This window comes from Anguilla anguilla, chromosome 4 (genome assembly GCF_013347855.1).
Source record: "Anguilla anguilla isolate fAngAng1 chromosome 4, fAngAng1.pri, whole genome shotgun sequence".
In the NCBI taxonomy this organism is placed as follows: domain Eukaryota; kingdom Metazoa; phylum Chordata; class Actinopteri; order Anguilliformes; family Anguillidae; genus Anguilla; species Anguilla anguilla.
Window position 1 is genome coordinate 50,302,674 of NC_049204.1, and position 576,716 is coordinate 50,879,389.

A 576,716-nucleotide genomic window follows, 5' to 3' on the forward strand; every position below is an offset into this window, starting at 1 on the left:
AAAGCATGTGGACACCTATTTGTCTGGGGCTTTTTTTCATGGTTTGGGCTAGGCCCCTTAGTTCCAATCAAGGCAAATCTTAATGTAGTTTGGGTAAGGCCCTTTCCTCTTTCAGCAAGACAATGCCTCTGGGCACAGTGAGGTCCATAAACAAATGGTTTTGTCGAGAACGGTGTGGAAGAACTTGACTGGTCTGCACAGAGCCCTGATCTCAACCCCATCTAACATCTTTGGGATTGATTGAAAAGCCAACTGTGAGCCAGGCCTAATGGTCCAATCAGTGCCCGGCCGGCTGAGTGGACGCAAATCCCTGCAGCAATGCTCCAACATCTAGTATAAAGCCTTCCCAGAAGAGTGGAGGTTGTTACAGCAGCAAAGGGTGGACTAACTCCATATTAATGCCAATAACATTGGATGAAATGTTGGATGTCAGGTGTCACATTGGCCATGTAGTGTACATACTTGCACATTATTGTGTACTTATTGCCACTGTTTAATTTGATCCAACATAGCTGCATTTCCTAAATTATTGCTTATTTTGTAGCCATGCCCTTAAACTTGCAGTCCTTGTGACATGCACTTTGTTACCATGACATGATGACATCCTAATTTATTCTGAGTAAGTGTCTGCTGAATTAATTATTATCCATGATAGTAACAACCAGTTTGGCATTATCTCAGAGTACACACATAAATATCTTAACTGATTTTTTTTGTAGGGATGTGTTAGTGATCAGTCAGTGCTATCCCATGGGTATGTCTCATGAACATTTTTGGCAGATGTGGCCCCACCCCCAACAGCTGTGGACACCTGCCAGACTTATAATGCCAGCAAACATCCAATGATTCATCCCAATCTTTCATCATCTCGTAGGAATGCATATTCATAAATTAATTTGTATTTCCTCTGTGCATTTTTTTAATTTCATCATTCATCCAATGTATCACTCTTTGGTTATTCAATAGTTATTTGAGCATTGATTTGATTTTATTTGTTAAAATATGGTGCGATTGAACCGTCATGCCCAGTAACTGTTTTTGACGGCATGTATATGTTCTGAATATATCAAAAACATGATTCATTTGATTGTAGTTTTTGCTTACTATTCAGTCCCAAGTCAAAATGAAAAATGGCATTCTATTACAGTGGAAATAAATAACTTTCATTCCACCTGGCATCATTCTCTTTAAGTACACTGTGGTTGGGTAGGACTGTGAAGAGATAATTACATTAACCACAGCACAAACCATAATGTGAAGCAATTTCTTTATTGCAGAGAGATTGAAAAGTTTGTCAAGCATGCGGACAGCAATATTGAAGCCGTAGCAACTTCAGTTGTTTTATTAGCAAACAAGAAATGTTAACTAAAAAAAATGGAACAAAACAACTTCAATTTCTGTACAGATCAAAGTATAGTACAATATATACTTTTATAATACACTGGCTTACAATACGTATAATTAATACAGCAGTCACAAGGAACCAAACCCCAGGTTTGTTGAAAATAACCAGTGTTGTTGAGAATAGGCAAGTACACCATCTCTTTTTGCTTCTTTCCATGGACTGGCAATAATATATACTATTTTTGAGAACAGAACTATATATATACTAACACAAACCATTTATACATATTCTAACATTCCCTCTTGCTTTTGAAAGTGCTCAATTTTCACTCTGTATTTTGATTTTCAGCTAAGTTGGATAACGTCACAGCTTTAACATTTACTGTCTTGTCACTTTGGCTATGACATCAAGAGACAGGAGCTGCTGCAGTCACATGCGGCCTGAAACCGGAAAACCTGCTTCATTCCACACGGTGGCAAGGAATTCAATGGGCCACCTCAAGAACACGTTTATGCTTCTTTCACTTAGACTAAGTAAGACTCAAAAAAATAAAAGAAAATAAAAATAAGGCCAGAGACTGACATGGCAGTACTTGATGATATCACGTTAGAGAAACTCGGCGAACCAGAATGGTCCCAGATCCATTAAGTGGCTGCACAGCTTTACCTCTCTGTGGCCACTATGTTTACAGAGCTAAAGCAGTTCAAATGGAAAATAAGTTCTGCATTAGGGTCAAACATCATTTCAGTGCAGGACTCAAGGACTTGTCTTTTGGTCAGTCCAACCTGCTTAGTAAGAGTTCCTACTTTTTACCATGTGCACAGAAATTGGCACTGAAATGAGCATTCAGTGCAACAGATATAAGGTACTTCAAGAACACATTGCTCCAATCGCACTGGATGGACCACCATCGTAGATGGGATGCACCACCACTAAATGTGGTAAATTGTTACTTCTAAACTGAACGTAGGGGCAAAGCATTTTGAAGCACCTTTTTAAAAATATAACAATAGTCCAGGGACTGAATACAGTCTTGGAGTACAGTTCCTTTAAAATGCTTGCTGTTCAAGACACACGGATATGGAAGAGCTGAGCAAAGCACAAAATGGTTCTAAACATCCAAATGTTTCCTCAAAAACGTCTTTTTGTTATCTTGTTTCTTTTGTGAACTAATTCCTTCACCATTCACTATTAACATTTTCACCATAAAATCTTTTGCTAAATCTAAGTTATCATTCTTCTACCAGCTCAAAGCATAATGTGGTGCAAATTACCATCTGGTAATGAGTACATGGTAAGAAAAGGGATAAAGGGTACAATTACCATTTGTATATTGCTATAAAAATCAAAACATTTTAAGGCAATCCAAAAGAAAACAACAAGGAAAAAAAAAAAAATCCAGCAAGAAGAAAACCTATCTGACCTTTGACCCCAGACACACAACTGGCAAGAGGCTTCTGACTGGGGTCAAGGGTTATTTCTATTGGGGTTGTATGTAGACATGCATTGTGGGATATACACAACTGCAAGTGCAGAGCTGACCAAGTGCTCTCCAGCCAAGCCCGTGACTGTGACTCTGTATGTGATTCACAGAGCACTCAGCTGAAGTTTCCTTTTAGCATTCTGCAAACTTACAATTAAAAACAGACCACAAGAGGCTCTTTCCTAATTAAGTTTGATGGAGCAGGAAAAATCTACAGAGTGTGCCAGAAGGGTAAATAACTACATTACGTTGGCACCAATTTATTAATTTCCTTGTCTGGAACTGCAGCATTTATGCCATCAGGTAAGATGGCATGTGGGTATTTATCCCAAGGTTGTAAACATCAGTTCTAAAGGGATGCCACAGGTCTGAGGGGTACTGCTGACCGTCCACTAACTGAATGATCCAGACCTCCATTTTGCCAACCATCTGAGAATTTTATATCCTATTATTCAGAGACGCACACACACATCCTTTCTCCTGTAAACCTGAGTCGTTGCCTGCAAAATAACGGAATCAAATTAAAAACACTGCAACTATTCATTATGCTGAAGTGATCAAGTGTTTTTCAAATCTGTATTGTCGCATGGTAAAAATGCCAGCTTGCATTCCATTTCAAATGTACACTAAAATCCATCCATGGAAGGACAGAAATTACACACACTTCTACTTTCAGATGACACGTACATTCCCACACACAGATTTCAGAAGCCATTTTCCTCTTTTTAAATGTGTTAGCGTCACGCTGATTCAATTCAGTTGGGTTTCATTCCAAAGCAGTATTAAGTGATTTGGTTTATAATTAGTCCTTTCTCTATTGCTGCAATAATAAAAATAATTGTAATAATAAAGAAAACTCAAGATACTGCATACATCACTCAAATATTTGCATTTTTGATCAAAGCATTTCTTGCAAAAGGCTTCAGCTACTGTTTGGTAACAATGGAAATGCAATTCTTTGACACCTCTAAACAGAGATTTAAGTGCACCTATGGAATTTCTCTGAAAAAAAAAAACAATGGTTCACTGATTAACCTTACCACTATTCTTTTTATTCGTTAAAGATTACTTTTTTCCTCATTACAATCGTGTGTGTGTGTGTGTGTGTGTGTGTGTGTATATGAGTGTTAGAAATCATCACAAATTAGAAAACATAACTCAAGCACATGCCATGTACTTTCCAAGAATATACCAAGTAATTAGCCTTTGTGAGGCTGCGATGTCCAACCAAACACTTCCTCTGGGTTTATTTTTTCAGAAAAGAATCTCAGGTGCACTTTAACCTCACGGTGTACTCTGCCAGGTGCTAAATTCACGCTGTAATTCGTGCTCTATACAAACTCTCAACAACACAGCTTACTTTGGTTCATGAAATAGGTTACATAATAAATTGTCACTGCATCTATCTGGTCTGGTTTTACAGAAGTATGATGAAATAATCGCACCTTGTTTGTCCCCATTTTTATCCAGCAAACTGAGTTCAAAGTAAGAGACTAATGTCTGGTGGCATTAGACTAAGTGTTTGTTAAGCACCATTCTCTTGCCCTTCCATTACCTCGTGGTAACAAAGAACAGCAAGAAAACAACATGCAAAATAGAGAACCACTGGAAATAAAATCATTTGTTTTCCTGGACTGTTATGTTAACAAGTACCAGCAAGAAAACAACATGCAAAATGGAGAACCACTGGAAATAAAATCATTTGTTATCCTGGACTGTTATGTTAACAAGTACTGTGGGGATAAATCTTTGTCAATATAAATCCTGGTCTGATCAGACTATGTGTTCATGTTGTCACAGTTTGTATAGTGCAAAAACAACTTCTGCTGACTAGAAAATGATAGGTAATGCTTTTCCTGACTCACTTTGTCAGCTCCACTCCTTCTTTTGCTAGGTTGTAAGACTCGATACGCTTTCCTTAAAAGAATGATTTCCACATGAGGATCCACACGCACAATTGCTAAAGTGTTTTAGCCGTTTTTCTTTGCTTCACAAATTCAATAAGTCCCCAAGTAATCTCACCAAGTGATAACCCGGGCAGCAGTAAGGCAGAAACATTCATATGAACTATCAATCTTTAAATTCAATGTCATGCATTAAAGACAAAAAAGACAGCAGAAACCTTAAGCTTTGATGCAACCCAACACTACAGCGATCCCATGTAATGCTGCCTTGGGGAGGAAGATAATGAGTAGTGTGCCTTCTCTACGTGAAACACAAAGGCTTGATGCACCTCTCCCATCAGGAATGATCCATTGGTTCAGCGGCGATGGCGAGCTCGGCATCCTGGCTCTCCATTTCCTCCAGTTCCTCCGCGCTCTTTTCGGGCTGCTTGCCGCCTGCCGCGTCAGCACCGCCGGCAGACACGTCCATGCCCACGCCGGAGGGTTCGTGGTCGCTGGGCCCCAGGGTGGGTTCCGGAGCGCTCGCCTTGGCCCCGTCTGTCCTCTCGGCCGGGCCCCGGGCGTCGGGCCTGCGCGGGGCGGGCTCGGCGGGGCCCCGGTTCTGCTCCCTCAGGTGCCGGTCCATGGAGGCCTGGATGGAGGAGACCATCTCCTGCAGCCTCTTCCTCTGGGCCTCGATCATGCCGGGGTCCAGGTGGCGGCCGTCCTTCAGCGTGACGAAGCCCGGCGCCATGCGCACCAGCTCCTTGGCGGCGTCCTCGGGGATGTCCGAGAGGTCGGCCTGCCGGGACACGCTGGCGCTCAGGTCCACGCCGCTGCTGTGCTTGCGGGAGATGGGCTTGAGCTCCGGCGGGGAGCCGCCGCTGGGGGCCCCGCCCAGGGAGTGGCCCTTGCCCTGGAAGGCGGTGACGTTGTGCAGCTGCTCCTTCTTGCGCACCACGCCCCCGCTCCCCAGCCGCAGGAGGCCGTGGGAGGGGCTGCCCTCGCGGCTCCTGGCGGCAGCCTCGGCGCGCAGCTGGGCCAGCGCCTCCTTCACCAGCTCCTCCACGTCGGGCCCCACGGGGAAGTGCCCCGCCGCGTCCACGCACAGCTCCAGCCGCTCCTCCGCGGCGTTGTACACAAACGTCTTCCCGGCCAGGTGAGGCAGGGTGCAGTGCTTGCCGTCCATCAGTCCTGCAGACGGGAGACAGACGGGGAGACATCAGGCCCCCAGCTACACACATCCGCTCGTCTGATCGCTGTCAGATATCCGCGCGCTCGAACAGCCATTATCACACAGCGAGCCGTTAGCTCTTTACCTTCTGGACTCGTTTCACATAAATAACATCCTGACAACTCTAAAGCTCTCCGTATCACCTGGGATTTGGCGATAAGAATCCGGCAGTAAACAACATGATATACAAAGACTGCTAAAACATCTTTCTGCGATGTGATGTTAAGTTACAAGATGAAGAAATGCAAGTCATCTAACAAATACATACCCATATCTTTCTTCATGATGTTGTAAAAGACTCCGCCTTGTTGGAATAAGTGAGGAAGCTTCTTTGCGTATGACCAGACATCTTCCCCTACAAAAACAAAAAGACAACAGCAATTTCATTTATGTTCAGAACACTGCATAAAAATCAGCATACATCACCGATCGATAACAAAGGCTGCAGACCTCAACTGAAAACTGGAAGATTAGGATTAGACCTCAGATTCATTAATTTAAAGTTAAATTAATATAGGGTTTCGTACAGAAGAGGTTAACAGCATATGCTTCACAGTCATCAATGCCCATCTCCCTTGACGGCATGGAGCCAAACAACCAGGAGAAACAAGTAACTACTCAGAACGCCAAAAAACCAACAGCGGGTTAAGTTGAGTGCATGCATAGTTAGGACACAGTGCAGAGACGAGAGTAAGACGGCCAGATGCGAGCTTGTTGTACGAGCAGTCGTGGTCAAAGTTAATGTGACAGTTCGGCTCGGTAAACGAAATAAATCTGGCTCAAAGACAAACTCGTGCCCACACGTCCCCTGAAACTACTGTGTCACATAGCTGCAGCTGTAGCTAAGCCTTACTGCACGACTGTGCGCCTTCTGCACAGCTGGCTTACATGTGCAGGCTATGCCTTAAAAAAACATCAACACAGCAACACCCTGAAACAGATTCTCAAATGACACAATACATCAATCACTGCCTAACACACTACAGACACAGCATCAATGACTTTATGTGCACTTACTGCTACCCAAAGCAAATGCAAGGAGAGGACATGTTTATAGGCAAGGGAGACCTCGCTGTCAGATGGCTATGATCACTCTAAAAGGCTGGGGTGAAAACTAGCCATTTCTGACCTCTCATCCATCTTACTTTACTGATGCTGCAATGTTTTTTGGGGGCTTTCAAACATGACAGCCACAGTTGTACAAACAACGCTGTCGTTGTCTGACTAAAAAATAAACTTAATAAAAGTAAACTCAAGACTGCTGAACCAGGCTCCCTTGGATACACGGCCAGCTCCCAGATCTCACAAATGGAAAAACAGTGACGTCCTTTGTTTTTTTTACTGAGAGACAGCCCTCACAATTCATAAACAAATATGGCGGTGCTAGCTAAAGTGATTATGGTCTCACTCTCTTTTGCATCGCAGGAATATGCACAACGGGTAGGCTCTAACACATTACGACACTGCTCTGAGTGGGAAGTCCAAATCAGGGTTTGTAGGGCAATTGTACACAGAGGAACAGTGCCTACAGCCTGAAGAGAAGAACCTGCTTTTTTGGCGGAAAGGAGCGGGGATCCTAGAGTGGGGCTGAATTTCAGGAGCACGATCCGAATGAAGAAAGTATCATCTCAGGGAATGGGAAGTGAACTTTCCGTTTCCTCAGTTTCAGTGGACAGGTCCTTGGCATTTAACCCAACACAACACAGGAGTCTACTGCTTCACAGTCACACCAGTATCTAACATGTCAGAGTGTCTGCTCAAGCTTTGACAGTGTAACAGAGATGAGAACAGGGCCAGACAGAAAACAGACATCACTGTTCCTCCACAGATATGTGCAAGTCATTTGCTTCAGTGAGAGGAGATATTCCAAAACCTTTAGGCCTGATCTCTGGCTAAATGTATAGGCTATATGATGTTAATACAAGTAGTGCAACCAGGCAGGTTTCATGGATAGGCCTAAAGTCTGAACAATGACTCAACACAATTCTGAAAAACATAAGCCAGTGTATTTAAAATATTAATGATCATTCAAATATATGCAGAATTAAAATAGGCTACCAATGGCAAAATGAGACACATCAAATATAGCATCATGGACCATCTCACACATTGAAATTTAATGCAAAAGAGTCCTCAAGTCACATGAAATGAACCCTTTGGGAGGTTCCTAGGGAAAGGGAGGCTTCTAACCTTGGCTTTCAGTCCTACAAAATTATACTTTCAACTTAAAGTAAAACCTTAACCTTAGTGCAAACCTGCAATAGCCATTTTAGACCGAGAAGTCAAGGCCTAATTTGTAGTTTATCGAAGAAAGGAAAAGACCTTCCTTTTATTTTGTGAAGGAAAATGTGGTAATTTATCTGCAGTATATTTGATTTCTTTGCCACACAAGCAAGTCTGAAATTGTGAGTGACACTAGGTTCAAAAACAGACATTATCTTGACAGAGTCAAAACACGTCTTCCTCTTTGTTTGATAAAAACAGCAATACAGTTCTGCTGTTTTTATCTTATCTGAAGAACTTACACAATATGAGTGCATCAGGGTGGAGCTAGAACGTCAGAGAGCATTTGTTACTGAAATGAATGTGAGCAAAATTATTTTGTCACTTCCATAGCAACTGGCTCTATGACCAAGAATATGCTTCGGGAATGGGCAATGTGCTCTAAATGTCTGCTGTGTGTGAATCCAAGTTCATTAAAACAGTTACTTGAGGTTAAATACTACAGAAACATTCTGTATAGGAAAACAGAAAGTCAATAAGCTGATAATATAAGAACACCACAAAAGGTCACGGCTGTTGTTTTAGTTTCTTGACTGACTATTCTACAAAGGAATACAAGAGGATCATGTCACAATTTGGCAAATAATATGCTGCTTTACATTCATCTGCCAAAATTAATTTGCTTCACACTTAAAAACCAGCAGCTAATCTAAAAATGTAGTTCCGTGGAATAAATCACCTAGCAGGTGAAAAGACAGTTGAGTTTATCATCACCTTCTCTATTTTGCTAAAAAAATTGTTGGAGGAAGGAAAATTTTTGGTTCAATAGGTTCTTACAAAATTTGTACCTTGTCCCTCTATCATACACAATTTATCCACAAATCAGTTGTCGTACAATTATCCAGCCCCTACTTATCACTCACATCATGTACACAAATACATGCAGTTTCATGTTCCTTTAGTTCAGTAAAATGTATGGCTGATAATCACTTTCATTGTACTGTCACGTTAAGCCATTTAAAACATTACAGACTCTTCAACTGATGCCAGGGTCTAATGCACCGCTTATACACAGAACAATGCAAGCCTAGAGGAGAAAGAAGCCTGGGAATTTAATTCAAATATGCAAAACAGAAAACAAATCGATCAAAAGGGTGTCTGAAAAACCTAACTGCACAACTCTCCACATTTTATTTTTAAGTATAGCCACCACAACAAAACTACTCTTTTAATATTTTGGCCTTGGGTGTTATTTTCTGTCTATTATATTATCTGTTTACATACAAATTCACATGCATACAATAAATTTATTTTACTGGAATTAGACTATGTAAGAAAAAAAACAGCTTTCTGTATGGTATAAAGATAATTCGACTTTAAGAATTTGAAAATATTTCAAATGATGAGGTAATCATTCCCATAAGTAATCATTGAAAATGGCAGACATTTGTTACCTATTCTACAACATGGAAAAACAATTGTGGTTCATTATTTTTTAAAGGGTAAATTGACCACCACTTACACTCTGGCAAGCTAGAGCAGAGATTAGATAAATGCATGATTTTAAGCCAAAGAGAGGGACGACTGGCCATAAAAAAGGACTGGAAAATAACTCCTGTCCACTTCCTCTGTTACCGTTACACCCAGCAAGTAAAGGCAGCAGCAGCCTTTTTAAGTATCAGCTGCACATGTCATTCTTATGTAATATTTCTCTGACACTGCACATCTGCACGTCATTTCTCAATGAAGTTATGCCCAGAAAATACAGGGCAACCTCTGAGAGACCTGTGTCCCTAAATGGCACCTGCTGCCTTTAACCCCAAGCAGAGGCTCACATATAAATAGGCATACGAGTCCAGCTGGAGAACTCTCACCCATTAAGGTCGCCAGGAGGCAGAGGGAGGACATCTCAAGGTCAATGCTCTCCTGCAGCTCTCTGGAGGTCACTCTGCTGGCAGAGGCCAACTCGTCGCTCCTCACTGAGTGGAGGCCAGCGGTGGCAGCCGGGGTAGGGGTATCCTTCTCCTTGGGGTCCCGGACCACCTCCACGGTCACCCTGTCCCCGTGCTGCAGTGGCAAGGGCTCGTTCTCCTGGTCCTCCTTGGGTGGCAGGAGTTCCTTTGGGGGGAAGCCGTAGCGAATGCACTGCTGGCCAGGAGGCACGGAAAATTCTTTGGCTATGCTCCTCTGAAGCTCAGAGAAGGTGGTGTCAGCCTGGAGCGTTAACATGGCCTGCCGCCCGTCACTGGTGGTGACGCGGATCTTCTTGTCGGTGCTGGACTTGGGAGAGTAGGGGGCTTTTGTGGGAGTGGCCGGGGCAGAGGACGGCCCTTCCTGCGACCCCTGAGATGGAGTCCTTCCCTGGCCCTTCTGTTCCTGCTTAAGCCTGTCAGTCCTCTTCTTCTGGGTCACAGAGGCCTGCTCGCTGATGCTCTGCTGCAGGCTCCTCTCCGCTTTGCTCATGGTAAGCTCCTCCTTGTGCAGCGTCTTTGCTTTCTGTCCTGTTAATATTATTTTGGTTGGGGGCTGCACGTCCACGGCTGCTTGTCCCTCTTCAACGTCACCGAGCCTCTGAGCGTGGGCGCCATCGATGGCCACTGGGTTGTACTCATCCGGGTTTTTCTTGGCGGTGTGATGCAAAATGGTGTTCACTACTTTCTGGACAAGGATCTCGCTCCCAAACTCCCCTGGGAAATGCTTGGTGACCAGCTTCATGGCTACATCGTAAACATTGCTGTTCAGGGTGGTGTCAGTCTCAAACTGGAACCAGTAGACCGTCTCCCTAACCACTCTCCCGCCCCACTCGAGAGTGATGGGGAAGGCCTCTGGCAGATTCTCATACTCTTTTCCCTCCCAGAAATGTTTGAACCCACAACCACACTTTCCCCCCTGAGAGCGGGTGTTGGTTCGGTCTCCGTCTAGGTACACAACGGAACCATCGCCGCGGACATGACGCACAGATGTCCCGTGGCACCAGTTGCAGGTGTTCAAAGTGCTCAGCTTGTAATCAGGAACCAGAACATCCCGCTCTGGGTCATAAGAGCACACAACATTGTTCAGCGGGAAGCTGTAGTTTTTGTCCGGTCTGAGTTGCCCGTGAGTGGACTTGGCCAAGTTGTAGAACTTACCGCCAGGTGCTAACCACTCAGGAGGCACATGAAGCTCGGACAGCGCGCTGCAGATCAAACAGCGGTGAAGGCGGTTTTCCAGGACTGATTTTTTGGCTGCTTCGGTAACTTCTTCAGGTTGAACTCCAATGACACCTGTCCTTCTGTACACATACTGATGCACATCCGCCACCAGAGATGGGTGAATGCCATGCTTTTCCATAAAAACCTCTTCCATGGCACCGACTAGCCGCATTAGATACTTATCCTGCAAACTTCGGTCACCGCCAATGACACAGCTCCCATCTTGCTCCAGGTGAATGTACTTCTTGATGAGCTCCTGTGGTACTCCCCAGGCCTTGGGGAGTAGCCTGGCTGGCAGTTTAGGTAGAGGTGCGCTTTTTATTCCAACAAGGGGAATGTAGTGGTTGCGTCCAGAGCTGCTCCAAGCAATGCATATGGGCTTGTTGAACTGACCGTCTTTACCCTTGCACCTCTCCTCTGGCACCAGTCCTGGTAGAAATGTTGCAGAATAATCCCCAGAGCTCCTCATCCCACTCAGCGAGTCTAGTAAGATTATGGGCCGGTGCAACACGTTAGCCAACCCAAATATGTGAATGTTGCGCAGTCCTAATGGCACCCCTTCTGGTGGAATAAACAAAGGGTCACATTCATTTATGATGTCCTCCCATTCCGCTGCATCTATAAAATCTTGAAAAAGAGCCTTATAGCGATCAAGGTTTTGCTTGAAATTCTGCTTCAAATTTTCTCTTAAAGCATGCCAAAACAGCTCTCTCCCCACAAGTGCCCTAGATACAGCATGGACCAAGCAGTGTCCATCTCCATCCACATGAACAGGAATGAGACACTCTTTATTCCAGTTAGCTTTCTTCACCTCCTCCAATGTGTCGTGCAGGTAAGTAAGACTGCCTGATCGATCTTTGCCATAGCCGACAGTACATACATGTTCCTGCTCGATCAGAAAGGCTCTGTCCCCCAATAGCGAGCAATCGAAAATTTCCCCTTGATTCATCTCTCCTAATAATTTGGCTTTACCTGTCTGTTTATCCATCCCGTATCGTGTGAGAACGGGAGACAGCAGCTTGCAATGGTAGTTGGAGAGTCCCATCACTTTTACTAACTCCGTTCCTTTTTTGGGGGCTCCGGTTACACCAAGCAGAGCATTTCTCAGCAAATTGTGAAGCACAACGTCCGGATCGGTGACTTCCTCCACTTTTAAAAGATTTCTCTGCTCGTGACGCTGACCGCATTCCGTGCACTCAATACTAACCGAGCCGTAAGCAGGGAAGAACAGCCTCGCCTGGCATTTCGGATCCGGGCAGGTACCAGACAAAATGCGCTTGTCCTTTTTCTTAGATCCTTGTTGCAACGACATTTTTGCGAATACACTGTTGCTATGATTCGTTTTACAAAACCATTATAGACCACTCATCGGCGATTAGTCAATCTTATTTCACCTTACGCAGCTGTTATTCATCACAAATGCAGAACCAAAAAACAACACGGAAGCGGTTCTTTTTTCCATCGACTTTCTCACTGCCTGTCTTACGGACCGCGTCAAAATCGCAAAGCACACTGGTACTTGTAGTTTAAAAAAATAGGAATACCTTGGGTCATATAAGGCGCCGTCATTGATGGAACAACACATCCCAGAGTCAGTTGCAAAAACGTGTGCCGTTTGTGTCATTATAGGAATGTGGGAATAGTAGTTTGTTTTGACATAATAGGTCCCATGTTTTTGTTTTAAAAGACTACAAGTACCATATTTCTGAAAGTGTCACCATTGGTTTTGTTTACCTATTTTGTTGCATCAGTCATCCGGAAGATAAAAATAACAATCCCTTTACCTGCGTTCTTTCGTTTTGAATCATGGTAGATAGTCTTCTAAATCAGGAAGTATATTTTGTTATTATTGTAAGCTACCACATATTCATTTTCAACTCATTCACACGTCCCCTAGGAACGGTCACAGCTTGAAATAAATACGTGATAGACCAGTAATGAACACTGCCCAGTTAGTGAGTTAGCGAGCTAGTTGGTCAAATCCACTCTCTGGTCAAGTTCGGGCATCTAATGTAGAATGTGTTGTTGGCTGGACTTGAGGAGAATTCTGCTTTGGCTAGAGTGGCATTTCTGTTTCTGCTACAGTAGTTAATCTGGGTGAAATTAAGATACAAATTTGGGTCTCATTTCAAAATAGTTCCTGGTTAAAAAAAATAGATACCTCTGTCTGAGAAGGCAAAAGACCATTGCAATTCATATGTTAAAACATCATGAAAAAATAAATCAAAATCATTTTATCTAACTTTTTAAAAATTCTCACACAGCTCATCCCTCAAGGTGTACAGTGACGTACGTATTGGTAAATGCAGCATCATGGTAGACATGAATATGGAATCATTGTAGCACTGGAGAATTATTAGCATAATGCACATGGGCTCAAACACTGTACATATTTACTCTACAATATCAACTGCATACACAAATTTGATATTTCTACTTTCCCATACCATCTGCGAGATGTTTAAATATTCAGGCGAGGAGAACGTGCAATAGAAATATCAAAAGCCTACAGTAGACTGACACTGAACTGTGACAATACAGTATTTCGCTGCAGTTATAAAACACACGTTAGGTCATGGATCTGCCACTAGAGACTGCTGTTTCCCCTTTTCACTCCCTCTGTTTTCTTCCCACTTGAAGTTTTGTCCCGTGACTAATTTGAATGGAACTTTCAGAATAAACGTTTTAATGTTTCCTGCTTTGCCGGGCGTTTGACAGTGTTTAGCACGGGGATGGATGGTCGGAAGTTCTGCTTTAACAAATAAACGCATAACGTTAGTATTTTTTCAGAATTAAATGAATTCCCATTCCCTTTGATATCTGCAAGATAGTGAAGTATACTAATTGCGAAGAGCTAGAAAATAAGAAAAGGTAAGTTTACTTGCTACAAACTTAGCTAAGATTTGCTAGCTAGGAAAGTTACATAATGTTCCTGTGCGTGGCTTTTAGCCGACTAGCTTGCTGGATGACTACCGATTAACAGCACCACTTCCATTATTTTCCTTACAAAGTAGAATTTTGGAAGCTTGATATACTTAAATGCCCTGTTTAAACTGTTAAATTGTACATAAATGGCTAACGTAACGTTGAGGTGTCATGTTAAGCAATTGGTAATCATTTTCCAAAGTAGAAAACTATTTTTACTAGCTAGAAAGTTTCTTACTTTCTTACATTTTCGGTTTGATGTAACAACTCGCTAATTCTATTCTCGCTCATTTACCAAGGTTTGGTAACAACCAAATATTAGTTTTTCCTTCCACGTATTTTGATACCTTTCAGTTCCGTCGAAGAGATGCACTAGTCCAGGAAAGTACCTGACTTTTGATAGCGAATTGTGTATTGAGGGTTAATCGGGATTACAGTATTCACTGTCGGCGATGGAAAAAGTGGTCATTTTAAGATATACTGTAAATTAACATAATTACTTTGAGAATATCTGTTGCAAATAATGAGGTCTGTTTATGTAACACTAGCAGGTCTAGTGTCATATTAAGAATTGATGAGACTAAAACAGTTTCATAATATGATTTGTTACGATATTCTAAAAAGGAGATGTTTTAGCTACATAGCATATTTGTATCCAGTAGATAAGCGAATACGCTTGACGATTGAAGTCATGGTTTACTTGAGTCGTGATTCACTTTGGAATACTAACGAAGCAAGTTACTTGAACTGCAAAAAATACTGCACGTGTTTACGCAGAAAACGCTACAACTTCTTCCATGTTTCCTTTCCATACTACTGGAACATTGCTTGTTTGTATAAAGTGAAATGAAGACATTATCTATGTTCAGTGTATTGGTAGTAGTTTTGAGTAGTTGTCATAGAAGTGTACTATATCCAAATTTTGATTGTGAAAATGTTTTACTGTATTTTACTTGGCCAATTAAAATGTCACATATGATATACTCGTTTAGTTCTTGGTCCACTTGTGTTAAGTACTGCTGATAAAATAGCTGCAGTTGTGTTATTGCTTTTGCTGCAATGCAGAAGGTAATTTTCCTTTGCCAATAATTCATTTACTGATCTTTCCTTGTTCACAGTACATTCATTTAGATGCGTCAGATTTTCTAAATTTGAATTTGTTTAAAGAGCTTTGTGTATGTGTGTGTGTTGGGGGTGTTGTAAATTTTTTGTGATTTTTTTTTTCCAAGACTGAAGAGCCAAAATATGTAATTTCAGGTCTGCTGTTTATTTTAGGCAAGAGAATAATTACAGTAATTATGACCACTTTTCCGTGTACTCGGTGTTACGTTGACCATGCTGTTAAATAACTAACAAACTAGCAGTGATGGGAAGATATTAGAATGGTCTGAGCTCAGTGATTTAGTCTATCGCAGCTGCAGTACATTTTAATGAATCTCTGTGTGCTTCTGCACCTAATAATCCCAATCCTTGATGTGTGAATTAATGTGGCTTTAATTTTTTTAAATTAAGAGTAACTGGTAATGCAGTGTGCCACAGATTATGTTGCTTGTTGATCAAATGTAGCCTCAGTATAGTCTAAATGTTGCACTGTCTATGTTATGTGTGTCCTGAACAGATGGGACACTTAATTTTAAAGCAAGTCATGGTCAGAAATGTATTACTCCTTCTGATAAATAATTTGTATGTGGAGTGTATACATATTTGAAATGTGGAACAAGGGGGCTGCATCGCAAAATGGTTCAACAGAAGTTCTGTGTTGTCCAGTGATATGAAATGATTTCAATAAATTGCTGTGTTGCTTGGAGAAATACCTGGCTCTTTAAGTTCTAGCCTCACTCTTTGGTTTAATTTTCCATTTTAGAAATGAAACGCTGCAGGCTGTAAGGGCTTACAAGAGTTAATGTAGCTCTCCCAGCAGGCAGGCTTTCTTTTTGGCATTTGAACATGGGTCAATCTTTTCAAAAGTGGGCTGAAAAAACCTGGAATCCAGGAATCTTAATGCACGTTATGCAGGTGGCAGCATTTTTACTGAAGATCCCCCCCTTCCCTCTCCCCCCTGTACTGTAACTGAGGCCAAAGTTGCTGTGAGTGGTATGCGGCAAAGCTCATTTAGCTAATGATCCTAGCTCTTTAGTATGGCTCATACCCCTTCCCAGCTGCACTTATACTGTCCTCCCATGTTCCTCTCCTGGAGGAAGCCCAAATATCGCATTCTGAGGATGGGACAGGTAAGGAATTAGCAAAACAAACAAAAACTTATGACATCATGTAAAGTTAGGCTTTTTTTATTATCCTGCTGCTATTGTTACCTTTCATGAACATCCGCTAGTTTTTATGTGGGGCTGTATTCTCCATATGGTGTGTGTGTGTGTAGCTCCTGGGGAAAGGCCATCAGGTTCAGAGGTGACCTCATCATTTCCAGGACCAACGGCCGCTGTGCCACAGAGACACCTGTCTAGGCGTGTGACAGGCACGGGCCCGGGAAGGTTCTGGCGAGGCTGCCGGCGGTCGGCAGGGCCACACGGTTCTGGTGCGGTCTCTTCTGAACCGCTGCAGGCAGCAGGCAGCAGGCACAGAGCAGTACCCACAGGGGTTTTCACATCTCCACAGATTTATGCACGGTTCCTCACACTTCCACCTGGTTAAAGAGCAAACCACTGGAATAACAGCCTTTTAGGCCTAGGTCTGCAGAGGCTTGTTTTTTTTTTTTGAAACATGGAAAGGTTGTTGTAATCTCTCAGCTTGTCTATTTGAACATACCAAATGCTTTACCTGCATAAATATGAAATTCCTATTGATTTTAATGCAGGTCTACATACCCTAACATTCACCCTAACCCATACCCTAACATTCACTACATACCCTAACATTCACCCTAACCCATACCCTAACATTCACCCTAACCTATACCCTAACATTCACTACATACCCTAACATTCACCCTAACCCATACCCTAACATTCACTACATACCCTAACATTCACCCTAACCCATACCCTAACATTCACTACATACCCTAACATTCACCCTAACCCATACCCTAACATTCACTACATACCCTAACATTCATCCTAACCCATACCCTAACATTCACTACATACCCTAACATTCACAAAGTAATAAGCTATAGGCCTAAGTTATAAGTCTCATATCTCATATTTTCTTATACATTAGTTAGCTGTCATTAAGTTTAAACTCTGGAAACAAAGTTATTTTTCTGAACATGAGCTATTTTTTTTAGTTCAGTTTTGGATTCTGTGATACCTTTCTTGTAATTTTCTGTTTAAGTGCAGTACTACACAGGCCAGCCTGTTAAAGACTTTCAAACGTGTATCTTTATGATTTCCTGTACAATCACTGGATTCCAGGATCTTAATCTTAATCTTAATCTTAGTTCACATCCATATTTGGGCCCCCTTGGTTGAAAGAGTGAAATTCTGGAAGACTATGGATGCTCTACTTGAGGAAACGGATACAATTGCTTCTGAGTGTTTCATTGAATTTGTGTGAAAGATTTTACCAGTGTAGCTATGCACCTATTTTAAGATGAAGCAACGCCTCAGAGTGCTGAGAGACATCTGGTGGATAGCTGAAATGTTGTCTAAAGGAGTGTGTTCCTGTTGGCTCACCTCCCAAACTACCCCCTTCTCTGCTGCTGTAAATTCAGAAATTTTATTGAAATAGATCTGTTAATGTAAAGAAAATACAGCTGAGGGAGTAAAAATAATTTCTTAGAATTAAAAAAACATCATCAAAAATTTACCAGTGAGAGAGGATGGCAGTGTCAGCCCTCTCTTGCTGGTGATGGCTGTTGAAAACGTGACAAAGAAAGGCTAAAAATCTAGGCCAGCACCACACTGCGTTAACAAAACAAAGGCTACGGGTGTATGAATTTGGGAACTAAAAGTGCTCTACTTCCTTTTATTAATGAACTCGACTTTCAGATCCCCTGCAGCAGTACCGCACGCATCCGTGCAGGGTTTTTTTGTGTAGAATCTTCAGTTTGGGGAAGGAAATGGCCCTTGCATCAAGGTGGCTTTTGTGTGAGCTGATTTGAACATCAACATTTTTAACTGCTGTGAGAACCGATGGACTGCTCTGTATCAGGCTACGTCGTAACCTCTGCCCCACAGTCCTCCCAGGGCACATAGCTTGGTTGCTGGCCGGAAGAAGCCGCGAAACTGGTCTGCATTATTTACCTAAAGCACCACATGCAAATGCTCCATGGCTTGAGACGTGTACACCTTCTCTGGCCTCCATACGGAAAACCTGCCTCTTAGTGCCAACTCACAAGGCTGTGCTTCCCAGTCAGGGAAGGTAAGACTGAGTCATGCCAAAGAATCGTATGGCTGAGAGCGTATGCAGAGGAGCAAAAAGCACCTGTAAGTTATTTTATTTTATTTTTGTTAAGCCTGCTCTTATGTGTCTTGCTGCTTTGGTGTGTTCTGAGCGAGTTTTGTATAGTCTGAATGCATTTTTTTCCTCCTCGCTTGGCGTGGTGAGATTTCTCTGCATGCTTGGGCATGAATGCGCACCAGCGGGCTCTGAATGGCCCAGCAGGAGTGTTCTTTCTCCATGCCGCTAAGTATTTGTGCAAGTCAGTACTGGTCCATTCAGGCAACTGGCGATACGGTGCGGGCACACCTGACCACCTGAAAAGAGTCGTTTGCAGCAGAGAAGGCGGTAATTTGAGGTAGGACAGATCCATCTGTTGTTGAGGCAAGCTTTAATTCTGAGAAGCAGTTGCTGTGGTCACTTGGACTAAACTCCAGCTCATTCGTTTAGCAGTCCGGTCTAGACCACTGAGACTGACCATATTTTGTGGTTTATACATTATTTGTAACTTTCCAGTTGATTGCGAAAGTGACAGTTTTTCTCTGGCAGTACCTGATGAACCACAGTAGCTTCGGTATGTGAGAGAGCCTGTTATGTCGCATTCTGGTGACATACCCATTTTTCTCACATAAATGGACGTGCACCACCTTTTTTTAACGAAGATCATCTGACTGTGAGTTTCCTTTTGTAGCTCATCTCTTAATTGCAGTTTGGACGCGTTTCAGAACGGGAGTTCTATAGCTGCTGAGGAGTTTGTGCCTAATTAGGTTCACAGGTCTAAAATGCCTCCTGGCTGCCTCTTCGGCTGTGTGTACTGTTTGCCCAGAGAGCTGGGAATAGCCACGTAATGCCGGCACACAACAGTGTTGTCTGAGTCCCACGGGGGTGAAGTGGGACATCCAGAGATGAAGAAATCATGTCACGCCTTTGAAATAGACGGCCACACATTTCCCATTTGATTTGACTCGTTTTGTAATCGACCTTCGGGCCAGAGTGTTTCTCTTCCACTCCCTCCTGGCCTTTCTTCCTGTTTTAAATGACAGTTTCTCCTTAGTTTGTTTGTGCAACCCGTCACGCCATCGCTGAAATTCTGTGTGTGTTTACGTTTCTTTGTCTGAGATCCCCGGTAATCAGCCCCAGCGTTTTTAGCGGTGCAGAGTTAACGTGGCTGCAGCCGGCTCTGACTGGGGGTCCCTGCCACACAGCCACGGTGGGGTCTTCACTGTGCCTGAGAGCTGGACACTTCAAACGCTAGTAGAAGGTTATCTAAAAACGACCTGCTCTCTGAGAGAGCGCAGTGAGCGGTGTGCACGCGTCCGGGAGAGCGGGAGGATGAGAGGGGTGAGCGAGGCTGTGGAAACACCCTGTTCTGCCCTGTAGGGGGAGGGGGAAAGAGAGAGAGAGAGAGAGAGAGAGAGACAGAGACAGAGAGAGACAGAGGGAGAGCGCGAAGCTCGTTCCCCGTCAGGATGAAATCAGCATGCCGTGCACACTGAGCGTGATCACTGACCTCGTTCAGCTCCGGCCGCAGTCGCGGCAAACTTCCCCAGTTCCAGGAAGCGGCGCGCGAAAACCGGAGGGGATTGGGCTCCAGCTGCGGGAGGCGCAGACTTTTTTACTTTCTACAGTTTACCCTGTCTGTTCCCCCCCCCCCCCCTTCCAGGAGCGCAGAACCGGGATGGGATTGGGCTGCTGTTCGTGTGCTCTGTGCGCTGGCGACACCCTGTCCCGCTGCTGAAGAACAAGGCCCAGCTCTGTGACCCCGCTCCAATCCGCTCCGCCCCGCCCCGCCCGCCCGACCAGCCCCGCGACATGGAGGAGCACGCCAGCTGTCCCAACGTCAGCATCCCCTGCTACAACGAGCAGAGGGACAAGAAGAAGCGCTTCACCGTGAGTACGAGCGCGACCTCTCGGCACGGAGCTGGGCCCTTTGAGCAAGGCTAGCGCGCGGAGCCGCGGACCCCTCTGTAACACTCCCAGCTCCAGTGCGTGACGTGTCTGCCCGTCTCAAACAGAGCACAGCTACAGCAGTGGCATTTTGTCTCGAGTCGGTGCGTCACACCTGTTGAAACACAGAATTCCTTTTTTTTTTTCAGCATTCAGTTTTAATTCGTTTGTGGAAGGTTTCTGGAAACCTCACCAAAATATTTATGCCAAAATACGAACCGGGCATATTTGAAATGGAAGAATTGCCAAATGTTTGTGAATAAATGTCATCCCTGAAACAAACTCGAAAACATAAGGCATGCACCACCAGGCCAGGATGAAACACGCTGCACACAAATTCCTGAGTGTAGCAATGCTGTTACATTCCAGCACTGGTCTTCGTAAGAGCTGTGGGGTGAGAGGGAACACACTGTGCCGGCAGAGTCAACAGTCACCGTGCTCCCCACAGGGGCCCATTACTACCGTGGGAGGGATTGTAAAATAATAGAAAATCCATAAGCGTGGGCAGTTCCTCATAAGGGCCGTGATGACACATCTCAGAACGTTACAGTGCACTTTCATGTCGGCCCGTGTCGTTTGGAAAGCCCGGTCATGTCGGTCCATCCGTTCGTTTCTCTTTTTTCAGGTTTACAAAGTCATGGTCAGCGTCGGGAGGCACGAATGGTTCGTCTTCAGGAGATACGCAGAGTTCGACAAACTCTACAACACGGTGAGCCTTCGGAACTGAATCGTAGAGGAGCGAAGAACCGGCTGCATTATGTGTGCAGTGCAACAGTGGTTGTGTTGGCCTCCCCCTCAGTGCAGGAGCATCAAGGCAGCATGAAGCACACAGCTATACATGGAGTCGACCGAGACTCATTCACATTACTCATGTCGATGTTGCTGATTTTTAATCAGCCAGGAGAATTATTTGTTTCACAATGTATGTATCAAGTAGATCCGTATAAAAACAATTTTCTGTTTGCGGATTTTCCATTTCATTGTTCACCTGAGAACTATTCATCCCGCTACACCTTTTACAGAGCATTGAAGACAGGAGAACTGGCGTCTGAGGCCATGTTAAATAGGAACCCTCTCAGTCATGCTTGAGGGCGGTAAAACAAATCTTCTTTCAAAAGTTGTGCAGTAGAGGTGAGGGCCTTTGCCCCTCCTGCTCAGCCCTCGTCAAGCCCCTCACAGTGCAGAACAGGGCCAGCTTTGCATGCTAGCAGCCCCCTCACAGATCTGCTGATCTGGGGGGGGGGCGTGGTTAAATCTGACCACTTTATGGAAATAAATTTTGAATTTCATCTCGTCTTGGGCGAGACCAGTGATGTGAATAGACGTGAGCAAATATACCAAAGTCATCCGAACTTTGTGTAAGCCATTGAAAGCGATGGGAAGATTGTTTTTGTTGAGGGGGGGGGTGTTTCATTTGAATGGGTGGATTGATTAAATTTGACATACTGTAAAGCAAGACTCACCAGAGCTGTTGCAGAAGAGATGCCTTTCAATATTTTGAGGCCTTTTTTTACTCTATGGCTAATGAGTGACTATCCTGTGTTATTCAGAGCTAAGCCATGCTAAATGAGTGTGTAGGCCAGACTCACAGAGTCTGTAGGAGGTGGTGTTGTAATGTTGAGGGCAGGATCCCTGTTTCTCACTCTCCATAAGTGTGATTGGTGCAACTGAACACCACAGCCGGCTCATTCCAGATTCAAGACCTGATCTGGTCTGATCCGTGCACAGTACAGTCACGCAGATGGAAGCCAGTAAAAGGAAGGCGATGTAGGAAACAAATTGAGAAAAACATTTTAGTGTTTGGTTAGATGACCTTTCTGTGGGAAGGGACAAAAGTCAAGGATCCGCTATTTCAAATAATGGTGCCATTTGCATAGTGAAGAAGTGGTGTGGTTAGCACCTTTGAATTGTGTGGTTCCTACCAGTGATGAGATTATTTATTAATCAATAATAACATTAATTAACTTATAACACACTACACCCTGCAATGGAAGTCTGTAGAGATTCATGTGGTCTTGTTGATTCCATAATGGGTAAACTTGAAGGTTGTCATTATGATTGCACAGATTCTCAGCACGTCTTGCCCTTGCTCATATACTTGTTGTTAAACGTCTTCATGTTTTTTCCCTGTAGTTAAGAAAGCAGTTTCCTTCCATGAACCTGAAGATCCCAGCTAAGAGAATATTTGGGGACAATTTTGAGCCAGGTACACAGTAGTTACATGTTGCGTTTTTCTGGGACAATGCTGCATTTTTTAGACTCGGCCAAAATAAATTCATGTTATTTGGAGAAAATGATATCATGTGGATTCAACAAATTGGATTACTGGTAATGTGAAGACATGGAAATACAAGCAGTTCCAAATATTTGTCTACATTTGTACCGATGCATAAATATTTATTATGCTAGGAGAAATGATCTCATTGAATTATTTTCAACTTAGCATCAGGAATTGGCACCATACACCCTCGACCACAGTTTGAATGTCTCAGATAGCTACACTGATGAATACTGACTACTTTTGGAAAGGACTTGAAGAAATTTTCCTTTGGGTGTTCTTAATGTAATTTGTATTATTATTTGCTTGGAAAACTGTGACATTTTCTTTCTCTTGTGGGTCTTGGCTGATCCTGGAAAATTATACATTTTTACAGTAAAACTATGAATGCAATGTTATCCTGGTTTTGTGTTCATTGAAGTATTTTTGCAAAGTCTATATGAGGCGAAGGTATTGTATGTGTTAATTAAAGTCTTCCTCATCAGGGTTTATAAAACAAAGAAGAACTGGACTCCATGAATTCATCCAGAGGATAGTCTCCCATCCCGAACTTAGTAACCAGTAAGTACATTTGAGTGTGTTTTTCCTGTACTGTTGAATTGGCACTGAAGTTTCACCATGTATGAAGAATGATGAAGAAGGATATCACTAACACTGTTGTTTTGGGATGCACTATTGCATAATTGATTTTTAACTACATACTGAAGATTAGATTATCTTTTAAAAAAAACTTAAATTAAAGATTGAAACCTTTTGAAAACTGTTTTTCCTATTACAATTACTGTAACGATGGTATGAATGCCGTTTCACAGCAGCTCACCCCCATTTTGTTCTGTCCATACTGTCTCTAACTGTAAAATAGTAAGTACTTAAAAAAATAGCACTGGAATATTGTTTTTTTTCCTGAATGTATAAAAAGTACATTTATTAACCAGATGTGGTGTAGACACTTTTGGTAAATCTCTTGGGTCACGTGAACAAGGAAATTTATGAACTTAAACATTGTTTAATACTCAAGTTCAAGAGAAAATACTTTGTGGACTTTCTGAAACTTTATTAAAAAGAGACTGTGTGGAAAATGTCTGCCATGTGACTGCTTTTCCACTTCTGTCCCATAGTCCCGATGTCGTTGACTTTCTTCAGATGGACAAATCGAAAAACTTCTCAGATGCCTCCGAGGATGAAGATGATAAAGTAAGTGGCTTTGTCAAGACACTTGCTGTACATAGCTGTAATGCTCTACGAGGTTGTAACAAGGTTGTTGTGCAACAAAACGAATGCAGTGCAAACCCACATCATGTTAGATTAGTTAAGTTTTAGTAAGCGTAATATAATTAAGTGGTAGTTAGGATACAGCTGTCAGGGTGTTATGCAGTGTGATGTAAATGCTGTTCCATGCCTGTTATTTAGTATGTTACCCAACTGCCCAGGGAAATATAAGCTGTGGGGGAATGTGAATTAAGTAGTGACGGCTCAGGTCTGGCCCTGAAGAAGTTCAGTTCAGCAGGGCTTCCTGCTTTGTTTGAGCAGCCAGCAGTCTGCAGACAGGGCTCAAATTGAAACGGGTTCCAGTCAAGACAGCGGTTGGTTAAGTCCAGGGTTTAAGCAGCTGGTGGGAATGTTAGCTCTGTGGTTCAGTCACCCTGTGCTCAGACATACACATCTAATGCCCTTCAGATGGTTTAGCGCAGTTCCTTTGTGGGTTGTGTATTTATTGTATTTTCCATATCAACTCTGGCTCAGTATGTAAAGCTGAATGTATGGCCACTCCTGAAGACATGCACCAGGGTTCACATATCCAAGCTATTAGGCCCACACACTTAAGGTATGGTACACTTTTCTCACGAAATATGCTCATTTTAATTTTTCTTTCTTCTAGAAAAGCCCTACCTCCCGCAATATTAACCTGGGACCCTCTGGAAACCCTCTGTAAGCTTTATATTCCTCCTGTCTGTTTTTACAGTCTGAAAGCAGGGCTTCACTTGTTGATCTTATTTAATTTCAGACAAAACAAATAGTGTTTGGCAAAACATTTGTCTGGATTGAATGCTTATTTTTGCTTGCGGTTCAGACATGGTGTATGTGCCTGCCCATCGCATGCGCTTTTTACTTCTGTGGAGCGTCACACAGGTCTTATACGTACTACACTGAACATAGCTGACAGATTTCTGTGTTCCACAGCACCTGGAGAGGTTTTTTTAAATAAGATTACGTTCTCACTTTGTGGAGTGCTGTACAGCCAGATTTGATCTATACTGTGATTTTCACCTGACTGAAAAATATCACGACCCAGTACAAGGCTTGACTCTGCGAGGTGTAAAGGTCAAAACAATTCACAGTGCTTTCAAAGGCAGCGTTACATAACAGAGCCGTCACTCGAAGTGACACTGCTGCATAGCTATTCCCGCAGCATTAGTTACGTACCTGTGAGCAGTATGTTCCAGTAGCGTCCATTAAATAAATAATTGCACATAGTTATTGTGGTGAGGCCAGTTATAGCAGAGTGCAACATGCTAACACAATACAAAAAGGTATTTAAGTGAATTAGTCCCTGATGATATGTTACTGCTTATTTCAGGTTCCTCTTAATTAATAATTGAGAGAATTGTTTGGGGTGAACATTGAGCAATGATCATTTTATATTTGCTATATATTGAAAATGTTGAACATGAGTAAAATATTAAATTAACTATGCTATTGTAAATATATGTTTTATGATATAATTTGTTTTTATTGTTAAAATATAATTACAAGCTGTAATTTATAGTGTGGAAATAAATCCTTAAAAATTCAGAATCTCAGTTGAGTGTTTTTGATCATTACAGTGCAAAGCCCACAGACTTTGACTTCCTTAAAGTCATTGGGAAGGGAAGTTTTGGCAAGGTATGTGTTCAGCTGATGACTCATTAATTGCTGCAGTGTTTCTCAGATGTGGTCCTGGTGGATTTCTGGTTCTGCTTGTTTTTTTATTTTAAAATCAACAACCAACTTAGACCCAAGAAACCATATGAGGCAAGTTAACTGTATAATCAAACGCTCTCATTGATTGTTAAGTTTTGAGTAAAAATGAAATCCAGCATACCCTGTTCACCAGGACTGAGCTCTGAGGCACTGAGACTGATAAACACTACTGTAGACTATAAAATAATATTGTCTCTTAACACTCTTTATTTAAGTCTTACTTCTTGATCCTAGCACATAATTTGTTTTAAAAGCAGATGTTCAAGCGAGTTCTGTCCTGTGTATGTTTTCTTGTCATCGACAAGCATAACCAGGTTAAAGGGGAAATTACATACTCTACGGCACATAGAAAAAAAATGTTTATTTGTAGCCATAGCCATGTGGCACTTCACTTTTCTTTTGGTTCTGCATGTGCCAATTTCAGGGATATTCCTTTAGAGAAGCGAGACCATGTTCAGTTCTGGTATTTGACAGTCCCGCTGTTCATTTTTTTTTTGGGTCTGGAGGTCAATTGTGCAAACCTACTCTCTTTCCTATCTAGGTCTTTCTCGCCAAATGCAGAAGGGACGAGAAGTTCTACGCAATCAAGGTCTTGCAGAAGAGAGTCATTCTGAACAGGAGAGAGGTGACATTTGAATGTGATTCCAGTCGAGGACCATTTTGCCCATTTAGCCGTTAGCCCTCCTATTGTGCGGGTCTCTCATTTCACCCCATTCACACGCATCTTCTCCTCTACCAGCAAAAACACATCATGGCCGAACGCAATGTGCTGCTGAAGAACGTGAAGCATCCCTTCTTGGTGGGGCTGCATTATTCCTTCCAGACTGCAGACAAACTGTACTTTGTCTTGGACTTTGTCAATGGTGGAGAGGTGAGTATTTTCACACATGTGGGTGTGATGTCGGCAAGTCACATGTTGGGTAAAACCTAGATTGGCCCAAGAGAGGAAGTGCACTGTGTACTGCTCCCGGGTTTGATTTACGGTTGGAATGTCATCTGGACGCAAATGCAAATGTTCCCACTTGAATGCTTGCAGAGTTCATCTTCACACCCCACCAGTATGGAAACAAGGCAGGTTTGATGGACAGCTGGGGCATAAGCTGAATGCAGTCCCCTGCCTTCCCTTTTAAAATGCTCAAGATGGGAAGTTTGTGATTAGCAGTCTGTGGGGACTCAGCTCGTATACCAGTCCCCTCGTGTGGCCAGGGGTTCAGTTCCCTGCCGCGGCCCTTTCCATACGGGGATTCCTCCTCTATCTGTTGCCCTCTCTGCATTCTCCTTGTGTAAATAAAGTGAAAAAATACACAAGGATAGCAGTCTGTCCCTCACCATAAAAATGCTGAAGATGGTCTTTCTGTGTCATGTGAACGAGTGTCTATACAGCAAGGCCTTAACTCACCCCTGCTTACTACTGACGTCAGAGTCCTTCTTCCTGTTTTGCATCCTCTTCACAGGATAGGCTTTATTTGCTACAACCAGCAACATTTGCATAGGTGGTCCAGATTATAAAAGAATGGAATTCAAATAACATTGTTTAGGCCATGATGGTGTTAGCTTCATTTTGAACCGCATATGAACTGAACAGAAAGAGGGCTGGTAGCGAGAGATCCCCGCTCAGGTTAAAATGCGCGTGCGCCAGTTTGAGCTGCGTGAGCAAATGCTTGAAACGAGCCCATCAGTGAATGCCATTCCAGACACGCAAAGCCACTTCATGATCTCTCTGTGTCTAGGACAGTCTATTGTAGTGTGACAAACGCATTGGAGCCATTGATGATGGCATTCACTTCACACCCAAACAATGCAGAGGAATTGCATGCATGTTATTCTCTTTTTTGAAGGAGATGTCATCTAGGTCATTATCGGTCCCGGCGTCAAAATACATAGGATTAAATCTTGAGATGTTTCTTCTGACATGCACATCTTTTATTTCCATAACAAAGATCCAGTCTTTCTTATTTGTGTAGGTATGGTAGGCTTTAGCTTGTGAAAAAAACTGCTTTGACTGACAGATCAAATGCGGAACACGTAATCATAAAATGAAAACCTAATTTACCCTTATGTCATTTGTAGTTCAGGGAGAGGGTAAAACAATTAGAGTTTATTTTACAGCAGGGGCTGCCTTTACCATTTTGTTTTATTTGTTTGGTTCTAGCTTTTCTTCCACCTCCAAAGAGAACGGACCTTTCCAGAACCCAGAGCAAGGTTCTACATTGCAGAAATGGCAAGCGCGCTGGGCTATTTGCATTCCCTGAACATTGTTTACAGGTAAATAGAACACTTGTTAGAATTGATTCCTTGTCACTGTAGCCAAGCAAGGGTTAACGGCATACATGACAGGACACTCTGAGTGGACAAATTAGTCATCCATGTCAGGGCTGGTAGGTTTCCTGTAGGCCTCTTCTGCAGAGCTTTTTTTCCACTAGCCAAGTGTCTGGTGCAATGAATGTTTAACCCACGCTCGAAGGTTTTCCGCCGTTTTGCAGACAGGATTTTGCTGTTGACTGTCCTGAGATTTATACACGTCTCCCCTCCCCCCATCTTTTCTGTGAATGTACTACACGTGCTGAGATGTGGTGTGTAGCGTGACCAAGCTTTCGCTGCACATGCCTGAAATATTTCCCCATACACAAGTCTGAAATATCTGTCCTCCTTTAACATTCATTTGCTTCATATTTTTTTCAACAAAAAACAAAATGGCTACTTTTTGCAAGCAGTTATGTGCTGTATGTGTGAAGAGACTGATGATGAATGCATGGTTTGGCAGAGTATGTCCTTAACCTGTGGTGATAGTCAGAAAAAAATGTCAATGGACTAAAATAGGGTTGGGGTGTTTTACTGTTTTCTCTACATGATGAGAAGCTGATTTGTCCTGGCGATTACTCAAGTGCTCAAGTTTTATCTATCTATCTATCTATTTATTTATTTATTTATTTATTTTGGGGGGGGGGGGTGCCTAAAGACCGTTTTACAGACCCACTTAAAGGTGTCACAGAGCATTTCCCCCTGGCTTTACTTCACACATCAGGACAGGAATGAGTACCCGACAGCTATCCGTCTCCTTTCCAAAAACAACAAAATATGAGCTACAAAGCGATGAATACTCACTTCAGCAATAAATGTAAAAACAGTATTTTATTTTAGACCAAGAAAATGACAAAACCGTGTGTAAATGGTTGATTGTGGGTTTCATCTTGTGTTTTTTCTTATCAGTCATATTTATTGAAACTTAATTTTTCACTTTTAATTTATGTCTGGTTGTGTGTACAGACTCAACCTGGCAGTATTGTTAGCTAGCTTTAAGGTAGCCAGACTGAAAGGAATACAGAATATTGTTGCAATCCGCTCCTGAGGCTGCGTGACCACTCCGCTAACAGTGCATTCATTTTTAGTGCAGTGGTTAGTGCATCCTCCCCCCAGAGACCCCAGTTTGAGCCTCGCCTGATCCCTGCCACAGCTGTTACAATATAGAGCCATTCATCTAACCTATATATATATATATGTGTGTGTGTGTGTGTGTGTGTGTGTCTGTGTGTGTATTTACATGTGTGCACATGTGCTCAAGTACTACAGTAGTAAAGCTAATGTTACTTTTGATTCCAAATAATTAAATATTATGAAGTAAAAGCTTAAAGCAATAACACAATTCTCTTGCTTATGTACTTGCTGTGTTGACTGACACTATTGCTATGATGCCAGTTAAACAGACTTGATAACATACGAAAACACAATTTTATGACATTTGAGCATGATTTTAGCTAGCTTATTGATATAGCATTGAAATGGTTATGAGTGCTTGTGTAACTTTTCTCACCTGAAAATAATAAAAAATAATAAAAGTATTCAAGCCGGTGAGCTGGGCTGGGACATTGGCAGCTTTACTGAAGAACCCAGCTTCAGCTTCAGCTCCTGCCCGTTCCCTGCTGCTACCCAATAGCGTGTGAATGCTTCTGTGACAAGCCAGAGAGACACGCTAAATATAAACTATCAAGTTTAAATACGCTGTCCCACAGTCATCATTTACGCTTACATTATTTTTCTAAGCAATTTAGAATCTGCAGATGGCTATTCATTTGTTCGAGTAAACAGTCCCAACCTAGTCTAAAATGAGTGTGAATGGAGAATTGATTTGCTTTTAATGGGATTTTTCTTTTCAGGGATTTGAAACCGGAAAATATTCTACTTGACCACGAAGTAAGCAGAATAACATTTTGTATTTATTATTATGTAGTAAATGATGTAAATGATGTTCAACTGAACAAAGGCTTACACTGGTCCAGTGGTTTAATACTCTTTTTGGTTGTTTTTATATTAATTGTTGAGACTCTTGTCCATTGGTCCACTGTTTTGACCCGGTTTTGAGGATTTTAATATGGCACTGGGTAGTAAAGTAGGTAAATTAATCCTGTACTTTCTATTCTCATAATTAAATATTGCTACCACTGCAGTTTTAATCTTGGTGGTACACTGCCTTTGTGTTGGTGAAAAACGTTCCAGAAAAATGTTCTGCTTGAAAATACTGCAAAGAAAACTGCCCAAACATTTAAATGGGTGTTGTAAAAATGTAATCTTGCAAAAACATGTCTTGTCAGAAAGCATTGGTGATAAAAACAAGAGTAATAATTATGTGTTACTTCCATGCTGGAGTACCAGATCTGGCTCAAAGCTCAAACAGTGAGTAAACATAGCGAAAAATACACTGTGTATTAAATCCAATTTTCTCCACTAAAAAAGGAGAATTGGAGAATTATTTCAGTTTTATTAATGGAAGGGAACAGCTGTGATTAGATTTCAGTTTAACGCTTAAGTGTTTACTGAAGAATCCGGTGGAGAATGAGAGGAAATGCTGAGCTGGGTACACACTGGCTGGCATTCCACTGCAACAAAAGATTCTTCATATTGAGGATAATGGGCCACTTTGTCTAGAAAACGCCACTGTCTGACACGGTCTCTATCTGGCTTTTTTAAAGGGACATGTAGTTTTAACTGACTTTGGACTGTGCAAAGAGGGCATCTCCCAAGCTGATACCACAACCACATTCTGTGGGACCCCAGAGGTACAGTAACATTTTCTCTCCATACATCAGATTGGCTAGGTATTTCCAACGAATGAGTTCACTAACTGTGCCTTGTTGTGTATTTTCTGTTCTTTAAAAAAATCCCTTTCACAAAATTGGAAGTTGTTCCAAATGAGTGTGTAAATAGCTTTTTGGTAGGTTCACTGTACAATCCAGTATATGAAATACATAACATGTGAATGTTAGTTTTTCTGACGTGTAAAATTTCACATAATTGCGCAAACTTCAATTCCCAAGCGTTTGTTTCCGTTTGGGGTAATCTGGCCCACGGTAATTTGTGTGCTCATGTTCCGCATACAGTATCTAGCCCCAGAGGTCCTGAGGAAGCAACCATATGACAACACTGTGGACTGGTGGTGCCTGGGATCTGTCCTTTACGAGATGCTCTTTGGCCTGGTGAGTGACTGCTCACTGCTAATACAGTCCTGCTTCACGTGTGTGTAAAATTCTGAACAGACGCTCCGCCCTTCGGTCTGTATTGAAATCCCTGCTGGAACATGCAATGAGCAAGACAACAAGGTTCTAATAAAACATTTGGTCACGTTTGAAAGTGAAACATTCCTGCAGAACTTTCTCTTCTCCCTTTTAAACTGGATTGTTTCTCTTGTAGCCTCCGTTCTACAGCAGGGACACGCACGAGATGTATGACAACATCCTGCACAAGGCGCTGGTGATGCGGCCCGGGGCGTCTGGCAGCGCCTGGTCGATCCTGCAGGCTCTTCTGGAGAAGGACCGGACCAGGAGGCTAGGCTCCAGAGAGGACTTTGTGAGTTAAACAGTGCATTTGACCTGAATGGCTCCATCTTGTGGTACAAGACTATGCAAATGGCTCTGTGGTGGTGTACTGCATGGCTTCTCAAGCCTGCTTACCACCAGGGCCACGGGGTCTTCAAGAGATGTCTTCCAGCGGTTATTAATTTGTTAGTTGTCTTTATTTGGCCTCCCACTTTAGAGATTGTTAGAAACTTAAAGAGGCTTAAAGCCATAGCTGGGTAGCCCTGTGCTTTCACCAATAATTTTCTTATTTGTCGCAATGCAAAATGGTTATGTGCTCTGTACTTTTAATTTTAAATATTCTATGAAATATCAAAACATGTTTTATTTGCCGCAAAGACTTTGTAGTGATTTCAATTATATTTAAACTCTGGACATGTCTGTGTTTTTAATGCTTAAGTAGTAAGAGTTCTCATAATCTGCCTTTTGTTAGATATCCATTTTTTCTTGTTGTTTTTTTTTTCATGCTTGAAAACCTGAAAATTTAACTTTCTTATCCTCCTTTTTTCAGATTGAGGTCAAGAGTCACAGTTTCTTTTCCTCCGTCAACTGGGAGGACCTAGAACAGAAAAAGATTCCACCCCCATTCAATCCAAATGTGGTACGTGTACACATTTGTGACAAAATGTGTGTGTAACAGACAGCAAGCATGCACTGATATTATGTTGAAAGCAGTATTAGTCTGAATGCCAAAAATAAACATTTGGCATATTTCTATGTATTACTAAAAGCTTCAGAAGTAATTAAATGAGATGTACTGATTGGTATTTTCTGCTGTTAGATTTGTGTTGTCCTTATAAATTTTTTATTTTATTTCTCTCTCTCTTCACAGAATTCTCAGTATGACATTGCAAACTTTGATCCAGAATTCACAGATGAAACCGTTCCAAACTCTGTCTGCTATTCCACCGAACATTCCATTGTCAATGCCAGTGTAATGGAAGCTGATGATGCCTTCTTGGGCTTTTCTTATGCCCCGCCCTCAGACGATGCCTTCATGTAGAAGATCCCAATGTCTACATCTCTCTTTCTCTTCTTACTTGAGTGCTATAGATTGGTGACGAAAAAGGGAATAATTCCTTTTCTACATGAATTCCTTTCAACAGATGGCCAAAGCCTTTGTAGTCAGATAACACTTCTAAATGGTATGGACAGCTGGCTGTGTCAGGATATCATTTTTTAATCTTATGGTATTTATGTAACATATTATATTTAAAATATATATGTATATATATTTGATCAAGATATTAACATGTTCAACCAAATTTGTTTTGTAAATGACTTACTTATACCTTATAATCACGGTTTTCATTTTAATGTACTGCAATGAAAATTTATATCACCTTCCAATTTTTTTTTTTTAATTACTAAATTAAAATATGCAGGCATGAATAATGCAATTGCATAAACTAATTTTGTTTCTCCACCAAAGAGGTCACCTGTTTGCCATAATGTGCCTAACATCAAATAGTGTTTGATGCTGTATTTAAAAAGAATTTATTAGGTTTCTGTGTAAATATTTTTGTATATAGTATTTTGGTGGACAGAATTAACTGTTACATAAGTATGACCAAGCCTCAAGTAAGATTACAATTTTATGATTTAAGAAGCTAATTTTGTCTCGGAAGTCATTAGTAAGAAGCCAACTTTTGTTACAAGCATATAATTGTAATTTCCTTTTGAACATGAATATGTCTTCGTCCCCATTTGTTTATCATATTAAAAGAATTAGCCTGCTACATCCAGTGTTTCCTAGATTTATTTTCTGCATATTGCCATTTTTGTAACTAGCCTACATTTGACAACATGTTCATCAAACTGATGAAATGTAAACTGAAATGTATGCCAGTGTTTTTTTTTTTGTTTGTTTTTTTTATAGCTGTAACTACGTTCACGAGGTATGATTGAAGGCTACCCTTGAAATTTGTGTTAATCTGTATACTGGGTAACATTTGTTATAAATCACACCTAGGCTGAAATCATCACGACGTGTAGGCCTAAACCTTTTGCTGTTTTAGCTAACGATACGATAGATAGAGCCACGCGTAGTCATATTTTTAGTTTGGCAGGCAACTAGACTAGTAGTAGCTGACAGTCGCAGATACCAAAGAATGACTGATCTTCCGCGCGAAATATGGCGGAGCTCCTGGAAATGAAAGAGGCGATTGTTTCTTACTTGGACCGAAGTGGGGGCCTTCTTCAGTTTGTGGATGACTGTAAACTTTACAACGGTGAGGTGGCTGAAACCCTTGAGCTCAGTACTACGCGTTTATTGTTAGGTTAGCTTGATAGCTGGAAGGTGCCTTCTGTATCCGTTAACGTTAAGTAAGTTACAACGTTAGCTAGCAGGCTAAGTGTTTGTTGACGGCAGTATACAGCTGACTAGCTGCCAACCAAGCTGATTTATTTATTTGTTTATTTGAGGGACTTCAATATTTATCATCTCAGCCTCCTACTGGCTCGTAAATGGCTATCGGTTGAATTTATTTGTTTTGTGGTAAGAACATAAACCACCCTAGACAATTAAATTGTAAATGGACTCTAAATTTTTACTCATAACTTAACGAGCCTGAAACTTTTCGTCACAGCTCGCCTCATAGCTATAGATTAATTACATAATAATAATAGTAGCCTAGTAGTAATAAAACATTTTATTTATATCACCTAGCCTTACCATAAAACGCAAAGTACTGAACACAACATCAACTTTTTTAGGCTTTTCTTATTTCCCGCCTTCATGTACAGGAACCCATTGTCTACAGCTGCTTTAAAAAACGATTTACGATCAATTGTAGTCAGTGGAGTAGCCAGGAATTCTGGGCCCCTTAGTAGGCATATTGTAAATAATGAGACCCCCCTCCCCCTTGGGCTCCTAGAATTATTTCTCCCACTTAAAACAGCCCTGATTGCATTACAGTATTTGTACTGTTTGGGACCATCAGACCCTCTTAGAAAGGGCTTGTAGACCAAGGGGACATGCTTTCCAAATGGTTTCATAATATACTTAGGCTACATATTATCTACATAAACTGTGCAAACGCAGGATGAAAACACATCCTGAGACATTATTGTTTAACTGGATTTTCCTTTTTATGTATATTTGTGCCAGTTAAATAGATGATCTGCTACTTGGTGCTCTAATAATATGGTGAGTTTTAAAAATATATATATATTATTCTAACAGTCGCCTATTCCTACCAGACTCTGCACAGAGTGAGGCAGTGTATCGTTTCTGTATACGCGTGAATCCCACCGATCTGATTGAGTTGGATGCCAGGCTGGCCGACTGCTTATTGCATGATCCATTCAAAGCCACAGCCCTCTTTCAGTCTGTAAGTTCAGATAATGACAAATAGCTTATACATTAGTTACCATTTAATTGTGGGTCTAAGCACTCATTTTTTCTTTCAGGTGTGCTTTCTATCAATCAAGACATTATCACTCATTGAAAAGATACACACAGAAAACCAGGTAGATCAGAACTTTGACTAGAAACACCGGACAAACATTTTTGCTGTATAATGAATAGCATACTTTTGCCTTATCTGTAATGTGAGGGGAGATTATGATGATTATAATGCGACTGTATACATTAATGAATCATTGGATTTATATAGCACTTTTCTGAACGCTCTACAGTGATGTGTGGGAGCTCACCTCACCCACCACCAATGTGTAGCACCCACCTGGGTGATGCGTGGTAGCCATTTTGCACCAGATCGCTCACCACACATTAGCTAAGGTGGAGAGGGAGAGCACATTTTTTAGCCAATTAAATCAGGGGATGTTTAGGTGGCAAGTTCAAGAGAGCCAGGTTGGGAATTTAGCCAGGACCCCGGGGAACCCCCTACTCGTTGCGACAAGTGTCATGGGGTCTATAATGCCACAGTGAGTCAGGACCTCGGTTCAACATTTCATCCAAAAGACTGTTGCAGCTGTGACAACATGTAAGGAAGAACAAAGTGTAAGAATGCAATCCTTTCCTGTGAATGTTACCTTAAGAATTAGGCTCATTTGTTTCTGTTGCATTGCACTTGAAGAATGTTTAGAAAACCTGTGCTCAACCCCAGTCTTTCCCCTTCTGACTGGAGGTGAATGTCGTATTGAAGCTGACACACTTGCCGCCGTTTCCCGAGTATTTCCTGGACCTCTGCAAGTTCCCTCGTGGGTATGGCCCCATGCGGCCCGTCGCCATGGAGGGCCTGACGATCGCCATGACACGCATCACCAAGTACACTCAGGGGGCTAGGTTCCTGTGCACAGACGACAAATGCCCCTTTTCCAGAGGTACCTCCACGACAACCCCCCTCCTGTGTGATCCAGCTACTTTATTCTTTTTAAAGCCTCAAAGTGATCTACTGGGCCCCAGTGTCATCCCCTACCGGTGCCAGCAATTACTCTTATTGAACCATGTTTCTCTGCTTCAGTCCTCTCTGAACAGAAATAACACTGCTTCAGCCAGGAGACAAGGCACTGCAATGGCTTCTCAGAATTTATTAAACCCTTTTAACTTTTTTCATTCTCTTTGCCCGGTTTCCTTACCATTTCAGTATCAATATTGCACTGCATTGCTGTAGTCAGCATCTCTTTTAAGAGAAATGCTCTCTTGCATAATGTATTATATGTATCTGTTATGCCATTTGAGGTATTGGTTTGATCTGAAGGGGATAAATCCCGCCGTGATGCGCCGTATTGAAGTTATGAGGCCTGAGCGACGCTATGATGCTTCAGTGCTGAGCACTCGACAGCAGCGCTCCTGTCTCTCGCAGGGTTCCACCACATCAGAGTGCACTCCCCCGGAGCCACGGAGTCCGTCACTGTGAGGGGCGGCTTCACCTGCGCGCTCTGCTCCGCCCCCCTCAAAGAGGACGTCAAGTTCAGAGTGCTGGGGGGTGAGAGCAGCGTCCTTCCTGTCGAGGGTCACTGAGGGACACCCTGAGTGCAACACCTCACCTCCTGCTAAGTGTGTGGAGATGAGGGGGGAGTGAGAGGTTGCTCTCAAAAAACATGTCTAATACAATTCCACAGAACCTCAGTACAAGTCAAGAAAGCTCACATTACACTAATGAGTGCAGGTTACTGGGTGGCTATCTATCAGAATCCCAATACCATAGTTTTAAAACGGCAGGTTTAGCTGTATGGGTGTAACATGGATGTTATACCTGAGAAACAATCATAATCATATTGATGTGTACAGAGTACCTGGCAAACATCACACAGCAGGGTGAAGCTGTAGTTGGGGTCAAGTTTGGTGGAACACCAATGCGATGGTTTTTTAACAGACAAGCAGCTGGTGGAGATGGTCCCAGCACAAGCACTGGATGTGCTCAGTGTTCACCCTCTCTGCTCCTTCAGGTACCAATCTGTGACCTTGTTCCTCAGAGGTAAGCCTGCATTAGCACTTAGCTTTCCATATACCTTCCCCTGAAATTTAGAGTTTTTAAGACATTTTTAAAAAAAGAATGATATTTATCTGAAAGTCTGATGTTTTTGTTGAGTTTTTCTTTCTGTACAAGGTAGGTGAGTCAAACAAGGTTTTTTTAAATGTAAATTTTCTCTGCCATTTTAACCAACTCATTAAGAGGCAAAAAACTGACTGACCGAGTTCAAATAAACAGAAATCCTTAGCAGACAGCCTGCACAGTTCCCCAAATGAAATATTAATTGTCCCTGTCCCCTTCAATAACATTGTCCAGCCGTTGCTCTTGAGAGACGTTTCTCAGTGCCAGCATTAGCATATTCTGTTGACCTAGCCTCAGAAAGGAATTTGGCATATTGGCTCTAGTTACTAAGTATATATGTTATTAAATGTAAGGAACATTCATTAGAAAGTCACACAAACACTGAGACCTTTATTCTGAGAGTGTTCTGCATTGCTTTTTGCCTCAGATTAAGTGCCTTGTACGTATCTGGAACAGTCAGCTAAGAGCAGCCTATGAATGTTATGGTTTGGTTTCTGAATGCTCAGATGAACTGTGTAACTCCATGAGAATGGGCAGGCTGTACAGGGTGGTGGGGATTCCAGCACATGTACACCAGTGGCCAAATATCACCTGGAGCGTAGAGGCCAACACCGTGGAGCCTTGGACACCAGAATGTAAATCTTCTCTCAAGTTTGTAGCTTTGTGATATATGAATGTGGTAATGGTGTTATTGTAGTGTTATTCATGTACTTGCCTTGTGCCTTCACTCAGACCCCAGCTTGGTCAGCAGTAACTTCCAGGCTTTGCTAGCAGCCTCTGCCTGCTCTACCTGGAGATTCTCCGCCATCCTGGCCAATACTTTCGGGTCAGCGGTGGTTCCGCCGGGCCTGTACAGCACCCTGAAGCTGGTCCTGTTACTCAGCCTGGTCCAGACCAGTGAGGATGACCCAGATTCACTGAACTACCTGGATGTTTTTGCTCTGACCAATGACACACTCATAATAGAAAGGTGCTTATCCACAGACTTAATGAGGGTTGCTTGGTGACTAAAGCCCTAGACCTTGGTGTAGGGACACACCCCACAGTGTAAAATCCAGTCTTGGCTAAAGTATTTCTGCAGATGGAGTTTCCCTCTTCTCATCACTCAAATGTGACTCTGGTCAGTCAGCTGCTTGTGGTTTCTGCTCCTAAGTGTAGTCATCCAGCACTGTACATAACTGAGCTAGTGGACTACCGAGTGTAAATGAAGCTGTGGCTGGCATGACGTTTGTTCTCATTTCTGCTTTATTGAATGAATGGAGCACAATTCAGAGACTGGGGCTAGAAAAATGACATGCATTCCAAATTGGGGAAAAGTCAAATATGATCTAGAAACGGATTAAAAAGATTTAACTGTATTTTGGGCCCTCATTGCTCTGTCTGTCTATGTAAGGCTAATGACCTATAGCCTGGGACTGGCGAGTCGGGGGATACGTCACCAGGTGACGGGGGAGCTGTTTGTGTCCCTGTCGAGAGATGAGCACGGGACGGGCGCCGCCAACGTGCATGCAGGCTCTGCCCTGCTGGCCAGCGGGGGGGTCTGCCTGCTGGGGGACCTGGCCTCCTACAGGAAGGACAAAATGGAGGCGCTCCAGTCAGGTACAGCGCAAAGCCTTGAGCTCTCTGCCAACCCGCGCCTCCCCATGTCCCCGCTCCCACGCACCCTGCTCTCCGGTCACCCTCGCCCTCCCGCTCTCCCAGCTCTGGAGACCAGGACTGCAGCCCTGTTCATCCCAGGGAAGAAGTACGGAGAGGACGTGGACCAGCAGCTCTCCTTTCCCATCCAGTGCAACTTCTGGGCTCTCTGCGACATCACCACTGGCGCAAAGAGGTCCCTCAACAGCGACAGCACTGTTCTGGGGTCAGCCGTGAGTTCACGCACTCCTACTATCACTGCTGAGGGACTTTTTTAGAAATCACACAGATCATTTTGATATGACTCATGCTTATTGTTCAACTCGCAGGGGGTTTCCAGTGAACACGTAATTCGCTCCTGATTGCTGGGATATTAAAGCAGTGCTGCCAATATTACTGCGGGGTTACTGGGGCAGTTCATCCAAAATTAACCACCGACAATGTGTTTTTTCAGAATTTGAGATCACCCCAAAAATCAGCGGCCCCTCGGACAAATGCCTTTATTTAGTATTTGAGTATCAGGCAGGATGTGGAAGCGGCTTATTCTCCCTCCAAAGGAAGCTCCTCATTGTTTGTGCTCAGCCGCACGGGTTTCTTGCCTTTGATTGCAGCTGAAAAACAAGACAATGGCTTTGATTTCATTTCCCCTCTGGTCTATGTGAAAGGAGACTTGACGAAAAGCAGTAATCTCCTGGAATTGTGAAAGTTCCTCATAATAAGGGAAAGTGTGCTGTGCTGGAACAGAAGGCCTGGACTCTCCCCTTCTGGCTGTAGGAAATGGGACCAGTTCCTGCCCAGATTGCAGAGGCCTTTAGCCTGTTGGTCCAGTGTCGGGAGGCGGGCAGGGATCGCTCTCTGCTGCCCCTGGTGGTTCACACCCTGAGGCTGGCTGTTAGGCCTGGGGAACCCCTGTACCCCGCCTGCATGCAGTTTACCACACAGGACTACCAGGAGGTACACCACAGAGGCATTGCCTGCAAATGGCAAGCTGTGCGCTGGTCTGTCTCCATTAGGAAAATATGATTCATTTAATTATAATTATTCTCCCTACACAGTAGTCTACATGTTTGTGTGTGTTCCCAATCAGCTTTGTTTATCTACACCCTGATATCTTATGAGTCATAGTGCACCCATTTAGCATTCATTACACTTGAGCTTGCCACAGGTATTTTTTGCTTTTAAGTACAAGTAATTGTCCCACATATGCTTTTTACATTGTTTGACTGTCGAACAGTGTGTGACAGTTATGACTCCAGACTTCTAGAACAGTGTGTGACAGTTATGACACTAGACTTCTAGAACAGTATGTGACAGTTCTGACACTAGACTCCAGGTACACAGTGAGTGACAGCTGTGACATCAGACTCCCGGTTAAACAGGGTTTGTCTCTGTTCTCTCTTCCTGAGCTCTTGGCTCACGCGCGGGGCCTGCGGGTGGAGCTGAGCCCTGAGGCGGAGAAGCTGATTCACGGGTACTACATGGCCAGCCGCAGGGTACGCTCTGATTCCACACAGGGCTCCTCTCTGCCTGTGGCCTCTATCAGACACCTGTAAGTACGGCATATAGGGCATAGCACAGAAGTATCCACATGCTACAATAGAGTGGGGGATAATAGATTTGAATAATGAATGTAATTTTGCAGGGCAGTGTCACCATGGGGACAGAGTGTATGATAGCGTTCCTAAAAATTAGCCATCAGACCTGTTTTCAATTCTCAGTAGTACTGCTTTTATCCACAAGGTGGAGCACCTTCACTGTCCATACATCAGTGTTCGGTTCTGTAAATTTGACCTTTTTATAAATGTAAAGCTTAAATGCATTCTTTTTGATAGATAGAGCCAGCCAAATATTTTGAAAATCTTTTCACCATTATGTCAGCCTTCATTTGAAAACAGGGCTGTTTCTGTGACCGTAGCATACCAAAAAAAAGTAAATCACAGGGTTTAAATTTTGAGTTATGAACTCAGCAGTGTTTTTAGGAGCCCGAGCTGGTCCTAATTGAGATGAATGTTGAGCGTATTTACTTGATTGTTTTTGCAAGGATTTCCCTGGCCGAGGCCCACAGCAAGCTGAGCCTGAGGAGGGTGGTGCTGGAGGAGGACGCGGTGGTGGCGGTGCTACTGTGTGAGAACTCCGTTACCCTGAAGCACGGTGAGCGCCACTCCCGCTGCCGGTCTGAGCTGGAGCTCACCGGGCTCCGTGCTGCACGTACTCATCGTCACTGTGTCCCCATCAGCCAGTTTCACACACAGCATATGGGATTGTCTTCTCCTAATGGGTTTAACTCCAGGGAATGTTTTATAAATATGTACCAAAGATGTAGCCTAGCACTATGTACAATGTTTGTACAATGTACAATATGTGCAATATCCAAAACCATGTAAGCTTTAATAAATGCTTTATGCCACTGCTTAACAGTACTTGTTCATAGTTTTCAGTAGACAGATAATATTGCAGGACCCGTTTCATCTAAGCCACATACTACAAAAGGCTTGAGAGGACATAGGTTCATTTTTTTGCTTTGTTTTCTCGTGGTAATGGAATTATTTGTCTTATTACTCTGTGATCACAGCATAACAAGCTTGCTTTCTCAAGATCACAAAATAAATGAGTATAACAGAATTGAGGAACTAAAAGTTTGGCAATGGCTTTGGCAATTGACAGTGGCAAGCCTGTTTGTTTCTACCTGTGTTAAGCCTTGATCAAGGTAGAAACAAACAGTCTTGGATATATCAACCAGAGCCCAACTCTGCCATTGTCAATTGCCAAAGCCATTTAAAACTTTTAGTTCCTCAATCCATTTATACTCATTTATTTTCACCACGGAGACGAAAACTGGCAGGACTGTACGGAAGGCCGGAGACAATGAGTACTTTTTTCCTTTCTTTTTTTTTTTTTGCTTTGTTTTCTCGTGATCACAAAATAATTATTTCATACGGTATTGGCAAGCGTGGATGCGCTGTTTGAATGTTTGCGTTTAACCGTTCACAGATCTGTATTCTAGACGGGGGGCGGGGCTTTGCGCTACCCATGGCCTTTGGGCAGACCGTTTGTCTGGGGATTGCAGGTGCCTCAGCGCTCGTTATCCCTCCCGACGCCCTGTTTCCGTGTGACCTCCACGACCTGGACTCTCTGCGCAGGAGAGACCTGACCTTGGAGCAGCTCCACCAGCAGATCCTGCAGTTTGTGTACGCCTACGCGCCCGGGGCAGCGAGCTACATCACAGAGGAATAGACCACCGAAGAGCAGCCCGCGCAGGTAGCTAGGTCAGCCGCCGTAACGAGCAGCAGCCATAATGCAATGGCCTAGTTACTGAGGAAAACCGAAACACTTGTATTTATTTTTGCTGGAATGAGACACTAAGTATTTTCTAACAACTGCACCCTGTACGTCCAGAAAACTCATTCCTGTTAATGTTTGTATAGGTGCCTTTAGATTTTGACGATAAGCTTTAGTGAGTTTAGCCATCATTTCACTTGAAATACATCTGTATCTTTCTGGAAAGTTCACTAAAATCTGCTTTTCATTGCAGGAGTCACCAGTGCACACTTAAAGGACCTGCTCTAAAGACGTTCCTGGCATTTCTGTGGTTAATATAGGCTACACTTGTTGAACTATGTGATCTGTTTTACCCAATTGCCAACAAAATGTGAGCTAAATGACTCACTTTTAATGCAGAAATAAACTATAGAGCAGTTATTTTACTCCAGCCAAATGTTATTGTAAACGGAACTGATTTCAACCAGCATCATAAAATTGTAATTCTGAACTGAAAGGGCACCACAGGTGAACAGAGAGCAAGCACAGGCATCTCAAACAAAAGTATGCTGTAGAGGCACTTCCACCGAACAAGGATGGATGAGCTTGGGATGTGAGGCCTAAAATTCCCTCTGAACAACCCTGGCCTTTGAGTGCAGGCTTGTCATTGGAAAAAAGGCCCTAGAGACCAGTTAATCATGCATGTCAACTGAGTACTGAAGGCACCCAGGGTGTCTGGGTAGAGACTGGGACAGATGCATGTGCTTGGACACACCACTCTGTTTTGAAAAAGACCATGCCCTTGCTAGGCTCTTGGTACATACACTGCTATGGAAAAAGTATTTGCCCCCTTCCAGATTTCCTCTATTATTGCATATTTCTCTCACTGAATGGTTTCAGATCTTTTTTTGCAAATGACATTTTCCCATTAGCAGTGGTTTCCACCTTGCTGCTCTCCCCTCTGCCTAGTCTTATTGTGGAGTCATGAACACTGACCTTAGTTGAGGCTAGTGGCCTTTGGATGTTCTGGGTTCTTTTGTAACTTCCTGGATGAGTTTCCACCCCACCTTTACATAAATTTTAGCAAGCCAAAACTCACAGTTCGAAGTGTTCTCCATTTGGAGAAAATGACTCTGGTATAATGGAGCCCAAAGCAGTAGAAATGGCTTTAACTTTGCCTCATCTCTTTTTGTTGTAATTTCCTTTAATCATGGCATTGGGTGTTTGTGTAAACTTTGTGGCGACTACTTACTGATGGTAAAGTTCAATAGGAGTGAGGCTGAAATTCAACAGGGCTGCCTGAAATAAACCTTGGATGTGTTCAATCAGCTGAATCCAATTATCAATTACATTTGGTTATAATTGGTTGGTTAACTATGGGGGAAATTACTTTTACACATGGGTCATATGGGTGTTTGACAACTAATTAAATACTTTTTTTTTTTTTTTTTTTTTAATGTGTTGAGTTTACTTAGGTTTACTTTATATTACATTTTGTCTGAAGGTCTGAATCCAATATTAAAGGAAATCAGGAAGGGGCCAAATACTTTCACAACACTGTACAACTGAATATTGTTGGAAATTTATATAAAAATGAAAACTGCTCTAGGAGCCCCTTTAAGGAAGATCCTACTGTATTTGCCTAAAGGTAATAAGAGGAACCACAGCAGCAAAAACTTTTGGCAGGCAACTAGACAAAAACCAAAGACTTCAGAGCTGACACCCTTATGAAGGAACTGTAGGTGTTTTAATGCAATTCAATTAGGGGGAAAAGACCACAATTTACAATTTTTATTTTTTTAAAAACCAGAACAAAAATGTGAATTTTTTCCAAATTCCATTCTTCCTGGTGGCTGGAACTTCCATCCCCATATGCCTTCATATGCTCATCAACTCTTGTTTCTGCAAAACAAAATGCATGTACACTTAAGCGGTACATTAAAACAATGGGCTTCAACAAATCTGTTGCATTAAACAAGTATCCTAGCCTTTTACACCCTTTAGGCTAGTTCATGGAAAATGTGCTGAGAACTCAGATGGTCACAGTATCAGCACCCCAGTTTGGTCTGATGGGTAAACGGCAAAAACGTGACATCATCATAGTTCAAGTAGAATCACTGCACAAAAGCGCTGCATTAACATAAGTATGCAGAAACGGAGAAACTCACCATGTTAAGCCACTTAGACACCTCTGTACACCCTGCACCTTAGCAAGCACCCAGGTTCATCATGTCTGTAAGAAAAACAACAGTTAGACACTTGACAGATACGCCAATGAAGTTAACAGGTACTGACAGAGATGGCATTACAGCAGGAGACTCAGATGGTCACAGTATCAGCACCCCAAGTTTGGTCTGATGGGTAAACGGCAAAAACGTGACATCATCATAGTTCCAGCAGCATCACGTTGATTTTTGACACGTTAAAATGTAACACTGAGGTGAGTAAGATGTATGGAAAGCCAAGCGTAGCTTAAGTTAAGGGGCCCATTACAATCGCATGAATATAACAGAATGCATTAACATGCTCAGGAAATGTCACAGCGGTGACATATGCCTTGCTGCAATGCTAATCTATACACAATTCCTGCATTGCTATTGGCTGAGGTTCTCATAGGCACATTGAGGCAAGCAATACTACCATGTTAACACAGCAATTTTTGCTGTGTTAACAGGTCAAAAATAACCATGAGCCTTTAAAAAAAAAAAAAAATTTTTTATTTAAAAAAGACATTTTGGCATCGATGGCCTTCGATAAGACAGAGAAACTCACCATGTTAAGCCACTTATGAGACACCTCTGTACACCATACACCGCTACAAGGAACCAGATTCATCATGCCTGCAAGATAAACGATTGTTAGACACCTGACAAATAGGCCAATGCAGGTAACAAGTACTGCCAAAGATGGTGTAATAGCAGGAGACTCAGATAATCACAGTATCAACACCCCAGTTTGGTCTGATGGGTAAACGGCAAAAATGTGACATCATCATAGTTCAAGTAGCATCACTGTGCAAAACGGCTCTCATTAGCATTAGTATGCACAGACAGAGAAACTCACCATGTTAAGCCACTTATGAGACACCTCCGTACACCCGGCACCTTAGCAAGCACCCAGGTTCATCATGTCTGTAAGAAAAACAACTGTTAGGCACCTGACAGATAGTCCAATGCTGGTAACAAGTACTGCCAAAGATGGTGTAATAGCAGGAGACTCAGATAATCACAGTATCAGCACCCCAGATTGGTCTGATGGGTAAACGGCAAAAATGTGACATCATAGTTCAAGTAGAATCACTGACGAACCAGTGATTTTTAGTCTACTTTATTACCACCATATATACTTGCAGCTCAGTTGCATCGTTTGGTCTACTCACCAGAGCTGTCCATCGCCATCTGCCGCTCTCACAATCCTTGAACTCCTGAGATGGGAGACAAGATGCACCCTCTTAGAGCTTAGATGCAGAAACCACACCATTCCCTTTCATCGCACAGCTGGCCCAAGTGCCCAGCCAACAGCTGCATATATAAATGCTACAGGAGATAAATGCTACCTGAGGTCTGCCTCCATTTCCTGTGCACAAGTTTAGAAAAAAATTGAAGTGGGCGAGTTTACTCAGATAGTCACAGTGTCAGCATCCCAGTCTGGTCAGATGGGTAAACGGCAAAAACGTGACATCATCACAGTTCCAGTAGCATCGCACTGACCCAACTCCATCAAACATACTTCAGAAGCAATCTTTTGCTCTGATCTTACCATGACACGATTTTCACACTCCCCACCTCTTGGGCAGTATCACTGACCTGGCTCCATACCTGATGGGGAGAAATACCACAGCGAGTTGGCTTTGTAGATCAACATCAAGACAAAGCCAAATGCTACACAAGCAATAATGACCAGCAGACTCAAACAGTGAGTTGTTGCTGGAGACTATCAGCACCGCTTCTGCTCTGATAGGTGAATGGAAACAATAAGAAACTCTTTAAAGAGCCTCAAATTCATCATTAGTATCAAAAAAGGAAACTCACCACGACGAGCTAGAACCAAGACACTCAGGGACACCCTGAAACTCTTCAGGCACTCCTGGTTCATCATATCTACATGGAAAAACAAGTTAGATCCAATTTGAAAGGCCAAACCTGGTTAACACGAAGTGCAACAGCATTGTTCCTGGAGACTTAGATACTCAGTGTCAGCACCCGTGTGGTCTGATGGGTAAACAGCAAAAACATGACACCACAACTCCACCTGCATTAGCAACAAGTGCCTGTAATTCAACCAGTGGTAGAAAAAACTCATCCTTACAAGCCAGTGATGAACAGCCTTCTCTAAACACTGCCCCTCCTGATTCATCTTTGCATCTAGAAGAGGAAAACGTGTCCTTGCTGAACACAAACTTCAGAAATTTTCTCTCTTCTATAGCCCATGTTCATTTTAAGGAGGGGGGCGGGGAGAATCTAGGCAAAGCCATCTAAATTTAATTCCTAGTTATCATTGTTTCTACAGTCACCATCAGGAAAGAATGTATGAACCCCCCACCAAAATTTAAAAACAAAAAAAAAAAAAAAAAATTAACTAAAATGTGTATACGTGTGCTATAGTAGTTTTACAGCACTACCCAAGTGAAGGACATTGTGTCAAATACTGTCAAAATTGGGAGAGATGTCAGCTTTTTCCTGTGTAAAACCCTTTTTTTATTTATAGAACTATCAAATCATTTCACTTCAACTACCTGACACTTTAGTAGTCACATCATATTAGCAGTAGGTTGTGTACAAAATATCCATTCAAACAAATACCAGAGACAATTTGTTAGCACAAAAAAATACAACTAGATCCCAAGCGACAAAAAAGTTTGCCACCATCACTAATTGTGCATCTAGTGTGGCAGTATTGATTTTTTATCTGGCTCCCGGGAGCTGTACTGAGGGAGTAGCCAATGTGTGTCCAACTCATTTAAAAAAGATGACTGATGAACTGGGGGTCAAAGAGCACGTGTAGCACAGCTTGGAAGCAGGACTCCCCAGCCGCACTGGGGCGGACTTACCAAGGCTGGCTCAACTCAAGGTCAGGACCTTTACCAAGACTGGTGTACCTTAGAGCCCCCCGAAGTCAGTCTTGCTCCCACAAAGGCCTGGCAGGGCCGATTCCCAAACCACTGGCCACGTGGGGCATGTCAGGCCTGGCCAGGTCCAGCGCACAGTTATAACCACAGTGGCCCAAGTGGTAAAGGAGCAATTTATCATTGGAACTGGGACAAGCAGCTGCCAGCATGATTTATGACAACACTGTGGGGACATTTAAAACCCTTTTCTCAATTCATAAGTTTTTTCTTCTTTTTTTTTTTTGGGGGGGGGGTTCGTTTTGCTAACGTTGAAACTAATTACCATACAGGAAATGTCCGTTTCCAGAGATTTTTCAATTACAATTCTAATAGCATTAGAAGACTATACATTCCAAACTCAGTAGTTTGTTCCGATCACTTATACCAAGGATTGTCATTTCGCCATATTAAAACTCGGATTTTTCTAACTTATTTTTTGGAAGACACTTTTCAATAATGGCATTGCAGATAAACAGAGGACGTATTAAACTGGTGCTCAGTTAAAACGTGTCACTATTTTTCTTAAAAATTAAAGTATATTTGCGAACTGACAAACATTTAATTTCTGCTTTTGAACAGTGGGAAAACAGCCCTTGCCCTACCAGCTACACGTTAATGCGTATCCGTTTATAACAGCAAATACTAAAATGTTTGCAGTATAATAAGCCAGTACTCATTCGGAGTCTTGCTTAGCGAAATGCATCAATAATTGCAAAAGTTGGCAATAGCCCATTGGTCCGAAATTAAGTCCTGGCATGCATATCTTCCACGCATGATCTCAGCCATCTGACTTCACTAATTAGTTCTGCATCCTGGTTGAATAATTGTACTATTTAGCCAACCCAGGTATTTGGAACTAAATACTGGGGAGGACTTTTGCTTTCTGAACCTAGATTTTCCACGTGAGGAAGTGGAGATGACGATGCACAAATGACGGAGCCTATGTGGATCTAAGCAGGCCTGCGTAGAAATGGCTGGCAAACTAGTGTATACGCGTGTACAAATCTGGCTCACGTAGGCAAGTTAAAGCGGCACCTCGTGCGAAATTTATTACTTTTATTATCTCCAGTACACTTAGCCATATGAAAACAGTGTACAGCAGCCTTATTCCAAGCTATTTGAATATGATCTCCCGATTTTCTTCAGTGATAGCGAGCGATACTATATAAGGTTTTTCGGTTACCTACAAGGAAAGTGGTGATTGAGTTAACGATACGCTCAAACGAACGTTAGATAACTAACTAGTAGAAGTCCCGGGACCAAAAGTGAGCGGATCTTGAACGATCTTCACAGCACGTGGAGGGCGTTAGCGTTTGTACAAAGCAATTCAGAAGACGTAGCTAGTAATAAAACAATCACAAAACTCGTGGATCTAGCTAGCAATAACATGCGGAACAGTAACTTGATTTAATGCTAGGTAGCGTATGCTACTTCAGAGCTCTAAATAACTTCAGCCAAGGTACCTCGTTAGCTGAATTGTAACGGCACATTTAGCTAGTTAGTAACACTGCTATAGATAGCTGCATGCTCTACAATAATATCATAAAATGCATATACGCTAGATACCTAATCAAACATTTACCTGTTCATGCAAAATAGCAACCGTTTGAAATAAACGGGTTGATAGATGCCGCGCCGACCACAGTTCTGCAGCCACGTGCCATACCCAGCTCTTGCTTATGGAAAAAAAGACCACGCATCAGTTTTCGATTCAATTTGTAGCGCTTCCTCTTCCGGTTCTTTTTGGAGACATGCGCAGAGAACGTCTGATGGATCGGTCTATGGGGTGGATGGGTAACCTATTTTTATACAGTCTCTGTGGGTAGCTAGCACGGAACTGTCCTGTGATGGCCACAGGACTGGGGTGGTGACAAAAGTACACGTTCTAGTAGTTAGACCATTCAGCGGGAATGTTTGTGTGTAAGCATGTGTATTAGGAAGCCTTCCGTACAGTATGTGCACGCGCGAGACAAACTGCAGAAAACTTTAAACTACCCTGTATCTTTTATTCTAGAAGACTAACAGATCTGAAACCATGTAATTATTTTTCAGTGAAATTCACTTTGTATATGTAAACAAATTGTATTGAGGTATTCTTTAAAAAAAAAAAATCTCCATACAGCTGTCTGAACAGTATAATTGCTTATCTTTTCACACAGACACATTTTGTTCATCATCACATTAACCACTACTACATATCGGCCAGAGCATGGATGTTTATTACAGAGTCACTGCACACAGTGACAATTTTCCTTTGTTTCTATGCTGCTGTTCAGCAATCCTTAATGCACAATCCTGCACATGTGGACAGGAGTGCCTGCTAAATTAATACTTGTAAATGTATTCTGTATTATTTTTTTCAGTAATACAAGCTCTTGGAGAAAATTATACTACATTGGTAAAAAAAAAAAAAAAAGTGAAAATTTACATAGTCAACATTTCCACAGATGTTATAGTCCCACAAGTTTTTTTAAATATAAAACCCAGATAGTTTGGTTAAGCCATATGATGCTTACCAAAATTCCATAGACATATGTTTGATGTAATTTATAAAGCAGCATAAATGTCTTATTAAATAAGAATTACCACCATTTATTATTTTTTATGTATCACGTCATACCTACATAAGTAAAACTGCATTGCATGATTTTTCTACTTATTCTGAAAGGATGATTAATACAAGAAAATATTTTTTCCTAGCATATTTTCTTTGCAAAGCCTTGATTTTCAAAATGTACATGGGCTAGCAAAATCCAAAACAGTGTTTTATTTAATGTGAAAAATTCTCAGCACCAAATCAATGACATTGTTGGTTACAATAGCTGTACATGTGAGGTTATTAAGGTATTTTTTCTGATGTAAATCCATGAAAACAATATGCTGGTATTATTTCTTGCCTTTCACCGTGAAGTACAGTCTTACATAGCAGTTTTCTATATTTAAATATGATTACACATTCTATATGGTCACCAAAGAATCTATGAATTCAGAAACTACACATTCTTTGATGTATTTATTTAATGTTTTTTTCTGAGATGCCAAAGCAAATACAGTGAATGGGTTTAAAATACACATTGGTCAAGTCTTTTTACTAATTTCTTAAAATGATTGTATAGTTTAACATTTGTTCCTTTTATTTTGCAGTTCATTATCTACACATACATTGTAGTTCATTGTCTACACACACATAGTATTTACAGCTATTCACATGAAGAAATGGGAAAAATGACAAGGTTTCCACCACTATTGTTGAGATTGTGACAGACCACTTCACATGACAAATGTTAAGTTATTCACACATGCATTTAGTGCAAATGTTTTAACTGAAAGTGCATAGCCAAGAAGTCAAGCATGAAAGCTCATTAGCTCAACATGTGGAATTTTTGAAACTGTTGTTTTTATAACAAGTACAGAACTGTAGACTTTAGAGCAGAAACTAACCACCAGGTTTCAGGAAGAAAATACAGATACGTATTTTATTTATTATTACTTTTACGTTTTAACATAGTATATACAATATGGCCAAATATATTAAAGAGTTTTGTCTACTGTACACCTCGTTGCCAACATTGTTAACTCGTTTAAACAATGTTGTGACTCTCCAGGTTGATTTGTGTTTACCTTAGATAACATATTTATCTTACACATATATACATATTTAAAAAGGCCATATATCAAAGACACCCTTGAGGTTGTGAGAGGCTGTCTGGTAGGCAGCAATAAGTAACTCCAATTCAGCTCAGTTTTATAAACCTCTCTTACTGTCTTTTGGTGAATTGAATGGACTCGACCCTTAAAAGGGACTGGAAAAAGCCATGTGTTCAAGTTTATGTCTGAGTTGTAGACGATGATTCGCCTGGGTTTGAGTTCTCAGCCTGCCCGGAGTTATTCAGAAACTGTCCTGTAGCCCCGACGTACAACCTGGACCGCATTGGCCATTTCTGGAAGAAAATGAAAATGGCAATTTTAGAGTTATGTGGTCTTTAATTAAATTAAGCATGTAATAGTTTGAATGTAGCATTTTATATTGACGGTAAGAAGCGTAAGGGATACGAAATTCCTTTCTTAGCAAGTTGATGAATATTGAGCCCCCGCTGTTATTTCAAATAAATACTGTGTTGCATGAAAGACTGGATGAAGTTAACAATAAAGCTGATTTTACTAGAGGTTAAGTACTGTAAAGGGAGCACCAGTAAGTATGTTTGTTTTTCTTATTTGGTAATATGTTGTAGGCTACAACACAGTACAAAGTATGACTACCTTATGAATAAAATTGGAATCATTCCGTACAGCTTTAGGCTATATCACGCAACATTGCAAAATGCTAATTCATACTATTTAAAATAGTTTCCAGGCGTATGGTTGTGAAAAGGCCATTATCAGTGGGGGAAAAAATAGCTATGAAATATAATAAAATTGGCACAGTCACGTTTTATTCATTTATTTCTCTATTATCTCAATTGTTTATCCCGAAGCTCTGTAAATTGTAGGCTACTAACAGCATGTCTATAGCTTGGCGAATAACATCTTGCGTATAATAATCACAATAACATAATTAAATATAAGGCTTATACATTTAAGCTTACTCTCTTTGTGATGTAAGCTACAGGTGTATAGATAACGGTGGGCGATAGGTCCAATAAACCTTTAATGACACTATATAAAGATATGCTTTTAATCCAAGAAACTTTGTTAAACGGGTTTTAAAGGTCTCGTTAACTTACTTTAACTGGGTGCAGATAGCCCTCGCCTTTGAGAGAATGTAACACTTCGGTTTGTCTTGTGCTCTCTCCCTCTTCCATCCCTTCCTCTTGAAGAGTTCTCGTCAGATGGGCAATGTAAGTGGTGGCCAGTATTAAGACGTCGAGCTTGGATAATTTGGTGTCCGGTGGTACTGATGGCAGTGTTCTTTGTAGCTCCAAGAACGCATGTCGTAACGTCTGTACTCGACTCCTCTCTCTTGCTGCATTGGCTGCTGCCGGTCGTCCTCTGCCTCCAAGGCTGTTGGTCTGGACTACCCTGGAGCGAGACAAGGCCTCCGTACGCCGCCTGTCCGAGGACACCATATCAGGACTGGGGCTGGAGCTCGGGCTGGACGCAGGACTCTCATCCATTATCGTCACGGTACCATTTCCACTATCCATGTGGAACGTCTGTCTTCCAACCATAGGGAGAACTTGAAACAAACCTGCATGACAATAAAACCAAGCAATCTTTCTGGCAGTGCTTTGATAGCAAATTCATATTATAATAAAATACTTTACAACCAGTCAGTTTAAAGATCTCGTGGCTTTACTGCTTTGTTTTTCTTTTCAATTGATATTCCTGAGCCATATAGCCAAATACCAATTATTCATTACGTTCCTTATTTTTTTGAAACTGAAAACAATAAAATGATCAAATAGGCTAACTACCTTTAATCTACCTTTAATTGTAAAAGTAACTCCATGTGTAGCCTCGTATTGTTCACTGGGTCTTGCTGTATCGACTTGTTACGCAAAATGAATTTTTCAGGTTTAAATGAACATTCACGCAAATCCCATATCCGGATCTTATATTTTCTTTTACAGAGCTCGAAGTATAGGCTACTATAACTGTCCTTACATGATTATTGCAATCTAAGTCTCATCGATATATTTATCATGATACTATTACTTCGCATTCATTTCGAACATCCAAACTTAGGCAAATGGTTCCGTCTGCTTACTGTTTCCACACTCTTAGACCTGGAAACACTAGGTAGCATACTGTCTAATTCCGAATACCCAATAGACAGGCCCATTCGTTTTCTGTACGACTATACATTTCAGTTCCCGTTACGCAAACCAGTAAATCTGGATTAATCCGGTGGTGTGTTTCACTCAATATTTGCTAAAAGACCATTAAATGTTACATTGGATGTATTGTCATAAAAAAACAACACAAAGCCTACCTTTCAGTTTCCTCAAAGGGGTTCTTATGAAGTTACATTGAGGATGTGCAATTTTTCGCTAACAGAGGCTTTCGTGCAGCTTCAGGAATGCCGAGAGTACGAAAGTAATCCAGTGCCAAGTCCAGAAACCTTTATAAACCAGACACGTTGGTTCAGAAGAAGATGCGCGTTCCTTGTATACGCGTGGAGTTCTCACCTGAATGAGTGCGTCAGTCTCAGGAGCCTCTAATTTAATGGAAACACAAAGAGCTGACAGCTTTTTCGCTCCGGTGTAATTAATCACAAGTGCTTAAATCTCTCTGGCAGCGAGACAGACACCCTGCTCTTGCACTTCTTAACTTATTTCTATTGGAGAACGGGGACCCACTCAACACCAGAGGCAACGTTTTTTCTCTTTTTCCGTTTTGGAACACAGATCACAAAATTTAAAACTGGTCTATAAACCAAGCAAGCACAAACATAAATGATTGTTACAAGTACACCACCAGACTAAGGTCTGACTTTGAGGTTATCACAAAATGATACTATCGCCATCACAATAATCGGATTTATTTCCAGACAATAATTATTAGTATATAGCATATCGTTATTTCTTTAAACGATTTGTCTGGTGTGTTGATTATGCCTACTGCTATTCCCAACTCTTCACCCATATTTTAAAGAGTTGTAATATGATAAGTACTTATGTTTAATCTGGTTGTCATTGTATTTCCGTGCTAAAGGAGGCATAGACCGTTTATATTTCTGAGGAACGGCTAATAAATAAACTCCAAACACTGCAATCAACAGGCAACCATGAGGAAATTCTTTGGAGGGACATAAATTAATCACCGTTATTTCCAATGTCTGCAGATGGAGATGTCGGCAAATTAATGAATGGAATTATTCATAACATGTATATCTCAGACTGTTCTTAATAAACATTGTTTTTGTTAGGATGAAGTAACAGTATTGCTCCAGGCTACTAATTATGAAGAAAAGCAAAAAAGGTTAAGTAAGCTTCTTTCCCTAATTACTCTACATCTTTCAGGGGCTATACACTCCTGTGGTTTTAAAAGACCCCTTCAAAGGTGCGCAGGGAATTAAAGGTCTGCAATAATACAATAACCTATTTCAGTTTCACTTGTCTCTCAATGTGTATTATTTTCACATTATTTGAGCTGGTTTAGGAACTGTGCCACTCACTGTACCTACAAGATGAACAACCAAATGTACATCATACAACCATATCATGACGTATTATACATGCTCTATAACAATGAAACACAACGGCATGCAATTTTTCTCCAAATTTAGATTAATTCCGGAATTCAAAAAGCAATGTTGTTTTATAATTAAATTAGGCTACCATCGGAAATGTAATTGTCTATATTTCTTTGTTAAATTATCTTTCACTAACATTACACATTTCTAATTCATGTCACGCCAAAGTCATAATATCTGACCAGAACAAAACATTAAACATTATTTAAAACATATATCAATGAAAGAATGATTCATAAATGTTTCATAAAGCTTATGGAATGTTAGCCTTTGGGCTAATAAAACACATTTTATCATCAGAAGCTATTTCAAAAAATGGGAAATTCAGAGTTCTGCAGGTTCAAAATGCCAACAACAAAACCGGGTTACAACAAAAGGACATTTTCTTTTGATTCACATTTCAGCTGCCATGGCAAAATATATGCAACATTTAAATTAAAATAATAAATAAATAAAACCGTTTTAGAGATTTACTTATTTATTATCTTGCCACAATTGCGGATCATTATTTGACAACAGTATACACAACAGCTCAGTCCCGCACAATGAAAAACGGTATAAGCTTACATACAGGCGCATTTTCACACCCAAAAAACCTTTTGGAAAGAAATAGCAACCCGTAGTTTTTGCAATGAATGCGTGTCTGGCATGACTGCATATAACAGTATTTTAATAAAACAGATATTCAAAGCAACAACTTGAGTGTCTGGGACGTATTTCACCTTTATTGTAAATACGTTTCAACATACTTTTCTTCCACGAGAACGAAATTGAAATAACGATGTCAATGACAGGATACATATTGTCCTCAGTGATGTGTGCACCATGGACACGTGCAGGGTGTGTGTGCACGATCAGTCTGCGTGGTGAGTAGCGTGCAGGGACTGCTGACAGCTCTCACAGAGTTCAGAGGCCCAGGATTTTTGAAGACAGCCGTCTCCATTATTATCGTTGTACTCACAGAAAACTTCGCATCCCGCTATCTGTAGAGTAAAGCAGGCATCTGAATTAGTCAACAGTAAAGATTTCTCCCACTGCAAAATCCGATGTAGAATATAACGTTTTTTTTTTTCTATTTTATGTCTAGGCTACAGAACAACGAATGACGGAAATGCACGACACGATTCGTGGAAAAAGGAATTAGATTTTCTTCTGTATTAACGTGCTCGTATAATATTGCAGGACCATGCTGTCATTTGGCGAGTGTCCTTTGCAGTTTCATTGAAAGAAAAACAAAACATAAGCTGTATATTTTCACTGGACTACATCCAAGCACAATTTTGAATATGCAATTAATATCATTCAACAACCTAAAATTTCTGATGGTTTCCTATGCATTAACACTGGTCAGTTTAAAGAAATTTGCCCAGTTGCTAATAGTCTACCTTTCGAGGTCACAGTCATTGTCCTACATTGCAGGGGTCATTATGACCAGAATTTCACCAATGTAAATAAGTCGTCAAAAGACTGAAAAGCAAATTACAAATCCACACAAATTGTGCAGCGTCACATGTATTCATGTTAGCTGATTTTCTTTTCTGAAACAATAACTGAATTTTATAAACCCATACATATAATTCAATAACTATTTTAACAGAATATAGTTTTTTTTTTTAAGTCTGTAACATATTTGTACATTAAGAACTTGATGGCAGCTTAAACAGGGCCTATTTTATTTATGAACACCTTGCATAGGCAATCAATTTGTGTATTTTTTCTCTCAATGGGCTTAGTCAAGACTTTATTGCAAGTTTTCTGACACATCTTTAAAAAATGTAGTCAGTTTCTTAAGAAAATAAATAGCTGCCCAACTGTGCTGACAGTGTATGGGAAAGGACTGCCGTTTCATTACATTAGCACTGTTCAGACTGAACTGAAACTACCCAGGGATGTCCCAGTTGTTGTTTTTTTCCCAGTTATTTGGGAGAATGACCGATACTTACAGTATTACACTTGGGTTGGTGCTGTAGAATGCATCAGAGAAACCACACAGTTTTACATTAAACATATGACATCATCCCACTTTCTTCATTTAAAGGCATACAAACATTATGTACATGCAAGTCACAGACTTTCCAAAACTTATCTTCTTTATGGCATTCTTCTACGATCAATGTGCATGCTGCTGTGAGACCATGGGGTGACAGGCATTCAATCTCAGTGCTTTTATGTAATTGACAAATTTAAGATAATTATTTTTTCTGCCTTTATATAACGTACGTGTTCTTTTCAGTGCTGCCAATCTTATGATATAGTGTCAAACTATAAGAAAAATGTTTTTTGAACTCATTACATCACAACAGTGGGAGTGAATGCCTCCCCTGATGCTCTTTAGAATCATAAGACCAAACCCTGGATGTCATGTTGCTAATGTTTGCACCAGTGCTTTTTCTTAAATGGATTTCAGAGTATTAGTATGATAACAAGAAATCCCAAGATAAAGGAACAATGGGACAGAGCAAGAAATTTATACACTATACTGAACATATATTCAGTATACTCATGCTCAGAGTGTGTGTGTGTGTGTGTGTGTGTGTGTGTATAAAATGGTGAAAAAATGACTTCCGCAGAATTTCATTGAAGCACACGGATGAAAGCTTAAAGTCCTATCAGTGAAGGCTGCTACGGCAGACTCCAGGCCCACGACTGCAAGAGAAGTTGTTTATTTGTATGGGATAGAAAAAATGTTCTGAGATGAAGCATTTGACAAATAACAGGCCATTCATCAGACATGCTAAAGGGAAGGAAGCAAGCAGTTAAGTGAAACGTGTTTATGTTAAAATCACTTACACCAAATTAACTACCACTTTTCTTTTGAATTTTCAAATTGAGATATGGATTGTGCTCTCATTCTCTTCTGATTGAAAGAGATGAATCACGATTTTGGTGAAAATCCAAGAAATTTCCACACAATAAAATATTAAAAAATAGGCTAAAAGCATGTTAATCTGCAACTCATTTAAAATCTTAAATATTATTCACAGAATTAAATGCTGTTTTTCACACTATTCTCATGCATGTGGGCTGGGTCCTTGATGAACGAAACACATTCACATTGAGCACATATGAACAAATATTATTGGTGAAATATCTGATAACATGCAAGAACCTAACATGGCATCTATTTGTACCTCATCCTCTCTCCATCTGTTTGCACATGCTCTGTCCTGACTTTCACGGCTGAGCGTCAACACTGTGGGGGCCTCTTCTCAAACACAAAATTAGAGGAATTGCAGGAATTAGGGAAAAACTTACTCAAACTCTACACTGGCACAACATAGAAAGCAGAAAGTCTATAGTTCACTTTGGTGCAGCCATGACTGTGATGGTGTTAAGGATCTGAGCCAGGAGCACATGCTGGATTTTTACAATAATGTTCTGGTATGGTTGGTTCTCCATATCAGTGATATGCTTATGGACTTGGGGTCTGTCGGAACCTGAACACCGTGTTTGCGCACAGATAATGGTACAGAATTTTTCCAACTTATGCTGACCAATGATATTTCAAAAAATGTTCTCTTTTTTCATGGAAATGCAATGAAATCAAGCTATGGAAGTAAGATGCTATCAGAAAAGCACTTGTGATTTACACAGAAAGTGAGCATTAAACAGAAATTAAGCACATGATATCAATACTTTTAATGGTAGGCCTAAATTGTGCAAGCTCGAATGAATGACTCATAGACAGTGCTTTGTATGTGTGAGTAACTTTTGTACATTTAAAACAAGTTTTTTCTCATACACACAATACTGCACATTTGCTTAGCATGCTGTTGAATCTCTTTAACAGCCAGTGAGGGGAGTAACTGGGAGTGAATGCTTGGGTCTGACACTCCTATAGTACTATAATTCGGTCAGGAAGAGCAATGCTGGGCTGCTGGGTGGCTCATTCGGTTAAGGTACATGAATGAGCCCCTCGTTCTCGATATTGAATCTAGACCATGCTGCTACCAACTGTGGTCAATAGCAACATAAAGTGAAGAACAACTGGGAATTACATCGCCCAAGTATGGGAGAGTTCAGTTAGTTAGGGGTCCACATTTCATCACTATCTAGCGACCTAGGTCTACTGGGCGTCCCTGGACTTAATGCTAAAACCCCATATGAAAGGTCTTCCTCTGACTCTCCTCTATGTGAGCTTAGCTGTACTCTATAGTGTGAAAAGACACAGCTGGTGGCACCGCTCATTCCAGAAGAGAACTGCAAATGTCAACAGTCTGCCGAACTAGGAGTGGAGCTCATGCATGAACCTTGCTGTAGATGCAGATATTTGGACACTCCAAATTAGGGTGGTAATTGGATATGTACAACCCCATGTTGGGTGCTGAATTCAAAAGAAAAAGAAAGTAAAAGCAATGATGAGGTTGTAATTTGTCTTATTAAAGGTTATATTTTTACTGATGGCAATACAATGTAGTAACCAGATTTTAAAGATATGTAACTGTGAGCTATGCTCTCTAAATGAGTAAAACTGTTGTAGAAATATTACAGTAATTGGAAGTACTTTTGTAATTGCATTAGAGGTCCTATCACAAGCCCTATTTAAGGTCATGTATTTGAAACAAAAATGTTAGATACATATATATATATATTTGTATTGTAAATAGATTTGTAAAAGACCATACTGATGTATAGTTCATTCACGTAGCCAAAAAGGCTCAGCATCTCTTGCATCATTTCATGCTGTTACTTGGCCACCATGCGGCCATGTTACTGAGCATGAACACACTGGGGAAATTCATCTAGGAGTCTTTACAGTTTAAAGTTGTAATGTGCATGCACTGCCCAAGAACAGCAAAGATATGACAGCAGTTATACAAAAATAGTTTACCATGACAAAAGTCTTCGCATATAAAGGACACACACACACACACACACACACCCATACACACACACACGTACACACACACACACACACACACACACACACACACACACGTGCGTGCGCACACATTTTAGTTTTAAATACTCATATTATGTCTCCCTTCAGTTTTTACTGTTTAAATTGGCAGTTGAAATACATTCCTTATATTTCAATTATATTTTAGAGAGTATGCCATTCTACATATCATGTTTGTTCCCAAATAGCCAAACTTCACTTTTAATCATAATGAATTAAATAACACACATTTTTGCATGAAAATACATGCCTTGGATGCAAATGCTTGACTGATGTTGTGGAACTAAAAATATAAATTTTAGCTGTCCTTTAATACTAATAGAATCTCCTTCTATTCCAGCTATCTACAGCAGTTGGCCTCACTGAGTCAGACTTGGCACGCTAACACGTCTCACTGGGACATCTAAAATTCTTAGCGAACATAGACTTTAACAGATTAGCAAAGCCTCCTCCTCTTTCTCACCATCTCAAGATGCATATGCTCTTTTGAGTAACTTCTGATAGACTCTCAACTATTGGCCAAATAAACTGTGCTGAAGTTCGGGTTTGTGTGTGGAAAAGTGCTATAATAAAATCATTTATTTTATGCTTGACTTAAGTAAATATGTAAAACTGAGCTTTGTTCACAAGAAAAAGTGTAATACATTTCACAGGACCTGACAATGATAGGCCAGTTTCAGGTAACTCTACTATCAGAATAATATGCTGTGTATTACTGTAGCTCAGTCTGTGTGCTTTCATTTTCTACAGCAGTTAGTTTGGACTTTTTACTTCTGAGTTAAGTTCATTTCTTACCAGGAAATGGGTGAGTCATCTGTGCAGCCATAAGCCGTTCATCCAGAATTTTCTTTCTTGCATCTTTTGATGCTTTCCAGTTTATTAAAAACTGTCTCGATAACTCGTTAATTTCTTTTCCATCGAGGTCCACTAAAAAACAGAATACAAGCTTACCACACATATTTCATCATTAAACAAATTATTACCAATTGTATACCATTGCGAATTGAATCCAAGTTGTACAGTGAACAAATAACTTTTGTTTTCATTTCTTGATATGTTTTATTGACTAATTATGCAGTGTACATTTTAAAAGGCAAATTAGCTCATATTCATTGCACAAGGCTAAGGGCAATTCATACTGTAACTGGAAACTGGACTACAGTAAAAAAAAAAAATACATTTCATCAATCCCATATTTTTTAACCCAGGGTAAAGTACAATTTATAAAAATCTGAATTTTATTTGATAAATAGTCAAGAATGCGGACATAAATGGAACACACATTAATTTACCTTACACAACACTATTTATATGACTTTTTTCTCCCAAAGACTGGTAAATCATGAACTAACACATCCACAAGAGTTAGTCCAGTCAGAAGGAGTACAGCATTTTAATACTCATTCACTCAGCATTCACAGTAATACTAAATATTTGGCAAACTGCAATGTTCAAGGACTGACCTATACCATAGTTCATGGGTTGATTACTCTTTTTTTTAGTTTGGAAATAGTTATGGAGACAAAATGTTATTTTCAAAATGTCCATGTGCTGTAGGATTACAAGTTATTATATGATTTGCTAATGCAATTTGCTAGTGGCAAAGGTATTTCGCAAGACATGTCCAAATCCGGTACATTCACATGATCTGATACAAAGAGTGTCAAGGCAAGCAAGTTTTCCAAAGCATTTACAAAAGTTACAAAGAGTTCGATTTTGTTTTGAACCAAAGCCAATGCTATTTGATTACGCTGCACTAAGAGGAATGACTAAACATTCCATGTGAACTGAAGACTGGAGACTCCCCTGGTGACTCTAAAACATATTCGGCTGCTGTCTTACCGAGGCTCTTACACACAGTTATTAGTCTGTCCCTGTATTTGGGCTGGTGACAAGCAGGATTTCCACTCAAATCCATTCGACACAGCTGTGGCCACTGGCTGCAAACCGCCTCTAATTCCTGAAATCACAGGACAGAAACATTCCGCATCACTGTTAGACATAATATTTCAAATGTAAAAAATAGTGTGATGAACATATTGTCATGGTGCTATCTGAATTTAAAAATGCTCCACTATTTATGATCCGCTATTTAACAAATAACCGTGTCTGTAGATACACCATTTACTCATACACAGCCTTGCTAAAATTCTGATCTGCTGGGAAAGAACCTTGGCAAATTTATAGAGGATCTACTGGGTACAGATCTACAAAGCGTTCAGCTATAAAAGAAACAAACAAACATAGCAACGCTGAGAGAGAGGGAATAAACATGTAAATGAGACGTCGGCTTGTTTTAATAAACACTATCCCCCTGGTATCGTGTAACAACAGGTTCCCCAAGCGGCCGCCCTTGAGTGTGTTGCCCACAGTGTGTGTTTATCTAAAGGCACATTAATCCAGGGTGGAAATATGATTACTCTCTGGACACGCTCTGATTGTTCATTGCCTTCCTGTCTCAGGCAAAGTGCTTCCACTTTCCAGCCCGCGCGTAATCAGTTTCTGAGGGGACCCCTCTCAGCGGCCGGCTCCCAGGCTTTGATAAATGATCGTGTCAGGCCCGTCACTCACAGAGGCTCGCCCAGAACTGGCCGGCACCGAATGACGCCCCCGCGCACGCCAGGGCCGGGAGCGCCCGGCAGGCTCCGGCTGCTCGGGCTAATGATGGCCAGTTATGAACCTGTATTTGACCAGCGCTTCGATCCCCCCAACCCCCCCCCCCCCCCACCCCCGTCTGCGCGGTCTGGCCGCGCGGCGCTAACTGGCTCTGCAGATAGCCATTTGTCACCCGGCTTGACTGCCTGTCATAATCTATTTTAAAAAATCCATGTTTCCTCTGGATTCCCACCAAATTGTGCGATGGAGGGATTGATCCTTGGGGTGCTGTCTCTGTCCCAATCAATAGCGGCCAAGGGGTTGTATAAATTAAAGGAGTTATCTTCTAAACATGAAAGGCTTTTTGACACATGTATAGCAATTACCTGCAGCGGGCTGCTGAGAGGAATTATCATTTGTATTGTGTGTCAAAACGACCCAGCTCTGCGCTTTGACTGCTGCACTCCTTTCTGTGCAACATTCGGAGTCAGACAGTTCTTTTTTTCTCTCCAACTTTGGACTTCATGTCTTATAAACTCTCAAAATGGGCATAATTTGACTTATGTCTACGGAAGGTAGCTTGTAAAGGTTAGAGCTACAAGGAAAACCTAACCTATGCAAATGAATGTCCCATTAAATTGTAGTAATGTTACATAAATAATCCTGGGGAAAGGAGTGCTCTATCGCAGGAGAGAACTTGTGCTTGTTTAAGCTGTCAGCGACGGCCGTCCCCAGGGGAAGCTGTGCTGATTTGTTGAATAATTCGGACCCTGTGCAAGCACAGAGACGAGGAAATCTCCACAGGATTTGCAGGATTTGGTTTTCTAGCACCCCGCTCTCCATATCATTTCACACATCATTGGAGAATGCATCTTTATTATGCTCAAGTCCTCTGATTACACAGCTCAGTGCAACATGTTGACTTTAACTTATTGCACCATGCATGAATGCTTTAAAGCATGTTCGTGGGCAGATTGTTTTTCAAGACTCAAGATTTCAAGCAAGATTATAGCCTTGACACAAAGTTGCAGTGCTAACATATACACACATTTTTTCAGTGGGTAAAACTTCTAGCATATTCTAAAACTGTAAAGACAGAAATTGCAGTCTCCTTCCAAATCCAAATTCATGACAAATGTAGAGAACGTATATTTTACCTGTACATCTTGAAGCTGGTTATTAGCAGCTAAAAAACGTGTGAGATTCCTGAGAACTACCAGGTCCCTAATTTCATCAATATTGTTGTTGCTGATGTTTAATACATTTAATGATTCCTGAAAAGAAAAGAACGGAATGTTAAGACACAATACATAAAATATACTCAATTAAGTTCAGTAAAAGAGGATATAAACGTGAATTACTCAAAAATTGAGGGCCGTCATATATTAAATACAAGGTCATAGCCTAGTAATCATGTATTTTTCAGTTTACTATTACGAGTGTAAAATAGGACTATTATGGCTGTTCAAAAACACAAACAATAGCTAAGTTTAAACACTACTTTCCCTTGATGTGGCATGCAGGTTTAAACAGACCCCTCTTTATCTCACTGCAAACCTAACCATTACAATACGCTGAAATACACACGACACCCCTGACGTGTGCAGTAACCTTCGGGGAGGAAGCGTGCGCAAAAATAACGCGAGTCCACATCAACTCTGTAAAATGATAAATCTGCCAATATTATCAGGGGAGATTGATGAAGTGGCCGTAAGAACAGACGCCTCTGTTTCCAGCGTGAAGTGTGCCCAAATGATCCTTAACCTCTTGGCTCAACCTCGGCAAGCCAGTTTGACAGTGATTTGTCAGTCGGGCGGGGGCCGCACCGAGAGGGAGAGGAGGGTCCGGGGGTCGAAGAGCAGCTTCTCTCCGCTGGGGAGTCTCTGGCCCTCCAGGTGCAGCTCCTTCAGCTCCCTCAGCTGCTCCAGACCCTCCACCACCATGATGCTGTTGCCCCCCAGGTACCTGACACCCACAGCACAAGAGCCAACTCAAACCCAACACCTTCTGAGCCAGCAATCACACAGCATCACCATACAGACACACCAGCACTCACACAGTATCACAATACAAACACACCAGTACCCACACAGCATCACCATACAAACACACCAGCACTCACACACAGCATCACCATACAAACACATCAGCACCCACACACCATCACCATACAAACACACCACCATGCCAGAGCATCACCATACAAAACACAAACATCTCGCATCCTCACCATACAAACACACCAGCCTGCCACAGCATCACCATACAAACACACCAGCACCCACACAGGACCAGCATGCCAACACACCAGCACCCACACACCATCACCATACAAACATACCAACATCTCGCATCTTCACCATTGAAACACACCAGCATGTCACAGCTTCACCATACCAGCACACCAGCATGCCGCAGCATCACCATACAAACCCACCAGCATGTCACATCTACACCATACAAACACACAAACATTACATGTCACATCTAAAACATACAAACATCCAGCACATCCATACATTTTCAGAAAAAGGGAAGCTCTTCCGATGATAATACTTGATGCTCCCACACATGCACGGCACTGTGGTACAGTGGAAACTTTATACTCACAATTTAGAAAGTCTGCAGACAGCTCCAAGGTTCTCTATGTGAGTGATGTTGTTGTTCTGCATGTAGAGGTGCGTGAGGTTGTAGGCGAAGTTCAGGTTGCATATCCGCTTTATATGGTTGTCGTAAAGGTAAATGACGCTGAGGTTTTTGCACGCAGAAATGTCGTCCTGCAAAATACAAGAATTTCTGACAAGTTGTAGGAGCACAAGACATAAATGTGCTCTATAAATCTACAGCATACAAGTGAACAACAAAACAGATATATATATATAATGTGAATTAGCTAAATTGCAGAGAGTCACAAAATGATTATGAATAACAAAAATGCATCTGAATTATGTAAATTAATGTTTTGACTTACGATTTCTTCAATGTTCTTATTGGAAAAATTGAGATGAGTGAGTTTCTTGAGATACTGAGCAAGGGAACAGTTTCCTTTGTTTTTTGAACAAGAACTGGATTTGGCAATCAGATCCATATTCAGGTGAACCATGATGAATGGACAATAAACTATGCTTCAAAGCAATTGCTTTTGCTTCTGAAAAAGACAATTAGAGATTAATGATACAAAATTCCTGTAAAGAACAATAGACAAGGTAAGAGACATATGTTTTTAAGGGCTGAGTGTCTGTGGCTGTTGTGGTTATTTCTGTGGGGAACCCTGAAAAGTGCCAAACTCTCGGTGCTGTGTAGGTATGGGGCATGCCCCCGCCAAGGCGTAACTTGGCGGGATGGCATACCTGCCATCCCAGTACTAGAGTACAACTGGAAAGATTGTGCCTAATAAATAGTGTACATAACTAAACTAATTAAGATATGAGTCAATTCAAATTGCCAATTTTGTTTTTGTATCTGAAAGGAAAAGGTCTTGTTCATTTAAATGAAATAAAGTACAGAAGCAAAAGAACCAACTACATGTATACACTTCAGCTAAATACAGCATAGATGATAAAAAGACCATTTAGTAGTTAATCTTAAAATAAACATTGAAAAAGAGGAACAAAAGGGCAAATGTATGCATGTTAGCTTTGGGAAGTCACCAAAATTTGTGTTAAGAGGTTTAACACACTGACTATTCCCAAAGAGCCAGGGAGTAAGACCCCGATTATTCTAACACCCCAGAGAGCTATACATTAGCCTGACCCCTGGACACCTGAATCTGCATGCGCTTTTATTGTGAAAATACCTCCATGAGCACACTGCCCTCATTACCGCAACAAACAGTGACCTCTGTGCTCAGTGTGCCCACTCAACATTCAGATTCTAACTCATACTTCATACTCTTAGACAGCTTAGACAGACAGAGAGGGACAGTGAGAGAGTGAGAATTTTTGCAACAACACATTTCTTTACTAGAGCATGAGGCTGAGGACCAAGTGACAGGGTTTCTGATGAACTGAATCTCTCTGTGGGGCAGAAGCTCTGTAGAACCTATAAAACATTACAACAATTCTGCGCACTGAAAACCAAACTAGTGCTGGCCTGGTCATAAATACAATAAGTGCACACTGAGTGATAAAGTTGCTGGTCATACTAAAATGTGACTTTCTATACACGACACAACACCTATATTTAAAGCTTTTACAAAGTTGTTGATCGTTTTTCTTTTTCTGTAATTTTATCAGTTAACGAAAATCCAAGCATGCAGACCTACAGCTATAGAGGGTGGCGCGATACATTAGCAGCATGCAACACAAATTCAAAAGCCCGTTGACAACTGGCAGGTATGCCTTACTTATGCAGGTAATCTCACTTAATTTATTAGTAAATAAAACCTCCTCTCGTGTGATCCAAGCAAAACTAAACAAACTTCTGGGCGGAAAAACAATCCAAAACCTTTGTTAACATTCAGGAAAATTCTCAATGTAATTTAATGTAGATTAGCTACAGTAAATTCCATATCTGTCAACTGAAAGTAGACTCGCAAAATAGGTCAATTTTAACAAACTTAGACTAGCTAAATGCGTTATGTTAACTTAAAGCGAATATTATTTCATTCAGATGATTTGGGTAAGCTTGACAAAATGTCTTACGAGATACATGCATAAGTTACATGCATAAGCTACCTAACATGCCTTGCAAAAACTCAAGCCTAGACAATAGCAAAACTAGCTTGCTATAACGTCAGCCTTGTATACTGAGCCAGCCAACGTTACTGCAGCAGTCCGCTGTACCAGGAAGTGAATTGGCCGGCTAGCAAAACAAATTTAACATTTCCTCGGTTATAACAAACATACCTTCACTGCGATCCTACCTGTTTGTGTGGCAAAACGTTTATCTGTTTTCTTAGCCCCCTGTGTAAGAGGCATTCATTAAATTCGGAGGGCTTTGCGCAATTTATGTCTTGTGCCTAGGTGAAGACTTTGTTTTGAAAAAGTGGTTGCTATGGAGAGGGCGAGGACGCTGAGTCTGAGGGATCTCAGATGAGCACTGAACCCTCTAGGCGTGGAGTGACGTTTCGGGCATTACATTACATTACATTACAGGCATTTGGCAGACGCTCTTATCCAGAGCGACGTACAACAAAGTGTATAACCATAACCAGGGCAACCTTTTGTCAAAGTAATTTACTTCACCAACTGATTTCTCGTCAATTCTGTAGGCCTATTCCTATTTATGTGTGTGGGGTGCACAATGCATGAACTATTTTGACTTATGTTTGACTATTGCCTATCGAACAGTTAGAATGGCTAGCTAATAGCCTACTTTAACCTAACATTCTTATTTCGCCTGAAATTTGTTAATGTTTGCTCGTATTTTAAAAATCAACTGCGACACACCAGATGCTTTGTAAATTGTGTGTGTTTGGTTCAATATTTGGTAAAAACAGGAAAATCTGAGTTTTTGGTGTACCTACTGTATGTTTGCAGCTATTAATAGGCTACTATTGTCACATTCCAAGATTTAGAGCACATTTGCTTTAAGACAGGAAAAAATGATAAATTGGTACAATAGTCTCCACTCATTACTCATGGCTGGAGCTTTTTTTTTTTTTTTTTTTTTTTTACAATCCAGTGCATTTTTGTCAATGCTTTATTACACAAATCTAGAAAAATAAATATTTTTAAATATGTCAGAAATGTGAAAAATGACTGGGTAAAGGCTGTTTGTGATTAAAAAGAATGCTGTGCCCCAAAAAATTAAGGACATAAATTAATTTCCTTTCCCATATAGTAATGTCATTTCGGCTAAACACTGGCCCAAAGGTAACTGGATCTAGAGCAAATAGTGGAATTCACAAAGGAAGTGGTAGATGAATTACTGGTTTGGCAGAAATTAATTAACTAAATTCACTGCATGCACGGGGTATTGCTGGAGTCAGCATTGCTAGCAACAAAACAAAACTTATCTTACAAATTAATTTCTTTGAGTATGAAGATCCAAATTAATGCGTTGGTTTAACTAATATATCATTAATATAAGTGAAAGTATTAGAGATCTAAATCCAAACATTTAATGATTCCTAAACTTGAAAAAAACTTCATCTGATATTACATCCTTTGATATAGATATCATCACGATAATTTTTGCACTAAGCTAGTATGTTGTATTACATACCAATTAATCAATGCCAAATGGCAAATATTTTATATGTGTGTGTTCATTTCTCATAGCATTTTTCATAAGAGTATCTGGGGCTGATTAACACACTGTTAAATAGAAATAAACAGACTGGTTAAGCTCGTATTACTAGCTCAAGTTTGATTTATCGGGAGACATATCATGTTTCTTGTTTACTTGGCAATGTGGGCTTATATATCAGACTATCTGTTGTTGATGTTATAGTAGATGGTAGGCTACTGAAAAGAACAATGTTGATATGATGTGTCTGCTTCTGTAGAATTAGGTGTTGCCTGAACAGGAATTACTGTAGTGGCAAAAAACCATGGAACATGATACAAACCTGAATTCCATCATTAACCTATATGTGTGTATATATACATATGGCTAAATGTAGAAAGAAGGATTTAAATCGTGACGTCTTTGATTTGAAAAAACTTCCATTTTGCCCTAGCACCTATGGCTGTTAAGCATTAAACCATATTGTATGTATATCTTCTTACCCATTTCCTGCATGGATTCTGTACATTAAAAAAGAATATAGCTGTGAGAAAATGCAGAACAGAAATGACTACAAACCCTTTCAACGCCTTCAATAATCAAGCATACACTAAAATTATTGGTTGTGCAGCAACACACAGTAAAAATCTGGCAGAGTAGGCTTGTAGTCACTTTCTAACCCATGTCCTTTCCTGGTTTCTTGTGCAGACAAAGCCCACAGCCATCCAGATTCTGCACTCTGATACTGTATTTATCAGTTTTAATGTAGCGAGTAGAGCATTGCCTCTCTACAACTGCCTGCAGTTACTTTCAGCAGTAATGTGTGTCATTCCTTATGATAACACACTGGGTCATGGAGCTGTGGGTTTGGCGAGTCAGTGCAGTGACCCATGCATTGTTATATAATGTCAAAGCACAGACTCCCAGCGACTGTGAGTGACTTGACTCCCATATGTATGCAGAGCCTTTGGCAGGGAGGAAATGTAGCACTGATCCCTCCCCCCCTTCACCACTTCCCTCCAGGGCACCCAGCACATTTCAGCCAGTCACTACTATGCTTGTTGAGATTATTTTGAAATCCAAAGTAAACACTAATGCTACCAAATATCTTAAGCCTTCTGCTGCTCGTTTGCTCCACAGGCCTGAGGTCTAGAAGGTGCCTGGCGATAAATAGCCATTCATCATTGGTCATACTTATCGCTCTACACTCAGTGCGCCTTTTCTATTAGTATTAAAGTGCCTTTATTTATTATTTTAATACATCTCCTTTGAATTTACTTAATGAAGTGGAATTCCACAGTAATTTAAGGAGGGTTGTTGTAATGGGAAACATTCCTTATGTTTGATGTGTAAACTATGTAAATGTTCACTAGGTTATGGAAAAGACTGCATTTTATTTCATGCTTGACTGAATGTAAACCTTCTTTAATATTTCTTCTTGAATTATTGTTAAAAAATGTAGTCAAACATAATAAATAATCATCTGGTGATTATGGTAAGCCTCGAGTCTTAATCAAAAATGGACTTTGGCATTACAGTATACAGAGAAATTGTATGACATCATAATCAAAATTCAGGCACAATGGTAAAATTATTTTTTCCTCTGGTAACTCAGAACAAGATCAATTCTTATAGAGTTCAACATTCAAAATTTCATAAAATATCTATTCCTCCTTGCAAATCACTAGTATTGACAGTCCTCAGGGGTTGACCCCATAGTTAGGGCAATTGGAATTTCCTTTATAACTTCATCATGAACCAGCCTCACTTTTGAATCTTGTGATTAACCAACATTACTGACACTTCATCTGAAGCAGCTGTTTCTTCATAACCAAATGGCTTATGGCACACTAATTGCAGCGGACTTGAACCATAAAAACTTGTCATAAGCGGAAATATGAAAGAAATGCTTTACGAGGAAACAGGCTGTCATTTTCTGTTGACACTTTTATTCAACTTGATTACAATGTAACAATACGATGTGATGTAGGTGCAATGACAATGATGACATTTATTTTGCAACAATTGGTACAAAAGAGGAAAATAAAATCCAACCATATTTCAATTAAATATAGAACAGTAGTCACAGAGTACTTCACCGTGTGTTAAAGAACACTGAGAACACATAGCAAGCATGGTATCACAAGAAATAGAGACAGAAATGCAGTAAAGTGCATACAATCAGTTTTTTTGAATGCCTAAAATGTACAGGAACTACAATGAAGTTTTTTTTAATGGTTTCCAGTCACTGCAGAGTGATCACATAATTACAGCCAGTTGGTAATTTGATAATCTTATGAAAAATCAAAATAGCAAGAGGTCTGAGGACCAGATGCTTTTCATGCAAATAGAATATAACAGAATAGAGTATTTTATAATGGGCTTTGATTAAACTCATTCTATGTTTTGAAATATTTTATGCAGTCTTTAGTTCAAAAGTTTCAATTGTGTTTTATGCCCCACAGAAGATTCTTTAAATTTATTTTGTAATCCTCAGATTCCATAACGTAATCCAGTGTTGATAAACATTGTTGAAGAACATTTTTTATAACTGGCAAAATAACTTAAATCCCTTGTCCATATGAGACAAAGGCCTCGACATATCCATGCCATGTTTGTGTTAAAAACGAACAAATAGGTTTCTCCTTACTGTAAAAAGAGCCTGACAATATACATATATAGTTTTCAGCATTCTGTTGGATGTTTAAAAAAATCATTATACGATGCCAGTTTGAGCGTGTAAGAAAACGCAGGCTCGCTCGGCGACCCGCGCGATAAAGAGCAGACGGGGGAGCTGAATGGAGGCCAGTGTATGCGGCTCCCGTTTCTGTACTGCATCAGTGACACGCCGCCGCTTTACCAATCAGAATCCTGAAGGATTGTGTACCAAATAAAGACAACCTGCCCCGAGCTGTCTCCACGGAGGAGTTACGTACCCGCCAGCCTCTGTTTACCTTTGAGCCCGTGCAGTGACTGAGTTTGTTATTCTATTATGTAATGCTATGACTGGCCAAAATTTAAATGACTGGTTCGAGGATTTTTGTTGTGGGTAAATGCACCTATGGTCTTTGTTAAAGTGCTACGTTGCATTGTAGCAGTCAGTGCGGGCGAACAGCCTGACCACAACCAAATAATCAAAGGGGATTGAGAATATAAGAGTATGAGCTCACAATAATTGCCAGTGCAGAGCACATTTGAGGAGCTTCAGATATATCAATAATCAAACTGTGGGGGTGGTTCATCCATTTCAAACCATGTGGGCCAGTCTTTCCTTTCTATAATTTAGTGTTGTGTGTCAATACACATTTTTAATTGTATATTTCACCTTTAAATCAGATGAGAGGTGAGATATGAAAAAACATTCTACTTTGTACTTATTTTGACAGCTCCAATATATTTAGGAGCCACTTTGTCTGACAAAAAATTACAGCAAAGAATGTTGTATTAGAAGAAAAACCAATACTGATTGCCTTCAATTTTAAAAAAAATATTTTTATATGCTTTGAATTTGTATTACATTTATAACCAAATGGCCTATAAATAACAATTATTTTCTTTTATCTGATTACCTGATATGTAGCTTCCCCCTCTGCCAGCAAAATACAATTAAATAAAATATATACAATACAATGAAAACAAAACAGGCAGTACATATACAACAGATGTACAGTGCCCTCTCATTAGTTTACTGGTAATTCATCTGTTTAGCCAGCTCAAATGAGAACCCTTTTAGGGCAGTGCAATTCATTTTTGCATTGCGGGACAAGTTCATATTTAACACTTGCTATAGACCTCTGTGTTTGGGGTGTAACACTGCTTTGTGGCAGACACTACTTACAAGAGACTCTTCAAACAGCTCAATATATACACAGCACTGGCCGTCGAGTTTACAAATTTCATCCAACCATATAAATTTAAGCAGTCCAACACACACAAACACTGTCAGAAAGTTTTATTTCTTTATTTGTCCTAAATGGTACATATTTATTGAAATCGTGAACTGCCAAGAATCACTGAAAAGATAAACCTAAGGACATTTTATGATTAAAAACAAAACAAAACATTTTTGTCAAAAATTAACCTTATATTTCCTTACCTTATATTAGTCGAACAAAGCAATTTCAAACAAAAAGGATGACTGGTTTTTCAAATGCGGGAAAAATAAAATAAAAAGCAGACAAACTTTTTAGCTGACACAGGCGAAGAGACACCCAACAGACCCGAAGACATGCTCCTAAATAGCACGGCTGCCCTAGCTCCCAAGCCCTAGAAACCCTGGCTCCCTGGGTCATGCAACAGCCAATTATGCGCCAGCCTGTGGGACTCCTGCCCGGCCATAGTTAAGAGTACCTCAACTGCCACTCGGGAAAACTGCTGTAGACTTTCTCATCTTTTATTTAAGGCTAATTCTGCCTCATTCACGCACTGTCAAAGGATCTTATACAACTGTTCATCAAAAGAGAGTTCCTGATTTTCTTAGTATGAGGCGTCTGGGGAAGTTCCTTCCAGCAGTCACCTAACTGCTCCCATTTCAGTTCCGGAGCACAATAGATAACTTTCAATAAAGCTTTTTTTTCTCCCGTCACCAAATAAACCCATAATTAGGGGACAGCTTAATTAATACACTAAAATATTCTTCACACATACCATACATACCACGTGCATTGTAATTATCTCCAAAGCTGCAGATGAAACTCAAGGCCCTCGAAGCACAAGGCTTTGCCTTACCTGTCTTGAGTTGCCTCGGCTAATTTATCTTTAGACGTTCTGTTATAGTGTCTAAGCCAAGCATGAAGCGCCCTCCCCCCAGCTGAGCTCCTGACCGCGGCAGCGCCTCGGACAGCTCAGACACCTGTCCCAGGGTGTAGTTTGAGTAACTGGGGCCGCAGGGGAACTGCATTAATCACTTCATTTGCCTTCTTAGGGGCTAACTTTACATCCCCTTTCATTCAGAAAATTAACTCATCAATGATACTTAGAAAGTCATTTTAAACTGCCAAGTAGCAAAATCAATGACAAACCTTCAGTTGGGAAACACAATGACAAACACTTGGATAATTTGCGAAAACTGCAAAGAAATCCCCAGAATGTTTACAGAAGGTGAGGCAATGCATTCTGTGGATGAGGAGTGAGTGGTAATAATGACACAATGCAAACTGTGATTGACTGCTGTGACACTACAATAATTGACTAAGTTTTTTACCGATGAAGCAGTTTGTTCTGGATAAATAGTACATTTTTCTTCATACAAACAGAGACCACACTGTTTGCATAGTCAGGACTTTTAAAACTGGCATAGTGCAAGACTTGGTTTTCAATCACTGGGATATGTTTTATACACGGTAACTGATCCATGATGACCAAAACCAGCTTCTGTATTGCTTACTCTCAAAATATTCGTTTCTTTTGCTTAGATGCAAATGTCATGTCAAGATTTAGCTCTTTGGATTTAAAAAAACTATGATCTGAAAAGTACTTTACTAAATTGCATGTCTTTGGACAACAGCAATTATAATAACATACAGCAAAGCAGGAATGCATATTACCATTTCAATACCCTCTCAAATATGTGTCTTAATTACTTTGCAGCATTAGTAAAACATATGATAAATGCATTTAAATTGTAAGTACAAGCAGAAAACAATTTGAGATATATGGACTACAGACATCTTTGCAGCTAAAGTTAATTAGATCCAATGGAACTTTGTATCTTAAAAACCATTCTGTGCACAGTAGTATTTACTGTCAAGAAGCTGTGAGCATTCACCCCTTATTTGTTCCAGAACAGCTCAAGCAATTTGTGGGCAAGGGAGGACTTAAAATAAATCATTAATCATTAAATCAAATGTCTAATACTCCAATGACATAACAGGGATAGACAAAAATGTATCTCTACATTGGACATTCCTTACAGTTGCACTCAATAGATAAGGAAAAGCCCAACTGTCTGACAGTTTCTAATGTTTGGGGTTTTTATGCAGCAGTTTTCTACAGTTTCTCAATCGCTGAAACCTGAAATAGACACCCAGCTTCAACCATTACAACTCACAACTGATTTGTAAAATATAATCTCAATATATCTATTAGCATTATCAAACTAATATAATCTAAACAAGAAAGAATCAAAAAATCTTGAATGAAACATAACAACACTATGATATTTTGGCGAGGACGACAATTCTGAGATACTTTCAGGTATGAATTCCTTTTTGCAAACATTTTTCAAACATCGCTCAGTGTCTGACCATTATACAGTTATATTTAAAAGCTTCTGTATTCTGCAAAAGCTTCTGCATGTTTCAACATTTGCATTTTTATTGAGACTTTGGAAACAATATATGCATAATCAATTTATTACATCATCTAATTATTGAGGAGCTTTTTAACTTTTAAAAAACGTATTTACTAATATATTTTAAATGTACATACTATAAAAACAACCACGTTTTATGTTCAAATTCTAAAGGTTGTTAAAAAGTGATGCTATGAGACATGCTATCACATCGGTGAATAATCATTAACCCCTGAACTTCTGTAAGCAGTACAATGCAATTTCACTAAAAGATGTCTGAGGTTATTACAATACTTACCGTTTCCATTGCACCTCAAGTCTTCAATATTATCTGGTGGAATGGTCAGACACACTGAGGATCCCTCATCTGAGGGGGGGCTGTTCACTCTGAATAACAACTGTTAATACCATACAGAACTTTCAGTACAGATGAAAATGACAAAGTCAATTATTGCTTCAGGCAACAAAGCTAAATATTTTATGCACACCACTCATCAAGTAGCTACTGGACATGTGCTAAACGACGCTCAATTTAACAAACTTACATCGCTGTGAATGTGGCTTAGATAAGCCTTAAAATTATGTGGTATTGCTTGACGTGGACAGCCTCAGAAAATAATAAGTTCCATGTGACACTGTCAGATGCGTCAAACGGACCATAAGTCTAGGACAGCATGTGCACAATTTGTTTTCAAAAATACAATTTGGTGATTCTTACATCAGCCTGAAGAACAGAAATCTCTCTATTTCCATCCACGCTGCTGAAATTTCATACATGCTGTCATTAATTTAATATTACTATAGATAATGAAGGGATCAAATCTTATTAATAATATTATATTCTGGCAAAATATAATATGCAATGAAATAATACAGAATGATTCATAGCATATTGACATGTACATTTTTTAAAAATAATTACATACCGCCAAAAGACAAAATCTATTAAGTCAGTATTAATCCCAGTATTAAATAAATTGTGCATGTCACCTATATTTGATCCCACCATGTGATATGTTCCAAATGCTCAAAGATCTACCTTTTCGGCAGATATGGTTTGAGTTGGATATCTGTGAGAAAGAGACACAAAAGGAAAGCAATGTTTAAAGGGGAAAACGTTTTTGAAGAAAAAAAAGCCATATTGATTAATGTGAGCAAGTATTATTTTGTGTCAGATAAACAAAGAAAACCATTACACGGTTTCAAATAAAATTAAAAGTTGCATAGTTATTATAGGCCTAATAGAGCACCAAAACCAACAGAATTGTAAAAAAAAGTGTTTAGTTTTAGGGGACTAACAAAATTTATGTTCGGGAAAAGGAACGTTGAACTGGAAAACAAAGAAAAAATAAAGAAAAGAACAGGTATAGTTACCTGCGAGTGGAAAAGCTGCAATCCCTATGACACGAGATGGCTTTCAAGCTTGGTACAGCCACCACAGTGCTAATTAAAAGTTGATATTTTCTTAAGAATAAATCTGAAGTTCTAATAAGTTAATTTACCTGTCTGACATTTTCGCTATACGCTGCCATAGTCATAAGGCAGCTGCCAACGCTTCGATGCGAGTTTCCGTGCTCTCCATCGTGGTCTCGTCGTCCACATTTCCTATCATCATGACACTTAAATGATAGGATAGCGTCGGAACGTGCCTGCATCACCATCCAGGGCAGGAGTTTTGAGTTTTTAAAAAAGTGATGGGTAAAATAATACAAACAAGCGTATCATTACCTACTAGAACACTAAAGAAAAATACCAAAACAAAAAATAAATAAATAATTTTTTTAAAAAGGAAAAGGAAACCCCTCCACCAAAAAACAATTTTCCAAATTGATTAGCCAAATTAACATTGTAAATGCTTGCTAACATTATATTTAGATCACTGTACAGCTATTCTGCTTTTACATATATGTTAGCCTATATTAACTTTATTTGAGCAACTACTGCTAAATGTTGTTGCACAAATATTCAGCAAAGTAAAGATACAGACGCATCACTAAAAAGTTAGCCAGTACTTTATGTAGGCTAGCTAAATTCATGCAATTACATAGGCCTACTCACTCTTTAGACTATGGTTCCGCCGTAAAAAATCTTGCTATTGCTTTCTCTTTTTACGGGTTTCTCTAATGTTTTCAACTTCCTGCATGGTATTAAAACCCACAAGTCTTCTGATCCTTGCTATTCTGGCATTACACAGACCACTACTGTATTATGAATCTGCCACTACTCGTACTCAGCGTAGCTGAAAATAAATAAATTAATAAATAAATAAACAAATAAATAAACTTCGTCGCAATCTCCTTAACACTTCCTACTGTCGAAAGGTTTTACACCAGATTCTGCCATTAGACCTATTGCCAAAACGGAGACAACAGGTTTCTAAAAAAAATACTATCATATAGCCTATGCATATATCAGAAGATGATACTACTTTTAATAGTGAATTAAACTGAATGTTTCTCAGTGATCTCTGTTATAAAAAACTAAATATATTTGTACTGAAGTGGTTTGACGGTTTATTCCAGTCAGTAGTTGGCGTTTTGCAAAAAGGAATAGGTGCATAGATGGGGACATCTGGTGGAAGATTCTTGAATTGCGACACAATTTTATTACATTTAATGCAGTTTTTTCTGTTTCTAATTCTATACGTTTTTGTTCTTCATTATCATCACCCTGTATGTCCATGGCAGAACAAATTACATTTTAAACTGTGTCAATTCCACCCTGTTAAATGTGAATTTGTTCAGTAACAATTTACAGATTTCATCCCTCCATCTGACTCCCTGTCTATGCCCTACCTCAAAAATATTGTTACATATTGTGACATTATATTATGTGCAACCTCTCTGAGTGATAAATTCTACTAGCCTGCACTTACCAGTAAAGTTAATAAGACCTTATAACCCTCCTTGCTATTACAAAACATAACCAATATGTACAGTTTGCCCAATTAGTCTCATGGCTGCTGGAACAAAAATGTTAACTTTTTATCAGGTTTGTTTAATAGTGGTTTATGCTATTGTTAACTGGAGTTGGTTATTTCTACACAGTCAATCATATACCACACAAAACTCTTTCTTATATGTTTTATGGATCTGTGCTGCTCATATTCTGGGATGTGTAGCCTTTAACTGCTCTGAACTCTCAATATCAACCAATCCACATAATAGGCCTCATTTACAAAATGTACGTACAATCACATTTGATCATAAACTGTGTGTAAGAACATTTCCAAGAACATTTTGGCATTCATCATTTTTTCTTATCTGTATTTGGTCATGGCTGTTTCCTTATGTTAATCATATGAACAGGATTGCGCATAAAATTTACAAACAGCCAGCATTCTTTCTCTCATACACCTGGAATACACACAAAAACAAAGGTCTGCGCATGTGTCATGAATCCCAAATTGGTTTTTCGTTGGAACAAAAGTAAGAGGAATTTAAGAAAAGTTTTGTGAATGAGGCCCATTGTGTGTATCAGGGAATATGGGCAGAATTCACTGAGAAAACATCCTCAAAACAAATCTAGATCAGTGGTTTCTAAACCTGGTTGGGGCCACTTGTGTATGCTGGGTTTCATTCCAACCACAACTGCAATCTCAGGATTTGAACAAGCTGTTATTTTTCTTTAATAGGTGCTTTTCGTAGAGAGATTATTTATCCTAAATTACATTATGGCAGAAATAGCAATAGATGCCATGAATAATTAAATTTAAACAGTCCGGGGAACGCCCTTTCCTGTTTCAGCATGACAGTTGCTCTGGGCACACAGCAAGGTCCATATAGAAATAGTAGAAGAATTTGACAGGCCTACACAGAGCCCTGACCTCAACCCCATCTAACACCTTTGGGATCAATTGGAAAGCCAACTGCGAACCAGGCCTAATCACCAATCAGTGCCGGACCTCACTAATGTTCTTGTGTCTGAATGGAAGCAAATCCTTGCAGAAATGCTCCAACATCTAGTATAAAGCCTTCCCAGTAGAGTGAAGGTTGTTATAGCAGCGAAGGATGGACCAACTCCATATTAATGCCCATAGTTTTGGATGAGATGTTGCATGTCAGGTGTCCACATACTTTTTGTAGTGCGTTTCGGGCATTATGTGGCGTGGGTAAATAATCCCTCTAAACATGAGAAGCATCTAATTTAGGAAAATGAACAGCTTGTTAAAATTATGAGATTGCAACTGCAGTTGGAAAAAAACACATACACAGGACCTAGTTTAGGAACGGTTTAGATCGCAATTCTTCTCAGATGTCAGCTATACAACTTCCATTGGCTGCAAATTGGCAGGGCACCATGGCAGGGACCAGTCAATTAGATAATTCTGAAATCTGTACAGCATTAACCCCAACAACGAACACAGTGAGAATATTTAGTTATATGTTAGTTATTTAAACCTAACCTAATTCGTTAAATCAATACCAATCTGTACGGCACACCATCTCTGTCATTTAACCATCTATCCGTATTCACTGTAGTATATCCTTATCCTTCAAATTAATTTTACTGTTTTTATTTCAAACGAGATTTTGATGCAGCTGTTTGTCAATTGAATCCAGATGTGGACGTGGCATCGCGTAGCTAACAGGTATGGGCTTCGTTGTTTTAGGCTACAGACATGGGTTGTTGGAAATGTATTCATTCTAGCATAGGGGAAATTTAATAGCATAACGCTATTTATTTCAGTCTCTAAAATCAGCAAACACAATCGTAGCCTAATCTAATTGGACTAAGCTTAATTAACCTAGCTAATGTTCAGGGAAAGTTGAAGGCTATATAAGAGAACATTAATTAAGACATAGGCAATTTAAATTGCTAACAGTTAAATAAACAAATGCTGAATAAACAACCACTTAATCCCCGAAAGACCAATTTACACGGATGTCAACCCAGAGGACCAGACGCGTTAGCGATGTCATCCGCTGCAAGCTGTTTCAAGTGTGATTGGATAACATACAAAACCGGTGCTCTAACGTTGGCTACATTTACCTTCATGATTGTAGACTAAAGCCAGCTAGCTACTGTTGCTATCAACACAATACCATAGCGGCTGAATGAACGCGTCAGCATAACTGTAAGCAAGTTTTTCCATCTAGACTAGCTAGCTAACGTGTTTAATATGACATATTACTAACGTGCTAATATAGACGATACCAGTGGCTTTAGCAATGATTAAAAAAAGACGATTCACGAAAAATCCGAAATTAATATTTAAACCGAATTTCATTTAGCGAGTCTAAATGTAGCTAGATTAACTAGCCATGGAATCTTTCGAGAGATAAACTCTAACGTTACCCCAGTAGAATAACGTTGAGTTAACTAACGTTGTGGCTAGGTAAATCAGTTTGTCATCTCTCTGCATAATCGTTAGAGAATACAGTATTAATTGTAAAGAAAACGACATTATTGCAGCGAATACAATGTAAATGTAGGTGAACGTTGGTGGTTCCAGAGACAGATCTAACGTTAACTCATGGTTTTGATGCCATGCAGTTGGCATATCGTTAACTTGGCTTGCTAGTACATTAATTGGGTTTCGAGAACTAACGTTACATTTTTCAGACCGTATTGTTAATCAGTGTTACAGACACCTTTCTGAATTCAAATATATGTTTTTGGAGTATGAGGGGGGAAACCATAGGAAAACGCAAGATTGCCAGCTAACAAATACCCTAAATTGTGTACACTGCGGTTGCCTAACAACCAACCTTAAAGAGACCGTACTCTATTTCTAGGTCTTGTCTGAACCAGTCAGAGTGTCAGTCGTTATACATAATATTATTTGCCATTTCATAACTTTAATCAATAATCCATGGAGGGATTAGATATTATATTTCCTTTTGTTCTTGATGCAGAAACTCGCTGAAAATGGACGCGCTTCACAACTTTCCAGAGGACGAGAGGGTTGAAAAGGTCACTTTGGATCAGGATCCACCTTACATGGAAATAAGGGTGTGTTGTGCTGCCTCATATTTTCTGATTTATTATTCTTGTGGAATTAATTAGCCTATACTACACGTCTGATTTGGTTTCTCCATGATTTAAACATGTTAGTGTTAGAATTTACCGTATTTAATGAAACACCAGTGGATGTAATATAATTTAACCTGTAGAGGATAATATCATTCCGCTAGCAAGACTGCTATTTTCCCTGTTGCATTCACACATTTCTCTTTGTTTTTTTGTTCTTTTTTTGTGCTTCAGAAGATTTAAACTTTTCATTGCATGTACATTACAGACAATTATTCTACAGCATCCAACTCAAGGTATATTTAAATTTGCAAATTATAATGGACTACTTGAATAGATAGGAAAAATGTAAATGTATGCACAGTAAAAAGGTTGCTGTGGAATAACAAGCAGTTCATTGAATCCTAATGGATGTTGAAAGCCTGGGACAAAAGAATGTAAAAAAAAAAAAAAGAAAAAAGAAAAATTCCAAAGAATGTAGTAAAATAATTTATTAGGCCCAGGTTTTCACCTTTCATCCAGATCTTTTTCTATAATGCTGGATGTGATTTGTCATCCGGATAGACAACAGTAGACGGTCCCCCGAATGCTGGCTGGAAGGAGACTGGTCCATTGTCCAAGTGGTCCTCAGCCCAGAAAGGTACTGTACTACTGCTGCAGATGTCACTCTGCAGCAGAGGTGGGCAAGAAGGGCCGGCTACATTTGTGCTGTTCATGCCAACTTCTGGCCTTAATTACTTAGCTAGCCCTAACATTTATGCATTTTGACATTTTAGCACATTTCTTGATCAGCGCATGAATGACAGCCCAAGACTTGTTGTGGCCCTCTATGTAATGTTTTACTGTGATCTAATCTACAAGTGAGCCAACGTTGGTATGTACAGCCAATTGGCTCATTTAGCCAGAGTAATTGGTAGAAATGAAAACCTGCATGCAGACCAGCCCTCCAGGACTGTAACTGCCCACCCTTGCTCTACAGTGTGGTCTTGTGTGTAGCAGTGCATATGTGCTTACAGCATGCATACCTTTAATATGCAGTGTGATATGATGGGTTGTAGCATGCAGAGCTGCAGCCATCTGTCCTGGTGTATGCTGTTCTGTTTTCAGTGGAGCCGAGCTATGGCTTGAGCTTGCCTTTGGGAGAAGACTATGAGAAGAAGAAGCAGAGGTTGCAACAAGAGCTACGTCTGGATTACAGACGCTACATGGCTCAGGTAATCTCGGTTGCGTTAAATTGCATTGATGTGTAAAAGTCTGCAGCCAGCTGGAGCAATCAACACAAGGCTGAGATGCAGTTGCATACATTCATTGCATATTTATTACAAATTATTCAAATGGGAAAAAAAATGCCAAACAAATGCACATTAATGAAGATTAAGACTATGGAAAAGTGACATTGAGGCAAAAAGAAAACAATTGACTCTACAGTCGGTTGGTATTGGTATTGTTGTGATGAAACTACAGGAATAAATTATAATATCAATTATTAGTTTGCTGGCTAACACTGGATAGGGGTCATTGATGTTTTTATAATGCTTTAAGGACCATATTGAAGCATCATTTGTATATATTCAGAACACACGCTGTTTTATGAGATCTTAAAAACTTGCAGGAACAAAATCATGGGGGAAGAAAGGTAGGATATTTTCACAACTTGGGGAAATGGCATGCTATACATGCTAAACTTCTCAGCAGTTAAGCTGCTAAATCTGCAAGGAAATTATTAGTTTGTTTTTGGGAAAAATTGTTTTAGGCTTGATTACTCTTGGAAATAGAGCTATTAATCAATCTGAGTTGGCTGATCAAAAATTAATATTATTCAGGTGGAATTATAGGAATTGCTGTGAATGGGAAAATGGGTTTTGTTGTTCTGATCTGATGTATCTAATGGGTGCTTCCTCTGCAAATTTGCAGCATCTGAGGGACTTACTAGTGATTTAAAAAATTACATGTATGATTATGTAGCATGTGCTGGTAAACATATACAATCCATATTGTTAAAATGCAGGTTACACTGCATTTTCCATCTTCAACATTATCGGGTAATCTGACCTGGATTGTTTCTTATCTTTAGAAAAAGGACATGAAGAGTGTTGAGTCAGGCTCTCAGGCGCTGTCTCTGCCTATCGCCGAGAGGAGATCTGCGAAGGTAGACTCTGCGCTGGCACATACTGTGGGAAGTGTAAACAACAAAATAACTTGTGTGTGAATAGAGATGTGCTGTAAATCGCCCTGGCTAAGGCCATGTTCTATGTATGGTAGTATTGCAGTAAAGTACAACAGGTTGTGGGAGGAAATGGAGCAAAGTTGGGAACCCTGGGAAACCCTTGGGACAGGTAGAGCGTTTCCCACTTCAGCATGAACAGACTTGCTTATCAGAACATGAACGGTGATTTGCTGGCTGGTGTTGTTAGTGGACACTGTGGGAATATCGGTGTGTCTTAGCAACCAACTGTTCACACACCTGTACACAGGAAAGCTGGGGCTTCTGCAAAAGTGAGCAGAATTTTCTATAAAAATATTTTTTTCTTCTACTTACTGTAATGAATTAGACACAACATTTATATATTAGTATGCAGTGACAAAGAATTTTCACAAGACAACCTATGCCAAGTAAATTTTTAAATTTAAACTTTGTATATTGCACTTCATTCTAATAGGACTCTTAACTTGTCATTATCATCAACCTATGATTTTTAGGTTCTTTTATCCTTTTTCAAGAATCCTGTAAAACAGTTTTTTGTCATTTTTAAATAGTTTTATACCATACTAAGAAGTTTGTCATTGGTCTTTCCAGGACAGATTAAGAAATGAGAGAAACGAGGAGTACAATCAGTTTCTTAGAGGACAAAGGCAGGGAAGATTCACGCAAAACTCAGGTTTACAGGTAAATTCACAAGATAACCTTTTCTTTTTTTGTGCTATGTGGCCACTTATTATCTTAAATTTATATTTAACAGCGCAAATGTGTAGAAATGTAGTAGAAATGTAGTAGAAAATGCCATAATGTTTTTTACTGTCTGTTAAACATTAACTATTTTCCAATGGATTAATTATGATAATTTATTTATGTATTTGTTTTACAAAGCTAGCTGTATATAGTCACTGGCTAGGAGCAATGAAATGAAGGTTGGGCAGGAAGCAGTTGTTTTCCAGCACACTGGCTGTATCTCCCAAGCTCCTCCTAACAAGCGAGCTGTGCTGTCTCAGCAGGAGCAGCACAGGCCTGGAGAGCACCATACTATCCCCAGAGCTCGTCCAGAAGTCCCCAAACTCCCGCCTGTCCACAGCGCCCCCGCGCCCCGCGAGCGCCTCCCGTCCAGGAGAGACGCGGCCACCCTGACGGAGACCGGGATGGGGACGCAGACCCGGCAGAGGCGGGGTCGCAGGCGCTGGGGGGAGGGGCCGGACCCCCCGGGCAGGAGGGTGGATTACGACTCGCAGCAGGACTACTCTGAAGACGAGCTGGACTTTGTGGACAGAAGGCCCAGACGGGTCAGGGAGCCTGAGTACACCGAGAGGAGGGGGCACCGGCTGTACCACAGGCCTGACCGGTACTGCTGAAGAGCTCGTCTGCTACTGCTCACCTTCTGAGCGCACGGGCATTCATCCTAAATCTCTCTTCCAATTCGTTTAAGACAGAAGTGAAAATTGACCGTAAATAAGTATGTTACTTATTTTTCTAAATTCTCTTTCAGAGAAGTGCCAAGACTAAGAGAGAGAGTGGTTGATGACTCTGATGATTACCCTGAAATGGGTCATTATGTCCAAAGACCAAGGAATGACAGGTGGTGCTCTAGAAATGTGATTACAGTGGGGTGCATGTTGGGTAAACAGTATGGCTCCTGTCTTTTACTGATATTGTTTGCTTGTGGTTGCCCTTCTCTCCTCAGCTGGCTTATGCTTTATACTGAAAGTGGTGTTTAAGTAAAATCAGAAGGTTATTTGGGCCCATAAGGTTGTAAAGAGTGTGCTTATTTTTACTTGGTTGGGATAATGCAATGTAGCATAGTTACAAGTCACGGTCACGGCTAACAACCAGTCAGTCAAGTCATGGTGCTGTTGTGTTGCGCATTGTTATGGTTTAGATACTGCTAATGTGAAACTCCTGTCTCTAGGTGGACCTTTTTTGTTTAAACCCATGGCTAAATTGCTGAAGTTTGATATCTGTGTACCTCACAGAGTTCACTGGGAGAGGAGGAAGCTGGAGACCCCTCCCGTGTACGAGGATGACTATAGGGAGAAGATCCAAAGGACACTGTCAGCTGCACCCAATCCAAAGTACTGGCCTCTCCTTAAAATAATGGGGGGAGGCAGGGTGTTCAGTAGAAACGGGGAGTTTACAGTGATGACCAATAAAATAATGGATAAAGATGATAAAATGTGCATTTCTAAAGTTATCTCTTCTCCCAGTATCAGGTCATCATACTGTGAGGCACATTGTACTGCGGATAAGAATGGTGATGTATGTAAGGTTCTGGTTCATTTCAATGCCAAGGAGGCTGGATTCACAGTGCAGAAATGGGTCACTTGTACTCATCGATTCTGCCAGTGGAGTTTCATTGATATGGTCGAGTGGCGGTCCTGTTTATGTGTTTGGTGGGTGGTGTGGTGGAATATATGCCATAATGGAACATCAGGTCTTTCTGTGTATGATTAGAAGTAAAATTGGGGTGATTGTATCATTGCAGTCTTGATCAGGTCTGTGTAAAGGTGTCTAGCCCTGTCTCTGTGGATGTGTTTGTACGTCAGGCTGCAGAATCTGCAACCAGCACAGCCGAGCGAAAGAGCCAGATCGGTCAGCACCAAGGACAGAGCCGAGTTTGCCACGGGACTGATGATCGGTAGGGTGTGCGTGCATGTTTGTGCGTTTGTGTTTCAATTTGGAAGGGTATGTATTCATGCATACATCTGTCTTCAGTCTCTGTAATTGACTTGTCAGCCATTTTTTAAAATAGACTTAATGTGTGCTTTCTGTTTTCTTTGGAGGATCATTCCAATGTTCAATGGAAGAGCTTTGCTGAAAATGAAGAAGTGCATATACTGTTCCTTACTTAATTTAAGATTCACAGTCAAGAATTCTCAATTTCCTACCGCACAATATTTTATAACTGAGTGTGACACTTGCCCTCAGTAAGATACTTGATTTCATACAAATCAGGTTGCACCATTACCATATGTGTTTTTCTAGAATATTGACATTTCTTGTTATTTGAAGCAGATACCATCTTCTCGTTTCCTTGCTGCCCTCCTCCATTGCTCAGCATGTGCTGGGAAGCTGGTCATTCCCCTTATGTGGTTTAGCATGTGGCTAGTGATCTGCACAGACATAAAATCCACACACCTAGCTTGGCATACTAAAGAGTAGACTATATGATGCCAATGGAAATCGTTTGCAATCCATATTTATGTATTGAAGTGATCAAGAACGGTCTAATAATTTCCAACCTAATTTGTACATTTTTCCACAGAGAAAATTACAGGTGCAGCAATGGGTTCTGGATTTAGCTTGAGGGCTTCATAAACCAGGAAGATTTCTGAATGTCGTTGCTTTAGAAACCACACAAACCTTTTAGGTTATCTCATGATCTTAATTTTTCTTTTATTTAAAAGATTGTAAATGTTCAACCTACAAAGGTCAGGATCAGCCGTTCCTATTTCCTGAGTCCAAATGACACCCTTCAGCAGTCACGTGACACCAACCCAAACATCTAGCCCACCAGTGGCACTGTCAGACGAAACCGCGGTGGCTTTTTTTCTCTCGTTTCATTTTCGTTTGGCTTGTATTGCTAGCAGTGTGCTGTGTGGTGTTGCAGGAGCTGCGGACGCAGACCTGGCTGCGCAGGCGAGGAAGGAGAGGTACAGGCGGGAGCTGCTGGAGCAAATGGCCGAACAGCAGAAGAACAAGAGGAAGTAAGCGGTGTGCCGATGGCTGTGGGTGGGAGTGCAGCAGCTGTCACGCTGAGACCGCTCTTCTGAATGGCTGTCAGCGTTTTTTTTTTTTCACGGGACGGCGCTGTCCCGGGTGCAAGAGGTTAGACTGTTGAGCCGCACGCAATTAATTGGCCTCCCCCTGTCTCCTGTTTGCCCTTCTCTTATTTTATGCTAAGGTGCAGTTCTTTTTTTGGCTCTAGTTTGACACATTTTGGCAGATTGTTAGTTGGGAGAAAATGCGAGATTCGTCCACAGGGGATTGAGTCATCGTTTGAGACTCCTCAGCCTAGGGGCTGTCTTATGTTCTGTGTTTATCAATTAGCCGATCGAGTCAAATCAACCAGTTTAATTAATACAGTGTTTTTGAGCAGTGGTATTGTGGAATTGTCTGAGTACGTTACTGAAAAACAGTGTGATTCTAACATTTCTTTTCCATTAGGGAAAAGGAACTGGAGCTCAGAGTTGCTGCCACTGGAGCCATTGACCCAGAGAAAATGGTACTATATTCCTTCCAACAACATGTCATTTTTGAATGAAGCATAACCGAGCAAAGGGAATAGACATTGGCTAAGTTGACACGCTGTTTAAAATATAAATCTGTACTGCAATGGGGTGTCGAATGCTTTGTTTCACAAATAAGGGCTGTCCTGGAACAAAATAAAAAGCATGACGATCCACAAAGCTGATATTAGGAAATGTAGATTTTGTATGTGAAAGACTGAGTGAATTCTATGAAGACTGGTTACGTGATTTTCAGGTATCTTCTAGAAGGCAGGATGATTTTCGAAGAGTCAGAATAGAGGTAAAATAAAATGGACAGATGTGGATCCTGTGACATAGTTATGAATTGACTTACAAAACCTGAGGAAATGTGGTCATTTTCTGTGGGCAGAATTTAATAATGAAATGTGATTCTTTTTCAAGCAAAACCAGGATCAGGTAAATGTGCACTTACCTTTAACACACAGTAGGGGGCAGACTTGGGCCAAGCATGTCTTTCTCTGACTCGTCTGTACTTTCTTCTACATTCTAAACCTTAGTCTAAAATCCGCCTGACACATTTCCCTGTATTTGGACTAACATATCATCACTGCATTGCAAAATGTTTCTTGCTGACACATTATTTCATTTCTGTCAGTAACAGTCTTATCTGAAGCATGAAGCTCGGGTTGTCTTTGCCGTTTTTCTTCATTCTAAAAGCATCACCAGGCTCTGGGCATCAAAGTCACGGCTAGGCACCATGTGTGGTTGCAATATTTCCTCCTGTTAACTTCCAAGGAGATATCACCTTGAAAGAACTTCCCATGGAACAGTGTAAAATGGTATAATATAAAACAAATGCATCTCTGGGAATGGAATCATTTACTGGGATGGAGGCTTTTTCATCAGTTGCTATTCGGACCACTCATTGTCTCTAAAAATGTGCTTTTGAGTCTATTTGGGGAACTATTCTTTTAGTCATTGGTCTGTTTCACAGGAGCACGTTTCCCCATTGTTTTTAGATGGGGTGTGCGGGCAGCTCCTGTGCATCATTCTGATGTGAGGCTGCATTTCCTCTAAAGCGCTGCGATTGCTCTGGTGTCACTCACCGCGCTGCCTTGTCGCTCACAGCCAGATCGAATCAAACAATTTGGGGCGGTGACCCGCGAGTACGAAGGCAAGAGGCGGGACGTCCCGTACCGGCCGGGGCGGGGCCTGGACGCGCTGGGGTCCGAGTCGGAGAGGCGGCGGCGCGAGGAGAGGCCCCCCGCCGACGCGGAGGACGGGGGGCCCCCCGAGAAGCCGCGCGTGGCCTTCCAGGCCCCCGTGCCCAGCTACGGCAGCCTGGCGGGCAGCGGGGCCGCGGGGCAGGGCGGGGCCGCTCCTCCCAACCCAGACTTCCACAGGAGTCTGTCTGGCACACTGGGGGAGATCATCACACCCAGGTAGCGCTGCTCACACGACCGGTCTACTGCCATTGAGCTGTGTGTGTGCGTGTGCGAGTGCGTGTGCGTGCGCGTGCGCATGCGCGTGCGCGTGCGTGTGTGTGTGTGTGTGTGTGTGTGTGAACATGAATAAGGCTGCAATGGCATTTTCCCAGAAGGAGTGAAGATCTGTATTCCCTGAATGCCCTTGTCTGTTTTAGTTTCTTCTACTTTCAGTGCACGTTTTTAAATTATTTTTTGAAAAGTTGCTCATTTCAGGAAATTGTAGTGGCTCTGCCAGTTTGTATTAACAGTGCTGGGCTGTTTGGTGGTAGAATCACAGGTGTCCCGCCTCCCCCTGCACCCACGCTGGCAGACGCCTACAGAACTCCGTATGATGAGGCCTATTACTACTACGGAGCCAGAAACCCTCTGGACCCCAGCCTGGCTTACTGTAAGCCTGTTTACCTTTATACTGCACAAGCTGTTCTCATTATGATGTCTTTCATATGTCAAAATATTTTATTTGTCAAAATATTTACAGACTTCAGGTGAATTCAAGGGCAGTTCTTAAAATCGTCTACTTGTTTACACTTTGGCATTTCTGAATAATGTATTCATTATGATTTAAGGAAGCGAGTTGGTTTGTCTGTATGCTTGCAATGAGTGCTAAGTCAGCAGTCAAGGACCATTTCTATAAGCTTTATTGCTCTGGAACATGTTTTGAACCCGGTAATCCAACTGTCACAGTTCCGACAGTCATCCATGTTGTGTTGACTTCCCATGGGTGGTCAAGCTGTATCTGTGCTGTGGTATCCAAAACTCCATTGTGAACAGCAGTAGTGACAGAGGACTGGATAATGTCCCTGTAGTAAGGCCTTGGATCTGAGAGCTGAAAGTAAACTTTGGTTGGTCTTTGGGGGAGAAAAAAGTTTCTGTTTAAACACAGAACACAGTACCAAGCATTACTAAATCAGCCGTGTTGGGTCCATTGACTCGGTGCGTTTATGACACATTTGACTGAACACTACTGGGGGTTCATTTTCAAATACTTAGTGACTCTTCTCGGAAACTTCACATTAATTTCAGGCTTCAGTGAAATGCGCCGATACGTTTCCGAAGGTAATTTGCATGCTAAAACTCTCATTTCGGAGAAGGGGTCTCTTTAGGCAGACGACGCTTGCTGGGAGGCTGACTGTCGTGTCTGTGTGATCCTGCGCAGACGGGCCTGCAGCGGGGGGACTGCCTCCCGGAGCCTTCCGCAGCCAGCCGCCGGGGGCCCCGCAGTCGCAGTGAGTCTCCCAGTCCGATAAGGCGCGCGCGCTCCGGTCCGTTAGCCTGGCCGCGCACCTGCTGCCTCCTGCAGCCGCAGGGCCACCCGCGCCATCCGGCTCTTACCGCCGATGTCAGCTTATGCTGCCTGTCTGTGTGAGCTTCCGTGTACCGGGGTTAATGAGACCTGGTTGGGATGGACTGTGACATCACGCTTTGGGGCGGAGCCTGCTAGGTTATGGCTTAGTTCCAGTGCGTGGTTACTTAAGCGAGTCGTAACCCTGTTTTAGTCAACCTGTGATTAAATGCAAGGGAAAACCCAGCTCCTACCCAAGTGGGTAGGAGCGTACAGCTTCATCCAAGGTTGAGGTTCCCATAAGTGCCAGTAGGGGGGGCACTAAGCAAGCTTTGAGGCCTTCCTGATTTGAAGCTCACGGCAGCGTGAGGAGCTGGAGGTGAGCTCAGGTCAAGGTTATTTTTATGGAGGGTGGTGAGAATCAGTCTGACCACTGAGTCTGTGGATCTGCTGCTCTCTAGCAGCCCCAGGGCAGGGCCGAGGAGGAAGAACAGAGCTCACAAGAGCTGCTGGCCTGATCTGATCACAGCAATTTCAGCTTCAGAGGCCTGCAGGCTTTTATCAAATGGAAACAATGATTTTGTTCAAGCCTATTTTTTTTTCTTCCCCAAAACTATTTGAAATGATATTATTGCAAAGCAAATAATTTGTTATATACACACATACCACTTGTTCAATTTTCTCAATTTATAAATAGAAGGTGAAAGCCTTATATTTTTATTTAGATCAGACCTGGGATTAATTTAAATATTAGGTTTGTCTTGCTCAGTTGTGTAGATGCATAAATTCAAAACATTATTGCAGATCCATTGTAATCTACTCAAAATGTATTTTCGTGAAAGTTTGGAATATTGGTGAAAATGGCTGTTTCTTTGGAACTAGTCAGTAATCTGCAGAATTTGTGTAAAAGGTCAAATGACTTCATATAAAGTATAAAGACCCAGGTCTGTATGAAATGCATTCAGGTCTTGATCTGGATCTTTGAAATGTTGTAAAATGTCTCAATAAGACGGACCAGCCAGACAGGTGCTGCGCCCACTGGAGCTGGAGTCGGAGTCTTCCCGACAGAGAGGCCCAAACAGACGAAAGAAAGCATGCTCAGCTATCAGGAGGCGCTCAAAAAACAGGTACGTCCACCTAGAGAGGCCCAAACAGACGAAAGAAAGCATGCTAAGCTATCAGGAGGCGCTCAAAAAACAGGTACGCCCACCAAGAAAGGCCCAAACAGACGAAAGAGAGCATGTTGAACTATCAGGAGGTGCTCAAAAAGTAGGTACGTCCACGTAGAGAGGCCTAAACAGATGAAAGAAAGCATGCTCAGCTATCAGGAGGCGCTCAAAAAACAGGTACGCCCACCAAGCCTGCGTTTGCAAGATAGTTGTCCAAGGCAACTGCGGTCATTATAAATCTGGTCTCGGGTTGGGAGCACATTGTTTCCCACCCAGGGCATCATGGGAAGGGTGAGTGATCTCCTAACTGTTTCTTGACGGGTTGCTTTATAATTCAAAAAGCCTCCTGTGCTGTGCAATGTGCTATCAGTGATAGATATGAATTTATGGATTTAAACAAAGGTCCCAAAAGTAATCTCAAGAATACATGTAGACCCAAATACTGTGGAGAGAAGTGGGATGAGATATGATTTGATCAGAAGTGAAAGGAGTAGCAGCTTTGATGTGTGGAGATGTGAATTCCCACCCGCTGCCTGGTTTATTAGAGGTGGCCTGGACTACTTGTGCTGATAGCAGGAGCACTCCAGCCAGTGGTGTGTGATAGCAAAGCAGTGGGATAGTGATAGCATCCAGGGGTTTGGCAGGAGGAGGTCATAAACAAAAATGACTGCCCTTATAATTAGCCTAAAATGAGTATGCATTCTTAGTACAGTAGCTAAGTGTCAGAAATCTAGCTTTCTGCCACTTTCTTTGCCAGGCCAGAAAATGCCCCCTGGCATCCCTTTAGGAAAAATGTGTTGCTTGGTTTAAACTGACAAGATTAAAACCCCGGTGGCAGATGCAAGAAAGACAGGAGAGAAAAAAACAGGAGAAGGAAGAGAAGGAGCGCTTCGAGGCCCAGCTGGAGGTTGAGATGAGAGCCTACAACCCCTGGGGGAAGGGTGGAGGTGGCGCACCCCTCCGAGACAGCCGGGGGAACCTCATCAGTACGTCTGCTCTCTCTCTCTCTCTCTCTCTGTCTCTCTCACTCTCTCTCCAGAGCACCATCTTACTGATGCTCGCCGACTCCTACACCCTGAACACACATTCATTATGAATCATCTGATTTACAAGTGTGTCATTCAAAAGCACGATTCCATGTCCAAAATCCATTTCATTCACGTTATATGGATCAATTTTTTTTCAAAATAATTCAAAGCTCAGATCTGGAAAGACTGCCAAAATCTTTAAGTCTTTCATCTTTCGTTAATTTAGATTTTCGCAGCACAGCGGCCATTGTGTATTAATAATGCAGGAAGACCCTGCATAGCCCTTTTTCAGAATACCGCTGATGTGAGCTGAGCGCAGTTGTTTAAATATCAAAAGGACGTGTGCGCTCGCGGTGAGGTTGCTGACTCGACCTGTGCTGTTTGTCCAGCGGATCTGAATCAAATGCACAAGGTGAACGAGGAGGCCTACTTGAACCCCGACTCCCGAGGCAAGAAGGCGGGGTCCGTCGGCAGGAGCCTCCAGGCGCCCAGGGGGGAAGACCGAGCGCCCTCTCCCCACAGGATATCAGGTAGCTCCCCGAAAACCCTCCCTCTGTTAAAACCTTACTTCACCGCTCCGTTCTCAAACGAAAGTGTTTCGGAGTCCGGAAAGTCAGTTCTGTTGCGGTTTGTTTTGGCAGGGTTTTCCTATGCCCAGGCCCCTGCTTTTCCTCGGGGCAATGCTTCTGCGGACCTACCAACACCGCAGCAGATTCACGAACAGGACAAGTACAGGGACTACCTGAAGCAGCAGGTAGGCACTATTTCAGAGCTCGGAGCGTGTGCTCACATGTCCTCCTGGAGCACGGTGCCAGGACACCGATAAAAGCGATGGAGGCTGGTGTCTTGATCTTGGTATGCTGGTGCTGCTGGTCCTGGCCTGTCTAGCAGGGTGCCAGACTGTCATATTTTGTCAGTATAGAAGGAGCTGGCAGTGAAATCCCCAGCCTCCATCTTACCGGTGGCACGCAGGCTTATTTCCCTATAAATGGGGCGTGTTTTTGTGCTTTTGATTTTTGAAAACGACATGACCTTTAAATTGCAAGGAGTGAATGCATTATTTAGTAATTTATGCTTCCTTTTTAGCAGGAACAAAACCTGGTGATTGCTTATAAAGTGCTCAAAAAACCAAGACAGTCACGGAATAGTATTTTTTTTACCTGCACACTTTCTTTTTCTGTAATTTCTCACTTTCTGCTACTTTTTTCACTAGGCTTGACATATAAAGTGGCTGCTGTGCTCTGTAGCACTTATTGAGCCAGCAGTCAGTAAAACATGGCACAGTCACATGACATGTGTGGATATATGTTGTGAGCATATTACACAAGCACAAATGGGCTCGGTTCAGTTTAATGCTCAGTTTTTTCATTTCGTTTATCTTCACTTCACATTGCAATGTGATAAGGATGTTGCTTTCATTTCCTTCATGTACTTTAAGTGGACGGTTATCTCAGATTTGTTTATGTGTGTGTGTGTGAGTGTGACAGAGGGAGAGAGAGGGCTATCGGCATTCAAGCTATTGTGCATGTTTGAATGCACTGATGTTCAACATTTTTTTTTATTTTTAATATTTATTTCTTTTATTTATTTAATTTTTTGCAGCCCTTGGGAAATGCATGCTAGGAATTTGCCGTCTTGTTAATGTTCTCTTACTTGCTTTCCTGCATGCTGTCTAGGGGATATGAAGAAAGGAACTCTTCCGCTAATATTCCTTATCTGTGTCAGGTGTTTGACGTACTGTCACTGAGTCAGTTACTGCTCCATACAGTAAACACGGCAGCCATGTTTTACATCGCCAGGAATCCTGATGTATGATGGAAAATGTTCATTTCCATATGGGTTTAAAACCTTTACATTACAAGTTGTTTTCACCCTCACTTTCATGAAATTACAATCTCGCAAAGTGTTGTGAACACAGTCGGGCTTCCACATTTTGAGAAACATGCATGCTTTAGTTTTACACAATTTTTGAAGTTGGAAACTGTTCATTTGGCACCCTGTCCCGCAAGCAATAAAGGGAGCTCATGTTAGTTCAAGCAGACCAGATTTGCATTTAGAGTAACCAAACCTAAGGGGAAACTGATGTAATAGGATGCAGATTCTAGATTTTTTACTTCCACACACCGCCCGCCCCCCTCGCCACCACCTGAAGCCATTCGGTTTAATTAGTGTAATCAATGTGCACTGGAGAGAAAGTGCTCATTTGAACAGCCAGGTTTGGAGAGCACGCGGCCAAGCCCTCGTCTCCACAGGGGGGTTGGCGGTTGTGAAGCTACGCGCAGCGGGTGGTTCGCACGTGAGACGAGGCCCCCATCCCGTGTTTCTGCCGCAAACAGATTGAGGAGAAGCGGCAGAAGGAGGCGGAGGAGCGGGAGCGCTTCCGGCTGGAGGAGGAGAGGGAGGAGAAGAGGCTGGCGGAGCAGAGGGCTCGGATACAGAGGGAGTACGAGGAGGAGCAGGAGAGGAAGAGGTCCAAGGAGAGGGAGGTCAGTGCATTCTCTATGAGAAAGGCATGAGGCCAGTTCTCTCACTTCCCACTTCTGCAGCTGAAATATATCTGAAACGTCTTTAGTTATGATGTCATTCGAGGGTCAAGGCACTTCTTCCGAACAGCATGGTAGCAAAATGGCTGTAAGCCTACAGCAGCGTGATAACACTGGGAATAAGAAACTTTGTTGTGATGGTCTTTATGAATGATAAATGTTCCATGGTCACAGCCTGGGGAAGCTGAATGGAAGACCAGGGTAGAGCGGCGGTAGAGTGGCGTACGAGCAGTGGTAGTCCGGCGGTAGAGTGGTAGAGTAGAGCGCCGTGGGAGTGGCTTCGTTCCTCCAGTAGTATCTCAGCGCGGGCCCCATTCTGCTCGGCAGCAAAACGCCCAGAACGAGGAGCAGATCCGGCTGCTGAAGGAGCGGCGCAAGGAGGAGGAGCGGAAGAAGCGCGAGGAGGAGGAGAGGGAGAACGACCTCCTGAGGCAGCAGACCGAGAGGGAGAAGGAGAGGGTGCAGCTGGAGGAGGTGCCCCTCGCATACACACACGCGCACGCACACGCACACACACACCCACCCATGCGTGCGCTTTATAAACAATCTCTGTGGTAAGAAAAACAACCACCCAAGACTTCAGAGGAAATGATTTGAAAGCTGATCTCCTCTTGATAAAATAATGGAGGTACCGTGGCACCACGTGTAAAGTATCTCTGTAGAATGAAACTAAGATTAGACTAATGATTTAGCTGGGTGACACCAAATGAAAAGGCAGTGGTGTTTGTGCTCTATTCTAATGGATGCAAAGGAAGTGTTGTTGTGGATCAGTTTTATTTTGTGCACTCTTGCATTCCTTTGAGAAGATGCCTAGGGAGCCATCTCCACCAATCCCAGCTGTGCAGAAAAGGCTCGCCTCTCAACTCAAGTCCAGACCCCTGTCTGTGGACAGCCGGCAGTCCAGCACTACTCTGTCTGTGAGTGTCTAGTGCTCATCTAGACATCTGCACACAGTTATGCTAATCAGCTGCTTCGTTTTGAGGTGAAGAACTGTCAATCAACGGAGGCTTCCGATTGAGTCCTTATCTCCAGTAACTGTAGAGATTGGGGATACTAATGCTAAATGAATGTAATAGACACTAATACAGTATGGCCAGAACATAGCTTGACACATGGTAGGACAGTAGTAAGAAGGAACAGTTGGTTGCTACAGTATGTGACTAGTGCTGAGCTATCAGCCTCCCCCCCCACCCCCCCAAATTCTTGTGCAGGAGCGCTCCATGTCCGTTCCGCCCTCCCCACCGGTACCGGCCCGGAAAAACCAGCTGCGAGCCGCAGGTAACGCTCACCATGAGCACGAACGCACAAATCTGTCAATTTGAATGTTACTGCGGTGTCAGTGTGGTCAGGTCAGGAGCTGAACTGCAGCTTTCGGAAGTGTCAGTCTGTCTGTCTGTCCGTGTCTGTGTGTGTCTGTGTCAGTGGAGCAGCCGGGCGTGATCGGCGAGCTGTCGGCCCTGCGCAAACAGCTGCGCAGTGAGCAGAGGCGGCTGGACAGGGAGCTGCAGCAGACTGAGAGGGGCAGGGAGAGGGAGAGGGAGGGGCTGGACAGCCCTGTCAGCACCAGGTAAGCCGCTGAACAGATGCAGAATCAACATGGATTGGCTGAAACGGTTACATTTAAATGATCTAAACCTAACGTTAGAATCACAGCAGCTTGTATGCTAGAAAAAGGAATGGATTTGTGTTTTGGAACAAAGAGTGTATGTTGAGTTGAGCTCTCAAGGGATGCACTGTTCAGTCACAGGCAGATCGAGATGACTGATGGAGCAAGGGGTCTAATGCACAGTGAGATGGGGAATTGCCTGCTGCCTGAATTTCTCTCTCCCTCCCTGACTGAAACGCTGTCCCCCTCCCAGACTGAAATGCTTTCTCCATCCCTGACTGAAATGCTGTCTCCCTCCCTGACTGAAATGCTCTCTCCATCCCTGACTGAAATGCTCTCTCCATCCCTGACTGAAATGCTCTCTCCCTCCCTGACTGAAATGCTCTCTCCCTCCCTGACTGAAATGCTCTCTCCCTCCCTGACTGAAATGCTCTCTCCCTCCCTGACTGAAATGCTCTCTCCCTCCCTGACTGAAATTCTCTCTCCATCCCTGACTGAAACGCTGTCTCCCTCCCTGACTGAAATACTCTCTCCCTCCCTGACTGAATCGCTCTTTCTCTCCCTGACTGATGCTAAGGAGGAGAGATGCATGCATGTCACTGCACCAAGGCATGGAGCTCTAGCTGGCCCTAAAGCCCTAAAGGCTGATATGGTGGAGTCATCCCTATTCATAGTGATTGATATAGAGCAGTAATTAAAGTAGTTAATTCTTTAAAGGATGGGGCTGAAGCTCATGTTTTGGCTGCTCCATATTTCCTTTCAGGTGATGGGATATATCCTGAAGGTCCTGCTAGCCAGAGGATCTTCAGAGAACATAAGCGGCTTATATAGCTTATTCCATGATTAGACTCATGGTACTGAAGCTCACTAACAGTGATACTTATGAGGTGCAGTACAGCAGTGAGCCTGCTGTGTTCAGTGCATTCAGGTAGACTGCTCTGCTCTGTTTTTATTCAATGGAGGGGTTGCCACTCAAAGCCTGTAACACCTCAGAGGTGCTCTGCCCTGTGTTCAGGCTGTAGTATGTGTGTGTGGGTATGTGTGATGTGTTCAGGCTTGCCTCTCTCAGGCGGTAGCGTTGAGCGCTCCGCAGTGTCCGGTCTGTGACGCGCCCCGCTCTCGTTCCCAGGCGACGGGAGCAGGCGCAGGTGGACGTGTTCGAGATGGCGAGGCTGCGTCTGCAGGCGCCGGTCAGGAGAAACTCCAAAATGGCCGCCGGGCCCATCAACCTGCAGAACATCCGCGACTTCAACCGCCTCAAATACCGAGGCGAGTGCCCCTCTGTGCTGCCGGCCGGGCCCCAGGAATACCCCCCCAAACTGCCCCCGCTGTCTGCGGTTACAACCCCCATATCGCTCACCATTACCAAAGCCCTTTACCTGTGGCGTAGCAGGAAAGGACGTAGCTTCAATACTCACGTTGGATGCTACCATTGTACCCTTGAGCAAGGCAATCAACATGAAGAATTACAGTACAGATGGACAATGTGGATAATTTGAGCAGTGTTCTATGCGCAAAAGAAGGGCCTCTGCCAAGCAGTAGGATATTATAATGCATTAATGCAGCCTCAGTTCCAGGCTCTGGAGTTGGAGCAGTTCTGTTTGTTTTCTATTCTCCCACCAGTAGGTGCTGATGAGGCTCACTCCCCTCTGAGACCACCAGAATACCCCTGTGCCAGAGCTCCTTTACCTCTCAGGCCACAGCTCCCTGTTTAATCTGCTTAGTCTGCATTTGAACTTTCTTTGGTTTCAGCCAAGCTCATGATGTCATGTATGAATAATAAGAGCCCTCCTTATGACCATAAAATGCATCAATCACATCGGAAAGCTTGGCAGGAGACAAGGAAACAGGCGACTACCAAAATAAATGAGTTGAATGAGTTCCCAAGTAGGAATTTTGCATGAATGTGTGTGTGGGTAAAGGTACAGACTGAGGGGGTGTGGGTTCATTATCTGGGACAGGAGTGGTACTTCCTTTAATCTTTGAGTAACAGGGCTCTCTGGGACACTGGGTCCTGCACCTACCTGGCCTGGCCCCCTGCTGCCACCCCCACACTTGCCCTCTACCTGCCCCTGCTCCCCAGGGCAGCTGCTGCCAGGGAGGGTGGCAGCTCTTCCTCCTCCTCTGCACAGCTGTCTGAGTGATATTCAGTACTAGATAAAGCTCGCTGTATTAGTCTGCATTCCCAAGGTAACTGACATGGTGTCAGGCCTCCACATGAGCCTGACGCTGTAGTCTGGGAAATGAGGGTTAAATTGTGTGTGTGCGCGCGCGTGTGTGTGTGTGTGCGCGCTGCAGACAGCGAGTCCCGCGAGGAGGTGCGGCAGACCTACCCGGACCCCCCCGTGGACGACCGCAGCCTGGAGCTGCAGCAGCAGGCCCTGCTGAGGGAGCAGCAGCGCAGGATCAACCGCATGAAGAGGAGGGAGGCCGCCGGTCAGTGGCTCATCCCTCCGCCAATCACAGAGGGGGGGGGGGCGGCCGCATCTTTACCGAGCGCTTCTAACTGCTTCTCTCTTCCCCCACAGAGTACTTGGACCTGGCCCCTCAGGCATACCCGACTCGTGATGTGGTGAGCGTCGAATGCCCCTCTCTGCGCTTGTCTTATTCTGGCTGGATATGTAACGCTATAAACTCCCCATGAATACGAATGGCCCCGTGTACAGGGGTTCTGCTGGGCGACTCATGCATGTCTAAAAATGGCTGTATTCTTTCAGAGGAAGAGCTCGGCTGGGAACCTGCTGAGAGAGTCCCTGCTGGAATCGGAGAGCGCTTTTATCGGTAAGCCCAAAATCCGCCCCCCCCCCCCGAATGGTACGGAACCCGAGAAGGGTTGGCACAGGGCAGCACTGCGCCAGCCTGGCACTGGGGGGCAGGGGGAGGGGGGAGGGGGGAGCGTTAGGGTCGAGGGCTGAGGGCGGCAGCGCTGGGATGGCACGGAGGCTGCCAGCGTAAACGTGGCAGCCGGGGCGCGGCACACGGACAGCTGGTGCCAGTCTGAGAGGAGTCGGTGTGCCAGACACAGGCAGCGGGGTGAGCCAGGCAGGGAAAATAACAGCAGAGAGGGGGAGGGAGAGAGGAGGGGGGGAGAGGGGGGTAGAGAGAGAGAGAGAGCGATTGAGAGAGAGATAAAAAGAGAGAGAGGGAGAGAGAGAGTGATATATATTCACTGTTTCATCTAATTTACACATTACACCAGCTAACATATCCTATGCACACACACACACAAAGTTGTATTCTGTTCATATGTTTATTGTTTGTTGTACCTATGCTTTGGCAATATGTATATATACGTCATGCTAATAAAGCTTATTTGAATTTGAATTTGAGAGAGAGACAGAGACAGAGACAGAGACAGAGAGAGAGCTTGGGTGGGAGGTGAGGAGTGAGAAACGGCCGTCCTGTGCAGAGGGTGTATGTAGGACCGGGAAACAGCACATCTCTCAACACAGCCTTTCAATACGAGACGTACAGCTCTCCACCAAACGGCTGATGAAACAGACCTGCTCCCTGTGCCGTTTCTCCAGACTCCAGCGGGGACACCTTCCCAGCGCTTACGGACCGCCAGGCCAAGCCGGGCCCCAGAGCCAGACCCCCCTCAGCCACAGAGTGGGAGAGGGCAGCCAAGAGGCCAGACTACGAGCGTGTGAGTGTCCCACTGCCATCCCGGGTCACTGTGGAAGCACGCACACGCATACAGTCCTGTCTCATTCTTTAAAAAGAAATGAAGTGCATTAGGATGTGAGGTGTGTAGATTTACGAACGCTTACAGTGTTATTTTATACTACAGCCATGCATGAGCCTGAATAAATGCTCCAGCTGCACATATTCATTCATTCATTCATTCAGGATCACTAAATGGACTGGTAAATGGACTGCATTTATATAGCGCTTTTATCCAAAGCGCTTTACAATTGATGCCTCTCTCATTTGCCAGAGCAGTTAGGGATTAGGTGTCTTGCTCAAGGACACTTTGACACGTCCAGGGCGGGGTTTGAACCAGCAACCCTCCGACTGCCAGACAATCGGTCTTACCTCCTGAGCTACAGACAGACAGCTTTTCCAGCAGTTTGTGCTCAGAGAGACTGCACAGGACTGTGAGGTGTGCTCATTAGAAATGCTCCCACGCTGATATAGTCTGACCGCGGTCACATGACCCGTTTTTAGGAGCGCGCCCCCTCTGAGAGCCCGGCGGGGCCCGTGGGGCTGACGGACTCGCGCTCGCTGCGGTCGGCGGACAGCCTGAGCCTGGAGCAGCTGCAGCGGTCCAACCAGCGGCGCATGCAGAGGCTGGAGGAGGTGGGCAGCCGGGCCTCCACCGCAGGTGGGTGGAGCCGCCGGCCCGGGGGGGTGGGGGGGTGGGGGGGTCAGAGGGGGCGCGCTTTGGGGCGGGACGCTGACGTGCCCTCTCTCCGTGCGTCCCCAGGCGACGCGTACTCGGACGACGGGGACAGCTTCCAGCGGAGCGCCACCCCGCTGGACCCCGAGCGGCGCTGCTCGGTGCAGACCTTCGCCACGGAGCCCTGGATGAGGCCCGGCACCTCCGAGTCCCTCAAGCGCTTTATGGAAGGGAGGGGCCACAGGGAGGCCCACCGCTGGGAGGCCCCCGACTGGGAGGGCCCTTCCTCTTACCGCGGCTGAGCGTCCCCCCCCAATATACTGAGCACTCCTCTGCTATTCCCCCCTCAAAATACACTGAGCACCTCTCAGCTATTCCACCCCACCCAAATACACTGAGAACTCCTCTGCAATTCCCCCTCCCATACACTGAGCACTCCTCTACTATTCCCCCTCCCATACACTGAGCACTCCTTTGCTATTCCCCCTCCCATACACTGAGCACTCCTCTGCTATTCCCCCTCCCATACACTGAGTGCCCCTCTGTGCCATTCCACCCCCTAAACACACTGAGCACTCCTCTGCTATTCCCCCTCCCATACACTGAGCACTCCTTTGCTATTCCCCCTCCCATACACTGAGTGCCCCTCTGTGCTATTCCAGCCCCCAAACACACTGAGCACTCCTCTACTATTCCCCCCTCCCATACACTGAGCACTCCTTTGCTATTCCCCCCTCAAAATACACTGAGCACCTCTCAGCTATTCCACCCCACCCAAATACACTGAGCACTCCTCTGCTATTCCCCCTCCCATACACTGAGCACTCCTTTGCTATTCCCTCGCACATACACTGAGCACTCCTCTGCTATTCCACCCCCCAAATACACTGAGCACTCCTCTGCTATTCCCCCTCCCATACACTGAGCACTCCTTTGCTATTCCCTCGCACATACACTGAGCACTCCTCTGCTATTCCACCCCCCAAATACACTGAGCACCCCTCTGCTACCCCCCTGGGTGTGTGTGTGTGTGGGTGTGCGTGTGTGAGCATGCGAGTGTGCGGGTGTGAACATGTGTGTGTGTGCGCGTGTGAACGTATGTGTGGGTGTGCGTGTGTGAGCATGCAAGTGTGCGGGTGTGAACATGTGTGCGTGTGAACATGTGTGTGGGTGTGCGTGTGTGAGCATGCAATTGTGCGGGCGTGTGCCCTGACAGCACAGTTTTACAGCAGCAGAGCTCTGCTCTGAGGGCCTTTCCTCACTTCTGTGAGCTCTTCATTTTCAGCCTTCCTCAAATTTGTGTGTTGACTTACTAACATTACTACATTTACGCGCAACTAATACTTCTACCTCTGCCAATACTGGAGGTGCATTAAATTCAAAACCTGATTTTAAAAAAAGCATAGCCTAGCCTGCAATGAGGTTTATTGGAGTGAATGTTTTGCAACCCTGTAATCCTTTTGCCAAGACTGGGAAAACCTGAGAAATGACATCACACAGACCACACAGCGAGCCAGTGGTAGAGCTGAAAGGATCGGTGTCTGTCAGCGTGTGCTTTGTTTTAATGACAGGCAGCAGATGAACCGATGTTACATCAGAGATGCCTGAAGGGATGCATTATTGTATGGAGTACTGAGAGCACTGTGGCCTCTGCCTGGGCTTGTGTGGTCAGCTGAAGCTTTGGCACAATTAGTCTAGCAGATACCCCACTTTCTTTATCATTCTTGAAGAATACATATTGAGAGAGTAATATATATTGCAAATTGTCATTTTTAAAATGGTGTGTTTGAGTTTAATACATAAATATGAAATGTTCTGAGCACTGTATGTTTGTATGTCTGTTGCTTTTTAATAGACAAATGTAATAATAAATTATTTTAATAAAGATGTTTTTTTTGCATTCATTTGCATTGAAATTACACCATGAATGGATCCAGAATATTTAACCATAGCATTGCTAAAAGCCATTTGCTTCTAGCCATATAAAGTAGAAAGCAAGGCTGGCACATGCCACTTTTTTTAACCAAATGTATCGAGAAAGAAGGCACATTACTTAACACACCATAAGTCAAATTCACGGCCTTAATATCTGCTCGGTTGAACGTTTTGAAGTTTTTTGGACCTGTCAATGTGTCAGTACAACTCCTCTCTTTGCACCGTTCGTCCGGAGGCTAAATCTACTATACGGGTGGTGGCCTATGGATGTCTTGACAAAGGAAACAAGCACAAAAAAACATTTTCTAGTTTGTATGAATATTATTCAGTTCTGGAATGTAACTTTCAGAAATGAGGAAATATGCTTGAGGATGTAAGTTAATACTGAATATCTGTGTCTTTTGAAAACCATTCATATGATATCTGCATAATAAATCAATCACTGCAGTGTTCAATAGGGAGCCAGGAGCTGCTACTTAGTTTGCAACCTACTCACAAAATGGTCATGGCTGTCTGGGGTGGCTGGAGTTACTGTAAGATTTATAAAATGTATTTCAGCTTCACAAATGTAGGTTTGATCGGAGTAAAACAATCAGTGCAAAACCACATCCTAGGACATCCTTGAATTACAAATGAGCGATTATAGAATTTGAATTGCACTAATGAACAGAGTTCAAAAACTTTATTGACCTATGACCTGATTAAAATGTGTCGGATGATAACCAGTCATGTACAGAAAGTTGTACAGATTTTTTTTTTTCTCAACATAGAAAACTTTACATTGCTGTACCATATACATTTTGTCCATTAGTTTTCTACTGTGACCAGGAATGCTTCAGACCCATTGAGATCCATACTTCACCATCAAAATGCAAAGCAATGAATATTATTCATATTTTTAATACATCCGGTAAATCTCCGAGCAAAGGAAAAAAAAAAAGCCTAATTTTTAATATATTTAACCATTTTAAATTTTGTGCACATACAGTGAAACCTACATCAAACATGGAAACGGACGATTCAGATGCAGTTCAGATTAGTTTGCATTGTTGTCTCCAGTTTTAAGAGCATCCCAGTCACTGGCTGGTTTTCACTTTAACTTAAATAAAAGCCTCTGTACATATAAAATGGAATCATTTTACTCTCTCCTTTCAACAGCTTCTCTTGCATCAAACTGACCACAAGCCCTCACCGGACAATCCCAACGAGCAACGGTAAAGTTAAATAAAAACTCTCACAAAAAGTAAAAATCCCCAGTGCATTCTGCAAATGAAACGTGTGCAGCAGATTCAGAGAAACAAAAAAAACAACGAATTACAGAAAATAAAATCATTGCCAGAAACAATGTTTAGTGTTATGAGATTATATTACAAAGCTGCTTTTTCTGTACAACTAGTTTCATCCGAGGGTCTGTCGATGCTTAACGTTAGCAGTCGGCTGTGCAAAAGGAAAAACAAAACAAACAAACAAAAAAAATCAAGTCACAAACATTACTCTTCATTTGCACTAATTGATCATCGGGTTTGCTTGAAATAGTTTCACTTCTTCAGACAGCTTGCTGAGATAAAGTCACGGGATAGCAGGGAACACACGCTCTTTTGAAATACTAGGCTTCTGAACACTCAGAAGGTTAGAAAGTAATTAAATATTCTCATCGTTATAATCATCAGTATAATCCTGTAGAGTATGATCCTACTGTACAAGGCGTGGCCCCGAGCCTCCCGGCCCCTCCCCCCCCTTACTCCCGTACGCAGCGAGACCCCCGGAAGAGCTTCCAGTACCGTCCAGTGGGGCTCGCTGGGGTGCTGCCAGCGCCAGCTGGGGGGGCAGAAGGGGAGGGGGGGGGGGGGTTTTCAAAGTCAGTTCAAAGCATCCCTAGTGCCCTTCCGAAGGACAAGACTTCACCATACACACCAGACCTTTTTCAGGAGGACAAACAGACAGACAGACAGACAGAAAGGAGGCCTCCGGGGTGGCACCGCCCCCTGGAGGTCGGAGGTGCTGATGCGGCACGCCGGCCTGCCGCGGTGGGCGGGGTCACTGAGAAGCAGCCGCCCGCTCCTGCTGCTCCCGCTCCTGCTCCTCCTGCTGCTCCTCCTCCGGCTGCTCCTTCGGCTGCTCCTCCGGCTGCTCCTGCACCGAGCCCAGCGGCTGAGATATGTTGAAGACGGTCCCGATGCGCAGGTAGAACTTGCGCAGCGTGGCCCGCAGCTCTGGGATCAGGTCAAACTGCATGATCTCGCACAGCAGGGGGTAGTACCTGGAGGCGTGGGCCTTGAACTGCGGAGGACAGGGGGGTGGGGTGAGGGGGGGGCTCATTAAATTCACTCTCTGCCTGAGATTTCCCCAACGGTCCAGCTGGAGGAATGAGATTTCTGATTCATGCACATCTGCAAAACTGCTTCATTCGAAAATCAGCTCGAGAGCCTCTCAGGGGGGACTTAATGGCGGCGGCGTTAATGATTTAGGAGTTTTAATTACTTCAGAAAGTCAAACGGAGACTGTTCAGACGTGGAGACGTTAATCACGAGTTCAATATGGACGCCATGCCACATATGAGATATCACAGTGCGTGTGAGGAAAAATACAGCTTAAATACCGTTTAAACTGAGCTGAAAGATCACATTCCTTAGGAGCATTAAAGAAGTTTCAAATGAAATTTTCGGTCACTCTGTAAGTCTATTTCTGAAGTAAGAAACTGATGAGCAGGACAGTGGGAGGGCCTCACCCTGTCGTCACTGATCTTCAACACCTTGGTGAGGAAGAGGAGGAGGAGGTTGGTCCAGGCCTCTCGGTGGCTCTCCGATGTCAGCGTCAGGAAGTAGCCAATAGCCTCGCTGCAGACACTGAAAGTCAGGAGAGATGTGTGACTGCTTTGAACCCTCCCCCAATGATCCGCAAGAGTGGTGACCTCTGAACTCTGAATGACCACGCCCCTGTGCTCACTGCTGACCCCTCATGTAACGGCCATCTGACGGCCTGACAACCCCAATCCTACCCCCCGCCCCCCCCCCCCATGGCCACTTTCACGCACCGCTCACCCAGTGGCCTCAAAGCTTCAGAAATCTTCACAAACACAGTGGCACAACAAAGTCCGCATGTCTGAACTGGTAACTCTGATGCTATTTCAGAAGGTGTCTGGGTAAACCATACGACACTCCAGTGAATATTAATGATGGGTTGTCCAAGTAGCCTCAGCCGCAATGTGGAAAAGTTAACGCTGTTGAAGTTCTTTCAAACGATGGGCTTGTTTAAAACTGAACGCCATCTGCGACATGCAAACTCTGAGAGATGGTGAACCGCTCTGCAAATCAAGCCAAGTGCCCCGCACAAACGGAAACCGTTCCTGGCAACTCATTAGCGCTTCCTGCCAGACAAGACGAGCCGAGCCAGGGCACTGCAGTGACGGCCGTCTCCCGAATTAGCTCCGGGTCTGTGGCCTGGAGGACAAGACAAACACTCCGAGAGGCAGGGATGCAGCTTTCTGGCTTTTAAACTTCACAGTCCAGTAAACATTAAAAAAAAAAAGTTGGGGCCAAACTTCACCAGTGTTTGACACTCCGCAAACAGCAAACAAAGCAGGGGCTGTCACAGGGGAGGAAATGTGCTGCTGGTGCCTTTTGCATTTGGCTGGAATTTAATGGTGTCATTTAAAATATGGTAATAACAGTATAATTCAAAACGCAAGTCTAACCATCTGCTCCTGCTTCTACTTTTGTCCGTGCACATCACACAAAATTGCTTCTACTGGTTTTATAGTCTAAGCGTGCTTCTGTTAATTTTGGCCAGAGATGGTGGAAGAGCTGCCTGAACTGTTTCCTGCGTGTTTACTTCACACTGGAAGGTAAAATGACTCAAGTTGCACCCTGCCGCGCTCTGATTGGCTCTGCGTTTAAAGTGACTTCGCAGACGGCCTATCCAGATTTTACAGTTGGCATGGATGGCGCACAATATTGTACTCTTGGCAGATCTTCAGAGCTGACTGCTCATTCACCTTCGTTCACCTCGATGTGTCATGGCCCCTAGAGAGAGTCCAGCCAGAGGGCATTCCAGTTCACCACCAGCGTCGGTACATTTGCAATGGCAGCATCGGCCTTTTCCAGTCCCTAAAGTCACGTTTCCCTCAGACACAAGTCGATGTCTTACTCAGACATTTCCAAACTCAATTTGTTTGACTTTCCAAAGCCGTGGCTGAAATTGACAACACATCTGAAAACACGACTTTGCTATTCTTTGCCCTTATCTGTGGTTGCAAAAGACAAAAACAAAATCAAAGGTGCAATCCAATTTAACATTGTGACTGCAACAAAACGTGGCATCCAATATCAGCAATCCAATAGCATTCCGATAGTCTTTCTCCTGGCACAGTGTGACAAGCCATCTCCCCCTGGTAAAATAATTGAAGCTGCTTGCGCTGAGCAGATTGCAAAACCATATCAATTCATAGTTTATGCTTGCAGGACACTGACGCTGTATTAGCCGAATGTTGTGGCCACAAAAAAAGCTTTAGCAAGTCATTCATCTAAATGCAGACCACAGATCACCAGAGTGATTTAATACATAAAAAGATAGTTTATATGATTTCCACCCACAACTGTGGTGATGGTGTGATTAAGGATTGCTACAGAATAGAAAACCTCATTAAAGGGATAAGACAGAAAGTGGCATGGGATTTTAATGAGGTCTTGTGAAAACCTCTCAATGATATCACATTCATTTAACGGAGGGCTGAGACATAAACACCCGCATTCGGCGATTAAAACAGGTGGAGGACACAGGAGCAGGGTGGAGGAGCAGATGCATGCACAGGAAGTGGAACAGGGAGGAGCACAGAGAGGAGCACATGGAGGACAGGTGTAGTTCGAAGACAAGGGCGTAGGTTCGGGCGCTCCGTCCGCCCCTCTTACTTGAGCAGCCGTTTCTGCACCTCCTCCCAGGCGGCCTGCCGGCTCTGGTCGGTGTACATGCGGAAGAGGATGCGCAGGCCGCACGCCAGGCTGCTCGTCTCCTGCTTCAGCAGGTTGGGCTTGGACTTCCCTTTGAAGCCTGGGGAGAAGACCACAGCCACAGTCTCATATTTACACAGTACATCACCCATTGCATCTGATGGATATACACAATAGACTTGACACGTATGTAGAGGGGGTGGCACGGTGGTGCAGTTAATAGCAATGTCGCCTCACAGCAAGAAGGTTGTGGGTTCGAATTTGGGCTTGGGGCCTTTCTGTGCGGAGTTTGCATGTTCTCCCCGTGTCCATGTGGGTTTCCTCCAGGTACTCCGGTTTCCTCCCACAGTCCAAAGACATGCAGGTAGGCTAACTGGAGACTCTAAATTGGCCATAGGTATGAGTGTGTGAGTGAATGATGTGTGTGCCCTGCGATAGATTGGCAGCCTCTCCAGGGTGTATTCTTGCCTCTCGCCCAATGCATGCTGGGATAGGCTCCAGCACCCCCCCGTGACCCTGCTCAGGATAAGTGGTTATAGATAATGGATGGATGGATGGATGTATGGATGTATGTAGAGGTCAAAGAGCTAAGTGGTGCCTGTGCAACTGCAGCTCACCGGCCTTCCAGAGCACCGTCCTCTGCTCGTTGTTGGAGTTGAAGGCCTTGGCGAAGCGGTGGGACTCCAGCAGGCAGTCCAGCAGCTTGAAGAGCTGCTCGGAGGTCAGGTAGCGGTACATGCCCTGGTCCTGCGTGTCCACGTGCACGTCCACCTCCAGCGTGTCCCTCTGCACAGCCCCAGCGCACAGAGGAGAGGCATTCAGCTTTGCAGGAGAAGACATCCCAAACAACATCTCTAGTACGGTGGTCCTCAACCGCGGTCCTGAAGTACCTGGTTTCTGCTGTTGCTCAGCACTTGATTGATAAATTACAGCCGGTGTGTACACAGTGCTCACTGGGTTTCTTGGGAATTCATTGGTTGATATTAAAGATCAAATTGAACAAGGTTAATGTAAAGCTGCCCCCTGAACACCAGGCCCATCTCTGCAATGGCTTCAGACCTGACCTGTGGTGAGTTTAGCACGCTGCGCTGGGTGAGCTTTACCTGGGCAGCGGCGAAGTTCTCGGCGTCCTCCTTCTTGCTGGTGGCGGGGAAGAAGACGATGTTGTCGATGGTCTGGATGAGCTCCAGCTGGACCACACACTTGATGAGCAGGGCAGCGAAGAGCCTCTGCTCCTGCACCTCTGTGACACAAGGGAAGGGGCGGGGCCACGTGAGCACGGAGCGATAGAACAGAAATGGTTCAAAGCTCAAAGCTCTCACAATTCCACAGAGACTCACTCGTCGGGGTCCTGGCTCTGGGGCCGTCCTCGTAAGTGCCTGAGCCAACGCTGAACTGACTCTGCCGCCGGTTCTCCAAGGAGCGGTTCTCCACACTGCATATTGACTGCTGGTCCTCCGCCCGTGACTGGATGTCAAGGGACTTCTGGGAGATTGAGTCCTGGGGAACATAAATCAGGCAATTTCTGTAGGCATATTCAATACTGGACAGATGTTAACAATTAACTTCTTGCACGCATCATTGCAAAACAAAACACTTTCAGAACACCATTTCCACGCTTTGCGATCCCTCTATATAATTTCCTAAGAACAGATTTAGCTCTGAATACGAGGAGAAGGAAAGAGGACAAACAAACAGGAACATTCCCATTTACATACCAGCTGCTTATCTGACACGTCCAGCTGACTGGTGTGGTCACCGTCTGTCCCCGCTGGCCTCCATGTTAGAAGCCTGGGGAGAGTGACAGTGCAGGACAATGTTAACAAGTTCCAGCACAGCGTGACACAGGCCAGTCCTGACCTCATATTATTATTATTATACCTACAAATGACTACTGAAAAGTTTCCTCAGAACCTCCACGCACATGGGGGACGCATTTACCTTCAGCATATTCACTGGAACTGAGCTGAACGCTATTTCCCAATAAAAGTATGAAGACTCTCATAATCAGTCTGATAAAAAGCTAATATTAATACAGCACACAAGCAGAATTAAAGTCAAGCTGCATGAGATACAACTGGAAAAAGATCATCAAAGTACTTACTCGGAAAAAAACATTTTAAATCTTTGCTGGCTTGTTAGCCACAATATTTTAAACGACTCAAATTCATTTCTACTTATTCTTGGTGGAACAACACAGTCAGTGTGCACTGTGCTTGTTATCACTTCAGTGAATTCGGCATCAACAGCAAAATATCTAATATACTGCCAGAGGAAATCACACATTAAGGTTTTGGTCCATGAGTTTTTCTAATCATGCTGCCAAACTGATGTAAAATTAATTTTATACAACTAAAAAGCAAAATAGCAGGCTGCTGGATGGGATGGGCTCTACGGTCTGGTATTATGCATGTATGAGCCCTATGGTCTGGTATTGCGTATGGATGGGCCCAATGGTCTCATATCGTGCATGGATGGGCTCTATGGTCTGGTATTGCGTATGGATGGGCCCTATGGTCTGGTATTGCGTATGGATGGGCCCTATGGTCTCATATCGTGCATGGATGGGCTCTATGGTCTGGTATTGCGTATGGATGGGCCCTATGGTCTCATATCATGCATGGATGGGTTCTATGGTCTGGTATTGCATATGGATGGGGCCCTATGGTCTCATATCATGCATGGATGGGTTCTATGGTCTGGTATTGCGTATGGATGGGCCCTATGGTCTCATATCGTGCATGGATGGGCTCTATGGTCTGGTATTGCGTATGGATGGGCCCTATGGTCTCATATCGTGCATGGATGGGCTCTATGGTCTGGTATTGCGTATGGATGGGCCCTATGGTCTCATATCATGCATGGATGGGTTCTATGGTCTGGTATTGCGTATGGATGGGGCCCTATGGTCTCATATCGTGCATGGATGGGCTCTATGGCCTGGTATTGCGTATGGATGGGCCCTATGGTCTCATATCATGCATGGATGGGTTCTATGGTCTGGTATTGCATATGGATGGGGCCCTATGGTCTCATATCGTGCATGGATGGGCTCTATGGTCTGGTATTGCGTATGGATGGGCCCTATGGTCTCATACCGTGCATGGATGGGCTCTATGGTCTGGTATTGCGTATGGATGGGCCCTATGGTCTCATATTGTGCATGGATGGGCTCTATGGTCTGGTATTGCGTATGGATGGGCCCTATGGTCTCATATCGTGCATGGATGGGCTCTATGGTCTGGTATTGTGCATGTGCACCAGTGCAGTCTGTGGCCAGGCGACGCCATCCGGGGGTGGGAGGGTTACAGTCGGCTGGTGTGACAGCATCTCATTGTGCATGAGCAATGCTACACAACAGTGAAAATAAGGAAGAGCCAGCTCTGCGTCTTACATGTGTGGGATTGTGGTTTTGAAGATGTCCAGCATACAGTTGCACGTTTTGTCCCAGGTCTCAGGGGTGAACTTCTCTCCATTGAGAATGACCACATTCTCCAGGCAGTTTGTGCCTGAGCGGGCCAGCTGCTCATTGTCTACAGGGAGAGAGAGAGAGACAGAAAGAAAGAGAGAGAGAGGCAGTGTGATGGGGGGCCACAGATGTCCGGCTGAACCAGACCATTAACGCTGTCCCGGGGGCTCCACACTCACCTTGCTGCACGCACCAGTACAGCTGGGAGAGGATGTCGTCGAGCAGGACGTCGCTGAGCGACTCAAAGTACTGGGTGAAGACGTCGCAGATGGCGTAAAGTGCGTGGTTGCAGGTCGTGGTCATCCACTCTGCTTTCTGTCAAAGTCAGCAGAAGAGATGAAAGGCATGATGACTTCACCTGAACTCCTCCAGACAACAACAAGCCATAGGGCCACTACCTCTGCACCATGACTTCTGTTTAAGCCACTACTGTGCATTACAGTCACAAAGGGCAACAGATAAGACCGACCCACCCACATGTTATCAGCTGGGTCCTCCTACTGAAGGAGAGCCAGAGATGACCATCTGGCCAGTGTACAGAACAGCTGTGCTGTCCCAGCGGAGGCAGGACCAGGCCTCTCTCAGCTATGGTTTTCATTTCGGGAGGAAGTGCCCACCTCTGTCTGCTGCTCCGGCAGCTTCATGTTGTCGAAGATTCTGAACACGATCCTGAACAGGTCCTGCCACCAGTGCTTCTCATAGGTGTGACCGTATGTCTTCATGACCTCAAACATCACGGTCAAGCCCCTGGAGCGCAAAACAAGAAACGCGGCCATACTTAAGACAAAAGACAACTAACCTAAAACTAACTAAGGATGTGTTGTTTTTCAGGTGGGAATCTAATCAGATGAAGGGTGCTAATACCAGTCCTTCTAGAGACAAATAGGACCTTTTGCTGCCCAGTGTGTGATGTCATACCTGACAGACAGTGAGGAGAGGTTCATTGAAACATTTTTAAAATGTTTTTTAGTGACATAACTAGAAGTATTTAAAAATTCTACACATATTAATTTCTAGTCATCTCTAATGTACTTTATCTTGTTTTTGTTGTTGATGCACATTTTTATGTAAAGGATTGCTTAGACAATACCCATGTGTAGCCTATGTGTAGTCATGATGCCAGTAAAGGATATCAGAATTACATCTAAATGTTTGACTACAGGAGTGTTTGTGGGATGTACATATGTACACAAGAGAGAGGAGCCGCTCTGACCTTGTTCTCACGTCCAGCTTACACCTGTTGATGATGCAGGACAGCTCGAACAGGATGGGGAACCAGCCTCGCACCCATACCCGGTCCTCTGGGGCTACATTCATGTCATCGCTGGTGTAGTCTTTGAAGGCCTGCAGGGGGCGACGTCACCACTCTCCGTCAGCACTGCGCTCAGTGTAAACCGCTAACCCTGAGCTCACACTCTCTCATCACCGGAGGCTACTGTCCATCCGCGATGTCATCGCTCTGTCAACACTGCACTCAGCACAAATCCCTGACCCTGATCTCACATTCGCTCATTACTGGAAGGTGATGTCCATCTGACTATTCACACATACAGGTTTGCCTCCAAGCAGTGGGAGGTTGGTTAGACCATTCTCCTCCATCAAAGCCCTTCGTCTTCTCCCGGTTATAATTACAGGATTAATTATTCCACAGCTCAAAAGGAAGAGAAGGTAGGTCAGGACTCTGAACCAGGGATGCCCAAACCCTCTTCCTCAAGACCTACCATCCTGTAGGTTTTAACTTCAATGAGGTGTGCTTTGTTAGGGAGTGAAAGCCTACAGGATGGTAGATGTTTGGGAAGGGGTTTGGCAGCCCTGCTCTGACCTCAGCAGTAATTACATAGCTTTCGGGTTCTGTAGGTAGCTGGTAAACTGTTTTAGTCACCGTCTCCTGACTTAAATATAATAATTTTTGTACTTTTCATAGTCATGTATCTGTTAATGCTCTGAAGTAAGGAGCCCTGCAGTAGATGAGAGTATTACAGAACTGTTGCTATGAGACGGGCGGGGCGGGGCGGGGCGGGGCGAGCCGCTCACCTGGGGCCGGTCAGACACGTATTTGGCACAGTGACGGATCAGGCGGATGGCCTCCATGCTGGTGTCGGGGAAGGAGGCGTTGCAGGCGAACTCTGACAGACACTTGACTGCATCCTGGAAGGAGTCGATGGTGGCGGGGAAGTGCTTCTCAAATACATTCGCTGGGAGGGGAGGGGAGCAGAAAGAAAGAGCGGGAAGGTTTTAACGGCTGTTCGAATCCCACACGGGGGCAAATCCGCTCAGAAGGAACGGCACTGGTCACTGAGGAGCACAAAGTACAGGAGTTTTTCAAACTGCAGTATCCTTAATTCATGTGTGAGAAGTCTGTGTATCCAAAAGATGAATGAAGATTTAGCTTTCTTTAGGGACTGAGCACCAGCGAGACTACAGGCTCCCTCGCCCGCGGAATGTATGGCTTCAGGGATTATGACAGAGGAGCCCGCTAATCCGCTAGTGGGAAATGGGGCTTTAAAAGGGTTTACATAAGGCCCTGTTGCATAATGCATTCTGATATCACTTCTGCGTGGAGTTAGGAATTTGGAGCTTCTGTTGAGTTAAAAATACTCTTGGGCCATACGCCCTTTGCTGAAAGTCCCAAAGCTCTCCTATTCAAAGCCTCCCCGCTGCACTGCATCCTCAGTATTGATTGTGATTCTGCGGAGTGCTTTCAGGGAGCGCGCGTGACTCACTGACGATGTGGCCGGTGGTCTGGAAGGCCAGCTCCACGATGCTCTCGTCCTGGTCGGAGGCGGCCAGGTGGAAGACGGAGAAGATGTTCTTCCAGCCCGAGCGGATGTTCCCCGCCTGGGAGTTCACCATCTGCGCGATGCAGCGCACCACCATGTCCCGGATCGTAGGGGACCTGCGCAGAGACAAGCGGCGGGCTCCGTCAACGGCCTGTCGCCATGGAGACCCGGGGAGCGGTATGTCTCAGCGGCCTCGGTCTCCCTCCCCGAGCTGATAAGTTCTCGCAAAGGCGTTTCTTTGTTTTTGTACGCGATTGGTTCAGACAGTGGTGGATGGTGGCCATGTGAGCGGCTGGCCCAGTTTCCTGGGTTGTGATGAACGGCAGCGAGCGGACCCCCTCTCTCTCCCTCTCTCGCTCGCCCGGCCCGGTTAATGAATGCGGCCGTGTGTGAGCCGGCCCCCTCAGGGGCCCAGAGCTCGGCTCTCCCCGCCCCCTGATTCATTACTCCATTACACCCCCAGCCCTGGGCACTGGCACTTATAATCTTTACACAGCCTGCTGATGCACGGCCCAGGTGGGAAGGGCCCCCACACACACACACACACGGCAGCCTTCCTATCAGTCTCCACGCTGGGTGGGCAGATTCATCTTTCCTCACAGAGCGGGTTCGGCACTCTGGGAGCTGGAATCAATCTCCCCGCCCCGTTCCCCTGAGACTGAAACCAGCCAGCAGGAAAGGGCTGGGTCAATCCATCTCCAGGGTTACACATGCAGGGTCACCTGAGGTCAGCAGTTACAAATGGCACGATTTTCAAATTTTGCTTTCAGATGAAGTGACTCGAATAGGCCTTGATTGTGAGCAGCATTCTGTTTGTATCTGGCGCTTGGATGTGACAAATTAAAGCAGGGTGAGGATTCAAAAAAGGGCCTATCTGACCACAGGTAAATACAGACAGAACTGTCACTGCTGTGCTGTAACTCAGGCCCTGTCTGTGGCCCCGGGGCCCTGCTGTGCTGTAACTCAGGCCCAGTCTGTGGCCCCGGGGCCCCGCTGTGCTGTAACTCAGGCCCTGTCTGTGGCCCCAGGGCCCTGCTGTGCTGTAACTCAGGCCCTGTCTGTGGCCCCAGGGCCCTGCTGTGCTGTAACTCAGGCCCTGCTGTGCTGTAACTAAGGCCCTGTCTGTGGCCCCGGGGCCCTGCTGTGCTCTAACTCAGGCCCTGTCTGTAGCCCCGGGGCACTGCTGTGCTGTAACTCAGGCCCTGCCTGTGGCCCCAGGAGGGTAGTTGGGCAGAAGACAGATGGGAAGGGAAGGTAAAGACACAGCACTGGTAGCTGGGCTGTGACTCAGAGCCTCAAGTGAGAGACCAGACCAGCCCACTAATCAGCACTAACAGATCAGTTAGCTCACACTTCTATCAGGGCAACACAAGCAATTATAATCAATCGCACAATCTTAATGCAGAATGCATTTATGCAAACTTGCAAAGTAATGTTTATGTCACAGAAATTATATGATCTTGTGATTTATACAACTAAAAAAAGCTGCTCTTTGAAAAGCAGCAAATAATTATTTATTAAATATTATTTCCAGTTAACAACACACATGACTGAAGGGAACAAACAAACTTCAAACTTAAAAAGGTCCACTTAACAACAATTTTTCTTGAAAAGACTAAATTTATCATTCGGTTGCATTTCTAATTAACTGTTAAAAGAAACTATTACTGCCTGAAAAATTAGCCTACTTCATCATAAAACAGTGAATTGAAAGTTTGTTATTTTTTTAGCAACAAATATATAAAGGACTGTAAATACGCTTACCGATTCTTTTTCATGATATGTTCAAAAGGCCTCAAGAAATCCTTCTGGAATCTAAAGTTGGCAAGCTCTCCCTTCTCTAAAAACTTCATGGACAGCTGCCTGAGTGAGTCCACAGCAAAAATGGCTACATCCTCGTTGGGGTTACATCCCACCTGCAGAGAGACAGAGAGCGCATCATTTTAACTTCTCCCCGACAAAAACACAAATGTTTCTGTCGACCGCTGGCACAGACACAGCATAGCAGCTGATTGGCTCTCTTCATTAGGACCGGTCTTAGAACTGTAGAATCATAACCTACCTTGTTGAAATGATCCCCGATGACTTCCCAGATCCTTGACCACTGCAGCCTGATGCGGCCCATGTTGTAGTAGGAAATCTCCACTATCTTTTGAAGGCTAAACATGCGCGGGTGCGTCGGGGAGGCCAGTTCATCCATTGACACGGCGCACAGCCACCGCACAAAATCAACTGCAAAACAGAGGATACCAGTCTAAAGTGTGGTGATTTGGGCCAATGCCCTGTCAGTGTTGTTTATCTGCACAACCAATAAGAGAGAATCATGATTCACTACTAACCGATTGCATTTCCATCCAACCTGGTAGACCCGGTGAATATCCTAGAGCAACACAGATACGCAGACATTAAGCATATCTGTTATTAAGTAAATATGAACCAAATACTACAGTGTGTGATTACATCAGTAGCCTCCTTGTCATTCGGCCAAGCTGAATTTAGTAAAAACACTGAAACTATGTGGAATGAAACGGCTGTTTGCGATACCTGTCGACAGCGACCACCACACTCTGCGAGCTCGTCTCCCCGATCGACTCCTGTATATTCGCTATCTGCTTGCGATCGACGTTCCCACCAACTGCATGACGAACGAGAAACAGAAGTCAAATGTTTGCACAGCCCTTCCGGGTTCTGGGCACACGGGGCGGAGGCGTCCCCCCCCAGGCCAGGGCCCCCTCTCAGACGGGCGCGGCGGCTCACCCAGGCCCAGGTACTCGTCGGAGGTGTGCTCCTTGGCGCCGGTGATGAGGCCCTCCTTCCCGCGCACCGTCCCTGAGATGTAGCGCGCCTTCACGCCCGTGCCGATCAGCTGCGCCAGCTCCAGCTGGCTGATGCACTTCAGGATCTGCAGCGTTCCGACAGGGACACACGGGTTCCTCAGCCGCGCCCGCTCCCATTCGCTCACGGGGAGGTCACATGACATATCACCCGCTCTAACACTGGGCCGCTTGACCCCTGGCTCCGCAGGGTTGCTGTCGAACCCATTCCCCTTGCTGTCTTTGACTACTATTGTACAGCTCAGAGGAGCAGTTACGATCAACTGATGTAGTAATACATTAAACCAAGCGCTAAAGTGCTTGGGGGGTTGGGAACCTTGAGGAACCTTCTAGACTGTGAGACTGGTACCCCCCCTTGCCCGCCCTGCTGACCTCGTGCCAGGAGTTGCCCAGGTAGTTGCCGTCCGTGTGGGCCACCGTGATGAGCGTCTTGATGGTGTCGATGTTCTTCTGCTTCATCTCGGTGATGCCGGAGCTGGCCGTCAGCAGGGTGAACCTGGCCAGCGCCTGGACGTACGCGTCCCTCTCCAGCTGCGAGACGGAGACACCTTCACTCGCTGCCCCACCCTGCCCCGCTCCGGCCTGCCCCACCCCACCCCGCCCTCCCAGAACAACCTGACAGCTTTCATCGGCACAATGATCCATCATCATTCCTGAGATATCTCACGTTGTAAAACTGACTGGATTACGACTACACCGCCTCATAATCCTTCACAATACGCAACATCTAATTACCCTTCAAAACTGACAGGATTAACACTGGTGGATAAAAAAAAATAAGTGTTTCATAACAGAAGGGTGGTTGAGTTTTCTCACTCTGAAGGTGAGACCTTAACAGGGGGTTTGTTCTCGACGCATCTGCCTGTATGCGGGTGTCAGAGAGACTGAAAATGTTCTCCTGCACTGAGTGTTTGTTGACGGCTTCCCCGCTGTGAAGATTGTGGCTCCGCTCACCTGGATGGTGAAAATGCAGGCTATCCTAATGGCACAGCGAATTCCCTCCAGACAAAGGAAAGCCACCTCTGTGTCATCGCAGTCCTGCAAGCCAACGCTGAAGGCTGCCAGGAAGGGCGTCCAAGCAAGCTGGAGAGAGAGAAAGAGAGGTGGCGAGAGAGAGAGAGCAAGAGAGAGAAAAAGAGGGAGAGTGAGAGAGAGTGAGGTTCTGTGTGAGGAGGGACAGCTGTGACTCACACTAATGAAGAACGTGGCACGCAGACTTCCTGCTGTTCTCAGAAGGTCCTTGAAAGAAGCTATTACCGTTACTGAAATTATGGCTGGGTAAAAGAAAACCCAAATTAGCAAGTCTTTACAGTATACACAGCAAAATGGAAGAAGCTGATCATTGATGACACTAACTACTACTCTTATTTTTATATCGCACGGCATTATGTTACACTATCAAGCCAAGCTTATCGCGAACATTGAGTAGCTTGACAAGGTTCTTCCCTTTTTGTGTACTGGTCATTTACAAATGCCAAAATAACAAATCTGAAACTGAAAAACAATATGTAACATTTGCTACCATAAAAAATATATTTTTAAATTAATATACAACAGACACTTTTCCTAAAAGCAGAAAGTTTGTAAAGGGATGAATGTAAGGAAGAGGATTGATGAACATGAGGAAGAGGAGGGACGAATGTGAGGAAGATGAGCGCGCGTGTCCTGCGCTTCCTTGCCTTGAACATGGGCCTGACGTGTTCCAGGTGTGTGGCGCTGGTGAAGGGCGCCTGCACGTGGCTCACAGCCTCCATCAGGGCCTTGGCCGTCTTGGCCATCTGCTCCATCTCCACGTTGTACAGCAGCCGCCGCTGCTTCTCACTGGCCACGCCTGCAACGGGGACGGGGGTGGGGACAGGGCAGAAGGACAGGTCAGGGACAGGGACGGGAACAGGGATGGGGATGGGGCAGAAGGACAGGTGAGGAACAGGGACAGAGAGTGGGACAGAGGCAGGGCAGAAGGACAGGTGAGGGATGGGGACAGGGCATAGGGACAGGTGAGGGACAGGGGACAGGGTAGAAGGACAGGTGAGGGACAGGACTCCCCCATGAAGGCAAGCAATGCCACCCCCTCCCTCACTGGAGTGAGAAGCTGTTCTAAAAGCTGGAAGCCGGGGAAGGAGCTGAGCTTTCACCTGGAGCCATCAAACACTTTACTGAAATGTCTCCAAGCCTGCTTTTCCCCTTTAAACAAGCCAGTAAAGAAACCTGCCAAATCATATTAGACACCCACAATCGAACAGTGACCTACATATCCGACAGCATCGACAAATCTGCAGACTGTATTTCGATAATAACGGTAACATCGCTTACTTTGCTTGTTTGATTTGATGGTTAATTCTTTTGTTTCCTTCATTGAAATCTTCTTTCCTGCAATCTCGTCGTAGATGGCTGATAGGTATTCCTCAGGCAAGTCTTTGCTATCGTTGATCCCTCTGTTCATTTTTATGTATTGCTCTTTAGTCATTTTATTTTTCACCTTTAAAACCAAAGGGAGAAAGACCAGAGTCAGAAAAAGACAAAATACTACATAACAGACCACAAATAACCCAAATGGACAAATGCACTCAAAATGCCCAAACCTAGTGTGATTGTGATCCTGTGATTCTTATAGTAGCACTGTTGAGCACTGTAGTGTTCATCCTATCTGAAATCTTAAGCACACATCTACAGCTTTTTAGGCTACTGACGGCAGCATGAGGCTTCAACTCCAAAATGTGAGCAGATCTGAGGTCCTGTCCATGACTCGGTGACTGGAACCCCTGACAGTGTTTTTCATATGGAGTGCAAAGTGCTTTGCTTGGCTCAGACGCTCACACAGGAGAGCTCATTAAGGGGCCTGTGTGCCCTCACTAACCGGTGTGCACTGCCTTTATCACTTACCTGGGGGCTGTGCAGGTCTGTGGTCAGCATAATGATCGAATAAGCAAGGACATAAGCAGTGTCTGCACTCGCAAACAGAGTTTGCCTGGTGAGGAGAGAAAGAGAGAGAGGGGGAGGGGAGAGGGAAAGATAGGGAGGGAGACAGAGACGGACACACAGAGGGAGGCGGGGAGAGACGTGGGGGAGTCAGGGAGAGAGGGATGGGGGTTGGAGAGAGACAGAAAGAAAAAGACAAATGTTACACGCGCACAATCGAAGGGAAAGTTAAATGTCAGGCCGCCGCCCAGGAAATGCTAATCGGCGAAGCCGTGCGGCGAGCCGGAACGCCGGCGCTCACCCCTGGTTGCATTCCAAATATCTAGCAGCAAACTTCTCCATCAGCCGGTCGATCTTCTGGGCCTCGCCGGGGAGACGGAAGCCCTCCAGGAACATGCGCAGGGCCGACACAAAGTCCTTGCCCTGGAAGTCCATTTGGTCCACGTACGCGTACATCACCTCCTTATTGAAGCGGTCGTTGTCCCCGAGGAATTCGCCTACCTGAGTCTGAGAGCCGGAGGCAAGCACTGGGGGTTAACCGTGGAACAGCTAGCACGATGTACGCTAAAGCTCAACCCCAAACCTGGAGAGCACGGACACACTTCCAACTCCACCTAGCTTTCCTCATTATAACTTTATATTTATTATATTAATAATTATGTGATACACATTGTTATTCTATACCACATCAGTCCACAATAGACCAATACTATGACTCTCAGGTTTTGAACGACCTTAAAAACACTTCTGTAATTATGACTCTAACAAATGAGATGAGCATCACTGTCATTCGTCTCTGATGTAGGCATTGGAGAAATGGCAGGAGTCCCTTGTTTTTAAGCACATGCAGATTAGGACCGCACGGCGTGCCCCCTGGGGCCATTCTATTTATCAAGCACAGAGACGTAACATAAATATTTACGCTTTGCTGAGGATTTCAAATTATCTCCAAGAGGAAGCGGGATGCACAATACTGAGGGATCACCAGGAGGTTAAGTGTTTGTGTGTGCGTGCGAGTGTGTGCGAGTGTGTGTGTGTGTGTGTGTGTGTGTGTGTGAGAATGTTCAACAGAATGCTCCAGATGGATCTGGCCAGCTGTTGGAAGTGCAATTAAGGAGAGCGGACCAACTGCCAAAGACGGCCTTACAGAATCTAGCCTCTCCTCCTGGTGCAGGAACTGGGCGATGTCTTCCGGGGTGGTGCCCAGCATGCCTTGCTCTTGCAGGTACTGGATGCCCCTCTTTGGTTTTTTGTTGAACCTGCGCACACGGCGAGACAAGCGAAGGGGTTCAGCCGCTGGCTCTGAAACGCGTCCGCACCTAAACGGCGACCGCCTTCTCCCCCCCGCGGTGACGTCACTCACAGGTCGATGCCTTGCTCGATGATCTCCTTCTGCTGCTTGAGGACCTCGAACTGCTCGGGGTTGTCCGTCCCGGACATCTGCGTGCTGTAGCTGCCGATGCCCGAGGAGGCGGTGGAGTCCAAGGAGTTGATGCTCCCGTAGCGGTTAATGGTCTCTGGGTGTTTGGTCTCATTGGTCTCCTGCTCTGAAGGCTTCTCCTGGCCTAGAGGATAAGGCATTCAACAAAAGGCAGGTACAGCCCATAAACAACATGCGCGTTGGCCGTAGGGGTACAAAGCATGATGGATTGATCCGCTTGTGTCCTTGCGGAAGGACAGGCGCCTGAGCTGTTAAGAGCAGGGCCGAAGACCAGCGGGGTTTATGAGATAAAGGCTATGGTGTAAAAGGTACTCGTAAAATGGCTTCAGACTCAGAACACATGAAGCTCACACGATGCTAATCTCAGATTGTGTGGTCTGAGGCAATAGAAGGGGGCAGTTACAGTCAGTGCCAGGGGCAAAAGCGGACCTCTGAGTGGCCTTGGCGGGGTGTATTGTGTGGTCTGAGGCAGTAGAAGGGGGCAGTTACAATGGGTGCCAGGGGCAAAAGCGGACCTCTGAGTGGCCTGGGCGGGGTGTATTGTTTGGCCTGAGGCATTAAAAGGGGGCAGTTGTAGTCAGTTCCAGGGGCAAAAACGGACGTCTGAGTGGCCTTGGCAGGGTGTATTGTGTGGTCTGAGGCAGTAGAAGGGGGCAGTTACAGTCAGTGCCAGGGGAAAGGTGGATCTGCTGGCACGGCAGGGCCTGTCGGTGGCTGGGCGGAACAGACGCTGCAGTGAAAGGGATCTTATTGCACAAGGGAAAATCTCTGAAATATTGAGCATCATCACGGTAATGTGAGCTCACAGTCGGCTGCCTAGTTCCTCTCTCAGCTCGGCGCAGTATGACAGAGCACGGTGGGGGACGGATCTCCTCAGCTCGCCAGTTAATGAGATTGAAATTATTCTGCTTGTATTCAGAAACCTGATAGTGTGATTTTTTTCACAGCATGGCCGCAATACAACCCAAACTGCTGTGTTTCAAGCCACAACACAACCCAAACTCCTCTTTTAGGACACAGCACAACCCAAACTCCTCTTTCAGGACACAACACAACCCAAACTCCTCTTTCAGGACACAACACAACCCAAACTCCTCTTTCAGGACACAACACAACCCAAACTCCTCTTTCAGGACACAACACAACCCAAACTCCTCTTTCAGGACACAACACAACCCAAACTCCTCTTTCAGGACACAACACAACCCAAACTCATATTTCAGGACACAACACATCCCAAACTCCTCTTTCAGGACACAACACAACCCAAACTCCTCTTTCAGGACACAACACAACCCAAACTCCTCTTTCAGGACACAACACAACCCAAACTCCTCTTTCAGGACACAACACAACCCAAACTCCTCTTTCAGGACACAACACAACCCAAACTCCTCTTTCAGGACACAACACAACCCAACCTGCTGCTTCAGGCCACAATACAACCCAAACTGCTGTTTCAGGCCACAATACAACCCAACCTGCTCTGTTTCAGGCCACAACACAACCCAGACTCTTGTGTTCTAGGCCAAAATACAACCCAAAATCTTGTGTTTTAGGCCACGATACAATCCAAACTCTGTCTTTTAGGCATCCTTTTTTAAACACTGCATACCAAAAGCCTCAGAGACATCACACCGAGGACACCGAACAAAATGTGAATGAGCACAAAGTCTGCGCATCTCAGGGATAAAGACAATGACCAAAAGCAATTCCAGCCTCATCGCCAATAAAAGGATCCCTTAAGTGCCATTACTAAGCCAACCAGCCTCCAACAAATGCGCATCAACTTTCTGCGGCTACCTGCTCTTCCTCGAGCAGCCAGCCCATAAAACAAGGAACAATAGACAATGACAATCGGCAGGGCTGAGCGGAACAGCACGACTAAACAATTTCAAAAAGACCAACGGCACACAAAAAAAACATTCATTTCTCAGCAAAGGACACTGCCAGGCACCATCCGCCCGCCAGGAATCCTTCTACAGTATGTTCATCCCACAGTGGGGCAGACACTTCGTTCAGAACATCCTGGCACGCGCTGGGGAAGCCGGTACATTCAGATACAGTGCAGTCGGCATGAAAACAGCCCTGATGTTACACTTCCTGATCTTATGTGAAGGTGCAAGGACGGTTCGTACTGATAAAGCCATCATTTTTAGGTTTACTGGAAGCAGTATTCAGAAAGGCCCAAATATGTTGGACCAGTGAAGTCAGTATCGTAGGTGCTCTGATGAGAACAATATTCGAAGACCAGTTATTACTGCTATTATACTTAATGTGTAATGATACAGCCGTGATGTTTAGACTCTGTATTTCGGTCCTTAAACAGGCCTCCAGTTCAGTCCAGTAGAACCTGGCAGTGTTGGATCAGTGGTGTCGGTAGTGTGTGGGGGTTAAACCGTACTGTGCAGTACTTCCAGGTGTGTGGGTGCTTTAATGTGTGTGTTTCAAGGTGTGTGTACTTCCAGGTGTGTATACTTCCTGATGTGTATACTTCCTGTTGAGTGTACTTTATGGCATGTGTACTTGAAAACAGTATGGTCTGGGTTGAGTGTGCCAGGTGTCGGGGATGGACTCCTCCGTGCACTCAGGCCTCGTTTCCAGGACGAACAGTGAGTGCTCAGCCCAAGTCTCAGGTGACCAGGAAGATCTCCTCACAGCAAGTCCAATAGGAAGTGAGAAAGGCAGGGAGACTGCCCAGAGACCGGCTCTCCCGAACGCTGGCGTTTCATCTTCACCTGCCCAGGATTACAGGCCCCGCCTGTCTCTCCTTCCTCTCAGACTACCCATTAACCTCTGTGATAAACGCAGGCCCTTGGCAGCTTAGAGTAAGATTAAAGTTTGGGTCGTATTTGTTGCCTAACAGCCTTTGAGCTCAGAAATTCTCTCAGCAGAGACAAACACTGGCGCTTGATTGACCTTGCACCGCAAGGATTTAGTAAATATGCACCACGGGACTCTCTTATCGGGGAAAAACTACCAAGGCACTGAATATATAAATAAAAGTGCATGGCTGCTTTCTCCACCTGTCTCTGAAGACGTTTTCCCCTTTTCTTCCAAAAGGAACACATTATCAGCTCGTTGCTCAAAAGTAAGGCACTGTGTAATTCCCTCTCATTGAGTGAGACTAACTAGTGCTAAAGAGTTGGGGGGAGGTTGGGTGTGGTCTCACTGAGGCCTGTCAGAGTTGGGGGGAGGGTGGGCGGGGTCTCACCGAGGCTGGGCTGAGAGTAGGGGGGATGGGGGGCGGGGTCTCACTGAGGCCTGTCAGAGTCGGGGGAAGGTGGGTGGGGTCTCATCGAGGCTGGTCTGAGAGTTGGGGGAGGGTGGGCGGGGTCTCATCGAGGCTGGTCTGAGAGTTGGGGGAGGGTGGGCGGGGTCTCACCGAGGCTGGTCTGAGAGTTGGGGTTGACGTACTGGTCCTTGCTCCACTCCACCATGCACTTCAGAATGGACACCAGACATTCCAGGCCTTTCTTCCTCAGGCTCAGCTCCTAGAACACAGCGGCCACATGGCGGTCACCCACCCAGCTGACTGCAACTCCCGACGCTACAGCTTCTGCAGCTTGAGGTCACAGCCCCAGTTATCAGCTCTTATTGTACGAGTAAGGCGGTATAAGATAACACGGTGTTAGATACAGGGGACTGCAATCGTCTAAAAGGGAGAGTACAAGTGGAACCTGCTTTCACTGCTTTCATTATTTCACTGCAAATTAGTCCAGAGGGACCATATTAAAAGTGCTCTCAATATATTAATTTCCATTTTTTTCTTCCCAGAGAAAAAAAAAACATATACATCAATGAAATGTAAGTGCGAATGGATGAGAAGTGCATTAAAGAAAGATATTAAAGCAGTCCCTCACATACCCACTCTTCATGTATGTATACACCCCTCTGCATTACCCCATTCATATCTTTCAGCTGGGACAACGTCGATGTCAATGTGATTAAACAGCATGTCAAAGTCAACATCATCAAACAGCAGCAGTGTGGAGTTATTCTCTTTACGGGGGGGGGGGGGGGGGTCGACTGAAAATGATTCAGGAGAAAGAAGCGACGGGAATCGCGGTCTCTCGCCGCGTCAGCACAGTGACCTATATGAGAAGGTCTCACAGGAAACGGGCGCCTTTGTGCTGGCAGTGTCCCTGGCCGCCAGTGATGGACAGTAATGAGAGGGGCGCAGAGTGAAGTGGATGAAGCTGGGCTTAGATGCTGCTTACAGATACCGTTACTGGGCCGTTACTAATTCAGAGCTAAGGCCAAATTACTGAACCAGTCAGATCGGGGCTCAGTTATTTTTCAGTTATTGCTGTTAACTCACAAAAAATGTTTCTTTTTCTTGAACTGCACAGCATTAGAATGGTGAGGTGTAATACAGTGCCTGTAGTGAATTAGCTTCCTCTTGATAAAAGCCTAAAAGATGCAGTATTAATATGCAGAATCAAGCTAGAAAAGAGTTCCCAGAAATCACATGGCAGAATCTCTGTATTTTGTATTTAATTGTTCAGTTAGATTTATAAACCTGCTCTGCATATGTTCAGGAAAACACAATATTTTACATAAAGTAATACAGCTACATGTAATATTGAGAAAGGGTGTTCATACAATAATTTTTGTTATTTAAATGGCAAATTTGAATAAAAATATTGCTCGATTCCATACAAAAGCTTATGTCTTTCAGTCTTCAGACCTAGTGAAATGCCTCCAGGATCAGTAAACACACATTTCGCTTTGACCTTGTTAAATTGAGCCCTTCCTGGCTTGTTTTGGCCCTGTGCCCTCTCTCTCTCTCTCTCTCTCTCCAGAGCACGGTGGGCGAGTGAGGCAATACTACGCTGCCTGGGGGGGGGGGGGGAAGCAAACCGGCGCGTTTATTACCTGAACAGGAGTCATGCCAAGCTCATGCCCAGCTCGGCCCTGTGCAATCTTGGAAAGGTCGTTCACGAGCCTTTCAAATATATTAGCAGCATTCAAGTCACAATCATAATTCACATAAATATCAACCACGCTCTGGGCATCTGCAAAAAAACAAAAACAGAGATATTAGAGTGGAATAAAGATGCTTGCGTGCCACAGACGTCGGAGACCGGGGGCTGCATTTACCTGCACATATTCTGGTGAGGGTCTGTATGACCATCCATTTATGGTCAAAGGAACTCGTGGACGTTTCCAGAATATACAGAAATATCTCTTTGAAAAACACCTGATAGAAAACAAAACGTAAACAGTTACATGTGCTGAGCGCATTGGTGTACATTATGCCAACAACCACAACAAATAATTGCTTAACAGACTTAACCTGAGTAATACGAGAACTAATTTTACCAGAGCATTAAAGTATCGACCCAAGACGCAACAGTTAGATGAAAATATACTTCAAACTGTCCAATAAGCTATAAAATCATGTTCGAAGCAAGAACATCCAATAAAGGAAAATTGATTTCCTATACGAACATGTATGGAACAGCCAAAGTAAACTACTGCAGTCACAGTCACACACACACAGACACACACACACACACACACGTCCATGACATCATGGCATCAAAGACACTGAAAATATATCAGAAACAAGAGCCAATAGGTGAGAATGAAACCAAGGCCGTTGAGGTGGAACAGAGCTAGTTAAGTAATAAAACACAGTGCCAATAAATAAATTTCCCCATGTTTTTCCGGAAGGTTCCGCTGAGTCATATATCTGGGCGTGTAAATGCACAAATAAAAAAAACCCCTTTTCGTTTCCTGTGGGAGAAGGAATTTTCCATTGATATAAGAGCATGTCTGCACCTCGATTTGCATCTTGAGATGAGTCTTGAAGTTGGACAGCAGGGTGAGGAATATGGACAGCGAGAGCTCGAAGACCTCGGGGACGGACGACACGCCGTTCTTGGACAGCGCCACGCACAGGTACTGCTTGATGGCGTTGATGAACATCTCGTTGGTCTTGAAGATGGGCCCGGCGTTCTGCAGGATGGACAGGAGCAGCTGGAGGGACAGGACCTTCGACCGGAGCTCATGAGACCTGAACAAGAAGGGGGGGGGGGGGGGGGGCAGAGAGGAAGAGGCGTCTGGAACACACAGCGGGAGTGGATGACCCATGTGGGGGACTCGAGGGAACCGGACCATTAACTCAGCCCAGTTCGCTTTGGATCGTCACGTCATGTCAGATTGATCATTTCATCAGTAACTGACCAATAATGCAATACTGATAACAGATTACCCTGAATTATGCAAGCAAACACCCCAGCCAAAGTACCTTTCCGGCACTACTTTGACATAATGCTTGACACAGATTATGGGCGAAGCGGAGAGGTCAGTGGAATTTATTTAATAAGAGGATGCACACTGGACTCACAATATGCCAATATTATAGATAACTAGACGGGGAGCCAATTTTCTGCGCGGCCATCTGGAGCTAGGGAAGAGAGCCAGACACTTTGAACTGACAGGCATCGCCTTCTCTGCAAGCCGTCAACGATCGGCAGACTCCGCCCCCTCGCCCTATGAGCGAGGCTTGCTTCGCTCGCATATTTATTTATGGAATCGATTCACAAGCCGGAGCTGAAACGATGTTCAATAGCGAAGTTAAGTAGGAAAAAAAACAGACCGCGACACTACAGCTCTTTCATCCAGGCCTCAGACATTTGGATACATCATAATCCAGTAGAATTGAGCCGCAGGACGTGAAGCAGCAAACAAACCGGAATCGCTTTAATGGCACTGCACAATCTCTCCTAACACTTCATTAAGCAGACCTTAATGGTACATTCAGCAAACCTAAACTGCGCTGGACAGGCAGAGGAAACAAAACATCCGAGACCAAAGGCATTTTAGGAAAAAAAGCGTATTGATGCGAACATCAAATTGATCCACTGATCTGTCCATGTATACAACAGATCTGAAAGCCTTACAGTATTGTTGCAGCTGCTGGCTCTCTGTGAAAGCCACACTCTGGGAGAATCAGTCCACACTGGTTATGTGTTTCAGAAACTCATTTTGTGACAGTTAATTTTCTAAATCCCACACTTCAACTTGTGGAACTGGTACTAGAGGCCTCTGGTATCTCATGGCTCATAAACCATCTTTCTGGAAATTGTAGGCCCAGTATGAACCTCTCTGCTACAGGTCGACAAACACACACACACACACACACCACTCCTGATATCAATCTCAAGGGCAAACAAGCCCCAGGCCCACTGACGCACAGATCAATAGCACTATGACACGGACTTCCTACAAAGCTTTTCCGATGACAGCTGTAAAAGACAGGTTTCTTCTCTGCACAATTGTTGAGAGGAGTGGGGGGGGGGGGGCTCTGCTGTCTGACAGCTTGGTTCATCTACTGATAAAGGGAGGAAGACGGCCCATTGGGAGAGCTGTAACAAGAGCTCAGGAGGACCCTGCTGGAACTTCAGACAGAACTACAGAGAACTTACCCAACCTGCGGGACATTTCTACCAATTAAATTACACTCAGAAAACACATTTGGAAATCCTATTTTGTGGACCCTGCTATCAGATTTCAAAATCAGATTAATCTCAGTAATAGGCTGGGGGAAAAAAAATGGAGTACCACAGTGCGATCTCACTTGTACCGTTGCTCCAGCATCCAGAATTCGATTACGGGGGGGGGGGGGGGGGCGGCAGAAATTAATTTTCAGCAAAAGCTAATGTCTGCAAAACAGATGGGGCCATCGAAGAGCAAGGCAGTGCATTTTTCTGTTTGCCTTTTTTTGCTTTTTCGTTTTCTGTTTGTCTTCAGAAATCGAAACAGAAAACAGAACGGCTGACGTCATACCTTCTGTTGTACCGAGTGGGCAAGCAAAACGGTCCTTTATTGGAAACAACCCGACGATGTGAGCGAAGAACACAATCAAACGAACGCGCGCTCTCAAGAGAGGACTGTGCTTTGGACGCTTCCTGCTTAAGATTAACATTTGCTCATTGAGACACGATTAATGGAAAAGGCTGATTCTTCAAAGCGTAGCCTTTCATTTCATTTTCACTTCTATTTGTAAGGAAAAATGATACGATAAGAGAAATCGATATGCGCTGAAGAACACTCTGCCAAGGTCTCCTAGGAAGAGTGCACTGACAAGCACACGAAAACCAATAAACAATCAAGAGGAAAAATAACTACTTGGTGTGCATGCAATACCACAGATAATGTGGCCTTACAGGAAGCAGAAGAAAGAAGTGAAGTGAGAGCTCACTTTGGATCAGGCGGTCCATCCGTAAGCGGCTTCATGGAGAGCTTGCAGAGTGATCGAAAAACCAGAAAGGCATCCTTCTGCAGAATGTGGGAGAACTTAGCACTGGGGGAGGGGCCAGTCGTCACTCCAGATTCCTGCAGAAAAAAAACGATAATGATGGAAAACGCATTAGAGGCATGTCATTATTTTGCATGCAGTACTACCCGGAGTTCAAAAAAAGAATTTTATCGGAACAATTTTCACACCTCTGACCTTGTTACGGAGGTGTGAACTCATTACAAATCATTTTCATTTTCAAATAGCGTTTAACTAGTTTAGCCTCCTCTTTAATGCTGACTGTGTGAGAAATGCTGAACATACACGTGCTAAAAGCAGACCTGTGAGTTTCTCCTGCTAAATTACTGCTCTAACAGACTGACTGAGAGTGGCACCGGGTGCAGGGCAGGGGGAGGGGAGGGGAGGGCAGGAATGGGGAGGGGGTCGTGAGCGGTCGCCAGCACACCTGAGTGTCGTTGGACGAGACGGACAGCCGGTCGTCAGGCAGGGACGGGGCGAAGCTGGCCGAGATGGGCGTGCCGGGGATGCCGTTGGCGTGTACGTTCTCGCTGTCGCTGCCCAGGCCCCCTTCCTCCTCCAGGGAGGTGGGCGTGCCCTCGGTGCTCTCCGCCCCCCCGGCGCCCTCCCTCGAGTCTGAGGGCGCAGGGACACGGGGGCAGGCGTCAGTCACAGAGGAGCTGGGCTTTACCATAGAAGGTCATGTGCCTCTGGCCACATATGGGTCCCACACAATGAGGTCACATGATGATGCGACATCATAAAGTACTTCAGGTTCATTGGATGAGAGGCACTACATACGTGTAACAATAATTACCTTCTAGCTCACAAAGGGTACTGCATTTGCCCCAGTATGCCTTTATCTATTGGACTACTATGTCATGCCAATGATTATGTATCCGTTATATCCACAATATGACAGGTCCATTTCAGTTAAAGCTCCTACCAATGATGATGGTCCCCATTGTTCTATCATACTCAACAGTGGTATTAATCAATGGGACCTAACATACCAAAACTGATGTTTTGCAAAAGTTTACAATATGTGACACATTGTTAATGTCATGGTAAAGTATCACCACTAGAGGGCCTCTGCACAGAAACAAGTTGTATCGAAGGGGCAACGGTCTGCAGTGTCCAACCTGACCTTTTACCACTCAGTACCTAGTACTTACTACTACTACTGAATAGATTTTCACTGTCAAAACATCTGAATTTAATCGAAAGTGCTTTAATTTACGTTCATTTGAACTCATCTCTAGGCATAGAAATGGCACTGTTAGCTAGGAAATCCAACCGCCAATCAGCAAGCAGAAACAAGAGATGTAAAGGACCAAAAGTGCAGCATGTAAAGCCAACAAGTGGCCAGCAACCAATTACCTCCAACTACCGTGTTGACCACTTCCTGCAGGATGCTCTGCACTATCTCTTGAGCCTTCTCCTCGTAATTCGGTGCCTCTTCTTCCTCCACACCATCGTTCTCCTGCTTCGATAAGCCTGAAAAAAACCATTCAGGAAGCTCTTAGCCATCCACTCTGTGTTTCTCTGGCTTCACCACACGCCGAAGGTCACCTTTTACAGCAGCCTGCTGAATAAACACCACTTTGGCAGTTTTAATATTCATTTTTAAATTTTACAAAAGCTCATTAAATCAGTCTGAGGACTAGCAAGTGCACAGGATTCACCTTCAGCATTAATCACATACCCGAGAATGAAAATCATCTAACCTTCACCGGTCATACAGTGTACATGCACCCTCATAAAAAGACCGATAAAGTTATCATCTTTTTATCAAGCCTTCATTGCTAAATTATAGTCATGTCTGACTGAACTACGACAGAAGGAACAACTGTGTGTGTGTGTGTGTGTGTGTGTGTGTGTGTGTGTGAGACAGATGGGACTATACATCTTTGACCAAGAAGAGCATCAGCAACTTCAACCAAGCAACATGGCTCCAGAATGTTGTTTATCTTCTTCATTGCTGCCTACCTTACAACCGTCCCCAACAGCCCATCAATTTTCTGCTTCAACTCCCAATGAAATCATCTCTGTGAATTATGTGCCAGACCCGTATTTACAGGCAGCACAGACTGATAGAGATGAGCCCACCGGCAGCCTTATACACAGAATGAACAACATTTGGCGAATATCACTGCTAAATCAGCACCACGGTGACCACAGTACGAGAGACAGAGACTTTGCGTGAGGAAAGGGGTCAAGGGTCAGAGCGTAACAAAATGTAGGATAAGGGAAATGAGAGGGGAATGGGTAAGGAAAATGGATGGCATGTACTGCAGACTGAGAGACAACTCCGGTCCCTATCTGCCTATCCAGCACGACCTTAAACCTGGCCAGTCTTCAAACGGTTACTGGGCACAGGGCGACTTTGAACGCTGAACTTAAAAACAGTTAGTCTGCAGTCTGAGGCCAAGAGCCCGAAGAACGTACCCCCAATGGAGCTTAAAATCCACCCAGAGCACCTTCAAAAACAACAAAGGAAAAACAGCAAAGCAAAATAACAAATCAGTGCCCCGATGGAAGGATTCAAGTACAAGTAATTTTATTATCATGTGCATTAAAAGCAGTGATTCCAATGCACTGTAAAACTTTTGCTTCGGCTAATCTCTGCATAAATAAACACATTCTGTCACCATACACATAAATATCCATATATACCACAAGTGTATACACACATACGTGTTTGCATATACGTACATACACATACACATTATTCACAATTTACATTCTGTAAACTCCAAACACACAGACCTACATACACACCAGTATACATACATATTAAGACCACAGCAACTGAAGTAAGGACGTATGTAGGACTCACTCCAGTCCATTAATAATCCTCATAGCCTGTGGATAAAAGCTGTTCTTAAAACGAGTGGTGTGTGCCTTTATGCTGAGGTAACGTAGCACTGATGGTAACAATGTAGACCGACGATGCCCAGGATGAATGCCATCTTTAAAAACAACCTACGCCCTCTTCCTACAGGGGACGGACGGTCAGCTGTGGAACCACACGACCTGTTGCATATAAGCCTGTTTAATAACTCTGACGAGCGGCTTCAGATCTTTGGTCGGATTTGCAGACCAGTTGGGAACACACTAACCGAAGTCACTATACAATGAGCAGAGGGTGAAACTGGAGTCAAGGTCAAGGACGAGCTAATGGTCAAACATGAGATCCAATCAGAAAAGAAAGCAGAGGCGGCTAGACGAGAATCGGAATCATAAATAACGAGCAAATGGTCAAAAAATGAAAATCCAATCAGCAACAAACCATAAGGGCGAGACGAGAATTGGAATCAAATAATATAAGTTCAAATACAGGAAGTCGAGGTAATCACTATCCACAACAGAGTGAGCACGAGTTCGAAGAACTAGTCTCCACTGGGAAGTGTCAAATGGCGGCTTTTTCAAACCGAATAACCGGAAACAGAAACTCACAAATGGCCAATCAGACGACAAACTGGAAGAACGAGACGCGCACACAGCCCAGACAAATGTAAACACAAAACTTACGACAGGGGGTCATAACAGAAAGGTGAAAGAGGACTCTGTGTGAAGGAGAGGTGGAGGCAGACTGTGTGTGAGGGAGAGGTGGAGGCAGAGTGTAGGAGGGAGAGGTGGAGGCAGACTGTATGAGGGAGAGGTTGAGGCAGACTCTGTGTGAGGGAGAGGTGGAGGCAGACTGTGTGAGAGAGAGGTGGAGGCAGACTGTGTGTGAGGGACAGGTGGAGACAGACTCTGTGTGAGGGAGAGGTGGAGGCAGACTGTGTGTGAGGGAGAGGTGGAGGCAGACTGTGTGAGAGAGAGGTGGAGGCAGACTGTGTGTGAGGGACAGGTGGAGGCAGACTGTGTGTGAGGGACAGGTGGAGGCAGACTCTGTGTGAGGGAGAGGTGGAGGCAGACTGTGTGTGAGGGAGAAGTGGAGGCAGACTGTGTGAGGGACAGGTGGAGGCAGACTGTGTGTGAGGGACAGGTGGAGGCAGACTGTGTGTGAGGGAGAGGTGGAGGCAGACTGTGTGTGAGGGACAGGTGGAGGCAGTCTGTGTGTGAGGGACAGGTGGAGGCAGTCTGTGTGTGAGGGACAGGTGGAGGCAGACTGCGTGTGAGGGAGAGGTGGAGGCAGACTGCGTGTGAGGGAAAGGTGGAGGCAGACTGCGTGTGAGGGAGAGGTGGAGGCAGACTGTGTGCGAGGGACAGGTGGAGGCAGACTGCGTGCGAGGGACAGGTGGAGGCGGACTGCGTGTGAGGGACAGGTGGAGGCGGACTGCGTGTGAGGGACAGGTGGAGGCGGACTGCGTGTGAGGGACAGGTGGAGGCAGACTGCGTGTGAGGGACAGGTGGAGGCAGACTGTGTGAGGGACAGGTGGAGGCAGACTGTGTGTGAGGGAGAGGTGGAGGCAGACTGTGTGTGAGGGAGAAGTGGAGGCAGACTGTGTGAGGGACAGGTGGAGGCAGACTGTGTGTGAGGGACAGGTGGAGGCAGACTGTGTGTGAGGGAGAGGTGGAGGCAGACTGTGTGTGAGGGACAGGTGGAGGCAGTCTGTGTGTGAGGGACAGGTGGAGGCAGTCTGTGTGTGAGGGACAGGTGGAGGCAGACTGCGTGTGAGGGAGAGGTGGAGGCAGACTGCGTGTGAGGGAAAGGTGGAGGCAGACTGCGTGTGAGGGAGAGGTGGAGGCAGACTGTGTGCGAGGGACAGGTGGAGGCAGACTGCGTGCGAGGGACAGGTGGAGGCGGACTGCGTGTGAGGGACAGGTGGAGGCGGACTGCGTGTGAGGGACAGGTGGAGGCGGACTGCGTGTGAGGGACAGGTGGAGGCAGACTGCGTGTGAGGGACAGGTGGAGGCAGACTGTGTGAGGGACAGGTGGAGGCAGACTGTGTGTGAGGGACAGGTGGAGGCAGACTGTGTGTGAGGGACAGGTGGAGGCAGACTGTGTGAGGGACAGGTGGAGGCAGACTGTGTGTGAGGGACAGGTGGAGGCAGACTGCGTGTGAGGGAGAGGTGGAGGCGGTCTGCGTGTGAGGGACAGGTGGAGGCAGACTGTGTGTGAGGGACAGGTGGAGGCAGACTGTGTGTGAGGGACAGGTGGAGGCGGACTGCGTGTGAGGGACAGGTGGAGGCAGACTGTGTGTGAGGGACAGGTGGAGGCAGACTGTGTGTGAGGGACAGGTGGAGGCAGTGTGTGTGTGAGGGACAGGTGGAGGCAGTCTGCGTGTGAGGGAGAGGTGGAGGCGGTCTGTGTGTGAGGGACAGGTGGAGGCAGACTGCGTGTGAGGGAGAGGTGGAGGCGATCTGTGTGTGAGGGACAGGTGGAGGCAGACTGTGAGTGAAGGAGAGGTGGAGGCAGACTGCGTGTGAGGGACAGGTGGAGGCAGACTGCGTGTGAGGGACAGGTGGAGGCAGTGTGTGTGTGAGGGACAGGTGGAGGCAGACTGTGTGAGGGACAGGTGGAGGCGGACTGTGTGTGAGGGACAGGTGGAGGCAGACTCACTCTCGGCTGCAGCAGTGGCCTGGTCGGCCTCGGTCTGCTCGTTCTCCGCGCTGCAGAACTCGGAGCCGTTCTCGGGCTCCGGGTCCTCGGCGGGAGGGCCCTTCGGCGCCTTGTTGGCGGGGTGAAGGGGAGCCCCGTCGGCCCCCTGAGGTAGCTGCTTGGCCGGCGGGTCCTTCTGGGGCCGGAGCTGGGGGGATTCGGGCTCGTGCTGGCTGCCCGGGGACTGCTGGAGGTGCTGCTGTCTGTGCCGCTCCTTCTCCATCTGCCTGGCCTCCTGGAGCTGAGCGCGCACACACATACACACACACCGCCAGGATTACTTACATACAGCAAACATACACATACATACTCACACACACACACACACACACCACCAGGATCACTTACCCACAGCGGGCATGCACACGTACGCACGCACACACACACTCTCACACCGCCAGAATCATTTACACAGAGCGGACATGCTCACACTCACACACACGCACATGAACACACACACATACACACCACCAGGACCATTTACAAACAGCGGACATGCACACACACACATACAATCACACACTCTCACTCACACACACACACCGCCAGAATCATTTACCCACAGCGGACATGCACATGCATACACACACACACACAGCCAGGATCATTTACACACAGCAGACATGCACACAAACACGCACGCACACACACACATACACAAACATGCACATGCGCAAGCACACAAACACACACACACGCACACACAAACACACACACACATATGCACACACACACACGCACACATTCAAATGCACACACACGCACACACGTGCTGACTACAGGCTTAGTCGTCTGAAAGCCCTTTGGCTGCTCAGCCCCCAGGAACTCAAAATGCAAAGCTGAAATGCATCCAGGATTCCAGGCGAGAAGCGAAACCCACTGCTGCTTTTCGGTCGCCACGGTTTTCCAGGAACCCGACCAAAAAAACAAAAAAAAAAAAATCACCCTGAACTACGGGTTCCTCCGGAATTCTGTCACTGCAGGCGAGTGAAATACTTCTGCTTTCAGGAAGATCAGAATCAGGTCAGAAGACACGCTTCTGAAACTATGACTTTTTAAGGACTGCCTCGGGGCCTTGTTATCTAAAGTGATCCGTTTTCAGGTCATTTAAGGCTGAGAATTTTTATGGTTCAGGCTGTGCTGAACGGCGCTGTACCTGCTTGTGTACGTGGCTAGTCTAGTCAGACGTGTTATTTTACAACTTACAGTTCAGTTCAACAGAGCACTGATGAGACCCTACAGAGTCTTACACTGCTGTAATAGACCGATTCATAAAGATCGCTCATTAGTGAGTTAATCACCATGCTCTATATACATATTATACACATTTCAGCAAATCATTTTCGTGATAGTGGCAGACACACCTGGACTTGCATGGTAAAAATGCACTTTATTTAAAAGCTTTAGTTTTAAAATGGAAAAAAAAATGCATGTACTTTTTGATTACTTCGGTAAGCTCTACCATGTTTTGTCTTCTGCTTTAGTGCGGCTTTGTCCCAGCTAGCTGAATCGTTACGAGCATTCAGAGGGTGCAGCGGCACATCCATGCAATCACAGAGTTCCACTATACCGTCCATTCAAGTGCATGTTCAGATATCAAACAGAAAAGTTAATACAACTGAAAAGCTGGGCCACAAAATAATCAAAGCATAAAATAAATGAAACGACATAAGCTATGGAGAGCAAATTAATAGCACCATGATCAAGGCCGACAGGTCCATTAGAGTAGACACCGTGCTTAAATTAAATCATCGCAAAAACAAAATTACTCTCGTGCCTTATCCTCTGTGGAATTACACAGAAACCACTCGATTAAATACCTGAGGTACCGAAGAAACACTGTAGTCAAATAACCCCTATAAACCACTGAAAATGACCAATTTGACAATTCATATATGCATCAAATTTTAAAACTCATTTGAATCTCATTTCTCCGGGATGCTGGGTAGCTTCTCAGATCTATCCGAAACGAAGCCAGGAAGTTAACGGCAAGGAGGTAATCAAAATGACGCCGGCTGCATAAATATTCATCAGCGATCTCAAACGCGCCGTTGGTTTTCATGCGAGCCGTTAGCCTTGCGTCCGCGGCGGGGGAGACGCGGGGGGGGGGGGGGGGGGAGAGACGGTCCCGAAGCTCACGCAGGAATTAGTATGGAGCTCACACGCCTCCCCCTGTCCTGCTGCTCTGGGTCCCGTCCCCGGCGTTTCCAAATGTCCTAATCGACACGGGGCGGGCGTGTAGCACCATTACCGCACGCCAGGTCGACGGTACACACACTGCGTGTTCAGAGAGCGGGACGGGGGGGGCGGGGGTCCAGTGCACCCTCCTCTGGGAACACAGTGCCAGACAGGCTAATTAAAAAAAGGTCAGAGGTCTGTTCCAGACGCCTCACTATTGAATAAGCTGTCTGGGAGGAGTAAACTCACACTCTTACTCCCTGATGATGAAGATCCTCAGTCTTAGCCACTGTGAGCACTGCTCTACCTGATCTGATTGGACAGATAACGGCGGTGGGTTCTCCGATTCGTTCTCAACCGGTTCCTTTATATCTTTCAAGGTTTAACATTATGTCTTTAATCTTAGATACTATCTTTAGGTTCAGGTTTAGGTTCCTCAACATTACAACATGTGCAAGGAATCGGAGACTCAACGTTTGCAGAGAACACAGAAGTGTAACCATTAGCCAATGTGAGCGCAATAATGTACAGTAAGCTCATTATTCAAATGCTGTCTTACAATAGTAACATGAGGTGTGTGATAATCCAGGGTAGACTGACTCACTGGAGTCATGTGCCCTAGACTGACAGTCTGGCTTCCCTACGGTCTCTCTTCTCTCTTCTTTCCTTTGTCGACCCAATCAAGAACAGACAGGGAAAACCATAACTGAGAGCCCATATGAACAAACAGATTGGATTTTCTTCTTCCTGGCACCAAACACGACACATTGGAAATCATAAAAAAAAAGTGTATATCAACAGACTACAGTTGAACTTGAGGAAAGAGGATTGCAAGCAAATGAACGGAAGCCACAGCAAGCACAAAAAAAACAAAACAAGGCACATCGTCTCAAATACTGCTGTAGGAATAAATCAAGCCAAGGCGTACACAACCAGAGAGAGTTCAGATCAGGCAAGTCAAGGCAGTCCTGTGCTTTACCTGGCGTTCTCGCTTTCTGGAGGCCAAAGACCATATTATCTTGTGATTTGTAAGCTATATTGCAAGGGAGGGGGACGGGGGGGGTGGGGATGGGGATGGGGATGGGGGGGACGGGGGGGAGAAACGTCAATAGTAATGAAAATAAAAAAAAGGTACATTTGAAAAAGCTTTTTCTTTTCTCCTTTCATTTCCCGAGGGGCGGGAGCGGAGAGAGAGAGAGACTCACTGCCTGGTTCTCCATTCGGGCGAAGATGACGTTGAGCATCTGCGTGAGCGTGGCCTTGGCCGTGGTCTGGTTGATGAGGTTCTTGCTGGCCAGGTAGATGTTGTAGCAGGTCCTGACCGCCTGCAGCACCGTCCCCTCGTGGATCTCTATGTGCTGCGAGGTCACGGCCGTCAGCAGAGCCTGCGGAGAACATCGCCCCCGTCAGGACACGCCGCTCCTTCTCCACGGCAACCAGACGCACTACACACGGACCGCAGGGAACCTTAAAATCCCTAACCCCTCCCCCACACCCCACCCCCCAACCAGGCAAAACGAAAAAGGCAACCGGGAACGTTTCTTTATTGTGCGAAACTCAGCGTCGCCCTGATTTTTAATAATGAACGTAATTATTTCTTTCTACGCATAGATGCGAAAAATCAAAATTCGAGCTCCTTCAAGTGCAAAATTGCTTGTATTCCCCGAGTGCTGAGAAATGCTTAAAACGCATGTGCATTATGCACCCCAGTGCACTACAGACACCAAACAGCCTAAATGAGATGCTACTGGAAGAACAGCTCCATCCCTGAACCCTCCTTCCGGAAACTTCCAGACCGGAACATCACTGACAGACGAGGCTGAAGAGGAACCGGAGCAGAGATGGAGCAAATCCCAGAACACATAGCAGAACCGTGCGTACGGTGAGCGTGTGGCAAGCGTACGGCGACCGTGTGACGAGCGTACGGCGACCGTGTGGCGAGCGAACCCGCGTGCGCTCTCCGCGTCTCGGCCCCCGCGCCCCCGCACCCCGGCGGCGGAACGCCACGCACCTTAATGATCTGCAGCTGCACGCCTTCGTCCGTCTGCGGGCCCTGGAAGCAGCCGCAGATGGTCTCGATTATCCTGTCGATCAGCTTCTTCCCCGGCGCGGTGCTGTCTGGAGCGCTGCCAGTCAGGTGGCCGTACGCGATGAGCTTCTGCAAGGCCAAACGGCGCCCGGGGTCAGGGGACACAGGGGATTACAGCTGGGTGGGAACCAGCGAATCGCAGCTGGCCCGCAGACCGAACACGAACGCACCTGGCCGCACATTTATTTACACATTTCCAAAGCATGAGAAAACATGACTCCCGTAAATCGAAGCATCCTGTTCCACTGATAGAAGGCCGTGTCCGACGCTCTCCTTTCAGGCAGCGAACTCGCCAGGTTTGCCTTCTCACCTGCGTAAGTGCTGCTGTTTTCGCTACATTCATAACCAGTGCCGTTTAACGCTTGGTGCAGAGGCCGCTCAAAATTAGGGGGGGTTATGCACACAACTGGCATCCCCAGCACATTTCTCATCTATTGATTGAATTAGCTCCTTCTTTTGAAGCATGAAGCAGCCAGTGACAGACTGAGAATTAATAACGCCAATACAGCTTTATATGGCAGCTCCCCGGGGGACCATAAACATAAGTGCTAATGGCTCCATTTAGAAATAAGGCTACGATAAACCAAACGCACACCATATACGCATATACACACACATCGTATATAAATATAAATAAGGGATTAATTAAGCAACAAACTCATTATCGCCCTCATTTCCGCAGAAGTGCATACATTTACAAATAAACAGTCAAAATGATTTAATTCTCATTATACGGTGGTAATTTAACCTGCAGACATTGCTGCAGTCCACAGGAGAGCATCTGCTCGCGCTGATATCCAGGGGTCTATGCAGTTAGTGTTGCACTGTGGGAACGCAGGGACGTCAAAATCAATCTCAAATCAATGTTTGAGCCAACAGGTTTTCAGAGAACCTAAATAATGTACATTTTATGACAACCGGTGATGTGCTACTCTCGATCAATGCACATCTAAGATTTCTGTGGAGACCCTGGACATTGACAGTATCGCCTCGTGTCCGAATAAACATGCAGCAGCCTTGGAATTGCGGCAATTCCTTCAGCCATAATCATTTTCAGCTCATTTTGCAAGGCTTTAGGTTTCCACAGTCACAAGCCACATTTCCACAACCGCGTCCAAATTGGCATTCTGCAAACCTGCCTACCATAGTGGTGCGCTACCTTTTTTTCGTGAACAATGAACTGTTATTAAATGAGAACAAGATCTTTGTGACAATGCACCTCTGCAGAAATATGGCAGACAGGAAGTTCATTTGTAGCCTAGTTTCTTAAATTCCCCACACACACGATGCACTTACTCAGCAGTACTGACCTGTAAACAGTCTAAGGAGGTGCTGACGATGCGGGGGCATTTGGACTGGCATGCCAACTCAAACGGTAAGAAGTACTTATCCGCCTCGATGAAGTTCGTCTTTGATTTGACGGGCGGCAAAGTGCTGGAACCCGCTTTGTTGTCTCCAGGGGGTGGGCTGAATAAAGAAAGGAACAATTGAAGAGAAAAAAAGCATAAAAAGGAGCGAGAAAGGTTCAAAGCGGCATTAGATGTGCCAGTCACCGTCACACACACCGCGCTTAGGCCTCAGGCTGTGCTCCCGGAGCACGGCTGCCGTGGTAACACGCCAAACATACAGAACAGCGCACAGCATCCCTGTAAACGCGGTGCTGATGTGCGCATCTAACTAAAAAGCCCTCCGTTTTCACCTGCTACGGGTTCGACAGACCCTGATCAGAGCGGGACGCGGGATGACCCGACCCAACCTGACCCAACACCCCAGCGGAGAGGAGGACGAGCAGAGCATTTCAGCAGATTGTCAGTTTAAAAACTGTCAGTTTGTTCCCTGGCTGGGGGGACGGGGGATGGGGTCACTGAGTGTTAGCACACTGAGCTGTGCCTCCCCTCCAGCCCCCCCCACCCTGGCCCACCCTGAGCACGGGTCCACACACCCCAGCTCATTTCCCTCCCCGAGTCTGTGCTTTAATTACACAGGATGTGGAGGGGATTAGCTGGCTCATATTTTACAATTGACATAAACTGGAGCGAAGCCAGGAGCGCGTTGGACGAGGCTGAACGCCATCCGCCAAGGCCGCCTTTGTCAACGTTTACTGAGCGCGCGCGTCTGTCAACACCGCGGCTCTGCACACACGCGCAATCACACAGAACGCGCGACTCCAAAAATCCATTCCGAAGATATACAACAAGACAGACCCTTTTTAAAAATGTATCCAGCTGCACTAGCGTGTATCTAGCTGCAGTAGGGTACAGACTGTGTGTGTGACAGAGAGAGACTATATTTATGTGACGGAGAGAGATAGAGAGAGAGACTGTGTGTATGTGACAGAGAGAGAGAGAGTCTATGTATGTGACACACAGTCACATCAGAGTCATCCGATGGTTCACATTTTCCTTGTCATGCTTTGGCAATACAAATGCAAATTTAGTCATGCCAATAAAGCACTTTGAATATGAGGAAGGGAAAGAGAGAGAGAGAAGGAGAGGGGAAGGGGAACAGTGAAAGGTGCAGGACACACTCTTTCGCCCTTGGGCCCTGAGTGAAAGGCCAGGCACACTCGGCGCTCTCTTGTTGCCATGCACACGCTGCGTTGCATTCCTCTCCCCTGGTTACTACGCAGCAGGCAGCGCACAGCCGCTAAATCCCTCTCTGGCTGAGCCGGGACTCCATGAGAAAACACACCGATGAGTGGCTTTCAGCAGAGCCAATGAGACGAGCCCAAACACACGACAGGCCAGACACCTGGGGAGAATGGCACATATACTGTACAAACACACTTACAGTGCATGTGTGCCTATGCAGAGAGAGGGAGAGAGAGACAGAGTAGGAAAGAGAGAGAGAAGGAGAGAGAGAGAGAGATGGAGGGAGAGGGAAAGAGGGGGGGAGCGAGAGAGAGAGAGAGGGAGAGAGGGAGGGGGAGAGAGAGAGAGAGAAGATTGCCCTTGATATTTGTGTTTGTATGCAGTGTCGTATGAGGTTTCAGAGGCGACACCAGAGTCGGACGCCAATTCAGCTTACCTTAATTTTTCTGTCTCTTCTTTTATTTCCTCTGAAAAAGAAAAAAGAGAACAAAATTTGTACAGCAGCACAAAAACAACATGTAAAAAATAACAACCCCCCACATAATGCTAGAGGGACTAAAAATGGTGAGAGCCCACTGGTGCAGGGAGGAGGAGGAGGAGGTGTGCGCACACTAATCTCACGTCCCGCAGCCCCGCACCGCGCAGTTCAGCGCCCTGCCGCAGCCGGCTTTCCCTGCGCTCTAACTGCGTCCCTGCGTATTGCGCAGCTCCGTCAGACGGACGGCTGCATCACACCGAAGGCTGCTCCTCTCCTCGCCGCTCGGCTCCCAGCAGGGCCGCGTGAGTGACAGGCCCCCGCCATTCCGCCACCGGACGCTCGCCGCGCTCCGTAAGCAATCCCGTTTTCCCCGGGAAAACCCGCCGCGCCAGCGCCCGTGTTTATTTCGCGGCCGTGGAGCCGCGCGAGCTCCCGTGTCTGTCGCAGGCTGAGTCACAGGGGAACGGCGCCAACGTTTCGGGGATCTTCTCTTAATAAAAATGAACACGGTTTCACAGGAGTGGCAGGCACACACGCGTGTGAGAGAGAGAGAAAGCAGAAGCAGTGAGATTATTTCACTCTTTTCTCAAGGTTCTTGAGCAGAAGCAGGGTGATTATTTCACTCTTTTCTCAAGGTTCTTGAGCAGAAGCAGGGTGATTATTTCACTCTTCTCTCAAGGTTCTTGAGCAGAAGCAGGGTGATTATTTCACTCTTCTCTCAAGGTTCTTGAGCAGAAGCAGGGTGATTATTTCACTCTTCTCTCAAGGTTCTTGAGCAGAAGCAGGGTGATTATTTCACTCTTCTCTCAAGGTTCTTGAGCAGAAGCAGGGTGATTATTTCACTCTTCTCTCAAGGTTCTTGAGCAGAAGCAGGGTGATTATTTCACTCTTCTCTCAAGGTTCTTGAGCAGAAGCAGGGTGATTATTTCACTCTTCTCTCAAGGTTCTTGAGCAGAAGCAGTGAGATTATTTCACTCTTTTCTCAAGGTTCTTGAGCAGAAGCAGGGTGATTATTTCACTCTTCTCTCAAAGTTCTTGAGCAGAAGCAGGGTGATTATTTCACTCTTCTCTCAAGGTTCTTGCTCGTGTCAGTCGGCCCTCTTCTCGAGAGACGAGCCGTGGAATGAAGATTTTTTTAGGAAAGCGGCCGGTGATATTTGGCACCCGGTTGCTAATAGCTACCAGATCCAGGCGAAGCCTTCCATCCATCAGCACCGATGAAATCTCGAGCTGCCGAGCGCGAGGAACTTAGTTCAGCAAGATTTCTTTTATCTCGCCTTTTTGAAGTCTATCATAAACAAGTACCCAGCACCGCCATAAAGGGAATATATAGGGGCAGTCCTCCGGGCAGCTGCGTGGCTGGGGTTTCAATTTCCTACAACTGCACTTCCTGCGATAACTCGACCGCAACCCTCTCTGCTTTCTCCCAGTCTGGATAAAGGGAAAACACACACGGAGACAGCAGACCTCCCACTCTCCTTTAAAAAAAGAACACGTTTATAATTATTTTGGCGTAAAACATATGCTAATGAGAACTTGCTTTTGAAAGCGTACGGCAAACGGGAAAGTGCAGTCTGCATTTCTGGGCACGGGCGAATACCGTAGGAGTATTAGCAAAGAGTAGTCCTGTCTGAATTCCAGACGCAAAGAGATCAGATAATTACACTGCGAAAGAAAGCCGTATAAAGATGTTTGAGAGGGATTCTGCCCTGTTACCTGACCTCAGCTGCTTACTGCAGTGAGATCATTTTAAGAAGCCTCACCAGTGGCTCCCTAATAGACTGGTAATTATGAGTGAGCATGAGTGAGATCCAGTACACCTCATAGCACAACAGCTATGAGGTGTACTGGATTAAAAATGCTTCTGGGTGGCAAACAAGGGTAAGAGTCACAATGCAGTAACCCAATGCAGTAACAGGAGGCACCCACAGGGTTACAGCACATGACTGACCTTGGCTGGCAATGGCCATGCAATGCCCCCCACCCTCTTCTTCCCAGTTTGGAATAGCTAATCATGGCTCAATCGTGTAGGCTACATCCGCACTCATGCTACAATTCCTGCTGCTGAACGTGCACTCTCGCGCAAGTCAAATTTGCACAGATACACCATAGGACCTAAAATATCTGGACATCCCTTGGTCTGGGGCTGTTTTTCATGGTTAGGGCTAGGCCCCTAAGATCCAGTGAAGGCAAATATTAATGCTACAGCATGCAATCACATTCTGTATGAATCTGTGCTTCCCCGACAGTTTGGGGAAGTCCCTTTCCTGTTTTAGCATGACAATGCCCCCGGGCACATGGTTCATACAGAAATGGTTTTGTTGATAACAATGTGGAATAACTTGACAGGCCTGCACAGAGCCCTGTCCTCAGCCCCATCCAACACCTTTGAGATCAACTGGAAAGCCAACTGTGAGCCAGGCCTAATCACCCAACCAGTGCCCAACCTCACTAATGCTGTTCTGGCTGAATGGAAGCAAATTCAGGCAGCAATGCTCCAACATCTAGTATAAAGCCTTACCAAAAAAGTGGAGGTTATTATAGCAGCAACGGGTGGACCAACTGCATATTAATGCCAATAATTTTGGATGAGATGCTGGATGTCAGGTGTCCACAAACTTTTGGTCATGTAGTTTATTAATCGGAAGAAGGCACAGCTTTCATATGTAGGCCACAGGTGCACAAACGGCTAGTGGGGGGTTGCTACAGACCCATGAGGCCCCAACTGACTGAACCCTCCCTAAACCTTGGGCAACGCTGCCACCAATTATCCATCTCCATGTGGAGCAACTGGCCACAGCCAGTACCGCCATGATCGAGATTCGAACCCGGACCATTGGGCCCATCATTTCAATTTGATTTGGGAAAGCACAGACAAACGCACTCTCCTTGGAACCACGTGGCGTCAGCCACCGCTCATCATCACATCGGTAAAATCGGTTTGCATGGACACAAGTAGGGTGTAGGCCTGATCAAAAAGCTTGGGTCGCTGGTGAAAGATTAGTGGCTGTTGTCCTGGGTGACTGAAATCCTGGCATCCTTGAGTGTTGCTAGGTCCAATCATGTGTCAGACTGAGGGGCTGCAGGCCGCAGTTCTCGCGGACACAGTCGTCACAAATCCAAGACCGGACCGCAGGGCATTTCTATACACTAGAATAGCGCCTTGACTGGATAGGCCACCCAGTAGCCCGGGATTCAGTCTTACCATTCTTCCTTGTGTGACTCTGATAAAAACATCAGCTGAATTCCCCTGGCAATAATGAGCACATCCTCAGGGGTAGACCATATGCTGTTGCTTTAGTACATAGCAGTTTCAGTTACTTTATATAGGCAGAGTATATCTTCAACTATAAATAGCGAAAATCACTCAATTCAGTAAACGCAAGCTCAGGTGGTTGTCTAAGTGCACATGACCAAGTAACCTTGTGTCTTCCCTCATTGGCTGACATAACACCAGCCCTCAACCAATTGGCAACAGCTTGAGCAGTAGTTGGAAGTTGGCACTGCAAATACAAAAGTAAAGGCTACACCTGTTTCTTGAAGAGGTCACTGTAGCCTATATGGAAACAATGCCAGAATGTGACAACAACAAGGAACGTGTAGAGCTAGCCTATATTTAGTTACTTTTTAATTAAGAGCCAATAAACTGCAGTCAGATGTTAGTATAGCACAACAACTTAATTACACAGGCTCGTGTCCCCTTTAATTGCCCTTAACATTAATCACACACAAGCATGCTAGTCCTTGAGCCACACGCAGGTAGGTTGTTAACTCAATGTGCAAGGGAATGCCATTAGCACAGCTGGCCACATAAGGCAATTTGAATGCATTTAGGCAATGTTTATTTGTTGTTAAAAGAAATTCACTCTGAAGTATGCAAATTTACAGAAACCATAGCAACAGTGCACCTGAAGTCCTATCTGAGATGCTTTAGTGGGCCTGCTCCTGTCCTGCTCAGAATGCAAAGAAAGCAGTTGCCTACAGCTGGCAGCTGAATGGAAAGGTAAGATTCACAGTTACGCTTCAGTCTGACTCAACGCCATCCTTACACCTCACTACCCAAAAGGACAATCACAACTGCTCTGAGTCACACATGCCAACAATACAAAAATTTACAAGTGACGATTAGCCTGTTCCACAACTGCAGTCGGAGTGCTGCATTTCATTCTCAACATTTCAGTTTGAGTCCATGCATAAACAATGTAGAAAGCATTTACGAGGAAATTTTCCTTCTGCTGCCTTGAAATGTCATAACAAAACCAAAAACACGTCGTCTTTACAGCATCTGAAAATGGTGCTCGTATTAAAGAACTCAACAAAATAAAAACCCATGCAGAGAAAAAAACACATGCGCACAACAAACTTAAAAACTACGCTTGCAAACTGCCACACATTCCAAAACATGACAGGGAGAATGAGATTTCCATGTCCTGCTGTAACCTGAAGGATATATTATGAGGACAGTACATTCTGTGGCTTTCAATGGTCTAATCAAACAATAAAAATTCCAAACATTGAAACCATACATGGGACTTGGGACATGGCTTGGATTGTAGGCCTATACGAATTCCAAGGAATCCATGACCCCACAGGGTTCATTCCAACACCTCAAAACAGTTAACAAATGATTTCATATTAAGTCACTTCTTCCACTTTTAGAACTGATGACACAATAGATCTAGGAACCATAATTCAGCCAGCTGAACATCAGAAGGTTGTAGGCTTCTTGGCCAAAAGTAGAAGACTCACACAGGAATACATTCTATTAAAGTGCAGCCCTTAAGGTTATGAAGGACCCACAGAAGAAACTTTCTCATCATCTTACATTTACATTTCTGTTGCGTTTAAGGTGGTACCTCAAGGCAATCTCTGCAAAGGCAAGATTTTAACATTTAAAACTACTCCATCTTTTCTGGGGCACCCCAGAATTCAAAACGGAATTTCAGCCAAACCCTAAACTCAATACTGTGCTTGAGTTTGTTTCTTGAGGAAAAACAAGTGCATTTAAAAATGAACGCAAAATTCCAAAATATAGTGTTTTTTTTCCCCCAAGCATTTGGTGGCTGATTTATTACTCCATTTGATTGACGGAAACCAAAGTAGCTATGTTAGCATTTGCCACCTGTTTATGACAACTGTATTGAGGGAAATGTGGACTGCTATCTTAATTCCCAGCAGATGCCTCTACACAAGCCCTTTGAAAGCACTGCAGCACAGTGTTACTATGCTACTATGTTACTATGCCACCTAGTAATCCCCCTGACATTCTAAAAAATGCAGACGGATTCCTGTGAATATCACCACATTTGTTCTGAATCTAAACAGCTCTGGATTGAGTGGAAAATCATTTCCCTTGGAAGAAAAAAAAACCCAACAGTATTTCAGCTCTTCCAAAGAGGAAATCCAATACAAATCACAATCCAGCCCATTCAAGATTGCGGAGCTCCAACACCTCATTGAATGCAAGAGAGAACACGGTAAACAAACGCCACTTCCACTACAGTCAGCATCTATTTGCTGCCGGTTGCCAGCAAAGGTGAGTAAATTAATCATTCTGAACAACCTGCAAGAGCTCCATAGACAGGCTCTAATAACATCTGAGCCCCCCAAAACCACTCAGCTGGCAAAAGTAAGAAATAATAAATTCCTGAGGAGTCTCCCCAGGACTTGCACCATAGAAAGGATAGGGCAGAGAACCCAAAAGATTCACAGAGCTGGAGAATGCTGTGTTTTTCTAACAGAATTTGAGTCTCCTGCAATTCAGTAGACTGAATTACATCAAATAAACTACCACTTCAAATAACAGATTTGAATATGGAAAACAGGACCAGGCAATCTGAGTTTCATCTACTCTCATCTGGGTTCTATGGAAAGCCCTTGCTTTGAAATTCAGTACAGAGCTGACGAAAAGGCATACGGTCAGGTGGTGCCTCCATTGCGATCTGTGAACAAATCTGCTTTTCGCACATACCGCAGCAAAACCTTAAAAACAACTAAACCCTGAAACAAACATTTTCAAGATCATTTTACATTATCGAAAAAGAAAAAAAAAAGAAAAAAACAAATGTAAAAAAATTGATTTGATGGGCTGATGGGTACCCTAGACCACTGTCTGTCACCAAACATAGTGTAACAAAGTTCAAGTACCATAGTGCTGCTACTCCTGAATTATTGGACTGAATATTTGATTAACTCAGACCTGCAGCTGATAGCCTCATCAACACCTTCAAATCAACCAGTGTCAAGGAGGAGGAGTGGAAATTTTCAACCAGGGATCTGGGCAGTCCTCAGCATTTCTGATGATAAACTAATTGCAACAGCCACAAGGTCAGCCCTCACATGCCACGCTATGCACCGATTTTGGGTTTTTAAATATTGCAATTAGAATACTACCAACTCAACATTTAGTCAGGTATGACTAAACCGGTTCACATGATTGAAAATGGACAAGAAACAAAATCTGCAGAGTAATTTATTAGGAGGGGTGGGGGTTAATTGCCCCGGAAAAGACAAAGTATATGGTGAAGCAATACATCCTTGATGATGGCCCTGAAACAGTCCTAGTACACAATCAGTCTGTGAAAGACAAAAGTACACAGAGAGAAAGACAAACCGAGAATATGAAGGCTCAGTACGCACATTATAGGTTTAAATAAGAAGTTGTGTATTTAATTCACAGGGATTGTCAGAACAGAGGCCTATAGGTAGGCTATACAGTCTCAGAATCTGAATCAAAACTACATTATGTGCAGTACACATCATTTAGCCTTCCAGTGGTTCTGTAACACTGCCTGGGCAGACACATCACCTGATAAATATTAAAATGCAGTCAGATTGACTGTGGTGAAATGTTGCTTAAAGCTTGTTTAAGTTACACTAGGGACTATGACAGAGCAACCAGGTGAAATCACCCAACAGGAAGCCTATATTACAGACTTGCCCAAATACAAGAAAGAAAAAAGAAACACACACACACATATGCACACACACACACACACACACACACACACACACACACACACACACACAGGTTCTAAGAAAGACAGGATGAAGGTATGTGCATAACTATATTTGAAAGTCAGTGAATTATTCCGGAGACTCTGATTTGCAGATGTATACAATGTAAGCCCCGGAAGAACGAATATCCCTGAGATGGTGAAAAAGGTGAACATACATCATTAAGATCTCCATTTACGCATGGGGCTGCATGGGGCTGCCATGAAAAACAAGCGCAGACAAACTTTAAAGGACAGGTCCTTCTGAACCCAGCCCTATTTCGGGTAGTCTGGGATGAGACCGTAATTTCGGCAATTGCCTCAAAACTGAGTTTGATACCCCTCTGCTGCGTCTTCAGACAGGGCGCCAATAGGAATAATCCAGGGCCATTTCTGCAGCCTTCAAAAAGGTGTTCGAAGGCTGCACATCAGGTGTAAAACACATACGGCAAATGAAAAAGAGGTTTCAAACTCAATTCCGAAGCAACTATCCAAATTACGGTCTCCGCTATTCCCGATCATCCAAGACCATCTGAAATAGGGCCAGACCTGTCCTTTAAAACCATATCCTTGGGGGAAAAGTAATGTCTGAACAGTGACAAAAGTCATTACCAGATCCGCGAACATTATAAGAAATGGAAAAAGAAGAAAATGCTAAAAGTAAAATAGAAAATCCGAAACGTTGTCAGTTCTTCTGACAGCAAAGATTCGGTGTACTAAGCATATTCACACTTGCGTGAACTGAAAAGTAAATGATTAAACTATTCAGTGATTCTGACAAAAATGCCAGCAGGCTCTGCTTAAAGGCTTCTGCCTATTAGACACCAGGCAACCACACTCATCCCTCCCTGAGCCAGGGAACAGAAAGGGTTAATGCAGAAGGCAGGCGCATTGAACAACAATAGAATCACTCATCTAAATTCCTGGCTCCTTGAGAAAACAGTGGGAATGCACACGATTGTGTAGCGACTTCGTTTCAGACCCAAGGTCCTGCAGAGTTGCCATGGAAAGCCGTATGCGTAATATTTTGGATGTAAACGGACAGGACTCATTTGTGTACCTCATAGAATTTTGGAAGGCCTGTGCACAGGGTTGGCAACCCTCGCACTGGGCATGAGACACACGCTTCCAGGCGAATCTCACGCCAAATGAAACAACAATCTCAATCACACTCCCCCCATCCCACCCCGGGAGCAACAGCCTCGGATGCAACCTGGTCCATGATCTCCATTGCCCCCCCACCACCCGCAAATGGAATAAATCTCACACCGGCCAGCTTGACATACTCAGCAGCTCTGCGCTGCGTACAGTATGTGGAAAACAGCACCAACAGTCACATTCAGCCCACAGTTCTGAAGCCGAAAATAGGGAGAATTATATCAATCTTTTATGATGCATGGAACAAATATATCAGGCATGATGACAAAACATTACAGTGATTCATCAATTCCACACACGAGGTGTACAACGAATAGTCTACAGCATATACAACACAGAATGACAAGCTGGCATTAGACCAAGGAAGCAAAATATACTGAAAAACATTTAAAAGGAAAATATAAACAAAGAGGTTCAGCTTAGTTTTAGGGGCAAAAGAGATGAGGAGAGTCAGTTGGTGCTTGTGCAGGCTGTTTACAGGCATCCTGAATAAAGTGAATAGTGGAGAGTGGAGAACGCAGAACATGACAGAACATCCCCGATCCTCCAGAGGGAAGGAACCATGCCGAGGGTCCCCTGCTGAACCGAAACAGCCTGGAACTGTGACCCCGTGAAGGAGCCCAGGAGGTCGAACACCCCTTATGCCAGATTACAAAGGGAAAGCGACATCCTTAGCCTTTAAACTGGCGTAATTCTACTGCAGTGTCAGCACCGGGATTCGAAAACAAACAGAAAACCTGAGACAGGTTCACATTACAATACACACCTGTTACCAAGCAACATGAGTCCAAATATGGTGATGGTGTTATGACACTAGAGCACAATACATCAAAACAGTTTTTTTTTTTAAAAATAATAAGTGGATATGCAACATATCATATGTCACATGGATTAAGCCTCATTGCAGCTTGCAAAACAAAGCAATGACTTAGCGATTAGCAAACCCAAAGGTACACACATGAATCACTCGCCAAAACCATCCTAATGAGTCTCGGTGAAAAAGGTCGCGATATTCCTGTGAACGGTGTGCACTTTGTGTTAACGTTGTGCTTCTACAGCTGTGACTTAACCTGCTGAGCTCACTCCCATTACCTAACAAACAGCAGCCTTCCGCACCTGTGCAGAGCAGACGCTCCGCCTCCCAGCTGTCAGCTGCTGCACCCGCACCACCCCCAACCCCAACCCCTACTAGTTGCTCAAAAAAGGAACAAAGTAGTTCCGCCGATTCTCATTTGATTAACTGCTTAACATTTGTTTTTAGAAATATCCAACATCCATCCAGGCCACTTCACTTCTGGTAAACTCACATGGGCATACACGCAGTATACATGAACATAAACAGGAAGGTTTACTGGCACCAGGAGGACTGACATTATTAACCCACACTATACCCTGTGTCATATCTAGGGCCCATGAAGAAACAGGCATGCCTTCCCCTGGTTGAGCTGCATGCAGAGTGTCCTGGTGGAGCACTGGATGGCAATCTGGGTAATGGCTGAAATCTGGCCTGAGCCCCAGCCTAGGGACTAGCAGGCAAACCAAGAAAACATTAGTTCCCCACCATGCACACTTAATACACATAAAGCATTAGAAATACACTTCACAGAGTTCATTTCAGCCTGAAGATTCTGTGCCAAACCAAACCTTATCGACCTGTGAGCAATAACGAGACATTATAACACACAGCACAGGCGCTAAGCAACTGCTCCGGTACCAGTAAGCCAAACGGACAGAGCGCTCAGTGATGCGGGCGAAGAGGGAACGTTTACCATAATACAGACATCCGCGCTGTTTCTTAGAGGAGAGAACATGGCACACGTAAAGGGTCCTCCAGACATGGGCCTTATAGCACTGTATACCATACCATACCATCCATCTACCCATCCAAACTGTATAAAAACCCACGGGGATACAGATGGGGCGTTCTGGATCCAAGGCTTACAAGACGCAGTTCCCACAGCTCAATTCTGCATATTAGAACTTGAAACATGGACAAAGTAAATCAATTTTTCATTTTTACTGCGTTTTCCTTCAGGAATTTCAATCGCAAGGAAAGCTTCAGTAGAAGCGCTCTATGCCAAGACGCACGCATATCTAGGCCAGTGAAACAGCCCGGCATCAGACAGGCCACAATTCCCCACACAGACGACCGCACGAGCAGCGCTTCGGAGAGCACGACCAAATCACCGCCCAATTCTGAAGCCTCATCGGCTCAGTCACCGGGCTGAACTGCTGCCGCATTAGATCCACGGTCTGTGATTAGAGCGCTCTAATAATCAACGTCTGGTAAGGGTTAATCATAGATATAAATATCTTTCACAGCAGGTAAATTGAGGCTACCAACAGTCTCTTATTTGCCTCTTCTGTCATTCCTTATAAAGTAAGAAAAGCTCCCTTCATGTGCATCAGACTCTGTCCTCGGGGAAGAGCCGGCTGTTTTTCTGGGACTGTTCCTCCCGCTACTGTATGAGTGCGGCGCTCGTCACAGCAGGGGGTGCGGCGGCTACCGCACCGCTGTGATGCGACACTGCCGCACGCGACACCACACGGGACGCCCCTCGCTGGGCTCTTAAACAAGACTCACCGCATCATTAAAACCGTTTCCGCGGGAACGTCCCACATTCGCGTCCCGGACCGTCCCGCAGCATCCAAACACGCCGAGCGGCACTCACAAATGAAAGCGTTTAGAATTTCCAGATAATTCCTCCTCGCATTTTCATGCTTTGCAAACCAGACCCAAGAAGTTCCAAGTTCTCCTCCCACCAGCCAAAAAGAAAAATGTCTAAATTTACGCAAATTACCTAAATTAACTTTAAAACTACCCGAGTGCTTACAGAAGCAATTCTATTTTCACACTATCAACATTATCGATCCAGCCAAGCCCCTGGCGATTGTGTGTTTAGAGGTGCTGCGATCTGAATTAAGCAAGGCTTAAGCAGGCATACTAATGGAAACTCAGGCCACGGAAAGAAGCCCGTCTCCGTCCCAGAAGGCTCGTCGCGCAGTAAAACGCCGCGCGCGTAAAACAACGCCCGACAGCTTTCGCAGGTCTGCAGCTCGTCTTAAAGCCGCTGTGCTTCCCGCTTAAATCTGGTGAGCTGCGCTCCGTGTGCCGCGGAATCGGCCGAAAGAACGGAGACGCCATTGGCGGGAATGCGAAGCCGGATTCACCTGGACGAACGCTCCTTTTTTAATCAGCCGCATTCGTTCAATTCAGCCGATTACGCAGTCAGCCTGGCGGAGAGGGACTCTCATTCAGAAGCGTTTTACATCAATTAGGCAACAAGCTGCCGCCTTGCGAATAATCGTGTTATTTGGCATAAATGCTTCCGTGGGGCGGGGGGGGTGCGGGAGATGGAGACGGAGATCTCTCCAGAGGACGTCCGCAACACGCCGCCGAACGCCCGGCGAAGGCGCCAGCGGGAAACAGGCCTCCAGCTCGCAGAGACGCCCCCCCCCGATCGAATAAACTCAAACCCCCCCCCCCTCCCCATCCTCACCCCTCCCCCAACGTTTCTGCGCTGGCCTGATAAAAGTGCGCCATAAAGCACTGTGTAATTTATCTTAGCGTTGCCGGAGACCTCATTTGGATGTTTGTTTTTGTAGAGCGAGGAGCTGCTTTCTCTCCCGAGGGAGGGGGTGGGGGTGGGACGGGGACGGGGGGGGGGGGGGAGCTCCCCCATGCAGCGGTGCTCTGGGCCCACCCCCACCGCCTCGACTTCATGGGCCCCGTACGCCTCCATGGGCCTCCACACACCTCCCGGAAGCGGCGCAGACGCACGCAGACGCACGCAGACGCACGCAGACGTACACAGACGCACGCAGATGCAAGCAGACGCACGCAGACGTACACACGCAGACGTGCGCACGCACGCCTCCGCGCTGTCACCTGAGAGCCTCGCTGCGGAACGCCCCTCTCTCTCCTGCAGCTACATTAGCATTTCAAAGGCAGGGGAAGCCATCAGCGGCTCTGCCTGGGCACAAACTCAATACCGACTTAAGCCACTTAAATGCAGCACTAATTCCACCTCGACTGCACTTGCCTTACAAACCCAGTGATTACACAATGCTCCCCACCCACCTCAAGGGTACAGCTGCAGATTGAACCTGCCTTTACATCACAATTAACACATTGCAAATAACTGAAATGTGTTGCAAAACCCAGCAGAGGAAGGTGAAACCGAAGGCTTTTCAGGCTAGAATATTATAAACCCTTCTTTGTAGTTAGTTTTCTTACACAGAGCACCTTGTGCAATACCCCCTTGGGATAATCGTTTCTGTTTGAGTAGACAGCACAGCAGTATCAAACCCACACACTGATCACAATAACGTCAAAATTATTGTTACTTTGGGAGTTACAAATGTATTAGCCTCGTTCACAAATGAACTGAGTAAGCCCATCAGTGCTATTAGACATGGTATTCTGTTGAGGAAGCTGCACACCCCTATGATAAGAAGGCTGAGAAGCAAATTAAATTGAGGGAAGATGGTTGTGACTAATCCTTCATATTTTTTGGTGAGATGATAATTTAAATTCTAAAAAATTACAGGATATATCAATTCAGACACCTGAATGAGCTGAAAGAATGCAAATGCCATATTATAAGTACAAATGAGGCAAATGTGAAAGGAGTAGAAAAACATTTCATTACAAAGCTGAGTAACTGACAGAAACTAAAATTGGACAGTTATTCTATTCAACTACATAGTCTACTTCTTCTGGCTCAAACTGATGAGCAGAAGTAGAAATTAAATAATAAAACAGTCTTTGGATGGAAAGTGCATATCATTTCGAAGCCCAAGCCGGAGGTTCTCTATAGATATTCACTTAAAGTACTCACTGATTAGTAGTCCACCAAATGGTCGCACCACTGACTGTTTAAAATGCACATTGAACGTTACCTACATAACAAACAAGGGCCAGATTTACATAAAATGCGGCCTGGCTAGGGTATGTTGGTGCGTATGCAGTCTGCGTTACATTAACTTCTTCCACAAGGCTACAGCCATGTAGCAGAGTGTAAGAAAACAGAACTCCTGTTCAGTTCGTTAAATATCCTCATCGTACGTGGCGACACTGATATATCTCTCACTACGATCAGCGCAGGGCAAAATGCGGACTGTGATATTCCAGCAAAAAGCTCGCTCTTCCGCTGATGGACAATATTTAGGCTACTCTACGAAGGGCTACTTAAACTACCTCTTTTTTCAGTTTTCCGAGCGACCAGCTTTAATTATCACGCGGCTGTTTAATCTATACCATTTGCATTTGTCGATTTCTTGCTCGGGGAGTTGAAATAATGTGATTCTTGTTCTAAAGATTTTCTCAGTGCATCTCCAGTGCCTCTACGTGCGTCTCCTACGTGTGTCTCCATCTTGCTTGTGCCTTCATCAACGCCTGCTCTTCAGAGGCAGAGAAATTTCATGCAAAAATTGACGCTGGTTAATTGCTCTAAAAAGTAAATTCAACAGGATACGAAATCAGCCACAGTTATTCCGCCACTCATTATTTTCGCAATCCTCTCTTGAATGCATGCGTATGTATGCATTAAGGAGAAAAGCGCACCTCGCGATGACTCAAGTAGATGACATGCACACAGCCTCGCGCGCCTGTTTGATGCACCAGACCCATGTTTCTGGGGCAGAATGAGTCATACCTGCACCTGAAACTAGTCGAAAAAGGCTTAATAATCTTTTTTTTTTTGACTGAGCAGTACCAAATATTCCTGTAGTGGGTAATGTAATAACTTATTCCTACCGGCATAAAGAAACAAAAAACTCCTATCAATAATTAGCCTAGCTGAAGAAACCGTAGGCTTAATCTCACGATTTGGTTTCTTTGGTACTCAATGCTTCGTACACCTATAAAACATGATCACTAGATTTTTTTTATTCTTCTTTAAATAATCAGGACTGGTGGCTGAGGGGTGGGACTGCAGTGTTACCACCGGAGCTGGAGCCATTACACGCTGGACCTCTGTCACTCAGAACCTTCAAGTGTCCAGTGAACTCGAAGCACCACACCAAGCACCTCCTTGAGAATTCTGACAAATCTGAGGGCCTTAACAGAACCTCAGGCTCCTCCAGATGGTCAGCATTCTAGAACAGAGGAGAAACCAATTTCACCCTAAAATGAAACCAAACCTCAGACCTGGGAGCTGTTTGTCACTAAAAGCCTTTTTATGGTGGGTTATTCTTGGGCTAGGATCACAAGTCCCAGAAGGGGGGGAGGAAGGCGTCAATAGCAGGTGTGCAGTTTGCTTAATTCCAAAGTGTACTTACACAATTCCGTGATAATAGGCTAAATGATTTTATAACAGGGCAGATAAACACTGGATGTCTCAAAGGGCACTTTGCAAACCTCAGCACACAAACCGCCAGATATTAAACAGGACTAATGAAACTTCAGATAAAAGATTTTAAACAGGTGAACAGGATATTATAGTACAGAGACAAGGAGAGAGACAAAATAACAATAGACAATAATAAATAATATGACTTCATAACTCTCAATTATACTGAAATTGAACTTTGTAACAATTAGAATTATTACAACAAAGCACACAAGTTTAAAGGTTACTGGGCCGATATGCTCAATGAACATTACAGTCTCATATTGAAGCAAAAAGTAAAAAAGTGTGGAATGCACCTGAACTTTTACCCATTAACGCACAGCATTTCAGTAATAATCAAATTCCCTACATAAAAGCTACAGTATTTTGCTGGCTGACCATTTGCAATGAATGTTAATGAAAACAGAAATGTACGAAATGAGGTCAAATTCCCAAACCAAAATGGAAAAATTGATGAAAACACAAACAAACCGAAAAGCAAAATAAGTCATGTCACTGGGACGGGGAGGACCCCGTGCACACCCGGGGGCACAAACGCACGGCCACGGGAGCGCAGTACGCGCTGTTCACCCGAGTCACGTGACTCCACCCACAGCGGATCGATGAAGAGTAGGTGCTGCGCGTCCTGCCCAGAATAGCATCCTGCTGTTTAGCTGGGCGGGATCCGAGAGGCTCTCTTCGGTTTTCTGCTCGCGTCCCATTTAATAAGAGCGTGTCATCCAGGCGATCACACGCACGACAGCAATCCGCCGCTACGAAGTCAAAGCAGCAGCTAGCGCCGAAGCTCAGGGAGCCGTGCCTTGATTATCTGCTGGGAGAAACGCTACCGTAAAATGTCGCCGTCTTCGAAAACGAAGGACAGCGGGGTAACATCCCCGCGCCCCTCACACGACGGAGTTCCACTCACGGGCGCGCTGGAGCATGGCAGGCCTAAAGAGAAAAATCTCTCTTCTCTTTCCGCAAGAACAACATCGCGGCTGCGATGCGGCGGCCCTCGCCGGGCTTCAACGGACGGCGAGCAGAACGTGCCACCGTCCCCGAATACGCATCAGGCCGGGGTCTTCAGCCAATTAACCCCCGGCGTCGCCAGACGCCCCGCGGCAGGAAGTATAAAACAGACGGCCGGAGAGCCTGCATTCCACAGGGTCCGCCCTGCAGACAGGCGGGAGTCTGATAGCGTTTTTCATTAAATAAAGTAACAATTTTTAAATTGCGCTTTGTGTTTACTCAGTATCTCCTCGTCTAATAAAACATTTTGTCCGAAGACCTGAAACCATTCAGTGGGACAAATAGGCAATAGTGAAAATCAGGAAAGGGGCAAATTCCTTTCCAGAGCACTGTATGCTACATCCATCCCAATCCAGCTCAACGTGACAGATTATTATTATTTGTTTATTTTTTCTAAATTGAACCGCACGGTATGGAACACAAACACTGCACAGGGAGACCTGGTGTTTAAAATGAACAGGGATCTGGAGTAACAGCACAGCCCACAGAGGTGCAAACGGCGGGGTCGGTCTCTGGCGACGGTCGGGCTGGGGCGGTTCAGTGCGGTGCGGGGCTGACGTCCCGGCTTCCCGGGCCGGGTAAAGATGGCCGAGGCCCGGTCTCTCGCCAGCCCGCGCTGCCATGGCGAGGCCCGGAACAATCCGGCTCCCGACATTTCCCTTGCAGCAGGAGAGAGCCAGGGCCGCCGCGATCCCGTAATTACATTCCGCCTGAAGGCAGGAAATCCTGGCCGGGGTTGCCACGACTACACGATTCGCGGGTCCTCAGCTTGTTTGTGGTTTTTTTTTTTTTATCACCGCATTACCATGACAATATGAAGTGGCGAGATTTTATTGTTGACAAAAATCTTTATTGAAAACGAGATTACAAAGTCATAGTCAGAGTTATTAAGTTATCATGCAGGCGCCTGCATTTAATATTTTGCCATTCGAAACCCGCTGTATTCGTGTCATTTCCTCTCTCTCCAGAGCCCCCCCCCCGAGCGTCAGGGCTGTAATCCTCCACCATCGTAAACTCAAATTGCAACGATGGGGAAATCACAAAGTAAAGATTTACAGCTGCAAAAAAGCAGGAGAACAAGAGAAAACGGTAAGAGAGAAAAAACTGCGATTCATTCTCTCCGAGCAGGCTCTCTAATCGCTGCTGCAGTCCTCCAGCTCTGGATCTCCAGCTCTAGAAACTACGCCAGGCAAAGTAAGCCTCCCTATCCTTCTCTCCTTCTGTTGAGCTTCTGTTTGTTTCGGGCGCGCGCGGTCGGCAGCCTCTGACGAACAATCACAACTTCACAGCGTGCCCCCGCCTGGTCCCCGGAGGAGGCGGGGCTGAGAGAGCTCTGTGTCCCGTCTACCTTGCAGGTGCACCATAATTAATTCATCAGAGGAGCAGGGATTGAATGGAATGGCAGTGTGCAGCCCTGGTGCATTATTTACGCTTTAAGCGTAACTAAATATCTGTCATTGTGCCTGTGGTAAAACACCGGGTTTTGCTTCTTTCCCTCCGACAGCCCGACAGCCCGACAGCCAAACCACAACATTTTTAGTTTTCTGCTGCCGTGGAGGTTGTACGCGAAGCACACCAGAGAGAGAGAGTGCCCTGATAATTATCATCATTATCATCATCATCATCGTCGTCGACGACATCATCATCAGTGGAAGTGTCTGTGCGCATCTGTGTGTGGAGTCCAAGTCTCGAGGCAGGACCTTGAAGTCATCTGCACAGAGTGGGTTCTGAATCTCAGATCTCAGATCCCAGTGCTCCGTCTATCAGCACAGAACAAACAGCCTGCAGTCTATCGCATTACAGTGCCACCCTTTACCACAGTGCCACACACGACGGGGATAACAGCTCAATGTCTAATCCCTTAAACACTCCGCAAAACACTTTTACAGCCTGTTATTGTATCGCATATGTCATTTTATATATGCATTTCTTGGAGTCGTTACGTGTGTGTGTGTGTGCGCGCGTGTGTGTGTTTGTGTGCATGTGTGTGCATGCGCGTGTATATTCGTGCGTGTGTGTGTATGTGTGTGCTTGCGTGCGTGCGTGCGTGCGTGCGTGTTTGTGTGCATGTGTGTGTGCGCGTGCGAGTGTGTTTGTGTGTGTGTGTTTGTGTGCGTGTGTGTGTGTGCGTGTGTGCGTGCGCATGCGTGTGTGCGTGTGTGTCTTGCACATTATCAAATGTTTACTCAGGCACCATTTTAAGCCGCGGCAGCAGTTACGGTGCATTTATATCCATTTCCGTTAATAAGAAGGGAAAACAGCCAGGGGAACGCTGCCTGCTGTGGTTCAGAATCCAGCAGAGCGCTGGGGACACATTAAGCCGGGCTGAAGGCTGCCGTACAGTCTCTCCGTTTCTCTGGGAGGGAGGGGCTCATATGAAACGCCTGCCATTTTAATTACAAAGTCCCAGCTTTTGTGTTTTGCGAGATGTTTTTTGTCCAAGTTTGGCAAAAAAAAAAAAAAGTAATATTGATAACTCAGTGGTGGGTTTGCTCTACGGAGACATCCCTACACAAGCCGCAGTCCAAATTTACGCCGGCAGCCATACTGTCCGCACTGCTTCGGCTGACTAATGGGACGAGGCAAAGATAAACAATTGTGAATAAATGAAGCTTTCAGCGGGAGAAGCAAGACCGCAGCAAGCGAGCGACAGCCGCTCAGTTTTCCCTGCCGTCCCCTCAGCCCATACACCGCGACTCTCTCTTAGGCAAAATTCGCCTCATTTCCATCTTTTCCAAAGCAGCCAGCCCCGGATAGCCTGCAGACGATTCGTCACGTCTCGCCCTCGAACGCCGTGGCCGCCTCTTACCCGACGTTCCCTCCTCCGTCTCTGATCAGTCGCGCGTCCTGCTTCTTCTCCTCCTCTTCCTCCTTTCCCGCCCGTCGCCCCCTTACCCGCTCCCCTCTGCGGGCTCCCCGCTGCTGCACGAATTCACTTCAAAAACCCCCTCGCTCCCGCGCTCCACCGTGACAACCGCTCTGCTCCATAGCCGACAATCTTCCATTAATGCTGACACTTCCTCCTTCGCTGCGCATGCTAATGCTAATCGCTGTGCTTAGTGTCTCATGATCTCGCATTACTGCGGATGTCAATTTGAAGAAAGCGCTGAAAATGATGACGTGATAGAACTATCTGTCAGGGTTGGGTAACATTTATGGCATTCTGTCCCGTAGGCCAACAGCAGTAGGGAAAACTCAACCCAGTGGGCACCTGGCAGTCGTCTGTGGGTCGATGAGAAAACTTTTTCATTTTTTAAACCATCTCTTACAGAGCATGACAGTTTATATTTATCAGCAAACAAACCACCTCTATATATCATGCAGTTTGTTTACAGTGGGCACTGAGGGCGAGTGCGGTGCTGCAAAGCACAGTATGACTCAGTGTCACTGCCTGCAAACTGCTCATGCACAGCAAACCTTAGCGAGAGAAGCAGAAAATGGATCCAGGGAGCGCCTGAACTGTAGCAGAATACAGGCCTGTGATTAGAAGGGGAGCAGTGTGGGAAAGTACCACAGGGCCCACTGAAATGAGAGAAGACTATGGGTGATACAGCAGAGGAACAGGGTGCTGGGAAAAGCAGCATTCTCTCCAGGCCAGTGTTCAATGCTGCCTCTCAACCCTGCACTCAGATGATGGGGATTTATCACTGGCCTTCATCCAGATGCAGCCGTGAACCAGACTCCTCCCAACGGCCAATCACTGCTCAGTTTCAGGGCCCTGCTCCAATCACAAACCGGCCAGTCAAATTCACCCGTGCTTTAACAATCCAGGGTTCGCAGGGCAGAAGTGCCTCTCACCCCTGTCAGCTGACGTACAGCGAGCGTACCAATATTCATTGGGCGGGAGGTCTAGGTGGGTGTGGCTCCTGTCCACAGTGCTATGAATGAACGGCTTTCTCTGCTTCTCACCTCAGACCACAGAATCGGCTCCCACAGTATGACATCAGCCAGGATTCACCCTCTATCCACATACCAGACATGCCCTCAACAACGTGAACATTCCTGGTCAACTGTTTCCCAGCCATTCAAAACTGAACACTCTTTTGTTTGCTGAGTATAATAACTGATATAATTATGGTGGACATGGAAACGCGAAGGAGAGCCATTTTCACCATGGCTGAACCTTTAAGAGACAGCGCTACACAGCTGAATGATTGTCGATCTACTCGTTCTCTCTGCGTCTTCACCTTCAGCAGCCATTTTTGTTCACACTGAGCTTTGCTTTCAGGCTGTAAGCAAACATTAGGAAACCACAGGAGCAAACCGAGAAGGCGCTTGAGTATGTTTGCGAACCTTTCACAATCGCCATGTCGAACATAGCCAGGCAGGTAGCAGGAGCTTCTGTTATCTTTATTCTGATACAGAACCCTAATTACTCCATTTGCGGAATCATTCCAGAGTTGACCTGCGAGCATTAGGACAATCCACAAACTGCAGGAGTCATCCATGATCACCAGTACTGTAAAAGGACATTGATTAAGACAATGGTACACCAGTGAACACCCGGAGCTGCTCTTAAGTTTCTTAAACCCACCCTGCAGTGAATGTTTTTTAGTTTGGCTTGCAGCCAAGTGACAAGCAGTCTCTGTGCCCATCCTTTTAATCATGCCACAGGTGTATTTTTCAATTGAATTCAATACTTTGATTTCTTCTGGCATGTGCGTCAAAATATGTTGAAGTATCATGTTAGGTAAAGCGAGCTTTCAGAATGGACAGAAAATCTGCCATTATCCTGTCATGGTAAAGTACCTAAACCTGCTCTCATACAACCTAACTCTAGATGTGCGATATACTGAAAAGCTTTTGTTATAATTTTTTAATGGTGAAAAGTGCACCTAAAACTAGTGCTGTTATGTGTCCAACGGTTAGAACCACCTTGTCCTGACACAGCACAATGTCAGTATGAGAATCAAGCAGAATTCACAGATAGTGGTGGCAGCCTTCAAATATTTATAGATTGATTTTATGTTAGATAAAAAGCAAAATATATGATGCATATATAATGTGAAGATTCTGGTTCTTACACAGGTCTCTGCTAGGTAAACATAATGATTTATAAACAGTACTATTGCTACATGGCTGGGGAATAAACTGCTCACTGGGTGCATAATTCAAGATCCTTCTGCTTTCCATTGCCTACAGGAGATAATGTTTATCACAGCGTATAGTAGGCTATATGAAACACAACAGAATCTCTGTTCTAGAAGCATACAATATGCACCAACTCTCAAAGGTCAAACTGCAGAATACCAAACACTTAAAAAATCTCCAAGATATTTCATATTTTCTCTGCCTGCGAGGGATATATCCCCAGTTTGCCTACACTCAAGGGAGGGTCATGTTGAACAGCTGCTCAATCCAGGCCAGTCAGTTGAGACTCACCATTTCAATATACAGGGAAATGACTTATAGGCAACCTGCAAACCACAGTCAGCTAACAGTGCATGAAATGCTATTGTCACAGGGAAATTACCATCTATACCTGCCAACCATAGTCAGCTAAAAGTGCATGAAATGCTACTGTCACAGGAAAATGACCATCTATACCTGCAAACCGCAGCCTGATAAAAGCGCATGAAATGCTACTGTCACAGGAAAATGACCATCTATACCTGCAAACTGCAGCCTGGTAAAAGTGCTTGAAATGCTGCAGTGCTTTCCACAGTAACAGCGGGGGCTGTGACCTCCTGCTGCCAGGGACATGACCTGTGCTTCAGAGGCACAGTCTGTTCGTGGCTCTCACCGCCCATTACTGCCTGACAAGTAAAAAAATACCAGCACCGCCTCAAGGCCTTCACTGCAGAGATAGGGCCAAAAACATTACAGCTTACATTCTGCTAATTGGTTTTGATTTACATCACCCAGGATAAATTAAATCGCTGGAATACCTTATTTTATTAAATTATACATTTTATATTGCAAATATTTATGCGGGCTAAAGATTCTGAGTTTCAGCAGTCAATTAGACATGAAAACATTTACTTCTGTACATAAAACATTGCATATATTTAACAAAAATAACAGGCCGCGTCCACGCAGCCATAACCGGCCAAACACTAAACCAATTCAAAACATTAATTCATAAACTGAGACCACCACAGACCACACAGCAAATTTTGGATGCAATTAGACGAGGGTGCAGCTGCAGCTTTTTAACCACTGAGGTTTTATGACTCCCGTGGGCTTCATAAGGCTTCGCAGCACACACTGTACAAAGTGTCACGTTTGTTCAAAAGTTCAATTTTTTCTCTGTACGGATATGCTTCCTGGAGATAGTCGCCAGCCTGGGAGCGAAGAGCCTGGTTCATCCGCCCCGCTGGAGGATCATGGACTAAAGTGCAGCCCACGCGGTATCACCCTGCAGTCCCTCTTTGTCCCCTGAGATCAGCTACCGGCAGCCGGCCTCCTTCCACCTCTTTCTCCAATCAAGAACCCTCCTGTCTTTCCTCCTGACATTCCCCAGTCTGTTGACACGCAGTCTCTTGTTCACCTTGAAAGGAAATGCATTACTTCGGTAACAAAGGGCTAGCGCTGCGACAGGCGCTAATTGGCTGGTGATTCATTCCATGTTTTCTAATCTGTGCCAGTGCATCAATGAAGCAAAGGCACCAGTGCAGAGCAAAAACCTCCCACGTGAAAGAAAAAGTGCAGGTTTTTCCACCTGTGTTTATTAACTCTGAGTATACAATCTAGCAGGATATTTAATAATTCAGGGGGGCACGGCACAATGCCATGGCCTGGCACAAACTCACATTCACACAACCAGAATTATTTTTAAGTGTTTACGTCTGTAAGGAGGAGCAGCTAACTTTCAGACATAACAACAGTAGCCAACGCTCTAAAGACAAAAACTGTCATGGCAATTAGCTAATCATTCAGCGGTGACGGTTAGCCTAGCTTATCACTCAGAGGCAGAAATTAGCTGATCGCTCACAGGTAGCACTTTAGCCTAGCGCTGAGTGGCGCCACTTCAGCTTAATAATAAATTGAGGAGACACCAGTTTGGTGCTCACTACCTGAAAGGACATACAAATGATGGCGATAAATTAGGTGTTTGGTGGGGTTCTGTTTGCACTTACTGTAAGAGTATGATGATTTGATGATTTCCATCTCATAGCCAAGGATATAATTTTGCTTAATCATGTCAAATTCTGACATATTTAAATTGAGATGCTTAAGCAGTGTTTTATAGAAAACATTTTCTACGTCTCTCACCCACACAAGTAACTGCTACATGTTTTCCAAACCTCATCTATCCAATATTTTCTGAAACTAGCTTTCTCTCAAAGAGTCATATATTACAATACATCCATAAAACATAAATAGCCAGGTACTACTCAAACAATGCTGCCATACCTTTCTTAAGTGATTAATTGGACTAGCACAAACTAACATTAACTGATATAGCCTAAGCAGCCTAATCAGCTATTAACTCAATCTGTACAAACATTGAACCTTAAACAGTGAGTGGTTACTGTCTCTTCTAGTAGCCCATGTGAAGTTTTCCAGTACTAGGTGAGCATCTGTTATATGCCTGTAATGTAATACCTAGGATCCATGCAATCACGGTTCCTCTGGTTATCTGTATCATAATTAAATTTATGAATTCGTAACACACATCTTTATCTCTTGGTTATTATTCACCATTCTTGACAAGCACATCTACTAAAGATCTTCATGCTTATTAGAACAATGGGGAAAGTCAAAATGAAAATGAATGCTTGATGTGCTTGAAAATGATACGTTTCAGACATTTCTCATTCATTGTGAACAGTGACTGACTGCTACAATATATCAACCACTGGTTCATGTGGAGACTAAGTTTTCATTGAGCAAAGAATACCCTCATCATGGTCCACCTATTCTGTTCAACATACATTATTCTATACAATTCAGCTATGCAAATCCCATCTTACCATGTTCTTCCATAATTCCCTTATCATTATATGCATCATTAAACAGTGAAAAAGATTCCATTCTGTGGAGGGGAGAGTGGATATAGATACAGTGAATAAAACGTTAACAGGATTTGTGGGTTTCCTCTAAATAGTTAAAGAAATAACAGGGGTTGTCATAAAAGGCTTTATTTGCTCATGTTCTAGTTTATATAGGAAAAACAAACCGACAGTAGCACAGCCCTTAGGACCATTCTTTAATAAAATCATCATGAATGTACACACTCAGACTAACATTTCTCAGAATGACTTGGCTAGAGTGCCAATTATGCCCTCATCTTAAGAAGGGAGGCCTTCAAAGCCTCTAACATCAGTCAAGAATCCGTCTCTGCTTCTGAAAATAACAAACTCATGGGTTTGTCACTTCTCACAGATTCTCTGGGAATTTTAAGCATGCAAACTATGCTGCAAGTCGTCAGATAATGTGTTCTCAGAGGACCAGTGTTAAGATCATGGTGAAAGTACTTTTCCCATTTCCTACTGCGCCAGCCTCGTCAGATCATTTACGTGCTCAATTATTTCAATAATAATTCACTGAAAAAACATATTTGTGGATACACTGGACATAAACAACCAGCCTGCAACAAACATTCATGTGGCATTTTGAACAAAAAAGGATATACAATTAAACTTCAAACTTGCTTGTAAAATGAAAGGTCAAAAAATTATAAGAGTCATAAGAAGTGTCCAGTCTAAGAGTTATTAGGTGGCCACAGTCATTACACAGCACATTTGGCCCTGATAATTAGTGTGAAGGTACCAATTAAACTGACTGGATTACTTGAAAAACATCTGTGGTAGGCTCTGATTCACCATTGGCATTTCTAAATGTATAGGCCGTGTCATGTGACACTAAAATAATATAAATGCAATGAGCACTACCTGGGGCTTCAACAATTTGCAAAACCAAAAAAACAAAACAACACAAATAGACTTTTGAGGACCATATACCAGGCAGTAAATTTTAGTTTTACAGGCCATAACTTCTTGGCTCAACTACAACAGCTACCATAACACATAATTTTGCACTAACATTCAAAGGCAGTAGTTTTCATGCAAAATTGACAAGCCTGTCTCTTGTGTTTCGGCTACAAGAATATATTTATTTATTTATTTTTCCAAATGTTGATTCCCCCCAATTCATTTCTCGTCATGCAACCACATCTTTGAAGACAAAAATATATAGAAATATTACAGGCTTGAAAATAAATCTCAGACACAGACAAAACCAAACATATCATGTCAAAAACCCAATAAACGACCCTAGCATGAAACCAGAGGATTCTTTCTTTCTTTCTTAGGAGAGCTGCAAGTCATATCTCTGCTGGTCCTACAGTAAACATGGTTTATTTTAGAGACATATTTCCCCAGGTTGGGTGAATTTCGTAATTAGCTGAATCCCGCAGAGATGGACGGTAAGTGTGTGGAACTGTGCTCCTAAAACACAGCATCGCTGTTCCTATCACGGGGCTCAAATTAGCGGCTGCTCGCGGCACAGCTTGCACACGCCGAGGGTGCCGTCACACATCCCTTTTTAATTCGCGCTGGAGAGTGACTGACAGCTTAATGCTCGCTATCTGGCACTGGAGAAACCACAACCATATCAGAGAACAACAAATGCTGGAGTGCTTGGCTGAGGTGGCCCAGAGTCCCAGCAAAGCTGACTCGTGCAACTTGATACTCACTGGGCAGTTCTCCCACCCCATTAGGGGAACCTACAAAGGACTATGGGCCAGTCACACAATTGGTAAATATATTTTTAGCATGTTGTTTGTGTTTGGAGACAAAAAAAAAAGGACAAAATGAGAAAAGCTGGCAGTGGGTGAAATACGACATGGCATGGAAGAGAACCGAATTTCTCTCAACTAGTTGGTGATATGAAGGTATAAAGGGTAACAGACAGCAATGTACAGAAACGGGAACATAGATTTTCAGACGGCCCAGTGAATAACTATGCACTCATTGGGATTTCACATCACGGATCATGTGGCCTCTGCCTGACACAGGCATGGCTAGACTTTCCAGTCTGAAAGAAAACACCACTAATTTGTCATCTGAAATTGACCTAGGACATAGGTCCTAGTACCTGAAAACAGACCTTAACATAAAAGTGCACAACCAGACATCAACCAGAAATAATTAAGCTACCTGTGAATAACAATCTATTAAGGGCTTTAATCATGACTATCATTACAATGATACCGCTTTTCAACTGACGCAAGAAAAAACATATTAAGAGTGAATTATAATTCTGTTTTATTGGAGGGAATTAAATTTATAAATTGTGAGGTATCAGAATCTCTGAGTTAAGTACTGTGGCAGAAAACACTAACTGAAATACTGAATATCCACAAAGAATAAGGGTCACCAGATTCTTTGCTACATCTACAGATACATCTTATGAAGTACTAGTTGCCAGGGAACTGAACAGTTTCACACAGTACAATAACCACATGGTAAATCTGAGACAGCCACAAATACAATGGCAATGGCAAACACAATGCTCCAAGAGCTATCTGATATTCGCTTTATCTAAAGCAGAAATACTACGACATAATATAGCCCATTCATACTCATACGACTTGCGTCTTACAATGACAGATGGTGTACTCAGTGTAGTATAAATGAACTGTCACGGGTAGATCTGTCAGTCACCTGACTGATGCACATTAGAAGGTAACTCAAACCTTCCAGAGATGTTTGATTTTGTTCATTTGTAACACTGCAATATCATCGTACACCACGTGTTTTCCTTTTTTTTTCTTTTTTACAAGTTTACTGCAGGTACACTAACCATATGAGTTTATTTTCCTAAAGCTGTGTCATATGATGTGCACATTTACACACACAAAACTAGTTCAGCGTGTCTAAATAAAAAGATAGTCGTGAAAGTGATGTTCTAGAACAGTCAGTTTGCTTGGGAAAGCCTTTTCCCTACTGCTTAAATACGATCTCCCAAAGACAAAGGGTCGGTGTACAAAAGGGCTGTCCTCACCCCCACTGATAGGCAAGCAAGTGCAAGCACCTGCACACCCTCATTATCACGGAAGCAAAGCTACCTAGCTAGCAAGCAACCTCTCTAAATTCAGCACTGTCATCCCTATTCGTTTCTCTATGACAGGAAAAAAAGCGACCATACCGAATATTACCATCTGGAATAATTGCCTCGAATTGTTTTATCTATACGTGCAGCTGATCGCAAGTTATAATATGCTTAGTTCTTTTTCATGTCTGCTTATCTGTCAAGGTGCCCGTCTCTCCGTCCCAAACCAAAGGAAAGCAACAAAAGAATTTGGAACTGATACATTGTTCTGTTCTATTCTTGCCAAATAGCATGACTAGCTAGCGCAAGGGTGTCTAGCTACCCAAGTAATCCGATATTTATGTCAGTGTCAATTACATTGCTTATTATAAACTAGCTAGCTACCTACCTACTTAGCAAAGCTCATCGAGAGCTAGTGAGCTGCCAAGCACAAATTATTTTTTTAGAGGCACTAGTATTATTACTGGCTAGTTCGCTAGCTAACGTTAGCTTCCAGTGCCCTGAAATGTAACCACCCCTGTCGTTCTCCAGCTCCATTTGAACCATTGAACCAATTACCTAGCTTTCTAGCTAATCTATGTTTAATAAGCATTCCCAATTACCTAGCACTACATGTACATATACGGGAAGATAATATTTAAAAATGTTGACGTCAGCTACAACATTACTGACCTTTCAGTTACAGGAAATATTGCAGTGGCTAATTAGTAAACTAAACATCTATTGATGCGATAACTGGCCCCAACACCTTGCCGGTACTGGTTAGTTCTGGCTACTGCTTTGCAGCTGCGAGTTTGCTTGCAATTGTAGCTAGCGAGGTAGCTTGCAGCTACCCACAGATACACCTAGCTAACAATATTCCCAACGTTTAACTATCTACTGAGACGTGCGACTACCTATGACAGCCAACACTGTGATATGGATAGCTAAAACAAAACTCACCCAATGCCACCTCACAGGCTTTGCGCAACTGAGAATGGTGTGCCTTTTTCACCTCCTTGTCGGCTAAGATCTTCTCCAGCGCTCGGGTTAAAAACATGTTTTTCGTCTTTTTCCCTTCATACATGACGCGCTGGAACTGGGGCGAGGAGTGCCTGTCCCAAGGGCAGAAATGGCTCCTGATCTATCGGTATTTTAAAAAGCGCTACCGATATGGTCCTAATATACAAACATAAATAAATACGGAAGGTGGGCAAAATGTACACGGAAATCCCTCAGTTTTCCATTAGCAGCTTGCCTGCGCCATGTTGGAAGGAAACGACGTCACGCACGTCAAAACGGCCGCAATGAGGCAGGGTGAGTCAGGCAGTAGTTCAGAGAGGGGTAGGGATAGAGAAAGAATAGAGAAAATGTGAGCGAGAAACAGATTGACAAGTTGTGTGCATTGCGCGTATCCATGTGCATCAAAGCGCTTTAACAGTGGGTTAACAATTCAAGTGGTCTGTTCTGTTAACCGGTCATCCATTTGGCATCATTTTTCCATACTGAAGTAGGCTTCTACATTTTACAAGTTGGTGTATTTAAGTGACATAGCCACTAGTGCGCATATCTGCAGTAGGTGCCCTGCCTCATCTGCAGTGTAGCTGCATTCAACAGTGCAAGATCCTGTGAACTGCGTTGGCGCTGTTATTTCTGATTGGTCAACGGACCTTGTTCGGAAGTGTTTGATCACTTGTTTTGATTTTACACCAGTTTTCCCCGACCATACTATAAGCACATAATTCAACACAGAATAACATTTGCTTGAAAATTACGATTCCCTCAAAAATATATATTTTTTAATGAATTTTAACTGGAGTAGGCTAGTTGGAATCCCCTTCTATCCGGGTCAGAACTGACCCGGCATGGTTCTGTAGGAGAAGCGTTTCAGAAGGAATTCAATGTTATTCAAAGAAAGAAAGTACAGTATATGAAGTTCTTCCTTTTCTATCCATGCAATAGTTTGTACTTTGTATGGTTTCATGGGCATATTATTGCACTACTTCATTATGGTGACTTCATTGAGCTTTTTTCAGCTTTTGTGAAAAAAATCCTAAATTTTCAAATGATGGCTCAGTGGTGAGTCCTCAGAGTATTATCCTAAAGCTGAACTCCTCTGGCTTATTGTACCAATACAATCTTAATTCTCATGGGGTTTTAAGCAGATCCTTATGATCTGTTCTGTTGTGTTGCAAGTGACCTCTTAATGTAAGATGCACAATAGTTACTTAAACAGAATCTAGACACTTTTTGGGTGGGATACAATTGCAAAATGTGAGTAACAGAAATGCCTGTGAAAATTTGGAAAGGTTTTGTGTATCAAAGTCTTAGAGAACCATTTGGGGGAAAATGAATGTGACCTTTGAACGCTGGTGGGAAATCTTTATTTTTATTGTCAGAAATTTGTTGAGGCGTTCAAGTTTTTAGGTTGAAGATAATTAGTGCATGTCACAATTAAATGAATGCATGTGTAATTTGGAAAGAACAAGCACACAACACACATGACATAGCTTGTATCTTATTCTGTACTTGTGGTATGTGATGTAAAGTAGCCAGTTACATACCTTGCTGTTTTGCGGCTTTGGCTTGCATTTTGGCAGTGATTTTGCAAGAGCAACAGAGCCTGACTCAGCAATTCTGCCCCACCCTTGTCATTTGGAGTATTGGGGTAGTGAGTTGCCTGAATTTCAAATTTCCCTGACCATCTGCAAGTCTGTACATCTCAGAGTGCCCTCTTCCTTGTTAGCCTTTTAGGCCATTGATACAGACCTTTTTTGGTGTCACTTCAATTAGTTGATCTTTCACCTACTGATTGAAATGTATGATTGAATTTTGACTGTTGCACAAGCCCTACATTGCTTCAGTAGTCTGAGAGGTGATTGCAGGACCTTGACCTAAATCTATAAAGAAAAACGGATTAAAACGTCCCTCGCACAACTCCCAGATGTTGAGCAAATCTAAAGCACTAGCCACTTGCAAAGTGATCCACAATCATCACTATGGTCCACACTCAAATCCTGACTATGCCAGCACTGTGGCCAGCTGTTTAACTGCTATGTGTGCTCTGCACTTGGTTGCTGATGCAGTAATTTTGGATTCTGTTCTATTCTTCTCGTAGAGCCTGGACAAACATATGATTGTTCACTCTTCTCAAACCACACATGTTCAATGGAGCTCACGTCTGGTGAGGAGAACTGTTATCTGTGGCATAACTGTCCCATTCTCATTTTGTAAGTAAGCCTTTGTTACATGCGCTGCATGAGGACGTTTGGTGTACTGTTGGCATGTTATTATGTCAGGGTGAATGCCCAGGAAGGCCAACAGCTGAGGTCCCAGTAGTTCAGCAACATGCTTCTGCACTGTGTAGCCAGGTTGGCATCAATAATGAAAAATGAGGTTCTGTGGTGACTAGACACTCATGCCCAGACCATCATATGTGGGCATCCCATTCAATTAGTTTGTTGTCGACAACAACAGTTAAGACATTGTTCTGCACTTCTGCATTGCAAGACATGTCAATCAAAGTTGTAAATCGAAAACCTTCATCATTAGAGTACTTGACTCCATTACTGACACAAACTCGTTCTTTTTCTTGGGTAAAAGAGCATTGACCAATGTGCATTTTACAGGCTTTTGTGACTTGGCTGTTCTAGCACAGTCTCAAAGTTGGAATGGGATCTTGCTATTTAGCAAAGCACTGTGACTGGTGGTCTCCCAGGCCATGACACATTTTATCTGAGTTCAGCTGAAATGTCTTCTTGTGTTAAAAATAGCATATTTTACAGTATAACCACAAACTGACTATGCTGATAGTGATTTAATTAAACTAGGCATTCAAAATGACCTAATATGCAGGTCTTCATTTTCCTATTTACCTGGGCATGCAAAGATAACTATCATTGCCCATCGTAATGCAGACATTAATTTGCAGTCTAGACATACGTAAAAAAATAAAATGTCTTCCGGTGGAGATCAGACTATTTTGGAGAGATTCCCAACAGCCAGATACCAGAGGCTGATGCTACAGTATATGCAAAAGAACAGAGAGAGAGCAAGAGTCCCAGTGGTACTGTAATAGAGAGGTGTTTGAATGTTAATGAGATAAAGACAGGGCTAAGGAAAGCCCAAAGTCATTGCCTGCAGATGACAAACTGGGGGAATGCAATGGCACAATATAACATTCAGAACAAAACCATGAATATATTTGCTGCGCAAATACGAATAAAACATTTTATAAAGTAGAATTTGCCTCTCAAATCCTCTTTAGGGTATAAGGGATATTTAATGAAACAATTCCAAGGGTTCAGAGATAGTTCTCCAAAAGTTATATACAGTGTACATAGTTCTCCAAGAGTTATACACAGTATTTATCATTTTTGAGGTTTTGAATTAACTAAATGTATTTGGGCAATGAATCACAGAATTGGCAATTAGAAGTGAGATTTGTGTACGGTTGCACATACAATATTTGCAAAAATATTCTTTAAACTAATCCAGTGAAATACTATGCATGCTTGTCCACATATTTTATTATAGGCATGATATCTGAATATTTTGACAAGAATCATATCATATCTTTTTTTAACTGAGATAACAAACATAACATGCACACGCACACAAAAACACACACACTTGGATTTAAATTATTAAAGTTCTTAATGTTTTGTCAGATACTTCAGGGTTATGTTATTCACTATGGTTGTAAGTAAAGAAGTCAATTTAGTATATTACTGCCCATATTCTGCAGTGCCTAATTATTTTCTGTGTAAGAACATTAGTAGTGTATCTTGTAAATTCATGCGTTTAAAGATTGTGTTTAAACATTCCACTGTTAAATGACCACAATATAAAGCTAACAAATTGCAAAATATCATTAAATCAGAGAATATTGTGTTATGTTTAACCTACAATTTGATTGCTGTAAAATGAAGAGACCATCATTTTCTCACTCCATGGGCCATTAACACAAATGACCTGGCTCTATGTGTATTGAATCTCATTAGTAAATTTATTGTATTATCTGCTTGTTTTTACTAAGAATTCCAGTGTGGTGTATTAGGCATGTTGCTTGTTTTATTTTTTTTCTGCAGAAATGATATAGGCCTATATATGGAAGCATAGTAAAAGTGGAAAATTAATTAGTCAAAAGGAAAGGGGAAAATATCCACCTCACACAGTAATATTTCAGTGTTGTTATATTAAGCAGGTCCAGGCTACTGTCTGAAAAAAGCTATTGGTAAATTGATACTTCCTGTGTTCTGCGTGCTTGTTGTAAAACTGCGTGCTTGCTGAGAGAATGAGAGGAAATGATATAAGGAAGTTCAACTAGGGCGGCACTCCAGTGTGATTTTGGAGAAATTCCATTAACAGCAAGCACCCACAGTAATTGTCAGAGCTCATGGACTGTCTTTCTTTTTGGTGTTGGTTAGAATCTGGATGGCTCAAAAGGTCAGCTCTCAGGGCAGGTTCTGTGATTTGAAGTAGACTCTCACAGGGCTATAACTTCAATCATTTTCAATAATTTTGAGTCTCAAGTAGAGATACCAGTTTAAAAAAATATATTTTCCCTCTTTACTCTACTATCTGGAGTCACTAACTGTGCACAGATAGGAGGGGGGACTGGAGAATCTCATACTGGCAACAATAGTTGCAGTAGGCTATAGACTATTTGTGCCCTACCCTTATGGACTCCAAGTCATATTCACCTAAATGACACAAACTGCTCTTTTGATGAATGCCGTTACTAGTTAGTCAATAGGCAACCCCAGAGATAGCATTTTAAAAGTTAATGGAGGGATTCACAACTTTTAAACATCCGCTCAGACACACAAATCACAAGAGCACTGAAGTCAAGCTTTAGGAGAAGGAAATATGTGTGACATGCTTTTAATTTGACTTCTGCATTCTAGCTTGCTGTGACAGGAATTCCCTTACTGGGACCTCATTGGTCACATTGCTGGATCTTGACTGTTAGCAAGTGATGCATCAGTAGTCATAACCTAGATGCAGTCCATTATAACTGGGCTCCCATAATCTTTGACAAGACTTAAGGCAACTTCACAGGGGTCTTGCAGATTATATCATAATCCTAAAAGAGTAGCAATAGCTAAGCACACAAAGCTCAAACCAAACTGGTTGATCACATAGCAGGGCAGCGTGGATGATACACTACACTACGTGGCCAATAGTATGTGGACACCTGGCATCCAACATCTCATCCAAAATGATGGGTATTAATATGGAGTTGGTCCACCCTTTGCTGCTTTAACAATCTCCACTCTTCTGGAAAGGCTTTATACTAGATGTTGGAGCTTGCAGTTGGCTTAACAATTGACCCCAGGTGTTGGATTGGGTTGAGGTCAGGGCTCTGTGCAGGCCAGTCAAGTTCTTCCACACCGTTCTCGGCAAAAAAAAAACATTTCTATATGGTCCTCACTGTGTGTCCAGGGACATTGTGATGCCGAAACAGGTAAGAGCCTTCCCCAGACTGATAGGGAAGCGCAGATTCATCTAGAATGTGATTACATGCTGTAGCATTATGATCTGCCTTCACTGGATCTAAGGGGCTTAGCCCAGATCATGAAAAACTGCCCTAGCCCCATAGGGTGTCCAGATACTTTTGGTCATATAGTGTACCAGTAACTACTGGAAAGTTACATTTGTTTTTGTTTTTTTACACTTGGTCGTTGCTGTCCCAAGGTGTGGCTGTTAGTTCACCACAACAGTCTTAATCAACGGCAGGAAATCATGATTTCTTCCCAATGAGAAAATCAGAACATAATTCAAGCAGTTCTGTAGATTCTTTTCTGAGAAAGCATATTGTCCATTCATTCTGGGGCAGCTGTATTTGAGCCAGTTTTATCTACTCACTTGAATTTAGTTTTAATTCAAGAGCATCTTACAATGATGCAAGTCTAAACAGGATGAACACCCTGTTCTAGAATTCTGGAAGGCATCTACCTCAACATATAGCACTGAGCGTGATCTGATCAAACTATATGGTATACTGGCTCATTAAAATGATATAGGCAGTCACATTTTAGAATGGGGAAACTTATTCAGGCATTTTATCTTGTCTGCAGTGTGTGAAAAAAGCACGGACTGGCAGACAATGACTGTCTGTAAAATATCCCAAATAAAGAAAAAGCAGTTAAGATAGTAAATGGTTGACAACTACCTCTAACAACAGGCTGTTATCTCTCCACAGAAAACAAGAGATTGACTTTGCGCAAGGTTTCTCTCCGCACTCTGTTGAGATATATGGATCTGTTCCCTGTGACATGTTTAGAATGTGAAAAAGTCAGAAAGTCTTAATTTAGCTCCAGAGGAAGCCATTGCGCTTCAGGTGTGCCATTGCAAGCACAAGCACCTGCCATGCAGATATTTACTGAAGATTGTGACTGCCAGAAATATAATTTGTCACTGGAATGAAAAATAATTCATTGAGATATTGGAACAGCTATAGGCCAGGCTACGTGTGCTTTGTGGGAAATGTCAGTGTTATACGTGCTGCAGAGAGCAGACACACTTAGTGTATTCCATATTGTGGTGTCAGGGACAATAAAAGCAAGCGCAAGCTTCTGTCAGACTGGAAATATGCTTCTGATGAATACACCGTAAAAGTTTTCACATGTCAGCCTCTCCTAAAGCTGCAGGTCTGATTAGGATTGTGTGAGTGTGCAGGTTTCCCTTTAGGCATAGAAATGGACACGTGCATTTCACATACCCCTGAATTAGTTTACTCTTATGGATTTGGACGGGTGAAAGCCTATCCTTAGTGAGTGACAGATGAAGACAGGGGTGATGTATGGAAGAAAAAGTTTTAGAAGTTTCACTGCACGTCCTCCAGTGGGCGCCAGTCCAATGTTGTGACGATCAGTTCTTTTTGAAATCTCAGTCACACTGTCAAAAATTATTATACAAATTATCTTGCATTCACTACCCCCATTGATTCTTCAGGTCATAACTGCAAATGAGGATTCAATTCTGAGGTGACCTACCTGTTTTAATAAAGGTAAAATAGTAATTTTAAAAATAAGGCTATATGTGTCTTTTCTAGCTTGTGATTCTATTCCACATTTCAACAAGAAGGTTATACATGAGAACCAGGAAATGTAGTAAAAATGTATAAAACTTTACTTTCATCAAAAATACACTGTTCAATGCCCCTGTTAACAACAATTGTAGCTGTAAAATCATGAAATAAAATAAATACCAGATACAAAACAATGCTTATTCATATGACTGAATACAAATGTACAGCTTAGCACCTTTGGAGATCCACTGAAACATAATTTGTAAATGCCTGTGATACTGCTTTTAAAATGTATACTATGCACTAGTGAAATAGCCCCATATCTTTTGTAAACATTTTCACATTGTTAGAAATTCTACTGAAATGTACCCCCCTTAACACTAAGGAAAGTGGAATTGAAGGGGATAGTTTGTGTGTTCTGCGTTTGTGCCCCAAGATACTTAATATCTTGACAAGCTCAACATTAATAGTCTCTTTGGAAGTCATACTGCCCACAATTAACTTCATTTTTCTGTGCAAGCTTATCTGTGTGTGACCTGCTTGTCACTGTTATGCTTGACACTGCACTGGCAGCTCAAGATTCATGCAGCTCCCCACTAATAGAGAAGCCAGGACACTTTTCTAAGTCTGTAGAGCCTTGTGTTCACCTACTGCCCTGAGCTTTATGGAAGGAAGCAGTGTGAGAAGAAGTATTATGAGTGTTAGGCTCTCTTAGTGGGACAAGGGGATTTGAGTATTCAGAGTAGGCAGCATTACTGAGATAGGAAGATTGAGTACTCAGAGGAGGGCCTATTATTTAGGCAGGGGGATACAGTAGTCCGAGAAAGGTTTATTCTTGAATCGTTGAGTCAGGAGGGAGTATCATGACTAGGGACTATTGCTGATATAGGAGGAGAAAGTAGCCTGAACAGGGTCTATTGCTGCTATAGGAGGAGAGAGTAGACTGAACAGGGTCTATTGCTGCTATAGGAGGAGAGAGTAGTCTGAACAGGGTCTATTGCTGCTATAGGAGGAGAGAGTAGACTGAACAGGGTCTATTGCTGCTATAGGAGGAGAGAGTAGTCTGAACAGGGTCTATTGCTGCTATAGGAGGAGAGAGTAGACTGAGCAGAACTGACTGCTGAAGTGTGGGGAGAGGGCTATTAGGATTATGACTAGAGTCTATGGCTGAGGGAAATCAGTAGACTTCTGCAATCACTGCATAGTAATTAAGCTGCTCTACAGAGAGGGCACAGAACGCTCCCATTGTAATGAAGAGTCTTCCACATTATTCAGTTCTGACCTTTACCTGTCAAACACACTGTTGTTTGCAGTGGTCATTACTGTAAAGCACTATTTTTTCCTCTCAAAATGATCAGTGCACACAATTCAAACTCAGAATTTGTCTTAACAAAGACAAATGCCAAATTAAGGAAACTGAGTGCCTTCAATTTCAATTGCCTCAGTAGGCTAGCAAGATTCAACAAAATCAGACTGGGTTGTACATACTTTACAACAATGCAACAAAAGAACAAAAAAGGCACCTAGGAAAATGATGTGGACTACAATAAAATAATGAACGAGAGAAAGAGTAAAATGAAACATATCTCGGGCTGCATTGCTTTGTTTTATGCTGCACCACCAAAAGAAGCCAAAAGAGTCTTCCAGCAGCCTCCACCGAGAATGGGCGGGGTGCATTTATGTCACCTTTAATCTCGCTACTGGCTCATGGCAAATCAGGTTATGAGATTTTTGACATTTTGTCTATTCAGTAATGAAAGGCTTGCATATGAGATGGATGTAGCACTTTAAAAAAGTGATATCCAATCTGAAAATAGATCTGTATGCAAAAACAGCAAATTAAGCTGAGACTATGTTTCAAGTGCTTGAGTTTTCCTTTTGTATGTAGTGAAATGTCCCATGGGTACTGAGTTGCTACTGCTAATAAATGTGATGGGAAAGGTCAGAATCCTATCTTCTGAATTTCATTGCCAACTCTGACCTTTACAATTTTTTCATTAAGAGCCTTAATTTAATTACATATAAATAGACTGAGGCCTTACATAATCAGTTACTGCAATTGGCCCCTATACAAAAACAGCTATAACATATAAACAAAACCCAAGTGTATGTGTTTATGTCGGTTAACAACGTCTGTAAAGTAATCTGTAAGTCAGTGCCTGGCGTGTTATCCCACCACCAAAATAAACATACTTGTACATATATGTATGCATATATAAATCATGCATACATACAGATATAGTATGTATACATACACATATTCATTTCCTGAAATTAGGCTGATCTCATTAAAAAAGCCTCAAATGTTACAATAGGGTAGTTAATTCTTACAATATACCTACGGGTGAATTAAGCAATGCGTGCACTACAGCGCTGTTCGGGTAGACTGCTCCCTTTTCTTGGCCTGTAAGTGGCATCAGGAGGGATACTGCCGGTGTGCCGGTTGGTGCCGCGGTGGTGAGAGAGAGAGAGAGAGAGAGAGAGAGAGAGAACCAGAGCCCAGTCCTCACACCGGGCACTTCTTGAGCAGGCCCGAGGCGATGGTCTTCACCGCCCTCGTGGTCTCCGTGCAGGTGGGGTTGATCAGGGTCTCGGGCAGCAGGAAGCCGAAGTAGCCGGTGTCGCGCAGCTCGAAGGCGAAGGCGTAGGGGATGCCGTTCTTGTAGGCCCAGTCCATGGAGCTCCCAGAACTCACGTCTGTCAGGGACAGAGAGACGGTGAGACCTGCTCCAGTCTCCCGCAGGACGCCGCCAACCCTGCCCTGACGAGAGACTCGCTTAAAACACAGGAGTTTATGGAACAGACCCACCTCAGATAAAGGAGACGGATATATGGGATGAGAGATGAAATATAAGGCAAAGCACATGATCCGGTGACTAGTGTCCACATAGACACAAATCTCACGCACAAATGAATGCTGCAGCATACTAGAGGTTCAGAGGTTCATATGTGAGACTTACAGAGGGTGGTAGAGGCAGGTCCATACCGGTACCTCACACCATAAGCCGAGTACAGTGCGGTAACAGCATTCTGAGCAGCTGATTCCTGAAAGGACAAGCGAGCAGCACATCATTCCGGTGATCCCAACCGCTCTACAGACCATCGGCGTTGAATGACACCATTACTCCTTTTCTAGTAGCTAGGTACTTAAAACCAAAAACAAAACCTCAGGGCTCAGTACTTCAAAGTGTTGTTGTTTTTTGGGGAACCGGTTTCTGACAGAGGCGGTGACTCACCACGCAGCTGAAGTTGGGAATGGTGGCGTACTTATAGGAGTAGGGGTAGAGGAGCATTTGGGCGTAGGCGTGGATGGAGATGTAGGCTCTGACGCGCTTGCGGTGTTTGCGCAGGAACTTGGCGACGGCCTTCACTTCGGGCTCGGACTCGGGGAAGGGCCCGCAGTAGGTGTCGTCACAGGGGTGGGAAGAGGCTCCTTCATCTGACAGCAGAGAGCAGTGAGAAACCTGGTACAGCGAACATGCAGCATTCCTGATTACACGCACACATTTTCTCAGCCATTTACTCCATTGTACACGTGCACTTCGGCATTCAGAATTCATTCTGAAGCTGCTGTCATCTTGCACTGCAGCTGAGAGAGCTTTGAAGATACTTTTTGCAGAACCTTAGTGACCCTCAAGAGTTGCAAAAACAACTTGAGATTTTTCCTCCTCTCACTCTTACAACCCTTAAGGTTTTCTCCACCAGAATATGTAAATGGGAAGTGCTTTACATGGCATTTCTCTAGTTTTCAATGACATGAACATGAACATAAACTCCATCAGACTAGACAGTAAATATTAGTTGCAGATAGTAGCTTGTCAGAAGTCAGAAAAAAAAGGGGAAAAAAATGTGGAAGAAGCTAATGATCACTTGTATATGCTAATCAGTTGAGAATGCAGTGCATTCTGGGTAATACAATGTGGTAAACAGACCAGATTAATTACCAAAAGATGCAAGCAAGTGGGTGAACACAGATTTCTCTTTCCTGCAAATATCCTCTCTTCAAAATGTGCTGGGATAGAGGGGTCAGGGGGTCACCCATGAGAGGAACTGCACCTTCTATATTCAGTATTGTTCCAAATACCACTCCCTCTCACCTGCTCTCATATGCTTTCCAATGATAGGAGCTGCTCTGCCAACATTACACTTTTGTCAAATGCATTAATTACAGTGACTGACTGTACGTCATGTCACAAACGCAAACAACAATGTGCACATTTAGATCCCACACAGAAGTCACAGAAAGATCATTTCATAATTTAATCTTCAGTAAAAATGAAGAATTTTCCATGAGTTTTTCTGCTGTGCACATGTCTCACTGCTCTAAAAACACTGAACTAAATATTTTGCAAATCATATCCAAGAGAAAGGCTCTCAGAATCAGTGGAAAATTCTGGAACAAAATGTAAAAACAGAAATGGAAACAGAAGCTGACAGACAGGTTCAAATGCTGGATGGGGGCATGGAGCTGTTGTATGAATGAGTGAGTAAAAATATCCATTCCAACAGAAAAGCTATATACTCTCTTGATACAGCCATCAAATAAACAAGTAAAATCCAATAAATCTTATAATAAAACTGTAAACGTAATAGGACGATAGATTGTTTACTGTTATCATAAAAGAGAGAGCTGAGGACAACAACTGTGGTTTTGGGACGCAGAAAGAATGCAGTCACACAATAGCAATCTTGGGTGTTAACTGCATGAGTACTGTGCACAGGTAAAAAAAATAAAGCTAGAGAAAGTCAACCAGAGCTGCTTCCTTATTTGCATAAATATCAATCTGTTTATGCAAAAGATTACACACACGGGAGCAGATGCTTTCCTGACAGCACTGCAAGCAACGGGACTGGCAGGCAGAGCCTCCGCACAAAAAGGAAGGAGCCATCACCGCAAACATTTAATCCACGCTACGCTAATTAAGCACACACATTACCAGGAGACCCGGCTCCCAGCACCGAAGGGAGGAGACGCCAAACTCCCAGCTCCCGCGACGTTTCTAAGGGCGCGGCGGACTGCTCCGCCTTAAATTATGTTTGCTCTTCTCAGGAAATCTGTTTTTGTTTATAAATATATAATTTTGTTCAAGCCTTTATCAGCCCTGAAATGCCTGTGTTCAGCTGCCAAAACAAAAACAGCGGTCCAATCTAATCTTAAAGGCTTCCATCTCACCTGCCTCATCCCCTGCTACTGCTTTTCGCAGATTACAGTGCTCAACCTTAATGCATTTGAGCAAAAGAAAAAAAAAATTGGTTTAGGTGAACAAAGGTTTGTGTGAGTTTCTCCATCAGCCTGAAATGGCTGAAAGATCAGAAGCTTACCACACCACTTCACTTTCCAGTTTCTGTTGGCATCCACCCCTCGGCACTGATACTTGGCATTTTTAGAGCGCGTTTTCCTCCAGAAACGGTCCTGGTGTAATGCAGTGAAGTAAATGAACACATAAATGAACACTTCTTAATATTGTAAAAAAAAATTCCATGTTGCAATTGTTAATATAGCAAAACCAAGGAGCATAGTGTTACCGTTGTCCAGCTGTAATGGTAGCCATCGACGTTGAAGACAGGCATGATGTAGAAGTTGAGCTGATTCATTAGTCTTCTCATTACGGAGTCGTACTTATATGAGTGCAGTGCCTGCAATTAGGATAACTGTTGTCATGGCAGTGCAGTAACTGAACAAGAAATAAAAAGTCTGAATAAAAGTCTCCTTTGGCCAGAACCTAATTAAGGCTATGTTGCACATTACAATGTGCATGTGTGCGTATGTAAGTCTGACACTTAAAACAAATGTATGGTATTACAGGGGAAGGCAGTTATTGCATGTGTGAAGTGTAACTGCTTCCAAATTTTGGGTTTAACTTGGCAACCATTTCTCATGTTTATTGCGTAAGACTCCCAATAGTTCCAGCTCAACAGGGCAGCACCTGTTGTTTTTTTAATGAACATGCTGGGTGAATAATGCACGGTGTAAATCTCACACCAACGATACCCGGTTGCGTCAGTCGTATTGGTTGGCTCATTAAAGCAGGATGGATGACCCGACAGGTTCATCTCGGCCTGGCTGATTCAACTGCAGCACCATCCTACTGAAGCCCTGCTGAGCCAAACTCTATATCACCCAACGCAGTAAAAAAAAAAAAACATCCACTGGGCTTAAGCTTCCCCCCTTCCCCACCCCACATCGGTGCAAAAGAACCAATACAAACACAGAAACAACTCTTTCAGAAGACGGGCGTTTTCCTGGCCTATCCTTAACAGCCAGGGCCCTGGGGGATTAGGGCATATTTAACAGACTGTAAAGTCGAATTTCCATTCAAGCAAAATATTAATTAAGCCTCATGGTACACGGTGCTGAAGAATAGGATTAGAGAAAGCAGATTTGACTGAAGCAGTACTGCGTGACCTCTAAGCAGGCTCAGGTCCAGGTTAACGCGTCCTCCCAAAAGCTTCGACACCCTGCCACACTGTGGCGAGACCGAGGTACTGCAACCTCACAGATTTGACTCCGCACTGCCTGTGCGACGTGTTGCTGGGGAAACCTTCAATAACAGGCTGCCCAAGCTCACAAATAAAAGTAGCCGCTTAACGGCATTAATAGGCTGACATTTCCAAGTACTCTGCAGGGATTAGAGGGGACCTGGTTTAATCAGGGATGATGGCTGATGTAAGTCATATGGCCAGGGAGTTCAGCTCAGGGGCCTGTCTTCAGAATCTCCTCAGTTGCCCTTTGGGCATAGTTCACCTGGGCTCATTTCTTATTGGTGACCTGCAAAGCTTTAAGAAAGCCTTCAGTCTCTGATGAACAGGGTTGGATCGCTGGTGGGTCTCTGGCATCCTGCCAAGCTGCAATGGGCAGTGGGGATCAGTCAGGGACTCTGGGCAGGGGCATTAAAAACCAAAGGGTAAGGGGATGGCGCACCTCTTTCACAAACCACTGGCAGAAGGCCGGTCCAATCCACTCCCGGGCGTGGACCCCGCAGTCGATCCACACGGCCTTCTTGTAGGAGCGAGTTCTCTTTCCTAGCTGGGGACAGGGGCGACATAGCTCAGGAGGTAAGACCGATTGTCTGGCAGTTGGAGGGTTGCCGGTTCAAACCCCGCCCTGGGCGTGTCGAAGTGTCCTTGAGCAAGACACCTAACCCCTAACTGCTCTGGCGAATGAGAGGCATCAATTGTAAAGCGCTTTGGATAAAAGCGCTATATAAATGCAGTCCATATAGCTGACAGGACGAGAGACCGGTCAGTCCTCTGAGGCGCAGTTTCAGCCCAGTGCCTGCAGGGGGCCCCCCCTCTCACACCAGCCATACCTGAAGGATGTAGAGAGGCCTTCCTTCAAAAGACCTGCCGATGGAGAACATGTCCACTAGGTGCGGGTGGGTCCTGTTCATTTCATACATCCAGCTCTGGATCTAGCGAGAGGGGAAAGGACAAATCGAGTCTGATCTAATGATGCACAATGGGGCCAATTACGCCTTTCAACTCCGGTCCTTAACACGAGACCTTTACGGGCTAGAGCTGTAAAATATTAAATGTCATAATTAGCAGTATTAGCTGTAACCTTTGGATCTAGGTTACTCCTCTGGGATCTGGCTCACGGTCCTCATTGCATTGATCTGGCTTTGCTTTACAGGCTATTATTACCATGTTCCCCATTCCATCTCTTCCAGGTGTCTCGGCACCCTGTTATGACTGCACTTTCCCTCCCAAGTATACGGTCTGAGCTGAAACACCTTCACAAATGTGATGAAGGGACAAGGTGTTCTCGCTCCGACATGTTGAGGACAAGAGGTAGGGGCGTCTGCATTTTTTAACTGTTTTTGTTTTTGTATGGCTTTTGGTACTGTTGTGGCATGCTCGCACAGGAACAGATATTTTGAGTCCATTATAATGACGGGCCTATGATCTAAACTATTTTAATGGCTTCCAACTTCCCACCGAGTTGCAGTGTCCATTACACGTGACCACTAGAGGGCACCAGTAGGCAGGGTAGGTCCCTGTAGAAGAGAAGCTAACCCCACCCCCAGACCCCCCCCCCCTCCACCCCACCCCCCCGCCCTATCCTTGCAGAACAGCATTACTCCCCATCTCTCCAAAAGCACCGTCAACCAAAATGGCATACCTTCGAACCTCTGTTGTGTAAACAGAGACCGAGACAGGAGGAAGCAGCGGGGCAGGCGGCGTGCCAGCGGGTAGATCACGGGGCCTAATGCTGGGGTTGGCACGCAGAGTGCACAGCGGCTCCCTGTCAGGGAACCTGAGCTCCATTTTAATAATGGGTTCTGCAAAGCCTCGAATCCTGACAGAATGTGTGGGGCGGGGACGGGGTGTGATGGGGGGGGGGGGGGGGGGCGGTGTGTGGAGGGGGAGGGGGAGGGGGAGGGGGAGGGTGGAGGGGGGAGGGGGGAGGACCCAGTGATTGAGAGATATCACGTTCCAGGATGTTGAATGCAAATGCACTTATCAAAGATGCCTGACTGTGCTGGTGAAGGGAATGGCTGGAATCTGCAGCTTTTCAGGAGATAACAGTAAATCTGGCATGGCTGTGGAAACAGCCCTTCTGTGCGGTGACTGCTTTTCGCAGGGACATTCAAACCTTTTCAGAGCCGTGCTTTAGGTTTAAATCCAGTTCTCAGGAAATATCTGCATTTGCCACATAGGTAGCTGGTAAAAAAAAGAGCTTACCTCTTCCAGAGAGTGGTACACCTCGTAGTCATACTGGAATTCTGAACGTCGCTTCCTGGAGGATCTATATCCTGTTTGCTTTTCGATTTCACTCTGAAGATTGGAAATAAGAACCCTGTGGAAGACATTACAAGTGGTCAAGAGTGCTTGGGGTACAAAAACAAAAACTTCACGCATAGACTAGTAATAGACTAGTAGTGAGTCAACATAATTTTTTCATTGATAACCTTCTGAAAAATGAAACACTCAGTGGACATTTGATCTGAACTGTTTCATATTGTTAAAAACAAAATAATCCACTGAGATATACCGTAGTTGAAAATGCAGAGTTGAGATTCTGTCAGACTTAATGATCCTGGTATAACTGCTTTTTCGTCTAAAGGCAGTCAAAGGCAGTAAGGTATAGCAGAAATGACTGGAAAGCAGCAGACAGGGCAAATCCTCGAATACAAAGGTCACATGTCAAATGTGTGACAAGATCTTAGCTTTTGAATTGTCTGGTTTTTGAGTTGAACAACTTTGTGCACTGACAGGCCAATAAGCTTCAAGCTTAACAGTCCATCCCTGCATATGAAAAGCTTCTTTTAATCACTTTTTTCTGCTCCAAGGCAGTATGGTGCTCTGGAAGATGAGTGTGATGATAGAATTACTCATGAATTCATTCCCTGTCAAAGTAGATTTATTGGTAAGTGTGTAAATACTTTGGGCCACCCACAGAAACGTTCATATTCTAACCATAACCTCGCCATTACATTAAGGGTTAAAGTATTACTTTAAAAGAGCTGTTTTGCTTATAGTGACATGGAATGGGACAAAATGAAAGGGGTCCCAGACTGTCTGCTGCCCCCCCCCCTCCCTCGCCCCATACCCAGCTGAATTACACTTCAAAGGCCCCTGGCTCGAAATGACATACATAAATAGTCAAATGTAAAGCAAAGCCAAGGATTCAGTCAAAGAGGAGGAAGGAAAAATGGCCTGAAGGCAGAGATTGTAAATTGCGGAGTGTCTCTTGGCGTGGCGTCTTTGGTAAACCCCATCATTCCTGCTGATTTGGGATGAGTGAAGATGTGAGATGAAAGCGCCGTTTTCCTAAAAGGAGGGGTGACTGAGCACGTGCAAATCATATCCTTGCACGGGACGGCGGGCGGCTGTCACCTGCGATAACGAGCGCGAAACAGATGTTGCGCTCCCCGTCTGCGTGAGATGCGCAGCTGCAATGAGAGGGCGTTCCCCGGAGGGCGGCTGCCTTACTTGTGGCGGATGTGCGCCCGCTGAAGGCCGGCCCTGAGGCCTCGCGTGTGGTTCCGCCCCACGTGCAGGTCCACGTCGCCGCCCTCCCGGATCAGAGCTGCGCTGTTGGGCCTCCAGAGGTCCACCTGTGGGGCGAGAACCGGGTCGGTGAGCCGCACGCACCTCTACCTCCGTCTACCCAGTGCCACCCTGGACAAAGGCAGGCCTGTTTCAGTGAGATTCCTCCATTTTACTCAGGAGAAACACAGCAGGGAAATATTAGTCTCTGCCTCCTACACAACACGAGATGAGCTATGGTGAATGCTGATTGTGCTACAGTAGGCATTTGGCCAAACCCCAGTACACAGAGTGAGGGATTTCTCGGATGAAGCTTGCCATAACGTCATGCAAATGAAGATCCCAAGCCACTCAAAGGCAGAATCATCTTTTCATTTACTTTCCTAGAAAACACCATTCCCTCGGGCAATCTATGTAGGTTGTAGTCCACATATTATCCCATTTATACTGTGCAGCTGAATATTTTCTGAGGATATGCATATTAAATAGAATACCTTAACCAACAGTACACCACTATTCAAACCCACAACCCAGTTTCTGCTACTCTAACACTACACCACACTAAGCTTTGAGTAACAATAAAAGTTTTTCCTTATACATACAAGTGGGTATTTCTGAGTATAAACTGGATGCATGTGATATGACAAAAATATCACAAACGAAATGACGTGATCATGTGTAATTTAATGTTGAGATCACTGAAATCAAAATGGTGAAGAGGAGGGATCTCCTTTGTTGGGGTCTGTTCTGAGTATGTTGACAACAGTGCAATAAGAAAGGCAAACTTTTCTTTGCTAAATTTATGACAAATTCTTCCCGTGCGATTTTTTGTATTATAAATCTGATCCACCAATGTCTTGCATTCAGTACACCAATTATGATTATCTCCACAATTCTGATGTTATATTTTTTCTTAATTTCAGCAAATGCCGAACTTGTGTAAGTATTGATGGAACATTGCTTCAGCATCACAGCTGTTGGCCACAATTATCCCCTCAGGCAATTAGCTGTACCCTCGTGAAGAGTAGTTAAAAGTCACCTCTGATGCTTCCACAGGTCAGAGGGCATGAGAAATTCTAATTCAGAACGAGCACAGAATGCTGGTCTGGGTTAATCAGGTCTCTACAGAAAACCTTAAAATACCTGGGCTAGCATGACTGAGAGGGCTCTAGATAAAAAAAAACAACTTAAATTTATTTTTCAAAAACAGGATAGGCTACTCATTTAGTACACTGTCTTATCACTCTCCCTCCTCCATATTTAATTGCATTAAGATCATTCTCTGACATTAAAATCCATTATCAGCACTTAACATACTGTAAGTATTAGAAAATTAGACTTTTGGCAATGATTTGCTTGGGTATAACCAAGAATCTACAAAGTAGACGGTTCTTAGAATACTGTATGATTTTTTAGTATTCTAAATGGTTAACGAATTACAAAAAATTATTTGCATAGTGTTGGAGTTTCGAAACGTGTGAACATTTTACTTCCATCTGTGCTTTTCCAGATGCCAGAAATGAGAAAATGTACATCCAGTTACATTCAGAAAGGAACAAGCATCAGTGAAATACAATTAAATCTCTCAATTTCAGTAAGATGTTAAAGACCCTAAATAATAATTATGCCCACAGTATATTATATATCCAGTTGAAATATAGGTTGAGAAAATTTTTCATCCTTCCATCCTATATTTCAGCACCCAGGAAACTAGTGAAATGATTTATAGGAGCCCCCTGGTGGTGTGCCCAGCAGAGGCACTCGTCCCATGGAATTGTGACAGTTGTGGCAGTGCTGCCTGTGGGCAGGCATGTTCGGCTATAGCAACGGGGAGGCTTTCCAGCAGGGCATCCCTGGCCTCGTCACCCCTACAGTCAAAATGGCTCCTGTGGTCTACCTGTGCTTGATCAGTTGGGCTGCAGAATAAAAAGTCACTGACTGCATGTGCTTCATCGGGGGTGTGTGGCCATGTACATAAACAAGAGAGGACTTATAATAAATGCAGGACATTGCACAGATGGTACATTTACAATTCCGAGTTTGTGAATTGTACATTTCTGTAGTTAAAAGTTAAAAGTAAAAAGTTAAAAGTATGTTAAGCAGCCAAACACCAGCAAAGGAGACACTCAGGACTAGCTTGCTAGGGGCTCTCATGGCCAGATAGCAATATCCCATCATGCAGCTGGCAACACAGACATATCCAGTGCATTGCTAATGGTCAAGTACAGTAATCTGCACTGACGTGATTTGAAAACAGCATGATGCGGCCCATAAAGCAGTCTCCCTCCCGTATGATACCCGAAGCTTCACTCACACCGAGGGCTCAAGTTCAGTTAATCTAGGATTCTCAATGGCAACGGATGAAAAGGGATTTTTATTCCGGGGGCAGTTCCACAAAGTCAAGATTCTGACAGGTTGCGAGGCTCGATGCCTGCGGACTGCTTCCATGATCCGGAGGAGATTTAGGGCAGCAGTGGGCTGGTGCAGTCGCTGCCGAAGGGGAAAAACTGCAGCGGGAATGCAGGCGCAGCTAATAACCCGCAAAACCGTGTCAGATTAACAGCACACGCAGAACTCCCTCAAAAGCACACATCACACGTCCCCGTGTTTAACCAGAGGTTTCCAGCAGCAAAAGCTCCCTTTTACCACCTGCCAAGTGCTTATGCAGCGGGGTTTGGATGAAATAACCAGCTTATTAGGCAACAAGATTAATGGATATCAATTACCGACGCGCTGCAGTACTGTAAACAGCAATTATTAGTGGTACTAATCCGTGGGTTTTCTGAGTGTAATGCGGAGGAATGACCATATTCATTACCACATACACAATGAGTTTGCTATCTATTGCTCTGCATGTAGTGTAGAAATGCTGGGACCTTTTCTGTGAGTATTTTCTGTAGCTCATTTGATATTATACATTCTCTTCTGGCCACATTAATGCTTTAACTGCTCTAACATTTAAACATAGAAATAATAATAATATTATTATCAAAGCACATTTTACTATATTTCATATAGGCTACTGTAAGAATGCTTGAGCGAGTATGAGTGTTCTTCATGACTAATATCTCTTTCCATCCTAAATACAGTGATGAATCAACTCAAAGGTTCCAGTTTGTAGAGCACCACCAGCTCAATTCAATCCTGAAGCTTAGGAGCTCAATTCATAACACCGCTGTAAGTCATGAAAACCTACAGATTCTCTCTGTTCCAGTTCCATTATAACTCTTTGGAAAACCTGGGACTTCACTCCATTTTCTATCTGCATTTACAATAGTATCTTTAACAGAAAACACTGGAAATTCTGAAATCTTCTGGACACTGCAAAGCCCACTGTAATCCACTAAGGCAGCATGACGCACACCTGGGAAATGCCATTCAAAAGCTAAGTGCTAATATTAGGCTTGCAGGCAGTAACTGACACCTTAAATCTCTAACTTAAATCTCAAAATCACACTAAAAAAGCACTGTATCGAGCAAACTAAATTACATTACTACAGCGTATGACCAATGGGTTTGGCTTGGCCTTTTCTATCAAAAAACTGAGAACCGAATGACTTACTAATTTGTTTTTTTGTTAACTGTACAATTGTTGTACACAGAGGTTTTAATATTCTCAACAGTTGCACTACAGCTATTATTTTTCACAAACATAATGAGTACCAGTACGCACATTTTGTTTAAGACTTTGCACAGCAAAAGTGAACCCAAGATTTATTCAGATTTCTTTATATTAAATTGTCTGCCACATCTGGGCTTCCAAGCCACTGAGGGCAGGCTGAATGGCAGCTTGGGCCCTGCAGCTAATACATCCTGAGCGTGGGCTGACTAGGACTGGAAGCCCGCTGTGGCGGAACACACTTTCCGTCATCCCGACAAGGTAGGGTGGGTCTAAGTGGCCCAGCATTCCTCCGGTTGCCGCTACGTTAGCTCATTCCTGGCAATGCACCAGGTGTGCGTGGGCTACCAGTTGTCATCACTGAGATATACGCCTCCTGCCTTTCCTAGAAAACCATGTAGCCTGTAATGAGCAAAACAGCCGCTGGCTTACAGGTGAGCGTGTCGGAGGAGTTCACAAGCTTCAGTGCAGGTGAAGCAAACACAGCAGTTGCCTGAGAGGCTAAACTGCCTATTCTCAATTGGGGAAACTGAAATGCAAAAAATAAAATAAATAAATATTCAAAATATTCAGTAGCAATTGAAGTTCCCTGAAAGCCTTCCATTCCAGATTCCATAAAGCAGTGGGTGTAGTCTGTGAAAACACAGGAGGGAGTGTTACACTCAGGGTTTTAGGAAAACATGGATTTGTGTGAGTGCTGAGGAAGCCCAAAGCTCATGTTCAAGGACCACAACCAAATGTACCAGTACAGGACATCGCCCATATCTGCACAATCTGCACAGTGTCCCTCACCCTGGAGCGCTTGCTATCACATGTGCGACATAGCTCAGGAGGTAAGACCGATTGTCTGGCAGTCGGAGGGTTGCCGGTTCAAACCCCGCCCTGGGCATGTCGAAGTGTCCTTGAGCAAGACACCTAACCCCTAACCTCTAACTGCTCTGGCGAATGAGAGGCATCAATTGTAAAGCGCTTTGGATAAAAGCGCTATATAAATGCAGTCCATTTACATGTGGTGTGAATTTCTCCAAGGTCACCTCCCCCCACGTGAAACAGCCCCCCCACCCCTCCGCACGAATCACCCAGCTGACACCTGACCCGAGCCGATCGCCGTAATGCGTGTCGGTGAATCTCCAGCAGTTCACAATCAGCGGCCTCACAGGGCCGGTCCGGCCCGAACGCCATCGGAAACATGGCGTCTCTGCAAAGCAGGTGGGCTGGCTCTGCGCAAAAAAAAAAAACAACAACGGCGAGAAGTACCTGCGGTCTGCGGCGCGGGCGTCCCGTAAGCTCGCCGGACGGCGTCCCCTCATCAAGCGCAAAAAGGAAAACGTTTCCGGCCTGCTCGCCGCCTCTGTTCCAGCTCGTGAAAATGAGCGGCAGATTGGAACGATCGTCCCGAGGGGAGCCTCCGACCCGTGGACGGGTCCGGCTGCAGACCTGCCTGTTTACCGCCTTCCTGCTCCCAGCCGAGGAATGAGCGGAGCAGCTGGCTCCCCTCTCTCTCTGAGAACGACACGGGCACAGGCAGGCTGGCACCCCGCTCTAATAATAGATAAACTGCTTTAATGGTTCGCAGAGGGTCTCGTGAGCTTGGAGAGGAGCACCATGTTCCTGCAAGGAGCTTGGAGTGGAGCACCATGTTCCTGCAAGGAGCTTGGAGTGGAGACTCCCAAGGCCCTACAACTTGCCCTGCCCAAATTTTCCCATTCTCTAGAGTGTGAAAAATAGTGCATTTTAACTTAGTAAAAGAAAGTGTACTTTCTGAACTTAAAAGTTTTAAGTTAAAACATATTTATAAACTTTGAGAAAAGGTATCCCATTTAAAATTTTATTAGTATTGCTCTCATAAATCAAATGGGACTTGCGAGTTGGCAACGGATAATGCAACGTGTTCACAGATTTTTTTTGAGCATTACAGCATACATTAAATTTACCGCAGTGGAGCCCACGCAAAATGAAGCATAGCTCGGGAAAGAGATACTGTATCTTTCTGACGTATGCCATATATTTATGCTTTTGCTCCCCTTTTCACCGCAATTTTGGAAGATCCATCATTCTCACGCTGCAATTCTCATTGCAACCTCCGTTGCTGGAACTGCACAGTGCTTCACAGGCCCAGCCACCCAGCAGCCCCTTACTAGCAGAGGCAGAAAATCCAGGCTCACAAAGTATTTTGTTCCAATGACCTGGATTTGCTAATTAGCACAATTTGTCAACTAGGAGGTAAAATTAATTAGTGAAATCAACTGGACACATGGCAGGAGTTTAATTTCTGACCCCTGGACTTTCCTCCTCTGCATGCATATATTAAGTGTAAGATTTCAAACATATTGCTTGGGAAAAAAGCAGGGAAATGTCAATCTAAATGTACTGTTTAAATAAAGAGAGCTAAGACTAAAGAGCTCCTGATATTCATGATGTTATTTCATTGCACACACTGCATTGAAACAGCATAGTGTTAGGCAGCTGAATTTTCTAGTTATTGCATCTGAGCACAGCTATTACTTTTATATTAATCTTAAATTTTTAAATGGCCACAGACCTGCTTAAACCACAAGCCATATTGCCAGTACAGCCCCTATGGTACAGTCTGTATGGAACTGTAAAGAGTAAAACATGTTTAGTTCATGAGTCTCCATTTTCTAATAACTAATTCAGCTTCTTGTATATTTGGTGTCCCACATCTGGGAGGGGGGTGGACTTTCCTTTGAATCCAGTACATACTAGGCAAAATCTCATGCCCCCATGAAAACTCCCAAGATTCGGCTAATGAATACAAAATGATTGACCAAGTAAATTAACCTAAGCAATACTGATGATCTGTGCCATTCCTATTGGGTGCAGCAAGAGTACTTTTGAGAGTATCACACCAAAGAAAGCACATCCTAACAACAGTGAAACTGGTCTTACTGGTCATTATTCCTCACAGTAAACAGTACGGCAGCCATCCGTAGACCCTTCATCCCACAGATTCCTGATATACCCCTCAGTGAGGTGCATTCCCACACTCTACCATCTGATACTTTCCTCCTTCTCTGCAGCTGCAGGCTCTACCTCCAGACTGCCCTCTGCGTACGAAATATGAGCCCAATTTCTACACAACTGCTTGGCACCAGGGAATATTTACTGCTTTCCCACCATTTTTTTGCATTGTAGCCATTATTTGGATTGGGGTGTGTTGGGGGGTTCTCCCGGATACCCGAGAATTGCTGTGTAATTACTCCCAAATGTGCCAGGCACCCAGCAAAAAACGAGGTGATGCATTGCCTCCAGTGGTCCTCCCTCCTTCTATCGTTCTCACTGGTGACATTTCCACCACAGCCCACTGCAGTACACTCTGTACACTCTCTTGCTTGGTTGCTGCGGTGGTGACACGTTTTCGTGCAGTAGACGCAGCCCACGTTCTGTGTATTCTCTCCCAGTGATCTGACAGAGCTCCTGACTGCAGTAAGGGACCCACCATAAGGGAGGGTCTTCCAATTCTTCCGCCGCGGTACTGTGGGATTCTGCGGTTTGGGGGCTCTCTCTTTGTTTCTGAAAAGGATGGATCTCAGAGCCATAGCTAGCTCCATTCCGTGACACGTCTGTCGCTGACAGGCCGCAGTGGCGCCAGTGATGAAGCGGGCTCTCTCTGACTGCTTTGGACGTGTCCTGGGACGTCCCCCGTCACCCGCGCTGTCACTGGCTACCGAGCGTCGCCGAAAAGCTGGGGTCTGTGGGCGTGACTGGAATTCAGCGTGTGAACTTCAGTGAGGAGGAGCTATGGCACCCTGTCTGGACTCATCAGCGATTCAGTGAAAGAGTTTTAAAAAAATATATATATATATTTTATGGGCTTTTCAGCTTTATTGGACAGGACAGTGTAGAGAGACAGGAAGAATGGGGAAAGAGTGAGGGAGAGACGTGCGACAAAGGACTCAAACCGCCGACGTCGCGGCTTGTAATGACCATGTGGACAGTGCTCTACAAGGCTGCGCGACGAGACGCCCCTCAGTGAAAGAGTTTGGTTAAGACAAAATGAAAATAAAAAATGAATCAAGAGAGAGCATGGCCCGAATTTGTTAAGTTGGAAACCACTGATTTGGAACACAGCAATGCATAACACACGGCCTGGCTTACTTGACTCCCTTCAGTTCTATTTGTGAAACACACTGTACTTTTAATCCTCCTACTGGAGGATTTCAAAGCCAGAAGATTCATGAGTGGAAGACAGTCAGAGGTGGGAGCTTCATTATTTCACATGGGAGAGCATCCCACTCAACCAATGGGTGACCACCACTTCTTCATCTGGCCTCTGCAAACCATTTCAGCAGGGTCCTGGGAATCTATCCCTGAGATAAATATTAAGATTTTGAAATAAATAATTTCATAAAGGCTCCCAAGCAGAAACTGAAATGAACCAAAATGTGGGATGTGTAAATAATACGTTAATGTCAGATGTTAAAAGGGACACACATTCTGTCTTGGATTAATATCTGGTGGAGCGCAATCAATCTGTGTAATTCACTTTTAACACGCTAATCCCTTCAATTACGTAACTCAAAATGTGCCTTCAAGTAGGAGCAGCCATGTAAGTTACTTGTCCCATAACCTGAAAGGGTTTTGACAAACTACTCTGTAAGAAACTGAAAGCATTAGAAGAGACATGCTTGTGTAAGAGAATGCAGACGTGATCTGCATGTAAAGAAGACACCGAAAAACCAGACTCACCGTCAAATTTGCAAATAGCCTCCTCAGCTCCTCGACTTCTCCATTACTGACCGGGGTCACTCTAATAACTTGATCTCTGCAACAACAAGAACACAATCAGGACATTTCATTCAATGAAAGTGTTTGAAAAAAGCGAAAGAAAAACCCCCCGCAAAAATTGGGTCGGAACCACGCCTCTACGTGGAGTTAAGGGGGAAAAGCTGACACATTATCCCTTTAGAGCCAAGAACTACATTTCATGAACACTAGCTGCACACGAAGGCATGAAAAATGTATTCAGGAATGTCTTCATAGAATAAATGTCTGAGAATAATTTAGGTATTCTTTACGCTAATTGCTCTTATTTAAGTCAGCTGTTCACCTGTTTCCATAGAGCTTTTTGCACCTTCTTTACTGTGACTCTTGAGAGTGGACTCCAGGAGCACTAATGGAAACACAGTCACGGTGAGGCTACAGGGGGAGGTGAGCTCTGCTTACAGTTCAGCAGCAGGGTTCCATGGGCTCAGGCCCCCAGACCCCCAGACCCCCAGACCTTTTTCTGTATGATGAAACCCGTCATCTTGAGAAACCTCAACATAAAACAACATTTGTTCTTTCACTCAGGAGAACGGCCACCTGCTCTCCCTGGAACACAGCTGAGGATATGGCTGGTGTGACTCTCGGTTGTTTAGTAGTACGGATCAAGGAAGGGGTTTCTCTGCAGATCTCATTAGGGAAAGAAAACCATTCCAAGTCTCAACCATGGGAACCACAGAAAATGTGACCACAGTCACATTTCACACTTTCTGCAACGCTTCAGTGAAAAGAAATATATAATTATATAATTATAATTTGCTGTTACCTAAAATAAAACTATTTTATTGCTTGTTGCCAAGACAAATACACACAATTAATGAGGAAATAAATTAAGCCTGAGCAGGAGCATCATGTTGGCATTGTATTTTTCAATTTTCTTATTTCAAAAAGAGAAAAAGACAACCACTGTGGTTCTTCGCATATACAGGCATTATTTATTCATGTAGTATGAGCCCTTACACAGCAGGACCTACAGTGTGTACGGCACAACTGGGTACAATTCAATAAAAGTGCCGTAACATATATTCTCAAAATTCCATTACATCCCAGCCATTACAAATGAAATGGATGGCAACACACAGAAACGAACGCAGCCCAGACTAATCATAGGTAAGGCTGAGTACTGAGCACTAACCATTCTTTCCATTTGTACAGCTTCATAGCAAATACACAGCAATGATGCATGTCAACACCACACTAATAGAAAGTAATATAAAGGGTGGTTTCTGTAACCAGATGCCTCTTATGGGAGCTCCCAAGGACGGCATAAAAAAGCAATCTTGGCATGTTCGGCTCTGGCAATAATTGCCTTAGTAGTCGCCTTGCTCTCTACCCAGACAGAATTGATTACTCTGCGTTTTACACGTTTCTTTCAGGTGGCCCTGCTCCAGAATAGGCTGCCTCAAAAGACGTCTCAGCACGACTCAACTTAATCACCATGGGAGGGGTCTGTAAACCACAGCTGTTTAATGCGAAGGCTTGGCCAGTCCTTTAGCCTGGTCATTGCTGCCTTCCCGTTCTCTGTGTAATCCCCGCAAAATCATAACTCAGTTTGCCCTTGGGTAGGATCGACCCTGTCAGCAGCCTTGTCCCATAACCTGATAGGTTTTCACAAAGTGTCCTGTATGTACTCTATTCAATCATGCTCATTGTAAGGGCTCTTGCGCAAGAGAGGACGGAAGCGAAGGGACCAAAAATAAATACAGATCATGGAAACGGGCAGCTTGTCTCTGGCAGCGGACAGCTCTGGCAAGAGGGCCGAGCAGACACACGATCCCGGCGCTTACTGTTGACAGGGTTGGGTTTGTGTAATCGGAACACCCGCAACGCTAAATACCCCTTATACTGTTGCCATCTCTCCATGCCCTATGGAGGTAATATAACAGCTGCGTATGATGGCTGTATTAGATAATTCCACATCTGGGAACTAAATTCCCATAAATCTGAATGAAGTGTTTTATGCGCTTTGAGTAACTGCGTTCGCTCTTAAACATGAGTGCTCTGGACTGAGGAGGAAGTTAAAAGGACAGACGCAGGTCACAAGAAAGCCCCACGTCTGTGAGAACTTCTGCAACACAAATGTCTGTGGAACATCAAAAGAGCCACAACAGACACGTAAACTGGGCTACACATTAGCTTTGAGGTAGATCTCACATGAATCTGCACACATAATGTCCAGCAGGCTAACTTGGACCTTTTTGTGCAGTGGAAACTGCTCATGCTTCCTGCGAGGAGTTCCATGGCCTGGGCTCTCTCTCGTGGGTTTGCATGGGACACTTTGATTAGCCTGCGTGCTCGCTTGCTCAATTCCACAAGCATGTGGTCAGCACCTGTAATCTGCTCCACACACACTTCATGACAACATCAAAGCACTCCAGAGCTCAATTAGCATTCGCTTCACTCGTGAACATCATTTAACACTGCCACATTTATCTCTGCCACAGTTACAAAGTTGATTCCTTTCCTTTATATTAAACTAGAAAATGACATATAATTATAAGAAGCAGCTCAAACATAAGGGAGTGGTCCTCATACCTGTAAGGATTCAGTAATGTGATCATGGGGTCAACCGGTGCAACAATTTTGACGATGTCTCATTATAGGATTACAGCATTGTTCAAGGAGTTTTAAATTACACAAGAAAATCAGCTTGAAATTCTCCAAGCAATTCATACTATACCGTGAGAGTTAGCAGATTTCCTACATATAGAATACACAACAACCTTCAACTCATGCCAAATTATTAAGAAATATTGACACCAAACTAAAAAAATCCTTTCCCTGAACAAAGACAAATAAGATATGGATAAGCTCGCAAGAAACATAATGAAAAATCTTGGAAGCAGCAACTGTCATGACTACTGGGAACCACCCTTTAACCGGTTTGGCTGAAAAACTGCATGATCTATCCTTGATATACTGGCTTTGCAGAATGAATGCAAGGTCTGATTATCTTCAAACCATGTAGCTTGTCACACCAGCATAGACCCAAAAAGGCATAGTTTGATATTTGCTCCTTTGTGTGTTCTCTGCTACATTAACTGAAAGACGTGGTCCGGTCCTGGTCTAAAGGTGTTGCGAATCCTCTGACAACTTCATACTGCAAAGGGCCTTCAGCGTCATTATCTAGGATGTCCTAAAATGTCCTTGGACACCCTCCCAGCCCTCTGGGCCTGTAATCCCTTCATGTGTGCTATCTGAGCAGATTAACGGTCTGTTAAAAGACAGAAGACATGGGAATGTGTGAAAGCAGATGTATTTATAATGTGGTTCACCCAAGACTCATCTGACTACTTTCAAGAATTCTGGAAAAGAATGGGAAAGTTCTGCCCTGGGTCCTCAAAAGGTATGGTGGAAAATGTTGTTTAGTTTGATGGATCTGCAGGTAACAACGGTGAAATCACATTACTGACCATGCTTACTATTTTTTTATTGTTAGTCTCTGGGATACCAGTATGTAAACATGGCATTGACCTTGAGAGGAATGAAGGAGACACACTGTGGTGCTGAGAAGTCTTTGTCCAAGTCGCCTTGTACCAAAACAACTGAGAAAGCTGCCAGCCATACAAAACTGCACTGTGGTAATACAGTGATATGTTTTCATTATATTCCATAATGCAGTGCACATCAAAGACCAGATTTGCAGCCAGATAATTAATATTAAACACTGTGAAGGTTAAAGATGGATATGACAGCTTTGTCCCCATGAAGACATCAAAAGCTCACACACTGCATACAGGAATGAGCTGAGGAGAGTCTTCTCTATCCAAGCAGCATCTCACACACAGAGCCAAAACATCTCCCTCATTAATGCAGTATAAATAGGACCCATATCTATGCTGAGCAGAGCACCATAATGATGGGTGAGTGCCATAGAAAGACTTCAAGTCAACGCATGGGGAACGGTCAAATGATCTGCTAAATGAACAGACCCTTACCACATCTCATCTGAAATAAATTTGTTTAATTGATTACAGAGAGTCCTTAGTTGAAGGACTTCATTACAAAATAATTCAAAATAAAATTTGCTGTTGTTAAATTAAATAAACTGGTAAACTGGTATGACTGCTCACTGCAATTATCAGCTTGTTAACTTCGTAAAAAGAGCACATAATGAGCTATTTATGTGCCAAAGCACAACAGTTTTACAATAATGCCAGTCAGAAACAGTGCAACCATTTGGAGGCTGTTGTTCACTGGCTGCATTTTGTAGGTATGGCAACAAAGGACAAATATAAACATCAATTTTCCAGAAATGTAATAGTCCAGAGAGAGAGAGAGAACTCCAAATATCCTGCACTTCAAAAGCCAGGTTATACTTCTGATGTGGACATACAGAGAGGTAAATGAATTGAACTCTACATTACAGGAAGTGACTTTGATATTGGCTGGAATTTCCTTTGATTCTCCGCCTCGTTCTGACAGGTGGAGACAGATGCTGGTCCCTCTTTGGCGTTCTGAAATGGAACGCAATGATGCAAGCGCATGACCTAAAAAAAATGGTAAAGTGATCTGATAACTGAATTGTGAAGCCTGTGAAGAGCAGCTCTCACCTTAATTACTGAGTTACCCAGGTACTTTCAATGATGTTTTATCTTTCATGCTGTGAAATGACACTGAAATACAGAAGAGCTGGCAAACAATGACTGAATAACAGCTGTGAAATTAATATGGCAGATAAGACTGAGGCGAAAAAGAATTTATATCTTTATATCTCATTTGCACAATACTTTGCAATGGCTGTTCCAGATCCTGGCCAGTGTATGCAGATTTTAGCTCCAATAATATATTTCACCAGTAACATTTTTTTTTACAAAGCATTACTAGCTTAATAAATGTTACTGGTGGCAGATAAAATAAAAGAGCATATGTATTTCCCTGGCATATCTTCTTAATTAAAAACAGTTTTGTGTAGTAATCAACTTCAATAAGATTATTGTTTTTAAATGAATTGCATTAAGGTCTTATCTAGACTGCCAATCCAGCTTCACTGATGCAGAGACCCTGGATTTGTTCATTTCAGATAACAGAATAAGAACACATCTTGATTTTGTGGAGACAAACATCCTTCCAGCCACACCTCTCTTTCCCAAATGATACAGCAGTTAACTGTTAGTATTAAGATTCACATCAGAATTCAAGCAAACAAGTCACAGAAAACAAGTAAGAGAGGTCTGCTTGGACAGTAAGTCTGCACTCATCTGTAAAACTTTTTCACAAGATGGTTATGGGATGATTATGGAAATTTAAGTATTCGTATTAAAGATTTAGGAAGAGGGAAGTAATGTGGAAATTTCTGAAAATCACAGCCAAGTAAAACACTTGTTTAGTTTCCTCTATGGTCTGGAATCAGATCCTAACCATGAATGAGCTGCCTGTGAGCAGACCCACAGGGTGGCACTTAATTGGCCAAAAGGGAGGGAAGGTTTAGGTTTTTGGTCAGTGCTCTGCAACCCCCAAAATTTGTATCTCCACCGTGGATGTGCAGATTAGGAAAGTGAAAAATTCCATCATGTGAAAGGAGCTTTAAAAATTGAGAAAGGAGAGTAAGTTTGATAGTGTAACACCCAAGCTCCCTGGGTCTCTACAGTGCACTGCTTCCCTTGAGGAAAAATAGGCAGCAGAAGATATGTATTCGCTTCAGATGCATCCAGTCCCACAGATTGTCTTGATCAAACTATCTCTCCAGCTGCCTTTTTTGGCTTCCAACCACCAACTGAATCATTCAAACTGTGCGACCGGGAGGCACGTTTATCTAACTGAGCAAATCACAGTGGTCACATTTCTAACTATAAATCTGGTGGGGGGTCCAACCAGGCAAGAGACACATTTTTCTCCACTGAGTCCATAACTCCCTCCAAAGCGTCTGTGCTGTACTGTAACTCAGCAGCACTTCTTTATTAACGACAGAGGTAAGGAGCAGCACGGCTCCCTTGAATTTAACCTACTACGCAATATCCCTCCTTCCTTGAATCTTTTCTTCAGTTTCTACTGACAATGTAGGACTGAGGGATGGGAATAAAACCTCTTCCTCCTGATCATAAATCAAATGCATCTACGGATTAGATCAATTTAAAAAAACAAAAGAATAAACATACAGCTATTTCTCTTGCTGATGTTAGACCAAAGGGACACAGGCGTGATTCTGCGACCCAGCATCAGTGTTTATCCAATGAGCAACGTTTCTGGGGGTGCATTCACTCACAGGGCTGAGACAAAGGGCGGCATTCAGGGCCCGTGTGTGTGGAGCCCGGTGGTGCTTTGCGGGGACGCTGAGGCGAACTCGGGACCCGGTGACACGCACGGGGAGGTGCTGAATGTTGCACTTGATCGCCCCGTGCTAGGCGGCCCGCCGGAGGTATGGGGGAGCCTCACAATGGGACCCAATTTTACAACTCTCTCTCTCATCCTCTGTGTCACAGCATATCATGGTCCCACCATCTTACTGCGCACTAAATCACCAGCAGCTACAAACAGTACTGACACGTTTGCTTTGGTTTGCCAGGCTCTAATGCGATATGTGCATGATTTAGACCAGCCACTGCAGCCATCTTTGTCTTCGTTTGTATACAGGGACATGTTGAAAAGCTGGTTTTGTTTATTTCACATACTGCTGAATGTCCTGGCTTGGTTAGCACAGCAATGTGTGTGTCATGGGATATAAATATAGTTCATTTCTCAGCCAGATTTTCAGTTATTTGAGCATGGCCTAGGAATAACGTCTAATAATCTATTATAAGACTCATATGTCTATTATAAGTCTCAAATGAGCAGTGAAATGTTCAGTTCAGTGAAACGAACATAATGCTTTCCCTCGGGCAATTCCTCCCGACAGTGTGTCTGACAAACTTATCCAAAAAAGGTTTGGGCAACTGTTCAATCACGGTTCGCATTTTTTTTTTTTGGAATGTCTCCAATTAAAATGCAAATGTCCCTCTTTTTTGGTCAGTTTGGTTACTCTCAATGGTTATTTTTAACAACTCGAGACTAGAAGAGCAAAAGAGACAGGCTCTTTACCCCACACTCACGGCTCCCCACACATCATTAGCACCTCGCCTGGGTTTACAGCGAGGGCCCATTGTCTGTCGTCCTCTGTGCTTCTCTCCTTCTTTGTGTTCCTCAATCCACTCCGCCGTTTTCCCGCTGCAATGCAGGAAGTCACGCCCCCTCCAACAAAGGTGGGATGTGATCATGCGTGGCTGAAGTGAGAGGGAACAAAAGGCCTTGCGCGGGACTTCAGAGCCCGCGAGGGGAGTGTCCCCGATAGGGAAGCCGCCAGTAGGTGACCCGGCCAGCACAACACGTCTGTGTGAAACGACCGGCCTGGAACTGCGATGTCAGTCCCCTTTAAAACGTCCCCTTTGGTCCTTGGCGAGACCACCAATGAGAAGACAGTGAAGAAAGTGGCCTAAAATCCCCCAGGAATGACTCTTGTTTGTTGATGCTTGTTGGCCCTCTTCTGAAGCCTGGTCTGTGTTGAGCTGTGTGTTTCATAGTCGGGCAGAATGCCCTATAATATCATAAACTCTGGGACTTGAACTTTGATCCATCTGTGAAAGGGGCTACTGAATTTTAGCTAGCCAGCATCCTGGTCCAATAATGAAAACGAGGAACGTGAAAAGCGCCAAAATACTGAATTTTCTTCTTTTACATTTTTATGGCGATAAATAGGTAGCTGACAGGAGACTTAATTTATCATTTTCCAGCACAGTTAAACATTTAAACTACAACACACTGAAATACAAATCTCGCAGAAACACAGAACAATCAGTCAAAATGAACACTTCTGCTCAACCAGGAAGACTTATGTCAGACATGAACTACTTGGAGAGCCACAGAAGTGTAGGTCAGCTCATTACTAATATGCACACATATGTGGGGCACACACAATGGATGTGCTAGGTCTGTTCTTTTAAAATTCCAGTGGATGTCAGATCCATGCTTTTAGTAAAAGAAAACAGTTGTAAAAGATAGGTACTATTGTTGCACATAGATTGGTTTTTCTCTCCCATAGCTCATTAATTACTGTATGTAGTAAAATAGGCAACTATGTAAACATATTGCTACATAATAGACAATGATGATAGGTAAAATAGTTTCCATATCTTCATTGGGTGAAGGTATATGTGTGTATGTGTGTGTGTGAGTGTGTGTGTCTGGGAGAATGGGAGGGGAATGTTGCATTGAACATTGATTTTACTTTTTTATTCTTTTTATTGTAGTTTTATTATTTTTCATTGCATTTTTATTATTTTTGTACGTCTTCTGATAGTGTACCATGACCACTTGAATTTCCCCATTCTGGGTTAATAAAATTCACTTCAACCTTGGCTTTGACCAAATAAATTCCATTTCTATTCATACTCTGTTTGATGTCTACAAGTCACTCAATTTGATGTCTTATTCAGATTTGTTTGAATAGTTGTTTGAATAATTTCAATATTTTGGGGCTGGATTTTTAAAAAAACCACAGTTCAATGCCTAAGGAGACCTTCTGAAATAGTTTGACATTTCTAAAACATAGAAAACTTCCTTCTGCTGTTGTGCTTTGTTATTCTTCTGTCAGGTACAGTGTGCCTTCAAGAGTGCCAAACGCTCCCAGTGGAAAAGCTTCTCATGGTGCCTGAATCCAGAAAATAGGTGCTTAATTGACTGGGCTATCTCTAGGGACTGGCTTTCATTGTCTCTTCCAATATATCCTATCAAGACTGAGACTAACTTGCCACTTACAATTAAAAAATGTGTATCAAAGCAATGCTGCTCAGTTCTGTCGTGTTCAGCAAACCCAGAATGTTGCCCAATGAGTGACTAAAATCATTAGCAACCAGGATCGTTTTTATGTGATACAAAATGAAAGAAGGAGGATTTTACAATGTGGAGCACAACTGCCAGAAGACATTGGACCAAACAAACGTTGGGTGGTACACTTTCCTTGGATGAACTTCAGAATAGCAGAAAACACTAGAAAAACTACAGTATTTCAAAAGAGGAAACGAATTCATAACTACAGAGGTATTATCATTTAAATCTCCTAGACCAAAATCCAAAACAGCATTTGATTTCTAAACATCTTTAGTTATCTAAACACATGCTATTACTTTGTTTTAAGACAAACTGGGTCAAAATATGAAGACATCTGTTGTTGTCCACCATCTGAGTTTCTTTAAACATCTTCATTGTTCTATTAAATGCATACTGTTGTAATTTTGAGGGAAAATGTAATTTTCCTATTTTAAAGAAGAAGCAAACTTCATATTTCCAACAGATAGGCATACATCCTACATCTTGCTTTGATGAGAGTTAAAGACATAGGAATTTCCTTTGGGTTATCAGCTTTCACATCGATATCCAATATGAGGATGTGTGCCCCCCATAGAATTCAAAACACACTATCAACCTTAAAATCGGAAATGGCCAAAAAATAGTACAATATGATCTTCAGAACCGTCTGAATGCTTTTATTCCTCACAAGTCCCAGCAGACCACAGACTTTGATCTGTCATAACCATCGGTACTCTCTTTTCAGTCTGTTTTCAAAGCCCCACTCTTACCAGCAGATGCTTTGTTGGCTAATGATGCCCACAAACTGTCACTCTCTATAAGGTTTCCCACAGCACTGCAGGAAGAATTTAAATTGTTCACTGAAACCTACAGAAGTAGGAGCAGGAAGCAGGACTTCATTCAAATAAATATATATTATTTTCTGATAACACAGCATCGATGCTTCAGAAGAGAAGTGTATTTTTAGAAGTGTAGTGCAAGAATGACTGGAAGGTCCATGTAACATGCACAGATATTTTAAAGATTCCCCTGTGCTGCTACAGATTGGCTGCTCATTGTATATCTGCATCAGTATGACACATTAAGTGGTACTATTTCGACAACTTTTCAGAATGTCAATGTGAATGAGCAGTGATCCTTTTCTGTCAAACAGAAGGGGGGGGGGGGGTGCTTTTTTCGATTTTCAGCTAATAAAAGCCGAGATACATGTGGCAGCTGGAGTTTGGGTGGGGTGGTGGAGCTAGAGCTGGCCTGGAGCTGGGGATGGGCTTTCCACCAATGGTGGCCTCTCCATGCCCCCTTGAACACCCCAGGAGATTCCCGGTCACCGTGAATTCCATACAAACGCTACAGTTGTGTGCGCTGGCTGAGATGTGAATGTGAGCACTCATATTTCAGTGCAGGTTTAGTTGTTGGCTTGAGAACATTTTTTAGTAAGAAACCTTTTCCAAGTTTCAAACACGGGCTAATGTATCACATGGCACATTTCCAAATGTGATATATCACTAAAAAAAAGTTTGCCTTGTTATGTGCATCTTTGTCCAATGTGGTACAGAGGAGAGGCAGCAGGTTCACCTGCTTTATCCACTAAAAGAAGAGCCATTCATACTCCTCCCACTCCACACAGTCATTACCCAGTAAAATGTAAAAAAACAAAAACAAATTGGTTATATGAACTCAGTAGGGATTACATGTTCCCTATCTGAGTAAAATCTGCTCTATCAAAGTTGATGTAACAGTGAACATTCTAGTGTGCAGAGTCCATGTGCAACTATTATGGTTCACATTATTGTTTACTCACTGGCAGATTTGTCCACTAAACATAATAGCCTAATAAACCACGAGAAATGCACATATCCACAGGCGTTTTGCGTCACAATCAAGCTTATTTTATGTATTTTCTGTGTTGCAGTTCTGACTAACTAGTTTCAACTCAAATATATTAGTACGCCTATTTATTATTTATCATGCTCTTGAAAAATTGTTTTTGGTTTTTTCTTCTGTGGTCATAAATATGTTAAAACAACAACGAAAACTAGCCAACAGGAGTTGGAAATAGTCAGTACATTCAGAGGTGCAGCGTTATCTCTAGCAGTGCCTCCATCAGAGTGAAACATAAATACAACAAAAAGTTTGCAGGGAACGGCGCTCTGAACAGCAAAAACTTGTTCATGCCAGAAAACAAAATCAGATCCGATACGATATTGATTATATTCTTAAAAAGAAGAGATGGGAACCGTTAGTTTCCTCAATGGTAAATGCATGAATAATTGGTTGAGAACATTTACACATAAACAATAAAGCATTGCAATGAGTCCCCGAAGTCAGCATCACTTACCCAGCATAGCGATTATTGTAGAGGTAGGCTCCGACTGGACATGAGTTACTGGAGATGATTACACATCCCAGAATAACTGCGACATTAACTGTGTTTCTGAAAGCTAATTCCATACTAATATAAACGACACTGAGAACAAGGCACAGCTTCCAAGACTAAAGTTAGACTTTGCGCATAGCTAAAATAGAAACTTGTGATTAATAAGGGCAAAAAGGAGAGAGGTCGACTGTCAACAGGTTTGAAAACCCAAGGGGTCCGCTTGCGGTCGCAACGCTGAGCTCAGTAGTATGCCCCCTGTTTACAACGACGTGATAGTGAGGTAGATCGGGTCAGAGTGTGAAAGTCGTATAGTTGGCACCCGAGAGGTGCCTGGCACTTTGAACCTCTGGTGGGACCTCGGGAAATTCTAGTTCTTTTAAAATGAGGAGGATCGTCATCACGTGACCTAGTGTCAGGGAGGCTGGTAACTGGAGATTCTCGCGGCTGGATTTTGGAGAGGGAGGAGCAGCGGCCGGTTGATACGAAAGCGCAAGAGCGAGTTATCAAGCTCGTCAAATGAAAGGAGGCTCAGGCTATGCTATTATTCAATGCAGTGGAAGCTCTGGCCAAGTCACCTGCTTCCTTTTAACTTAACTGTATTCCTCTTGTTTATTTCCCTGTTTAGTCTGCATTTGGTTAGGTTTACACAAGTGCATTACAAAGTTTGTGTGCATTCATATTTATGGTTTCAAACTTGAAAGTCACTCTTTAGTCCAATTTTAGTCTTTAATGGATTATTATAACGTTATTCAGTACATTTCAATACTACAACTCGTAACTTCTAACAAAAATAAATGAACTGAACACTTACTTTACTTTTAATAATGATTTTTAAAAATCACTTCATTCTCTTTGTTTATGCAGTAGCAGTTGTGTGTGCTTGCCTCAGAAAACACATTTATTTTTCAAGTAAATCACCATGACTGAAAACCCTGAAACAATTTAAGCAATGTGTTCAATTTCCAGATGAAAGTGTGAGGTGAAGTAATAAAGCAAGAGTTGTGGCATTTCGGGTTCAGAAGATTTAGCGTCATATTAGCAGAAGGCACAATAAATAACCAGTTATTTATTTATTTACTTACTTAGGAAAGCATGCGTGTATGGCATGGTGAACACAGACTGAAGACTACTGGGCTTAGTCACCGGAATGATGCACTGCAGAAGTATCTCATTTGTTCAGGCCCTGCTTGCTTTTGCTTGGTAATGTATTTATACTCCAGTGGCATGATAAAATGTCACGGCAATCTACCAGGCCCTTGGCTTAGTGACTGCATAGCAGCAGCACATTTTTCAGATATTTCTCCCAGTGTCAACACTGCGCCACCTGTTTTACACCCAATTACAGCAAAATTATTTCTGAAACAGACACTGCAGTCCGGGAGCTCTGCTTCCAGCTCAGTGCATCCGACAGAAAAACAGGATCTGTGAGGCATGTCTCCCTCTATGCTGTAGTCAGTATTTAAAGGGAGAAACACTGTGTTTATAGAACTGGAAGCATTTTTAGAGGTTACTGGAAGCTTTAAACTTTATAGCTCATTTTACACGGTCAATAGGAAAGTTTTGCATTCTTAAGTAATTCTTAAGAAAAGATCATGTATATATTTTATTCTGGAGTACGTGTGCGTGTGTGAGTGTGACATTGACCCCACCACAGCAAAGAGACATCCATCTGGTTGGCTCATCAGGTCATGTGACCGCTGTTTAAGTTGCAAAGTAATGCAAATTCAGATTCATCTCTTTGGTTCACAACAAGTGTATTCGTTCACGGTACTGATAAGAGGGTGAAATTTGTTCATGAAAGTACTTCTGAACCTGTGAGATAAGATACAATTTCTGCTTACAAAATTGGATCATAATATAAATATTGAATGTTTCCCTAATAAGAACAAGAACAATTTGCTGGGGTAACTTCTGTTTGAGGTACAGAAGCAATGGCCACAATGTTACTGTTACTGTTAAAGAGTGGTTGTAAGTAGCAACAGTTAAAATGGAGCATGTGCCAGCAAGCCTCTATGGCAGTGGGTAAAGGAAGAGATTAGACCTGATGCCTCTTTGCCCTTTTCCATTGTATTGTGTCACAATACACAATAATCACCTTGCCTTTTCTTATCAAACATTCATTCTGGTCCTCTCTAGCAATATAGATGTGTTATAGCTTTAGTTATTAATAGTTGACATGTCAACTTGCATTTATTACCAAAAATGCACAGACTGGTTTTACTTTGCATTATGCTAACAAAGCCTTGTAAAACATAGCTTGCAGTCGTCATTTTTTTCTGAATAGCAAATACATAATTAATTACCATGTGAACAACTTTTCCCAAAACAATACCAGAATGTTAGGGTAAACACTCAACCCCGTAAATTTTTCTGTTTTCCTGGTTGCTCCTCTTAAAGTTATTTTTTAGTCACAAGGGACATTGTAGGAAAGGTCTTAAAATGTTATTCAGTTGTTATTTTAGTTAAAAGTTGTGTGTGATGATTCATGTTAATTTTATTGGGAAAAACCAAAGTCTTATTGATAAATGCCTTCTCTGTTTCCTTCACAAGTAAATAACAACCATCAGAGCGTATTGCCAGTAATTGTACAGTATATGTGTCATAAGAACATTTTTCCATGACCATGACAGAACATATGTGGAACAGTGAATATATTTTCAGAGTATTTGTGGAATGTCTACATCTAAACAGTACAGTATCTCACTGCTAACCGGAAGTCAAACTAGAATGTTCCCCAGTGATAAGGCAATGTTCCTTGATAACTAGGCAGTGAGTTAACAGAACATTTGTGAAATGAAAGCTGGAAATCTAACATTTTTAAATCTTGTTTTGTTGTCTTGAATGGTGTGTACTTTTCCTTGTGTACCTTGTATTCATATTCGAGTGATGTAAAACAGACCAAAGCCTTCAGCAAGTTTCCATGTTCCAGCAAGGTTCACCTTGGCGCAGGTCAGTAGAAAAAAAACCATATTCAATGTAAAATCAGCAAATCCCTTCCCACAAGCCTTTGGGAGAAGCCTGGCCACCGGACCCATATGCTTTATCAGTGTGATTGATCAGGTAATGAGAAAAACATGACACTAAAGATTTGGACAATAATACCATTCTGTGTATGTCCAAGTCTGTTAAATGCTCTTATTCAAATGCTTGGTTTAATTTAGTACAGGGAAAGAATAAGTATTAATGCACTATTTTCTTTGTAAATTCATGTTTCTTATTCAGGTCACGTAAATAGCTGAATAAACATTTCATTCCTTGTTTTCTTGATGTTTGTGGCCCAGGGGCATAGCTGACCTCAGGCAATGCTCATTCAGATTAAATTAATAAATTGAATCAATAACTGAAGATTTAAAAATGTGTTAAGGAGAATACGCTTGGTACATTGAAGCTGCTCACATTAAATAAAAAATGTATTTCATGTAGACGAACAATGCTTGCTAAGCTCAGATAAATTCATAGTTTGTTGAAAATAGCTTTACATTCATATTTTGGAAGAAATGTATTTAACATGGAATCGGAGAGCTGACATAAGAAAAAACTGTAATGTGTTTTTAAACGTTTTGAAACTGGGAGATACAGTGGCATATTCATAAAATATCTAGCTGGAGCATATGATGCTCTGGGGGTTTGTGGAAGGGTAAAAAAACTGCCCAGTACAGCCTGTAGGCGTGCTGGCCCACCTCAGCTGATGGCTGTAAACTAAGGCTGACTTGTTGAGTGCTCACAGAGACCTAGAATGAGTCCACAGTGACCTTCTCTGGGAGCGCATGTGGTCTCAGGGTAGTTTTAAATGGCGCAAAGCGAGTAGACACATATTTCTGGTGAATGTTTTTGGGATAGGTGGACCTACTCACTTCACAGAGCCTTATTTTATTGCTACCTGTTAAAGTGTCCGTGCTGACAAGATTTGATGTGCTTCAGTGTGAAGCTGTGAATAAGACTTTTGACAAGCCAGGGAACACCCCTGACCCCACCCCCTGGTAACAGCCATGTGCTCTTGGGGTTTTTGGGGATGCGGGTGGGGGGTAGGGGAGTGGGTGACAACAGCCCTTTGTGAGTTATGTCTTTGTGCAGCTGGGTAGATCCAAGAATTGAGGTTTGGTCAGTAGTCTCTCACTCAGTTCACATCTAACCACACACACCTCTACATGGCTAACAAGAATCCTGGTGTGAAAAATGACCTTTGCTTCTGCTGGAACCATTTTTGTACACTGCTAAGGCTGAGACTGACAAAGTGGATACGAATTACACAATACTTTCTGTTACTTTATAAGCAAATTGATTCAAATAAAAAATGGTCCCAACCTGGCAATAGCTCTTAGTCTTGGGGCTGCTTTTAGTTCCAGATGGACTTAGATAATCAAGTTTAATTGAGATTGTAATGGGAAACCTTGGCAAGTTTGAGTATTCCTACTACAAAAATACATAAATATAGGTATTTCTAGCATTTGTGACTGCTAAAAACAAATGACCATGATTTAAGCTGATTAGGCTTTATAACTCTTCCATAGTTATTCTAGCCTTAACAATAATTGGACACTTAAAGTGATCCATTTTTATTGAAATAATATTTCACTTCAATACTAAGAGGCAGAAGTGAAAGAATTTAAATGTAAAAATAGCCAAGCATATCTCAAAAAAGTATAACCCCAACTTCAGACCCAATTTTACAGTTCTTCCATGACTCTTAATACATTATCAAGTGGTCAGGTGGTGTCCAGTCCAGATCAACAGTCGTGATACAGTGTGATCGAAGTGCAGCTCAATCTAAAACCAGTCGGCTAGAACTAAACCTCCAACTGGACCCGGACCGGGAGAGAAACAGTGTTGTATGGAAATGGGATTTCTTACTACATTGATTTAGAAAACATATTGAATGGAATGAAAAATATTTCAACGATATAGATGTTGCCAAAACACTCTAACTGCGAATGGGTGACTTTCCAGCACCCAATATTTACAGTGCTATTTTAAAAGAGTCCTGGTTAATATAACCCAAGTAGTGCTGCTGATGGATGAATTGGCCATGCAAGATTGGGAGAATGAGTGCAGAAAATCTGAGAATTTCGACTCAAGTTGGGCATAGTTTTAAAATAAATCGTATCAGTTGTGCCATTCCCATTGTGACTCAGACCTGTCAGACTCCGAATTTATCGTAGTCTTTTTCTCATTAACCATGCTACGGCTGCATAAAAGCCCTGTGCCCTATTATTCAGAGACCCAGTTTTGGTGGCAGGATGAGAAGGGGCATGTTGCTGGCAAGAGGCGAGGTTTGGGCGCAGTGACCTCGGATGACACGATTGTCTCCGTCGACATGAAGACAGTTAATATGAAGTTCCCGTTTGCCGCGAGAGCACAGCAGGGCTTTATGTCACGTTAACTCCAACGGCAACGCTTCTGATGCAGCTCTCTGTCGAGAAATAACGAACACAGGTGTTCGCATCTTTTTTTTAATGAGGCTTAGAGCAACATGTTTGGACAGTGTCCTACAAGACATTAATACTTCTTTACCCAGCTCTAAGGACACTGAAACAGACACTTGACACGCAGCTATTGTTTTACATGTTTATAATCTGAGAACACAGGCTGTCTTTGTCTTTTATTTTTTTTACTTAAAGGAGAAGCATGTGCCCTCTGAGTTTATTTTTTGATGGAAATAATGGTATTTATGTTCATACAGTGGCTGTGCCTGTGCTATAAGTACCAGAATTATAATAATAACAAGCCACTGCACTTATCCCACATTAATAGAGTAGTGATTTTAAGGCAGATGAAGCAAAACATGCAATTACTGGTAAATAAATGACCATGGAACCACACTAAAATGAATATAACCGATCATCATACCATTTATAATTATCCTTCCAGCTGCTTGGCTGACTGCGAATCACTTGTGCTGGCCCAGTGAAACTGATCTGCACCACCTCATGAAATTCTCTATACTGAACAACTTATTACAGTTTACTGTGAGCATTTAAAACAGGACTTTATTTCTCACCTAAAGGCATTCATGTGCAATCTGTAATCCCCGATTAGTAAAAATTAGTAAAATGATGTCTGTCGACAGTGAATCTACACTGCATGTGGGTTTTACGGTTCTGACACTTGTGGTGAATGTCCGTAAATACGTGTAATGTGTAATACAAAGAAAGGGTTTAAAGTGCATGTATGAGGTAACTTTAATTTTTCACATTAGGAAATATGTATTTCCATCAGGAGGCCCCTGTACTGCTTTGACATTCAGTGATAATTTCAGCTTTGTTGTTTCTGGCAGCCCTGGGACCTGACTTTACTGCTCACCTCGACATAAAACATTATAATGAGCCTGTTGCCATGTGCAGAAACCATAGACTGATGCCCGCTTTCTCTCTTTCCTCTCAGATTTCTAAAACTCACTACTTTAAATTGGAAGTAACGGGGACACTGTTGAATTAAGGCTGTTCCAGTGGCAGTGGTATCCGGCTACCTCACAGTGTGGTGCAACATTGATAAGCAGGAGGGCAGGCATCAGGCAGCAGGATTCTCCCTGTCTCATGATGCGTATGCTTCTTACAGTAGAGCTGCACTCCTCTGGTGAACTGCAGAGAGACGTGAACCTGGTGGCAGGCAGCTGGCAGGACATGCTTGGGACCCAAGCCGTGCCTGTGTGCTGTACATTCTCCTAAACTGGTGCATAGCATCAATGGGATAAGGGTGCAGTGACAGTCACTTCACAGCATCAGCAGAGGCTACCCAGCTACTGATACAGTCTCCCATCTGGACTGTTGCAACACTGTACTGGCTGGATTGCCGGCCTGTGCCAACAGGCCACTGCAACTGGCCCAGAATGCTGTGTGTTCAACGCAGTCTTCATCCTACTCAATTCACATATCACAACACTGATGAACTAGCTTTTGGTGGCTGCCCACATCTAATTCAAATCACTAATACTGGTGAAGGGAGGAGTGTTCTCTCTAGCATAAATAAGGAGTCTGTACAACTCTAAATTCCTAGTCCTTGCTGCAGGGCCCCTCTGTCCCCAGGCACATAACCTCCCAAGGACAACAACAAGTTAGAAATATTGCATGTACATGAGTGTGTGTTTTCTTTCTCTCTGTCTCTTATACATTTTTAGAAGTCCAAACTGGTGAGCCTGGCCTTTCCCTTATCCTCCCCCTTGCCATCTTACCATGGGAGAATCAGCTATGACACCATGCTGCCCAGGACAATGAATGCAACTGATAGATAAAGACCAAACTATAAATTCTGATTTAAAGATTGTTCTTGTAACATTGGAGACTAAGAGGTCACTGTGAGCTTATCCAGTATTCATTGTATATGATTAGATGCAGCCAGTCATTTACTTTGTTAGATCTTACTGTATGCTTCTGTATTAACCATGTACGAATCAGATATAGAATTATAAATATTATTGGTTAGACACTTTAAAAAGCAGGGACTGCCCAGTTTGGGCTGGTCCATCTTTCGGTGTGTAAGTGCCAAATTCTTTCTGCAGAAGTAAATCCTATTTCTTATACGGATATATCTCATCATGCCTGGTTATTCTAAAGGGAGACTTTTCTCTGCTCAGCACTGGTATTCCAAATTTTAAATTTCACCGCCCCTTCCAAATCTTCAGACAGTTATTACACCATACACTCCAACAGACCTCTTTGTTCAGCATTGTTTCCCCAGCTGGCTGTGCCATCACTTTGAGCACCTGGCAGCCACCCCTCACAGCTCTGACTCTCCCCCGCCCTCATTCCCTGATGTCCGCCAGGAAGGCTGATTCACTGGCTGTTATCCACAAACATCTATAAACCCGTACAAACCCGATAAAACCTTTTCAAACTACGCCTCAATATTTTTATTTGAGAAACAACAAAAAGGCTAATATTTCACTCCCTTGATCTCAGGTTTTGAAGCAAACACCTTGATGGTGGCATTCGTATGATGGTTTATTTGGCTCTAGTGGTATTTGCTTTGCATGTGAAATGCACTTTTGTAAGTTCATTTGACTATGGCTACATTATATATTGAATATCAGGTATAAAATAGTTAAAAATGACTGAGACTGCATTTGAACAAATTTTTTATTATGCATATGAAATAATAACAAAATGACAAATTGGTAAAAATACAACATTTTTTAAAATGAGAAACCAATAAGAGATTAAGCATTAGTTTAAATGTCTGGGGCCAGTGTCTGAGAGGACACTTTATGCAGTCAATCCAAGCACAGTTGCACTTGGTCTTGTTTGCCACTTACTAAAAGGATGGCATGAGGGTGGTTCCACGGATGTGTTTTCCAGAAGCGCTGTGACTTCTTTCGTAGGTGTAAACACTCCTTAGGACAGGTTATAAAAGAACGTGCGGGCCCACATCTTACTCTCTGCTTGTCATTTCCTAACGGTTTTACCCCCTTTCCTGTGCGGTCTTCTCGATGCTGGCGCTGACTTTCTCGGCCACATCAAGCCACCAGCAGTTCTAAAAGCAATAGATGGGAAAAGTAGAGATGGAGGCGACGTGCAATAAAACGGCTTGACGGGCCTGTGAAGAGACGCACCCGCATGAAGGCAGCAGCACTCCAGCCGCCATTTGCGCCTCATGCCCGCCGGTCACGGTCCCGCTGGCCCGGGTCGTATGCTACCGTCAGTCGCTGCGGTTACGTTCCATAATCGCTGGCGGAAGGTCGTGTTTGATCTTGTATACGGGTGAAACTTGCCACTCTTAAAAGAGCCCGGAATTTTCAAGCATCAAATGTCAGCCTGCATCACAAAAAAAAACCTGGGCTCTTGTGCGGCAGGGGCACCAGCAGGGATTTTGGGCCCCGTGAATACATCTCACATTGGGCCCCACCACCATGGAAAATCCTTTGTTCTAAAATTTCAGTCAGAGCTCCCTTGTGGCACCCCATGTATGTTTCTGTAACTCTTATGTCCTTAAAATCCAGGTCAAGAGACATCAGATAAAATCAGAAAGTTAATGCTAAACTAACCATAAATTCAGTTTAATTCCAGCTTTGTTAACAGTTATTTGAGGACCAACTTGATGTGCAGGTCATATCTTACTGTAGCTTCAGTAGCTGAGTAACATAAATTATGGAAGCAGAGATGGGAAACCAGATCATAAACACACAATAGCATCCTCTAGTGGCAGTAAAGAGGTTCTGTCACCTTATTCACCTTGGGGGTGTTTCTTCACAGTTAGGCATCATGTGATATGTGCCACCCAACATTAGGAACTACAAACAGAGAACGAGCCCGCTATTTCTGTGACATCATGTGAACTTGGTGTCTCAAAAATAGTAAATGTGTTTAGTATGTTCCTCAAAAGCTTGAAACAGTGCCACGAGTTGCTCAATGCATAGAGGCACAGAGTGACTAAAGGGAATATTAATCTGAAATAGATTATGTTTAATGCAATTTGCACTGCATTAAACAAAACATATGAACACATCCATTAAGTATCATTAAATAAACTGAACGCTCATACACCCGTGTAATTACTGAGTCTATCAAAGAAATGGCAGAAACAACCATGATTAATTCTGAGAACATAAAAGGCAGGTGATTATTAAGGGTCTGTGAAAGTCCATTTGGATAAACATTCTGTGTATTTACAGCATTGTATGAACTGCCTAAATCAAAACATATTGATATTGATTCAAAAAACAAAAAAATTACACATTTTATGTATTATTTCTTTAGCAGATAAAACATGCAGATCATATCCTTGAAGATCACACACACACACACACACACACGCAATAATAAGCACACAGATTCACTCGATCATTAGTTCTCAATTATTACTTTATTGATCCTGGCCTTTGTTTTACTTGACCCTGAGAAGCGGACACTCATCGTTCGTTGTCCTTTAAGTGTGCTTTTAAATGAAATTGTGAGTGATCTTGTAGTACATCAAAAACAAATGTATCAGTTGCATTAAGCTAATTATCAGCTGGATACCCGTTCTCAGTCACCACCCTGCCTGTTCATGTTTAGAGAAATTATATTGGCACGATCCATCATTTTAGATGGAGTAAGTGCAATGCCTTCCTGCACATCCGTGTGTGGTACAAGTTGAAAAATCACCCCCAATGAATGTTGCTGGAGCCGGCTGTGGGTGTTGAGTGGAATTGAGTTTCCTAATGCGGAGTGTGACTCTCCCATCTGTACGGAAATTGAATTGGAGGGTGATTGATGGCGCACAGGGGCCAAACATAACCGCTTCATCACGGGGGCTGCGATGGAGGGCGCCTGCTGCTTCTGACTGGAGGCCTCGGGCACTTCCTGTCTGTGTCTGCCACCGCGGCTCACATTTCACACTATGTACATTTGAGCCCCATTTTTTTTTCTGTCAACACTATGTAAGTATGCCACCTACTGGCCTTGTTTAGCCACATGCACTATGGGACACACATGACATCTCAGTTGGAGAAGATCTTCAGGATTTATATGCTTTACTATTATAACAAACTTCTGAATCCTAAAAGAATACATTGTACTAAATGCTAAAATAATACACACGCATACATTTTTAATTTGTGCTTACAGCTGTGAGAAAAACAACATCATGTAAAAAAATGGTATCATTATTATACCAAAAAGAACACAAATGAAAAGGCTGAAGAAGAAGAAGAAGAAGAAGAAGAAGGAGAAGAAACGTTAATTCGTAAGCAGTCTTTACACTCATAAGCATGCTCATAAGCATGCTGCTGAAGTATCAGTTATTTGTACTGCAGTCTGGCTCTAGAACACAATGTAAACCACAAGAGGGCAGTATGTGCCAACCATTGTGATGTTCACACTATGAGTCCCCAATTATTGCCCTAAACGAACCTTTCCTCTGAGTAATGGAACTTATTTGTACTTGAATATTTCAAGAACTGAAAAGCAAGCTGTTTGAGGAATAAAACTGTAACCGCTTTTTGAGAGAAACATGTTGGCTATCAGATGTATTTAATTTGGCTATCAAAGTTTGGAGATCTGGAATATAAACACAGCCTTACCTACTTACTTACTGTACTTATTACCTCCTTTCACGACATACTGTAAATTCTGATATCTACCATAGAGAATGAACATTTTCTAATGATAAATGCTTTCTTTTGATAAAAGGGCAATCCATGTGAAAATGGCTAATTGCTACATAAACTATTAAATCAGTTGAGACAACCTGGAGCTGGCTGGGACAGCAGATATTACATTACATTACATTATTGTATTATTACAACATTACAGATATGATGATGATTAAATTTATGGTTGTGGTCCTGACCGCAATCAATCCAAAGTTCAACAAACAACAATGACAACAAACTTGTCTGCAGCAAAATCAGTACAGAAATAACTGAACTGTTACTGGATTAGAAAATATAGTGCCTCAATAAGAGCATGAGATTTGACTAGTCCTCAGAGAAAATTCAAGAAGGTCAAATTTAGCTCCAGTAATTCAGTCTTATCGTATTATCCTGATTGTGATTGGAGCATACCATAGAGTTAACAGCACATGCACTTTGAAGTGATTTTCAACATTGAAACAGGTCTGTGGAAAAACCCAACAGTTGCTTCCTGGGTGTACAACCAAACCATATTTCTTTCTACAACCACAGACAGAAATTACATGTGTTGTGTGGTGAGTCCATGTGTTTTTTTCATGCTGCACTGAGAACGTATCTGTAGTGATACAATATAATATTGCATCACGATACATTATTAATGAAAATGAAGATGACTGATCTATGCAATTACATAGTAATTATGAAACATTTTCTACATTTATAAAGGCCAATTATTTTGCTCTTAGTAGTCTAGAACATCTAGAACATCTGGATATTGTAAAGAAATGTACTTTGAATGGTTATACATTCATTTAGAGTTGGAGAGCAATATTTGATACAATTGTTCATGGTATTTTGCAGGGATGACAAACTACATTTTGAATCATTTCCAGTTTTCATGCAGATATATCATATCTGATTTGAAAAGCTGGTATTTTGCCCATGCCTAAAAAATTTTCTACAAGAGTAAATATTTTCAGTTTGTCTTGCAAGTAACCACACCTTTATTAGTCATTCACAAACTGTGCAGAGATTCCAAGTAGCTCAGTCTGTAAAGGCACTCCCCAAAAAAAAGCTGACCAGGCCCTAAGACCACAGATTTTACCCTCTTCCTCAGCCATGTTGTCAGCTAAGTACAGTATGACTGCCGGTCTAAAGTCTTCAGCAGTGCGACCCAATCAGACTCATCCCTCTAGGACCAGCTTGGGTTTAAGCCAGCTGTAGTTCCTCAGATAACTACTCCTCTACAACAACGCGTTTTGCCAAATTGTCTACACACATTTTTTGAAACAGCTTCTGGTGTTCTCATAATAGATAACAAAAACTTAACTCAAAATAATTAAATATTCTCAATTCACAAGTGAACCGCTAATGCACTGAAAACCAGTGTATTAGCTGGACAAGCCACCCAGCAGCCAAAACTACGCATTGCTTTTCCATAAATGCATATTCTGAGCAACTATAACTTTTTAGAAACAAAAACAAAACTTTTTATTTTGCCCTCGATGTTTGTAGCTGTAACAGTTACCTTGACTATGACAATCATCTGGTCCAATTGAAATAATAAAATGAATATATCAGTACCATGGTCTCACTACTGCAGTCCATAGGTTGAGCTTGTGCGCACTGCATGTGCAGCTTCAGCGAGGAGAATGTGAGTGCCTGATGGACCAATGAGAGACACTGGTGAGTGATGACACACATTAATTCTGGCCAAACAAAAACGCTCCCAGGATGACATTATACTGTATCAAATTACATGTTGCCCCATGGTGTTGTTGGCTAGAGTCAGCACTGGCACAGCCCAGATTTAATACCACACCTTAACACTCATTTACATACTGGAGCAGAGATTTAACAGAAGAACCCACCTCACAGCCCTGCACTTAAAGCATTTTAATGGTAGTGTTGTTCATTTAGCCCACCCCAGTACAGTTGGTTGGTTATTAGAGATATCTTTTTTATAAAGGATTTTCCTTTTTTCATTTTGAGTCATGCATTACCTATCTTGAGAAAAGTGTTAACTTCTCCGAGAACCTGGCATGTTGTTTTGACAAACGTGTGTAAAAAATGTGAAGCATTGTAATAAAATGACATTATGGCGTATGTTATGCACAGGATTATGGATCCAAAAATACAGCACAAGCTATCTCAAGCACACGATGACACAAATCTTCAGTTTTATTATCCTTAAGAGAACAGGTTAAAGGCTTCAAATGGATTCCGTTTAAACAGATGTACAATGCAACCATAGTTGAATTATATTAACTGAACCACATACAGTGTATGTGGTTCAGTTAATATCATTCATACACATATGTGTATCTCATAAACAATATAAAGACACGGCGTCAGCATCTTAACAGTTAATTTAATGTTAACCTGGATCATCACACACAGACTCCTTTTGGCCCTTCTGTGTCCTTCCACGAGTATGTGAATGAGTCTTACGGTCCTCTTAAATGGGCAAGTCTTTCAACACAGAACAATTAAAGCAGGTTTAATGCTTGATTGCAGTACTGTTTACCCAGGTGTTCTTCCCCTGCAATCCCAATTCAAATGAACCACAACAATGTTGTTTTTAAATGTTCACGATTGTGAAATGTTGAGAGACAACAGAGATAATAAGCATTTATGCATTGATAAATACAAGTGAACATATATGAAGTGAGCGCCATAAAATACAAAAAAACAAAAACAATATCACACCTTCACCATGATGTTTAAGCATGCAAAATAACATTTTATACTAGCAAGTAACAAAAGAATAAGGAGCATGTGATTTCAGTATTATCTGCTTATAATTATACTCGTTGGATATGAACGCACCACCAATTAGCCATAAATGACATCGGCCTATTCATTCATAAGTGCATTGTGCATGTGTTTACATGTATGTGTGTCTCTGCACGTGTACCCCTGCTTGTATGTATGTGTGTGCTTGTGCATATACATGTGTATATAAAAGTGCACGCATATGAATATATATGCGCATACATGCTTGCTGTACATGTATCCACATTCAAATATATGTATGTGCTTACGTCTACATTTATCTCTCTATATACATATATGCATGTGTATGTCTACGTGTAGGCAAAGTTTGTGTGTAGCAGTACACAGTGCTGTAGTTCACTTGTACAATGGCCTGGAAAGGTGAAAACTAGAACAGACAAAACACTGTATAACAATCTATGAAATTCACAGGTCTCATACCAACAGAAGCCATCTCCACGTAAAAGGAACTCACTACACCCAGGACCCACAGGTACATGTGTAACACAAAGCAATGCATGTTCAGGGGCACATCTATAAACAGTCTGAGTTGCTTTTACCAGAGTAGGACAAATAAAGCTCTGTTTGTGCACCGTGAAGCAAACCTGCTGTATTACCAAAAAATAATATTCTGAATCTATTTTAGCATTGACTTTGTTGATGTTTCCTTGTCATACTGAGTTGTGGCACAAGTGACATATTGTAATGTCGCCTGCTTACTCTAAGTGATGTTTTCTTCAGGGGTAAACAGGCTGTATACAATGACAAACAAAGCCACGCATATATGTAAAAAAAAGGTATTTGTGATATATGTGAATAATGTTGTTCTTTAAAAACATATATTCTCAATCACAGTTTACTGAACCGTAAATAAAATCAGAATTCAGTGTGACAGTGAAATCATTTCTCCTGCTTTTGAAACACAGCCAAGGCCCTAGTGACACAGTCAGTATAAGTCACTGGTGCATGTGAGGTCTCGCCCTTTGCCCCTGTTTCAGTATTAGAGTTTCTCTCAAACTGGTCCAGCCTCAGATGGGTGAGGAAAAACAGAGAGTCGGCCCTGGTTCACTGGAGCTTGACCTACAGCTGGACGCAGTTTGTTGACTTTGCAGGGGCGAGCTGAGACGTGGGGTTGATGGGGGGATTCCACTCTAATCTGTGTAGTGTTAGCCCGTCTTGTTTGTGAACAGGCCAAATGATTTCTGACTTATTTCAAAGTCCTGCTGCCATTCTGTATGAGATCTCTCACCAAAAGATCACAAAATAGTTGCATTCTGGTTGGACAAAGCATCTGCTTTGCCACCACTGGCCTTCCATGCAAGGAGGAGCAGGAAAAAGTCCATTACTTGAAACCACCTAAAAGATAAGAAGCTTAGGGCAAAACATCCATACATAATTGGTGTTCATAGTTAGTGTAGTAATATGAGGTATGCTTTAAGTACTCAGCATATACAATGACAGAACCATGCCATAACTGTGAAACTAAATTGGTCTGGATTCACACACATTTCAAGTAGGTGGATTTAGGTTAATTATCTATTTACAACAATTATTTTTTTCCTTGTGGTATCTGAAATAAAGGAGAAAAAAGTTAAATAGCTTATGAACTGATAATACCGTGTGTGTCTAGCTTGACAAAGCTGCAATGAAAGGTGACTAAATGTTAAAATGTTGACACGGTCTTAATGTTTATTTAGAGAGGGTAAGCTACTGAAGAGAAACTGGACGAGCGACGAATGAGTGCAAGCGCATGGGAACGCCAGCCAGCTTAAAAAACAAAAAACAAACAACAAAAAAGAAAACACATATAGCCAACATTTCATGCAACATCTTATTTAAACAAATAAGAGAAAACCTTCCGCGTTTTAGCATACTCAAACAGGAGTAGGATATATCATTTGAGAGCATCACTCGTGGAGAACGCGAATGAATAGCAAATAAAAAAATAATTTTGCGTCCATTTTGGGTATATCCGTGGTTGAAGCTCGGGTCGGGTGAAATCAATTGAAAAAAATAAAATCAATAAAAATAATAAACATGGAATTCAAAATAATATTTTATACAGTTTTAACTCAATTTTAAAAATTTTAATTGAGAATAAAAATAAAGAAGACACAAACGTCCTAAAACCACGGAAGGGCCAATTCACCAACAGGCTAATGTGTTAGATTTTAATTACCCCATGTCATCAACATTTCCTTTCCTGAGTGTCAGGCAGGCTGTGCTGGCACGAATTCCCAGGCATTTGTTTCCTGTCCTTTTTGTGGTGGAAGGAGGTTGGATTTAGGATGAAGGTCACGAGAGTCACATGGACCCAAGTTTTTGATTGATGTCCAAACACCAGTGCGGCGCAGATTTCTCAGGCAAGGGAAGCACGGGTAGCTGCACTTTTTTGAGTATTCAAGAAAGTTTTTTGGCAGTATTAACAATCTGCATTTAGTTTTCCGCAATTCAGTTGGAGCTACAATAAAGCCTGAGTTCTTCCCTCGGCGCAGCCATGTAACTTTTAACTTTTTAAAAACTACATTTAAAGATCACATCTTAATCGACAAATTTTAAAGGACCAAACTTTTTCAGGGGAAAACTTGAAGTAATTGCTTTATGAACATGACCGAGGAAGGAAAATCAGATCATAGAGCAGAAAGCGGGAAAGATTTGGAGAAACAGCTGCGTTTAAGAGTGTGTGTTTTAAACGAGCTTCTGAAGACGGAAAGGGATTATGTTGGAACTTTGGAGTTTCTGTCGGTGAGTTAAAATGCCTGTTACATTCATAACAAATTTTATGTGCTTTATTGCTTTTGCTATCACTCGGCTGAGAAAAGTTGCAAACAACGAAACTGCTTAATATGCGTGGGACTCGCAGGCATGTCACGGCGCTCTTGCGGTGCACCTCAGAAGAGCCCCAAATCGTGCGTTGCCTGTCAATTCTGGTAAACTTAGGGGTTTGTGTATGGAAGTCGTCTCTGTTTGATTGTGTATATCGATGTGATACTGAGTTAAAACATCTGCCTGTTTTTTCCCCCGTCTAAAAACTATAAGAACGCATTTGGTTTCTTCAGGGGAGATCGACGATTGTTAAAATTGTTTAAAAAATATTAACAAATAAAAGCATTATACGTTACTTTTTGGTGTCTGGAGGTACAGTGCTCATTTTGGTAGGTGAGGATAAGGCCACGGTTAATCTAACAGCGGGCTCATTGCTTTATGCAGAATGAAATGCCATATTTCAGACATTATAGTTTTCAGTGGTTGAGAAAATATAGGCTATGTAGAACATGTTCTATAATGCTCTCAGAAGGGCACTGCATGTAGATATCATCAATTAAAACAACACCCATTTTAATATAGGGAGTATGTAATACTAGGCATCACTGGATTGTTCCATACATCATGTGGCCTCATCAGCACCCAATTTTTATCAGAACACATTGTGTCGGTGGACAATGGAGGATATATGAGTCGAAAAACCGGTATATATCATTTGTCCTGAAAATGGTAGTGCACAACATCTGGGACAAGGCCACGGTCGATATCTCGATCATCGATCCACCCTGGCAGCACAGCACTTCCCATTTCTGTTTGCGGTTGTGTTCTCGTACTCGTACTGAAGCATGAATGCTGAAGAAAGTGTACCTCGCTCCTGGTTATGTTGTGCCTGTGATCACATATGCGTGCGCCGTTACATAACGAAATACAATGATAGAGCTGATCTGTTTCTCCGAAGAGGATAGCATTCACTTAAATGAAGACAGCTCAGGGTGGAGTGACATACCTGTATTGAGAGTTTGGTTTTCGTCTGGATTTAGATTTTCAGCATTTCGCTGGGATGCTCTACTTATCAAATACCCATGGCAGACTGTGCTAGGAAGTGAAATAACCAGAAAACAGCCCTTGCAGCAAGGTGGATGCTGATTTGAAACCGCTGTGCCTGGCGGGCAGTAAAAACTAATATACAATTCTTGTCTGCACGAGAATAAATAAATGACTTCGACTTTATGGGATTTCTAAGTACCTGTAAAAAGAGGCTGCAAGGAAGGAAGGAAATTGAGATCTAAAAAATAAAAAATTACTTGCCCTTGGTTTGTGGGGAAATGATTCTGATATGAAACTGATTTACATAGGCAGAACTAATTGTACAATATTAAATAGTGAAACTACGCTGTTTAGAGACAAAACTATAATTTTAAACACCATCTGTAAGTTGGACCTTTTGATATCAGTCCAATGACTCAACACCACTTGCAACCAGATGATGAAGAAGATTAACATTTTAGCATTCAGGCATTTCTGAATGGCCTTGCCTTACTTTTACAACAGTGCGCTGTCCAATTATTATTGAAACTTTGTTGAGGAATTGTGTTGACTGCTCTAAGTTGTTTGTCATGAAGGAGGTTATGTTCCAAGACCATGTATGCCACCACCACTGGTATGTTTTGCATTCCATTCTCTGAACCTTATGCACTAGATGGTTCTAATGTAGGCACTGAAGAATATTCTTGGTCTGATGGAAACAAAAATGTTTCTCAGAAATATGCTATAACTCAGATGAATGGGTACCATTAAATTTGTGGTCTTGTCTGAGAACTTACTGCGAGTTCACTCTGTGAGAGATCAGAGCTTTCTGTTGTTCTCTGAAGTACCTTTAGAACAGAGATCAGCAACTCACGGTCCTCGAGCGCCAAGAACTGCTGGTTTTCCACCCTCCCTTTGCCTGGGAGTCAGGCGTGAAGACAGTCTGGCCAATCAGTAGCACTAATTACCCGGGAGAAAAGAAAACCAGGGCTGGATTTGGATTCGAGGGCCAGAGTTGATGATCCCTGCTTTAGAGGAGTGAGTTGTCTGCCCTGGCTGGCATGTCCGTGCACTTGTGTGTCTGATATCAAAGCTTTGGCTTTTTGGAGATTAATTTGGGACAACCAGTGTGTAACATGCTGTTCTCTGTCAAATGGAACACTCATCCTCAAGTTTCATTAAAAGTTTGATTCACCTCTTAATAAAGAATCCTTTTAATGCTGCTATTCATTCTTTATTATGTTCTTTGTTCATGCACATCAGACTAACACCACAGCTCGGTTCTCAGTTGCAATACTTTCCCAATGGGCAAGACAAAGTTTTAAAGTTCTAGGGCTTTGACTTCCGTGTTTATTTAACCATCCTGGAGTGTTGAAATAGTTTTTTTTATTTTTTTTAAATTGTAGCAGCCTCAGTCCTCTGCATTGACTTCTTGGAGCCAGCCTTTAGCTGTGTAGCAAATGAAGCTGTCAGTCGCAAACTGACAATTTTCACTCGTTAATGGCACATCAAGTTGTGTCCAAAATGGCAAATATCAGTATTTTCTGAAAGGTGCACTGGAAATTTTTCTTTGATGTTGATGAAAGCCTGTCGCCGTGTCCTCCTCCAAATGTAGGAGTTGGAAGCGAGGGGGGTTTAGTAATGTGCGTTTGTGTCTTATCATCAGGGGCTTGAGGTACCATGGCATGCGGATGTTCCTCAGGAGACTGCCAGATCAAAGCCTTTGTCACAGCTCCTCCGGAGCTGCCGGATTGATCACTTTCTTCTGATTTTCCATCATTAGCAACATTCTTAAACCCGCAGGGGACGGGAGAGCTAATGTTTTACTGTGTGTTCAGACACTCTGCTATCGAGAAACATTATCACACATCACCTATTCAATGCCCTGCAGATCCTGGCTGGAGAACAGGGCCACTGTGTGCTTAGCGAAGGTGTCTGTGGTATTGAGGGAGTGATGGGTGGGCAGGTGGGTGGGTATGTGGGGAATTGTCTCAGCGGACAATGTGCTTCCCTGGTGGGATAGGGCAGAGGTGTATGCGAGTCTTGGGGCCTGGCGTTGGAAAATGGGACTGGAGCCTGTTCTTGTGTACCTTATTTCCTTGTGAAGGAATTCCAAAGAGGTGAGGGAAGGCAGGGAACAATGGCGCACCAGTTTTCATGCCTGGAATTCGGCAGAAAGGTTTGCCACTCACTCACCAACAGCTGCTCCCAGTCTGGCTACCCTCATTGGTTAGCCTGCAAGGCTGGATTAGTATTAAAGCATAGTCCAGCTTGTCCTGCCAGATGCATTTCTTCATGTCATGTGGAATAAGAACTTTGGTCTCCAGCAGGATAAATAAAAACTTACAGGAGGCGGCTCTCTAACTTGAATTCCAAATGACTGTTGTTATCTGAATCACTGTGAATTGTTGTTTGTAGCAGTTTGGGGCCAAAGGAGGCTTCCCTCTTTAAGGAGAACTACTGAAATGTCTAGCGTGGCTCATATACCCTTATACGATAATGTGTTGTGATAGTGGGTGATAGGCCGTATGGTGGTACAGTGAGTAGCCTATCGCTGTTGCCTTAGAAGGTACTGAGTTAGAATTCCAGCCGAAGGCCTTTCTGTGTGGAGTTTGCATGTTCTCACCTTGTCTGCTTGGGTTTCCTTTGGGTACTCTGGTTTCCTCCCATAGTCCGAAGACATGCAGCTTAGGTTAACTGGAGAGTCTAAATATACCTTGGTTTGTGAGTGAATGGTGTGTGGGCCCTGCAATGGATTGATGACCTGCCCTAGGTGTATTCCTGCCTTGCACACAATGTTGGCTGTGATAGGCCCCCCCCCCCCCTTCCCCACCTACTCTGACCAAGAGTAAAAGGTTTAGGAAATGGATGGATAGTGGGTGGTTTCGGCTTGCTAGTCATTTTCAGTCTCAGACAATTGCCTGTCGGAAGCCAAGAAAATGTCGTAGCCTTTCAGGAAAGGCTTCTTGTACAAAATGGATGAGTTAATTTTATTATGGTCCTGAAATTGTGGACTACATAACGCCTACCCCCTCCCTCATTGTGTTACAGTACGCTAATATCACACTCCTGCCAGTGCAGCTTTGGTCAAAGATTGATGATGGGCCTGCTAAACAGTTTATGCGATTGAGATTTAAAGGGAAGCAATTATGTTTTCTGGCGCAATGCACAGAGTCCATCCACAGGTCCGATGTACTGTAGGATGAACCTTTCCATGAGAAATCGTTGGAAAGGTACTGCAGTAAACCTTGGAACCTTTCATGGCCTACGTGCAGAGAAAAAACAGAGCTCATATAACCGAGTATAATACATTCCCTGGAGCCCTGGTAGTCTTTAAGTGGTCCCTCTGAAACGTCGTTTCACCCAGCCCCAGTGGAACAGTGAACCGCCCACGTAACGTAATGTTTTTCGGAACCCTGATAATCCCGCTCCTAAAACACGGTTAACGTTCAGCGAATGATAGCACAGTAAATTAGAAGGAGATTGCTTTTCCTCTAGGGCTTCTGTGTTACTGCCGTTTGATGTTTTGGCCCCCTCTCAACCGGGCTTCCTGAGAGACCCTCTTCTCAGAAGAAACGCATTAAATCTGCGGTGGTTTCCTTTAGACTGGCCTCAATGAAGGGACTCATAATTCACCATATTAAGGCCGAGAGCACAGCCGGCCCTGAGCGAAGGCCCGCGCCGTGGCCGATCCACAAGCCTCGCACAGTCCCCGGGGTTCGTGAACATGTAACCAAGCGGCGGCCTGCTGCGACGTTCTGCATGTGGGCAGCCTGTGGGGACCGGGGTTGGATGTGCTGACTGTGACACCATGTTAAGCGTGACGCGTGAGAAGCGGTGTGGCCCCTAGGAGGATGGACGGTGACCCGTGGCCTTCTCACAGCCTGTGGTCCCCATCCCTTTCCTGTCATTTAATCTTTACGTCTGCAGGTCTCGGTTACCTTGGAAACAGAAATCCAGGAAGCCGGGTTCTGGTTTATGACTTTAGTCCTGACAAATCTAGGAAAGCCCCATAAAAATATTCAAACTGAAACTATTTTAAATATAAACACACACAAGTGCAATAAAGCACAAACTAAACACAGTTTGCATGCCAGTGAATTTGACTTGCAAGCTCTCAGAGGGGGATTTCATCATGACTTCACCTAGTGAGTCAAATGCGCACTCACGTTGGCAGAATGGTGATGCTGGATGAAAGGTTGCTTTTGGTTCACCTGCTTCGGCGACGTGAATGAAGCGGGACGCAGAGACGCGGTCAGAAGTGACTACCTGCAGAAAGGGGAGTGAGTTCATCGCGGGTCATCTTTCCGGGACGCGCGCTCTGGGACGCGATTAGGGAATCCTGCGTAATTAAAGTGAGGCATTGCTCTGACGCGCCACCTTCCTCTCTCACCCCGGCTCTCCTGGGGCCCTGCAGGATCCCGCGCGGAGGGCCCTCTCTGACCTTCAGGCCGCACCGGCTGCACCGGTTCCGCCCATTATTCTCCTTACTTTGTTGACCAGAAGCTTTCTTTCCTCTGCTACATGGAACATAATTAAGATTCTGATCTCCGTAATCAGGGCCATGTTTTTTTTCCCCCATTGTGAGTCCCAGGTAGAAAGAAATTTTTATTTATTGTACCCTACTTTTCCATCATATCCTGAGTTTTTTTTCCCTTCTTTGGCTATAGGTTTAACTACCTTGCCAAGGTTAAACCCTCTCGGGCTCTGGGGACTGCAGTGAGAGATTGTTATTTTTCCTCTCGTAGTTCCGTGCGATTCATTTTTGAGTTGGGAATCCAGCATACTTTCCCCATTGCCTCCTGGGAAGGACATGGGGGTTAAAGCACCTTCTGTCTGCTGTGATTGTACTAAGATGGATGCAGTCTGCCGCAGTGTCTCTGTCGCACTAGGCTAACGCAACCTCACTCCTCCCTGTTTGTTTTGGTGTTGTGGGGGAGGTGAGGGGAGTAGGCTGCTGGCACCAAGTCCTAATGATGCCCTGCTGGGCAAGTGGTGATTGATCACGAGGGTTCTGTAGGTCATATGGAATCACTCAGGCTTTTACTATCCAAATATAACAGAGCGCCTCTTTCTGAAATCAATATTCCCATTTCTGGTTTCTGGTATTTAGGCATTTGTTACCTGATATTTAGGAGACCATGTAGAAGGAAAACAGTCTTGGTCCCAAAAGTGAAAGGAAATTAAGGGGCCTGCAATTATGATAAAACTATTGGACAATTGTTGGTCTCACCCTGTATTTCAGGTGTTCATTTATAGCCATGAGATTTTATTTAATCCAGTCCACATGTTAGAATTCTCCTGTCAAAATGAGTATTTTGGAACCATCACTTATGGCTGAACCTAAAAATAAAAACACAGTAGAATCCAAACTTTTTTTTTCTCATGAATCAAATTGAGGTGCGACTGAAGTGCTTGAATGTTTCTTCAGAGTTTCTAATAGTTGTGTTTCTGAGCTGGCTGTGCTGTGAGTGTCCGAAACGGTCTGCAGGCAGCGAGGTCCACTGCTTTTGTTTTGGTGTCCATTTGTGAACAGGGCTTCCTTCCTTCCTGGCACTCCCTAGCCTTACATTGTGCTCTGTGTTTCCTGTGGAGTCTGTGGGCCCCCCACCCCCTCCTCCTCCTCCTCCTCCTTGCCAGGAGTCACAAACACCCATCAGAGATACCCCCTGTCACACTGGGCCACAGCCAGGGGCTCCTACCAGCGACTGACTGTGCATTGTTTGCATTATATTCCACTTAATCTTCAAAGGACCCATTTATCATGGATATAAAATGTATTTATATATATTTTTTGAAATTATGAAGTTTACCACACTTTATTATCAAGGACCAGTGCTTTCAGTTGAGTCACACAGACCACATCTTATTGTGTGACAGTTTCAGCCAGTTGAGAATCAGGGTTCAGAGCAAGGTTTTTATTAATGGGAGCCGAAGGTTAGGATTGCTATTGCAATGCCTTGTACTGTTTTTTTTTTCTCCAAGCGGACAGATTTCACTCTGAAGTGGACGGTAATGAGGATTCCTGTGTTAAATGTAGTTTAGGTGCTACTGGCTGATGGGACTCTGGAGCTCCCTGTGGAAGAGGGCGCTCTTTGATTCGCCTGCTGCCAGCTGGCCTGTCACGCGGGGCCTACGTGTGACAAGTGTCTGAGGCGTGGAGCGCTAGCGGACACTTGCTAGGCTCACACGCCACATGGACTGGGCACCTACACAAGGGGCCTAGTGTTTGAGCTGGCAAGGCAACAGGAGGCCTTTGGAATACCCTCCCTTCCATCTGTTGGGATGCGCTTGTGTCACTTAACAAAAGCGGAGTGGCGCCTCTTTATGGACCTCTCTGGAACCCCGTCCTCCTCCCTAACACGTCCCCTCCCCTCTTGCTTGGGTTTTATATTGGCCTGATTCAGCTTAATTAATGTGTTTATATTTATTATTGCAATGCATTTTTGTTTGTTGTTGAAAATAGCCTACTATTTTTGTTTATTTATTTTTAAAAATTTTGTTTGCTGAAATCAGTTTTGTCTTACTCTTAGGCATGGGTAATGTAAGTATTGAGGTGCACTGTAATATAAATGCAGAAATTCATTATTGCAGCAGTGCTGTAGAATATGGAATACAAGAATATGTAGTAAAATAGAAATAGAGGTTTTCTTTCCTGCTGCTGGTAGCAATTGAACACATGATGTAGCCTATTGCTGGTAGCAAGAGGAGGCACACAGAATGAAAAATGTGTTTTTTCCTCAGTGATCGCTTCTCAGAGGCCAGAGGGGGGTTAAGATGGGGTTAAAGGAGCTCTTGGGTGGTGTGTCCAGTGGTTCTCAGGACCTCGTTGACTGGAATCGAATCTGAACTGTTCCAGTGTGCAGTTTAGATGGTATTCCTAAAGGGTAATAAATAATGAGCAAAACAAAAGGTATAAGTTGTTTTGTACTAGCAAAGCTCTCAGCAGATTTGCAGTTCACCCAGTGATTTTTACTGCATGCCGCGTCGTTTGTTGGTCAGGTAATGGAAATTTTTTGCATTGTATGCAGATTCTTTTCCTATTCAGTGGGAATGCCGTATATCCAGACAGGCTATTGAAGAAGAACATCTGCTTTCTCTCAAGGGTTGACCTGTTGCCTCTGCAGTCCCTGAAGGGGATTTAGTATAACATAACCTCCTGTTATAGTTTTATTTATAAGAAAAGGAAAAGGGCATTGCTTGGTGAACCTGAATAGTAGGGTAAGGATTCAGCTGAGGCTCTGATTCTCGTTTTCTTATTCTGGAAGGTTAAGTTTGATCAACTGTGCAGATAAACTTCCTTATATTACAGGGTCAATGTGGAACCAGCTGGCCTGACCCTCTCACATTTCCCCGAAAGTAGAAACATGTCTGCTCTGCTGCGGTAACCACTCAGACAAAAATTACACTTGTTATCATTCTGGAATATGGTGTCATTGTTGTGGCTACCCTTGCATTGTAACAGATCCCACTGAACAGATTTCTCTTTCAATACCGAGCTGAACATCACAGCAAATAAGAACGAAGAACAAGAAACAAAAGAAGTCCAGAGCAGATGACTCCACAGACAGGATTGCCAGATTTCGGAAGCAGTCTTTCCTTATCCTCCCCTACATTTAAAAAAAAAATTATTTATTTATTTAAATTGTATCATAAAAAAAATGTGTAGGAATATGTGGGTGATTAGGAGATTTTTTGATTGGCATGTTTAAGGACAGCGAATCTGGCAACCTTGTCCACAGATAGTGATCATGTACCCCAGAATATATGTCTGAATAAAATTATAATAAATTTGAATTTTTTTTTTAATTTTGAATATATATGTTTTCTATTTTCTTTGAAATGGGAATGCCTAATAATGGCTGTAGGCTAAACGTCCTCCACCATTTTGGATGAGAACTCTATTTTCTTTTCAGTCTGCAGTCTGTAGTTACTGGGATCTGTGTGGCTGAGACAGCTGAAGCAGATTCAAGGCACCTTTAAGGTTCAGTGAGCTGGTGCTTTGCCACCTGAAATCCTCCCACCGTGAGCGACACTGTGACCTGTCATGTATCTCTCCGTGCGAATCCCAGGCGTGGACAGCACTGGTCTGAATTTGATCCAGGCGAGAGAATACGTCGCTGCTCGGAGAGCAAGTGTCCCAACAGGATGTGTCACTTGGGAGTCTGCCATTTGCTTTTTTCTGTATGTTCCGTGGAGGATGGGTCAGGATTCACGAGCCAGACGCGGCCGATTCTTCAAAATTCTGTAATTGGAGCCTTGGCTGCAGTGTCTCGGAGACTGTGAGAGGCGGACAAGGGGTCTTGTGTTTTGGGCAAAGCAGATGACCCACACTGCACTGTTACCCCTTTTAGTCCCCCGGGACTATTTCCTACTGTTCGTAAAATACCCAGAACTGGTTGCTATTTTGGAACAGAGAACTGGGAACCCTCTGCTCTCTATTAAATTTAACATTGGCCTTTCCCCCTCTTGAGGCAGATCGAGGATGCGTTTTCCCAAATGGAACTTTTTTTTTTTTACAGAAAGATTCACGCTTACGTCTGGAAGAGCCGTGTGCTGTATGTGATTGCAGTTCAGGCAAGCCCAGCTAGCTGCACGTGAGATCTGAGTTCATATGCAAGTCTTCTTCAGAGGGAGCGGGTGTCAGTCATTGGCCTTTCTGAGAAACTTCCGTCAGGTGATGGGGGAGTGGTGGTGGTGGTGGGGGGGAGGGGGGGGGGGGGTGAAGCGTGGGCGGGCGGGAGGGGTCGATGCAGATCACACAAAGCGATGGCGCTGGAGGCGGGCAGTTGGCACAGGATGGCCACGTCTGGGCCGCACCACAAGAAATGGCCTTCAGTTGCTTGCGCCGTTAACCAGGCCGGATTCCGCTCAAGTGCTTGGCATTGGCAGGGGGGCTAGCGAGGAGCGCTGTTCATTCACACATACAAAGATGGCATTGATCCCAGTTTCCTTAGAGGGATCGCCACACAGCAGCTTGTCATTGAAATGCACGCCGCCTTTTCGGATCTCCAAAGGAAGAGATCGAGCTGTTGTCCTTTATTCACTGTCCAATTTTTCCTACAATGATGTGTGCAAAGGAATCTTGTTTTGCAAGAATGCCACCATTCCACAATGGTTTGATGTGTTCAGAATGGTAATGCTGCAGCCATGAAACTTAGTCTAATCATGTAAACAGTCTGAATGTTTAACATCATGCTTTTCAGAACTGAGGCAAATCAAAGACCCTCAGCAGCCTGACTACTGTTACATTGGCCACCATCTTAAATAAAAATACTCCCCTACTGACTAAAAGCGTGAAAATAATGCATAAATCCATACATTATAAATAAGTAAGATAAAATGATGTTCAAGGGCAAATATATCTTGGTTGTTCTAGTAAACGGTCCTGAAGGGGACTGTACTGAAACTTAAGCTTTAATGAATTTTCTCTGTTCAAAGTTTACCAATGTACTGGAGACTTGGAGGACTGCCTGCTTTGTCTCGGTGTGTTTAATGCCACACCTTAAATGTGGAAGCAAGGTGAGGAAAAGTAGTTTCTGATGCCAATCAAAGATGAGCGTCTTGAAAAACAAGCATCTGAAATAAGGAGCGCAGTCTTTCCCAACTTCACATGCGACCACTTTCAATGGAATTGATTCATAATACTGTGGCGTCCTGTGATGGATTTTATCATCTGTCACCCAGACTGATTCGTACATTTATCTCGCACGATGAAGCATAGAAACAGGCATCGTTTGTGAAACAAAGGAAAGCATTTGCCTTCTGTTGTTAATAAAAAATGGGGGAAGAATGCGCAGCACAGTCCAGTCCAGTCTGCAGACGGTCTCTCCATCTGCGGATGAGCTTGCCTGGTCCCACGACAACATGTTAGCATTCTTCTCTGTATTTATAGCCCGTGTTTCCTGTGCGTATTCCCACTGAAAGTGCGCTGTTGTTGGAGTAGCTTAAGAAGGCTGGGATGGGTCCTCATGGTGTCATTAGTCCATGAAAAAGACCGTTTTCAGACCTGCCTCAGTCTGCAGTAATTCAGTCACGTTTCATCAGGGGAGATAAAGCCGTTGCCTCTCCATCTATTATCGTTTTTTCGTTTGCCATTTGGCAAAACAGTTTTGCTGAAATATGTGCTCTCATACCGCTTTAACACTGAAATGACAGGGGTGAATACAGTCTTGCTTGAATGGCAGTTAACAACCACTTAAGGACCAGCGAGTTGCTAGTGAGTTTCCCTGGAGTGAGCGTTGTTTCGTCTACAGTAAAGGGAAGGGAATTTTAATGCCACACTTTTCAGTCGTCCCTAACCCAGCTGTGGAAGCTGCCCCTCTTTTATTTTAATTGAGCACCCACATCCCTTATTTAATGCCCTTGAAAGAGGACTCGGAAGGGTGAGCAGACCTGTTCTCCCCTCACCTGTCTTCCAGCAGGCGGGTCCTGCTGTGCGTGGGGTGCACCAGAGAGCTCCTCTCACATTAATTGTGGAAGCTGTCAGGACGCTCGGAGTCACCCCTAAACCTCTGCACCGCTCCCTCCCACCGCGCGCTGAGTTCCCCGCCCAGGGTGCGGAGCTGCTCTAGCACCGGGATTCAGTAGCGCTGGCAGCCAGCCTTCCGACCTGGCCCGAGCTCTCGCAAGTGTACTTCATAATCTCTTTTTTCAGAGAACTATTTTACACGAGGTTTTTGCGGGGGAAAAAAAAAAACAAACTTCCAATCCAGTGGCCATGCTGTTGCTAGGCGTTTTTAAAAATTTATTTTTCCCCTTCGCCTGTGCCTGTGCGCAGAAGTGGGGCCTCTTGTTCCAGGAACAGGTCATGTTGCCCCACAGGCTTTTACAGGCCACTGGTTTACTCTGCGCCACAGAGTCCCAGAGAATGTGCTGATCTCTGGAGTGCCATTTGTGTCACTGGGCCTGCACCCCAAAGGCCTTTCTCTTTTCTCTTTTGTGCGTTTATTAATGAGTGTGTTTGCCTGCAGAGAGGAGGAGGAGAGAGGTGAAGACGGAGGGATAGAATGAGGGGGAAAGAGAAGGAAACAGAGGAATAGAGAGGGAGGAAGAAAGTATGTGAGAGCGTTGTTTTATAGACAAGATTACCACAACAAACTAAATTATGCACACTCTGCTTCACTGGATTCATTTTTATCCTCACTGACATTCGGACTGGCACAGACATGATGTTCCTCTTTTCCTGATCTTGATACAATGGAAAATATCTTTGTGGGCCACTGGACCCACTCAACATGCAGTCAACCTACAACCGAATGAACAATGGGCCAGTTAGAAAACACAAAACTCATTGTGAATAAAGTGTTTTTTTCCCCCTCTGTCAGCATTAATAAACCACTGTTGTGATCAAACTGGTTGCATTCATAATGGTTGTAATGATGGTATGGGTATTTCTTTATTAAGACAGATTTTTGGCTTCAGGAACCGTGCAAATCTAATTTAGCTGCTCACGCAAATCAACACTGCACGACATGTCTAGTTGAACATCATGCAGCCCGTTTAATGCATACGTTTATAGTGTTTCACTTACATTTTGTGGGCTATCATCTAGTACATACGGTCAATAAAACTCCAGTGTGTAATTTAGTCGTAGATTACATGTGATTGGTGAACTTCACTGTCATCCTTCACATCGCTATGCTGAAACATGTTACATACTACCGTTGAGCTTAATCCCGAGCAAATGCATGTTTGGATGTGGAGCACATGTTCAGCATCTTAAACTTCAGCATTTTAATGTTAATCTAGCCATCGCAGTTCAATTTTTCTATTAAGTTTGCTTTTCACTAGCAGTCTGAAACCTTCGTGCTTGTGGGTATATTTCAACACCACTGAATCACTAGTGTGCACTTTGTGGAAACCTTGTTAGGTAATTAGCTGTGCTTGTTTGCTGTTGCTCACAGCATCGCATGTTGACTGCCATGCTGTGCCACTGAAGTGAAAAATTTAAATTGGCAGATGCAGCTGGTTTGTGGTGATGGGAGGGGGCTTATTGTATGAAAATTGAATATGCCTTTATAAATCTTAAAGCGCCATACACTGGTTAACAAAATTATGATTTGCTCTGGAAGAATTATTTATAGTTAAATGTTTGTATTTTTAGACTACATTTGCTTAGTTGTGGTACTATGACTGATTCTTATAGATTCTGCTTTATGATCCCAGTAGCATTGAGGAAAAATGTTCTTTTGTCTTAAGTGTGTGTTGAATCGTTAAATAAGTGTCTCAAACTGTATGAGGTGAGAGGCAAAGGCCTATTTTGTCCCCACGCAAAAATGTTCTCAAAACTCTCAACGTGAATGTCAAAAACAGATGTGTAGCTGATCTTTGCACTTACCTCAAATTTCAACAGCGTGGGAGCAGTTAAATTTTATGCTTACAACACAAAGTATACAGCAAACCTTTTGTTTTGGCAGATATATCCTCCCTGCTGCTCCCTGGGTAGGATCTGTCCCATCCCCATAAATACTGTGTGTGTGTGATTATGTAAACTACGCGCATACACAGTGCATTAGTACTGTACATTAATCTGCCGTGTCACCCGCTTCCTACTGCACAGTGACTGCAGAGGGCTGGAGAGTCGTCTGTATGCCTGGGGTCCAGCGCGTTCGCTGCTGGCTGGGTGCGTTTGGTCACAGGAAGAGGCTGCTGTACGAGGTCACAGGAAGTGGCTGCTGTACGAGTGTGACGGCGTCTGTGAACCCTGCACAATGCTGGTTTTGTTTCCCGGAAAGGCCGGAGATAAAGATTCAAGGGAAGGAACGGCCACCCTCTATGACAGTAGGTCTGCGCGGGATAGATGCTGTAGTCCGGTATTGCATAACTGCCGTGACCCGCCGCAGTAGAACGAGCAACAAAAAAAAGCAGAGTCTTAAAGCCGGAGTTCCGTAGACATGGCAACGCAAAAGATTACTGTGCCCGTAGTGCCGGAAACACAGTCCTGGACAGTCCTGTCTTGTGCAGCTCAGGGACTTTATGTAATTTGAGAGCCGGTTTAAAATAAATTTGACTGATCTCCTCGGTGGTTTAATGAAGAGCACAGTCAACTGGTATTTAATTGTTTGTCACTCAGTGAAGTCTCATTCACAGATAAGTGAAAACTTGTATTCAATGAGATGTCTGGGACTAAGCCAGTGGAAAGGTGGTGATCTCAATCGAGCAGGTATCGAGCACCTTGTTAGATTATATTGCCCATATGATGAAGTGCATGACTCTCTTCCTGAAGCTTTGCCATGGTATGGGACCAAATAACTGATTAAACCGGTTTCGAACTCGGTGACATATTTACACCTCTCTTGCAAGTTTCGGGGGCTTGGTTATATAATTGGAACAGAAGTCCATGCTTAAGCCTCAGTGTTTTTCTTACTAGTTGACACTTGACATATAACAGAAATTAAAGCCCTCTGCATGTTACCAAGGAATATGCACTGAGCTGGCAAGTTCACCCAAGTGAAACAAAGGACACTGGGCAAGCAATGCTTTGGAGATTGATGGAAATAGTGAAGTTTACTCTTGATGTAATATACTGGGAAAATGAAACTCTTAAAAAATGTCATGCTGCTTTTCAAGCCTTGCTTTTTTGCTGTCCTCCTTTTGCTTTTAACACATGGGTTTCAACTGAGTAATTGCCCTCCTGGAGGCCCTGTGCATGTGCTAGTTTTTGTTCATGTCCATTCTCATCAGTGTGCTAATTTGCTGCAGGCATTCATACCTATGTCTCCCATAATACATATTTTTCCTATAATACATAGTCAAAAAAAATATTCATGTATTTTCGTGAACTGTTAATGTATCAAAATATAAAATAGTTATTATTGGATTAATTATGAATTTAGATGAGAAAATAACCCCCTGCTTTTTTTATTAACTAGCATAATTTCCATTAGAGGCCTGAACCTGTGTAGTGAAGCAAAAAGTGAAGGTTCAGTTCTGTAGACTCTCAGTGAAAACTCCTGCCTGCCTGAAAAGGCTGTTTTTTTAGGTGAGAGAATCACAGAAAATAGATGATGTTAAAGAACTGGTCTCTTGCAGAGATGGAAGGCTCCTCAATTTGTGGCATGAAACTTTATATCAGGTAAAAAGAGAAAACAGATTTCTCAGTTCCCTTGTAGTAAAACTTTTGCTGATTCAAAACAATTTAACAGCAGGAGCATGCAAATTACGATCTCTACTGGAATTGTCCAAATTAATTGGCAGAGAAGCTGGGCACATTTTTTAAGAGAGACACATCACATAACTTCAATAAAATGAAAGGGGGCCATTGAAAACATCTGTTAACACAATTTTCACACATCCAGTAGGATGAAAATGAAAAGTAGAATGGAGTGCAGAGTGATTCTCTGAGCTCCCTGTGATGAGGGCTCATGATGAGGACACAAGCTGTGGAGCTGAGCTCATGGCTACAGTAGGTCCCACTGCCGGTGAAATGCATTATACTAGCCTGACTCGCGGCTAGGTCCCACTGCCGGTGAAAATCATTACGCTAGCCTGACTCGCGGCTAGGTCCTACTGCTAGTGAAAAGCATTACGCTAGCCTGACTCGCGGCTAGGTCCTACTGCTAGTGAAAAGCATTACGCTAGCCTGACTCGCGGCTAGGTCCTACTGCTAGTGAAAAGCATTACGCTAGCCTGACTGGCAGCTAGGTCCCACTGCCGGTGAAAATCATTACGCTAGCCTGACTCGCGGCTAGGTCCCACTGCCGGTGAAAAGCATTACGCTAGCCTGACTCGCGGCTGTGTGTCCGAGAAGAGAGGACTCTCTGAGTGCTCCCTAGTCTTTCCCTCTGGATATCATCAAATTACGGCAGGATTTATTGCCGTGACGTGGCATCTGGAACCTGAATCTATAGGCCGTCTGCTGTGGTGTAGGTGTGCTTTATATCTGCAGTGTACTGGCTACAGGGTAGCATTAACAGTACTTGTGAGCATTTCATCAGATTTTTTCCCAGCTAACTGTAAAAAAAAGACTCTGCATTGCTACAATGTAGTGTTAGCTCATTGTTTTAACCCAGTACTGTAAACTTAGTCCCCCTGCCCTCCCTGCCCCCCCCCCCCCCCCCCCCCCATCTATTTCAGTAAGTTCCATACAAACACAATACTGGGTCTGTTGGGACTCAGTTAGGAATAAGCTCTCTCTCTCTGTCTGTCTGTCGTTGGTCATTGGGCATACTCGTCTGTCACCCATCCTCTGAAGTGCATTCCAAGACTGTGATGTGGTCGGGGGAACAGAACCCCTCGCCCGCCCCCACCCCCCCCCCCCCCCCCCACCCCCCACCATGTTCCAAAGCGGGACAGTGATAAAGCCTGCTTCTGATAGTCCCAGACTTTCCAGACACTTCGGCTTCCTCCCCGAAAAAAAAGGCGCATCCATTTTGGAGTAAAAGAATGCCCCTGTCCTCCGAGACGCGGACAGGGAAGGTTGACATCTGTTCCTTATCACTGCGCCACTTGTGGCTCCCGCCGTGGGTCTCCGCAGACCGCATCAGAGGGGCCGCAGGCTGATGGTTTAAAGGCAGGAAACCAGGAAACCCTGAGACAATACCCCCCCCCCCCCCCACCGCACGGGGTGGGGGACCCCCCCGCTGCGGCTCACCCATGGACCTGATTGCTGCCCTTTCCATTGCAAACCTGATGGCGCCAAGTGGGCCAGATTTATGTGTGTTAACCTCAGAGCGGTTGTTGGCCTAAGTCTGATTCTCTGCTGGAGCAAGTGCACAGTGCATGTCCTGTGGTGTCTAGATGACTTGAACGGTTATATACTGTCTGTTCAGTGGCATAGTATGCTATTAAAGAGATTCTATATTTTATATTGCTGTTTCAAAGTGATTATTCTTTGGGTCTGCACTCAGAGACTCTGTTGAGTGGGTTAATTTAATCTGGCATTTTATTATCGTTTGTATTTATATACCAACACAGTTTTATGATTTAAGTGGCAAAATATTTCATTTTAAAACAGATAGACTTGCATTCAGTCAGCATTTGCCCTTATCTTTGACAAGTAAGTACATGCAGCACATTTTTAAACAGAAGTAGTTGAAATGATAGCAATGAAAAATGTTGATTGAGGACAAAATGTCGATTGCATCCTGGCCATAGTGTAATTAAACGTAAGTGTGGCATGAAACAAAAGCTACTGAAGGATGTTTTGTGAGAAATGAATAAAGCTGAGCTTCAAAGGACTGTTGTGTGGCACATTCGGACTCATACTGGATGCGCTGTGGTGACATTAATCTTTTTTAATGCAAATTAAAGTGTTATTGGGGTAAGGGAATATCTCCCAAGATTCTCATACCAATGGAGAGACTGAGGGCTGATGCTTCATGTTCATCAGATTTGAAATTACAAATCAGATTCTGTTTGATGACGTCCAGCAGTTAAAGCATATCAGATAGAATGTACTTTAGCCATCATACTATGAGTCTGATTATTATAGCCGGCTTGTGTTGTAATTGAGACCAAATTTTGAATATTCAGTTGCCGTTTCCTTTTTTGTTATTTGAAATTCTGCATGGAATACATTGTGAAACAAAGTGATTTCTTTTAATTAGACATGTAAGCCTCATAGGGCCAGCCCAGGTCCCTGTAATCAGCCTCATCTCTTGCTTTGTAATTAGCAAGGCAGTGGAAAGACTCTCCTAGTTAAACTGCCCTCCACTGCAGTCCTTTGGCCCACATCAGAACTATGCATCTATTTCTATACTCCAGCAGTCGCAATGTTTATAGCGGCGGCATAATTACCCCTAGTGTGCGACAGAAACAGGAAGTGTTTCATTTCCAGTGAAGGTCGTTATTAAATTGTTTACGGGATGCTTGTCAGTTATTGATTTCTACAGGCTTACACGTAACCTCTGTTCCTAAGATCTCTCAAAGAGCAATATGTAGATTGTAATATTGTTCTTAGAGGAGGTTGACACGTGAAGCCTGGACTTCGCAGTCAAGATGCGGCCCTAATTCCAGGGGGCTGATTCGGACACAAGGCTCTGCTCTCTTCGCGATAGCCAGACTCCCACAGTCTCTCAACTCACCGTTAGGTTGTGCTCCTTATATGGGGCTTAGTGAATCAGTCAGCCACTAGCGAGCAGCTGAGTGAGAAGGGAAATGCTTTGCCTTCTGTCACCCGTGACATCCCTGCCACTTTGAGACCTGATTGTGATGTCCAGGCAGTTGAAGAGATGAGCTGAGCGTGGATGCATGCAACGGCCCATTTTCATTTGGCATTTGAATTCTGGCCTATTACCCTCAAGCGCATTACTTAGGTGTGAAACGAGGTGTGGGAAATTCATTCGCTTTCAGGGCCGTTAAAGGCTGCCTCAGAGATATGTGACCGTACTGCTGACCAGCAGGAATGCCCCGTTCTCTCATTGTCTTCACTGTACACCCGAGCCTTAATGCGGTTGTGCAAATGATCCGCAACACTGCTTTACAACTTTCTTCCATAACCTTATTGATCGTTTTTGTCGTGTTCTATCAGGAGAGAGATTATCTCTGCAAGTACTCGTTTTCTGCTTTCTCGTGGCAGCCATAATGTGAAAACATTGTGAAAAAATGTGTGGCAGCGTCTGGCTGGCACAGGGTAATGAGACTGCACAGGGTTATGAAGGTAGAACTGGGACATCACCTCCTCTCGCTGTTACGCCTGAGTAAACTCAGCTACTGATCTCTGGATTCAGACCACCGTAAGCTCCAATTACCTCTTAGTTTGAGTCTGGTAATGTTGCTGTCAATTAAATTCCTAGTGTAGAAGTTTCCTATTTTTTTTTGTTTTGGAATATCTGTCTGTGTGGTTTGTGTCCCATTCAATTTTCTAGATAAGGATTGTGAGTGTTGTTTTGGCAAGTTCAACATCCCGGTGTTCATGGATCTGGTTTTTGGGTGAAGGTCTTTCAGGGTGAACTGAATGTATAAAAATTCACTTCATATGATTGTAATTCAGAATTATAACCCAGCTCTACACTGTTTCAAATTCGCTAGATCTCTAATCACTGGCGTTGGCAACAGACTCAAGTTCACAGATGCAAATACAATTAATTAAACTCCCACTATTTACTGTTATTATTAAGAACATTATGAAATATGCCTGTGCATCATATTATTGTATGGTACTTCAATAAAAAAACAAAAAAACGAAAGATAAACGCTTGCTTGTGTTACTGGTAATCTTCAAATATGTGTCAAATCAGTGGGGATGGGTGTTTACATATCTATAGCTTGTGGACTATGATTCATTTTAAATGATTCGGGGCTATACGTCCCATCAGTACCCCCCTGAATATGGCACAATGATTTGTCGCCTGACTAAAACATATTTGAAGCAGGAAATTGAGGTCTCCACTCTCCACATTGAAATGACGTCTTTCAATGCTTACGGAGAGTAATATCTCTATAATAAAACAAATTATGCCCTTTATTAAAACTCCCATCATAGTATTGATATTAAAAGTGGAGAAGAATATTTTTTTCTCTGCATGCGGACCTAAAGTGTCTTTTATATTTGATATTTAATCTTGCCTGCTGGCGGAGTTAGTGTTCAGCCAGACTGCTGAATTTCTTTACTTTAGAGCGTTCATTTTGTTTTTGATATATCAGTGTTTGCTGGAGATAAATTGGAAGAAAAAGTATTCAAATGTTTAAACATGAAGGGGTGGGGAGGCGGGTGATCATGGATAGAGATAAAATTTGAGTGTTTAAAGTGCAATTTCCTCAAGGTGTTCTTTTCTTTCTCTTGCAAATGTTTGATCGGACTCTAGATCCTGCTCTGGTTTATGCGTGTTTGCACCCCCAAAGACAAAAGATAAACACCTCAGTTTTCCTTCCTATCTTAATGCTTGTGACCGCGCCTGTCCAGCATGTCTGACCCTGGTGAAAAATGCTGTGCTTTGGGACTACAGAGGGCCCGAACCTCTGTCCATTATCCCCACCCTAATAGATTTGAGCCATTTCCTCCCCAAACCTGGGTAATTACCGTGTCTGAAAAGGTCACTGACCATATTGCTTTTACATATGACCTGTTGCGCTTTATTCAACAGGGAGATCGGATTCCACGTGTGGTTTAGTATCAGGTGTCAGTTCTAACAGCTTGCAATTTGCTCTGGAAAAGTACTGGAGTGTTTTGGCTTGGGCAATGTATGTATGTTACAACAGTCTCCAGTTGTGCCTCAAGCTGTTACCTACTGTGTGTGACAGCTTGCCACTATAGAGACTTTTTTCCCTTTGTATTTGCACAGTTTGAAAAGAAAGTAAATGGATATGCACAGGATGATATTCCCTTTTCCATTTCTCCCCCCAACAGGTGTTTCTTCATCGTCTCAATCAGTACGCAGCCACAAAAATTGATAAGAATATTACAGAAGAGACCGTCAAGGTGAGTTTTTGGACAAATCACTTTTGGGATGGGAAAATGCTACGGAGAATGTGTGTTTTAGCTCAGGCTATGCGCATAAGCCTTCTTTTTAAAACTTCATGTAATAAAAGGCCGGAAATTTCAACGAGAACCAAATAAAGCTGGCTGCCTTGTTTTGGGAGGCTGTTTTGGGAGGCTTTAACTGAAAATAGCTGACTATTGAATGTATAAAAATGTCCAGATACAGGAAGCAGCTGTAAACATAATCTATTTATAACGGATTCTGGCTGGAGGAGGGTGACGGTAAGGGACGCATCTGCGGAACGTGAATGCTCTGCACCGGGAGCTTGCTTTGCTTACGTGCCATCGAAAGTAAACACGCCTTTTTGCGGAGTCCGTTTTCGCAGGCTCGCACGCACGGCTATGTTTGGGTGTTCGAGCACACGCCGGGGTCACCTTTCGGGGTCGGGAGGGGGACACTGTGACAGAACATTCGGTCCCGCGTGCCTGTCCTGCCACGGCAGCCCCCACTTCTCAATGCAAACGTAATGCAAATATGCCATTCATATTCCCACATGAAGGCACATGCCTGGATCCGGTGCACATGAGAATATGCATACAAGATGTTTTCCGTCTCAGTTTCTCCCTGCCGAAAAAGCAGAGTAATCAAACTTCTTTAGACAATTGCGGGCACTTTGTAGATTTTTTTCCCCCCGACATGATTCAGTACCGTTTGCACTCCATTCCACTGGCTCTAGATCAGAGTTCTCCTGCACTTTCCTGTTATTGCTTTTTTGGCAAAATGAGCCACATTTTTTTCTTGCAGGTGTTGGGTCTCTCCCTTTACAGACATGTATTGAACTGCCAACTACACACCTTCCTCCTCCTCTACTTTACACCCTTCCACCTTATACCGACTCCACAATCCATTCGCATTGATGTTCTGCAATCGTAGTCAGATTGAATTCAAGAAAGTTCACATTTCCAAGCAACAGCAGTCTTACCCAAGCAATCGTACGTGCTGATGAATAAATCTGATTGACTTGCTTTTCACCCACAGGCCGTGTTACATGCTTCCACACTTTGTCCCACAGGTGCTGTTTTCAAACATTGAGGAGATCCTGTCTGTGCACAGAGACTTCCTGTCCATGGTGGAGGGGCTGCTCCAGCCAGACCCCCACGCTCACCATGAAATTGGCCGCTGCTTCCTGCACTTTGTGAGTCTTTGCTCCCTGTTGCATTATCAACAGCCCCCCCCCCCCCCCCCCCCCCCCCCCATTTTACATGAATCACATTCATTTCCAGCTGGATTTCCCATGAGCACCACTGCCGGGGTGTATGTAGACATGTAACACGCCTCCATCGACAGGCCAGTACAGTTTGTCTAATGTATCCCCAGTAGAACTATACTGTAGATCTGCTGTAGCTTCTCCTCTCATGGGTTGTACAGTAGATCTGTGACACACTGGACCTCCTTCACTGGCTGCACATGCTGGAGCGACCTCAGCGCGCTAACCCCACTGAATTGTATGTATTCTTAGACATTTGACTCTGAGGTGTGCCGCTAGCAGCTTGGAGAAAATGCAGCATGCGACTCTAAATAGCGCAGTCATATCTGACCTTAATTTGTTGCGCGTGATTCTGGTTCCCCTCGCTGCCCTATAAATGAGCGTTTAAAAAAACAAAATTAGCAGCCATGTGAGGAGAAGACGGATGTCTTATTTAGATCTTGGAATCCATAAAAATGGATTCATGTTTTTTTTAATAACTTTGTTGGGCCTGTGATGAACTGTCCCTACACAGGCCTTTTCATGCATATGTAGGGACATTTAATGTGCTTTCAGGACATTAGCCATCATAATAAAGTGTTTTTATGAAGAAACATAACAAGCATAACATTAAAACATATCAGACATTGGATGGGTGGGTCTTGACTGCAGGTATCTGTACATGGTTCTGTATAACTGAGCATAAGCATATCCATGCCCACTATTCAAAATCCAGAATGAAAGCTCAATTATAGAGTGAATGGGCAAGTGAATGATTGCGATTGTGTTCTGGAGTGACTATAGAATGGGCCTGGTAAGATGGGTTTGTCATAAATGGCTTCAAAGGAACAGAAAGGACCTAACACTCTATCTCTCTTTGTCTCTGTCTCTCTCGGTCCCCAGCGGGACAGGTTTCAGATCTATGATGAGTACTGTGGGAACCACGAGAAGGCTCAGAGGCTGCTGCTGGAGCTAAACAAGATCAGGACTGTGAGGACCTGTTTGCTGGTGGGGAAGGCGGTTTCAGCTGCCCGTTTTCACACCGCTCTTTGATAACAGGACATAGCGTTTGGTCATGAGAAAAACTTACTTACCACTAGAACTGCACATTACCGTTCTCTGTAACAAGGCTGGGATGTAACTTCCTGTTCCTTTAAACATACATGGTCATGGAAACCCCCCATGAGAATTTAGCAGGTGCTGTACGTTGTGGTAATCATTAGTATGGTACTTATCAGGAAATACCTTGATAAGTATGTTTGTATGAAACGGAACGCTTGTTTTGTTCAGTGTCTCTGACCGTGTGTGACTCTTCACTTTCACGGCACACTGTACACTGTCACAGAGTCACTGCTCACCGTACTGTACACCCGTCCACACTTACTGTACTTCACTCTGTGAGAGTGAGAAGCAGGAGACCATTCCACTCAGGTCTGCTGTGGGGGAACAGGCCTTCTGAGAGTGCCTGTGAAAATGCCATATCTCTGGTCCTGGCTGCCACCCTCTCCGTACGGACATAAATTAATTTCCTCTGGCAGTGCTGTCAGGGATCCCGGTCCTCGAAGGTCCCATGCCGTTTTGTAACATAATGCCAGCAGGCTATCTAAATCCCCTCTCTTTTACACCCCTTTCACGGCATTCATCTGCTCCTGTTTTAGGACCTTCATAAAATCAGATAACCTTGAAATGCAGACCTACTGCATTGCGTGACCTGACAAATGAGCAGGGCAGACCACAGCTTTGCAGTGGCTCCATGTAAAATGTATGCGGTCACCACGTGAGATTAATCATACACACTCCACAAGGGACAGTCTGCTTTCCCTATGTATTTGTTCACTTCACTAAAAGGCAAGCAGCCCCTATGGAACTCCTGACCCATCCATCACTGTAACAGACAGAATGTCACAAACGCTCCTGATCTTTTACAGTGGCTGAGAGTAGTGACTCATGGGGAGGTTTTGGGTTTGTACCAGGTACACCGTAGTGATGTGCTTTTAACTGAACCAAATTGATTGGTCAGTGTCACTGCTGCTACACAACACGTGCACGCTAATGGTGTGTCTTTAATTCAGTTATTAACTGGTTGAGAGTCTCTAGCAGGAGAACCTCCCATCGCCCCAATAGAACAGTAATACCCAGAAGGCACTAGCCCTCTGATCACTCTGTGGAGCGTGTAATGGGACAGCAGAATCACAGGGATTGGACATCGATCTCTCCAGCTCACTCTGATGCCCCGCTCTCTGTGTGCCTGCTTTCAGAACTGCATGCTGCTCGGAGGAAGGAAAAACACAGAAGTGCCCCTCGAAGGCTATCTGGTCGCCCCCATTCAAAGGATCTGCAAGTATCCACTCCTCCTAAGAGTACGTACATTGCTTTATCCCATAGCCGGTCATGACTCTCCCTCATCTTTTTAGCCTATAAAAGTACATATTAATGATCTTCCTCAGGTATGTCCAGATGTTAGCATCCAAATGTATGCTGATGATACTGTGATTTTTACCCATGCAAGATCTAAAGAGCATGCTGCAGCGAAACTGACAGCTTCAATGAGCAAGGTGTCGAATTGGCTAGCTGATTCATGCTTGACCCTTAATGTAAGCAAAACAGTTTGCATGTATTTCACAGCGAGGATCAATAATTCAGTTAATCCCGACATTTTAATTAATGGTGAAGTCATCACATCTGTGACACATGTTAAATATCGAGGCATTGCAATTGACACAAACCTGTCTTTCAAAAAACAAGTTAGTAGGGTCATCGGCAATGTTAAATTTAATCTGAATAATTTTAAGAGCATCGGGCACCAGTTGTCTCCGTCTGCTGCAAAGCTCTTTGTACGTACTATGATTTTTCCCCATCTGTCTTACTACATAACAACCTGGTCACAGGCAGGCGTGACCACACTCAAGCCTGCGTTCTCACTCTACAAACAAATCCTAAAAGTATTAGATAAAAAGCCAAGGGATTATCATCACTGTAACATTCTGAAAAAATATAATTTCCTTAATTTTTTATAACTTCTTATTTTGCTCTGATGCATGCCTGATGTTTAAAATTATTCATAATCTCGCACCCCCTCCTCTTAGAGGATGCCTGGCGTATCCCAGCAGTGGTAGTGCCGGTAGGACTAGAGCATCTACTAGGGGTGACTGGGTGCCGCAGTTCAGAGAGACAGCCTTTGGTCAATCTGCCTTCTCGGTTAAAGTAGTAAGGAAGTGGAATTCCATACCCACAAACATTAGAAACTCAGGAAGCTTTGCAGTGTTTAAAACCAGCCTCAAGCTTTGGCTAAAGTCAGTACAAATGTGCCACTAATAATTGCCTTGTTTTTATCATACTGTTTTTATCATATATATCATACTGATTTTAACTATTTCATATTGATGGACTTTTATGTATTATGCTGTTTTATGTAGTGTATTTGCTGTTTTGTGGTTGTCATTTGTATACCTGCCCAGGGACAACAGATGTAAATTAGCTGCTAGCTAACTCTGGTGCAATTACTTTTTAATTGTGCACTGTCCCTGTAAAAATAAACAATAAAATAAAAAATAAAAAATAAAATAATAAAAGCCTGTCTTCCATGTTGTCACACATTCATGCAAAATAAGATTGTGCTGTTTGGCAGTTTTAGTCAAGGGAGAACTGTGTGAGGGATGCACCAGGGGTAGACATTTGAATGGAGCTGAATAGTTTTGAATGCTGCCTTTGTTGGTTTTTCAGTTTGAATTAAAAAATGTGGTGCAGTCAGGTAATGATTAATCTACTTCCTGATTTAGTATTTGGTTGAATTCAGTTATGACAACTAGCGCTGCCCCACTGGTACTATTAAAAACGATTTTTACCTTAGTACCTTAGAGACCAATCAGATAGACCGAGTCTAGCATCAAAGCATGTTGCTGCTCAACATTTTTACTGTAGAATTTCTATATTCACTTTCACAGCCAAATGGTTCAGCATGTTCTGTTCTCCTTGACCAGACTAAAAATCCGGCTTTTAAGTTCTTATAACCCCATATGGCCATTTAAATTAGACACCAGCATCTAGTAATACTAATTTTGTACAGACTGAGGGGAAACAGGGTTTAACCTATACATATAAACCCATCCTGGGGTTGGACAATGGCTTCCTGCAGTCATTTAACATCTAGTTACCGCAGAATATGAGTATTAACCTCAGGGCAGGTACGAATGAATAAAACGGGGTGTCGAACTCCAGCCCTGGAGGGCCGCAGTCTCTGCTTATTTTCAGCGTGTTTCAGAACGAGTGATTAATTTAAGTCATTGATTGGCTAAAGAACGCAGACACCTTGTCCTCAAAGCCTTTATTGGCTGCTGAAGGAAACCACAAATACCTGCAGGCAGTGCAGCCCTCCAGGACTCGAGATTGACACCCCTGTTTTAAAATATAAAATATAATTTCTTGTAATTAAAGTAGCAGTCTCTTTAATGATTATATGCTAGTATTGCTGTGTTTTTTTCCCATGAAGATTTTAATCAAGATTTTAAAAATTGCATGCTATTTTATACAAGATGAACAAAGCTTTATTTGATAGATTTACTTGATTAATTAGTAAATACCACAGACCTCCTTTAAAACCTTGCCTTCCTGTTGTTAAAAGATCTACCCTCAAATGTGACTTCATTTTCACAGATGTAATTCTAAAGCCATTCTCATTAAACAGCAAATGCAGAAATCTGTACTTTTATAAACATCAAAGACAAGTATGCCTAATGTTTAGTTTGGCAAAAAAAGAAAATACATAAAATTGGGTTACACTAAGGACCTGATTACCATCTCTTTTGATCAGACCATGACAAGCTTTTGCTGGGTGATTAAGCAAACATTTTCAAGTCATGTAAACCAAAAATACAATTCTGATATATTTTGAATGAATAAAAGTATTTATGTTGCAGTCACAAAATATGAAATAAGTGAAACAATAGGTGCGTAACACAACATACAGATGACGATCTCTGTTGAACAGACAATGGTCACATTTGGCTTTACTCATTGCTTGTCTAGGACAAAGGCTGATTTTCCGTTCAGTGGGCTATGATTGGCTAATTATTTCCAGGCAATTACCTAACAGCTATTGGCTTGCTGTTTCTGTGAACAGGAGTTGGTGAAGAGAACCCCAAAGAAGCACAATGACTACTCTCAGGTCTTGGAGTCTCTCCAGGTCATGAAGGCCGTTTGCTCGAACATCAATGAAGCCAAGAGGCAGATGGAAAAGCTGGAGGTGCTGGAGGAATGGCAGTCACATATTGAAGGATGGGAGGTGAGTGGAAAATGGACACCAGTCAACTCAGCCCTGTGAATTTCCCCAGTTTCAACATTCTGTCGGCCAACACTATTTTGTTGGTTCGGGTGACTGACGGCAAATAAAGTTTTGAAGTATTTGATGAAAGAAATGTATTATCGTACCATTTCTATCAGGCGCCTTGATTCTGTTGCAGAAATGTTTGAACTGGAAAATTCTGGCAGCTTGAGATCCTGCTTTACAGCTTTTGTCTAACCACATCTGATGCTACGAATCATGTCGAGCCACTTCAATCCAACATTACCGATGCATGGTCTGATTAATTCCTATGATTATGAATTCCTTGAACCATAAGTTTTGCAAACCCTTATGCCGTTACATTTACGTTCACCTTGAGCAAATGTATTCGGTCATGGTAGATATTTTCAAGCCATATGCTGTGGTGGGGTACATTTGCCAGAAACCTTCAATAAAATGTATCTTGATGTTTTTACAGTATAGTTTAGTACAGTATAGTTCAAATCAGTATACAGCATGAAGAAAATATTCTGGAACGGTACTCTTTTAAAAGATAAACTCGACTCATCATTGATTATGGCACTTTTGGTTTTTGCACCTGTAATTTGTATGAATACATTGCCCCTATTTTGCACTCATCTAACCCTTTTTGAATGTTCTAGCCTTTTAGCAAAGGAAAGGAAGGGGAGCTACAGGATTAGTGAAAATTTCAGCCAAAATGGGCTTTTAAATTTCTCTTCTCTGCAAAATGACCAAATATTATTTTATTGCCTTCAATCAACTAGAACTTTGTGTTCTAGGCATTTAAAAAGTACAGAGTGCCCCTCCGAAAGCAAGCTGCATGCCTGTTTTATGCTTTGGTCCATTAACAGCTCTGGCCCAGGGTGTTACGTCATATCAGCTCCCCCTGACACATTGTAGAGCGTTAAAATGATGGGTGGGAGAGCTTGACACAGGCACATCACAGTTTTGCCAAAGCCGCTCGCTGTTTGTTTCGTTGCTTTTAATAATCGCGAGCATTAGCTCATTTTGGATCGTGGCAAGCTCTTAAAATGCATCTGCGGCAGTTATTTTCTTCTGAGTAAAAACACGCCTAAAAAAAGTCCTTATGTGGGTGTGGAGGGATAAAGAAATGATTTTTTCCGATGCTCTTTCCAGTTTATGATGATTCCTGAGCACTTCCACAGCTGTGTGACCCTGGCTGAACTGTAGGGTGGCCGCTGGAGGCCGATGCCACAATAAGGTCCCTTTCTGCCCTGCCAGCGGCCAGTCCTGCACTGGTCGTATCAGTGCCTGTGTGAAGTGCCAGTGTCACTGCACAGATGTCACTGTGTGAGGTTCAGTGCTGTTGGCTCTCAGTACCCATGTTTGGATGTCAATGCCAAGGCTAATTAGTGTACAGAACTGCCAAAGTGGTGGTCAGTATCAGTGTAGTGCACGAGTCAGTAGTACCGATGTCAGTGGAAGTGTCACACAGTGATTCACTCACACAGAGCTCTTATGTCAGTTCAATCAGGAGTGTAATTTGTTCCTTTCGACTTTCTGTCTTCTGCCGTACATCATTGTGGATGTTCTGGACTCTGCTAATTGGTTTTGAACAGCAGCGATACTCCCTGCAATTGTCCCTGTGACTGTAGTGTCACAGGGACCTAACACTTTCATGTGCTGGCAATGCAGAGCCCCGGGTTCAGCTCAGGTAGAAACAGGAACAAAAAGCGCAGCGTTTTCATTACAGTTCTGTCAGGGCTTAGTCATCTCTCCAAAGTATCTGTCGCTGGCCGTGGGTTTACTTGGATAGCTTATGCCTATGCAGTAAATGTTTGGTTTGCTTGTGATCTGAAGAGGCAGAGCTCGGGTTCTCTCTAGCAGAACAAGCTCCGAATCTCGGAAGGTGACCAGTTCGGTCCGCTAACCGCCGCGGCCGCGTCGAGTGTAATTAAGAGAACATCTGGCTGCGAGGGAGGGTGCTGGAGAATGTGCCCGGGCTGGACGGAGGGTGAGCCGTGGCGTGTGACTTTTCTGCCAGAAGGAAACGGTTAGCGCATTTTCTGGCTCCGCTAGCTTCGGAGGTTATTTTTAGATCGGATCGGCCGGTCGAAAGCGGCGCGTAAATTCCCAGCGAAGACGAGGTAAGAAAGAAAACGGGCTGCTCGTCGCTTGTGGTGGGAGACCGGCGACGTGATCCCCATACAGCCCACGCTGGGATGTCATTGGTCTGATTGAGTGTTACTGCATAGGAGCGAGTAACACCTCGCCATATGAAACATGCAAAGTGATCTTTTCCTCGCGGTATTTATACAGGCCCCAGTAAGAGGTGTCCGCCCTCCCTTCAGCGCCACACATTCTCCTCTTATGTGTGACTTTTAATATTGCAAGGGCAGCTGCACAAGACTGTACGCTTAAGAGAAATCTACATCTGCTGGTTATCAGTACAGCGTAAATGTGGCTCAAATTCAGGTTATTTAAACTGCACTATGTGCTGTAAGTGGTGAATTTTATCTCCATGTGGAGTGATAGCTTTGCCTCATTCAAAAAAACATGTTAAAAGGAAACAAAAGAAAATCAACCAAATCTTGTCGTAGGAAATTCTTTTACAGGTTGCAGTGTTGTGATTCAGCCATGTTGGCTCCTGTCATGCATCTTGTGGAACCGTGTCAATGCATATCTTTCTTTTTTCACGGTGTTGTCCCTGTTGAAAATTTCAGAATTTGCTCACATCATTTTATTCCTCCTCTTAGGGCTCCAACATCACAGATACCTGCACAGAGATGCTCATGCATGGAATCTTACTGAAAATCTCAGCTGGAAACATTCAGGAGCGGATCTTCTTCCTTTTCGATAATCTCCTGGTGTACTGCAAGAAGAAAACAAGGTCTGCTCTCTCCCTGTTGTCTGTTACATGGCTTTACAAACAAGCACCATGTTCAGATGAGCCAACTCCGTACAATTGCATACAGAATCACATCAATACAACTGCATTTAGTATCACTTTCCAAGGTCTGTGAATGTACCTGCAGACCTGATTGGCTGCAGTGGTGGAGAGATTTGCCAAAGTGAGGCTCTTCCTTTCCACCAGGGTCATGCATACGAACAGGACAATCCTTCAAATGACCCTGGTGTTGAAATGACCTTTCTAACCAATGGTTGCTCTCACTATTTACCATGCAGTTCACTAGACAGTGTAAGCAATGTTCATTTAAAAGCTATAGTGCTGGATGTGAATTCTTATGAGTTTTTTTGTCCCATGTTCCAGGCGTTTAAAAAACAGTAAGGCTGCCACAGAAGGTCCCCGGTACTTGTTCCGTGGTCGGATAAACACGGAGGTCATGGAGGTGGAGAATGTGGATGACGGTACAGGTAAATGTCCTTAAAATGTCTTTCTCTTTGATAGCATCACAGTCATCTCAAACTTGAGACATGCGCTCTAGAGGTGGGCCTGTGTGTCCTTAGGCACTGCATGCTCCTCAGCTAGAGATCACAGGCTGACCACAACAGCGCATGCATGGGGACACAGCAGGGTTTCAGGGTGACGCACTGATGGCTGGAGAGTGATCGCGCCATCTCATCTAATTTTCTGATTTTGAATGTAAGGCCCTGTTTGTATAAACTGTGACTCTGCACACGCCCTGTAGGTTAGCTGCCATTTGAAATATGATTGAGTGGTAGACGTTCATGCTCTGAAATGATATGAGTATGTTTTCACAGGCTTTATTCGTTTATTGGTTTTTGTACTCTCTGAGGACTTTTAATGTTACTTGATCAGGTTGCAGGCTGTTTGAAAAAAATTGCCTTGGAAATGGAAGATGAGTCATACAAAAGTCTATGAAAGCACTACCAGTCTGTTTAACTGCAATTTGTCTAAGAACTGACTTGGCATTTTCCTGAAAGGCCTTTGGTGTGGACTTGGACTGCTTAATGCTGCAGGAAGTGGAATAAGCTGTGTCATTTTACTTTAATATGTTCCACACTTTCCCCAAGAAGACATTGGTTCCAAAGCTTGTGCTTATTACTATGAACACAAAAGAGGCCTTCAGTAGGCAGTTTTATGCTTTTTCGATGTTGAACAGCTTTATAATTTCTACTATTACTGACTACTTGACTCAATTACTTGACTCAACCTTATTGCTTACATTAAACAAAGATATGTGACTGCACTATTACACAGTCAGTGCTATAGTACACAAATCCAACAGTGCAGAGATTAATATTCAGTAATATGCATAAAAAATGGATTTTAGGTTATGTGATGTAAAATAATATCGCAGTCTCCTGCAAGGAGCTGGCGCTTGGAAAAATGTGTTGCAAAAGATTGCATTGGCTTTCGCTTCATAAAGCCAAAATCACATCAGGTTTGAGCAATGTGCTGGAGGCAGCGGGCTAAAGCAGATGCACTGTTAAATCTCTGATTCGACTGGCTGAGAGGAAGCAGAGTGTTGAGTCTCCTGTGCTTCATAAGCAGTGCTCAGTGCATCTTGATGTAAATTAATGCTCAAGTGTTATTCTAAATTAAATCTCTCTGGATTATTATATCAGTGTAACTGAAAGTGACTGCACCATTCACACACTAAGTTTCATTTTACCAGAAGGACAGGCATCGAGGCATAGTTCTCTCATCTTAAAGTATCGCTTTGCAACAGGGTGGGGTGCATATTTTGTTATTATTACTACTGTGGGTCACATGATAAATGTTGTAATTCATACATAATGAATACATCAATGGTAATATGTCTAGAGATCTCTCGGCACTGTATACCTTGGACCAGCAAAGCAGTGATTATCAGTTATGTTTGTAGAACTTAATAATTTTATGCCCCCAGAAGTTTTTATACTGTTTCTTTCTGCAGATTTTAGACAGTCCTGTGGATAACCAAGCAATTTTTATGGTTACCCGTGGGTGTTCTGTAGTCAGACCGCAAAGTGTCTGAAACCACAGTCTGACGTATTGGAAGAAAAATATTTCACATTTTATGCCAATTGAATAGAAGTGCAGAAGGTCAGTAAAGTTGGGTTACGGTGATTATGGGTGTTTTTATTTTCTCTTATCTTGTTTTGTATTACAGAATATTGAGTACCAGTTGTGCACCAATGAACCACAAAGAATAGAGGAATATTCTGCAGAAATCACTACACTTGTCAGCCATGCATTTGACACATCTATGGTTATAAATGACATGTATCAATTGTTCACAAAGAATGGAATCTGTGCTTTATTCTGGTTAGACTGATTGGATGACAGAGCAAACTACTATTATATTGTAAATCTCTTGGCATTATTTGATACAAATTAATTGGTTTGCAGCACTCTAATGTGCTTTACTTTAATATTCAATACACCAGGTTCTCCTGTGGTGTTTTGAATTGAATTGTCCTCCTGTGGTGTTTGAATTGAATAGGCCAGCTATTATTATTTTAAAACGATTTTACAGTCGAACCCCTATTTTCATAATGAATGTCCCCATACCTCTGCCACCCTACATTTTTAGTTTTATTTGAGTACAGACAAAAGAATCAGTCAAAAATGCAGCGTAGGGGCTGAATCAATTTAGAAATGAGTGCTGGACGTGTTTTCTCCAATCAGAGTGGGCAGCAAGGTCGATACATGCTTTGTTTAATAGTCCGGTCATTTATTGGATTAAAGTGCTGAGGAGTAATGAGGGAAATAATTGATGAAATGTTCAAAAGCTGTTCGCGGACACAGAAGGCAATTGGACTACTCCTGCCAGGCCCAAATCTGCGACTCTGGGTTCTGCCTCGCACCTCACTGCGAGAGGCGGGAGGGCAGAAGTGCACTCCCCTACCCTCTGTGGCAGCTCATCAGTGGGGTCAGATGAGACAGTTCATAGCCTCTTTGAAGATAGATGGTGAGAGGGCGAACAGGGCTGAAAGGCTTGTGTGCCCCCTTTATCGAATGAATCACCCGGCTGTGCAAATTAATCTACCTGCATTTCTGCTGCGCTGAAAACGGAGACACGGTTAAGTCAAATTACTGTCATTGAAGCATTGTTGTGCTGAAATTGTCTTCATTCCAGATTAATGCAGTGCACCTCTGTTGTGTTGCTATTTTAAAGCCTCTTCTTTGTTAGTTCACCCCGGTGCCTTGTAATTACAGCAATCAGTGATTGTCATTGAGGGGTTCTTGTGTTTCGTGACTTCATGTGGTGGTACTTGCTTGTTCTGAATTTTTTTTTTCTTTCCTTTTCGCGTCGCTTGTTTTACAGAGAATTGCATGCGTGTGCTTTGTTGCTCGGGACCCTTTGATAAACAGTTTAAAATTATTCATGTTGCAGAGGCAGAGCAATCAACAATAGCGCCATTTTAAGAAACAGAGCAGAACAAAACAAGAAAGGAAGGCCAATGTGCATTCCTTGAAAAAGGGGTTTGTATAAAAATCACTCCGTTTCATTTTTGTCTTCCAGCGGACTACCACAGCAGTGGAAACATAGTGAATAACGGCTGGAAGATACATAACACTGCAAAAAACAAGTGGTTCGTCTGCATGGCCAAGACGCCGGAGGAGAAGCAGGAGTGGCTGGAAGCCATCCTGAAGGAGCGGGAAAGGAGGAAAAGTGAGTAGCGGAACATGTCGTTGTGTGCAGGGGCGAGGCGGCGTGCGACCACTTCGGGCCGGTTCTCATTAGCCACGTCACAAACAATTAACGGAGAAGGTGAAATGTAACGGGTAGTTATCTCGTCGGCGTGAAGTCGTTATTCTCAGAACTCTTTATCTGCATTCCGTGCCGAGCAGAATGTCCAAGTCACACTAGACAAAGCTCCTGCAAGCCACCATTCCACCAAGTGCTGTCCCGCCGTTTTAAGCATTTTAAAATGTCATTGTGGATGCACTTGACTATGTAAATTTTTTTTAGTGCTCTTGCTGATATTGTACACTTGGCATGCACATGGGTGCCTTTCTGTCTACTTTAGCTGGAGAAACAGGTACGCTGTGGTTTGCCACAGTATATGCTTTGTGAGGAAAATCTATTTGGCCTTGTGCCTTAGTTTAGGTCACTGGGAAAAAAGTGGTCAGAGCAACAAATGTGACAGGGAAGTGCAGTACACTTTACATGTAACCATCTCGACAAGTGATGAAAGGTTTGCTGCTGCAATAAATAACGTTGATTCTTGTGTACTTGCACTCGTACAGAGGAGGATGGTGTGGTGTCAGACCCTGTAGTGATAATAGTCACACGGGAAGGCTAAGAATGTCGTCTTGCTTGTGTCTCCCAGCCCTGAGACTGGGGATGGAGCAGGACACTTGGGTGATGGTGTCGGAAAAAGGAGAGAAACTCTACAATGTGATGAGTCAGCAGGGACATCTGATCAAGGACAGGAAACGCAAGCTCACCACCTTCCCCAAGTGCTTCCTTGGAAGGTAGGTAACTGGGAAGGACATTTGACCTTTGACCTTGGAATGTAGCATATGAAACCATTGCATGGCAAGGTAGCTCATAGGTATTGTGTTTGTGGGACAGCTATTCTGCTTCTGTGTTCTGTCCATTCTCTGTACTTCAATGATGGCACAGACAGAATTTTCAATGTCAAGTACATGTAGTGGAACATCTATCAGTGGTCAATTGAATATGTTTGGTAAGCTCTTGCTAATATGTTTCGAAAGGGGCATTGCAGAAGAGTGGTTTGCACACCAATATAACGTTGAGAGACTTGGAGAATCATACGCATATGAATAGAACTGAGCCAAAATATTTGACTGCTTTATTAGTGAAATGACAGGAAATGTGAAATGGAAAGCCGAGTCACCATTTCCATTCTTAAGTTGTGCTCAGCAACTTTTTTTTGTGGTTGCTATGCATATTTATTGGAAGCAGGTGGGCATGACTCTTGACACATATACCTTTTGTGAAGTGGGGCATTTATAATGGCATTCACTTGTTTTTAATTGGGATGGGCTTTTAAAACATCTTTAATCCATTTATCTTTAAATTAGATAAGTGATCTGAAGAAGAAAAATCCCTCTCTTGTTTTCCCATCAGAGTGATCTGGATTGTGTGTCTCTGCTGTTTCGGTCAGTGGAAAATGAAACGCATACGGACTTATTCATGAATCTTGTTTGAAGACGTCGGCGAGTGCAGCTCTCATTGAACGCAGCCATAAATCATACAGATATCCCCTCATGATCACTGCCGGTATCCACTGGGTCTGAATGCAGAATTACTGTCTGCCCTCCTGGGCAATAATAAGAGGACTATGATGGCAAGGGCATTCTCTCATTGCGTTTTACTGGAGCTGACTTTATGGTGGTGTGTCAAGCTGGAAAACTAGTGCTTGGGTAATATACTTATAGAATATACTTATATACTTAATATGCTGGTTTGCCATGTCTGGTTGAATGTTTATGTGCTCCTTGTCTACATTAAGTAACCTACGCAGCTTACCATATATATCATGCAGCTTGCCTCTTTCCTCAAATAGACAATTAAATGGACATAGGAAATACTCGCTGGCTAGCCAGCAAATCCCACACTATAGTTATCTAGAATGCAATAGTGTGTTACGTCGCAAGCTGTTTTGGATAAGAGCTGGCTGTATCTAACTAATGGCGATTTAATGAAATCCTGTAGTCTCATAAAATATCTGGAGCATATTCATGGTATGCTAACCATTGTTTGCTATTTTCAGCTCCATAGCTGGGTAGCAAAACCAGCCTAATCTAGAAGCTGTGTAATGTGGTGGATGTAACATTCTTACTCCATGTTATAGTGTGATCATTTTACCTCATAATGGTTTTGAAGTTTAATTTTCATTTAACTGTTTTCTGTGGTAGGCGACTGTTGTACTTATATGTTGTATAACCCCCTTCAGAGGCACTGATGTTACACATTATAACCCTAGTTGTGCTTTATTTCCACATGACCGCATGGCTCCAAAGTGGTTTAAACCATACTTAGAACATCTGGTGATTCTATTTTTAGTTTTCTTCCTATTTTAAGTCTGTTTCCAATGACTTGAAGGAGCCTTGCAAAGCTGTTGTTCATTAACCTTCTCTTTCAGTGATGTTAAATTGTGTAAGATGCTCTTTATACAATTATGTTTTAGATGTGCAGAACATGTCACGATAAGTTTAGATGCTGTGAAATAAAAGTATTGCAGAGGTAACCCTTTGGTAGACTGGCAAAAATGCCCTTGTCAGCTCAATCATACACTGTCTTTCAAGGGTTTTAATTCTCCTGTAATGTAATTTTCCTGTGCTGTTAAATTGTTCTTATGTGGCTTCCTTTTCCCAATGGTATTAGTTAGGACTCTCCTGTTAAAAACATAACAATGCAGATAAATCATGTGAGTGAAAGATTTGTGGGAGGTGTTTTCATTGTTCAGCCTGGCTCTATGTACTTTGAATAGTCCTTTGAGCTTCACTTTCTGTCTGTTAGTCTTGGGCTTTTTTCCATAATTAAAGCATGTATACTATGTCATTCTGCTCTTAGCAGCAGAATATACTACCAGGGATGCTATTCAATATGTATCACCAAGTACAACAATATTGCTTACATTTGCATTGCAGAATTCATCACCTTACCATGGATGAATCATATGTACATGAAGTGCATTCATTAAACTTTCTGAAGTGTTTCCAAAGAAGCCATTAATGTGTCTAGTAATATGCTGTGAGCTGTTTTGAGAAAAAAAAATCTTGTTGAATGATAGTGTTTATAGAAACATTCCTCAATCTCTGCGCTGCACTGCAAGGACCTCTGTGAGTGACAAGCACGGATAATGTTCCTGTCAGTGCATACTTTGATTTTCTGTCCTGCCAAATATGTGCGAATGGATCTATGCATACTCACTCTCATGTACTCTCAAATACGTTGTCATATCAGTGTTGGTAATTGATATGTCAGACGCAAAGTTTAGCGCTTCTGTGTGTTCCCGGTTGTTTGCAGGTACTGTATGTGCTGTGGAACGGATGGTGTCTTGGCGCCTCACTTTCAGCCTGCCAGCCTAATTTCCTACAGAGTAAGAGACGACTGCAGGCCAACTCTGCGTTTGAGCCTATAATGAGAGGGCTGTGCGCTTCACATTTCTAGACTTTGACCGCGATGAGCCACTGGACTTCACTGGCAGCCTGTAGCAGCCCTGCGCTTCATTAGCTGGTCAGACAGTCTCCACCTTCTAAGTTAAATGCCTTCGGATAATGCCTGCATTATGCATATTATGGTTTAACGTGTTGAAAGTGTGAACCTGGACCTGTTTTTGGCAGTTCTGCTGCCGTTAAATTGTCTGGAGTTAATAAATATGAAAATTGGCCATTTTTGTTGTGCCTCATTGAAATTCCTTTTGCCTCTTTTCTTCGGTGACAGCCAATTTTGCCTTGTCTTGGGAGGAATGCGATGGGACAGTAACAGATACACATTCATTGCGCTGAGATTCAGGCAGAGCCCTGGATTCTTAATGAGGGGTGGACTTGAACAACAAGTGATGCTCTCTCCTAATGATTATGCCATTTTGTGTTTTAATTGGGTTGACAGAGTGCTACAAACCTAGAGGTGTCATCAGCTGTGTTTTCAAAGCCTTAAAAACAGCCTCTGTTCCAGCTCTACATAGTTGTGGCTAGGTTGGATTGTACAGGGAGTTGAGAATGGGAAACCACTTTTCCCTTTTGGTCTCTCTAGACAATACAAGATCTAGAGCGGTCTGGAAAAAGAATGAATCTGTCAGCTAAAGTCTTAGGGGAGAACAGAAAATAGTCATGAGAAGGTCCAAGTCTGAAATGACCATATGGTGATGAGCAATATTACATTAATGTGAAAATATATACTGCTGAACACCTAATTGTTTTTGCAGTCTGCAAGCCCACATGTACATACAAGATGTTTCTTCCATAAATGCATTCCTCTTTGCTTAGAACCACGAATGTCTCTTTGTCTTTGGCTTGCATAAATTCTGTAAGATAGACAGACCTCTGATTAAAAACACAGTCCATGGCTTATAATCCTTTTGTTCCTCATTGTGTGCGGTGAGAGCATTTTTAATGCTGTGCTGTGGCCTGAAAAGCTTTGAAGTACAGTGCTATTCTTGTGTATTTACAAGTTAAGTCCTCCTTAACTTAGAATCTGTTATTTGTGGTCTGGTGTTTTAGAACAATTTCTGTTTACACTAAGATTTTTAAAAACTTACCATGAAATGTGAGTAATTCCATTTGGTCTCGCAGTTAAGTGAGTTCTTAATGATGAATGTAAAAATAATGCACTTTGAACCATTGATTTCCAGCTGTGGTGCATTTGTAAAAGAGTTCTGATTTGAGTTGCTATGTGCAGTGCCCCCACCCCCAAAGAGTAAATAGTTTGTAGATAGGTCTTTAGCAGAAATCACAGTTCTTCTCTGATATATTTAAATGAAATGTAGTGCATTTAGATTTTGGACATTTTGCCCATTCCTGCTTGCAATTTTGTTCCAACTTGCTGCCAAGTTGGAAAGAGTGTTTAGGGACAGCAATTTTCAGGTCATACGTCAAAAGATATTCGATGGGATTTAAGTCTGGGCTTTGACTGACCCTCTTTTTAAGCCATTCCTTTGTAGTTTTCGCTGTGTGTTTGAGTCATTGTCCTGTTGGAACATGAATCTTTCCAATGAATCTTTGCACTAAATGCAAATCTCTTGTGGCCTGAAACAGATTATCCTCATGGATTTGCGAGTATTTGGCTACATCCATCTTGCCCTCAGTGGCATCAAGTTTCCCAGTACCTCTGGCTGAAAAGCCAGCCCATAGCATAGTGCTATCACCACCAAGCTTGACGGTAGAAATCACCTGGCTGAAGGATTGCAGCAAAAATAGTACTTTGGTTTCTTGCCAAATAGTTGAACTTTAGCTTCATCAGACCACAACGTCTTCTTCCAGAAGGTCTCAGTTTATATCACTGCTGCAAGTCTACTAGCTCAGCAACTCTGTCAGTGTTGTAGCTGGCCTCATGGTCACTTCTCTTCTCATCTGACTCAGTTTGGCAGTGTCGGCTTGTGACATATTTCTTTCATTTTGTTAAAATGGACGTAACAGTGCTCCTAGGAGGGTTTAAACATTTGCTAACCTTTTTTATAACCTCACTATATTTCTGCCTCCTAACAACTTAATCGCTTAATTCCAAAATGAGAAACGATAAATCTAGGGGGTGAAAATCTTTTGAAGACACTGTATTACACATATTTGTTGAATTCCGTGTTATATACAGTAGCATTATATAGAAGACTATTTGACATCATGGGAGTTTTGGTAATCATTTTGAGATTTGACAACCTGCAAACGGTTTCACAGAGTAATGATGCGTAAAGCCTGTACCACAACATTTCATCACCGAATGGAAAATATGAAGTGATGGTCCTGTACTGTAGGCACAGTGACAATGCATTAGCAGAAATGGCAGTGGTCTAATATCTGACGGTTACTTTGTTTTTAGATTGTACAGCAAGGAACAGCTTGAATGTGTTACACATTTTTTTTTTATTATTGCCTGACCTCCGTTTGTCAAAAGGTCATGAGAGCTTGGTATTCAAAACATTCTCTGTTTTTTATCCTTGACTCTGGGGTAAAGGCTAGAAAATCGACATAATTATGTGGGTCCCACTCACCCCCTCAACTCCCTACCCCCAAAGCTCCCAACCCCCCCCCCCCCCCCTGCAGAGAGTGAAGACAAGGCGGATTTGCGGGGGCTATGTGGGGGGGGGGGGGGTAGGGTTGGGTGGCGGATGTTGGGGCTGGCTACGAGGGAAGTTTTCTCAGAGGTGTGGAAAGCGGCGAAGCATGCTGCAGTCTTCTGCTGCTGAGCGGGTCCGGTCTCCAGTGGGCGCATTCGCATGCTTGTGCCGCTGTGACGCTGGGTTCTCCCCACACTGGGAAGACCACAAAATTGCGCCAGTGGAGTGGTGTGTGTTTGTTTTTCTTTTGTGGGAGCGGGAGATCTGAGGGTGGGTGGGTTTGTGGATGAAATTAGAAGCACTGGAGAGCTGAGCAATTTAGCCAGTTTGTGTTGGAAGGAGACCGTAGGTGGAGCAGCTGCCCTGTTTTCATATGACGTTTTGTTTCCTGCTTTTCACGAATGATGGATGGTAAACTGAAGCCGTGAAGCTGGAGTTCTCACAACTGGTAGCAAAAGGCTAAGTGCTTTGTAAATGGATCCCTCAGTTCACACTGCACATACATTCCATGTCTTGTCCTTAAAGAGGCTTTGTGAAAGTTTTCTTATTGTCGATAAATTTCTAGTTTTCATGTTGGTTATTACCGTCAACATGATTGAGAATAAAGGCAATCATCGCCATGCTATTGTTTGCTCTGGAGTAGCACCTATCTATAGTACAAAGCACGAGCCTGTTCACTACGCATGATCACTTACTTGGGATATACTGTTGAAATAGGTAAGAGGGTTTGAAAAATGTAGGTTTGAAAAGACTGGAGTTCCGTTTGAATGAAATGAAAGGATAATAAATGGAGAAATGTTTTGTGTGTGAAACTCCTGGTGCATTATGTTTTCTCTCCCATAGTGAATTTGTGTCTTGGCTCATGGAAGTCGGAGAAACAGACAACCCGGAAGAAGGGGTTCACTTGGGTCAGGCTCTGCTAGAGAACGGCATCATCCACCATGGTCAGTCCCCTCATCTTCTTCCTCATGTCCCTAAGTCTACCTCATGCCCTTACTGTCGGCCTGTAGAGGTGTGTGAGAGGTTTAAACGCAGTTTGGAGCAGTAGAGTCTGAATATCTCATTTAATTGCAGTTATTTAAAATGCTGGGAGCTAAGGAAAGCAAATGTTTTGTAATTCCATTCCTATATACACTCCACGCTTACAGTGCAATAAAGTTTCCTAGTATTTTTTTTTCTGAAAATATTTTATTAAATATTGTTTTGATTACAATATATGGCCTTGGATCATTGTTGTGTCATTTGTTCGGTAACTTGGAGGTGATTTTGCTTAAATGCTTCACACTGTGTACCATTTTTTTTTCCTCAGAAGGACCTGGATTTGAGTCAAGCTCTGTGTAAAATAACATTCTGCTTTATTGCTTCCTAACTGCAAGAAATAAATTTGAGTCTCTGAGCTCTATCTGGGAAAAATAACTTTCAGCTTAACTGAGTGCTCCCTGAAAAGGATGAATTCACAAGGAGAAAAAAAAGGATTACTTTTCATTAGAACTTTAATGTGAGTTGCACGCAGGGCTACACAGTACTGAACCAACTGGTTTCTATCAAGAGTTCACAAAGCTCCTCACAGTGAGAGAATTGTGGAGTGACAGCATTATCTGCAACCACTGCTTTTTAATCAGCAACTGCGGGGTTTGTCTGAATGGGAGCTGTGCCTTTCAGCCAGACAGACATTGAAATATTTGCGGTTTTCTCTGATGTTTAATAGAGCATTTCCACCGCCCCCCCCCACCCCCTGCCCCCCACATTCCCTCCCCAAGTGTGTTTTATTTTATCTGTATACAGGCCGCATACAGCTTTGAGATTCATCAGAGTTTGTCCTTCAGTTACAGACAAGCACCAGTTCAAGCCAGAGCCACTGCTGTACAGGTTCCGTTACGATGATGGCACCTACCACCCCAGAAGTGACATGCAAGATGTTATCTCCAAGGTAACCGGCTTAGGCCTTTGTTAGGTGGCTATACTTATTTTCGGATTTAAAAATATTTATACTGAGATTAGGATCTCTCTTCATATTGCTCTTTAACCTAAAATATAATCCTTATAAATACACGGATGAGTGTTTTAATTTTCAGCAAGTAATGAAAAGTTCTGCATTTTTAGATTAATATTGTCTTTCCTTCAGGGTGTCAGGCTGTTCTGTCGACTTCATAGTTTATTCACGCCAGTGATCAGGTAGGAGAGAATTTCCTTTTCTGCCTTGGTAAACATCTTTACTAACAGGTGTGGTCATGTTGTTGCTGTTCCTGTTCTTCCCTTCTGTAAATAGGACTTTCAATATGATAAAATAAAAAGAAAACTGAACAATGAGGTGTCTCTTTTTCAAATGGTTAAGATTTGTTTAGAGAATACTTAAAAGTGGGTCTTTGTGAAATGATCTTTGTGTCACTTTGTGAAAATTGTGGTTGGGGTGCTTGTCCAGGACTTGACCTTCGCTTTAGTTTTCGGCTTTTTGTGATTCACAGACAGACACGTTTAGAGTTTTCCTGGAGAGCCAGACCGTGTGATGTTAGCAGATAGGGGACCTTAATTCGATCTCCAGTGAACAGAAGTGCAACAGAACAACAACAGGATCACTTCCTGCCTGGTTGGATGGGGGAGGATTTAATGTGCACCGTTCTGTAACGTTGTGAGTCTGAAGTTGTGTTTTACAGTGAATAGGTACAGACTGCAGCTCCATGATGAAGCTGCTGAAAGCTCATTGCTGGCTGAGGCAGGGAAAGCCCGTTTGCAGGCTGCTCAGTATGTTCTCGGGCACTACAGGGTCGGGGCTTCATTGTGCTGGGCTTGCACATCAGGCCACTGGGGCAGGAGTCATTAAAGAGCTCTTTAGCTTTTGGCTCCAAATGCGCTGCTTGGGTTTTGCAGAGGGCCGAGAACACTGATGCATTATTGTTAAACAGCTTGGCTCTCGGAGAATTGCAGCATGGCAGCAAAATGCGTCCAAAATGGAAATGCAAAACAGGTGCATTTCAGTGAATTTGGCAACACGTTTGGCCACACTAAATTAAAGTCCTCCTGTTGAGCAAAATGTAAACAGTGTTTATGGAGTGCATGTTTTCTTGAGAGAGTGAGTTGGCTACATGGTTCAGTGAAGCGTATTACTCAGTATGTTTCTAGTAATGCCTTTGTTTCTGTTTAAAGCACACTGCACTGGAAACAGGCTATGGAAAGGAGCCACTTTTTAACATACTGTAAGCCTTGTTGGCATTCAGAAAAGTAGTTATCTCACTTAACATGAATGTAACTGTGATTTGGAGATTCAGATCGCTGGGTCAGTAAGCAAGCTCTGTACTGCTGTCTCTCGGCGGACAGACTGCAGTTAACTTTAAACAACAGCGCAATATTTTCCTTCAGCTGTTTCTGAAATCTTGGTGGGGTGGGAGATGGCGTGTCTGAGGGCCAGTGAGGCACAGACAGCCACCGCGCCTGGAGCTGTTAGGATCGAAGCTCCGCCTCCTGTGTTTGTGTGTGTGTGTGTGTGTATGTGAGAGAGTGTGTGAAAGTGGTCCCACGTTTCTCAGTGGGTGCTTACGGTCCTTTTGAACTCAGCACAATGAGGCCCTGGCTTGAGGAATGACATTTTGCTAATTGAAGCTGCCGACTCCAGTCTAATTGGGTGGAATTTCCTGGTAGCAGGGGAGGGAATGTTGGGGGGGGGGGTAAACGCCCCCGCCTTCCCCATGAGAAAACCCACAAATCCTGACTCACTTGATCCCTTGAGCTCATACCTTACCATCCCAAATAGACGAAGAAAAAAGCCCTGTTGCATAACATGGTTAGCTTCAGCCAAAAGGTGGGATCGGCATCTGTTTAATGACATACAGTACGTGCGGCAGAGATTTCCATGGGAGAAAGTGAGAGCAAGGGAGAAAGAGGGAGAGAGATTGAGGGAGTGGGAGAGAGAGTGAGACCTGGACATCTGGGCTACAACCATGCAGTAATTTGTGAGCTTGTGGGCTATAAGTGAGCTTTGACCTTCGGTCTTCTGTGCTTGAGATCGCGCGGTGCCTCTCCCAGGCAGATGGCCGCCTGGTGGGCTTCTCTTTGCCTCTCATTTTTCACTCTCCGACAGCCTCTGTGGTCCAGCCACAAGTTCCTCGTGATTGGCAGCAATAACAACGTGCTTTTCAGGCTCGCCAGTCAGGCTGCTCGGGACCCTGAATCCTTGAGAAAAACTTAAACTGCGGTTTATAAACCTCAGCCTGTCTAGTTCTGACCCCGTACCCGTCTCCATCTGTGTGCTAATTTGTTTATTTACTTTTTAAGGTTTTTTTGAGAAACCTAATCATCACTGACGTGTAAAATGGATGCGAACGTGTGACATAAAAGGAAAATGAGAAAAAGAAGGCTTCACTTTTCCTGATGGACAGCTCAGGAGGACTTTGTTTCTAAAAAGGGGTCATTGAAGGGCGCAAAACCGAGGGGCTCAGGAACAGCACGTGTGGACTGCAGACAAGGGAGAGTGGGCTTGGTGGAGTGTGTTTCAGGGGAGGGTGGGCTTGGTGGAGTGTGTTTCAGGGGAGGGTGGGCTTGGTGGAGTGTGTTTCAGGGGAGGGTGGGCTTGGTGGAGTGTGTTTCAGGGGAGGGTGGACTTGGTGGAGTGTGTTTCAGTGGAGGGTGGGCTTGGTGGAGTGTGAATTTCAGGGGAGGGTGGGCTTGGTGGAGTGTGTTTCAGAGGAGAGTGGGCTTGGTGGAGTGTGCATTTCAGGGGAGGGTGGGCTTGGTGGAGTGTGTTTCAGGGGAGAGTGGGCTTGGTGGAGTGTGTTTCAGGGGAGAGTGGTCTTGGTGGAGTGTGTTTCAGGGGAGAGTGGGCTTGGTGGAGTGTGTTTCAGGGGAGAGTGGACTTGGTGGAGTGTGTTTCAGGGGAGAGTGGACTTGGTGGTGTGTTTCAGGGGAGAGTGGACTTGGTGGTGTGTGTTTCAGGGGAGAGTGGGCTTGGTGGAGTGTGAATTTCAGGGGAGAGTGGACTTGGTGGTGTATGTTTCAGGGGAGAGTGGGCTTGGTGGTGTGTGTTTCAGGGGAGAGTGGGCTTGGTGGAGTGTGTTTCAGGGGAGAGTGGACTTTGTGGAGTGTGTTTCAGGGGAGGTTTGTCAAAGTGTGGGCTGAGGCGGCCGTGGGCTTTCCGTCGTTCCCGGCCGGTCTGAGGGTCCCACAGGAGTCCCCGCGTTCATGGGAAAATGACTGCTCCATTTCATAGTAAATTCCAGGGGTCTGGCATCAGCAGGCAGGATGCCGGGTGAACAGAGCACAGGGACACAGGGACTGTCTGATAAAGCCAGATAAAGACGGGGGTCGCTTTCACAGAGCGGTGCTGTCCACACACTCAGCCTCTACTACCGATAAAACTCGAGACCATACATTTATCATCAAAAAATGGTCTGCTCTGTAATTGATTCTAATTTGAATGAATTGGACAGAATTGAAACAATGTCAAACTATATACAGCGAGATCTGAAGATTTGATGGTTTTGTGAGTCACATTTGGAAGGAATTTGGAAGCTTTACGAACCCTACAGGGAGCCCTATAAGAAGCATTGCGTGCCTAATGAACACCCAGCGTAGTTTATGGCACTTTTTCCCCTTTATGTAATGGAGTTTAAGCCATCTAGCAATATGTTTTTTAGAAACACAAATAACTGAAAACAAGTACAATATAGAGAAGCTTGCATACCCGTACATACCTACAGTAAAAACTCTGAGGGAACTGCTCCAAGGTGGCCCACTTATGTCTTTTAGCATCACTGTGATTTATGTCCATCCTGTCAGGAAATGCTCCTCAAGACTGGGGCTCCACTGGGTGTATTCAGGTTGGTAAGATGATGGTCAGGGGTCAGAGGTCACCCTGCCGCACCTCCTTCTCAAGTTCAGTGCGGGTGAAGCTCTTCGTATCCCCAAGTAATGTCTTTTCTTCTGTCTACTCAGGGATAAAGACTACCACCTCAGAACTTACAAATCTGTAGTGATGGCGAACAAGTTGATAGACTGGCTCATTGCGCAGGTAAGATATTGCCAATTTTTTGTTTTAGCGCTTTGTTTTTGTGTATATATCCTTAGCGTGCATGCGTATTGAAAACACATTTCCTACACAGGAAATGGGAGAAGATGAAAGAAAGGAAGGGGGAAGTGGCTGTTTTCTAAACAGGCCGGCCGCTTCAAATATGTAGAGGAGGAAATGGGGCTGAAACGACCGCAAGCCAGCCATGATATTTCAGTTTCACAAAGAAAAGCAGAACGTAGGAGAACTTTTCTACTTTAATTAAGCTTGACGTGAAGCTTGAGGCTTATAGATTAATAGAACACAACTGATGCTAGTCGCTAGTGGTGAAAGCGGATGAAGGCTTGTACTACACCGCCGAACGCAGCATTCTATCGGTCTGACCTCATCATGGCTTGGAACTGTGCTCCTGTTTGTGGTTTGTTGGACTGTGTGGCGGTCCTGTAGTCAAGTTTGGGCTCTTTGGACCATAGGGGACAAAGCATGGGTGTGACTGCAGCATTGTGGCCTGTGGCTGCATCTCTCCTTACGCTCAGTGTGTGCCTGTTTTCCAGGGGGATTGCAGAACAAGAGAGGAGGCCCTGATCTTGGGGGTTGAGCTCTGCGACAATGGATTCATGCACCATGGTACGACTGTTTTCACGAACTAATTGGAACTCCCTGTGCAACAGTGAGTGCTGTCACTGGGCTCAAAAGACCATTACCTCAGCTTTTGATTTTCCAAGGCTCATATTTTGATTTGCCATAAACGATTAGAAAGCATTGGCTTGAAAAACTGAAATGGAGACTGTTATAACTACCACCATGACAAATTTAAGTGTCAGAAAAATGGACTTGCACAGTCTGGTACTCTGTTTATTGACATATTGTGAGCCTGTGATCAAGTCACGGATGCATGGTTTGCATCAGACTAGAAATTGGCAAATGAATGGATGTTTGTCAGTCCAAGTGTGAATGGTCAGTTGTCATAGTTACCAGGCTGTTTGTGGAGTTCCAGCCTCTTTCAAGAGACTTGACCAGTGCTGCCAAAGTTCACATCATACATGTCTGAGCCATACCACATATCTCATTATACATGAAGTCAGTGTTCCAATGTGGCCACAGTTTAGTTTGGTCCACAGCAAATCCAGAGAAATGCTTAAACATAAGAACCATAATGACTATAGTTTCATTTCCAGTTCTCAAGATGTAATTTCTGTGCCCGTACTGATCATTTATTCTTGGTTTTGTGGTTGCTAAAACTAAGTACATGTTACATCTGATCTCTCAATTTAAAATGAAGAATCATTTGTAGAAACTAGTGTTTTTGAGTGAGGTGGGGGTGGGGATTGTACTTCAAAGTGGAGGGGCTCGGTGCATGTCTTTGTTACCGTGGAGACGGATTTAAATCCTGTCCAGGTCCTTTTTCCAGCTCCTGCTTTCCATGCAAATGGCAGGTCTCCCATGGTAGCGAGACCCCTCTCAATGCCTAGTGCTCTGAACATGGCAAAAAAAAAAACAACCTCTCTGTCATTCTCGCTTTGATCTTCCGCGGACACATTCCTGCCTTTCATTCCCCGCATCCTTGAAACCCATGGCGGTTAATAAAGTGTCAATATCATCTTTTCTCCTTATTAAAAGATCCTCATTGTGATTTCAAAAGGGTGTGTTTTATTTTTTTTTGTGTGAAACTTGTTCAGACAGACCATGAGAATTCAACAGAAAACGGTCAGAACAGAACCGTTTAGAGCAGCGGTTGTTGGCTAGCGCAGAAGGCCCAGGTATAGCGGTTTGTCACGAGGGTTCCGCTCAACACAATCTGCGCGGCGCGCGGAGCGCCCGTCAGAGGGGATTAACTGCCGCTAAACCCTGCGTTCGCAGTGCTGGAAAAGAGCGAATTCAAGGACGAGCCTCTATTGTTCCGGTTCTTTGCCGATGAGGAGATGGAGGGATCAAACACCAAGCACAAGCCTATGAAGCACGATCTGAAGATAGTGGAGAATGTCATCGCTAAGACCCTGCTGGTGAGAGACGCACTGCTCACAATGGACCACTACCTGCTGGGCCAGACTGGTGCTCCTGTGATATTCATTCAGTCAGTGTTTTACTACTTCATATGTTTTTATCGCACAGCTTGGTAGTGGCTTCCAGCGAGTTAGATCTTTCAGATTCATACTGTACTATCGCAGGCAGAGACTTCACAGATGAAATGTATGTTAATGATAAGTCGTAATGAGGCCCTAGAAATATGTAGGTACTGCAGTAGTGACATTTTGAGGCCTCTCAGTCCTCTGTGGTGCTGAGAGATGTTTTCCATAAGGCTGTGCACTCAGATTCTGTGGGACTGCAATGCACAGGGCTGTTTCTGTGCTCACTCCATGTTTCTGCCTGCCCACAGATAAGGCCCAGCGACGGGGGCTATGGCTTCACCCTCGAAGACCGCAACCGGGTGCCCATCATCAAGTCTGTGGAGAAGGGGTCGTACGCCGAGGTAGAGTAAACGCGCCCCTCCCTCCCGCACGCCATTAATGTGCTAAACAGAGTCAGATGCTAAACGCGCCATCTGTCGCTGGACGTGCAGAGCGTAAACAGGCCGGCACGTGGAGCCCTGCTGCTCGGCTGTGTTTACCCCGTTCCCCGGGCATCTCTGTTTGTTGTCACGCCTCAGACGGGGAGTCTGTGTGTACGTAAGGGGTATCTTTGTGCATCCGTGTTGATAACATCTGAAGGACGTTTAGACGGAGGCACGCGACTGGGGAACAGCTGGATCGGGTCTGGGATCGGGCCTTTTTGGCATAGGCTACCTCTGAACAGATCCAGAAGGATCCTGGGGAAGGCTTAATGTGCAGGGACTACACACCGGAAAGATCTGTGCCTTTTCAGTAACGATGGTGAACTTTGATACAAGAATCAGGAATATTGTTTTCAGAAAAATACTATCCTGAAGATGCTATGCTAATATTTTTGAATTTTTTGCCTCATCTTGAATGTTCTATGACTGTTGTTAGTGTGTTCTCTTCATCTCCAGTTGGTACCTTAGTTTTTCACCTAAATACTATAATTATAGTGGAGTCCATTTCCATCTAGAATGGCTGGAAGTTTGAGGAGGAGAGAATAGTTTCATTGTGATGTGTGTTTCCAACAAAGGATTCGTTTGTAGATTAAAATAAAAAAGCAACATGGCCAACATGAATCATAGATTGCTGTGATGTATTGGTCAGTCCATCATGGAAGTCTTAGAAAAAATCTAATATTCAGATTGAGAGAAAGCCTTCCAGCCCTAAATGATACTGGTCTAACCTAGTTAATTCATTACTTACGCATAGTGGATTAATCAAACTGACAGCCCTCAAAAACTGTTATCTGAACATCTCAATTTCTTTAGCGTATGTTGCATGACACATTCATTTGATACAAACAACTTCCGAGGGACATTTGATAACTGCTAAAAATTAAAAAATAAAGTGATCCAAATGTAGCATCAAACTAGATTAAAATTTCAAAGGTCAGTCTCCAGGTTCCATGAAGAATTGCCCTGTTTGTTTTAAATCAGGTGCTGCACGATCCCCATTGTGACCCAGCAGTGCATATACTGTATGTAGATAAAGTCCAAACTGTTAAAATCCCACAGTGGCTGAGGGAGGTAGACAGTGGGGGCTTGCTCCTTTGTTGAAAAGCCGACACTGTAGGAGAAAATTTCCCCTCGCAAAATAGCCCACCTTTGTTCTGTAGGAGATGGCAATTCACCGTCTGATGTGTAAATTGATAGTTAATTGAATGATCCTACAGGGAGAATAAATGCTCTGTGTAATTTGAACCAAATAATATTTGGATGAGTCACGTTGAGCTCTCAAAATGTATAACTGATTGTTTGAAAATGAACTTTTAAGACTAATGATGAAATTGAAATTCATATTCACAATAATGGTCCAATAAATGAACAACACATATTACAGCAATTTCCCTGCTGCAGACAAAATGGCTAATGGAATAGAACCCTTTAACAGATGCCTAATTATATTTTTTAATTCTCTGCCCCAATGCTGTCAACGTCACTATGAGGAAGTGAGCATCTTTTGAACAGAATGGTAAATATTGTGAATATGCCCAATGCTTTTGTGCTGTTTCATGCTCATTTATCTAGTTCTATGGTTATTAGTTGTCTGATACTTTAATCAGCACAGCAAAGAGGCAAGAAGCTCAGTGGGGTTACGTATTAAAAAGGAAATCTTTCCACGTTTTACTGTTGTATATTAGCAAGAGGTTTATATACATTTTAGTGGGCGCATGTGGTACTTTGCGCTTCATGGTAAGCTGTAATTCTTACACTTTCTACTGCAGGTGTGGGTAATTCCATTCCTGCAAGGCCACCATGTCTGCAGGTGTTTGTTGTCATCAGTTACGCTGGCCAAATTAACTGATTATCTGAATGCGCTTGTGCTGGTTTAACCAGAGATGAGGGCGCAATAAAATGTTTCATGTTGCAACACAGGAATAATCTTCAGATGTCATTCATGAGCTTATAAAATATTATAGCTAAAATATCAATTGCTAAATGGTTGGGCTGCTTAAACAATTCTGCAGGATATATGGGAGTAATACTTATTAAAAATGTTATGGCCGACTATACTTGGCAGCCTTCGGTTTATATGTATTTGCTCTCAAGGATGGAACCCTCTTCGGAGTAGCGACTACATCATTATCTTTCCCTCCAGATGTGTACTAACTCTGTGATGCAGTGATGTTATCCTTCACCTTCATGGTTTGCTCTCTGCAGATGGCTGGCTTGGAGGTGGGGAGGAAACTGTTTGCCATCAACGGGGACCTGCTCTTCCTCCGGCCCTTCCAGGAAGTGGAGTGTTTCCTCAGGCAGTGCTTCAACAGCGGGGGGCCACTCAGGGTCCTGGTCAGCTCCAAGCCCAGAGAGTGAGTCCGAGGGTGTGTGGCGTGTGCGTGTGTGTGTGCTTGTATTTATGTGTGTGTGCTTATGCACGTGTGTGTATGTGTGTGGGTGTGTGTGTGTATGCACGTGTACATGCTTGTATGTTGGTTTGTGGTGTGTGTGTGTATGCTTGCATGTACTGTACGTTTGTGTGTGTGTGTGCTTGTATGTAGGTTTGTGTGTGTATGCTATATCCATTGAACTGGCTGATTTACTATTATACAGCATGTAATTACTCTCCTCCTAGACCCATTCCATTGCAACTTCAGTAAAATACAGTATATCCAGTTTATGTTTCAGTGCGTTTTAGCACATTCCAAGCGTTACAAACAGAGATTTGCTTTTAGCTTTGGAATTCCACTGCTTACTTTATAACCGTGTGCCTTGTGCTCAGACAGGAGGCTGAAGGTAAACAGTATGTTTCTGACTGGTTTTGTGCAGATGGATTAGACCTGCTCACTGAGAACTGTTAGCATTCCGTTTCGAGAAAATGTCAGACAAGGACTAGTGGGATGTTGGTCCTGTGTTTACTGCTTACAGAAATGGTCCTGTCTGAAGATATGGGTGTAACAGAGAGCGTTGGCCTGTGTAATGCTGACTGTCTCTGTTTGTCTGTCTGTCTGTCTGTCTGTCTGTCTGTCTGTATATCTCTCTTGGCCTCCCTCCTTCCCCGCTCCAGGACAGTGAAAATTCCTGACTCAGCGGACGGCCTGGGCTTTCAGATTAGAGGGTTCGGCCCGTCTGTGGTCCACGCTGTTGGCAGAGGTAAGGACCCTGGATTGGTGGGAAGTCTGCTGTGCCAGTAAACATCTGTCTGTCCTCCCTAATCCACCTGCACCCTCTCCCCCCATTTCCCCCCTCTCTGCCTGGTCAGTGTGGGAGAGCTGTGCTCCTGCTGGCTCTGAGCTGCGAGACCTGGCACCCATGCATGACTGTGTGTCGCTGTGTCCCTGTTTCTCTGCGGCTCCCTGGCTGTTAAAAGCTTTAGTATCCAGGGAGCGTGACGTGCTGGCGCTGGTGGGGTTGTAATATAAGCACACTCCTGCTTGGAGATATATATATATATATATATATTTTTGAACATGATATGTTTTCCAGTCCACACAGTAGGGTAAGGTACACACTCATCTCTTCAACTCTCCAGACTTGTGTATCGCCTGAAAGGGGAAGGTGGTGGTGTTTTTGAAGTGCTGTCTGTTATTGTGTCCTGGGCTGGGTTGGGGAGGGTGGGGGGTGGATGGTTGGAGGAGGGGTTGTGTTCATTGGGAGGTGCCAGAAGCCAAGCGCCCAGTAGGGGGGTGGGTAAGGGGGGGTTCCATAGCCATTTCGGCAGGGAGGATGGCGTGCTCACGCAGGCTCACTCTTTCATCTCCCAGCCAACAGAAGGTGCTTCATCACCGCTGATTTTGACTGACTCTGGCTGTGCAATAACATTTTTTGGATTGAGATCTCTCCAGACCTCAGTTTCTCACAGCCCTCAACTTTTATTTATATATTATTTTCAGGCTTTTACCTACTTTGTAGTGACCATCGTGATTATTAGTGGCTTTTCCAGCATTGCGTGTTTTTACCCTTTTTTTTCAGAATAAAATTTATCCCATACAACCATGTTCCATGTTTTGACAATGCTGGAAATGCTGTAGGGTTCAGCTGGAGGGATAAATTCCTTCAGGCTTTCTGTGAGTGGAAATGCAGCAGCTGCTTTCAGAGTTAGTTTATTGTGCAGTGGATTTCAGAGGCCGTTTCTTACCATGAATTATGAAAGGTTGTGTTGCATAAAGGCTATAGTCCATTCAGACTGTGAAATGTGATTAAGCCTCATGAAGAACTCACAGTACGCAGTCACACAGTGTTAGTTTTCTTTCTGAGAATTATTCATCCCGTCGTATTGTGTGTGTATTTGAAAGGTATTGAAAACAAAGTGGCTGTTATTTAGTCTCTAAGGCCACTTCTTCCTCCTGATAGCTGGAGACCTTGAAGCGCTCCTTGGTCTGAATCCCATCCCAGATAGCAGCAGTAAGCCGCTGCCAGATGAACAGCTTCTGAAATCACTGTGTTGGTTGTTTTTTTTAGTCTCTTTCACATTCCTGTGGAAGTTCCCTGAGCCGGCTCATTTTGTCTTATCTGTTGTAATAATTCACACTAGACCGTGTTTGCCAACGCATGTGAACAGCATGTGTGTGTTTACGTGGTTCTTGTGCTTCATTTACTGTGCATGGTGGCATTTTGGCCACTTCTGTCCAAGGGAATAACTGTAACTCTCTGTGCTCTGAGTAGTCCATTAGTGGTGACTGATGTGCCATTTTCGGCTCTACGCATCAGCTGCCGGGTAAACGTACGTGTTTTCCTTTTTAAATTCCTCCTTCACATTTATTTTTCCCCCCCTTCTCCTGGATTCTAGGAAACGGCTGTAGTGTAAAACAAACGGTGACGTCACGCCTCTCTGCTTCCCGCAGGCACGGTGGCGGCCATTGCGGGCCTTCACCCGGGGCAGTGCATTATCAAGGTGAACGGGATCAACGTCAGCAAGGAGAGCCACGCCAGCGTCATCGCCCATGTCACGGCGTGCCGCAAATATCGCCGGCCCACGCAGGTGAGGCCCACGGCGCCATGGGAGAGGTACCGCGGGCTCCGAATGTGGACCCGGGGGGGCACGAGAGATTGGGTTGTTGCTAGGTGGTAATCAGTTACTCTGTTAGTGCTCCTCTTTAGGAGACAAAGTGCAGGGGGGGGTAGGGGGGTGAGCACGCGTCACCAGTGGCAGTGTAATGGCGGTAATTGCTGGAGGTGCCAGTCCCAGGCTGGGCTGTGATTTGACAGCAGGCTGCATGGCTCAGCGCTGAGGCTCTGCTTTTCATCAGGGCCTGGGCAGGGAGGCACGCCCTGCTGCTGTGGGGTCTGCGGTTGGCTGCGGCGCACGGCAAGTGTGGCGGGCCGTCCTGGCACGGAGGTCTGGGGGCTGGCTGGCAGAGCGTAGCCAGGAAGGGACGGGGAGGAGGCAGGGCGAGGGTGGGGGCCCTCTGGGGGCCTTGAAAGGGCATCATTACTCTGCGGAGTGGAACACATGCAGGGTGGAAACGTGGTTCGGCGTGTGGTCTTGTTGTTGGAGCTGGGGCCTGTTTTCACTGTGCTATATTGTCAGACCCAGCCCATGTGGTGGGACAGCATGCTCTGAATTTCTAACTCAGTGTGCACTTGTCTGATGCAATATGAATGCATCCATTTAAAATGGGAGGTTTTTAGGAAAATGAAGCCTTTTAATTGAAAAGCTTGACTGTTCAGTTAATTTTTGTCTCAACTCATGTTCATAGTAAAATCAGCTTTCCTCTAATCCTTCATTCATCCTCATTTAATTTCAGCAAGATTCCATAAAGTGGGTGTATAACAACAGCGAGAGTGCTCAGGAAGACCACCAGAAAGCCAACCGGAAGCCTTCTGTGGAGGAGAATGGGGACGTTTTTGAGTGCAAAGTGGAAGGTACAGCTAGGACACAAGCTGTCACTACGTCTCCCCATATCAGCAATAAAAAAACCTGAGGAGACTACTTGGGAACGGGCCTCCTGTTTGCATGAGTATTTTTTTGGTGTTGTTTTTTTTTTTTTTAATGAGGAGCATTATGATTTGGTCCGCTCATCTCCCATTCATGATTTATGGACCTGTAAAGATATATTTATTTAGCTTTTTTTGTGAATTTTATTTCTGTGGTTTTATTGGCATATCAAGTCAACAGTTTTATGGAGCTGGTAAACTTAATGGACTGCGTTTGGTTCATCCTTGGCAAGGGAAAATGGCAGATCGCCACAAGACGAACTGCATCTGACGCAAGTTAAAATCGCAGTTCATCCCGCAGTTCGCGCAAGCACATCGTATTGCTCCCCTTTGCTAAATTTCCTTTGAGCACAGACACATTGTTATTGTACTCTCTCCGTCAGTTGTTTTATCATAAGAAGACAAGTGCATGTTATTTACACCACAAGAGAGGAATTAAGTGTGTTAGGTCAGATGCCACTAAGGGAAGGAAAACCTCAATCACTTGTGCTCTTTGGTCTGTTCCAGAGGTAATGGACAAGTTTAACACCATCGCCATCATAGACGGGAAGAAGGATCACGTGAGCCTGACTGTGGACAATGTCCATCTGGAATATGGCGTGGTTTACGAGTATGACAGCACAGCTGGGATTAAGTGCCACGTCCTGGAGAAGATGGTGGAGCCCAAGGGCTTCTTCAGTCTGACTGCCAAGGTAATGCCCCCACCCCCTTGCCTGAGTGCAAACGGAACGGTTCAGAGGAGTTATGATGTCATATCGTGGTGTTACAGCTAAAACAGTTCATGAGAGGTAGCGAGTAATCGAAGGCTTTCTGACTTGCGGAAAGGAGATGCTGAGAGACATTGAAATATTAATGTTGTTTTTCCACATTCCTGATTGGGTCAGGAACATTACCCCTCTCTCAGGAAGGGTCTTGAACAGACCATTTCTATAAAAATATTTTTATATATTTCATATTTTTATTTGCTGGCTACACTGGTGGCCAGTGAGACCTTGGCTCAAAGACAAGTTAGTTACCTCTCACTGTTACAATTAGCAGTGTCTTGAAAACATGGGGATGGAACTGTTGATTGCGTTCTACTATCAAGAAGAGATGTGTTTCCTGTTGTTTTTGTGTCTGAGTAAGGGCCAAGTTTTCAGGAATGTTTGCATATGAGTAACTACAAGGCCACCGTTTTGCTGGATTTTAGTTTTGAGATGCAGGTTTTTTCAATCTCAGTCAAGTGTTTTGGCTGATACAGAGGGCGACAACCACTGCTTGCTATGATGATAAAACATGGCTTGCCTGTTGTTGTAATTGAGGGTTGGACTGTGGCTGGTATCGATTAAGACTGTGAACAGCATGATCTTATCAGTCTATGTTTGCTATAACCTGGAGTAACAGCTTCTCTGATGTATTGTGCAGCAAGAGACATTTCATGAAGATAAAGGGCTGTGTTTCTCTTTTTGACCTGTATATTTTACCTCATTGATTTTCATCAGATATTTATGAACTTGCCCTGTGCCCACTCCCATTTCATGTTTAGTTAGAATCATAATTTATTGAATGATGAAGTGTATATCTTAGCCATTGCGTGAGTCAGATGTTGAATTTTTTTTTGTGTTTACCTAACTGCCTTTTGGAGTCCCTGCAATTGCTTTAGGACCAATATGTACACAGAGCTAGCGGGAGATAGACCACATCCAGCTCAGAATTACAGTACTTGAATGGTTGTAAAGTTTAGATGACACACATATACAATTTCTGTGTACATTTTGAATAATACAGTGCATAGGAACTGAACAAACAATATAAAATAGTATGTAGCTGTGGCTTCACATTGTTTTCAACTATAGTTGACACGATAAAGCTACAACTATGTCCTTTTCATATGATATAAAGTCCTTTGTGCAAAGCCTCAGAACCGAAAACAATTTCTGCGCTAGTGCAGCACCTGTCCCAAACGAGTAGCTGTTTCCTTGGAGATCTTGCATGTAGATACATTTCATACCTCGAAGCTCTGGCAGGTTGTTTTGTCTGATTGGTCTTGCCTCTCCTTGCTCTTTCATTTCCTCCTCTTCGTGGTTCCTCCCCGTCAGTCTTATCGAATGCCGCCCGCGCTGTTTTGTGAACATCAGCTCCGCTCAGTCTCCTCGCAGTGTCGTGGCTCCAGACAGCGCAGTCTGGATGGGTGCTGTGGATTTACATCATGCTGAAAAGGGGCTGCTGTCCTGTTTAATCAATCCAGTCAGACTGAAAGCTGCATCTTTAAACCTGCGGTTGCTCTCTGACAAACAGAAAGTGAAGTTTGTGTATTTGTTTGGATGCCCTGATTTCATCTACCTGGCTAGTGCAATTTACTTGCTGTGGATGTAATACTTCAGATGGAACACTTTCTGATTTTCACTTGAAAAATACGTTTCCAAAAGTTGCTTGAAGGGCTATTTGTCCATCATTGGCAGTGACACACATTAAGGTTCTTGGTCATGTAGTTTTATCAGTGGGGTTTTGTAAGTGATCATTCGTCGTAGGCATTCTTTAAAATGTATCTTATATCTCTAGTGCCTGTTTTCCTCAGAGGATTGAAATGAAGCTTGAGCATTTGCTCAAAGCCCCCCTCCCAGTTTCGCATTTTGAATAGCCAGAGTGAGAGGGTTGTGTCCGCTCTTTTCTCCAGGTCCTGGAAGCGCTGGCGAGGAACGATGACCAGCTCGTGCAGACGTGTGCCAGATTGAGCTCCAGCACTGACGTCATCCCCGAGGACCTGCAAGCCAAGTTCACCGCCATGTGCGGAGAGAGGCTGGAGCACATCAATCGCCGCATCACCAACTACAGGAAGGTGCGCAGGGGTGTTCCGTCAGCACACGCCCTCCTTTCACATTGTGGTCATTTGGATTTACGATAAGGGGTTGTGCTTGTCGGGAAGGATAATGTTGTTTATGCATAAATTTAAAGATACAGCATGAATGTCAGTATTGCTGCAAAATGCAGTATGTCCCAACGGAATAATTATTTTCAAATTTGTCATTAAAAAAAATCATTACAAAATGTACTGCATAGGTATTCTGACTACCTTATGGGACACACCATCAGGTCCCTGCAAGAATTGAGTTATATATACAATTACACACCATTGTCCATTCATTTTATGAATAGAAATTTTTGGTTTTCATTTTATTTTAGACATATCTCCAGTCTGCTTTAAAACTGCTGAATGGCTGGGATGTTATCTACAGTGATAATTCTTCCCAAAACTGCTGGGAAAGCAGTTCTGTTGAATGTGAATTTTGTGTTTTTCTCAGCTGACTTTATTTGGATATGAGAAAGAAAATATTTCTGGAAACCGCCCCCTCTTATTTATGCATGCGTTGACTCAACATCCGACTCAACGCCGGATTAATTATCAAAAGCTTAAGATAAGAATAGCTCTGAACACCCAGTCCTGTTGCGTAATTTCCCTCCTGCTGCATTCCGTGGAGGGTCCTGGGGGGCCGTGGAAGGGCCCGGAGGGTGAGGCCCTTCGGTGCCTCTGGGACAGTCCAGAATGTGGGGAACTTGGATTTCCTAGAAAAGTTAACATGGGGACCAGCTGTGGACCATGCACCCAGTTCAGTCCCACAGACAGGGAGGAAACTAGGGGATAGACAAAGAACCTGTGAAAGCCATGTGTTATGCTCTCCAAATTTCATATGACAGGGATTTATGATGGTAAAACATATAATTTTGTGTTAGTGCTGTTTCACGTGTGTGCGTTAGATTTCCCACAGTGCAGACTTGCTGAATATTACAAGGTTTTATCTTTTAAGAAAATAATTTGCAAGCACCGCACAGTTTATATTTCTATCAGTTATAGATCATTCCCAAGGTTCTCATGAAACTTTGGATATCGTGAAATGAATTCTACAGGGCTGAACTGGCACAGTTCCAACAAAATCACTTAATTGCATATTTTACAAGTGTACAGAGAACTGTTCTGTCTTAGTTCAAAATTTCAAAAGAGGCTTGAGGCTTTGATATTGGAAAAACATGCCTGTAAAACTCTGCACACATTTATATTCTGTTGGTTTTTAAGTACTGAGAAATGGACCTTATAAATTTACACTTTCAGACACAGTTTCATGCACATGTGAAGGCCTGCTGAATAGTGCTCTAAGTGTGGCTTTGTTCAGACCTTTGGCTGTTATGCAGTGAAACGCCCTGGCTCTGCATCAGTGAGGCTGGCTGATGGATGTTGAGTACTTCCTGTCAGCATCACAATGCAGAACTTCACCAGCGTAGGGTGCTGGTGGGATTAGACAACCTGGGGCATGTGCATGAGAAGACAGCTTGGACAGCTGAGAGCAATACCTACAGTACCATACAGTTGAAAAGACGGACACTTTCTTGTACTTGAAAGAACAACTGTGATGTGACGACCGTTTTCTCTCAGAAGAGAAATGATTGGTGACGCTGCTCTGTATTTTTTTCCACTTAAAGGAGCTCTGCTTTTTTAGAAGATATTTAAAGACATATATTTGTAGAAGTCAACTATACAGAGGAACAATAACCATAGTGAGCAACAATAGGGCGATAATTTCTGCACAATTTAAAAATATTGTTTTACTATATGTGAGATAAGTATTTCAGCTATGTTCCACCTGCAGGCAGTAAACATTAAATGGTAATTAAATCACTAAGATTCTGTTTTTGATACAAAGAAAATGTATACATTTGTATTATATCTACCTAAAATGGTAACACCCCTGTGACAGACAAAACAGTGTTAATTTTTTCCTGAACTTGTTGTAAGGAGGGCCAGAAGTGCAATCTGAGCGTCGCCTGCTTTTGCCCGCAGTTCTCCCGAGTGCTGAAGAACCGGGCCTGGCCCACATTCAAGCAGGCCAAGACCAAGGTGTCCCCGCTCCACAGCAGCGACTTCTGCCCCACCAACTGCCACATCAACGTGATGGAGGTGTCCTACCCCAAAACCACAACCTCTCTGGGCAGCGCCTTTGGCGTCCAGCTGGACAGCAGGAAAAACTCCACGCTGGAGAAGACCAGCAGGAACACAGAGCAGGGTGAGGATTTGTCATGTAGTTTAGCATTAGGTGGCTATCGCATACCGTAGACAGACCGGTTATGTTCTGCATGTGACCAAGAGCTGAGGTATTGATTTGTCATTAAGGTGGTTTGAGTGCATATAACATGACCCAATTTGTATTGTAATGAATATGACCTGGAGGGGAGATATTGATACGTCATTAAGGCAGTCTGAGTGGCTATCATGTAGACTGGCTGGTTGTGTAGTGCAATACATATGGCAAGGAGGTGAGAGGTTGAGGTGGCATTGAAACAGCGTGAGAGGTTATCACATGAACAGACCGATTCTGTACTGTAATGCATATGACCTCAAGAGATGGGAGTATTGGTATGTCATTAAACCAGTGTGAGTGGCTACCACACAGACAAACCTTGTGATGTTCTCTCCTCAAAATCTATGTGGCCAACACACAAGGTGTTGATATGCAATTAAGACAGTGTGAGTAGCTGGCAGGACCTGCTATGTGCTGCAGCGCTAGTGCCCAAGAGGTGAGGTAATGATTAGTCACTAAAACAGTGTGAGTGTCTATGGCATGCACAGCTCCATTTGCCTCTTCGCTGTATGGCGTGTGGCTGAAAGGTCTGCGGCGGTGGCCCTTTTTGCGTTCTCCAGGCAAGCTGAACCCCATGGTGTACGTCCAGCACACCATCACCAGCATGGCGGCCCCGTCGGGCCACAGCCTGGGCAGGACGGAGGGCCACGGGCTCCGCTTCCTGCTGCGCGAGGAGGACCTGCTCACCCTGGACGCCTACCAGAAGCTCCTCGGCAAGCTGACCACCGTGGTCAAGGAGATGGAGTGCTACGCCGCGCAGATCCACGAGTGAGTTACAGCCCTCAGAGGCTCGCAGTATTAGAAACAGCCCATAGCAGTTACTCTTTGGAATGAACGGCTGTGATGTTATTCCAACATCCCTCGCTTCTTTGTTTGATCCAGTTGGTGGAGAGGTCTTTACGCGAATATGTTTTTTTACACCTAAGTTTTAAGCTAGCAAAACTGTCCTACTGTGTATAGTAAGCAGTTGTCACATACTGTAGATCATAATAATTGGGGACTGGGCGGGGGGGGGGTGGTGGGGGGGGGGGGTCCAAGTGTGCTGAAAATGGTCTGAAGAATTAGCCTGAAGCTCTAACTGACAAAATTACATTGAATGAGATGTTCAGCTGCCCTTGCTTGGACAGTCGGTAAAATATGAACTCTCATTACTCATTTCAGTAATGTCTTGGTGGAGCCCTTATGTTGAAATATTACCATAATGGCTTGTTTAATCTGAATCCAGGGAAAGGATAGCTTTGTAATTATTAGCGGTAATCAAATTGCTCGATGACGTTCATTATCTAAATCAGTTGTGGCCCTGTCTTTGCTCCAAACACCATTTTGAATCTGGCTGTTAATAAAACGCCCATATCCTTGGAGGCGTTGGTGAAGTAATGAATCAATTATTTATTGCACTGCATTGATTTTCCCATTTGTTTTAATATTGATTATTTTTAAAGTCGAGTTTCTCTCTGGTGAAAAGCTAGCAACTGTTATCCGCAGCTGTTACAGCTAAAGTGCGCACAATGCTGTTCTCTTATGTGAATATTAAGCTAGAACACATGTACACATAAATTAACACATGAACTGTAACTGAATGCATTAGCGTTACAATGCTAATTCAAAAATGTGCGATTAGCTTTTGAAATGTTGCTAGTCAGAGACAAAGTGACAGTGTTTTTCTTGCCATTTTCTTGGTAAGATAAAGAGACTGGTGTGTGAACGAAATTATGTTTTGACTGAAAAAGGGGAAGTGACGCATTGACCTTGAGTTAAGTGTGCACTGTCCTGCTCTTGCGGCAAAAACGTCTTTAATTTTCTGGGGAGCTTTAATCTGCCGTCTGCTCGTAAATCTGGTGGAAAGGAAGCGGCGTGCAGATGAAAGCTCGGTGGAAGGGCTCGGGCCCGGCGGTGGCGGGTTTTTCGGCTTTGGCGCCTCGTGCCGCTGTGATTGCCGGGCCGGCGTTCGCCGTGGCGAATGTGAGCCTCCCCCTCCAGGGTCCGGCCTTCGCCCGCCCGCCCGCCCGCCCGGGCCAGCCGCCGGAGAGGCACTTCGCTGGGGGATGCCGTTTATTCCCCCTTATCTACTGCTGCTGATGCGTGTTGGCAGACAGAATTAAAAATGTATGGGTCTGTTACATCATTTGTGGAATTTATAGCATTTCTGTGGGATGGGTTCCCAGCGGTTGAGCTGAAAGTGATCTCGTTTTTGCATTCAGCCAGCTTAAGTGTCTTCAGTGTATTTTTTTTTTCCTCAGTTAGATGTAGTTGTACATGAGAGTGTTGGCACATTCTCTCTGTCTATAGGATTAGCCTCTGAAAGACACGTGATGGCCTTCAGTTCTGTGAATTTTTGGAAACTATTGAATGTAAATACAGGCCCATGCAGAGCGAGCTGCGTGTTTGTGTCAGCCGAATCTCTGTTTAAAGGCTTTACAGCTTATTCCAGAGGACTCAGTAAACCAAACTGACTGTATTTGGGCATGATAAATGACACAACGATACACCCATGGTGATTACGGAGTCACATGGAGAGCTACCTTGCTTGGTGTCAATGAAAAAGGATCGTGAGTTCGCGGCCACTCCCCGAGTTCTGTCAGCTGTGTTGTATTTAGTTTAGGATGATGGAAGATGTGCGTCTGTCTTCTGTTCCAGCTTGTTTACCATTTGAGCGATGCGAGGACTCTGTTCTCCATTGTCAAGCTTTTGCATGTGTACAGAGAGCGGTGAATGAACCGTACGCTCTAATTTAAATGATTTTCATTCATCAGACGTGATATAGCCGTTTGAACGCGCCGTATGAAAATGCCACTGAATATAATCATGTAGTTCAGTGATTTTCACTGCGAGGGAAAGATTTGTTCAGAACTTGTGAATTTCATGGATGCTAGCCTTGATTCTTTCTAAAGTGGAGGCAAAACATATGTAATACTTCAACATTTTTAATGAACTTCACAGTTACTGTAGTCATTTTTTTGAGTTCCTGTGTGAATTACGTGGATGAACTGGAGACTATATTCAACTATATATTTCAAAAAAATTTTTTATCAACCTTACCTATGTAAGCTCTCTGGGTATATAAGAAAAAATTCAGAAATCTCTTCAGTTGTGTTTTTTTGGTTTAATGATGTGTTGCTACTCTAGCACCTGAATGATGAATCATGAACCAACGTATGAAGTTTTTACAGCCGTGTCTTAATATTTTAATCAACAGTACAGTCACTCTCGTGCCTGTGTGAGTGATCTGGGTCCTGCCCTTGTTGTCTTCCGCTGTTGTGTTTGTACAGTGCTGCAGAGAGAGCCGTTGCCTCAGAGCACATTGCGTTTTCGGCAGGGTGAGGCAGAACGGCGGGACCTGCGCTGTACGCGGGCTCCTAACAGGAAGCCGGAGAAAATGAAATGGAGGCGGGACTGTCGTTCAGGGTGCCCCGCGCACATTAATGTTACGCCTCCCAAAGATTTACAACCAAGAGGGTCAACGCCTTTCGAGAGACACACAGTGATGCTCAGTTTGGTTAGAGTGGCAATTCAAGAGCATGCAACAGAGTAAATGAAATTGACACATTTTAATATCGGATACGCGTCCTCCAAAATATGAGCTGAGTGCACTCCCTGCTGACTTTATGACTGTAAAATATGGACTGGGTCTAAATGCACTCACATTTAGTAGTGGTCCATTTTTTTTTAGCTTACTTAAGTACATGAAATACTGTGTCGTGTTGTAGATGCTGTATGTAGAGGGCAGTGGAGCCTCCCTTGTAGCCACTGGAATGAATGCATTGGTGTCGGGCTCCAGTCAGTGCGATCGCTTCGGTCACGGCCAGTTCACAGTGGACTCCTGCCACCTTCAGTTTTACTGCCACGCATTAGAAAGGGCTGAGGAGGATATTGATATCTCTCTCTGTCTCTATGTCTCTCTCCTGGTCGCTCTGTCTCTCTCTCTCTCTCTCTCTCTCTCTCTCTCTCTCTGTCTCTATGTCTCTCTCCTGGTCGCTCTGTCTCTCTCTCTCTCTCTCTCTCTCTTTCTCTCTCTCGCTGGTTCGCTCACTCTTTCTCTCTCTCTGTCTCTCTCCTAGTCGCTCTGTCTCTCTCTCTCTCTCTCTCTCTCTGTCTCTCTCTCGCTGGCTCACTCGCTCGCTCTTTCTTTATCTCTGTCTCTCTCCTAGTCGCTCTGTCTCTCTCTGTCTCTCGCTGGCTCGCTCTCTCTCTCTCTGTCTCTGTCTCTCTCACTGTCCCTGTCTCTGTCTCTCTCTCTCTCTCACTCTCTCTCTCTCTCTGTCTCTGTCTCTCTCCTGGTCGCTCTGTCTCTCTCTCGCTCTCTCTCTCTCTCTGTCTCTCTCTCGCTGGCTGGCTCGCTCGCTCTTTCTTTATCTCTGTCTCTCTCCTAGTCGCTCTGTCTCTCTCTGTCTCTCGCTGGCTCGCTCTCTCTCTCTCTGTCTCTGTCTCTCTCACTGTCCCTGTCTCTGTCTCTCTCTCTCTCTGTCCCTCTTTCTCTCTGTCTCTCACTTTCTCTCTCTCACACACACAGCTGACTGTGAAGCAGCAGTAGAGCGACAAGGCAAATTAGCTCTTATAAAATGCAGGGATGTGTCTTTTTTAAATTTAAATCCTGGGATTTAAAGCTTTGTGCCCTCCCTAAAGGTCCTGGCCGTGCCAGAGGACATGGACTACCTGTTCCTCATTCTCCACTGCATGTGATGAATTGAAGTTGTCATACAAGGCACTGTTTATGTGAATGTCAGTGCTCCTTCTTCAATAGTCTCAGATTACATTCACAGTATATTCACTTAAGTATCTTGGAAGGGGTAGGGGCATCATCCTTAAAATGATAAAAATCTGCTGAATATGTATTGCAAAAAATGAACATGTTCTTTTGGTAACTTATTCAGAACTTCAAGGAAGGCATAATTTTCCTGAATGCTGTGACATTGGTTCTTATCTTTGAACTGTCAGCCTGATTGATCCTGGGCTAATGAGTTTGTTTCTCAACTCTCATGTTAATTGAAAGTAAAGTGTATAGATTATCCCAAACTATGCCCTGCACAGCTTTGTTTCTCTGGCTTTTTCTGAGATCCCCTCTGCTGGTCACACCTTCAGTCCCTAGTAATGGAATAGGTTTTGAACCCCAAACTGGATGTAAAAATGCATTGATATTGATATTATTGCACCATAATTATTCAATTATTCAGTAAATTACAGGTATAATTATGGCATCTGTTTCCAGCGTAATTTGAGTGAAGCTTATATTAATCAGTTACATAAAACAAGATGTGTTCAGTATGCTTCGTGCTGTCTATAGTGTTATTTCAGCTGTATCCCCAAACCTGTGGTGCTCATTATTATTCTCCATAAGTATTCTTTGGTAACCAGTGCCGGGAAGACCGTAAGTCATACGCACTTCCTGATTTAAACCAATCCAAGAGCTTTGCCTGTTCTCCATGGTGATGGCATGCCGCTCTCCACTGAAGAGCCATTGTTTGGACCTTCAAGTGCACCTCAAAGAGAATGTGCTTCAGCTTCGCTGTTCACTGAATACAAGGGGGGAGGGGGGTGGAAGGAGAGTGGAGTGGATGTTTGAAATGGATGAAAAAAGCCTGCATAATCCATCATGATAGCATGCATGAGCTGTGAAGGCAATGTTTTATTTCTCATTCATTTGATATATTTCTTTAAGCTCACAGAGCTTACTGGTTTCACTCTTGGCGCAGTGGAAAAAGTCACACATACATGATTCTGATTTGATTTGGAAATTCAAATGGACGTGGCATGCTGGCATATTCGTGTCTGAAAAGATCGCTTTGCAAAGAGCAAGTATTGCATTATTGAAATCACGGCTCTAAGTGTCACCATGTGTTTCTACAACTGTGAAAATAACTTGAGCATAAGCTCTCTTCAGAGCTGCCCTCCACTAAAGCCAGGATCCTCAGTATATTACGAAAGGGGCATATTTTTGTTCTGCTTTCAGCTGTTGACACAGCTGGTTTTGCATGTTTGAAGATATTAATATTATGAGGACCTCTAACCTTTGAAGTTGTTGTCCGGAAGCCAAATGCAAACAGGTTTTGTTTTTTTGGCCCACACCAGATTGCACATCTCAATGAAATTACCTTCATGTATACACTCAGCATACTTTTCGTGGAATGTAAACTCTACACTGTAAATTTGAGGGGCTGTTAGAAATTAAATGCAAGGTCATATTTGCCGTGCTGCATTTATAAACTTACTGCAGTAATGGTAATGACTCTGTTGTAAGTAGTGTTAATGTGGTATCTGTGGTGATGGGTAACCTGCACCTCCCCTCCACTCTTTCAGTCTGCTGTCCTCCATCACTCACCCTCCTGCATCTGACGCCAAGACCACAGAGAACTACATCTCCGCCGACAACGAGGGCGAGAGGGGCGAGCGCAACGGCAAGAAGGTCTGCTTCAACGTGGCCGGGGACGAGCAGGAGGACTCTGGCCATGACACCATCAGCAACAGAGACTCATACAGGTGCCTGACCGCATCATCGTCCCCAACAGAGACTCATATAGTTAACTGTCCGCATCATCATCCCCTACAGAGACTCATATAGTTAACTGAATCGCCATCCACTGCAGAGACTCATACAGGTGCCTGTCCGCATCATCATCCCCAACAGAGACTCATATAGTTAACTGTCTGAATCGCAGCCCACTGCAGATGCTCATACAGGCAACTGGCTTAATCACTGTCGGCTACAGAAACTCATAGTTAACTGATATGATCATCTTCAGCTGGAGTTTCGTACAGGTACTATACGTAACTCACATCAGCTCCTTTTTATGTGCTGAAACTCATACAGACTGTTGGCATTTAAAAAAACTCAGAAAACAAGAACTATTTCAATGAGCCCAAATGTACCCTGACAAATGACCCCAGCAATTTAGTGTGTAACTTGAGTGGGAGAAAATGGAAACCACAGCACTGCAAATCATAAACACATAGCATACTGCATACTACACTGTGTACATGACCCACATTTTCTACCTGCTTTTAGTACCACTGTTAATGTTTTACTTGACTGATGGTTTACCATAATATACATTTTTAAGATGCCATTTCACTATGCTTCTTTATGTTATGTTTTTTAAATTTTTTTTTTACTGTCTTACAATTTTGATTGTACTTTTCTAAATATTTTAATGTGTTTTATTGTGATTGTATCATTATTTGTTATTTTATTTATTGTGTATATCTACTGTATATGTCTAGTTTTTAATTCTACAGGCTATTCTACATCTTGCCTTTTTCTTTTGTACCTTTTTATCTATAAAGCACACAGTCCTGTATAAAAGGTGATATGAAATAAAGTTGATAAAATTAAGATAGCAAAATGCTTAGAGATACTGGTGTAATAACAGGTGGATGGTTTGCTTCTTTCTCATAGTGATTGTAACAGCAACAGGAACTCCATAGCCTCCTTCACCAGCATTTGCAGCAGCCACTGCAGTTCCTATGTTCACAGTGACGAGATGGACTCAGGTAGCCATGCTGCACTCTTACTGCACATCCCTAAAGTATAATTCTGGCCTCTCAGTTCTTGTATCACAGTAAGGCCCTGTTGTGTGATTCCAACTGATGCACTACTTTCAGCTCTGCAAATGGAGCAGGTTATGGTAAATGCGCAGTCATTAAGTGTTAATTGTTTAATGGGGCTTTGAAAGCACCAGACTGTATTTACAGTGTTGCAGAGGAAGATAAAGCCCTGCTCTGTGGATTTTGTTGCCGGTCTTTGTAATGTACCGTCATGTATCATTAGCTTAATGAACGGAGTGTCGTTACGATGACTGCTTCACTGGGTTTTCTTCTAATGAAGCTCATGTTTATTCAGAGATTGCATTTGTTTTCCCCTTCATGGTTTTTTTTTTCTCACAGGAGATGAGATGCCAGTCAGTGTGTGGATTTCTCATGATAAGCAAAAGAAATTGCATGGGTTTCTGGAACATCTCTTTAGTCAGGTATGGATTACTAGTCCTGTCAAATGACACATAACCAAATTTAAACAGTGTATTTAGAGATCTTCAGAGTGATGTATGCTGTAGAGGAGATCATTTTTGATGCGGCCATGTCCACCACGGTCCAGACTTTATAAATGACAATACAAAGAAACAGTGACAATTCAGGGAAAGTGGGAATTAAACATTGTTAAAAAAAAAATGCCCTTGGACTGTGCAAGTTTTTTTTTTTCATGCACAGTATAGTGGAGTATCAAGTAGAATATGCTGATACAGGAGCAGGTTACTGATAATGCTGCATGCATTCTTTCCCTAATCTATGACCTCTGTTTATGTAAGATGAATATTACTCTTAAGGACTGCTCCCAAGAAAAAAAAAAATTCTTGGACAGCCTTGCCTTTTCCCATTCCGACACCTTGGGAAAACCTTGTGTGAGAACCAGAACACAATGTGCCCCCTCCCCCCCCACCCCCGGCTGTCCTACAGACAGGAGCCACACTTTTCTTTTTAGGCTTTCAAAGGAGGATGTCTCTTGGCAGAGAGCTTAAAAAACAACTTGGATAGCTTCGGATGTTTTCCTGGTGCACATTTTTATGGTGGCCCCAGTCCCCTGGCTTTGTTTACCGGTTGCGGATGAAATATGTCTGGGGGAGCGTGGACTGTGTGGGGGTTGGGTTTCGGGAGACACAGCCTGACCTGGGGGGGGGGGGGGTGGTGGGAGGGGGGGTGGGAACCCGCTGTTCCATCCGCCCCGGCAAGTTAGTTCTGGACACGGGAGCTGGTTTACTGCCGTCTATTTCCTGTTTTTTCCAGGAAGTGGCCCCTTTTTTATCCCTAAAGTTAAAAAAAGACTCTTTTTAAAACAGTGTTTATTCAATATTTAAAGAACCTTTGTGAGTGAAAATCAGTGGTGCTGTTGGGATGCAAAAATGCAATAACAGCTGCTGTGCAGTGATGTAAACACCTTCTTTATGATCCTGCAGGTGGAGTCTATCACCAGCCTGCTCAAGGGGGCAGTTGTGTCTCGAGCCTTCGAACAGACAAAGTGCTTCTCACCAGGGCGGGGTCTGCAAGGTAAGGTCAGACTCAGACTCTCCTCTGTGTGTAATGGCGGGAAAATGGTGGGATACCCTCTTAAACCAGTTAAAAGTGTCAAACGCAGCTTACACCAGCTTGACCGCCTCAGGCCGGTTTAAGCTGGAATTTTCTGCAGGGGCCTGCCGCGGTTGTCCCTTTCGTGCTCAATAGGAAGAAAAACAGAAATGAAATTGGCCTTTCAAAGAGACTTACTGCTAAAGGAGCCGCATCTCGCAAATCCCTCGCCCTGTCCCTCTGTATTCTGGCAGTAGTGATCAGTTACGAGGAGGACCACCATTAAAATGTACCATTACCGGATGGCTGAGCTTCACGCACGCTGAATTACGGTTGAAACATTTTCATATTTTTGATTGCCCACTGCGCTCTGGACTTTGCTCACAAACGACCATTGAGATTTATGGGCGCTTTCCGGCATTAAAGGTCAAAAGCATGAGAGCTCGATGAGGAGAACGCGTTTATGATTATTTAGAAATGATACAGAAAACCACCATCAGAGACCCGGAGGATAAGTCTGTGCGTCGGCTTGTCGTAAAACCAGCTCAACAACAGCTCATTACCCAACCTGCTTGGGATAGATAAATGGGATTACATCTTTTCTAAGGGAAAAGCCATTATTGAACTCTCTAGTCTTTGTGCCGTTTTAAGACAAAAACAATTACCTCTGGAATATTTATCATTCAATTAGAAAACTTTTTATCCTCTCTTCCCTTCGTCTCTACTTCTTTGTCCCACCATATTATGTCCATGTTTTCTCCGTCATGTTCAGTTATTTGCCTGTGTTATAGTAAGATATTTTAGCCTTTTTTTCTTCTTGTAAAATAAATTTTTTCTATAGGTGTGTAACGGATTTGATTATTGCAGGCCTAGAGAATTAAGATAACATTGGAACGCCTTCAGGCTCGGTATCCATCCAAAATGAAGTAGAAAAGGAAGTGGATTGCAGTTGCAGAGCCTCCTGCTGAGTGGAGAGGAGGTGTTCCTGCCACTTCACTGAGAGCCAAACGCAACATGGCTTCACTCTCGTTCCCCTGCGCCCAGCCCCCCCCCCCCCGCCGATTCCATCAGTGGCTTTCCGACCCCCGCGTGTGTCTCTGCTCCTGCGTCCAGCGATGCTAAAACCGGGGCTGTGCAAGGGAAACTCCTCAAAGTGTATTTTCAGTGCCCACCATGCATTCCACAATTTCAGTTTACAGTGGTGTTGTGGGTTTCTTCAGTAGCACGATTTGCTTAGAGCCCATTATGACACATTGTCCACTATCGCAAATTGGAAGTCCTCTTCATTATATGTTGAATCCATGAATGAATCTGAGGGGTGTCAGAGGAGAATGCAGATGAATCATATCTGGGCAGCGAACCGAGCAGAAGAAATTCCTCCAGATATAAAACCCGTTCAGTTCCACATGTGAAAATGAGCATTCACGCATGATGATAAATGCGTGTAATGTGTACCAGCTGTGACGGCCTGTGGCCTTGTCATGAAGTGGCCCGGCATAGTATGCCCTTGATGTTGTAGTGAAGCTGTTAGGCAGTGTGCCCTCAATGTTAGCATGATGGGATTAGGCAGATTTTTTGAATTAGGATGAAGGGGTTATGCATAGTGCACCCTTGGTTTGGTAGAGAGGAATTTATGTAGTATGACCTCAATATTATAGTGAAAGGTCTAGGGAGAGTGTGCTTAGAGCATTAGTATGATTGGGTCAGGCAGAGTGTGCCCTTGGTCATGAAGGGTTTCAGTTGTGTGCCCTTAGTATTGACAGGATTGGTTTAGGCAGTCTACCCTTAGTATTGACAGGACTGGGTTAGGCAGTTTCTAACTTGTGTGGCCTGTGTGTTTAGTACCTTTACACTCTGCATTTTGTTGGCATTGCATTCTAAAGGATGGTTTTATGAAATCGTTTCATTGCTTTTCAGAGATTAAAAGATTTGGCTATTATCCAATGTGTTAAGATAAAACAATCCTCTGCAAGTGCAGGTAATTTCTTGCATGAATTGTTCAGCTTATCAAACCCAGCCCCCCACAAATGGGTGGGACATTGCATTTACAGAACTGCCTGAAATGGCCAGAGAACATTGATCTGAGTAGATAAAATGGCCTGCGAGGCACATGGGATATTAAGCAGGGTTTTACAGGCTGATCGTAGGGCTCTGCTGGGAGGGGGGTGTGGGGGGAGGAGCCCTGCGAAAGCCCAATCTCTGACACCTACTTTATTATCCTCAATTTAAGCGTTCCCACACCCTCTATCAAACATGCATGCTGCCACAGCTGACGGGTACTGCATCTCCTCCCTCTCCCAATTGTGTCTGTCACATGATTGATCAGGTGTCAGAGTTCTTAAATGAAACATTTCATAAGAAAAATGGCTTCTGATCCAATTATACCTGGACCCCCGCCAGTATCAATGGTACTTTCAGGCTAAACCAATGTTATCCTCTGCAACTTAATCACTTTCCATCGTGACACCACAGTTACTCTCAGTTTGTTGACTGAAAAAAGAGGGAGGAGAAAAAACAGGACATTAGCATTTGGTCTTAGTCACTGTTGAAAATGGCTACATGTTCCAACCAGTGTTTACACTTATGGGCAGATGTTCCCATTTTTGATTATGTGGTTCCTCCTCATTAGTTATGCGGGAATCGGGCACGTGGGCCTGTTAGCTCATCATGCAAATATATGTATGTTACAAGTCCCAAAGAACCAATCAGGCTCGGAGCTGTAAGATGCTCGCGGTTTATTGACTAAACCCGCCATAATACTGTCACTGTCTTGCTGTTGCTGTTGTTGCTATTCGTGACCATGTGCATCCGTTGGGAACTTTACTGCAGGCAGTACTGATAAAGGTTTGAACTACAATAAACTGTAATCACGTAACTGCCCACAGCTGTGACTGCCAGCTGGCTAAACCACTCCCCCCATCTCTCCACCTGCAGTCGGCACCACAACCATGCTGCCCCCTCACAATGTACATTGTCTCAATACATGTTAAAAACCCCTGGGGGTTTTTGCTATCCAGTGATAGAAAAAAAAGCACGTGAAATACCCATCAACTGTACATTGACGAAAGGGGTTGTGACAGAGTTGATGGTGGACCATCTAATGTTTTGTTATGAGATTTGATGAATATACACTGTAGCCGTATGTATTACATCGTGCACTGAAGTGGCAGTTTCAGACAGTGAGGTTGTGCTGTGTTTGCCGTGACAGCTGGTGTTTGTATTGGACAGAGTTCCACCAGGAAATGGAGCCCAGGGTCAACTGCACCAAGAAGCTGCGGCTCCACGTGAAGCAGGACCCGTGGAACCTGCCCAGCAGCGTCCAGGCCCTCACGCAGACCATCGCCAAGTTTGTTGAAGGTCAGTTCAGCACTTGCACCGCCACCTTTGCTACCTCCAGGTCTGCCAGGTGCCACGCGGTGCTCAGCACCACGTAAAGCTTGTGATGAATAATTCAGGCGCTATACGTGCTAAATTCAATCAGGGGAGAGAGCGGCTATAAAGCTTTGAGGCCCGCGCCAGTTAGCTGTCGGCCGTCCAAAGGTTCTTACCGCCATTTAAGCTCTTTGGTGTTAACTTTCAGAGTAAACACACAAATCTCACAAAGTGAACGGCTGCACTGCAGTCCTGAGAAGCGAGTGATTTAAGCTGTGAAATTAAATAAAAGCCAGTGATGGAATATTGCCGTGTAGCTTGGCATGTGTGCGATTCCTTTTCATGCTTCGTGATGACTTTTTCATGTGGCGGTTATGCTGCTGTGGCTTTTACCGTTCCTATGCCCCGCGGTGTTGTCACGCTGATGCGCAAATGGAATATCTTACTTTGTAGAGTGGATTGTTTCATCATCTGTGTAAATTGTAAAATTATTGAGGGAGGAGGGGTAGCTTTGAAAATTGGAAGGTCAGCTTCTCGGGGAGCTGTAACAGACATTTTCTGAACATTGCATTCATTTTTAAAATGTTCTTCAAGGTGTGACTCTGAACAAGCTGAAGGCTGTTTCCATGCAGTTTAATGTCATAATTGCCATGCAGTTTTCAGGAAGTGTGGTCTGCTCAGCATGTGTGCAGGTGGCTGTGTAGCATGGCATTTAGGGAATTCAGCTTATGACTCTTGAGGTTGCAGGTTAAATTCCCAGGTGAGTCAGTGCTATGGTACTCTAGAGTAAGGTACTTAACCTGAATTGCTTCTGTAAATGTCTAGCTGTTAAATGGGGTTATACGTAAGGAATGTTAAGTTGCTCTGAATAAGATTGTTTGCTAAATAGTTCAATTACGTAAGCGTAATACTTGTAAAGCAACATCAGTTGCTTATTTCACTTTTGATTGTGCCCTTTTGATTTTGGCACAAATAACCATGAACCAAACATCTAAGGCTAAGACTGATGACTGATATGTGGTTTTATGACAAAGCAGTTGATTTGCAGCTCGGTGCTGTAAGCAATATGCGTTCCATGTGTTAGATTGGAGATGAAAACACTGATCTTTCAGACAGACATGTCTTCCAGCAGAATTAATACACATCTATTCTTCAGCTCTTGCTGCACAATGAAACGACAAATGGATTCTATCCCTTCTATTGCCTGCCAACCAAGCCCTGCTTGTGGTGGAGGGGGGGTGGGGGGATGGTTCTGTCTGCTTGCACTTCAAGTCAGCGATTGATCTCATGTTTTTAAATGAACTCGGGAAGCAGGAAGTGGTGTCAAATCCAGAATGGCTGTTTGTAGAATTTTTCATTGCTTATTGTGGAAGTGCAGGGTAGAGAATAGTCTGTGCATCCATTATCTATACCCGCTTCTCCTGGTCATGGTCACAGGGGATGCTGGAGCCTATCACGGCCTGTGTTGGGCGAGAGTGGCCAATCTGCTGCAGGGGTAGAGAAGAGTGCAGAGAGGATTCTAGCCTGAGACCCTGTTGCGGAATGCTGTGCAGATATAATGACAAGTAGATATGGAGCAGATTCAGGATACAGAATACAGAAGCATGAGGCTGCACACCAAAGCCTTCATCCACTCTGTGGTGTCTGCTCTGTTATGGCTCTATCGTGATCAGCCTAATCATAAGGAATACTGTATAAAATACCAGTGCCAGCTGACATCATGATTCATTTTACAGTTTCCGCTAACAAGTTTCTTCCAAACAAGTGTCTTAACACACAGCATGTTTTCATTCAGGTAACTGGGTTGTTTTTTGTCATTTCCAGAGGTGAAGACGCGTCTGCTGTTGGTTCTACTTCAGTACACCGGTGAGTTCTTTAGTGCGTTTTTGTTTCTATTTCTGACCTTTATTTAAGCTGGAAGACTCACTGAGACTGAAATAATTTTTTTCAAGAGAGACCACACTCCACAGAGTTCACAGTTCACACTCCACACAAGTATTCTAAAAACAACATCCTTAAACTTTCTCAGAGAAACAGTGCACTTCAGCGAGAGGGATCTGGGAAACCTCAGAGATTCCACCACCCCCACTGCCCAAAATATTCATGCTTCTTAGACATCATATCTTTAATAATAGGGGCATAATTAAAATATAACATGATGTTGATATTGGATAACCCTATAAAGCAACATGTTAAACCCATCAGTCCAGTCCAACTCCATTGGTCTTTAAAAGATAATCACATCCTGCATGTAGGAATGTGTGTTTTAAAGTGGTCAGAGGTACAGTCCATGCTCACTTTAATTCCATTAGCATTAATTCCCTTGGACGTGTTCCATTACTTTGCAAGTATCACTGCACTATGATAAAGGCACATGCTTCATTTTAGAAAGAACAGATTGCTTCAATTTTCAGCTGTTCATTTTTAGGAAGTTTCAGAAGCCACCTTATTTTATTTGGATATGCATCCAAAATTGCAGTCTTTTTATAGGTTTAAAATGCCTGTAATCTGTTGTTGTGTTCAAAATCACATTATATTTAAATCTTCTAATAGTTCCTTAACTGTTTGTCTCATAGATTTTTCAGAATGTAATTCAAAATGTTTATATTAAATTACCTTTCAGATTGACTGATCTGAGCACTTTACCATAATTCTAACTGGCAATTGATTTTAAATATAATGTAGCATGTATGAAAAACAACTATTCTATAAATAATATTACCAGCAATGTCATTAAAGAAGCGGGGGCTGATCAGTGGTTGCACAGTACATTGTAACATTGTGACAATGCAATACTTATAAACACTTCAAACCAGACTATCCGAAAATCTGCCAAGGACATTTTGAGTGGTTGTCCCTTTCAAATGTCTGTATCAAACCATGTGTGTATGTTAATGGTGTCGATCGCTAGCAGAAACTGTACAAGATGTACTGTAATACTTCAACAACTCTCCACAGTGTTGTGCAGATGTGGTTCCTTGTTTTTTTTTTTTTTGAATCTGCGAAGATTTGAGCCTCTCTTGCGATCTCTCTAGCTCTCGCTCTCTCTCTCCGTCTGTCCGACACCCACAGACTCGGAGATCCAGCTCAGGCGGGACATGGTGTTCTGCCAGAGCCTGGTGGCGGCTGTCTGCGCCTTCTCCGAACACCTGCTAGCCGTCCTCAACCAGACGCACAGCGGCGGGAAGGAGGGCGAGACGGAGGCCCAGGAGGCGGCCCGCCGCTGGCTGGAGCAGATCACCAGCGCCGGCCTGCTCTTCCACTTCCAGTCCCTGCTCTCCCCGAACTCGGTGAGTGGCGGAGGAGACGCCCCGCCCTGCTCGCTATGCCCAGACGAGGGCGAGTTTTACTGTACCCATGCCCCTCTGATCTTCTCACATTCACAACCGTCCCCCTGCTTTGATCACCTGAATATGGCTGCAGTAGCAGGGGTGTGGAGGGGAGGGCCTCCCTCTGAACGCTGCCAGGAACATTTGCTGCCTGTGATCTCCTGTGAATTACTTATGGTTTTGTTTTGTTACAGTAAATAAAATTTTAAAAAATAGGGATATTACAACAGAAATTACAATTGGCAAGCCCCTCAACTGAGCACTGCAGGAAAACTTCATTATAATGTGGAACAGGCATGCCATTGTGCTACACAGAATGGTCTTTGTTGCACGCCCTAATGAGGGGGCTGCGTCTGTCTTTCCTGTGAGTAATCTTCACATAATAAAAGCCTGCTTGGCCCAGTGCACCAAACAATTAGAGTGACCAAGCTCCACTACTGCGCAGCCTCTTTCTGTCTCAACATTTCTGTTTTGATGTTTGTTCACTTGCCCTGATGAATGCTCTGTTTTCTGATTTCATATTGGCTCATTTGGTAAGATACCACCTGATTCGTTAATACCAAAAACTGTGCTTAACCCTTCACCGGTTCTTCTCTGAATAATTGGATTGGTTCACTGACTGACCCTGGATATCTACTGTACAGCTTCACAAATGCATGCAGATTCAGCTTAGTCGGGGAAGGACAGCGCTTAAGGAGGATTAGCCAGCTGTTAAAAATTGTCTGTATCTGTGTAATATACTGTAAGAATACTGAGGGTTCAAACTTGGTGATGTCACAGTTTATATAGACTCAAGTATTATATGTTCATTAAGAGATTCCAAGGAATTGGAAATTGATGTTATCTGAAAGGTTAAATAAATTAATAGGTTCACCCTAATGCTGATCAAATAATATTTATCCATAGCACGTTCTGTGTGTGCCATATTCCCCTAGTGTCAGAGATGTGTGTAGGTTAATGTGGTTGTTGGCTGTGTTACGACATGCTTTATTATAACCTTATTTCTGCTGCTTCTTTCTGGTGTATAATGACCTGGAGATGCTGTGAACTGCAAAAGAGAACTGAACTAAGAACTGAAAGCGACTTTGCGTCATTTGAGGCCTCCGTACTTTAAACCCACATTCATAAACTCACCCTCAGGACCTGAGGTGTCGTTTTATGAGGTTGCCTTCCAGGGCTTTCAGAATTGACCATTTCTAATATAGCTTTCAAAAGCACTAATCCTTTGCCTTCAGTTTGTACCATTTATTTGGTGAAGTGTAGCTGAGGGTCAGCACCTTGTGCCGGAGGGTGAGGAGAGACCGACCTGAGGCACCCGCCTCCTCTTCCTCACACGGGCATTTTCATAGGACGCACTGATAGAAGGACGCTGCAGTGTTGGGGTTGGAGTGTGCGGGAGGGGTGCATTAGCCGTTGCTGATGGACTGTGTCCCTGTGCTTGTGCCCGCAGACGGATGAGCAGGCCATGCTGGAGGACACCCAGGTGGCGCTCATAGACCTGGAGAAGGTGACGTTCTACTTTCGGCAGTTTGAAGGAGAGCCACTGGTCGCAAGTACGTATAGAAAATAAAAACCCATCAGGTGACAGTCTTATCTCATCCCTTATTGAAAAAGGCTTTTATTCCATCTTTGACCCCCCTTTGACCCCCCCAGATTAAATGGCATCCATACATGAATAGAAAATGTAGAGGGTTCAGTGGGGTCCGTAAGAGCTGCAGCAGCTTCACCTGCTCAATGCTGTCCCTCTCAGTGTTCTGATGCTGCCTGTCCGTCCTCCTCCACAGACATGCCCATCTCGTATCAGGTGGAGGGCACCCGACAGGCCCTGAAGGTCTGCTTCCACCTGGAGAGCTTCTACTTCGACCTGCTGCCCCTGAGGCTGAGGAACGGAGGGGGCTTCAAGATTTACCCCGTGCTCTTCACACAGGGTAGGAGCCTGGACACCTGAAACCAACTGCAGTTCCATTAGGAGCTTTGAGTGGCCGTCATCACCTGAGGGCATACCGGCATCACAGAGCCAGGCACTAGTGAAACGTACCCTGTTGTGAAATATTGCAGAAAGAAACATACTGACAGGAGTTTCCTCCTGACTGATTTAAGAGAATGTGTACATTGCATTGATGTACTGCATATCACTGCTGTGGGAGCCAAGATTGTGTTTGACATTTGAGTGGATAAAAATGTCAGAGAGGCGCTGTTTGGGAGGATAGCTCTTCTGTGTTTACTGTAAACATTAATGCATCATTCATACTATCAGACTGCTCTGCCTGCCAATATCGCAAATATTTTTGACTCGTAATCAGACACTGTGCAGGTTGCATGGTGCAATATCAATACGATTTCCAGCACTTTGCATATGCGAACAGTCAACACCAACTCTGTTGTGTTGCTCTTCTTTTAAGGTTTGTGGTATTTGTCACATGATGTTCAGGGTTTTTGGGAAAATCATAATTATGACATGCTGGGGCCCTTGGGTGGTGCACCCAGCAAAAGCACTGCTTCTCAGTGCAGTGATGCACCCCGTGCTCTGGTATTGAATCTCGTGCAGTGATTGTTGGTCATGGTTTCACCCATGGAGGGAGGGTTTAAAGCAGTAGGGTATTCCCCACCTTTTTGCACAATTGCAGCTCTCCTTCTCTGGTTGCCTGCAGTCCACCAGTACCAGCTGTTTTAAGTTGTGGTTTTTTGTTGGGTAGGAGTCGTTTGTATTTTGTGTATGGCATGCATGCAAACGAGGTGCATCTACTGAAATGGACTAACGTGCTCCTTCTCCTTTGCAGCCCTTGAGAGTATGGAAGGCTACTACTACAGGGATAATGTTTCTGTGGAGGAATTCCAGGCACAAATCAATGCGGCTTCTCTGGAGAAGGTGAAACAGTACTACAAGAGGCTGAGGTAGGTGTGACCCTGTGAACTGCATTTTTTTTTCTGTCCTTGCCACTGTGCTGAAACACAGCACTGACTGCTGTCCCAATCCCATCAAAGTCAATGACGCGATGCTAAATGCATCCAATTCTTTTTTGCTGTAGCATCCCATTCATATTAGAGTGCGCCCATCAAATTTTCTGTGGGAGACAAAAAAACCATAGAAGTATTCTCAGCAGTAGGTCCCATGCGCCTGTCGGGTGCATGTGCGTTCTCCTCTCTTTTCTAAAAGTACAGCGTGACAGAATGGGGAAGTTGGGCCGCCCCCACCCTGGCTTGTATTGTGCTTTCTTCATCTCTTCTCACTCCATTGAATCCAGACTTACCTACGCATCTCTGTGATTGGCCACTGTGACTTTGCCAGATGGAATGGGAACTGCAATAATGGTTTTCCTTTCACAAGAGGCATAAGTACGGTTGCGGGAGCTGACGTCCCTTTTGTCTCCATTGCATCTTAGACCATTTCTCTCTCCGCTCTCTCCGTGCTAGTCTGGATTGAGGTATTTACTTTAGTTCTAGTCTGAATTTAAGATGCATTCACATTGAAAGCAGACGTTTCCCCAGCACCGGATAAAGGGAGTCGTATAAAAGCTTCAAAGCGCCCGTCTTCATTCGAGTAGCTGATTCAAGATCAGTCGCTTGCTTTATGACTTTTCATGCTCTGAAGATAATGTGAGACTTCTTTTAGCCTTGAGGCCGTCCTCCAATGCTTTGCACATGTTGTGAGCATCTGCAAGGCTGTTACTACAACTGCCGTACAGTACATTTTAAATGCTTTACAGAATTCTTTTCACAGCATCATCATTCAGCATCCTGCAAAATTGACTAAAATATTTAGTGAGAAGTGGAAATAAATGTAAGCTGTGCTTAAGTTACTGGTAGAGAATGAAGAACATTGTGATTAAACAGGAACAAGTAGAGACTAAAGATGAGCTCTGTAACGTACTGTGAAATACCTCCCCCACAAAAAGCATAATTGTACCGTCCCTCATGTATGCTACTTTTGGCACTGTGCGATTATAAGTTTTATCATATAAAGGAAATCAACGTTTGGTCAGAGAGCACAAATATTAAGTAGGATGTTTGCTGTCTGGGTGCATCCACCGTCAGTGCTGAAGCTTCAGCGTTCAATTATGCAAAGGAATGCAAGCTGGCTTTTTGTTAAACTCAACATTAAAGCTAACAATATAAACCAAAGAAAACCCTGAGAGTTTTGAGCTGAATCATGGCTAATTTGAAATCCACTGATGTCAATAGTAAAGTAAAAACAGTTATGTCACCTTTACAGGATCAATAGTAATGACATTTAATTTGGCCTGAAAGTCAGTGTCGGTTTCTGTCTTTGTTGAGTGACTTGAATATTTATTAGCAAAGCACCTGCAAACAGACTTTTGCTCATTATGTGCACAAATCACCATAGAGGTAAACATCTGGTGTAGATATTGCATAGACAATTAGCTGCAATATGCCGAGTTGAACCAAGTGTTACTAATGAAGTTAATAAAAGCTGTTGATTTAATTTATCAGCTAAAATTCAATATTGCGGAGTTATGTGGCTTATATTCTGTGGTACTTGATTCTAAGGCAAACAGATTTCTTGTAGTAACTAGACACCTCCTGCCAGGGGAGTTGATTGGACAGACATATCTTATTTTTATAAGGAAAATAACCTTTTGTTGTGATCAAGACTGACTATATTGGCATTTTGTGCCTGTGTGATGCATTACATTGACTTTGTGTTAGCAAGCAACTGGGGAAATGGGGTGCGTGTGTTATGCCTTGAAAATGTCAGAGGCCCAATTAAGATACCAGAACTAGAGTTTTGTCAGTTAGATCCTTCTAAATGTGGGCCATTATTTGGCGAGCTCGCCCAAGTCTCGCCTGTGTTTCTAAAGGAACGACATAGTTGTAAAGCTTCCTGAATTCCATAGATCTCCCACCAAAAGGTAATATGGCTAGTCTTATGTTCTGTGTCTGTTGCACTGAGAAGCTTTGAATCTGGATGCTGCGGTCATGTTCTTTGATGTTGAAGACTTTGTGCAATGTGGAGGACCTGAACTGGTGAGGCTTTAATTGACAGTTGGGTCTTCCCCTGCAGCTGTATACTGAAAGGGCTTGGCTGACAAAAGCAAAGGGTGCTGGGAAAATTGCCATAGGTCTCTGTGATTTAGCCACCCTACTTGCAGCTTCCCTCACAGTGGACCCAGAGCTAACAAACATTTTAGGCTTTGCAAACTAGTTTACAAGTGTAATGCAATGCTCCAATTTGAGTTTGTACACCTCAGCCATGCTTTACGACAGTGTCTTTGTTCACAGAAGTTCATGTGTGATCCTCAAATCTACTGACAGGTGTTGGTGTTGAATCTGCGTAAATAATCTGTGATCAATTCATGTGTAAATACAATATCCATGATCAATGTTCCTTAATTGTGTTTTAATCCTCAATGAAACAGTTCTTCCTGCACGTCATGACATATGGAATTAAAAGCATCCTTTGATATCTGCATTGCTAATGTCAACCAATATCTGTATGCCGAATGGCTTAGAAGAATTGTTTTTACCTTTTCTGCATTAAATCAAAGTTACTAATGATACCATAATGGCTGACAGGCAATAATTAAATTGTAGATTTATCTTTGACATTCTCAACCAGCATGCTGCCGTTTAATGAACTGGAGAAAATGTTAGTTCAGCACCATATGATACGAGTTAACACACAAATCTAAACTGTCTGCATTGTGACTAAATTCATACCAGGCAGCAAGACAAGGCCTCAAGCTGAACCAGTCAAAGACTTCAAAATAACATATTTCTATGCAGTTACAACTGGATATTCGGTGGGTGGGTTTGATGGTGGGAGGGTTTGCTGTGTTCACTCAAGGCCGACACTAAAGGAAGCATTCCTTACAACTGCAGTGCTTTCTTCAATCATCCATGTTAAATAATTTAGGAAGGTTAGGGGATTTGAAACTGAGCTCATTTAAGGTAAGTTTGGATATGACACTAGTATGTCAGCATGTATATATTCAGTGTTTAGGCATACAGTATTCTGTGTCCTCTGTGCTTACTATGGACTGCAAAGCGTTGTCACACAGCACGATACAGCATGGCACAGCATGGCACGGCTTGGCATGGCTTTGCCATTTCCTTGTCCGCCTTGTTACCGTGTTAGCCAGCCACCCTGAGTGCTTTTTGCACGTGCATTTGGTCTCAGAGCATATTCTGACTGATAGCACACTCAATATACTACTGGAGTGAGAGCCTATGAACTGCATTGCCTCTGAGATGCTGGAGGGTGGCCAGACAGGACACACTCCAACCATTAAAGTCACAGCAGTCAGGCCCCGTAAATCAGCCCCCTAACCTTGCATAATGAAATGTGGTCGAGGAGACTCGCGTTGACCGGGCCAAACATAAAAGCGCACCGATCCCTCCTCCCATGAAATGATTCTGGGACAGAAACATCATTTTACAGACTCATCTCTTAGAATGAAACAAAATTCCAGCTTACGTTTTTGTGGCCATAATTCCTTTAACATCAGCTCCTTCTCAGAAAGAGCATGATGACATATAATGAGAGTGGCCAAACTGGAAATCTGGGGATAAACCCATTCCCCCATGCGACTTCCTCCGTCCTCAAAACTTTACGTTTCACTTTCAAAGATTAAAAAAAGCAAAAGACACGCACCCGCTTAATGCTCCAGAAAACAACAGTGTTCTGATGAAGACCGATGTGGTCGAAACATCAGTCATTCACATGGTGAAGTGAACACCCTTTTTTGGAGCATTAAGTGAGTGTGCAAGTCTTTTGTTTTCTGATCATAGCTTGTTTCCATGACCCAGCACGTTTTTGGTGTGCGTTTGTTTTCTTTTGTACCGTCACTTTCAAAGATTCCCTTCGCCAGCCTGTTTTTATTGATGTGAGAACAATGAGTTCCACTACAGTAAAGCTGCTTAATGACATCGAAACCCTGACAGCACGCAAATATTAAGCCTGTCTACAACCTCTATTAGACCTGCTCTTATTTACAGCAGCAATATTATTTTTTATTTTTCTAATCTTGCTGAGGCCTCTGCAGAGATATCATAGGGGACCTGAGCATCTAAAAACTGTAAATCCAAACACACCAGAGGAACACATGGTTCAACTGGAGATTTCCCTCTGATTCTCTGGTCCACTGAGGAGGCCTGCTAAGATTTAAGCTGTCATGCACACTGGAGCAGTTCAATTCACCCGAAAAACACAAGCAAATCTGCAAATTGCGAACACATGCCAAATCCAATCCTTCGTGGTGCGTACACTGTGCGCATGTAATCAAAAAGCACAATGCCGTTGGGGTTGGGTTTCATTTAGAAGGTCATTTTTATTGCCTCGTTCCTTTAACGGAAGGCCTATAGAGAACAATGCGATAGCTATATGGGACGCATCTGGGAATTGCTTCGATGGGAACATCCTGTTTAAGTAAATATCTGCTGCTTTTAGTTAGACCTGCGTTGAACCGAACGTGCTGGAAACCTAATGTTGCAAAAAATCTTGAATGCAAAGCCATATGCAGACATAGACAAATGTGGCGCTAGCTGGAAGGGTGTGAAGTCAGCTGCATGACATTAATGTAGTCTGAATATGCTAATGTGGTTACGTGTACTGCCCTTGGATTTATTATTTAATGGCGGTGTTATTTTATCATGCATGGAGATGGCCGTGAGTCATCAAGCCGTAGTATAAGGGGAGAAGTAGAGGTGCATGTGCTGTGGGACTCCTGCACCCCTTGTATGCATGCAGACAGGAGGCGCCGAATTGTTGGATCCTGTTTTCCGATTCCTCACTCTCTGGAGAGAGCTCTGCCTCAATGAACTCACTGAACCGGTGCTAACACGCACCCCGCTACAACGGTAACAAATTGGCAAGGGGACGGGCACAAAACGCTCCCAGAATATAGCCTCCAGTTGAAGGGAGGGAGAGAGGGAATGGAGAAAAAAAGGGGAGAGAGGGTGGGAAGGCTTAAAGCAAAGGCAACATTATTGCGAGTCTGTTGGTTTTCCCCTGTATAATAACAAAGTCAAATTTGTTTTCCTCTGGACCATAATTGAATCTGTTTATTTCCACTGGCTTAACAGCTCCTTGCATCGATGGGAACCATATTAGCTGGGTCTCTTATCTTTATTTTATGTGCTTGTGCATTATTTATCTTACACTTCGGTTACAAGGTACGCATGACTTCCATTTCTTTCCTAATTGTTTTTCCTTTGGCTGTACAGTACAGCTCAAAGGATTTCTCACTTTCGTTTTTCCATCTATCAGAATCACAGGTCAAAATGTTACGATCCCACGTTATTGACTGAATTTGGAGAGCTGTGCTCGGACGACCCTTGCAGGGGACAGATGTCTATTGAGCCTTGCTGTCTGAATCAGGGGTTATCTTGCTGGCCAGACTCTGAAAGGCCCAACTGCTTCTGGCAGGAAGGCTGCTAGGCCGGTCTTCAGTCTTTCTGTTTAATTGAACTGGGAATCACAATAGTTAAGTAATGCTTGGCACGAATGTTCGGAGCAGTAATTCATCTGTATCTTAAAGCTCGGCTAAAGGGGCACTCATCTCTTGTTTCCCTGTATCAGCAAGACTTCAAAGTCTGGGAATGACTGCCAAGCACAATACTGTCCCACATCCGCCACAGAGTGTATTCAGATCCTCTGTTTCGTAACAATGTGCACCACAGTTTTGGACTGAGCTGGGGTAATTTTTTTTTGTGGGGGGGGGGGGGGGGGGGGGTGGTGGTCTGGGGAAGGGGGTCCGAGTGTCCTATGAAGCTGGCATTGTTGTGCTCTCAAGATGGCAGCTGTCTACAGGAGAATTAAGTTAAAGGGATAGTTCACTTTTTGGAGTTTTTTTGTTATTGCTGTTATTGTTATTGCTAAGTTTTTATGTATATTTTTCATTGGCTCTCACAGTGTTTGTGTGCAGTGAGATATAGGAAGTATATGACTGGTATGGGGCATTCGGGGGTTCATGGTCTAAAGCAAGAAAATACACTTTAGGTAACTCCAAAGTTGCTTGTACTGTCACATTATCCCTCCAGGGGTTGTACGTCTGTATATTGCCTGATTATTCTCCAAAAAATATGTTTAATCTTGTTTTAAAACTGGTTCCTCTGGTGCATGCAACCTGTGCTCAGGGAAATTGTGCTGCAGCTTCTTATATCAACATTATTACCCAGGTCCTTGGGAGTGAAGAACTCGCGCTGCTTTACCACTGAGAAGGAATGAATGAAGTACTCACATGGCATAAAAACTGATCTTTTTTAATAATTGTGAATAAACAGCATAGAATTTACATGTTCATAGGTGCTGACTCTGGAAACATAATGGCACTTTACAAGCTTCTGTGGAGTTGGTTTAACTCTATTTTCTTGCTTTAGGCCACAAATAATATTCAAAAGATAGTCAGAACATACTGTCACACCCTTGCAATCTCTGGGTGCCTGACTCTACCCAACCCCCACTGTGCCTTGCTGATATTGAGACAAACACTGATGTAATGCAACGAATGCCCCTATACCAGCCTTTGTAAAGCTGGCTGGTTGTCAGGAACTCTTAAGTATTTGAAATATCGTTTTCTGTGAATAAAATTGAAAATATATACTGGAACAATATCAGAAACCTCAGAAAATGAACTATGCCTTTGAGCATGCTAAGGAACTTCTTTGTTTGTACTGTAAAGTCCACTTGGCTTCACCAGGGCTGGGCTTCTGATTCAGATCGATAGCTTTTTACCTCAGGTGTGCTGACCTGCCATTTAAGTCTATTAGTGCTGAAATGGACTCTGGTGATTTATGGAGCTGGGAAAACAGGGGAGTTGGTAATTGCCTAGTGAGGTTGTGCTTGGGTAATCAGTTGTGTTCAGGCTTTAATAATGAGAGGAATTGGATCAACAATTTGTGTTGTTGGTTCCCAGAGGAAGCTGTCAGGCAACCTCTGATGCTGTCATTCAGAATGCATTGCAGGACCTTCAGACAGAAGATGTTACAGTAGATGCAACGGTGTCTTGTGGTTTTATGAAAAGACCCCCAAGAGCAGAATGTCATTTACTGTAGCGCATAAGGATAGCTTTTTGCTTGAGAAAATCAGCGTGAGAGCAAAGGGCCCCTTGGCTAAGTTCATTCAGGATGAACACTTGGCTCTTCCGACTTGGTGACATCATGAGTATCATAAACACGACAAAAGGTGTGACTCATCATTTCAGAACTGGGCTGTGATGCCATCGAAGCAGAGTTCTCATGTCCACCATATGTAGCTGTGTGCTTTTGGTTCTCAGAGAGCCTTGCTAGAAGGAAGCGGTGTGCGGTTGTGGAGCGGCACAAGGCTGTCACACAAATCGTGCGGCTCTTTGGAGGCTCCTAAACTGTGAATGGCAGGGTTAAATCAAACGGCGCGGTGGAGCAAGGACATCTCAGGAAACCCAATGCCTGATAAAACCCAGTTCCCATTTGTGTGCCTCACGCAGATATTTTTCCTGGCCTGGCTTTGCATCTCCACTTGTCTTTTATAGCCTTGTCTATTGCGTTAAGGCAGCTGAGACCTCTGCTGCCTGTAGCTGAGTGAATCTCTCTTCTGACAGCTGGAAGGAGACATTCGGAAGATGGTTTGACTAGTCAGGCTTTAAACCTTCTGGTTAATTTTGTGTATTTTATGGCCAATTAGTTAATTGCTCCAATTTGCTTAATGGGCACAATTATGCATTTTCACAGGTGTGAAATCATGCATTAGATAAAAGCCTAATAAACTTTGCACTATGAAAGACCCCAAGGACAGAAGGCTAGCTTGCTTGGCTTGCTTGCTATAAAAATGATTGACGGTGTCTTTAAGTGAGGTGTTTTGTGCTTTTTTTAATGTAACCATGTGGTTTTGATTTCCAAGGCCTGTCTTCCGAAATTAACACGCTATGGGAGTGTGGAATAAATAAACAAGAGTGTACATCATTGATTAATAGTGTAGGAAAACAAAGCCTTTTAGTATTATGTTTTCAGCATTTCCATGGGTCTTTCTCCATGGAAGAAATGCACTTCCACTGAATGCTGGAAAGATATCTATTTCATTATATAACTGAACTGACTTTTGTATTGACTGTGTGCAGTGTTAGCTGAGCACCACATCGCCTGCTTTAATCTGAGGGTGCAGCAGAACTGCTGGAATTGGTGAAGATTGGAACCTAATGTATGTGTGGCTCAGTAGCGCACGTCAGCATTGCAGCAACATATTTGGCCAAGTTTGGGCTAGTTCAGCTTCCGTACTTGGCTTTTAAACAACTGCCAGGAGTGTTACTGGAGAATTTAAGATCTAATAGCAGTAACGTCTAGTAACATTAATCTAATTAATCTAAAATCTAAGATCTAATAAAATGAATCCGGAGTAGGTCTCTGCCTGTGGTTGTGAGAGTATACAATACATTCCTGACTTCAGAGTTCAAAGACACTTACCATTGTGCCATTTGACTTTTAATATTGATATTATAGGCAAATGGCAGGCTTTTAGAAGCAGCTGTCAAATAACATTTGTGTTTTAAAGTGCCTCTCACTGAAAAAAAGCATTATTATCGGGGAGAGGGGAATCGGACTGACTGAGCGTTGTGTACCCACAGACTTACTGGTTTGTTTTCACTCACTGCTGTGACTACCGATGTGTACCTGTCTTACCGTGACTGCGGTGCCAGCCGTTAATGATCCCCCACTCTAACAAAAGGCTTCAAGTGTCCTTTGTTATATAAAGAAGAACCAAAGTTAATGAAATGCCTCTTTCTTACTGTGTGTATCAGAGCTCATGCTGAAAGCAGTGCATCCCTGGCCAGCATCCAATGTTTCCATTAGAGCTCCTTGTGAAAATTGATGAAGGAGAGCAAAAATGATTGTCCCATTAGTTATTATAGGGAGTGCATTAAGGCTTTGCTGGCTGCCCACTAACCACTTCTCTGGGGCTCTCTGGCTGTCACATCTCAGCAACGAAGAAGAGGAGGAAAGGGACAAAACAAGGCCCAAAGAATTCCACATCATTACTCTGTGTCTGGCATTATTTTCTAATTAAATGGGGTGAATGTGCACAGTCTGCCTCGGTCTGAGCTGTTCTGGAATCCCAGAGATTACGCTCCTCAGAAGTGTCCTTCATTTTGGATCTGGGAACTGATGTCTTAAGCTTGTGACTAGACTCGAGCGACCCTCGTCTGTCCTTTCCCTCATCCTCCCCCTTTCTTGTTCTCTGTGATCCGAGTGGGTGCGTCTGGAGTTCAGGAGCGATGTAGGAGTTGAGGGCGGGAGCTCAGGTAAAAGTGACATCACGGTGGTGGGAAAAACCAGGGAATTTTATTCCCTTTTTAATGGCTGACAGTTGGGTCTTTGAGTTGTCTATTTATGTGGAGACCACACTGTGGGCGAAAAGAACGCTGTGGAAAAGCCGCCTCTGAGGAGTATTGTGTTGTTTTTTTTGTTTTTTGTCAACCGCGCCACAGTGTCGCTGTGCAACCAGCTGCTGCTCAGGACTCCCTGGCCAAGCGGACAAATGTCGGCGTGGCCTGATGAATGCAGACGGAAAAGGTCCATCTGGCAGTCTTGGACCTGATTTCAATGGCCATGGTTCAGCATCACGTGACCCTCTTAAAGGCCTAAATTTATGCCCGTGTTTCAGTGTCACATGACCCTCTTAAATGTCTGATCCACCACCCATGACACCATGTTATGTGACCCTCTTAAAGGACATATGGGGGTAGTGTCTGTACAAATACTCAGCTCTTCACCTTACAGTTATCATTTAAGAGATCCCATTTAATTGGACGTTGGAATTGATTTTACATTATCCTGCAAAAGTCAATTTGAACATGAACCACAAAGGGCTTTAGAGGAATTTGTCAAAAAGACACAGTCAGTGACTTTTATGAGGCTCATTTTGAGGCTTCTTGCAGCGCTTCTGTCTGGCTATTTCGTCTTACTCATCACCCCAGGTACCTTTAAACGCTGCTCAAAGTGTAACTGTTAAACCACATTGCTGGGCCGCTGATTTGATTCCCATATCCACAGCACCACAACTCTTGCTCTTGCTGCTGCACCTATTTTCTGCTGATTTATGTCCTTTCTTCTCTGCATACACTGTGGGGATCTGGCAGCCAATAGGTTCTCCTTAGACTTGAAAATACAAATTGAGGTTAATTTATGGAATGTTTCTTTTACTTCAGTTTTACCTTTTTGTCAAAAACAGCTTTTTGTGAGGAAGCAGGGACACTTAATCGTAAGCGTAAAACCTCATGGCATGTAGAATGTGTGGGACATTGTTTATGATGGAGCTACTGCATTACATTATTCTGTAAAACATAAAAAATAAGCACAAAGAAAATTTGTATTCTGAAAGTTTGTATTTCATGCCATGAAACATTATTGTGGTGTGTTATTGAAAGCGCATTTAAAAAATCTTCTGGAGCAAGTAATTTGCAAAATAAATGTCTTTTACAGTGTTACAGTTAAACAAATATGGCAGTCACAGAATGAGTGACATGGGTTTGTGCAGGGTCTGCTGCCATGGAGATTAAATACAAGTAGGGGTGGGGCCATTTACTGGAGTTAACAAGTACTCACCAGCAGGTTCTTAATCACTTTGAAAAAAATGAAATCAGAAACCCTTTCCCAACATAAATCTAATCTCGCATTGACCCTGATTCTTACCGTTTCCTAACCCTAACCCTAGCCAAACCTTGATTTGAACCTTTAAACCAATTCAATAAAAATAAATACAAAGTAATGTGTTTGAAGTCATTTGTTTTGTAAAGAATATTTCACAAAAAAATACCTAAATGCATAAGGCTAAGTGTTAAATCTCACTATTGAAAACATTTGGATCATACAAAATCAAAGATGAGCCCTTGACCTAACACTTTCCCAAGCTCTAAAACTCAGCCCTAATCTTGCCTCAAGGCTAACACTTACAGTACCATTTTCCTTACCCTAAGGGTAACACTAACACTAACTTAACCCTAATTTTCAACCGTAAAACCTAAGAGAGAAAAATGAAGCTTTATTAAGTACGATTGTTTTAAGAAACACACAGATGAAAGACAACCGTTTACATACGTAGTCTTGTTATTTTCCTGGCCTAAAATGAGATTGTGTTATTGCCTTTAAAGTTAATTTGTTTAAAAGCGGTTGAATCTAGTGTTTGAGAGTTTTTGTATGATAATTAAATATATTTCCTTTAAAACCAATTGCCTTGAAGGTTAACAGATCAAACACAGTCTAGGATGCTATCTTTAGGCTAAATCAGCCTAGTATGAACACACTGCGGTTTATTTTAGGGTATTATTAGGGTAGGCGTATAGCTGTGAAAGTAGTTCACAAAAATGTCACATTGATGTCAGAATATGATACGATAGGCTATCTCTAGCAGCACACAGCTATACTGTGTAGGTCAAGGCAAGTTTCATATGCAGGTGTAGTTTACAAGATAAGATCACCGGAAGACATTTTCTCCTGCCAGCATCATGCAGTTCTGTTCTTAATTGTCCCTCTTTTAAAAAAAAAAAAAATGGTATTGGCTTGGAACCAGAGCAGTCCTATAGTGCAGTCCACAGTAAAAAGTACATTATTCCCTTTATAGGCACTGTACAGAGCAGCCCATAGAAAAAGTACACATCTCTCTTAGGCACAATACAGAGCAGCCCAAAACGTAGTAGCCCCATTCCCCTTCTCTCACCCCCTCCGTGAAAAGTGAGAGACTATGAACAGATGGAAAGGGAAGTTCTTTGAAAGTTGCCCAGTAATTAACAGTAGCGTTCAGATTGTTTTTCTGCAGCCCTCAAAGCTGTTTATACACTTGCAGACGGTTTATGATAGGAATTTAAGTGCAAAACAGGACGTTCAATTGGCACGTAATTGCTTTTCCATCTATTGCATCTTGTGAATGATCAGCTTGTCTTGAGCCAATTACATGGGCTGTTAACTCCGTCTGAACCCATAAACTCTTCATTGTAATTTGGTAGTCAATTGGGAGGTTAGGGGATAATGTGATGGCAGGAAAGAAATAATTGAAAAACACTCGTGAACCGCTGTCTGTGCTGAGAACATTGGTGATTGCTTGTAGAATGCATTTGTTCATAATTGTTCTTTAAGTAAATTGTACAAGGTGCTGTGTGCATGTGCGTGTGTTGATGTGTCTACGTGAGTGAGTGCATGTGTGTGTGCGTGTGTAGGTGTGTGTGTGTGTGTGTATGTGCTTATACTGTGCAATCTACAACGACAAATCCTCAGTTTGCTCAGTCCCCCACACCTCCCTGCAGGAGTCCCTTGGCCTTTCAGATACTCACTCTGGCCCCCGTGGTCCCTGTGATGGCTGTGTGTACAGCTGTCATTACACTCCCCCCTCTCAGGCAGAGTGCATTTCCTGCTGCTGCACCCCCCTCCCCTTATTTATACCATCCTATAACATTACCCGCATGCTGCTTTGATGAATTATTTTGTATTAATATTGTGTCAAGCAGAAATATCACACTGATAATGAATACCACCACAGCCAGGTCTTAATGACTTGCATACAGAGAGCGGGCGGACTGACTGCGCCTTGTTGCCACGGTGTCAGTTCCCCTGCTGTCATATACCTGGCCGCATTGCTAGTGTGAATATTTCAATTTTCCAGAACTGCGAGCACTAGTTGGCCTGCCATGCTTTCATTTTCATTTATTGACTTTCAACAAGTTCGCCTGAGGGTAGAATTATTCATGCTTGTTAGCATTGCCCTCACACAAATAGCAGTAATTAGCAATATATGAAGCCAAAGGGTGAGTTATTTACCAGAAGTCAGGAATCTTCAGCGGATATATGTGTGATGGCATTTTAATTCTCCCTCGAGCGTGGCGTTTTGGAAGAGCTATTTGACAAGTGTCAAGTTCCCCAGGCTTTGTTATCAGTGAATTGGAATAAGGGCCTTGGTGAACTTTGTACGACCCTGATGTCCAGGTATGGCTTCGGTGACTAAGGCTTTGGGCAAGCTAAAATAACAGAAACCATAGATTAACTAAACTGAAGTGATTTACACTGTTAGGCCTATGAAGAAGCTGATGTGTTCTGAAATAAAGTGACTACTTCACCGGTTCGCTGAACTGCAGTGTCTGACCTCACAGGAGAGCCTGCAGTGCTGCCCTCTCTCCAGGAGAGGGCGTTTCGTTTATCGCGTGCGTCCGTGCCACGCACAGAAGTGTATCGAATGTAATTAAGTTAAGATGTATCTGGAGGTATCCCAAACAAGACTCAAGGCACTTAATCTTGCTTTCTGCTTACATCGCCTTGCTGACTGATATAGTTTTTTTTTTCCCCCCACACATGCTTTTTTATTCTCAAACGTCTGAGTGGAAGTGAAAAGGGATGCTCAGAGTAATCCGTGATCTGTCTGTCGTCCTGCTGAGCAGAGCAGGTGTAGCAGTTTGTTCAGCGGGGGCTTATCCTAACTCTGCTCTTGTTCGCTGTTTCCACAGGGCCTTTTATCTGGACAAATCCAACCTGCCTCCCAGCTCCGCTCCCAAAGCTGCCTTAATAGACAAGGTAAACAAAAAAACCGCCTCTTATCTGAAAATGGCCCCCGTATAAGTGTCTGTGAGAATCACAATGGTGTGCTTGTGCCGGTAGTGTTCCTCAGGGGGGCTTTAGATTTTACATCGGTGCCACAATGGGAGCTGTAATGGGTGTTGCTGGTGCCATGGTAACCCCTGCTGACCTTCGACCCCAGCCGGCTCTTTATCCTGTGCACGCGGCTGCTGAATGCTCCGGTTTTAACTTGAGATAACTGCAGTGCCGCGGCGGCAGACGCGCTGTGACGGTCGCTGCCGGTGCCGCGGTAACCCCCCCCGCTGACCGTTGACCCGCGCCTCCCTCTCTCTCCCGCTCAGCTCATGCGGCCGCTGAACGCGCTGGAGGAGCTGTACCGGCTGATGGAGTGCTTCATCAGCTCGCGGCGCACGGCGGCCTGCCAGTTCACGGCCTGCGGCGCCTCCGGGGTGGGGCTGCTGTCGGTGGCCTCGGAGCTGTGCAGCCGGCTCGGGGCCTGCCACATCGTCATGTGCAACAGCGGCGTCCACCGGTGAGCCTCGCGCATCCCCCGCGTCTCCTACATCACATTGCATTTATCCGGCAGACGCTTTTATCCGAAGCGACGTACAGTAAGTGCATACCGAAGGTCATTGGAACAACTACAAAACGTAGGTTGCGATAAGGTACAATAGTCGTTATGTAACAGTAATCCGTAGCCATGAACGCATTAAGTCCAGTTCACAAAGTAAGCATAGGCTAGGTCAGAAAGTCATGGTAAGTCAAACTAGGAGGCATGACGACGCGCTACAACATCAAGATAACAATACAAGTGCAATATAAGTGCTGGATGGAGATACGAGTGTAAAGTGAAAGTGCTACAGGAACAAATTAGAAGGATTCAAGTGATAAGAGCGATCCTATATTGGGAGTGCCGTGCAGAATAGTGAGAGTTAGTCCAGGTACTGTCTCATCTGTCTCCCAGCAGCTGTGGCTTCTCCGGGGTCTATTTTCTTTTGTCTCTGCCTTTCTGGCTTTCTCTGCTTGTTCTGTGCTGTCTCTTTGAGTCTCTCAGCCTCCAAATTTTCTTTTCTCCTTCTTTTCTTTGTTTTATGTGTTTTACTCTTCATTTGGTTCTCACTACTTTAGATTTTCCCTTTACTCTATTTTTATCTGCTTCTCATTGTGAATGATTGTTTCACTCTGTCTTCGTTTCTTCAAATTTTATCTCTTCTAATTTGCATCTCTCTTTCACTCTTTCTCTCTGTCTGCTGCTTTCACTTTAGCTGTTTTTCTTCCTATTTGACTGTTTCTCTGTCTTCATCTTTCTCTTTTTGTCTGTCATTCTGTTCGAATCTTTTTCCTCAGCCAGCCAATTTTTCAGACTTGAAAGAATCTCTTTTACCAAAGTTACCAGTTTCACCCCTTAGTATGCTAGGCTCTTAACATGGTTAGCCAATAGGACTGTCACAATTAGATTTTAAATTTGAATTCACCTTGAATAGCATTTTTAAGAATTCTATTGAAACAATTGTTTCAATATGTTTGCTTTTATCAAATGCGCATACTGAATATTTATTAATATATCTAATGAATATCTAGTGTTTAAAAAAACTTCTGAAGGCCCAGTCTTTTCTCCACCGGTTTATAGCCAATTGGGTTAATGATTAATGTTCTTCAGCAAGACATTATAATGTATGGAAAGCAAGCACCACTACCAGCTGACCACAATCCTCTCATCTGTAGGAAAGCCTCTGGCTAAAAGAGATTCCCTCACGATACATAGCTCGCACAGAAATACCTGAGCATTCCTGACATTTCTGTTCAAACAGAGCGTGTTTTTCCCCAAACCGGGAACTTGGAAAATAAAAAAACTTAAAAGTGCTTGCCTCTAGCCAAATGAATCATCTTGTGTTTTTGCCAACTAATCTCCAACAGGATGATGCTCTCACAGGCTGCCAAACAGAAACAGACCTGTTTTTCATGACTTATGAAAATGTTCCCCAGGTTATATTTACAGAATAAGAATGCTATAGTCAGTGCAATGTAAGGATTTCTCATTGTTAGGTAAATATACATGATACAACCTGTCTATACATCACCTAGACAGTTTTTTACATGATCATCTAGATTTTTGTTTATTTTTGTTTATTTACAATAGCCCCAGTCAATTTACCTTAGGTAAGGGTTACCTAACCCTGCTTCCTGTTTTGTCACTATCCATCAACGACTTAAAAAATTTAATGGAACATTTACCATCCTTTGTGCCCTTCTTCCAACACCTATGGATGTAACGTGAAAAACAAGAGGTCAATGTATCGTATCTTTGTTATTTTTTTAATACAATATTCAGTTTTAATTTTTGGTCCAGTTGACAGCCCTATTAGGCATACCGCAGTTATTATTCATGTATTTTATGCTCTTGAGAGGTGGTTACGTCAGTGCTAAAGTGAAGAAGGCCCTTTTCAATAGAGGACAGTCCAATTAATTTTCCCAGTTCTCATTACACCTCATTTGAGTGGACATATTTCACCTCGGCCGGCGACACAATTCATCACACCGCTCGGGGTGAAAATATGGAAGGGGCTAAATATGGGGCCCATTTGTTACTTCTGGTCCTGGGATCTTGGAAAGATCTCCCCCCTCCCACCCGGGCCTGATTGACATTTTGATTGAGGACAAAAGACAGAGCTGCCTGGACGCTAATAGGAAGCCTATAGCAGCCTTGTGAGTCAGGGCCCTTTATTAACAAGGAGCAGGGTGGCAGGACAATTCATTGGCCACAAGTCACAACAAGGAGCGGCCAATGTGTGGCCTGACAAATCAAATTCCAGAACCTGCCATTTTTTACGATTAATGCAGACTTGTTCGCTCCCCTGAACAAGCCTGCCTGGGGGGAATCGCTTGCGGTTGGGATTGTGTTTTTCGCAGTAACAGCCTTTTTAAAAGGGCCACATGGTCTTTCCGTAGCCTTAATATGTTGACGTGGCCTTAGACACACGTGGCTGTATTGAACACCTGTAATTTCTCCATCCTGTCAGTGCAAGTTAGTTGATAATAAAGTGGACCTCTTAGTACATTTGTATTACTTCGATGTTCATATTAGGGCCTTGTAACCCATTGTTATTAATCGCGTGAGTGGTGTAATCTCTTCATGGGACATTTCCAATAAATAAAAATGACATAAAAATATTTGAGAGACAAATGAGGAGGGATTTCAGAATGTGAATATGAAGAAAAGGCTATGAAGCTCAGCCAGTATATGCCATTATTAATATGAAAATGCTTTACCAGTGGAATGCCGACCTTCTCTATTGACTGGAAGCCTTGTCCCTGTTTCGTACACTTTAATAACAGTAGGAGGATAACATTTATATCACCAGCAATTCAGAGTATGCTGTGTTCCTGTTTTTCTGGGATTTATTCCAGCTGCTCTCATAAAAGACAAAAAGGAAGGTGCAGCCAGTGCCAGCGAAAATAAAACTCAATATGTCATTCAGATCAACAAAGCATTTCACAAGACTGCATTTCGGAGACTGTGGAATTCTCTTTCATGGCATCGGCGTGAGTGTTTGTGTGAGCAGGTCACAAAAATGGCCGTGGTTACCTCCACCTCAGATTTTAAAATTCTTAACTGTCATCTTTATTTTAATGAGTTCTTAATTCCCTGATGGCGAATGGAAGCTGTTTCTGTTCTGAAATGGATTCAGTTTTGTAGCATTCCGTGAATGCGACAGAGCATTTGTGAGCCTTACTCCTGATCGAACCAGCAGGCTGTAGTGTGTCACTAAAGTACCCCCCTTAATCAGGATATTAAAAAACCTTCTAGATGTGACACATAAAATACATGAATCTACTCGGTATTGTACACTTATTTTCTCTGAAACCCCTGAATCTTATAAGGATAAGGGGGTAATTGGTATTCTCCGGAGGTGGAAAGTACAGAGGTCAGAAAGTAAAAGCCCTGCCATGTGTTTCTTCCACCCATGAACTCAGCCAGCTGATTTCACTAATTAGTTCTACTGCCTGGCTGAAGAATTGTGCTAATTAGCAAATCTTGGTGACTAGAACAAAAGTAGGGACCACTTTAACTTTCTTACCTGGGATTTTCCACACCTGGTATTGTCAGCATTTTGTCATTATTTTTGGTCCAAGGGTATTACATATTCTGATACGATAGGATGTGAATCTGTTTATGATCAGCTTCCTGACTGCGGCTGTGTTCTGAAATGAGCTGAAAGGATGTCTCGTAGCCGGACTGAGTCAGAGTTGGCGCCATAATGATCTCCCTGCTGACGCGCCGAGCTTTCCGTGCTACTCTCCCTCATTCCTGCTGATGCGCAAGGTTTGAGAAATGTTTAGAGGGCCAGTTATTGCTTTGTTTATTTTAGAATGCGTGCAGGCTGATGGAGGTAAAGCTGACGCGGTTCCTCAAACGTCCTGTATATTTTGACGTATGGCAGGACATAAATGGGAAAATTGCGGGTTCGCTCGTCTCTTTCTCTGTCCTCCAGTGCCTGTTCAGCATCTGTTTTGGCCTAGAGCTATAGAACCTTTAAATCAGGCGTTTGCTGAAGCTTCACAAATCAAGGTATTGGGTGGCACTGATCGAATGCAACCAATCACAAAAAAGGAATGTGTGTGCGGTATGGACTCCCTCTCTCCCTGGAGGATGAGTTTCATTGGAAAGCTGTTTTATAGGAGTGTTTCCTTGACAAGGCTGTATTTCAAGTAGATTTTTTTACCAGAGGAACTCTACACTGTTGCGGGCAGTCTTCTCAACTTTTGAGATGTGAAATCAACACACGGAAACCTTGGACTAGCTTCAGGCTGACCCTGCTGTGGCTATTTCTCTGCATCTTCACGGTGCAATACAGAAATGAGCTGATCGCAATCATTTTTATCGTGCTTAAATCGCACCGGCTTTTTCCGAGTCCAGCTTCGAGAACGCACTGAAAACAATTAGTGAGTCCTTGCGGGTGGTCGTCGAAATGGATCAGCCTTGAGCAGGACAGTTCAATCAGCCATTAAAGGGCCAGGGGATCAATACAGCTTTGTAACTTGTTATCACAGAAAGGTCAGGCGGTACCCTCGGTGTCCTTCTATTAGAGCGTTAGCAATTTACACACTAAACACCCATGATGGGAGTGTGTGAGGCACATGAATCACCTTTGCTGAAATCACACTGAGGGGGCAGTGGCCTAACATCTTTCTCACATCCTGACTTCCCAGGGCTTGGTCACCTGCTGTATATTAATGTAGAACAGGCCTGTCAACAAGCTACGCGCTATTTGCACATCCATAGTTCTGATGAATGTTTTATATTATTTTTCACCCCCAGCTAATCTTAACAATTCAAATGTGAGTTTAAGTATTTGATAGGGCAGTGGTATGAGTTCACATAGTGTTTGAAAATTTTCAGTTTCATTGATTGTGTATGGAATATAACAAAATGTCAACAAACTGGGCCATTTCTATCATGCTGAAGGCAGTGGTGGCAACACTATAAATAGATTTCCTCCATGAAATGTGTAAAAAAAATAAAGAGCCTTGCTCAAAATAATTTCTTTAGAAGATTTATACTTTCATATTTGTGCGTAGGCTTAATATGTGTAATATTTTAATCCATGTGGTGCAACAGATGGCTCTCCCAAATACGCTTTGATTGAAGAATGCCACAGACATTAAATTTCCCTCGCAGTTTTATGTGACAGACCCTTGATGATCCTGTCTGTATGTTTCTGTGATGAGCTCAGCGGGGTATATAAAAAAGGATCACGACGGTCAGCTCTTTTGAGGAGATACCTGCAATCAGGCTATCCAGGGCTGGAAGACAATCATGTGACTGAAAATCAAATGAAATTGCCCATCTTTAATGTATGTTCAGCAGTACATCAATGCCACAAGCTTTTAGGCTGATTATCAGTGGAGAGTGCAGATTGTTGTAAGAGTTCAGTTGGGATCATGCATGCATGCATGCAAGACGGGGGAATTGTACTTTGCAATTATAAATATTTCTTTGAATAAAAGAAAGCACTGGAAGTATTTTACTGTGCTCAGCATGTTCCTTTAACTAGGCCTGGAGCAATTAACTCTGATGCATTGGATAAAATCTTAACCATAACCATGAAAAACGATTTTTGCGACAGTACTAGGAAAACCAAAGTTCAGCTTACATCGTGTTTTCCGGGAAGAGGTAGGCTTCTGGTGATACTTTTCCAAACTGAATTACTGCCACTGAATATGTCTGCCAAGAGAGCAGTAAAGAATTGGTGGTGGTGGTGTCATTTGTTCTGCTCCACCTATCAGTCTCTCACCTCCCCCCCCCCACCCCACCCCCCCCCCCCAGCCAGGCGAGCAGTGCAGCACGTCTCCGTGAGGCTCTAGTGTCCTGGTCTTTAACTCATCTGGATAAGTTGTTTACTGTCCACCCTGAGGGCGGGTGACGGGACCGCTCTGTCACGGAGAGACCTTGTCTGGACTTTGCCATGAAAGATGGGGAGCGTGCGCCGCGTGCCCCCCCCGTTGACGAGGTGCCCTTTGGGCTCGGAGATGAAATGTTAATGAAATCGCGATCTCGGACGTGTTCTCCCAAAGTTTCGAGGAGGGGTATGCGTGGCCGACGGCGCTGTTGGCCGGGGGAGTGACGGGGGACCTGACGGATTCTGACGCGGGGCGAGACAGAGGGCTCTTCCGTGTCAGAGACTGATGTACATTGCGGTTCTTGAGACGTGGCAGGTTGACAAACGATCGAGCTGGCGCATGCGTTTCGGCGCCACGGAGAGCATTTCCACTGAACAAACAAGGGGTCGGGGAAAAGATTGATTGCCCCGGAGTTGCGGAGATGGCTGCAATTAGCATTCGTGTTCACTGTGAGGAATCATGCAAGGAGAAGACGGGCCGCCGTGGAATTCCGATTGCCTTCAGGTGTCACGTTGGCTTCCTGATTGATTAGTAATGGCTGGCGTCGTAAGGTGGGCTGGTCTGGCCTTGCGTGGTGACCCTGCTTTCCGCTCTCTTTTAGCTGCACCCTCAGCGTGACCCTGGAGCAGGCCATCCTCCTGGCGAGGAGCCACGGCCTGCCCCCCCGCTGCATCATGCAGGCCACCGACGTCATGAGGAAGCAGGTACAGTACGGTCCTCTCTTTCCCCCCAAATCCAGGGCAGCACCTGCTCCGCCTTGTCCCGAAATTCCACACACTCACGCGCACTGCACCTCATGCCAGACACCCTACAAACCTTTACACTCACCAACACCAACATTATCTCAATTCCCCCCACACCCTCCTACCGTCTCCGTGACACCTCTCCTTTTCTGTCAACACCTCTCATCTATTCCCCGGCACTTCTTATTGAATTGTTCTTCCCACCAACATTCTTTCACCCCTCCAATATCTCTTGCTTACCTCCAATACCCTCTCACATTCATTTATTCTCCTTTACCACAAACCTACCCTCTAAACAACCTAACATACAACCATATGTTTTTTTTAACAGGATGCTGAGAGCTGTTTATTTTAGTTTAATACTACTTGAACTGTCCCATGGCCAGTTTCTTTTCTGCAAGAGAAAAGCACTTCTGAAATATGCCCTTTGTGTTCTCTGTAGAATTGATTTATTTTCCAAGAAAACTTTCTTTTTATCCACAAACAAATGATTTCACTTGAACACTTAAGGACATTCACATTCTCTTTCAGCTTGCTTGCCGGAATAGACTGGCTGTTTGGTCGTCTAAAACCATCTGTTTACAGAAACATATAGTTGAAAAATATGCGTAACACGTACAATCTTCTCTTTTGATGTTTGATGATGCTTACTGTGCTGGTGGGGCCATTCCATTTGCTTTTTCTTCAAGGATGTTTGGGAGCTTCCATGCTCCCTCTCTGACAATATTAATCCCCTTGAGCCACTCCTCTCTGATTACGCAATTTAGAACGGGGTTTATTAAACCAGCCTTTTCAGCCCCCTGGCAGTGGTTGGCCATTATTTTCTCGTGTAATACTTTCCCGGTAAATTGAACAGCATCCTGTGCTGTGGGAACATGAAAGTGGCGGAGCCCCGTCTCTTTTATTTTCATAAAGTATTGAAAAGCCCTTTCAGACTTCTTCAGTATGTCTGAAGGACAAGAGATACATACAGAGGCTGTCGGTTTGCGCGGTATCTCTTAGGAAGAGAGCCGGAGGTATGACGCCACACTTGACCTTAAGAGGAAGCTGCTCAGGCTGAAGACAGGATATTCTCGGTGCCGTAGAGTCACTTGAGTATCTCGCGAGTCACTGAAATGGGACGGAAAACTGCCATTTGCATGGTTTTTGTTTGTTGGAGACACAGCTTGCACAGAAAAGCCCATTAATAAAATGACTTAAATTGTTGTTCTCAGTTAGACTGTGTTGGTAGAAGAACAATGCTAGGTTTTTGTAACTGTGCCTCTTTCTCTGTTCAGTGTGCTTGAAACATGATTATCAACGTACTGTGTTCCTTTATTGGAAAAAATAGTCTGGCATTAATACCATATAACATTGGATTTCTTCTGTTTGTCTGTTACTTTTATATTAGTTTTTATATTTTCCTCTATTTCTGTGCTTCCATTTGACTGGAAGAAAAATGTGTGCCAGAAAAGCCGGAGAGTTCTCAATTTTATTTTCATCCGCTGAATTAATTATGTTCCGAGAACAGCGATTAAATATGCATTAGCAAACGGAATAAGTAGAGTCAGTTCCTCTCACCTACTTCAGCCCAGAGAAACTTGGTTGAGTTCCGTACTGGAGGAGGTTATTATGGAAGAACTCTGAATAAAATTCAAACAGATTATGGAGTTATAATCTGTTTACTCCTCTAAACATCACCCCTGCATATCACTGGGACTGAAGTGGTAGGAGAGTCATATTATCCATTTAGTAAAGCTTTATGGGCTGACTTTATTAAACCTCCTATCAATGGGCTTCCGCATAAGTGCCCAGCGCATTCTCTGAATATATTTTGCAGTAAATTAAATTGGAAAAACAGCATCGGTTCCAAACACAGCTGCGTGGGAGAAGGCGTAAAAAAGATAAGGCATTTGGCTCAGTGGACTGCCAGGAGAAATCTTTCCTGAATTCTGCGGTTCTTATAGTCTGGGCTCAGGTGACTCTTCATGAATATGGATATGACTGGATCGGGCTCGGCTCAGCTCGGCTGCTCGTTTATTAATACCGCAAATGTTTAGTATCTCAGGAAACAATCAGAGGACCTGTCCATCATCGCTGAAGACTGGCATTAGGTGGTGATTGTGTCTGCGCTGGTGCCGGTGCGTTTGGGTGCGCTTTTTTTAATATTCAGTGCTCTCGCCTTTACGTTCACAAATACTTTTCCAGTAATGCAGAATAGATGAGATGCTGGAGAGTCTATTAGCTCAGCTGTCTCACTCCAGTGCTTTCAAAGAGCCCACTTGAATCTCTTCAGCACAGGCGTGACATGCAGTGCCTGATTGTGCCCAGTAGGGGCTCCGTTCAGTGTCCGGGCTAGAGGGAAGGGAGGTACTAATTGAAGGTGATTCCTGATGCGTTTGTTATTTTTAAGAGCCTGCTCATGGTGTGTTAGCACATGTAAAAAGTATGCATTCCTTGCATGAACACTCTGTTGTGATTGTGTAAAACTGTTTGCCAGCTCCTACTTCCTGCATATCTAGTCTCATAGTGAAGAGTTGGAATGGGTAGCACGTTCATTACCTGTTTGGGCGGGTCTCGGGCACCAGATAACTGTCCTAAAGTCTGCGTTATTTGAGGAAACTCAGGGGCAGTATTGCTCTCAGATGGATAGGCCTGATACTAATCCCATAATTACTGATGCTATCCCGCTGAAAGGATGGCCAGAGAGACAGTCTGTAGTGCAGTCTGTCACAGCCGACATGCCTAATGCCTTCGCTGGTCAGTCTCTGTCCTCGAGTATGGGGAACTGGATGGCCTCTCTGTGTACTTACGTGTTTGTGTGTGTGTAGTGAGTGACTGAGTGAGTGTGAGAGAGAGAGAGAGAGAGAGAGCGTGTGTGTGAGTGTGTGTGTGTGCATGTGTGAGTGCATGTGTAGATGTGACAAGACAGGTGACAAAATGACCTCTCATTATCTAATGTTCTTAAGATGTGTGTGTGTGTGTGTGTGTGTGTGTGTGTGTGCATGCATGTGTATACATGTGTATTTGTGTATATGCCTGTGTGTAAGGTGCACATGGTGCATACCCATGTGTGTACATGTGCATGTGTGTACACCTGTATGCAGTGTGTGCATGTGTATGATTCATCACCCTTTCCAAAGGCCTTGGAGACACTCTGATGGACAGGCGTCATTTGGAAAAAAAACTATATCTGGGCTGACTACTGCAGTGAAATTTATTATGAGTATTTGTCATATTTTTGTCCTCCAGTTAAGGTCTCCTTAACCATAGATTTCTTAGTTTTACTTCATGCATTTATTCAGTTTTACTTAAAGCATTTCCAACCAGGATTAAAGTACTGGCTGGCACAGATCGCACCTGGGCTGTACTACCACTTGTGTTGCCAGGCAATAAATATAAAATTGCTGTGCTGCTATGCTTTTCCCGTAGCTTAGCAGCGCTGCAGTCAGCCTCACAGCTGCAGATTTCAGCTGTGCCTGCACAACGCAGGACGGCTCGGTGCTGAGGCAGCCCTGCGTGTCAGCGGAGCCGCGTCCCCCTCGTCCCCTCCGCGCACGGAAAACAGCCGGCGGGGCTCTGAACCCGCGCGCCCGAGCCGCCGCCGCCGGCGCTAATTATTTACGGCCTTTGCTGTTTTCGAAAACATACGAGATTCATGCCTGCGTCCGCCGCCGCCGTTCCCGTCGTCTGTCCTCGCCTTGACGGAAGACGGTCGCGCTCTCGGAGAGAGAAAACCGACCGCTGGAAAGCGCGGTCCGAAATGATTCATTGCGCTGGGAGTGATGCGGAGTTGAGCCCGGGGCTCGTCGCTGAGATCCGGTAAACGCGTAAATCGCGTGCGTTCCTCGCGTCAGCGTTTATGTCGATGAACAAATCCATTTAACACCCTGCGACAAGGCCGGTGTCCACCGGATGGCGGAGAGGACATCCGCCGCTGATTAATCGGCGCCAGAGCTGCTCTTGCCCTGTCGCAGGTAACCCGGAGCTCCTGAAACCCTGCAGGCAGCACCCTGTCTCGGCTAGTTTCTGAAAGGGACGTGGCGGCGGAGCGGGAATTGGCCTGACTCGTTCGAAACCCGGCCGGACTCTGATAATTACGCGTAGGCCTCGGGGTGCGTGTTTGAGTGGCGACGTGGCCGCTAAACAACCCGCGACAGGCCGTCCATAGAAAAAACGCTGACAGGTCCTGAATTTTATACAGCTCCGCGGGCACTGCGATCAGGCGAGTCAGCGGACAGTGTGCAGGGGAAGGAATGTTTATGGCATAACAAAACAAAGGGTCTTAGCGTCTGAACACGTTGCTTATTTTACTGCCCCACTTTGAAGTTTCATGGACATACACTTACGTGTGCACTTAGTTAAGATGTATATTAATTCATAACCCACTGTTAAGTGCTTTTTTAAAACATGTTCAGTCTTTATGTTTTCTTGCAAGAACACCAAGCTGGCAAAAGACAAGAATCCAGGCTTTCCGCATTTATTGTACCCTGAATGAAAAGCAGTTATTCCTGATATTCTTATTCGTTGAAGGTCTGTTTTGTCTGATTTGTTTCGTGTTGTTCTCTCTGATTTTTAAGGAAAGAGAGAAGAACTATATCCTTTATGCATCTCATTGAATGATACATCCCATTGTTCCAGTCTTTTTTGACAAATCATTCCTACAAGCCAGGCCACCCCATCCTGGTGTTCTTGCTTAGACATGTAACAAAGGTAGGAATAATCCCCATAGATATGACCAAGGCACAGTTTTGTAAGTCACATGTAAGTCTCAAGTCTTTACTTTTAAGTCCAAGTCAAATCCCAAGTAGTACGCCAAGTTTCAAATAAGCCTTGAGTTAGCAGTGCTCCGGTCAAGTCAAGTCACAAGTTCCCAGTTTCAGCTGTTATTGTGTCACAATGGTATCATCACAGTGCAATACAAGAGCTTGTCTTGTGCGAGATGAAGCCCACATTCATGCATGTGCTAAAAGACACTAAAATGCATCTTAGTACCAAGTACTGAATGCCTCTGGTGGATGAATGATTGCTTCTCCAGTTTTTCATTAACCATCATCTGCATACATTTTCAGGGGTTTTTGGGCTCTTTGCAATCAACTTCCGCATATTTTATGTGAATCCCTGGCAAGTTGGGGGGGGGAGTTCAACACCCCCCACCCTCCTGTGTCTCTGATTTTCCTGTCGTGAGCCATTTATCTTCAGACATAAGTCAAGTCTGAAGTGTTTTTTTTTTGTTTTTTTTTACAAGTCTCAAGCCGTCAAATTAACTTGATTGTGTGACTTGAGTCCACAACTCTTGAGTCCACAACTCTGTATTACCTTTTCAGAAGTCTGACATCCTTGGAAGGAACAAGGAATAAGTATGTTCTCTGGTGTTTCTTCTAACAGGGAGCAAGAGTTCAAAACTCAGCAAAGAACCTGGGGGTGAGGGACCGCACCCCATCCTCTGTCCCAAGGTAATCACAATGACACCCTCCCTCTATTGAGACCTTTTTGGAGCCCGCAAGAGATGAGCCAACGTTCTGCATTAAAAAAAGCTATTATCACCCGTCCATCCTTCTGCTTTTCTAGATTCTTATATCATGTTGTGTGTGAAATAGTAAATGACTTCTGGAAGTTTCTGGCTCCTCTGTGCGGTGAGCGATCTGGGGGGGGGGCTCCATGAAATCCCGCAGTGGCTGAAGGAGAAAGAGAAGGAGGAGAGGTGAATTATACAGAGAAATCACCGTCTCAGCTCCCAGGGTCTGCAGACTTTCTGCAAGCCAGAGCCGGGCTCTGCCGCTCCAGCTAATGTAAAAGCCTGATCCGGGCCAGATTAAAAGCTTGCCCGCTGTAATGATTCGGCACGAGATACTGCACGTCACAAGCACTGGAGTTTGAAATATAGGATTCCCCATGACAGGCGGCCCGCTTTCAACCTTTTAGCGAAATTGACAAATACAATTAAGCGGAGGATCATTAATTGAGATCCTGCAGCAAGATGAGGGGCTGTTCCATGCCCGGCGCAGTGTTTTCAAGCGAGCGACTGGCTTTGAAAATCAGCTGCAGGAGGTAGATGCTCAGGGATTTGTATTCACAGGAGTCCGTTATGAGGCTGCTGTTACCGATCATTTTGACAGCCTTTTCCTGTAGGAGGACCAAGCAGAGGTTCAGTGTGTAAATGAAGACTTCCCCGAGACACCATACAAAAAAAGATGTTGAAAAACATTTAAGGATTAAGGATATTAACAGCTGGGACTCTGAGTGTGAGAATGCTGGCTGAAGATATAATAGTGTTAGGAATGTAGTGTAATACAGTGTTTGGAATGTGACATTATTCTAACCATCAATGATTCTTTGTGAAAACTTTATCTAAGGCACTCTCTCAAGCTTGATAAGATTGCTCCTTCATAAAATACACCATGTACCCTTAAAATAATTGAACATATCTCGTGAGATCTTCTTCTTCATTTACTCCTATTGCATTTTACCATAACGTGCTTTAATTTTCTCTTGCCCTGCTGTCTGTGGTCTGGAGAGCTAAGCTGTGACTGTGTGTTCCTTTGCCAGGTTATACAAGTTGTGCCAGCCCCCACCCCCGGATGGCGATTCGTGAAGACGGACTTCCAGGACCGAACCGGAACGGCTCCGATCCAGTTCTGATCCCGTTTAAAATAAACAGACAAACTACAACAAAAAAAAACTGTCACAGCTCCTGGTGAAAAAGGCCTGGAAAAGGCATCTCTCAGTAGCCTATCCGCAGGCTCCTACTCGCTGGCTAATCCGTGACTCCTGCTAAATGGGTTTCCTCGTCGTGTAAATAGTACATTTCAATGTAACTTCTCCTATTGTATTTTAAAGCATGATAAAGCATATGTGTTTTTTTTTCTAGTAACAGCCTGCTACATTACATCTCATTTTGATTTTAATGAGTAGAAAATGAAAACCCTCAGCCATGTCCCTAAGACCATTTCTCACTATGGTTCTGAAAATGAGATGTTCTCTTTCTCCCTGCAGTTCCATTAACCAGTATACTGTAAATAACTGTTTTGGTCTGAAAATTGCATTTTTATTGGTTATTGCCGTTGATACAATGTTAAGAAATTGCTACTTCTAAAGCTGACGAGTCACTAAACTGTTTCAAAAACAGTTTAATATGCTTTCTGTTACATGAACAGGATGTTGGTTCGTAGAATGATCAGGTATTAATGGAGCCCCCTGTTGGTCAGTTGAAACATGTTCACCTTCCTACAAGTCTTTGAATTGGCATTATGTTCATTGTACTCAAACCATTTATCCTCAGGTTTTTACTTTGTTGAACAGTAAGATTTGAATTGATATTTCAGTTGATAAGTAAGATAATAACCACAATAAAGCATATTAACATGTGGATGACACAGAAGCACAAAACTGAAGATTACATTCAGACGTGTGTAGTTTACATTAGAATACTAGACCACATCATGTTATAAGTGCTGTTTTTTGATCGGTTTCATGTACTTCTGACAAAGTATTACAGTAGGACAGATGGCCTCAAGGCTGTGTGGTTCACTTACAGCCATGTTCAATACCTATGTGAGAGGAACATGTTCTGGAGGTTGTGTTTTATGACTTAAAGGTCTACAACAGTATACCTTTTTACTTCACCCTAAGTAAGTCTATGAAATTTGTATATCTCATACTCAGGACCAAAAGGGCTGTTGTTCTATTTAAAAGCTTCAAGTTGCTAAACAGTTGTGTCAGTTGCATTGTAGGTTTTGTCATCACTATGCAAATAGAAAAAAGAAAATATTAAACATTGATACAGTAACATGTTATATGTCTCCATGAATCTCTAGTTATGTACTGTAAACAGCAATAATATTCAGTAAGTACGTTTTAATGTTGTATAATGAATAATGAATATGTCTTTGATGTAGCAGCTTCTAATGTGTGTTAAACTGCCAACACTTTAATACAGCGAAGTGTAAAGAAGTGACTGTAAAAACCTGTTAGCAGTCGTTGAGTGAAAATTACAGTAATTTATTTTATTTTATAAAACTGACCTTTCATAGAGTATGCAACATCCACAGTATACATTATATTTCATGTTAAACCAGTGTTTGTTTTTCAATATTGCTTTTTTAATATACGTCATACCATAGTTATTAATTTCAATTAAACACATATAAAAATGTATATTGTGACTTCTGTCCATTTTGTGTAATTAAAGTAACCTGTACCTTCTGTCAAGTAAGTAATAGTGTGAAGGACAACTGCATTTGAAGTTGACGTATTATTCTGGGAAAATCCTGATCAGTTTGGTGCATCATATTTGGAGAAATAGGAATATTGTTCAGTCTGAATGCATGTCCCAGTTTAGTTTGAGTTTCTGCTTTGCCAGCCTTATTTTGGAGATGGTCTATGTTTAAGTGATGCTGTAGGAGCAGTATCTCACTTGTGATGTCACCCCAGAGCACTTTGGCAGCCATTTTGTAACAGAATTGTGCATTTAGGTACAGTAGTTTACACTCCTGGTTCTACAAAACCAGTACTGTGAATTTTTTTGCCAATGTCTTTCCACCAGCTGGCACCTGGAGAACACCAGTATAAAATTAATTATATGGCATAGATTTCTCTCTGATCAATCGCTCTGATGCAGGAATTGAAAGTTGAAAAAAGACAAGTCGACACGTATCTGCATTTAAATACTACTTTTTAAATAAAGCCCCTCACCTCACTCACTTGTGTACACTTATTCTGTGAGGGCTTGCAATACTGTCTCAGCATGTCTGTCTGGTGCTTTTTTCTCCCGTAGCTGATCATGTGCTTTTGGCTGTACTTAAGTTCTCCCTCCTGTCTCCTGGCCCCTCTCTCTTCTCTCCTGCTGAACATTTCACTGTTTGATCATCTGATACCAGAACAGTGTAAACACTCAAAAGCTATGTTTTAGCTGGTGATTCAGCTGGAAAACCAGTTACAGTAAATCTTACTGTTTAAGCCAAGATGTCCTTTGTTCTCTGCTTAACCCCAGTAGGTCCTGGGCCTTAAAAGTGTATATGATACTATACATGGCTGAATGGTGTGTTGCAAGGGTGGACTATTGTAGATTTGCCTAAATGAGGTAGAAAGACCCAAGTCCTGCCATGTTTCTTCCACCCATGAGATCAGATAGCTGATTTCAATAATCTACCTCCTGGCTGAATAATTATGTTAATTGGCATATTCATGTGATTGGTGGAAAAATACTGAGGGAGGACTACTTTCTGAACCTGTATTTTCCACCTCTGTCAATCAGTGAAGTCAGCGAGTGATAATGTGGGGTTTCTGAATGCTATTCAGCCTTTTTACTTTACACTGAATTTAGGAGTTAATTGAATCTTTTGGGTTACTCAGGTAGGCCTAATTCTGCCAACTGTGTTCTGTGTATAATCCTTGTTTTAATGTATATGAGATTTATTTTGCCCTGTGTTCTGCTCAGACGGACATTGACACTGTTGTCAAAATGCTTACTTTACGTTCAGGCTTAATACGTTTGGTAGACAGATAGCTTGATATGATGTGATCGGCATGTATGCTCCGGATTGTTAGGACAAAGAAATTTAGCCCTTTGAAGAGTAGGTTTTTTTGGAATGTTTTTTCCCCCAAAAAATTCGAAATCAGTGTTCTAGAACTCGTTGATTTCAATTACCCGTAGTGATTGCTTCATCAGCATTAGAATGTTCTGCTAGGAACATTCAAATCACGTAGCCTATTTCTGATTTTGCACCTTAAAGGGATATTTGTGTTTCCGCATCTATGGTCATATATACGGTAAAACTTTTGTTTTACAGCAGCACAACGTAGGCTATTATTGGGTAGTAACGAAGAGGATAAATCTTACATTGCGTCTTCCTCTCCTAATCAGCACATTGCAACCATTTGTTTCGTGGAATGGTAAATTGACGGATGGACGTCGACCAGGTGCGCGCTGCATTAGACTACAGAGGCAAGAGCTGATCCCAGCAGATTTCACCTCCCAAAAGAACCATACGGATGGGAGCTTTGTTTGTCTCAGAAAAGAAAAGGCTGGCAGCGTCAGATTGTGATTTACTGTGAAACACGCACACACACACACACACACACAATTTCTCCATGTTAACCCGCACGACTCATTATTTTCAATGTCGTTCACACCGTGCCATCAAGCATTTGAGAGAGCCAATGAACAGACTTACTACTCGAAAATATTATTCTAAATACCCTGGTGATTGGCTACATTTATGATCTGTTGTGTCGCGTGGTTGTATCGGCACTATGCATCATTTTGTAATTGACAGAGCCGGCATCGACTTTTACCCATTGACGAAACTCTGGGTACATTGGGCAAACTTCAGGTCCAAAGTAGTTAGTTCTGACGTCTGCAGGTTTCCAACACAAGACAGCCTATGCTCATTTTCTGTTTTTGTTGACTTAAAAAAACAAATGAACTAGCCTTTTCGTGAATATTATACTGACTACAAATCAACAAATGATAGGCTGTTATATGTCCAGTCAACTTTTCTTCATCTGTGGTATGTGAACAAAGGTGTCAACAAATGTGGAATCTCGATAGCAACAGCACAACATAGCCTAGGCACATACTATTGAAGTGAGTCACCACCTATAAAGAGACTTTAATAGAGTGCAAGTAAACAATGAAGGAGCCTTTGCTTTCTGTAGATGACATGAGCCAATAAGCTGGAGATCTCTTCTCACACTTAAATAACCATCTTTACCATTGGCTTCGTGAGCGAAGCCGTCGCTAGGGAGCCGCTTCGTTAAAGCAATAGGGAAGAGCTGGTTTTTCGTAGTAACCAACATAAGAGCTGCTCTCACTGTGCACTTCTTGATACAATGTGTTCTTCGATTAAACAAACTTGCAACTCATGACACCACGGCATTTCAGAGTAGATTGTCGACTTCACGGTTGCAGAAGCCTGACTATTGAGGACTTTCTGTTTACGTTCAAGCACATGCTTGAAACTATACTGCTGTTTTTATGTGCTCATATTAAATGTAATAAAAATATAGATTTTCTCCATGGCGTCTCACCAGCAGTCAAGAATTCAGTCATACCTGGAGAAAAATAAAATCGGACCTCTGTTTGAGGTAAGTGTTCTTATAGGCTTCAATTCTTCCTGCAAATAAAACCAAAATGCTACCTTACTTTGATTCGGTTAAATTGCTTTTCATAGAAAATGCAGAATATCCTGTACTATCTCTACAATTCTTCTGTTTTAAATTGTCTTTATACAATCGTAAAACACAAAATATAACATCGGTGTGGTTTAAAGGCAGGGGTGTTGGCATCGTCGTTACTAAAACGACTATATTAGTATGGAAATTATTGACTTAGGCTATGTTTCATACTGGAGCTCTCGTTTTAATTTTCCTGCGTCCACTAAACATGAAAGTAAACAGTGCACTGTGCCTGGTTGTAGCTACTAGAGCAAGTATTTCTGCGGACGGGTTTGTTCTGCAATACGCCGCGCCGGATCACTTCAGTACTGTACGGAAGATATTGGGTAGGAGAAGCGCGGTCCTTGTATTTATTAAGTGCACACTGCACGGATGAGGACGTTGCATTTTTTTGGACCTTTTGTGAAATCCAATGTTTATTCACCGTTTGTGTCAGCTTAATATTTCTGGTAAAGTGTAATTGAAACCGGAATACGTAACGACACTTTGGGGCACAAGAAGTCCCATGTCTTTCGACTCTTACTCGGGCCGCCTGAAGCATTGCTGCAGTGAGTCCGATCTTAAATGTGCATGGATGATGAATTGATTAATACATGGGTAAAACCTGGTAGTCTACAAACCTCGTATGATTAGCATCACTTCCAAGACCTAACTGTGCTTAAAATAGGCTACGTTGATCTATAACGCATTGTGTAAGCGATGCAAAAATAAAATAAAAAATAATAAACTCTCGTCCGACTTTTAGTTAGACGTGGCTTGATTAGCCTGTTTCCTTTTATTTAGCCATCGCGATTACATGCTATATTTTACAGACGGCCAATACATCCAAATGTAGGCTGCTGTTAACCTTACAGGAACTAACACTAAGTAGGTTTCTTGCATGGGGAAAGCAGATTTGTTTTCAAAAAGCTTACAAATCACGTAGTTCCTTAAAATATGCAATCAAAAAGAGGACGAAATTGCGTCTGTATTAGTTAGGCTATATTAGGCTATTTCATATAGTTTTTCCTTTCTCAAGGATAGCGCACGATTTTAAATACAGCCATTTCTAAATCATGGGGGGAGGTATACTTGAAGTACTCGCAGTGCTTTAAGTTTTATTTTTCTAAAGTAAATGTAACGCATTGCTTTCTCAAATTACTTACAGTGGTTTAGACGTGAGCGTGTCACTTCGTAGTCTACTGTGGGAATGAAGGGTATTCTGATAAGCTGTGGTGTTAACGTGGCGATCATTAAATAAAATTTTATGTGGAGTCATACTGTAACTCTGCCAGGTAAACTGTTTGCATAATTCCACCCTGGGAGCTATTATTATGATTTGGTAAAAAATAACATTTTTTGGGTCAGAAATCAAATTTTGTCTGCTCTCTACTTACAGAGCCCCAAATTCCTTTCTGAATTCAATTAATTATAACTCGAGCTTTTAGTGAGTCAACCAAAAATTCAGAAACCGCTTCAAGAAGACAAACCCTTTTTAACCATCTACAACATTTACATATAGCAGGAATAATACAATATGTCCCTCCTTCCTGTGTGTCAGGGATGGAGCGGGAGTACACCATTCGTGTTATAAATGCTGACCTATGGTTGCATAAATGTAGGCTAAATACTGTCAGCATAAGCCTTTAATATTTTATTAGATGGTGTTTGGCATAAAGGCTTTTGGAAGTATATTTAATAAGTGGGGAAAATGTGCCATAATTAAAACCCATAGGATATGTGCCAGTAACACCACATGCTGTTTCCCTTCCCAGTCAGATTTACATAAGCCCTCAATAGTACAAACATTGTGGTGTGTGTGTGTGTGTGTGTGTGTGTGTAAGAGAGAGAGAGAGAGAGAGAAAGAGAGAGGCTCACCAACTGCTGATGTTTCATTTTCTTCTTTGCGTCCAGTCAGGACTATACTCAGAACTGGAATATTACGCAACAGTACAGCTAAAAAGAACTGCATGTTGCATTCCAGCACCATGGACAGCACTATGGAGTTCTGGTTTGTAAAATAGGTCTGTAAAGTTAACTCAGGTTTCCAAACAAGGAGCTGTCTCGCTGAGCTGGTTCAGTGGAAGATGCTACCTCTTCACAAGCCTCTGGAAAAGAGGCGTAGGCATGGCCTTTTACTTAGAACCAAAGGGACGCATATGTGCATGATTGTAACTTCTATAAATAAAAAATAAAAACATCATCTGAATTGTACATTGAGTTTAAGCCAATAGCTTTTTGTAATTTCTTAAAAAGCCAAAGCCAAGCTGTCACAACAGACCTTGTTATAAACCCTATGGAACCATTGCATTACTTGGAAAGACAACGAATATGTTCATAATCATATGTTGTTTTGAAAGGTTTTTTTTGTGTCCAAGACAGCTTCTGTCTGGAGAGCTGATTAAAAACTGCCTCGCTGTAGCCTTTTGTTCCCGGTTTCTCTTCTCTGAGATTGACGCACAGCGTCCTGAATGCTCCGATTTTAGTACGCGGAATTATCGCCTGGCGCTGAACTCCGCTTCATATCAGCAACAATCAAAGCACAGAGAAATGGACCTTATCCCCTCTGGGCGTCTGTCGGACTCGCGGCTCACGTAGCGGAATTCGTTTTCGCCTTACATTCTGCTCTCTCGCCTTTTAAGTCCGCCTCTTCAGGGAGCAGCGGCCTACCTTTGTGCAGGTCTGTTCGTGCCATTACCCTCCGCCGTCTGTTGCCTTTCGTCTGTGCGGCGTATTAAAATGCTACGCTGGGGACAGACTTAGAGCTTATTGGATTTCTGCTCTGCTTTCTTCTCAATGCAAAGGTTAAACAGGCTTTGCAGAGACCTCCCAAAGTTTTGATACCATGTTTTTTTTTATGAAAAAGTCAGAAGCCTTCAACAGTATGGAAAATATCTCTGATGTGAGGTCCACAGTACCAGTCCAATTATTTTCTTTCTGTAAGAAACGTAATGTGTTAAATCAGGTTTGGTTTGTAAATGAACTGGAAATTACCCTATGTATAATGTTCCTTTATGAAATGACCCTATCATAGACCTCTTGATTTAATCCAAGCGTTTAATATTGAGAAAATGTGTTCTCACCGATATGTTTGCCCCTGTCAGCCAAGGCTTCAAACATCAAAATAGGTCACACGGCTAATTAGAGTGAACATGCTGTAGTACAGACAAAAATCAGAGCACTGGATTTGTGCTCTTGAGGGCTCTTATTTGTGGTTAGTGTTCATTTCCAAGAGCTCTCACAGGCTACAGAATCAGTCCTGGATCTAAATGTAGCTTTGAGCCTTGGCTGCATTCATTCAAATGGGGCCACCTGTTTACCCTAGCCCACCCACAGCACTCTGCACCTGGACCAGCTTCTATGCTGATTGCCATGTTGTGGAAAGAGAGGCTGAAACAATGGAGCTTGTTTACCAAGCCCTCCATAGAGGTTCTTCTAGCCAGGTTATTTACATGGAAAAGTATGGCAGAACCTATGGTTAGAAAATTGCTTTCAGAGACCACAATTTGTGCAAAGCTCATCACTCACTAAACATCATTAAAGAGAGGTCACCTACTGTTCCAAAGGAGGATTCTGTCAGCACATCTTTCTTGCCATGATTTTTCATTAGTAATGGGTTCACCTCTTAGGTCAGTCCCTCTTGTTCCTATCTTGATGCTGATTGTTTGATATACCATGTCTTATACTGTACATCCATCCATTCATTGAGATTAAAGTCATCAGGCAGGTGGCATGGAAACTGCACCATGCATGTCATGAGATCCACTCTTAATGTGCTCGAGAAATAACATGAGACTACAAGTCTACCCCTCACCATTAGGTACTGTATGTAGTGTCCAGGCAAAATAAGTAGGCAGATGGAAATGGTGGCAGACAGTTATTCTCCGGAAGAAGGGGCTAATAATTGTGTGCACAGAGCTGTAATACCATACTGTGTTTGGCTAAAATGAAAGAGCAGATCCTCTGCCCACCTCTGAAATGAACAATTCAGTCATTTCAGTCACTTCTCCCTATCTGTTACTTCTGGCTTGCTCAGACATTCCCACTTGCACAAGCCCATGCAATTTTTCTACCGTAAAATCATTCAGAAAACTATAGTAGTACAAAAAAAGTAGTACTAAACAATTTGAAGCACATTCTTCAGATCAATTGTTACTACGATTGTTAAATATTTATAGTTATGTAAGTGTACACATTTAATGTGATTGCTCCAAACAGGTATGCCAGTAGTGAATTAAACAAAATCAATGAGAACTCTTTCCCAAATTTTGAACCTGTGTTTTGCCTCTTTGGTTTGTAATTCTTGCATCACAGTAAATTACACAAATGACTAATTAATTCAATTTCTTTTCTTAGTGTTTTATGCACAGATCTCTGATATGCAGGCCATACGTAGTATCTGGAATAATTTTACAAAGTGTGTCATGAAATTAATAATGTGAATTTTGTATGGCATGTTTTCATTTCTTAATTTGGCTTCTAATTATTCTTATCATACAATTTTGTTTTACATATGTACTTATTGATATGAATAATTGTAGAGTGGAATATTGCATTTTGCACAAGTAGTCTTGGGACTGTGAAATTACTTGATTGCATATGCTTAGGAGCAGAGTTACATACATTGTTGATGCTAAAATATACACTACATGGCCAAAAGTATGTGGACACTTGAACATCACGCCCATATGTGCTTGTCGAACATCTCATTTCAAAACCAAGGGTATTAATATGTTGGTTCCCCCTTTGCTGCTGTTACAGCCTCCACTCTTCTGACTTTCCACTAGACTTTGGAACATGGCTGTGGGATTCACTTCCATTCAGCCACAAGAGCATTAGTGAGGTTGGGCACAGATGTTGGGCTTAGGGCCTGGCTTGCAGTCAGTGTTCCAAAGGTGTTTGATGGGGTTGAGGTCCAGGCTCTGTGCAGACCAGTCAAGTTTTTTATCACCGAACTTCAGAAAACCTTCAACACTTCTTGCTGTGTGCACAAGGGCATTGTCTTGGTGAAAGAAGAACGGGCCTTCCCCAAACTGTTGCCAGAAAGTTGGAAGCACACAATTCTCTAGAATGTCATTATATGCTGTAGCATTACTATTTCCCTTCACTGTAACTAAGGGGCCCAGCCCAAGTCACGAATAACAGCCCTAGACCATTATTCCTATTCCTCTAGTTCTTGTGCTGACGTTGCTTCCAGAGGCAGTCTGGAACTCAGTAGTGAGTGTTGCAACCGAGATGTTTTTTAACGCAGTCCCGTTCTGTGAGCTTGTGTGGCCTACTGCTTTGTGGCTCAGCTGTTGTTGCTTCTAGATGCTTCCGCTTCACGATAACAACACCTACAGTTGACCGGGGCAGTCGTAGCAGGGCAGTAGTTTGACAAACTGACTTCTTTGAAAGTCACTGAGCTCTTCAGAACGACCCATTCTACTGCCAATGTTTGTCTATTGAGATTGCATGGCTGTGTGCTTGATTTTATGCCCCTGTTAGCAATGGGTGTGGATGAACACACTAATTAGAAGGGGTGTCCACATACTTCTGGCCATATAGTGTATGTGGAAAAGGAGGAATTCATTGTATCCAGCTAGACCCATTGTGCCAAATGTAGATAGCAACAAAAAAGATCCTTTTTTCAAATATGAAAAAATACTGCAGTCACTGCTGTATTAGCATTTGGCCATTAGTACAGATATTATGTTTTTGTTGAGTGTTCCTTAGATCATCAAACAAAAAATAGCTCCCAAATGTTAGTTGCACTGCTATGATGCTGAAAGGGACATTTACATCTGAAAATTGAAGTTATTCATTAATTTTCTTTTGGATAAAGACAGCTCTTTGCAGTGCATTGTTTTCCTGTTTAAGACATTATCATTCGTGGATGTGGTTGCAACAGCACTTACATCATCCAATTAACTCATGTTGGAAAATATTGGCATCCAATTTTTTAGGTATTTAGAAGAGACTTTAACACAAAACCTTTTTTGGTTATTTATCCATACTGTTCCATTCATTTTGGATTCAAGGCCTTGTGAACCCCAAGGCCTTTCATGGACTAATCAAATCTGAAAAAAATATTCTGTGCAGCACTATCATCTTTGGGTAAATGAATAACTTTCATTTTTAGGGTGAACTATCCCTTTAAGCCACTCATCTACTTTATAGTACTAAAACCCTGTGCCAATTGCACTGGCATCTCAATATCTTGGAGCTTTATATGCCTTTTACAGCGATGTATCTGTTAGCAAGGCTCTGTTGTTGTTGACATTAGGATTTTTGGGGAGCAGGTAATGGTTGCATGTGGAATTATATCATGTCACCTTTTTTACCTTATATTTGAACAGGATATATCTCCAAATATGTGATTAAAAATACAACCAAGCATCATTGGATAGAGCATGGCTTCCTCTGGTTTGTGGCCAAACACCAGGAACATTTCGCCCTTTTTAGGAATGACATGGATTCCCTGCTCGGATTTGGACAGGAAAGCCATTTCCGTGCCAGTGGAGGAGGTCACTGATGGAATGAGCACCTGCGCCGATTCTCTCTGCTCTCCCGGCGCTATTGGTTCATTTTTATAGACGATGTGAGGCCGCCCTGATGTCAGGCATATCTGACTATGAGGCTGCCTCTGTTATAGAGAAAGTAATGGGGTGAATTGAGCCCAGCTGTTCTGTTTTGTCAGTAAACTGTCCGTAGGACCGTGACCGCAGCGTAATAGAACGGCGAGCAATGTTCATTGCTGTGAAAAAGATGCTTGCGGTTACATGGCCGTCTCTGCCGCCAAATGATCGTTCCGTTTTTGATATTATTATGATGGAGATTTTTCCAGCTTGGTCATATGGGGCCAAGGGGAAAATGGTAGAGGTGTGTCTGCTGCTGGCTGGTAATATTAGTACTGTAGTTTTCTTTCTTTATTTTTTTGGGGGGGTGGGGGGCAGAGGATTGATTAGGTTCTTCCGGGGGCATGGGGTGGTTTGGTGCTGGGTACAATATGAACAAGGACAGAGTTATGGGTAGGGGGGTGGGCAGGATATTACTTTGGTTGGGATGGACTGGGGTGGATGGGCAGCGGGATTTGTCTTTGAAAATACGTAGATATGACTGTCTTTATTTGTAATTGCTGAGTTTCATTTAACTTGACAAGATGATTTAAAATGAACATCAGAGACAAATGATGGCCTTTTATGTGTGTGATGAAAGCTTTATCTGAAAGCTTTTTCAGGCTAGGAATAAAGACCCTCTCCCTGCCCTTGGACGTACTGAATGCATGTGCATTTAGAATTTTGAACTTGGTTCTGGTTTGAATGGAAAATGAATTAGAATTTCATTAATCTTGAATATGGGGTTTTGTATACGTTTTGCCAATGGGATGTTCCCATCTGAAAGCCAAGACTTGGAAAGTAATTGTCTTGAAAGCCTTATTATGTATCCAGATCAATCATTCTGCTCGTGTGTATTTTCTGTGGTTCTGTAAACATGAAAGGGGAGGACTTAGATGCAGACATTTTTTCCAGTTTTCAAATGGTTGAAAAGTAGTCATCAGCAGTGGTCACATAAACAAACATGATTTGATATTTAAACAGCTGCATTGGGATTTTAAAATGGAGCTAAATATTATCCTTATTGTTATTGTCCATAAGCTTCTGCCAGATGAAGGCCATGTTGGCAGGCTGCACTGATGGGAGAGAAGGATTAAAATGATGGTCTGCATTCATTTCCTTAAAAGATGTCTATCTTTTAAGTGCATTATACTCAAAACATGATGTTACAATGGGATATGCTCATTCTCTCCCTCTATTATTGGTATTTCTCTGTACACACACACAGACACGCATATAACTCTGTTAGTGGGGTTGAATAAATCCTAAATAACTGCTTAATTCTTCCTATTAAACCTCCAGTAAAATGATTCTCTCAGTGTCCTTTTACACTCTTGCTTAATTGAAACAGTTTTGAGATATCAATTGACTCATCAATTCAATACTTTGGTGTTGTTTGTTAGCCTTCAGTAATCACAGTTGAACATAAACTTCAATCACAGGCCCCCAGCCCTTTACACCTGGTTAATGCGGTTGGTTTTCTGGTGATTTAGGATTTGCTGATGTCACAACTGTAAACCTTTATTTTTGTGTCGGGAATTCTAATGGGTTTCACCTCAGCCCCAAAAAAGCTGTAACTGGAACATATTGTTTGAAGTTGGCTGTGTAATGAAATAACAGTATATCATTTGGCAGATACATTGTGTAGTTGGAGGTACAAAGCATCTGTGATCTACAAACATAAGCATCTGTGATGAACATCTGTGATAAACAAAGCTTTAGTTGGATGGCATGGCGATACATATAGAGGCTTATTTCTACTGTGAGTATAGGAAGGGTACACGGTGCAGAATGAATTTAACATGGATAGTAATGGCATTGCCGAAAGGTGATTACATTTTAAAAAAATGAAATGTCATTTAGCATTCTATGTTAACATTGGATTTACCTACTGTATGCACTGGTAAATATTAACCATATAGCAGTATCTCTGGACGTGATGAATGGGTGTTGCTAATTAGCCCAATGATTAGCTAGCTTGCTAGCTACTATCAACACATTGGTTTTGTTCTTTAATTTTATCATAGCGTGGCAACTTGCTAATTCAGACTCTTCAGTACTTTTTGGTTCATACATCTATTTACCTAGTGGAAGCTAACAACAGTACATTTGTACTGCTGCTGTTTAGCTTACCTCCAGCTTGCAGAATGCAGAGTTCGTTTTGGAAAATAGATGGGACTGAGTGACTCTGATTTTAGTGAAATGTATATAACTTTGCTCACATTCTGTTTGAGCTCTTTATGAGTCCTCAAAGCATTGAATGAAAATTTTAATGAAATGATTCATATTTTAATAAAATGATTCAAGTGCTGAGAGAGACCTCAGTTCGGTAATTGCATTTTTCCGATTGCTGGAAGCCATGGGGAACACAATGGTGAATCCGTAGGAAAGGAATGGCATGTGGCTTCATTAGGGACTTCAGCTGCTGTTATGCTGTAAATATGCAATGCCCTGCTGCATATTGTGGGTGCCTGTTCAAAAAAGCGATGGTAGCTCCATACCCTTCCTTCTGTTGGCTCCTTGTTGGCTGACTGTGTGACCCAGAGCTACAGAACTGAACATTTGTTGGAGACGGTTGAGAGAAGTGGGTTGTGAGAGGTGAATGTGTTCCTTCAACATATATTGTATGACTTAAAAAAAACACTGCAACATATTCTGTATTATCCATTAAGTGTGTATTTTCTAACCAAGAGCGATGTCAATTAATATGCATTTGTACATTCGTGGGCAATGCATAAGGGTGTATATTTTGAAGTAATGTGTATTTTTTAAGTGTCTGGGCCTTAACTGTCTCAGTTTTGCTGAAATGATAGCTGTATTAATTGTTATTGGCCCTAGGGCACTTCATGCTACTGATGTTTACCTGACTCGATTACGTTTAACACTAATGTGTATTACTAATGTACTAATGTGAATTTAGCTTAATGGGATAAAATGTGAAATAAGTGGAGTTATTTATATTCTACACAAGCTGACTGTGCAACCTTGAGCACTACAGGCACATAACCGTCGAGTGTCAATCCCAGCTCAGTGTTTAATCAACATGTGAAACTTGAGCAATTAATAATTGTGCTCCGGGGACCGGCAGTGAGAAGCTCTGTTCCGCAGCTCGGTTTGGCAGTGGAAGACTGTCTGAGGATGCGGTGGTGTGCACGGCCATGTCAGCTGGCCATAAATGTGACTTGGACTTGTTCCCCACCTGCACTGGGGTTCCCTGCTCATTGACCGTGTTGGACCTCACATTGCTTACACACTGCAAAGGCCAGGCTCTGTGCACTGCCATCCAGCACAACTGCCCCTGAACAGCATAACTCACGACTGAGATTAAAAAAGGCCCTCCCTTTGAACTCTATAAATCTTTGTCACGTAAAATCATTTTTGAGATAAAATGAGCAATTTAAAAAAGTGAAAATTTTCATTTCATTTTAAAGGTACCATGCCTCAGTTATCTGTAATCTGTTAACTGTGCACATTCTGTCCTAACTAAACACCATTAAACAGTAAAACTAAATAAAATTGAAAGGATGTCTTTAATCTGTGAGGTCATACTGTGGTATTTTAAAGTTCAGCTGCCTATGTTTAAATGTAAATTGAGAGCGTATTTTATTTTTGTAGATAAATGTCCTGAGTTAAAAATATGTTTAGCTTAGTTCAGATATGCTCTTGGAGGGTAAATTTGTTGGCTGAAAACTTTATCAAGGTATGATTGCATTTCTTTGATTACATTGTCCATTTGAGGTTTAAAAATATTATTTTATCCTCATAGTTTTGCAGCATGGAATAGACTACTGCTTATGGGCCGTGATTACCAACAGATGGAGTGGCTTTGCTTGCTGAGGCTATCCCATGAATAATGGCTGTTCATGTGGATTTGTCATGCATTTTATCTGAGCTATAGAATAACTGGCATCATATGACGTGAACCAGATTAAAATGTCACTTAACACTAAATGGTTTTAAGCAAGGAGCTTGAATACATGAATATTCTTACTCAGATATAATCAGATTTTTTACTCCCATTAATTTGCCATGCAAATGGTTGTTGCATATTTTATGTATTCTTTCAATACATTAGTTATACTTAGAATTATGATTGTAGGATTCAGTAGTGGAAGTTCTTCATACATCACATTATATGGCTGGTCATGCCTCGGCAGATGCTTGTCTGAATACAAAAGACACAAAACTTTAGTATCAGTCTCAGCTGCATTTGTGAAACAACGGTCCACGGGCCCGGCTTGCGAATGGATTCGCACACTGCATTTGGTGGTTCCTGCCAAGAAAGAGCAACGGGTTGGGGATGTTTGTGAAATCCCAGCACTGACCTGCCGTATTCAAATCCCACTGGGTTCATGGCAGAATGTGTGGACCGGTGCTGTGTCCCGAGGGAAATGCTACGGTATAAATCACTATGCAAAGCATTCGCTTTGTTTTTAGTGCGCAACAGCAAACCTGGGGCTGGCCAATGAAAAGAGAGAATGACGGTAAATCCATGGGAAGTGTGTTTATCAAATCAACTCTTCCGTGGCCCTCCGTATAATTTGACGGGGCTCGTTATGGCTCGGGGTTGCGTATTGTAATTTGGCGACTGTTGGCTGAAACAAATTGCTGCTATACTTTTTGCTGTCAAAATGAGTTCTGAGTTGCGGACTTTTTTCTTCCTTTCAAGTTGCAGTTTTTAGCATCATTTCTTACCACACACATTCTTAATAATAATACCACAATGATGAAATTTTAGACTCAAAGCAATGTTAATAATGTTGATGCAAAACCTATTATAATTCTTTACAAGCACTCATGCATTTGAACTTTGCTATGGCCCCTGCTGCTATAGTCAGCTTGTAGCTTTTTCTGAAATAGCTATTTGAAAAAAATATAATAAACTATAAAAAAAACCCTGAACATACACAGTAAAATGTCAAGTGTTACCATATGTACTCTGTAAGAGTTGATTTAACACTGAACATTTGACAGTGCATGTCCTGTATATCATTTGTTACATTACAGGCATTTAGCAGATGCTCTTATCCAGAGTGACTTACACAAGGTTTACACAGCATTATTTGTATTATTTGTATTTAAGACATTTTCATTCTGAAGAGAAATTCAGCAGTCCGAACTCAGCGCTCACAGAAACTTCTGGGCTGCTGCAAGCTGGTTGGAAAATAAAGTCATTTGAAAAACACTTACTCATGATCAAGTTGTTTGACTTGGCAGAAACAAGTATACTTTGGGCACAGTTTGATACAGATCTGTTGGAAACAGTCATGTAGCTTTTTGTTTAATCTCCTAGGTTTTCTTAGCGGACAGGTTTTTTCCCACTGTGTTGTGGATTTTATGCAAACGCTATCAAGATGTTGGCAATGTTGCACAATTCAATGCTCTACATCAAGGTACTTTTAGCTATTTCTTCCCAGGGTCCAAATTCTTTTTGAAAATAGGACATATGGGCCAAATGTTTTCTCAGTTGTAAAAATTGTAAAACTTTGTATGAATAAAATGCATCTCAGTTTAAACAAAGCAGAAGCATTATTTAATTATGCATCACAATTACTTTTACATTTGTCAGTAGTCGCATATGTTGACACTGTGCGGATGCAAACCTAGTCCATTTCTGATAATGCATCAGAGCAATATATTTATTTTCTCAAAGAGTAAAGGGCCAAGAGCATTTCAGGCCACATTTGGTCCCAGCGCCGGTTGAATGGCCATGATCCATGTGAAGATTGCATGCTGCATAAAAACTGTCATTTTCAGGAAAATGTAGCAAACATTTTATGGTAGCGGCATAATTCATGCACCTCATACTGTTACGAACATGGCAAACCCTCAACAACAAACCAGTAGGGCACAGTCTAAATGAAAACGATTCTTTTTACTTTGGTTGTAACCTGTACTGTAATTTACGTAATGTCATTTTGGTTATTGTCTTTTTGGAGTATTGTTTAAATAGGCATAGGCATCTCTTACTGTAATTCCATGGGGGTTGTGACCTGTGTGAGGCCCTCATTTTTCTTGACAAAATCATAGCCATACCACGATGTTTCAAGGGAGCTTGTTTGTGATATGCTTCGAGCATTTTTCTAGATTTCTTTGACCGAACTATTTGGAGCAATAAATACATTTGAAGACGGCCTGGGGAACTATAATTTTATCTCAAAACCAAATGGGAATATAAGCAGAACCTTCCCCATCATTCTTGAAGTGTTTTGGGTTAGCTGGGTACACACTGATATTTATTCGAGTCACACGGTGTTCTTGATTTCCTTCATATAACCAATTGTTTCAAGGATGCAGACGCTGCACATCTTCTGAAAGTCACTCAGAGATTTAGCTCCCATGTCATGTTAATACTCTTTCAGTCTCCGCTTGGAATGTCCTTTCGTTACGACGCAAATGTTTCATGTTGACAAGACCTAGGTAAGCAGCTTCATTTGAATGGTGTTGTACCAAAATGGCTAGCCAGAACATGAGAAAACTACTAAAGGTTCACAGTGGAAATAGTCTGTTCCACCCGTGTACTGTAAGGTTGCCGTTTTGCTTGTAAATCCATTGTATATAATTTCTACTTAACCTGACCATTAATTTCACTAATTCTAATTGTAATTCACATTTCTAATTGCTTGTGCCATTAGCCACTTAAATGCAACCATGTCTTTATCAAGTCAAAAGGGCATAGACATGCTATTCAGAGAACTATAGTATGTGTTTTGAATGAAAGCCTTAGCCTTGGATAATAAATCTCTAGCCAGTATTATCTAGCCTGTTTTAATTCCTTCATTTGATTTGGATGTTAAAAAAATAAAATAAAATAAAAACCTGAACAGGAACTATATGCCCTGAAGATGCATATGGGAAAACAAATGTTCCTTACACTTGGGTGACAGTTCAGGAAAAAAAAGAAGAATATGGGGATTGAAAGTTTACGGCAGAGAAAAGCAGTTTTGCTGGAGGGGGAATTGAGTATTTTAAGGGCTGGCCTGGAACACTTCTGCTTTGAATATGATCCAAAATTACATACAGCGGATGGAACTGTCTCCATTTGAAAAAAGGTTAATAAATTGTGCTTGCTGAATAATTCAGGTTTTAGGAAATAAGATTATGGAGCCCATTAGACCAGGGCACATATAAATTATAATGTCAGTCCTCCGACTGGTGTCAGAGTTGATTGCGAAATATTAGAGATATTGTCTTTTTTTTTTTTTTGCTTTTTGGACATTACATTTCTTTTAATTAATACAAGGTTAGTCACATTGTTACTTGCAATTCCTTTACCCAAACCCCTGTTTTGTGAGCAGAGTGAAGTAGAAAACTCCAAACTGGGATTTAGTACAGGAATGTCATACATAACTCACTAAGAAATTGAATTTATGATCAATGTGGTGTGCTACATACAGAGTAGACAGCACAGAAATGGAAATAACTGTTTAAATTTAAATGACTCAGACAGTAAAGGTGCCCACCCTAAGTGAGCTGCCTATAGACGGTTGCAGACCTGGGTCAAATATGTATTTGTTTTGGATTCAAATACTTTTCTGTGCTCTATTGATCTTGCCTGGTGTAATTGAGCCTGCGAATATGACCAGAACGTGGGGTTTGCACTTTTTGAGAGTATTTCATTGGTTCCAATACACCAGACAAGATCAGTGAAGCATAGAAAAGTATTTGAATCCAAAACAAATATGTATTTGAACCAGGTCTGGACAGGTGTGAGCCGTGGCTGTGCCATTTGCCACAGAAACGGGACACTGTGGACCATATTGCTCCAGGAATAGGTTCCTCAGATTACAACTGCATTTCTTCATTAGATACTACTGGCAAGGCTTGTTATCATTGAGAGAAATTGCTCTCCTCTGATTGGTAGGAGCTGTCGTGTTGCATTGTGCTGCCTTGTATTTAAAACAGCCACTGGCCCATGGGCGAGGGCATTGGGGGAAAACACAAGCTTCAGTTTCATTGCTTTTGGTGCAGTTGCCTCCTCGCAACTCAAATGGCTCAATTACCAATTTTGCATTGGTTGTGAAAAAGAGAAAAAAATATATGTTTGTCAAACAAGCTCCGCCTTCTCAATGTGAAATCCTCTGTTAGGATTTATGTGGTTTGACTGCAGGCCCAACCTCTAAAACCAGGAAGGTTTTAAATTTGCTGTGCTCAGCAACTTCTTTGCTCCGTAGTCATATTAAAGGTCACTGGGTTTCCTCGGCTGAAATAGCATTTACTGACCTCTATTGATTTTCTGCTAAAGGGGATAATATATACGGGTCAGTCAGGTTACCAGTCAAGCATGCATGCTTATGACCACAGCTTATACTGCCAAACTGTGTGGAACCACACCAGTGTGTCAGACTGTACTCTGCAGCTTACAGTACTGGTATTAATACATAACAGTGTTTCAGGCTGTACAGCCTAAAGTACAGGTATTAACCCATAGCTGTGTATCAGACAGTACTCTACAGCATACAGTACAGGTATTAACCCATATCTGTGTATCAGGCTGTACTCTACAACTTACAGTACAGGTATTAACCCATATCTGTGTATCAGGCTGTACTCTACAACTTACAGTACAGGTATTAACCCATATCTGTGTATCAGGCTGTACTCTACAACTTACAGTACCGGTATTAACCCTTAGCTGTACATTAAACTGTAGCCATGTGGTTCACCTGTTGGCACAGAAAAGATTACCTTTCCTCACTCTCAGATTTGTGTGACCCTGTGAGATGGTGAACCTCGGGTAAAGAATAGTAATTTGTGATTGGATATGCTTCACACACAGACAGAAATGAAAATGTAGCTCATTGCTAGTTTGTGCAGCTTGTCTATTTCTGTCCCTTTCATAAATGTGCATATGGAGTTCAGGTTCAACCTGTGTTTAGATATTGCTTCTTGTAGTTTGATGAATCGTGCTATTTTATGGGTGTTGTTTTCATTAAGAAGTAAATACTATAATCAGATGTGAGCTTATCAGCATCTTAGGACACGTTGTAGTCACACCACTCTGATGGATCCGGGTTTCTGTTTTGCTGGATCTCTATCGGGAAATCGAGCTGAAAAGAATGAAGAATCAATCAGCAGTGGCTGTTTTCTCAAACCTGTGGCTTTGGTTCCCAGTGAGGATTAGAAATATAAAAAAGCAATAGTGCACTTTGAGAACCGCAGTACGCCCTGTATCAATCCTTCTTGCAATCCGTGAGTTTAAAGTGCAGATTGAAATTGCGCATCATAGTTAATAAGCTATTTATAATCCTGATATGCCTGATTGACTTGCTGTTATTGTGAAAAATGCAATACAAATGAGATTGATGTTTGTGGATTACATTTTAATTTCAGTACAGGTTTAATAGATGGTCGTTGTGGCTCCTTGGGTGGGGTGAAAGTCTGATGAAAAAAGTTTTATTAAAACATGATTGCTGTACAATACCACATTAAGAGACAGCAGGGCACCTTGTACAGAGCTGAAAGGATAGACGGGGCTGTAAATGTGAGCAAATTGTTTGTCGCTAGCCTGCTCTTGACACCATTTTAGAAAGTTTACATTTGAAATATTCAGCAGATGCTGTTATCCAGAGAAACTTGCACTCACTACATTGCTCTTATGTACTGTCCATATATTCAGATAGATATTCAAGTTAAGTGCCTTCTTCAAGGGTACAAAGGTAGTGCTCCTCCTACAGGCTCGGGTTTACAAGCCCAGTGTCCTTAACCTTTATGCTGCACCGCTACCAAAATGTCACGTGTATTGAATGCAAAGAGAGGGCTGGCCATAAATGCGGGCTGGCTCCAGCAAACGGTCCCAGACTCAGACCCTGCGAGACCACCGGCTGCCTCAAACAGGGCTCAGGCCGAGAGCCGCGAATGGCCTGCGTGTGTACGAGGCTGAGGAGCCTTACGGTTAATTACCTTATTAACGACCTGCCGTCGGCTTCCAGACGTGGCCTGAAGCAGGCTCTCCTTAATTGATCCCGTTATTAATTCACTGTGAGGTGAGCTCATCTGAAACACCCCCCCCCCCCCTTAAAGAATGTGCCAGACGGAGGCGCGGGCAGGAGGCCCTGGAGATGGAGGAGAGGAGCAGCGATGGAAGAGGCTGCCTACCGGGCCGTGTAGAGGGCAGTCCCTCGGCTCCCTGCCCCTGCGCTCACGCCTTGCATATTCAGGGTCTGGATCTCTGCCAGGCTGCGAGCGCGCTCCCTTAGCCGCAGACAAAACTGGCAGCGCTTATTTATTTATTTGTCTGCAGCCCTTAACATCCTGCCGCACACGAGCGCAGACGAAAGACAAGGTGAAACCTGGCTCTGCGCAGTATTAAGAATCATCCCGCTTTGTGTTGCCCTCGGGGGCTCTGTAACGATGCTGTCAAGCTGGCACTCTGTGATTCACTGCTTCCCTGAGAGATGCGGAGCTGAGCGTAAATGCTTGTTTTGTGCGACGGAATATAATGTTCACGCGCCGTTGATCTGCAGAATATTTTGTGTCTCCGTGGCCCAAACGCGTAAACAAACATGCTTGCCTAATGCCTTCATATCTTGATTTTGAATGAACGGCATGCATCCACTCCGAGTATCTGAAGGATGCTTAATGAGATTAAACAATGCAATCGGTGGAGATAAAGGGCATCATTTGCATATCCTGCGTACGGCCAGTCACTGACCAAGCGGTTTAGTTCCGGTCGGTGTCGTTTCCCGGGAGCGTGAAATGTGTGTGAGAGAGGCAGTGTCTGCTCTCATTAAAACATAGATTACTCACGCAGACACCCAGGCTTAAGACAGCAGCAGCACAGAAACTATTTATATCAAACGCAGCTGTAAGGACAGGGTCCCCTGCCCTCCAGCCATGACAGGCAGCAATCTTCTCCACAGTGAACAGAGTAAGAAAGAATTCATTTTGAAAGGTTGGCCACGAACACGTAAAGCTAGAGTCCATAAAGCTGGTGTCATTTTTATATGTAAGTGTGCAATCTTTGAATTGACAAAGAATATAACCTTAAAGCAATAACAGTATTCCAAATCATACCAATCACAATGGATCCAACACTGCAAAATTGACCAATGCATTTGTGTAATTAAAAGTACAATGTGGTACAGGGAGTACATAGTAAATCAATTGTTTTCAAGTTATGATTCGACGGCATATTGCCTGTCCTCACTCCAAGATGATTGTCTTTTCCTTGTTCATGCTAGGTAGTCCGCCTGTATGTCCAATATTCAGTGTATGATGGGGCTTGGTGGGAAAGTTTCTTTAGGACAGAAAAGCGCACTGCGCTGTGCTTGTGGCTTGCTGTGCGTCATTAGCACACAGGGTTTTGTCAGCACAGGTAGTGAGAACAGCGGGCTCTGTGTGCTGGAGAGCTAGCAGCTGTGCCGTGTGGTGAGCGCAGGGCCGAGCAGAAAGTCTCTTTCTCTCCTCTCTGACTGTCACCTTCAGCTCTCTGCTAGAAAGTCCTTGAGAGATGAAATTGAATGGGGATGGCTGACGGCCTGTCTGCCAGGCTTACCAAGTGGCAGCAAGGTCATGCGGAATTGGTGCGTCATAAAAAAAATAAAAAATTGTATTCGTACCTTTCTGTGCTCATATGTTTTCTGCTGATTCAGGTCCATAAAAATGGCAATGCTTCTGCTGTGGTAAGAGATTTACCCAGATGTGCCCAGCAGACTGTAAAGTGCTTCATCACATATACAGTAGACCCCCTTTTACACCTGCTATCAACATGCATCTCATATCCAGATTGTATCCAGATAGGATTTAGTCGGATTACATTTACACCTGGCATTGTGTCTCCACTGGCTGCATTGAGATCCAATCATGATCTGATCTCACTTCCTCCTACTGTTGCACACGCGACATCCTCCTCTCCCTAGTGTGCGAGTCCTCTGTATAGATATTGTAATTAACTTGTTGTAGGCTAACGATGATGTGTTATTTTTGCAATAAAAGAGGGTCCCTTGAAAGATGATAGTGGCCGTCCGTGACGCTATGTGAACACGTATTTTCTTTTATGTAGCTGTTGCATGTGGGTTGGAAACCTACTGCATTTACACTTGTGTTAAGTGTGGTTCACAATCTATCCTCATTGTGTCTTGTGTGAATTTACACCTATATTTGTATGTGGTCCAGTGGTATCTGATTGCATTCTAATCACTTGAGATGCATGTTAACACCAGGTGTAAAGGGTGTCATAGTTATCCAGTTATAGCTTCCGCTCTTCACTTCCTGCTCATTCCTCATTGGTCCACTGCATTGCTTCCTCTCAGTGATACTCTGCTGCAGACACCCACGCCGCTGAGAGACGCTCCTCTCCTGTGCCCTTCCTCCTGCAGCCCTGTGTGGCCTGTTACGAGCACTTCGGCCCCTGCTTTGCGGGCCAGTGTGTCAAAGGGAAAGTGAGAGGGCTCCAGTTGTCATGCTCCTTACGTAGGCCTGGCTTACACGATGATCGTTTTAAATGCAAATGATCATTGTGTGCAAAAATTCCCCCCCGAAAGGAAAAGAAGGCTTGGCACAGAACGTTTGGTACAGAATGTGACAGCACAGAGTGATGTACTCCCCTTTGTGCGCTGCAGTTAAATCACCTCATTACCATATTTAGTGAGACTGACAGTTACTGTGCGGGGTGTCATCCTACACAGTGTATGCACCCATCACAGATGCCAAAGGCTTGGTAAAGGCTGTGAATGCAGCCAGCGGCCTGAATAAGTGGAATATGTGCAAGTGCTGTGTTTGTGTGGTGCCCTTGAATGAGGTTTTTGTAGAGCAGGTTTTCAGTACGCCGACAAGTTATGCAAGTCGCCCTAATGATATTTATTAAACATAAAATGTACATAGACCTCTTCCCTACAGTAATCGGCCATAGTGAATCTTCCTAGCTGGCACGAGGCCCGAAAGCCAGTGCTGGAGTGGGTAATGCCCCATTGTTCCATGGCTTTCCTGGGAGAATCCAAACTGCGCATCGCATCTGTGCTGCGCAGAGTCAAAGCTGTCATTTTCACTTTTATGTGCTCGAAACTTTTAGCGGCGTCCATAATTATCAGGCATAAAAATGCTTGTGGGGTTTTATAGCTTGAGAAAGTTAACTTCCGCTAATTCACGGTGCTATACTTTTGCTGATATACACATAACCATTTTTGCCACGGCCTTTGCTGTGATGCATGCTCAGGGAGCATAAATGGATTCCTCAGTGCCTCTGACGTGTCACATCTAGGAATGCGGCTATCTGAGAGTCCTGGAAAGAAGGCCTCGGGTTTCAGCTGGTCCCAGGGACTGGAAAATTGTGTCACATGTCCTGCACGTCTCTTGAGGGAGAGCGAGCAGGAAGCATTTCTCCTCTGGCATCTTAATGGGCTCCTCCGGCCTTCCAGTTGTGCTCTTGGCATGCAGTCCAGTGCGGATTACGCACTTTGGCCTGGCAGGCGTTTCTCCCATCCGCAATGACAGAATTAGAATTCTCATCCTCTGTCTGAACACTGAGCTCTGCCGGTGCCTGACATTGCTTGTGTCAGCCCGGGCGGGGAAATCTGCTTGTTTTGCCAGGGTAGCATAGCGGTTTTCCGAATCTGCTTAATCCAACATTAGGAGTCAACTGGAGTTCATTCCGAAAGCGTGGCTTGTTCCCTTGTGCGTGGTTCAGCACCTGCGGTATTACGGGTCGTGCAGGTTTTTTTTGAGCCGAGTTAGCACAAACGTCTTTAAAATATCTGACCGCCATACATATTCCATATTTATATTTCGGTAACCAGGCTCATTCGACGGTTTTCTGCGTTTTCATTTTGACCTTTTTGTGACGGAAGAACGGGTGGGTGGGGGAGGCCGGCGGGCATGATGCCATTATTATAGTTTCTCAAAAACCGGGTCACAGACTGTGAAAGGGAGAAACATTGAATAATGAACCTTTTGTGTGTCCGCAATGGAAAGCCTCCACTGCAGTGTCACAGGAAACAGAACTCTCTGTGACAGAGTGCAGCCCAGCAGATATTACTGAATGCAAGAGATTACCAGTGAATTAAGAAAAATGACAAGTAACTGTTCGCATGGGAAATGGCATGAATAATTATATACAGTGCAAAAAATAGTTTGTCATTAATTTACATGAGAAATTCTTAAATATTGTAGCAATCATACTGAATTGTGAGCATCGATATAATAAAAATGGAATCCAGTGCTGTTTTGGGCTTTTCATTAAGTATTCTAGTGCATGGACCACCCCTGCTGCAATGTCATTATGGGAGGCCTGTGAACATTTTATTTCCTGTTAGAATACATTTGCATAATGCATCTTTAAAATTGTAGGATCACTAGAAAGGCACTTTTACATACAGTAATTTGTACAGGTCATAGATCAAACAGGGAATTTGTTTCAAATACAAGGTTACAAAACTGGAAGAATCGTAAAAAAACAACAACACAGTGGTAACACATTCAGTATTTTCCCCTGTTTTTTAACTAAGCTGATTTAGCAGCTTTGCAGATGTAAATAATTTTAAGTAAGGAAAAACAGCCCCGTGTCCTATGCTGCTAGCTCACAGGTTCCTCCTGCAGGGACTGTTAGCTTATCGCTCCCATGCTGTGTGTGCTTAGAACCTGCACTGTTAGCTTATCTCTCCCATGCTGCGTGTGCTTAGAACCTGAACTGTTATCTTACCTCTCCCATGCTGTGTGTGCTTAGAACCTGAACTGTTATCTTACCACTCCCATGCTGTGTGTGCTTAGAGCCTGCACTATTAGATTACCTCTCCCATGCTGTGTGCTTAGAACCTGAACTGTTATCTTACCTCTCCCATGATGTGTTTGCTTAGAGCCTGCACTGTTAGATTACCTCTTCCATTCTGTGTGTGCTTAGAACCTGAACTGTTACCTTACCTCTCCCATGCTGTGTGTGCTTAGAACCTGAATTGTTATTTTACCTCTCCCATGCTGTGTGTGCTTAGAACCTGCACTGTTAGTTACCTCTCCCATGCTGTGTGTGCTTAGAACCTGAACTGTTACCTTACCTCTCCCATGCTGTGTGTGCTTAGAACCTGAATTGTTATTTTACCTCTCCCATGCTGTGTGTGCTTAGAACCTGCACTGTTAGTTACCTCTCCCATGCTGTGTGTGCTTAGAACCTGCACTGTTAGTTACCTCTCCCATGCTGTGTGTGCTTAGAACCTGCACTGTTAGCTTTCCTCTCCTATGCTGTGCGTGCTTAGAACCTGCACTGTTAGATTACCTCTCCTGTGCTTTGTGTGCTTAGAACCTGCACTGTTAGATTACCTCACCCATGCAGTATATGCCTAGTACCTGCACCGTTAGATTACCTCTCCCATGCTGTGTGTGCCTAGAACCTGCATTGTTAGGTTACATCTTCCATGGTACATGTGCTTAGAATCTGCACTGTTATATTAACTCTCCCATGCTGTGTGTGCTTAGAACCTGCACTGTTAGTTTTCCTCTCCCATGCTGCATATGCTTAGAACCTGCACTGTTAGATTACCTCTCCCATGCAGTATATACCTAGTACCTGCACCATTAGATTACCTCTCCCATGCTGTGTGTGCTTAGAACCTGCACTGTTAGTTTTCCTCTCCCATGCTGCATATGCTTAGAACCTGCACTGTTAGATTACCTCTCCCATGTTTTGTATACTTAGAACCTGCACTGTTAGATTACCTCTCCCATGCTGCGTATGCTTAGAACCTGCACTGTTAGATTACCTCTGCCATGCTGCATATGCGTAGAACCTGCACTGTTAGATTACCTCTCCTGTGCTGCGTAATGCTTAGAACCTGCACTGTTAGATTACCTTGGCCATGATGCATATGCGTAGAACCTGCACTGTTAGATTACCTCTCCTGTGCTGCGTATGCTTAGAACCTGCACTGTTAGATTACCTTGGCCATGATGCATGTGCTTAGAACCTGCACTGTTAAATTACCTCTGCCATGCTGTGTGTGCTTAGAAACTGCACTGTTAGATTACCTCTCCTGTGCTTTGTGTGCTTAGAACCTGCACTGTTAGATTACCTCTCCCATGCTGCGTATGCTTAGAACCTGCGCTGTGAGATTACCTCTGCCATGCTGTGTGTGCTTAGAACCTGCACTGTTAGATTACCTCTCCCATGCTTTGTGTGCTTAGAATTTGCACTGTTAAGTTACCTCTCCCAAGCTGCTTAGAACTTGTATCTGTGTGCCCAGCAGCACTCTGACTGCTCTCTGTTTTACTCTAATAGGAAATGATGACCAAACTGATAACTGAGACCCCAGATCATCCTGTTCCTTTTCTCATCAATCACCTGCAGACTAAAGAGGGGAGCCCCAGCAAGCTGCAGAGAACTCTGCTGGGCTCTGCAGCTCTGTGGGCCCAGACCGGCTTAGCGGGTGAGTACACACGCACTGCTTCACACACTCTGCACAGCTTCATGCACTATGCACTGCTTCACACGTACTGCACTGCTATATACACTGCACATACATACACACATAAATGCACACATCCATGCACACACACACTCACACTCACACACACACACACATGCACACACACACAAACACACGCACACACTCAGGGTATGGCTCTCACATTGATATAACACGATCTGTAGATTGATCCCTGTGAGTTTTAATGGAAAGTTCATGATAAACTACTTGGCCAGTCAGTGTTGTTTTGTTATGAATTGGCATTACTGCCCTTATGATCACTATATTAGTTATACTCCAGTGTAGCTCACATCACTGCAACACACAGCGAAGGTTCTGTGGTATCAGCTGAGCAGCGCATCAGCAGGGCACGCGATTGCGTTTCCCTTTCTGCTGTGCTCTCGGCGTTCGGTCTGAGACGGTCTCCAGAGAGCAGAGCCTGAACCCTGCGTCTCACGCCGTTTGTCTCCGCAGAGAACAAAGGGACAAGGCGTGATTTCAGGGGGTACGAGAAGCCGTGGCAGATGCACCCCAAAAAGCCCAAAAAATCCAAGAGCGATCTGGCGGTGTCCAATATATCCCCGCCGTCGCCCGAATCAAAGTCACGTGAGTAGCTCTGCTGCGGTAACAAACACCTGCGCTTCCGGTGCAGACGTAGGCTGAATGCTCAGTTCTGAACTCAAGGGAGGAAAGTCACAGGACATTCAGCTGTAGCTTTGTGTGATTTGCACTTTATTTCACACCTGATCCCTGATTATATTTAAATTCTTTGCGTAATGCGGGTGGGGGAGATGGGGTAAAGGCTACAGTTAAGTGACGACTCAAATTCTGTTTAGTAATTACATGTCTGTTTTTTTTTAACAGTTTTTCTCAATTGTTTATGCACGTATATGTAACTATTCCTCATTCCTCAAGTTCTAAATACTAAACAAAAAAATACTATAAAGATTATAATGACTGTATAATGTGATACTCAAATATAAAACACGCAAATACAATTGCAAAAATATATTTTTTTTACTGATGGGTACTTAAAGTGTTCTACATAATAGAGAATAGGAATACTGTAAACATGTTTTCCATGTGAACACATTCATTTTATGAAAATCATGCCAAAAATAGAAAATTGTGCACACTACTTTGTACTTTGCAGTCTGAGTGACAAGCAGGAAATGTGCTTGTACTGAAAAATTGCTATAGGGGTTTGGTACATGAGTTTCAGGTTCTGGTCACCGTGTCTCAAGTACCAGTGTGTAAGCAAATGAGAAAAACTGTAAAGTCAGGTCTTTTTTCTGTCTTCAATGAATAATTGCTTAATGTGTAAGTATATGGTGTCCTCGTCATTGCAGATAAATAAATAATAAACTGATATGGAGTGAGTCACAGTACAATCCTGTGGCCTGTGCTGAAAATAGTGGAACGCTCAAGTGGTGGCTAATTTAAGGGATATGCACGATGCTATAAAGTATTCAGCATTACACTCTGTCACTGTCAGTGCTACTCCTTCTGCCTCAGCAATCTTAACAATCTGATTTAGAGGAGAATGGCCTAGGAGAAGAGAGACTTTCCATCACATCCCTGAATTGAGTTAGGAAAGTTTTGAGTTTGGGTTTTTTTGTTTTATGTACCTTTTGAAACAGATGACACAGAGGCTCAGCAAGGGGTGAGAAATACCGTGTTCCTCAGAAACATGACAGACCCTCTGGATTAATAAAACATTCTCTGAGCATTATACAGATACCTCAGCATTTAAGATTTCTCTATTGTAATATTTATTTGAATGATTCAAAGCAAGGGCTTCTGATCCAGGGCCCCATCCAGACATCCCAGAGGCCGCCATCCTAAGTAAAAAAGCGAAACATTTTTATATTTGGGAAAACATATTTTCCCAAATCTATATATAGTCATTGCATGTCAAGTCTGGCCCGGGACCCCCTACAGTTCCTTCAAGGATCCCCAGTGGTCTGTGGACCCCCTGTTTAAAACAGGTTTTAAAGTACAAGGGTGAAATAAAAATTCATCACTGAATTTAAATGGGGCATGCGCACAATACTGCATGCTATTCTGTATACTGTAGGTTATACACAGTAGCTGTCGCTTGCTGACATCCATATCTGAGCACCACACAACATGGCATAATAATAATAATAATAATAATAATAATAATAATAATAATAATAATATATTGCTGTTGAAATTACAAATATGAAACGTGTTATTTAATTGTACAAAAATCTTCCAAAAAGAAAATCATGATGTGCACATTTTAAACTCAATGGACGGCATTTCTTTCACTCGTACAGTCCAACACACCCATGATCTGATATGTATGCGGAACATGAAAGCCCGAACCTTCCACAGAATGCATTTTGACAGCATTAGCATGCTCTCCCTGTAGCATGACCCCAGGTAAATGTGAGGCCAGTACCACGGGTCCCCGTGACTGTACATTTATTTTGATTAGCGCTTATTTTGACATGGCTTTTATTTTGAAGCCATTATGGGCTGCAGCGCGACTGTCCCTAGAGTCCCACGCCATGCTGCGAGTGCTGTAGTTTCAGTGGAGTCTCAGTGGACATCCCTCTTTTGGCTTGCCTGAAATTACTTGTCCTCCAATGCACTTGGCACAGTGACAACGCTGAAATATTCACTTCAATTTCTTGCTGTCACGGTGCCAGGCAGACTTAGGGGAGGGGAGAAAAGCAAGGCTGCAGACTGCCGCAACATTGTCATCAGATTCTGTCCACCGCCTGTTAGCTTGAGTGCTGTTGCTTACCCTGTGGGTACGTGGAATCAGGGTAATGGGAGATGCTGGGTATATGCAGTATCGTCACTGAAAAATGTGTGAGTCAAGCTCACCAGGGTCAAAATGACTCGGGTCGAAAGAAAAAGGTTTTTTTCTTCCACTTATGTGTTGCACTTTGACTTGTATATAACAGTGCTTTCTTTTACCAGTAATGTAATAGCAGGACACATTTCAATTCTAACCGCATGTGAATTCACCAACCTATTTACCATTTATGTGACTGCTATCGCTGAGGAAATGTTCTTGCAAATAAGTGAAATGGTTTTGTATTTGCAGCATCAACCCACAAAGAAATAAATGACAAACAGAAGAGGTGATAAATAAATAAATAAACAAATAAATAAATAAATGAAAGGATGAAATGACTTTCCTTAAAGCACTTTCCAGGCTTTTTGACATGCTCTGAAAGATTTTGAGGACAGTGAATGAGAGCTGAGAGGAGGTGCTAAGTTGTTTGGTGCTCTGGATATTTTCAGTGCCAAGGTCAATAGAGCACCCTCCCTGGGACTGGAGAACCAGACCGGAGAGCCGGGACTTCGACGAGCTCAACCACATCCTCCAGGAGAGCAAGAAACTGGGCAAGGCCTTGGAGAACCTCTCCCGAAGTACGCATGCGTGTGCACACTCACACACACGCATGCACGCACACACACACACTCGCACTCACACGCTCACATGCACACACACACACACACACACACACACACTCGCACTCACACGCTCACATGCGCACACACACACACACACACACACTCTCACTCACACGCTCACATGCACACACGCACACACACACACACACACACACACTCTCACTCACACGCTCGCATGCACACACACACACACACATACACGCACACACTCTCACTCACGCGCTCGCATGCACACACACACACACACATATACACGCATGCATGCACACACACACACACTCACACGTACGCATGCACATAAACTCTCACACGCATGCACACACTCACACGCACACATGCACACACACGTTCACACGCACACATGCATACACATACAAACACACTCGCACGCATGCACACACACACACACACACACACACACTCACACGCATGGAAGCGTACACACACACTCACACGCACGCATGCACACACACTCTCACACGCACACATACACACACACATGCACACGCATGCATGCACACACACACACACACACTCACGCTCGCATTTCCATACACACATGCGCACGCACATACATGCACACAAAAACACACACATACACACAGACACACACACACACACATATGTGTGCTCACACACATACACACACTCACACAAATAACCAGCTTACTGTGGTGAACTCACATCCATTAATCCTTGCAGTCACCTTCCTTCACACAGGCATCTGTCCTTTGGAACTAATATTTAAGTGTTTGTCATCTCAGTCCTCGAGGGCTCATTGACAAATCGAGTGTCAGATATCATTCTGTGTATTGCTGTGAATCTGGCCACATCTCAGCATCCTCTTTGACAGTAAAATAGGAATAACATGCATTGTCATGTGCATCATTATAAATGCGAAATATGCATTGTTCAATAAGTATATGATATTTTAATTGTAGTTTTTATTTCCTTTACTGGTCTGATATACACACGTCTCTGCTTAATTAACATTAGAGAGATGCCATTACTGAAATTCTGTACAGATGACCAGTGCATGCCCTTTAATGAAATTATCTGTTGTATGTCTGTTTGCAAATGTACTGTGCTGTAACACGGCAGGAAATGTTTTCTCTCTCTCTCTCTCTCTCTCTCTCTCTCTCTCTGCCTCTCTCTCCTCATGTCTTTCAGGTATTGCAGTTTCTGATGAGCTTGACCAGGTAAAATGCGTTTTATTGTGTTAAATGTGGTGTAAATGATTAGGTTAACTGTCCGTGTAAAGCAGTCCCTCTGGTTGTGTTTGTTGAAGAGATCGTAAAGCTCTAATGGGGGTAATGGCCATGCTGTGCTGTGCTGTGCTGTGCTGTGCTGTGGTAGTAGACACAGTATGAGCTTTGAGAGTTTAGTGATTATAACATGTGAGAATTAGTAACATCCATGGCAAGTATCAAGCTTAACTGTAACTGTTAATCTGAATACAGCGTGATACGTATTCGTTATGTGAAAGGCAATGTGATTGCAGGGTGTGGCTCACATATCTATAATTATTTGGTTCATGAAGCTCATTATTTGTCCTAAATAAAAAAAGGAACCAGCACTGTGCTTATGAGGTGTCAGTGTGTGTTGGTAAGCAGAGGACAAGTCCTTGTTTTGCCATTGCTTTCCTGACCAAACCACCAGAATATATTCATCTATCTCCCAGGCCTAGCAATGCTTGTCATGAATGACTATGCTTGTTACAAGGCTATTCTGACATAAAAAAAAAAACAATTCTGCACAATGGGCCTAATTCACAAAACTTTTCATAAATTATTCTTACTTTTGTTTTAAAAAAAAAATGTATCTACAAAAAACCAACATGGGATTCATGGCATATGTGCAGCTCTTTGTTTTTGTGCATATCTCAGGTATATGAGATTATGAATGCTGACTGTTTGTAACTTTTATGCCCAATCATGTTGATGTAATTAGCATAAGGAAACGGCCATGAACAAATATAGATAAGAAAAAAAAGATGGATACCGAAATTCCGGTGTAAAGGCTCTTACACATCAAACATGATTCACATGTTTTGTGAATGAGGCCCAATGTATGCAATACATATTTTCCATTGAATTCCACGGGCGAAGGCTTTTAAGCTACCAGGATTTCAGTCTGGGTCTATGGCCTGGCCCTCAGCACATTTCCTGGAAGGGAGGATGCAATGAATAGCAAGCACTTTAACATGAAATCCATTTTTGAAACGGAATTCAATTCCCTTTTCCAGGGTGCTCTGCTTGAGCGGTGTATCCTTGCTCCTTTCCGTGGGAGTGTGTAAAACGTTAGGAAACATACGCTCCACCTGAACAGAATACTAAGCCACCTGCGTTTCCGCACGGCTACCCGCGGTGACTGTTGAGAACAGAAGGCCGTTTCAGTGCTTTTGCAAACTTCCAATTTATTTTTGTTAATTTGCTCATATTTGTATCCCAAAAAAATTGATACATGTGTAATTTCGATCATTGTTTAGTTGCTGCTGCATTTTGCTCTATTCGGCCTGGATTCAATAAACATAAATCCTCACATTTTAAACTTGGTTAGATTCACATTTTGCACTTTTCTTCAACAGCTAGTTTGGCCAGTTCAGCAATCTTGAGGATTAACTTGACAAACTGTGCTTGCACACCTGCTTCTAATTGCATGTCGGTATTGAGGACAAATGTTGATTGAGTCCGGGTCTTTAAATACCGTACAGCATATGAAAGGCGAGGCTTTTCACTCCCATAATCCTCATGAGATATTGAAGGCGAGCTGAAGAAAGATAAGATCTGGCAGCATTCACTGCAATCACCAAGTGCTTAAATAAGTAGCTTTTGCTATCTATTCATTTCAGTGAGCTACCACACTCCGACGCGCATTAGAATTATATTTAAGATATCGGTTTCTTCTTCTTCTTCTTCACCTGCTCAGGTGTGATACGATGCCCTACGGATTCACTCGGTTTACCGGGAGATTGCAGACTAATAAAAAAAGTCCCGCTACAGGAGCCCTTGTGCTGGATTTCGGCTTTGCGACTAACTTTTCCCCAGACTTGCGTCACCTCTGTTTCACCCGCACCTGTTTATGACATGGAGGCGCGGCGCGTTTCCGCTTGCAGCGGGGTTTTAGCTGGAAGCGCCGGCGGGGAATGAACGCGGTCCGACATCTAATGAAGCCGCCCCTCTGAACTGAAAAGCAATCCTTTGAGCGAAGGGCTTTGTGAGGAACGGCATCCGTCATAGCGGCGCGCTCTGTCTGTCTATCGGCGTGAAAGGCTTGTGATGCGCCTCGGTTTTGGTTCGGTTTGAAATTTGAATCCCCTTTTTTACATCATTTCATTTTATGTATCTGCGCGTGTGGCGCTGAGGTGGGAGGCTGGCGTTGCACATAGTTTATATGTACGGTTGTGTGCCGGTTGAGCCGAGCGTATGCAAATACGCCAGAATGTTACGCGCTCCCAAACGCTGAGGTGACATCGACTGACATGACCTTACGTTAAAGTTTAGCAGCTTTAATGAAAGCTTATTCGATGCTGTTGAAGTGGCAGTTTAACACCAGCGTGGAATGACAATAAGCCGAAAACAAGGAGAGAATGCAGACGCAGAAAAGCCCGGGCGCTGCAGAAAGGCCTCGAGGCGTGGCGGGGAGAGGAGGCCGCGAGTCTCGCGGGAACGGAAGCGCTAGCGCTAGCGGGAGCGCCGGCCTGTCTGGCTGTGACGTCCCCAAGGCCTCGGCACAGGCCTGAGGGACTGAGACGAGCATGTGACGGGCGCGTGGCGGGCGTGACGCCGGCGTAGCGACTGACGGGCGGGGTGGCCTTCCGCAGGACCCCAGGGCGTACAACTCGTCCCTGATGCGGCCGCGGGTGATCGGGGAGTGGGTGGGCCGCCCCGAGGACGACGCCGACCCGCTGGCCGCCGAGATGCTCCAGCCGCCCGTCCCCAGGGCCAAGACCGAGGTGTGGAGCGAGGACAACAGCCCAGCCGGGAGGTGAGCGAGTGTGTGTGTGTTTGTGTGTGTGTGCACGTGTGTGTGCGTGTGTGTGGGTGTGTGAGTGAGTGCGTGTGTGTGGGTGTGTGTATGTGTGTGTGTGTGTGTTCACGTGTGTGTGCGTGTTTGTGGGTGTGTGTGTGTGTGCGAGTGTGTGGGTGTGTGTATGTGTGTGTGCATGTGCGTGTGTGTGTATGTGTGTGTGTATGAAGCTGTGAGTCCATGTGTCTGTGCGTGAACAGGTGTGTGCATGAGCAAGCTTCAATTTAGTTTTTCAGTTTTTATTTGTGGAGTGCTTTTTACAGAATACAGTCACAAAGACATTTTACAGAGTAACAGAAGGGCAAATGCCAGGTCTGAATCCCCAAATGGCAAGCACATGTTTGCATATGAATGCATGTATGTTTTCTCCTGCTTGAAAATTCCAATTATTTTCTATTCAGTGTGATACTATGGGCCCTGTTTTTGTGGTGACATAAATGCAAATTTGACTTGGTGCAAGTGGAATTGCTAGTTTTGTCTCTTGCAAACAGAATATTTATTGCTGCACCAGGATTGGTGGTGTCGTGGTCTGCAGAAAACATGTTTGCGTCAACATGGGTTGGATGCCACAATAGGGGTTGTGTCAATAGAAGCATACAACACTGTGCAAGTTTTGTGGTCAATAATGCGTTTGTGTTTTAAACCAACCCGGCCCAGGTTTAAACTCACACGCTGCCGCATTGCTGTTTTGGTGGCATTATGAATACGCTGCACATACTGTGTGAAAGCATGAAGTTTATTCCTGTGAAACTATTTCATATACGAGCTGTGTTCAGTTATGCAGCCGGATGTTGGCTGTTTAGGCATTGTCCCTGTATGGAGGTAATTAATGTTCAGTAAGCTATTTTAATGAGAGCCATAAGGAATGTGGGAGACAGGCTCTTCATCTGTCTAATAGCGTAAGATACGCGTTTGTTATATGCACGTAGGTGCACTGGTTCTTGTTATGTTCATTTTTTACCTGTGACTAGAGTAAAATGGAGTACATAATGGGATGCTGTTTGAGGCCTACATGAAGCACATTTACTGGCAGCACTTTTATGGCTGTTAGGGGACCATGGCTACCCATTAAATCATGGCTACTACTTACTACACATATCGAACCCAGAAAACAACTTTCTATTATTCCTGCTTTTGGCAGGGCTAGGTCAATGATTGAATGAACTTTTGAATATAAACAATGCATTTCAGATGTTTGGAATGGTTGGCTGGTAATATTGCAGTGTAGCCCTCAGAAATCCTATGCATTCTTCATGCTGCGCTGTATTCTACAGGACACAGCAGTGGCCGTGTAGTACGATGGTTTGGGAATGGGGCTTATACCCTTGGATCAATTCCCAGGTGGGATGCTGCCAATTGCACCCTTGAGCAAGGTATTTAACCTGAATTGCTTCAGTTGTTTCCAGCTGTATAAACAGATGTAAAAAAAAAGAAGCAAAAAGCTGTGTTTGAAATGGATGCAAAAAATGCACGAGTGAGCAGCGACCGGTTGCCTGCAGAGTTGTTTCTCTAATGAGCGTACATTCATCAAGTGCATGTCTGAAATAAATGAAACTTAGCTGAAGTGGCGATTAAAACGTTTTTTTTAAATAGTGGAATTAAAAATTGACAGCAAAAAAACACAAAAAAAATCAAAGAAACAAACACTGACATAAACTGAAAATCTATTTTGTTTGAAGAGGAAATAAATACAGAAATGAAAACTATCCCATGTCACCTTTGTTTTGATATCACCAGTAATGGTCCGTAGAGATGCTCGTGAATCTTCCACAACGTGCTTGCTCTTTGGCCATTGGCTGTGTGGCTGTCTGATTGGCAGGACTGAAAGCAAACCCACACACCCAGTTAATATATTCCTATCAAACAACTGCACCCTAGTTGCACTAAAACCTGGTGTCACGAAATTACAGAAATTGGAGTTGGAGATGCCCTAATTTTCCAGAGCCTCCTTTTAGGGGCTTGTGTTTCACCATTATGCCTTGACTGTTATCTCTAAAATGGCAACTCTTATATTCCTGTAAATGTATCTTCGGTGTAATGTAATGGTTTTTGTGGTGAAAAACATTTTTGTGCCCTTGAACATGACACTGGGTCGCTAAACTGACAAAAAACCTGCAAAGCTATAAGCCTTTCTGAAGATACAGTATGTTTCAAGGTTTTGCCTGTAATGGCACTCTAATTATGGAGGTTTGGAAAAAGAAAACGTACTGCACGGTCAGTAAAATGTTTTATTTGTGGTCTTCTAGTGCTGTTCTGCTAGTCTGCACAGCCTAGCTTCCATAGTAACCGTCACTTTTATGAGTCAATTCAGTTTAATCACAATAAATGTTGCCCCTCACTTAGAGTAACCGATTTGAGTGCCTTTTTGTCACTTCTACAATATTATGACTGATCACTCATGGTCAAATGGTGGTTGAAAAGATGTGTAAAAAACATAACAACAGAACATGCTGAGTCTCTTGGCAGACAAAGTGCATTGTGATTGTGATTTGACTGATTAGAGGCACCATTGCATTTGTTTTAGCTGCTCACATAGTGCAATGGCAGTAGGAATGTTAACAGATGTTCGTAAAGCAAATGGAAATGAAGAACTCAACTGGCACTCTTTGGCTTTCTGCCCTGTTTGCCACCTAGTGGTACAGTGAGGAACTGCCATTCCTTCAGAGGAGCCACTTGCTCACTCTTATTAAACCATAAACAAAGGATAATACTGTTTCTGGAGATGCTCAGTCACAGCCAGAAATTAGGAAATTTTTGAGATGTATGTATTTGTTTTGAAAATATTTACATATATGAATTTTGTATTGTGAGCATAATTTTGTGGTCTGGAGTAAGGACAAGAGGACAAGTAAACAAAGTATGCTTTCTCAGAGTTAGTACATGCTCTATTTGCCATAGCTTGATTGTATTAAAAACATACTTATGGATATTAGTACTGGATGCTTGTTCTGTGGAAATCACCCGGAGTAACTGAATGTATTTTTCAAATGTTTAATGGGCTGTGATGTTCTTATAGTTTTCCATTAGCAAGAAAGCCTTGTTTCCTATATGCTTGACTTGTTGCGTGTTGATGATGGTAGTCAGTTTAGTAAGAGGTGTTGTTTTATATTTGCATAGTTTTTATGAAAAATCTCCCCATGAAATCAAAAATAATGAAATCCACCTCCGCAGTTCAATTTTGTTATAAACTAATAGAATGCTGTATGTGTTCTAATAATGACAAATCATCGCATTAATCAAAGCCTCAGGAACAAAACACAAGTCCTATTTAAATGCGTTTCAAATTTTAAAAAGGATCAATAAGGTACATTGAGTAGAAAACAAATTCACAGTCAAAGGTCAAAGTCAAAGGTTAGATAATTCATAAAGCTGGACACTCGAAACATGTTCAACCGTTTTACTCATTTGCACCTTTGTTTACTTTGTCTTTCTTAAGCGCAGTTAATAATATTCAAACGGTTGCAACTGCCTGGATTTCAGAATCATCATGCTCTACCCTGTGGAAAAACATTCTGTGCTCATTAAAGGAGCTTGCAAGGACCCATAAGTCCCATTTCCTTTCTCTTTCAGTATGTATATTTTCAACTGATCATGCTTCTGCTTAATGCATTTAACATGCTCTGGGCATGCTTTGTCATAAATCATAATACAAATCTGTCATGTTTTTAAATTGACAGATTTACTACTATATTTCTGCATAAGCTCAGCTGGCAGGTCTATGTGTGGGTGGTTGGAGGTTAAGTAATACCTTCCCTTGAAAGTAATTAGGTCTTTAAATTGCATGTGCACTGTGTGTAAAATAATTACAGACAGAACTCAGTGGTGACTCCGTACGCCTTACCACTGTTGTCAAGGTGATATTAATTGCAGGTGTGTGAGGGACTCACAAGACACATTCCTTTCATTGAGGATGCAGCTAATTGGAGTGGATCAGTTATTAAGTCATTAATCATTTTCCAAGTCCTGCTGACACAAGTGCTTTAATTCCATTAGGTTATTCTTTCACTGGATTGAAGCGAAATTACACTGCCAGAGGCATCAGAAAGGGCCAATACAGCTCAATACTCTTCTCAGAGAGTTCAGCTTTATAGTTACGCCTAACTCAGGAAGATTAGGATTTGAATTACCTATTGAGGGGGAAGCACGTTCTCAGGTCTTTGAACAATGTGTGCATTGGGCATATTGTTTTTCCATGTACTCCCTCCTCATACACCGACAACACAGTCCAGCTTGTCTTCCGTCCCGAACACTGTGCCTTGGTCTCTCCAAACTGTAATCTGTACAGTAATGGTTACTGATCGTTTTCACTCAACCCTGTATGATGCTTGGTTGAGAATTGGTGATTGACGATTCCTTTTTCATTTCATAAAGTATGTTTAATAATTGCACACTAAACATGGTGATGATGTATAAATGAGGACAGTAATACTGTATATACAGTAAGGCCCTTCCTCTTATATAGAGATACGGTCCTATTTAAACAGTATAGAAAAAGCATGAAGTGTAAAATGTAATATGTCATCCACACTGGATAACATCTGCTAAGATAATTTTTGCTGCATTTGATATTTTTGATTTACCATCGTCACGTACCCTAGATAACAACATCTGCTAAAATGCATTTCTTGCTAAATGTTTAATTGTGCAGTGTTGCCGAATTTATTGCTGTGGGCTCCCAAGCAACTCGGTCTGAAAAGGCAAGTCATGCACAGGCTGCGACCTGAGGGGCGGGGGCTGGGCTGTTTCGCTGCCCGGCTGTGTCCCAGAGTCTGCAGCAATCAAACACCGCTGCCTTCACAGCTGGCTTGGTTTAAACCAGTGCAATCAAGGGAAGAAAATAAAGAAAAGGCAGAAAAATATTGTTAAAAATAAAACGATGTTATCAGGAAACCTTCTTTGTGTACTGTACGTTACAGTGACTGTAGCTCATGCCTTTATCTTGTACCTTTTGCTTATCTGTGTCAGTAAAATGCATTAAGTTTCCATAAAACATTCTTACTTTTTCAAGGAGAAGTAAATCTCCTTGAATTTTTTAAACATTCATAAATATTAAAATAAAACAGGGGCCCCAAGATGTATTTATAGTATGTATACATCGTACAAGAGATTCACATAACATGTATTTTTTTTTCCAAACTAGCATGAACATATTTTATTCTAATTCAGAATATGTTAAAGTTAAATGTTTAACCCCTTTATTTGCATTCATTCATTTTTTCTGGTGAAATTTTAAATCAATCTGGTCACTCAGTCAATGAAACTAGATAGCTAATGTTTTTATTTTCTACAGTCTTCTGGACCGGCTGCTGCCAGAGGAATTTTACACCTCTAATAACCCATAATATCATTTGGTTACCAAGTGACCTTTTGGAGTTTCCAAATGGCTGTTTTGGACACCTGCCTAGACATAGCTCAAAAAAGAAAAACAATGCAAAATGTTCATTTTTGGTGGTATTGTCAGGAATAAATTAGAAGGATACAAATGATAAGGGCAATTCTAGGTTGCGAGTGCCCTGCAGAGTAATGATAGTCCAGGTGCTGTCTGAAGAGATGCGTCTTCAGACCACGGAGGAAGATGGGCAGATGCATGACAGGTTAAAGGGCATTTGTTTGATAGCAGTCATTGTGGCCATCCATTTAGCGCTCTAAACCTTGAAGTTGCTGCGTGGTTATGAAAAAAATAATTGAATCTCTTGTAATCTTTGTGATCCATTGGTGTTCTGCCCAGGTCATTTGTTCTGGTAATGCTCAATGACATCACAGCATGTCCCATCCCAGTGCCTGCACGCTAATCCACGCGTCGCCTGGGCTGCCAGTCACAGCTTTGGCAGGCATTTTAATGAGTCCTCTCTCCTGCTGGCCCTTCGCTCCTTCGCTAATATAAAGATTTCTCCTCTCCTCCTGACCTCATTCACCACATACGGGGCCAGGCGCTGTGGGTCGCGTACCTTTCGCAGTGTAAATCCTGCTGATGGGTCTCTGAAGGATCGCTGATGGACTGCTGGTATGTGTGTGTGTGTGTGTGCAGCGGATGTGGCTGTGAAGACATTAGCCAGCCGCGCTAAGGGAGCCCAAATGCTTCATTGTGACAGATGTGTCTGATGCTCAAAGTGGGCTTCAGAGAGCCCACAGACAACATTAGCTGTGAGATTCCTCAGCACAGGAATCATTACTTACCTTTAAAAACTCAACTGAAACAAAGATGAGATAATGTCATTTCTTATACACTAAAAAATGTGGAACATTATGTTCCTAGCGTACAATAGGGCTTTCTAACATCTCCTTTGTTACTAGTTCCTCACATTGAGACACAGATATTTTAGCATCTGATAAAAAAAATTCAACATGGTGAAAATCTGTCGATATGATACAGTGCATGTTTTCTGATAGTGCAACTTGGACTATGTATGCACATTTTGGCTAATGTGCTAATTCCTGGGCATGTCACCTTTGTTTTGGAGTGTGGAATTAATCAGTTGGTTACCTACAGTGTAGCTGGGAAGCTACAGTATAAGACAGGGATGTAAGCCAAGAATGCGGCGCTGATGAGCTCTGTTTATGGGCATTGCTTCCTCTCGCTTCAGTATGTCAGCACCACCAGAGCAGTGAGCAAGTACTGTATGTACTGTAATGTACTATAATAGTCTGTTTTTTCAACCAAGAATCTAACTCTGCCTAGATCCCCAGAGAATTTGCAGGCAGGCGTTGGTGGAGATGAACGGCGGATCTGCAGACTCTGGTACTGAAGGCCCCTTCAGGGGGCTGTGTTTTGATCAGAAGAACCGATGTCATTGCTTTGAACATTTCCAAAGGGTAATCTGCTCAATTTCGTCTTTATAGGGCTGGTACGTCCCTGGTCACGGTTCAACCAATATAGCTCCGCGCCCATCTGCAATATATATGCTTCTCGGTTATTATTACTGACTGCGGCAGCATATTACCTGCGTGCGCCGGGGGCTCCAGTCTTTGCAGGCTGGGCTCCCTGTGATGACAGTGGAGAAGAAATGTATCGATTCCCCCTGGAAATGCACAGACAGCTACGCGGAGCTCATCCCCGCATTTCCAATTCTGCCTCACACCGGCACCGCATCTCCTGTCCGAGAGAGGTGCGGCTGCACCACTCCACCCCCTGTGCTTCCCTTAGATCAGTTGGTTTTCTTTTAAAAGGTATCGTTAGGTCAGGATGAAGGTTCGTTAAGCTGGTCCAGGATCAGTGGCGCGGAGCTGAGAGCACCTGGAGCTTTGAGGAGCAGATCTACGGGCTCCAGCTGTGTCGCTGCACAGCTGTTTATCGAATACGAGGCCCAGCTGCACATGTTGCCTACAGCCAGGAGAGGAATCCGCTGAGTAATGAAACACATTGTTCAAAGTTCCCCTCCAGAGGAAAAATGTAGATATTTCTTTTTTGACCCTTGTTCTAACATCATTGATAAGCGCTTGGGCTACTTGTTCGGTTGTGTGGAAGGTTACACTTTTTAAATGTAGGAAATAGGAATTATTTATACTCTGAAACAAAAGATTGTATCTCCTGATTGTATGAAGACAGAAGTCATTTATTTTGCCCTCTGGCATTGAAAGGAAGGTTAATAAACTGTTTTTTGGTTTATGATTACATTTTAGATTAAATATCTGATATGTTTTGTACTTATGTTTAATGTCATTAAAATGTAATGTTCTTGCATAGCACAAACTGTGAAAAAATTTTGACATGCTTAAATTAAGCTAACCTCATAACTGACTTGCAATAACCCCTATTTATACACACACATACATGCACACATTAGATTTTCATGTTGTTTGTTAAGAATGAAATTTTCAGGTAAAATGAGGGCACTTTTTGTGTGCAAGGACAGCCCTTGAAATAATAATCCTGTTAACAATGAATAATGACGTGGATGTTGGAAATTTAGAATGTTTCCTTTGTATTGCTACATGAATCAGATCTGATAATTGCGCCAATTAAATGCCTATTATTTTACCTACTTGGCAAAGTATGTTATTATTCCTTTCATTTGTATCACAAAAAAGGCTAAAATTAAATCTCAGAACAGGTATCACATAGGGCTACGCCTTCAAGCAATTATTACTGTCAGTCATCCTCATAGTTTTTGTTAATCAGATGCGTATTGGTGTAATTCCTAATGTGAGGATGAGTGAGGGAACAATTCAGTTCAGTGGCTCAAATTTGCATATTTATGCAGCTTTCATGGGAAATCCAGTCTTTGACTGGTTTTGGATTTGGAAATCCTGAGACTATTCTTACAGTGCCTTATAGGTGTTGATTAAATACAGACATTATCTTTTACAAGTTGCTTCTTTCTGTTGAATGCTTGTTTAAACATAGTGGCATGAATCGCACATTTTTCTGGAGGCTTGCTAAACATAAACGTGCGGGATAAATACTAGGATTAGTGAATGTTTGATCGTCTGCCACGTTAAGTGCTTAATCTAATTCAGAAGACACGTTTGCGCTGTTCTTCGTCATCGTTTCTTATAGGGGGCATGTTATAGGCATGTTAGTAATGGCTGTATTTGTGGCTGTAGCAACTCAGAGAACGGAGAATGGAATTCTGTGTAAATAAGCGGTGCCCCTGTTGCTGTTAGTTACCCATGAGAAGAATCTCTTAATTAGGACGTACTTTGCCGAACAACATTTCCCTCCTCCTGGTGCAGCAGAACATGAGGTATGGGGTTGGTTATTTAATCTTGTTTATAAACCAAAGGCAGATCACATTTATGTTAATCAGATTAACTAACCGTAATCCAGCTGTGCTATATTGACTCACAAATCCCAAGAATCTGTTTGATCCAATTTGCGCATCAAGGTCTTCTGCTTTTCGATTCCTGCAGCTGTTTCGGGTTTGTTTTTCTGTGTGCTGTCTTTGTAGGATATGTAGCTCAAGTCTCCGTCTCAGGCTGTAATGTAGGAAAATGCAGTCCTAGTCTGGATATGTAAATGGGAGCTGGTCTGCCAGGTTTGCTGACAAAGTAATATTGTGGAGTGTTTCAGAAAATTGACTGTGCTGCTGTCATAACAAAAAGAAAAAAAAAAGAGTGATCTCGCTTTCCTGTATTGATATACCACATTAGCATAATAATGTTCCGCTCAGGATACTAAGAAAGTTTTGCACTTATATTGACCTTTAAATGATCAATACACACTGTCAGATAACAATCAAATCAAACCCTTGAAGCCTATTTTAATCCTTTATTTAAAAAAAAAAAAAAAAAAAAACGTGAAACAAAACTTCAGTGTGCAAATGGTGCAAAGTGAAGAATTTATTTCTTAATCAGTAGCTATTAAATGGGCCCTTAACCCTGATGTGTATGAATCTCCACTGGTAGAGCCTCTGGGGTGGCATTTTCGCCAGTGCCCCAGAGGTGTGAATTTGAATTGAAAAGATATTACAGTGCTCCTCTGCAGTATCCTAGAAACCCTTCCCGTTCCCCTCAGCCATTTATCTATTTCACATACGCTGCACGTTTCATAATGCCGTGCACGTAGTGCGGCTAATTCCCATGCAGGTCTTCATTAATGCTGTGTGTTTATTTCGGGTGGAGCTTCGCAAAGGAACTCCTTTTTGACAAGGGGAACATGATTTCAAACACTTGTGAAGTCCATCGCGGGCGATTAGGATTCCCGTCTGGCGCGGTGCTCCCGTGCGCTCTGGTGACAGCTCCCGTCGCTCAGCTGCCGTTTCTTTGTGAAGCGTTTTGACTGTAATTTGCTCCTTGCTCTCGCCGCGAGGTGATCAGCCACGTCTTTAAACGGAGCGCTTGTTTACCACATCAAACAGTTCACCGAGAGGCGTCAAGCCGGAGCGGAGCGGAGTGGGGTGGCACCCGAAGTGGCGCGCCGGGATGCCACCTGTCGGTTGAGCAGCTTGGCGTGTTAGCGTGGTGAATCTCATTTTGCTTTCGGACGGAACACAGCTGATTTTACACCATCCTGTGTGATGCAATGTGCTGTAGCTTCTTCTTTTTCTTTCATTTGAGGTTCTAGTGGAGGGAGGGGCCCACTGGAAGCGCAGTTTGGCCTCTAAACTGTCACTGTTCCTCTTTGTCTTCCTCTTCCTCCCCGCAGCCTGAAGATGGAGCCAAAGAGCAAGGGCCTGAAGCAGCAGCAGCAGCACCACAAGAAGCTGCTGGCGGCCATGCTGTCCCAAGACTCCTTCGACTCCGCCCCCAGCTCCGCCCCCTCGGTCACTGAGGACGAGATCGACGATGAGGACGACGCCATGGAGCTGCTGGGTAACTAAAGCATACCTCCCCCACCCCACCCTTTAACGGGCGTCTCTCAGTGTCCGTCGGGGAAGTACACGCATATGCGCTAGCCTTCCCATGATCCTCTGCAGAACATAACAGTTTGTTGTGGGTTGGTTCCTGATTAAAACTTTGCCTCCTGCCCTAAGTTGAATGATTGAAGGCTTGTGGGCGGACCTGTCCGAGCCCTCTGAGCGGACCGGCTCAGAGCACGTGTCCCTTTCATGTGAAGGTCAGCCGTCTGCGTCTCATCAGTGCTAATTGTCTCGTCCAACCTGTCCTTCCATTGGCAGCTTTGTTTCATGTCACATGGGTCCGATGACTGATCTTAATTGGAGCGAACCTTGGAGGATCCGACTGAGCGTACGCCCTGAACGATGACAAGGGAAAATGCCTCATTTAGCTTGTTTGGTAACCGTAGCAACTAGCGCTGTATGAAAGGTTTGAAAGGTCTTTGTCTTCTAGTTTTAAAACTCATGTTTTGTCTCTTGGATTCACCGAGCGTCATGGTGAATTGATTTCTACAATTTCCCCTGTTTTTCTCCTGATTTGTGCTTGTAGCTCCCTGGGTGTAGCGTATGCTCTTCACTGATCTTCTTGTTAGCGACTGGCTATTTACCCCCTACAGTCCACACATTACTACAGCAGGCAGGTAATTCAAAGTGAAGGATAGGTGTACCTCTCGCTGACTTTCATAGCTGTGGACTCCTAGGGACACAGCCAAGTCTGAGATTTGAACCTGGGACTAGACTACGGATCTCAGCACACTGTCAGGGAGAGGTACTTCGTAGTCTGTGCCTATTGGGTGCCCCCAGTATGAGATATCTGAAATATCTGAACTACAGATTATAGCAATTACACTGTTTGAACTATCTTGAATTATACATGCTGAGACATGATCCATTATGGCTTTGTTAGAACTTGATATAGACTGTAGAGGTTCTTACCATTGCAGTTTCCAAAGTTAAGTGTTATCTGACATCAGATAAAGTAAGCTGCAATGCCTTAAGGAACCACGATGAGTCAGGGGACCTGTTTACTTGGACTGGGCATATAGTGTTGAATTATTAATATGCCCTTTTCTTCAGGATGCCACTCTGCATATATTTAGATACTGCTATCTGATTAAAATTAATTAGCTGATTAGTTATTGAAATATTGCGACGGTGGGCCTCACCCCGTGTGACTTCTGTGCGAGCGCTGACAGCAGCGAGCGTGTTTCCACTGAGCGCCCCGCTCGGCTTCCTGGGCTCGGCTGATTGAGTGCCCTTCCCTTGAATTAGCTCCAGCAGGGCTGCCAAAAGCGCCCCACAGGTAGCCACTGTTTTATGAATGTGTCGCCACGGTCTGTGACGCACCGTCTCTCTCTCTCTGGAGGGGGAGACTCAGAGTGGCTCGTACACCCCGTAGGGCTGGGCCTGGATGGTGGAGGGCTGGGCCTGGATGGCAGAGGGCTGGGTCTGGATGGCAGAGGGCTGGGTCTGGATGGCGGAAGGCTGGGTCTGGACGGTGGAGGGCTGGGCCTGGATGGTGGAGGGCTGGGCCTAGATGGTGGAGGGCTAGGTCTGGATGGCGGAAGGCTGGGCCTGGATGGTGTAGGGCTAGGCCTGGATGGTGGAGGGCTGGGCCTGGATGGTGGAGGGCTGGGCCTGGATGGTGGAGGGCTGGGCCTGGGTGGTGGAGGGCTGGGCCTGGATGGTGTAGGGCTAGGCCTGGATGGTGGAGGGCTGGGCCTGGATGGTGGAGGGCTGGGCCTGGATGGTGGAGGGCTGGGCCTGGGTGGTGGAGGGCTAGGCCTGGATGGTGGAGTGCTGGGCCTGGATGGTGTAGGGCTGGGTCTGGATGGCGGAGGGCTGGGTCTGGATGGCGGAGGACTGGGTCTGGATGGTGGAGGGCTAGGCCTGGATGGTGGAGTGCTGGGCCTGGATGGTGGAGGGCTGGGTCTGGACGGTGGAGGGCTGGGCCTGGATAGTGGAGGGCTGGGTCTGGATGGCGGAAGGCTGGGTCTGGATGGTGGAGGGCTGGGTCTGGATGGCGGAGGGCTGGGCCTGGATGGTGTAGGGCTAGGCCTGGATGGTGGAGTGCTGGGCCTGGATGGTGTAGGGCTGGGCCTAGATGGTGGAGGGCTGGGCCTGGACGGTGGAGGGCTGGGTCTGGACGGTGGAGGGCTGGGTCTGGATGGTGTAGGGCTAGGCCTGGATGGTGTAGGGCTAGGCCTGGATGGTTGTACCTGGGGAGCCCTACTGCAACACTAGAGTGTGGCTGCATGGTGCATGCATGTGCATGAGGAATCGAGGGGGGGGGGGGGGTCTCTTCAGGCTGGGCGTCTCAGTCTCTGTGAGTCATCCTCAGCCGTCAGGAAAACAGGGGGCTGCTGCGCGTAGCTTCCTCTTTTTTCCTCCCCCCTTTCCATTTTCCGTATCTGTTGTTATCTTCAGTGCGTTATCTGACACGCTTCCTTTGCGGAGATAATGTAAGTCCCTGGTGCAGGGAAGTGTCTCCCCTCAGCAGTGCGTTGGGAATAATGGGATTAGCGGCACGGCGAAGGCCAGTCAGTGCGGATGGAGCGGCGGCGTGGGAGAACCGTGCCGGCATCAAACAGGCACCGGGGCCGCTGCTAATCTGATTACAGACCGGCGGATTATCAGATCTCTGCTCATTCCTGACTGCAGCGGGAGGCTGCACTTCAGACACACTGGAGCATAACCTAGCAGCTGGAAATCGGATTGCCCTTTGGAAAGCTAACTGTGAGGCTGTTTGGCGCAGGACTCTGCGGACTGCGGTCTCTGTGAGTGAGCTGGCGGTTCGGAAACAGGCTTTCAGTCGATGCCCGTGTGTCAGACCGTGGGTTCAGAAGCCTGTTCTGTAGCTCTGGGTGAGCCCCGTAATGAGCCGGCTGGTCTGCTGTGAAAGGAAAAGGTCTGACAGGTTTCCTCTGAACATCCCTCTCTCCACCGTCTCTCGGCGTCTGTGGGTTAGACTGCTGTCCCCGCAGGCCCTGGCGTGAAGCACAGGTACATGAGAGCAGCCTGGAGCAGGGGGAAGACCCTGCCCATCCATAACTCTGGCCCAAAATCTGTGTGCTTCCTCCGTCCAGCCCGGTGACTCTGCTGCAAGGGCGCCTTGCCCTTTGTTTGTAGGACAGCAGGAGTGGCAGGGGGGGGGGGGGGGGGGGGCTCCTGTACAAGGGTTCATTATTCACAAGGCCAATGCATCGATTGCATGGATGTCAGCATGTCACCGGTCGTTAGGGGCTATGTAAGGAGGAACGTCGCGTGCTGCTTTGTACCGGGACTGCTTCACATCAGAAGGGTGGTTTTGCAACGACTGTGGCGGGATTAAATCACTCGCCCCATAATGGACGTCAGCCGCATGTTAATTGGGCCGGATTCCTCCGCAGGACAGGCGGGCCCTGACGGCCTGTTTCCGGCTGGGCGCAGAGCCGGCCGGGTTTCTGAGTGAGTGATGCGGTGCCGTGCTTTCAGATTCCTCCAGGAGGAGGAGGCGGCGGGGTCCTGGGAGAGGGTCCCATCACTCTCACTGAGCTCTGCGGCAGCGGCCCCTCGGCGGCCCGGGCCCCGGGCCCTGAAACCGGAGGCCCCTGAGAGCCTGCCGTCTCCCCGCCGCTCCGCGGCCGTCGGCTCCCCCGGCGCTGGCAGGCGTCTGAGCGATGGCGGGTTTGAGTGAGCTCCAGAGGAGAGGCCGCCGCGTGAGCGTTCAGGCAGAACGCCGACTGATCCAAGAGCCGCAAGCCGAACACCTCTCCCGGGCTCCTGGTGCTGCGAGGATCTGCGGTATAGGACAGCGCAGTCGGCCCCAAGCTGCTCACTGTTTCCTGTCATCACTGTGATGGAAAACATTCAGGTTTTCACTCCAGCTCAGCATGACATAATGATGTTTAAAAAAGAGAATGATTCAAGTGTCATTTTCTAAATGTGTTCACATTGTACATTGCAGATCACTTAATTTGTTATGAATCGCATGAATTGCGTTGATTGATTGGAACAGAACCATTATGCCTATTACTGTAATTGGACAACTTTAGGCTGCCCTCTGCTGGGGAACATGGGGAATAGTGATGCCTTCAGATCCTACTGACAGTCTGATAAAATTCTAACACTCAAGTTGTGTGACAGTTGTTTATAAGTGTAGCTTATTGAAACCTCCATTCAGAGTAAGTCAGTTATATTTGTTTATGAAATAGATTGTGAATGCATACACATATTATTCTGAGATACTTGCTGTATAGTTTCCTGACAAGGTGGAAGAAGTAGGACAAAACCATAAGAAATACCTCATTTTCATTGTATAAATACATTTTTGTAATAGTGATCGAAATGCAAGCGACAAGGAATATAACGCTGAATGTTGAAATATATAAAAAATGAAGGTTGAGCTTAGACTATAAGATAATGCAAAGACAATCAAATGGACAGAAATTAAATACCAAAGAGAAATTTAAAACATAAGGATTTTCAGGTGAGAGCAAAAAACAACGCGATTGGAAAAAAAATTATTGCATTTGAATTTACTGGAGTATAAAGATGCATTTTTAAGCAGTACTGTGCAGATGGTTTAAGGCCACTAGGGATCAATTTTCTGGTAATGACACAAGCAGGGGGTGCATATCACAGCGGGGGTGTCACATTAGCAGAATGAACACATTAGGCCTTTCTCCACATCGGTATAGATCTGTGAATCTTCCTACAATAACCACCGACGGTTGTGCTGTGGAAAGCAGAAAAATAGAACATTGCTTCGTTTTGAATGACACAGGCTAGCCAATCAGAGGATAAGGGAGGACATCTGAATTTTCCCTCAAAAGCACAAGCCCTGTAGAATGGATACATTTACAAGGCATGAACCTTCCCATCTGCGGGTCAAGATGTGAAAATGACTGTGGGCTTTCTGAACACGTGTGAACACGTGGTTATGGGGACCCCGGCTCAGATGTCCACTCCCACCATAGAGCCAGAGGCTGGTTCAGATCTCTTAAGTCCAGCTGTAGGCAGGTCCTCATTGGGTTTAAGATGTGCCTGTCACTCTGCCCCACCCCCCGCGTCTTTCGATCCCTGGCAGTCTTTTGCATGGCCTGCTTTAATCTAAGAAACACGTCTGATGCTGTGTTCCCTGAGATGTACCGTAGCTACAGGGGTTAGCTGGGCGGGGTTACAGGAGGAGGGGTGAATGAGTCACGGGTCCTCCAGGGATGTGGCGCTTTGTGGTTTATTTATATTTATTTATTTTTATTTTTCCATAGATTGCGTTGTTGCCGTCCTCGTTGTTAGTGTTAATCAGTTTAACCACCAGGGTCCAGGTTGAACTATGCGGTTGTTCCCTGTACTTGGACCGGTACTTCTCTCTAGGGGTTTCGTCATACTTGTTCCTGGTTATGGTTATACACTTTGTTGTACGTCGCTCTGGATAAGAGCGTCTGCCAAATGCCTGTAATGTAATGTAATGTAATGGTCCGAGCGGCACATAAACCACGGTGACACAGGGCCCGGCCGGGGCGACACAAGGCCGCGTCGAGCGGGAAACGAACCGTGCTGTCGCACGCCAAAGATGACGAACGACCCGCGCAGGCCAGCGCGTCAGCCAGCCGCAGACCGTGCGACACCGAAGGCCTTTCACCGCTCCACGCTCCACCCTGCTCTATTTCATGTACAAGGAGAGGCCACACAAGATACATTTTTAGGCCAGTTTTTACAGCCGTGACAGTGTGCGATTTGCATGTAAATGGAGGGTTGCATTTTTTGGGTACGTCGCCTGTTTCGCGATTGCATTTTTTGTAAGAGCGAGAGAGACGGAGACTTGCAAACAGGCCTGTGAGCTTAAAGGGAATTCAGGCTGCCATTTCATACAGTGGGGGATTAGTGTTTATGCCTTACAGGTTGAGTTATATGGATGTTTTTCAGACAGCAAGAGAAAATAGGCAAAGACAGACATGATATTGCCTTTTTTATTTTTGCACGCTTGAATATTTCTGGTACGTTCAATGTTGTGTGTGCATGTGTATGTTCGTACGTATGTGTGAGTGTTCATGTATTGTCTATGTGTTTGTTAATATGTGTGATTGTATATTCTTGTGTGTGTGAGAGAATGTGTGTGTTAATATGTGTATGCTTGTTGTTAAAAATGCGTGTGTGTGTTTGAATACGTGTGCATTTCTGTTTGAAGGTATGCATGTATGTGTGTGTGAATACATGTATGTTTGCATACGAATGTGCACGATGTGCATCTATCCCTCTCTCTCTGCTTGGAGGCTGACCCTCACAGACACCTGGAGACGGTAACTCACAGTGCTGATCTTGCACGCCGTTTCTACCGGCTCCAGCCATCTGTGAAGGAGACGCACTGTCTGCGCCGTCTGTGAATCCTGCCCTGAGCCAGCGCAGCTGACCAGGTGGAACTGCACAGTCCTTATCCAGCTTCCTCTCTCCCCCCTCCCTGCCAGCATGTCTAAAGCTAAATCAGCAAATTAAGCACAGGATCATGTGCTTCCACAGCAGGGGCAGGACTGTGTGTTCCTGTTTTCTCTGGGCCCTGTCCCTGCTCTTATGCACTTGCTGTGCGGTGCTTGTTCATTTTTGTCTAATATTTGTGTGTTGTTTTCGCTGTAAAATGGTGTGAGTGATTTCACAAAGTAGAACGGTCGGCGTACTGTAAGCCTGTGAGGGATCCACCAAGGCTTAGGAACGGCTCTGAAATCCCCCTTCGCCTCAGCGTTTGCTCTGCTGAGAAATTAGCCCAGTCAGTGTTATTATGCTAATGAGGAAACTTTTCCCTGTTGCTGCTCTCGTCGTTTGCTCTTCATTTGTCAAGCATTCAGCCGAATCCGTTGGACGTTTTACAGTTTGTCTTTGTTGTTTATTTGTTGTATTCAATTGGGCCATATGGGAACCGATAACTGAGCTCCTGCTGTGTGTGTGTGTGTGTGCGTGCGTGTGTTTGCTTGTTAGAGAGAGTGTGTGTCAGTGGAAGTTTTGTGTTACTCAAAGATGATTTTACAGTATTCTCACAGCATGCACAATGCACAGTGGCTAAGGCTTTGATAATCTCCTGAAGCAAAAACATTTTTTAGAACAGTGAAACCAAATTTGAATACTGAGATTATATTGGACATTTCTGATGTCAGGTTTGGGACACACAGTGGTTCCAGTTTATGTGCTGTGTACTTTGCAAGCCATTATTAAATTGGGATGATTTACCAACGCACTGCATTTTTGTGATAAATAGAATTAGCCCAAATAATCTGATGATTTTATGCAGAAAATGACTGCGAGTATACTTCCCACCACTAGAGGGAGGTAGTCACTTTAACAACGTAGTGGTATTACTTTTATTTTTGTACACCACAATCTATATTTGGTGTCAGCCTTGCCTCATTTATAACTAGGCAATATCAAAGCCATTGTGGCTTCTTCAAGGGCACTACAGACATGGTGTAAGATTATTAATTTGAAATATGGCATTGTGAATTCTGCAATATAATTTAAGTGCAGTCTCAGAAGTGATGCGGCAAGCACAAGCAGACTCCAGCTGCCCAATCCACCAGATGAGTGGCTCGACAGGGGAGAGCCGTGCCAACTGTGACCCTGGGCTCCACAGCTGCTACTGCCTGCGTGGTCCCGTGTTATTCAGGCTGCTGGGGTCCATCACTGCACTGAGACAAGTGCCTACACAGTCCTCCAGTCCCCTTTTAGCAGGGTTTTTTATATTCATTTGAATTATTGTTCAGTTTATAAATGGGGTACATGCATTATTATTACCTCAGTCTGATTGTGATGTCAGAGGATTTGGGAATTTGCACAAGTTTGCACTATTTATTGGAACATACATTTGTAACCATCAAAAATGTTTTACTGTCATTTCCTATCATCCTAACCATAATGAATCAGCAGAAGGGATGATTGACAGGAACAGAAAGTACGCATAATCACAGCCCTTTAAATCCCATTGATTACATTAGCATACCATTAGACACCTTTAGGTAATATATCCTGGGGACTGCAATCAGTAACTTTCTCAACAATTGACACTTTAAGAAGTAAAAAAGGATTTACTGCCAATCACAGTGAACAGTACTGACACCTTTTCCAGGAATGTTCAGTACATTGGTTGTTAATGGCTTATTATATCTTCATTGCTTTTGTCTAAATTGTGGCTTAAATAGTGGGCACAAGGAAGAGTTTTTGGTATTTTGGTACATCTGGTAAAATATGGCAGCTGCGTCTGTTATAGGAATAATTTTAAGATAGTGTCATGTATAAATATTAACATGAGTCATGCATAGAAATATACATCAAGACAGGAAAATAGGAACTCACTCAGTGACCTTTAAAAACATCTTTAAAATGGCACTGTCTGACAGTGAAGAACGCCATATTTTGTGTTGTTTTTTGTAGTAAGGGCCCTCTTGGAATTAAATATGACATATAAAAATTTTATACTGCTTATCCTACACAGACTCTACCAATGCAACCACACTTTATACAGTTTTTAAATAAAGCTACAAATGGAGTCCAACTTGCTGAAACATGGTTTTGGCACCAGTTAGGTTTTTTGAATTTTGGTTAGTTAATAAAATGACATATAACAGAGAGGGAAACTGCTTTAATCTGCAGTAACTCCTTCCCAGAGATGCAGGGGTATTTGAAAGCTTCACATGCAAAACTACCCACCAGTAAGAGCACTGCAAAACAAAGGAGACCACATCTAATGGCTCTTGATTACACACTGTGTGTGCACATTATTGTACACTTAAACTTTCAGTAGTTCAAGAATTCCTGTGCTCAGAGTGGAGATGTTACAGCATATATTTTACTACAGTATATACGCCAGTTCTATTGAATATTAAATATTATCCATTAATACATATGGACAGATTACTGCAGCAGATGAGGCACTGTAGCAATACAATACCGAGGATGTACTGTTATTTAAGTATAGCCACATAGCTCTTAAAAAAGAAAAATATCACAATAGCCTAGACCAGAAGCATTTTGATCCCCAAAGCAAACTTGAGCGTGAATTTAAAGTACTGTGGATGCCTTATTGTTTCAGGTTTTTTTTTTTACCGACATGACAAATATGCATACTGTACACTGACATGCCAAAAGTATATCAGTGCATATGGAAAAAAGACAACAAAATACAAATGTGTGTGTGTGTGTATGTGTGTGTGATGGATGTATTAAGGCTGTGCTTAATCAAGCATGTTTCTTTGTTACAGTAAGTCAGTTTTTAAAACACCTGGTGCTGATTGACACCTTCAGAAGCTGTTTCCCTCCAGTCAGCAGCTCTAATTAAACGAATAATTCCAGAATCCACCGGATCTCTGAATGGAATACAACAGTGACAGAGAAACCATTCGAAAATAATTTTCCCAAGAACCAGAAAGTGAATGACTTCAACTGGGCAAGTTTTAGGTGTCAAATTAAATTAAGGTTTCTGCTGTATTTGATTTCCTTGGAATATCAAGTGTCTTCAAAAGGAAAATAAGCATGGAAATTCTCTTGAACAGGAGTGCCCAAACCCTAACTCCTTTCACAAGGAACCTGGCTGTCTCAATGACATCTCCCCCTAATTTGCCTTCTCCGGGCCTGAGAAGAACCTGCTCTGGGTGTGTGAAGAAGTCTTCCACCCTGTTGGAGACGGTGGCGGTGTTTCTGGCAGTGTTGCTTATTGGAAACGGCATCACTTGACATCATCAGCGCTCCATACCTCCAGCGACAGCACCGGGCCACAGCTCTCGAACCTCATTGGTCATCGGAGACCCTGAAACAAAGCATTTGGCATTTGACAGCGGCAGTTATAAATGACTCATGTTTTATTGTGCTTGAACCTCAAAGGGCCACACCAGCGATTATGGTAACGATGATCCCTGGGGAGTCGAGCCTTGCATTGTTGCTCTGGAACGGTTCGCGCTGGTCGTCGCTCGCTTTGGCGAACGGGAAACGGGAGCGTGCGGCCGAGCGCACCTTCATCCCCCTTTCTCTCGTGCCGCGAATGATTGATGGGGGCCGGGGCTCTGACATCATCCAGCCCTCTGTAATTTAAACACGGCGCTCTGATGCTAGATTAAGGGTGTTCCTAATGGCAGGATTACACGCCGCTGGGATTTTTTATTATCTTTTTTTCCTACGTCGTGAAATTGAAACAAAATGTGTAATTTGGGGGAGGAACACTTCAGAGGAGACACCATGGAGACGGCGGTGTAGTTTTGGTCTGGCACCGTTGCCCTTCTGCCAAGCAGCGACTTGGGGTCAGAAGAGTGCGACTGTTAATTAATGACTCGCTGCTCTGAAATTAAAGAAGCTGAGTGCAGAGCTGTGGCATCTAGTCATCGGGACGCTGGCTTTCCAGTTGTGGGTCCACGGGCTCGGTTGCGCGGCCTTCTTATTCCATTGATTTGGGGCCTCTAGCAAATGAGAAATCTGGTCAGAATGCGCAGGCTTAAAGATCGGTTTAACTCTTTGTTCCCCCCTCCCTGTGGGGACTACCAGGGCTGGCAGACGTTACGCTGCGCACTTCCTGACGCCAGTTCATTCGCTCCAGCAAGCAAAGACACAACAGTTGCCATAGCAACTCTGGAAACAAACAGCAGCACTGTACAGTATCATTGGGGTGAACATGAGGTGCATTATTCCCCTTTTAGAGGAGGAGGAGGATGATGATGATGATAACACACACAGATGGGGTAAATTACCCTGATACTACTAAATCTATCTAATATAGCTGGATTGGAAGCACAGTAGCACATGCACTCATATACTGTTTATATATAAATATACTGTATATTGACAGATGCTTTTATCCAAAGTGATGTACTGTATATTAGTGCATATGTTTTTCAGTATATGCGTCTGGGTACAGTAAGTTGTTATCCTGATGGTATGAAAAATGGCCTATATAATTGTGCCATTTATATGTCCAGTGAAATCAAAGATATATAAATTGGTAATTTAATTGTGAGGCATATTACAGTGATTTAACACACTGCACCCAATGCTTGTCTCCTTTTATTTAATAATGATGTATGATCTAATACATTATATTAGATATCGTAACAGTACAGGGTGTTGAATGATATTTGGCATTCAGACAATACTGAGCAAGACTGAGGTTAAGATGGAACCCTTTTCTGTACACGTTATATAAACTCTATATAGACCATGGTTTTAATGGCTCAAGTGTGAACTGGCTCCTTAACTATTTCCTCCCCTGCATGCTGTAGTTCTTATTTTGTAAGTATGGAATCTAATTCTGACAGTGATCTGAAGATCCATTTCCATTGGCGGCATCTTGGTTACTCATTTCTTATGTGTGAATGGAGATGTTGACAAATAGCTGAAATAGCAAATGAGTTATTGACGTTATGGAATAATTACTTTGAAAACTATTTCCTTTGCTACTTTCTAATTAGTGTCCATGCTTGCAGTGGTAAACCATGTCAACCTTTTTTGCTGTGCATTCTATGGGAATTCTGTCCATGTGCATAGCAGGGGACCAGACCATTACTCAATCGCCCCATCCCGAGACTCAGTGGCTCTTCACAATTATACCACAGCTGTCAAATTTTCACATCAAAATGGGTGCGAAATGTCTGTGCCTTTTTATATTTCCACCCCACCCCTAAACTGTTTTCATAAGCAGCAGATGGCAGTATTTAACCTGAGGGAGTGTTGTATTTTTATGTAGTTCTCAATATGTTAAAATGGGCATTCTTTTAAAATCCAGAACTTTTCTTCAGCAATGTAGCAGAGTGTATAAATGAGGACATGCCATGCTTTATTTTAAAATTAAACAACTTAAAATTGCCCTATATTTCATGTGAAGTTTTGTCAAAATCAACACAGTTTCAAACGAATCAAACTGATTAGTTAATTCCGTTGCTTTGGCTTTAGCATGATGAACTCATTTGGTCTCCTTCTACACAGTGCAGTGACTCCAGCCTTTCCTCTCCATGGTTAACTGAACACAGTATGTCCTGTAGAAGGCAGAAATGGCATTGCATGAACTGAACGTTTTTTTGAAAGAATCTCATTTGCATGCGATTCAGACATAATTTAAACCATGAATAAATATGAATTTCTGATATGAATTTTCAACGAGCATCATTTTGGATTTCCCCTCTGTTTATGTGCAATTCTACATCTGATATTGATCATATTTTTTGAGAGTTGGTTTGAATTCTGACATTCTTTTTTTTGGGGGGTGGGGGTGGGGGGGTGCTGGAAAGGGAGGGGAGTAAAGCAATATAATTGAAGTTGGAGAAGTAATTAGAAAATTAAATCTGGAATATTACTTTTATTACTAAGCCAAACAAATGCATTTTTCCCCCACCTCACATCAAAGTTTCCCTGTTCAGACCAAACCACCAAGTTGGAGCAGCGCGTTCGGCTCTTAATGAAACGCAAATGCAGAGCCGTGTGCGGCTGGCGAGACTGTGGGGTCTCCCGGTCTGCGGGCCTCGTTCACAAAGGAAGGTGGAATCTGTCAGTCGCTCAGGGTAATTACAGCACTCCACTCTCTGGGGCACACATTAAGGGACCGGCCAGAGACGTCAGCCCATGTTTTTCCAACGATGATTTTCCCACTTTCATTTGAAGATTTGATTAACTGGCCACCGGAGAAATCACCAAAGTTGCGATTGTAATTATTTAGCTATTGTAGAGCTGTGGCGGGCTGCCATTGGTGGCCCAAGGCTCGGCTTAGTAATCATTATATGGGGAATTAAGCGACATAAATCCCTGGCTGTGGGGTCATGGGCTACCTTTTCTGAATGATGCCAATGGTTACTGTACATTTCTGGTTTTTATATTTTTGTAATAGCACATTATGACTTAATTTCGGGATATACAGAGTTCGTATATATAGAGTAATCTTCGTATATAGAGTAATGCAATTTCAAGAACAGTTATTTTGTACAGAAGGGAGGGAAGGCCACTGCTTCCTCAAAACGGACCCTTTTGAAAGTGTGGAGTGTTTCCTCGTCCATTAAGTGATTAAAAGATGGGATTTGTCACGCCCAGGGCTTTTGTTAAGGATAAAATCTTTCAAATTCTTTCCATCTTGCTCTTAGCAGGCGTAGACCCATTTCATTTTCAAGCGAGACTTATCGAATGACAGTGGAGTCTTGCATGGCTGCCTCATAGTGGTTGAATGAAGGGCATGCGTGGGGGCAGGGACGTGGAGGTGGGGGCTGTGGGGGCTCTTGTTTTGTCTAGACGTGAGCCGCCAAGGGTGACGTTTTTCTGCTGTTTACAAATCCATGTCGTAATTGCAATATGTAACGCACACTTATCTCCGGTAAGATCGAGGGATACTCGAGCGCGTTCTCGACATCCTTACGGACCCTTACCAAGCAGAATGTAGACACAGTTATGTGAAACTAAACAAATAAAGGTTCTCTCAATGGCCCGTGCTGAGAAGCAGCTGCAGTTAAGGGCTGGGGTGAGAGGAGCGCACTTTAACAAAGGCCATCACTTCTACGTTTTCAGGGCCTGGACGTGTTACACTGTTAAATTTAGCATCAGCGCTACATCCCGCTCATTTCAACCAAGTTTCCTTTTTATGAATCAGGTTAGAGGTTGACTTAATTTTGAATCTGTTAAAAAGCTCAATCACCGCCGATCCAAATGCAGGTTATTTGATAGTGCGTGCTGGAAAAGGACATGATCGAACAGGCTCTCTTTTTACGCAAGCGGCCAATGTTTCGCAGCCTTTCCCAGAAATGAGCAGCGTTTTCTACAAATCATCCAAAGGAATGGAACAGGGCCAGGTTTGGCAGTGCAGGCGCAGCAGCTGATACGATGGTTCCGTTGGACGGGATCTGCGTGATGCATTCGCCGGCTACAGAAAGCTCCGCCCTCTGGTCGGGCCACAAACCCCTTTTGCAGAGAATCAGCGCGATCACCACTCTTTCCGGCGCGTTCGCTTTGAGACTGTAGTGCTTCGGTCCGTCAATCTGCTCATGTTCTATTCTGAAACACGGAGCGCTGCAAACTTCTTTTAGTGTCACGTAACAACAGAGTCTTTCGATGACAGTTTAGTTACCCCAGTAGCTGAGGCTCAGAGACGAGTGGGAAAACAGTGTTTTAGACCTTTAGCATTACCGTGGCAAGAGCTCAGCTCCCACGTCACGCAGATCAAGGGGGCTTGGGCCTAAAGATCTTTATAGATCTTTTTTTTTTTTTTTCTCATTGGTGAAACAAACAGATTTAAGCCCAGATTAAAGGCAAATCTCTGTGGGAAATCACACACAGAAAAAGCCACCCAATGTAAGTCACATTAAGTAGGATGAGTTTATGGGTCCCAATGCAAGTCACATTAAGTAGGATGAGTTTATGGGTTCACTGAGCGTCTCCTCTTGCTCTGGCAGACAGAGATTAGGAGCCTAATACAGATAAGATCAGCCAGCAGTTCCAGTTAAAAGCAAGGCAGTGTAACCTATTGATGGTGTTTCAATGGTGGAAGGACTGGCTGTAACAGACCACAGCATCAGGCTTTATTACCGTGGCATCTAGTGTCTGAAAAAGTAAATTTAAGCAGGATGACGTGCTGCTAATGCTATTTTATTGTTAACCCTTTGCCTCATGAAAGGTATATAAGCATGTTACAGCTAAAGGCAGATGGCTGAATATTTTCAGGAGGTATGCTCTAAAAACTAGAAGTAGAAAATGTAAAAAAAAAAACCTCCAATTTATCTTTTGTGAGAGGTCACAAAGGTACCTTGGGGTACCCCTGAACTGTACATTAAATCTGTCGTCCCCGTCGACTGCCAAATGACCCCACCGGGAACCCGACACGCCGATGCGCGGCCGTCCCCCGCAGACCCAGACGATTCGGGGGAGGCGCAGGTCTGTACTTTCCCATGAACAGCCAGCGCCCGCGCCGGCCTCTGGCGCTCGCACGGTACGCTTGGATCCCACCGGCCATGATGAATGAGACACTTAATATCACAACACTTAATGGCGTTTCACGACCAAGGCCGTCTCCGCACGCAGGGCCAAATCACTGCAGCGCGCTAGAGCTCCCGGCAGGAGCCAATCAGGGGCCTGAGCTCTGGGGGCAAGTCGCTGTCTTCCGTCTGGCACGCACATCCATTTCAAACAATAATGCATTGTGGGGTTTTTGCGCTGTGACATATAACATTGTCTTTTAATCTAATGTTTATTCCCTCTCCTTGTGCCCTGTATTGTATTTTTGTAATCTTGTGTTCATTGTCCTGTTTGTTTTTACAAACTAATTTCTCCTTTTCGGGGATAAATAAACTGCTCCTTTATCTGTCATCTATCTCTTTATATGAAGATCCCCAGCTCAAGCTCTTGCAACAGGCTATGCTAAGTGCAGCTCATGTGATTTATTTAATGCGGAGGCCCGTCAGCTCAGCCGGTTCAGCCGGCGCAGCTGAATGAGTTGAGGGATTGAGACGGACGTGACAGGTCAGAAAGCAGCGTATTCCAGCGCTGACTGACGGGGAGAATTTCTCCGTGTGTGAAAATCTCTCCGCTAAGCCGGGCGCTTAGTCACGCTTCCTCCTCTTTCAGAGCGATCTTCTTCTCCCCACGAGTCAGCGCCGTAACGCGATATCGGGCGAGGAAAAGTAACAAAGAGGGTTTCGTGTAGCACGGCCTTCGGATGGCAACAGGTGCGCAAGAGTCCGTCTGAGAATGTGAGGTGTGGTGGAATCTCCAATCCAGCGCCGCACACTTTAATTTCCTCCTCCTGCGTGTGATTTTCTTCACACTTCCATCCGCTATACTTCCACTGAAAAAAACTAAAAAAACTAAAATTTATTGAAACATTACACATTTTGACTGATTGATAAACATATGTCTTGAGAAGGATTTTGTTTGTAGGCCACTTGCGTAGATTATAAATACTGTCATGGCAGATGTATTCATGTTTAACAGGAAGCTGTGAAGAGGCTCATTGTGTGTGATACTTTTGCACAAGCCCTGCATTAACTTTTAAAAGTGAAATATATCACACGGCCAAATTTATATCCGTGCCAACAATGGCATACTTAGCTGTGTGTTGACAAGTAGATTTTTTTGTGTTTTGTAAATGGAAGTCGTGTTTGCAGGAGGATAAATCGGTCTTGTGAAGAGAGAGGGTTTTTCCATTTTCAGCTCTGTGGCTCAATGGCATCTACCACAGAGCTCACCTCAAGGTAATTACTGTGCGCTTTGGCTGTTAAAGAGGATTACCTGCTGTATGTCAAAAATGTGGGATTCTTCAAGTCTTTCCCTATGGTCTCTTATTGATGAAATTTAACCAGTTCACCAGGCACTGAATACAAGCCAGAGAAGGCCAAATTGTGTGCTCACAAACACTTTTATGAATTACTTTGAGCATTTTTATTGTTTAAAAAAAAATAATAACACCAACCACTCTTACACAGTAAATTTATTTGTTTGACTTTTGGTATAATCTAGTCCAAAAAAGTAAATTGAGCCAGACAAAAGCATTACATATGCAGAGCCCCTTAGCGTTCCCTCTGAGAGAGCAGCTGTAGTGTATGGACAGAAGAGCAGAGAGCTGCCGTCTCTGATCCCTGTGCAGCTCAGCGCTGGGACGGCTGCCAAAGCGTAACGTGCCTCCTGCACCTGTTAGTAGTGAAGCGCGGGCATGGCGCGCGAGAGCGTAGCATGCGGATGTCTTCAGATTGTCACGCGATGCAGACGGGGATGGCGCGGAGCGGATCCTGTCTGTGGGCAGGAGGAGGGGCCCGCTCGCCCGCGGTTCCGCTTCGGCTAGCGCCGTCAGCCAATCAGCCGGGCTCCCGGCGCTGACGGACATCGCCGTGTCTCCTCATTTATGTGCGTTACAGTATTAGCATCTGCGCGGGGACGGGGACGGCCCGCATCCCGGGCTGGCTTTCCCACGTCCCCGCCCCCCTGGTGCGCTAAGTACCGCGTCGGCCTCGCGGCGCGTTTGAGGGGGGTCGCCCCGCCCCTTTCAGCAGCGAGGCGCCCGCGATTGATCGACGTCTCTCTCTGACCCCCTTGTCTCGCAGAAGATCTGGACGACCTGCGGATGGAGGGCGTCACCAGCCTGGCGCCGTCCGGCAGCAAGTTCAGCCAGGGGCGCAGCGCGTACTGTCCCGAGCCCCAGGCCAAGGTCACCCTCAACATCTGCTCAAGGTGTGCAAGGTAAACATTTACTTTCTGTCTCCTCCGCCCGTTCCTGCCTCCGGCCGGGCCAGCTCCTCCTGTGTCCAATCCAGCCTTCCTGTGACTCAGGCCTGCCAAGGTTTACGCGCAAGCTCTCCAAATACCACCCTTTTATTACTCAGCAGCCAGACCGTTCCTAAACACATCCAGTGCGCAAGTGAGCTATCGCGTTTCATGTCCAATGAAATTTCACGGCCGGCGTGAGACGCGGCGGATAACGTCGCATAAAACGAAGTATAAAAATGTTTACGATTGCAGGCGGAGGTCACGGGGAACCGCGGCTTCCTCTCCTCGCTCCCGTCTGCGGGATACGCACATTTCCCCGATAAAAAAATATCTTAAGTGCATTCCAAAATTGCTTGTTTTTTCTGAGATGGACGAGCGCTGATATCGCCCGCGTTATCGGAGTTTGTTTCGTGTGGCGTTTCCTGTTCGGCCGCGCGCGGCCTGGACCTGTGCAGAGATCTTTGTGCGCTTGGCGCGATAGGACTCACGCACTGCTGAAACGCGATGCCGGCATCCGATAGACACCGTCCCTGAGGTCAAACGGCAGGCACGCTCCTGCCAGCCCTCTCTACGGTTGCTGGGTCCAAGCTTTTTTGTTTTTCTTTCTTGCTGCTTATCTCTCCTTCAGAGAGCGTGCAAGCTTTTACCTTCAAGCTGGCGGGACGCTGAATGCAATCGGTGTTGTCGCGAGAATGTTTATCTCCAAAAAGTTTAGGTGTTTTAGTTCGGTGGTTTATGTGGCTTATCGCGAGCTTCTGAAAAATGGTGATTTAGCTTCTGTTAGCTGAGGCAGGGATTGGTGCCCTGAGTGGAATGTACTGTACGTTACTCAGGCCTACTTTCCCTGTCTTGGTTTAATTCCAAATTTCCTTGTTGCAATGAAGTGCTCTTAAAAATCTTTGAAATATATTATTATGAAATTGCATGCAATACATGTGCAAATATAAAAAATTATGTCTGCTTATTAATATTTTCATAAAAATACTGTGGTCTTAAATCTGTTTATAATGACATGTTTTTGTGTGCCTGTCTTATGTATTTCTTCACTTTATTCAGACGGGGGAAAGCAGAGAGGGTCACACACAGAGATGAGATCACAGTACAAACCAAATGCTGTGGTCCAGAATCAAGCCCCTGGCCACACAAGGATTTTATATAGGGTGTTACCATCATTATACATTCAGAAATGTCTGCACATTTACAATATATTGCAGTTTATGCAATTTCCATAAAGGAAATCAGCCCAATTTTATCAGCTAATAGCTCCTTGCCCCCAATTTCACCTGAGGTAAATCATCAAAATGGCTGCCTTGCATGTACATCGCTGCTCAAAAGCAAGTCACAAATTTTCCTTTTCTTGTTACAAAAGTCAGATAGTGCTGTAATTAACACTACACATATGTCAGAAATGGACATTTAAATATGTAAAATGAGATAAGGAATGATAAATGAATACCAGTGATGTCGAAGGCAGTTTATTTTTACATTGCCTCTTTCTAAATGAAAGAATAGACCCACAGAAATAGTACAAGTTGTGGACAAAAAGTCCTTACTTTATAGTGTTAAGGGAGAGCCTCCCAGAGTCTCTATGGTATTAGAAACATAGGTGCATACTAAAGACTCCAGGTTGAGCAGGTGATAGTGCAGACGAATGTCAGCCAGAGCAGTTGAAAAGGAGGAAAACAAAGGCTTCATAGTGTGCGCTTTAGGGGGAGGGCTGAGCTGGACTCACAGACTGCCGTGCGCGATGCTGCTCATTTTCAGAGCTCCAGTTTCTCTGGAGGTCCGTGCATGTGGCCTGGGAGGCGCGGCCGCTCCACGCCTGAGCTCTGTGTGGTTTTTAAAACGTGCGTCCCTTGTGGAGCTCGGTGCGAGGGCTTAGGCCACCGCAGGAATACGGCCAGCCCGTTCGGCCAGACTGCGGGCGCGCGGCGGTCAGAGCAGCATTCCTGGCGTTCCCGTCCACTCGGGCAAACGCCGGCGGATTCCTCCGTCTGCTGCGGGTGGAAAGTGCGTCGTGCCTTGCGCTGAGCGTTCACCCCTCATCACCTGGGCGGGGAGGGCGGGGCTCGCGCTTCACCGGTGACAGACACTCACACGAAAGAGGGCCTGCATTTCAGGCCTGAAAGGCCTTTGAGCCTCCGCTTGCTGTCGAAGGGCCTCTCCGGCTGGGCTGGCTGTAAACGTGTGGTTTCCTCAGCCCACAGCTCCCCGCCCCCCCCTCCCCTTTTCACCATGCGACCGTGAGAGAAGGCAACCGCAGCAGTATCTCATAATAACGGGGGGAAACTCAGTTTAGTTCAGACTGGCCAATCCAACAGCACGATAGATGCAAGTGTTTGATGTTTCACTTATTTTGACACTGTTTTGCAAAACGAAAGTTTGTTCTAGAACAGCAGTAACCAACCCTGTTCCTGGAGATCTACCATCCTGTAGGTTTTCACTCTAACCCTAAAAAAATCACACCTCATTCAACAGCTAGACATCTTCGTTGAGCTGCTAATTAGTAGAATCAGGTGTACCAAATTAGGGTTAGAGTGAAAACCTACAGGATCATAGATATCCAGGAACAGGGTTGCGTACCACTGGTCTAGAACAAGAGTGGTCTGTAGGGATTATGGTATCGCATCACACCAGGCCCACCGTGGTGACGAAACGTGTCCCGGTTCCAGGTTTGGGTTTCCTTGCGGAGTTACACGTGCCGTCCGTCGGCTCGGTGTGTGGTTACTAACCGGCTCCAGCAGACAGGAAGTAGCGTGTTTCCTTCCTTTCGTACGCTCTCACCTCTTTCGAGTGTGAAGCGGAGCGCCTCTTCTCCGCGGCGGCGTGCTTCTCTGCGGACCGCCGCTGCGGTCGGCCCCGCCGTCGCGCGCTCCTTATAGACTCCGGCTGATCCCTTTGGCAGGAGCGTCGCCGCGACCGCAACCCCCTGCTTTAAACGGACCCCAGACACGGTCCCCGCTCCTGCGATGCCCCGGAGGCCGGCGGTACCAATCTAAGGTCTTCGGGGAGCCGGCTCCGTTGTTTTAATTATTTTTCCTGTATGGGATTTTATGGAGTAGTGCTCAGGGCTCCAGCAGACGGCAGGCTGCTTATTCAAACCAGGCACGGTCTGGGGTTTTTTTTCACGCAGCACACATTGAAGGCATTCGGAGAACACGCTCGGTTTTACTGTTGTCACTGAGGTACAAAAGCAAAGGGAGAAAAACGCCTCAGAAGCTGCCCCATTGCTCTTTTACTTCACTGGTTCTGGCTTTGAATAAACCGGGAGAAATAATCTGATATTCTTCAGCATTATTTTCAATCATGACAGCAGTAATTTATTTTCCATCATCTGAAGGACTAAATGGCTGAGATTAACAGCTCAGGCTCATTCACTGCGTTAAAGAGCATAATGGCTAACTTGAGAAAAGTCAAGGTGCACACAGATGGAAACTGTGAAAGTCATGACAGTCTGGAAAAAATGAAAGTCTGAAAAATGAATAGTATGCTGAAATTCAGACTATTAATATAAGTATTAGTATAAAATGTCCTGTGTTACACCATCAGTTCCCTGGATTGTCATATTGAAGTCAATGAACTCATACACGCTGGGTGGTAACCACATTTATGAATAAGTATGGCTATTTTAGGCCCTTGAAGTAGTCCTGTTTTATGGTGAATTAGAATTTCCATATATGAGAGGACACTAGTTATTGCACATGTATAAGAGTTCATTGCCAGCAGTCTCCATATCACCCCCACACTTCCGTTGGCAAGCTCTCATTTCAAAAACAACAGATATCAAGAGCAGTTAGCATTATGGGGGTTTAGGAACTGATGTTGATAATGAACAATCTGCGATTTTCAGATACACGTCCTGCACTTTCCCCCATGTTTCCGCCTCCGCATACCAAGATAGCTATTCCCAAGTGATGGAGATAAGACGAATGGACTTGTTCATCTTGGCCTCATCGCCTTTTCTGAATGGAGCCGCAATGTCTCCGCACATTCAGTCAGGCAGAATGCATGGAGCGTTTTGAGTCAGATCAGATATCATTTTATGACGTACAGTCCAACTCCATTGTCTTCACTCCAGTACATTCACCTTTTTGTGAATGCACTGTACAGTCAGCCAACACTCGGGGTCATTGAGTTTAGCTGCATCTTATAATTGAGTTTTCGTTAATGTCGTAGTAATGCCCAGACAAGTCTGTTGCGTATGTGTGGCCTTGACCACAGTCAGTGGAGAAAGTATTGTTTCATTGTACGTATGTCATTTCACTGTGCGGTAACTGTCATAATGATGAATCCATGTGCCGTTGGGAGACTGAAATTCATTAAAATGTCCAACATTAGATACGCTGTTGCTGTGGGAAACATCCTACACATGACCAGTGCTCTATTTCCTCTGTTGTTCAGGCTTCAAGGAGACACTCTCACAGACAGCAGAGATGAAGAAGTTCCATGTGCTCAAATTCCCGAGCAGGCGGTGCCTGAAATTTCCTGTAAGTATGGCTGTGTCATCGGTGACCACACAAGTTGTGTAACACGGCAGTTGCGTGTAGGCTGGAAGTCATATTTTTTTCAACATCCTCACATTTCTTTTTGGAACAATATTTTTTATGTCCAAGGTTCTTTCAGATGAAGTCCTTGCCGCACACAAGACCACATGAGAATAGGATACCGTGCGTGCGCTGCAACGCTGAACGAGAAGCGTATACACCGCACAGCTTATTCCATAATAGTATAAATCACAGCACATCTCAAAACTGAATCGTATTGCACATGTTCGTTTGGGTTCCCCTGTGATTTACGAATGGAAAGACGGTTTTAAGCGTAGCTGCCGCGTAACCTAATCCTGCAGGTGTAATACTGTGTTTGGGTCAGACAGTGATGTAAGTGTGTGTGTGAACAGCGGTTTGTGGATGTCTGCTGTCTGGAGCAGGTCCATTGCCCGGGGTCGAGGCCGTGATGGAAGACGAGGAATTTGAGAGCGCTTCTCAGGTGACGGGGCCCGTAAGTGATACTCGATTACTGCACAAAAGCCGATCGCGTTACCTGATTAATTAAAGCTCCACAATGTGTTTTTCTCCTTTCATCCTCATTGTGAGAGTGTCAGAGAAAACCACTGCGATCATCCTCGCAACAGGAACGATCCAAATATGAGAACATATTGGCATAACAGCATTTTACTGATTATCAGACATGCCGTAGCAGATAATGATTAGTAATACTGTAAACAGAACATAACCACTTAACAGTAATTTTTTGTTATTATGGATCAGTCAAATATTACATTACGGAGGGAAACTAAGATTGCATGCCAAGCAGGACTAAAGTGCCAGTCCTTTAAAATAAAGACTTTATAAAGTAACAGTTTTGCTTTTATAAAGCATTCTAACTTTGAACATGTGTAAAAGGTTTATATAAGCCAGGAAACTTGATGTGTATTAAAAATATATGATATGAATTAATTTTGATGCACTGTTTGAAACGATTCCAACACAGTGCTGGTCTTTTAAAAACCATACTACAGAAAAAAGTTTTAACCGACCACTAAGTGTGTGTGGGCCAGATGGAAAATGGCTGACAGTGTGTTCATGCGGCTTCTCTGCATGAAATTGCCATGCTCATGGCCATACCAATATGTGCAGTTTCCCCTTTCCGTGATACTTCAGAATGACCAATGTTATTCTGCTTTGTGGGATTGTATGCCATACCTGACATCCTCTATGGATTCTGCTTCAAATACATTCAAAGGTTTTCCTTGGCTTTTGGTCTGCAGATTTTTTGTAGACTTTCTTCCACCTCCATCAAAAAAAAAACTGTCAATAGCATAAGCGGTGTCAGACAATTTAAAATGTACCCTAATGTAGACCATATGTATATATATATATATAACTGCCAATTTCCCAGATCACCTTCTGTAGCAGTTCAGAATTGAGCGTGGTTGTTTTCAGTGTAAAATCTTACATTTGGGACACTATTGGAAAGGCAGATATATCTCATTTCTGATGGTCCGTTAGTTTAACTAGTCCTCTGGGGTTTTCTTCCTTCAGCTCTCAACTTTGGAAAACAAAACATTTTGCTTTTATGAGTACATTTTCAGTCCAAAAATAGTTCAGAGGTCATACCTACCAGTTATGTGTTGGTTTACTATATGTGCTTATGCCTATCTCTGAGTGTGAAATGTATTTATTAAGTTTACATATTAAACAATGATTGCCAATGGTAATCATACATGACAATGTAATTATACTGCTTTAGGTAAATTGAGTCTGTTAGCTCATCTTGGTACATCTATTTGCGTTTATTGGTAAATAATGATCAAAAGAGTTTCATGATATACAGGTGTTTGGGACATGCTAATTGCTTTATTTAAAATCCATGAAAAAACCCTAGTTTAAAACTGTAAATGGTTGTCATTAGTTAAACACCCTCATTTGTACCAAGTACTTTAGGTGCTAATTGCCCCATAAAGTCTGCAGATATATTCTTTAAAAGCGACTTCTGGGGTGATTTCAGGAAGATTTCCATTGAATTACCCTATTAGTTTCAAATGATACCTCCTCAATTAAACACGTTGAGCCTTTGCCAAGGCACTCTGAATCAGAAGACTATTGTTTTAGGGTTAAACATTGTATAATTGCCATGACGCAATTCTGTATGTCTGTTAAACAGCATTGTTGATTTGATATTTCTAAAGGTGAGAATAATCTTTCTGGGATAAATTATGTCACAGTCAGTTGCTATTGGGAATGCAGGGGTAGACTTTATATTGCAGGGGCTACTTTCTCATCTGAAGCGTTACTCTCTTTATCTCCCATGGGAATGTAGTCCAGTAAAGAAATCATTTGACGTAAAATGAAATGAGTGTCTACTATGCAGGTGGGCCTTTCCATTCAGTTCCCATGTCACTCATTTAAGCTGTACTGTAATTGACTTAGTACTGTAAGTTTTTCATAAGGAAGTTTCACCAGCCATCTTGTGTAACATGGTGGTACTATATTAACCCATCTATCCAGTAGCTAATGATGAGTTACTTCATTTCTAACTGTCATACCCTTACTGTAATTGCTATGCCTTTCCATTTTTGTTAAATTGAACAGCATTCTATAGAGCCTATGCAAAGCTATTACAGGTCGCTTTTCTGCATTCCAAAATGAAAAAAACTAGATTTTTTAGCAGAAAGCTCTTCTGTTTGGCCTTTGCCATAACCTTCTCCAAGCTGGGGTGCTGTGTGGAAACGTTCAAGTAAAGAAGTGATGCCCTACAAAGACAAGCACACATTTAAAAAACAAAGCAATTGCATAGGTCTCGATTATTTTTTTGCGAAGGTCGATGAAATCGTTTTCATCAGCTGCCACAGTTCCTCTGGTGGTTTTGACATTTCTTAGTAAAACACAAACCGGTTGAGAGCTCATAACTGCATTGTCAGGAACTAATCCCACTGGGTGAACCAAAGGTTACTCAGGACATGAACAATGTTGGGGTAATAACTTTGAAACCATAATTGCCATGCAAATTAAATGAGTATCTGCCAACTTGAATTTTGTATTTTTTGGGCGACAACCCTTGCAGTGTTTTATCTGGGGAAAGAGGCAGTTTTGGGGAGCCTGGCCCAAACAATAGCCTTATATGCTTTTCTTTTCCGTCAAGTCTTTTCAGTATTACCAGAGACATAACATATTAGTGGTTTCCTCTAATGTGGCTTAATTCCTTCATGCTTAATTGGTTGCCTTATTGCAAAAGGCAAAAAATAAAAAATAAAATAAATAAAGAATAAATAAATACAGGTCTATCACACATTATATGCTACCTCCTTTCTCATGTTGCCACTCTGTTTCTGGCAATCACTATTTCTTAACCAGCTGTTCTATAATGTAGAACAGAACCACAGCTGTCCTTTTTGCCATCATCACAGTTGTTGTCCTTGTTCTGATTTATCTTAATGCACAGTGCATCACCATTTTCCATCTACAAAACAACCCAAATTGAAATTGCATGATTCTGCCACCACATTTAATAAGACTGTTTTCTGTGAAACAGTAACCAAGCCAATGGCCATTTTCTAAACAAGGCCCTAGTAATTACATTTTTAAGGTCTTGGAAACCCAGGGAATCTCTTGTTTTTTAGTTAGACAAAGGAAAATTGCTTGCCTTAATAAATCTGAGCCGTTACAGAACAAACTGTACTTTTGTGGTTAATCTGGTGTCTCTAAATAGATGCAATAATGCAAGTGAGTTTGTTTCACTGTGTGCATATGCGTGCATGTGTGTTTGTGTGTGTGTGTGTGTGTGTGTGTTCATGCGTTTGCATGCACGTATGCTTGTGTGTGTGTGCACGTGTGCTTGTGTGTATGTGTGTGCGTGCGTGCGTGCTTGTGTATGTGTACGTGTGTGTGTGTATGCGTGTGCGTGCATGTGTGTGCGTATGTGCGTGTGTGTGTATAGTGCCAATGCAGCTTTATTTGATGAATATGTGTAAGGAGCGTTTTTTGGTTTTTTGCATGGAGCAGAGGAACTCAGCTGCCCCATTATACTGGATATCACCATGGAAGTGAAGTAAGGACAGTGACTGATGGCCAGATTGCACAGGGAGCCTCTTCCCTGCATGCATTTATATTTAATGCATTTAGCAGGCACTGTTATGCAGAGAGACCTACACAATTTACATAGCTGTGTCTCTAAAAATATGCATTTATGCAATGAAAGTGCTTGACCTCAGAATTAAACCAGCAATCTGTGGTTTGCAAGCCCTTGTCCCTGACCATCACACTACATTGCCAACCTGTGCTGGGTACAGATATGTTAAACACATGCATTGCTGCACACATAAAAGATGCTGCTAGTTTTGCATTTCCTTATACAAGGCATACACTCTGAAACAAGCTGTTTAAAAAAGGCTTTAAAAAATCTAAAAGTATGCAGAAATAAGGCAAAAAGGAAATTAAACAGATGTAAGCAAAATATGGCAGCATTTCACATGATAGTACAATAAGCCAGCTTGTTCTGAGCAAGACGTTGAAAACTCAGACATGCAACAACAAAAATTGCATGGCCTGAGCTCCCACCCACCCTATAACCCCCCCCGCCCCCCCTCCCCCTCTTATTGTCCTCCATCTCATATCCAGAAAACAAAGCGAGCGTCCTTTAAAACGGTTTGATAGCCTGCCTTGTGGGATTGTGGTAATGTGGTCAGTGGCGTTTTCTTTCTTGTAGAGGGCTGGACTGGCCTCTCTCTAGGAGAGCTCTATTTGTACATATCAGTCTAATGGTATGTTATCAGCCAATAAAGGCTTGCTGGGCGCAGATGCTGCTCGATTGGCATGGAGTCTCTCCACCGGGTCACCCTCAGTTACCACCGGTGATTAGTCTGGGGTTGCTGTTGTCTTTCCAAGCCCTTCACCCCTTGTCCATAGCTCCATCACTGCCCTCCAAGACTATGGGAAGCAGAAGAATGCGTGCTCATGTCCTTGACATTAACGTTGTGCGTGTGCCTGGTCTTCATCTGCCTTAAGCTCCTGCTGAAAGCACACACAGTCTGGTGAGTCTGAACTGCAGTACTGGGCTGCTCTGGTGTTCAGGCTGCTCCCCTCTGCCTGTGAGTTCTGTCTGGAGGAGTCTGGGCTGGATCAGCGTTCGTGCCGGAGGGACGGGTCACTCAGTGCTTCACCGCTAGCTTTCTTTTTCCTCCTCTTCTCCTCAAACTTCCTCCCGGGCCTGTGATCTGGTGAATGCGAGGGGGCCTCTTCTTTATAAGTTAGGGTCTTGACTCAGCTCTGTACTCTGGGTCATCACGGTGGATTCACCGTAGAACCGTATGTTGATGAGTTTGCACTGAGCCTTCAGAAAAGAAGGAAATCACCATAACTGTTTGCACATTTGCAAATGAAGTCCTAAACAAAAGCTAAAAAACGTATGTTCTTTTTGTAAGTTATGTTACACAATGAATATTAGGTCGACCAAGAAATTCCAAAAGCATACCATAACTCAATATTCTTCTGTATATTTCAAGTATTATTGTTATGTGTTTGAGGTAATTTTATGTTCAAACCATCCTCATTTTCACTAAAATCAATATGCATATTGCATGGGGAGTATGGATAGTTCTGCCAAAATTGTTTATTGAAATTGTTTTTAATTGCATCCTTTCTATCTTCACATAGTTAACTTCACATTTTTGGCTATATTTTCTGTATTTTTTGGCAGTTTACTAATAATAGTGGTTACGTTTAATTACTGTTGGTAAGCTCTTATTTTTGGTTTCAAAGCTGGATGTCGGTTACAAAGTCTGAATCTTGTTTACATGCCATTAAGCTTCAGTCATATCTTTGAATCAAATCAAATTTCTGACGGCGTTGCACTGTCGTTGTTGACAGGCTTCAGCCTGTGGACATTCTGATAATTAGCATCAGGCTGTCACAAATTCATGAGTATAGCCGTTTGGTATCTTTCTTGCTTTTGGTGAAAGGATCTCTCTAAAGACATAGTTTTCCAGAGGAAGCATGGTGAACTCCATGAGATACCCCTACCATGCGATATTACAAAATTGGTAGCTTTGAACATGTCAGGTCAACCTTTTTGTTTATGTGAGCAAGCTTAATGTCCCTTGTCGTGGAAGGTTTTGTTGAAATTTTAAGCTCCATATAACCCACCTCCCCTTGAGACCATCTCAAACTGACTTGGTGTGTTTTGCTTTTAATGGAAAGGTCCTTCAGAGACCTGTGATTCAGGTTATCCCAGTTTGCTCTGTACTCTGAGAATACTCTGCATGATTGAACCACTGTAGGTCAGTGCCAGCTTGTAGCCTGCCTACTGTTTCTCTCTTTATTTTCATAGAACATTGATCTCTTGTAGCTTAAGCCTGATTTGTGACTTGCATGACCGTTGGTTTATACAGTTGGCCTCATTTTACATGCTGACTTAATGTTTCATTTTCTAAATTCAGTTGTGATGAGATAGCGACCACACTTGGACTCTCTGTAATGGGATTAAACTGCCCTCATCTTCATAGGCAGTTTGCTTGTGCCATTGATCCAGATCAGTGAGGTCTCCAGTCACATTTTGGGAATGTCCCTGTAAGGAAGATGCATTTCCAGCATCATACTCCCTATACTTTTCCTTCTGAGTACCTGTTCTTTCCTTTAATCTGTCTGTTAGTCTATCCCATGTACTGTACTTTAAACAAAAGCTACAGCACCATGGCTTCATAATATACATGTACATGAGTTGTACTTTCTCTTCAGTGCCTCCTTGTCTAGACTCTAATAGAAATGGCTGTGCCAGTGATTGATTCTACTGCACTCTTATATCAATCTCAATATCCTTGCTCTCATATCGGTTGCCGCTGCCTACAATACCAGTTACAAATGCACAACACGAGATGAGTTCAGCAACAGTGTGGTTTATTGAGGTGAGGGAAATTAGTGAAATCACACATCAAATTCAAATTGTGATAACAGACAACTAAGGAACATGCTTCTTGTTACCCCTGCAAAGAAACATACTGTATTTATACATAGATTACACATTTGACTAAAATACTGTTTGCTTGTTACTACCAATTTTAAATGCTTGTTTCTTTTGCATTAGACACATACTGAAGTTCTTTAAGAAGGTTGCTCTTCTTAGCCTTGTCATTTCTAACAACACTCTTAAGAATGATAATAGGTTTTACAAAATAGATTTTGAGAGGGCATAGTAGCTGAAGTTTTTGTGAAAAAATGCAGAGAAAGCTAGACTGACTTTCTCAAAAAACCAGAACGCTTACGCTTGCTCAGTCAGTTTGGTCTGTCAGAATTATTTGTGTGTTAAACACAAGAAACCCTAAATAAGTGGCTTGAAGTACTCCAGGTGCCCAAGTGGAAAAAGAATGAGACGGAACACAATACAGTGGGCTGTTTCTGTAGACCTCCTGCATTCATTGTGCTGACTTCAACCAAACAGCAGATCTCAAGCACATTGCTACTATATTGTGCTTGGGGCAGGGGAGGGTGGTATTTAGAGGCCAGATGCCCTTGTAAATACGCAGTTTTATCAGTGCAGGTATTATGGTGTTAAAGGTCAAATTTAAAAGCTGGACTGTGTGTTTCCACTGTGGACTGATGTAATTTTGCACATGTGTGTTCTTCATTATTGTCTGCAGGTCTGTATCTCAAGGCAGATGCAGATGTGCATTCTGGTTTGTCGATCTCACAAGCTTCTCTGATGAGCATATTTGAATGATATTCTCTACAACAGGCTTTAAAATTCACAAAGGAAGTGCGTGATGTCGCGGAGTGCAATCAATAAACATTGCATGTCTCGCCCACTGAGATGCTTGGTTCAGGGGCTATAATTAGGGATTGGTTGCGGTCTAACCACCGCACCATGCCTCTTGTACCTAATAAGCGTGAGTATTAGCTCCAGGGTCCCCACAATCATGTTTTACCTGATTGGTCCCCTCAGGCCACACGTGGGGTGGCTTTCAATGGCCCCATTTCAATTTGGGTACGTGTCTGGAGTTAATCAGACACAGTCTGAGGTCACGTGAAGGACTTCAGTACATAAATGCCCCTTTGCCAATTTATTAAGTTCCATAGGGCAGGAATTATGTACTGTAGAAGTTCATAAGATTTTCTATAAGACCCCTAGGTAAAGCCATATTAATTCACCGCCAGTACCTGCTAAATGTTTTTATACGGTTTGATTTTACACCTGCCCCCGATTCAACCGATAACATGCAGTCAACCGATCAATTTGAACACATGCACATTGAAGAGATCCTGTATTTATACCAGTAGGACTCCTGGATCCGGCTGTGAAGGAATGTCTCCCGGAAAAAGCTGATCTAGAGAAAAGCTTTTCTAGAGCGCCTGAGAACTGCCCTTATTAACTGCGTGCACTTTCCCTACACCTAGGGCTGAAATGATTGTGTATTACCTTAGGGATATAACGTAGAGTGTAATATATGTACTGCGATTACTTGGCATGTCAGCCCTTGCAAACATAATTCTTCTAAAATGATGGCAGGTGCCAGAAATCCCTGGCCTTATATGGCAGGCAGATGATGATGATGCTGCTTCAGGCATCGTTATTCCTGTTGTTTCTGTGCTCTGTCCTCATGTGTCCCGTGCCAGAGGCTTACAACAACAGCCTTCCTCTTATTGGCAGCTACAAGGCAGCTCAAGTGCTCACATTATCACTGTGTTCAATGTGCAGTGCTGGCAATATGTGTGCTAATGCACTGAGCAAATCAAAGACAGAATTGTGGGATCATTTTTAATGCCTTGTGGAATCAAACATGCAATATGATCGGCGAGCTCTGAATAAAGCGATGTTCTTTTCTTGTACTGCACCCATTCTCTTCCCATGCTTTACATTTCAAAACTGAATCCAAACTAGTGAATTTGTAATGTAATAGCAGTAAAGTTTCTGTCCGGCCCTGAGCCAGTTAAACTTCTGTTCACAGCTCCCATGAGTCTATTGATTGTTATTTTAAAATGTCTTTTACCACTACTGACATTTGGTGTAGCACTGATGTTCAGGAACAAAGTTAATGCCTTATTCCCAAAAGGCCCTTCATCATAGCTCACTGTGGTTCATAATGTTTTTCTAATGCCCATTAAAAGCTTGCAATTGCCTCTCATTATAACAAATACGACTTCAGAATTTGGGGATAGTAAAAAAAAAAAAAAAATACAAACGTGTAATTTAAGGGGCTTTCTTCAAATGCGCCTTTTTTTTCTTCTTCTTCACCAGCGTCAACCAGTCTGGGACTCAGATCTGAAGACTGCCAGAAGCGGCAGCTCCCTGAGCCAGAAAGGAGCCTTCCTGAAGGACTCTCTCTTCTCCAAGGAGCTGGAGACCATGGGGAAACATCTCGCCGGTACGCACAGACAGCGGTTACTACTGAGCGACCATCAAACGCGTCGACGCTGAACGCCACCGCAAATCCGTCGACGGTGACACATCTGAAGGGAGCTCGCAGGCGCCTTCCGCCGTTCCCTCCAACGAATAAGCTAGGGCCCGAGGAGTTTGATTGTCTTAATTAAAAGCTGATCCTCCAATTAAGGTCTTTGGAAAAACAATCACTCAGGGCATCTTTTATTAATTTAATAAGCCAGGCGCCTCAAAGCCGTTAAAAACGTGCAACTCGTACAGTGAGCGCTGACAGATTTTTGTCTGGAAATCGCACGCCTCGGTTACGGCGTGTTCCATCAGTTTTTGATCTGGGCTCCCCTCTGCAAAGGCAGAGCGCGGGGCGGGCGACTTTGAGGCGGGCGCAGCGAGTGACGCCGGGGTAGATGATTAACTGCACCGAAGCCTCCGAGTAGACCAAAGAGCAGCGCTACCATACGTGCGTCAAATCTAAGACATGTGTCTCGCAGCGCTTTGTTTACGCTTCTCCTGCCTTTTGTTTTTGTTCGCCCTTCGCTCACCCCCTTCTGTTGTTTCAGAATTACAAGGTTCCGAGAAGCGCATTGGTTCCCCGCGGTAAGGGTGTGTTCTGTCTCAGCAGAGCAACTGCGCTCGTTATCCTGACCGATCTTTACGCTGTCGCCTACCCCGGGTTCGCTCTCACTGAAGTGAATATGCTATCTGTTGCTTGGAGAAAGCGAACAGTGCCTTGGCAGTTTAGCATCAACGGAAGTCTGCATGTTTACAACACACCCCGTGCTCGTGGAAGACCCTCCAGCCTTCAGATGGCATTGATTTTTGGCTGTTTTACGCACATTTATATTCAAACAGAGAGCTCCCCACACGGCTGGGTATTAAGCCATTGAACAACCTAATTTCCCCCTTTCATGCCTTTATTAGTTGCTAATGTGTTCCATACCGAAAGCCAAAGCTTTCACTTTTATCTCATTTTTCACTCCCATTATGTGGTTAACTAAATCTTATGACTCTATTTTTATTATAATTTGGGTAAATCTAGGTTACTTTATGCTATACAAATTACTGATAAGTGACTCATCATGGAAGTCCCCATTCACAGTTTCCATGAATATAAATGACATATCTCTGCATATCTCTTATTTATGATCCATTTTAGGCCACTTTGTGCGTTACAAAGAAAGTAAAACAAGTCGTCCTCTAATTTCCTGAAACCAGCCACTTTCATTATCAGTGAAGAGTTAATACTCCCTGGAATGGAGGAACTGCATACCTTGCTCCTGCAGTCTTTCATCCTGGGCTGTTTTGATTAAAGAAGGTTAATTACAGATTGTTATTGTCTGTTTCACATTTTGCTGGAGGTGCAAAACTTGATGTCAGGTGATATCACGTCGAATTGGAAGCCAGTATGTCTGGCTCTCCTTTCAGAGCAGGCCTTGTGTGGAATTTAGGAAGTGCCGGTGATCCAGATGTAATTTGGATGTCATGTACTTGATGTATTTAAACAAACACCGGTGCTTGCCAGTCAAGGTTAGCTGTGGAACAGCACATGTGTCTGGAAATCATGTTTTATTCCACTGGGTTCTAATATAGAACATTAACAACAGGCACTCTTTTCATACTTCTGTTGCCTCAGTGTGCATTTTAAATCCTTTCTCTAGACTGCCTACCCCTCTTCACCAAAATTGGACACTATCTCTGTAGCTTTGAGAAAGGAACTACAAACTATAACTAAGTCAGTAAATATCAAGCTATGCAGATATATAATGTGTGATGTATATACAATTCTGTACCAGTTTTCAAATGTCACTATTCCAGTTGTTTCCATGATAAACAGCAACATATGTTTGGTCAATATTTAATGTTATTGGAAATTAAGTGACTATACTCAAATTGAGAAAATGTTCATGTCAACTTATTCAGTTTTCTGCCATCAAATGCAAAATATTTGGGCTGAAAATGCATATAATTAAAAATTAGTTCAGGCATTATGACTGCCTAAAAATCTAAATTAGATATGTGTCTTGCCTCAGGGGAAATTCTTAACTCCTTACAATTGTATTTCTTCAAATGTGGAGACAGCAATCTAATTATTCAAGTCTTTAACTTAAATTAATTGATTCCAGAATAATGGTATACAATAAATCTGGAGTCATTTTTCCCAAACAAGATTATCTTTCACTGGTGTGTAAGTCCGATAGTAAGACAGCAGCTTTCATGGTTGAATTTGAAGGTTTTGTTATTTAAAACAATAACATGTGCTTCACATTTTTATTTGCAGTGGAGGGAAATGTTTGTTTTGGAGAACGCCATGTTTGCTCATAAATGAGGAAGTCAAGGTTTATGAAATACATGTCATCTGTATTTGAGATATTTATTACATGTCACACGTATTTGGTACCCTGACAATATTTTACTTTGAGTCATTCCTGGAAGTGTAATTCATGCGTGTTAACTCCAAGCTTGTTTTGTGAAAATGAAAAGTTGTGAATGATTCTAAAAATAGTAAAATATGTACTTTTTGAGTGTTATCCTATATTTACGATATTTCACTTTCTGGCAGCGCCATTTTTCCATAAGCTACAATAATTGAATATCTAGCAAATAATCAAACAAAAAACTTGTATGCGAATTCCAATGGAATCTTGTGTTTGCTGCCATATTGACAAATGCTTGTTACACAATTTTGAGATCATAGCTGAAGGAAGAGGTGGGAGGCCACAGTTTACACAGTAAATGGGGCCACCGATGACTAGTAAAAATAAACATAAACATCAGGAAAAAAAGCAGCCGGCTTTAAAGAGACAGAGCTGAACTACATGGAAAAATGAGCAGCTGGTAGACTCATCCCTTCACTGCCTCAAATAGCTGCTCTCCAGGCAGTACATGCTGGTTTTTTAGTGCTTTGATCATTCTCATTTAAAAAAAAGAGGCTTTTAGAGTCCTGCTTCTTAAGGTTCAGAATGGTGAGATGGAATATGTATGAAAAGAGACACTTATGGTCATGTAAATGAATAGACCCTCCCCTGAAATGTCTTAGGAAGTGCACAGTCTTTGGATATTTACGGTGAGAGATAGACAGGAGTGAACAGGTAAGTGAGGGATTGTGTGTTTATGGTTTTTTTTTCACCACAGAGGTGGAGCGAGACCTTGCCAAGCTGACCGAAGGGAAGTTAGCGAGGAGTCCCAACAGCCCGCACAGCAGCTTGCGCCTGAGTCCTCTCCACCACAGCTCCCTCCCGCTGTCCGCCCAAGCCTCCCGGCCTCTGTCCCCCGGGGCCCTCTCAGCCAAAGGCACCGTGCTGCCCCTCCTTAGCAACAAGCCCACCTCCCTGGTGATGGGCCGGGCGCAGACGCCTAGCAACCCCAGCAGCCGGACTCCCACCCCCAACGCCCCTAGCAGCCGGCCCAGGACTCCCAGCCGGCCTCTGACCCCCAACAGTTTGATGCCGCGAGCCGTCACGCCTGGCAGCCATAGCAACAAGGACGAGATGTTCGGCAGATCGAGGAGCAGACCCGTCACACCCACCAGCCAGACCGGGAGGCCCCTGCTCACACCGCCTGGCCTGAGCACCACAGAGAGCCTGGGCAAAGCGTTCACTTACAGGCCCAATATGTCAGAGGTAATGACCGTCCTCCCTGGCGCACAAGCCATTCCAGAACTTTAAGTTAAACTCGGATCATTAGACAGTGAAATGGCGCAATCACGCCTAATTAATCTGAAGAGCATAGAACAAGAACAACCAAACAGTGTACCCCCAAGGTTTTTGGAATTACAACAGCGTAGTAATACATATTGTGAAAATACAGTGATTTAAAACATCAAACTGTTAAAAGTCTGCTGCACTGTCTGTTATAATCTCACAATGTTTTTTTTTTTTTTAAAAAGGTTAAGTTTCTACCTGTGAAGGCTCTCATTATAAGCTGGTCATGTCAAGTGACTCAGTGATATCTGCTAAGGAAGAATCCAGGAGTGTAATGGAGATATATGGCAGCAGCATAGACCTTTGAGCTATTATAATTATAATTTGTGAATGTACAAGTGAAGGGGTCCTGAGTGAGACTTTGGCCACCCACTTGTTAAATCTTTCTTCATATGATGTATTTGTTGTGGATATAAAACAAGATGGCAGGCTGGACCGTGATTGTAATGGAACATGACATTTTTATGCAATGAAAATCGCAGGACACGTGAGTGGACTGATTGAGGTGGGTACGGTAGGATTTTGAATCTATGTGGGGAAAAAATATGTCTGGGCTGAGTTTTTCTTCAGTTCTTTTTCACGGTCTATTGCTTGGCAGTATTGTTAAATTCAAAGCCCTTTTTGATGGTTGTATTAATCACAAGAAGGAATTTAACTATTTCTATATTGGTTACTGGTTGACGCCTAGGGAATTAATTTTTTTTTTTTAAACTTCAGAACCACAAATCATGTTTGAGTGAAGCCACCTGGTCCTACCATTGTGCAAATTCAAAAAGAAATCTGAGAAGGGAAAACTGTATTTCTTAAAAATAAATTCTTTTTAAAATGTGTCTTAAAAGTTTTAACTCAAGTAAAGATTTGTCAGTGTGTAATTTATCACTGATATGTACATCATATGCATACATAATACTTAAGAGTGATATCACATTTTAGCATGGAAAAATAAGAACACATAAAATCCTTTTGAATAGACCACTGGGCAATTTATTCATGTTTGGCCCAAAGGATTGTACTCTTAGGTGGACTTAATTTAAAGGAAAATAAAAACATCTGTGGAAGTAATGGACCTGCCAAACATGTTTGCCAGTGGTCTATGTCCTTGCTTTCTGTATTTTCCTGTAATTTGGCTGGGTTTTTTTTACGGGTCACTACTTTCGTCATCCAACAGGACGATTTCTACCAGCAACTGCAGGCCGTTCGGCAGCCATGGCTCATCCCGAGCGACACGGACAGCGACTGTGTGGAACAGCCCGAAAAGGACAAATGTGAGTGGACTGCCGGCCTTTCTCGCTTTGGGTGACATTGAACTCGGACACAGTCGTTGAAAGGGACTCGGAAATAACCAAAAAGCATGCCGTTGAGTTTCTCAAAACCAGCTTTTTTTTTCTTTTTTTTTTTTTTTACCGGGTACTGCAATTCTTCTAAAGCGTTTGCGTACAGATATGTGTTATTGCAAGCGGTAGCACGAACGGTGAAATTGTTACAGGAATTTAGCGTGCGAGTCGAGAGCTGGAATGATGCCCTCCCGTTTCATTAAAGCATGATGCCACGTTATCCTGCACGCGAATAGCAGAAGATGAATCAAAATGAACTGTGATGCCAAGCCGTTGGGGGCAGAGATTGATCTCACCTGGAAAGAGTGCGAGAGCACCCTTTGGGCACCTGTGACACTTTGTCTTAGTGACAAGAGGGAGAAACTCTATAAGCAAGCAAAGCTCGCAGGTAGAATATTGGGTATCTTTTGGTTTGATATTGTTTTAATAAAAACATATACAGTTTCACCACCCCAGGATGTTTTTGTCAAACATATTCAGCTGAAGTCTTTTGGCATTCCTAAAAGATCAAAAAAGATAAACATGTTATATTACTAAAAGTCCCCTAATACATCTGCGTTTCTCAATCCTGTGCTCATAATTATGCGATCAATTACATAATCATGTTGAAATGAAGGTTTTACACACTTGAACAACCCGGATCCAAAAAAACAGTACAGTACCAAATCTTGTCTCACCTAATCTCCACATGCCAGGCTGAGTAATCCTGGCCTGGCTTTCGAGACTAGTCAGAACATGGGTAGATCAAACAGCTAATAATGTCCTTGAGAACTGGTCAGCTTAAAAAAAAAATACAGAGAGAAAAAATTTAATAATTATAGAGCCATTTTGACCAGCAAAAGTTTCCAGAACACTCACATACTCTTCTTTCTTATATTGAGGGAACTTTCAAAAATATCTTTTGGAATAATAAATGCTTACAGAGCCATAACGACCCAGGCACATGATCTACACCAGACAGTGGTTGACAGTGCCAAGCCTGTAGTGAAGGAGCCTTGCTGGTTTTATAAAATGAGAGCTAATGTACTGTTAGCTAATTTACTGTGCTACACTGATGCGAATATTCTAGTAGCCGGTCTCTCCCTTTGTCTGTACGCTCAGCTTTTCCCAAACAATACTGTTCTCAAGTGAATATGCTTCTCCCAGTAAACAAATTACGAGATCAAGGGCTCAGCATAGAAAGAACACTGCGTGCGGAAATGAATGAGAAATTATTGGATCACTCCACTTGTAAAATGGGAATTCCGGTTAAGTGAGACATTTTATACACAAACATTGAGAGAAATGACGAGCAACTGCATATGACTGTTCCAAGGGATTTTTTTTATTTTTTACATTTACTGAAACAAACAGATCTGTTTTGTTTTTTGTCCTTCAAGAGAGAGATAGTGTGTGTGTGTGTGTGTGAGAGAGATAGAGGGAAAAGACAGAGTGTGTGTGTGTGAGAGAGAGAGAGAGAGACAGTGTGTGTGTGTGTGTGTGTGTGAGAGAGAGAGAGAGGGGGAAAGAGAGAGTGACAGTGTGTGTGTGTAGGAGAGAGAGAGGGAGAGAGAGCGAGATGTTGCTGCACTTTTGCGCTGAATAGTTCAGTGCGCGGTATGGGACATCTTTGGTGCTGATTCTCCTGTCAGCCCCTGCATGAGAGAGATAGAGGGAAAAGAGAGAGAGACAGTGTGTGTGTGTGTAGGAGAGAGAGAGAGCGAGATGTTGCTGCACTTTTGCGCTGAATCGTTCAGTGCGGGGTATGGGACATCTTTGGTGCTGATTCTCCTGTCAGCCCCTGCATGCCAGCGCTTGTTTCTAAATTGGCACCAAAGTTGTTTTGAGAAAAACAACAAATAAAAAAGAACTTTTGCAATTTCCTGTTATTTTAGAGACTTCCACTATGGGGTAACCACCATCTCCTATAAAGATAAAAGCAGTTCCTCTCACTTTATATCCCTTAACAGCTTCTCTTTTGTAGTTCTGTGAGGCAAAAATTACTTGATACTTCATTTAAAAGCACGCACACCTATGTGGTTCTTAAATTGAATTCTGTCTTTACATAATTCAGTTATTACTGACTGATAAGTGGAAAATAAAAATTGAATTTCAAATGAGCACACCTCTCTTTAATGGGACAATTAAAAATGAGACAAAAGACAGCCCCAACGTGTTGTATCTCAGTTTTATGATCTAAGTACATAGTGTCTACCATATTTGGTTCAATTTTTTCTGCTGAGCGCGTATGATAATTGGACTATATCAGCCCCTATATGATATGCTAGTCATCTTGGTCTATATCTCTATTATCTGCAAAAAAACTATGAAGCATCCATTGCTCTCTGAACCTTCAAAGTACTTTTATTGTACAATTTATTTAGCTCATCTTAACCATCTGTGAATGTTTGAATTGCCTGTATTCCAGCTGTTGAAGTTGAGAGTTCAAATTCAGTGGGCATGGTCCAGTTGTGCTATCTCTTTAGTTCATCGTACCAGCATTCTTTCAATGTATTGAAACATATAGAAAGTAATATTGCAATAAGTAGTAAGACTACCCTTCCTTATTGAGAGGACTGAAAAACATTGTGAACTGTGAAAAATACACATTTGTCTACGGGTATGTGATTTTCATTAAAATGTCATAAAATGATTAGACTGCCCCTCTAATACTACAGAGTATATTTGTGTGTGTATGATGTCATTTGAATGGATTATAATAAATGCAAATGGATGCCTGATCATGCAGAACTAACATGTTTTTTTTGTTATGCATTGTGTGTACAGGCAGTCAGACTGGAGTACGGGATTCTGCTAAAAGATCAGTGTTTTCAGGTGGGCACATTTACAACAGTAAGGATTTGTTCTGAAATGATGTGTGAAATGATAACAGGCAGGCCGTCTTACTGGGAAAAAACTGCATTCTTTGAAGGAGACGTTCATGTTATCTGTTCGAAAATATGCCCCTTAGGCCTGTAAAACACACTTCTGTTTTGTCTCATGAAGTAAATAACCCAAATTATTCAGTTATTGTTTTAGATACTTTGTCCTCTCCTTCCTATGAAAATGAATCTATTCATGAGACCTATTTTAGCTGTGCTTTTTGAGTTGGGTTGTTCTTCAAGGTATAGTCCTGCATATAAACAAATGCCTTTGCTAAAATGACAAACTTTTTGGTGTGTACCTGTCTACTTATGACTTTGCCAAACAGCGAAGTATTTTGAAATGGTTATGCGTGCATTGTCATCCATGCCTGTGTTTATAGATTAATGACTTGTGCTCTTCAGGAGAAGAGGTAGCTCATCTGAAATGCACTCTGTGCTTTCGATGTCTCAAAAAGTCGTGCAGAATCACTGGAAAGTGTGACAGCAAATGCCTCTTTCCACTGAGTCATTATGCTGCAAGATGCACGTGTAGAAGGATAAGCTAATAGAAATGAGGGAAGTGTCTGGTTGAGTTGTCTGCGGTTTCTATTGCGAATTGGAAAGAGCCTGATTTCATCGCCTTTTTCAAAGGGACTCCAGTGGACTCACAGAAATGACTTTCCAATATTAGAATATCCACGCAGAGCCACTGTAACCAACCCAAACAGGGGCTGTTGTAAAAGCACATACGAGTCGCTGACTTTTGTTAATCCCAGAATGCACAGAGCATGAAATGGCCCTTGAGCTGCAGGCTACACTAGCTCTCACCAGCTTTTTCCAATCCACGGTTGTCTTTGACATGTTTGAATATCAAAGCGTGTTTTATGATAATTACTCCAGTTATTATTCTTATTAGTGGTTAAATATGTCTGAATTTGGTTTCTAGGAGACTAATGTTTTTGTCTTGTTCTTTACAGGCCTATAATGTTCGGGACCAGGAACAGTGATCCTATCCAATGATTATGCAAACTAATGGGCATTTTGAAAAAATGGGAGAATATGACACAAATGGTTTATTTTTATAATTCATATAAAATGGTATACTTTTACTCACAGAGGTAGATTTTTTTTCTTAGAAGCTTTAATCTATGAACTTTACTGAAATATGAAAGAAAGCTTCAGCTAGAAAGTTTATGATGGGGTATTTTAATGTAGAGTGTAAACCTTACATTTATAAATTGTTTTGTCTGCATATAGCATGCTTTTCTGAAGTCTGTGCTGAAGAAACAAAACGAAAATACTTTGCATTCAAAGATTTTATAGTTGATGACCTACTTTGTTAAAATGCACATGTATTTTTACTTTTGGACATTGCTCAATGCTATGCTACTTGAAATCACTGGCTCACATATGTTATGCATTCATATGTTACAGAATTCCAAGACACAAACCAGTTCTGATCCTGATAACACCACGATGTTTGCATGAAATACTGTTTTTGTACTGTATTGGTTCCAGGGGTTTCAGGGCTTTTATGATTCTGCGGCATTCTGGGGTAGCATATTTCTGTTGAGATTTCATAGGTTGTTGGTTCTGGGTTATGGACAGGTCCATGTCAGCTGTGTAACAAGCATTTTGTGCCAGAACTGTGGGACTGGTGCCACAATACTGCTGTTACCTCCTGATAGCACCCGCCCTGAACTGCCATGTTCACAGCTTTTACATGCCATTTACAGCCTCTGGCCGCAAAGCAGTTGAGACTGAGCCATTGTTTTACCAATTACAATACTGTATCCATATTACTGTGGAAGTCTGTAGCTTGCAAAAGGGTTATACACTGTACATTGTGTTGATCTGTGTGTTTGTTTACATTTTTTATGTCACATTTTGTATGTATGAGTATTTTTTCTTTTATTTTTGATGAGTGACTTATTAAAGAGGTGAGAGGTGAAACTAGGCCTGCATGTAGTACCACACTGTAGGTGGACCATGAGGACAAGGGGAAAAATTATTTACGGATCAATCAAAGTCAGTGAAATTGGTTTATTTTCCATCACAGTTCACTAATGCTCTGTTTGTCCAAAACCAACAAACAGTCCTGAGTTTCCTGCCTAAAAAAGCAGTTCAGTGCAGCGAATGCTGAACACAATCAAATTTTCACATTCTTATGTAGATGAGCTCATATGAGAAAAGCTCAGTATCGATGCACATCAAATGTTCCCTAAAGCAAACAAAAGTCTTTACAAAAGTCATATCAACTAAGAAAAACACATAATTTCATACCACCGAGTTACATTTGAGCCTTCTCTTTACTGGATTAGTTGTACTTCGTTTTGAAATGTGCATTCCTATATCCGTCAAATAATGTGACATTACTAATATAAAAATATTATATTTTGTCTTCACCTTCATCTGGCTCCCACCCCTGATATTACACTTGAACCTTTACTCTCCGACCTGTCTGTTTTGTTACAGTGTAAGTCATAACATTGATATCATTCGAATTTAACCGTAGTTTGAGCACTATTTAGTTTGTCAGAAATTAATATGAAAAGACAAAATTGTGCGACAGAATGAAATTACGGTGCACTGTGAAATGCTGTGTCTTCAGTGAGCTGATCACCCAGGTCCAGCAGCAAGGCCTCGCAATAAGCACCATGGCCTTTTGTAGGCCAGCTGCTCTGTCCCTCTCACCTGGTTCTGTAGGCCGGCAGCTCTGTCCCTCTCGCCTGGTTCTGTAGGCCGGCAGCTCTGTCCCTCTCACCTGGTTCCATAGGCCAGCTGCTCTGTCCCTCTCGCCTGGTTCTGTAGGCCGGCTGCTCTGTCCCTCTCGCCTGGTTCTGTAGGCCAGCTGCTCTGTCCCTCTCACCTGGTTCTGTAGGCCGGCAGCTCTGTCCCTCTCACCTGGTTCTGTAGGCCAGCTGCTCTGTCCCTCTCGCCTGGTTCTGTAGGCCGGCTGCTCTGTCCCTCTCACCTGGTTCTGTAGGCCGGCTGCTCTGTCCCTCTCGCCTGGTTCTGTGGGCAGGCTGCTCTGTAGCTCTCGCCTGGTTCTGTAGGCCGGCTGCTCTGTCCCTCTCGCCTGGTTCTGTAGGCAGGCTGCTCTGTAGCTCTCGCCTGGTTTCAGCAAGCTAGGCCACTGGATGGCCCCGTGAAACAGGAAAAGATGCTGGCCACGTCCCAGAAGCTCTTCCTCTGGGCGCACGTTTCAGTCCCTCGCAGTAGACTCTAGACACAACCAAACTAATGCAATAAAAAATTACAATCTGGATTTTTGTTTAATCACTTACTTCTCTGTATCAGTTAGATATATGTTGACACCAAATATTGAGGAAGCACAAGCTTTAGAAAGGATAACAGTGGTTTTATTTCTATTTTTTCAATGCATCACCAGTAACAAAAATGAAACAAAAAAATATATCAATGTATTCAGAAATCTTGCTGTAAATATACTTGACCCTCATCTATAATAACCCTAAAATGCCAGTTGTCCCAAATTAGTATATGATTTTGAGTGCCAAGCTAAAATTGGGTTTAACAAAGCCCGTGTTTTGACTTTGTTGGACACAAAACCCTCAATATGGTATAAGACTGAACCAGAATCTGATGTCCTTACTGATTTTGTGTTATCATGTTAGTTTTCATCATTATAGGTAATCTTTGTATACTTTGGGGAAGCAATTGTTTAAGATTTTTCTTGAAGGTTACTAGTAATAACAGAGCAGAGAAGAAAATATGTCTTCATAATTTATTTAAAATAATCATTTTCAACTGTAATTACATTCATTTTGTGTTGTTTTTAAATAAAAAATAAATAAAGCATTTGCTAATTTAATTTGCTCATATGCCTCTTTGGACTCCTCTTTGATCATAATGATGAAACAATAAACCAGGTTCGTTTTTTCTTGCAAAACTGATTTAATTTTTTTTTTTTTTTTTAACTTAACATAGATGTTAAGCTGAACTAGCAGCATCAGCATCATTGGGTTTACAAAAAAAAGTTTCCCATGGTGATCATTTATCAATATTTTTAAAGTATGTCAGTTGGGCAGAATAAAATAAATGGTCCCGGTTATAATATGTATGTATCACAGAAGATCAAAAATGTGACAGCTGGCTTTGCTGGCTGAGCACACCAGGGGAGGTATTAGTGTTTCGATTTAATTTTCCATGCAAACAGAGGAGAGCCCGTAGAAGGCTTGCCCAGGTAGCTCAAATGCCCTCCTAATCGCGATTCCTCCCGCCAAACCCCAAACAGAACGTTTGAAGCCACGCGCTACAAATGGGATGTGGTTTAATGAAAGCTTTGCATAAGCCCCTTGTTACAAAGGGTGATTTCTGTAACAGATATGACAGGGCATTACAAAAGCATTATCTTATGGCTACACCTCAATGGAATTCATATTAAATATGGTATATGCAGCATTGCACACCAGAGTTGTGTTTTTAAAAACAAAGTTTTTACATTTATATATTGTTTCCTTTTCATTTATGCAGTTCTGGAACTAAAAATAACCCTATCAATGAACAAATACTGGCTTTGCTGAATTCTACTGAAGACATTGGAATAACTCTGTTATTGTTTAAATATCACAGACTGTGATTTTAAAAAAAGAAAGAAAAGAATGATAGTCAGAAGCAGAGGGGGGCATTTGCACTGAGTATGACAGATTTCCTCCAGTCTAAGCACAATGGCTTTTGATTTCAGTAACCAAAATCTTCTAAGATTTTTTTTTTTTGAAAGACTTGGTGAGTGAATATGTATAGCTTCTGGGGTGTGAACTTTGGCGGGTTGCACAAACTTGTTAATGGAAATGGTAAATCACCCTCGAATGGGCTCTTTGGAATTCATATGCTCCATTATGCTTTGTTTATCAGCAAGCCTCAATAAACTGATCACTTTCAAAAGCCACTGGCCCACCCAAGTGCATGGAACAACAAGAACTCCCATAAGTTTTAGATTACAAGGTCAACTGATAGACTGTCATCATCTTTTTATTTATGGCAGAGGATAGCAATATTAATCCTGACAAATATCACAAATAAATCTATTGCTTTGAAGGGGTGGACATAATCACCCCTCCCAGTGACTTTCCCATGGATTGTTTGCAGAGCTAAGACCCAAGATAGTTCATAGTTCATGAAAGTCGATAGCTCTGAATGCAGAGGTCATGTTCATGATTAGGAAACTTCTTGTTTTCTGAAATGGGTTCTGCAACTGAGCAGCACTTCCAATACTCAGCGAAACGCATTTCATCAGCCAAGACAACGCACAGTACAGTACAGTCAGTCGTCTTGTGATGCTGAAGCATTCTATATTAAATATAATTAATTCAGATTTTACCCATACTTTGGAAAGGAGGAAAGGAGTTTTGTTTGGACAGTGGAACGTGTAGGCATGTTATTGATCGCAAACGCAATTAAGTGCATTTGTGTACGCTACAAAGTGCCTTGACATGTTTTCTACATTGTGATTAAATATATCTGCACACAGTTCTGCTGTTGTCTGAGTCCAGTCACCGTTTTGCTCGTGTGAAAAACGAACTGGCTAATGAATCTCTGCGAATTATTTTGTTACCATTCCCTGCAATTGCATAACCTACATGACCATATACAATTAAATAAAAACACTTCGATAAGCCTGGCCTAGTTTTTATCTTTAAAAAAATCAATGAATGGGATAGCTACCGATACATTCATATTCAAGTTGCCTACAGATAAATTCGCGGCAAAAGACGTTTACATACTCTCAAGTACGTAGCTAGTTATCCTACATAACAATAACGTAGCAGACGCTCTGATCCAGTGCGACGAACTAAAGTGGAAACTGTGTTAGTGTAAACAAGGAAACTGTTGTGTAAACAGGAATGCGAAAGTGGCATATCACTAAGAAAGCACAGGATCCATTTATTTGAGTTTTTTAAAAAAAATTCATAAGAGAAAATTTCAGACAATCCCTCGGGCTGTTAAATTAAACTAAATTGGACCGTGTCATGATGGCATAAATGTAACTAAGTGAATGACCGCTTAAACTGTGGAAAGTGCATTCCCTGAAACGGTAGGCTACATGCAAACGCTACTAACACTGCAATCAATTAGTGGCAGGTGGATCAATGTTTGACTAAATTCCAGATTTGGAAAAAATACAGACAGCCTTGTTTTCGGGCAATTTCATGGCAGTGTTTTTGTTTAATCAAACAATAAAAAGTTTATTTTTTTTTTGCGGCATAATGACATCCAGCACAAGTGAAAAATCGGACGGAAATCTGAGAAAACTGCATGTGAGTGAATGCATAGTTCAAGTTAAAAGTAATGTAGCCTAATATTGAAAAGACCAGTCTCCTGAATGTAGCCTACTGTGGCTTAGGGTTTAGGCCTTACATTACGTTTAGGGCTTATATACAACCCAAAGAACGCTTGAAAAACGGTGGCAGCGAATGTTGTACATATTTTCATACAATAACAATGCAAATCGAAATTTACGTTAAAACTGTTGTGTCTTGAATGGTTTTATTTTATAGAAGATCAGCAGTGGTAGTTGTAGGCTACCCCAGTTGCTATGTTTCAAAATAAACTGTGGTGTTTCTTTGCATAATGAGTATTTTATATAGAACAGACATTTAGAAGATTATAGAACGGGTTATTGCTATATTTTTCCACTGGTGAAACTCTTTCTGTAGATTTAAGAGAACGTGACAGCAGAAATATTAGTCATTTTGCCGTTTTATTGCAATCGGTTATAAAATGAAACGGCAAAATGACATATATTTCTGCTGTCCCGTTCCGACAGGAAGAAAATATTATTCACTTGTCCGATCATGCATTTTACTTTACTTTACTTTCCCGGACATGCACATTACAGTTAATCTGGAGGCCTGAAGATGTGGGTATCGCAAGCATGCAGTCTGCATCAAATAGCCTATAACTTACCTGTGTTTTCTAAAGCATTGTCTTGGTGGTAAGATGCTGCATGTAACAACATTGATGACATTTTGGTAGTTAAGTTGCCATTAGGACAGCGTTCTTATGTTAAATAAACCTCCATATATACCTATATATATATATATATATATATATATATATATATTATGGTTAATACCATTGGAATTCTGGTGTTGCATCCAATTTAGTTCCCCATTCAGTTATCCCTGCCAGGTCTACTGTACATTCAGCAGAATTCTTAGCAATATATTTTTTCAGTCTTTCTCAGTGTGATGGAATCAATTTGGATTTTACTTTGTTTCTCTAGGATATTTTCTTTGCCTCGTCCAAGCAGTTGGCACATTTCAGTGTATTTGCCCAGTGCCTCTGCAGACTTGCTCAGCATAAAAGAAAATTTCTCTTTGAACACCACTCTGCTGAGAGGCTCACCAGAAGTTATTAATCACTGTTGTTTACAGACGGAAGACATTTGGATTGTTCAGTGTTGAAGGAAAGGCTGCTTCATTGAAACAAGTGCATTCCTCATTTGGCTGCTGATGAGAGGGCTTTGAAAAGTGTTCTGGTCCATTGTAACTGGGAGGTCTCGAACAAATTTCCCCTTCTGCTCTTGTGCTGTGAACTCCTCTTAAATACAACAAGGGTGCGTGCATGGACAAAAGAACATTTAATTGATTTTGTTGTTTTGGATTGCACTCAGTGCAACCAGAGGGACAAATTCAGTGGTGTTTAGGGCATCTATCTATTGGTATCCCAACGCATGTCAGTTGGAATGCAAATAGAAAAGCTGTGTTAATTTTTAAACTTTCGGATGTGTATTTCTCTGCAAAGATTTACAACTGCAATTTGCCATTTTCACAAATTCTGCAATCAAATAGAACCTTGCACTGAATTGTGCATCATGCACAGGTACTCATTGTCATTGTGAGAGGGGCAGGCTTTACAACAGTAACTTGCAGGGAATAATCTATCCACATTGGTTGGATAGTGGAATTGTACACCTGTAGTTGACTTTTGTGTTGTATGGACACACTCGTCAATAGGGAGCTCTGAAGTAGCATGGTTTGAGCAGGGCTACCTAGCGGCTATAGAACTTCAATTCGTAAAGATTATGGTGAGTGTATCTGCACAGCGGCGTTGATGAGCGTAACTGGTTGCTACTGTTTCTGAAACCGATGGTGTTTTAACTCATTGTCTTCCAACTTTGAGCCTGTCATTGACTGGTTGTGGGCTAAGTTTAAAATGTCTAGAAATGATCTAGATGACACATAGACATTGGTCTCATCAAAAAAAAAAAAAAAAAAAAAATGTCCTTGTTGTTCCTAGTTTAGATTTCCTTCTTGATTTGCATCAGGCTTGTCCTCATCTGCCCCAGCCACTTGATCATAATTGCCTTTTTATGCTGTAGTGCTGACACAACTGCACAGAATGGTTAGTCAAGAATGATCAATAGATCAAAATGATGTCCAAAACCTATACTCATATCCAACATGTTTTTTTAAAACCTTGCATAATACAGTTTCCTAGTATAGAGACTTTTGAATAAACCTATTTGTGATTTGTGGCAAATATGCAGCTCTCTCATGTTGTATTTGCCATTCATTTTAGAATCATTCTGAAAGAAAGTCTAGCCTTTTTTGTTATTAACATGCAAAGCAGTTGCAGGAGGCTGATCACCTTCTTGTCCTTCTTGTGGTGAAGGCTGTGGTTAATCAACAGGTTTGTTGTCCATTACAATATGCTGTGCTGCTTGCAAAAGAGCTGCAATGCTTGCGTTTTACCTTTTTCTTTATAGTGCTTTCAGTATTTTGTGCTGGCATTCCCCTTGGTTTTAAAAACTCTTGGTAGTGCTGGTGATGAATTATGGAGCGATGCAAGGCTTAGAAAAGGAGCATTAACTTTAACCCCAGCTTGTGCTGGATGCAGTGTCCTGTACTTTTGCCTTTTGCATGTAATATAAAATATAAGGTACAGTTAATAGTTAGCACTGTTAGCATAGGATATAATTTGCACACAAAAATACTGCCTCATGTCTCTGTTTTTCCTTCTTTAAAGTGTCACCTAGAATGTGAAGTCTGTGCTCAGGTGAACTTAATGGCCAAGTACAACTGAACAACTGAATGAATAGAAGGAGTGTTCTTTAAAGGTTGCTATATTTCAGTGCGTGGCAAGTGCATCTTTGGTTTTCCCCACTGTCAGTGTGAATAAACTAGAATGAACCGGACATGCAGAGTGAAGCAGACAGTTTTATAGTTCTGGTCGCTGACCGTTTGTGGTTTGAGTTTCAGACAGTGAAAGTTCCTCCCAAGGGCTCTGTGTTTGTGGCTGGCAGGCACTAATGTGGGTATTGCACCGGCTCTGGTCTGATGACTCACGTAACACAAGAATTTTCATACTGTTATTATTATTTAAAATGGAAAGATCTAAGCTTGTTCTTGCGGTGCACCAAAATATTTTCACTTTTTTAAAATCTGGAGAAGGTTTAAACAAAATATTATGGAAATAATACGGCACTGGATTAATGCGATGATATTTATACATATTGTAAAATGTCATCGTCAGGTAATAGATTATATCCAACCTCCTCCAAAATAGAAAATAATTCCAAAGTTTAAGATTTAACACTGATTTTGCTCATTCTGTATTCATTTTCCTGTTACTTTTAGCATTAATTTCACCACCAGAAACTTCTGAATAATGCTAAAAGATTTTCCCCCTTTTATCTGAACCTATATGTAAAATTGCAACAAGCTAATTGTGTCTGCATATGGCAGTTTATTTGTCTGTGATTTATTCTGTGTGTTCTGTCTGATTTTATTGTATTGTTTCTATTTTTGTGCCAGAGAGCTTGTTTTGCTGTTCCATATTTTTCAGGAAATGGTAGGCCGAAGGAGAACAGTGGAAATTGTAACTGAAGTGCAGCGCCAAAACGCTGTCTTAATCCAACGTCTAAAAACAGGTTTAGACATATTTGTTTGTTTATGTATAGGCATAAATCAGTCAGAAACATTTTTTCCTTCTTCAGACTCAAGTCACAGTCTGACTCTGCAGTGTTTAGTTCTGTCTTAACAGATCTAGGCTATTCCGTTAGTAAGAAAAAGGCACACCTGTGGCTCATCAGGGTTGTGGCTTATTGTTACCCTGTCAAGAAAATTTTCCTGTATAAAAGTTTTCTTCCCTAGTTTCCTTTGGAAAGGAAAAAATAAGATTAAAAGGTAGGCTAAAATGCATGTGCAGTCCTGCACCACACATTTCATACAAACCGCTGATGTGTTATTCAATTATTATTATTACTATACAGGCACAGTTTTCAATGGTTCTGCTTCCTGATCCACATGGTTTGTGGATGAAGTCACATCCAGATGTTATAAAATTGGTACTTATTTGCTCATGAGGAAGTCCTGCCAAGGTCTTGCTTTTGTTTACTTAGACACTGAAACCATCACACAGGTTATCTCAAAAAAATGAGAAGGCACTAATGCTGGTGCTGAGGCCTTGTGATTTCAGTGTCAACCCTAACACCTGAAATCTGGAGGTTGGGTAGGCAGCCAAGTCTTACCAAAGGTAAAAAAAAAAAGCACCATTGTCCCTCTGCTTAGAACTCCCCAAAAGAGGTAGTGTAGGGTTAAGTGCCTGACGATAGTCTGATATCTTGCTCCATGAAAACTGGGATGAGCTGTGACCCTGTGTGCTAGCACACTGGTTCTAACATGGCCTACTTCTTTTACCTCCACCTTACTTCTTGAAATCACAAGCTGACTTGGATAGGTTTGTTTTTTAATTCGATACAGGCTCACCCTGTTCAGCTCTAATTGGCTCAGATGTGTCACATGGAAGGTTGGGGTCAGCCAGAGTAGAAAGTGTTTGTTGGATAGAAATAATTGGATTGGATAGCTTAATTATTTTCCATGAGCTGTTCATGTCTCAGACAAAAAGGATTCTGTCTCTGGACCACAGAAACTGGACGCTGGGTTGGGTTCGCGACTGGATTGGCGAACTGTACCTGTCTTGTTTATTTATTGAATTTTTGTGCTTCAGAATACTTCACTTCATGCTTGAGCCTCACAAATTTCCTTCAAGACTAGCCCTTAGCCAGGGGCATGGGGGGGACAAGAGTGGTGGAAATAACATTGTTAAATCTCCAAATTGGTGTAATAATGATCGTGAACACAGCAGACATTCTTTAGGATTATACAATGTACAGTGGTTCTGCTGAATGTCTTGTTGTGCATGTTATTGTCGGGAGGGAAGGAAAAATGGCCTCCAGTCCAGCTTGGCACAGTATTGTCTTGTCTACTGCTTAGTTAACATCACTAATGGATACCTATGTTTCTGATTGCATGGTTCTTTTAGCTAGAATAGCCTCAATTCAGCATGTCTTATTGGCCTTTGTATGTCTTTTGTTGGAATATTCAATATGAAGAATGAAGCCTGGAATAAATGAGAAATTCGTTGGCTTGGAAACATCACGGGCTTAATAATGTAGAATCCCTCCTCATCTGTCACTTTGGTGAAAGTGTTTAGGTCTCTGATTGTGATAAATGGTAGAACAGTATTTAGCCGACGTGCCATAGGGTTCGTCTGTATGCATTATGTGTCCTGTAACTCACTGCTGTCAGAAGGTCATTATCTCATACATGTTTGTCTTTAACTTTTTGTGCATTCCATATCTCTCACAAAATAACTGCAAAAAGAAATAGATAAAACAAAAACAGAAAAATAAAGTGCTGTCTGAGAAAGTAATCTACCATGGTTTTGACCATTATCATTTCCAGAATTCTGAGGATTATTTTTTTCCCGTGCCAGGCAGGCTGTTAATGTTTAATGTGTATGCGATAGCATTTGCCTTGCATGACTTAGTTATGGTAATCACACAAGATCTTCCAATAAACCGATTAAAAACATCTGAAGCTAATCATCATGCAGCCGCATGAATTAGCTGAACTCCCATGACGCAGCTGAGAGACAAATTATCACGTAATCATCTTACTGAATACAATATCCCATGTTGATAGTGCTGAGTACACTTCAAGAGCCAGTACGCTAGATTTCCTGTTTTGTAGCCAATATCTCACCGGTGACCTCCTGATTCATAAATAAGCATTTGAGAGAGTAGTATGGGGGTACTAATCAATGTCTCTGGCCTAAAGGGACACAGAGAAAGGATAAGAACTTTGTGAACCTGAGGTGTTTATAGGCCTCTGCTGGTTTTGATCACGCAGAGCATGCGGCGAATGTGCTGCTGCTGCCGTTTTGTTTTTCTCCGAACAGTTAGACCGGGCCCTTTTCGGCTGCTGCACACCTGAGGCCGCTTTGCGGGTTCCCGCAGAGTAACGGTCGGTTTGAGCTGTTGCCGTGACGTTACCATGTTGATGTGATGTTGTCGTCGTTCCGCTGCTCCATGGTCAGTTTTTTTTGTGGCGTGAAGGTGTGGAGTATTGAGGAACGTAAACGGTAACGGGCAGATTCATTGGGGCTTTGTGAGTAACGATGGAAGTGTTTGGTTTCTCCCATTTTTGAGTCTGTGCCCGGTTTCCCTGTTACTGTCTAATGCTGCCAAGAGCCTGAACTCCATTATATATGAAAACTGATTGGAAGTTAAACTTGTCCAAAAATAATTAGTCTCACGTCAGTCTCATCAGAGCTGTGGTGGATCTCCCAGAACATTAGAAAAGTCAAATTTGTTCCTGTAAATCATTTTGTCATCAGTGTGACTGATACTCTAACTATGCAGTCATCTTATTTTTCTCCGATCTGGTTTAAAACTGGAAAAATTGTGGCCTTTTTTTTTATTTGGCTGTATTTTTATTTGGATTTTCAGTTTCTTCATCTCAGGATTTTGTGTCCTTTGAAAATGTATAAGAAATGACTGCCTGTCTGTTTTATTTGATTTTCTATTTTTTAACCGACCCTTGACCTCTTGCTGTCATTAATTCATTCATATGTAATTGTGAATGTACTGCTTTCATACAAAGGTAGGCTTCCTGATAAAAATGGATAACTTTAGTCACAGGAACAGAGAAGACTGCACTAGCCAGATGTCTGCAGGTGATGTTCTGGTAATGTCTGCCACAATCTGACTGAAGTGCTGCAATCGAGTACCTATCCATTTTAGGCGTAATAAGCACCATAAGCCACTAAAGGAAGCCAGATGATATCATGTGGTGGCAGCTGGAGAAAGGGCGTCTGAGGACACGGTGTCTTGGATAGGAAGGAAGACTGCAAAGCTCCACAGAGTTCTCACGCAGGTAGACAGACGTGTACACGCGCAGGCAGCCTGTAGTGCATGATCCCCGCGTGCTGCAGCACGCTGAATTCATTCCTCTTGCACATGCTCGCTTGTGTTCAGAACACTTCTTTAAGAGAATCTCAAAGTTGTTGATTTTGTGTTGTTTTCATGTTGGGGAAATGCTTGTTTCAAAATTCGAGCTAAAAAAAAAAGTCCCCGGCTGTAATTTGTTTTCCTTTCGCAATGTATTTTAAAAAGAATTTCAGATTAATTTTTTTCTCTCATGTCATTTTGCTTAGATTATTGCCAATGAATCATCATGAAACATCAACTATTTGTTGCAAATATCAAGAAGTAGCGACTTTGCTTTTTTTATAGTCAGCCAGTCATCCTTCCCGGCAATACACCAGACACCCACGGGGCACCAGCTGTTGTCAGTGAGAAGCACGAACAGCACAAACTCTCCTGTATTGTGTGTCCAGTAGTGTGGAAAATAGTAATATGCTTGTGTGCTAGCGCATCATCAGAATGCACATGCTTTGGCTGCAGTGCTCCTCTTCCTTTCTCATGTGTAATACATAATACACATTACACAACAAGACTGACGTGCCTTTATACACTGTGCAAATTGTGAATGTATTTTATGCATTATGTATAGTATTTTTATTGCAGTCTTTTCACAGCATCACCATTCCTGAGGCCGAACCATTTTTCAAACTTGCTTAGTGTTAATATTTTCAGTGGTAAGTCGATACTTTTTTTTTCAAGCATTGTGCTTGAAAATGACTTTATGAAGTGACCTCAAACCCAAGGCCCTTGGATGATACCCATCAATTTTATTCTTCCAGCTGGAAATGCTAACATTTCTCACCGCAAAAAATAGCAAATACATGCCATTGATTTCTTGTTCGTATTTAGTGTGACCTTGCGTGCATAAGAGCAATAAGAAGACTTTAATAAGTTGTTTGGAATTTTATTTCAGGTTGTGAGGATTTAACTGTGTTAGATTTAACAACGCTTTAACTACTTAAAGCATATTTACATTCGCAGTGTGCTGAGTTATTTGGCACCAACATGATATGAGCAGTAAACATAATTATCCGTGGTTAAATACTCCAGGGTTTGCTGAAGATTCAGGAAAGTGTCGTCTTATTGCCTGGCTCTTCTTTGGGTTCCAGAAGTTTCAAAATGCAGTTATCCACACACTCTGTCTCTTCTGAAAGTTACACAGAGAGACCAGGACAGAGTCCACATACAACAATATTTATTTTGATTGGAAAATAGGTGTCCAGTATTGACAATTTCTTGCCGTATTCTGTCTGTGAAAACAAGGAGGAGACTGATCTGAGATCATACATTTATTTAGCTGGTTGGTAGGATGCCAAGCGGCTCTCCAAATCCTATTATTTGGGCATATTGAAGGGTTACTTCACATTTGGAGAGGATGTGAAGAAGCTCTGCATGAAGTTAAGTAGCCATTAAATCACCGATCGCTGAGAGCTTCTATTTTTGTATAAGATGTTTCTGTAAAACAAGGGTCTCTGTATTACGCCAGAATCCACAGCAGTGTGAGTTTGGGTGTGTGGAGACAGGATTGGACAACAGGGGAACTTTCCGAAATGTGTTCATTAGACCCCCCCCATGCAGCCGTGGCGAGTGTTAAATAGAGCGAGCTTCTGCTCAACTGTGCCCGTCTTCCACAAGAGGGCACAGACAGTGTAGCTGAAAGGCCTCAGTCCACCATTCCCTCTTTAGAAGTTTTGCCTGTTTGAATTTTTCCTTAGAGAAATTTCTGCCCAAGCTGTTGCTATTAACATCCCCGCAGGAATAGCAGTTTGTTATTAATGCCCCTTGTGAATGCTAATGCGTCCATGGTAATGTGACCGAAAGCAAAAGCAGTTTGACGCGAGCACTGTGTGAAATCTTGGTCACGCTGGGGTTGCTGAAGGTAACTCTGCTGTGCTTTAGCTCCGTCAAACCGGAGTAACGGCAACAGGCTACATGCGCCCCGGCTGCATTTCAGTAGCCCGCTCCCGAGTAGCATGTCGTCGATCAATTAAAAAGCGTGGTTTGGAGCGCCATGCAAGCAGTACACAGTGTCAAGTATCTAAGCGCTGTGAAAAATGTCACGGGGCTTAATGACATATTGCATTTCCAGTTAAAATTTCATTAGCCTTATGCTAGCATAATGCCATGTTTACGTTTCCTGCATCTGTGAAGGTTAACTTCTAAATTGATCCTCATCCTGCTGGCCTTTTGATGCTTCTGAGTCAAGCTCGTGTGAACCCACTTATTTAGACATCCTTCCACGGAGAAAAAAAACAAAGGCAGGCTTCATTCATCTATCCCGGCATTGAATGTCAGAGGCTATAATTAGAGGAAATCCTGGAGTGCAGGTTCACATTTACAGCCATTATTTTTAAATTGTCATAACAGCACGTATCCCCAGAATGACTTTTTCTGCAGTCAATAGAAACCCCATCCTCCCTCCCCCAAGAAAAGTGACAGTGGCATTTTCAGCGGTACTCTGCATTTACTGCGTAAAAACATAGTGCCGTGAAAAAGTATTTGCCCCCTTCCTGATTTCCTCTTGTTATCGCATATTTGTCACACTGAACGGCTTCACATCTTTAGGCAAAATGTAATCTTAGACCAAGGGGAAGTTGATTAAATACAAAACACATTTCTTTAATTATTATTTCATTTATTTAATGAAAAAAGTTATCAAACTACCATAATAATTAAAACATTTTTTATTGCAAATATGCAATAATAGATTAAATCAGGTAGGGGCAAATACTTTTTCATGGCACTGTAACTGTAGATATGCCACTGTTGTAATTTATCTACAACTTATCATTCAGCAGTACTACCTCTCGGTTTATATGTTTAACCATTGTTTATAAAATAACAATTTTCAAATATAAAACAGCTGTGTGGGAGATATAGAACTTGGTCTTCACGTAATGTTGTACAAATCAGTTATGACTGATGTTTTTAGTGATGTTTTGAGTTTTTAGGTCAACAACATTTCTGTATGTTCCTTCAAATACCATGGTTTCAGACAATGGGGTAGTATGATGGACTACTCATTGTTCAGCCAGTAGCTTTTGAAACAATTTTAAGTCATGTGAATGGACAGCTTACTGAACTAATAATATTACCTGACCTTTAGCCTCTGGGTCAGGGTTCAGTTTCAGAATTGGCTGCGTTTGATGGACACGAGCATGTGGCTGTGTGAGAATTTGAGTGAGAATGGCATGTGTGCTGTTTGTTTGCCCAGTATAAATTTGTAATCTGAAATTATAGTATGCAGTGTTTCAGTCTCCTGCTTAGAGTAGGCTTATCCTTTATATATTAGCATGTTAACTTCAGTCCAGTTTAATCCGGTTTAAGACTTTCTGCATTCACTGGAATGTGATCATTTGGTGCCAACTGATGTAAGGATGTCAGTTTCATAAAGCTATCATAATGGCTCATTCCCGCTACGGATACCTTTCACAGCAAGCACCAATTAACATGCAACTCATACCTCATACCTCAGAGAGCAGCATTTCAGCGTCGCTTAGCTGTGATCTCCGAGATGCACAAAAGGATAATTCGGTAAGTCGGGCAGAGTGCCGTCTCCACTGTGCTCTGAGGCACGGAGAAGCATCTGAGAACCATTTTGCTTCAAGTGGCACAATTACGTCTTCGCTTCTCGCTTTGAACATCGAAAGCTTTTAATTTGAAACGCGAGAGACTGTTATTGCGTTCTGTGGATGGAGTCGTGTGTCCCCCCCCCCCCCCCCCCCTTTACCTCCACCGTCTAATTGATACCTGCGCTAAGCGGTGGAGCGTAAACGGAGCCGCGGCCGGCCCTGAAGTGCAGTCTGGCGGAGGCGATCCGGCCTGTTTCTGCGGGGACCGGCTGCGTCGCCGGTGTCATCTCGCCTGATTGTTCTGCGCCGCTCCGGAGGCTGTCTGAACACAACAGAGGGGAGAAGGCTGCCGCGCAGGGGAAATATTTGTCCAGTGCCTCAAAGCATACTTCTCAAGTGGAAACTGAACTTTCCCACCGATGCCGGGCGTATTAGAGAGGACGTAATGAGGGGAACGGGACGATGCTTTGAACTACCCTGGGGGGCTGCGTTGAAGACGAGGTGAAATCGGGCCATTTAGAGAAATGTTTTTTTTTTTGTTTTGTCCACAGTTACAGTTTCATCAGATCATGTTACTGCAGTGTGGTGTCTTCAACGTTGGCACAACTAATTTCTCTGGAAAATACACAATCAGGCAATTTATGTATGCAATATGTAATTATGTAAACGTGCCAGTGTAGTTTAAGCCTTACTCTTTGAGGAGAAATGTAGTCATGTTTTAAGGGATGCAATTCAGTTTAGAAACAATTCATAGGGACAGTTTACATTTACATGTCAGTCAAATCTTCTCTTGATTTTTGAGCCTCTCCTGGAGTTTGTTTTGGAGTGGTAAGTCTTAATGGCACTCTCAGATAAAGGGGAGACTTGCCCATGCGTAATGATAAAAATCTTAATCTCTTGTATTCATGTGGAGATGAAGGCCCTCGTGGCCTTGTCCCATGTCTGTGGGTCCAAAGAGTTGCTAGGCTGTGAGTGTGGATTGTTTGCTTGTGTCTCATTGCTGCAAATGGATGAGGACACCAAAGAGAGATCTATCAGACAGATTTGTTTTTGTCCCCCTCTCTGTCATTCTGTCTGTGTTTGAAGAGACATGGCAACCTAAGGCTAAATGAGCAGGAATCTTATTGAGAGGACAGACCTGAACATTCAGCCTGCAGTTGAATGGGTGAGATGGTGTATTCATGGCTGTGAGAGCAGTATCATAAATGCCTTTAACCCTTTAAAGTGTAAAATCAGAAATCTGTGGTTAGAATGTTCTTAACTGAAGAACACTCTTCTGCTGATGTGATCCTCAATCCTGGTAATTGAAACTCATGGAGTTCTGCAACACTGATTTAAAATTAAAAAAAAAATAAAAAAACATTGTAAAATCTTATTCTTCAAAGGGTTACAACATCTTTCACTAAGCTTTTGTATGCTAAACCAAGCAAAAGTGAATGTACCACCAAGGGCTTTTGAACATGTATACATTTGAGGATTTGATTGTATTGGAATGAACATTTTTAATAATTTAAATCAAGGCCAGATTAACTGTTCTGGATGGTCTTTAAATGTTTTTGCTGTAGTGTATTTTAACAGCTCTCTCATACCACTCATTCTTTAATTGTAGAACAAATTAAATGGTACAGTAGACCACATTTAAACACACATGTGGTTACTGAGGTGACGGAGACAAGATGTACGTGTCTTCCTTGCGTGTCTCCAGAGCATGCGATACAGTGTGGTGAAACTTCAAAGTGAGTTGAAGCTAAGAAATCCCAAAGTTTTACTAACTGACCACAAGAGCGTAACAAACAGCCGCCTTATTGTTGGAGTGAAGCAAAGTGCATCCGACAATAAACCCAGAGGGCCAATAAAGGGCCACGCTGATTTTAAAGTAGGTCAACGCTTTTATCACCTGAGAAACGAAACGTGAAGGCGGACGCATGCCACGGAGGCACTGGGAAACTCTAGAGACGTCTCTCTTTGTCCCAGTTTAGTGTTCTGCTGTTCTCCATGGTAAAGATACTCAGGGTCTTGCTCCTTTAAATTCCAGGGCACAAGCGCTGGCCTTGAGGTCAGGGGGTCAGGAGAGCAGGTCCAGAGGGGAGCAGTTGTCCAGTGATGACAGGTGTGGAATGGGGGCGGGGCTCCCTATATGAGCTGCTCATTTAAGGTGCCTCGCTTACGACAGGAAGACGTTCCCCTCCCTCTCAGATAATTGCTTTAGCAGGATTTGTGATGCGTGAATGTGTTGGCCATTTAGTTAGCTCGTTTTACGTGCTCGCAAAACTACCAGATCAGAGATACACAGTAGATCAGAGGTTGGTAATCCTGGTCCTGGTGTGCCTGTTTCTGTTTTGTTTTTTTCTCCAACCAAACTCGTAAATGGATAACTGGCATACTGGAGATATGCTAATGTCAGAATCTTTGTAATTGGAGAAACTGTGCAGTCAAGCTTGACTACAGCAAAACCCAGAACTGTCTCTGGCTAATCTCCATACATACTCTGCTCAACATACCCAATGAAATGATCCTTCTGTCTTTGTAACGATCTTTGTAATTATGCGAGTCCAATTTTATATTTCAATTAATTGCCTAGACTGTTCCTGCATTGCAACTATGCAAATGCATTGCCTTGAGTATCTTTCAGCCGGGGAGTGAAGTTTTTAAAAACGACCATTACAAAGTTTCAACAATGTAACATATGTTGCGAGTAAGAAGAGGCCATTTTTCTTTCTAGTGTCTCTAATGTAATCCCCCTCCGTAGCATTCTCCCCTCCAGCACTTGCTGTGAATTTCAATGTCGGGTTCATAAATTTGCCTCTTGTTGTGTGTGTTAAAGCCTTGTTACCCCATTGACACATTCAACAGACAGATGGCTGAACTTGAATGCTGAGTTAGCACCGTATTGAAATGGGGCTTTTTAAAGGGCACTGGGTGTGTGTATTAAGGAGGGGGTTAAACAAACAGAGGGAGGGGTAGGCTTAGGCAGGTTGCGTTTCACGTCTGTCAAGACGCCGGGAGGACGGGGAGCTGAAGCCGCTCCAGTCTCCATAAATAAAGGCTACGATCCTGGCTGCCTTTACTGTCATTGGCCCCCACACACAGCGCTGATTCCCGCACCAACGCATTGTGTGATCTTTATTGCTTTTTGTAGAATCATTCAATGAGATCAGAGGGTATTTTTAGGCAAGGGTCAAATTTGTGCTGTAACCTCTTGGCAAGTGCTTTCTCAAAAAAGCATCTGAAAGACCACTGCCTGTTCTAGTAAGATGGACTCTGTAAAGAGTCTTTTTGTATTTACCCAAGAAGGGAAAGGTTTTAAGCTTACTCTCCTCGGACTCCACTGTGGCTGTTCCCTGAAGCCAGGGTACTACAAAACTGCACCATTTCTTCTAAGATTTTTTGTGTGAGAAGAAAGTGTTTAATTGTTGAGCTGGATTCGAGTGCGGAGAGCAATGGTGAGAACCGAGCAGAGCTCTGGAAGGTTCCACCAGCGGCCAGCTGTGCGGCAGATGCAGGGCTCCGTGGGCCAGGAAGAAGGAGGAAAATCTGAGCGGTAATGAATGATAAGCAAATCTCTGAATAGCGGGATTAAAAGCGAGGAAACGCTCCCATGCGCTTCCCGTCCATGGCAGGTGCAGGGGAAGGAGGGAGGACTTGGCGCTGCGCGGCGGCAACGTTTGTTTACGAGGCTTGTGAAATATAGGAAATTACACCGCGACCCGGCGAGAAGCGGCGAGTGTCGGAGGACAGGGGGCAGGGCAGGGGCGGAGGCGCAGACGTGCGGAATGAAAACAGCCAGACGGGTTTCTGATCTGGCGCTCGCACGCCGCGCGCGAAGGCTCTGTTATGATGATAGTTCAGCGGGTTGGGAGTCTGTGGGCGGAATGAGTTTCCCTGGCCTGGTGTTCCTTCGCCTCGAAGGCCCCTTTGAGAGGAAACGCAAAGGGTGTGGTGAGGATCAGTATGTTTTTCCTCCGTTCCTCAAATCTGGGCCTCCGAGAATCTCTTAAATTGTAGCAGGTGTACAGGGTAATAGCTTCTCCGTTTATGTGAGATATTTGTATTGCTGTGATGAAGGAGTCGGCCAGGTCTACAAGAAAGCCAGAATTGTCACAGAATACAGAACCTCGCTCTTTTGACCTCTCATGGCAAAACTCAGTCACTGTGCCGCTCCTTGATGTGGACAGACAGACAGGACAGACATACACACAGGAGAAGCCAAGTGCAATAACCTTTAGATTGTGGGCAATGACTAAACCGGCCCTTGGTCTAACTACGATCATTTTCTTCACTTTTGGTCAAATGTTTAAGCCTGTGTTATGCTTTATGTGGCTCGCAAGGCTGTCGGAGCTGAAATTTCTCAACAACGTTTATTTAAGGGAAAAAACATGTAATATGTTCATAAATTTGAGAACATCGTGGTTAGATTATATCTGGGCAGAATTGAAAGGAGATATTTATTCAAATAAATGAAAGGATCTTTGGCATTCTCTGAAATATTCTCTATATAAATGGAGGGCTTCTGCATGGCCTGTTCTATTCAAACAGGTTTTACTGTTAGGGGCCCCTCAGTCTGATGCCGGAGCCCCAGTTGTAGCTCACTGCCCCATAGGACCACACATTATGGTGTCACCCGGGTGGACTGCATTTATGAAAGTGGGTGGTTGGGCAGAATGTGATTCTGTGGCGGATGCGTGATTGTCTGTATTTGCCCAGATTGATTGCATCACTGAGACGGGTCTGGAAATTTGACTGCATGTTCCAGATTTAAAGATGAGAAAAAATGGAGTATTGCCAAAAAAGAAAAAAAACCCAATGAATGAAATCTGAAATCTAAAGAATGTCTTCATGATGCCTAATCAAAGTGATCACCTGTAAATTTCTCAGTATTTTCATTTCAGCACAGTACCTGTTCATTTAGTTGATTGGTTTATATTCAGGGAGACTGCACCTGAAGAAACGGCATACCTCTAAATGTAACCATACATATTCTAGTGTTACCTTTCACTGCTCCTAATATTGGAATTGGTTTTTATAATTCTCCTTAATAGATTTTAATGGGCATAGGTTTTTTTGTCCATCTGAATTGTTGGCCATTGACATTAATCTCTGTTTCATGAAGCATGTTCAAAAAATATTTTCGTTTAATGTGCTAAAGGAATAAAAATGCTCTAAGGCAGACCCTGCAACCAAAAATAAAGAACTCTGAGATGCCTCTTCCTTTAACCTTTGGTCAAAACTAAAAGTACAAAATGGCTGGTGTTTTTGACACGGTCTTGTTCCTACAATAAGAGCGTCCTTTGTACTCCTCCACGTTATATGAATTGATTGGTGGTATGTGATTTTAGACAAATATTTTTCACTGCTCTAATTTAAAAGCAGCGAATGTGACTTGTGGTTTGATTCAGGGCAATGATTCCCTTTGAAGCTGAGTTAAAATGGGCTTTCTTCCACATGAAATGGCGCCCGTTTTTCAGATTGTCAAACACACTTACGTTTGTGTTGTTGTATGGCTCCCCGATAAGACTTTTGCTTAATGAAATAAAGCAGTTTCCCTCCGGTCTCATTTTGCGGAATGTCTTCTCATGTCACTGCCCATTTCTTTGCGAACAATGTGATGCATCTAAACTTTAATCCTCTGGATGCGCTGTGTTTGTAACTCGGGACGGTGTGTGACAGACGGCTTCATGGCTGTGGTTCTGTGGCCCATCAGCCCAATTTGTCCCCCACGTTTGCGTTTCACGCCAGCGAGTGGCGGACAGGACGGCTCGCGTTTGTTTCCGCGGAGAGTCCCTTTGTGAGCGAGCGCGCTTAACGTTGGACTCGACGGCCGGCACCGCCCTCCCTTGATGCGGAGCTTCCTCTCCGCTCTCCTCCCACTTCCTGGCACTGCCGTCCGACTCAGGCCTGGACCGTAAAATGCAAATTTCAGCCAATTGTGTGAATGCTTTTGTGGAACTTGAAAGGGGACCAAAGCACGAGGCTCGAGGAGTTCAGATGTAGGTGACCAACAGCTGTTGATCAGCCCACTTCCTGTGAGAAAGAGCCTGAATTGAAATATGGGCACTTTCCACAGGAAGCTGCAATTTATGGTTCCCTGCTCTCTACAGTGCCCATTATCAGAAATGTTCTGTTGTCTGATGTGGTTTTAACTGGAACCTACACCCTAAGGGGAAGTCCAAACCATTGTGTTCCATACATAGATGTCCAGACTCAATTGGTCTTTGCTTTGCTACCTTAATTTGGATGTATATATTGTATATAATGGATCTAATAGAATGTATACTGAATGTAATTCAGTATATATATTAAATGTATACAAGAGAAAAAAATGTGTTTACATTGTTAATAGTTTTATGTATAAAATATTATTGTGGTCATGAGAGGTGCATTATCTATCTATAAAGTGTTTATTAGTCATCATCCTTATAGAATTATCTTTTTTTTATTAATCATATTATGTTTACATGGTTGGCAAGGACTGCAATGTCTATTTTGAAAGAAAGTGATGAGATGAATTGTAATTTAAAATACCAAATTAGCTAAAGTACCGAATAACTGCTTTTTTGTGAGATTTTTAAAAAATATAGTGTTATGGTCTACACAATGTGTTGGTTTACCTGTTCCCTCATACCCTATATACTTGTGTAATATTATGTAATGTGTATATGGGTTATGAGTTATTAGTGTTTGTTTTCTGATAAAAATGGATTTAAGTGCCCATAAAATTATATTTCTGTGACCAGCTGGTCAGAGGTTGACCCTGGGGAACCTCCTAAATTAGCTCACAGTGCTTCTTATGGATCCTGAGGGAGTTCCAATATAAACTCAAACTCTAGTCGCAACTGAAATTTCTTTGTGCCTCACGTTGCGTTTTCACTGAACATATAAATGAAAAATGATATTTAAGAAAATTAACTGACCACAGTTTGTTTGGGTTAGGTCTGACTAATTTCGTTTTTTTCGTACAGTATGGCTGCCTTAAAATTATGTTACCTTGGTTGATGGCCAAATGTTGCAGATGTACACCTGTGAATGTATACATTAGAAACGCAGTGAAAAACATTCCTCTTCCTTTATGTAAATGGTAATGTTTCATATGTATAGAAATTACTACTGGTCTATTTCGGCATTCATGATGTCTATTTATTAAAAAGCTAAGCTTAATTAGAAACTCTGACACTTCAAAAAAAAAAAATAAATAAATAAATAAATAAAAGGTTTGAATGTGCCACAGTAATTCCCCTCCTTGGTGTCTGTGAAGACCGCAAAACTAAGAGCCAGGAAATGTTCAGACAAAACATTTTGTGACTGAAAGTAAAGGTTAGCTGAAGGAGCCAATGGTGGAAAGACTGGACGTAGTTCAGAAAAGTGGTGACTCAAGGGGGAGTAAAAAGTCTGTTTGACAAAGCTAGCAGACAGAACCAAACTAAACACTAAAGGTTGTTGCGGTCTGGGGGGAACGCACTGAACTTTAGTTTGCGTGTCCACTCCCAGGAAACTGTCTGTGGTGGCGGCGCACTTAGAGAGTAAATTAATTGCTTGCATATCTCAACACCAATCGCACTGCATAAAGAAAATGTTACTCAAATGTTCTTAATCTATTGCGTTTGCATAACGTTATATAGTATTACATAATGTAGACTGAAGTTAATGTGGACAGCTGCATTGTGGAAATGGGTTGACGGTATTATCCAAGCCTTCTGCTTGAGGAAGGCCCCGCCCCTGGCCTTTCTTCCTGTGCAGAGCCCAGTGCTCCTTCCCTAGGGGCCAGCAGTGTAGGCCTGAGATGCTCATTACCTGTAATGGTGACTGGCTGATAAGATCAGGAGAGGAGGGGAGTTATTGGAGTCCCTCCTCACGGGCTGTCATTTTCTTCCATTCATTGCTATTTTGAGACCTTTTAAAATGATCTTTATTAACCTGTTAGCACCGGGAGTGCCAGTATAATCACCATTGCGTTAAGGCTGCTCAGTGGTTTACTGTCAGCAATGGCAAATGGGTTTGCTTGTACGTGTGCATAATTCTTTACTGAAAAGTGAATAGTGTATACCGATGGCATGTACACCAAGAAATGAAATTCTATTGAAATTCTATATGGTTTTATTCTCAAGATTAATTAGGGATATTGCAGGACATTTTCACATTAGCCACTCTTTGTATTTTTGTTTTATAGCCTATATCGTGTTGAGAGGTGGACAGTGCACACAGCAGGCAGACTTTGGGTGTGCCAGTGAAAAAGAGTTGGAGGATGTAATGTAGGAACTGTGTGTTATTTTAGAGTGTCCCCAGTTCTCAGAGCTGATTATTTTATTGATGTAGATTAATATGTGGCCATTGGGATTAGGGCTAGGAGGTGCTTGGGTGGGTGAATCTCTGGAGTATAGCAGAACAGCAATCCTCAATGCCAGCACCATAATAAACAGAAGAAAATATTGGTTGCTAATGGTGATGTCTTCAGAGGAACCACGCCAAGGGGGCTGCTGTTTAGCCATCTGTGAGGGGGAAACGCAGATGTAGTCTGCGGACGCTGGTGTGTGTGGAACTGGTCCAGGGAACTCTTCCGTATTTCATGACCCTTCAGAGAACGAGATTTTCTGTTTGAAAACACTGCTGGCTGTGATGCTGTGTCTTGCAGCCTACAGTGGGAAGATGAGACACTGACAGGCGTCCCTCCCTGGAGATCCCCTGTAGCTGGGCGGCGGCGGACGCTAGCCGCTACTTGGACATTTTCAACACCTGCTGGTATTCATTTTCCAAAATAAACCCGGATGTTTACCGTCCCTAAGAGACAGAAAAATGTGGAAAATGTAACCAGTCTGAGATTCAAACTCATAGCTCGTATCGGCCTGTGATAAATAGTTCCACAATCTGCGAATGTTCCTGCAGGAACATCTATGCTGAGGGTGAGAGGGAGATAAAGCCAGCATGCCTGCCTTTAGATTTGATTGAGCGGCTGCATTTATAAATGGAGAGTAATGGGCAGGGTCCAGGAGTTCAGTTGTTCTGGAGTTCAGTGTTCACTTCATTACCATGTACATGTTTTGTCTACAGCAATAAAGAATGGGAAAAGAACAGCTTGGGTGCTCCTTTGGCATTTAAATATCCTGTGACATAGTTGTAGCTGAAGCCTGGTAGCACTTTTAAATGGTGTTGCAGAACGGTCTGTAAATTATATCAAATGGTCCATGCAGTGATAGTTTTGTTTTATCAGCTTCTTAATAGGTTTCGTTTAAAGAGTGATTACAACATACCCATTATCAGGAAATGGGCAAGCAAGGTCTGTGCAGCAGCTTAATGGTTCACATAAATCATCAGCTTGTAATGACAAACCAGGAAGTGCAAAAAACATGCCCTAAACCCACAGTTACTGTGGTCATGGTCCTATTGCCTTAAGGAGGCGTTCACACTGGAAGTACATGTTTTCTCATTACGTTTTTTATGGTCCAAAAGTGACATTTTAATTGTAGGCTCATCCTTGTGTGAAATAGATATTTCAAACATGCATGTGTGCTTATCAATATATATCATATATAATATATGAAATATGGGAATGAATTGATTGGTGCAGACCAGAGGTGTCCACCCAGCACTAAGACACCTAACTGTACTTATCTAGGTTGAAGACCATGATTAGTTAATTAGTTGAATCTGATGTTGTAGTGCTACAACAAAACCCAGCACCCACATTGACCCTTTTCTGATAAGATTGGACACCCCTGGTCTAGGCTTAGTCTCAGGAATCTTGATTCCTTCAAAAGAAGAAGAGGTTATTGTGTTCTTTTGCTTCCCCTTTGTCCTATGCAGTTTTAATGTGTGACAGTAATATGTGTGCTGTCCTGTTTACTGTCACCAGTGGCTGTAAAAGAACAAAGATAAAGCCCATAATTACCCTGAGATCTCTTCCTCTCTGAGGCACATGTTAGTAAAGACTTATAATCATTTCTCTGAGTCTCCCTCAGGGACCTCCAACATATATTTACGGTACATCGTTCAGCTTTGATACTGCTGTGAACCATGCGAATATTGAAACCTCTGCAGTCTTGCTTTTCTTCTTTTATTGTGAGGGTACTTGAGGGAAGACCCCTACACTGCCCACACACCCCCACTGCCCACTTTCCAAACACTTTCAAGCACCCATCGCCCACCCCTGACCCTGCTCTTCTGTGTCTAGCATACTGCTTCAGTTCCTGAGCCCTCAGCGTGTATGTGGAGGTTTCCTAGTTTCACTCATGGTTTTCTAGTTCTGTAAAGGGTTATTTGTTTGAAAAAGATTCAACTCCTCATTGCCCTTTGTTTTCATAGTTTAAACAATAATGGGCACTTTTCATTGGCTTGGATGTTGGTCGATATCCTTATTAGTGGAAACAATGAATGAACAGTGATACAGTGAAAGATCTGTAGTTACTTTGAGGGAGTCAGCCATGTCCGATAGGTATGTACGCTTTGTTTAGCTTTGTAACAGTTCAGTACCATAACTATGCTTTGTCGTGCGTTATAATTTTTCCCGCTTTTAAAAAAAAATGTCAATAACTACAGTGTGTCAAATTGTACAGTATGCCCCAATATTACAGTATTTATTAATTTTAATAATTATGTATTGTGCTTTGAATTTCTATGCAATTAGTCTTTCTTTTAAGTTGTTATTACTTTTTTTTAGATAAACATGGTTTGGCTGTTGTTCCACATTAGCATTTTTATCACCCATTGCTTGCATGAAAAGGTACACTCATGAGCTTTTTTTGTTTTTGGATCAGGTTGTGTTAGTCCAGATCCAGAGAGCAGTGCAGTAAGTACTGCTCTACGCCTCCCTGGCGGTCACAGACCCTTCTCTGTGTCCTGGCTTTCACGTTCAGCGAAGGAGCTCCCTCAATTTATGACTCATTTCCTACACAAAATATAGAGTTACGGGGTGAGCGCTCCTATCTGGAAACCTCTGGGGCCGCGCGCTTTACAATGCTGTGGCTTGGAGCCCATCCGGCGGCTAAGCCAAAGGTGGCTGACAAGAGGGCCGCGGATTAATGCGGCCCTTGTGACGCGAAGCCACATCTGGCGCGTGACGCGACCGACCGACCAGACCAGACACCGGAGCTCAGCCGGCCCGGCGGTTGGCTCAGCAAATAACCGTAAGTGTGAGGTCATGAGCGTTGGGCGAGCGGTTGCGACTGTTTATTTTTTTTTGTGTGTGGAAATCTGGGGCGTTAGGGGTGGGAGGTGGTGGGGAGGGGGGCAGAAGGGAAGTGCTGAGGTTTCTCTCCATCCGAGGCGGTACCTGCTCCTACCTTTTATCGAACTCGGTTTAATTTATGGTTCGTGGAAAGCCTGGTGCAGTTCTCAACTTTTACGAGGTCTGCTAAAAATAAAACGCTGTATGCACAGGTGCCATTTTAAACAGGCTGTGTGGTGTTTTAAGGTGCTGTACATGTCTGTGGACCGTATAGGTCTCTGAAATGTGACCAGTGGAGTAATATTTATTTTATGTCTTTCAGCTGGATTCGTGTCACTGGGCTAGGCATTGTGCATAAATCGGAATACATTTATCCATAAATAAAATCTAAATCTTTGGGCCCAAATAATTACAATCCTAATGTTTCCGTGTGAAACCGGCATTGTGGCATTCCCCGATTGACTTTCTCTGTGTTTACAGTACTATCGATACCTATCTTAAAGTGTATCATCCTACAGTTATAAAAGTAATGCCTAAATGAATACTGTCTGAATTTTTCATGATAAACAGGATATCCCCTCATATTGGTAAGTGTAGTCTTTAGGGTAGTAAGTGTTTATTCCAGCCGCTGCCATAGCTGGGCTTTTCTGTGCCCAAGCAGGCTTTTGTTAGCCACCTTATTGTCTCCCAGCAGCACAGAAATGAACCAGTTAAAGTGTAAACACTAGCGTCCTTTCTCTCTCACGCGCCAATTATCGGCAGGAAATTTGAGTCTGGCACATTAGCTGGTGGTAGATCTTTTAAGAATGTATAAACAGGTGTGTTACATTTGCAGTGCTCATTTATTCATTTGTCAAATTATCCTTGTGCTCTATTGCTGATAGGGTCACGAGATCTCATTTCAAAGGTTGAGGGAGCACTGTTGCTTGGTGACTGGGAGGGAGGATGGCATCTGAGCGTTTGTTGTTCAGAAAGTGAGCCCTCGGTGCATTTGCCTGAGGAGACTGCTAATGTATGCAGCATTTGATGGCTGTTTTTGAATAATGGTGCTTAACTGACGAACCCAAAAATTCTCGCTTTGTTTCATTTTATGTGACGAAAGCCTTAAATAAAACTGAGCAATACATTAAATACTGTGTTGTGTTATGACAGCAGTTTGCAGATGGTAGGCTCTTTTCATAATTGCTTGTTCGGTAGTTTTATACCATTCTTATGTGTGTAGACTATAATGAGAGTAACCTTTTCCCTTCAGTTTTACAAACTGTTCGACACATCTGTTCTGTTTTCAGTGCTAGAAAAGCAAGATTTTTGTATGGCCCTTTCACATCGTCGATAGTATTTGTACAGTGCCATGTACACTGGAGAATACTAAATGATTATGCTATGAAAGGAAGAATGAGGAATAATAATTTATAATTATCTCATTATATTAAATAGCCATATGTCGCTCTCATTTCCTCAGTGTCCCAATACCTTTTTGTGCTGGAAATCAGGATTCCCAAAGGTTCTGCACCGCATTCATGAAAGGTTAAGTAGGAATCATTGTGTATTTATGGTGGATTAAGTCCATCTGGATCTCAGTGAAGAATGTGCTGTTGACTTTGAACACAGTGTATTAATTCATGACATAAATAATGCATATGGGTTGTGAATAAAAAGGAGATTACAGTGTATAAATTACACCACATATCCCTGACTTTCAGGCACTTCAAACAGTTCAGGAAATGTGCTTTTCTAGGTAAAAATAGTGGCAATTCAATAAATCTATCCGGTGTTACTATTATATAAATATCTATGTAATTTTATACTTTCAGAAATTATTAGTAATTCACAAATCCAATTGTGCATTTTGGCCAATGCCTCATACATAACTGCCAAAACAGTCCAGATGTTTTTTTAACAGACCTTATTAAACCATTAAAGTTACATGTGTCATTTACAGTATCTAGTCTCCATATAACAGATTATGAAATAAGGGCTCTCTGTTGTTTGGAGGGCATGATGCATACTGTACTGCTGTTTTCACAGTAAAAAGACTGAACCCCTGGTTTCTGTTCTCCTTTTAGCCCTTTAAATGGAAGTGGAAATGGAAATGTTGAACTGTTCTGGAAAAGACATTCGGTACTTAGAAAAGTACAAAAATATTCTTAACTCTGTATGCATTGCAAAACAACAGTGAATGTGTTTTCATAAATTCAATGAACTTCTTTTTGTAACATGATTTGCATGTGATCTGGATTATTTGTTTTGTCTTCCTACCTTTAGTCATAGTCATAGTTCATTGAATGAAGGTCATTCACCCCATTTCCTTTTAAAACGACATCTATGCCACTGCTTTTTTGGGACATGTTAATTATGTCACTGATTGTGTAAGCATACTTTTTTGGTCACCTAGCAATAGTGGGGAAAAAAGTAAGAAGAAACCTTGCATTTCTACTTTCACATGGAAATAATAACGTATTCTTATATCTGCAAATACTGCCCGTGCAGATTTTATTATCTGCTCTTTCTGCTTGCGACCGAGGAGCAGCCATGCCCATCGCTGTTCAGTGAGTGAACCGCTCCCTGGGCTGCTAGTGGCAGCAGTGAGGTTTTGCCACAACAAGGCGAGGAAAGGCCAGCGAAGCAGTCGCAGTCATTAAACACTGCCCTCTCAGTTAGCGTCTGTCTGAGAGGCCAGCCTGTTGACTTTGGACTAAAGCTGCGAGGCTCATTGGGTACAGAAGCTCCATTTTACGCGGAGTGCATTTCGACTTGCCGACGTGCCCCAGCGTGGTTTCAGCTGCTCCACCTGTGACATCTGTTTGAGGGGTGAACCCTCTCCCCCTCTGCCCCTATTCCCCTGTGCGATTAACAACCTGGCTCCCTAATTCTGGAGGCTTGGCTACAGAGCTACCGTAACATTTAGAGAAGTTTGGAAGCCAGAATAAAGTGAAATGAGCATGACGGCTAGGCATATATGCACATATAAAACACCATGTGACCTCCTTCATTACAGACCAACAAGAGCACCGGCCCCAGACATCAAAAAGCAGGAGGTATCCTCTGACCCGCCTCACCAGACAGTGTATATATTATTCTTCCTGAACCGCACTGCTAATGAAACCATTTGAGGACATTGTGTTGCTGACCGTCTTTCTAAATGGCTACAGAACCTAGACGGGATGTGCTTTTTGTAAGTACCGTACCGACAGAAAAAGCACGCATTTGCCAAATCGTGTATTTCATGTAACTTTTTTATGGAAGCTTTTAATGCTGAGATGCAGTAAAATAAAACAAAATATTTTGGCTGCACTATGTTCCTTAAAGTAAATTTTTACAAATTATCAATCGAAATATTTTTATTTGCTTCATTTTTCACCATTACGCTAGCCAAATCTGAAAAAAATGGAAGCCGTGTGTGTGTTTTTATATGTTGAAATGCTAGGTGTGATCATGGCAGTTTTTTATGCATCTTTGACTGTAAATAGGGGAAGAGATCATTGCGACGTTTGGGGGTAGGGAGTGTCAATGTCCAGGGGTGGCCAGACACTGGTTTCATTGGTGTTTCCACTGTTTAGATTCTGATGGGTTCAAGTCTGGGTTGGTAATGACTAGGGCAACCACATTTTGCCACACCTGTGCAATCAGTCTGCCTGGTTAAGGCTTTTAAGGATAGACTACCTCCATACCGATTAGTCACACAGACATACAGTATGAGCATTTCTGTGGCCACATCAGCTCATGTACTGTAATGAGAGTGTATTATCCACTTGTTGGAAACTACTGGTTTTTCTTCAACCTGCAGTCTGGTTTTGTAATCATGCTGCTAACAGCATTAAAGGCCATGCTTGCTCAAGTCATGGAACAGTGTGGAATATGTATTTGGATTTTGCCACACTCATTCTTAGACTCTCTTGTGCAGACCTCATTTATAAAAACATGCCAGTGACATGACAGAAGCCTGTTTTTTTTCCCATTAGGAATGCTGTAGTGGCACGTCCTGCCCTTGCACCAGACAGCGTGGCTTATCTCGCCATTTCGGCTCTGTAAATCAGCAGCTTCCCTCTGCTTGCGGGCCGAGACAAAGCAACAGGGGTGACGTGTGGAGAGACGGGCTGCAGCACATCCCAGAATCCAGGAGACGAACGCTCGAAAAAGGTGGGGCCAAAAAAAGAAGGAAGGCGAATGCAAAACAAGAATCTCTCTGTCCCCACGTCAACTCTGCACCTCGTCAGTCTGAATACGCTGCCCAGTGGGAGGTTATTGCCGGGTGCGGTGGCGAGTGCCACTCGTTGATCTTGCTTAAGAATACAGAGAGTTATTTTTGGGCTGCGTTTCTCAGCAGCTTGTGTGCATAATGTTGCAGATCAAATTGATTGAATTTTGAAAGACATTCCTCTATGACATGCCATATATATTGGTCTCTATGCACTTGCACATAAAAATTTTGGCTCGTATTTAGTTTTTCCAGTGGAGTGCAAATATACAGAATTATTAGCTTGGGGTGTTTGGAGATGCGTAATGAAAAGTGGTTGAAAAGTGGAATTGGTTCCATCTCTGCCTGTATGTGTCTGTTCAGTGAGTGGAGTCCTCCCTTCCCTTGAGCCAAGTAGATAAAGAGAATAGAACAGGTGAGTAAATGAGTACTACAGAGAGAGATTGAAAGAGAGATAGAGAGAGAGAAAACTTTTTCAATCAGTTTGTTTGAGCAACTTTGTTGAACTATTGGAGTTGCACTGTCAATACTTTTTCATCTTACACGGTATGTGCTGCAGGGCAAGTACCGCTTTAGCACAAGCTAGAGCTGGATGGCCTAATTCTACACAGTGGCTTTTTTCATTGCTTTACCCACTGCATTGGGTAAATAGTGACATTTTGTGTGCACTTCATCACTGGGTCTCCTGTAATCATCAGATATGGTGTACCTTTCTATTACTGTTGGAGGCAAAATGTCTCACAGCTCATGGAACTCATTAGTTTCTATTGACTGGAAAAAGAGAAAGCTTTGATGAGGAGGGCGTCCCTCAAAGCTATGACATCAGCATGTCAAAAAAAGGCAATATATCATGATTCTCAGCTCCTTATGAGAGACAGGGCAGAGTACATGTCGAGAACAGAATAAGAATGGCCCCAGGGCCAACCAGATACCCAGTGTCACATGACCAAGACATAAAATCTGCTTTTGAGATTTTCACTCAGTCTATTAAGAAAAATTGTGCTGTGTGTGATGATGAGCAAGGAAAGGAGACGTGTGATTGGCAATAGTTGGAAGGAGCTTGATGAAACAGACCTGCATGCTTACATGGGGCTGTTGCTTCTTGATGAATGTGTACAGATCAGTAATGCGGCATCTGCCAGTTTGTGGGATGCTGAGTCACGTTGGACTATTTTCCCCGCTACTACAGTATGTCACTGCTAATGTTTCATGTCACCTCAAGAGTTATTTTATTTGACAGTCATGAAACAAGACCTGCCCACTGTGTGAGAGACAAACCTGCTCCCATTCAAGTTTTTTGAGGCAAATTGGAGCACTTGCTACATACTTACAATCCAGTACCTGAAGTCATTGTGAATGAATGACTTATTCTTTTCAGAGGCTGCTGTCTAGGGTCTAAAATGATCTTTTTTTCTCCACCAGCCCCTGTGGCAGGTAGTTTTTTCTGTCTGCCACTTCTGGAAACATTAAAATTATAAACGCGGACTCATAACATCAGGGACTTCGCTTACGCTTGTCGGAGGCTAGCTCCCGGCTCTCGGCGCTAAACATGCCCATGCCCTCATCGTAACTCAACCAGTCATGTCGTTCCCCTTTTTCCAAAACTCTTTTCCACTGAAGTACCTCTTTTTTTTTTTTTTTACTGATCCCTACATCCCCAGGTACTCTTTTTTTCCTGGAGGCTGAGCTATTCCAGGAGAATGTTTCCACATATTGTATGCCTACATGTTGGCCTCCGACAGGACCAGGCAGCATTGAGCAAAGAGTATGTGGGCAGTAATGTTTGGGTGCCTTTTTTGATTGACACATTTGATAATTGGCCAATACCAGTACCAGAGGGAGTGAGGACCTTGCTGTCAATCCAAGTGGCGTGGCACATATGGCCAATGTCATTGACTTTAGGTCAAATAAATTTTTAAAAAATCACAAGCAATTTATTTTGAAACATGTTTGTCTATTACTAGTTTGTTGACATATGTTCACCTATTGTCTTCATCATACTGAATATTGATGAATTTTGACTTTTTTTGCTGAACACTAGTGATATATTGTAAAGTATATATGGTCTTGGGACCACTAAGTACAAAAGTAAGGGTTGAGGCAAAGGTTTTGAATTAATAATACATTGTGAGGTAGAACTCTATATTGGATCATTGTTTTATGAGTGCTTTGTAATGTTTAAAGGAATGGATAATGGTTAAATTATAGAAAAGCCTACTAATGATTAGCTGTGCTGTATAAAGTCTACTCCTTAGGCCAGCTGCCAGCTTAGGGTATATCTGACAGACTTTTTTGGAGATCTTTTATGCCACACACTAGCCTTTTTGTTAGAAGCAGTGACATTGGAGGTAAGTATTGGATTAGATTAGAGTGTAATGTTATTTTGTTACTGTGGGTGCAGTTCAATCTTTTATTCATGCATTTCCTGGAAATAAATAAGGCATACATTACAGTCATTAACCAGTTCATTTTGCTGCTTATTTTTCTGCAGCATTTTATTAGACATACTGTAGGTTCCCATGGTACTAGACGCATGCTTCCACGACATCACAGACTGCAGATGATTGCTGTCACCCACTGATGTCATATGTAAAATGAGGAGACTCTTTGGTCTCTTTATTATGCGGTTCTCCTGATATCTCACGCTGTAACTATGCGGTGATGGCATCTGATTAATGATCCATAAACTATATAAATGGCATATGGTATACTGGCATGTATTTTTTTTTTCTTTTTTTTTTTTTTTTTTTGAAACCACGTCTTTTAGACAATGATTGTATTTAAAAGCAGAAAACTCCGATATGCCTCTAAAACCCATCAGTGACTTTATAAAGACCTCTGTCGTTCATAGACTGTCGACTACTTCAAGCCAAAATGACAACATTATCGTAATGGTTATTTGTCTGCCCTGTAGAGGTACTTGATGGGTGGGCAGATATTCTGATAATAGGCTCCTTGCTTAGATGCCATCTGTAAAGGACAATGAGGTTGTGCAGGGGTTTCACATCTGAGACGGGCATACTTTTCCCAGCAACATCACAGCATACTTCTTTAGACAGATCATGTGCTATTATTTATGGAAAAAGTATGGTTATGCTTTAATATAGCCTAGATAATGCATGCAGCATGGCATGAGACAATGTGGTCTCCCCAGATCGCTGTCTATATATTTCCACATCAGACATATTTCATTTGTAATAAGTATCCACTTTTAGCATTTGGGTGCACTTCATGGTCATATATTTATATATGAATATGTTCTGGGGAAAAAAGAGAATTGGTCATGAAGAAGAGGCTCCTTCCTCCAGAACAATACATGCATAACTCATGCATTAAATGAGTTTGGTTTTAGAAACAAAATAATTTGCAGTTAAATGGCAGCAAACACACAGTAAATGTACTATACAAATGACGGACTAATGGACTCATGAATACTGGAATTGAATGGAGAGTTTGCCTTATTCCTGTAGAAGAGACAAATCATGTTTTACTACTGATGTCACCTTACATTAATTTAATAGCTTATGGCAATATTACTACAGCATTTGACACACTGTCATTGTATCTGTATCCTGGAGAACATTTAAAATCTCTCTTAAATGGAAATTTTAGATTATACGAAAAATATGTTTTGGAAATCACAGACAACGTCCATCAAGGTTTTGTAAGGAAGAAGGTGGGCTTATAAGGACTTAATGTACTGTATTGTTGCATTGCTCTTAGTGAAGGCTTACCTCACGTACAACCCCATCCATATACACTAGTACATAGTGTAAACGCAAATGTGAAATTAATAAATATTTTGTTGAGAATTGTAAATTGATTAAACTCTCTTAACCATTATGAGCTTTTGTTTAGGTACTTTGCTGGTCACCATTGTATTGCTAGAAGCTTTATGTGTTGGTGTAGACATAGAGTACTGACAATTAATTTAGATTCATAATCTGACAGGAGTTCTGTAGTGTTGTATTGACTCAACAAATAGATATTAACATCTGAAAAAACATGCACGGTTCTTTAAATGTACAAAATTAGTTAATTTTAGTTGTAGCCCCTTTGGCTGTGCTAGACATATTCGTTGGCAGGATTCCAAGCAGATGCAGCCAATTCTGTTCTGATTAAAGCTCTGTGAAATAAGAGGAGCTTATTCTCTACATCTGGAAGAGGAGCTGTCAGTCATGTTGGTCTAGTCGTTATGGAAAAGTCTATATGTGATCCTATGTTGTTTTGGACATGTTTGATTAAATTTAAGTCGAAAGCTGAATGGAATTATTCCACTACTAATAGTCCCTAAATCAGAAAAAAATGAACATGAAAGAAAAATGGAAAATATGACTTGATGAAATGTGATTCAAGTCTATATACAGCTCTCATACCAACTACAGTGCTGAGACTGTTAAAATGAGGTCATACATTCAAATTGAAGGTCAGAATTAGGAATAAGGGGGTCCATTGGGTGCTCACGTACACAGGAACGCCGACTTATTTTAAGTGTGTCTTGAAACTACAACATTGGATGTCAATGAAACACAGTGTGTGCAGCAAACGAGAAGTGGTTTAATTCATCTAGCCTTTGTTCTTCGGCTGATCAGCGGAGATCTATATCAAATGTGAAAATATCTATGCTGTCTGCAGTCTCATTGCAAATGAAGCTCATTGGCTACGGACAAAAACAGACTTGTGAATCAAATTGGTTATCAGAAACTATTCATTCATTAATGCTGGATTATGCCTGGTATCATTTAGTTGGATTCCCATATTGCACTCGAAAGAAGGAACAGTCATTCTTGGTCTTTAAATGATGGAGGAAATCACTGGGGATTGCAGATCCCACTAGTGCTCTGATTTATAGGGTTAAATGTACAGTGCCCTCAATGATGTTTTGGGACAAAGACATATGTTTTCTTGATTTGGCTCTGGACTCCAAGATTTATAATCAAGCAATGTGGTTTTAATCACATGTGGTTAAAGTGCAAATTCTCAGCTTTTATTAAACAGTATTTTTATACATTTTGGTTTCACCTCGTAGAAATTACAGCACTTTTCATGCATAGCTCCCCCCACCATCCATTTCCAGGGCGCCATAGTGTTTGGATCATTAATCTTTTAATTACAGCACTTTTTATACATTTTCCATGGAAACAAAAGTAATTGAACAATTGGCTACTCGACTGTTTCTCGGCCAGCTGTGAGTCTCTGAATCATTAGTTCATGCACAAGTAAGCTAACAAAACAAACATCAGGTTTATAATTCTATGTGTGGAATTTGCATTTGCAGTCTGTTGCTGTTGTTTCTCAAGAACGAAGACCAAATATGTGTCAATGGCAGGAAAGCAAGCCATCATGGTGCAGCTCTCCTAAAATGGGCGGACGATGCTTAAAAGGGCTGTGATTCATACACAGAATGCTCTGACAGTCTTCAGAAGGTTATGCTTTCATTGCTGCTGTGTTCTTTCTCCTGACACAAGGCAAAGTCTAGCGCCTTCCTCAAGGCTGTAGGCTCAGCAACCAGTGCAAGATGGAATGTTGAGATAGGAGATACGGCAGATACTGTCCCTAACTTGATTATACCCATTCCGAAAAATCTGGCCTCACTATGGCCCCCAATCTAATCACTTGGTGTCCTTTCTTCCAGTTTGGTGGTCTCATTTCTGAGTATTTCAGTACTGATGCAAGAATAAGCCCAAGGGAACGAACTTCCTTATAAGATGCACACAAGTAATGGCCTGCAAGATCAGGTCAGCAGCTTTTAATGTAGTAAATTGCAAACTGATGCGTACTGCATAGTGTAAGAGTTTACCTTTAGGAGAAATCTGCTGTTATCCATTCACCACCTATGTTTTCTGGGAACCGTGGTGATATCCCTGAGGGTTTCCTCCCCTCCCCTTCCTCAACATCACCATTTGAGAAGACTTCAATGCTTTGCTTAATTGCTCTTATAGCGTTATGAGTAGACAAGATGATAAAGGCCACTCTAGCACATATTGGCAAAAAGAAAGTTGGTCCACACATGAATACTGGTGAATACTGACTTCAGGTTGCAAAACCCAGATGGTGCTGTAATTTAGAGAGCTTTTTCAGGTCAAATCCAGTTGAGCCAAGAAGCAGGAGTTTACTGGAGAACCTGAGAAATATATTAATATACGTCAGGAACCATCTGCACTGTGGGAACAAGATCAGCAGCCATGGAAAAGAATGTATGGTACATTTTCATGTAGAGTAAAATGAAACTTGCTAATGCCTGCATGTAGGATGCATTCCATGAGTTGTACGACTTCAACTGACCAAGGCTTTTATTTGATGAAATCACATCAGATAATGCCGTGGTGTTTCGATGTGCTGTACAGAGAAGCTCAGTATTTACACAGTGGTACTCGCACACAGATCAGGAGATGGAGGACGTCACTTCATTTGGAACAACCGCTCTGACGCAGCTCCAGGAAGACCCCATTCGCACACTCCACAGGTGGTGTGGGAGAAGCAGCACAGCAGTGCCTCTGAGTGTGAGCGCAGCATTGCTTTACAGGGCAGACACTGACCACACTCAGAGTTATGTTGCCTGTCAGTACTGGAAGAAGAAATCACCACATAGCCTCGGGATAGGATTCTTTGCCAGATAAGGAGCCGTTTGTTGGGATTCAATTACCTGCTCCTGCTCCTGTGGGCCACAGCCAGCAGAGAAAGCTTCCTGACTTTGGCACAGATAGAAAAAACTATTATTTCATGGTTTTTATGGCTCTACTTCTGCAGAGATTCTGAGGTTTAGGGGGACTCAGGTGACTTGGTTTCTGTTGGGCTGTATTGGTAAACCCAGCTCCAACTGGAAAGTTCAACCAAAGGGTGGGAATCAGCTTCTTGTCTTCAGGTTAGCATTCCAAAATTCAGGCTTTATGGAATTAGGGTAGCCATAAATGAAGGGTCTGTCACCCTCTGTCTTGCCCATTGATCACTTGTGTGATACTGAAATATTGGGTTGCTAACTCTCTGCCCCATGAAAGATAGATGATTATTTTTTTACCCTCATCATGAATTGTAAAACCTGAGATTATATTGATGATAGTGTGGTTTTAATTAATTTTAGTCTCTGTATGAAGTCACCAGCTTTTTTATTTGCGACTTTCCCCATGTTCTCATTGAGCACAAATACGGTCAGCAAAGTGGTGTAAGCTCTAACAGGGTTGGTTGGACACATTTAAGGGTCAATGGTGTGCCATTTTTATCAGATTATGTGGGTGAGAAGGTCTGCTTTCTCAGTTGCTGTTATGCGCTTTCATGGATAAACTGATCTGACTATGACTGCCAAGGCACTAATATTAGGAGGACATTCATTTTGATCGTACAAACACGAGTGGATTTTTTGTGTGTAACAAGGGGGTTCAGTCCTCTGTTTTCCAGTCCAAATGTTTCGTACAGCTCTTTGGAATTCATGCAGTTATGAAATTCAGTGAATCACTGATAAATGTATGCTCTAGATTTCTTTCTGAATGATAATGGCAATAGGATTAAATAGTTGAGTTAAAATGCACACAGCACTGTGGTACCGGTGTGCAAGTTTTTAATTATAAGAGAATAAACCGTTTTGGCAGAATTGTTAGGAAACGAGGACACTGATAGTTATTAACGTATTTTTCTTCCCGATTTGCTCAAATGATTTCAATTATTTTAATGAAACCAATTCCCGTATAATAGAGCGTTTTACCTTAGGCGAAGGGATAAAGGTAGAATGTTCCGGGCCAGGTTCAGCACAGAAAGCAGCGCTTTGAAGTTGGCTCTGGTTATTTTTCTGGTTGACAGATCAGAGCAAATGAGTTAAAATCAAAAAGGGAAGTGCTTTGATGCTAAAGGTAAATTGTAATTTTAGGACCGAGCTGCAACCTTTTAAAAGGAAGCACAGCTATTACAGAGAACATTACAATATGTCATGACAGAAATCCCCTCCTATAAAAACAATGTCAAGTTGTCATTGGCTTTATTTGATTTCCTGTCCAGGCTGCATTTTCAATCAGTATGCATGTAATATACTTCCAACCACAATAAGATTGCCACAAAGAGAGAGTGGAACACAGCACAGCGTGATGGAGAAATAATATCCGGCTAAACCTGGGAAAATGCATTTAAAAGATTAGACCAAATTCACAGATATAGTTCTCAATTTGCATTTGAATGGCACAAGCAGGATGAATGGAACACATGAGGAAAAATGAAAATAAACAGCAACAAATTAAAATGGAGCAAAATCATAATATTAATGAATCAACAGATGAATTCAAATGTAAAATAACTTCTAATGCTTTTGTGAGCTAAGGGATCCTCCACAAATACAGGCTGATAGTAATGTTCCTGTCTATTGGTTTTGATAGGCTGCAGATAAGAGTTTACGTATTTAGATAAAATTACAGCGACTATAAAAATCTACTGTTGTTTTGTGCATATCAAAGTGCATCTTGTAATTGTTTTCACCTCAAATATTCTGATTACTCACTATGGATTTCACTGTATTTCATTTAATTTTTCACTTTGAGGAATTAACTGAGAAAGTGAAAAACAGTTGGGAATCCCTGTCAGTAGAGAATGAAAAATAGAAAAGTTGACTCTGTTCAAGCCCTTCTAGAATGGATGTTGACAGTGTCCCATAGTGAACATGTCACTGTATCTTTCAGTGTATTATATTTACATGTTCAGGGAAAACGGATTCAGGTCCTGAGCCTTGCGAAACACCGGAAAGCATTAGAACGTGGCTTCACTTTGTAAGTTCTTCTCTGAATTAAGTGGAAATGCAACTTCATACGTTATTGTTTTTGTGCCTTTAAACATCAAATGTAATGCATTTGAATGTACTGCAACATGTATCAAGTACATTTACAAGAGGGGGGAAACATTAGACATGTTTGGCTGTCTGTTCAATTGTAGCCTTGCTTTTGGGCAAGTCTGTTAAAGAAAGCGTTGCTCATCCACTGGGAATTCTGTGTCTGGAAAAGCAGCAGTTGCACTTGGGCCTCTAAAATACTGTTGAGCTTGTGAGTGGAATTCACTTATTCTCCTGGAAGTATTGCCAAGTATTGAGGGATGAGCTATGGTCCGTTTACTTAAGTGAGCCATGCTCCTTTCTCAAGGTGTGGTTTACACCTGTGCTCGTCTTTGACACCCATGTCATGGAGTTGTTGACAAGCTAATGTATCCATCAGTGTGTGTGTGTGTGTGTGTGTGTGTGAAGGTTTTCCCAATGGTTTGCGATGGCTTGGAGGGGTTTAAAGTAAAATGAAAAAACTTGAATAAATGGCAGAAAACCATGACACCACAACGAATGTTACCCCAGGTCTGTTTCTCATTCACCAGGCCCTTTGGTTATGACAACTCATACTGAGGGGCTCGTTGAAAACCCCATCTCTGTTGGTCGTGCTAGGATTAATGAGTGATTTGTAACAGAAAAATATTTTCTAGCACACTATACCCTACTCCCCCTACCATTTCAGATTTAACCAGTGGGAATCATATGCACAAAAGAAACATATTTCCTTTGGATAAATTCGGCACACTAACACATTACTCATTCATTTGTTAACTCATACCACCTGCAGCTTTATGACTTGCAGCCTTAGGAGACTCTCATTCAGCAGTTATCACATTTAATTATTTTTCCAATTGGCTGTGTTTTTCCAACTCAGGGAGAATGAATTGGGATTGTGCTGGCCTCTTAAAGCTGCCTTGAGCAATGTGTGTGTGTGTGTGTGTGTACATACTGTGTGTGTATATATAGAGTAACATCCTTTATACTTGTAGACATATTTTAGACTGGAGGCTAAACAGCATGCTGGCTTTTCACTCCACTGCCATTGTAAGGCACAGCTATTAATAAGCAGTGGCTGAGGGACTGTCAGCCCAGGCCCAGCGTCATTCCACAGCACTGCAAAGTGGCTGATGACAGCGCCATTGTTTTCACGGGGGTTGCGCCGATGCTGCTGGCGATAGCCCCGCGTTCTCTTAATAACAAACGCCACACGGGTCTGGGGAGCGGGAGCAGGCCCGAAGAGCCTCGGGGGGGGGGGACGGGGGCATGTCAGTATCTCGGTGGTCATGTATCTCCTCCATGCCTTGACTAAGCGGAGCTCTCGGCTGCGAGACCGCTTCGCCGGCCTGCCCAGTGCTGCTGATTGCATCAGCGCAAGAGGCCGAACATCTGCTAAATCCCATTTGCAAATATGACAGGCTTATCAGCGCAACTGTAAATACTTCAGGCTAAGTGTCTTCTCCTAATAGAAGGACACTGATGTATGCGGCTGTATATCCTTTAATGACACTGATGAACCATGTTTAATAGCTTATCTTATCAGAACCTCCACTGAGCGAGGCCTGCTTCAGAAATTCATTCTTGAAGTTCAGTGTAAACATTCTGCTGAAATGTAAAACCTGGATGGTTGCTTTGGGCTCCAGATGAAACACTTCAATCGTCTATTAGTTTTATTTGCCGAATCTCACCTCTGAATACGTCACCTCTGTTTAATCAAGTAATCTCCTCATGAGACTACTTCAGTATATAACGCATACACAGCCTATTGAAATAAATACCAGAGTTGACCTATTACTTGTATTTAAAAAAAGAAAACAGATTCTTGGTAGCATGCATATATTTCTACATCTACAAATTTGGACATTATTTTGTAGTATTAAAGAACACAAAATTAGATTCCAGTCAGATGCAATATGTTTTTGCATAAAATTTGAATGTTTTATGTTTTAAAGCATGATAGTATATCAATTGTTAACCATTTTTACCCTTCTTATAAAATAAGTATAGTTTTCAATGTCTACATTTAAAAAATAACATTCTGAAGGAATAAATCAGAAATAGTTTTTATTTGGAGATGTAGCCTATGCACTACATGTATTCACATGTAAGCTGGCTTACTGTATCATTCCTTTAAATATTTAGTTTGTTAAATCTGAAAATAAGTAAAATGGCCTTCTTCATCTGATGAAGGGTGCTCAAATGGCCAGTACATTGTTTTTTTCCAGAATGCGTGCTATGCTTTGGCTGTAGTGTTATCTTTGAAGACACTGTAGTGTGCCAGATTCATTCCCTCTAATAGCAGTGTGTGCATCACGTTGGGCCTCTATATCAAATGCAAAATATGAATGATATGAAATGAAACACTGACTTCATGTAACTTGCTGTATCTCTGTCTTTCAGTGTGAGAAGAGACCGGAATATAAAGGGTTACACAGTGGTGTCAGGGGCATCTGCCAGATTCAGTACGTGTTCTAAAAATAAATCACCTGAGTGAACCTTATGAACCCTCTAAACCGTATTGGTGACTGCAGCTGCATTTGCTTTTTATTTATTCTTGCCCGTAGCAGTAACAGTTTAAATTTCACAAGGGCTTTCCTTATAAAATCACAGTTCTTCCCAGTACCCTGAAAGTGAGCTTTCGGCTGTCCAGAGACCTTTGACATACACACAGGTCTGAAGATTAATGTGAGAAAGCCCCACAGCCTGTATTCTGCCCTCACAGTACCCTAACGTGCTCTTAGGTCCGTGGGCCTGAATGACTTTCCCTGAAAGACCGTAGCTTTCTGATCTGAAGTCCCCCAAGGCTACATGGTTGAATGTGGGCTTACATAGACACGAATGGCAATTTGGAAACAGACCTGTTATGGTTCTCTTTATGAGAGTCGCACATGTACAGCGGTTAATTAAAGGTGTAGGTCGACAGGAATGTGTAGTTTGTACCAGACATATTCTGCAGTGAAACTGGATTCTCCTGAGTCTAATGGACTGCTTGTTATATTTATTGCAAATCACCTTTAATCAGCCATGTTGAAATGTGTTATTGCTGTCCAATGTAAATTTCTGCAAATCCACATGGCAAGACTGCATATGAGTGATTCTCCAAACACATGAATAAGTGCATGGTTAATATTCTAGTCACATAATAAGTGTGCATGATATTGCTGTTAGTTTATACAATTTACAATTTATGGTTACACGGTGATTTACAAAAGGGTAATTTAAGATAGTTAACAAACCACAACTGGAGCTAGAGATACTTTGTTCAGTTCACACCTGGCTTTTAGCTTTGTCCCTGAAGTTATTTAGATATAGAATTAGGACTCTGTCAACCTAAGATCTGATTTCCTTCTTCCAGGCAAAGACTGGTCAGAACAAACTTGCAGATAATGGTCGGTATGTGTTGGCTTCTCACAGACTTAGCTGAAGTTTGATGAGGTCTATGAAAATTCTTGAGGTGAAAATACTTTTATTCGCAGATTATGTCCTATTGTGTTTACAACCATACTGTCATATCGCAAGGGAAATAATAATCCAATCAAGTCTTGTTGTGATTTAAGCTGGGAAGGAGAACAAAATAAAAAAATATAAAGTCCAAGGAAATGTTATGAAACTATATCCTCTAGAGCTGCTGATGTGAGAAGCACATCTGATCTTGTCACGCAAAGCACAAAAAGATCCAGAATGACAAAGCTTGAAAAGCACTCCTCCAGCCTCGCATATTCAGTCATTCGTTAAAGCTCAACACGTTTGCAGATGTACTTAAGCGCTGCCTTGACCTTTATGGCCCGCCGGGGTCTGGAACATTCAAACGCAGAGAGAAAGAGAGGGAAAGGGAGAAAGGGAGAGAGAGAAAGAGGGAGAGAGAGAGAGAGAGCCCAGTTCTTGGTTCATTGAAAAGCCTCTTTGTGCTTCATTTGTTCTGGCGTCCGACGTGTCGAGATTCCCCTGCGATATTTGCGACGGCCTTCGCTCAAACACTCCGCTGAAAGGGTTTTTCTAAGAGCGGAGTCAAACACAATGTGAAAAAGGTGTTTTCCTTTTCTGCTCCCTGTCTGTCGTTCCCCCCATTCAGGGACCGCCTAAGCTGCTGCTAGCACTGACCCCGGCCGAAATGGGCCTGGAGTCATGTTTCTGTAAGCTTCCCCGCTGCTAATACTTGTTAATGCCCACTTTTGGGTCAGCAGTGCATCTACCCTGCCTAAACACTGGCAAGTCTCTTATTTTGCTTTCCCAGTGATAAACAATAGCATCCGCACCGAGGGGGGTCCGCCCTCCACCGCGTGTGTAATTACGCTCAGTAAAAATATAGCTTGGCTCCCTTTGAATGGCGAGGAATGAAGACTCATACATTTTAATATATTACACAACGTTAGGCAAGAGGGACCAAACACAAAGCGTCAGCGAAGGCCATTTAGTCTGAAGAATCAACTTCAGAGATCGCTGTGGAAAAGGACTTCCTTCCTATTTGAATATGGGCCGATGGGCTCTGTATTAGAATTAGTTTGCTCAGTTTGGTTTTGAGGTTTCATAAGCTAACTTCCTCCTTTTATTGACCATACTATTGAATCACGCCTCCTGTGGAGACAGATTTTGGGTTTCCAGGATGCTCAAGTATTTCCCCCATCACCACCATAATCATTGCCTGCGAGCTTTCATAGGCAGTTTTTTGCACATTGGAAAACCTTGATACACTACATTTGCCCATGAGCCCTTTAAGTGGTTAACATTGCTATGAGTAGATAGGTGTTTGGAATTCGCTCTTGTTAGAATATTTGAATGCAGATTTAAGAACAAAAACGTGTATTTTAATGATTGACTGGATTATTTGTCCTGACTTAATTTTGAGCTGAAAGGTTTTTTTTTCTTAAGAGCTGCTGTGAATATAAATGGTTGAAGGATGCTGTCTTTCTTTCTCTTCAAAGCAGGTCAAAGGCCATTGGCATTTCCCACAGCTCTGGTCAAGTGTGATGTCAGAGAGGTCACAGAGCAAAAGAATAACATAACCCCATGGTGGACGTCCATGAAGATAGATCTGACAAGGTGAACTGAAAATGACTGCATTGCAATGGTATTAGGTGCCATGAAATATTGCTTGCTCTTGAAACTGGCCTGAGAATATCTTTTACAAGGTAGTGCACATTCTCACTCACACACAAACTTCTTTCAATGGAAAGTTTTACCTAACTAGGAAGTGTAATTGGTCTTGTCAGCGAAATGCAATGCAAGTCTACATCACTTGAAGTCTTTAATGAACTGACATTAGCTTGTGTAGATTGCACAGTACTTTGGCCTTACAGCGGCACAGTTCCTTGGAAAAGGCTGGCTAACGGCACTAATGCCATACCATTATATTAATGACAATCAAACGCAAGATTTTATTGGTAAGTAAATTCACAGGGAAACCATTGCAGGGGTATAATGTGGCTGAGGATGGATTTTAAGCAAAGATGTGGAAGAATGTCTGGGTTTGGCCTGTCGGCGGAGACTAACCTTTGGGGTGTGGCCTCTTCACAGAGGTGAAATTGGTGTTGGGTGGTCGCATATTCATTTGAAAATGGGTTTTAACGCCATTTCTTTCTTTTTTTGCCACCATGTCTAAAAGGTGTACCCAGTGAGTGAGGCGTTGATGCTTGATTTTGCCAGCCACCGCAAAGAATGCCTGGTTAATGCAGTGTGTGGATTCAGGGTCGTTCGGCTGGAACGGCTTCGCCCCGGGCGTGTCTTGAGACTTTTCTGACTCGCACAGCCGTACGGATTACACAAAAACGTCTGGCTGAACGTATGACATTAGGGTTGATATAAAAACCGCAAACTTGCAAATTGCGCCTCCCTCCACTGAGTCTGTTGTAATAACACAGAATCCTATTTCTATTTGTCTTTTCACCAAATCAAAGGGGACTCAACGCATTATGTGAAGTTGGGGGTTAGGATTTGGGTCAAAACATTGTTTGAAGGAAATAAATGTGCTGCTGAGATTATACCCTTTTCTGTTGTATTAAAGAGAAAGTATGTGCATTAGACAGTGAAAAGTCAATGAAAATTCTACCTCATAAGCACATTTGAGTAAGTTCTTCATACCCCATTTCCCAAACATTTTTAGTTTTGTTGATTCAAGGAGGAATTATTGTTGAAGTCATTTACACCATGCTCATTACACAGTGGTGCTACTGTATAAGTTCCACAGAAACAATTTTGTTAATTGGCAACACAATCTCTAAGAAATAAGTAATTGAAGTAAGAATGGTAATAACAAATTGTGACAGAAAAACACATTCTTGTAAATGGTGCGTTCTCAAAAGCCCCACCAATACCCTGCTAGAAATGATTCCATTCCAGTATGTGGCACTTATTGTGCATTGCTTGTAACTAGTTGTAATGAATATTTGTGTGACCAGACCTTTGGAAATATTTAATAAGAAGTGAATTTAGGAAATAAGCTGAGCCAGAGATTGAATAACAAAGTAAGAGACAACTGCGGTATATTGCAGTTAGTCATTTTTCAAAATTGTTGCTCATTACCACCCCCCCCCCCACCCCATTAAGACATATTCATATATGCATTTAACTATCTCATGCTAATGCTATTATGACTACCAGTGTCTTTCAGATTAACATTCAAAAGACATTCAACTTATTTTGTTTTCTGAACTGGGATGTCAGTGCCATTTTGATGTGTGCACAACTATTTGTGGCTCTAGTATCACCCCGCTGGTTTCAGAACCCTCTACTATTTCATCACTGGTGTTATGGCAGTTGTAACCCAACTCTCATTTAGTCAAGAATTTGTGTTGTGTGTGTGTGTGGCCGTGAACCCATCAACATGTTTTATCTCGTATCGAGTTTTGGGTTTCCGTGTTGTGTCTGCGAAATTAGGTACATTAATCTTTGTGTAATAAAGAGATGTAGAGGCTACATATCGTGCTCTGCATTTTTAAAGATCCAGGCTTCCCTTCTGGAGAGGTTAAATTCATAGCTTACAGCTAATTCAGTTTTTCATATCTTGGAACACTTTCAATGCATATTAATTGTTGCAGTGTCTAAAGCTGTCTGCATGTCTCTGAATAAAGCAGAAAATGTTGGAATATTGTAGTTGACTGATGAATGTTACTTTCTCTGATATGTGAGAAATGAATATCACTTAAATTCCTTGTTGCCATCGCAATTGAAAATATGCCAAACAATGTACTGTACAAATCTTCAATGGGCAGTATGTGCACTTGAGCATGCAACACCAAGAAAATATATGCTATTTATGTATATTATGTTTGTCTGTACTAGACAAAATGCCATTTTTCACCAAAGAAGAAAAGGATTTCCATAATTTTCTGAACTGTAGTGTTTTGTTAAGTGATGGATATTTTAATGGGAACCATTACGTGTTTTGGTAAAGCATGCTTTGTTTCTTCTTTTAAGTCATGATGTAACTTGTTTGAACGTGAAGAAAATTGTTCTACTTTTTTACACAAACTTTTCACACATTTCAGCCAGCAAAAAATTCTGAGAATGTGCATCATTAAATTATGTATATATGTGAAATGTATCAGAAGCATATGTCTGTTGTGCTTCCCGAAGACTAGTCCTATTATGAAAGTATTCATTCAATACGTTACGGATGTGGAAGGAATAGCCAAGCCATCTGTTTCAGCATGCTAACAGGAAATGAAGTACAAGAAAATATTGTGTGCTTTATTTTAGGATATGAAAGGCCTAAAAAAAAAATACCTTGAATTGTATTTTTCCAGTTTAAACTCTGATCTCGGTTGCATAAGACAGACGAGCTTGATAAACGCTCAAGAGTCTGAGCTGAACTGAACTTTCAGGCTCCAGAGGCAGGGGGCCCCTCAGAATGTCCTTGGGGGTTTAGCATTGGGTGGCGAGTGGCGGGCGCAGACAGAAGAAACGAGGGGCGTAAGACGGGGTGAAGGTCCATACCGGGAGGGTCCCGGGACCGGCGGGTGGAGAGCGTGCCCGTGGTCTCCCTCAGAGGGGCGGCATGTGCAGGGGGAGGCCTTATCAGATGGAGTTTCAGTCAATTGAGGGCAGTCAACGGGCGCGTCCGCGCGGCCGCAACAGTGGGGCTTTTCAGTACCCGTCGGCCTTCCCGGAGCTCCGGGGGAATTAGACAGCGACTCCAGGGGAACAAAGGCTGTACTCTTTACCAGGTGCTGAACTGATAAGAAAAGCCTTTTATTTTCCCCTGTTGGAAACGGGCAGAGCTCACAGGGGCCGGTCCTCCCCTCTGAAGCATTTAATTGCCGCAGAAGTGCGTTTTCAGAAGACGGTGCTGTGCTCCCCCCCGCCTCCACCCCCGCCCGGCGCACCGTGGCTCTGCGCAGATACATTTTCGCGATCCCATATCTCGGGAAAGGCGATAAGGCGCTGGGGGGATATTCAGAATTCCTTCTGTTTGTTTTCCCTTTCCGCCGTGAATTCTTTATGAATGCACAATCCACAGGAGAGCGCCCCGCATCTCTGCCATCTTTGTGACTGGCGAGATTGGATCTTTAACCCTCTTTGTGCCGTCGCTCAGACAGACGCATGGTTGAAGGCCGCTCCCCCGTCACACGCCTTACTGGGCGCTCTGTCCTAACTTGCCGGATACTAATCTCTGACCCGCACCGTCAGTGACTTTATCAGCTGGAAAGAAAGTATTTCAGCAGAATGATAACCGGTATGGTGGATGCGAAAGGGGACAAGGGTGGGAGGGGAAGGGAGGAAGTGAAAACCGATGATCTGTCTGTTATTTTGATTTAAAGAAAGGTGCTTGAATCAAGATGCCTTTTAAATATGGCTGTAAAACAACAGTCCTCTCTCTATTCACCCCATTCTTACGTATTCCTCCTACCCCCCCCCCCCCCCCCCCTCATTTGATTCCTGAAACAATCCCGGCATGGGGCGATTGATTCGCTGGCAGGGAAGGACTCCGGACATGATCTAGTGCACAAGTCATCGGCTCATTTCTTTTCAGTGTCGTCCTAGGACCGATGGCCACTAATTATCCAACTTAACAAGGGGAGAAAGCTTAGTTCCAGAGTGTAGTTTGGCACCGAATAAGGGGAAAAAAAAGAAGGAGAGAGAGAGAGGGAGGGAGGGAGGGATGGCCGCTCCGCTTCATGCATATGCAAGCGCACATTCTGAGACTGAAGGCTGGCTGCGTGTCAGGGGAACTTTACAAAAGATCGGTGCTTGACAAGGGAGCCAGTTTCCAGCACAGTCAGGATAGTCACAAACTGGAGCGCTGGGGCCCAGCCATGTTTGCTAAGATCTGAAGCTCGCTTTCCGAAAGCCGAGTTTGCATTTCTATTCCCTGTAGCAGCTGAAAGATACACACAAGAGTCAAACCCCCCCCCCCCCCTCCGGCCCCCTGTCCTTCCTCCCCTTTTCTTCCTGTGACTTTGAGCTTTTTCTCATTTGTTTAAAGAATGTGTGGCAAGAGGAAATTATCTGCTTAATTGGATTATTAGTGGTGCTGTCAGACTTGGCTCTCGCTGCAGTGTAGAGGTGAGGTTGCTACGCGCTAGCCTTTTCTCAGTTTGGGTCAGGGATTTTCATTGGATGGTTCGTCTGTTTGTTGTCACTACACAGTTGTTAAGGAAGGGTCTTTGTACGCTGATTGTGCTGTGCATCATCTGCATGGTAGTTTGGAATAAAATCTTGTTAAAAGCGTCTATATTGATTTCACGGTTGACAATATGCACAACATTGGATAGTCTGTTTTTTATTAAATGGTTTAAGTGTACTTCTTTACATGTGTTGTTGGACTTTAACTATACCATTGTGATATGCCAAATATTTTATAAATGTTTGGCATGGTACAGCTTGTAAGGTTTTCCTGTTCTTTGACATATGACATATTTCATTTATGTTATGAAAAGTTAGTTATGAATTGAACCTTACTTGGTTGTGGCTGAGACATTTTTTATCCCATTGTAATGTTGACATATATGATGACTGTGTGCTATATGTGTGTGCTAAGTGGAACAGTCACACAAAGTGTAATTATAAGATGGCTCTCGTCAGTGGTGGGAAAGCTGGTAAATGATAGGCCTGGAGCACCTCAAATGGTGCCTGTGGCTTTGTGCTGGACAGCCAGTGAAACCCTATCACTGTCTGACCTCATAATTTCCGCTGGTCATCAGTGATATTACATCATTTACTTTATATAGATAATGACCTAACATTTTTTACATTTCTGTAACAGTCCTTTTCAACTCTTATGCACTGTGTTGCAATTGTGCCACAGACTGCTTTTAGGCAATGTGGAAATAAAAGAGACTGAGGTTGATGTAGTCACATATTTAAGCAAGAACAAAAATTGGGCTTTGAGAAGTTATACCTGTCTATAATCTGTGCTTCCCATCATACCTTGACCACTACTGACCCACATAGTGAAAAGTGCTGGCAATCCTGCCCAACATAGAAATATTACTGGAATTTGCACCTGTTAAAAGCTCTACAGTGTGTGATCTGTCAGCTTCTTCAAAGATGTCTGGTGTGCTCAGTATCAGTGCAATTTGCATTCCTTAATAAAACTGCTTTGAAGGAGCCAAGAAGAGTTGTCTCACCACATAGGACACATGAGCACGTTGTGCAACAACAAACACTTTCTTTGCATTTAATCTGTTCATAGCCATTTCATTTTTTTTTTAAATAAGACTTTTCATTATGTTTAATCCATTCGCTATGGTTTGATGTCTGAAGCAATAACAAATTAAGCAGCTTCTAAGGAAAGTTTATTGCTTTTATTTGATCAGGATTACCAAATAATTATTTCAGTTATTTTCATTACCGTTGAGTGTTGCCCATGTTGCTTTTGTATATGCGGCTATTTAAACATCACAATAATCTAGAGTTACGCTGAAAGCCTCCTGGTGAAAACTGATATACCGTACCATATTAGGGACTAACCCAACACACTGCCTACCTTTGTCTTTTCTAAGTTTCTTTTTTACCCCCAAGGTAATCACTTTGTCCTCTCCCCTCTGCCCCCGCGGAGCCATGCCATTTAGGGGGACATGGCACAGAGTATCTTGTGTTTATTCCATTAGCTGGATGCTAGCGTAATGATGCCGGATGGTCACGCCATTTTGCAGTGGTTCCCAAGGCTGGGAAGAGTTCTTTAGGCTGAACTTTTTTTAAATGGCTGCATATGGGAATGGGTAGAATCTTTAGAGTCTGAACGCACTTAACCCTTATGAAGTGCCAAAATATATTTTAAAAGTTATGAAGTACGCGAATTAATTTCAACCTTATGAAGCAATCAAATGCATTTAACCTTTGCGGCCTGACAAAATACATTTAAGACTTATTGGGCACCCCAGTGAAATTAAACATTACAGAGCACCTAAATGCATTAAAGAATATGTAGCACATGGCACTGAATTATTTTTTGTTGAACTGTGGCTTGTCCTTTCAGCTCAATAAAACGTTTACCTCTTGTCAAGACATGCAAAATATTTAAATTTTATCATAAACTGAAATTAAATTTATATGCTATTTAAGTAATAAAGGGCGACACTCCCTTGCATTAATTTCAGTATGATAGTCCTGGCATCTTCAAATGCCTGTAATCTTTGTGGGGGGCCTAAATTGACTGCAACTGTGAGATTCTAATGCCAGTGTCAACTACAGACCCAAATGAACCAGATTGGAGATATTTTTCATGAAGGGAGGTGAGCAGAGCTGCAGATCTTTTATGAAGGTGCACATTCACATACTTCTTTTGCAGTGTTCAGTGTTATAATAGCAGCTATCTTGATAATTCAACAGGGTGCCTGAGTGGTTCTCTGAATAGCCGTAATTGTAATTGTCTGGAGATTAGGTTTAAATCAAACACATTTCTGTTTTCTGTTTACAGTTATTTGTCTTTGCCAGTACTGGCTTTAATATTGAAGGTGCACTTGGTTCAAGTTTAGTTTTCCCCGAAACAATGCATTTAACGATTTTGTTTTTAATATAAACCAAGTTCCTGGATAGCGAGAGGGAGGGAATTAATACCGACCGTCTTATTTCTGTGTGCAGGAGCTAAGAAAATATTTGGCTGATGAGTGAGACTGGGAGAGTTGAGGAGTCAGAAGTTGGCATATTTGCTTGGTAGTAATTTGAGTTGACTTTGTAACCTGACCTGAGGTAACTTGAATGTTAACCCTGAGGTGAGGAAAAAATGTTACCGAACATCGGAGAACCGATCCATCACCGTTCCTGAATCCCAGAGAATAGCCCTGAAACTAGGTCCTCATACCTCGATGCATGTGCAACGACACTCTTAATGTGCCCATCCATTTTTCACAGTAATATAACTCATTATTACACTCAAAAAAACACTATAAAAATATGCTTGCTTTTACAATACTTCCAGATAGATACGAATAGGAATGCTATTGAGGACCTTATCGGTATCCATATTTAAGGGACGGGGCAGGTAGAATATCTGTGTGTTTGGGGTGTGTGAGGGGTCGGCGCTGTCTCTCACAGACGGCCCCGCCGCGGCGCGCAGGCGGGGCACTTGAAGGCGCCCTTTCTCAGGGCGGCAGCTGCGGCCTTTCAGCGGGGCCCTCAGTGGCTGGAGCGCAGACGCTGCCCATTGTGTCCTCGCCATAATGTCCCCTTTCAAGCGCTCCGTTCATAAACCGCCAGGTGTGACTGCTCCGTGAGGAGCGCGCAGGGGCGGGGGGCTCCCCCCAACCCCCCCCAACAACCCCCCCGTAACCCCAGCACCTATTTTCATACAAATGGCCTCTCCTGCTCACCAGAGGAGCACAGTAATAAACTCTATAAATAAACTGGGCGATAAATCCAAACTGCTTGCGCAGTTTGTTGTTTAGTGGTGTGCTGCATAGTAATTATTTTCCTTTCAGTAGTAGGGAAATTCAGGGGCCAGGTTAAAGCACTTCCCTCCGTTGTGGAAATCACAAATCACCAGCCCCACGCTGCTCCCTCTCTGCATGGACAAGGAACTCTCAGTGCCCTCAGCACCAGTTTCCAATCTCAAACCGTTATGCTGCCATTTTAACCTAATTAACCAGTGTAGATAGGATCTGTACGTGTGCTGACATAACATTCAGCATTATTTGCGGTAAAATAACATTTTATTTTACTTTGTCACGTGCAAGATAATTGTTGTGTGTTAAGCTATAGTTTTGTATGAATAATTTTCCGCTTAATTTTTTGTTGATGTGTTTTTAAACATGTGAGTTGTTGGCCCACAGTATTTGCTGTACCTCACCACTGTGTTCAGAAGGCCTCTGTGAGATGTTTGTGAATTTTTTTAGGCAGAATTTTTTGATCCAGTTTGCTGCATCCAGATTTTTTTTTTTTTTTTCCCATCTTTATGTTATCCACTCTTCAGCTGCATTTACGTGGAGCCGGCTGCTCACTTCCTGGTCTTATCTCTAGCCCTCTGTACAATTTAGGGCTTGGGGATTATCAAATGAACTACCTACCCCACACAAATCCTAATTCTCTCTCTCAACAGCCCAGTGGCGGCATGCTTTTAAGGATTATATTCAACCGGGCTTTTGGGATGTTGCGCTGGAGATAGGCCTCCTCACATACGGATTTTCCGTTTTCCTCTTGTTCCCGCTTTTCACCTCTGCGACTGAGAGGATTAAAATAAATTTCCGGACATGGGGCATTATTCCCAAGGATGAAGTCCAAAAGATCCTCAGGGCCCGGGGAAGCCTTATAGCTCCTGATCGGCCACAATGGTGCTTCTCTGTCAGTTAGTAGTCAATGAGGTGCTGTTAAAAATGACCAGTGTTTATGCAAACACATGCACGCACGCACACACACACACACACACACACACAAACTTTATTTGGGCACCATCCTCTGTGTTAGTCAAGGGTCCATGGAGCCTACAAAGGAAAAGTTGTTAATTCTCTATGTGTACTTGCCCAGTTAAATGCCTGTACTGTGTAAGCGCTTTTTGGACTTTAAGGTAAGCTGGCAGCAATGGTGTTTAAACTGTCATACAGCCTGGATTTATTGCATCTGTAATAGAAACTCTTTTCATGCCCTCTGTGCCTCCTTACTTCTGATATGGCCTAAAATCTCCACTCTGTCTAAAGACTGAATTTTAAAATACTAATTTAGCTACCATTCTGGCATCTCGATGTTACTTGTTATTTGTGTTCATGTTGTAATAACACCAACCAAATTATGTTTAAAATAGAGACCTCTGATTTCTGCTTAGCTTTCTCAGAGAAAATATTCATGTGCAGAATATACATTATTCATGGGGCAAACCAGGACAAAAACATTGACAGTACTGTAATATCTGCCGATTGCCAGAGCTTGCAAGAAATTAAATCAAAACCAAATACATTTTTAGAACATATATATAGTGCAGTGTGTAAGTATTTGGTTTGTGACACATTTTTTGCTTCAGCTTTGTATTCCAGCGTGTTGGATTTGAAATAAAATGATTAATATGCCTTTAAAGAGCAGCCTGTCAGCCTTAATTTGAGGGTATTTACATCCATATTAGGTGAACCACGTAGGGATTGCAGCCCTTTTTATACATAGTCCTCCAATTTTAGGGGGACAAAAAGTAATTGGGCAATTGGCTGCTCAGCTGTTTCTTTACCAGCTGTGTGTTGTTGCATCATTAGTTCATGCACAATAAAGCTAGTTGTGGAATTTGCATTTGGTGTGGAATTTGCATTTGGAGTCTGTTACTGTTGTCTCTCAACAGGACCGACTAAGTGTTAATGTCAGTGAAGCAGGCCATCATGTGGTGGAAAAATTAGAATTAATTGATCAGAGATGTAGCCAAGTCAGTGGCTGTGTAAAAATCAACTGTTTGGTACATTAAGAAGCAAGAATGCACTGGTGAGCTCAGCAATAGCAAACAACTCGGTAGACCATGGAAGACCATTGTAGTGAATGACCGAAGAATACTTTCAACTGTGGTGCATCAAAGAGAAAAATAAAGAGTCTACACTGACATAACCTCAGAGAGTTCACTGTAAGATGCAAACCACTGGCAAGCCTCAAGAACAGAGTGGCCAGGTTAGAGTTGTCAATTAAAGAGTTGTACATTAAACAAGCACAAAACCGTCCAGACCCATGGCGCACCTGTACAAATTGTCATGAGTAAAACGTGGCTAACTATATAGCTAGCTAGCTATGTCCTCACCTTTGTAACATGATTTGTGTCCATACATCTTTATCGGTGGTACACGCTAAGTAGGTTAACTAAAGTAGGCGAAATGCTAACATGTTAGGGTTAGCAAAAGCAACGTTAGGCGATAAAGCTGTGCTGAAAAATCTTGTGCCATTCGAAGTGGTGATTTTGGGAGATGCACCTGCGCCTGGTCCTACTAAACGAAGCACCACCTGCGCATGCGTCCCACCAAACGTCCCTCAAAGGTCATCCGTGAGTGATTGATTGATTACTTTTGCTCTCCTAAAATGGAAGTGCTATGGATGAAAAGGGCTGTAATTCCTACACCATTCACCCACTTGAGTACAAAAACAACAAAAATTGTGTCACTGTCTGAATGCTTTTGCATTTAACTATATATATTGTTAAATGTTTAACGTCAACAGTCCAGTAACAGTAAAGTGTTCTACAGACATTGAGGACTGAGAGAGGAAAAGGATTAATATTAAAATCTGCCATGCCACCCATACGACCCTTTGCCCCCATCCCCCACTGTTTCAAAAGAGCTGCATGGTAAGAGGTAGGCCCCGAAATAAAAATAAAAAAACATTTTGTTTAAGTAAAATAAGTTTCCATGGCTGTGGAACTGGCTGGTTTCATGGCCAGGATGGGAAAGGGGCATTGTCTTGTCTTTCCATCACTGTCCACAGGAATTGTGGGAGGTAAACTTCCAGGGCTCTTTGGCGGGTGGAGGGAAACGACCTTGGGTGGGGGTGGGGGGTAGTGGCGGGGGGAGGCGGCCAGGTCTTGGCCTCAGGCTGAAGCAACTCTCAGTGTGTGGGACTCAACAAAGGGTATAAAAGACAGACAAATTCTTACAGCATTTCAACACCCCACCCCAATTTAAGAGGTGTTTCAGGGTAGATGCTCTTCCCCTGCTGTGAAAAAGTATGTTTGTTTGTCAGTAATAAAAACATTATCTATCCACCATGGAAACGATCTAAGCTACAGTGGCTTTTTATGGGGGCTGCTTTTGATCTTGCCATAGTTGTTCACAATCCTTGGAAACAGAAGGACAAAAACACATGTATATGTAATGTGCTTTTTCTTTAAATGGGAAAACAATCTGCTATGTATTTTCAACAAGCCCCTTTTTATCCTGCCATTTTCTTTAAACGGCCTGCCTGTTATCCATAGTGGTTTAAACGAAAACAGGCTTGCATATACTGTATCAATAGAAAACATAAATATTAATAAATTATTAATTTACTCCTTTGACAGTAAATCTGCAGACATCTCAGTATGATAGGTAATAATATCCAAGATCAAAGCGCCCCAACCCAGCATTGCTAGTTGGGTACGTGTGCAAAGCATTCTATATGGACTTCTCAGTTCCTTGATTAGGAAGACTGTGATGTCATTGGTTTATGGACCAATTGCACCACTGGCCTTTTCATTTCTGTATTACTGTTGTATTCCTAACATTCATGCCATGATACATCTAAAGGTCAGAGGTCATGGAATCTGAGTCCAAAGAAGATGGAAAGAAGGAAATGTATTGCAATATGGGGGACATGCAGGCTACCAGCTCCCACATGTTAAATTGGCGAATTGGAAAACACATGATCACAATCTGACAGGCAGTGGAAGTGTACTCCACATTTTTTTATTTTAGTCTGTCTTGACGTGTGAGTCATCCTGGCACTCTGATTTTCGGTATTTTGAAAAGAACTGGAGATTGTTCCCTGGTGGGGTGGGGCGAGGTTGAGGGGGGGTGCTGTATGAAGAACAGATCTAAGGTCTGTGACATTTTTGCAGACATTTCAGTTTCCGAATGGAACAGTTGGGGAGGAAAACATGTTATGCACAAACTGTTAGTAGTAAAAAAAAAAAAAAAGATTTTCAGTTTGTCTTTTACCCTTATTTTTTATATAGATTTAGCATTTTGTCATCAGTCTTATATTGCATGAGTGGTTTGTAATGGCAAATGGAACTTCTGGAAGTCGGAGGGTACATTTGCATGTGTGGGGTTTGTTTCAATCCAATGTTTGGGTGCACTCTCAATTGCTATTTATGCTGAGCGCTATAGCATTGCTTTCCTCAGAAACTCAGGTCCTAACCCAGTCCCCTCTGAGGAGTTGTTGTCTTTGTGATGCTGGCCTGTTCTGCCTGATTCGAGTGTCAGATCCTGCTCACAGCTGCTCTTCATCTGCTGTTTGAACAGAATGAACTTATCTTTATTTTGGCTTTGGACTCGGCTTGCTAATCATTTCTGCATGGTGTCATAGTATATTCTGCCATTGTGGTCTCTCGCAAATGAGAAGGCTTTTTGAAGTAGGCCTACCATAAGCTAGGAGAGATGAGAGCACCAAGGGTTCGTTGCACATCCTTTTAGAGTTCTCACCTCCCCAGCCAGCGAAATCTGCCGCCATTTTGTGTCAGCTTGCATGCCTTGGAATGCACTTCCATCTACGCATCTGAACCAAAACAAGGGTTATCACCTCCAAATCTGCTCCTATCTGTGCAGCATAGAGTTACTCCACTGGCTCTGGTGCACTCAGTGATTGTGACAATGCGCTCCTCTAGATGCACTTTCAATTTGTTGTGTTGTCATGGTTGCGAGCATATCAAGAGGATATTTTGAGGAACAGATAATGACTTGCATAGTTCATACACTATCAGCATTCTATTAACATTCTTGATATGGATAGTTCTCACGATGCTGTCATGATCAGATCGGAAAGTATTCCGGTTCAGTTCAAGTCTCTTTGGTAGGGTAATGTCATGGGATGTATGCAGCAGTGTAATTCTAATTCAGTGTTCAAAAAAGAGAAACATTCCTAGAAATACTCCTCTTAAGTGAATTTACTAGTCATCCCGTTTGGGTTAAGCTTTTCATAACAGGTTATGTCAGGGGGGAGGGTGAAACAGAGCAGGACTGCAGTATCTCAGCCCTTACATTACATTACAGGCATTTAGCAGACGCTCTCATCCAGAGCGACTTACACAATTTTACGTAGCATTTTACATTGTATCCATTTATACAGCTGGATATATACTGAAGCAATGCAGGTTAAGTACCTTGCTCAAGGGTACAACGGCAGTGCCCTTCCCAGGAATTGAACCCATAACCTTTCGTTTACAAGCCCAGTTCCTTACCCACCGTGCTACACTGCCGCCCTCAGCCTAATTGATTGTGACGGCAGGCCTGTGTGAAACTGAGATGACAGCCCTGATAAACGCGGGTAGGGTGGAATAGTGGCAGATACAGGAGAAGTAACTCCTGTATTCCGTTTCACACTCGAGGGGTATGGGGGCTGCTCAGACGAACACGTCGCCTAAGGGGCCGGCCAATAAGAAGACCCCGCCTCGCCCATTGATTGTTGATGGCAGGTACCATGCCTACCAAGAAACACAGACCCTCTCGACAGGCACGGAAAGCTGCTGTTGTTATTTGAGTAATCTGGAGGCACTTACTGACATTTGTTCGTGAGAATATATAAGAAAAAACACTTGTAGCTTTCTTGGCTGAATAAAGCCCTTGGAGTTTCCCTGTGCTTCCAATCTGCATTCCATTAAGTTTTATGGGATTACTTACAAAATAAAATGTTTTGCTTGTACTAAATTTGGCAATTTAAATCAATGTTGTATAATAAAATTTAAATCCCACTGGTAATTTGCACCCAGTTAAATCACAAGTTATTATTCATTGATTTATTGGAAGGAGTAGTGATTATAAAATAAATAATATAATTTGGTATGTGGATATAACATTTTATGTAGACAGCTTTATTCAGTGGAAATATTTCATATGCAATTACTTATTTTACTCAGAAAACTGCAAAGGAACTGTCATTCAGCATTTGGTTAAAATAGTTCAGGATCATGTCAGCTGCACAGAATTTTCCCCCTGACCAAGATTTGTGGTTATGTTAAATAAACCTCCCACCCACCCATTAATAAGCAATATTTTCCTGTAATTAGCACCAATTCATGGTTTGGATATGCATTCCATCTTTGATTTAGGAGCTTTGTTAAAGGCAAAAACATCTTTGTAAAAGCAAAAAATGATGTATAATCCAACATGTTTGTACTGTAAATTTTTTTTCGAGTCTTTCTCATTTGAGGCAGCATTCACTCTTGAGATGAGAGAACTGAGAGAATAACTTTAAGGAGCTACACATTAGAAATTATTGGACAGAAGCTGGTCAAATGTGGGGAAATTGTGATAAGATAAAACAAAGGCAATTTAATATGATGGCCTATGCCAAATTGGGCGGGCGTATCTGGTTAAAACAAATGATGTCATTTTGAGTTTCCATGAGGGAACCAAAAAAAAGAAATACCTACTTCACAGCTGTATATCATGCATATACTGTGATATCCCATTTCAGGGAAAGAAGGATTTTACTATGCCAGCAGAAGAGAGGCAAATGGCACTTGTGACTGTACTTTAAATTACATTATACTGCTAGGTTTGGGGATTGCTTTTCTATGAAAAATGGCTATTTTTCTACTACTATTATTGTATAGTAGTACTACAATCTATACAAGATGCTGTGAGTAGGTGCTTGAAATTTTGATAAGTTTTCAAGTTTTTTTTTATTTTTATTTGTCATGTTGAAATACTCGCACTAAGTACGTCGGTGAAATTTGATCGCATAATTCACACTCCTGAAAACTGCCAAAGATAATATTGGCAACCTCATGCTGAATGTTTTATCATAACAACTGTCACTAATGCTGCATAACTCCATGCGTGGGTATTCTGCAGTATCTTGATAAAAGTGCGTGGTTGGCTTAATCTCTGCCTCTTTTATCAGGAACAGGATGTGTGTTTCTCAACGCATGGGTTTTCACATCAGAGTGATCTATTGCTTACCATGCGACATTTAGCTCTGCACCAGCTTTCACTGAAAAGGCAGTGAGAACTGGTAAATGATAAAATGTATTTATGAAAAGTTGGTGAGTGGGCCTTCACTTATGTGTGTTGTGACAGTGGAGCGCATGCATCTGTGGGTATGGTGTGTCTGTCTGACGACTTGGTCTGCGTGAGCCGGTTTCTACCTTGTGTGCTGTATGTTCAGCTGTTGGAGGGAGAATAGTGTTTGGCAGGAATGCGGGCAGAGTGGTGGAGTTGGGGGGGGGGGGGGGGGCTTAGCTAGCTTCTCCACTCCTGCAGTGTCACACAGTGTTGCGTATCGTACACACGCAGCCCCCTCCCCGTACCCCCCCCCACGGAACTGTCAGCTGTGCTTGGCTGGTATGAACTTGAAAGCCACCATCTCAACCCTCAAAGGCATGGACTCCGGGAAATAACATCAGTGCCCGGTGCGGGTAAATATAGATGTAGCCGTCTGCTACGTCTTAGCATTTGCCTGGCACAGCGATACCCCAGTCTCGCCAGAGCTGTTCGTCTCGTCTTTCCCACACGCAAATGATTGAAATGAAGGTGACGATCTCCAAAAGCTAATGTCTTCCCTGTGTTCTACCCCTGCTGATTCCAGCCTTTGGAAGGCTTGATCTTTGGAGACTGTGTGACTGCTTCCAATGTTATTTCCATTTTCTATGTTGGCTGCTCTTGTGTCAGATGAAGCAAGACAGCAGTGATTCTGGGAATTTCACCAGGGCTGTGCACAGGCTTTTGGAGGGGCAGAGCCTCAAGCTGAAATAGATAAAGGACACCACCTGTGTACATGTTTGCACGCAATACCGTCTCTTCAAATTGCATTTCACCATTGACCGCCTGCACATGCACACTGTAATTCATACAGATACCTTAGTCTTCAATATAGTTTACCTTTACTTAAGAAATGAACATTAAGTAAGCATTATTGACAATATTTAAAATTGAGGATACGTGCACTCTCCGTTCTCCAAACTTTCACTCCGAGAAAATTCATGGCAAAGAGGTGTAATGTGGAGATGTTTTCATTGAAACTATCTTGAGGTTTTGTTAGGTAGCCTTTATTGCACATTGTGCTAAAGCTAACGTGGTGGTTATCAGAGTGGGTATCATTACGTGCACTTATTCATTAAAACTGATGAAAAGTGAATACTGCAATTTTATCATTTAATCTCCCTAACATGATGGGAAGAAGTTTTGTGTTTTCCTGCCAACTGATTGTTCACATCGTTGGCACACCGGTTAATCGTGGAAAATTTATAAAAACAGATTGAGACCAATGATCAGTTTAAAGGAACGTTTTCCACCCTGTCTATTTTCAGCTCATCAGTCGCACTGAAACTGAGCTAGTTGAGCTGCATTAGCTGTTTTACTTCATACCCTCTTTCTACCTCTCTGCCCATGTCCTGTATTATTATGAATTATTGTGAAAAAAAAAATTGTGTCAGTAATACAGTGTGCTGACCATGACCTAGGCTACAAAAGTGGACTGATGACGTTTAGCTAGCTAGCTAGCCTAGAGTTAACTAACTTAGATAAGCAAATTATAGCTGCTAATGGATTCATTTAGCTGAAATGGTATTGAAGATATTGGGTTAACTTGTGGTTTCGTCATGCACCTCTTTTTCTGCTGGTCAGAAAAGACATGGTTGAAATGGAGCAAGGCATCGTTCACCACGCACCACACGCAGGACGATAATGCGCCTCGGATATTCGGGATGCTGAGATTGCAGCGTTTCTGTCTGTAGAGTCAGCTCTGAGGCGTGCGCTGAGCAACATTTCTCAAGGTGCAAACATTTAGGAATAGCAAGGGGGGGCCCTTAACAATACGAAAAACAAGTCGCTGAATCTTTTTATGAGCGGCAGCCTGCCCTCTGATGAAAATAAAAAAGTTTCATCAGTAAAAAAATGACCAGATAAATAAAGATACCTTTGTGGCTGAGGGCAACAGGGACAGAGGCTCAAGCCTGACCTCCAGTCTGTCTGTGTGCGTGCCTGAATTTCACTAAAGCAGTGCTGGGGCTGCAGTTATGTGGACTGGCCATACCCCCCTCGCCCCCCACCCCCCAACCCCCACTCCCCAACCCTCCCCCTGGTTGCACCTGCAAACCCTAAAGGATTAGTGAGAGAAAAGGCCCCTCCAGGAACGGACAAACAGGGGATTCCTTCTGTGAAAGAGCTGGAGGTGAGCGGGTGCCTGTGAAGTCCCCCTCCAGTGTCAGATGCCCTGTGGTTAGTTTACTTCAGCTGGGGCATCTGGCCAACCTGGTTAAAGTGACATAAGAGTGAGATCATGCACAGATAACGGTCTGTGCATGAACTCACGATTTCTGTGTACAGCTAGCGAAAATTGGCTCTCTCTGTGGTCATTTTTAAGGCTTTAAGACAAGCTAAAGATGCTAGTGTCTGTTATTTCAGTGCGTTGAAAATGTGTTGTGTGTGTGCAGCTTTGGTTTTTTGTCTTTTTAACAGCTTTTCCATTATTTATTTTAATGCAGTTAATCAAATTAAATCAATAAATCGTTACTTAAATTATCCAGTAGATTGCCACACATAAATCATTGTGCATGTTTTTTAAACTGTGATTTCTTGTAAGGAGTAAAACCATCTATAAAGAGTAAAAACTCAATGAAAAAGATTTGGCAACTCGCATGAAAAAGAAAAAGTCTGTTTTCTCTACAATTCCTTATGTTTTTAAACCATTTTTATTATGGATTCCTTCTCATATTTCATTTTAAAATGCTGTTTACCCAAACTATCAAATTGTGGTTTAAATGTATTTGTGTATTGCTGGATTCAGAAAATGAAAAACCAGTGTGGCCTAGCAGGCATCTTAATCCACTAAAGAGGAGGAAGCATTGTTAGCCCATGGCCTGCCTGAAAGGTCTTTAGAATTCCTTGCCATGAGGGCAGGGTTGGGGGTTGGGGTTGGAGGCGTGGGTGGGTGGGATGTCCGATGCGGAGGGGGTGGGGTACGTCTTTGTGAATTCGGTCAATTTAATTTGAGTTCTGTGTCCCCTATAACCCCGTCCCCTTAGACCCAGCATCCACCTGGAATACTTTCGCGTATCTTTAATGAGAACAGGTTTGTTCTGTTTAACCCAATGTGCTTAGAGACTGAACAACAATGAAAATAATGGGGAGGGCTGATGAGGAGTTGAAATATGTGTATTCAGTGTCTAGCTTTCATTTGAATCTTCTCACCAGAAAGCTGATTCCATTGATAAATTGAGGGGAAAACTGTGAGGAATGCCCTGTGTTGAACTTTTTCATGCCCGTATGTCTCTTGTGGTTTTTTTCCAAAAATGAATCCTGCATTTGATCGAATCTCTTTCCTTTTGATTATGAGGGATTCTGTTATGTAATCTGTATGCAAGTTTTTTTTAATTTTTTAAAAAATTATTTTTATTTTAGAATTAACATTTTAACACAGCACATTAAATTGAACCTTTTAATACTGAATGTCGGGGAGGCCTACAGTGGCAAGTCAAGTCTTTCTCCCTGCGAAGTTTTATGTGTTGTTAAGACACGTTTTGCCATCTGGTGGCTCAAATCAAGAGTTTGTGGCTCAGCCCCTTTTCATTTGTAATAAAGCAGAAGTATGCCGGGAGGGTGGCATGCAGCAGCTCTTTTATTTTTCGCTCAATAACAGACCGCTTGTTTTTCAGGGCGGTGCGTTTCCTCCTGAGGCGTCTGCGCTGATGAAAGCGCGGTCTCTCTGTCTGTCTGTCTCTCTGTTTGTTTGTTTGGTCTGAGCGGAGGAGATGATTTCGTTTGCGAGGGTGTGTACGGGGTCTGTGTGACCCGGGCAAAGTGGATACTGAGTAAGCAGGTGTGAAATGTGCTAAGAGAATGCAAATGGGGCCTTTAACCACCTTTTGTTTTTATTGCCGCGCTGCTGATTAACTCACTGTTGCCTTGTTAGATATCCGAGCCCGTTTGAAATGTGTATTAAGCCACAGTTTGGCTTTTGAAGTTAAGTGGTCAGACACCAGGGCATTTGGAAAACGCCGAGTTTCAGTTCTTCACACAATCAGGGAAACACAGGAACCGTTAAGAGGAGTGAATGGCTTTGATTACTTTTGAATTAACTGAATTAGCATGTTTTTCATTTCTCAAGTGTTTGTTCATAGCGTAGAATATTTATTTTCTCTTAAAATGACTCAAAAGAGTGTGGACAGTATAAAACCTACTGCCCGGACTGAAACTTTGTCCAGTTTTCCAAGTGTTTTTGGGGGGAATTCCCCAGCACACACGGACTACTGCGGTATACACAATTTAACATCACCTTCCCTCCAGGAAATCTATTTGTGCATGAAACTCTGCATTGGAAGTGCCTGCAGTCTCTCACTCCTGTTGGTTTTCCCGGTAACCCAAACCAGTTTTTCCCTGCTGCCGCTTTATTACTTAAGGCAATGGGGTTTTTTTGAAGGAAGGAATGCTGCAGAGGCAGCGTGGAGATTTATCACAGGGAGATGTGAACGCTGCTGCTCGTGCTGACCCAGCTGCAGACGTGACAGTTCAGTGCAAACGGCAGCTTGCTTGTGGAGCCAGCGCTTTGTTTTTAGGGAGATTCATTCAAATGGCTTCGCCACATACTTTGCTGAATTGTTACTCTTTCAGCAGGGCGAGAGGTATGGAGTACCCCCCCCCCCCCCATACCTCCACCCCCCACCCCCGGCGCGCGCACACACACGCACACGCACACACACACACACACACGGCACGAATGGAAGCGTGAGGCTGCTGTTTGGCTTGTGTGTGTCTCCCAGCGAGGGTCCCCCTGTGCTTGTGGGATCTTTGGGAGATGTGAGGAGCAGCGTAGCTGGTCAGCAGGCATAATCCACTCCCTCTACACTCTCCCCTAGCACCTCCTCCCTTTCTTCTTTTTTAGCAATTATTTTGCTCTCTATCTCTCTGTCTCTCTCGCTTTCTTTTACCCTCTCTTCCTCCCGCTGTATCTATCCCTCCTCTGTCTCTCTCCCTCCCCCATCTCTCTCTCTCTCTCTCTCTCTCTCTCTCTCTCTCTCCCTCTTTCCCTCCCTCTCCCTTTCTGTGATTCTCAGGTTACCATGCCCGGAGTTTTCAAACGTCTGCTAGTGTTTCCCTGTGTCCTTGTCCCTGCCTCTTGCTACAGAAGAGCCACCCAGCCGCCTCTGTGATTGGATTGGGTAGTTAGTCTTGACACACCACTGCGCTGAGTGCTTGAGGACGTGTTTCAACAGATGGTTGGGGTTAGTGTGTGTCATCACATTGGAGAAAGGATTAGAGAAGGAAGGTTGTCTTCCAGGAGCTGTGTGGTCCTCAAGACACAACCTATATGAGAGGCAGAGCTGTGGAAACCAAGAGGACTCATTTTCTTCTACTAGGAGAGTTCCCTCACTGCTTTCAGGTATTGTAAATATTTTATCCCTATTTCTCTTTTTCTCATTGCTAAGGTTTTCATAGTGTTATAGTGGCAGCCTTTGCAAGCATCCACAGTCACAAGCTAACAGAATGTGCAACAGAGATAAAATCCACACTGCTTGCAATATCAAAGCTCACCCAATCAGTGATGGAATTGTGTTTGAGATTAGATAGTATTTGCGCATGACACAAACTTTAAAAGCACACAGGCTTGCTTCTGTAACTTTATTAGGTTCTCTGTGATTGAATTTATTTAAGTTTTTAAATTGTTGAGACATTGGGGGATTAGTGTGTGCACATTCCACAAATGGGGTGCTCTCCTCCACATGCAACTACTTGCTAGAAATGTTTGTCATTTTGTCGGAAAATCAACCCAAACCAAAGCTGAATGCAGAGTTATTCGCACCGAAAGACTCTCAGTGGTTTTGTTTGAACCCAAGCAGTTGAAAGTTTGTTTTGCATTGTCAGAGGTGACTCTTTTACTGCTTGTAGGAGAAATATGCATTACATGTTTTTCTGATGTAGTGTAAACATTTGCCATGTGCCTGCTCTCAGAAGTCATCAACATTGCTGGTGTTTAATGCAATCAACTGTCTTCTATCTTAAGTAGTTTGTAGTGTAGGATAATTATGTGTGTATTTATTTACAGGGAAAGTAATAGAATTCAGTGAAGTGTTCAGACATTCACATTTCAGTAATGTAAATAAATCTTTTTTTATTTGTGGGATAGCACTTTTGGCTGAAAGTGTCTCCATTCTAAGTAAGTGTACTGTTGAAGAACATCTTCCGGATAAACTGTCACAGTTGCAATGTACCCTTGGGGAAGTCAGAATTTATGCTTCAGTTCAACTATTTAACTCACTGAAGTGAGCAGTGAGACTTGGCATTGGAGTGGCAATATGATGTGTATTATTAATATGCAGCTTGAGGCAATGTATACTCTGTGAGGTGCTTGCAAAGTAGACACAGGAATTGTGTGAATTGTGTTCAAAATCTGTTAATCTGCTGTGTCTTAAGCAGCTACTAATTTCTAACTGAATTTAGCACACTTCATGAGACTGATTAATACGCAAGATAGGGAAGGACGTGATTTCACTACGTGATATGGACAATGTTTTGTGGCTCGTGCTATCTGCATAGTTTTCATTGATGGTAATCAATTGTGAAGTACTATTCTGATGAAAGCACATTTTTGTAGTTTATCACATAATGTGAAAATGGCTTCATCAGCACTGTAGAAATAGTATTGTATGCCAGATGGGACAGAATAGGTGCTAATGATCCTTTACATTTGAAAGGGAGAAGTTTGGCAATTTAAAAGGCAGACACCATATGAATTGCAAGGCTTGCCCTTGTGATCGATAGTAACAGGTTATGTGCATTGGGCATGTGTTATATATTTGGTGCATAAACAAATCCATTTCTACATCATGTTTCCCTGACATATTTTGCTTTTATTACAGAAATGCATTTATAGAATGCCTATGGTCTTGGCTGTTGGACATCTCCTGATGTCAGGTTGCAGCTTTTGTCTGGTAATATTTTCTTCCCTGTATTTTTGGGGAGCACATGTGCTGGAGGGCTCCTGGCTCTCCCACACCACTCAGCAGCCCACAATGTTTGTCACAGCGAGCTTCTTACTTTTTCTCTTCATGTGACCCTTTGTTTTTTTAATTTGGCACTTCTCAAGTTGTTGCTTGAAAATGAAGGGAAAACAGAATTGAGGAAATTAGTTTTTTTATATTTTTGTAAATTTAATGTAATCTTCATACATTTTTTGACAAGCTTTTAGGCTCCTTTCTTTAAGTTCCTCCTCAGCCTAGTTACTGCTCCCAAACTCCAAAAGAGCATCATTCATGACCTACTTTTTCCTGAATGGCAAGCTTATATTGTGGTCCTGTTCGAAGCCTAAATTAGTTGCAAGTATTGGTTGCATGAGACTCAATTAGTGCAAGACCTAAGAGGGGCTTCGCATCTTTGCACGCACGTTCCCGGAGTCTGTACACACCAGCAACAGCTGACATAAGGAGCTTTTTGCAACTACCACAGCCAGGTGCGTTCTGGTCCATTTTGCATCACTGTGTGTAAACAATGGCAGCAGCTGCAACAAATAAGTTGCAATTCCAGGCAGCCTTTGCCAAAGCAAATATTAGTCCAGTAGCTGTTTTTCATCATTAGATTTTAGCTTGAGACTCGCTGTACTGCGAGAATACACAGTGCACATAGCGGTCAGTTTGAAGGTCCTGCTACTGAGAGCACCTCATCAAAAAGGCAGTCAAAATATAGCTCATCAACAGAACGAGAGAAAGGAACTGTTGAACTGTGGAACTGCCACTAATACGCCTCGAGTAAGGCACCTGAACAACATGTGTTCAATTTACATCAAATGTGTCAGCAGTTGTTTTTGTCTTATGTGCATGTGGGTATGTGAGTGAGCGTGCAAAACTGTCGGGAATGATTTCATAGCTATTATGCACATAAATACACATGTTGTATAGATTTTCTATTTTCTTGTAAACACTGTCCACATGGAAGGTTTAGAATGCATGGGTTTTCTCTGACATTTGCATTCATTTATGAGCTAAAATCAAAAGCACCTTTTTGCTTATGGAACTGAGAAACAGAGGCACTTGAGAGAGGTATGATTCATGGTTGTTTATGAAAATAAAAACACCGCTATGCTTTAAAACCAGTGTGTTTGCTCAATTGTGTCAAACAAATCACTTTCATAAGTGTCAGACATCTGGTAATGAGCTGGAGAGGGAAGAACATTGATGTGTGTTGTAGGAAAGCGCAAAGGATTATTGACTTTTCTGAAATTTGTTTTGGTAACCTTCAAACCTCATTTGTTATGTTCATTCAGTGTGCTACGACTGATAGTTATCTGTTCTGGGGAATAACTGTTTATTTGAGCATTACGTATGCATTCTCTCTTTCTCTAAGAGTAGTTTGTCCTTAGATTATGGCTAAGGCTGTAATAGTTCACAACCCTATTGTGACAGGATCCTTTTTTATGCTTATTTGAATCTAACACAGTATTCATTCTGGGGTCTGTGTTGTATGACTAGCTTTTATGGCCACTTGCTGTGAAATTCTGCCCTTTTGACCATGTTAAAGTTATTTTAAAATGTTTCAAATTTGGTTAAACTGAACTCCATTACTGATGGATTAAGTTTGGATTTCTAATAGAGTTGTTAATTTTGATATTTATTTCATATGTTGTAAACCTGGTGCCAAGGAAAATGAATGCTTGGAATTTATAAGGTAATATATATAAGGCACTAAATATATCCTTCATAGATTGATTTTTGTATTTTTGGGAGCTCACCGTGGAACCCCCAGTGTTTGTCCAGTCACACACTAGTGCATCTGAGGTCATCATGGACAAACATGAGATCAAGACCTTGTGAAATTGCTCTTTAATCCCATCAGCTGAGACTAAGTTCATTCTTCCTGGGAATTTCCTTTGCAAGCTCTGGAGTATCACCCCTGCTTAAATCATGGCTAAACACCTCAGCTTCAGTGATCCAGATCTTCGCTACTTTTGGGACCACTTTAAACTAAGCTCAGAACAATATGTTCCTGTTATCTCATGCGCTCTTGCTGCTTTCATTTTTAGTGTAATGGGCAGTATGAGTAAAAATGGTACACGTATTCCGTGTGCTTCTAGTTGCTCAAAAAAAAAACTTTTTTTTTGAGTGAGGGGAACATCTGTCATTGCTGAAAAAAAAACCAAGAGCTCTGAAATAGAAATGCATCTGTGGCTCCTCCCACCGTGACACGCAGCAATGGGCGGGGTTTGGGAGCCGAGGGATCAGAGAGGGGTGAGGCGGGGAGAGGTCGGCCTCTCTGAACTGAAAAGGGGAGGCCGCTCCTGGGCGGGGAGCGCGGAGGCCGCCTTGTTGTGGTCGCTGAATGGGGGTCAGAGGCCTGCCTACCGTCGTGCCGTGCCCCCCTCCGGTCCCTCCCACCCCCTCAACCCCCCCTCGTACCCGGTCCCCCCTGCCCACAGCCACACTGTCCCTGCCTTGTCAACTCTCTTGTGCAATAATCCGCCTCCCGGGGAGAAGCAATCTGTTTTAGATGTGAAAGAGAAAGGTCCGCCTGTATCACGTACAATTAAACTCCCGTCAGAATGCATCTGAGGCGGATTTGGTTAAAACTCCGAGCCGCTGGGGGGCCAACGCTTTCATCCGCCGCCCCCCCACCCCAACATAATGGAGATAATGGAGAAGAATCCAGGGAACAGGCACGCACGCAGCTCACCCGACAGCCCGCTTAATAAAAGCCAGCAACCCTCCCTTTTCCACCTCCAATAGGCACAGAAAAAAAAAAAACATTCAACAGACAATGGTGTTGGGCTGGCGGGCAGCTGACCCTTAGCAGGCTCGAGTCGCTGCTCTCGTAGACTGCAGCGCAGCTTTGTTGCTGACCTCTGCTGTGGTTTACAGTGGGAAGTTTCAAGTCAATGTCAGTGAACTTAATGTTTGTGGTCAAGACCTTAAGGTACATGAGATTGTGGGAAGTTGTGTAATTCCCAAAATGGGCGGTGTGTCTCTCCCCCCCCCCGGTCGGATCGGCGTGCGAGCCGCATGTAAACCGCGGTTTCATGGCTTCGTCACTTGTCAGGGGGCGAATCTGAAGAACGAGTGCTGGCTGCATTCACCGAGGGGCCCTTTAAGCGTGTTTCTTCAATGGCTCCTGCAATAGATTTATGAATGGGTCACTTGTGAGCCATGAACTGCACTTTGCCGGGTGAAAACAACAATCGGTCTCCGCTCCGATGCTGTGCTGTCTTTCCCAGCTCATTGTGTTGTCCTAAATCCTATGGAATTATCGTCTTATGTGATTTCAGCTGTTATTGCTACATCAGGTTAAATTAAGTCCTTGCGCTCTCACTTTGTGCGCGCTTGGAGATTGCTTTTGTCTTTGGGGCGCGAGCGGTTGATCTGTCCTTGTTTGTGCATGCGTCGGGAATGCGAACTGTTTATCGGCAGGGCTTTGAAGGTTTTGCACATAAAAAAATCCATATCTCTCGCAAGGAGGCGTAACCTTTAAATACCGTTAATTTAAGCAGGCGATGACTTACCGTCGCCATGGACGATGAAGTGAATTGAATTACAAATCATGCCATACCACGCCTCGGAAAGCCACACAGGTGCTGCCAGAGGCGGCGCGAACGAGAGTGTCTGTGAGCACAAATTACAGGTTACGCCACGATGCAGACAGCGACTGCGACGCAGAGCGCCGAACGCCGACCGGCAACGTGTTTTACGAGCGGTGTCGTGCGTTAAGCGTCTTAGTAACGGAAAAGCTTGTTTATGACGGGCAGGGTCACCAGTGACTTTTTCCTGTGAGCTGCGTCTCGTCTACGGTTTCCCAGGAATATGTCTGCACACGTTCCACATTCTGCAAGGGTATTGTTTCAAACCCTGCCAGAAATACCCCCGCAAACAGTTGGTGACAGAGCCATTAACTACTCGGCTTCGCTCTGGAATCTTGCTCCAAAATTATTTGGGGACACACTGGGTTTTGTAATTCCAGTCTGCAGTCTTGGTGTTTGCTGGGCCCTCGTTGTTTCCCTGAAATCATTTCACTGTGTCTATATGCTCATGTGCACAGTGTGCAGTTATCGCGCTCATGATAATTACATAGGGAAAATGGCTAGAAGCCAGTGTTGTTTTGGTACATAAATGCTGGAATGTTACCCAGGAACATTTGATCTGTCTCTTTCCAACTGTCTTTGTTTAAACTAGTGTTAGTCCAAAAAAAAAAAATGTAGATTTTTCTCTCTTTTAGAGAAACTTAGACTTTAATTTTAACATATTTAATCTTTTTTTCTTACCCATTTCCATCCATGGCACGTCCAGGGGGATAGAATTGGGAGATCAGTGTCAGAATTCATGCCGTAAATCATGACCTTGACAATCCCGTGTAGGCAGTGTTTTTAAATGGCTTATTTGGAATATCTTCTGAAAAAGCATAGAAAACAGGAATATTGCGTTTCATTTTCCGTCCTGCAGCCTAATTTGTTATGTCTGTGTAAAAATGGCTTTGTACTTTGGAAGTGCACTAGGAGGAAATAAATTTTTTAAAAAGCCTCAAACCCGGTCCTGACAGTCAGCCCAGATGTTCCAGCACTGGCTGTGGTTTTGCTCTACAGTAAATCCAGCTGTTATTTACATTTCGGGTCAGGGCTCAATCCAGTTAGGCCCTCTTCATTACTGCAGCCCCAGTGCAGCTGCTTACTGCAGTCCGGTCAACATGGACACCCAATTTCAGCTGTTTACGTAAGACCGGGCTGTTTGTCCCATCTTAGGTTTTTATGCACTGTATTGCGACACCTTCATATATATTGATGTCACAAAGTGTTATCCATCAAAAAACAGAGTATTATGGTACTATGTGAATTACGTTAAATTATTCAATTCGTCTTGTTACGATGAGTGGAAATAATGAAAACACCCAGTTTTACGTCACTGCATCGCCAAGGAATCATTAGCTTCGCGCTTCAAAATGTGGAGCTGACACGCTGTTAGACATTAACGTGGCGTTCGAGCTGAACCTATTGTCACGTCGTTTAGGGCTCCGAGTCAGAACTAATTCGATGTAGCGCCGCTGCGCATCACATTCAACCTGCGTTTGCTTACAAATTGCTGTCGTGTCCAAACCCGTGCCCCCCCCCCCCCCCCCCCCACTTTCAAGCGAACCTAGCGGACGAGCAGCTATCCGAGAGCCGCACATTAATCATTTTCAGAGTCTGTACGGGTCATTAAATCTTTAAACCGTTTCAGCAGACCCTTCTCGCTCGCCGGCGTCAATGAGTAGCCCAGGTTCAAAGAAGGGGGGAAGCGCTCCCGTTCCCGCGGCGATCGCGGCCGGCTCACCGCGGAGGCTGCCTAAGCCTGGCGGCGCGTCCTCTCTCTCTCGGAGAGAGCCCGCGTACATAAAACGGGATTTATGTCTTAAGAGTCGCCGCCGTGCCACACTCCTCAGCTGGCTGCCTGAGGAGAATAAAGAGATCGCTAAAGTGGCTCAAACGCCGAGCGCTAACAGAAATTTGCTTGGCCCTGTGTTTTTTTTTTTGTTTGTTTTTTTTTCCCCTCGTGTGCGACCGGGTTACTGGAAACCCTGGAAACGCGAGGGCGATTTATTTATTCCGAACAATCACCTCAGTGGAAACTCGCTGAAGCAATTTGAATATTTTCTGCTTTTCTGCGGCACCATAATAGCATATCACTGGAAGTATTTCGCTTGCGGTGAAACGGGCGAACGCGCGTGCGTCCATGAACACGGGAACTTTGGGTTGGCCGTGGTCGTGCCTTTGCATTTGACCATGTCAGATGCCATTGACAAACGTGTATAATGAAAATGACATTTAAAATTTCAAAAAGTAAATCAGAGTTCTGTCTCGACATAAGACAGTAAAAAAATTCAGTAATTCGACACTGTGCTTAAATGAGGCAAATAAACGGCACTTTTATTGCAGTAATAAGAAAACCATTGCTGGTGCTGATATTAGTCGTTCATGTTTTTCTTTTCCATCGGCCTAAAAGTATTTTACTATTGCCAGTCTTATGCTGTTTGTCACAAGTTGTGAGGACCAAATTGCAGATATTTAAAAATGGCACCCAGTCATTTCGTTCTCACCTTCTCCCTTCTTTTGTATTTGTTTATCTGCTTCCCTCATTGACCGTATTGTCTGCCACAATCTGGCACCTTCCAGAGAGCTTTTAAAACTGCACGTTCAGGAAGACCCCCTATCTGGCCAAAGTGGCACGGGACGGTCAGAGGCTCTGCTGAAGGGGAACTGACCCCGCGAAAGAGGCAGGTAACCTGAGGACAATTGATAGCTACAGTTGGGCCGTATTTCAGCGCTGCCTGACATTGATTAGGATTAATTGGCCGAGAGAACAAAGCGGGCCTTCTGTTTGGCCGCCACGATGATGCGGTGAAAACAGAGAAAAACGTGTAAAGAAAGTCTGACCAGGGCTGAATAGTAAAACCCTGTGTTATTAACAGCCCTGCAGGACACTTGCGCTTTCGGGATTATGAAAAGTGTCCCCCCCCCCCCCCTCCCCCTTCTGTGAAGCCGAGGGGGAGGTGAGATTTATGAAAGCCCCCTACCCCTCCTCCCCCCCCCCCCAACCCCCAATCTCTATCTGTGCGTCTTGCTGCAGGCTGGCTCTCTCCCTCCGTTCCGTTACAAACCGACAGACCCAGTGTTTCGCGTGCTACACAATGGCGCGGATTCTCCTCCTCGTGCCATAAAACTTTGGCCCCTCGCTACTATTAAACTCAAATCAAACTTCAAAAGGTAGCTACAGTGAAGTCTCTCCAACGGTATAAATAACCCAGTTAATAACAACGCTGAAATCTTCCAAAGCTGTCCAGGGAGGGAAATGAATGTGTCATCGGCACAGCATATCAAAGCTTTTATTTTGGCGCTACTTCCGACTCGGTCCTAACGACGTGACTGTTGGGTGGACTTCACGGCGCAGGTCTGCTGCGAACACTTGCTGCTGAACGTTGGGCCTGCTGGCCTTTATAATCAGGCTGTACCTGAGCCTTTCCTGTTTATGGTTGGTGCAGTGTGGCCATCTGAGAGAGGGCCTAAATCTCTGTTTCCTACTCATCCTCCCCCTTCCCCACCTCACTCACCATCTCCTCCCTCTCTCCTTTCCCCGTTTCTCTCCCTCTTGTTTCTCTCTCACTCTCCCTGTCTCTCACCCTCTCCTCTCTTTCTCCAACTCCCTGTCACCTTCTCCTCCCTTTCTCCTTTCTTTTCCTCTCTGTTTTCCTCTCCCTCTCTCTGTGTCTCGCCCTCTCCTCTCTCTCCTCTCTGCTTGTCTTTTGCCCGCACTCTCTCAGTACCTTGGCTACTGTGTGACTCCCTGCGGGGGAAACTTGAGCAGAGTGTGCGGGACGGAGGGTCCCGCGCGTCCACAGTCTCCCCTCAAATGTTTTAATCATTTCCCTCTTAGCCTCCTCAGAACCTCCCTGGCTTTCCCATCAGACCACCTGGTGGCATCCCCAATATAACTTTGAAGTCTTCTGAGCAGGATTCATTTAATGATATATTTTACATGCATTCATAATTAATGGCCACGCTCTGGCAGTTTCGGGACTACAAAGGTACCCTTTCCTTTCTCAGGGGTCGGGATTAATTCAATGGCGGTTCAAATAGTCTCTGCACCAAAGCCATTGCCATTCTTTCTTAAATTACAGAAATGAATGTATTAAAATAGTTTGCTGTAATTAAACACTCACCCCTTGTCATCACCCCCCCCCCCCCCCCCCCCCCCAAAAAAAAAAAGACCCAGCCCCCCCACCTCCCCCCATCCTGTTAAATACTTCCAGCTTTGGAGGGAAATACAAATGAGCCTTTTCTTTAGCCTTTCGTTACTTTTGAAATGTAATTATTGTGGTTTGCTATGGCTTCCATCTGACTAGGTGTTCTGGAACATAGAGGTTTTATTCCCTTAAAGGGGCAGAGTAACAGGAGGGAGCCATGTGCGCATGGTGAGTGATGGGCCGGTTTCCTGGATGAGTACGGTTTCCTGAATAACATGAATACATTTAAAATATGCATTTATAACCCTGCGACTTGCTGTAATCAGGCTAATAGTTCTCTGATTTCCTGGAATTACAGTACCGTGGTTCAACAACCAGGCTAAATAATTTATCAGCAATCAAAGGCCTTTGGTACACAATTTAGTACAGTAACTAAACCGGTGCAATATGCCTTTGGAGACATTGATCCCGCTGTCTCCACATGACCTGGATGCCTGTCATACTGGGGAATAAAGAGGTCTTGTATGCTGTCTTGATTTTAACTGCGCTTGAAGGTTTGCCCAGCTGTAAAAGCGGATGGACTCTTGGAGGATGTTCTGCTGTAAATGCCACGTTCCCTCTAGAGCCAGACACGGAAGCCAAACATCAGAGGGGGTTACTGAACCCTTTTAAATGTTTAATTCTTTGTGGACGTTGTGTTAACACGTTGTGGTTGTTGCGTCTTGAATTTTGTGTCTCTTTGGTTGAAATCTGACATAAGACTCTATCACTCTAACCAAACCAAACAGAAAATATGAAAGGATGACATGAAAGTTTGTCATTTCTTAATGAATGCCTGCTGAATGCCCAAGATTTCAGCAATAATTAAGCATTTACATTTGAGGCATCAACACTATTTGGCTGAAATGCACACTAGTAGATGCACACGGTACATTGGTAGAAATCACTTACTGTATCTACTAACATTTCAACAGTATACAGTCCAAATTAGATGTTGAGTATACGATATGGTCCACAGTTAGTTTCTGGTTAATATAATCCCTGATCTGTATTATTTACTGAAAGGAGAAATGAGTGTTTTCCAGGGAAAAGATGCTTTTGGCCGAGGACCCAATTGGATTTATTTCCACAGCGATTAAGTTGAATAGCCTGGAGCAGAGAGAGTGCAGTGAAACCACTTCAGTGAGCTAAACATTTTCCCCCTCAGTGCATAATCATCTGCGTTCTGCGTCTCATTGAATAACAGGAAAACCACAGGAATATCGGAGATAAGAGGAGAACAGGATCGGTGCTCTCCATTCGTTTAACATGGTCTGTGATATATGGTCAGTGTATTCCGTGTGATATGGTTTCACTTTAATTCCACCTGGCACAGCAGAAGGCAGATGTCATCAAATGTGACTCCTGTTGCTGGATTTGCATTTAAAAACAGTTTTTTGTAAAAGGAAGCTTGAAGTTTGATTGCCATTACCCTCTCCACCATGTTATTTATGTGTGTGCAGGCGTATATGCGTATGTGAGTGTGTGTGTGGGTGGGTGTGTATGTGCGCATGCATATGGATGCGTATGTTTGAGTGTGCGTGTGAGCCTGCCTGCGTGCGTGTCTGTAAAACTTCATTTGGTCAGTGCGCATTTGGTGAGTATCTGTGCTGTAACTGAATCGCTCAGCATGGTAATGAAGTCGTGCGTAGGATGTGGGAGAGAGAGTGTGACTGATAGACCTCTTCTTGAGTAGAGCTCATTATGGGCTGTGGATCAGTCTCCTGGCCCCCACAGCTGAAGCATGGCCTCAAGCCACTGCAGTGCTTTGCACACACTCGCTCTCTCTCTCTGGCATGAAACAGACAGCTAAAACCATCGAGATGAGCCCGAATTCCTTTGGTTCAGAATGCCCCCCCGCAAGCCAGGATTCATCTTTACAGAGCGCTGCAGCCATTGATCAGGAAGGTGTTGGGCAAAAGTGGCCTGCCGACAACTGGCATATATCTCCCAAGACCCTTTTCACCTCTGCAGTCAAGTCTGGATATCCCTTTTTGTCTGTCATGCGTGCTGTTTTTCTGAAAAGTCTGTGAATTTTCTTTTCCCGCAAGCAATTTATGAGAATGCGGTTGAGGCAAAAAGGAGCATTTAGAAATGTCTGGTGGTCGTTAATTAAATTTCATATCTGTTTCCAGAATTTGTTTTTTAAGTGATGCATTTCTGCTGCTCTCTCTTACTGCAGCTTTTGGTTCATGATAACAAGTTAAAACGAGGCCTGAGAAATATAATGACAAATGCAGGCCTTTGAAATGTCTTTGACCTGGTTTGCGTTTGAAACCAGGTCAGAGACCTTGCGCTAAATAATAAAAGGGATTGTTTTTTCATGTAGCCCCTTTCATGCATCTCAAAGCACGTCTCATCTGAGTGACATGCTGCTCAGAGCACCCTACTGCATGCTCAGAGAGTGCATTCACAGTATATGACTGGACACATAGCTTTTAGCATTAGAAGCATTAGAAGCTTTTGCTGGTCCATTGCTGTGCTCAGCTGTTACAGAGCCATATACCACCATGGTGTTTTCTGGTACGGCACATGAGAAAGCTACACTGTAAGGTTTTAGACTGCATTCCTCTGTTGGATAGTGCAGTTTTTGTTTTTTTGCACTGTGACGGGGGGGGAGAAAAAAAAGATCATTCTCATGAAAGTAAATCTTAAGAACTCTTTGACTTGTTGTAAAGGTCCCTTGTCTTGAGGACCATTAATCTGAAAATTGCACTTTTTTTCGGAGCACATTTTGGCCGCTGCGTAATTAACGATGGACCTCATAATGGCCTTTTGTTTTACTCCTTTGAACCTCCGAGACCTTTCTTCTCAGTCCATTCTCAATGTAATTTCTCTCGTTCGTCCGGAGGACTATAATTAATACAGTGAAGGCTGCTTTATAGGGTCGTTTGCCCTAATCCTTCTATTGCTCTGAGGATAAAAAACCGCGTGGTCTGTGGGCTTTAATTGAGTTATTCGGAAACACATAGATGACCATCTAGTTCAAGCTGGAAATGTTGCTACCTTTTTAAAAATTGAGTAACTGGAATTGATACGTAATTAGAAAATGGTAGAATATATCATTTTCGCCATTTGGGCTCTATCTCAGATTGTCCGCAGTGCAATCCAACAAGAGCTCGTCATTAAGGGACATGATTTTGGGTAGAATTGTGTTATACGAAACGCTTCAAAAAAATTCTGCCAGTATCGTAAATCTCTGTCATAACTTTGACCGTACGGTCAGGCACTGCACAATGCTGTTAGTGCCAGGAACAGCAAGTGTCTAAAATTATAGCATTTTGTTGCCATGTTACATTAAATCTCAGTTTAGACTTTGACAGTGGAAAATCTTTCAAGTGCAATTTCAGGGGAAGTTGCAGCGCTGCTGTTAACCTGTAGATAACCATTGTTTTCAGACTTCACACTCATTTATTTTAACCTGCTAATTGGATTGTAGGCCAGAGTACATAAGATATATCTCATTCCCCCGTTGATTAAACATGGGTCCGTATTATGAAGCAGTGATACGTGGCAGTCGCAGTAGAGGTTTAGCGATATTGCTTTAGTTTTTCAGCGAAAGGGTCATGAGAAATGGGGACTGGATGTGAACTGCGCCGTGTGGTTTGGGTTGGAGTGTCTCTGTTTTCTCTTTCTCTTTGCCTCCGTTCTCCAGGACACCATGGTCCATAAAATTCCTGACTGTCATATTCATTACAGGCTTCGCAGTGCGTCCCTCGTAGCCCGAGGCATGTACAACGGTTCCAGCAGCTCTTTCAGGTCTGATTTTTGCGGAAAATTTCCTTTTGTTTCCCCCCGTTTGTTTGTATGAAAACAAAGGAGAGATTGTCGGTTTCTGTCGCGCACGCCGTGCGTTCGTTTCAGGCGTGAGCGTAGACCTGAGTATTTCGCTGAAGCCTTTCCCTGGCAGAATATTTTCTGTTGTTGAACGGGATGGTGCAGTTAGCGCTGTCTGGCTGTCTCTTATGAAAACATAACATTCTTGTCTCAAGCAAACATCGCACTTAGCCTGTGTGAAAGCATTGTTCGACATGTTTCCTATTGCTTGTGGAAACCACAGTATGCGAGGGCAACTGGCCTTGAAGGGCGGTGTCAGGGCTTGGAATCTTTTTGTCGCAGACCGTGGTCTGACTGTCATAGGTGTCCTACGCTATATGGCAGTGGAAGCCATCACTTTGCATTCCTTGATTTGCAGTTTGGTTTTCATGGTGGATGGAAAACTGAAATTGCATATTAAAAAAAAAAATCTGAAAAATGGAACAGATGGCATTTGTGGTAAATTGTACAAAAAGTGAAGCTTTGAATTGAATAAATGTGTGATGCATTGTCTTCAAAGCTGACACGTCTGCATAGTTTTTGTTTAAGTTGAGCCAAAGGTCGCTTAATTGTTTTGTCTTACAGCCTGGTTTCCTTCATTGCATTCATGCTCAAACCACTTCAGAGCCTGGAGCTCTTCTGTGCAGGCTAACATTATTAGGACTCCATGCCTTCTTAGGGGAAGGGGTAAAATATAACAGAAAGGGGATAGATCAGACAATAACGCATTGTATTCCCATCTTAATTCTTCACTTTAAAAATTCACATCGATGGACCTTTGCCAAGGTTCAATAAATCTCCCAAAGTTGCATCGTGGCTGCAGGCTAACATCAGACAGCTCTTTTTTTTGCCGATTGGTCTTTTACTGTGAAATGTGAGGATTTTGTACTTGCTGTAGGAGCGTGGGGGGAGCGCGTGTTCTTTAAGAGGAGCTGGTGGGTGCAGGGGGTGGGGGTTGGGCGGTAGGGGTCTGCGGGTCGGGGTGGAGGGTAGGGGTTTGTCCAAACAGCGCCAGTGTTTGTACTGCGCTGTCGGGATGACTGCACCGGCTGGCCCAGCCCCGCCTGTCCAAAGCATTACCCGTCCAAAAAAGCACTCCGACCTCCATCTGAAAACCCATTATCATCAGCACCATCTCAGTGGGGGCGGGGGTTGAAGATATAATTTTGCACGTGACTTTACTGAAGTTATCTGTTTGTTTATTCTTCCACAGCTGTGAAAATTTTCATTTTCATATATTCCAGTGTAATGTTAGGTATTAACTGACAAAAAAAGCGACATTTTGTTTTGCACTGTGCCATTCCAAGCTCATATCCAATAAGCACTTAAGGTTTTTGTGGTGGTCGACCAGGGAGGGTTGCTTCTCGATTGCAGAAGGATGTTGGTCCTGGTCAAATTAGGAAATCCCAACTCTGATCTGCTCTTACAAGCCACTCCTTACATTTTGGGGGTAAACTCAGTTCTGAGAGTTGTCTAATCTGGCCTTTGGGTTCCCAGCATTAGGGGAAATGTTCAGCCTTCATTAACTTTTTTTCTTTGCAGTAGGTCTGTGTGCTCGGGTTTTGGTGGGGTGGGCCCACTCAGAGTGAGCACAATGGGAGGTCAAGTCAATGCGCAGGGGAGGGTTTGATGGGGGGTGGTGCGAGGTTCGATGGGCTCCCTGTTTGGATGGAGCTCATTAAGTCCACAACATTACCATGAGTATTCCCATGTAGGCCCTCCATGGACACTCATTACAGAGTGACATCGCCGAGAACGGCAGTTCCCATAAGGTCATCAGCCACTCATGTGCACGTCTGTTGTGAATGATGGAAAGGAGAAGCCAGGTATTTTGCCCCAGGCGGGGAGCTGGGTTTGCCCTCGTAGGTGGCGGGCGTGGATGAAGCGATGAATCCGTGATTGGCGAGTGCAGCATGGGGTTAATGCGCCGGAACGCCCGCCCTTCACTCTGCGACCCCGGTGGTTCCTTACGCCCCTCGGTGTTTCCACCAGGGGTCATGAGCTCGCGGGCCTTTGACTGACGTGCAGACACAGGTTGTGATTGGCCCAGAGCGGAGCCTGGCAGGGAGGAGGCCGGAGGGGGGGAGGGGGCGGGGGCTTGAATTATCTCCGCTCCTCATAGACAGAGTTGAAGAGAATGTGCAGAGAGCTGCCAGACTGGGGTGTGATCTGACAGGAAGTGAGCGCGCTGTATTCTGATCTGCCTGGCAGTCAGAGTGTTTGAGCCTGCCTGCTCGCTCACACGGATGGAGAAGGGCTCTGGATTAAGCATGAGGCTGATAGATCCCTCTCAGGTGAGACGTAACAGCAGTTAGATCTAGTGCCGTCTTTTCTTTAATAAGTGTGAGTAGATGTGTTCATTGTGGACAGTTAAGTGTTCATGTTCTGATTCTTACAACTATTTACATTTCAGTTGTTTTGTAATTTATTTTATGTTGTAAAAGTAATTTAGGTTTATAGGTTTATGTAGATATTGTTTTATAGATCATAGATACTGTATTAGACATCCAAGAAGATTTATTCATGACAGAAAGGGTTAAATGGCTTGCATGCGTAGGTTTGGTCTTTTGGTTACTCTGCAGGTTGCTATATTTAGGGCAGACATTCAGTTTGCTTTATACAACAGATGTAGATGATGTCAAGGGTGAGTGTGTGGTGAAAAAGTTTCAACAGGAACAAGACGTTTATTTCGGTACGCTCACAAAGCAAGCCCGCAGACCTGCTCTATTATGATCTCTTCGGTCTTTCAGACATTCTCCACCATATAAAACATGGACAGGAGAGCATTTGATCCTGCTGTCTGTCTTTCCAAGTAGGATCTCACTCTCACGTTTGCTCTTTGTCTCTTTGTACCTCCTCAAGCACAGGCACAGCCAGACTCTTTCTCCTAAATGCACAAATGCATACACTCTCTCTTCCACACACTCTCTCCCTCTTTTGCTCACCCTCTCTCACACATGCATATACAGTCTCACTCACACATATACTCACACGCTCATTCTCAAACTCACACACACAGACTTACACATAGGCACACACACACACACACACACACACACACACACACTTTGAGAACACAAAGCGCCTGTGTCTTAACGCTTTGATTTTGTGTTTCCGTGTTCCCTCTAGGCTTGCGAGTGACAGCTCTGGTTCCGTGCGCGATCTCCCCGGTGTCCCCCCGCCCTCCGTCTCAGCCATGATGAAGCCAGCCCCACTGGCCTGGCTCCTGCTGGCCCTGGTGCTGGTCCTGGTGGACCCGCCGGGCTGCACCGCCTTCACCACCAGGGGCCAGAGCCTGCGGGGCCGGGTCCAAAGGGACCGGAGGAACATTCGACCCAACATCATCCTCATCATGACCGACGACCAGGACGTGGAGCTGGGTGAGGGAGCGCGAGCCTCCTTTTCTCTGTCCTTTACCTCAGAGTGCCCTGCGAAGGGCAAGGAACTATGCTTGCATCATACAGCACACGGAGGAGCACTAGTTACTGAAAGAGAGAGAACTTTAGTTATCATTTAAACCAATCATAAATTTGCACATTTAAGATCAAATGAAAACCATTTTCTGGGTTTCGTAGTTTTTAATGTGCTAATTTTCCTTTACTTTCATTGTTTGTTTAAATCTCATCACTAGGCAGTTGGTCAGTGCCATCTCTTTCCAGTTACATTCACCGTCACCAAAGCACATGTAAGGAGAGCCATTGCGTCAACACTGACAAATTCCTCCTTTTGAACGCACAGCGTTTAACGTCAGGCCTCTGACTCTGCTCTGTCGTATTCAAAGCTTGCCGGTCATTTGCGTGTTGATCTCCTCAAATGGAAACTGCATCCCTCAGATATCAGGCATGCTCAGAGCCTTAGTCACATAGCCGCAGCCAGCCGCCACAGCAAGCAGCCGCAGTGTTTTTCGGTGGAATCTGTTTTCTGCCAGTGTGACACGCTGATGTCACAGCGAGATACATTATGATTGGCTGTGGCTTCCTATCAAAACTATGTGCGGCTGGGTGATTCATTGTATAATTTTCAATTGCATACCCATGAAATCCTGGTGTCGAAGACTAGGTCTGTGTAGGTTTGTACTTTTTTTTTAGCTGGGCTTTTTTTTTTTTTTTCTTCATGCTATGTTATCAGGTTGAAAGGCTACAGTCACGGAAGGAGGGTCCAAATTGGATTAATTAGTGTACATAAAGGCCTAGCTGAAAGAATTTTGAATGGCTCTGTGTGGTCCCACCCTGTTAGAAACATTCTCTGTGAATTGTTTGTCGCAATCATTGAAGTGCCTTTGTGTTTTAAAGAAACAAGGTACCGTCCTCGCCTAGGTTTCATGATGTCGGATCCCTTTTGGGGGGGTGGGGGGCGGGGGGGGGGGGGTGCAGTTAGCGTTCACAGGTAAATTTGACTAAGCACGGAGGCCTCTTTTATCTCGCTGTAAATTACAGCTTTCCAGCAAAATCTGCAGATTTACTCAAACTGCGAACGCATGCAGCCCGTAATCAGAGCGAACGGAATCTGTCTGAGGTCTCCGTCGCTTCAAAGCCTGTAAACACGCACCCTGGGATTAAAAATGTGGTGCGTCGCCGTGCTCTGGGAGCGGAGCTGCAGCGCGCCGCGGCGGGGGGGGGGTTTCGGAGCGCTGCGGTCTCACCGCCGCGCGTCCCTCTTTCCCCGCAGGCTCCCTGCAGGTGATGAACAAGACCCGCAAAATAATGGAGGACGGCGGGACGACGTTCACCAACGCCTTCGTGACCACGCCCATGTGCTGCCCGTCGCGCTCCTCCATGCTGACGGGGAAGTACGTGCACAACCACAACACCTACACCAACAACGAGAACTGCTCCTCGCCCTCCTGGCAGGCGCAGCACGAGCCCCGCTCCTTCGCCGTGTACCTCAACAACACCGGCTACAGGACCGGTAAGAGGCTCGCCGTTCACCTTGCTGCTCACCGCTCAGTCGCTCAGCAGCCACTTTCGTGCTTTTTACATTGTGGGCAAGAACTACAAGATAAAGGGAAGGGTGGGTAGTATTTTTAAAAAAAATAGAAACATTGAGGTGCAATCTGGAAAGGTTAGCTTTTTGATGAGGAGCTGGGACAGCCAGCTGCTGAAAGAATGGGAGTTGGAGAGGTCTGGTTGGAGTGTGTGTTGTAATCATTGTCTGAAGATAGGAAGGGGCAGTACCATTCACTGCTTGGTATGTTAGTGTGAGTCATTTGACTCATTTGAATTCACCGAAGCCAGTGAGCTCCCAGAAGCCAGTGAAGAGTGTTTAGCTATGGCGTAGCATGCGTGAATTTAGGCTGAAAAGCGAATGGGCCCCTGCATTGTAAATTTGTTGCAGCGCCCCAATAGCACAAGCTGGTAGGCTGACTAGCAAGGCATTGCAATGGTGCTAACTTAGGATGGCTTCTGCAAGTCACTGTACAGGCTTTTGAGTGAGGAAAGTGTGAGTTCTCCCGATGTTCACAGTGGAATGTCTGTTCTCTTCATAAAGTTTATTTTATTTTTTGTGTTGAGTATCTATCATAATGTGATATCTTCACACCAGAGTGCTTGACACATTGTTGGACAAATTTACAGCCAAAGATTTCCACAGGAATCTGCCAAACAAGACAAGCTGTACAGTCCCAAATGCGAGAAAACAGCCAGTGCTCAATACTGTTGCAACCATAGCCTTAAACAGAATTGTATTATTGATTTTAAAAATTACTTACTAATTAAAAGAGACTAAGTGAAGATAATATGTTTTATTGTAACCCATGGTGGAGAAAATCCAAAATGCCATCTGGCAGTATGAGTGGCATGCTGGTTTTCTCATGAATAGACACTTGTGGGCTCCAGCACTACTTGTGGTTTCTCGCTGATATGTTAGCCTACAATTAGCTCTCTGGGGTAGACTGGCAGTTTGCCTGGATTTGGGGAAATGTTTAGCATGGTTTGGAGAAAAGAAGCACACACAAATGTAAACATACATTTACAGGTACTTTAGAAAGAGGCCACATCCACGGATGGCCTATTAGGAGAGAAGAGGAGAGGCCTACTGTTATTGATCAAGGAAACACAGGGAGTCCCAGTAACCTGATCCCCTGTGGGTCTTAAATTGGACCAGCGCTACGAGCATGGATTAGCCTCGCTGAGATGCTGCGGGGCTCTTCCTGTCGGGAGCCGCCGTCGATTTCGACGTCGACTTTCTCTCCCGCTCATACCTCTCTGTTTTTTTCCCACAGCATTCTTTGGGAAGTACCTTAACGAGTACAATGGCAGCTACATTCCGCCCGGGTGGCGGGAATGGGTGGGGCTCATCAAAAATTCCCGCTTCTATAATTACACCGTCTGTCGGAACGGCTACAAGGAGAAACACGGCGCGGAGTATTCCAAGGTATGTGCCCGCTAGCGCCTTGTCAGAGCCCTGTGGGGGCCCTCGCCTGCCAACAGAAGGCTCATGAACCTGATCACCTCTCCCGCATACAGGCCAAATGCGATATTTGCTCCTGAATACCTGTAGGCACCGTTTGACTGCGGTCCCAGTGTGTTTCTCAGTTACCACAGAACTCAGCGGTGTTGAAAGGGACTGTGTTTCCCTGGCATCTCCTCGACTCCCTGTCACCGCAGTTTAGCGCTTTCCTCTTCGATACGGCCCTGTAATGCAAACAAGTCAAGGGGTCTGACAGTGAGTACGTTTGTTTAGAAATGGCTCCGCGCTACTGTTTTTTTTTTGAGACGATGGAACCGATCCACGTTACAAATAGTTGGCAAACCAAACGTTTTGCCATCTCGGTGTCAGACTCAGGATACGAGCAAGGTGATAAATGTGCAGTCAGAGAAGGATCGGTTTGTGGACCGTTAGATTCCCGTAGCCTATGTTGTCTCGGAATGGCTGACAAACCTGAATTTGTTTTCCCAGCCGTGCTATTCGCCAGCATCGTACAGGTTAGGGCTGTTTGGCCCCGTGGAGCCGCAGTGAAGGTGTCTTGGTCTGGACGCAAGACCATTTGGCATGCTTCATTATTTATTTTAGGCTAGTTTGATGGATTGGGTAAATAAGTGTTTGGAATGGTGTACAGATGTGAAATGACTCGCTTGTTGAATCAGACGAATGTGCAAAGTTGCCCGCTGGTTGAGAAGCAGCTCAGGTTGAGAGCTCCTTAGGTGAGACTAGGAGCATATTCTATAAATTATTATAGAGACACGCCGTGAAGACACATTTGAATCAGTTCTGGTTGAATGGACAAATATGAGTCCCTGCTTCATTATAGTGGTCTTCTCTACCCTCACTATTGGCAAATGGAGGGATGTGGTGTATGGATTAGTCACATCACTCTGTGTGACATGGTAATGGATAAATCAGTCATATCCTTGGATGTGCAGCTAAGGCAGAAACTCTAGGGGTTTTCTAGACCAGGCTTGATATGGTGCAAGATACTACCTAGTCTGTAGGTAAATCGAGCACTAGGTACACTTTAGAGGTGGGAAAATGGCAAGCATTGTTGGGTTGAATGGCCTGTTCTTGTCATTGTGTTATGTTGTGTTGTGTTATGTTATGTATGTGTTATGTTATGTTGTTATGTCATGTCATCTCTTAAACCTGGGCAGTAGCAGTATCTTGATAGATCTAGTGCGTGCATTTAGTCTCATCATTACGTATGACATGTCAATGCATATAGTAGTTATATATAAATATATGCACGCATATCTCACACCAGGCCAGTTGGCACGAGGTACAGGAAACAGATTCTGGCGTGTCTGAAATGGGCAGCGGTGACTCATTATTTCTCTATTAGTGGTTTTATCACTGGTTTTATTACTCTGAGGCGTGCGCACGAACAACTTCATTATCACGCACCCTCGCCTCTCCCTCCTCTCTGACTCATTCCCTCCGCTCAGTGACTCAGGGCGGACAGACAGAGGCGCAGGGCTTTGTGCGCAGCTTTTATTCATTTGTTTGTTCATTTGTTCACGCCGTGCAGTATTTTGGTTTTGGGAAAACAATTTCTATCTTATGTTCGTGCCTGCCAACAGTAGCGAAGACGAGGGAGATTTTCTGTGCGTCAGTATATCGCAGAAGCTGATTGTGTGTGTGTACGTGCCTGCGTGCTTGCATGTTTTCCTATCAGCGTATCAATATTAAGGAAATACAGGAGAAATTACAAGAAGGGGGAGAAGGAGAAGAGGTTAAAATGAAGTGCACCCAGACCTTTTAAAATTTTATATTCATATGTGCATTTGACCGCTTCTTATAACGCAAAGTATTGAGACTTAACGAGGGAACAGTTTCAGGCACATACATGTGCATCCATGCTTGCACATACAAGCTGCCCTGCTGATGTCTGGAACAAAGATTAATTTACCACTTGAGCAGCGAGGCATATAAAGAAAGATGTAGCGCCAGAGGGCTAGGGCCACTGCCAGACCTGTGAACCATAGGCCTAAATCAGGGACTCCAGTCAACACCAGTCCTGGAGGCCCACAGTGTCTGCGGCTGTCTGTGGCTTTCTTTCAGTCAACAGCCAATTAAGGCCTTGGAGACGGTACATAAGTACGTAACGTGCACTTAAGCTCTGAAACATGCTGAAAACCAGCAGACAGTTGGGCACTCCAAGTCTTTAGTTCGAGACCCCTGCCCTAAATCAACCCCACAGAAGCCTTGTTGCCGTGTTAATGTGCTGGAGCCGGTGGGTGGCGGACGAGCACTAGGGCCCCAGCTGGGAGTCCCTAAGCCCCATATTGACCCAAATTGGGGTGTGCCCCCGCAGCTGTGCAGAGGCACCCCGATCTGCACACGGGATCAGCCGTGCCTGCCGCTACGGCCTGCGCTCTGCCTCCCTTCTCAAGCACGGGGGGCGAGAGAGCTGCTCCTGCAGTCACAACAGTGAGCCAAGCGATGAGCTGTGTCCCCCCCTGGCCATGGCGGTGACTATCAGCCCTGGCCTCCTGAATCCCCTTATCATTAAACACAGCAGCCCCACAGAACCGCATGCTGGAACAGGCAAACCCATTTCAGACGCACGCTCCCATCACGCGCTTGTTAGCTCACTTTTCTGAAGCTGCTGCCTTGTGACAGGAGCTGTCCCCGAGCGTCGAGTTTGCGGTGCAGGCTGCAGGGCACCTCTGGAAGCATGCGTAGCGTGCTTTTCAGCTTGTATTAAGGGACTCACTCTATTCTCCATTTTTTTTTTTTCTCCTCAATCCAGGATTATTTCACAGATCTGATAACCAACGACAGCATCAACTTCTTCCGGACGTCCAAGCGGATGTTCCCGCACCGGCCGGTGATGATGGTGATCAGCCACGCCGCGCCGCACGGGCCCGAGGACTCCGCCCCGCAGTACTCCAGCCACTTCCCCAACGCCTCCCAGCACATGTGAGCACACGCCTTCTCCTCTCCGTGCTTTACTGCCAGTCAGGGGGTCAGGGAGAGCCTGCTCTCAGTCTCCCATGTTCACACCGTGTCTCCCTGTGCTGGTATACCCTGTTTCTCCCTGTTTGTACTGTACCACCCGGCTCATGTTAGTACACCCTTCCCTTGTTAGTACACCCTTCCCTTGTTAGTACACCCTTCCCTTGTTAGTACACCCTTCCCTTGGTCCCTGCTCATCCTGTAACTCCCAGTGCATGTTCGGAGGCCCCTTCCTCCTGGCTGATGTTAGTGCACTCTTCTATCAGTCTCCCGTTTCGCTCTGTGCGTGTATGTGGAGTAGAGGAGAAAATTACAACTGCATGTGAAAGAGTCTTTGTGAATTCCCGAGAGCGTATTTGAGCACGTAGTGCGGCAATAAAAAAATTGCTCAAAGTCAGCGGTAGTCACTGCAGGTCAGTCAAGAGCAGTGGTATTGATGTGATTGACAGTGTGGTCACAGCTGTTGTTTGTGTGTGCAATTTAAGCTTCTCTGTAATTTTTGTTTCGGTGGGTGTTGCATGCTATGTGAGACCTTTTTTCTTGCATGGAAAAGTTTAAAAATATCAATCCTTGCCATTGAGTTTTTGCTTGAGCGCTTAATTTGAACACAGAACTAGTTTTCCTTTTAAGAATGACTGGAGGCATATTTTCCAATACATTAACAGCGATCTGCTGGGGTGGCTTTCACAGAGTAGTTAACTACATGCGCTTGACTGTGAAGTTTGTGGATTGGGAGATGTTGTGCTCGCTGAAGAGATGCTCTGGGCTGCCCCGCTTTTACCACCGTAAATCAGAACTGATTTCCAGTCCAGGAATAGTTCAGGAAACGTATGATCAGGATGGGCAAGTCTGTGCGGAACACTGTAACAGAAGCCAAACCCGCTATGGGTTTCCACTGTCATCACCGGTCTCTCTGCGTGCGGCTGTTTGTCCTTAGCTCCTCACACACCCAGCCATTCGCTGGGTACCCCCCACCCAAACCCCACCCCCCCCACAGAGAGGCCCCCGAGAGACAGCAGCAGGGCAGTAGAGCTCCTCTGCCCCCCACCCCCACCCCAACCCCTGCCCCCCCCCCCCCCCGCTCCAGAGGACTTCCTGACCTCCCCCCATATCAATCAGAGCTCTCACTCTGCAGCCCCTCTGATATGTGGAATGCATTGTTTGCTTTAGAGGAACCCTTTGTTGCATTATTAATTTATTTTTAGTGCGAACCCGGGGCCCTGAATAGCTCCGGCCTGTGCGGGGCCCCCGGGGCACGGTGTGACTGGCATGTTGTTTCGGTGTGTGAATTGCCGCTCGGTGAGTTAGTACGCGTTAGCCAGCTCGGGACCCGGCACCGGGCTGATGGGGGGGGCGGGGGGCGGGGGGTGAGGGGGGGACAGCATGGCTGCATCTGATCTTACCCCCCCCCCCCTTCCTGGCCTCCACAGTACGAGCTGGCAAAGTGCCACACTGTCTTCACAATTCTTACGGGCTTTCAGTTGGTGCCGCTCGTGGAAGTGGTTGAACCTGCGCGAGATGCTTCAGTGACTGGTAGAGGTGTTGTTCTGATAGAGATGTTCAGGAAAGCTGCTGTCCAAGCCAGACTGGATTCAGGCAGTGGAGATCATACAGATGTGTGTGTGTGTGTGTGTGCGCGCGTGTGTGTGTGCGTGCGTGTGGAGCTGGCAGTCCTCCTGGCTAACCAGTACAGTTAATCCAAAATGCACCTGGAGAGCTGCCGTCGCAGTGAACCAGCCCCTGTAAATCAGAGAAGGGGCGGCCGCGCTGTAAGAAGCGAGAGCGGCGGGGGGTTTGATGCTAACGCTATTAGCATTCCCCACCGGAGGTGTTTCCCGCAGACGCGCTGCGTCTGAGAGCGCGGAGAAGGCCTCTGGCGGGAGAGGACCGGCCAGCCCGTGTGACGCGGCAGAAAAGGCCGTGTTCATTAAAGCGTCAGGCTCCCCGCCGCCGTCCCGGCACACCCGCGAAATGCCAAGCGGAGCGGCCGCCGCGCCCGCTCATCGTTCAGCGGAGCGGGAAGCGACGGAGGTTTCCGGGAGGGGGACCGCGGCTCGGCTCTGCTCGGCCCCGCGCGGCGCGCCGTCAGGTGCCGCCTCTCCCCCGGTATTGATTGATTTATTTGTCTGACCCCCGCATTCCTGACGGCTTTCGTCGGCCCCGGCCGTGCCTCAGCGGCGCGGTGCAAAGAGACGGGCTCCATTGTGAGGCGCATTAGTCCGCTCCTCTGGCTGGGTGAAAAGTTCAGCCGGCGGACAAAAGGAGCCGCGGGAGGAGAGGGCAGAAGCCGCGGGCTCCATCGGAATGGACGGCCTCCGTCGCGGGAGTTCATTAAGGGGCGGGGCTTGGTGAGCCGATGGGTAGACGGAGGGTCGGGCGAAGGCCTCGGCCAACGGGAGCGACAAGTGGAATGCTCACCGCCCCCCCCCCCCCCCGTTTCCAAAAACAAGATCGGTCCCTTTCATGTACCCGAGCTTTCCTTCCCCACTCCGAACGCGCCGCGCATATTAAAATCTCATCCTGGGAGTCCTGTTTTCTTTGGGGTGGCTGGTCGGGGAGAAATTATTTTCTTAGCCGTGTGCCCAACCCTCAAATGGGTTTCTTCTCGCCAAAGCGCCCCCTGATTCCTGGGACTCCGCGTGGAGCGATGGACAGAAATCTCTGGAATAACCACCTTCCAGGGAGAATTAGTGAATTTGCCTGTGCAAACGGCCATCAGCCAGCCTCTTCAGGCACTTGTCAGACATGTCAAGAGAGCAGATAAATGAACAGCCAGCCCTCTGGTTATGGAATGGAGAGGTGGGATTGCCAAAATGTGAAGAGGTGCTTACAGAAAGTCTTTGCTTCTCCCCTATTACAACAGAAGCTCTGTGATTTCTGCCCCTAGAATGCCCAGTTATACCAGAAGAGCTGTGTGTTATGCTTTTAGTACTCCCAGTTATACCTGAATAATATGTGTTATACTTTTAGTACTCTGTTATACCTGAGGTGCTTTGTAATCTGTCCTTAGTTCTCCCATTTATACCTGTGTATCCTGTCTCTAGTACACCCAGCTACAACTATGCACCCAACATGGACAAACACTGGATCATGCAGTACACAGGCCCGATGAAGCCCATCCACATGGAGTTCACCAACTTCCTGCATCGCAAAAGACTTCAAACCCTCATGTCTGTGGATGATTCCGTACAGCGGGTAAGTGAGCGAATCCCCAGTTTCACCCACTGCCCCGTCCACGGCTGTGGGTTTTCGATGTGTACTGCGGGAGAGACACAGAGAGAGCGAATGAATGCGAGCATTATGTTTACACTGTGCGCGGTGGCTAGCCTAGCCTAGCCTCACAAACACCCCTGTGGTCAGGAGGTCGGTCCTCTGTGTGCTGTGGTTGTCGCTCGCGGTGGTGTGGGTGTCGGAGGCCTGACGCAGATCCGTGCTGCCGCCCGCACAGATATACGAGACTCTGGTGGAGACGGGGGAGCTGGACAACACCTACGTCATCTACACGGCGGACCACGGCTACCACATCGGCCAGTTCGGGCTGGTGAAGGGGAAGTCCATGCCCTACGACTTCGACATCAGGGTGCCCTTCTTCGTCCGGGGCCCCAACGTGGAACCAGGAGCAGTGTAAGACCAGTTGGTCACATGACCACCTCCGCCTACAGTTCCATTTGTGCAGTATGGCATTTTGGAATGATATATTATTTATCTCATTTGTTTTTGGCTTGTGGAGACCCACAGACAGCTATCAGACAGTGAAAACAGATGAATTTAAAATGATTTGACTAATAATGTTGTGTGTACTTTCTTGGAGTGTCTGAGGCATCAACCCTGCTGAATGTGCTTTTTTTTTACACTGTGCATCTGCAGCAATACTCAGCTGGTGCTGAATATCGATTTGGCTCCCACCATCCTGGACATCGCGGGGCTGGACACGCCTCCCGACATGGACGGCAAGTCCATCCTCAAACTTCTGGAGCAGGAGCGAACGGGGAACAGGTGAGAGGCCGCGTTCAACATTTCATTTTTATCCGACCGCATCTCACGCAGCAATCCTGCGGAAAATCCAGGCCGATCTGTCCGACGCCTCTCCTCAGGGGACCCCATGCCACGTGTTACTGTAACGTACACAAGCAAGGGAACACAGAGCGTGCGGTGGATTGAGACACACAGGAGCAACCAGGCCTTTTCTGACTCATCTGTGAACAGGAATTACCTGTTTAACAACTGTACTCTTAAAATAATTAACCCTTTGGTCTGAGAGGAAGTGTTCTCATGTTCCAGATATACATTTGTTTTAAATTACAGTGGAGAGTTAGGAGGTCACAATTTTAATTTTTTTCCTTAATTGAACTCATTAATTACATTTATATCCTGTACCGCTATGATGAATAGGTTAATCAGAAAGCACGCACATAAGCGTGTGATTATGAGAGAGAACAAAATAAAGCGAATCTCTTTTTTTTTGTTCTTTATCGGGGGTGCACCAAACCCTGAGGGCACTGCTGGAAAGTTGCATAATGTGGGATAAATGTTAAACTAACAAGCTCGCAGGGATTCCATGGCAAAAGTATTCCATAAAATGATTGCATTTCGTTGCACTTCAGGTTCAAACCAAACCGGAAAGCCAGAGTCTGGAGAGACACATTCCTGGTGGAAAGAGGGTAAGAGTTCTTATTCCTGTTTCTTATCACTGAGTCACGGGCCCGCAGCGGACATGGATGACGCGAATGTTGCATTTTCCTGGGCTCTTCATGTCCAGCGTTCCTCAGAACCAGATTCCCAGTCCTTTGCTTGTTTGTTTTCCTTCTCCCCGGTTATGTTCTGAGAGCCGAGCAGGCTCCAGACCAGCATGGCATGGATAGCTGGCCTGTGCTGTTTGGAGAATTTTCATGTGAATGCGTTCGGCCAGTGACGTGCAGCTGTCTAAAGTTACCGGCGCTCCGTGATATCTCGTACCCCCCCGGGGGGGCGGGTGGTTCACTGACCCGGCTTTGCGGGGTGTTCGTTTTCCCCTGTCAGCAGAGGACGAGCACGTCTTTGTCTGGAGCGCGGCACATTCTGCCAGCGCCACTCCCGAAACACCCAGCCCCCCTTAAACTCCCGTCTGCCCCGCCGCCCTCGGCCTCTGAGACTCCTGGGTACATTACACCGCCGCTCGGGAGCTAGACACGCACAAAGATAAACAAAGTCTCCCAGCGGCGGGGGTGGCGTTACCTGAGGAATGACAGGAAGGCCTCACGTGATACACACACAGGAGGTCTCACGGGGTGTCAGAGGAGGAATGCGCCCGTGATACGGGGAGCACCTGCATGTTTCTCAGGAGCGCTACCTCGCCCCCTCCCCTCACCGAAGCCCGGCAGCTACGGGGTCTGCCGGCCGCTGAAAGCGTCCCGTCCGGCCGCGCTGGGAAGCGCCACCGAAAACGCGGCGGTGAACGCGATACGCTGCGGTTTTAAGGGCCCCGTCCTGTATCGCTTAACACGCCCAGCTGCCCTAACGCCGCGGGCGCTTCGTTGGGAACGCGCGGCTCCGGACGCTGTAGTCCCACAAATCTCTGCCGTTAGGCTCTCCAGAGAGGCGTTCAGAGACGATTTTCCCCCGAAGGGTTTCACATGCAGTGTGGCCCATTCTATTGGAAGTGGACTCAGAGAGGGAGTTTAAGTAGCCTCTGTGGCAAATATAAGCTCCCCCTGCTGGCATATTAAAGGAACTGCTTCTGCATAAATAATTAATGTGTGTGTCTTTGGCTTTTTGCCATTTAACTCAAACTTTCATTCATTTTATGTGCTTGTGAATGTCACTCACAGTGATTCCTTTATTGGTGGTGATGTTTTTCTGTGTAGTAGAGTTGCCTGGTAGCTGTCGTGTAGGTAGCCCCTGCAGGTTAAACTCATTTTATTGAATGGGCATCGCTCACATTGAGATGGGGTAAGGGGAAAAAAAATGACCAAGAGATAAGGAACGAAGATGAAGAAAGACGGTACCTGATATTCGCTGTAAGGATCCTATTGGCTGCAAACGGGTCTGGCCTTTGCCATGTCACAGGCAGAGCACATTCGCGACGGTAGCTGATGCGTTAAAAAGAACCTCGTACGCAGCCGCTGAGTTCAAGCCCCGGAGGGTTGTTTGTTCTCTTCTCTGTCACTGCGCCGGTTCTTTTTTTGGTATTATGAGACGGCGGTGAGCACTGGCAGGCCCGAGTTGGGGGGCCCTGGCTGGAGGCCGTGCCGGAGAGAGAGGGGGGGGGGGGTTGGGGTCATGTGACTGGCCCGGGGGCCGCGGATCGGCCTCAAAGCCGCAGCGTAACCGCAGTAACCCGCGCCGCGCAGCGTTCCAGCCCCGCCCGCCGCCTCCTCACCAGACCCCCCGCTCCCGTTGCAGGAAAATCCTGCGCAAGAAGGAGGACGCTGGCGGCAGCCTGAGCACCCAGCAGACCAACAGCCTGCCCAAGTACAAGAAGGTGAAGGAGGTGTGCCAGCAGGCCGAGTTCCAGACCCCCTGCGAGCAGCCCGGACAGGTAAACACTCCATAGTCCCACCTCCCGCCCAACCCCCCCAGCCCCCCCGTGCCGCCCCATACAGCACATACGCATGCCCGCATCCCACCGGGTTAATATGGCTTCAGTCCGTCGGCCGCACAGGTCTGGTTTCGACCCCGTCTCACCATCCCGCGCTAATGGAAGCACCGCCGTCACGGAAAAAACCGAAACGTTTCCACTCCGCGAGGGCCGGGAGCTGCTTTTTTACGATTGGGCAGGGCGGCGGAGCCAGAAACGGCCTCCGAAGCGCTGCTCCCCGCTCCCGCTGAAGAAGCGCTGCTCTCCCGCTCCCGCTGAAGAAGCGCGGCCTGCCGTGACGGCGACCGAGCGGCGAGCGGAGCCGCAGTGGAGCTGTTTCGGAGAGCGCTCTTTCATCGGCTGCTTTTAGGAGAGGCTGGCGAGCCCGTGCCGTTTAAACGAAAGTGGCGTGGCAGTGAATCAGGCCGGGCTGAAATAATAAATAAAAATACAAATTGTCACTATTTCATGGTAGCGTTAAAACGCAGACAGGCTTTTTTTTAGGCACTTCTAATGCAAAACAGACCCTGTTTTATGACTGAGTAAGTGTTTGCATGTAAAGCTTAATATGGTCATTAATTAAAGAGTGCTGCTGCTAAGTTTAGCCCTGCGTGCGTGTGTGTGTGTGTGTGTGTGTCTGTGTCTGTGCGTGCACGTGCATGTCTGCAGCCGTGTGTTCGTGTAGAACAGAGAACTTGTGTGTGCATGTTTTTGTGCGTGAGCGTGAGAGAGCGTGAGAGAGCGTGAGAGAGCGTGTGTTCGTGTGGGAATGCCAGCGCCTTACAGCACCTGTGCAACTGAGGACATGTGTCTTCCTGCCTTGAATTATGATTCTGAATTATGGCTTTTATGGCCTTTGCTTCTAATGTGTCTTACTCGACTGCGGGACTGACCATCGCACGCTGCCTTTAAGGAGGAGAACGGGGGGAGTCCGTGCTGAGCCATCAGCAGCTGCGGATCACACCCACGGCCTGGCTATAAACACACAGGAAGTGACATGTCTAATTCTAAACAGGGCTGTGACACCGGAGGCCTGGCACTGACACGGTTAATAACTCGGAGCTAAAGCTGAATAATCCGGTACAAAAGGGCACCAGCATAGCATGTATATTTTTACTTGTGATAAGCCTGATGCTCTGCCCCTACATGGCTGATGTGACAGTGCCCTGCCATCCTCTAATCTTAGTTTCGTAACGTTGGTTTAACCGGTTGCATTGGCAAAGTTCAGAGATGCCATGGCTTGCCAGATGCCCCTTCTATAATGTAATGGATTGAAAAAATATACAGTCCTGCAGGTTCTTTTTCTTTCCTTGTCATGCTCATGTAATGGTACTTGTAAAGCTTCAGTGAGGGAGGCGTGAATGCAGACTGTCACTTGCTCACATGTTGCTCGTAGTAAATGAGGTAAATGAGGACTCTGTGCGGGTGGAGCTTAGCAGAGCTGCGTTAGCTTTGGCCTGTGCCTCCCGGAGCAGGTCGCAGCTCGTGCGGTGTCACTCCGGCCCGCTCGCGTTTCCCCGAGCCTCTCGTCCCCGTCCTCACCCGCCGCGGGGGAACGCGGCGGAAAAAAAAGCGCTAAAAGCCGGGCGGGGAGAGGAGCGACGCCAGGCCTCACTCCGCGGCCGGCCTCACTCGCTCGCTCGCTCGCCCGTGGCCGTGTAAGCGGAGGGGCCCCCGAAAAAAGCCGCCGCTCGCTCTCCACATGACTGGGCGCCGCGGATACGCCGCGACCGCGCCGAACCGGTGGCGTGCGAACGGACTCCCCCGCCGTCCCGTCCCGTCCCCGCCCTCCTCCCTCTGTCTCCCCCCCCCCCCACCCCCCGGCCCGCATGCAGATATAACATTACCGTCAGACTGTCGGACACATAAGCTGCCTGTCAGGATGGGAGCGCTTCACAGGAAATTCGATCGGTATGCCACGGCCATTGTTTGGATGTGGTTTCCCACAGTTGTGAGCAAATGTCTGAAATGTGGTCGGCGGGAATCGTCTCTGTCCCTCTAAACGGTTGCTAAACGAGGAGAGCGCTACAATGTTCGCCTTTGTCTCCTCTGTTTGTTTTTGCTTTGTTTGTGTTGTTTTGCTGTTGTTTAGGTGGTAGGAGTAGCAGGGAAAGGTCAAACATTCATTAAGGCTCTGAGGGTAGCGTGAACTCTGCATGGCAGCGTCAGTGTTTTGAAGGGTTTGCTGGTGGACAGGAGATTCTGATTCCTATTCATTTCCACTGGATTGTGTTTCGCATAATGTCGGCCTGAAAGAACTGTCTCTCCTCAGCCCCGTCTGGATGAAAATCTGGCAGCACACTGAAAACAATGTCACTGAAAATATTATCCCTGAGCGTACCCAGAAACCCCGCTGTCTGCGTCGCAGAGTCTCACTGGCACGGAGAGTGTGCGTCTTGCCTGTCGACGCACCTTGACTCCGATCTTGCTGTCCCCGGCAGAAGTGGCACTGCGTGGAGGAGATCACGGGGAAGTGGCGCATCCAGAAGTGCAAGGGCTCGCCCAAGGAGGGCCCGCGGAAGAGAGCGAGGAGCCTGCGGCCTCGGGCGTTCGACGGCCGGGAGAAGGACTGCGACTGCGGGGAGGGCCAGTACAGGACCGGGCGGGGCGACCGGCGAGGCCACCGCCACTTCTCCCACTCCGGCAGCCAGCGTGAGTGGCCCCGGGGTTCCAGCCGGGCCCCCCGGCGCGATTTAATACCGCTTCGGGAGTTAGCGCCGCGCGTTCAGGCTGCTTCTCCCCGGCCTGCGCACCGGAGGCCGGTATAAAGCACTCTCCAGAAAGCACGCCGGAGAATTCCCGCCGTGTAAAGCGGCGTTAGTCGCTGCGCTGCAGAAGTGCGACCCGTGATTTATAAAGTGTCCAGGATTGAACTTTGCAGAGAAAATATTGTACAGCGTTTTCTTTTAAGGGTCAAAGAGGTCTGGGAATGCTCTGCTTAGGGTTAGGGGAGCTTTTGGCAACATGTTTTTGGCACACACAATCTCTCTTCATATGAGCATACACTTCATGTGGATACTAGGAAATGTAGACATATTTTTAAATATTATGATTGCGAGTGCCACAGATGTGCGCATCCTGTTACAGTAATGTAGTCCTTATCCCAAATCAGACATGCCTGTAAAGTCCAAGTTGTCATTTTGTATGAAGATACGGAACAGGTGGGAGACTGAATGAGCAGCACTGACAATGTTATGGTTAAGCTACATGGGAAAATTGTTATCGCCATACTTGTGGCACGTCTATTTGATTTTCAAGGCCTTAAATTCTGTGAAAAGTAAGGTAGAACAGTCAATGTAATTCCCTAATCTTGTCAGTGGTGTCTTAAAAAGGATTGAGGTTTTGAGTGTTCCCCGAATTAAATCATTTTACATACGAGGTAGCAATCCTATGCAATGCGTGAGTATGGAATATAGGGGGGCCATCTAGTGGGGTGAATATGAGTTGCACCTGGCTTGTAATAAAACTGCAATCGGGGATTCTTTCTTCCCTCTGTGTATTATTCCCTGGCAGCACAGGATACTTATATGTCCCGTCCCGTTTGTCAGGTTATAGGCCGCGGTTTGTGCACACGCGCCCCTCCCGGTCGCTGTCGGTGGAGTTCGAGGGGCAGATCTACGACATCGACCTGCAGGCGGACGACAAGTCGGCTCTCCGCCCGCGGAACATCAGCAAGAGGCACTACGAGCAGGAGGAGGAGGAGGGGGAGGAGCTGGACTTCGACCTGGAGTCGGACGACGCCTCCGAAGAGATGCTGGCCGATGACACCAACGCGGTGGGCTACCCAAACTCCGTCAAAGTCACGCACAAGTGAGTCCCGCCCACCCGGCTCATCAACGGAATGTGCAGGTCTGCAGTTCCACACGCCTCCGGCGAAATTTGATCTCAGGAGGTCTCTCAAATGAGGCCTCTTTATTGAGATTCTAAATGACCCTTAATTATTGTGTGCTCTGCAGTTCCCTGTTTATTTTCTTATTGTTCATAGTGCATTGTTAAAAATGTTTTTTTTAAGCAACTGTTCAAATGGTTTAATTGTACAAACAGAGTATTCCTATTGTGTCTTTGTATTAAAATATTGGCACCAAGCAGTTTTTTCCCTCAGTACTCATTTAATGTGGCCCCGCCCACCCCTCCTCTCCCGCAGGTGCTACATCCTGATGAACGACACAGTGCACTGCGAGCGGGAGATCTATCAGTCCTCCAGGGCCTGGAAGGACCACAAGAGCTACGTGGATCAGGAGGTGAGCTCACGGCCCTGTCCCTGGTCCTCATGCCCTCATGCCCTTACCCTTCTGCCCCGTGACATGACCCCCCACCCTGACCTCTCCTGTGATTGCGACCACAGATCGAAGCTCTTCAGGACAAGATCAAGAACCTGCGGGAGGTCAGAGGTCACCTGAAGCGCAGGAGGCCTGACGAGTGCGACTGCGGAAAGAGGAGGTTTGTCCTGCCGATCTCGCCGTTCTCCCCCCACATCCTCCCCCCCCCCCACCCTGCGGGCATGGGGCAGGACTGCCCCCTCGCACGGAGCCGGCTTACTGGAGGCTCCGCCCAAATTACCTGAAAGCCAGAGTGCCATGGCACGAAACCCACCCCCTTTGTACAAAAAGTCCCGATTTCAGATGAGTTCATATTGATTCACCATATACATCACATTTGTTTTTGTTATGTGGTCTGATTAAATGGGATGAGTGGTTATTCTGAGAATGTTCCAGTATTGTTGGCTATGACAGCATTGTTATAAAGCCCAGAATGACAGTGGAGTCTCTGCTGATGAAACTCTCCTGCTTCGTCCATGCCCAAACTGCTGTCCCGCTGTCCTCCCCGTAGCGTGTCCATATCTGATCAGTGCATCGGGCGGTAACCGTGGTTACTCTTTCCCTGGGTCCGATCAAAGCTCCTTTGCGTCCGTTTCCCATGGTGTCAGGGCACGGACATGAGCGAGGGAGCGGGCGCAGTGATCAAGGCCACCGCTTGCCTCACAAGCACAGCTTTTCCTGTGAAACCGTTCCACGAGAGACGCAGAGGGGCTTCTGGGAAGACGGCCAGCGCGTTCTGTCCGCATCGCTGACAGAGACTCAAGGCCCTGCCGCTACGTTTGATCAGAGTCGCTTCTCAGCCTCGGCCTGTGTGTGAATTACAGCCCCCCCCCCACCCGGAAAGGTCATTCTGTTAGCAGGGCCCACGCTACTTTAGGGCCTTTTCTGTCTGATATCAGTCTGTGTCCGCGCGTATCGAACTGCACCCTGCAACTTCACTATCACAATGAAGGCATTTACCACACTTGCCTGCTTTCGGATACTAACTGTCTGCGAGGTGAAAGGCATTTGTCCTCGTAGCAGCCATAGTCATGATACTGGGCCAAAGGAACTTCTCTCGGTTCCAAAAGATTTGTCACGCTACGAGCTTAGAGTAGAGGCTTCGTCAGGGTGATATTGACTAAGCAATTTGTGTTAGTATGTTTCTGTTTTTCTTCTGCAGTCACTGCCTTCAAATGGAAAATGATCATGCTTCAATTTGCCTGTCTTGGCACTGTCATCGTGAAATCTGGAGACAACCTAATAAAACTTTTTTTCCAGCTCTTTTGAATAGTAGTAGTCTAGTTGGGTTGTGGTCTTTGGATGCACACACTGTGACGTTTTCCACTCGTAATTCAAACGCATTTGACATTTGAAATGTGTTTGCAGTGTTCTGGGTCCCTGCATGCATTGCTGGGGTCTTTTCGGTGTTGCTGTGATCGTTGAGATGGCAGGCGTGAACGAGCTATTGTTTTCTCTTCATTAAAAACCAGCTACTATAGCAAAGTGAAAGGGCTGAGAAACAAAGCTGAGAGGTTGAAGATCAAGAATGACCATCTCCACCCGTTTAAGTGAGTAGAGGTGCTGTCCGTCTGCGTCGCCTTGTGTGTGTCTGTCGACCTCGCTGTCCCTGTCAGTTGTGACTCCACTAACACAGTCCGTCTCCGAGCGCGTTCAGCCAAAGTGTGGTCTAACACGGATCAAATACACCAAGGGAATTATTCGATCACCCGTCGTATCTGTAACGTTAAGCGAGCTTAGTACTTCACTGTGGCTGACGTTCACCGTCTTGATTATGTCAAATATCTTTGTCCATACGGTGCTGCGCTTTAACAGCTGAACCTTGGGGTAATTGATTCTCCAGCAGTCAGCAGCGCTGCGTGTTGAATGTGCGTGACTCTGACAGACTGTGAGGTAGCGTGTTTGTGAAAGCTCGTCGCTGTTTCGCAAACCCTCGGCGCCAGTGGGGTTTACGAAAGAGAGTTTCTCCAGAACGTCTCGGTGGGCGCCTGAGTGGCACCGCGGCCGGGGGGTGCCAAACGAGCGAACGACGGCACGGGAGCGAAGCCTGGAAGTTAAACTCCAGCACGTTCAGCGGAGTGGTGTTCTGGAAGTCATCGTTTGTGTAACGTGGAAACAATGTGGTGGCGCAGTAAAAAATAAAAAGAAAAAACATTGAAACCCCCCAGTCTGGTAACCCGGGGTGATACAGAACTCCCCGTCAGCCTATACAAGGCAGAGAATCCAATGAGAAACATCAGGGATTGATTAGCTAAATAGGGCACATCTATTGATTTGTCCAGAAGAACATGGTGTGTGGTAAAATGAACAGAATGGTTTGTTTCCAGAATGAGAATTTATTTTTGTATTTCTAACTGTGATGTCATACAAGATTGTCTTACCAAAAAGGGTGGGTGTGTTATCACGGATTTAGTGGGGACTGGTGCCTGATTGGCCCGCTCTCTCTGTCCATCAGGGAGGAGGTTGACGGGAAGGCTCAGCTCTTCAACGAGATCCGAAGGAGGAAGAAGGAGAGGAAGCTGAAGAAGAGGCAGAAGAAGGGAGACGACTGTAGCCTGCCTGGACTGACCTGCTTCACACACAACAACGACCACTGGCAGACCGCACCCTTCTGGAACTGTATGTACCACAACACTGACACCTGTTCACACACAACAACGGCCACTGGCACACCACACTACTGACACACACATTTTATTACACAACTAGCATACAGGTGTTAACCCACTACTCATAATGCTTCCATACTCATAGTACCCACACACACACACCCACAGGAATTAGATATTTACCCACTCAATACAAATGGAAAATAATGCGTATTAAAAAGGGAGTGTATTACTGTTGAAATGCATTCACGGAGGAGCTTTCAAAGTTCCTGAGCCATGTATTACCATGTCAGATTGCAGTTTGCTAAATCCCCTGCTCTCTTTGAAGTGGGTGGATTCTGTGCCTGCACCAGCTCCAACAACAACACGTACTGGTGCCTACGGACAATCAACGAGACGCACAATACCCTCTTCTGCGAGTTTGCCACCGGATTCTTGGAATACTTTGACCTGAACAGCGATCCTTACCAGGTGAGCACAGCGCCTCAGAGATAAAGCCTTGGCCCATTTCACAAGCTCACCTGCTTCACTGTCTAACCACATGGCCTGCATACTCTCCACTAACGCAAATGTACAAAAACAGAAGATACGTTTCCTTTACTTTTCCATACAGCTCATTCTGTGGTGGATTTGTTCTGCCCCTCTGGGTCTGACTAACCGAACTGTGGCTTGAAATGTTTCCTTCTGCTTTTTTCTCCCAGCTGACAAATGCGGTTTACTCAGTGGAGAGGGAGGTCCTGAACCAGCTCCACGCACAGCTGATGGAGCTGCGCAGCTGCCAGGGACACAGACAGTGCAACCCTCGACCCAAAGGCCAGGACGCAGGTATGGCCCTGACGCGCACCCCGCTCTCTTCATGGGATTGAGATTAGGCACTCACCTTGATAACCCCACGCTAATAATCCAGTTTACCAGTTCCTGGGAACAGATTTTGAGTTCCCGCCCTTCTCGCTCCTGCTCTTGGGAATAATAACACGAAAGGAGATGCAGTGTAGCTCTTCCCCTTATCACTGCTCTTGGCTCATAGAAGTCACATGCTTTGAAATGGCCAATGGCTCAATGCCAGCTGGCTCAGGTAGCTTCAGTTTAATGCAATTGCAGCAGTACTGCAGATTTACCATATTAATGACTTGACTGTAAAATGTCGCTGAAAAAGGTGACTGGTAGTAACTGCAATATCAGGTAGGAGCAGTGAGGAAGCCCACAAAATGTCTGCAGTACTGTTACTGATAGCCACAAAGTGTACTACCACTGAAAGGGAGGCTTTGATTTTAGGTTTTAGTCTCTTATAGCGCAGCACGCTGCATGCATTTGGAGTTTTACAGATCAAAGGTCATTATTGATTCCTCCTCTCCAATTGGTCACCTTAACCTGTTTTGACCCGACACTTTCTAATTAAATCCAGTCCTAGTCTTTGCACTGGATCTCATTCTGATCTCGCATTCCCTTTAGAATGTTGAGAGAAGAGAAAAGCATTTAATTTGACATCTACATGCATAAGTGATGTCTATTGTAAAATATTAGCTCATGTAATAGCTCTATTCCCCTATGGGAAATTTCAGAGGGATTCCAAGTAGTAACAACTCTCAGCAGAAAGTGAATAACGAGGCCAGGGCTTTGTTGAGATCATGGCTTTAATAGTATGAAATCACCCAAGCAGTGTGTTTTATTGCACTTTATGTCTGCTGTTTGTTTTTAATTATGGGTATTTCTGTATATGATAATCCCTCTCTATGTTTTGGCAGGACACCCAATAATGAGTCATGTACAGTTCCATTTATTTTATCGTTAAGTGAACTGTGAAAATAACAACTGTACCTGCTACTTCCAAATGCCTTTTTTTTTTTTTTTTTTCTCCAAAGCCGCAAAATTGAATCCAGTTTTCTTTGTGGTATTAGGCCCATAATTCTGTGACGAAATCCATGGTAGTTCCATTGTGACATTAGCACTGCAGGAGATCCGCAGTGTTCTGTGTCAGAGGAACCATCCATCATTATACAACATTTCACATACCAGGATTTCGTAACTAACTGAACCATTGTAAAATGGAAAAGCTGATTTGCGATCAGATTTCGGTCTTGAAGCTAAGTCAAACGTTGCAGATTTGCGCAGAATACTTAACCTTGCCTGGCAGAAAAAAGAGGTCATTTGACTGTTCATGTTAATTTGTAACACAGCACTGCATCAACAACGATAACGGGATAGTTTGGAGAGCTATTTATGTTATCTTTTCATTTTAATAAAAAACATAATGATGGAAGCAAATTACTCAAATTAGATATTTTAAAATCAAATGGAAAAGCGTTTGTCACATGAAGTTAATAGGTCATATTTGGTGCTTTCACATATGGCTATCTGGAGCACTTTAGAAAGCAGTGTGGTGCTGTTTCACGACTAGCCATGTGTAAACACGGCTTTCACTATGGGTTGCTGCACTTGGCATGGTTTCAAATATAGCACAAAGTTCCTTGATGACAGAAAATACCTCACAACTGTTTGACCATGAGCTCCACTGTATGCTGTTACTATGGTAGCAGCAGTGCTGACAAGAAGTACGGGTTTGTTTTTGTAATAAAAGTAACAAATATCCCATGATCAGATGAAGGATTTTTGATGCCAAAGAAAGAGAAGGGTAATATTGGCAGTGCACCACACAGTTGAGTTGAAATTGGGTGAATAAATGCAGGCATTTAGCATGAAAGGCTACTGATAGCCAACCAAACAGCAACCTGGTTAGCTAAAAGCAATAAACATGGCTTAAAAACCTCCTGTATTGAATCTGCCAAGGTCAGCAGGTCCCTTGTGACGCACACAAACTCAAGTGTTCTACAGTGCAATTGTTATGAATACAAACGTCTACAGATTTCTTTGGAATGTGCTGGAGCATATGTGAAAGCACCCACTGATTCTCCAAACAGTTGGTGTGGAAAAAATAACACCTTCCTTTCACACTAGACCTTTTAACATTTTACTCACCTCACATGGAATTGATGTCAACTTTCTGGTAAACCTTGTTGATTCTGCTTCAAAGGGGAACTCAGGATGGAACTCACTACATACTGTACTGTACCACCCAACCCAACCCAACCCATCTCCCTCTCCCTCTTCCTGTTCCTGTTCCTCTCCACGTCTGTGGCCCTCACTTTGTCTGTCAGGAGTTTAACTCAAGTGCATTTCTCTTCAGGAAATTGAAGCTGTGCATGAAGAACTTCAGTGTGAATGTTTTATTTCTCGTTTTTCGTTTTTATTTTACTGATTTAAGCATTAACATAAAATTGCTCTTATTTTCCTAATTAGGAAATAAAGATGGAGGAAGCTATGATCCACACAGGTATCCATACTTTTTTTGTTTTATTCAGTGGCTTTTTCAATAACTGCATGGGCCAGCTCATTTCCACTAATATTTCAAAACGCATCGAGCTTAAATGTTTGGCTGCATGCTGGTTTGCTCTAACAACGATTTAACCGTCTGGTGCAGACGTGAATTTAAAAGCCAGCTGGCACTGGTACGAAGGGGAAGCATTTCTATACCTCATCAGAAGAACAACCTTGTGAGCCCCACATTGCACCATTCCTTCATAAGCTTATTATTCAGTAACATTTATTCACCTGAGAAGAGCCATCTCATTCCCTGCATTAAAAAAAAATCCACATCATGTTTTCCTTTTTTCCATTAGGAGCAAATGCAACAAAGATATTAAACACAGTCAGTCAGCATCTTCAAGGGAAAAATTCGCTTCTTTTTCGGTTTCATTTTAAAGATGTACCTCCTTTCCCACATTCTAGTTACCATACATTTCAAGACCTAAATGTTTATACAGAAAAAAAGTTTTGGTGTGGTGAACTGCATGTTCACAGCTTTTAGGTGTGTAAGCTTCAAGCTAGCTTAATGTGATGGAAGTAGTATGAGCTATGTGCATGCAAATTTAAACAAGAAATTGATTATATCATAGCCGTGGCTAAAATTATGCATAACAGCTTAACTGATATTCACATGGACTGAGAACAATTATACTATCCTAAACAATGTGAGTTATGTATTGTATACAAAAAGGAGACAAACATCATAAGGCCACATTTTTTTTGTCAAAATGTCATTGTCTTAAAATATCATGTGGTGCATGTGCACGCAAATGCACGTTTGCATACTGAGTCATGTAGTTGTTAGATCAAAAGGCATGATGACATTCCACAGCATCTCATTTTCCACACTGACTGTTGAAACAAGTATTTTAAATGTACTGTATGCTATCAACAGGAAATGAACATTACCCCCATCACATTAATAATAATAGAAACATTTTTGACTATGCCATTTCAGTTCTGATATAGTCCTATTAATGCAAATGCCTTGGAATCGATGCAATTTACTAGCCTATATCAGAAGTGGGGAGGAAACTATTTGATTTTGAATAGGTATACGTGCTACCTGAAAGATATGCGTCCTGGAAGATATGCTTTCAGTAATTGTGAGGGAGTAACCACATTAATTACATAATGCTGTTTCTCATTGTTTGTTCTGGCTAGATTGTATATGTAAACAATATCCTCCCGATTCGTGTGGTGATCTCATTAAAGAGAATGACGACTGACAACATTGACGTGCGGAGACTGATTGACGCTAGTGTTGCAGCGACGCAATTGTTTACCTGCTCCTCTTGACCTTCTCTGTTTCTGGCACCCGCGTACCAGGCTACAGCAGCACCGAAAGTGGTCAAAGTTGAGGAGGCCAAGCCTTTCGTCCGTGTGAGTTTCTTAGTTAACGCATCCATTCTCTCTTCATTCCGCAAATTCACTCCGTCTTTTCCATCGAGTGTCTGATCCTGCGGAGGTGCAAAGTGGTGTGACGCGTTCGCGTGCTGCCTGCTACGAATAGCTGGGTTTCCATTCATTTCATTAATCGCTCTGGGACTGTTCCATGACTTCATTATTAACGATAAGCTCCTGGAATTCTTTCTCCAGCAACCCACATCGCTGAAATATTAAAATTATAATGGTGAGTTATAAATCTGTAGCTCCCTTGATCAACAGTCCCAAAGTGCATTCTTTAATCTATCATTTCTCTTCTTTGGGAAAGCTCATAGAATCCACCTTAAGGTCATTTATCACTAAGGTCTTCTCTCTTTGTCTGTACTTGTGCTAAAGCTTGCTCTCTTGGTGTTACAGTAGGCCTACTTGGACTGTGATTATTTGAACTTTAATCAGTGATGACTGAACTGAGCTTTTAAAGTTTTGTCTAGTATCATGGAACCCTGGGGGCTTAACACTGTCGAGATAGTAGTAGATATACTCGGCAGTCCAAAGTGGAGGGGTCAGTGTGCTGTAGCTGACTCTCATGTGATTGAGGTTTAGTCCTCCATCAGGACTCCCAATGATGAGCTATTCACAAACAGTGTGAAAGTGTAGCCGATCAATAGCCTGCCTGTTAAATATGTTTCTCACTGTTGTGATGTTATGGCTTATAGGCTGCTTCATTATTGCTCTAGAATGGAAACCGATATTACAGCAAGTGATAAACCATGCTTATGTTTGTGTTTCTAATCAATGAGTACATTATATACATCTTTATTTTTAAGAAAACAGATATACTACAGCATTTGATATATAGTCCTTAGAACTTTGTTCTAAGATGGACACTGTGACTGCCCTGTCCTTTGTGTTCCTTGAGAACTTGATATATTGCTGGGCTGCAGTCCAAGTCAGCATTCTGAAACCCTGAAGGGCAAAACAGTTGCATTTTCATGGTTTTTGCGTTAGTGGAAACAAGAATATGGTGGTTTTTACTGTATTGTTCAGCCAGTTGTTGATAAACAGCTGCCTGAACAAGGCCAGTTGTTTATCAAGTTGTAAACACAGTTGGAAAAAATCTCTGAATGGAGAAAGACATTATAAATTTCCCATTGACAACGATTCTAAATCCAGTCAGGTGGTTCATATTAATGTTACACTCTTTACCCACAAATGACGTTCATTCAAATGAACTTTTTCTTTGTTCGAACGAACTAAAAAATCAGTTTTCTATTTAACATCTGATGTTAGATTTTAGTTTCACAAAATAAAAACTACAGACTACCATAGCATATGTGACAGGGAACATGCTACAGTACAGTACTGTACAGGGACTATAGCTTCCTATAAGCGATAAAGGAAAAATGCAGGTTTGGAATCCGTGTGTTCAGCACAAATGGAAAACACAGCGGAGAGACCTGCCAGTTGCACACCACCAGTATCCTGACACGGCTGCTTTTAGACCTGTGGGTTACATCCTTCTGTCAGACGGGACTCACCTGCTCACGACTGTCCACCAGCCGGTCTTCGTGCACACAGATCTGTCACGTGCCTCATCGTGGAATGCCCTGAACCGAAAGCAGAGTGCATGTTCATGGTGGTATTCATAAACGTCCCCCCATCCTTCCCTCTTTTTTTTTTTTTTTTTTTTTGTCGATGTACGTCATGACTTTTCTTTTCTCCCATATCCCTCTTTCTTTCATGACACATTTGATTCCAGGTTTCTCTGGATTTTCTCACATGCCCGTGTGTTTGTACAGTAGCACACTCTGGATTGTTCAAGAGGTGTAACGCCACAGTGGCTGTTCTGTGACCTTCATTTTGTTTAATGCAGTGTCTTTGGTCGAGTCTGTTGACGTTTGCTGTGCTTGTTGCTTCAGAGGCTTGAGGGTTTAATGCCTAACAAAATGAGCTGCTGCAGTGGTGTGTGGGGCACTAATCAGGTCTTGATTCCATTATACTGGGGTGGGACAGGGGTGATGTGTGCGTGAGTGTGTGGTTTGGGGAGGGGATGGGCATGGCTGCATGTTTTTTTGATCCGCTGGAGAATGTGTGAGTGTTGAGCCCTCACTGGCCACATCGTGAGCACGCTCTGACCCTCCCTCCCAACGCTCTCTCTCCCCAGCTCACAGCCAGCATGGGACACACGGAAAGGCTAAACTCCCCAACTTCACCGAGGACGTCAACTGGCAAGGACTGGAGGACCTGTACAGCGTGAACGACAGCCTGTATGACAACAGGCCTGACTACAGTCCCAGCCTGGACGACTGGACTAACTTTCAGAAGGATGTAGATAGTATGTTTGCACTGCTGAGAAATTTAAAGGAACTAAACCAAACAGACAAACTTGACCCCCTGGCAGAGTTGGGTTCGGGGGCCGCGGGACTGGAGGAGTCCAGCGGAGCGGGGGCCCCCGTCCGGGAGGCGTGGCCAGTAGCCGCCACGCCTAAACCCGCCACCCCCCCAGCTCCCCGCAGCCCAGCCCCCCGCGCGCCCGAGAAGAAACTTGAATCCCAAAACGACATCCCCGAGAGGCCCTGGGGCAGGGCGGGCCCGTGGAGGGGAGCCCCGAGGGACAGCTGGGCCCAGCAGCTGGAGGAGGGGCTGGATGGAGACGGGCTCATCTTCAGCGGTAACGGCTTCACCGAGCTGGAGACCCGGCACGACTTCCTGCTGCGCTCCTCCTCCACCCTGCAGGCCGACCTGCCCCCGCCCCGCGGCCGGCCCCACGACCAGGACCAAGAGGACATTTTCCAGGCCCAGGGCTACCTCCCCCTCGCCCCACAGACTGTGACATCCACAGCGCAGGCCGGGAGGGGCGTGCCCGACCAAACACACGCCCACCAGGGCGGGGCAGAGGGCCGGGACCCTCGGGACTGGGAGGCCAGCGGCCTTCCCCCCACAAGTCACTGAGGCTCGCCTGCTTGCCCCCACACTGTGGAGCCAGAAGAGCCAGAGACATACTTCTGCAGTGTGGAGTCAGGCTCATTGCCTTGGAACATGATTTAGAACTGTATTATAAATCATAATGTTATTATGTTTATTTTTTTACAGGTGCCTCTGGTAATTAGAAATCAGTGTTATGTTTATATATATACATTTATATATATATATATATATATAGAAAAAGATTAAGCCTAAATGCAGTTGCAATGAAATATTGGATTTAAATTTTAAATGCCATGTGGCTAACTCCATTAAAGTAATGTTTTTTAATATATTTTTTATGAAATACAGGTCAAATAAATGGTGAAACCATTCAGTGCACTCCTTCATAAAAGAAACCACTGTCAGATTGTTCAGTTTACTTAAAATGCACTTTTAAAATATTTGCCTTTCAGCAAACTGCTGTTTACCTTAAAACTCTGCCTTTTTAAAATGTATTTGAAATAACCTCCACCAGATTTTGCCAAAACATAAAATGAACAGCTTGGTCTTCACTGCATTCAATAAAGTTCTGTATAAAAAATATATATATATATATTTTTATTGCTAATGGACACCTGTCTAAATGGCGGAACTATGATAAGCTGAAAAATACTAGTATTTATAAACCAGGGGTTCAGTTCAAGTGTGCATTCTTTCAAATAACTTATTCTCCCTCAAAATCACAAAGGTCAACCTGAAAATATTCATATTTATACCCCAACAAAAGACATTAGATTTTACCTTTGTGTTCACTGCTCTGACCCAGTACATGCAGTTTGTGCCATTCCAAAAAAAAATGTGAATGGATGACACGTTCAGCTCTTTCCCTGCTTTGATTGTAAAGAGCATTGCTTTACAAATCAGTTCTGCTTCTGTACATTCCCCCCCTTCCAAATTTTGCTTGGATTAGGTGGTTACTACTGAGTAAACGTATCGAAAGTTTTCTAATGTAGTGCCTCAGGAAAGCCAAGAAGCCATTTTGTAATACATGCTTTTCAGTAGCATGAACTTAATCATGACACCGCACACTAGGATTGTTCATGGCAGCGTAGTGTAATGGTTTGGTAACTTGGTTTGTAACTCAAAGACTTCAATTCCCAGGTGGGGCACTGCTATTGTACCATTAAGTAATGTATATAACCTCAATTGCTTCAAGTAAAAATATTCAGCTGTGTTTGTTTTATCGAGTGTGGCATTTACATTTTTAAAACTCTGCTAAATGTTTTCCATATACAGTTCCTCTCACTCACAAGCACACACATGGTAACGATCTCAGATGAATTTAGAAATGAATGTGCAAGATGACCGTCTCTGAGCAGTTCTCTAAACGACTGTTAAAGGAACACAAAGCCAGTTCGTACATTTTACAGTTTTTATTGACAAATATCAAGTATTCAAGGTATTTTGTAAACGAAACGTTCACAATGTATTGACTTCTGTTCCTGGCGAACATAATTGCAAGGGGGTTTTTTTTGTTGTTTTTTTTTAAAACCCCCTTCTCAAACACAGCTTGTTTAAAATAAATACAGGTTCGATGGAAAATGGAGAGAAACAAACGCTAGTCTACCTGAAAGAACCCGTGTGTGTGAAGCGCAGCTGCCCTCTGCCCTGTGCTGACACGTGCACACCCGCAGTGCCATGGAGCCAGAGGGCGCTCGGTGCGGTCAGGAGAGGTATGTGGTCGTCCGCAAATGCCCAGATTCTCACGTCACCGCCAGAGTCACAGTCAGCGCACGTTTACCCAGAATCCCACAGCCGCCCTTCACTTTATCATTTGTCAGATTAAAAAAAAAACTAAAAATAAAAATGACATCGGATTTTCCAGAGATTGATCTCAGTGTTTCCAATAACTCATTCGTTTCAAGGGCATTTTGGTAACACTAAAAGTGAGAATTAAGCCATCCAGTCCAAATACAGTGTGTTAAAGCAATTTCAGTAATTAACCTTGCTCAGTTTGAACACTGTTCCTATATAATACTGTGGGTACAGCAGGCACTGAAAAAAGTGAATATACTGGCTTCCATTAGTTTTTAGTAGTCTAAAATGTAAAGTTAGTTCATAAATAGGCTTTAACTAGTTAAGAGCTCTATGCTTTTTTTTCGACAATGATCATTTTAACTTCTTAAAAATATTTACATTATTACTACTTGGAAACAAAGAGTTTAGCTCAGAGGTCCTTTATACCAAACACCTTTTTTCTTAAGAGGCATTGATTACACTCAAATAATACTGCCTTCAAGGTTGTCATGTGAAATGCAATTCAGACTCAAACACGATCTCCAATGAAAAGCATCATTTTAAAAGGAAAATAATTTTTTTTTAAATGCAGTGATGTTATGACAAGCACAAAGTCAGTGTAATGACATGCAACCCGCAGTACATCTCCCACTACTGGTAGCAATGTCATTCTGTTGGATACAACAAATTTACTCAATAGTTAAATGAGGTCAGAATGATAAAAATGCACTGCAAACAACCACAGATATGAATTTGGGTACTGTCACAAAAACCCTTAACTGTAGGTTTGTGCATAGTTTGTAAAATTCACAGGCTAGTACAGGAGAAATACATATTCATATATGCCCATATTCAAACCACGGAATAAAATATCTGTTTTCCCTGACGGCCTCTCCTTGAGCTGTGGTGAAGTTCACACCGCTGCAGGCAAATTAACAGCACTGAAAGGCCACAGCGTTTTTGGATTTAACGGAATAATCCACAGGCTGATGCCCCAGTTTTCATTTTGTTCATGAGCGCTCCATGAACTAGCAACCCCTCACCAACAATGTTATTTTTCTGCTTTTACGTTTAGATTTAAGCCAATTTTTGTGTTTGCAACCATTTTAATTACATTGTGTTATTAGGCATGGTTTGTTATATTTAGGTGGAGGCAGTTAAAAAAAAAGGTGGTAGTTTTTAAAAAAGAGGCCCTACATCTACATTTGCCTTTATGGTTCTATAGTGATGCCTTTGCATAAATATAAGGAATACAGCTTCCTTCTGTCACAGAATTATAGTTTTAGGCGACATATGTGTCACGGCCTTTCTGACCAGCAGGGGTCCTCAGTTACCTTCAAACATATGCACACAGCAAAATGTAAAAATTCCTACAGTAATATATATTATACGCTGATGTACCTGGACGTCATTATTCTATGCATGCTTACTGCAATATCGATTAAATGCCAAAATGTCTAAGAATTAAGTCCTACATAGATCTGACAACAAAACTAGTGGAATTACTACTGTTAATACAGCGTATGCTGAAGTGACGTGATATTGAACATTGATTTGACCTGACTGGCACTTAAGTATGTAATTGATTTATGGTCAAGGACTCTATTGAACGGCTCTTTCTTACCATTTTGTGGGTACTGACTCACAGGAAATTATTTGCATCCTCATATCAAAGAAAGGCCAAAAATTAAACATAATTATGTCATTAAGCTGAACTAAATTCCGTAGGTCAAATTTGGAGAATAATGCATGGATATTTCCGAAGGCAAAGAGCGTTTTCTCAAGTCACATTTCATCGGTTGGACAAATGAGTGTCAACAGCACATGCTCAGTCGGGCTCAGTTTGCTTATATTTAAAGTTAACGTTTCATTTTGTAAATTGAAGTTAAATTCCTAGAAAGTGATGCTTGCTGCTACTTAGTAAACACTAAGTCCCAGCTAAATCTATAACTGCAGACTGCTCGCGCTCAGTGTCTTCAATGCTGACGAGCAGGCGGCGCTCTCTGAAACACTACCTGCAGGCTGGGCTGTGTGCGTAGCCCTGCTCATCACAAGCTCTGCAGTGCTAGCACTGGGCTAAGTGTCACATACCCAACACGCTGCCAGACTTAAAATCAGTTTAGATCTACTTGAAGTGTACTTCAAGGTTGTTTTGAGACCTCCAGACCACATGGAGACGATCACAGCAAAAGGCAGAGCACTGAAACATGCAACCGCAGCCAGTATGCGTGTACACTACATCGGACCATCCCTCCCCCTGCCCACTCAGAATATACACAGTATCGTACAGCACTTTAACATGGACCGCACTAAGCACATGTTTGAGATGACAGCGATTTCATGGATGATGACTGGTACAGACAGCGAGCTCTGAGTCCTCAGTTTTGGGGTGGGGTGACTCCACGGCAGTCCGGGAGCAAGCGCGCACTCTGTGATCCTGGAGAGTGTGTGGGGGGCGGGGCCAGAGGAGGCAACCTCGTACCGTTACGCCCCCTATACAAGCGACTCTAATTGCGCCAAATTCATGGAATCTCCAAAACCAATCAAGGTACAGGATCACAATGACAGCACTGGAGGAAGAGTTTAAAAAGAATACATGAGGATGGACTACCTTAAAAAAAAAACAAAACGAGTGCAGGACGTTTAAATGGTGTGGATGGCGAATATTTCATGCGAACATGAACATGATATGCACGCTCAACCACCAGCAGTAAAATTTGGGCGAAAAGCACGGATTCGTTGTACAGTACTGTAATGCGGGGGGAGCAGAGGAGAGAGAAGCTTGCATAGTACAGCTTTCATTTGTGCTTGTGAAGCAGTGCCGTTCAGCCACTCCAGCCTGTGATCTGTGACTGAGTAATTCAGAGTGTGTCGTCCCCCCACGTAGCACCATATGTTTAAAAATACATTTTTTAAATTCAAAATGTATTCTGAAATTCTGTACTTGCATTTTGGATATAGGAGTCGATGATATGCGTGAGGTGTCCTCCCACGGAGGGTTACTGCTGCCCCAGGATTCACTCGAAACGAAAACGAAAGAAATAAATAGAAATAAAACTGAATACAAAATCTGCTTCTTCCTTTAGTTTTCTTTTTCCTCTTTTTTTTTCTAAAAAAAAAAAAAGCGCATTTAGAGCGAGCTGAAGATGAGTCACAGATGGGATGAAGGCTACGCTGAGGACGCGGGCTGTGGGGACGCGCATTGGCGGAGGTGGGGGGGCGACCTGTCTGAGACCGGGCCCAGGTGGGGCCGCTGAGGATGGGGGGGGGGGGGGGTGTAGGGGGGGGTTGGTGGGGTGGGAGGGGCCGAGGAACAGGAAGGCACATGTTTGGGCGCAGGGAGGCAGGGCAGGGCGGGGGAGGGCGTCGTCCCTGTCCTCACACGTGGGCGGCGGCGGAGGCGGCGGGGGCCTCCTCCGGCAGGCGGGGGGGCGGGGTTATTGCTTTGAGGGTGTTGCCGGGGCAGCTCCGGCTGCAGAGGCCGCGGTTGAGGGCGGGGCCGGCGGGCGGCTCCGGGCGGGGGTTGAAGACGGGGCAGGAGCGCGTCCGGGCGTGGCTCTTCTGCCCGCCCGCGTGGCAGATCAGCTCGCTGACGGTGCCCAGGGCCGAGGTGTGCTGGTGCCAGCGCTGCAGCCTGTCCTCCTTGTACTTGATGGAGTACCAGGTGAGGAAGATGAAGATGAAGCCCACGAACTTGAGGCTGGCGGCCAGGCCGAAGTAGACGAAGCGGAAGGAGGTGACGTCGTACTCCCAGCAGGAGCCGTGGATGCCGCAGTCCTGCTGCCACAGCATGCAGGTGGTGTCGATGACCGCGCCAAAGTAGATGGGCGTCGGAATGTAGGCTGGGGAGGGGGGAGGGGGGAGGGGGGAGAGAATCACAAATTTACCCTACCTGCATTGTGCTGGCTGCACTATAAACATCTAAACATTTGCACAGCAACATCTTAATGTGACATGTTTCCCTCTTGATTACAGCAATTTAAATTTTTCTGTATTGTTTTACCAGACTTCATAAAATAATAAAAGCGACTGCTTGAAAGAACGTATTGGTGTGCATAACGTATACATTACTCATGATTCCATTAGTGGAACAGGAGATGTTCTCAGCCGGGCTTCTCGATTATTTCAGTGCAATAATGCAATAATTCTCTGTAACGTAATAAGAGAAATGAACAGCAGGTGGTGCTGTTTATATTAGAAAGGCAACTTACCGAGTGTTCTGAGTAGAACAAACTGCATTCCTAGTGCAAAAGGACGCTCCTGCTCATCTACGGACCTGCACAGTCAAAGGGGACAGCGTGAGACAGTGACAGAGGAGCAATTAATGACATCAGAGTTTTGTGTGTAGTTTGTAATGATTTGCGCTCTTTATTCCTGGTGACGAGCTCTGACCTGAGTGTAACGATGATGGCGGAGGGCTGGGCGCAGGCTGTGATGAGCGTGACGATGAAGAGGAAGATGAGGAAGGGGATGAGCGTGTTGCAGGTGCGGTCGCACTTCCCCGACACGGCGTGGCCGTTCTCGTTCAGGTACGTCTTGACGATGACCAGCTGGAGCTGGTTGCCTTGACCGCCAGTGGGCGGGGTGATGACCTGTCTGCTCTGTACACAGGCACAGTCTGTGTAGTTCCGGATCTGAAAGAAGGCCAACACAGCGCACTCTTAAAGACTGCCCCTCTCTACACTTCACCTTAAAAATGTCTATCTGTGTGTATGGAAACTGAGCATAAGATTTAACTCTTAAGATTTCTATCAAAAGGCAAGAGGTGCTTGAGAAAGAAATCATCCAAACAGTAACATGAGATGCACAAGGCAGGCAGCAAGTCAATGTCCAATAACAACTACAAATATGTAATGTACAAATACTTTGGAAATCCACTGAAACAATTCCCATAGTTTTATTTTCTCAGAAGAAGCAAAGAGGCAATCAGCAAGCACCAGCGATAACAGATTTTAAAATACACTCATTTTTTAAAATAACAATTCACAAAGGGACTATGCCCTATTGACCTCCCTCAGGAAGTCATACATAACAGCTGAATTATTAAGTATATCAGTATACTGTCACATAAATTGTACATATTATTCTAGAAATCATAACATGTGCTGTCATTACCAGTGACGCCAAAGGCCATTTGTCTGCTTAAGCAAACATACTGCAGTGCAATTATCAACGATCGCAGCCATATTAATACAGAAATCTTTTGCTCGGAGTAAACAAGGCACAACTCTGTTTCAGCTTCCTGTCTCAGTAGGCCAGTGTGATGTCAGACAGCCAGCAGCCCTTCAGTGTGTTTTCAGGGGTCTGGCTCTGGGTTTGTGTGGTGGGCTTTGTTTGGGGCAGATTTGGGGAATTCGGTGGGGCACTCACCCCCGTGCTGTCGTTGCCCACGCTGTTGCACCCCGCCAGGCAGGGGTTGAAGTACGTGATGCCGTCCGAGCCGCACACGGGGGCGTACTCGTGGATCTTGCAGCCGCAGTTCACGTTGCAGCCGCCCGTCAGGTTCCTGTGCGCCATGGTGAGGGTCGGGCTGTGGGGGGGGGGGGGGGGGGGGGGGGGGGGGGGCGGAGGGGGGGGGGGAGAGAATGGGGAGAGAGAGAGAGAGAGATGCTGAATAAACACGCCGCCTTCAAACGGCGTGGGAACCCAAGGCCCAGCCGCGCCAGGGCCGTCCTCCCCGGCGAGCACGGCTCCAATCAGCCGCGCGCTTCGGTTGGCTTTGGACGGCCCGCGGCGCCGCTCGAAAGGGGGAGAAAGGAAAGCGGCGCTTTTTAACGCGGCGGCTAAAAAAGCGGAGCCAATTTCACGCGCCGGAATTTTCTGCAGGCTCAGCCGCCGGCTGTTTGCGCAGAGCCACCGAGGGGGAAGGGCGTCGTGAAACAGGACGGCCTCCGGAAGGCTCGAAAGGGAAGGGGACAGCAAGAGCGCCGCTCACGGCGCGGTACATCACAGCCACACCGTTCATACGCAACGCGGATCAAAAACGAACTGGATCCCAACACGCCAGAGGGGAATGAATTCGACATAGCTCAGGAGGTAAGACCGATTGTCTGGCAGTCGGAGGGTTGCCGGTTCAAACCCCGCCCTGGGCGTGTCGAAGTGTCCTTGAGCAAGACACCTAACCCCTAACCCCCAACTGCTCTGGTGAATGAGAGGCATCAATTGTAAAGCGCTTTGGATAAAAGCGCTATATAAATGCAGTCCATTTACCATCCATTCATTTCAACATCAGCCACACGTCTCCTGTCTGCAGCCATACAGACTGCGCAGCGAGAAAACATTAGGCTCGGTCACAAACTGATATCCTCTTTGAAAGTAAATGGTTATCTTCGTATCTTCTATTTCCAAGCTCTCGAGTCCTCATTTGGCAATTCAGAATACCTCGGCCCGTCCTCAGGGACGCTCAGACACAACTCGATCGTGCCGGCGTGAAACTCATTTCATACTGCACGCTGCGCAACAGTCATTTACAGCCGAATTATCCAAATGCTGTCTGGGGCCCACATTTCCCAGATTAACTGCAAACAGAATGCGACACCAGGCAGATCGACCCATTTCAACAATGACAGTACTGCGCCGGTGCAGCTTTCTCTTCTGTCCCTCAAGCGCACACAATTTTGCACGCCTTTCCTTGAGTCAAATCAACGCAACACCGGATAACTGGGACGGCGCTTCCTTTTTTTTAATGGCTGTGAAACAAAATGGCGGCCCGGTCGATGCGATTTTGCACCGGCCAATATCACCTACTGAGTCATCGGCTGCAGGCAAACGGACTTAGTTCAACAGTCCAGTGAGAAGACTAGGCCAATCGCATTCAAAAACACGACGGGAGGACCACACTTCCCGTAACCGACGGCGTCTCCAAGCATTGACAAAACACATCGGATGTTCCCGCAGGCACTGAAACCAGGCATGGCTTAACACAAGCGACGAAGCCGCCAGCCTCACTCGACACTCGAGGGACTGCTCCTTAACGTCCTTAACGTCGGGGACAGCAAACAGTCTTCGCCAGGTAACAGCGGATCGATGTTTCCTGGCGCCCGGTCGCTATTGACGTTCCGCACCCCAGAGGCCTCTGAACTCATCCGCCCCGCCGTCGGCGAACGGAGCGCCGTGGAAACCGTGACCGCTGCTCCCGCCGTCTCCGAGGGAACGCGGAGGAGCTCCCCGCGCGCGGAAACGGACGCCGCCGCTCCGCTGGTTAAATGAGCGGCGTGAGCGGTGCCTCGTGGGACAGGACGCCGCGCGGGGCTGAAGGCACAGGGGCCGCGTTTAAAACAAAGAAAAACATTCCAGCCCGCGCGTTAATCACGGGAGCCCAGGGAGGGCAGGCGAAGGACAAGCCTCCTCAGCCACGAGCTGCAGAGAGCAGAGAGTCTCCGCAGCCTTCAGACAGCCAGGCTGAAAACCTCCATGTTCTCACGTTAAATGTATCCATTTCTGACGCTCGATGGGCTCGATGTAAATGGGTTACATCCACACATCCATCTATGTCTAAGGAGGGCAGGCTTTTAGTCAGTAGGGGTGGAGATACCGGAGATATGAGAATGTGAATCTTTCCCAGTGCTGCAGTACAGACTCTTACCCAGTGGTGTAGGGATACTGCAGTACAGACTCTTACCCGGTGGTGTTGGGATACTGCAGTACAGACTCTTACCCGGTGGTGTAGGGGTACTGCAGTACAGACTCTTACCCGGTGGTGTAGGGGTACTGCAGTGCAGACTCTTACCCGGTGGTGTAGGAGTACTGCAGTACAGACTCTTACCCGGTGGTGTAGGGGTACGGCAGTACAGACTCTTACCCGGTGGTGTAGGAGTACTGCAGTACAGACTCTTAGCCGGTGGTGTAGGGGTACTGCAGTACAGACTCTTACCCGGTGGTGTAGGGACACTGCAGTACAGACTCTTACCCGGTGGTGTAGGGGTACTGCAGTACAGACTCTTACCCGGTGGTGTAGGGGTACTGCAGTACAGACTCTTACCCGGTGGTGTAGGGGTACTGCAGTACAGACTCTTACCCGGTGGTGTAGGGGTACTGCAGTACAGACTCTTACCCGGTGGTGTAGGGGTACGGCAGTACAGACTCTTACCCGGTGGTGTAGGGATACTGCAGTACAGACTCTTAGCCGGTGGTGTAGGGGTACTGCAGTACAGACTCTTACCCGGTGGTGTAGGGACACTGCAGTACAGACTCTTACCCGGTGGTGTAGGGGTACTGCAGTACAGACTCTTACCCGGTGGTGTAGGGGTACTGCAGTACAGACTCTTACCCGGTGGTGTAGGGGATGTTGATGCCTCCCAGGTTGATGCTCTCGCAGCCCACGATGAAGAGCGTGGAGAAGCAGAGGAGAGACACGCCGCTGCAGATCATGGCCAGCTTGGCCGACTCCCGGGCGCCCAGCTTCAGCTTCTTGATGATGTAGCCGCCCAGAACGATGCCCACCCCAGCGCTGGGCACGATGATCACCCCTGGGGAGGGAGCAGGAGGGACACAGCCGTAAGCTACAGCGCTGGATGGCCAGCGAGGGCAAAGGCTGCTTTACTGGAGGGGAGTCATAATCTCAAAATGGCCAGAAGTTACAGCAAAACTGTCAACACCCATCCTAACGTTAGGAATCCACATGTACTGCAGGCTACAAAAGACTGTGGCCTGCAAAATCCCAGATTTTTATGAAAAGGATTTGAAGAAAAAACACTAATGCATGCACATGCTCGCTCTCTCTCTCACTCACACACACACACACACACACACACACAGCTTGGATAAGCCTAATGACAGCCGTGGCTGGACAGTGACAGTGGCCTGTGTGAAGTCAGGCTCTGTCAGGCCGGAACACGTGCTCTGGGGAAAGTGCAGCTAATTGACAGGATTTGAAAGTCAAAGCTGACTCCTGGCTGTATCGGGTAACTGTAAATCCACAGGCTGCTGGGGGGGGGGGAGGAGTCACACACATGCCTGCCCTCCAGAGTCCCCCCCCCCTCCCCTCCCCACAGCAGGAAAACACCCTGGGGGTGGATGGTAGGGGTCAGTCGCCTGGTCGATGGGGTGTAATGACACACACGCACACACACACACACATACAGTACGCACATGTCCACACAGACAGACGCACACACACACACACGCACATACTCAGCATTCACTCCTCCTCCTAATGGCTCTCTCAGACAGACGTCAGATATCTGCGGCCTGCGATTATCTCAGAAGTCCTTTGCGTTTCCATAGCAAAGGATTGCGCATGGGGAGCGTTTCCTTCTGGACCCAAGGTTAAATTAATCATCACATAGATTCTCACCAACACAGTGGTCACAGTGCAATCAAACACAGCCACACACAGCCACACACACATACACACAGCCCTACACACACACACGCACGCGCGCACACACACACAGCTGTGTGCAGCTGATGACTAGCACTGTTGGGAAAAGCCTCCTCTGCTCTCCTCAAACAAGGGTTCTTCAGATGACATCTGTACACAAAAAAAAAAAAAAAAAAAAACTAAACAAAGGCCTTTTTGCCTGTTCTGATAAATATAGATGCAGTTTTAATTTCCCAGAGTGGTGCGCTGGAAAGACACAGCATGACAGCACTCAATGGCGGCCCTCTGTTCTCGGCTCATCTCCCACTGAGTTCACACTGCACTAGCCCTGCGCCGTTTCAGCGAAACACCATAAACATGGCTCCAGCTTATCTTAGCACAGATACACTGTTCCTCCTATCAGGGCCCTTATGAGTTATAACGTAAGCACTGAAGTACTGCCGTCTCAGAGCTTTCTATGGTGGATGCGGCCATCATAAATGGAACAACGCGGCGTCTAACTGTCGTGTGAGACACAAAGAAGGAACGCGTAAGTCCGGCACTTTGTTAAATGGCTGCTGCCCTCACACCTGGCCGTCACTTCACGCGAGGTCACGGTGACGCGGGCGCTCGCCTGCCAGAACAGCGCAGATAGCCGCCACGCGCGGGGCGATAAGAGGAGGCTAAACGTGCTCCCGAGGGAACAGCCCGTCTCCCTGGCGAAATGAACAGCGAGGCTCGGAGAGAGAGAGTGAGAGAGAGAGAGAGAGAGAGAGAGGGAGAGAGTGAGAGAGAAGAGAGAGAGAGAGAGAGAGAGGGAGAGAGAGTGAGAGAGAGAGAGAGAGGGAGAGAGCGAGAGAGAGAGAGAGAGCGAGGGTGGGAGAGAGAGAGAGAGAGAGGGAGAGAGAGGGAGAGAGAGAGAGAGAGAGAGAGAGAGAGCGACAGGGAGAGAGTGAGCGAGAGAGAGAGAGAGGGAGAGAGAGAGAGAGAGAGAGAGAGAGGGAGAGAGAGAGAGGGAGAGAGAGAGGGAGAGAGCGGACAGAGAGAGAGAGAGAGAGACCCTCCACAGTTCCCTTCTAAAAATAAAAGGGTCTTGTATAACTAAGGGCCAAAGCGGTTTAAAAGATTCAGCGTGAAGACAGACAGAGGTTACGCGACCGTGGTCAGGTCCAAGGAGACCGCGCGTTGCGGTCGTAGGATCGAGGGATCGAGGTGGTCGTAAAAAAAGGATTTTAAGCACGGCAGCGGTCAGTATCTGTGAGCTAATACAGGTTCTGCAGGCCCCCCTGCTGTTTTACACAGCACTCCTTACCTTTTCCCAGGTGTCCATTTATTTAAAGAGCACCTGCATTATTTATCAGTGCTGCATTTTCAGTGACTGCGCACAAGACCCACGTACAGCCGCGTGCGTCAGTTCACTGGCTCTATCCGGCCCCTTTCAGCACGAAAGAACATCTAGAATGTTCTCCTGCTACAATGCGAAGAACATCTAGAATGCTCTCCTGCTCCAGTGCGAAAGAACATCTAGAATGTTCTCCTGCTCCAGTGCGAAAGAACATCTAGAATGTTCCCCTGCTACAATGCGAAAGAACATCTAGAATGTTCTCCTGCTACAGTGCGAAAGAACATCTAGAATGTTCTCCTGCTACAATGTGAAAAAACATCTACAATATTCACCATCCACAATGCGACACAACACCTAATTCTAACGCGCAGACCACAGGGCATAAACGCTCTTTCCTGTGGGTGAGAGAAAAAGGGGGAGCCCTTGCACAAGGCTTTGTACAAACGGTGGGGTTCACGCTGAAGATACGCGATCCCCTCGTGCGATTCTCTTGCCTTTCTTGCTGTATCCTGGCAACAGACTCATCAGCACCCAGGTTAATGCGCACTGATTTCCGCTCCTAGCAACACAATGCGGAATTTTGCAGACATTGTTTGCGAGGACTAAACAAAGTCGTTTATTAATAAGCAGTCAAACGTTTTAAAATACCACGAGCAATTGTACTGAAGATCTTAAACAATAGGCAGACTGACTAAGAGATTGATTATCTGATAAATCTATGTGCGTAGGCCAGAAGGGCTCAATAATGTCAAGGGTAGTTCTGACGTTGATCTGAGGGTGACGCTGATTTTATCAAAGGAGCACGCATGAGTCACTCCTAATGACGACGAGAAGGCTATGAGAGCCCCAGCAGAGCGAAGTGCTACTGGAAAGGATGAGGAAATGCACCCACCCAAAAGCAAAATAGCCCTTCTGCAGACATCACGGACCACATTTGAAAACCACATTTAAATACATGCTTGTTTAATTGTTCGACATTTACAACGGTAGTGTGTGTAAAGCACAGCGTCTTCATTGCATGCAATGCGACAAAGATGGTGATGGTTGTGTTTAATACATTGTGATTTTGCGCAAAAGAGGTTCAAGAGAACAAAATCTTTTCCAGATCCCAAAAAAAGATAAGCCAATAAATAAATTATACATGGAACCATATGAGTTACCAGTAATAGGCAGTGAACATCCTTTCTACAGTAAACCATGAAGCGCTTATTGCAGTCATTGATGCAGATCGATAATAGCTTGCCATAGTAAATGATGAAGATAATGCGGTTTTTATAGAACAGTAAGCGATGCCAGTTTGCTAAAGGAAGGGATTATAGTTTGGTATAATGTGCAATGAAGATAGTTCACTATCAAATATGATAGTCTTATAAAGTATGCAATGAAGACAGTTTCTGAAGAAAGTGATGAAGGTAGCCATATTAGGCAATGCAGACAGTTTCAGTAGAAAGTGATGAAGGTAGCCATATTAGGCAATGCAGACAGTTTCAATAGAAAGTGAGGAAGGTAGTTTAGTACAGGAGGTGTTGTGATATGTGTGACTCTAGGCATACTGAGCCACCATAGATAGATAGATAGATAGATAGGCTAACGTTCCTGACAGGGTGTCCCTGTCACATTTGCGCTTGGTGTCTGTCTGAGTAACTCTGCTCAGATGTCCACAGAGAGACACCCAGAGAGACTGAGAAGGTAGGAGAGAGAGAATGTCATTCTGAGACTTTTCCCAACCCACCTAACCAGCAGTTAAACCACACTAGGATTGGCCAGAGCTCTGAAACCAACACGTTCAGAATCAAACTTGTTTAGAATATTTGAGCTGAATCCTGTTGTCAGTGATGCAGTATCTGTGTGTGTGTGTGTGTGTTTGTGCGCATCGTGCGATGATCTGTGTGCGCACATGGATGTATGACCGTGTTCATGCCTGTGTGTAAACATGCGTGTGTAAACATGCGTGTGCACGTGTGCATGCGTGTCTGTAAACACACACACACACCCAGGAGGAGGGTCTTACCGGTGTAGATGCTGGCGTTGGACGCCGGGATGCCGAACTGGGACTCGATGAACTTGGGAATGAAGGTGATGAAGGCGGTGACGATGGCGCTCTCGGCCGTGTAGGACAGGCTCACGAACAGGAATGTCATGTTGCTCAGGATCCTCACCGCGGCCTTGGGGAGGTCTGCGGGGGGGGGGGCAGAACAGGCCCGGGTGAGCGCGGTCAGTCACGTCTGCTCTCGTCAGAGCCGGGGCCAGAGAGAGAGCGGCTTTGTGCCGGGTCAGCGCCGCGGCGTAGCGCTTATTCCGCACGTCGGTTCGGCTTCGCTCGTCCGCCATGACGGATCTGCGCCGGCCCTATCCTGCCCCCCAGTGACACTCTGACATACCCGCTCACACAGAGGACACCAGCGACTGCTGAAACACGCCAGCGGGCTTCGTGCTTTAAGGCGTGTGCAGCACAAAGGCCAGCGGGGGTCTGGGGGTCTATGGGCAGGGGTCTGGGGGGTCTGGGGTGTCTGGTGTGTCTATGGGCAGGGGTCTGGGGGGGTCTGGGGTGTCTGGTGTGTCTATGGGTGGGGGTCTGGGGGGTCTGGGGTGTCTGGTGTGTCTATGGGTGGGGGTCTGGGGGGTCTGGGGTGTCTGGTGTGTCTATGGGTGGGGGTCTGGGGGTCTGGGGTGTCTGGTGTGTCTATGGGTGGGGGTCTGGGGGGTCTGGGGTGTCTGGTGTGTCTATGGGCAGGGGTCTGGGGGGGTCTGGGGTGTCTGGTGTGTCTATGGGTGGGGGTCTGGGGGGTCTGGGGTGTCTGGTGTGTCTATGGGTGGGGGTCTGGGGGGTCTGGGGTGTCTGGTGTGTCTATGGGCAGGGGTCTGGGGAGGTCTAGGGGGTCCGTGCGCTGGGGTCTGGGGTTCAGAATGAGAATCCAGCGCCCCAGAGCCACACTGACTACAGCCCTGAGGCCTGAACCTGCTGATGCCAGGAGTCCCTACTGCAGAAGCTCTGCAGAGGAGCACAGGGGCCATACAGCTATTTGCGTTTGTAAATAAGTGCTTTCAAAAAGACCCAATAAGGGAAAAGGGCTTTTTAATTTATTTCATTTATTTACTTTTTTTTTTTTGTTTTACAGCTATTGTCAAATTGAACCACGCAATCAAATTTCTGGAGCTAAAATGGTTCCCGTAGGGCCCCCTGGTGTGGAATCTAATAGAGTGCTCTTGTTATAGCCTTATTTCATAACAAATAATTAATTTAACTGGTTGCACCCATATTTTCTTCTCCCTGTAATGGAAAACAATAAGCATGTTTTTGTTTAAAGTCTGCCAGCAGTCTATGTGGAGGGGTACAGGGTTTCTCTGCATAATCAGAAAGTTTATCATGCAGGCCACACCACATTAAAAGTTTATTACCATCAAGTTAATATCGGTGCTTTATTCTTCCTGGCAGCTTCCCCTTTCATTAAAGAAAACTAATTTTCAGTGGCCTGACCCCCCCCTTTCTTTTAGTCACTTATTTCAAGCTCATTCAATAAACTACGGCTTGCAAATTATGAGAGATAAGGGAAATCAAGAAAGCTTGAATTTACTGTTGATAAAATTAAAACTGCTGTTATTGCCTCATCACAAACTCAAAAAAGTCACTTTCATCAAGGGCATCATTATTTCATATCCAACAAATCTGGGCCTTACACTTCCCTACAACGCACAATCAGAAGCTGTCCTTTACAACCACAAGAACTGAATCATAATAAAATGTATGGACTCCAGTAAAGAGAGCGTATTAAATAAGTAATCAAGACCGACGATCATGTGCTGAGAGCCATGTACATGTTCCTTGTAATCTTTTATTAACTCTCACATATGTATTCTGAAGTCAAATAATCTGGGGTATTAAAAAGTCTGCGCGAGAGAAGCTCTGAAACAGAAGTGTGCAGAGTTAAACCTGTGAACGCCCGGGCCTGGCTACTTCACAGGGCCCCTTGGCACGCACAGGAACCGGAACAGGTTGTGCTTCAGTACCGTTCGCTCGTAATCCCACGTAATCACACTGCAATTTACTCCACAATCTGGACCTCTGACAACATCGTCCCGGGAACCTGACGAGCGGGTGGGGGGGTGGGGGGGGGGGGGGGGGGGGGCAGGATTAGCCTGTTCTGCGCTAATTACAGGGACTGGATCTGGGCTAATAATCCCGCACACTAAATCACTGCAGACGTTTTTTTTGGAGTCGAAATGTTCTGATCTCGCTTAGGTAACCAGGGGACCTCGGAGAAGGAAGGGAAATCAGGTTAGGGGGGAAACTTGCTTGGAACTGCCTGCCGCGTACAGTAGCGGGATTTGCTAACCGGGCATCGGGTTTTAATCACCCAGGATCCTGGGGGCTATTTCCCTAACCTCGTTAAGCGAGGAAATCTGACGGGGAGCACCTGTTCGCCGTGAGGGCGCGTATCGAGAAACGGGATCGTAACGAGCGAGCCGTTAATTACTCAATTTCTCAGCCAACTCCAATGGAAATCCCCGCCTGGGGGGGGCAGATGTGTGTATTGGGAATCCAATCAGGTCTCGGGGTTTTTTTGCTCTTTTTTTCCCCTTCGGTGTACAGTGATCTGCGAGCGGCCTGCGATCGGAGACGTGTGTGTGTGTGCAGGTCACACACCTCATTAACACGGGCAGCTGGTGCTCAGGCCAGCAAGTCAACAGTTAACAGTTGTTTATTCCAGTCCGTCTGATTCCATAAGCGGGTCCTTTTGTTATTTCTAAGGGGGGGAAATTCGATGGCCCGAGGTTCCTACCTATTTAAAGCATTCACTTTAGAGTCACATAATGGAGAGTAATTGTGATAGGCTTTAATTAAGTGCACATTCATTTACATGCGTTCTGCCGCGGATTTGCTTTGACAACAGCTAGCCTAAACGCGGCATTTAAATACCTGGAGGGAGAAGGCTTCTGTCGAATGTTTTTAAAAAGCTTTTTTCAAAGTGTTTAAAGCTGCAGTCAGAGGTCACCTGAAACACACAGTCCTGTCAACACATTTGCACTTAGTTTTTTGTTTTTGTTTTTTTTAATCAAGCGCTTTATTATTTCACATTGCGGCCACGTTTCCGTGTTTTTGGTCAACAAAGCTTTCCGGACATCGCGTTCCAGTGACCGAGGACAGCAGCAGCAGCTCATCAGCAGAATCCTGAAACACGTCGGGCTGTTTTACATCACTCAGAAAGGGAAGGCGCACTCTTTCCCATCTGTTCTGAGCGAGGGTTCATTTGGTGAGAAGCAGAGCGAGTTCTTTGATAAAGAAAACACCAGTCGAGACGAATTTGGGCTCCTGCGCTTTTCGATGGCAGCAGGACCGGCTCAACAAAAGCGCTTCCTTCCCTGAAGCCCAGACTTCTCAGCATTTTCCCCATCTTATTAAGCTAACACATGGGTTAGGCGTGGGTACACCCAGTCCCCCCCGTACAAAGGAAAGCACTTCCTACACAAATGTCCACCTGGTGAAAAAAAAAAAAAAAGCTGCCTAATTTCCATATCAGTCAATCTGTTGGCTACAGTTACCCATTTTCACTGACTTTAACACTCTCCCTGCACGTTCACACGGCTCAGTTATTGCCCGGGAAATGAAAGCCACCTGCAGCTATAAATGACATCGCTCGGTGCCTGTCTCTCCCACAGCCTCGGGCTCCGTACGTGACCAGAGAGCAGAGCCAAAATGGCGCAGACGTGTCTCTAAGAGACCTGAAGGCGGATGTGTGACTGTAGCGATGCTCTTCGCTTAGCCTCCCGCGCGGGGCGGCCTCGGCCTTTGGAGCGGCGCGCTCCGGTACCTTTGATGTCCTTCCCGAAGCCCATGGAGGAGGTGACGGTTTGGGCCTTGCCGCCGGACTTCTCCTTCATCACGTCGTCGTCGCTGGAAACGTCGTCCGAGCTCATCTTCTTCTTCTTCCTCTTCTTCTTGTGCCGGGGAGGGAGCTTCTTGGGGAAGGTGAACATGGGGAAGATAACCAGCAGCATGGCCATGGCACAGAGCAGGAACCCGCTCCACCTGCGGGGGAAGGGGGGGGGGGGGTGGGCTCATTAATGCACACGCACGCACAGCCAGCTCCACCAGGGCTAACACGCTCATTAACACACAAAGACACTCACTCCACACACACACACACACACACCACACACACACACACACACACACACACACACGTAGCTGCGAAACTCATAGCTCATTAACACACACAAGCACACATTCACACTCACACCACACACACGTAGCTGCAGAACTCATACCTCATTAATGCACACTTCACACACACTTCACACACACACACACACACACACAGCTGCAAAACCCATAGCTCATTAACACACACAAGCACACAGGGATACACTCCATACACACACACATAGCTGCAAAACCCATAGCTCATTAACACACACAAGCACACATTTACACCCTCACACCACACACACACACACACACACGTAGCTGCAAAGCCCATGGCTCATTAACACACACACACGCACAAGCGCGCACACTCACATAGCCAGCTCCACCTGAAAGTAAACATGACTCATTGAACACATCAACAGCGCACGCATACACACCTGCACACAGATATGCCTCATTAACACACAAAACCTTTTAAAAGGGAATGTGTCATTTTGTCACTTTAATACTGTGCATTGAACTTGCGCACGCCCACACACATACAAATAGGCTATATATGAGGCTGCATATCGTCCATTAGGCAGTATCTTGCAGAAAGAGTTTGACTTTAACACTAGCATATCCACGCACACTGGACCGCCACACAAACAGGTATTCATCGTGTGTTCTGTGAATTGAGGGTTCTCACCGACTACAGTCACACGCGCACACCCCCCGGGGTGAATGAACAGTGCAAGCGCAGACATGTCATCACTTCACACCGCCGATAATGTTTTCACACCGTCCGCGCAGATGCCAACACCTCCCCGAGCCACACCGCACGTTTTTTTCTAACATGAATTACAAACACACGTACGCACGCGGTCGTTCATTTCTCTTACCAGTTTCCCACGAAGCGAGGGTCGCTCTGATCGATGTGGACGACGGTCTTGGGATCGACGTAGAACCCGATGAGGACCCCACCCAGGAGGTAGCCTGCGGCCGGACCCAGCGCCCCCATCACGTACATGATGGCTGAAACAGACAGAGAGCAAGGCTACCTGAGACCCTGTCGATGACCAGCGACGTGACCAGCGACGTGCCAGTGATGGCACCTACAACCTCCCTTACAGTCGCCACTGAGTACGCGTTTAAAACTCAACAAGCAAAGAAACCCGGAGAAATCTGAAGGACAAACCTCACACACTCCAGGCAATATTTTGCCAGGCTTTAATCCAAACTGGATCAGACAAGATGTAAAACACCCAGAGTCTAACAGTAGACTATGTGATAAACCCACACGGAGAAATGAAACTAGACAAACACCCTCCATTTGACACTACAAACACTGGGTAAGCACACCCTGCCTCTAATTTGACACCGCATATATGCACCAACCAAAAATCCCATCCCATCCACATGCAGAAAACAACACTAATATTTGTGTGCTCGAGAAAAAACCAAAATGGGCTTGTATGGGGGCAATTAAAACTACTAATTAGGGCCAGGGCATTTGGTGACTCTGCACCCAATTAGAAAACAGCTTGGTGGCAGCAGGTGCATTAGGTGGTCAGATCAGGGGAGATGCGTGTTCATATAGAGCTGTTTAATGTGGCTGAACCGATGGAGGGGGAAGGGGGGGCAGAGGAGGGAGGGGGGAGGGGGAAGAGGGGGTAGAGGAGAGAGGGAGAGGGGGGACAGAGGAGGGAGGGGGGAGGGGGAAGAGGGGGTACAGGAGGGAGGGGGGAGGGAGCACTGGAAGAGCAGCGCCACAGCTCTGTTTGAGCCTTATCCTGCGCCAGCACAGAGCGGTGAACCCTGGGAAAGCTCAGCCGGCGACAGCGGCGTTCCCCCAGGCCCGCGGGCGGGCGGGCGGGCGTGTGCCGGCGGCCAGGCCCACGGGCCTAAATCCAAAATCCCTGCACCGAGGGAAACCGGCCCCCCTCTCCCCAGCCCAGCCGCACAGCGGCGCCACACGGCAGGGGACCGGCTCTCTGTCCGTCACGGGCCTTTTTATACAGCGAAACACGCGGCGTGAGGCGAGCCGGGAGGCCTCGATTCAGAGACAGAACTGAAGCGCCACGGGCCTGTCTGGTGTTCAGAGTCATCTGCTCTCTCTCTCTCTCTCTCGCTTCCTCTCCCGGAAAATGCCACCCCTCATGAGTGCCATGGCAATGGCAACGTGCATCCAACTGCCAGCACTTGTTTCCATACGGTCAAGTGAGGCAAGACTGCCAACACCACAAGCAGATCCAGCACGCCACGCTGCGGCTTTGAGAAACGCTCGCTCGCAGCTCAGAGTTAACAGCTGCCTTTTACCGCTAAAGCGTTCTAGCTCTTTCCACCGCGCCGCCCACAAAACAAAAGAGGATTTTAAAAATGAAATGATAAAAGAGAGAGCCCAGTCACACTTCACTGCAGAATCGTAAAAACGAGTATGGTGAGCGATGACATCACAGAGCTGGTGAAGGGCTGGTGACATCACCGGCCATAACGAGGCCGGATAAGTCGATCACAGAGTGCCACTGAAGAGCTCCCCCAACACCAGCAGCTCGGGGGCTCTCTTCCTCTCTTCTGGCTTTCATACCTCAGGTTAAGGCATCCCTTTCCTTACATGCGCTAGCACGCTTAGCAGCAGCAGGAGTGGAGCTCGAGGAAATCCAGAGGGCGCCTCCATATCGCCGTACGTTCAGAAGCACTTGGAAGTGCAATATAACTAATCCTATTTTGCATCATTTGCATTTAACAACAGCAGCCTCCATATTTACCGCAACAGTGAGCACACATTCCCTCCTTGAGACAGGCAGCTTCTCCGGTGCAATACTGATTAGAGCGGAGCGAAAGGCCCTCTCTCTTTCTGCACAGCGGAACAATGCAGAAGGCGAGGAGCCTCGATGGACGGCGGCGTTTCCCCAACACCCCACATATCAATTAGGCCTTATCTCGGGCTTAATTAAATAACAAGGCCCAGGGGGCGGGAAGCTGGAGGAGGAGAGAAAATGGCCCCTCAAACGCTGCCGGCCGGCTGCAAATCCTCTTATCGCCCCCCCCCCCCCCCCCCCCCCCCCGCCCCCCCGGCCCACTTCAAAAAGGAAGAGCGCTTCCTGGGGACTTGTTCAGGCGCCCAGCGGGGGAGGGGCTTCCACAGCACTGCCCGTGACCGTGAGGCCTGCCACGGCTTGGCTGCAGGCCTGGGCCTGAGTCAGCCCGCCTGACGTCTTAACCGTCCTGGCAAGACGACTTCCCACACGCCGCTGTTTCACTGAACTCACGCCAGACGGACATGGCACAGAGAAGCGCAGTATGCGCGTTCTGCATTTGAGGTTAGCCGTGATGACCAGCAGGGATGAAAATGTAGAACAGAAAACCTCCCCTTCGCGGCTTCCTCAACCACAACCACACACAGAAAAAGCAGAAGTGTGTGGTCAGGAAAACCTCATTTTCTGATACTGTGATATGACTGCACTTTTTGACAGCACACAGGAGATTAGCAGTACACGGAGAGCTCAGAGAAGCAGGCAGCAATCTCCCTAACACTACTGCTTCACCTCTGATGGCACAACAGACGGACAGCTGCGGGGAGCTGAAGGACCAGCTGTGTGCGAGTGTATGTGTGTGTGTGTGAGCATGTGCGAGAGAGAATGTGTCTGCTTGAGAGAGTGTGTGTGTGTTTGTGCATATGTGTGCATGTGTGTATGCGTGTGTGAGAGAGTGTGTATGTGTGTGAGAGAGTGTATATGTGCGTGTGACTGTGTGTGAGTGTGTGTGTGTGTGTGTGCGTGCGTATAAACATGAATATGTGTTGTTCACATTTTATCAGCAGTGCGTGTATGTATGAATGCAGATCTGTGTGCTAGTGCTAGAGTCAGTGCTGTGCAGGTATGTGTGTGTGCGCCAGGTCAGTCTGTCAGGACTGAGTGTCCCAGGGTTTCTAAGGAGTGCCCACACAGTGATGAAGGTTCTGCGGAGCTCAACATACCTCACGCCTGAACATTTGTAGCCCGGCTCCCCCAGTCACCCTGCAAAACTTACCTAACCATCTGCTGCCACACCAGTGCTCACACGCTAGCGTAGTCTCCTAAATCCAACAGTAATATAGCCTCATTTAAAAACTACTCCTGTCATCATATAGGCCTATTAACCCACTCTCAAGTGATAGTTCATTTTATTACTTAAAAAAAACATAGGGGTCAAACCGGGAATGACGAACAGGAACAACAGTATGGGTCATAACTGCCACTTATAATAAGCCCATTGCTCTCTTAGTCCAAACTGTTGAATTTCATTTGATTTATAAAAGTGCAGGCATTATAAATAGGCTCATTTAAGATTTAGGCTAAATCTCAGATGAGGTATTCTAAGAAAACCGTATAAAGGCCATGACACACACTGCTGTATAACGTTGCCCAGTCTAATAAACGTTATTAATAGAGGCCTTGGCTTCAGAGCAGCGGGTTTATGAACCCTTTGGCCGCGCTGCTCGAGGGCCTCCAGACGCAGCCCTGCTCCCTCAGCGGAGGACAGGACGCACCGAGGTGAAGAATGTGCCGCCTGTGCAGCAGCGCGTCGCCACGCTCGGGCGCGGACGCCACGGCACGGAGTCACAGAACGGCCAGTCTGGCACCACGCCCCCGCTCTGTCCGAAAGACGCCCCGCGCCTACAGGCGGGCGTTCGGAATAAAGGGCGAAGCCAGGATTTGACAGGGTGCATTTGAGCGTACTGAGTTAGGGTGCATCTGAGAGTGCACTGAGTTAGGGTGCATCTGAGAATGCACTGAGCTAGGCTGCATTGGAGAGTGCACTGAGCTAGGCTGCATTGGAGAGTGCACTGAGTTAGGGTGCATCTATGAGTGCACTGAGCTAGGCTGCATTGGAGAGTGCACTGAGTTAGGGTGCATCGGAGAGTGCACTGAGCTAGGCTGCATTGGAGAGTGCACTGAGTTAGGGTGCATCTGAGAGTGCACTGAGTTAGGGTGCATCTGAGAGTGCACTGAGTTAGGGTGCATCTGAGAGTGCACTGAGTTAGGGTGCATCTGAGAGTGCACTCAGTTAGGGTGCATCTGAGAGTGCACTGAGTTAGGGTGCATCTGAGAGTGCACTGAGTTAGGGTGCATCTGAGAGTGCACTGAGTTAGGGTGCATCTGAGAGTGCAGTGAGCTAGGGTACATGTGGGAATGCATTGAGTTAGGGCACATCTGAGAGTACAGTGAGTTAGGGTACATCTGAGAGTGCACTGATCTAAGGTACCTCTCAGGTTGGTGGAGGAAAAGATAAAGGCTATATCTATCCTGTTCCCTCCCCTAGTCCCAGTCCTCCTCTCTCTCTCTCTTCAGGCTGCGAATAAATTCAGACACCGGCCTCTAGGGGTGCCCTTCCCCCCACATGGCAGGGACAGTGTGTATGAAGTGTCAACACCAGGGGGTGATTGACATGTGCACACACAGTCCGGGACTCTCTGTGCAGCTGCCTGGCTGCAGCTGGAGAGGGTAATAGGCTAGCTCTCACTGAGGCACTAAACACAGTGAACCAATATATTATGAATATTCCAAGGAAAGACTAAAGAAGACAAAAATAAATAAATACATAAAAAGGTCATGTTCAATGAAAGCACTGTCAAACATATTAAGTATAAGTTTTGACATTTGTAGTGCAAAATAGCTTAATCATTCATTACACACAATAAAAACCTAAAAAATTAGCAAGTAAAAAAGCCATAATATGTGTGGGTGCAGAACAGATTCTAGAACACTCTGTGGTTAACCCAGGGAAAATCTATATACCAGGGTATATTTGCTATGATTGCTTTCATTATTCTTGTCTGGTAACACAAAGCTTAAGAAAGAATTATGGACGGAATTCCATAACTCTTTTCCAATCCTTGACCTGGTCCAGAATTTCGAAGAGTTGGAGCAATACAGGTTCCATTACAACCTCATGTCAAATCAATCACTGAACGTGCCTGTAAAACTACAGCCAGACCAACAACCTTGACTGAATACAAAAAGAAACAATTCATAATAGCAATGCTAAAACAAAGAAATATGTGTTTTTCAGTTTCAATAAATGTGTCCTATTCAGTAGTAATTTATGTGTAAGAGGGAAAGCACAGAAATCTGCTTCAAACAAATGTTCTCTGAGTACAAAGAGCTCTGGGACTGCAGCGATATGGATAGAAAGCCACCAGGGCCTGTGGTTGGATCAATTCACGCATGTGACCTTGCGGGAGACAGAGCAAAAGACACAATGAAATGGGGGGAATGACTGCATTGTCATGGCAACTCGCTGACACAGCAGTGTCTTCTTACAAGTCCTAACCTTATATCTTTCCCAGAGAGCACCACGGACACTGACCGACACCAGAGCTCGCTTAACTCCATTTCTGTCAGTGGGAAGAGTACAAATTGCCCTAGTTGTTCCCCTCATATGCGACACAGATCATGTTTTTTTGAAGTGTGAACAATAAAAACCACTGAGAGCTAAAAACCACAATTGTTTTGTCCATATGCGGTTATTACACTTGTGCACACCAGTCGGCTGGAGCATGCCCTTGACCAAAGCCATGATTGGTGCAGAAGGGCATTTCCTGTCCAAGCACCCGAGGTACCATCAAAGTGACTTGCCCTGCAACAGGTTAATGTGGTCATAATTCTGAAAATGAGCTTTAAGGTCTGCATTCTGAACACAGCCACAGAAAGCGTTAAGCTGGGAGCCACACACAGGTTGTCTTCTTTCTGGGAAAGTGCTAATTAACAACATTTTTCATGTGCTGTTCCCCCTCCCCTGAGATAGCCGCGAGCTCAAGGACACAGTGAAGGGCAAACTGGAGAGTGTCTTATAGGAGCCCATCACCAGCAGTGCAGAGAGCAGTGTTGCTAACACTTTCACTGTAGCCAGTTGTCGTAGTATTCACCTTAACTAGCTGATGTAATTGTTCAGGATAAGTCAACCCTTGCATAGGTAAAGAACACAAAAGATGCAACACAAAAAAAATGATAATAAAACCTATTGAAATGAAACACATGAATATGTAAGCCATTTAAAATGGTACACATTAGAAAAAAGGCGGCAGCCTGCTTGTGAAGCGTTTATCATTGAGAAGAGGAAGACAACTGCTTCAAGAAAAGCTTGCTTGGAAAAGGACTATGTGTTTGAATAACTGAAATTGCCCTACCACATAGGCTAAATGCAATAGATGCAAACCTTTTTAGGGGGAGGCATGGATTGAAGTGCATGAGCATGAATAACGTCAATAGTCTAGACTTTCAACACTGAACAGACATAGGCTATACTCTTCCACTGACAAGACCGACATTAAAATGACAAACCATGGAATTAAAGAAAAGGAAGGGATAACCAACAATATTGTCAGGGTCAGATTCGTAAACAACTGATTTCAATCAGAAACAGGGATCAATGAAGGGACCTGAAACTTCCATGAACTACTATTTTTAAAAAGCTGTAGGCTATTATTTTTAAAAAGACCAGGAAAGAGTGAATTGTAATGATCACGGTGAACCTGGATCACATGATGGACTAATACACTGATATACCGTATCAGGAAAAAGAAAATAAATTATATTGAAAAAGCGGAAAGGCTGCATTAAAGAAAATAGCCTACTTCAAAAGATGGACATGGTGGAAGTTAGAGTGACCCCTACCTATAGTCTGTCTGCAGACTGAATGGAAACCACAAATACCAACAAACACCGCAACCCTCTTGCAGTGGCATTTGACACCCCTGGTCTACAAAAAAGAATGTTCAGGTCAACTGAGAAAAAAAACAGAACAAACAGACAGGAGAAAAGGAGAACAATAAATGAGGGTTATCCGCACAGAATATCCTGGCAGAACCTTGCGAAACAGTGAGTGGGAAACCCAAGGTAGCGCCAAACAGAGAGCCGTGGGGAACACCGGCAAGTTTATTCACAGCAGCTACAGAGAAAGGATGGCAGAATTTAAACTTTTGAAGCAGCTGGCAGTCTGTAGTGCCTACAAACTGAAGCACAAGCAGGCCAGCAATGCAGTGGGCTGTGTGCGTGCCAGTTCTGGGTCCCCCAGAGGCAGGTGGAGCTGGAGACTGTTATTCTGCAGAGTGGGCATTTGTGCCTGCCAGTTCCAGCTCCGCAGAGATCCATCACACCAAGACGGCCAAAGAACCTGCTCACTGCTCCACTTAGCAAACAGGCCCTCAACCAGCTCGCACAGAACCAGGGGCAATTTCAGTTAGAGTCACAACTAGACAGGGGAGCAGAGGCAATAGCACAGCCCCACTGCACATTCTCTGTCAGATACAAGACCCACAAGCTTCCTCTGAAGCAGAATACAGGCGTCCCAGTTCTGCCTGCTGTGTCCTCCTCCCGGGGACTGGACGTCAGCGAGCAGAGGAAATAAAAGAGACCCACGTGTATCTGAAGGGCAGTAGCTCAGAGTCAGCAGCATCCCCAGTGGCTCTCCTCTCAGCTCAGTGACTCTAACCAGGAGCAGAATTCTGCTTAATCACCACTTCCCATCAAAGACCGCTCAACTCCACCGAGCACACAACATCCACACCCCTCCTGTCCTCATCCCAGAACATCAGTCTTCAGAGGAGGAAAAACTCGCTCAAGCTCTTTTGCAACTGAAGTCAGAAGAGTCCAGTCCCATTCATGTCTTTACAATGGAGCTCTACAGAATAACAGTCTCCACGCTCTGATCTTTCACACACAAATAAACAGTTCCTCAGTGCCACAGATCACAATGAGTCTCTTTCATCAAAGAACCGGCCAAAACAACTTTTCCCTGTGTTTATTCATCGGAACACCCATTCCTCACTTCTTGGCAAAGTGTTGACAAAATTCCAAACTCATGAATGCTTCCAGTGACACATTCCAGAGAGACTCAATTAGTCTAGTCCCAGCAAAGCATTAGGAACAAGGTAAATGGTAAAGGAAAGCTCTGGAATTCCACGGTTGGATGTAGGGCTTAGTGAAAATTCTGTTTGCTCACTTGGCTCCAGCAGCTGGCATTTCAGATTCTGCCTCAGGTTTCTCAGGAAGCCTGTTTATTGGCTTAAGGCACTAAGAAATCAACAGGGCTTCTTGGTCTGCTGGGCCCCTGTGGCCCATGTGACACATTTCGGGGTCACGTGACAGCCAGCCCGGGCTGGGAAAAGCTGTGCCTCTGGGATGCACATCAGGATTACAGTCACTTCTTATTCGTGTCATCTCTGTCCTCCAGAGCCCCGTGTTAAACAACCAGGAGGCTGGCAGCGTGTGCAGGTTCCCCTGCTCTCTGACCATGGGGTCTGGCCCCGTGTCCTACGCGATTTAAGCAGCTCCCCCGGCGTAAACATGCCGAACCGCACAGCGCGCCGCCACTTCCACGCAGCGATAAAACAGAACAGGCCGAAGTGGTGCAGGGGCCAGAACTAGGACAAGCTCTTCAAACCTGGGCGGCAGTGTGGAGCATTGTTTACGCGCCGTTCCCTCCACTGCCCCCCCCCCCCCCCCCCCCCCCCCCCCCCCCATTTCAGAGCGCCTCTGCACACAAAGGAACTTTTCTCCGCGGTTTCTGGCTGCGTCAAAAAGAGGGACGGCCTTTCACAGTCGGACCGCGCAGCGAGGCCCAGTTAGGGTGTTTTTTTTTTTGGGGGGGGGGGGGGTTTGGCAGGGTTGGGGGTGGTGTTAGTTTGTGCTGGGAGTTGTCATTGGACATCTCCCGCGGGCACCGACTGGCCTGGCTACAGGGTCACGTTTGTGCCCACGGTGCGGGCCATGGCGTCCAGCCCGCAGCCCCCCCGCTGGCCCCGCTCCCGCTCGGCTTGTTTGGACTGCCCCCAGCTTTGGCCTGCTCACGGCCAGCCTTCAAGTACCGTCCACTCCAGACCTGGGTCAAATACGCTTTTGTTTTGGATTCAAATGCTTTTCTGTGCTCTATTGATCTTGCCTGGTGCAACTGAGCCTGCCAATATGACCAGAAGGCGGTGTTTGCACTTTTTGAGAGTGTCTCATTGGTTCCAATACACCAGACAAGATCGGTAAAGCATAGAAAAATATTTGAATCCCAAAAAAACTGGTATTTGACCCAGGTCGTGTCCACACAAAGGTGCACTGTGCACCAGTGCATAAATAAATACTGCACCCAAAATAAAATGGCTGTACCTCAGGGTAATGAAGAATGTGCTCTCTCACTCAGGTACTATGACACATTGCTCCTTCCAAGCCAGTGTTGTGAGCACACTCAATATCACTATGGGCACATCATAGTGTGTAAAAAAAAAAAAGGTTAAAAATAACAATAGCTACCATTATCCTCAACCAAGCCAAAAAACAGCAGAAGACAGGCCTAGGAAAACAACTTTATAAGACATGAGCGTCTCTGGTTGTGGCATAGCCTACATGTACACTGCACCATCAAATAACCACAAAGCAGACCAATGCTCTTACTTGGAAATTTAGTCTAGTTAGGAGATCTTAACTTTGAGAAGCAGGGAAGACCCAAACAATTCAACAGCATGAAACATTCATGAATCCTGCAGCTGCTCACAAAGTGAGGTCCCAAAGCTCATGAGTGAAAATCAAAAATGCAAAAACAAATCATAGAATGGAAGTTGTTCTATTTTGAGAGCCTCTACAGAAAACACAGAATGCTAACCTACACAACTTTGAATTATACAGTGCTGCTTGTGTGCACCACACTTGCCTAGATATTCAACCATTTATTTTCACAATGTTACCAAGAACATAAAATAGGCTATTAAATTTGAATATGATGAATACTTACGTGCACTTGTTCAACTGCAGAACGCCATGTCTTACATTCTTATTGAATTTAGGCTACTGCACATCTCGTGTAAACTATCGATGTAAACGTTCATGTGCCATAGTGATTGCATGCACAATTGAACATTTACATAAAGAGTTTGCATGAGATGCAAAAGTCCATCGAAACTCCAGTTCTGTGATATTTCTAATGACTGTCCAACTCCAGTTTTGTGACTCTTCACCTCAAGCTTGGTCAATTTTCATTGTCCATAATAATTGTACAGCCTATTTAAAATACTTTTTGATTGGCATTTTGAGCCATTCCATTGGACAAGTCAAACATAAAAATGTTTCAATGGCCACAGAACTATAGCCAGGCAGGACGAAATGAAAAGTTTAACTGACATTCGGCAAGACGTTCAGCTACAATGCACGCAGGTCTGAATAAAATTACACTACAGCATGAGATTTCCAGATAGTGAAAATAGCGAAATACGTTGTGAAATAACCAAGAACGAACAAATACCACTTTAAAATACAAAATACATTTATTGGAATAAATTAGTAGCTAATAGCCTATAAAGTTCAACTAGGAGGATGCAGCTCACATTGCCCTTCACTTGGCTACAAAATTAAAACCAACCAATTACTCATGAGAAACGATCGGCTTTTGATCCAAACAATTTTTCACTACATAAACTGCTGGCCTGCTTTTAATACTCAACCTTGACACCATCACTTTATCAACTGCAGGGATAGCATTTCACGGACAGAGATGAATTGCAACGTAATGACAGCAACGCAGCCGAGTTGGCTTTCCGGAAATTACCGTTGCAAATATCGGGGACGGGGAGGGAGGGCGGACAGCTAAAGCGACAGAGAGAAGGATTCGCCTGTCATCACCTTACGGCAGGCGCAGCAGGTCCTGCCTTCCATCACTGGTGAGCACAGGGAGGGCAAGGTGCCAAGCAGACTGGGCCTTCCATCCCAGTGTGGGTAAGGACCAGATAAGCCCAGACCCTGGGGTCCTCATCCCCTAAAAACACTCTTCACACACCCCTCCCGGAAGCCAGGAAGCACTGACCTCTGAGGTGTTGGGACAAGCCTGTCACTATGCATCATGGCGTCACTGCCCTAGGTCCATTAAAAAAATGCACTTACAGATAACGAGAGACCGCCAGTATGCTTTACTGGAGAAGCTGTTGGTCCGACGTTACGAAGAGCCAGCTAAAATCGTTATGCAACCTTTTAACCTCGTACACAAGCAACTTCAGATCTGCTGACCCACTCTTCATGCATTTATTTTTTTTTTTCATGACCAATTGCTGCCCTGCTGGTGCTTTCTCCTTTCAGTATGGAGACATTCTGTGGCTTCCTAAGGGAGGAGCAGGGGACTATACAGTCACTGGGCAGTTGGCAATATGCACTTCCTAACTGTCTGGCTGGGGCTGAGGGGTCACAGCCTGGATTCTAACACAGGCAGATTTACAGGCCCACGATTAAAGAGATAATTCTGGGACTGAGCCACCGCAGAGCAGCTCCCTCAGAACATCCGATTTGTCCACTTAACTCCACAGAATGGAACGGGGAGTTTTATTTTTTAATTTGGTGTCCTGTGTTTATGTTGAAGGGTCCATGCAGAGAAAGGAGAGTGGAAGCAGTACTATCTGAACAGGAAGTCCACATAAAAAAAAATATATACAGGCTAAAAGTATTAGGCCACCTGCAGGTAAAAAAAAAAAAAAAATTAAAAATAAGAAACTTTAGGTCAAGTCGTCAGTTAATGTATGCACATTTCATGAATAACAGACCAAAGTATACATTTTTTTCAATTTTATTTTTACTTTAAAATAATCTTAGACACGACTTACCTCAGAATAGCCTCCTTTGGCTTTAATTACAATTAAATTAATTATGGAAAGTCTATCCAATTATTTTGCAAAGGAGGGAGGTGGAGAGGTAATTAAATCTTAACTACCTTAAGTTATTTTTTTTAAACCACAGGTAGTCAGGGAGCATTGTATATTTGCAGCCACATTTCAAATGGCACCAAACAGTGGAACACGCAGCAGCGAGCTAGAACACAGCCTACCACACTTTACCTGCTGAAATTCTTCTTATTTAGGCTACTCATTTCGGCACCGAGGCCTAAAAAATCAAACGGTAAGTGGCGTCGTTCTGAGTGGCGCCTAACCTTGCCCGTCCGCCGAGGCGCAGGCGTCAGGCGGAACCTCCGGGTGGCAGAGCGGGGGCCCCGCGGGCGGGTGGGCCCCCTGTAAGATGCCCCGCGCGGCCGGCCCCATGTGACCGCCCGATCAAAGCACCGCCCCGCTTGTTAGCGGGCTTAGCGCAGGAATGCCATTAAAAACACAGAGCCCGTGAAACATGCGCTAATCCCTTTGTGCCTTTCTCCCGCCGGCTAAACCGACGGGCCAGCGCCGGCCCGGCCACCCCCTCGCTCGTTTCGTAATCCCCGGCTTCGCCTCGTAGCGAAACTACTCGAGCCGGTCCTCGGGCTCGGCCGGCTCGGCTCTGGGCCGGCCAGCAGGAAGGGCTCAACGAGGAGGACGGACTTGCGGAAGCCAAATGTCTCAAACGTCAGCTTCGCGCAATTTTGTCGTAAAATACAACGCAAACGTGTGAAAAACCGAAACGTGTATCAGCTATGAAGGGAAGTTTAATAGTAAATAAATCCCTTAATTACTTTAAGGGGCCCGCGAATAATGTGTACGGTTGGAACGTTTGGGTCACCACATACCGCACGGATGCTAAATTGCCCTATTTAGGTAAACTGCTACATTCTTCTAAACAGGCAGCTGGTCTGCAGGTCCCGGTGCAGCTGCCTCCCTGCTGGGCCTTCGCTGATTAAAGATAGAGGGAGGAAGGGTCAATTACGGGAGGGGGCTCCGTTCCCAGAATCGGACACAGCGTGCCCCCTTCCACGTCTCCGTCAGCAAGACAGGAAACAACGCAGATTCATTGCTGATGGTATCTACCTCTGGTGCCTGAATGGCATGGTGGGGAATTAAACTCATTAATTACGTTTGACCACTTGATGTTCACGCACTTCCTCTACCTTTCATTTGTTGTTCAGTTTGAGGGATAAAAAAAATACTAACGCCAACACTTAAAGTGAATCGCTGTAAGCGCTAAGCGTCAGAGACCACGCTGAAGTGTAACGGCGATCGGCAAAATAGCTGCAGACCTTTTGAAGAGCAAAACTTGTGCAGCAGTCTCTGCCTCCCACTCTTAGCAGGGGCTGGACTCGACGCTGGGTTGCACGTACTATAGAAATGCCTTTGCCGTGACCCAGTATTCCGGGCAAATGACAGATGATCCCCCGGTCTGGGACAAGAACGGGCTTCTAAAAGGGCCATCTGGGCTGTGTGTGTACAGTACTAATCTTCAGAGTGGCCGGGTGGTGCAGCTGCTGAAGTGGAGGGGGGGGGGGGGGAGGGAGGGTGCCTGGCTTTGTCTGCTTCTGGGCGCCGTGACAGTACCCCCGAGCCTCGCACCTGCAGCTTTTCAGTCTTCCGCAATGGCGGGGCCGCAATCTGGAACAGGGTGCCGGGGAGCCGGCCTCTTCAGCCGCCGCCGGTCCGCAGGAAGAGGCCCCCATTCAACCGCGCATCCTGCCGCCGGCTTTCCAGCGCCCGCCTGCAAGGGCGGCCGGCGCGGCTGGGAGCGTCGAGAGGGCCGCTTCCTCCACTGCTGAGCCCATCCCCGCTAAGCCCATTCCTGCCAATGCACTCCAGCTCCGTGCATCCAGAGACTCAGCACTACATACGTACTGCGGACAGATAAACCTCCTTTTTGTTGCTTCACATTAGAACATTTCACATAGTAGCAGCAAATTAAATGCAGAAAACAACTGTGAGAATACGTTTTCAGAAATACATAACGTTCTCAATTTTCCAACAGATAGGCTATATGTGTCAGGAATAAACCTAGAAAATGACCCTAGGTATTGTAGGCAGAAGGAAACAAGTACTTTATTCAGTGCAGTTTGGAAAATGCATGTGCATGTGTGTGTGTGTGTAATGCTTTCTTGATTTGGCTCTGTACGCCACACTTTTAAATTTGTAATGAAATAATTCACATGTGGTTAAAGTGCACATTCTCAGCTTTTATTTAAGACTATGCTAATACCCTTTGGTTTTACCAATTAGATACATAGTCCCCCCACTTCATGGCACCACAATGTTTGGGACATATTAATGTTATTTAAATGAAAGTAGTAATGTTTAGTACTTTTTACGAATATCCTTCGCATGCAGTTAGTGCTTGAAGTCTGTGACCCATAGAATAAATGTCCAAAAAACTGTCCAAAAACTGCCTGTATATTTGTAGTCGTATTTTTTAAGTTTCACATAAATTAGACAAAATGCAACCTTGCCACTCCGAAATGAAAAATGACATCAAAACGAAATCAACATTGAGACAGACGCTGACAAACCATTTTTTCTTAAAGGCATTGAAAGGTTGTGTTAGCCTTTAAACTACATCACACGGTGAAGTGAACAGTATAGTGGCACCTTCAGTGAAATCATTTGTTTGTCCAAATTTAGTCCTGCAACTTGGATATGAAAACGGACAGCTAGTCTATGCCGGAAACCACAAATAATTGATCACATTTTTAAAAATCAATTTATATACAGTATAAATATATAATAAAGTATTTATACGTAATTAAAAAGTCAGTTGGCTGCAGTAGATAGCCAAACATTAGCCAACATAGAAAAAAATAGCATATTGCAGACCTTGTGGGCTAACCTCTCTTCTTTCTGCATTGTCTAGTTACCTTACTACAAAAATTCACAAGCTACATCAGTATGAATGTGGGTTTATGTGATTTAACAGTACCCTTATTTCACAAATCCCCAATATCAGCATTACATTGTCAGGCAAGTAGCAAAGCAAGTAAGCTATTCAGCCTGCTAGCCGGAAAATTCGTCCTGCATCTCAGTCTAATATTAGTAACCAAACAAATTTGTGCTAGCTAACTATAGACATAGCTGTGAACCATAAATGAAAATCAATTGTGGATTATGGGGATCAAGGGACCTGCTCTCCGATGTGGCCTACCATTCAGACACGGCGTCTACTAAAAGCAAATACACAGAGCTTGTGTCTGATGTCAGTGGTTTTTTACACATGAAATTTCTGTAAGCATGAGCTTGCTGTGTATCAGAAGAGAGATGGGCTTAGATTATAATCTTTCCACCATTTCACAATCCTCATTTAGGAAAGAAAACCATGAATAAAATATTCTCTTTCAGGCCTTTCATGTCAGTGAGCGAAGCAGAAGGCCAAGTTAAGCAAGAGATTTAGATAAGCCTCTGCTCTGTCCCTTCACACAGACTTCCCATGAAAAATGAATTGTTTACAAGAAGCATCTACTGCACACGCCCATTAGTGTGAACTGTGGCATTCGGCAGCTTTAACGCTAACCCTTCCAAACCGATAAACAAACCACAGGCCCATTCTGCAGAGTCGATATTGAGAGCAAGGATCCATACGCCATCATTAAGTGGTAAGCCTGGACGGTCAATTATATCTCAATATGTTAAATCCCAGGGTAAACCCGTGTGATTCGCTGGAATTGACAACGGCCAATGTTGTTTGTTAATCCCAGCAGACAGACACTAATTAGGTTTTATTCTGATCTAGCCTCATTACAGCAAAAAATGCTATATCTGACATCTGTGAGAACAGATCACTTAATGCAAATGCGCATAAAATAGTAACTTTGCCTTCACAACCATACACAGAGCGGGGGAAATTACACCAAAAAAATTGTCGAGAACTTTACCAGGTACGTTAACATTTCACTGTACATTTCCAAAGAAAACACGGCGACTTCACAACTAATTAACCAAACTTCAACAGCTAGAATTGCTACAATGTGGTCACAGCAAATTAAGTCCTCCAGAAGACCAGCAGCTGAGTTTGGAGGACGGAATGAGGGCAGCCTCATGCAGGGAGGCAGCCATTAACAGACAGAGGGGGAGTTTGCTGAGGAGAGCCGGGCCTGCAATGCCTATGAAATGTTATGACCCAGCATTTCTGAGGCACTGGGACCGGCAGCAAAACAATGACTGAGAACCTAATAGAATATGGAATGCCCTTGCATGGTAACTCATGGGTTTTTTCCGGATTTCTCCAGATTCTTTCATTTCTAATGATTTAGCCTACATGCAAGGAATATCCAATATCCAGCTATCACCTGATTCTTTTTCACTCTGAAGAAAAAAATAATTGTGTGAGAGTGTGAGAAAAGGAAGTCGGTACATTTGTGTTTGCAGGCAACACATTGCGCCATACAACACAAATGTGTTGATGACACCAAAGGCATTCTGCTGTTATTCATCATCGACAGCAGACGTATCACGCACTGCACCATAAGGACGATTCCTGCGCATCTGAGCCCTTCACACATTTTCTTCTCACAGTGTGAAAATGATTTATTGACGCTGTGCTTTTGTGTTCTCGCCCATGACTCAGGGAAGCAGAAAGGCTTGACCACAGCATATTCCCCCCTCTCCCCGCACAACCCCCCATGCCAGCCGCCCACCCACACACAGACACAAACACAAATTTCACATCAGAATAAAAGTAATAAAATCGTCGCACAAATTAATTATCATTTCTGCTCTAATAACCGCACCCCAAATAACCGACAGGGCGTGGGTGTGGCAGCTCGGTTATAAACAGCGTCAGGAGCTCAGCGGGAAAGAGCGGGGAACCTTGCCTGCATCAGTGCATCTCTCCGCAGCTAAAGAAGGGCAAACGAGCAGCTCGAGAAACGTGATCAGGCCGAGGGACGCGCGGCGGCAGGGCAGGGCGAAACATTAAACTCACCGACAGGAAGCCGACGCCTCACCCGGCCTGCATGCGCCATCTTTCCGAGCGCCAGGCGGAAGGGGGGGGAAGGGGGGGGGGGATCACAGAATCTGCCGGGCAGACAGAGCGGATGGAGTCGGGGTGGGGGTGGGGGAGCGAAGGCTGTTACAGTTCACATGGACCGTCACAGCGGGAGACAGTCTGCGTCAACCGCTGCCCCCGCGCGCACGCACACACACACACACACACACACACACACACGAGCGCCCAGACAGACAAACAGAGTGGGAAAGTGGACTCATAGCAGCTGTTCGCTTTCTAAAATTAACAGGGCATAGGAGGGCAACCTGGGTTCGGACTGCCTCGCTTACAGGCACAAACACAAACGCCCAGCCAGAGCTAGGCAGGGCTCAGCGATGAGGAAATAGCCCTACGCTTCCCAGATAAATCATGAGCAACACCAGGCACACGCAAGCCTGCAGACAACATAAGAAATAACTCCCGGGTGGCCTACTACAGTTTATGTGCAAACATAATCTGTACCTAAGACTACTCTAACACATCACACCACTAATAACAAACTAAGATACTGGAGGTAGCCAGAGTAAAGGCCGTTTGTGACCAAACCTACGGGTCTGAATCGCCAGCAGGATACTGGAGCTCTGCCTGTTGGCTAGCCTGCTAGCTCGTCTTTACTATCCCCATGGGGCAATTTGTTCTGCAGCATAGTACAGATAAATAACAATAAATATACCCACAACAGCAGCATAAAACATTAAAACTTTATAGGCCTGAATCCTTCCCTAAACTCTTGACTGTACAAATAGGTAGCCTAATGTCTGTCAGGCAACACATAAAAACACTACACACTATCAGGTGTCCTCAGTGATGAAAGAAATACAAATTTAGGCCTAAATCAATTCACAGGGGTATTAGGAAAACACTGAATTTCTCCATAATGTTAATAACCTGCTTTTCCTCTTCAATTCATATTCTACAGGCTATTTTCATTGGGTGACACTACAAATAATAGCTGCATGTACCAAAATTACCTAGTATAAAAGACCACTTAAATTGTCAGCAATTAAAGGGAAAGTATAGCGACAGCACAGTTTGCATACCTCATGAATATACATGAGAAGTGTTCCTGTTCATTAGCAGCTGTTTTTGGTTCTCAGGGTACCTCAAAGGAAATTCCATTCGTTTTTTTCCAGGCAGTACCTGACCAGTCATTTGTGAAAGTCAGCATGTCAAGTCAAGTCAAGACGGGCTAACTGCTTTTTAACTGTCGGCAATCTGCAAACATGCGCGCAAAAAATGTAAAAAGGATCATGTAAAATGAATGAAAGGATGATGGATTTGCAGTGTCGTTCTGCACAAACAGGACTACCCCAGCCACACAGACAACCTTGTTCCGTGGCAACTGCACCGAAAGAAGAAATGGGAAGACCCCCGGCCTCCATTCAGACCATACAGCTACTCTAGTACACTTCCCAGAACAAAACCCTCCTCTGTGTCTCCCTGTAAAAAAAACAAAGACAAAAACAAAAAGAGTATTTTTTTCTTCTTTACCTTTTCTTGGAAACAAGAAAAAAAGTTTGCCAGGTTGGCGAAATTTCAGCACAAAGCACACCTGTTCCCACACTGCAGGCTCAACCCCTCCCCCCACCACCCCCCTAAAACAGACACGCCGCTCCTTTCCCATCGCTCCCCTCCTGTAAATCAGGGGTCTGAATACGGCAGCTGCCCCCCCTCCGCACGGCCCCTTTCCTGAGGGGGAGGCCGGGGAGGAGGGGGTGGGGGGGGCTCAGAGGATGAGTGAAGACGCTCGCTGGCAGCGCTCTCCCGCCATCCCGCCGTGCAGTCACCGCAGCGGCCCGTCGGGGTCCGACAGCGCTGGACCTGGCAACCCGGTCTGCGCTGCAACTAGCCGTCCAATCACGGACCAGAGCCTCCCGTCAGCCTTTCCCAGCAGCATGCCCGAAAGAGCACGCTTGTATAGATTACGCCGGTTGAGAGGGCCATAAATTTACTTAATGCGCTTTTTTTTTTTTTTTTTACACCCCAGGTTTTAGGCAGCCGAAATGGCGGAGGGCCGAAACGCTCGGGGGGGACCCGTCGGCAGAACGCTGGACGCGCGCGGCGGGGCTCGTGCGTAACCAGCGGCTGAGTAAGACCCGGCTGCAGACAAAACAAGCGCTCAGGGGCATGGGTCACGATGAGCAGCGCTGTGGCTGCTCTTCACAGTGGTGACCTCTGTGTCCTGGACAGAAAACAGGCTCATTTCCCCCCCGCCCCATTCTGAAAGTCAGCATCGACAAGCCTTTTGTTTTAAAAAACAAGCGCGATCCTTCATTAAACGGATTACGGCTTGACGCTGGCGACACAAAAAAACACTGCAAGGTCAACGGGCCGCTGGCCGTTCTGTACTCTCACCGTTTTGGCGGCTGAGTTTGACGTCGCCTCGGCAACTCGAGCTGTGCCGGACGGACTCAAAAGACGCAGTGCCGCTGTCACACATCATCTGCAGCGGCTCTCGGTTCGGACACACATCCGGTTCATCGTTCTGTTTAAAACGGGACCGTGCGGCTGATCTGAAGTCACCATTTCCGTCGCAGGCTTTTTTTTTCTCAGAATTATTCAAATAATATTAAAGTCATTTTATTCCTAGAACCCAGGCTAATTGGCCTGCGCGTTCGACGGCTCTTTCCAAACGAGACGACGTGAATGTCACACACAGCACCTTCAGTTAGCTGCCGAACCACATTGTCACTGAACGTGTACCCACACGCACAGACAGTGTGCTAAACTGCACAAGCGAAGAACTGTCTCTTCAGACAGCCATTTGATTTGTTTAATACAATAAGCAACTGCATGGTTGGTGATTCCACCGCACTGGGCAGAAATGACTGAAACATGCCGACATCGACCCCAGTGGCCATGTCAAGGGATTGTGTTAATGATCCACCTCATTGCCATGAAGGACAGCACAAGCAACGTTCAAAAAGCGAGAACTGAAAAGCAATAAGACTGCCCCCCAGTTTGCCTAGAGAGCCCAGTGGTTCAGCCAGGCCCAAGATTGATGGGGGATGTAGTGTAGCGTCTGACAATTTGGACACACTCCTGACTGCACACTGACTCCCCCACTTTCCCCCAGGGCCACTCCTCCCCCCAAAGACTCTCTGACTGGCCAGAGGCGTTCCCATGCAGGCCTGGTCCAATCAGAGGGGGCTTCATGGCTGAGTCAATAGGGGGCAGATCCAGTAACCTCACCAGGCAGCTGTCACGGGTCATAAATACGATCCGTTTTACTACCTCCTGCATTTTCTCCATGGGTGTGCTCAAATAAACACTGGCTGTGGAACACATGTTTTTATTTTTTTACGAAAAAGGACAAAAAATTAGAATTTTAAATGTTGTACCACTAATAATTAAAATTCATCTATAGTAGCGCATGTATAACGTATAATAGTAATTAATAATAATGATAATATTATTTATTGATTGCATTAGTTTTATATAAGAACAGGCTGCATATTTTCTTAGCCTGTGCTCTCACCCAGGGTAACTTAGAGAATGTCAGTTTAAACATTCAAGTATTATTTACAGACGCAATTAAAGTTAAATACCTTGCCCAGGGGTAAAATAAGCATTTCCCCACCTGGGATTCCAACCTTAAACCCTCCGGTTAAAACCTCTGCTCCCAAACCACAACCACTGCCACTGATAATGAGTTCAAAACTCTACTAATGTAAGACTACCTTAGTTACGTTCTGTGGAACTATGCAAAACTGTTTCATTTCATTAAAAAAAAAAACTTTTACCCACATTTTCATCATTTTCACACCAAGCTGAAGTTCGTCAAAGGCACGACAGCATTATTTTTCACGGACAGGAACATAAATCCACACCATAATAGAAGACAGCTTATTTCCGAGCGGCCATATTGGAATGAGCGCTGCCCGAGATCGGCCCTCTTTAATCCTCCCGGCCGAACCGCACCGAGAGGCAGGACCATTCATCACTCCGGCTCAACCCTCCCTCCCTCCCTCCCTCCTTCCCTCAGGCTCCCGCTCCTTAGCCAAGGTCAACTTCACCGCTCTGTCGTAAGACCATAGCGCTCTTAGCCACAGTCCAGAGGGAGAGTAATCCCGTGGAACTGAGCTGGGGTGGGGGTTTTTTTTTTTGGGGGGGGGGCTGCAGAGGCACACAAACGCCCTTCGGCTGGGGCCGGTCTCTTGCACAATGATTACCTAAATCGGCCGAGCAGCCAGCGAATGACCTCTGGATGTGCTGCATCAGCTCGACGGGGGCGGAAAACTGCACACCGCGTTTAATTGCCGCTAATACGCCGGCAAGGCCTGCCGTCCCAAGAGGGTACGGGCCGCGCGCCCTTCAGTCCCGCGCCCTGCACCCCACGAACAGCGGGTCAGACCCAGAGAAACGGGAATGAAAATCACATCCAATGTGAGCCCGTCCTTTTACAGAGGAAATGAAAAATCAAGATCAACGAAAGTACCCGATCGAGAGAAACCGTTGTGTATAAGCCAAGAATACCATTCCGGGCAATCAGTATGATCTAGGCCTACTTTTTTCTTTTCCTCCCATTCAGAATGCATTGCTGTATTTGTAGCCTTGTTCCATCATCACTGCAGCATTCCCCCAAAATTCAGAACCCATGCTGCCAGTCAGTAGCTGAGCTGAGCTGAGCTAAGCTAAGCTGCACAGTTACAGCACTGGAAGAGTGCACTTCATGCACAGCTGCCACTAAAGGCAAACTAAAGAGCCCAGCTGGCCTGAGGATTGAATCTTAGGTGATAAGACAAGGCAAATTTAAAGAGACATGATGATAAGGTTAGTGTGGGTCCCAGTCCATCCTAAATGGAAAAAATGAAAAAAGGGGCCAAGAACAAGCTATTCCACATGCAAAACAAATTGTACTTATGAAGATATTTTGGTTAATGTTTTACAATAGAAAAATTACATCCCCTTTCTAAATCACCAAGTGATCATTTCCAAAAGTCAGGGCTCACCCACCAAAAAAAAAGCATTTGACATACTTGCTGCATTGTCAATTTGAAAACAGGACTTTGCTGACGAAAACACTTGCTCATCAAATCCACACACAAAATTCAATAGCCAATGTTCCAACACAGCATTTGCTGTACCCTTCACCCTACCAACCCCCACCTCCTCCCGCCTGCTTGACCTCAACGTAAAACAGTACTTCTTTTTAATTTAGCGCAAAAAAGAAGCATGCAAGAAAATAAAAACACAAAGGTTCCTTACCAAGGTACAATGACGCGTTCTCTTTTTTGACGTTGTCATCCAGGTAGGTTGGTCCGAGCGTATAGATGGGGGTGGACCCCATCCCAACTAGGATCTGGGCACAGATGAACAGTGCCACATACACCGAGTGCTCGTTGCCCTCCTGGTCTCTGGGGCAGGAGGACACATATGGGGTATCTCGGCTCCCATTGCCATTCATACACAGGCCCTCGTTGCCCGTGGAGGAGTTGACCTCTTGAATTTGGTAAGGAGGGGAAATGAAATGAGGTAAGGAGAACAGGGCCGCTCCCACGGCGATGAAGACCCCGCCAACTGCCAACCACCGTGGCCTCTGTCCGCGACCCCCAAAATAGCTGATGAAGACCACCACCAGAAGGCTGCCAATGTCAAAGCAGCTGACCAGCAGTCCTGACTCAGAGCTCCTGAGACTATATCTCTTCTCTATGGTGGTGATGACACTGCTCAAGTAGCCAGACACCATCAGTGACTGAATGAAAGTCAAGTAGCACATACAAAATAAAAAACAGCGAGAGTCAGCGAGGATCACTCGAATGTACTTCCTAGCAGGAAAGTGGATGAATTTTGAAAGGGAAAAGCCTATTTTTTTGCTCTTAGCATTGTTAACATCTGTCCTCACGGAGCTGCTCAGCCCAACCATACTGGACATGGAGGGTGAGAAGTCAGTCCTTGTTGGAGAATCTTGCTGGCTTAAGTCCATTTTCGGTGGAAGATCACTGAGCATAGAGCTCCGCTCAGCATTTAAGGTTGTTTGTGTTGTGTTGACCAATCTTGGTTCCAAAGTCTCACTGCCCAACTGACAAGAACCATTAAGGATCGGTAAACTTTTAGATTTGAAATAATTCCCGGGCTCCTCATATTGACTTTGGAACTCATGTACTTCAAGGGATTCTGATAAGTCACTCCCAGTTTCCTCACTACCAGGTGAAGCCATTGTAAAACTGGTATAAGTCTTAAAATGTATATTTCTAGCCACTAAACACAGACTGAATGGTTACAGCCACATAAGCATACACTGTATCAAGGCTGAAAGCTAAAATGACTAAACAGCCTAAACAGCCCTGTTAGAGGATGGAACGAAAAGGTGTGGGCCACTATGGCTACGAACATGATTTATCTGCATTGCTGTTTGCAGCGAAGCCTTTTTTTATTTTACAGACTGATCCTCTGCGTTTCATCTGATGAGAAGGCTAGATCTTTGTTTATTCTTCTTCGCAATACAATAGATAACAACACAAAGGCCAATATGTAACGACGTTCTTTTCTATAGTTATTGCCGACATAAAAAACAGTAGCCCCATGTCTATGTTTGAATAATCCATACCTTAAATAGCCTATACATTTTTGTTTTCCGACAATAGGCTAACGATAAAAACGCAAAATAACACAGCTTGTGTGTTATCGAGCAGTCACATCCATCACATTTTCGCAGATATCTTTCTGACAAATGATTAAGCGAATCATCCTTTTGCTTGTCTGCCGTTTTCCGATGGTGATCGATTTGATAGCTCTTTGTTACTTGTCACCGCATGAAGTCCTCACTGTAGCTTGATTCTGTCCCAACAGCAACGCCGAATCCTGACCCAGGGATGTAACAATGAGAAGACAATTAAACGCGTTTCTACAATAAAACATATGTCAGTGTGGCATGCCATGTAGCTAGATTCATTCGAATTATCATTCACCTGAATTTGCCTTTAATCTTTTTTTTTTTTTTTTTTTGCTATTTCTAATGTCTGTGATTTAAACGCAAGCGTTAGCAAGATATCCAATGTGACCAGCCGATGCCAGTCTTATTCCATGGCTAGGTGATTCGCCAATTCTGTTTGATTTCTTTTAAATCACATTTGCCAACTAAAATATTGAGCAGCTCACTTAGAATAGCACTACTTAGCCATAACACCATATTTGTGACGACTAAGCAAGCTAGATAGCTAGCATGTGAGCTACATGAATAGCGATAACGGGAAAAAATAACCTGACAGTACACTGACAAGTCGAGGAAATGTCTAATTGTTTCAACATTTAAAACAATACATAACATAAATTCAATGCATTTTCAGAAGAATGAAAAATCACCGGACGCACAAATTCTCAATGATCCGTCGTATACTCACACACGACAGCAGGAGGAGGAGGTAGGCTGTTGTTGTCACCGAACCCCGGCTACTCAGTGAATGAGATTGCGGATGGCTGGCTAGAAGGGGGACCACATGACTGTGGCCAAACGGGACTTGTAGTCTTTCAGATCGTAGTCTGTGGATTTATCACAATTATCACATTGCAGATCTTGTTCAAGTGAAATAGTACTGCTGTTATTTCTCTATTAACATATATAAACGATAGTCCATTTCAACAGCAATGGATTGCCTGCTTTCACATTGCATGAACAACCAGTTCCCATGTCAGACTACGAATTCCAAAATGCTTGGTCTTGCATTTGTTGACTTTCTCCGTGTGCTTTTAGACCCCTAGTTGAGTTCTGCTCGACTACTGGGAGAACTGGCAACTACAAAATGTGTTTTTATTTCCAGCAGGTCTACTTTTAAGGATGCCAGTGTTGTATTTGTAGATAAACAGTTTAGTGGATATGAGTTAACCTGGGGCAAGTACAGCCTGACAGCTGTATCTATTTGTTTGGACTGTTTTCTGATGAATCAACAATATAATCGTAAGCTTACATTTACACCCAAACCATATGGTAATACAGCAATTAACTGGTAATAAGCAGGAGTGGGCAATATGTGCTGTATTTGCATTTTGTTACTGAATTCCCATGAGGAAATGTGTTTGAACAATATTTGGAAGTATCCATAAAAAATGAATTTGCATATAAATTATAGGGGTTTTTTTTGCAAATAAATTGAAAGCTATTGCAGTTCATTTGCATGACTTGACATTTAAACCTGATAATATTAGAAAAACATGTATATTTTAGTTGGATTAGATTATCTGTCTAGATTTATTTATTTATATTAAATAACCCTAATGAAACCAATCGTGCAATTAAAATAATAATAATAGTAATAATTGAATACAGGGAGATTCAACATTAACTCATCTAGTTAGAATTTATACTCATATTTAGTCCTGATCACTGTTCCTAGTTGAAATATTACAGAAAGACAGCATACATTTTTGGCAGCCACTTATAGTATGTCACAAACCATTCTAACTGGGACACTGGGTTGTGGCTGTGCATACAAGTTGAAGTCTGTGTGCATATATGTGTATGCCTGTTTTAACTCAAGATATGCATGAACTGTATGTGTGTGCATGTGTGTGTGAATTCATGTATGAGTGCATGTAGATGTGCATGTGTTCTAACATGTGTGCGTGCACATTTATAGTTATACAGGCATGCCTGTGCATGCATTTTTGGCAAGTATGTGTGAGTATGTGTGTCTATGTACATACACAGATATGCACATGTGTGTGTTTGTGTATGTCTACATGTACATGCACAGATATGTACATGTGTGTGTTTGTGTGTGTTTACATGTATATGCACAGATATGCACATGTGTGTGTTTGTGTGTGTCTACATGTACATGCACAGATATGTAGGTGCATGTGTGTGCGTGTGTGTGTGTGGGTGTGTCTGTGTGTGTGTGTGTCTACAGGTACATGCACAGATATGCATGTGTGTGTGTGTGTGTGTGTGTGTATGTGTGTGTGTTTGTGTGTGTGTGTGTGTGCTACAGGTACATGCACAGATATGCATGTGTGTGTGTGTGTGTGTGTGTGTGTGTGTGTGTATGTGTGTGTGTTTGTGTGTGTGTGTGTGTGCTACAGGTACATGCACAGATATGCACGTGTGCTTGTGTATATGGACATGTGAATGAAGCAGCACATTTAAAGATGTAGTGAAAAACAAATGCAGCTTTTCTCTTTGGCAAATAAACTGATGCATTATGGCAAATTCATTTCCATTATTATCAAATCTGCTGCAGTTAAGATTCCAAATAACACAAACAGCAAGGAACTGAAGTCCAGCTGATATTGTGGTTTGTCAACTGACTTTATTTTCAGGTATGCTTTACTTCGAGATATGCTCAAAACATGTTATCCTAGTTTTATTTTTTCTTTTTGTCATGGTTGCTGTGCAGACTGTATGTGGTACAGGATCAGCCACGAAAAAAGAGCAGCCAAAGCCGTGCAGATGTAATTTCAGCAAACTGCCAGGAGAGAGTCGCCTTTGTTTGTTTTAATGGATGAGAAGGGGCGGCGGTGAAGGAGAGGCCAGAAGCAGCCATTTAAATCACTCTCAGAGGGAGCCACTCAGTGAAGCATGCCCACACCACTGACCTTCGTGTTATGATTGGGCCGCTTGTTACCGGGATCCTCTAAAAATGAGAGTACAAGCAGCCTATTGAATTTGTTTGGAGAACAATGCTCTCAGACAGCAGAGCACACTAGAGACTGATACAATTTAGCAAGAGAACCAGTACACGTGATCTCTCCATTTATGTATTTTTCTACCACATGCAGTACATGCAGTTTTCTTTAACAATTGCGTTTTTATTTTTCAATATTAAGTGTACAACATATGTGTCACATGCCGTGACACACCCCTGGGATAAAGTGGGAATTCTGGTTTTCAGCAGTCTTTTATTTTGAAAGAGAGAAAGAGCTTTTTTACCCAATATATAAAATAAACTAATGAAAAAAAAGCTTCTTGTTTCACCCTCACGGGATCCAGGTAAACATAATAAATTAAACCAACAAAGGTAAAATAAATCAAATCAAAACAACAGCTTTGCAGCTGAGTCTTTTCCAGATCTTGCCTCGCTCTCTAGGTATGGGGTGAATTCCCAGGCTCAGATGCCTACTGTGGAAAGTGGTCCTCAGATTGCCCTGATCAAAAATTGAGCCCTGCCACAATATAGTTTAAACTATACAATATGATGATGCTCAGGTGCCCATGATGGCTTATTTTTTAAGCTAAAGTGCAAGGTAATAGTGAAAGGTAGACTGGGAAGCGCTGAGTTGCAGCTTGGCATTCTGTGATCCATAAACTCTGTGTTTCGCTTCAGATGATGGGTTTCACTAGGGGAGGGGGGGGCGGGGAGCGGGGGTGGTGCTTTTCAGTAATATTGTTAAAGGACACCGTAAGGTTGTTTTCTGACGACAGCAGCATTTATCAGCGGAGTGCATCTGAGCGTTGTGCAGAATACGAATAAATGTGCATCGTCATATTCACCTTGCTGAAAGAGTTCTGTATAGTGTGCTCTTCATCACCCGGTGTTGATGATCCTGGCCTCCTTCACAAAGCTGACGCTTCACTTCCTCTCCAATCAAGTAGTCATCAAAATCTTTTGGTGCATGTTACAGGCTGCTTTTGATTTCCATGACTGCACACTATTTATTTTTTATTGGTTTAAATTTAAGATAGATGTATGTATTGCATTACGAGTTTTTATTTTACACCATTAACAATAACATCACAAAAGGTTCTTGTTGGTGGTGCATGCAATAATAAAGCACATGTTTTTTTATGAATCGTACGTTTCCATTAAGCTCTTGGCAGTTTTAATGCAAGAATATTATATGAATGTAAGATGCAATTATGTACACTGCTTTCTCGTGGAAATGGAGTTGGTTCCAAGAACAGAAGTGGGTCAATATCTACCTCCTTACATTTGGGGGCCATAGCTGCTCTCTCTTAATGTACTGCAGGACAGAAATGTGAATGGGTCACTCTGGAGCCTCATGCAACCTTTTCAGCCCTCTCTGCCAATACCGTAGTTTCTGCATTCATAACATTTGCCAGGAATGTCATAGATCATCTGCCTCACGTTTGTCCTCCAGTTAACGGAAAGCACTGCTGAACAGGCTGATATAGGGCAGCACTACACGGAGAGTAAATCTGGCCGCAAAACTGCCAAGTCATGCAGTTATCTTTGCCATAGGCCTCAGGACAAGACTCATAGACACTGCACAGGTTCGAGCTGGTTATTGATTAGAGGAGTGAAACTTTTATTAGGTTCAGTGAGTGGTCAGTCATGCCAAGCCTGGAGGCCCATGTACTCGGACTGCACTAATATTTATGTCTCACACAAGTTATATAAGATTGATTGACATGTATGGACATTTGAATGGACAGTGACTAATATATATATATCAAAATATAGATCATATATTACTAGTGTATCAATCACTTTGTATGTTCCTTTACGAATATTTTCACATTTGCAAAATGTATTCAAAATTCAAGATTTTTGGCATTTACTGAAAAATATTAAACATGATCCTCCTTTTTCAGCTTATTAAAAATGTATTAGAATTCATTCATTCACATTGGTTTTGCATACAGCAAGAGATTCCCATCTGTCCTGGCTTTTCCATCCCCAGTGCATGGTTCAGGAGACAGGATCCAGCCTGCCCATGATTAGCCCCAATGCAATTATCACACTGTAAATGAATTGTAACCCTGATTGTGATCCATCTACTTTTTTAAAAATTTCTTTTTTCACACATTTCCAATGTGAACACTTCACCTGTGTTCAGTACCGGAGGCAGTGTGGACAAAGTAACGTCAGTTCTGAACATTGTTACAATGGACGTGGTTGGTCATATTTGCAGCTTTTTGGCAGAAGGTTGGGGGCAGTGACGTCAGACCTGCAGTCACAGGGACATCTCTCCCCCTCTGAAGCTGCTCCTGCTCTGAATTTTTGATCAGCCCATGCTGACTGCAGAGTTCTGCTGCAGTCAGGCGCAGACCCCAGGCCCTCCGCAGCTCCGCAGGCGCCGCCAGACCAGCCACCTCAGGGCAGAACTGCTGAAGCTGCACTGTTCTCCAGGAGCAAGACCGTACCGAAGAGACAATGTGGCTTTGATCGCACAAGAGACGGACAACATCTAAATAACTAATATAAGCAAATGGAAAGTGTCTTCTTGTTTTATGTAGTTTGCTCACACATTAAGTGCAGTGAGGTAATGAAATATGTACACAAAATGCCCATTGTTAATTCAAGCCCAACAGTGCTAATTCAACTCTCAGCAGATAACATTTGGTCCCACATTCCAGAGTGGATATAAATAAAACATGGATATAAATAGATGGTCATTAATCAAGCAATTATTAAAAATAAATGATGCAAACATGACATGTCAAAATGGTGTTCAGTTTCAATTAAAATATTTTTAATTTCCATGGCATATTAGCTATACATTTTCTCAGTACTTTCTGCCAAAACGCACCTTAGAAGAGTTTCGACTTCAAACCTATCCCAGTGCATTACACAGAGATCTCCAACAAGGGCGCAAAAATATGACAAAGGCTAAAATAAATAAAAAATTAATGTCTTTGTGTGGTAAGAAATAAATACTACACGCTGGAAATTTCTTTATTTTTAACATTATGCATAGAGTTAACATCAATGTAAGAGATGAAGTATTTTTATTTTGCAGTCAAAAAACTATTGAGCCAAAAAGGGAAACTGGCTTTGAGTGAAAAACATAGATATCAGCATATGACAATATTACATCCGGTGCTGAGGTTGAGAACCAAAAGCTGCCCCCTTGGGTCATTCCAAGCATTTATTTTATCTGTCTTTGCTCCCTTACCTTGTGTATGGAACATCAAACAGGACAAAATACTTGAAATGGACATCTAGAATCATGCATTGTCAACGCTTTGAGAACACGCAAACAATAATGTTGACAATGTGTGATTCTAGACGTCCATTTCAAGTATTTTTGTCCTGTTTGACGTTCCATACTAGAAAAGGAAGCAAGGACAGATAAAATAAGCAATTGGAATGAGGCCTTGGTAAAATGCTCGAAAAGCTCATAAGTCCTTGCTCCTCACACATGTGCAGTTGCCATTGAGGGTACTGATTTTTTCGTAAGTGCATTTTTTGGGAAATAAAAACATCTATATCTTTGTCTGTGTACTGGGGGGGGATCGGACCGTGAAAAAATTAATAAAAATTTTTTAAATATGTAGCATAGATTGAACATCAATATACGAGTGGAAATAATAATAAAGCCTGCAGAAATTCAAGATTGGCAGATGAAGATTTCAAATGACAACATAGACAAATTAAGTGTTTTTAAAACATGATGAAACCACAACTCATCCAATCTTGCACACATCATTTTTGGCAATAAACAGGAAAAAACATGACCTTCCTAACTGGTTGCTGGTATAAACATTCATGTACAGTATGCTCTTAAGTTTTGTCTTGTAAATAAATCAGATTAATGATTTCTGCAGTTATTTTGTTGTAACAATTGTACAGTACCCATGTTACACTGTCCCAAATATAATTTGCAGTTGTAACAGACTACTTTAGCATTTTTATTATGCATGAACACTGTGATCACCTCAGACTTAAAATGACTTTTTGTAGCAGACAGGTGTATGCTCTGTATATCTCAAATATGATGTGCTCTTAAAACCTCAAATGAGGACTATACAGTCGTAGAGTTTGACAACCCAAAACTGCTCACTTTATTTAAATATTTTGAACAGATATAACATAACAATCACATGGGGGAAAACCTGTTACCTTTGACCTCAATATTTATTCTATGCATCAGCTTCCTAGCTGGCCATACATAACACTACACAACGGTATACACCATGACCAAAGACATGTCTCTCTCCCACCATGCCGCCATATCAATAATAAATTTATTTTTTCTTTTACTTTTATTTATTTTAATCCCAACACACATTACTTCACTTTCGACTTTCTTTTTATTTTCATTTTTAAGTATGTTTGATGCCATACAAAGGGTCCACAAAAGACATCAAAAGGACGGCAAAAGGTCTGTGGATGGAATATCATTTTCTTTTACTTAAATGGCAAATCTGGAGCAGGTTCCATTTTGTGGTACATATTGCAAGAATGTTTTGTCAAATAATATGCTTAGCGTTCTGACCAAGTAGATGTAACCTTGGAAGCAGGGACAGAGTGTTGCACTTGTTACTGCATTAAGAGTCTTTGTTCCAGCTACTCAGTATAACCTCTGCTGCATCCAAAGTGCTATCTCGCTGCAGAAAGAAAGCACAATGTCAGTGCAATATGAAATACCTCAACCGCACATTTCAATAACGTAATCAGTGTGCTTACAATTTACACACTTCGGAATAAGGATGTAGAGAGAAATGGTTCACTTAGAAGCGTGAATGCTGTGAAGTCAGTCACGCACGTTTAAACAAGTAAAATGATGTCAAAATACACTGTACAATACAACAAATATGCCCTGATTATTGGTATGACACAGGTCATACAATATTCCTGAGACTGTTACAATATCCATAGCTTGACTCCAAGAAACATAAAAACAAAATGGCAGGTGAAGTGGACCCTGGACCTCTGTGAAACACACGCGTAGACACGCACACGTTTATGGAAATAATTAGCCTGATCAAACGTGAAAAATAAACAGCTTCCTCGGAGAGGAACTGGGACATCCTTTGATCTACTGAAGAACAGTTTCAGTAAAAATAAATATTTTTCAAAAACAATAAAAATTGTGAATTCAAGAAGCACAACACAACGACTGACTGCTCCAGATCACTGGAGTATAACTAAATTATACGCTAACACTTCCTCCTGCATTGCTAGACTCATAACCCCAGAATCCTCTATCCTGAGGCCCCTGTGAACAGCTCAGTCTGGCTTTCCATCCGCTCATCACACAGGTGGATCCACACAGCCCCACTCAAACAGAGACCCAAAAAATCTGACTGTGGGTGAAAGATGTCTGGTGGTGGATGGGGGGGGGGGGGGGGGTCTTCCATTTGCAACACATACTACTGCCTCACTAATTTAATTTAAGAGATACCAAATCAAGTTACCTTTATGAAGCAAAAGCGAACGTACTTCTCAAATCGCTTCTTAGAATCCTCCCCACAGAAGCCCGTCACTGGAATAGCAAACAGTTTCTAGAAAAAGAAAAATGTTATTGTTAATTGTCTCAGTGTAAACATATATAGATAAGTGAAAATATGTAACAGTACCAAGTTATTATAGCAGAGAAAGCCCCTATCCTCTCATAATTGTGAATTTCTTTCTTGCCTTTGGTTACTAGGAACAAGGAAAATTAATGTAGCACCTTTTCCTGGATCATCCATTTCACAAACTTGTAGTCATATGGCCCATCATCTCCCATGTGTGACAGATCTTTGTCTGCAAAAAATCAAGTTTTAGTTCCTCTGTACGTAAAATTGTAAAAGTTTATATTTTAATTACACGCTAAATACATTTTTTAAACCTATATACATTGCAGGTTTCCCTGCACTTGATAGCAGTTGATGATAAATTGACTGGTGGCTCCTACAAAGAAAAAGTGAATGATGAGGTTCATTATAGATGTTTTATAGCTATGTGATGAACCCACCTTGAAGTTGTCAGCCTATTCCATTACTAACATTGATTGCTACTCTTTTCAGCTGCGTAAGGAACGTGTAGCTCTAGCGATAAATGTACTCTCCCAGTCTCACAGGTAAGTCTCTGCATTAATAACATTTGACCACTAGATGGTGAAATGGCCAGCAAAGTTTTCAAAGTTTTAAAGACCCCTTTCACAAAGAGCACTTGGCTAAGTTAACCCGATTAGTTTGTTGATGTTTAGGGATAAACCCAGGATTTTCGATTTCACAAAATTGAGTTTGAGGCACCTTGTGACTAAGACAATGGTGTCCAGCAAAACTTCAGGTTTAAGCTTACATTAGCTGGATAACATGAACATAGCCTATATAAGCCACACCTCAATGTTTGTAAGAGGTTCTTGTTGATAAACAAGTATTGTGAGAAGAGCGCTAAGAAGAGAATGTCTTTTTAGAAACCAACAAGATCATTTAAGGCACTTGGATGCTTAGACCACCTATATGAGCACTACTGATTTAGGCATGAGTTTATTATTCACCATCACCAATTAGGAGTGCAGATAGCTAATTCAGAGTGAAGCAGATCCCTAACAGTGACAGACACTGAGCTCAGATTCTTCCCACCACCACATTTTGTATGTGGCGTGAAAATACAATTAAACATTTGTATAACACCGTTCAAAGGCTACATTAAATGAAATGCAAAGTGCTTCAAATTTGAGAAGAATAAAAACAAACAAAATAAGAGCAAAAACACATGGATATAAGATTGCACAATAAATGCACAGTGGAAATTAAAACAGGGCAAAAACAAATAAATCTTAAGAATGAATAAAATAAGAAACATCATTAAAGCCATATAAATGAAAATATCAGCAAAGCCACAGTATGCTGAGCAATCAGGAAAGAAATCAGTGTGTTCATGAGATTTCCTGGCCATGCAATGTGAATACTATTAAGAATGATGATCTGCAAGAGGATTTCACAATGGTAATATTTACATAATCAATAATACAATGCTGCCCCCCCCCCCCCCAAAAAAAGGGTTACATTATGAGGTTAATATGAAAGTTTTCACTAGCACAAAGCTAAATTAATACACCAAGCTATTTGAGGAGGGGGAAAAAAAGTTTGCATTTATTTGCAAGTCATAATCAAGGATGCTTTGGTTGAATCAGATGTCCTCATCTGCCCTGAGATAAAGAATAATAGATAAAGATCTAGAGAACTCACTGAGGGCCGTGACGTCTGCCGTGATGAAGTAACCTCCCTCGGGAACGACGGGGGACATGCCGGCCGACCGGAGCATGGCTGCCATGCGGTCCCTCTTCTCCTCCAGCTCCGCAGGCAGAGAGGCGAAGTAGCAGTCCGGGCGTCCCATGCGGCTGCAGTTCCACAGGAGCGCTTGAGCTAAGGCTTCCTGCGCGGCAGACATAATTAGGCCCTTTTGCTTTGGGACAAGGGCAACCTTCCTGCGCCTTGCCCTCTTCTCAAAAAACGTCTCACCGCAGACTGGAACGGAGAGTCGCAAAGCTCTCTACTGTTGTAAATATTTTTGATCTGAAGGGATTAGAGGGGCTACTCAAAAGGCATTAAAAAAAACATTTAACTATTGCCACTTTCATTACATAAAGGCACACAGAACACAAAGGGTTCTGACCAATTATTTTGTACCACCCCCCCCCCCCCCCCCCCTGAGAGTTCCCTTATGATTCATTCATTCATGTAAGAATATCCTAGACCAGTGGTTCTCAAGCTCAGTACTCAGTTACCACTGCGTTATGCTAGTTTTCAATCTAACCACAATTGCAATCCCAGAATTTTAACAAGTTGTTTTTTTATTACACTATTCGTGTTTAGAGCGATTATTTTAAGCCACATTGTCACAAATAGCTATGCATTCCATGAAAAATAAGTCTCATATTCACATTGTGCTATACAGCAAACAGTTACACAAAGAGAGGTAAAAAATGTTTTAACTGATCAAATTAAAGACCGAATCAATAGGTTTTTAACAAAAATGAAAACCAGCCTACACAGTTACACCCCAGGACTGAGTTTCAGAGCCTCTGTCCTAGACCCTCTTGGAGAGTACTGCAATGGATTGTTACGGGTTTACCTGTAAAGGAGTTGGACAGGAAAAAGATGTATACTTCATGACTGTCTGAAGATGTTTTACCAAATGTTCTGGGCCAATGGACCACCCGAGCTTAAAATAATATTAATAATAAAAATAAAACAAAGAGCGACATTAAAAAGGGAAAAGATGTTAATGTTGTTCTGCTGAGTACAATGCAGACAGTGTATATAAGACACAAAGAACCAAGGTAAAAGGGTATATTTCACATAAATATCCATGGTTCAAAGTGTATTATACATAAAAAACTGAGGTACAATGTGTATATTATACATAAAACCAAATAATACTGTGCTTAGACTTGAGTAATGGAGGAAAGAAAGAAGGCTTTGCACAGCAAAATCTTAAATAAGCAATAGCGATGACTACTACTTTGAGGACGAAACAGACGTTTCAGCATTAAGCTTTATAAGATACACAAGATAACTATACTGAGCACGGTAAATTTAATGACTAGCATAAAGTAGCTAATTCTACTGGGAAATTGTGTCAGGTACACAATATGGGATCCATTTTATATAGCTTGGAAAGTACTAGTCAGCTAGATGCAAAAACAATTTTATAGCAGTGCAGCAATCCTGCTCTCCTATGATCAGAAGGCAATTTCATCCATTACTTTCATCACTTATACCAGGGCATAGCCAACAATGTGACTGACCAAAGGCATCCTATTGGATGCCACTCTTGGGAGGAAGGGAGTTCCTCCGTTGAAGGACAGTACGAACCGTTGGCTCTCACCTTCCATCCAGTCACGCTGAAGGTCTTCCCAGCGCTGCCTATGGTGATGGTTCTATCCCACATACCAGGGAGAGTAGCTGTGAGAGACACGGTTGAACTACAGGCCACAGCTACAGGTCAGACAATTGCCACCACTGTAACAGACTGTATAACAATATTTCTCTGCACATCTGAAATATAGCTAAATAGATAGCAATACCTATCTTGATGTGCTTGTGGCCTTTGTAGACCAGCCACTCGTAGACCTCATCACTGAAGCAGAGTGTGTCATGCTTGGTGCACAAGGCAGCAACCATCTGCAACTCCTCTCTGGTGAAAATCTGTTGGGGTCAGGGGAAAAATGAGGCTAGAAATGCTAATCAATTCTAAAATGACTGTTCTTATTTAAAAGGAACAATATCTGA

At 43.8% G+C, this 576,716-nt stretch overlaps 13 protein-coding genes and 3 long non-coding RNA genes across 53 annotated transcripts in view; 6 read left to right on the forward strand and 10 right to left on the reverse strand.

Annotated features, from left to right (window-relative positions):
• Positions 1-1,250: 1,250 nt before the first annotated feature.
• On the reverse strand, positions 1,251-12,833 carry vcpip1 (valosin containing protein (p97)/p47 complex interacting protein 1). 2 transcript variants are annotated; one of them, XM_035414694.1, is made up of 4 exons: positions 12,332-12,833; positions 10,043-11,920; positions 6,214-6,300; positions 1,251-5,905 (listed from the first exon to the last, which is right to left on the reverse strand). In XM_035414694.1, exons 1-4 carry the CDS (start codon positions 12,669-12,671, stop codon positions 5,070-5,072), a joined length of 3,141 nt encoding a protein of 1,046 aa, XP_035270585.1. In that variant the 5' UTR covers positions 12,672-12,833; the 3' UTR covers positions 1,251-5,069. The 2 variants fall into 2 exon arrangements, with proteins under 2 accessions (XP_035270585.1, XP_035270584.1); XM_035414693.1 differs by having other exon boundaries at positions 10,043-12,833.
• Positions 12,834-14,051: 1,218 nt separating this feature from the next.
• sgk3 (serum/glucocorticoid regulated kinase family member 3) lies at positions 14,052-33,396 on the forward strand. Of its 2 annotated transcripts, none has more exons than XM_035415372.1 (17): positions 14,052-14,230; positions 20,286-20,512; positions 21,195-21,278; positions 22,703-22,775; positions 23,333-23,408; positions 23,966-24,041; positions 24,727-24,776; positions 25,673-25,730; positions 26,350-26,433; positions 26,548-26,679; positions 27,961-28,073; positions 29,963-29,999; positions 30,776-30,862; positions 31,184-31,279; positions 31,494-31,649; positions 32,169-32,258; positions 32,490-33,396. In XM_035415372.1, exons 2-17 carry the CDS (start codon positions 20,435-20,437, stop codon positions 32,658-32,660), a joined length of 1,461 nt encoding a protein of 486 aa, XP_035271263.1. In that variant the 5' UTR covers positions 14,052-14,230; positions 20,286-20,434; the 3' UTR covers positions 32,661-33,396. The 2 variants fall into 2 exon arrangements, with proteins under 2 accessions (XP_035271263.1, XP_035271264.1); XM_035415373.1 differs by lacking the exon at positions 14,052-14,230 and adding an exon at positions 18,357-18,669.
• A 76-nt stretch (positions 33,397-33,472) lies between these two features.
• Positions 33,473-42,453, forward strand: mcmdc2 (minichromosome maintenance domain containing 2). Of its 3 annotated transcripts, XM_035415369.1 has the most exons (15): positions 33,473-33,888; positions 34,859-34,989; positions 35,069-35,128; positions 35,749-35,944; positions 36,427-36,549; positions 36,940-37,041; positions 37,626-37,754; positions 37,852-38,089; positions 38,513-38,718; positions 38,821-38,987; positions 39,529-39,708; positions 40,161-40,303; positions 40,796-40,905; positions 41,822-42,012; positions 42,287-42,453. In XM_035415369.1, the coding sequence occupies exons 1-14, from the start codon at positions 33,792-33,794 to the stop codon at positions 41,986-41,988; spliced, it is 2,049 nt and encodes a 682-aa protein (XP_035271260.1). In that variant the 5' UTR covers positions 33,473-33,791; the 3' UTR covers positions 41,989-42,012; positions 42,287-42,453. The 3 variants fall into 3 exon arrangements, with proteins under 3 accessions (XP_035271260.1, XP_035271261.1, XP_035271262.1); XM_035415370.1 differs by lacking the exon at positions 34,859-34,989 and having other exon boundaries at positions 33,770-33,888; XM_035415371.1 differs by lacking the exons at positions 34,859-34,989; positions 35,069-35,128 and having other exon boundaries at positions 33,770-33,888.
• Positions 42,454-43,740: 1,287 nt separating this feature from the next.
• LOC118224782 lies at positions 43,741-48,854 on the reverse strand. Of its 2 annotated transcripts, XR_004764697.1 has the most exons (8): positions 48,702-48,854; positions 46,044-46,112; positions 45,772-45,830; positions 45,392-45,436; positions 45,076-45,143; positions 44,785-44,852; positions 44,181-44,245; positions 43,741-43,914 (listed from the first exon to the last, which is right to left on the reverse strand). It is a non-coding gene; the product is annotated as an uncharacterized LOC118224782 (long non-coding RNA). The 2 variants fall into 2 exon arrangements; XR_004764698.1 differs by lacking the exon at positions 44,181-44,245.
• A 1,251-nt stretch (positions 48,855-50,105) lies between these two features.
• On the reverse strand, positions 50,106-53,234 carry LOC118226395 (transcription factor 24-like). Of its 2 annotated transcripts, none has more exons than XM_035415981.1 (3): positions 53,052-53,234; positions 51,844-52,295; positions 50,106-51,060 (listed from the first exon to the last, which is right to left on the reverse strand). In XM_035415981.1, exons 2-3 carry the CDS (start codon positions 52,285-52,287, stop codon positions 50,947-50,949), a joined length of 558 nt encoding a protein of 185 aa, XP_035271872.1. In that variant the 5' UTR covers positions 52,288-52,295; positions 53,052-53,234; the 3' UTR covers positions 50,106-50,946. The 2 variants fall into 2 exon arrangements, with proteins under 2 accessions (XP_035271872.1, XP_035271871.1); XM_035415980.1 differs by having other exon boundaries at positions 51,844-52,307.
• Positions 53,235-53,916: 682 nt separating this feature from the next.
• On the reverse strand, positions 53,917-66,827 carry ppp1r42 (protein phosphatase 1, regulatory subunit 42). Of its 3 annotated transcripts, none has more exons than XM_035412783.1 (8): positions 66,657-66,827; positions 64,781-64,957; positions 64,420-64,586; positions 63,636-63,774; positions 62,967-63,083; positions 61,057-61,174; positions 60,010-60,141; positions 53,917-57,519 (listed from the first exon to the last, which is right to left on the reverse strand). In XM_035412783.1, the coding sequence occupies exons 2-8, from the start codon at positions 64,910-64,912 to the stop codon at positions 57,365-57,367; spliced, it is 960 nt and encodes a 319-aa protein (XP_035268674.1). In that variant the 5' UTR covers positions 64,913-64,957; positions 66,657-66,827; the 3' UTR covers positions 53,917-57,364. The 3 variants fall into 3 exon arrangements, with proteins under 3 accessions (XP_035268674.1, XP_035268673.1, XP_035268675.1); XM_035412782.1 differs by having other exon boundaries at positions 53,918-57,519; positions 66,674-66,827; XM_035412784.1 differs by having other exon boundaries at positions 53,937-55,297; positions 66,674-66,821.
• Positions 66,828-74,451: 7,624 nt separating this feature from the next.
• On the reverse strand, positions 74,452-75,729 carry LOC118224883. The gene is made up of 3 exons (XR_004764715.1): positions 75,647-75,729; positions 75,263-75,342; positions 74,452-74,670 (listed from the first exon to the last, which is right to left on the reverse strand). It is a non-coding gene; the product is annotated as an uncharacterized LOC118224883 (long non-coding RNA).
• A 3,544-nt stretch (positions 75,730-79,273) lies between these two features.
• Positions 79,274-101,197, forward strand: LOC118224918 (centrosome and spindle pole-associated protein 1). Of its 9 annotated transcripts, XM_035412773.1 has the most exons (35): positions 79,274-79,349; positions 80,131-80,227; positions 80,810-80,885; positions 81,353-81,459; positions 81,858-81,881; positions 82,320-82,394; positions 83,043-83,132; positions 83,456-83,799; positions 83,944-84,033; positions 84,428-84,526; positions 84,998-85,089; positions 86,062-86,158; positions 86,619-86,676; positions 86,937-86,981; positions 87,104-87,118; positions 87,791-88,104; positions 88,419-88,537; positions 89,306-89,375; positions 90,441-90,503; positions 90,577-90,631; positions 91,439-91,586; positions 92,018-92,158; positions 92,270-92,382; positions 93,965-94,114; positions 94,499-94,645; positions 94,978-95,088; positions 95,383-95,449; positions 95,594-95,738; positions 96,907-97,046; positions 98,076-98,213; positions 98,306-98,349; positions 98,495-98,558; positions 99,305-99,423; positions 99,945-100,101; positions 100,204-101,197. In XM_035412773.1, exons 2-35 carry the CDS (start codon positions 80,144-80,146, stop codon positions 100,416-100,418), a joined length of 3,816 nt encoding a protein of 1,271 aa, XP_035268664.1. In that variant the 5' UTR covers positions 79,274-79,349; positions 80,131-80,143; the 3' UTR covers positions 100,419-101,197. The 9 variants fall into 9 exon arrangements, with proteins under 9 accessions (XP_035268664.1, XP_035268665.1, XP_035268662.1 ...); XM_035412774.1 differs by lacking the exon at positions 90,577-90,631 and having other exon boundaries at positions 83,459-83,799; positions 90,441-90,558; XM_035412771.1 differs by lacking the exon at positions 90,577-90,631 and having other exon boundaries at positions 90,441-90,558; positions 100,204-101,196.
• Positions 101,198-102,716: 1,519 nt separating this feature from the next.
• On the reverse strand, positions 102,717-169,388 carry arfgef1 (ADP-ribosylation factor guanine nucleotide-exchange factor 1 (brefeldin A-inhibited)). 2 transcript variants are annotated; one of them, XM_035412780.1, is made up of 40 exons: positions 169,048-169,388; positions 141,552-141,582; positions 139,835-139,991; positions 138,447-138,593; positions 137,641-137,820; positions 137,415-137,468; positions 134,219-134,498; positions 130,087-130,203; positions 129,155-129,342; positions 128,653-128,786; positions 126,228-126,462; positions 125,544-125,643; positions 125,319-125,458; positions 123,826-123,934; positions 120,363-120,564; positions 120,147-120,258; positions 119,301-119,506; positions 118,964-119,048; positions 118,394-118,559; positions 117,760-117,911; positions 117,035-117,163; positions 116,453-116,611; positions 116,004-116,148; positions 115,791-115,881; positions 115,586-115,626; positions 115,309-115,478; positions 115,011-115,162; positions 113,190-113,362; positions 112,501-112,661; positions 111,680-111,810; positions 111,084-111,213; positions 110,646-110,781; positions 110,392-110,530; positions 108,716-108,788; positions 108,338-108,497; positions 108,101-108,240; positions 107,615-107,783; positions 106,959-107,097; positions 104,780-104,897; positions 102,717-104,331 (listed from the first exon to the last, which is right to left on the reverse strand). In XM_035412780.1, exons 1-40 carry the CDS (start codon positions 169,169-169,171, stop codon positions 104,089-104,091), a joined length of 5,718 nt encoding a protein of 1,905 aa, XP_035268671.1. In that variant the 5' UTR covers positions 169,172-169,388; the 3' UTR covers positions 102,717-104,088. The 2 variants fall into 2 exon arrangements, with proteins under 2 accessions (XP_035268671.1, XP_035268672.1); XM_035412781.1 differs by lacking the exon at positions 137,415-137,468 and having other exon boundaries at positions 169,048-169,171.
• A 3,209-nt stretch (positions 169,389-172,597) lies between these two features.
• Positions 172,598-206,030, reverse strand: cpa6 (carboxypeptidase A6). Its single transcript, XM_035412271.1, has 11 exons — positions 205,636-206,030; positions 194,442-194,517; positions 186,056-186,180; positions 184,805-184,919; positions 183,430-183,531; positions 183,042-183,146; positions 181,646-181,756; positions 181,442-181,532; positions 179,356-179,558; positions 179,080-179,164; positions 172,598-178,816 (listed from the first exon to the last, which is right to left on the reverse strand). Exons 1-11 carry the CDS (start codon positions 205,746-205,748, stop codon positions 178,626-178,628), a joined length of 1,317 nt encoding a protein of 438 aa, XP_035268162.1. The 5' UTR covers positions 205,749-206,030; the 3' UTR covers positions 172,598-178,625.
• Positions 206,031-221,750: 15,720 nt separating this feature from the next.
• prex2 (phosphatidylinositol-3,4,5-trisphosphate-dependent Rac exchange factor 2) lies at positions 221,751-328,921 on the forward strand. 3 transcript variants are annotated; one of them, XM_035413894.1, is made up of 40 exons: positions 221,751-222,238; positions 242,577-242,648; positions 243,722-243,844; positions 244,799-244,885; positions 246,154-246,255; positions 249,015-249,176; positions 251,915-252,048; positions 252,430-252,533; positions 255,593-255,742; positions 256,404-256,548; positions 262,662-262,762; positions 263,645-263,748; positions 263,944-263,993; positions 267,744-267,819; positions 268,371-268,443; positions 269,677-269,819; positions 270,194-270,286; positions 272,573-272,721; positions 273,417-273,502; positions 275,194-275,330; positions 276,097-276,214; positions 276,794-276,978; positions 278,943-279,104; positions 281,100-281,322; positions 281,958-282,165; positions 287,692-287,871; positions 288,788-288,882; positions 289,276-289,358; positions 290,340-290,430; positions 293,677-293,805; positions 295,645-295,686; positions 296,893-297,110; positions 298,600-298,702; positions 298,934-299,077; positions 299,930-300,044; positions 313,571-313,637; positions 313,982-314,172; positions 320,644-320,746; positions 326,153-326,220; positions 327,314-328,921. In XM_035413894.1, the coding sequence occupies exons 1-40, from the start codon at positions 222,095-222,097 to the stop codon at positions 327,357-327,359; spliced, it is 4,806 nt and encodes a 1,601-aa protein (XP_035269785.1). In that variant the 5' UTR covers positions 221,751-222,094; the 3' UTR covers positions 327,360-328,921. The 3 variants fall into 3 exon arrangements, with proteins under 3 accessions (XP_035269785.1, XP_035269784.1, XP_035269786.1); XM_035413893.1 differs by having other exon boundaries at positions 221,752-222,238; positions 244,799-244,903; XM_035413895.1 differs by lacking the exons at positions 221,751-222,238; positions 242,577-242,648; positions 243,722-243,844; ... (1 more) ...; positions 246,154-246,255; positions 249,015-249,176 and adding an exon at positions 251,047-251,305.
• LOC118225463 lies at positions 326,008-331,347 on the reverse strand. Its single transcript, XR_004764831.1, has 2 exons — positions 331,061-331,347; positions 326,008-326,442 (listed from the first exon to the last, which is right to left on the reverse strand). It is a non-coding gene; the product is annotated as an uncharacterized LOC118225463 (long non-coding RNA).
• c4h8orf34 (chromosome 4 C8orf34 homolog) lies at positions 329,861-413,543 on the forward strand. 8 transcript variants are annotated; one of them, XM_035413901.1, is made up of 15 exons: positions 329,861-330,118; positions 354,722-354,869; positions 355,383-355,514; positions 358,191-358,319; positions 359,535-359,563; positions 362,188-362,351; positions 372,478-372,644; positions 389,683-389,818; positions 394,247-394,332; positions 394,773-394,843; positions 403,571-403,697; positions 406,841-407,328; positions 408,578-408,674; positions 411,510-411,557; positions 412,564-413,543. In XM_035413901.1, the coding sequence occupies exons 2-15, from the start codon at positions 354,725-354,727 to the stop codon at positions 412,569-412,571; spliced, it is 1,827 nt and encodes a 608-aa protein (XP_035269792.1). In that variant the 5' UTR covers positions 329,861-330,118; positions 354,722-354,724; the 3' UTR covers positions 412,572-413,543. The 8 variants fall into 8 exon arrangements, with proteins under 8 accessions (XP_035269792.1, XP_035269795.1, XP_035269790.1 ...); XM_035413904.1 differs by having other exon boundaries at positions 354,791-354,869; XM_035413899.1 differs by lacking the exon at positions 329,861-330,118 and adding an exon at positions 331,516-331,852 and having other exon boundaries at positions 389,683-389,809.
• Positions 413,544-417,673: 4,130 nt separating this feature from the next.
• On the forward strand, positions 417,674-522,873 carry sulf1 (sulfatase 1). Of its 9 annotated transcripts, XM_035416118.1 has the most exons (22): positions 417,675-417,864; positions 443,510-443,687; positions 457,456-457,573; positions 494,230-494,480; positions 495,769-496,008; positions 497,321-497,472; positions 500,285-500,454; positions 503,535-503,685; positions 503,939-504,114; positions 504,358-504,486; positions 505,095-505,151; positions 506,872-507,007; positions 509,488-509,698; positions 510,595-510,856; positions 511,191-511,287; positions 511,392-511,486; positions 512,838-512,915; positions 513,821-513,984; positions 514,303-514,445; positions 514,676-514,799; positions 517,272-517,305; positions 520,888-521,059. In XM_035416118.1, the coding sequence occupies exons 1-22, from the start codon at positions 417,757-417,759 to the stop codon at positions 520,919-520,921; spliced, it is 3,108 nt and encodes a 1,035-aa protein (XP_035272009.1). In that variant the 5' UTR covers positions 417,675-417,756; the 3' UTR covers positions 520,922-521,059. The 9 variants fall into 9 exon arrangements, with proteins under 9 accessions (XP_035272000.1, XP_035272001.1, XP_035272003.1 ...); XM_035416109.1 differs by lacking the exon at positions 517,272-517,305 and having other exon boundaries at positions 417,674-417,864; positions 520,888-522,873; XM_035416110.1 differs by lacking the exon at positions 517,272-517,305 and having other exon boundaries at positions 417,674-417,864; positions 457,459-457,573; positions 520,888-522,873.
• Positions 522,874-526,724: 3,851 nt separating this feature from the next.
• On the reverse strand, positions 526,725-565,296 carry LOC118224828 (solute carrier organic anion transporter family member 5A1). Of its 2 annotated transcripts, none has more exons than XM_035412601.1 (10): positions 565,181-565,296; positions 563,075-564,670; positions 541,103-541,235; positions 539,884-540,101; positions 536,085-536,249; positions 531,697-531,895; positions 528,798-528,957; positions 527,820-528,061; positions 527,639-527,703; positions 526,725-527,269 (listed from the first exon to the last, which is right to left on the reverse strand). In XM_035412601.1, exons 2-10 carry the CDS (start codon positions 564,024-564,026, stop codon positions 526,806-526,808), a joined length of 2,598 nt encoding a protein of 865 aa, XP_035268492.1. In that variant the 5' UTR covers positions 564,027-564,670; positions 565,181-565,296; the 3' UTR covers positions 526,725-526,805. The 2 variants fall into 2 exon arrangements, with proteins under 2 accessions (XP_035268492.1, XP_035268491.1); XM_035412600.1 differs by having other exon boundaries at positions 565,210-565,272.
• Positions 565,297-571,780: 6,484 nt separating this feature from the next.
• LOC118225054 (kynurenine--oxoglutarate transaminase 3-like) overlaps positions 571,781-576,716 on the reverse strand; it is a 7,662-nt gene continuing 2,726 nt past the window's right edge. The window contains exons 7-13 of one of the 3 annotated variants that reach the window (XM_035413067.1): positions 576,512-576,632; positions 576,313-576,389; positions 575,557-575,646; positions 574,671-574,857; positions 573,164-573,237; positions 572,907-572,993; positions 571,781-572,096 (exon numbers count right to left, since the gene is read on the reverse strand). In XM_035413067.1, the coding sequence (XP_035268958.1) occupies positions 572,037-572,096; positions 572,907-572,993; positions 573,164-573,237; positions 574,671-574,857; positions 575,557-575,646; positions 576,313-576,389; positions 576,512-576,632 (696 nt within the window). In that variant the 3' untranslated portion in view covers positions 571,781-572,036. Of the gene's footprint in view, positions 572,097-572,906; positions 572,994-573,163; positions 573,238-574,670; positions 574,858-575,556; positions 575,647-576,312; positions 576,423-576,511; positions 576,633-576,716 lie in introns of all 3 variants that reach the window. The other 2 variants (XM_035413068.1, XM_035413066.1) reach the window with 2 other exon arrangements.

Excerpts from the sequence above, each read along its gene's own strand:
- LOC118224828 (XM_035412601.1), bottom strand. The coding sequence starts at position 564,026 with ATGGCTTCACCTGGTAGTGAGGAAACTGGGAGTGACTTATCAGAATCC. Across the intron at positions 540,102-541,102 it reads CCTCGCTTCGTGGGAAACTG|GTGGAGCGGGTTCCTGCTCT; the intron begins GTAAGAGAAATG and ends CTTCCCCCGCAG. Across the intron at positions 527,270-527,638 it reads TGTTCTACTCAGAACACTCG|CCTACATTCCGACGCCCATC; the intron begins GTAAGTTGCCTT and ends CCCCCTCCCCAG.
- prex2 (XM_035413893.1), top strand. The coding sequence starts at position 222,095 with ATGAACATGACCGAGGAAGGAAAATCAGATCATAGAGCAGAAAGCGGG. Across the intron at positions 243,845-244,798 it reads GCCGCTGCTTCCTGCACTTT|CGGGACAGGTTTCAGATCTA; the intron begins GTGAGTCTTTGC and ends CTCGGTCCCCAG. Across the intron at positions 289,359-290,339 it reads TGGAACATCTCTTTAGTCAG|GTGGAGTCTATCACCAGCCT; the intron begins GTATGGATTACT and ends ATGATCCTGCAG.
- mcmdc2 (XM_035415369.1), top strand. The coding sequence starts at position 33,792 with ATGGCGGAGCTCCTGGAAATGAAAGAGGCGATTGTTTCTTACTTGGAC. Across the intron at positions 40,304-40,795 it reads GTGGCCTCTATCAGACACCT|GATTTCCCTGGCCGAGGCCC; the intron begins GTAAGTACGGCA and ends TGTTTTTGCAAG. Across the intron at positions 40,906-41,821 it reads CTCCGTTACCCTGAAGCACG|GTGCCTCAGCGCTCGTTATC; the intron begins GTGAGCGCCACT and ends TGGGGATTGCAG.
- sgk3 (XM_035415372.1), top strand. The coding sequence starts at position 20,435 with ATGGAGGAGCACGCCAGCTGTCCCAACGTCAGCATCCCCTGCTACAAC. Across the intron at positions 24,042-24,726 it reads CCGAGGATGAAGATGATAAA|AAAAGCCCTACCTCCCGCAA; the intron begins GTAAGTGGCTTT and ends TCTTTCTTCTAG. Across the intron at positions 32,259-32,489 it reads CCCCATTCAATCCAAATGTG|AATTCTCAGTATGACATTGC; the intron begins GTACGTGTACAC and ends CTCTCTTCACAG.
- sulf1 (XM_035416109.1), top strand. The coding sequence starts at position 417,757 with ATGGCAGTGTTTTTGTTTAATCAAACAATAAAAAGTTTATTTTTTTTT. Across the intron at positions 504,115-504,357 it reads AACGTGGAACCAGGAGCAGT|CAATACTCAGCTGGTGCTGA; the intron begins GTAAGACCAGTT and ends GTGCATCTGCAG. Across the intron at positions 510,857-511,190 it reads TCCGTCAAAGTCACGCACAA|GTGCTACATCCTGATGAACG; the intron begins GTGAGTCCCGCC and ends CCTCTCCCGCAG.
- LOC118226395 (XM_035415981.1), bottom strand. The coding sequence starts at position 52,287 with ATGGTTGGAAGACAGACGTTCCACATGGATAGTGGAAATGGTACCGTG. Across the intron at positions 51,061-51,843 it reads GCTATCTGCACCCAGTTAAA|AAATGGCCAATGCGGTCCAG; the intron begins GTAAGTTAACGA and ends ATTTTCTTCCAG.
- ppp1r42 (XM_035412783.1), bottom strand. The coding sequence starts at position 64,912 with ATGGTTCACCTGAATATGGATCTGATTGCCAAATCCAGTTCTTGTTCA. Across the intron at positions 63,775-64,419 it reads GTCTGCAGACTTTCTAAATT|GTACCTGGGGGGCAACAGCA; the intron begins GTGAGTATAAAG and ends TGTGGGTGTCAG. Across the intron at positions 57,520-60,009 it reads GATGACTCACCCATTTCCTG|AGGCCCCCACAGTGTTGACG; the intron begins GTAAGAAATGAA and ends GTGTTTGAGAAG.
- vcpip1 (XM_035414693.1), bottom strand. The coding sequence starts at position 12,671 with ATGTCGTTGCAACAAGGATCTAAGAAAAAGGACAAGCGCATTTTGTCT. Across the intron at positions 6,301-10,042 it reads CCTCCTGGCGACCTTAATGG|GGGAAGATGTCTGGTCATAC; the intron begins GTGAGAGTTCTC and ends TTGTTTTTGTAG. Across the intron at positions 5,906-6,213 it reads CATCATGAAGAAAGATATGG|GACTGATGGACGGCAAGCAC; the intron begins GTATGTATTTGT and ends TCCCGTCTGCAG.
- cpa6 (XM_035412271.1), bottom strand. The coding sequence starts at position 205,748 with ATGGAATTAGCTTTCAGAAACACAGTTAATGTCGCAGTTATTCTGGGA. Across the intron at positions 179,559-181,441 it reads CTGGAAAGTGAAGTGGTGTG|ATGAAGGAGCCTCTTCCCAC; the intron begins GTAAGCTTCTGA and ends CTCTGCTGTCAG. Across the intron at positions 178,817-179,079 it reads ACCTGCCTCTACCACCCTCT|ACGTGAGTTCTGGGAGCTCC; the intron begins GTAAGTCTCACA and ends TGTCCCTGACAG.
- c4h8orf34 (XM_035413897.1), top strand. The coding sequence starts at position 331,784 with ATGGCGTCTCACCAGCAGTCAAGAATTCAGTCATACCTGGAGAAAAAT. Across the intron at positions 372,645-389,682 it reads CGACGCCATGGAGCTGCTGG|AAGATCTGGACGACCTGCGG; the intron begins GTAACTAAAGCA and ends CTTGTCTCGCAG. Across the intron at positions 403,698-406,840 it reads CATGGGGAAACATCTCGCCG|AGGTGGAGCGAGACCTTGCC; the intron begins GTACGCACAGAC and ends TTTTCACCACAG.
- LOC118224918 (XM_035412773.1), top strand. The coding sequence starts at position 80,144 with ATGGACGCGCTTCACAACTTTCCAGAGGACGAGAGGGTTGAAAAGGTC. Across the intron at positions 88,105-88,418 it reads GGGGAGATCATCACACCCAG|AATCACAGGTGTCCCGCCTC; the intron begins GTAGCGCTGCTC and ends GTTTGGTGGTAG. Across the intron at positions 94,115-94,498 it reads AGAGGTCCAAGGAGAGGGAG|CAAAACGCCCAGAACGAGGA; the intron begins GTCAGTGCATTC and ends TCTGCTCGGCAG.
- arfgef1 (XM_035412780.1), bottom strand. The coding sequence starts at position 169,171 with ATGTATGAAGGGAAAAAGACGAAAAACATGTTTTTAACCCGAGCGCTG. Across the intron at positions 128,787-129,154 it reads TCTCGTCCAACGACACTCAG|GAATCTGGAGTGACGACTGG; the intron begins GTGTGCTGGCGA and ends TTTTTTCTGCAG. Across the intron at positions 120,259-120,362 it reads ATCGAGCAAGGCATCGACCT|GTTCAACAAAAAACCAAAGA; the intron begins GTGAGTGACGTC and ends CCGTGTGCGCAG.